The sequence below is a fragment of the Tympanuchus pallidicinctus genome, unplaced genomic scaffold (genome assembly GCF_026119805.1).
Source record: "Tympanuchus pallidicinctus isolate F22 unplaced genomic scaffold, pur_lepc_1.0 scaffold3, whole genome shotgun sequence".
Taxonomy (NCBI): Eukaryota; Metazoa; Chordata; class Aves; order Galliformes; family Phasianidae; genus Tympanuchus; species Tympanuchus pallidicinctus.
This window is the reverse complement of record NW_026294747.1, coordinates 13532139-14092319: the sequence shown is the minus strand read 5'-3', so window position 1 is coordinate 14092319 and position 560181 is coordinate 13532139. Positions and strand designations below refer to the sequence as shown.

The window sequence follows — 560181 nt, the reverse complement described above, 5'->3', positions numbered from 1 at the left end:
TGTTAATTCCAAACAATTGTTAATAAGAAATATGAGAGAAGTCTGCAATTTTGTTTTGATTTCACAATATAGAAATCCTGGACAAAAAGTATCTCTGAGCAAGACTCACAGTAGAACATAAACATTCAGAAGGACTTCACAGAATCCAGTTTTTTTCTAATAAACAAAGAATAGCCCTTTACTATGTCAGCTTACCATTCATTTATTAGATCTGCTCTTACATTCTTCTCTGAAGAATTCATCTATGCCACCATCTTTATGAAAGGAACAGCAGACTTGAGGGAAAAGGAGGGCCACCAAAAAGCATATGTTCTTCAGTAAGCCATCAGATGGCACAGATTCACATGTGCCTTTCACAGAATCACACACCGAATCACAGAATGGCCTGAGTTGGAAGGGACCTCAAGGATCGTGAATCTCCAACCCACCTGCCACAGGCAGCAGCTATCAATTTAATACTACAACAGGCTGCCCAGAGCCCCATCCAATCTGGCCCTGAACACCTCCAAGGATGGGGCATCCACAACTTCTCTGGGCAGCCTGGTCCAGCACCTCACCACTCTCTCTGTAAAGAACTTCCCCCTGACATCCAACTTAAATCTTCCCTCTTTCAACTTAAAACCATTTGCCCTTTTCCTGTTGTTATCCACCCTTTCAAAGAGTTGACTCCCCTCTTGTTTATAGGCTCCCTTTAGGTACTGAAAGGCTGCAGTGGGGTCACCCTGCAGCCTTCTTTTCTCCAGGCTGAACGAGCCCAGCTCCCTCAAGGAAGCCCTTCCACAATACTGCTATACTAAAATCATCACAGCCACTGTTGAATCACATCCTGGGAAAGTGAGAAAACTTCTACTCCGTTGCTCCTTTGGAGACCCACCAAAAAAAGCCAGGTAGCAGAGGGAACATAATAAAATGTGCATCTCATGGGAGTACTTGATCTGGCAGACTGCCTAATCATATTAAACGTACAGATTTTGTTGTGCAACGTGTCAGCCAATATCTTTGTTTATAATGAAATTACCGTAAGTTTTCCTGTGATAAAATTGCACCACAGAATTGATTTAAATAATCAATCATAAACTTACCTGGCAACAAGAAAGCCATCAGATGAACAAAAGACTATGCGAGCTTCTCTAATCTGTCCTCTTTTCAGCTCAGCATACAGTGCAGAATAGCTGAAGTCTGCTGAACTCCCGCCAAAATTCACAGAACTTAAAAACTGTCTTGCTTCAGACTCAGCGAAGCCATTTTTGCACACCTGAAACAGAAATTCACACAAAACAGCCATCATAAGCCAGAAACCCAACAAACGTAGCCTGCATTCTAAGACATGGAAAACCATAGGATGGTTTGAGCTAGAAGGGACCCTATGAGGCCATCTGGTCCAACTCCCCTGCAATGAACAGGGACCCCTACACCAGACCAGGTGCTCAGAGTACAGTCCTGCCTGACCTTACATGCCTCAGAACCCAGCCAGCATTGCTCTGCTGCGGATATAGCAGCAGGATGACCACTTAGATCACAGTAAAATAACACCCGTGCTATGACTAACCTCTGAGACTTTCAGGAAACTACGGAGAGGCTTTTTCTCAGATGTAACTTAGTCCCTATTGCCATTAAATAACAAAGAACTGAGCCCTGCACAACTCCTGGAGTACCTACTTTTGCAGAGTTAAGAGGAAACAAGAAGGGATTAAACGAATGTATTGGAATGTGTCACATTTGCCCATAACGGAAGAGAAATTTGGGAGGGAGGAGACATCCACTACTTCCAGAGATCTTCGTGCATGCTAAACACAATCACGGCTGCCGGCAAACGGAGGTTGTCTCGTTGCCAGGGTCTATCCCGAAACCCGCTGCACTCCAGGAGGGTTCTCAAACAAGTACTAAGAAACACAGCACGTAACCCTTCCCGCCCGCAGCCGCACGGTCCGCCATCTTATGGCCACAGCGCCGCCGAGCGGCGGGAAGGGGTTTCACGCCGCTGTATCTGAGAGTGGGTCTGCCAGTGGCTCTGCCGCTCCCTCACGGGCGTCAAGCCTGGCGTAGGCCTCGGGCAGGGTCTCATGCCTACCAGCGTCTGTGCAGCACCCCCTCGCCTTGGTGTAAGTCGGCAGGCACGCTGTGCCTCGGCGCGTGGCTCTGGGACGGAGGGGTGGCATCAGGCAGCGCTGTGGCCGCGCCTCGTGCCATGCATGCAGGGTGCCTGCAGCTCCTGGGGCGGCGAATCAGCAATCGCTCCTCTCCTGAGGAGAAAGGAAGCGAGGTATGTGCTAGCGGAGGTACGCCTACCTTGTTGAGGTCCTACCTTGTTAGGAAACCTCTTCTGAGAGATTTGTGTGTTGTGTCTGCCTTGTTTCTGCTGAGCCTTGGTCTTTTTTAATTGTCCCTTTCTTTCCTTAGTTCCTCCTCCCCAGCCCCTCTTTTTTTTTGACAGGAATTTGGGGTGAAACCCATCCCCTCATTCAAGCGGGCACCACAAAAAAAGAGTACAGCCTTCTCACAACAACGTGATGTAGCAGAAACTCACTTGCATAACAGGTTTACTTGCTACCTCAGATGTACAGGGGAAGTTAAATGCAATGGGTAAAGAAGCACTGGTGGCGAAGCTGCATTAGTGTTACCTTCACAGGTGCCCCTTGCCTCTGACTGGTGCCCAATTCTGCTCCATTTCGGGGCAGTACAGGGAAGGCTCAGAGCCTCATTGCTCTCTATGTTCCCCTCTCTAAGGCATGCTGAGCTGTGTTCTAACACTGCTGAGAATCTCGTGTCTCGTACTCAGGCATTCTGACTGCAAAATTGGTGGCAATCAGTGGGTTCCTTGCAAGGAGTCAGCAGAACATTGACATCTTAGTAATACAACAATTCTATCCTTTCTTACATTTCTTGAGGCTATGATTTTCCTGTTATTTGTTCTTCATTTTATTCTTAATATCCATTGTATCATGCATTTTAATGCATATTTCAACAGTTGATTATATTGCATTCCCTGTGTTATATGATATGGCAACTGACTGTTTCATTCTTCTTAATGACATGCCTATGTTCTCTTAAGGTTTCTAAATAGATATTTTAGGCATATTATCTTTAAAAATATATTTTAAAATAAAACCATACGCTTGCACTTTTCTGAAGAAGCTGAAACCATGTTTTTGGTCTCCTATAAAGATTGCTAGCTGCTTTTACATCCACAAAGTTTCATAGCTGTGCCTTATATATCTATCAGCAGTTACATAGTAGGTGTATCTTGACAAAGTTAAAATTCTATACAATACAATAACAAAAGGAGTCTTTTATGTGATGCTACAGATTATTTTGCTCTTTTCTCCTAAAAATTTGGCGGTAATCTGGGATGTGACTCAGACATTTCAGCTATGTTAGGCAGTCTGCTTTGAGCTGTACATATGTCAATTCTCACATTAAGAATAGTTTCTGTGCTTAGTGCACAAGAATGCCAAAGGGAAAAGGATCTACAAGGAAAGAATGCATTTGTTGTTTCTGAATCAACCAGTTTCTTTCCTCCTACTTTCAGTAATCACTCTGTAGCTACTCTTACTTCTCTGAAATCTTTATGGTCTTTTATGGTCACAGGTAGAATAACATTACATTTATAAGTGAAAATAATATGTTGTAAGTATAGATGGTTCAAATTAGAAAAATCTAGGCAAACTTTTCAGTGCACAAACACTTGTATCATTGACACTTGAAGAAAAATCTTGCAATATTTTACAGTGTTATAAATAAATTAAGTTTTGCTTCTTCTATGCCACTAGAGACACTCTAAGCTATTTGTACCATTATTGTAAAACAGGTATGCTAATAAACGTTAAAGGGAACTTGTTGGAGTCATTCTCACTAGCTGTACTGCTGCAGTATTTTTAAATTCCCAGTCGAGCATATGTTTACACATCACTGTATTGCATATAACGCACATATGCAACAACCATGTAGACAAATTGAAAATGAGCAGTCAGCATTTTATCTGTAAATGCTTTCTGGCAATGCTCCTGTCTCTTGGGGGATTGTTTTTAGCAGAAAGGATTGCTCCCTGTGATACTAACCGTGGGCAACTGGGGCAGTGGTAGTTGCTTATTTCACTGAAACTTGTTTGGCGTTCTATTTCTTCAGAATCCTCCATATCTACCTATGCTTGTGACATCATTGCCTGCTGTTAGCAGACTAGTGCTTTTTCTTACTGGAAAAGCTGCTTTGTCCTTGAGTTCTGCAAAGGTTGAGAATCATCGTCATTTTAGCCCTGTTAATAGATCTATTCATTTTGACAAAAGCTTAGATAATTATCAGGCGTCACACCAACTGAATCCATACCGAGCAAACAGTTAGACAGAGGCTGCCATTGTGGATGACTTGTGTTACCTTCAGCCTTGTGCCTAAAAACGTCCTTGAGGTGTGGTCTTGACTCAGCCTGAGCACAATGCACATGCTGACAGATCAGAGCCTTGTAAAACAATCACTAGTAGCTAAAGTAAATCTTCATCAAAAATGTACTCTGTAATGAAACAATCGCAATATAAGCAATCAAGGCGTTCAGTTTGGTAGCCATTTGAAGGCTATGGGAATACAGTACAAAAACTAGGAGTTTTGGTTGAAACATTTCTGTAAAAATCTTGTAATACTTTGAGTAAAAGCGAATCAGTAGCAAAGGATGAGTCTACTCTTTTCTGCCTCCCTTTGTTTTTTCCCTTTTTCCCCACTCTCCACTGGGTGATGCCTTTTTCTATTTTCCAATTCTGTTTCATTAGGAACATCCACTTTTGGAGGGCAAGGATTATTGACTCTTAGCTGCCAGCTCGGCAAACTTCTTGAGAGTTTGTTAAACTCTAAACTCACCAACAGCTCTGTTGAAACAACTGGGATTACTTGTGTCTGTAATGTCTGATTACACTTAATACCCAATTCCCTTCCACATACTTACTCAAAAACATAGTGTGAGAACATATACATTTCAGAATAAACTAAACGCTTGCTTTGGCATTAGTGTTACCCTAACAGCTAAGAATTCTACTCACACAGATCAGGATTTTCCTGTCGTAGGCACTATGCTCTATGTCAGTTCTTTGAAATGCTGCCATACATGGTTTGCCAAACTGCATTAGAGTTTTATTTTGCTTACATCTCTCTTCTTTGTCCTATTATTATTTATCTAGGTATTTACTAAGCCATGGTGGTACTTGTAGTCGAATGGCATACAATTATGCTCTGCTGTGCAAACACAAAACTTGAGAATTCTTGGAGATAAAATGTAATATAAAGACACGGAAGAGGAAAAACAGTAATAGGCATCTAAGGTTACATATGCTATTTATGAAGCTTAAAGAAAACAGCCAAATACCTGAAACTGAGATTTTGCTACTTATTTCCGTAGCAGAGCAACCATTGCTCTGCTAGTTTTAGGACACTGGTCCTAGTGTTCATACAGTGGTTATCAAACAGCTGGGAGATTAGAGCTGGCTAGAGATACAAACTTTTCTTAAAGTCCAGAGAGCAATGTCATTTAAAGGAGATGCTGAGATACAAGGATGTCCGCACACCACCTCCAAGACAAATAAAATTCAATAGCATGACGTCCTTTCCATGGCTTGCCCAGAACAGCACAGAATACCAAGATGTTTAACTCTTTCCATTACAAAGGCCAGTAAGTATCTTTAGTTGTGTTTAATTTATTCAGAGTACAAACAGCTTTTATTATTATCCCATTCATTTTTTCCCCACTTCCCCATAGTCATTCTCATCTTTCTCACTTACAAGTACATTTATCTCTAGCAATTTTCTGCATTGTCTGCTCACTTGTTCTTCCTAGGCATTCTCCCTTTATGTTTCCCCTGTTTTTACTTCCTCTCCTCTCTCTTCCTATCAGTGCCTCCAATTTTCATCTGCCATTGTCTTCTATAAGAAGTAATCACTCTTGTAGCCCAGCGCTGATGGCAGCAGCAGCAAAAGGCAAAGGATAAGGAACTGCTAAGATGAAGCTCATCTGCAGTTATCTACTACAAAATGTCCCGAAGAAAGTGAAATGGGTCAGTCTTCAAGGTCTTCTAACTCAGATTTTGAATCTTCTTAGTTTCTATATTGACTGTAAATATGATCTACATCCCCTTTTAAGTTAAAAGTAGTAACAAAGCAAGCAAACAAACAACAAAAGGAAAAAACCATACAGATGGTCAACCCAAAGTCATCACGTTAGCACCCCCTCACTCACATGGTTTTGAAGTATAGGGGGCATTCACCAGAATCAATTGCTTTGTGCTTGCTCACTTCTTTCCTTGACATCCATTGTTGGCCACTGCCACAGATTTTGTATTGGGTTGGATGAACATTTCCTCCCATCTCAACTACTGTGTTTATTCTTATGGTAAATAAAGAGGGTGAAAGTAGTTCTCACGATGACTAAAACTAGCAACCACTTAACTGTGGTCCTTACATTAGTTCTGGGAAGAAAACAGAAAAGGCCCAACATATTAGAAAACCAAATAAAGATGGTCTTAGGTATTTATCAGGAAGGTTTCCTAGTATTCAGTTTACTTTTCTACATAATTATAGAAAGGTTAAGAGTTTGAGTTGGCATTCAGTAAATGCTTTATCACACAATAGAAATATTAAGATCTCCTTGAGCTGAAAAAAATTGTACCCTGGAATGGCAACAGAAGTTACACTAACGACTTGAATTCTGATAAATTCTACTGAGGTAGTTCTTTGCTTTGCAAATATAGTTGTCAAGATATCCTTTTTTAAACAGAAGCAAGATCTTCCCAAATTCCCATATGCAGCAACACCTTGGCATGTTAAACAATATGTCAAGCAATTTGTTCTCTCGACTCATTGTGAACAAGTGGATCATTTTGACTGCAGTATTTTCATCTTTGAAAAATATCTGATACAAGTAGATCATAAGTCTGTAAAATGTCAACTAAGTGATTAAAAGGCTGACAAAGTTGTAGCAATTGGAAAAAATTATGTTGGCCTGGAAAAATGTTGTTTTAATCACATTTGACAGTAAATCTTTCATATGAAGGATACAGGAACAGATCAAAACTGGTCAGTTATGCTCTAGCTAATGTATAACTAATAGTTCAGGAGTTCATATCAGTAGATATGCAGTCATTCAGGTTCAAAGAGTTGCCACAGGACTTAGGATGGGAAGCATTTTGCCTGTTTAGCATTCCCTTCTGTAAAAGGATATGATCATTAGCAAAGTATACGTAATTAAAGAATTAATAAAATTTGTGCGAGCTCTCATGGAAGTTTCTTCATGTGAGGCATGAGTAATGTTCATTATAGTTCCAATTCTTACTAAACTGTGAAGAATAGAGGATACATAAAGTCAATCACAATGAATACAAATGCTAATTCTTACAATTTAGCAAACTAATTTAAGAAAGGTAGTCATTTGTACAGATCTTTGTAATCACTTTAATTATCTGAATCTCTAAACCACAGAAGAGATACCTAAACACACAGAAGAGATACCTAAACACAGTTCTTTTCCCAAAGTATTCTTTGTTAAATCAATTTATAACATGCTCCTGCCTCAGCCCGCAGGAACAGCTTTTCCACATAAGCACTCAGAGACAGTTGAATGAAAAAAGGCCTAAGGAAAATGATTTTTAAGATAAATTTTAGTTCAAAACTGACTGAATTACAGGTATAAGTGTTCTTACATTCTTTTGTCTTTGCAAGCAAATATTAGTTAAATTAGTGACTGATTAGCAGATACGCCCAAAAGAACAACGATGAAAGCTTCCTGACGCTCTTTGGTTTTGAAATATAATACGCCAAATATTCTACTCCATTCAGAAGTTTACATGGTTCTGATCCATATATATTCTAGCAAATAATTCCCAGGTGTCTTCTTGGGGGAAGCTAATGCCTCTGATGTACAGAATGAGCTCGTTCAATTGTTTCATGAGTGGTCGAACTGGAAACTCTTTCCCAAAGCCCTGCTGTACTTGTCCTGCTGCGTGCAGGATGTTGCTTCTATTCAGAGCAAAATAGCACAAAATGGAAAAACCCACTGGATTATCCCATGTATTTATACTGCATGCACTGTGATTGAGACCACCGGAGTCTTCTCAATTAAGGTGTGTCTGGTGTTAACCTAATAATACGTTTTCTTATGTACAAGAGTCCCAAAAGATTCCCTCAAAGTTGATATGCTTATAGTCAAACTGAATACAAGAGCTAATGTATTTTTATATATTTTCCGATAACATTTATTTCAACATCAAGATTCTTACTGTGAATTACATGCTTCATGCTCAGACGTAGGCAGGAGTATCCAGCTTTTGCGTGCTAAGAATCTTAGATTGGTTGCAAGTGGTATCGAGTGCAGTTCAACTGCTTTACCTATCCCATCAAAGTTGGACTGGGAGAGTTGTGCAGGTTGTCTAAAGCATTCCTCTTGATCTTAAGCTGGACATATTGATTTAAATGCAACAATTTGAATATATTGATGAACAATTAATTAGCTCAGCATGTGCAATGAGCTACATCATCATAGGATGACATTGGTAAGGGATGCCCTAAGAAACACATAACAAAAATACAGACATCTTTTTTTCAGTTTGATGGGAAATTTCAAGGACTTCTACGTGTGATGCTACTAATAAGCTACTTTAAATATTTACTTATCGCTGATATGAAAAAAAAATAGAGTTAACAGGTTTTGAGTAGTTCCTCAAGCTACAGTAAGCTGCAGCTAGGAATTGTTATAATCAGAGTTGGAATACGTATCTTTATAGAACACAAAAGTATTTCTGCTTCTCCAATTCTTTTCCCACTATTCTCTTATCCACATATAATAGGGCCACGAAGATGATGAAGGGCCTGGAGCATCTCTCCTATGAGGAAAGGCTGAGTGAACTGGGTCTGTTCAGCCTTGAGAAAAGAAGACTGAGAGGGGACCTGATCCAGGTCTATAAATATCTAAGGTGTGGGGGGCAGAATGGCGAGGCCAGACTGTTTTCAGTGGTGAGTGGAGACAGGACAAAGGGAAACGGCCGGAAACTGCAGCATAGGAAGTTCTGCACAAATGTGCGCAAGAACTTCTTTACAGTGAGGTGACGGAGCACTGGAACAGGCTGCCCAGGGAGGTGGTGGAGTCTCCTTCTCTGGAGATGTTCCAGACCTGCCTGGATGCCGACCTGTGCAACCTGCTGTAGGGAACCTGCTTTGGCAGGGGGGTTGGACTCGATGATCTCTGGAGGTCCCTTCCAACCCCTACAATTCTGTGATTCTGTAACGCTCCTCTCCGCATTCCCCTTTCTGAAGGACAGGACAGGTTTCTGCAACCAGAAACAGTGCTGGAGGGGACAAGAGACTTCTTCTAGGAGTGAACAGCAGCCTTACATTCACAGATTTTTTTTCTATGAAAGGTCAGAAAGTATGAGATATTTATGTATGGAGGGACTTATGCTGCAATAGGCAGTGAGTTCTGGAGTACTAATAGCAGTGCTATTAGTAGTAGTAAGGGTTGAGTTAGAAAGGAAGTTGGAAGGCTGTTTGGTAGGACAAGGAATGAACACAAACAGCTTAGAGCTGGTGAGGAGGTTGTATGCTGCCTGCAGATAACATGCATAGGAGTGAGGGCAGGAGAATGCAGCTGAAATGTGTGGGAAAAAGTGGTGGATGAAAACTGGACATGAGCAGGCAGCGCACACTCGCAGACCAGAAGACCAACAAGACCCCACTTTAGCACCCACAACAAAACTATCTATGTTATGCTTTTATTTACAAATCAGGCACTTCCAGCAGTTAGTCTGTGTAAGACTTTGCATAGCTTATAAGTTGGTCTCCTACTATGTATGAGCAGTAGAGAAGGAAACGGAGCAAAAGTGTCATGAACTAAAAACAGAGTTGCTGAATTGCTGTTTGGCTGCTCAGGATGGATACCAGGTAACTTCCATCAATCAGAAGAATACTGCAGACAAGGAGACAAGGGATGATAAGCTTAACTCCTTATGCAGAAGTTCAGCAGAGCTTCTAAACTTAGTCAGCACTGTAGGAAGGAGTCAAATTTATAGCCTAGTCCTTGCATAGAGTCTACAAACTGAACTTAGAGTTACCTATCAATATCAGCATAAATTTGGTCTGCCAACTGTTGAGCTATGCACAGCACTGATGAGCACACTCATATCTGAACAGCTTTTCGTGAAGCAGATGCTAAAAAGGCAGCACTGAGAAAGCCTCACTTAGAAGGAAATATACATGAAAATGCATTCAATGACAGATTCTGAAATAGACAGGAGTTGTAAATGAAAAGTGGAGAGTGCTTTGGAAAAAAATTGTGAAAAAGAAAGGCTATGTGCAATACTGTGGCATCAGAAATAGTTATGCTAAAGCTTGTAAAGAAAAACAGAGAAATAAACTTTATCTAAGTCACCATCAGTAATTCGGAAGATCACATGTGGCTCACGTGAGTTATAGAATCATAGAATGGTTTGGATTGAAAGGGACATTTAAGACGATCGTGTTCCAACCCCCTGCTAGAGAGAGGCAGAAATACCTCTCTCTAGACTAGGTTGCTCAAAGCCCCATCCAGCCTGGCCTTGAATGCCTCCAGGAAGTGAGCATTCCACAGCCTTTCTGGGCAACCTGTTCCAGTGTCTCTCCACCCTCATAGCAAAGAATTTCTTCTTAGTATCTAGCCTTTATCTACCCTCTTGGAGTTTAAAACCGTTTCCCCTTGTCCTGACACTACCTGCACTTGTAAAAAGTCCCTCTTCAGCTTTCCTGCAAGCGCTCTTAAGGTACTAGAGGGTCACTATAAGGTCTCCTTGGAGCCCTCTCTTCTCCTGGCTGAGTTATTAGTAACCCATGGAATAAACATTTAATGAAATGAAGAAAAGGTACACAGACAAGGCAAAAGCTCAGTAACATATAGGAAAGTGAATGCTGAACAGGTAACAAAACATCAGTGATGCTGTTGTCCAGGAAGACATCCTCAGCACTATGCAAAAGAGGAAAGTAAAACAACAGTCCAGACATTGGGCTATGAACAATGCTGCTATAATACTGCGAGAACCAAGTACATCAGAAGCAAATACTGATGGGGGAAAATCTGCCAGCGGAGTTTTTGGATAGACTGTACAATAGAAGAGTTATGCTTTCAGCTGAATTAAGGGCACGAAGAACCTAGGAACTTTCAACCTGATAAAAAATTGTTCATTAGATACATACATGCGTTTACCCACCTTAAAAAAATTGCAAAAGATGGCACAGCACTTTTGTGTCAGCAAAGTTATTTACATTTTATTGATATTTTTTGAAGCATGAGGACTAGATAAGAAAAAAATGATTCTGTTAGTCCAGCTGATGTCTCTCAACATTAAAACCCAGGAGAATGAGTAAGAAGCCATTGAGCTCACATGGGGCGTAGACTGGCTGCTCGGACGTCAAACAAGCTGTGTACTTAAGAAGAGCTGTTGCACTTAGAAACCACAATGTGAATGAGTAATACCATTAGTTCAATTTCATATATGCAGGAGTCATTGTTGCCAAGGTACTAGTTCCATTTCTTTTTCATAAATCTTTTATTCCCTTTGGTTAAGGTGAGCAGAGTGATGGCTCAGCTCTCCCTTGCCTGTCAGTTCAAGATACAAGTTACGTGCTCCTCTTCCAAATCCTTTAAAATACAAGCAAAAAAAGTGAAGGCAGCACAGCTGTGTGCTTAAGTCATCCTTATGTAATGAAGAAACCATGACCACTGTCACTGACAAATGAACTAAGTTACTTTGTTCCTTCTAACCTTAACTGTTGTTCTCTCACTGATTTTCCATTTAGATTATCCAATCTCCACAGTCAGAGATTTTCTTCCAATTTTTGTAGTATTTTGTGTAATCATTTCTAAAGCTATTGTAACAAACTAAAAAATGGTCACAACCATTTACAATACACTGCTCATCTGCTATTCATTTTAAGATTTAACGCCCTCTTCTCATGGAAAAACCTCTCACATTTCTCAGGTGATGTGACATGTTATACTAAGCAGGCAACAGACTACATAATCTATTCCAAGAGCAAGGTAAAGGAGCCCATGACCAGAGTGCACCCACCATAGTCTTCCACAGTAGCAGTACATCTTTTCAGAAGGGGGAAATTAGCAAGTTAACAGGGTATTGAAATAAAGGTGGATAGTGAGCATGAATTCCTTGGGAGGACTGTTTAGCAAAGCTCTGGTGAGTCTATTGTAGATTGTTGAAAGAAAAAAATGTTAAGAAGTGAGAGAAAGGTGAGAAAACCATGAGCAGGACAAGCCTAGGAGAGCAGCTCTATCTCTACACAGCCAGGCGGGAAGAGCGTGCTGGGTCCTCCGCTAAGTTAATGCCAATGTTGTTAATGTTGTTAATGCCAATGTTGTTTTATGTTAATTGCAAACTTTCTATCATTACTTTACGTTGCTTTCCAAAGTAAATATTCCTGTCTTCTTACACAGCTGTTTATTCTTCTTCCCAGTTCACATGGTAAGACAGGACTTCAGAGATCTGGAGCACAATGCAGTTATCCAGGTCCCAGCTGTCCCTAGTTTGTCATGCTTGTGAGCAGGTGAAAGTTCTCAACACTTAGTGGAGTTGTAATTTGAACGTAGAAGGAAAATGAATTGTGGTTTCACTAATAGTCTTAATACTATCTCTTCCTAACTTTTGAATAATTGCCTTTGCCACTCATACATTATGTGGCCTATTTTCAGATTGCAATGTTAGTATTTTTATCTAGAAACACATTTAAACTAAGAGGGGAGATTTAGGTGAGATGTCAGGAGAAAATTCTTTGCTCAGGGAGTGGTGAGGCTCCGGCACAGGCTGCCCAGAGAAGCTGTGGATGCCCCATCCCTGGAGACATTCAAGGCCAAGTTGCCAGGTTGGATGGAGGCCTGGGCGGTCAGGTAGGGTGGGTTGCAGCCCTGACCATAGTAGGGGGTTTGAAATTAGGTAATCTTTAAGGTTGCCTTCAGCCTAAGCCATTCTGTGCTTCTGTGATTATTTCAGATTTTCCATTATAACTGGTATCATTGGCTATCAGTTGTTAGAGGTTTTCCATACAAGATTAAAAGAAAATAGAAGAATATTCATCAGCCAGATCCTTGGCTTTTGTCATTCATCTCCATTAACCTCCTATGAACAAACTCATCTATTCCAATTTTATAGATCTATCCTATATTTAATTTCCGTGGTATTCGGGACTGAGATGTGAGGATAAGGTTTGGGGTTTTGCACAGCATTATAAACAGAAAAATTGACAAAAAAAACAGGAAAGAAAAAAAAATAAAAATGCTTTTAATGCCTCCGTGAACATTTCCTCCTGCAAACAAAAGTGGTTTGTTTTTGTGCCATGCACCAGGAAAATGGTGTCCCTTTAATGGATCCCTGGTATATATTAACAGTAAAGACAGCTGCTTAAGTAATTAAAACACTGTATAAACTTGCTTCTGGGGTTTCTTTCCCCTTACACAGCTGGAGAAGTGAGTTTGCTTCTCCCTGCCTGCATAGGTAACTTCTTTTCAACACCCTGGGATACTGAAGTCCTTCAACTTCTGTTTCTTTAATCTACAGGAACCACTTGGAGAAACTGCCCATTTGACCAATGAATACCTAAAATTAAATCTTTGTTTTTTGTGATAATATCAAGTCTATGTACAGATAAGATTCTTCCAGCAATCAATCAGATCATATTTATATCATATATAGTCTGATAACTTTCAAAATTTCATAAGCCACTTCATCAAGTGACCCGAGTTTCTTTTATACTTGCTTTCTTATTGTTAATTGCACCTACTCCTTGAGATAGAGGAAGAGAAAGAACCTGTGTTGTTGGATAAGCTGAACACTGGAATGCCATTTGAATGCCACTACTCCTTGTAGATCAGAAATTTCAGTCTGAGCAGTAGCAATCATAACCATTTCAGTAAAATATCCGAGTAGCATCTTTGAAGAACACCTGCAGATACAACTAGGACAATTCTCAGTGCAGCTATACAGTGTGCACTTGTAAATTCTTAGGTGAGGTTGCGTATTCAAGGTTGACAAGTGTCACCTTCTAGTCACAAAGAGGTATAATGACTGAAAACCAAGATCTTAGAAATAGAAATAATTTGATATTAACACTGCTTAGCAGCAATTCCAGCAAAGGAGACAGGGCAAATGACAAATCTGGCCTTGACTCTACCAACGCACCTAGGAAGTCATCCTAGGTACAGGCACCCCCCTCACCTTCCTCACATGAGTAGCAAAAGCACTAATTCTGCCCTCAGAAAACTCCTCCCTTTACCAGCAGTGCCTTTCTCTGTTATACCCGGTGGGAAGCAAGAAACTCTTTCCAAATGTTTTGAAGTAATATGAGAAGAACCTGATACTCTGTTTTCCCCCTCAGGCAGAGGTGAGTGCAACTGAGAAAGGAAGCAAGGTCTTGCTCCTTCACTGTGAGGTCTTACTAAGTGGGTAAAATGCACAACATTCACTGTTACTTTGCAAGTTAGCTTTTCTGTCTTTAACTCTTACTGGGCCACATCGTTGCAAAATAAATATGAAAATGGATATGTGTTCCACCTCTGATCTTACAGTATTTTTATTCCATTTATTTTGAGTTGATTTTTTTTAAGTGTACAAAACACAGAATATAGCGCCTGCCCTATATTTATAAGTGGTTTTGTCATCATGTTAGAAAGACATGATGATTCCCATCCTTTCTACTACAGTGGGTTTTAATGCCACTTAATAACTCTTAATTGTTACCTGCTGAAGAACAGGGATCTAAGTCACTTCTGGAAATTCCTTTCCTTAAAAACCACCATCTCCCATGCTTTTAAATAAAATATCCTATTCATTAATTAATAATGCACTTTTCATTTTTTTTTTTTCCTTCTGAGTCAGTGTCTAATGCCTGTAAATCTCTGCTTTGAGGCAGTTAGAGTCTGCTTTAGTGGAATAGTTTTTGTAATTAACTTTCAGAAATTAAAAAGAAGAGGATCCACATCTCAGTTATGCATAAGACAGCAAGTTTGGCAGAAGAAAACCTCTGCTGCCTCTGAGGATCACGTGTAGCCCATTGCATATGCACAGGTATATGCACAGTAGTTGCTGAAAGCTTAGTTTGGTGGGTAGCCTGTTTAAATAAGTGAGACATTTGAATATTTATTTAATAATCTAACTGGTCACGTAAATAAGATATAATTTGCTTTCTGTATGTACAGATGAATTTACTTTCATTATGAGTGCTGGCACAAAATAAAACAACATTGTATGGGCAGGAAGTCCAGTCTTTTCTTTTCTCCCTATCTGCTGAAGCATGAAGATATAAATCTAGGATGTGTAAACAGCTTACTACTGATTATGAAGATGTAACTTCATTAAACATCCTGGATATTTCGATAGGGAACATGTTCCATTCTGCATCAGGCTAGTATGTTGACATAAGTACCCTAAGCTATACATAGTAAGCTACCACTGATTTCATTCCAAAAGTCCAGATAATACTCCATAATTACTCCACATTTTGGGGTTTATTTTATAATAATAAGGATCCAATATATTTAGTTTTAAACATAAATGGAAATAGGGGCTGAAAAAATTGACAATTCAGTTCAGTAAGATCCTAAATGGAGTATGAGATTGTAGTCCTCTATTCTTTTAGGATTCTTTTGAATTTATAATTGTAGGACAGGATTTCCATAAGAATCCACAGGAATTAGGCATCCAGCTATGTTCACTTTTTGCAATTAGGACACCTCAAATTTTTCTTTTCCCTCTGCTTCAACAAAAGTGAAAAAAAAAAAAAAAAAAATCAATAAAGACTGCTGAACTCAGTCTGACCAGGCACAGAGAACAATACTACCCCATACTAAGGAAGCACTTTCTGCAATTTCTAGACATCCTAGCACGCATTGATTTTATTCTAGCTGCTTTTTTTCTCCTGTGGGACCACACACAGCCGCCCCAATTCTATCTCCCAGACACCTTTTGCTAAATTGCTCACTGTGCAGCAGCTCTCTCATGAAGAAGATTTTTGTTCCATCAGCTACCTACGTTCTTGCATCAGTAGACTGAAGATGGACTGAGGACAAATGTTACCTATACACCAAGCACTGGGCTGTGCACTAATTTTTTTTTGCCAAACAGCAGTTTAAAAGAGCTTTAAACTTTTTGTCCATATTTAACCATGTTAAGGTAAGGTCTGTTGACATTGAAAAGACAATGAGAAATCTGCCCAGAGCAACTTATCCTACCTACCTTTAATGTCAAGCTAAAAAAGAGGGGGACACAAAATAGCTGGACTGTTTATTGAAGTATACGTTCATTCACACTTTTGAAATGTTAACACCATAGAACTGCAAAAAGTCAACATTTGGGGGGAAAAAAAGTGTTAAACATTAACTGGTGGGCCTAATAGGCCTGATTTATTGTCTGTTTCCCTAACGCGTAGGGGCTCATTTCCCCATAGATAGGAATGAAATTACACAGGAATGGTAATGAATGTGGTTGCAGGCCTTTATCTGTTGAACTTTTCTCTCCTACAAAGCTGTGGTAAGGCTATCTGACTGTAAAGTTACCGGTGTTTTCTGTGAGAAGGTAAAAAATAAAAATAAAAAAATAAAAAAATCAGACTGCAGCAAATTCAGAAGTAGATGTCAAGGTCTGAACCCATCTCTAACAAAACCAGAATATAGTCCAGGGAAAGCTGACTTAATAAATGTTCCTTAAAAGGGTGCCTAATGCTTATCAGTCAGAGGTTTTCATGGCATACACTCGGTATGACACTGTGACAGTGCAGTACCCTTCAAAGTTGTTAGTCTGTTCTTTTTGTGAGATTTGCTGCCCTGAACGGCACAAAGTGACTTCATAGTACTGTGTCCCTCCCATTTGAAATACTCCAGATCTCCTCCAATTTCAGAAATCAGCAAACTTTTGGTTTTATGTTTTCTTTTGCCAAGGAGCAGCTGGCATCATTTACAGTATTGAAAAACTTCTGGTTACTTCTGTGCCACATGCGTAACTGTAACTGTAAGACAACATCAAATTTTATTTGTTCTAGGACTTTTTCTTTTGTGGAAGACTCATTTTATTTGCAGTTTATTTCTTTATTAGGCTGAACTTTAACAAAATATATGTACGTATATGCATATACTCCTCCCAAAATGCAAATACCATTGGCCAGTTGCAGAGGAAAGAAAAGCATCCTCTGTTTACCTATTCATTTGCTAAAATCCCCCAAACCCCACCTTTCTGGATTATCTGAATCCATCTGGGACTGAAGCCAAAGACACCTGCTATATAAGACTGGGGGAGCATAGGTGAACTACTCTTCCTGACCAACCTTACACTGGCACCCTTCTGCCAGACTCCACTCAAAATGGAGTTTGGTAGGAGGATATGGTTACGAGAATGGGCTTTCCTTTTAGCACTTTGCTGCACCCATCAGATAGGTAAGGAGTTAACTCTTTTATTATTGCTTAGACCTAATAATATATTTTAAGCAACTAAACCCATTTTATTGTTTCACTTAGCAAATGGTTGCACTTAAATAGAACTTTGTCTTTGATAGAACTAAGTCTGTTTTTGCATTTTTTTTTAACTTGCGTTAAATAAAATGTAATTAAAATTAAATTAACTGGATTGATTTGATTTCACATTGCCCCAGGCCACTGAATATAACCTCACTTGATAAGTAGTCTTGAAAACCAAATCAAAAAGGAACCATTATTCATGTCTTAAAGTACCAGATGTTCAGTAATACTTATGCCTTACAAAAGCATTTCGTTTCCTTTGCATTTTATAGTAAGAATGATTACAAATGTTCTGATCTTTTCATGAAATTTAAAGCACTACTTTTCCAGTTGCTAGATCAGGTAACAGGTCAGTCTTTTCCAGTATTTTGTCACCTACTAGAACTTCATACTAGATTACTCTTGCCAATTCCTTTGCAAAAAAAGATTAGAATTATTCATGTGACAATGATTTTTGGTAATGAATGTATACTGATACTACATTAGATATAATATTTATTATTTACATAAATTGTTGATCTTCACTATGAAAATCACTGGGAGGTTAATCTGTTACACTGCAATCCATCATTTTGTGCATTTTTTTTCTCTTGCTTGCATTACATTAATTGAGGACAATCTTGGCAGATTGTTAATATTCAGTCATGTCCAATCGGACTATGCAGATAGAAATTACTTGCATGAACACAAGCTTGCTAACTCAGTCCCATAGGTGTACAGTAATTACTGTCCTGTCAGCTATCATTTTAAAATCTTCAGATTGCTTTTCAATTTATCTTGTGTATCACTTTCCAAACACTAACAAGTGTGAATACAATTTTAGGTTACTTTATGTTACATGAAATAAGCACTAAAATACTGCTAAGTTGATTTAAGCACAAAAGTACAATTCACCTACAGGTGTAATCTTACGTTTAGAGTTACATAGTGTCAATCAAAATATCCTCAGCCCTTCTTTGTACAAGGAAGTTATTTGTATTGTGCAATGCCAGCGCAATAAATTGCTTTGAAAAATGAGTAGTGGTTAGACCAAATCCAGCAAAGACTTCTTTCAAGTCACACTAGGTGGAAAATGTATTCAGATGTTCTCACTGACTACAAAATATTGGCCTTATCCCATGCCATCTTCTCTAACTTCCTGTTCAGGGTCCAATTCCAACTTCTATAAGTTGTAATGAGAATTGTGTATATGGGGTGGCAGCTGGATAACAGCTTGAGAAGGTGCATCCACAAATATCCATAACTCTTTCCAAATAATTAAAGATCGAATTACCATGTATTGGTATTCTTGGAAGCAATAAGCACCTATTTTTATAAGGATCAAAAGCATGGCATTATGCAATTGCTAGATAATGCTAGATAAACTAGTGCAGCTAGAATTTCCTTGGAAATAATACTTGCTTAGTAAAAAAAAACACTGCATTTCCTTGAGAAAAATTAACAGACTAAAATACATGTATATACTGTTTTGTTCTGTTACAAAAGTTCTCACACTTTTAAATAAACATTCACTATATTTTAAAGAGTATTGGCTCTTAGGTGAAGTCAGGATGATTCTGTGTCCACTGAAGCTCCTGTGAATGTGTTGAATGAAAGCAAATTGTCACATTATTAAGACTCACAGTGGCATTTGTTGTATTTTCTCAACAATTGTATGAATGTATTTATCTAATGATAGTATCTGTGATACTGAAAGACCAACAGAAAGCAGAAAAAGATTAAAATTACTTCTTCATACGTCATGAATGGTCATGTATAAATGAGAACAGAACAGAAGCTTAGGGATGAAAGGAAACTCCTGCAGACACTGGAACAACTTCTAGAGATGGTGAAGCTTCCCAGAACACCCTTCCAAAATTAGGAATGTCTTGGGTTTCTCTTTGGGAGTGCAAGTTTGAATCCCTTCAGCTCTGAGATTAAGTACTCAGTTTGCTTACATGGTGTGCATTTCCAGTAAAAATCCTTCCTTGTTTGGTGTGGTGGTTCTGAGTTCTCTAGTTCTGAGTTTCTGGATCTGTCTGTCTGTTATATAATGAGAAAGGGAACTTAGAACTAAATTGCACAGGCAGCACTTCAACTGGCAAGTACTTTAGACACCAGAAGTGCTCATTCAGACATGAGTCATTTCATCACCTAAATCCTCTGAGGATTTAGACTTGACATGTTGTAGGTTGGTATTAGTCAACATTTTCCAGGCATGGTTATTTCATTCTGGATAAATTCAGTCTTTCATAAAATAAAGTCGTAGCCATTTTTCTTAAATGGGAAGTGCCTGACATGTTTACCTATGAAAAACAGGAGCTTAGAGCACCAAACTTGGATCACAGGATCAGGTGTTTTTCTAAGCACGATACTTGGGTCATGTGTAGAAAGCAATTCAAAACTTATGGAGACAGAATAAAGAGAAGGAGAATTCAGCTGGAAGACAATTGAGTAGTTGAGCTACTAACTATTTAACTAGAGGTACAAAAATAATCATTGAAGCAGAACACAGGAATAGGACAGTTTTGATTTTTAAGTTTTTAATTTCCTCCTTAGTCAGAGTAGATGTAACATAAACCAGCTATGCTTTTGTACTAGGCTAATTTAGTGTAGCTTAACTCTTTGTATTGGTTGTTGTGTCTGAAGAGCTCTGATATGCAGAGCTGCAAGTTTCTGCCTATGCTAACACAATTTGGATTTTCATAAAAAAATCAAAACTACAAGGTAGAAAATGGAAATCCTCGCAGCTAAAAGCAATTTCTTATGATTGAATTATGAAGTGTAATGTGGACTTTTAACCTGATTCACTTCCTGTATAAATCAACACCAAACTTAACACTGTCATATTAGCACACCGGTCTTTTCTTTCCAGGTCAGTTTTAGCTGCAAGTCTTGGAATTGTTATACTAGATTTGGTTTTCTTAGTTTTTTTTCCCCTTCTTTTACAGTTTCATCGGAAGTGAAAATCATCCAGCAAACATCAACAAATCCAGTAATAACACGTAAGTTAAGTAAATGAAATGTGTTCAATAAGTATTCAGTTTTAGAAAATGTATATGAAGGAATTTAGCACAAACAGGGAAATGCACTGGCAAAAGAAGTCACGAAGTCATAAGAGGAGAAAGAGGCCAGTTAAGAAACATAGCATATTGTTGAACTGTTATCTTGTATGAAATGTGAACAACTAAATAATCTACTTGAACTTAACTACAACCATTTACAGGTATATATGTGATGAACAGCAGACAGATGATGAAGGATGAATACATGGTGACTTGTTATAATGGATAGATGGGTGGAAATAACAAAGGGAGGTGGTCAAGGGAAAACTATGACAGAGTGCCTTAGATAATTTGATTCACCATGTTAAGGCTAGGATTTTAAGCATTTTTTACAGCTAGTTTTAAATTTCCAGCTTCCAACCCTGCTCACAATGGCCGTGTATGCAGCACATGGGGCAACTTCCACTTCAAGACTTTTGATGGAGACATCTACCAGTACCCTGGGCTCTGTAATTACGTTTTCGCATCCCATTGCAACACTCCCTATGAAGAATTCAACATCCAGATTAGGCGTACCCTGGTGGAAAGTGTTCCTATAATCCACCGCATTGCCATAAAACTTGAAGGTGTAGCTATTGAGCTAACAAAGGATACTGTCCTTATCAACAGCAACAAGTGAGTCTATTCATATCATTTGGTAAATACAGATGTTTTGGTTTTTTTTTCCAACTTGGCCAAGCACTTTTTGTATACTGGGGAAATAAGATCAGCATTCTTCAATAAGTCTGATAATTTTACCCATAGAAATAATTAATAAGTTGCTATTAATTCATGTCACGATAAATCAATTGTTTGTTTAAAAATTACCTCAAAAACAAAATTTCTATGAAAAATCCTGAGGTTGGATTCAAATTTAAATCCACATTTGATGGCACTGGACCATTTTATTTTTTAATTACTTTTCTTTGCACACAACTGCATTATATCCTTGTAAGACACTGGAATGCACAAGCCTTTTTTTTTTTCCTCTTTATCAAACATCTAGATCAGAAAATATTCAGTATTAATTCTACCTTTCTGTAGAGTTCAACTGCCATACAGTCAAGCGGGAATTACTATAGAGAGAAGCAGCATTTATGTGAAAGTTGTCAGCAAAGCGGATATTGTATTTATGTGGAATCAGCGTGACAGTATCTTGGTAAGAACAGCTCTTGGACCTGTCTGCACCTTCAGATCAGCCAAAAAGCTAATCTTTGATTAAGTTAATGCTTGTTTAGTAGTTACTGTTGCCTTTCCATTGCATACTGTTGAGCAGCTTTTCCTTAAGAAAGGTAGGTTTGTATTCAGGTAGTCCCAAAGAAAATTACATGGATTTACTCCTCTTTGATAGCAGGCTTCTGCTTAAAGTAGGTTGAAAAACCACTTTCACTAACATTAATATATTACCATCTGTATAATCAATGAATATAAAGATGTTATAATTATGAACTAAACCAGAGAGTTTGGATAAGCAAGTTACAAGAACAAAAAGAGAATACATAGAATGCTTACCCACATCCTGGGCTCACTGCAAAACTCCAGAGGAGGGATTTCTAGAAAAGAACCATTTCCACTGGTAGCCAGCTCTTAAATGGGTCTAGGAGAAGTGGAGCCAGGCTCCACCCCTTCCAGCAGCACAGGTGAATTGCCTTCACCTGTGCTCTGTGGCTGACTCATTGCTTGCCTCATGTCATCAATCAGAGGTTCAGGCCATGATTCAGCAGTTTTCATACACCATCACTGTCTAACTTACCTCTTCTAATACAATTTTTGGGCAGAATTTTTCTCTCTTAGGACATCGTTTTTGCTGTGAATTTGATTTTCTTTCTGAACAATGGAAAGAAAAAGGCTAGGTGCTCTACAGATATTGCAGTGAAAATTTATGTCTACGCCAATGGTTTGGAGTTTTTGTTGTAAATCAAATCTAAGACAACTCTTCATTCTATCCCTCAAGCGTAAATCCTAAATAAGCTTAAAATTCAAGCTTAAAATTCTAAATAAAATTACATAGTTCTGATGAAAAATAGGGTCAGCAGGTACAAGTGTTTTTGATGATCCTGAAAATATTTTACAATGTGTATACTAACTTTTGTCAACATATTGCCTATCGTTTTAGTTAGAACTGCATGAGAAATATGCCAATCAGACCTGTGGTCTCTGTGGGGACTTCAATGGCATTCCAGTTTACAATGAGTTCTATTCAAACAGTAAGTTTTTCAAATATCAGAAATTGGTTTCTAGAATTGTCAGCATGTATTCTACTATCTTTCAGCACTAACATCACCATCATTCCACTTTCCTATCCTTTTGAAGAATATACTCAGAAGCTATGATTCAATCTATGTTGAAAAACATAATAAAAAAACATATTGTGTATTTAATACCTAAAGTTGTTAGCCAGTTTCCCACTGATAACGTAAATATTGAAATATATCCAGTAAAACAAAATGTAGTTGTAATATCTAGTCAATACATTTGTTTTTTCAGTTCTGTCATAAAAATAATTCTAATAGTAACATATCAATTCTGATTTGAAAAGCCTGGGAAATAGATCTTTTGTCTATATTAATGAGTCCATTAAACATGCTGTCAGAATTTTGAATATTTAATCCTATTCCACAAAATATATCCACATTTGCCTTTTTATATGCATAGTCTATATATAATTCTCTCTTATTTTATCCATTCTCAATTTGAGTGTTTTCCTAAACCTTGTTTCTCAGCAGTCTCCATTGTACAAATCCCTATTTTAATTATTTTCTCTCTTCCCTACATGGACTCATTATCTTCTGAAAACAGTCTGTTTTTCAAATCTTAGTTTACGCCCAAATGTAGTAGGCTGAAAATTTTTTTCTAATGTTCTTCTTTCTCCAGATAGTGATGTCAGTGTTTATTTTGGAAGGGATGATGATAAAATGAAAAAATTCAAGGGAACTATCTGCCTTAGCTGATCTTGAAAAGAATTCTTGACAAGAGGAAAAGATATTAGGAAGTTGTGTTGACCAAAAAAATCCCACACAACCCTCATTATTAAATTTCTTTTGCACAGATATCAGAATGACAGCCTTACAGTTTGGGAATATGCAGAAGTTGGATGGGCCGACAGAGTACTGTGAAGACCCAACTCCTTCCCCACCAGATAATTGCACATATGACTTTGTAAGTATCTTTCTGATTATTCTTTAATTTTTCTTTCACATTTATTTGTATTGTTCTACAGCTTCAGAGGGATCAACAGGAAAAGACCTAGGGCAATAGTAAGTAAAGAGGGATATGAAATTCTATTAAAGCATAATCTAGCAAAGAAACAATGCTAAAAATTTGCTACTTTCTATTTTCTGAAAGTTTTCTTGTCTTTTTTTTCTCCCCAGGATGACATATGTCAGAAAACATTGACCAGTTTTGCATTTGCAGACTGTAATGGCCTAGTTAATGTTAGTGAGTACATTATGGCTTGCCGAGAAGACTTGTGCCGCTCTGAAGAGTTAAAAAATGCCTCATGTATCTGTGATACTATTGCTGAGTACTCCCGGCAGTGCGCTCATGCTGGTGGGGAACCTTTGAACTGGAGAACCTCAAAACTGTGCCGTAAGTATTAGTGGAGATGCCTTTATTTTGTGCTGGGTAAATAAAAAGAAATGAGTTCTCAAATAATGCTGAGTATGCATTGGAAATTACAGGCGTGGTGAGGGTTCTGATGTATAAGCTCCAGCCAGAAGACTAAGGAGAAAGAACTAAGTGTTTTAATGCAGAGTGGCTTAAACACTATCAGTTAAATGGATACACTTACTCAAGAGCTGAAGGGTCATATAATGAATTGGGATAATAAAGGAAACAAATACAAGGAGAAAGAAGGAGAGTGATTTGGTTACTTATACTTCTGTTTCTCCCCTTTTTTGTTTATGGTGGCTACCATATTTTTTACCCTTGTTGATTAATTGAGTCTTCACTGGTCTTAGGCTAGTGTAGCATTTAATCTCTAGCTTGGTTTTGAGTAGTTTGTACCACTGTAATCTTCAGAAGTTTTCACTGAGTTAAACACCTGCACGTTATTAGTGTAGCTGTTGATACTGTCACCAACATTTGTTTGAAATTAAAATCCACTGGGATACTATTTGCTGTTCCAAGGGATATCTGAAAAATCTGAATACACTGAAGCTTTAGGAACTTGATTCTTACGTTTCCCTAGCTATGCAGATGTTCTTGAAAAGGCTACCTTTAACAGAAACCTTGCTAGCTTTGCAGAACCATTTTCTTGATGTGCCTAGAACTCCAGTCATTTTGGCATCAGTTAAGTCTTTCTTCACACTGTCATGAAAAGCAAATCTCATTTGTAGAACATAGATCTGAATGAGTAAAGTTAAAGATTTTTACAAGTGGGGATAGGTCTGTGGTTTAGTGTGGTTTTAAATCTAGCTGAAAAAATGTAAATGAACATACTTATTTCCATATACAGTGAACTAGAAATACTTCAGACTGAAAAAAACTCTCCTTTTATTAACCTTTCAGCCAAGACATGTCCTTACAACATGCAGTATTCGGAGTGCAGCTCTCCCTGCACTGACACATGCACTAATCCTGAACGATCTCAGTTTTGTGAAGAGCACTGTATGGATGGTTGTTTCTGCCCCCAAGGCAAGTTCTTATATACTCACATTTCTGATCTCAAAATAAACAAGACAGATTCCATGAGGCTTAAGGCCCTTATATTTGCATTTTTCACAGCTGCAAGTGATAAGTATTTATCGTTTATCAACTGAGGAAAGACATTGGAATTAATTGCCAGCGCACACGCAAGAGTTAGAAGGCAGGAAAGCAGAAAAGCAAACAGATCAAAGCTAGTCTTTCAGCAAGCCACCTGTACTAAAATAGCTCCCTTTCAAAGCAGGTGGAATTTAAGAATAGAAAGGTTGAAAGTCTGTAAATTGGCATAGTCCTACTGTCCTCAGTACATCTATGACAGTTCACAGCAGCTGCAAATCTGTCTTTGAAGCAACATTTAGTAATGAACAAAAATGATTTTTTTCCCGTGTATGGAAAGTACCTCTTTAATTGATTAAATTCTGCTGTTGTTTTTAACTTAAGGAACCGTTTTTGATGACATAAACAATTCTGGCTGCATCTCCCGTCAGCAATGCTCCTGTATTCACAATGGCAACACTTATGCTCCAGGAACTTCTTTCTCAGAGCAGTGCTATTCCTGGTAACTCTTGCTATTTTCTTAACTCTTTATCCTCTAATATATTTAGTGGGTTTAATGATTTATTGTTTGCAATTACATCATCGTAATTGATCTGTGTATTTAACTAAACGCTACAGTTCCAAAATAACCTCAGCGAACATTCTTTCTTTTATTTAGCAACAGCCTTAACTGTCTTTGCACTTGAGCTCAAGGTGATCAAAGTAAGGATTTACAGTGTTTAGATTTCTCACCAGTGAATTCAAGTGCTTCCTCTTTGTTTACTTTGTTCAAACATTTGGACTTCTCTAAAGGGAATGAAGTTGCAGTAATTTACGTATTTGCAAATATTTATTTTCTCTGAAGAAAATAAGAGAAGCTACACAACCATAGTTTCACAGTTATTAATCCTGTACCTGTACAGTACCACATTACCTTAGAAAACAGACATACTCTATCTACTCACTAGGAGTAGATGTGGAGTCACATTTCTCTTAGTTTCTTATAAATTTATACAAGAAAACAGAAGATATTTTAATTTGGCATTATGTTTTATGTAAGCTGTAGAAGACAAGCAATTACTCATCCAGCACCTGTTGCTATTGAGTTAACCTGTCCAAAAAAAGAATAGAAACAAATGAACAAAGTGAATGCATATCACAGTCACTCCCTTTAATGCTTTACTTCATATGTTCACAATATTTGAGAAAGTCTTAAACCTGGATTTACCGTGTATTCGAACTATAGATTGAAAGGGAAAAGCAGTTCTAAACCTAATGTCATTGTAATTTCTGTAAGTCTAGACTGCTATTGCTGATTTTAGCTAAGTTTGTCTTGCCTCTTCCAGTACATGCAATGGAAGCAAATGGAATTGTGAAGATATGTCATGTCCAGGAATATGTTCCGTAGAGGGAGGCTCGCACATTTCGACATATGATAAAAAGCATTATGATGTCTATGGAGACTGCACTTACGTCCTTTCTAAGGTGAGACTATTACTTGGTCATAAAGCCTTATGTGCTTGTGGAAAGGATAGGTAATCTCAATCAACATCTTCAAAACTTAAGTCCTTTGACGTATGTATATTGATTGAGTTGCTTCAGTTAATCAGACACTTACTGGAATGTATTCTGCCATTCAAATGATTTAGTTATCACCTAAATATTAGGATGTCATGCAACAGTAAATTGTGGTTTCCAGTTCTGTCGTACAATAAATGCTGAAGACTATTCTCTTTTTAAGGTATTGCTTAATATACATTCTTCTGCATGATTGTTCCAGCTGTTTTACTGGATTAAATAACTTTGCCCTGTTAACTGTATCTAATAAGTATTTCTTTCTTGGAAGCAGAAATAAAGAAAAATCAGATCAAGTCAACTGATACATTTCATTTAGGTTTTGAACCATTATAAAAATGAGTTAAGAGAAATAAAGAAGTAAAAAATTTATTATAATCAGAACATTTTGTTACGGTAATGTGTAAGTGAAATGGTTTGACCTTTTTGATCTGATTCTTCTATGCTTTCTTTTTTCCCATTTGCACAATTCAGTCTAAAAAAAAAAAAAGAAAAAAAAGAAAATTACTCATTTTTACTATTTCCCTGACAAGAGAGACTTTGACAGGGACCTCTTTTGTAATTAGCCTTTCATTGAATAACTGTTGGGATTTTTATTTATTTTCAGCTCTGTGAAGATGAAATATTCACCATCCTGGTAGAACTACGCAAATGTGGCATGACAAGCACTGAAACATGCTTACGGGCAGTGACCCTCAGCTTGAATAAAGGACAAACGGTAAGAATGCAAAATAAGCATGAGAAAAAAACTATTAATGACGTGGGGACCAAAGCATCTAGGCCATTATCGGGTGGGGACCTGCACATTTATTTATTTCCACACATGGGATAAGTACATTAGATTTTTATCATGTGAAAATAAACTAGTTTTGTTGTGAAAACAAAATAGTAGATTTGACTTTATGGAAGTTCATTAAGAAAAAGCTGAAAAAACTCTTTTTCTGCCAATTAGATGAAAACACATAAACTTGTAATTTAGAAGCTACAAGTACAACAGCAATGGGTGTAATTCATCATAAAGTTTTATTCATAGAAACCAAGATGATAAAATTCACTAATCAGTTGAGAAAAACTCTTCAAAAACCTTTTTTTCCTTGGCCAGGAAAATTAGTGTAAGTGCACAAAGTGGAAAGAGTGAGAAGAGATGAGATCACAAAAATGCCCCTTTTAATTAATAGGTCTTTAAGTAATATCACCGGAGCCATCACTATTATTACTCTTTTACCTGTTGTTCCTCTTCCTAAACAGCTCGTTGAGGTCAAAAGTGATGGTGGTGTGTTTGTGAACTCAATCTACACCCAGCTGCCAATCTCAGCAGGTATTTTTTCTCTACTATTCACCTCTGATGTTGTGGGCAATGTCATAAAATAGGAGGCATTACTTTTAGAGCAGCCTTCCTATCATGATATACTCTGTCCCTCATTTAACCTCCTCTAGAAAGCAATCTTCTGTTTTTTCTTTTTTAGCCAATGTCACCATCTTTAGACCTTCATCATTCTTCATCATCGTGCACACAAATATTGGTATCCAGGTTGAAATCCAGATCATACCCATCATGCAAATGTTTGTGCGATTGGACCCTGTGTTCAAAGACCAAACCTGTGGTAAGTGAATGAAAATGAAGAACATCTTGCTAAATGTCTTTTGTTGAGTACAAACAGTATAAACTTTTCACTGGTTTTCAACAGGTCTTTGTGGAAATTTCAATAATGTCCAAACTGATGACTTTAAGGCCATAAGTGGAGTAATTGAAGGAACAGCAGCAGCATTTGCTAATACATGGAAAACTCAGGCTTCTTGCCCTGATATCCAGCACAGTTTTGAGAACCCCTGTGCACTCAGCATCGATAATGGTAAATGCTTCATAAAGTTATTTTGTTAAGAAAAAGATTTTTAAAAAATTTCTTATCACTAAGAAAAGCACAACAGTTAAAAAGCAAATATAAGAGAATGAAGAATTATATATTCGGTGAAAACATACATCTGCAATCAGAATATTCACAATGAGAACATGAGGGCTATATAAAGAAGTAAAGGAAGAGTCCTGGAGGCATAACTGAAAGAAACTGTGTGATCACTGAAAACAGAATGTCTAAGCTCACAGCTTGATATCAGAAGAGTGGATCACATGAGCATCTTTGGAAATTCTTTATTTGTGATCTTTGGTAACTCTTATTTCATTGTACCTTTGGTCTTAATAACCTTAGAGCACAAATTGAGTGAAAATAGACAGGAGGGGAGAGATTAGATGTAATTTCAAAACTAGTTTCGCATTTTAGGAAAGTGGGTAATGGGACTAATGAATTAAAAAAGTAATGTGCATATTTGCACTGTTTGTTCTTTCAACAGAAAAATATGCTAAGCATTGGTGTGGGCTACTAACTGACAGAGAAGGACCTTTTGCTGATTGTCATTATCTACTGAATCCCTCTACTTACTACATGGTATGTTGGTAGACTGGTTTCTCTTCAGAAACAATAGAAATAGGATCATGTACAACTAGCTACCAGGAAAAAACTGTCCCAGACATATCTCTAGTCTTTTGCAATACCTGCATTTTCATTTCTTACTGCACTTCTTTCTTTCAACATGTTGCTGTTTTTGCTGTGGCATTATCTTATTTCAGTTGTCAGTCTTGGTTTTGTCATTCCAAATGCAAAGGCAGCTATTTTTTCTTGGATGGATATACTTATAGCACAAAGGCATGTTAAATGGTTATTTGAAAATTACAGTTAACTGCCACCTCACCAACCTCACTTTATTATTAACTACTTGGCACAGAAAGCCCATTGGCTAATTATCATCATTCCACTATCAGTGTGCTGTCAGTCTTTCTTCTCATTACAAATGACCCAGATGTTGATAGTCTTAGAAGTGTTGAGATTATATTTTTTCACATTCCTAGAACTGCATGTTTGACACGTGCAACTGTCAAAACAGTGAGGGCTGTCTGTGTGCATCCCTTTCTTCCTATGTGAGAGCTTGTGCTGCAAGAGGAATCCAAATAAATGGGTGGAGGACTAATGTCTGTTGTGAGTACACTTCTCTATTTCCTTTCCTGTGCGCTCATCAATAAAAAGTGTTGGTGAAAAAAAAAATTATATTGATTTCTAGACAAATATGGTAAGTATCAAGGAAGGGATTTTGTTAAATGCACTCCTAGATGTAATTCCCTGCTGTTCTTTTAGATTCAATCCATTAAAAGCAAGAATAAATATAAACAGATGGGAGAGAGCTTGCTGTTACAGACACGCCTCCATCTGTTTCTGCACGACTTTGAATTTAACTATAGTTTTCTATATCACAGTGTCATAGAGATAAATATGATATATTAGAATAATAATATTAGTAATACTAACCAGAAAACTAGAAAAATGAAACAGCAGCACTGAATGGAAGTTTCTTTCCAAACTCTCATTTGAAGAAAATACATTTCTTATAGCATATATGACTTGATTTAATCTACACATACAGTGGCTTTCACTTCTAATTCTGGAAAAATTCAGAAAAAACATTGATGTGAAAGATAGAGCATAGGCAGAGGTGTATATTATTGTTCACCTGTTACTGCTACTACGTACCATTTCTTTCTTCTCAACAAAAATTACCATCTGGAATTAACAAACTCATTCTTCCTTTTTACTCTCTCAAGCAAAGTACACCACCTCATGTCCCAAATCCCTAAGTTACAGCTATAACATCGATTCATGCCAACCCACGTGTCGCTCTCTAAGTGAGCCTGATATCATATGCAAAATTAAGTTTGTCCCAGTTGATGGCTGCACCTGCATAAATGGAACCTACATGGACGAAAGTGGCAAATGTGTGCCTGCTGATGAATGCCCCTGTTACTACCGAGGATCTCCCATACCACTTGGAGAAGTTGTCCGTGAAAATGGGCTTGTATGGTAAGGGAAGCTTATAAAAAACGTTCAAGCAATAGTATATGCATTTTATTACCTAAATAAGCTTAATTTAAATTGTTCTCACCTTGTCCTGTGTGAATTTCAATATAGTAATATCATAAACATTTTTAAAAAACTTTTAAGAATAATGTGTACATCCAGATTGATAGAGCAATTGTATATAGGAGTATTTTCTATTTAATTTTATGAGTTTTCAAGCACAAAACACACGACAGAAAAAGCAAAGAGAAATCTTAAGAGAAAGTAAGTAACAAGCAGAAATATATCCATTTCAAACTCGTTTTTCCTATTATGAAAGCATAATTGGTAGTGATGTTGAGAGAAACACTTCCCTGGGTCTGTAAAATAGTATTCAGGAATTCAATTAATTCCTTATAAAGTACTGAAATTTGACAGAGGTAGCTCTCAGTCTTAATATATGGTTAAAAGTTAATGTTTTTCCCTCTCTTACAGCACTTGCATCCAGGGAAAACTGAATTGCATTGGAGAACCCGATCAAATTCCAGGTTAAAAAAAAGTCTTCCACTTGCACTTGTCTTTTTCTCTGTGCCAGGTTCTGGACAAAAATATTTGGTAGAATTGATATTTCTTAATGCATTTTTAAATAGTAGAAGTATTTCTATACTATAAAAGGCAGAAGTAACCCTAGGTTCATGAGAAGATCTGTTCTAAAAGATTTTTTTCTGATATACTGTGGAAGGTTCTGGGAATTCAGTGCTCTGAAGTGAATCTACAATTGGATTCCTATTTAGCAGACTGAGTAGGGACAGCAGTCCTTACTAACTGAAATGTACAAATTCCAAACAATTTCTAGATGGCTTTTATTTCTACAGCTGTGTGATAAACCCCCAGCCATTTCTTACTTCTCTCACTTCTTTCCTTCCTCTAGTTTGTGAATCTCCCATGTTCTACTTAGACTGTAGAAACAACACAGCAGGAACAACTGGATCAGAGTGTCAAAAAAGCTGTCATACTCTGGATATGCAGTGTGTAAGTATGTCATGGCTAGATGAAATGGTACTTTCAAGTTTTGTCTGTCATCTTTGTGCTACAGTCATCATTGATCTAACTCTCCTTCTCTGAATCTACATCACAGATACTTTGTATACTAAAATCGCCAAAACACATTATGAAGTGTTAACATAGGATCATCAGAATAAAATTTAACAAAGTAACATCCAACTTTTATAAGTATCAAAGTTTCTTCAGCTACTTCTCAAATCATCCTCATTAGAGCTAGCCTTTTGTAGCTGTTTCATCTGACTAAATTGAAAAAGGTGATGGCGTTCTGACTTTCAGCACAGGATTTGTGTGAAAATTCATGACACAAAAATGGATCAAGTATAAGAATAGAAACCTGTGTGTATATAATATGAAGTATTTCTTTTTATGTCTTACACAGTGTTGTAACAGTTCAAGTCTTTCGAAGTAAGAGTAACTAGTAGTGAAAATATTTAGAGCTTTGCCGCATATTTTACTTCCTTAAGAGAAAATTACTTGCTGTAGGCTGGCTAGGAGCAATCATTTCTTTCCAATGATAGTGCACATCTAATTATATCTTTGTCTAAGTGCACGATAGCCATGCGTAATTTCATGAATAGGTACCATAAGAGATGCATCTGTTTTCAGTGCAACTCACTCAAACTAAATTTACTTATTTTCTTTTTAAAGTCCATTCATTCAATCACAAGTCATCCATCACAAAGCATAGGGCTTCTTCAGCTAACACAGAGCAAGTCTTAAGATCTGGTATAGTTCAGATTTCACAGACTGGAACAAATGCATTTAGGATCGGAATGCATCTAATGTTTAGCAGCTTTATATGCTAATAGCTTCGTCTTTGTTCTAGAGGCCTATAAATACATCAGTCTTCTCTTATTTAAGCTGGGCAGAAATAGAACATATAAAGACATTTTAAGTTGATCTGATCTTCGTTTTTCTAGTGTGATTATTTTATTCTGAAATTGTATCTTCCTCTTGACCTTTCCAGTATAGCACACAGTGTGTATCTGGCTGTGTGTGCCCATCTGGACTTGTGTTAGATGGGAAGGGTGGTTGTATTCCTGAAGAGGAATGTCCATGTATTCACAATGGAGCCATGTATCAACCCGGGGAAAAGATCAATGCTGACTGTAATACCTGGTAAGTATTTTCTGGAAGGTTGCATGCCTGGTTCCATCATTTGCCTTGAGATCTTAAGGTGTACAGTAGTGAGGAGAGATTTAGACTGTGCATTACATCAACTGATGGTTCTTTTAAGTTTTGACTCAGAAAGATGAGCAACTTTTGTTGCAGGTAGACAGCTGAGGCACAAACTGGGAGAAAACCTTTGGGAGGATGGTGTCCATTACATTTTACCCTTTTTTGCAGTTCATGCTTTTGGAATAGAAGAACAGAACTTTGCTTTACTACTTCACATGGGAAATGTAAAAGACTGTTTTAACTTCAGAATCAATATAACATTTACCAAGAATGAGATGCCAAACAAATGCTGAGTTTTTGGGAAATGTCTGCATAAGACAGTGAGTTACTTTATTACTAAAACATTTAATTCTCTTTCCTAGTGTGTGCAAGAATAGGATGTGGGAATGCACCAAAAAACAATGCCTGGGCACGTGTGCTGTTTACGGAGATGGACATTATACCACCTTTGATGACCAGACATTCAGCTTCAGTGGAAACTGCAAATACACGTTAGTCCGGGTACTGTTACTTAACAAAACTACATTGTAATATAATCTTGATCTTATCTGAAACAATAACATGCTTTTTATTTTACTACTCAGAACCACTGCGGGAAGAGTGACATAGTGAATGGGACCTTCCAGGTTATCACTGAAAATATTCCCTGCGGCAGCACTGGGACAACTTGCTCAAAATCTATCAAAGTTTTCTTAGAGGTATGTAGGTATTACATTACAGACCAGGGGTTTTTTGTTCACTATCTGTGTAAAGCTTGGGAGGAATCAGGATATCTGTTGCCACAAGGAAGTGTAGAGAAAATATTTTAAAAAGCAGATCAACTTGTAAATTAAGCTTAAGCCAGAATCAGGTGAAGTATTTGGTGCAGCTCCCTGCTATCCGCCTATTCCAGCCTCACAAAGCTGTCTTATACTTACCCTTGGACAAACTACAGCTCTAGAGGAAAACTGCCCATAGCAAAATTTTGGCTGATCACATCAGAAGATTTTCTTACTCTGTGCACTGTAGTTCCTCCATGACTACCATGACATCATTTTTTCATCAACAATCTGCTCCATTTAAAATACAGTTTTACCACAATTCCATGAACCTGAGATTTGAACCACATTACATTCGGATGATGTATTTTTCATTAAACAAACTGGTTTTAGTACTCTTAAAAGTGGAAAAAAAAAGTGTTCAGTAGCACAGCTGTAGCTATTAGGTTCATTTCTGATCACCTTTTCCTCCGTTTTCAGCACTATGAACTGATACTCAGTGAGGAGCGTGTCAGTGTGATACAGAGAGGACAAGGTGGTGAAGTACCATTCACAGTCCGTTACATAGGTATGTACACAGTGATTGATACCACCATCGGACTGATCCTCATGTGGGACAAGAAAACCAGCATCTTCATCAAGCTGAGCGCTGAATTTAAGGTGCGGAACTAGTAGTCTAGATCTAGACTGGGTGTTATTTTTTTATCTGACTAAAACAATATCCCAAACAGGTGATTTCTCTAGCATTCCTGGAGGACGTCATATGTCATTTTCTATTCCTCTGGTACCTTAGGAAAACACGTAAAAATGCAGCTACTCTTTGGAGTGCTCAAGGCAGTGTTCAGTTTCTATTTGGCCTGACAGAACTTGAGTTGGTAAACTGCTGCTATGGGCTGTACTTGTTAAAATTACTTTGTGAATCTTGGTAAAGCTTATCAGACTTTACTAAGATTACATAGCTACATGTGTAGAAATCAATTCAGTAGTCCTGATTTTGAAAAATCATCTATTGTTTCCAGTACACATTCACACATAAATCCAAATTATTGTACTCCAAAAAACAAGGAAGTAAAATACTAAGTAAAATGTTATATATTTTTCAAGTATATATATGAACAAGGGACAAAGCATGGACAGAGTATAATCCTTGAATCCACAGAGAAAGCTTAGCATCTGTTACAGCCTATCACCATTTCACATATCGAAATTTGGAATGAGATATTTCTGGAAATGCAAGGAAAATGTCATTTATTTTTCCATCTGTCAGCAGTCATCACAGTAGACTTAACGAGTAAGTTACATGGGTGTACTGGCAGTACTTATGACAGCTTTGTAAGACTCTTTTGTATGAACATCCATTGTATAAAACAAAGCATAAATGAAAAGCATTGTAGCATGGTCAACTAGTTGAGTCCTCATTTCCTTTGTTAAATGTTAAGAGGATGTACCTCAAAGTTTGACACGTCCTCAAAAATGGATAAAATGATCAAGACAGTTGTACTGTTCAGATTTAAAAAAAGGAAAGTCTGTAGCTGTTTGTAGCCTTGGTGGTCATGTTCTGTTGCTGAGGAAACAGATGGCTGCTTTTCCAGAATATCTAAACCTAAAATGTATCTTCAGTGGGAATCTTCGGGAAAGTTAGAATAGAATGGTACTCTAAGAGCTGAATTTCATGTATTCTTTCAGTTTCAGATCTTTGTTTTCTCATATCCATCATAATTTTTTTTTCCTTTTGCAGGGTCAGATCTGTGGCCTCTGTGGAAATTATGATGGCAATGGCATCAATGACTTCACTACAAGGAGTCTGTCTGTAGTGGAGAATGTCCTAGAGTTCGGAAACAGCTGGAAAGTATCCTCCACATGTCCTGATGCTCACTTCTTAAAGGACCCATGCTCTACCAACCCTTATCGAAAGTCCTGGTCAGAGAAGCAGTGTAGCATCATCAACAGCAATGTCTTTGCTGCCTGTCACTCACAGGTATCACCAGGGCAGGAGCTGACTCTGTGAAGATTAGGCCTGACTGTTACTGAATCTTCATACACTTTACCATATATGTTTAATTCATTAGACAGCATGTTTCACTTTGAATTGTGTAACTTCAGCCTATATCTTGAACAGTCAAACAGATCTATAGCCCCTACCTGTAAGAAATAGTAGGCTATATAGATCATAGAAAATGATACTAACTTGTTGGGAAAGAACAATAATTTCAGAATTACTACATATTTTCATATGGTGTAACTTGGATAAAACATGCCATGTAATGAACACAAATTCAATGAAATAACATTTTGGGGTAGTAATGAGGCAGCATTAACTGCCAGTACACATCAGCAATGCAGGATAATTTTGTGCTGCTCCTATTACCTTAGTTCTTTCCACTACTAGAGATCTTCAGGTTATGGCTGCCTAGTACAGCTTGGGAACACGAAACCAATCTTTCACTGGGACACAAGTCTGGACGTCTAAAACTATGTCAATATGTGATTTGAATTATTATCTGGCATTACGTCTGGTGTCTAACAGTGTATATAAACATAACAAAAGAAATAACTGATATAGGCCTTCCTTCTGAGATCCTATTTTTAAGAAAATCAATCTAGCAAAGTTGACAAAACTTAGGAGGAAGAATGTATAGTGTAATACTTATTTTTTTTATGACAGATTGAACCAGCAAGATATTATCAAGCCTGTGTGACAGATGCTTGTGCCTGTGACTCTGGAGGAGACTGTGATTGTTTTTGTACAGCAGTAGCTGCCTATGCTCAAGCATGTAATGAAGTTGGTGTCTGTATAGCCTGGAGAACCCCATCAATTTGTCGTGAGTTTTATTTTCTATACACTTCTTCTGAAAGTGTAGTAAAGTATACAGCAATTCCTTGATGCTATCTTTGAACATATATTCTGTGTACCTCATGTACATGAATTATAATTGCACTGTGTACTTTCCAAAGGGTTTTGATGGTCACATATTTCACCTATTCATTCAGTTTTCAAGGCTGTTTAAGGCAGCATGGTGGGAATCTAACAGACATGGCTCAAAAGAGTTTTGGGTTTTTTTCTGAACGTGTTCAAATTTATGTTTCTCTTTAGCACTGTTCTGTGATTACTATAATCAACAAGGAGAATGTGAATGGCACTATAAGCCTTGTGGAGCCTCCTGTATGAAGACCTGTAAGAACCCAAGTGGAAAATGCCTCCATAACTTGCCAGGTTTAGAAGGTAAAAAGAGCTTGCAAGTACCCTTAAATGGATAAATTCGTTCATAATGTTTTGAATAGTCTTTAATGGAACCTGTTTTCTCCATCAGCCTTTCTCATCATTTAATTCTCTTCAACATCATTGCATCACCATGAATGGAGATAAAGCACACATGAAAACATCTGTGGCTGAGTCCTCTGCTAACATTAATGCTCTGCATTACTTCCTACAATTACTGGAAAAAATTAGTAGTAAAAATTATTGCTGTTAAAAACACAACCTGCAAACACATCTTGCACAAACAAAACTTTTCCTGATTTTCTGTGTTCACACTTTTTCAGCCTTGTATATGCCCTTTTCCTTGTTTCAGGCTGCTACCCCAACTGCCCACCAGACAAGCCATATTTTCATGAGGATCAGATGAAGTGTGTCAGTCTCTGTGACTGTTATGATAATGAAGATGGAAAGATATATATGCGGGATAAATGTCAATTATGGTAAGGCTTAACACACCAATCTAATTGTGTACAAGCAAAACTGACTAAACCAACAATAGGAAATTAAATGTTCCTGTTTCACAACACAGTGAGTTTCATGCTGCCTGGCCTTTCCATCCAATACTAGCTTTCTTACTATTTAGTATTATTAGGATCTATTACACTTTTTGTTCTGTTGAATTTGATCATAATTATGTTGTAAATCCTCAGCACAATGATACAACGAAAACAGTAAGTACTTTGAGACTAAGCTTCCTCTATTTTCCATTGCTACGGCGGGAAAAAATATCATTCCAGAAGTATATATATCTACTAAGGGGTCTACTTCCGAGGATTTATTACATTCTTAGAGCATGCTTGTAGTACTTAAGACTCTCCCTTCTTAACGTGTTTGGTTTTTTTTTTTGGTATAAAAACAAATGCAAGGAAAATTATACATGGCTCTGCTGAAGACTTGCACTTATAACTTTGCATAATCTTTAATTTCACTGTATGTATAAGCTTGGGTTAAATGTAAAGAAAGGTTTAGGAAAACCATGGCAAAAAAAAAAAAAAGAAAAAGAATCAACATAAACTGGGTGCTCAAGGAGTAAACACATATGAATTGATGTTAACAGAATGAAATGGGTAAGGAGTGGATCTTCCATGATGCAGTCAGTTCTGACGATGATCCACACTATAAGAAAGAAAAAATTAAGACCTGTTTTTATTCAGGCTGTATGTTGATAGTTCTGCAGTGTGAAAAGGGCCTTAGTAATGTGGAATGAACAATTGTTATTTAGCTGGAATTGAGGCAACATGCCCATCTGAATGCTATTATATAAATCAACTAAGTTGTCATTCACAATTATCTATTTCTGTTTCTTGATGCTAGAATCTGGCAGAAAGATGATAGCGGTACAATTAGCTTATAATAAAATAAATGTATTTTATACTTTTTATTTTAGCGAGTGCACATCAGAAGGTTTACAGTGCAAGTTTGATGATAAAGGTAAGACAGCCAAGAAGCACAGTGAAAAATTTAGATACAGGATACTATCTTTTCATAGGTGACCAACAATAATCTTATCAATTACAGCATGCAACTGCATATATGAAAACAACATCTATAAATATAATGAACTCATCTACAACACCACAGATGGAAGTGGATGGTGTTTCCATGCAACATGTGATGTCAATGGAACAATAAGCAGAAATATATTTGAATGTGGAATCACAACCACCCCAAGTACCTCATTTACATTTTCTACCAGTCAACCTACAACAGGTATGCATTGAATACTTTTCAAAATAACTGAAAAATCTCTAGGAGGGATTGAAAATTGCCTAAAGGGGATGAGCCATTAGCACATACTTTTATTTGAAACTGTTGACTTCTGAAGCAACCAACTCAATTGGCAGCTTTAATTGCTTAAAAATATATATAAAAAATACAGCATTTCTCACAAAGTCAGTCTCCACTACTTTACTGTTTTGTTTTTTTTTTTCCAGTGGAAAAATGATGAAACTTACTTGTCTTATTGCTCTTTTCAGAATCTCACTTCCCTACAAATAAAAAACAGCAATTCTAGACCAACACAAAAGACAATTACTGACATTTCAAAAATTACTGACCACAATAGCATAAACAGAATTTTGAGGGAATGCTCAAATTATTTTAAACCATTTTTTGGAATCTTTCCAATCTGATCATCTTTAATAACCTGAACATCTACATTTTCCAGCAGTGAACTCATACTGACCATGTAATTGAGAGAAAATGAGAAGTATTTCATCACAATTACAGAATACTACAGCAAGAACTGCATAATCAAATTTAAGTCTTCTATTAAGTGGTTGTAACATTCATGTGATGGAATGAGTATGTGCTTCATACATTCATTTCCATAATGCTAACATACTGAACAGAAATCTCATTAAAATAAGAAATATCAATATGTATTCCATAATATATTATATAAATAAAATAAATATTACCTGTTTATATAATAAATTTAGAAATGAATGCCATAATACTAAAAATAATTAGGAAACTCATTATTTTTTAAAAATATTTTAAAACTAGTATATTTATGTAGCTATGCAATAGTAAGTGGACAGTGGTAATGAGAATAAAAATGAGAAAAGGAATAAAGAGATGAGATGAAAACCTATATTAAAATTGAAAATAAAGATACTCGAAACAAGTTCATTAAAATACTATATTAACATACAAATATTATGTAGAGCAATAAATGCATGGAAGTTGAATAACTTTTTTAAATGACATTTTCCTCAGTAGAAGAAAACAAAACTTATATTTCTTTCTTTGAAATACAGAAATGGCAACCACAACACCAGCAAGAAGTGTATGCGTGAAGTATATATGTGAGTGGTCAGAATGGTATGATGGGATGGAGGTTGAAAATGAAGAGGAAACCTTTCAATATATCATAGGACAAGGAAAAAACACTTGTAATACCACGAGCAGCATTGAATGCAGAGTACATGAACACTCAGATAAGACAATAAACTATCATGACCAAAAGATACAATGCAATAAAACCACTGAATTGAAATGCAATAACGAAGACCAAGAAGATAAGAAATGCTTCAATTACCAAATCAGAGTATTATGCTGTAAATATATATCATGTTCAGAAATAACAACTACAACACCAAAACAAACACAACAAACTACATTCACAACTACTGAAACAACAGCAATTCCAATACAGACAAAAAATAAAACAACAATGTCACCAATAGGAACAAGACCACAACAAAAAGAAACGACAATATCAAAACATACCAGTAGTGCAGATACCACTAAGACATCAGTGCACCAAACAGAAAGTACGACCACCATTGCATCAACAACTTCATCAACAACACCTACCAGCAGTGCCAGCACCACCAAGACGTCACCACCTCCAACAGAAAGCACGACCACCATTACATCCACAGGTGCAGGAAGCTCCATACCTACCAGCAGTGCCAGCACCACCAAGACCACTCCTCTTACGACTGGGAGCACAGTCACCATCCCCACCTCACCCACCACTACTGCCACCACCTCTCCCAACACAACCAGCTGCCAGCCACGCTGTGCCTGGACGCAGTGGTTTGATGTGGATTTCCCAAGCTCTGGTAGCCAGGATGGAGACTTTGAGACCTATGCAAATATCCGTGCCGCTGGTTATGACCTGTGCTCCCAGCCACAGGACATCAGGTGCCGTGCTGAAAACTACCCTGACAGGAGCCTGGAGAGCTTGGACCAGAAACTGAAGTGCAGCCTCGAAGTTGGGCTTGAATGTAGAAACCAGGATCAGAAGAGCAAGTACCCCATGTGCTTCAACTACCAGGTCAGTGTGCTGTGCTGTGACCGAAAACAGTGCTCGACAACATCACCGACTCCAGGCACTACGCCAAGCACCTCAACTGGAACCACTTCAGTAACGCCACCCACTGAGGTCTACCAGACTACAACAACACCCACTACTGCCTCTACTATCCCCACGTCTTCTGAGACCACCACCACAAGCACCACCGGAGTCACCAAGACCACCAGCACTCCGTCAGCAGGCCCAACTACAGTCACAGCTGGAAGTACAACCAAGACTGTTCCACTTACAACAGAAGGTACGACCACCGTTTCTTCCACAAGTGCAGGGACCCCTGTACCTACCTCCAGTGCCAGCACCACCAAGACCTCACCTCCTCCAACAGAAAGCACAACCACCATTACATCCACAAGTGCAGGAAGCACCACACCTACCAGCAGTGCCAGCACCACCAAGACCACTCCTCTTACGACTGGGAGCACAGTCACCATCCCCACCTCACCCACCACTACTGCCACCACCTCTCCCAACACAACCAGCTGCCAGCCACGCTGTGCCTGGACGCAGTGGTTTGATGTGGATTTCCCAAGCTCTGGTAGCCAGGATGGAGACTTTGAGACCTATGCAAATATCCGTGCCGCTGGTTATGACCTGTGCTCCCAGCCACAGGACATCAGGTGCCGTGCTGAAAACTACCCTGACAGGAGCCTGGAGAGCTTGGACCAGAAACTGAAGTGCAGCCTCGAAGTTGGGCTTGAGTGTAGAAACCAGGATCAGAAGAGCAAGTACCCCATGTGCTTCAACTACCAGGTCAGTGTGCTGTGCTGTGACCGAAAACAGTGCTCGACAACATCACCGACTCCAGGCACTACGCCAAGCACCTCAACTGGAACCACTTCAGTAACGCTACTCACTGAGGTCTACCAGACTACAACAACACCCACTACTGCCTCTACTATCCCCACATCTTCTGAGACCACCACCACAAGCACCACCGGAGTCACCAAGACCACCAGCACTCCGTCAGCAGGCCCAACTACAGTCACAGCTGGAAGTACAACCAAGACTGTTCCACTTACAACAGAAGGTACGACCACCGTTTCTTCCACAAGTGCAGGGACCCCTGTACCTACCTCCAGTGCCAGCACCACTGAGACCTCACCTCCTCCAACAGAAAGCACGACCACCGTTACATCCACAAGTGCAGGAAGCACCACACCTACCAGCAGTGCCAGCACCACCAAGACCACTCCTCTTACAACTGGGAGCACAGTCACCATCCCCACCTCACCCACCACTACTGCCACCACCTCTCCCAACACAACCAGCTGCCAGCCACGCTGTGCCTGGACGCAGTGGTTTGATGTGGATTTCCCAAGCTCTGGTAGCCAGGATGGAGACTTTGAGACCTATGCAAATATCCGTGCCGCTGGTTATGACCTGTGCTCCCAGCCACAGGACATCAGGTGCCGTGCTGAAAACTACCCTGACAGGAGCCTGGAGAGCTTGGACCAGAAACTGAAGTGCAGCCTCGAAGTTGGGCTTGAGTGCAGAAACCAGGATCAGAAGAGCAAGTACCCCATGTGCTTCAACTACCAGGTCAGTGTGCTGTGCTGTGACCGAAAACAGTGCTCGACAACATCACCGACTCCAGGCACTACGCCAAGCACCTCAACTGGAACCACTTCAGTAACGCTACTCACTGAGGTCTACCAGACTACAACAACACCCACTACTGCCTCTACTATCCCCACGTCTTCTGAGACCACCACCACAAGCACCACCGGAGTCACCAAGACCACCAGCACTCCGTCAGCAGGCCCAACTACAGTCACAGCTGGAAGTACAACCAAGACTGTTCCGCTTACAACAGAAGGTACGACCACCGTTTCTTCCACAAGTGCAGGGACCACTGTACCTACCTCCAGTGCCAGCACCACCAAGACCTCACCTCCTCCAACAGAAAGCACAACCACCATTACATCCACTAGTGCAGGAAGCACCACACCTACCAGCAGTGCCAGCACCACCAAGACGTCACCACCTCCAACAGAAAACACGACCACCATTACATCCACAGGTGCGGGAAGCACCACCATACCTACCAGCAGTGCCAGCATCACCAAGACATCACCTCCTCCAATAAAAGCTAGGACCACCATTTCTTCCACAAGTGCAGGGACCACCGTACCTACCTCCAGTGCCAGCACCACCAAGACCACTCCTCCTGTACCAGGGAGCACGACCACCATTCTCACCACCACAACCTCAGTGCCCAGCTCCCCCACCAGTACTATCACACCCATGTCGTCAACTAGCGCCATTCCAGCAACTTCGTCCTCTGGTCAAACCCAGCCTACAGCAAAACCCACTTCTGTCTCTAAGCCAAGCACCTCAACTGGAACCACATCAGTAACGCCCCCCACTGGACGCTTCCAGACTACAACAACACCCACTACTGCCTCTACTATCCCCACATCTTCTGAGACCACCACCACAAGCACCACCGGAGTGACCAAGACCACCAGCACTCCGTCAGCAGGCCCAACTACAGTCACAGCTGGAAGTACAACCAAGACTGTTCCGCTTACAACAGAAGGTACGACCACCGTTTCTTCCACAAGTGCAGGGACTCCTGTACCTACCTCCAGTGCCAGCACCACTGAGACCTCACCTCCTCCAACAGAAAGCACAACCACCGTTACATCCACTAGTGCAGGAAGCACCACACCTACCAGCAGTGCCAGCACCACCAAGACGTCACCACCTCCAACAGAAAGCACGACCACCGTTACATCCACAAGTGCAGGAAGCACCACACCTACCAGCAGTGCCAGCACCACCAAGACCACTCCTCTTACAACTAGGAGCACAGTCACCATCCCCACCTCACCCACCACTACTGCCACCACCTCTCCCAACACAACCAGCTGCCAGCCACGCTGTGCCTGGACGCAGTGGTTTGATGTGGATTTCCCAAGCTCTGGTAGCCAGGATGGAGACTTTGAGACCTATGCAAATATCCGTGCCGCTGGTTATGACCTGTGCTCCCAGCCACAGGACATCAGGTGCCGTGCTGAAAACTACCCTGACAGGAGCCTGGAGAGCTTGGACCAGAAACTGAAGTGCAGCCTCGAAGTTGGGCTTGAGTGCAGAAACCAGGATCAGAAGAGCAAGTACCCCATGTGCTTCAACTACCAGGTCAGTGTGCTGTGCTGTGACCGAAAACAGTGCTCGACAACATCACCGACTCCAGGCACTACGCCAAACACCTCAACTGGAACCACTTCAGTAACGCTACTCACTGAGGTCTACCAGACTACAACAACACCCACTACTGCCTCTACTATCCCCACATCTTCTGAGACCACCACCACAAGCACCACCGGAGTCACCAAGACCACCAGCACTCCGTCAGAAGGCCCAACTACAGTCACAGCTGGAAGTACAACCAAGACTGTTCCGCTTACAACAGAAGGTACGACCACCGTTTCTTCCACAAGTGCAGGGACCCCTGTACCTACCTCCAGTGCCAGCACCACCAAGACCTCACCTCCTCCAACAGAAAGCACAACCACCGTTACATCCACAAGTGCAGGAAGCACCACACCAACCAGCAGTGCCAGCACCACCAAGACGTCACCACCTCCAACAGAAAGCACGACCACCGTTACATCCACAAGTGCAGGAAGCACCACCATACCTACCAGCAATGCCAGCACCACCAAGACATCACCTCCTCCAACAGAAAGCACAACCACCATTACATCCACTAGTGCAGGAAGCACCACCATACCTACCAGCAGTGCCAGCACCACCAAGACATCACCTCCTCCAATAAAAGCTAGGACCACCATTTCTTCCACAAGTGCAGGGACCACCGTACCTACCTCCAGTGCCAGCACCACCAAGACCACTCCTCCTGTACCAGGGAGCACGACCACCATTCTCACCACCACAACCTCAGTGCCCAGCTCCCCCACCAGTACTATCACACCCATGTCGTCAACTAGCGCCATTCCAGCAACTTCGTCCTCTGGTCAAACCCAGCCTACAGCAAAACCCACTTCTGTCTCTAAGCCAAGCACCTCAACTGGAACCACTTCAGTAACGCCCCCCACTGGACGCTTCCAGACTACAACAACACCCACTACTGCCTCTACTATCTCCACGTCTTCTGAGACCACCACCACAAGCACCACGGGTGTGACCAAGACCACCAGCACTCCGTCAGCAGGCCCAACTACAGTCACAGCTGGAAGTACAACCAAGACTGTTCCGCTTACAACAGAAGGTACGACCACCGTTTCTTCCACAAGTGCAGGGACCACTGTACCTACCTCCAGTGCCAGCACCACCAAGACCTCACCTCCTCCAACAGAAAGCACAACCACCATTACATCCACAAGTGCAGGAAGCACCACCGTACCTACCAGCAATGCCAGCACCACCAAGACATCACCTCCTCCAATAAAAGCTAGGACCACCATTTCTTCCACAAGTGCAGGGACCACCGTACCTACCTCCAGTGCCAGCACCACCAAGACCACTCCTCCCGTACCAGGGAGCACGACCACCATTCTCACCACCACAACCTCAGTGCCCAGCTCCCCCACCAGTACTATCACACCCATGTCGTCAACTAGCGCCATTCCAGCAACTTCGTCCTCTGGTCAAACCCAGCCTACAGCAAAACCCACTACTGTCTCTAAGCCAAGCATCTCAACTGGAACCACTTCAGTAACGCCACCCACTGAGGTCTACCAGACTACAACAACACCCACTACTGCCTCTACTATCCCCACGTCTTCTGAGACCACCACCACAAGCACCACCGGAGTCACCAAGACCACCAGCACTCCGTCAGCAGGCCCAACTACAGTCACAGCTGGAAGTACAACCAAGACTGTTCCGCTTACAACAGAAGGTACGACCACCGTTTCTTCCACAAGTGCAGGGACCACTGTACCTACCTCCAGTGCCAGCACCACCAAGACCTCACCTCCTCCAATAGAAAGCACAACCACCGTTACATCCACAAGTGCAGGAAGCACCACCATACCTACCAGCAGTGCCAGCACCACCAAGACGTCACCACCTCCAACAGAAAGCACGACCACCATTACATCCACAGGTGCAGGAAGCACCACCATACCTACCAGCAATGCCAGCACCACCAAGACATCACCTCCTCCAATAAAAGCTAGGACCACCATTTCTTCCACAAGTGCAGGGACCACCGTACCTACCTCCAGTGCCAGCACCACCAAGACCACTCCTCCTGTACCAGGGAGCACGACCACCATTCTCACCACCACAACCTCAGTGCCCAGCTCCCCCACCAGTACTATCACACCCATGTCGTCAACTAGCGCCATTCCAGCAACTTCGTCCTCTGGTCAAACCCAGCCTACAGCAAAACCCACTACTGTCTCTAAGCCAAGCACCTCAACTGGAACCACTTCAGTAACGCCACCCACTGAGGTCTACCAGACTACAACAACACCCACTACTGCCTCTACTATCCCCACGTCTTCTGAGACCACCACCACAAGCACCACCGGAGTCACCAAGACCACCAGCACTCCGTCAGCAGGCCCAACTACAGTCACGGCTGGAAGTACAACCAAGACTGTTCCGCTTACAACAGAAGGTACGACCACCGTTTCTTCCACAAGTGCAGGGACCACTGTACCTACCTCCAGTGCCAGCACCACCAAGACCTCACCTCCTCCAACAGAAAGCACAACCACCATTACATCCACAAGTGCAGGAAGCACCACCATACCTACCAGCAGTGCCAGCACCACCAGGACCTCACCTCCTCCAATAAAAGCTAGGACCACCATTTCTTCCACAAGTGCAGGGACCACCGTACCTACCTCCAGTGCCAGCACCACCAAGACCACTCCTCCTGTACCAGGGAGCACGACCACCATTCTCACCACCACAACCTCAGTGCCCAGCTCCCCCACCAGTACTATCACACCCATGTCGTCAACTAGCGCCATTCCAGCAACTTCGTCCTCTGGTCAAACCCAGCCTACAGCAAAACCCACTTCTGTCTCTAAGCCAAGCATCTCAACTGGAACCACTTCAGTAACGCCACCCACTGGACGCTTCCAGACTACAACAACACCCACTACTGCCTCTACTATCCCCACATCTTCTGAGACCACCACCACAAGCACCACCGGAGTCACCAAGACCACCAGCACTCCGTCAGCAGGCCCAACTACAGTCACGGCTGGAAGTACAACCAAGACTGTTCCGCTTACAACAGAAGGTACAACCACCATTTCTTCCACAAGTGCAGGGACCCCTGTACCTACCTCCAGTGCCAGCACCACCAAGACCTCACCTCCTCCAACAAAAAGCACAACCACCGTTACATCCACAAGTGCAGGAAGCACCACCGTACCTACCAGCAGTGCCAGCACCACCAGGACCTCACCTCCTGTAGCAGGAAGCACAACCACCATCGTCACCACCACAACCTCAGTGCCCAGCTCCCCCACCAGTACTATCACCTCCTTGTCCTCCACTCTAGTAACACAGACTACAGCTCAGTCCCCTACTTCAAGCCGTTCTGGTAGGTCATCATCAAAATCAGAAAGCTATTTTTTTGCAGTTAGTTTATTAGAATATCACTGGTGTAATTTTCTACTGTGACTTCTACTATTACATGTTTTTCTTTCAACGGAAAAAAAAATTATCAGCCATTGTGCTTATCCTACATCTTTTAGCAGATTCCATGGTTTCATATTTATTACCATAAAGGTGATATTGGTGACTCTGAGACATTAAAATATATTAATGCTAGAAGTCCTAATATTTGCAAAATCCCAAATGTTACTTGGTACAGAGCAGTAAGATTTCACCAATATCTATTTACTACAGAAAGTGGGTCAAATAGTCGAATGCAACCATTGGTTTGGTTTGCCCAGATTCTGATAGATTCCTATAATATGTAACAATTAGGAGAACCAAATGCTGTGCTAAACTGTTTTGTTCTCAACAGCTGGTACTTCACAGCCAAGACACACTACTAGCACTTCTGCAGTCTCCAGTTCTTCCTACACCACACCTTCCACAACAGAAGCAAGTGGAACAACTCCATGTTTTTGCCACGTGTTTGGTGGCTTGTTTTCTCCCGGTAAGCTTCTTGCTTGATGGTTATAATCACTTTCATAAGCAGTGTGATCCCTTGATAATGTATTAAAGATAATCAAATAAATCTTAAATAGAATAATCACTTCGACAGAGTAATATGCTTCATGTTTTCACAATATTTTTTGTTTTGGGTTTTTTTTTTCTTAGTAATTTCATTGGTCTTTTAATTTTTCTTTCATTTTTTTTCTACAGGAGAAGTTGTATACAACAGAACAGATAAGGCTGGATGTAATTTTTATGCACTTTGCAGCAAAGAATGTGAAATTGCTCCATTTCAGGGGCCATGTCCTGCAACAACTGCTTTAACTTCGGTGTCCTCAGAGACTACAACAGAAGCCCCCTCATCCACAGCAACATCCTTCACAAATTTACCAGAAAGAAACTGTACTGATGTCAATCCTTCGCGAAAGGTGATTCCCTTCTTTATTTTAATATATTACCATTGCAAAAACATCTCAACTTCTATCCTCTGTCCTCATTTCACATCAACTTGCACATATTTCAATAACAGAGTTTGTCATGGAAGAATATCCTGATAAAACATATTTCAAACCTTGCACCATCAGGCTTTTTATGCATCTAGAGATAGAAAAGTCCGGTAATATAATAGCAGAGACTTTTAAGAATATTCAAACATCACAAAAATAAGTGGACTAGGTATGAAAATGTTACAATGCTTTTTTTTTTTTTTTTTCCCCTACACAGAAGACAGTTATTTTATTGTTCGCAGCTTGCTTGCTCTTAAGTTTGGAAATCATATGGTACCAAAACTTTTATCTGGAATCCTTACTAAGCGTGAGAGTCTAAGTCAAGTTGGCCACGAATAACTAGAGCGAAAGGGCACATCAAAATACATCATTTTTGTATTTTCAGCCTGGAGAGAGATGGACAACGCAGTGCGAGGAGTGTGTCTGTGATCCACACACTGCTACGGCAGAATGTCGGCTGCTCCCATGCGAAATAGAGGAAGTAGTTTGTGACGCAGGATTTATTGCCTTACCTGTAGTACCAGTAACAGACCCGTGCTGTCCTCAACTTGAATGCCGTAAGTACTAAAAATACCAACGTATGCACCAGGCTACACTGTGCTTCTGTTAGTATCTAGGCAGATCCTACATCCATCGTGGTAACAGCAAAACCTTCTTTAAATTGTTCTCACTTATTGAATGCACATCAATTTCTAGCTAAATAGGCAATACGAGTTCAGCTAAAAACATTATTCTTAATATCTGCTTAGAGAACAGGATAGTTCAAGTACTTCAAGTTCATTAACATTCATGTAACTACAGCTAACCAAAGATACGTAAACATAACAGTGAGGCAGCAGAAATCTTCAGAGTTCACTAGAAAAGCAGGTAATATGAAGGAACAAAGTAAATCATAATTAGAAACTGAATTGCTGATGTACGAAAAATAATAATTACTCTTACAGTATTGTAGAACATTAATAAAATCTATAATCCATATGTTTATTTATATACTTACTTTTTTAAATAAAAGAATCAAAAAGAAAACTAGCTACAAATAAGCCTGAAAGAGGAAAATCAAGAGAAACTACGAAGTCTGAAGTAATGCTGTGAAAGCCACAAATGGAATCTGGCATGTTATCAAACTGTATTACTTCAGTAAAAAATACCACTTTTCCAGTTGATCTCACATCCAAGTTCCATTCTGAGAAGTCATAAGGTATCAATATACAAAGGCATTTTTGAAGGCTACTGGTCTTCAAGTGTTCAAACAGAATACAACTCTGTTTTATTTGAAAAGAACCAATATGGAAAGGGCAAGAAAGGAATTTTTTTGTGTTTAGCTCAAGTTTGGTGCCATTTCTACTCAACTCTTCTGGCCAATTAAAAGATAGATTCTTTAACATCCAGCTATGGATGTTTTTTAACTGGTTTGAGCTTGAATTCAAATTTTCCATAATCTCTATGCTATTAACAAATGTTGGTAACATCTTAACTTCTTATGTATTTCCACAGTTTGAGTTTGCTGATTTTTATTTTGGTTGTTTTTCAGGGCAACGTTCAAACACCTGTGAGATTAATGGTAAAATATATGAGGTGAGCAGTGGCATTTTACTAGAAATTAAATGTAAACCCTTTCTACCACAAAAGCCCTTTGGAAAATTCTTTTCCCAATCCATGTCAATTTACAACCCTAACCTCTGTTCCTCAAGAAGCTTAAAACAAGAGTGCATCATTTTTAGCAGTTTCTTTCTTCTATTTGTGGAATTCAGTATTTTTTTTTTTTCCAAAGAAGCTGATGTATTGTTAAAGCTCAAATGTTTGAAATAACCCTACGAACCTTCAAAAATAAAGCCAGATTTTTTGCTTAATTGCACTTCAGAAAACTTAATAGTATACAGCACGTCTCCCACCTTCACCTGTGTGTTATAAAGACACTTCATGAACAGATGTTATTTTTTCTTTCCAATTTTTCAGAGTGGAACATTTGTAATAGATTCATGTAAGAATTGTACCTGCTCTTCTGAGAAAGGGAAAAACATTGTGAAGTGCGAAGCACTTAAATGTGAAACATCTTGTCCACTGGTGAGTTGAGATTCAATGGGATGCCCTATCAACCTTCAAACAGTAGTACTGTCGTAAGACCAGAACCGTCCATCATCAACTCAACACACTTTCTCTTTCATCTCTTGTGAGTAGGGTCACCAATATAAGATTGAGGATGGAGAGTGCTGTGGGAAGTGTGAAGTATCATCTTGCATAATTCATCTAAATAACGAGACTGTTCTGCTCGAAGTAAGTAATCTTTTCCTTCTCTCACCAGCCAATATATCCCTTCCCAGTCAGAATTTATTTAACACTGAAAGTACTCTGAAAACACTAATACAGAGTAAAACTTAAGTCTCTGAAGACTTACTTGGAAATTCCTGAATACCTCCATATGGAATTCCACGTATGGAACTTCCTGTGTGCCAGTTTGTGCCCATTGCCCCCTATTCTACTGCTGCATGCCCCTGGAAAGAATCTGGCCCCAAGATCTACGATATGAACTTTCAGGACAGCCATAGTTCACAAAAATTAGGCTTCTCCCATTTGGCAAAGAACTCAAATTCATCTAAAAATCTTTGAGGTGTGAGAACTTAAACATTTTTGAAGTAATCATACAGTGTCTGATTACAATGGAAAAAAAATAATTTTTTTCTTCCCTTAAAATCTTAGGTTGGTAAGATTCTGCCACTTGATCTGTGCAGCCACTACAAATGTGAAATAATTGAAGATCAATACGTTGCAGTTCAAACGAAACGAGTATGTCCCGACTACGGTCCACTGGAGTGCGATCCCGTAAGTTTTCATCGCTCCAGCTTTTACTCAATGTAGTGTAGAAGAGCAAGGGGGTGAGAGAGTCAGGAAGAATGCAACAAGTTATTTCCATTGAAGTTGCAGAAATGTTTTAAGGATGAAAGTAACATTGCTGTAACAGCAGTATCAAAGTGAAGCTTGGTATTTTTACACGAGCTTACAGTGATTCAAGATTTCTGTTGCGATGAATCAGCCAGCAAGACATCCACAGTTTCATTCAGTGTTCATCACAGAGAAGCCTTCAGCTGAGCGTTAGCAATGCCAACTTGTTAACACGCTCGGTATTGTCATCCGTGTTATAATACGTATCCTTCTTTATTTCTGCAAAGGATGAAGCAGAGACTACTCCTGATGGCTGCTGCAAGATATGTAAACGTAAGTAATACCAAGCAAGTGCTTTCCTCTTACAGGTAATTATATTAAACTTCTATCTGTATCTGAGTGGAAGGAAAGATTCTTCACTGACCTAGCTTTCACTTTTCAGTAACCCTTTCTATACTTTTTCCTTTTGAAGCAATGGTGAATTTCCTGGACCGTGAGTAGCACAAAACAAACCCTCACGCTCAATCCTCAGCTTATATCTTCCAAACACACTGTACAGCCAAGATAAAAAAAAAACACTTGAAATCTCCAGCTGTAGTATACAGTAGCATCTACTGTTGCCTATTGTACATAGTCTCAGTAATGAGACATAGAATCATAGAATCACAAAGTTGGAAATGACCTATAAGATCATCTAGTCCAACTGTCTCCTCATCACCATTGCCATCATGCACTTCAAAATTGTTTTAGAGTTCAGTTCTGAACTAGAGATTTGAAGCATGTTTATCTTTTTTTCCTATTCTTTTGAAGCTACTAACTGCAAAGCTTACAGCACAAAAACTGTAATCCAATACGAAGACTGTAAATCTCCTGAAGCTGTTGAGTTGGGATATTGCGAAGGGACTTGTCCTGGCTCCTCCACGTAAGTTGAAATCTCCTCAGCTTTGTTTCTATTGAGTTTATATTAAATGGTCATAGAACAACAGCAAAAGTAATGTGTGTATGAGTCTCATGAATAGAATCAGACTCAGATGAAGCAAGAAGAGGTTTCACTCTTCTTATATTAAAATCATATTCACACAATGCTCCTATTTGTTGATGTTTAATGAGAAAGTCTTCTTTTTCTGTCGGAACGCAGGTATTCTCTTAAAGCAAACCAGATGCAACATAACTGTAGTTGCTGCCAAGAGCTCAGCAGCCACAGAAGAGATGTGATCCTGAATTGCCAAAATGGAACAAGCATAAACTATAGCTACGTCTATGTGGATCAATGCCAGTGTATGAACGGATGCAACTCACAAAGCCTTGAAGCAGACGATTACCAGTCAAAAATCAGCCAAAAACAGACATGATCATTGCAAAAACAACAAAAATAGGCCCTAGGAAAGCTGGAACCATATCTTCCTCAAGATAACTTGTGCTCCTTCTTTAACTGATATTTGTTTGTCATCGCCTTTTCTTTTTTCTTGCTTATAAAAGCCAAAGAACCCTTAAGTATAATATTTTATTTAAGTGATACAGTTTTCAAGGTAAAAAAGCAGCAACCATGTGAAATAACTTTCTGTACATTATGCAAATATGTCAATATGTACCAGCACAATCACAAAAACAGCGTTTTGGGAAAAGTTGTAATGGCTCCAAAAACAAAACTAGGAAACATTGTAGCTACATTGCACTCAACTCTTATGACTAGAGAAAGTTTTATTGCATAGCATTTGTATGGATATAATGCTCTTAAAAGACATCACTCGGTGACAGGGAAGAGACTGTTTCCCTGTTCATCTTGTCTCTTATGTGATCAATAAAACTTTCAGCATTTTCCAGTTTCAGTGACTGATACTGTTTTCACTTTCTAAGTAATGGGAAGTTTAATGACAGAGTTTTTGTTTTTTTTTCCTTAAAAAATGTTTTACTGTTGAATTCCGCATCACAGCTACACTTTGCCAGGCCTGCCGTAGGTCTGCAGGTAGGATTGCTAGCTAGGACAGTGGTGCACTTCCTGCACCATCTCTGATCCATTGATTCACATTCTTGTCAAGAACAAAGGCTGAATCCAGACAGGCTGGGCACCATCAGTGCCATAAATTCACCACTCTGACCTGAACACCAGGTATTGCTACAATTACACAGCCCGTCAGTCCTGATGAGTGCCCAGTATGTGAAGCACTCAGCCAACTTCAGTGCAGCTTCCACATTTCTGGCTTCCACAGCATTCAGCACTTTGGGCACAGCACCCAGAACAGAGAGGGTTTTGATCTAGCACTGTACTTGGGTAAGCGATCAGCGCTCTCAGCTGCATGAGGGCTCACTGTGTAAGAGGCACTCACATTCACCAGCTGTTTGAGGCCTGGCATCACAATGCTGAGATAGCAATATTAACCTGAGCTGAGTAAACTGGTGCCTGCAGAGCTGACAGGTCCCAGTCCAGGCTGAAAAATAAACAAACAAAACAAAAAAACAGTAACACAAACAAAATCTGAAATGCTTTCAATGTTGCCTTTGGGTTTGTACTGAAGCCAGTGGGATGTGTGCATTTCCTCCTTCCTCCCCAGCTCCCTAATCCCTGGACTCTTGAGCATTTAGTGCTATGCTCACTAACTACAAGCTGTCCTTACTAACTAACTGTCTAACCAACTACAAACTGTCCTTAACTTTTTCTGGGCTGGATCTCCTGAACTAACTTTAGTGCCATATTAACACATTATATACTCCAGTATATTCCAGTTTAAGCCTTAAGCTGCCCTCTACCGGTCGTTTTCTTCTCTAAAGACGACTGACACACAGTAACTACCTCCTTAGTTCTGCTGTGGACAGGTAGCTTTACAAAGCATCACCACCCACCAGAGGGAAATTCCTCCTTATCTGATATTGCTAGATCATGCAATTTTTTCAAATTTTTCTTGGGATTACAGGAAAAATTGAGCAATAGGGACTTACTGTTCTTCATTCACCAAAATAAACTGGAGCCGTTGCTTCTCAGTTTACAGTGCAACTACTTTCACCCAATCTTTTGAAACTATTTCTAGTCTCTTAGGCTATTCCCAGTCTTCTGTCTTCTACTGTTGATAGTTTGCATTTTGGAAAGCCCAGAGTAAGCATACATGATTAGTACATGATTAGTTAATTTGGTTTTCTGGTTTTATTTAGACATGCCCTGGACTTGCAGTAGCAGTACAGCATTTGTTCCATGAAGTCTCCGTGTGTCTCCTGAACTCTACTTACTTGTAAGCACAAGTCCCCTGGATTTGCTTCTGCTCAGGGCTTCAGAGAAAAAAAGGCACAAGAATTGATTTCCCTTTAAAAACAAAGACATACACCAAACATCCCTTCCCTGACCACATTTCACTGCCATTTTTCCTCTTCCTCTTCTTTTGAAGCAGACTCTCCAAGCAGTGATTTAAGGAAATATTTCAATGCTTTTTAACAATAAAAACAATGGAGTTCCATCCACCTGCCTTGCTTGTTGACGACTGGCAGCACATGCATGCTCATAGTACAATACCACTGCGTGTAACGAGTTTGCTGTATTCCTACAAGTCCCCTACTTGTCTCCCAGTGACACATGGAGTTCCTGCATTGTTAATTTTACCTCTACACAGAACACATGCGCTCAAAGAGGGAGCTCAAGTTATACCAGAGCATTGCTACTGATACATTCACTTTCATATTTCTTGTTCTCACACTTTCTTTTCTCAAGCTTCAAGGTTATGTTGCTGGCAGGATAAGCCATTCATTTGGCTTACCAGTCTCCAAATATTGCCCCAGTAGCTTACAGAAATAGACTTACTGTAGTTCTGTGAAATAGGAGGTATGTGCAAAAGTGCTTGCCAGGGCTATGAGCATCATACAGAGCTGTGACAGTTTGGTGATCTTGGGATTTAAAAGCATGTAGAGTTGGTCTCAAACTACGCAAAACTTTACAGAACAAATTACACAATTTTATCCATTATTTTTGTAAAAATAAAAAAAAAAAGTCATAGTTTCAGGTCTTAAAAAAATATTATGAACCTTGAATCAATTTTCATTTATTCCTTTCCTGCAGAAAGGAATAATAAATAATAAACTCCTGCCTTTTCCCATACAGAGAAATTAGAGATTGAGATTTATTTTTTCCATAAGTTTCCTTGCCTCTTCTCAAGCCCCTCCCAACTTCACAGCATAGAAACATCTTAATTTAGAACATACAAACAATTAAAAACTGCAAGTACTGCATTCTAGCATCCAGCAAAGCACAGCAGATTTGAGGCCACTTACACACAGCCACAACAGCCTTTATGGACACACAGTTTGCCAACAGCTGACAACAGCACCACATGGAAATAATTAAGCTCTCCCAGCTGCTTTCACTTTGATTTCCTCCACTGAAGATCATGGTAATGGATCACCTTCAAACAGGATCCTGCAGAGTAGTTCTATGGCCTGAGCCCTTTTCAAGGTATTTTACCACTTCCACAGTATTTAAATAAGACACAGATCATGTTTTATCCTTCCAAAACACTCACTGTGAAGGCAGAGCCCTGGCCCAAGATTCAGTATCACGTGGATGTGAGCCCTGAAGCTGCCAGGAAGCATTTAGCTGCTTCTTAAAGCTTATGTGCTGTTAACTACCGATCAATAAATTCAGCTGACGAACAAAAGACACCTGAAAACACAACAGCCCACAGCCTCTCATGCTACAATACTTAACCATATGAGGACTTAAGCCACCCAACTCAGTGAAAACATCCCTGCTGATATCAGAACTGATACCATTCCCAGCTACCTGAGCTTTTAATTGCCCAAACACTGATTTCCAAGATGATCTGCTTGATGCTCTATTAAGTATCTTCAGGACTCTTGGTTACCACAGCCTTGAAACCAAGCTCAAGTTGTTGCCAGTTTACTTGTAAGTGAATAAAATCAGTGGTAACAGGCAAGCTCGTTAATGTGCTAATTCACACTTCATTGAAAATGCAATAAAAACTATCTTACAAAATAATTCCTTTTTCTGAGGTGAGTCTGAAGAAATACTACAACATTAAGCTGATTATTAATAAATTATGTATTTTAAGGGAATGGAAACATGACGGCGCCAAATAACTGAAGCCAATCTGGAAAGAGATGGAGAGTGCAGGTGTGGAAGGTAACAGCATTGTGAGTGGAAGAGGACACTGAACTTTGAACTGGAAAAAACTTTAAAACATTCCTCATTCACTTACAATGTCAAATGTACTAAAAGTACAGATGTTGCTCACGCTCTGCTTCATACTCCAGATCAGTACTGAATCTTTTTGAAGATCTGTTCTAAATGAACTCTTCAAATAGCCCACAGAGCAGTGTTTTCATAGTTCTCCCCACATGGATGTAGCAAAGATTGAAATCCATCTGCTTGCATCCACTACTTCACTTTCTTAATTTATATGCAGCTTTTACTTCAAATGTTATGATACACAACTAAATACAGTTTTTCCTTACAAAAGAATTCCATGAATAGGCAGGATGCTTCTCATGTATACAAACTGTAGTATGAAAACAGTCCAACCTGAGTTTCTGAGCAAGCTTACAAAAGACCTAAGAAAGTTGAAACCCACTCAACTTAAAAGTGCAACACAGAATATTGCAACTGTGGCTTCTCATTTCTCCTACTTAAAGAAAATTTTGTGTTTCTTCCCATAGGTTCTGTTTCCACTGATGTACTTAAATGTCTTAATCATTCAAAATACTCCAACTTCTCATTACGTTCCCAAAGACCATCGCTGGGTAATCAGCATTGAAATGCGAACACTAATAAGCAATGAAATGCTAAGCAGATACTTCAGCCATCATAAGAAAGCCAACATTTGTTTACGTAAATTAATTCTCACTTGCCCTCTGTAACATGATGGAAAGCACAGCAATAATAGCAGAGAAGCAAAGTCCCAGGCTGCACCAAGTGGGGCACTGCTTACCTTCAGAAGGCTTCAGGTACTCAGGGAACCCCAGAAGATCCCCTTGCCTCCACTGCCAACCCTTAAATGAGGTCAGGGAAGGGGCAGATCCTGGCTTCACCCTTCTGGTCACTCAGGCACATTGCACACAGCTGAGCTCCCCCAAATTGGCCCCGCCTTCCCACCAGGTGCTCAATCACTGCTTCAAGCTGTGACTCGCATTTCTGCTACGCTCACAGTATGCTGGAGCAAAGTGAAAGCCAGTGGTAAGCTTTAGAACATGCATCAGGATAGACACTGCCACTCAGGAGCTGCAGGAAAGCACCACGAGCAGCTCGTTAATTCTCACTGAGCACGGCAATGCTGCTGAACATGAAAAAGGACCTCAGCCTTCTAGATAAGGACAGAATTTTAAGAAGATAAATCAAATCCTTAATATTCCTCAATAAATTAAGAACTAGTAGGTAAAGCCAGTTTCGTCTTGTAGCTGAAACATTACATGAGTTTTATTTCTGACCTTTTCCCAGGGCACCACTACCCCCTCAGCCTGTCCTCCAGACCTGGAAGTGTTAAAGAAAGGCAAACACCTAGATGTAGATGCTTAAAACACTTCTGAGCATTCAGTCCCACTGGAAGATCACATTTACATTTAGCAAACGTAACCGATACATGAATTCTGTATTGGTCTACAGATAAGCAAACGGAGGTGCTCTCCAACAGAGACATAATACACTTTCATTCAGATGATACATTTATTAAATTAGAACAAAAAGGTTTATGTATTCTAGAGTGCAAGAAACATTTGGACACTGGACCTCAATACAGAGAAACAATGTCTTCAGAATTATTACAGCAAAGAACATTCTCTGTATTGTATTACAGATCAACCAAACAAGCAGTAACATTTGTAAGGGAAAAAACATTCGGTACCATCAACAGATGCAAACAGCAGTAGAGAAGAAAGCAGCAAGGATCTAGCTAGACAAAAAATGTTCCTATTCTTAGCAAGTTCAGGCTCTTGGCAGGACTCAAATTAGTACTAAAAGCATTCAATTCTAGCAGGTGCCAGGCTTTTACATCTGGCTTTGGCTCTGAGCTGCTTGAAGCTGCTGAGCAGAACAGTGTCAAACAGTATCATCCCACCAGCATTTCATCAAAAGCTACGACAACAGTGACAATGTATATCAAGAATCAGACTTTGGGTTCCAACGCTTTCATTTCACAGACTGCACGAAAGCCAACCTACTCCCCACCTTTTTTCCCACCTCTTTCCAATTCAAACCTAAATGAGCAGATTGCCTGAGGCTATTTATGCTGAAAGCTGAGCAGGATCACAATCAGTGTTTGTTTTTAAAAGACGACCTTGAAATAAAATTTTCAGCTATAATGCATAAGTAAATCAAGATAAAAATCCCAAGAACAGTATTTAAATACAATTTAACATCTTGAATCCCATCTACTGGCCACACTGCTCCTGAATCTCCTGTCTTCAGCTCCTACCTACCCTATTTTGCATAACATTTGCATAAAACAAAGACATAACAACAACAGATATTTAACAGGAGCTACAGCTTGCTCAGAGGCCTGGAACCTAGTTTATGAATAAGCCTAGCTAACCTAGCATTCTGATTCCTTCTGAAGGTTAGAGTTGAGAAGTGTTTGTTCCGTCCTTGAAAAGGAGCTGTCACAGGATGCAGCACAATTTACCAGCCATTAACTGAACTGTGACTGCTGCTTTTATAAAAAGCTGTTATTGTGGATCCCAGCATTTTAATATAAAAAAATCCAATCGATACATTTTCCCTGAATTATTACATCTCTATCAATTCACTCTGAGGAAGAGTCAGCACAGGGGAGGTCTTCCTGGACATAGCTGAGAGTTGAAACTTCATGAATATTTACCCTCATGGGCAATGTCAAGTCTCTGTGCTATGAAGACAAAGGCCAAATGCCTCCACACCTATTCAACCACAACACTTACAGTAACTGGAGGGAAGGTACAAGAGGAGTTTCTTGATGAACACCTGTTTGATTTTAGAAAAACAAAATGCAGGGACTCCACTACCAAAGCACAAAAAAGGTACTCTTGGATTTCATTAAGACTGTGGAAGATGTCTAAGCATATTTATGCTTTCAAGGGTAAATTTACAACTGTAGGGAGATTTGTAACAAAATGTAAAATTCTTTAATATGGAAAAAAAAAACAGCTTTAAAAGATCAGGAACCAGAATAGATTTAAACACTGTATTTTAAAAGTTTCAGCATCATTTTTCATTATAAAAAAATAAATATTCGTACTTTACCACCAGTGCTACTCAAAGATTTCTTATGTGTAGGTAGGGGAAAAAAAAAATAAATCAGCTTTTCAGCAGATATGAAAGAATATTTTAAGTGTGTGACACGCAGCAGAGTTTGAGGAAAAAGAGAATAAGGGTCACTTTTCCCTATTCCAGACTCTGCTTTAAATGCAAAGTTCTCATGAATCAGTTAAGAGCCTGGATTTCAAGTGTACATTCATTCCAACTCTTGAAAATGTAACAGTTTATGGCTATTGTAGAAAGTATCTGAAATCAAACATTAAAAAAAGACAGAACAGCAACATTGCACATCACTGAAATAATTACCTGGTACATACTACTTAAAGTGCATTACTTTATCATCTACACAGACACTGCAGGAAATTATCCACCAGGATACCCAGTGCCTACTGTAAGATTCTGCAGCTCCAAGATGAACTGTTCTGGAAAAAAAAACAACACTAATAATAAATACAAGCAACCTCTAACCTCCTCTGAGAATCAGACTAAGTCAGATATGTTACATTTTCTCCCACAAAGAATTAATTCCACCTGTATCAAATAAATTGGGTTGGACCAGTTGACCTTCAGAGATGCCCTCCAACCTCAACCACTGTGACCACAGCAACCACCATCAACAAGTCATTGGGCAGCTCAGTGACATTCAAAGATTCTGAGACTGTTTTCCATGCTTCTACTTTCAAATTGCACAAAGAAATACAATAGTTTGTCTACTCACATACAATGGTAGTTCTGCTGAAATATAGATGTGAAGAAAGAAGCCTTAAACAGATCATACATTTCTACTTTTTTTTTTTTTTTTTTTTTAGATCAACAGGAATACCTTAAATTTTTACAGCTTCATTTATTCTCTAGGCACAAAATCTTTCCTCCTGTGCTTCTGTGTTTGCCCTTTGAAATAGTCATGGGAATGTAGAAGCAGTAACGAGTGCAATTTGCAGTGGGAGTACATTAGGGCCCTGTTCTCTGCTACAGCAGTAAGTAGACTGCACAAGTTAAAAAGTCATTTGTTAAGATTTTACAGATATATAACCATGTTCTATGGTGTGATAAAAGCCCCAAGTGGACATGAGATAATATACTGCTTTGGTGCTCAATAACTAGATTGAAGGGAAGATCTCATTAGAAATACCAGCAAGCACAACCTTAGAAATATAACTTACTAAACCAGAAGTCTTCCATCAGTCACAAGCAGTTGAATATCTCACAGCAATAACTGACCACTGCAGGACAAGCAGCAGGACCTTCTTTTAATTTCTGCTATAAACAGGTTGCTTGGTTAAACCTAAACACTTCAGCAAATAAATTGTTCAAAAAGCAAACCCTCCACTGGAAAAGCAATTTTTCCACTCTACCAAACAGTAGTAAATCCTGTACTGCATAGAGTTATTCTGTAAGAACAAGTTTTTGAACAGAGGGAGAGAAAGGGAAAAAAGCAGCATTATTCCCTCAGAATACAGCCAAACAGGGCACAGATGATATCAAAGGTGTTTCAGCGCTGTATTGTAGGACATTCTCTACCTGCACATACTCAGTTTAGCATAAGAAAGTGAAAAGATCCAAATGCTCAAGGAGAAAAGGGGATATATTCTTGAATACAGGATGCACTAACAGCAAACTGTCAGGAAATTCTTCCTCTAGCTAAATCCCTGGCTTGGCAAGTAAAAATAAGTGGCATTGAGGAAAGGGACAACGCAGGAAGTGATTCTATGATTCTTCAGTCATCTGAAGCAAGGAGTTGATAGCTGCATTCTTGTTCCCTCTCTGAGCTTCTAGCACTGAGCGGATTACTTCTCTGTCCATGTTGGGAAACATGTCCTGGATAGATTTCAGGTCCTCTTCGTTACACAGGTGCTGAGGATTGACTGCAGGAGGTGGTATTGCCACAGGGACCATGTCAGGATTACAGACTGCAGGCATTCCTGCATGCAGGAAAAAAAAAACACGAGAGAAAAGTTAACGAATGAGCATGAAGGAAGTGTTCCATCCCTTACCACTAACCCACCTACCTCAGAGATAGCAAAGATTGCTACAACCAAAAGCACTTTCCTAGACCTGGTTCTCTGCCCAAGTTAGGTTTCAGAAGCAGTAAGCAATATGGCCATAGGTACAGCTCAGAATTAAGATACAACCCGTATCAACCTGGCTTTCATGTAAGTCATCAGATACTAAGTGTATTTTAGGCCCTATTGTATTTATATTGTGATAAACTGCTTTCTAAACCAAAAATATACATAACCAAGAAGTAGACATTCAAAAAGTGTGATCTTCATCACATTAAAAGGAAATCACGTCCATGAAAGGACTCAACTACATACATAAATGAATCTCAAGCAAATGGTCTTTCTTGGTTCAAGTGCCTTCCAGATCCTCCTGCAGAGCCCCAGAGTAGCAAAGTACAATTCCCATTAAGCCCACAAGGGTGCACATTACTTCTCCAAGTACCTCTGCTTCAGTACAAAATCATTTGATATTTTTAATGAACCTTTTGCATTGCTGTGCATAATTAAAGCACTGTCAGATTAGAAAGTTTCAGAATGCGAGTTCTTAAATTACTCTTAAACAGAATTAGTAGACAAAAGCTCCTTCACATCATTTGACTTTTATTATTAACTTGGCCTACATCTGTTGCTGAAAAACTACCATTTGTTTTTGAAGAACTAAAAGCACATATGGAACATTCAGAGGCTGTTACCTCTTCTGAAAACAGCCTGTTTCACTACAAGCCATTCCCCGATTATCTTAGTCTCCCATGTTTATACATTATTTTTTTCATTTCTGCTGTACTTTTTCTAACACAGGGCATGGAGAACTGTCTGCATCACAATGCAACTGTGGCAGTGCTTCACACAGCAGCTCAGTAAAGTCATTCATTCCCTTTCAGATGTTTTATCCACTTTTCAGTACACTATTCACCTGATGTTTTCAAAGAGCAGTCCACAGTAACTCATACATCCGTACGCGTAGTAATGATCAAAGCACCACCAAATATGTATTTTATCTTTACATGTAACACCTGGTTTAACAGTTACCTAGGAATGTCACATTGTGTCCCACTCTGTGATATCAGAGAGTTCCACAACTTGTGCAGACTTAGAAAACTGCAAAGAGCTTTTGAAGTGACAAACTATCTTCACTTGATTACTTTCTTATATGATGGACTCCACTAAAAACCTCTTTCATGAGGTGATCACACACTTATTTTCATTTGTTCAGCAGATCTTCAAAATAACTACTAAAGAAAAGATGACATTTTCACAATTTCATAGAAAAGACAACATAAGAACTGCAGCTAAGGTGAGCACATCATCCTTACCCACATGTCCCTAAGACACCTACAGCTCCTGAGGTACGAGCTTCTCCTACAGAACCACATTGTTTATGCTTTCTAACTTGTACAATTCTTTCAACCTTAAAAGTAATGTACTAAAATTGATACTCATGGTTGGATCACCAAAGCCCACCTTAACTTATATCAAACTCTAGTTGACAATGCCCTCTAATTGAATACAATCTGACTGCACTGCAACTGCTGTTTTACTTAACATTCTTTGATATTTCTTCCTTCAACTTGGACTTCAGTCCTATTCAATTTCATGCTGGAGTGCATTACTGAATTCTAAGTGTCTGAATGCTTATCAGTCTTCTCCAATCTTAAAATTCTCCTCTTCTTCAGCTTTATTAGAAGCAAAAAAGGAACCTAGGAGCTCTAGGTCCAGGTAGCACAGGCTGCACCTATTTAAAAACATTCACACTGGTATCTAAATAAAAGCCTCTTCTCAACATAGTTTGAGTGTGAGGGTAACAAAATTATCTCTACCAGCCATATGTACCACACTCCCTCACAAGGACATCACAGCCCCCTCCACAACCACCTAAACTTGGGCTCTGGAGCTTCTTAAGCCATTTGGATCATGTCCCCTCAGAGTCTGCTTAGCACTATCAGATTCTTCGACCATCTGTCAAATCAGATTATGGATGTGCCCCAGAAGTAAACCACAAAGTAATCCTCACCAATGCTGCAAATGTAACTCCTTACACAATAACCACATCCAGCAGCAGCATTTCACATTGCTTCTTCTAAGCTTCAACACACTTCAACTCCTTCTCACACTTCCTCAAACACTGCAGGCATTTACAAAATACACATAACTTTGAAACCATGCAAGTTTGAAGGCATAAAGTGAAAGAACAGAGCAAGACAAGTTATGCTTCACTTTGAAGTGAAGTTTCCTAGCTTTCTTTAATAAGTTATCAGCACCATGAGACTATCCAGCTACCAGCTTAGCTATTTAAGATCTGTCTGTAAAAAAAAGACCAGTTTAAAACATTAAGACAAACGAAGCATCAGGCTCACTTCCGAAGTGTCACAGCATCCTATAGCGTACCAGTAAGCCTGCCTCTGCAAAAAAATGATGGTGACAATTTCCTTATTGCTTACATCAAAATGATAATTATGAGGCCAGATATCTGCACAGGCAACCTAAGCATTTTCAATGTAAATATCTGATTTTAGAGAGGAGATATTTCTTGCCAGTGTTGTTCTCCCCACATTCAGACTCTATTAGAGGAAGTGGTATCAGTGATATTTAATAAGCATTTCCAGAATAAATGTTTATTTCCCATGAAAGTCAACATCACCAGTTTCAAGAGTACATTTTTCTTGGCTTTGTTGTTGTGCCCCCCCGGACCAAAAGTATCTATTATTTCTGATCTACAAAATAGCAAGCATAACTTAAGACTGAAGCATAAATTTACACACTATGTATTTTAACATACATATATATGGAATGTATGACATACATGTGTGTAACAGTTGTTACCAGAGTAGCTGTAATAAACCTCAGCTTTTTCTTTGTTGAATAAAAAGCTGCTTTACATATTAAGCAGCTCCTTTCACTAACAGGTGAAGACTGAAACTAAACCACATAAGCATCCTCTAAGTATAATGGAACACTCCTGTGTTGCTCTCAGATTAATAGGTGATAATAGGTGTCACACATCAGAAGAACGGAGCACTGTTTTCTAATTCAGTGAGATGGCAATGGCAAACATGCTGGCATAAGCAATGGCATTCCAGTAAGTGAAGCAAGTACAACAGCAGTCAGTTGTAAAAGCAGCAAGGAAGCACCAAAGCTTTGAGTTTAAACATTTTCCAGCTGCACACAAGGCATTACCACACTTATTTTACTGTTCAGTCAAGCACCCTACATTTATTAATTCATTACTCTTCTGTCTTATGTACAGGGATGATCCTTCCAAAATTAACTCACGAGCCTCTTCAGCACAAGTTCTTTAAAAGAAAGACAAACATCAGTATCACTTTTTTTTTTTTATCTTAAGACTCAAGTTTTGTATTCCAGTAGGTCTTATTGACACTTGCCTCAGAAAGAGAGTCAGTTCTACAAGTACATATGCCACCACTTTTTCTTTAATGTTGATTTTTAACCTGCCAAGCAGCTAGGTGACATGAAGAATATGAACCTCCAGAAGTTTTACAGCTCCATTGCTCTGATGAAACTAAATACACTGTGGCACACCTCTCTTGCATTTACAGTGTGTTTCTGAGATTCAGAGCATCAAAGAGTAAATTTTTATCTCATTATGCATAAATCTAGAATTTTCTGAACATACTTGATTGAACACCAATGCTAATATTGAAGGTAAGGATGTCACAATATCTTTGCACAGTTCAAAAGTCAAACGTGCCACATTAAATTAAGCTTAAATTGAAGAAAAATGGTTTTCAACAGAACTCACCTTTAGAATCACGTCAGATACTTAACTTCACATGAATCTAAAATGGTCTGTGTAAGATGCAAAATAAGTGATGAAGTGTCACCTTTTACAAAAAAAGGCTAATTTAAGAAGTAACAGAAGGTAGGTGACAGGCTGTCTTGTCAGAATATCATTGCAGAGCTGAGTTCTTCACTTCAAAGTTCACAGTCATGATATTACCTCATTCTCCCCAAATCTTGCAGTAGAACAACTGCAAGATTAAAGTTCGTCTTCCAAGAAACCAGTGCTGCCAGCAAAAACAGCTCACTGACACAGAACAGTTTCAGAAGAAAATCAGCATCACATTTGACCAACCCATCACCAATTACTTTAATTCTTACATACTGAAGTTGAGCAGAAGATTAAGAAATCTCCCACAGATTAGAAGGACTTCAGCAATTTCAAGAGATGCTTTATTTTATTGTGACATCCGAGTGGAAATACCTTGTGGTACAGTCTGCTGTAATGTAAATAAAGCTGTCATATGAATTCATGCATAGACTTGAATCAGTGACAATGGGAGTGAGTAGAGAGCTTGGAAACTTACCCAGAGCAAAGTATTCAAGCCCTAAAGGTAGGTGGAAATGAAGGGGCAAGGGAAAAGGAGTAAGACATGGGAAAGAAACATTAATCTATATTTAAAAGAAAATGAAACATTTAGTTTCTAAAGGTGAAAGCTGGATAAACTGAGGTAACTGCACAAAAACTACGCTACCTAATAGCAAAAAATGAAATGCTGCTAGGATTCAGTCTCACAGCTATTTTTGTTCCAGCACCCAGAAAAAGCCTTCTAGATGTGCTGTTTCCATTCAAATAATAAGAAAAGCTTCCAAAATAAGCAACTAGGCATTTATAGCAAGGATTATATTTTATAGCCCAGAAAGGACAACAAACATCCATACTGTTCTGAATAAACCACAACTTTCATAAACTAACCCAACGTACCCCATACGGAGACCTAAAGGAGTAACATACACATACATACAAGTTTGCCTCTAAGGAAACTAATATTCCTCTCTGAATGAGCCTTGGAAATTTTTATTTTATTTTTGAACCTACTTGCCATAAAGGTGTTGTTGAATCAAGTGCAAATGCACTTTATCCAGTGACAACTTAGCTGTAAAGAAATACAGCTTCACTGAACTACCTGTGCTAAACTACTGCCTTCCATATGCTTCTCGAAGACCAGCTTTGATTGGCAACCTATGTATCACACTACGTATTCAATGGCACTAAACTGGCTGAGGTTTAGAAGACACAAGTGAAAGGATACGAGTAAAGCCAAGTTTTAGAAGAACTTCTGACACAGACGTTCAGTATTCTCAAACCCAATTTATGTGACCATAGTTTGTAGCAGCTAGTACTATCATCAGGATTCTTTAATTTTTAAAACCTTCAAAGCAATTTCACGCAGTGCAATGCTGTATGAGCAATATCAGTTGCTTTGACCTTAATTAGGTTAGTTATGTATGCCAAGTTTTTAAACAGAATTTTGTTATCCACAAAAAAAAAAAAAAAAAAACAAAACTGTTTGGTCCTTCTAGACACAGCTACATTTGACTTACTATCATCTCACTGTATAGCTCAGTTGTTTTGGACAGTTCCCACAAATAACTGTGAACTGGATTGGATAAGCATATTCCAGTCCACCTACTGAACCTATTTTCCACCTTGACAACACTTAAATTCCGTCTTGTCCAACAGCAAAATCTTGTCCCCTAAAGAGGCAATAAAGCAATCAGTGCTGCTCTTCCAGTTTCCTCAAAAACCTAATAGGACTTTACCATCCACACTCATTTAAGTGGACAGGTAGAAGGAAAACTGAAACTGAAGAGACGGAACAAGATAAACATACTCCTGTGGAACACACTGCTGCCTTTCTCTAAGCTACATAATCATGCCTCAAACAGTAGAAGTATTCTGGAGTCACTTGCAAAGAGACTTCACCATCCTTCCAATTATTACGAGTGGGTCATTAGATTAGTGAATAGGCAAAGGCTTCAAAACTCAGTGCTTTGAGAAATTCCCACAGTGCCCACAAATTCTGTGAAAGTAAACACGTGGCAGAGTAATATTCAAAAACTCCTCAAAAACTGTGAAAAATACAAACAGGTGAAGGGTGGGTTATAATAAGCTAGTTTGGCATTTAGAAATTAGCAAAGTACATTCAAATTTTCTTGGAACAAAACAGTTTAAATGGAACGGTGGGACTCCACAACATCTTAAAAATAAAAGTTCTATCATCAGGAAGAACTTTTAATAAAGAAGATTATAGTAGCAGTACGTAGAACAAGCATGCAGCATCTTCACAGAAGGGAGACACACCAATAAAACCAACATATAAATACTCATATGATAAAACATCAGGCATTACAATCACATGCACCAAAACACCAGTTGTTTGTTCACCTGTCCAAACTAATTTATTTTTTTTTAAAAAGTATTTCTGAAAATATACTCAAGGTCAACACAAAACTTACAGAACACCAATATATTAATCTCAAGATACACCACTGTACTTGTTTTTCTAACTCTACTACTGAAGATCTTCTACTTTCAGTTCTACCTGTTCAGTCAGATGTCTGCTGTCAGTTACTGAATTTATCTGAAATTAGCCTCTGCTTCATTTTCAGTTTGCAGTCTCACTAGCACAGCATGAACATCACTGTTTTGATATGTTCAAGAAATTCTACAGCTTTTTTTTGCTAAACATCTAACCACCTATTTAACTATTTAACCAGCTATTTAACCCCACACAAGATACTAAATCTGAGGTTTACTAACTGCTTCAGTGTATCAGGACGTGATGAATCCAGAAGTAAAAAGGCATACCTAACACAAGAACAGAAAAGCCACAGAAGCTTACCACAATGGAACGATACCTCAGAATGTACACAATAGTTTAGACTAGTTTGCTGGCAAAGCAAGCAAGACTTCAATCCTGAGAACGAAGCTCTAGAGATAAAAGCACTTCAAATGAAGCATTCTATAAATTTTCATCAGGGAGTTCAGTATGTAACCAATCTTTCCTATGCTTTGCTTTAACTCTAAAAATGAAGCAGGAGGCAAATGTTCTTAAGTTAAGTATCCAGACTTCTATTGCAAAATCTGCTTTTTCAGCAAATGAAATTTAAATTCAATCAAAAATTGAGCCTAAGAGAAAAATATATTGTGCCAGTCCCCAATATGGCAACTGTGTCCCATATACTCTATCGCTCATTCATACGAATATACGCAAAGAAACCCAAAATACATCAGTGAGATTATTTTCCATGAAGTGTACTATCTTGCTGAATTCATGTTCAAACTAGAGCTTTTAAGAGCTGAAAGTAAAACAAAAAAAACAAAAAACCAAACTTTGCTTACCAATTATTGAAGAGCAAATACATGGTTGTTTACATACCTGAAGCTTTTCACTTTTGACAGTAAAACTACAAAACCTAACTTAACACATCCACCTGTACAAGTCCAAAATTTACTTTGCACAGACCAAGGCAACTGACAACTGCTTTCTCTTAGCTTTTTTTATATAGTTCTATTGATTTATCTCAGAGCTCCCTAATACTTTCTATTAACAATATTAATCAGTTCATGTGCTGCGCAGCAAGTTTCCAACAGAGCATCTTCAAGGTCCACAAGAAAGATAATCCCTTTGTAGTCAATTTTAGCTAGAGGTCTGACCACACAAATCTGATGTGCTTTCTGAAGTCTGAGCATTTTCTCACCTAGGTTGCCACCATCTTCACAGCACACAACATCTGACAAACTATATTCCAGTATATTTACTTATTTAATGACTTGACATTAGTCTAGATTTCAAATAAAAGCTACTTGTTCTGACTTCATAGCCATTTTAATCCGAACTTACGTATCTCACTCAAACTCAGAAGTCAAAGACTGAAATCTGGTCTACATTTAATTCATTTTCTCTTCTTTGGTATCGTGGAAAAAAGTCAAGGATGAGATCACTTATAAGTTCCCTTCGCATTCCATAAATGAAAGAGAAACTTGGTAGATATCTCTGCACCACCCCTTTACTTGGCAGCTTTAGTCTTCAATGAAAGACAACATACCTGCTATAGGCACATATCCCACGCCTTGCTGGTATACAGTGGGCATCAGAACCACTGGCTGGGGCTGCATCATCATGGCAGCTGGCAAAGACTAGACACAAAGCACAACAGATTAAAACAATTCAAGAAATGCCAATTAAAACAATGCTTGCAAGAAGTCACCACACTGTAATACAGAAAATCTGCACTGCATGCCCAATAAGACCTATGCAATTTGTATTAAGCAGAATTTTTTGCGAGTTAATTGATATACTACTCTTTGAAATGGCAATTGAGTGTAAATCAGAATAAGCACATCATGCTAATTATCCTTCCCCATCAGCTTGACACAGCTGGCCACTGAAGTTTTGTTATTGAAACAAATTGTTTTGAAACCTGGCTTTCCAAGTTTTCATACTTTATTCTTGGGAAAATGAATGCATTCACATTCATCCAAAGTGAAAAGTTAAAGCAAACCTGAATTTTATTAAGAGTAGAGATTAGTCCAAATCATTTTTTCAGGTAAATTACTACTTTTAGAAGCGTCCAAATCCATTCCTTTATACTACCACAATTCCTGTTCACTTTCATCCTGGAAGACATTAGAAGGTCAGATTCTGTGTGCAACACATCCATTGGTACACATTTTAAAGGTTAATAAAAATTCTTTTGCCATAGGAGTTAAAGGAACAATTAAATGTTCAGCTGTGGGGCCAAATAGGAAATTCAAATAGCCGAAGCACCTGTTCATAGTTGTGCACTCAGCAACAACTTGGAACTTCTGATCATGCACAAACACACTAGGAAGCACTGAGGAATTATCAGGCTATCCAACAGGTACTTATGGCAAAGATAATAGACTAGAGAATAGTCCAGAAGCTGCTAAATAGACCAAAGTCAGCAGTTCAAAATAACAAGCACTAAATAGAAATGGAAATAAGAATTCAAGTCATCAGAGCATTCAAACTTTCCAAAAAGACCAAAGAGAAGAGCTGCCATTATTTTTACTTTTAAATTGACATGACCTTCTACATATGCAGTGGAATTTTTGTTTGTTGCCGTTTTAAACAAATTGGAAATCAAAACAGATTATTTGACTGAGGATTAGCCAAATAAATATTCATTTACTACCTCGCCAAGAAGGATTTACTAACTTAACATTTTTGGCTGCTATTTGCAAAATAAAGTACAAATATTTTAAATTCTAACACACACAATAATAAGATACAATGGAAATACTTCTGCTTTAACCTAAAATATCTCCTTTCATTACCTCTCATTCTCACCCTAAACTTGACTTACCGTGTATGACATCACCAGGTTAATCATCCCCTCTTTGTCGTCACCCTGCCTTCCACTCAGGCTGTACCATTCGTCCTCCACATTTCCTTGTTTTAGAGATTCAGGAATTGTAATGTGTGTCCAAGCAATGCGATCATCCATTGAAAAGGCGCGCTAGAGGAGGAACAAAAAAAGTCTCCATTTTACCTTACTGCAATCTACCTGTACACATGAAGAGTCACAGCGTACAGACTGCCAGGAAATCACCTCTCAGCCTTCTTGTATCTAGGCTGAACAAATCAAGTGACCTCAGCCACTCCTCCTCAGTCTTGCCCTCTAGACTCTTTACTATCTCTGTTGCTCTCCTTCACGTGCTCTCTAACACACCACAGTCCTATGCCCTCCCAATAGTGTGGCACCCAGAACTGCACACAGTGCTGGAGGTGAGGCCACACAGCTCAATGGTCCAGCCCTTCCCCTCACCCAGCAGGCAGCGCTGGGCCTGGTGCACCCGAAGTACAAATATACAGATGCCCCTTTTGGCTGCCAGGGCACACTGCTGGCTCACATTCAACTTGCTGTCACCAAGAACCCCCAGATCCTTTTCCTGCAGGCCTGCTCCCAAGTCTCTCGTCCCCTTTTCCATACATGTATCCAGAGCTTCCCCATCCCAGGTGAGAAATCTGACACTGCTCTTCTTTATGTGGTTGGAAATTGTCCAGCCCTCTAGTCTGTCAACATCTCTGCAAGGGTTCTCTAGACATGAGGGAGTCAATAGCTTCCCCTTGCTTCATATAATTTGCAAGCTTTCTTAATATGCATTTGGCTCCTGTGTCAAGATTACTTATAAAAACATTAAAGAGAACTGACCCCAAAACAGAGTCCTGTGGAATCCCACTAGTGACAGATCTATCAGCCCAATCTATTCGCTATAACTCTTTGCGCCTGACTTGTCAGCTAGCTCTTCACCCACTGTATTATGCACTTGTCTAGCTATATGCACCTGAGAGGGATACTGTGAGAAACAGTACCGAAAGCTTTTTTTGTTGCATGAACATTAAAAAATACTGACAGAAAATATTTAATTTTTTTTTTGTTCATTCTATGCCATATTTCCAGACTCCACCTGATTAAACAACCAGAATGCAGGAGGTCCTATCCATAAGGCAGGAAGTATTTAAACAGGTGTATATCCGTAGATAGCAATCACTCGTGAGCAGTCACACTAAGAATCAGTTTACATTTTAAATGTAACTCCAGTAATTCAGGAGTAGCAATAAGCATTGATGTGCCTCCCATCTTGCAGTAATGAAACTTCAACCAATTATCACCGAACAGCATTCAAAAGCCTCATTTGTGTAACAAGTACACAGCTACTGCAGCGTCAAGTTAAACTCACTCAGTAAGAGGGGCAGCAAAGAAGGGCAAGTCACAGATGTCTGCCTCAGTTATAGCCTCTTGCTATGCCTGAGAACAAGTTTGTTCTAAGTCAAAGTCAACATCCCAAAATGGAACAGTTAACATGTAGGCACATAATCCCTGCTGCCAATAACAACATCAAGTAGAATAACACATCAGAATTTGTGACAGTGCTACTCCTATAAGCAATGTTTGCAGAGCAGGTTACTTAACTGAGCTGTTAATCAGATGTACTTGATCTGAGAAACTGAAATTCGTAACCTGTGAACAGTTTATCAGTTCTGCACGTTAAGTAAAACGTACCTAAGTGGACATGTGGGGACTTGCCATTAAATTCAGGCATAGATAAAGTTACGTTTCTGCAAATTATTCCCAGTGAACTACACATTCTATATAGGATTGGTTTATTCTCAGTATTTCTGGGCTTGCAGTTAACCTCTTCCTGCATTAGAGCAACGAAGAATTCCTGGGCTAACCCAGCAATGTAAAAACATGCTATTTTTAATAGGGACAGTACAGAATATAAGGCTGCAGCACATCTTGATAGTAAAGAAGGGCTTCGATGCCACTCAAACATTTCTGCTTCTCTTTATTTGCAAGGAGCTCTGCTAATGCTCTGGTACCCCTTGTGAGGTAACAAGCTCTGGCATTCTTGGAGCTGAGCAAAGCTTCATAGATTGCTGATCTTGAGAATCTGAGACGTTAGTATTATCTCCCAGAGTGCAGCTAAGCAACAGCCTCTGCTAACTCAACTCTACCTTGCAGGATTCCACCTAAACCTTAGTCCAAATAAGGGATGAGGAAATGAAAGCAGTATCAACATTCTGACCTCATCAAATATCTCTAGGTAAAAAGAGTCCACACCCGGAGGAACAGTGCACTGAATCACTTTGTTCCAGCGAGGGTTCTTGGCTCCATTGTGTGCTGTGGGGGTTTCATACACAGCATACCCCAGCCGTATCCGGCAGTAGGGATCCATGCGGGTCATTCCATAGTTCTTCGCCAATTTTGCCTGGAAAAAATAAAGAAATGAAAGCCCTTTAAGTGTGTAATACGTACAATAACTTGTGGTTATGATTAGATCACGAAGAATCAGTCATCAAACAGATATATTAGCTTGAGGTAGAGCAGAAATTTCGTAAGAACAGCATTCAGATTAGACACAGAGAAGGCTGGAAGTGCCTGGAAAAACCTGACAAGATTCTCTTTTTAAAGAGTTTTCTACAGAAGACACACATCTTCACCAAAGCTAAAATAATAAAACCAGCAGAAACATGATTAGGAAATTGCTTTATGTTCAATTTTTGCCTTGATTTCTGCCCTCCAATGAAACTCAGCATTATAAGTAGCCTATCTTCTTTTACTGAAATATTTAGAAGGATGAAATAACTTAGTTTCAAGAATATCACACAATGTTTGCAGTAAAAAGAATTCAATTCGAGTAAAATCCAGTTACTCATACTTTTCAGATATAAGAGTGTGCATTTGATGTCACATAATGAGGTGGGCAGTGTAAGCACAGTGGTACTGGAAGGACAGATACAGCACGTAATCTGAAGTTACCCAACATACTTTCACTATAACATCAGGGGAGCAGGAAAAAAAACAAGTTTGTGACAGTCCTAAAGAACACTGAGTAGTGCTGCACAGCTATGCCAAGTAGAAAACAGGTTCATATGACTTACAGCTCTGACCTGTAAGAAATGACATAGAATTCTTTTTACATTTAAGAAAAGAAAAATGGTGCCTTTGATGCCTCTCACCTGCAGGAGATACAAGGAGTTCAAACTGTTGAGACTTGCAACAGACTTAGGCACAGCAGCTGCAGCTCTGGCCTGGAAAGTCCTTTAATCCTTCAAGACATACATTGGTTTGACAATTATGTATCTGAACTGGTGAGAATTATCTTACACCGTTTCTTGTAAATGTGGGCTTTGCAAATTAAATTATCTGCCAACATTTTATTAGTAGCAGAAATAACACACAGTGCTCTGTGTACTTTATCAACAGGCATTTAAATACAAAGGACTTAACTAGATCTCTGCATTCCACAGTTCAACTATGCCACGGTAAGCCTCCTATCCAAGTACCACATGCCTCCATATGCAGCCAAGATTCCAGCAGCACTCCTGCTCAGACTGGAGAACAGCTTTTCGGAGAAGGATCTGGTGGACATCAAGTTAGATATAATTCAGCAACTGACCCCTGCAGCACACACAGCTGATTCCTAGGCTGCAACAGGAACTCAGCCAGCAGTTTCAGGAAGTCAGTGCTGGCAAGACCCACATTTGGATTACTTTTCTGTGCAATTCTGGGCTGCCCAGCATAAGACATGGACATACTGAAACTAGTTCAGTAAAGGGCCACTGAAATTATTAAGAGTTTCACAAAACCACAGAATGGCTGAATTTGGGTGGGACTTCCAGAGAGCCAATGCTACCACCTCCTCAAAGCAGGGTCAAATGCTCAGTGCTGTGGTCAAGCAAGTTCTGAACATTTTGAAGGATGGAGGCTCCACAACCTCTCCAGGCAGCCTGTTTAACTATCTGACAACTCCCACAGTAAAAAGTTTGTGTTTTACAATTTTTTATTGCAATATGAGCTCCTCGCACCTCTTGTGGTCTTTTCAGTCACCAGAGATAACTAATCTCTAGAAATAGTCTGTGGAATTAATTACATACTGATAATACTCCTGCCCAAGCCTGATCTTCTAGGTGTCCCCAGCTTCCTCAGCCTTTCCTTAGAAGTCCAATGTCCTTAATCCTTGATCAGGGGACTCTTCTTGGACTAAATCCCTAGAGGTTCCCTTAACCTCAACTTACAGTTCTGTACCAAGTAGTTACACACAGCCATGGCATCAAGAACAGCCATCAGACGTCGCTCTTGAAGAAAGTACATATGTAATTTTTATCATTTTTTCTTGTCTTCACAACCTCCAAAATGTAAGCTAGCACTCAACACAATAAACATGAGTACACCTGCACAAACAGGAATCATCCGAATGTTTCTGTACACAGAAAGCGAGACGTAACAGCTCCTTGAATATCTCATTGCCTGAGCTCTTAATGAGTTTCTATACATGATAGGATTAAAATACCGTGAGGAAAATAAAGCACTTTCAGCTGTCAAAACAAATAAAGATGAACAACTTACTAACATACAAATGGCTAGAAACTAGAGAGCTAACAGTAACACAGCATGTCATCTAATATACACGTTGTTTCCTTGTAGGCCTAAGGTTCAACCCAAATCATCTATACCCAACTATGAGAAAAAAGTCACTGAAGCCTCTACCACTACAAAGAACAGTAACATTCTTCTGCTATTCAAAGTTGCAAGAGATCCATACCATTGTGTCTCTGAACAAAGATTGGGGAATTGGTTAGAAACACAGAAAGGTTTGCAGCTGCATTCAACAAACCTTAGATGTAACAAGTATTGAAAAAGCACTGCCTCCAGTCTTCAGAGCATAAGGAATATAGGTTGCGAAGGAATAAACTGACCAGCAAAAGACACAGGAAAAAAAGATCAGTACCTCTTTTCCTGAGAGGTCCTATAGTTCTCCCCCCCTAGTAAAGGGCCTCACCTCACCATTGAAGCTTTAACCATAGAACACCTGGCTAGTCACTAAATACATCTTTAGTGTGTTCTTAGAAAAAGACTTCTAAATACATGAGATGTTAACATGAAGAACACCTATTTTGCTGATGCATATAAACAGAACTGTGCTGAAATCTTACACACCATGAAGGCAATAATTTAGTATTGCCAAGAGATCAAATTAGGGGTAACAAAGGGAAAGAGCAAGCAGAAGTTAAAAAGCTAGGACTATGTACTTGAAGAAAGCCTGCAGAAAGCACCAGAAAAAGTAGCAAAACGCATTAAAGAAGAAGTGGCTCAGTACAACACTTAAGGAGAATTATGTAAGCTAAGTGCAGTTCCTTATAATAGTCTCAAAATCGCAGATGTTTCCCAGTATTCAGAGCTTCTACAGGAATTCTTCTGTATCAGCACCTTCTGTGATAGCAAGGTTTATAGGAAATTGCTGCCCCATGCATGTCACAGTTAAGAAACAGAACCAGAAAAAATACTGACGTACAAGAAAATTAAGCAACAAAAGCTTTGAAAACTACTCACTCCCTAAAAACCAAGCAGTTGAGGAAAAAACTCCACACAAAGTCTTTTGTGTCCACTAATGAAAAATGACCAAAGTTCATGTAGGTACAATTTATACCTGTACTACAGTAATGCTCAGTCTGCCCACTGTACTCATTGGTCCTCCATACTGCAGCTGCTGAGCTGCCTGGGCATCCAGTTGGATTTGCTGTTGCTGCTGGGTTGGGGTAATACGAAGAAAGTCTTGAGGAAGCTCACCAACATACACCTGGAAAAAAAAAAAAAAAAGAAAAAACTTTAGATTTAGATCTCCCACTTCCATAATGAACAATGGAAAGGAACAGAAAACCCAAGAACCTCAGCAAAGACATTCAGTATTTTACTCTAGTTCTGACAGCATCAGCAAGTAAATAATGACAGAACTGCCAGACTCACTTTCTAAAATACTAAAATCCAGCACAAGCCTCTGTGAAAAACAACAATGGGAACACACAAAGCCAAGGCCATTCTACAACTGAACATTCAAGTAATCCATACAAACATCAGATCTACCAAGTTCCACACCCCATTTCCACGTGACATCCGATGCTGCCCAGCTCCTCCACTTATTTACCACTCACCCAATCATTCCTGTCACAGTACATAGCACCCTGCTTTCAAGAAAAAAGTGCACTGAAGCAGAGGCTGCAAGGTCCAATACGCTGCCATTACCATTAATAAAAGCTATTGCTCAATTGAAGTTGCCAGTATTTTGACACACTTGCAGCAGAGGTTAAAGCAAACTTGAAAGCTGCATAAATAAAACACATGGTACTTGGTAGCATTTGGAAGTGTCGCTTTCAAAATTAATCCTCAAGACAAACCATAACGACAAACCTTTCAGGAGAACTAGGATGTCCTAATGCCCTTTCAGTTTTAAACACAGCCTGCAAATAACCTTGTCAAGTTTGGGATCAGATACTACCATACTAGACCCAATGGAGGGATTCCAACTTCAGATAATCACAAATTAAGAAATGAGGAAAAAATTAAAATAGAAAAATTTGAAAGCATCTCTCACACAGTAGGGGAGAAGAAGAATTAAGCTCATCTCTACTGCCTATAGAGCTGCTTCCATATTTAAGAACAACACGTCTAACGTATGAAGACAAAAGACACTGCATTTCTTACATTACTGTCTCAGACAAGATTACTTAACAGTGTTCTCCAGCAAACGCATGCCTACAGAACAAAATCTGCAGGAAGAAAAGGCCCCTAGGACATTGCTTTTGAAGATTAGACAGCACTTGCACGCCAAGATTGCATCCTTGAGATAGCAACAGTCATACAAAATGCAATTTGGCAAGAGATGCATTTGGCTGTGTTCAAGAGCCTCAGGGATCCTGGCAGCAGGAGGTGTCACATACCAGAGAGGAGGTGTATCAAAGCCAAAGAAGTGCTGGCTGCTTGCTGCTGGGAGAGATGGGAAAGAGATGCAGTTCTGCTCGTAAGAGTCTTAAAATTTCACACTGAAAAAGTAATTTTACAGAAGGGAAACATTTTAATGTGCCCCCTAAAGATGGCTAACTGACAATATCTATATAAAGACCTGAAAGCGAATGCTTTAATGGTGACAATTAGACTACTCTTCTATTGAAACATCGAGCTCCTTTTTCACACAGCAACACTTCTCTTTGCAGGCATTCATCATGCACTGCCACAATGCTGAAAATACATTTCTCAAGAGTGTGACCAGAAAACATGTGCCCTGAATATTATTTTTTCACAGCCATTTAAATTTCACAGTCAGGTTCCTCATAATAGCTTGCTTCCTGAAGGAAATAGCTTTCAATTTACTTGTATAGTTCTTACATGCACCATATACAGAAAACTAATCAGTTATTTTCACAGCTTCAATGCTGTGAACAATTAGTAGTTTTAAAGTAGAACCGGCCATTTAGGAAAGATCTGCACTGGCCCTAGAATTAACAAAGCAAAGGAATTTGCAACACAGCTGGCTCCTTTCAACCCTTGACAACCTCCAGAAAGTTTGAAATTCAGAACTTTTAGCATCTAAGAGTACATACCATAAAGACTTCACATAGTCAGAAGTGAGAGCTGCAACTCTATATCACATCCCCATACGTGCAAACTCCCTCTGCCAGCTCATCAGAAATCAGGGTAGCATACAGCATTTGGTACAACCATCTTAATGCTGGAAGCCTTAACTCATTCATTCATCACGGTGAGAAGTGAAAAAATTTCATCCTTTTTTTATTATTAAGTCATTCAAATACTGGTCCAACATAAAAAAAAATATATATAAACCAGCCACTGAGATCCAAAAGAGACAAATCCAAGAAGGATCTTTAGTCATTGCACTATCTCACACAAAGCTATATTTTTACACTGGAATAGCAGAACAGATATTCTAAGAAACTGCCAGCAGCTAGCATAACTAAATTCTCAAAAGATACCAGTAGTAAGCCCCTCAAAAGCAAGGCACAGGAGAGGCACTCACTCCCAACTTCAGTGTTCAGCTGTGTATGAGATCTGGTATAAGAGTCGTGGTGATGTATTCAGTAAGCAGCTAGCAGAGAACCTCCCTGAGGAAACAACATTAATCAGTAAGTCCTTATGCTGATTATCAGTTGATTCCATAGAGACAGAGGCAAATCAGCACTGTGCAAACTTTGTAAAGGAAACAGACTAAATTCTCCCTTCAAAGCATTCAAAAACAGTTCAGCAATTGCCACCTCCAAATCTCAATCAAATACAAACAGTTTCAAAGCCAGGAGAACAGGGGCAATGAGCTGGTATCCCACTCAGCACCCACTTCACACAGCATTCCCTCTACTACCATAACAGTCCAGGAAGGTGGTGAAATTCAACTCCACCCAGCCATTAACAGCACCATAAACATTCCATCTAACGTGAATTTAATAGATGCATTTTTCAAGCCAGACAATTGTAACAGTGTCACCATAAAACTTAATTCTTCAGGCAGATGATGAGCAGGCATTCACAACAATAGGTCTGCCTCATCATCACTTCTTAATAAGCTTTACTGACGGCACTGCAAATCAAGAATATGAATTAGCTAGAAACATAATTTCTGTCTGCTAGAAACATCTCATACCTCATTTTGAGGTGCTTCAGAGCAAAAATGCAGCAGGTGAAACAAGTCACAATCAAGTTATCTCTTCAAACCAATGGCTCTGCAGGGCTAATTCAGGCCTGGGCTGTCTTAGTCTCATCTTCCTGTTACCTCTCACCCTCACCTACCAGGCAACACTAAGTGGCAACTATAAAGGAAGCTGAACAGAAGAAAACAAAACAAGGGTTGAAGGTAAAGGAGAGGAATGTGTCATCAGGAGCTTTACATGGCTCACTGAGCAATTAGGTGATTACTACATTACCTTCATCAGGGAGGGAAAAAAAGCATCACCAAGAAACAAGCAAAAATGCCCTCATGTCTAAGGATTCCAAACTGGCAAATAGATCCAAAACTAATTCTCAGAGAAATCTCACACTACAGAGCTAAAAAACACCTAGCTACTAAACTAAGTTGTACTTACTTAACCCTTAGATGCTTCCACTGTTTAAAAAAAAAAAAAAAAAAAACTAATAAGAGAATTTTGTGCTATTATTATATGGCTTATACTTTGAAAAACTGGAACCATGAGATGCATCCAAAAGAGCTAAAGAAGCTAGATATCATTTTCCAAGGCAGCTCTCTCATCTTTGAAAGCTTATGGATAACAGAAGCAGTCCTCAAAAATTGGAAAAAGATAGTTAAGTGTCACATTCATCTTTGCAAATCTGTAAGGAGAGAAGGGACGACTGTTTGCCTTGATTTTCAAACAAGGCTTTCAGAAAGTTCCCACCACATCTTGGTATCCAAGGCTGGTCACTGCAGTCTTAATGGGGATGGAGGAAAACTGGATTACTGAGCTCAGAAACTGAAGTTGAGCTGCCAGTGACACTGCAGGTTGGCTAACCAGTACGTTTCTCAGAAGTCTGTATGAGACCTATCATGTGTGCCTAATATATGGAATAAACGGAGGCTTGTTTGAGAACATGGCCAACAACCAGAGCTGGAAGAATACACTGATGGGAGCCCCATGAGATTCAGTAACAAGTACAAAGTCCTGCACTTTGGACAGAAAATTCCCCAGCATCTCTACAGCCTAGAGAACATCTGGCAGAACAGCAAGGGGAAGCCTGCTGGAATGCAAGCTATGGTCAAGCAGCATACCATACCATAGACTCAAAAGCCAGTAGACTGAAGAGAGTCATTATTTCCCTTTTCTTGCAATACTTAAGGCAACATATTGCAATAGTGCATCTAGTTTGGGGCCCAGCAGTACACAAAAGGTAATCAAAAGCTCAGCAGAGATGCACCAAGGTGGCCCATGAGAAGGGCTGCAGCACAATGTCTGTGAAGAGAAGCTCTGGATTCATCTAAAGCGGAGGAGTTTTAGGATGTACTTCACACAGACTTTCCAGTGACAATGAGAAGGTTGTTCAGAAAATAGACCAAGTTCTCTTTTGAGATGCAAGGCAGGAATAAACTTAAATTGTTCAAGTGAAATGGGAGGATTCACATGAAACAACAAAAAAAGTCACATGGAGATTATAAAAATGGCTTTTGCCAGTTTTGAAGATCCTGCTGGACCAAGTTCTGAGCAACCTAGCCTGAACTCAACACTGGCCATGCTTTTAGGAACGGTTGGTTTATATGGCCTACTGACATCACTTCTAGCCTCAGCAATTCTTATTCTGTACAACTTGTATTACTGCACGACATCTCCACTTCAACTTCTCTAGAACTGTAGTCAAAGACTCTATTCAGGCTTCTCAATTTAGAGATAAGCAAAGGAAAGAACTACATTTAATAAGCTTTAAAGATTAATAATAAGCTTTAATAATAAGGCAAAATAAAAAGGCTAGCAAATCGCAAGCTATCAGGCATTTATTAACTCACTCTCATGATTCTCTTTGCTAGAAATTTATCACCAACCTTGTTTTCATATATGTATCTGTAAGCACTCCGTGAGTACAGTCATTACTGAGTATTCTCCCCTTCCCAGACACACCTACCAAATTTAGTCCCAAGAGAATATTTTGCCACAAGCCGTTGCCCCTGGATTTGCCCAGTACATCTAAATTTGCCCTGGACATTGACACTTCAGATCTACAAAATACATTCCATAGTGAAAAAGCACAGCCATTAATAAAAACACTGGTTTTAGGGAAGAAGAAACTATGACAAGCCTACACTGTTTTAGTAAGGAGGTGAATATTTTGTAATTTGAGGGCTAATCATATTCAATCATATTCATAATCATATTCAAAAATGAGTTACGTAACAAAGATAGAATGAATGAACATCTTAAATTCAAGCCATGTTTACAGAGGTCCTGAGCTACATTTCAAGACAAAACTTAAAATCAGGGATGACAATATTCATGCAGTTAAATGACAGTATTAGAACAGGAAAAGAACCAAGCATTCATTCAGGCTGTCCAATGGAAGAGTTCAGAGCAAAACAGAAACGAATAGGGAAGCCAAAGGAGCAGAAACATAAGTAATCCTAGTTTGGCACTCAATCTAATTTTGGAGGACCTGACATAGTTGTCAGCACAGTGAATAATGACAGACATCCATTCTGGGCATGCTAGGCTAGCTGAAGGATCACCAACACGCAGCGCTGGGGTCTCAAACTCAAGACTTAATCTGAAGCCTGACCAGACTGTTTAGTGATACCTATCACTTAAAAAAAAAAGGTAACCCTTCAGCAGCCCTTCTGTATTCAGCTGCAGCATGGATTTCAAAAGCTGTACTGTCCTTACAATATCACAAAACACAAAAACACACCAATTCCCTATCATCCTAAAGGCAACCCAGGAAATCTACATTCTAGCAGGATATTTACCATCAGCAAACAGAATTCCAGCTCTGTTTCGTCTGAAAAACTCAAGGGCAATCAGGACTTAAATTACTCACCAAATAAATGGCATCAAACTAGAAAGCATGGTTATAAGAAAAAGACTGGCAGCAGTATAGAGCATACACTGCTTTCTTAGCTGCATGAAACAATCTTGAATGTTTGCTTGCCTGTTCAGAGACAGAAATGTTCTCCAGCACCGAAGGGAAAAGGTTTCCCAGTCTTTTAGCACCATTTAGTGGCTATCCATTTGTAATGCAACTATACATAGAGGAACAAATACAACTCTATCTTCTGCTCTTCAGAGAATTAAGGAAGCCAGTATGTACTGTATCAGCACTCTCACCTGTGAATGACAGCTTCTTAATTACCCCAGTCTCTAAAATGCTAAGACAAAGAAAGAAAGCACACACAATGCTGGGAGTATATAAGAAAGAAAGAAAGAAAAAGCCAAAGGCAACTCCAAAAAAGTTCTTGCTAAAATCTCAGCTCAACCCAAAAGGACTACATCAAGCTGAAACAAGTCAAGATTAAATGTAATAAACTAAATACCAACAAGATATTTAGCACAAGTAAAACCTTCCTCAAAAAGAAATGCCATTCCATTTTGTGGAGGTATCGCTACCAACACAACATTGTCTCAGCAAATCAGGACTGCAACCAGGCCTGCTGTCCAGCTTTATCCAATCCAGCTGGTTACCATTTCCTTCCCCTCCTCCCACATTGATTCCCTACAAGTTCCGCAATCTTTACCAAACATCAATCAAGGCCTGACTGGAAGTTATTTTAAAACAAACTGTTTTGTCAGATACTTATTAGTAAAAACTGTTACATATTAAAAGAACAGCATTTGGGTGCAATCACACCATCATTCTCAAACAACAAGCCTATGGGGACGATTGACAAATTCCTAAGTAACAGAATAGCAGCTGTCCATCAGTAATAGTGTCAAAGAGAAAATAAAAACCTTAATTCACTGTTTCGACTTTAGTTCTCCACCGAAAACTTATTCCAAGAATACAACAATCATAAAAAATAATTGTAAAAGGAATCAATTCTTAACGATCTTCCAAATATGGCACTTCAAGGAATTAAACTGATAGCCAAATAGCATTACTAGCATAAGATAATTACGGAGATTCAGCTTTTCAAGATTAGTAATTTAATAATCCCATCTTCCAGTCTCTCAGAGAGACTGCACAGACGGCAACCGCAAAGAACCTAACACAAGTGTTTCTAAGAAATAAAACATAGGAGTACATAATAATTAGGGGAAGAAAAAGACTTAATCTGCTGAGCAATAAGTACTTTCAGCTATTGCTCAATTCTTCCAGCCAGCAATAGCACCGGGCATTAGGGAGGTTTATCCCACAGCGTACCTCGGCACTGAAAGCTTCCCAGCTCACGCTCAACGCAAAGCCTCACAGGACTGTTAAACCGGACTGCTCGGTTTCCAGCCCCGCGGCCGCACCGTACCTCAGCACGTCCCATGCTGCAGCTTCCAGGGACAGCTGTCTGAAGCCGCCCGCTCCAACCACGACCACAGGAAGCTCTACGCTACTCTGAGGAGAAATGCGTCAGGCTTCGGTTTGGTTCACGCTCTGCGGATGGCGAGCGGCACGAGAGCCCGCGGCAGGCTCGCACGCAGAGGAGGGCCGTTCGGCCGTCCGTCCGCGGGGCTCTCTGCCGTGCGGGGACCAGAGAGCACACGCAGCCTCGGTCCACGGTGCCGCAGCGGACGCGTTCGCTCTCCTCTCTCCCGCGGACGGCGAGCAGGGGAGGAGAGGAGAAAGGCGGGCCGCCCGGGAGGCGCAGGAGCCAGCAGCACGCGGGATGGAAGGGTCCGCGCCGGGCCGCGGCCGCCCAACCAAGGACCGCGAGGGGAGTCTCTTCCGGCGCCCCGAGTGCGAACGCGGCGGCCCGGCCGGCGACACTCACCGGGCCCCGCTGGGTGCTGACGGTGGTCGCCATGGCGCCTCCCTCGGGCCGAGCTTCCGCCCCGCCGGGCCGCCCCGCCGCTCCCGTTAACCGCTCCAACGCCCGCCGCCGACCGTCACGCAGCGCCAGGCGCCCGCGTCAGCTGACCCCGGCCCCGGCCCCGCCCCCGCGCAGGCCTGCGGCGACGCGCTCCCCGCCCCTTCTGGCGGTTTCCAAAGCCGTGCGCGACCACGCGCGTGCGCCAACGGGCCAGAAGCCCTGTTGCTGCTTGGGGGGCGCGGTGCTTCCCGTCTGCGCACGCGCCGGCCGACCAGTGAGGGGAGAGGCGTCAGAGCGGTACTAGTCTCGCGCGTGCGCACTTGCGCTCTGCGGGCTCCGCAGCGCGGCACCGCGCGGGGCGCCGCTAGGGGACGCTGCCGCGCTGGGAACGAAGCTTCGGGGCCGCCATCTTGAGGGCGGTGACACTGTGCCCTGGGGCCGCGATGTGAGCAGCGGGGTGGGCCGTGGGCAAGGCCTGGGATAGGAGCCCCCATTGAGAATGCTGGGAAGAGAGCTGGGCGGGCTGCCCTCGTGCTGGCGGTGAAGCGTCTTGCGGTGTGAGCTCCAAGCAGCGCCTCTGCCGGGTCCTGCCGCGTATGGGAGCGCGGAGCCTGAGCATCGGGTACGGTGTGTGCAGAATGGCTTTTGTCTCAGCCTCTCCATCGGCTGGACAGCCGGCCCTGCCTTAATGGCCGACGCGGCTGAGGAGGTGACCTCCTTATCAAGCCATGTGCAACTGCAGTTCTTTCCAGAAGAACAAAGCGGCTTTAATATTCATCCGAGTGCCGCTTTGGGAGATAAAATCTGATCGTTTCAAAGCCAATTTCAGTAACATAACTGTTTCCTGTTGTTAGAATCTGCTGCAAGATTTTAGCCCTTAATTAAAATTCTAGTGTGAATTTCGGCAGCTGGAAATAGAACAGTGCAATTAGGAACACTCCAAATATAGCGCTGACTTTTTTTTTCACACTACCATCTCATCTACATGGAGCAGGAACGGCCTCATCTTCTTGCTTGTCTTGATAGTCAGAAAAATGAGTACTACAGGATATAATTGATTGGGAGCCATTGAACAAATATAGTTGATGCCAGATGCAAGCTAACCAGCCAGCAGAAGAGAAAGGCTCTCATGTTCCGTTATCACTATCACCACTTCCTCTACTGGAAGCAGAAGTCAGTCCACAGAATTGATAAAGAAGCAAACCATCTTTCCCTTGTTTCTGCTGGTAGAAAAGAAACTAAATCTGGAAATAAATGCATCTTACAACGTTGGGTACATGGTCTGCGTGCACGAAGCTTGTATACTGATGGTGTAGCTGGTAACGAATGTTGTGTAGATACAACCCCTGTCAGGAGATTAGCTCCTATGCGTTTCTTTGTACTGCATAATTGTATGTGTGCAACCAAGGTGCAGTGAGGGAATGACAGAAGTTTCTTGAAGTAACGCTGTTGAAAGAGTATGTAAACCCCACAGGGGAAAAGGAAGAAAATCAGTGCTAGTCTTCAAAATTACAGTCTTTGTCCTAAAGGCATGTTGAAGGGAAAAAGAGGTATCAAACCTCATCACACTTCTTACATCTGCAAGTACACAAGCTAGGAAGTTAGAGCTCACTGTAACTGCCCCTGGTTAGGCTATTCACCCTGGATTTCATTTAAACTGAGGACTCCTGGGCTAGTTACAAGTAATTCAAGATGCTTAGGCATGAGAAAATATTATTACCTCCATAAAATTTATTTTCACTGGAAAATTAATAATTCTATCTCAGAGATTACTCCTACAGAGATTGGCAGACTAGAGAGAGCACTGTGCTTTCCTGAGAGCATCACCATTTTCTAACAGAATCTTTTATTTTCCTGTTTTGTTGTTAGTCCTGGGAAATACACGCTTTTCCACGGAGACACTACTCAGTGTCTTTTAATGGCCATTTTTAACCTATGCACTTACCCTGGGGTTAGTTATTAGCTGAAGGTGGACTGTAAACTCAACAGAAATACCGGCTTTGCCATCTAGTGGACATGCACGAGAACAGCAAATACACAACTGCGAGGCAGGTGGTTTTGCTTCCCCAAGAGCATTATCACCACAAATAGGGAGCACTGGTGCAAGAGCGTTAAGTGTAACATCTGATATCAGTGTAGTAATTAAAATGGAATGTAAGCTATGGGAGAGATGAGAGAACAAAAGTCATAAAACCCTCTTATTTGCAACATATGGACATCGTGTATATTTAAAAAAAGGTTGAAAGGTAATTAGAGAAGCTATAATGACAATAACTTGCACTTATCTTGTAATAAAAAAAAAGTTGATGTCAGTTTCTCCTGTGTCATTCTTTTATTTTCATTCCTAGTCCCTTCTCTGTCCTTTTCTGTTCTTCTCATGTCTCTCCCACAATCTCTCCTCTCCAAACCTGTCTTTTTTTTTGTCACTATGTTTGTTTGCTTTTTTCCTATGTACCCCTACATCTTTTACTTTGATATCGTTTTGTATTTACTTTCTTTGTATTTAACTTTGCTTTCAACAGACTTGTTGTAACACCCTCACTGGAGAACACTCACAGCAGAGCTACTGCCAAATATGGCTTGTGATTGTTCACAAAATCAGAGGGGATACTTGAAAGATTGAGAAGAATAATGCTACAGGGGTGTGGCTGTGCAGGAAGCTCTCTGGGACAGCATCTAACTTTTGGCAAGTGTTTAGCACTCAGCATTGGAGTCTCACCTGTAAGACTGTTAATATAAACGATAATAATTTGTGTGGTGAGAACTTTCTATTTGTATCTCTTTAACGGCGCCTGTTTTGGAAATCCAAGCATTTGCATCTATTTGTGTGAGAAACAAAAGAGAACCCTTCTGCTATGAAGCTAATTTCAAGCTGTTTGATGGCTGATCTTTTTCAGGGAACCCTCACAAGCAAACTGGGTGATTAGATTTTATTTCCTCTGTCAGTGATGAGTGTCTGTCACAATACCACAGGAGTTCCCACACTCATTTAAAACTAGTTTGTTTGTATGGGTTTGCAAGGACTGATGTCAAAGGAGTGTTTTAAAATGTGCTCTAAGCTAAACTAAAGCTGATGAATAAAAGCAGAGTAACAAATTCATTTGGCCCTGCAAACTAGCAAAGTAAGTTTTAGGTTCTGTTTTGTAGGTGTTGCAAGCATACAAGAATATTGTGGAATGGCCATGCACTGTGTGTCTCTGGCTTGAGTTTCAGGCATGATCAGTTCATTTTACTCAGTCTCTGAAAGATCTAGAGGTGGCACAAAAGTACAAATCTACTACATGGGGAAAAGCATCTGTTGCAAAACGCAGAGCCAGATTCTACCTTTACTTCTTGAACAGTCTCTCCCAAAGCTGACTTGAAGGCAATAATCATAGAATCATAGAATCACATAGAATCACAAGGTTGGAAACGACCTACAAGATCATCTAGTCCAACCGTCTCCTCACTACCATTGCCACAACTAGCACTAAACCATATCATGCAAAAATAAGCAAACATGGCTGAGAAGTTCCAAGGGATCCACTACTCTGTGGATTCAACCTATTCCAGAGTGTAAGTGCAGCAGATGGAAAGGGACATTGCAAGCTTTGAGCTACAGAAAAGACCATGGAGTTCAATAGTGCAGAGCTCTGCTTCTTGGGAAATGTTTGTCCTTAGGTAGACACAGCACCAAATACACAACAATGGAGTGTAATGCTAATCTTTTCTTCATGATACCAGTTCAAGCTTGTCGATGCACAACAAAGCTGAAACCCTAACGTGGAAATCCCATATGGCATTCAGACTGGCTGTAACAAATAATGATTTCCACTTCAATAGCATGCAAGGAACTCATAGCGCATTGTGAACATTAATTAATCCTCGCAGTCCAGTTGGGATGCAGATGGATTACATCCCTCGTCACCAAAGCAGGGATAGCTCCAACATGAACCACAGCAACTCCAAAACATCACTCAGGAATTTCTGCCAGGATGCATACTGTACAGAAACTACAGGGGAAATCAAGTGGATGGAGTAAGGAGAGAAAGATTTGAATACAAACTGAAGCTCGGAGTTGGCATTGCATCCCTCCCAGCACCATGCCACGAAACAAAGATGTTAAACAGCAGGCAACTTACCACCACTGCAACCACCACATAATTTCATACCGCAGCCTTATAGATACCGATTGAGCTAGATGAGTATTGGCAAATGTGTTGTTCAAGCAATTGCGGGGGATTCTAGCAGAAAAGCCGAAAGCACAGCCGAGCAGCTAATAAGTGGCTGTTCTTCAGTCACACTGCACTCAAAATAGCTTTCCAGCAGGGGAAAAAGCAAATTCTATTGGCTTCAACACCTGGTTGAGCAACTTAATAAGGACAAAATTGAAAGTTAGAGCTGAAAGAGCTGAATCATTATTTATTTTATAACTACATCTTCATCACACGGTTCACTCTAAAATGGGAGTTATTTCATTTCAAATCAAGCTCGTGCCAGCTTCTTCTGTAGGCTCATTCAGCACAGAGGTGAGGCGAAGGTTCTTTGAAAACAATTTCTGATGGCAGCTGCTTCAGAGCAGGAGAGCAATCTGCAATCATAGGGAAGAATTTTTTCCCATTTTCTCCTGTTCCCCCCTGCCTTTCCCAGGGTGCACTTATAATGCACCAGGAAAATGGTAGCAGTGTAAATGAAGCTGAAACTAAATGCAAGACAATTACTTCAACCTTTCCTTATGATTATACTTAGATGAAGCCTGGTAATTACTGTTGTCTTCCTCTGATTTTTTTCAATAGGTCATGCCTTTCTTGAAGTACCTAAAACTGGACGCAGCATCCAAAGGCTTGGGAATAAGCAATTCAAAGAATAGCTGAGGAGTTACTAATTGTTTTGTAGGTGATAACACTGACTATAAATTGCAGCATTTGCCTTGGGTATGGTTGTTGTTGTTATCGTTGTTGTTTTTGTTTTTTTTACAGCTGCTTAACATTGTTTACTCTCATTCAGCCTATTATTTATGTTAACATGCAAATTATTTTCTGCCATGCAGTTACTTAGCTTGTCCTTCCTCACCTTTTATTTTTGCAGTTCATTATTCTAGCCTAAATGTGATGACCTGCTTGTTTTTATTCAGTTGCATCCTCTGAATTCATCATGGAATTGTTCTGCAATGTATACCTGTTATGTTTGATTGGCAAAAATATCTACCCAGAGTAATTATGAATAAATCAACATGTTTGTTTATGTAAAGAGAAGCTGCTCTCTTCTCAAGGGAGAAGTCTTGCAAATGAAATCTTCACATCTTCTTATTGAATTAGATTATCCTTTTTCTTTTCTTTTTCTTTTCTTTTTTTTAAATCTAGATTATCTCTTAAATAGGAGAATTCCCTGCAGCCTCATTTCTTAAAAAAGAAAAGAAGAGTTCAGAAGTCTTTATTTGAAAGTAGACACTAGAGCACATAGATTTTGGCATTCTAGTCTCACAGAAGCACAGACAGCCTTCTAGGCTGTGATATCCAAATTTGTAACTACTACCATGCCAGTGTGTAGGTAAATATTATTGTAGGAATCCTGTCTGTGACCATTTTCCTTTTTTTTTTTTTTTTCTTGCCTTGCCTCATCAATATATAAACTAAGATGAAGAAGAACAATGAAAAACAAGAGTGAAATGCTGCAGGAAGAAGCAATAACTTCCTCAAAAAAAAAAAAAAGAAAAAAAAAAAAAGTTTGACCGGATGTCTTCAAAACCCTTCACACTTGATTTGTTGTCACATTTCCCAGTTTCTTTCTGATAGTCTGTATGAGCTTAAACAGTGCAAATGGAATCTCTGCTCAACATAATAAAACTCTGCAGCTGATTCAGGTGAAAGGTACAGTTGTCCATGCTGTTTGCAGTGGACAGAAATCCACATGGAAGCTAACACCGCTCTCCTGCTTATTCAAGCTCATTATAGAAATCTTTGCTTATATGCAGCAAAATATGGTTTTCCACCTTCGTAATTTAGCTAATGTCTGGTTCCTCCTCAGTAAGATGATACACATGCAAATCAATATGCTATCTTTCTTATCTTCCCAACTCCTGCTCTTTATATAAAAGGAAGCACCAGTTTTGTATGTAAAAGGAATTCTGCAAGTTAAACATCATACTTTTTCCCACTGGGTACTTTCATTTTGTAGATATTAGTTCTTACAACCAATGCTAAGACTCATAGATAGCTGTGGCTTTCAATGGTGTTATTTAGAAGGTACTTTCTATGGTTAGCTCTCCCTCTGTGTCTTTATATTTGGTGCCTAAGTGCCTGCAAGGAAACCATTATTTTCTGTTAGATGTTTAATTGCAAATCTTGTGAGAAAATTTACTGTTTTCCAAACAACGCAAAACTAACTTCATTAGCACACTGACACACTAGTTATGTTTGTCAGCTCTAAAGTCCCATCTACTCAAAAAAGGCCCTAGCCAATATTCTCTTAGGAAAAGTCTGTTTTCAGATGATACAATGGCCTGTTGTGCTATTTCCATGTTTCCTCAAGAGCCTTTCTTATTGAATGTGACAGGTTTGGGGACACAAATACGCTTTGTGCCTGAAGTTGAATTCTTGTACATACTGATTCTGGTTTCTCTGGGATCACATCTCAGCCTTCTTTGAAGTTGAGCACCAACACACACAGATAGTCTTCCAACAGCCACAAATCAGTTTAGGTACCAGAGGCTGTCTTGAAGAAGAGCAGATTCTGGGTTGGCTGCAGCTTCAGTGTTCTCAAACATCTGGACTAGATGAGCCTGCGTCTGTAGCTGAATATTTCAAATAGCTAAATAGCTTTGGATGCCTTCTTGTGTTCACTGATCATTTGGTGTCACTCTACAAGGTGCCATCTCAGTGTTCAGTCACTTGAGTAACTGGGTGAAGAAGCAGCTTATTTTCTCTGTACAAAGGAGACTTCTAATAAAGTACTGGTTTTGTGATTAGAGCTAATTGCTGGAAGAGGAAGAGCAGTATTCATCTTGGACTTGCTGAAGATCCAAGTTCACTTTCTTTAGGTTGTGTGATTTTGCTAAGTAAGCTGATCCCACTGTGCATCCTCTTCACTTCTGGACATGGTGATACGAACATACCTGTGGCACATTACAAATCTGCACCTCTAAGGGCAAGGTCTCTGTGACAATAAGCACGCACAGAGCGTTCAGCACAAAAGGTCAGAGTATGGTCAAACCCTTCAGTACTTTCTGCAGGATGTAAAACACATTCTGCAGTTTAAGGAAGAAATTACAAACCAGATATTGAGGGAGTGTACCTCATTGCTTTCTATCATTTGGCAGATAGGAGAAAGTTAGAGCAATGAAAGCATTTTCTTAAGTAAGAATGTCATTCGGGACTCTGTCGTGTATTAACTTGAATTCCTTTTTATTGAGTTGACACTGTAGGAAAAAAGAAGATATTGTAAATAAACTTGTATCCCTTCAAAGGCTGAGTGTCACAGAATCACAGAATGGCTTAGGTTGAAAAGGACCTTCAACCCACTGTTGTGGGCAGCATCACCACCCACCAGATGAGAATGCCCAGGGCCCCATCCTGCCTGGCCTTGCACACCTCCAGGAACAGGGTGTCCACAGCTTGCCTAGGCAGTCTATGCCAGTGCCTCATCGGTCTCCGAGTAAAGAATTTCCTCCTAACATCCAATCTAAATATCCACTTTCAGTTTAAATCTGCTCCCCTTTGTCCCATCGCTATCATATCCATGTGTCATTCAGCATTGTATAGATATCCAGTGAGGACATTATATATGTTATAGACCCTACTCAAAGGGAAGTTTGATGGCAATTTGGTACAATTTTCTCGATATTTTCTAAGACTACTGTAGAAGAAAACAATTACATTCATATTTTTTACTGTGAAATAAAGGAGATTCACATACGAACATATTGCTTCACTATAAGGTAAATGTGTGATGTGCAGGTGGCCTAATCACTGATGTCAAGTGGGAGCTGCCAACAGGCACCTTCATTACAATTGGCAGAGTAAGTTTTCCCTGCTGCCAAAGTATATGCACAACACAACACAAAATACCAAATACCAAGCTATATGTACAGGATAGCACAGCACAGGCCGGCACTTTCTCAGGTTAACAGTCACATCGATCACTAACTCATTAAAGCACTGGCCTTCTGGTTAGGATCAGAGCAGAAGTAGGTGTGCACATGAATCCTCATGAGACCTCATATATACCTCAAGTTGTCTGCAAGAATGTACCTGGAAAGAATGAATAAGAACAAGAAGTAACGAACAGAATCAGGGTACAAAAGAAACAAGGAGGATTTAAAAAGCCAGTCTTCATCATTACATGTAAAATTTTCAGATGATTAAAATTAATGTTCAAAAGTAGCTGTTTTAAATGTGGTTTTTGTTGAAGTGATATTGAACTGCAAATAAAGGAAAGGATTATATAATGTACAGTTAGAACATGTCCGTGTAACACACACACACACACACACACACACACACACACACACACACACACACCTGTCTCAAGTCACCTCCTGCTCAGCTTCTTTGCTGCTTATGGCATTGTGTAGCAGGTTCTGGTGCACATGGTATCTTCAATGGAAAGGTGTTATCACTTGACTGTAATTGCAGAGACTTTCCCGGCAGGAATTCAGTCTTGTAGCTACATTCAGAGCATGAAAAAATGTGTGAGTTAAAAATACAACGTTGCTTTTTTGTGTGTGAAAATTAAGCATATAATTTTCTTTTATTTTCCTAAAATGAAGATAGGAAAAATGGAAACGTAGGTTTACCTGAGCCTTATATATATCACTTGTAATGGCAGCAAAGTATAAAAAGGGCAGTTCTGCGTATGTTATTTTTTGGCTCGTTCTGATTCTTTAACCAGAGTCTAACAGACAAACCTTGTATCTGTATCGCTTGTAAATGCTATTATTGAAACAACTTATCAAAAATAGTGAAATGTTTCCATTCTGTGAAGAGTTTACCACATTTTTAGGTGTTGTATGAAGTCAAAATTTTTATTAAACATGGATTTGCAAGCTGTTATGCTGCCACTGGCTCCTACAGAAGCCTCTAAAGTTTTACATATGCCACCCTCAGACTTGGAGTGTGCTACGTAGGACAGCAGCTGAAGCTGATGGAAAAGATCCGACGAAAAATAAGAGCAACAGAGCTATCTACCCCATTGAAAAGCTACCCCAACTGACCCTTCCCCATGGATTTTTGTGGTCATGTTTCATTTTCACCTTTGTCTGCAGTGAACAGTTGCTTCTCTCCTGACTTTCCCTGTGGCACTGGGCAAGAAAAATGAAAGACTATCAGTCTGGCATGGCACAGCCTCAGTACTCAAGGAACCGCAAGGTAACACGGTTCAAATCACTTTGACACAAGTGCCCCCATACAGGCACTTCACCTCTCAGCGTTATCTAATTACAGTATTACCTCAGGGTCTCTATTTAGATTAGCTCTTAATTGTACAAAGCATTTTCTCTGACTAAGCCCTTTTTATGTGTGCGTTAAGTGTTCTGATGGATGGTGTTGATCCTGGATAAGAAATCCCTACTCCTAGCCTTTTGTCACCAATTCTTTTTTGCAAGGGTGTGTTCTCCACCTCCACCCTACTCTTATAGCTATACACAGTATCATTTCCTCCCTCTGTTCTGAAAAAGGATTCAAGGGAAAAAACAACAGCTACAACAACAAACCACCACCAAAACCAAATAAATGCTCTCAAGTATCAAAAGAAATGCTTTTTTAGTATTACTGCTTTGTTATTCAGTTGGGGAACTGACATACAAAGATTAAGTGAGTTGCCAGAGGAAAAGGAGGAAGGATGCAGGAAGAAAATTCAGTTCCTCTGAGTCGCAGTTCAGCATCTTAAACAGAAACCTTCTTTGTTCCGACTTCACCTTACCTCTGAGTGTTGCCCAATCTCTTTATGCTCAAACTTTCCTCTTACAGGCTGTATCTCTTCTCATTTCAAAGGGAGACTTTCTTGTCACACAGGGCAGTACCTGAAGGAGATTAAGGGGTTGTTCTAGCCTTTTCATCTCTGGAATTTTTCTTCACTGCCACTACTGCAAGCTGCTGCATACATCACTGCTGAAAATGATGTCCTGGAATTACAGCTTTCCCTTTGCTGCTGTAGACTTTTTTTTTCTCCCTGTATCGTATTTGCTCAGCGTACTGCTTGTTTGCTAGCTCCTGCCTGGCAAGCATCATCTGCTTGCTTTGTGCATAAATGCCAGGGATAATTCTGAAGGCTCAGCATGATTACCAGTTGGCCAGCTGCCACATTGGTCTTTAGGATTTAATTTTCCATCCACAAACTGGCATTTATTTATTTGTATTTTTAAAAAGTTCCTGTGGCTGTTGTCTCTCAATGTACGAACAGAAGATTTCAGCCAAGTGTAAATATGCACTGTCTGAATTAATGTCCAATAATGAAAGACCTCCATAACCAACCTAAGAAAAGGTACTAAACTCTCCTACTTATTTAAATTCCTCCAATCTCTTCCTCAAAGTCCAGAGAAAAGATGGATGCAGTGAGATTCACAGGTGGAAAAGTGGAAAAAGAAGCTGGCAGACTAGCAGGGATGGACATTCCAGGATCAAGTACTGCACACATTACCACTTTCACTCAGTTCAGCACAAACCACAATTTTTTTTTTTTGTCTCATTTGTCTGAATCAGAGAATTCTCTGTTGAGCTTTTGCTACACATGGTGATCTACGAGGGCTGCTCCAAAAACAATGCCTCCCTTTTTGTTGTGTTGGCCCATGACATCAGAGGTGCATGTTGGTGGCATGGCAGTGGATGTTGAACCTTCTCACCAGTTTGCGACAATTTTAGAGAATCCATGTATTGGAATAATTGATGAGGTTTCCCAATCCAGCTCAAAGCTTTTGTTTTCTTTTGCTATTGCTACCAAATGTCATTTCCAGGGCAGAGCTTCCATTAAATCAACACACACATAAATCCAGTGTGTTGTACCTCCACAAATGTACTGTCCCTGTGTGAAAAGACTTGTAACAAGGTGTGTGCACACCCATGCCAAGCATCTCACTCTTCATTCTCAGTTGCTGAGGTACTCCAGTGATATCAAAGATCCTGATTTTGTTGCTGTTTGGTTACAACACTATGGAAAAGAAAAGGAGAAGAAAAAGCAGACATTAATGAGCCTGAGTAAAACAGGAGAATTTTACTCAGCTGTAACATGTTTTTGTCTGATTGAGTTTAGAAGATGAACAGTACTGATGCTGCGCTACTTTCCTGCCTCTCTTTCTTTCTGCTTGCTGGTAACCTATCTCCATGTTGTTTGAAACCAATTAGCAGGTGTACAGCACTGCAGAACCAGCAACATGACTGTCCAAAGATCTTCACTGTCTCTGCAGATTCTCCTTCACTACTGTTACATAATCCCCTCCTTTTGGATGAGTTATTCTTCCATTTTATGCTGTTCTAGCATGAAATTACAAAGCCCCATGCTGCAAATTAGATCCCTGTAGGGATATCAGATGTATCAGTAAAGGCAACTTCAACTGCCCTAAAAAAAAACTGTCTTCCTAAATGCTACAGAAAACTGCCTCCTGAATGAGACTGTCCATTCATCCTGTAGGGGAAATGAGGCAATAGGGACACAGAAGACTGTGGCATGTTTTGCACTGTAAAGACTGAACTTGTCAGCCTTGTTTTCAGTGTGCAAAATCCTTATTGTTTTCAGTAAGTTTGGGATATGCAGCAACTCCGCATGTAAAGTGACTCACTTCTATTAAAATATCTTTGAACAATGGTCCTTTAAAGCATCTCACTGAGACGGCTGCAGGGAGAGAGGAGTTCCAGAAACATGCAGTGAATATCTATGGAAAGAAAACATAGTTAGGAGGACATGAGGTCATGTCCCAGCTCATTTTAACTCGTACAGGATTTGCTCATCACAGCTAAGGTTCTCTAAAGTGGCACTCCACCAGCTACATAAAACCCAAGGGAGACTAAGGAGAGTGATAATCACTGAAAAACCCTGCTAATGACTCCTCACATGGCTTTAGGATTGATGCCTCTTGAAAACTCCATGTGGCTGTTTCAGAAGTGCAGCCTCCTCCCTGCCTGCATTGTATACTGATGCAGGAGAGTAAGACAAACTCCTATAAGACAGCAATGGGTGAATTTTACAGCGGATGAAAAGGTTCAGCTTTCAGAACAGAAAGGAGGTGTTCCTTGGACCACAGCGACTTGTCACAATATTGGAAAAGAAATATTTAAACTCAGTATCAGTTCATCTATTGGAATTGCTAGAACAGAAAACTGAAATTCTAATCTGCTATTTGAAAAAAAAAAATTGTAAAGCCAGAGAATACCACCAGAGCCAAACTGGGCCTGGTACGTTCACAGGAGTATTCAGAAATAAAATTCTGAAATAAAATGCATGGAAGAATACTAAGGAAACATATACTTTAAACTCATTTCTTATTCAACAAAATGACTGCTTATGTCAAAAGGAGGAAGTTAAGGAAGGGAAACCAAAATTTGTCCCTGCATTCATTTCTTGCTCCACTTTCTTCAGATAAGCACCAAATCAACTTTGTGCTCATCAAGAGCTAACAACATTATAGAGATGGATAATTTCTGCTGATTATAGTAAAAAAAAAAATAAAAAATAAACATAAACAGTATAGAATTTTTTTTTTTCCAAAAATATTTAGTTTTAAAACATTTCAAACTTCTTATCCACAAAAGTAGAAAGCCTTGAGGAGGCATTTCTTTCTCCTGTCTCCAGACCCATTTCTCCTCTGCCCACCTCCTCAGTGCTTCACTATATTCATTCAGAGAACAGCAGGAGAGAGAATCAAACAGAAAAATCGCATTGTTCTGCTTTCCCTTTTATCACATTCAACACTTGACCCAAGCAATCAGGAAGCAATTAAAAGCTTCTGTTTCAACTCCCCATCCTGCTCAAATTCTTGTTCTCATTTTGTTTGTCTGAAACTTTGCTCTTTAAAGAGCTTGTCAGTGCATGCGAGTGTGTGTGCACTTACAGATATACTTATGACCTTGTTCTTTCTATCGAGTGATATTATAAAATGTCTTTCAATTTCTAACACGGTTCAGTCATCTTTGTAACAACACGTCCTTTAACAAAATTCTCAACCTTAATGCTCTTCAAAACGCCTCTAATGCTTTCTAATTTACTGACATTTTCCCTGAGCCCCTCATCAATTTGACTATTCAAATTGCTAACACTGCTAATAGTTCCTCTGTCTCCAGCAGACCCACTGTAGACCTTGAAATCCCTCTGCTGTCTCTGCAGACAAGAACACATCTGGTTTTGCATCCACACCGTGCTGGATCAGAGTATTTAATAGCCTGGCAGCAGAGTCTCATCACCATGCAGTATGATGATTAACGGCTTCATTTTCACCATTGCTATCCAGAAGAGCCTCTCACAGGGCCATTTCCTCCCCTCGCTTCTATCTTACAGTGGTGTAATTCCACTGATTTCAGTATACAGAGAACAGCATGAGCACAAGAGTCTGTATTTCTAAGGGTTTGTGGAGAAGATTTTGAGAAATGTTTGGAGCTGGATGCCAAATTGCCTTTGAAAAAGTCCAGATGTCTGTACTTCGGGGGAGATTTGAAGGGGAAGCAGATGCAAGCTGACCTGACTTCAGAAAAAAGACCAAATTTTCAAAATGACCCAGTGTGTGTTCTGCTGGGACTTCAGAGCTGAATGCACTGAACCAAGTTAGGCAGGACCTTGTGGCACATCAGCTGAATTCTGCTAATTGCTCTTACCCAGTGGTACATCACAGACATTTGAAAATGCCCTATCTATCAGGGCAGTTCAGGCCTTGGAATGCTTTGCACTCCAAATTTCTAGACAGAGCTCCCACACAGGGGCTGATTTTTAGTGGCTCACCTGGAAATTTCTCAGCTGACATCTGTGATAGTACACACACAACTAGCAAATGACAGGTGAGTTTCCTAAAAGAGACCCTTCTGCTTGTACATGAACAACAAAGGTATGGACTAGATCTGATGACATTGCCACAGATAGTGAAAATAACCACACAAACTCAAGAGACCCAAAGGTCTGCAGCAGATAGCTAGGACAGCTGTTGTGAAACAGCAATGCTTCAGGGAAGATTTCCTTCAGAGGAGCAGCCCAGCAATTAGAGTATGAGAAACTTGTTAAAGATTCCTAAAGTCTATATCTTAACCACAAACTTCTCATTAACAGATTTATTTAACTTTTCCAGACCTTGTTTTCCTTGTTGGTGAATCTGCAGCTGTGTCACCCATCTTCCTAGGGTGATGTAATTAGCTTACATTTACAAAACGATTTTTGGTGCTGTAAGGGAAATTAATAGTGACCAGGAGCATTTTCTGCATATCTGAGAATGTGGGATACTTCATTCCAGTTTTCATGGAACACTAGAGGTGAACCAGATCCAGACAACAGCATAAGTGAGTTTTTCAGGCTGTTTTGTTATCTGCACGTTCTGCAAAATGGGGATAATAATAATTACTGAGCAGCTCAAATGAGGGGTCTCACTGCCTCTGGAGCTATGAATACTCAGGAAAAGTTAAACTGAGATCTGAGATGGTCCACGGCAAACAGAAGTCCACCCCTCTGAACAGAGTCTGCTCCTTGAAAAGTACTTCTGCTTCTGTGAAAAAAACAAGTTCAGAGGCAGATCCACAAATAAAATGCCAGTATTGAGTTCCATGTTTCCACCCAGGTAGCTTTCTGAGAAAGACAAAACATGATTTCCAAGTTCTGATGACTTCTAAAGTGAACTGTTTCTCCATTTGCATTAATTTGATATTGAAAGTAGCTCCTGCATGCATAAGGGCCGAGTGAAGAGGGAGGCATTTTTCTTTTTTGTTCTATCATCTCTGGAGACCTCCCACAACCACAGTGCCTTTTCAAACAAACTCCGAGCAACATTTTAAAAGCTTATTCTCACACTAGAAGTACTCAACATAAAATATGAACTTTTGTTAAAATAAAAAAAAGAAATGAATCAATATTTAAAGCTTTGGATATTGCAATAGTATTACTGTAAAGTCCTGATTCATGTCCCTTATTTTGAAAGGAGAAAAGACATGTTTCCCTGCAGCTTTGCATTGGCCCCGCTCAGATTGTTTCTTTACAGATGTGAGGAGATTGTTTGGTGCTTGGAAATCAGACTAAAATCCTCAGAAGCTTTTAGCTGATGTAATGGAGCAGGCTGGCTGAACGCTGTTGTGGATCTTGGCAGATAAATAAATGTGAATATCATAAATGAGTTTGTCAGTCAGAGGAAGTGAAAGCAAAGAGGAAATCTTAGTATCTGCAAAAACCTAATGGGAAGGATTAAAGAAAGTATGTCCTCCCTTCTCAAACTGGGAGACAGCAACCCTGTTATGAGATAAAAGATGTTGAGGACATCAGCTTACCATCTTCCAGCACTTTCTGCTGCAGTTGCCTCCCACGCTGGCATTTGCCAATATGGGTCCCTGCAACCATGGTTTTACTGTGCTCCTCCACCTACATAGCCCAGTTCTCTCTCATCATCCAACACAGATGAACATCCAGTTCCTCCATTGCCCTGGCCACCTTCTCCAAAGCACACCCCAAGATCTCTATCCAGCCTCTGTCTAGAGGCATCCCAAAGGGACTGCAATCCTGTGTCTCCTCTATGTGAGAAGTGTCCAGCAAAATTTAAGTTCCCCACTGTAACCTGATTCCTTTCCAGGGAGCTTTCAAAGTTAAAAGTTGACTTATCTGCCAGAGCCCAATCAAAAAACAATTTACTGTTCTTCCTTTACATACCTTTTTTTTTTTTTTTTTTTTAACTCCCTGATTAGAACATCTCCCTGGTATACCTTGTTTTCATAAACATTGCCATTGCCATAAACAGTGCCATTTCACAGTTAAAATCTTCTGTCTGATTTTAGTGAAGACAGTTAAACCATGATATGAATCATCTGAAAGAAGGCTGCTCCTCTGTTTTGTTCCATCTCACACCCATTTTATTCCTGGCAGTCTTTGTTTACATAAACAGGAAAAACACTTGTTGATCTTCCTCACCTGTATTTCCACATTTCTAGAGAATTATAAATTGACAAGTGTGGCCTTTTGACCAGTTCACTTTCCCTTGCAGCATATTTTCTCAGTTCCTTTTTGCCTTTGAGACCTTGTGCACTCAAGCTATTTTCAATGTCTGCTTCACACTACAGTCAGCTCAACTGATTCGGCATTTCAGGCTTCACAGCTCCTTGCCCATATCCTGACTCAGGAGTCCAGACTTTAGAACACTGGCCTAAAAATTATGAGTTCACACAGGAATTACCTGTTTTATATTCTGTCTCTGGTCTATCCCTAGCTCAGCATAGTTTCACGTCATCATTCTTGCTATGCTCCTTAAAATAACCTTATTTTTTCCATCTGTGAAATAGGACTAACAGGAATAACTTAGAAAAAGTGGACTCTGCCTTGACATTAACAAGCAGAAGGATTCTTGTACCGATTACACATCCTGAGCTACGAACACACTGGCAAGTGCACATCCCAGACAAATAACAGTCTCAGAAAAAGATGCTGTCAGATCTGTCTTGTGTACAGACCACTGTGATGAGAATCATCTCTGCATAAATTTCAACAGAAAGACGAAGAGAGGACCAGTTCTGTTATATCAGACAGGAGTGACAATGGGCACTTGCAGTTTAGCAAGCCTAGTCTACGCAGGAAACTAAAGTAATTCTAAATTAATGTGACTAATTAGCAGCCTTAGATAACATAATTGCTATGCAGAAGTTCCCAGTTTTAGTTAGCATTCTATATTAACTACTATGTAATTATTAAGGCACCAACCTCAGCACCAGCAACTTAATTATCTTTATATCACTGCAGTCTCAAGCATGAATGCTGATGATTAATAAAACATAATTATTTACATTGTAATTGTGGCATTTTAATTAAACTGAAAATGCACTTCGTTTGCTTTTTGCCACAGTGCTAATTTTTTAAATTGAGGGCAAATACTTTCATCAAGCTTCTTTTTTTTTTAATCCTTAATTGCAAGTTAGATAGACTGATCTCTTGTCATCTTAAGAAACCATTGTGACTGTTGGTGACAAATGAGTCCTGGGGTAACAAAACAGCCTCATTGCTCTGGAGTCGTGTAGCCCCAGTGCTAACAAACCATGCCTTAATAATTTGTATTTCTCTGATGTAATTCCTGTGTGTGTAAACCCCATTTAATTTTTTTTGGAGTTAGACTTTCCTAGGATTTAGTTTGCTATAACTTACATTATGACACTACTTAGAAGGCTCCATTGAGACCAAAGATTATAAAGACCAACAAGACCAAAGGTAAAAAGGGAAATGTTGGCTCATGGAAGTAAAAGTCTCTTCATTGTCACATAATATGTCACTGCCAGAGCCAGGAATACAGCAGAGTCCCTCCCGGCTCCTCTGCTTCTTAGTTCTCATTGCTCCTCAAGTTAACAAGTTTAGAAATGCCAACTGTGTGATACATGGAGGCAGACACCTAGCCCCTATTTTCAAATTATTACTGGGGATCCTTGCCTTAGTGATAAGAAAAGGTTGGGGTTTTTAATGCGTTTTTGTAAATCCTCTGACCTGAGAAGGCATCTTTATGCTAGTTACTTACACCAGCATAAGACTAGCTTGTTCCAGGATTAATAGCTTTCCTTTGAGTGCAGTTAAGTTTTGTTATGTACTTGAAGAATGATTTTCCCTGCCATTGCTCAGAAAAAAAATCATTGTAAATTTTCAGCAACAGGAGCAAATCCTGCCCCAGTTTTTGCTCTCTGAGGGACTTATAATACTAGCCATCCGAAACTTTAAAAATACACTGAAGCTCACCTATAAAATAAATTTATATATATATATTTTCAGAATATGACTTAAGATATCAATGTGTTTGCCTTGGGAGGAAACAGTGAGAAGTATTATCTAGTCCATTTTAGGGATTATTCTCAGTTGTGCTTGCTGCATGCTATATCTTCTAAGTTACAGGACTGGAAGCCCAGAGGTGACATGGCTGAGCATTGCATCAAAAGCCAGATTTTAGGGGAGCAAAGTGAGAGAGGATTTGTCACGTAGACTGTCTGAAAGCCATGACAGACCGAAAATGAAGACTGGAAAAGATCCAGGGGGAAAGAAATCTGACTGCTTAAGAAATAAATGAGTTATGGAAAGAAAGATGCTTAGGGCTGCTCTACTTAAAACAGAAGCAAGAAATCAGCAGACTTTGAAAGCTAAAGGAGGTTGTGTAGAAAGCACATGTGAAAGCTGAGAAGGGAAGAGAAGAAAATGTTGTAACTGTAGTACCACTTAAGTGTGATGTAATCTTTAGCCTGGGCAAATCCAGGGCTTATGGATCTGCTCAGCTCAGCAGAAAAATAGTGAAGCAACTAACAGCCAAGAAAGGGGCAACCAGTTGCTTGTCTGTAGAAATAGTGCTGGTAGCTCTGAAGCTGTCTGTTTAACACTTGATGAAATTGAAAAAGCTCTCATTTTAAAGGGAAAAAAAGTCTGTACCTATCATTTCTAGATTTTACAGTGCCCTCGTTGAAAGACTAATGCCCACATCTTTTCCTTATGTAGAAAGAGAGCAGAGGAAAAGAAAGCAACACGATACAAGGGCAGATCAACAGGTAATAGGAAGGATAAGCCAGCCTTATGTGAGAAAACTCAGTTCTTTCCATCCACATTCAAATTCTCTACATTTAAAAATCCTCATTTTATAAGATGCAATTAGCAGTAATTTCTCCATTGATTCTTCAGCTGTTGTAACTTCTATGAAGCTGCTGTGGACTTACATAAGCAAAAGAAGAATCACAAAGCCTCTTACTCTAGGGATCACTTGCCTATTGTTTTTGCTGCAGATCTCTTAAACTCTGGAGATTATTCTTCAGTTACTTAAGCATTCTGGCTGAATTTCAAGACATTGTAATAATGAGCAGGGTAAGGACAGGGGATTTATAGGCATTAAGAGAAGCACTTTCATTTTGTCCCGAAACATACATATAAATTTGAGGATGGTAGTTTGATTCCTGAAGCTATGAGAGGCTTTGAGAACGACAGTACTTGCCAAGACAACAGAGCTGATTTACGCCAGTTAAGGGCTGGGCCAGATTCCTAGCACAGCATAGCCACCATGAAAGCGTCCCACATGATGGCCTCATTAGCGTGGAAAGATGCCAGCTGAATTCTACTGCATAGGTAAAATAGAAAGATGCTAAAGCTTTCCTCAATCAGATTTATTATCCATATTTTCCTCTATATCACATGATGAAGAGTGTGACTCTTTCAGAGGTAACCCCTGTCATAGTAATCCCTGCTTCCATCACTTCCAGATTACTTAGCTGCGTTACCCTTTGCATGGGGATTTATCTTAATGCCCCTGGGAAACTGAAGCAGAGAAAGAAGTCTACAAACAATTTTTAAAGTAGCATCATGATAAAAATATTATACCAATAATTCTGGATCTGTAGCACCTGCTACTAGGTTTTTAGATGGAACTTAAAAATGCTAGAATCAATCTAAAAATCTCTAAATTTATGAGATATGGTTACCAGAGGGACTGCCCCTTGATTCTTTTGCAGCTGTCCTGATGGAGATTTCTAGGGGTGCTTCAGAGGGAATTGTCAGACTATAAATAAAAGAGGTCATGGATTGAATGTCTTTCACAGAGATAGGGTGAGGGCTGCAGATACCTGGACAGTGTCTGCATTTTGTAGAAGAAAAAGGAATTGGTTAGAGCAGTTTTACTACAGCTTATAAATACCTGTAGTGCATAGGGTAGAAATGAACAGCAAAGCATAAGCCTCTCTGTGCAGCAACTTTTATGAACTTATATCCCTATCATTTCTGCTGTGTGTTTCATGCATTAGGGCAAGAGGAAACGTAATGCTTCTCTGGCACAAAGCAGTTGCAGTGGGTTTCATACAGCATCGTGGGATCTCATTCCATATACACAAACACCTGGTTGCCACAACTGCCTCAGCTCCATCCTGAGTCCCTCTCCTCATGGAAAACAAGTATGGCTTGCCCCACTACAATTTCTAGCCATCAGCTACAACACTGGGGGCATTCTGCAATTGCTGCAATTGAAGAGTGGCCAAACTTGTTTCTTACAGTGGCATGCTGTAACCTTGATATATTCTTTAGACCTACTCTAGGGAGTTATGAATCGTGCCATGATGAAAGCACCACGCTTATAGATGATAAACAGGAGAATGGGGTATACAGACTGCTCTGCTTGGCTTGCTTGTATTGAAATGAGCAAGCAATGGGCCCAATCAGTACACTGGGCCCAATCCATTTTCACCCAAAAAATACCCATTTAACTTCTGTGGATCCAGATCACACCCACTGAAAAGGACAGCCATAGCAAAATTCAAACTGGCTAGATGTTGACAATTTCAGTATAGAATAATATTCTGATGAAGCAGGTAGAGTTAAGGAAGCATGATTTCCATGCAATGAATTATACAGATCTTAAATGTTTTGCATAATTGCTCAATGTTTGCCTATTACTTCCATCTGAAGAGCTTTTTATTATGACTACTTGCACCCCCACGTTGTCTTTGATATGGCGTTTGATATGTAATACTTCCAATTCTGAAAAAATTAAACAAATAAGTGATCCCATTATATCAGTGGGAATATTCACCTTCCACTTCACAGAGTTTCTTCTTCAGAAGAAACATTGGAAAAGGTCTCAAGATTCATGTTTCATTAAACAAATAAATACAAAGACAGTCATACTAAAATTGCATGCAATATTAAGCCACATCTCGCTTGAGAATAAACAATATTAGGCTTTGATATAAACCACTAGCAATCAGATGAGTATGCATAGTGCCATTTATTTCATACACAACAACTTTTGTCTTAGTTTTCTTCATCAACTCTTCCTTGTTGAACTCACATGCAAAATGGAAAAGAAAACAAGCAGCCCCCTCCACACCAACATTCAAGTACTTGGTACTTGAACTTATTGCTTGGGTTTTTGTTGCTGTTGCTTCTTTAATTCAAGCATACTTTACTTAGATCTATCCTATTTTTTCCACTAAAACATAGTTCCTGTTTTCACAGCAACACAGAAACTGTTCCAACTTTCTTCTCTAATTAGCCTTAATCCCACCTGTTGTCTACCTGGACATTCAATGCTCCTCTGAACATCATGGTAGTCAAGAGTTGAGTATTCCTGGGCTAAGTTCTCACTGACAGAATAAAGCTACATTAAGCAAATCAATTAATTTTACTTCAAAGAATATTTTATACAAATTCAAGCAGACTTTGGCCCCTTTTTGGCAATGCAGCTGATCAGCCACAGAATACCCTGAGTTGCAGGGGCCTCCCAAGGAACACTGAGTCCAACCACCAGCTCCACACAGGACCACCCAAAATTCAAACCATATGTGTGCCAGCATTGTCCAAACACTCCTTGAACTCTAGCAGCTTCACCATCTTTGTAGCCCTCCTTTGGAAGTTCTTTAACAGTTTTATACCCTTTTCATATTTTGGCACCCAAACTGCAGCCAGTGCTGGAGGTGAGGCCACACTGCTCAGAGCAAAGTGGGACAGTCCCTTCCCTGGTGGCAGGGCTGAGCCTGATGCATCCAGGGTACAGTTGGCTTTATGGGCTGCCAACGCACACTGCTGGTTCTCATTCAAGTTGCCATCAACTGGAACCCTTCACTATAGTAGCAGGGGAGTTAAGAGATCTGTCTTGTTTTAATATCTTTAATAAATAACCCCTCTATGTTCTTTATAAGTAAACAGCAATTCTTTGTTCATTATATATATGTCAGTTTGAATCTCGTGGCTTTCACCTGGTTCCTCAAAATGTTCCCCCATTTGCTGCCTAGGCTAGAAGGTAAGTAGTTCTGTTATGAAGAAGAGGGAATGGGTTCATGCCTAAGGAAATCAAGAATACCCCAGAAAACCATATTTTTTCCCTGTGACAGTCCTCAGATAGCATGCTGCAAGATAAGAAGTCACATGTTTGATATGGGTTCATAAATTACTTCCTACTTCTTAAGTATCTGATCAGATGTGCTAAGTACTTGCAGCTAAAATTAGCATCAGTGAAAACTATTTAATTTATAAAGCCCAACACAAAATGAATAAACAATTTGCATCTAAATCACTGTCTCAATTTCCATCTGGAGAACGCAAATAAAAATAAATGCTGCTGGAGAAAAGCATGAAGTACTGGCATGGTACTGTAATGGGTGCCATAGACAGCAAAACCTAAAGGGAAATAATTGTATTTTTATGAGGATTTGATTAATATTCAGTAAATACCTAACTTTCTGGCCTATGAGCAATGAGAACAAAATTAATGTTTGTTAGCTAACAAAGTACTCAAGCACTAAAAGTGTTATGGTTACCTGGAAAAACTGAATTGAGATTGTGTTACACTATAATCAGCTTAAATTCAGAAACTTCCCAAATTTAAGTTGTCTGGCTTCTCAACATTATGATGGATCTAGTGCTATTTGTGGGAAACACTGCAAATACATTGCTCAGTACAATCTTAAAACACTGCTATTTTTAAAAAATGAGAACTCAGCTTCTATGCACTGTGTAAAAAGACTCCATGTATCATCCCCAAACTTACAGCACATAAGCCCTGAATGAATTTTCTGGTAACTTACAAGTAAATCCATTAAGTAGATTAAGTTAAATTAATTAAAAACAGGATTCTACTAGAGATCTATCATCTGCAACACTTCTGAAATGGACTTGAATAACCTTCCTAACAAATAACAGATACTTCCAACTTTTCAGGTAGCAAAAAATTACCAAAATCCCCCCTTTGAAGACATTAAATGAAGGTCAGCAATTGTTATGATTATTTAGGCTGGTGACAAGCCTGAGTCAAGTTAGTATGTGTCAGCATCTGAGGAGATCAAGCAAAGGAAAATGAAGGAGTTTAAATGTCTTAGCCTGGGCAGGGAAAAGCAACTATAAAACTGTTCATTGGCATGAAGACTCAGGAGAGTAACAAACTTGCAATTTAAGTGATGATTAAGCTGAATAGCGACTGCCAGGAGGACACAGCAAGCTCTGTCATCAGGGGAAAAGAAACAAAATCACAGCCTAAGAGACTGACAGCTCCTCGTATGGATATCCTCATATTCTCTTTTGTGTATCCCCAGAAGAGCTGGGAGCAATGCAGGCATCCTCAGAGCATGTTGGAGGAGGTAAAACCTAGGTTAAGCACCACATCTGAAATGAATGTCCCTGGAGTGGCATCTAAGTACTGTCCCTGTCTGGAAATTGCTTTAAGAAATTGCTCTAACCACTTCATTCAAAGTTCATACTTAAATACATTACTGAAATTGTATCCCTGATTCTCTGGATTCCAAGCACTTTCTCACCCTCAAAATCTCTAACTTCACCCTTCTCACACAGTTTCTCTTTAAGGCGCCTTCAGACTAACGCACAGTGAAGGTGACAATCTTCCTAGAAAGACTAAAGACTCCAGTCTACCCTGGAATTTCCCCATTTGACTGCATACAGGGAAGCCACTTTAGTACCAGTTTGTGGACTGGAGCTGGAAATATCATTTCTTTCACATAGCAAACCCAGATGCTTCAGTGCTTGCCTCTTTCTGCCACATAGATCAGTGGTTGCTGATGAAGTCAGACATTTTCACAGACCAGTTCTAATCCCGAAAGCATGTCAAAATTCCCTTAAGTGAGATCAATGGCTGCACAGGTTCATGGAGAGACTAGAACTGTACGTTCTAATCCTTCAATTTGTATACAAACACTAAATCAGTGGGATTCCCACAAATGCAAAACTCGGTCAAGTTGATTGTATTGGGTATTAGGTTACATCCCTTTAAGTCATCCATTTTCACTGAACTTCTACTCCCATAAAGCAACACCACCATCTACAGCCCAAACATCAGACTCTGCACCATATGCTAGCTGCACCTCTCTCTGCCCTATCCTAAAAACATCATTGGACACAAGATGTCATTACACCTAAAAGTCACAGACTTCTTTTGAAAATATACAATGTAATGTTAATTTTCATTACCTTAAGAGCTTGATGTGGAAAAAAAATAAAAGAATTAACAATTCTTTTAAAGGAAATTTTTTTTCTGTTTTCATCCCTCAATCTGACTTCCACAGCACAATGCTTCCCATGAAGTGTCTGCATGCATTGTAGCTCCAGAACAATCCAAGTTTCTCAGAAATTGATATTTCTATGGACAAAAAAATACCTCTTTTAGCAAGGGGAACCCTACTGTGAATGGACACGAGCAGAGAAAAAAAAAAAGTTTCACTGCAGTTATTTCTGGTGATTAATTCTCATTTTGGTTCCTTGTCCTTGTGTTGCCAACCACACTGTGTCTTTGGTAGGCTGAAAGGGATATTTCCCCTTAGAAATGTCCCATAGCCTTGACCCGTTCTTCCCAAAAATGGTAAACCCAGTTTCGACTTCTCATCTGTGCTAGAAGGCCATTACAGCTTTTTCTTGTACCAGCTTAGTCCAGCTGTTACAGGGAACTGCAAAAGCTTTGATAGTGGTTAACTGAGTGTACTGTCTGTAATCCTGCCTGTGCCTGTTCATGCACCATGTTTCGTCACAGATGTAGAGTTACACAGAATAATGCATACAAACTGTTCATAAGATGCAGTCACTAAGTTACTTGTTTACAGCATCAGGACCAAGATACTGGCTTACAGCTTTGGCATTAGCCCCACCAGGAAAGCTGAACTGCCTCTGTTCAAGTCTTCTGCCACGTGTTACCACATGATTAACAAACTCACCATGAAAGAACACTTACACGTTCTTCTGAAATATTTCAGGGAACTGTGGGTAATAGCCATTCAAATTGTAAAACAAAGTATACCAATGTGTGAATTTACTGGTGACTTTGCTCTAAGAACTCTATGTTTTTACTGGACAGAGGAGTTTCTTTCAGCAAAGGGACACAGAAAGCTTAATAAGTTCTCACTTCTAATAATGTGGTCTGTGAGGTCAGTGGTATTGATACTAACTTACACTAGCTGAAGAACTGAGCTTGTCTGTGTATATTTCTAGACTTTTACAGAATTCATCTAGAGCTATACATTACATATATACTGAAAGGAGTTAGAATCGATAAAAACTGCCAGTTTCACATTGCCAGTGCAGCAATGTGATTGACAGCAAGTTCTGTAGCCACAGGAATATGTTGTGCAAACACCTTAGCAATCAACAGAGAAGACCCAGAAGAATTTTGAAGGTGTCGTTTGAAGAGGCTCCACTCCCTGAGTGTCACAGGCATAAGCCAGAGGACATTCTGTCCTGTTTTAGTACTGGAGTCATTGCCTGTATCTCCTCTGCACATACCCTACCCTTGTAGGCTAGGAGAACACAGTCAGTGTCAGTCATTTGCAGTCAGGCAAATGCAGCTTCCCAATGTTACCTGCTGTAAAACCTGCCTGCAGTTTGAGATGAGAACCCACCTGCCCCATCTGCTTTCAGCAGACTTAAAACTTTGCCACGGTGACCACTAGAGGGAAGTCATATACATTTGCACTAGGTGCCTTATGAATAAGGGAGTGGATTAAGATGCAAAAGAAGGAAAAAAGCAGTCTGACGTACATAGAGGAAGTACCAGACCTCATGAATGTGTGTTGCACTCTCCAGAAACTAAATCAGGTGCCACTGTATGAGGGATCATTTGCTGCTACTTTCTTGTGAGATCCAAATCTATTGGCCAGCCAAGAGAACCACCTAAGAGACTCCATGTCTGAAGTTTGTCATGTGTACTTGTTTTTAAGACCATGCTTTTGAAAATTCAGAACACAAAGGTAACATGGCATATTCTTTTCTGCAGTTGTAAGGGAAGCTGAGAATAGCTTAAATGCACTGTACCATCACTAATGCTGGCAGAGCTACTGACATGATTTCTGCATGAGAAGGCAGGAAGTTTTTGACATGTAATTACACAAATCTTTACAGGTGGGATGGAAATTTTTTTTAAAGTGATCTTAATATTCAGACATCTGACTTAAGTTCATACACAGAGTTGAGCTGTCAAAAAGCTAGCCAGAAGTCTGTCATATATAAATAGGTACACATTGCAGAAGAATCTCTCAAACAGTAGGATTCAGAGTAGTTTGTCAACAGATCTAAATATTTCCCTATCTTTGTAAGTCATATTCTCCTTTGGCTTACTAGGCACCCCTGCATCTGTCACCTTGGGCTCTCTGCAGAGTGCTTACAAGTAAGAAGAAGCTTCAACTGTTGCAATAGCCAGCGCATTTTTTCCATCGTGAGAATAAGGACAGCATCTTCACCTTTTTGGCTTTCAGCTTCCTCCTGACTTTGTTTTACAGCAGATTGGTTTCTTGCCTCCTTCGAGAGTCAGGCTTGCTTTCACATCACTGATACATCATATTGACTTTAGAACCTACACTAAGTCACAAAATTTTAGGAGAAAGTTGTTGTTTTTTTTTTCCCCCCCTTCTACATCCCAAGCCTTCATAGTTTTTGAGAATAAATAAAGAAAAGAAAACATGAACAAAAAAACAACCCTGTTTCAATTGTAGATAGGTAAATAATTCTCTCTCTTCTTACCACATCTTTACCTTTGAAAACTGGAAAGAGTCATTGCTAGGTGAAGGATCATTTCATGTGTGTTCAGCTCTTAGTCAGGTTTGGACCCCTATATCAAGTTGTACCATAAAAGTTAATGATCTGTAAATTGCTGACATGAAAACATACATGCAGTAAGAATCCCTTTTTTAAAGTGTACTTTTAATTAAAAATGTTAATCAAAACTGAAACAATTTTAAGATCAGGTCACAACTGTACCACCACTGATGTTACTTTACTTGAAATATTTTTTAAAAGCCTATTTATGCACAATCAGACCTAGTCCTCAGACTTTCAAGAGATACATAACACTATCCCTACCTAAGTTCATTTCAGGCATTTTGCACACTTCCTGCATTTCAACTTTCATTACTAATTCTTTTCATGCAATTTTCATACTCTTCATTTAAGGCTTTTTTTTTTTTTCTTATTAAAAGTGGGAAAAATGGAAAAACCAATGACATATCTCCTCTACGTTCTCTCTTCTCCTGTGCATTGCAAGTCCTAGGACTACTAGTATCAGCTGCTATGATTTATCTACTGGGGTGAAGTTGTTCTGACCTGCAGTAACAAAGTACATCATTGTTGACTCGCATGTTATAAAAATGATGCACAATACTTGCATCTGAAAATCAGAATAAACCTTTTATGCAGCTCTTTGTCAATTCTACAAATGGTTGCAGTTAATCGATGCTATAAAGCTTTCCTTCAGGCACTGGTATTCGGCTTCCACACTGGAAAACATAGCTTAAGTCTAACATTTTAAATAAAGATGGTGTTACCTAATGAAATACTTGGGGTTTGAAAACGCCCAGTGCTGTAAAGCTATGAAACTACTCTTAGTATTTAGGAACACCTTTTGAAGCTCTGTGGAAAGAGACACTGTACAGACACTGTTTTGTTCCTGTTCTTACAGACACTTTTAATTTGATCAGGGGTCACGTTACTCATTGGAATATCCACGTAATTTTCATTAACACTGATGTTTACAACCTTACGAAGGCACAAATTGAATTACCAAATCTTTTTATTAACAAGTGTCACACAATTGTTGCCATAGGGAAGCTCAGGAGACTTCGCCTTGCAATAACAAACACTGTAAATTTAGCAGAACTTTCCCAGAATATATATAATCGTTTAGTTTTGCATTTCACATGTGTAACACAAGAATAGCAGGGTCCCAAACTACAGAAAATAAAGACTCAAGTCCAACAGCTACATGCACAAGAAAAAAAAGGAAAAACAAACAAACAAACAAACAAACAAACAAACAACTTACCTTCAGCAAGCCTCAGAAGTACACAAAGATCTCCAGCAAAATCCCCTAACCTTCCCTGCCAACCCTTAAATGAGCTCTGGGAGTGGTGCCTCCTGGCCCCACCCCTTCCAGTCACTCAATTGCATTGCATGCACCTGAGCTCCCCTGTATTGGCCCTGCCTTCCCACCATGTCCTCAATTATGGGTTTAAGCTGTGATTTAGCATTTCTGCTACAATATATTTGCCATTCTGAAATCAACTAGTTCTATCTTAGGAGCTGTGAAAAGAATAAAGGTAGAGGAAAGGAAATTTTCCTAAGCAATGGCAAACCACATGGGAATCCTGCAGGCTTTTTGTTTGAGGTTTTAATAGTGAATCCTCATCTAAGAACTTTATCTAAGAAATCATATATGATATATAGAAAGTAGGGAAGATATTTGGAAATTTCCTTCTAAAAAGCTCTCAAAGGTACAGCATTGCATCCTTATTCTTACCCATATTCTCAGCATTTCTCAAAGTTCTGAACACACAAAAAGGAGTGATACAGAGAACAGATGTAAGAAGATCATGGTAGGAAAGACAGAGGGAAAAAATTACAAAAAACAAAACTTATGTGACTCTCTTGTTACAGTACACACTGTGCTGTGTCTGCAGCAGGCCCTTGCCTAGTGGGCACAATCTATCCTTAAGTGTGTGTGACCTACTAACTACAGTGAAAAAAGAGCAGGTGATCTGATTTACTACTTCTCTAAGAGAATAACTTTCACCTTGGTAAGAGAAATTTCAAGGCAGCACTCATTCTAATGCACATGCTGCTACTTGCATGGGTTTTGTGGACCATTCTTCAGAGCATTTACTTACCAATTTTTCAGCAAAAACGTTCAGAAGTTCAGCAGAGAACTGACCATATCAACAAGGACCATTCTTCAGTCCAGCCATTGGAGTGGGTTTTGTTCCTATTTCCAGGTGGGTGAAAAACAAACATAGAAAATAATTTCTGAGAAACCATTTGAAGAGCTCAAACTTTTCAGTGATCCTTTCCAAAGATCTCATTGTAAAGACTACAGTAGGCAAGTTAGAAATATTTCCTGAAAAGGGAAAAAATGAAGAAAATGAAACTAAGGGCAAATAATGACACCTGAGATCTTTTAATTTTGGGCTAAGTTTAGCTAATTTAAACAGGTGCAATGTTTAAAAGGGCAGGGGCTCTGAAGTTTTTAGTAACGGGACTCTGGCAGCAGAGTAGCAAATATGTATAACATGTAAACTCAATAGTTGGTTTGGGAATTCCTGGTCAGAGTGACTTGCCCAAGCTCCCCCTGTAAATCAAAAGCAAAACCTGTGCGACAAGAGTCCTACTTTCTAAAGTTTGTTTATTCAAGCAGTTTGTAACACTTTCTTCCTGTTCCAGCTGAATCATTTAATCACTATAATGTCGTAGTTTTGTTTCAGCATTTTTTTATCAGCAGCGGGTGGGGATTTAAAAAAAGCTCTTCACTTTTCACTTCTGGTCATCCTGGTAACTTTCATCTGTGCATTGCTTTATTTTGCTGAAGGCTTTCCCAACAGGCTGGCTTTTTCTCTGAAAAGCTGCATCACCTATGGAGCTAGGAACTGTGACCTTCTGATATTTGAATGGTTTCATGGAAACTTCAAAACTTTGTTTTCTTAATTTCTATTTTCTGCTATCCTTTCCTTTTTCCTCTCTCTTTGTTATTGTTGGGTGGTTTTTTTTTCTGTTGTTGTTGTTGTTGCTGTTGTTGTTTGTTTTTTCAACTAAACAAATTATTGACATAATTAGGAAATACTTGCTAATACTTGCTAATGTTGCTTTTCATTTGTGATATGAAACTGGTATTTTGACCAATCATGCAACAATAAATAAGCTTCAGCATGCAAATCTTCAAAACAGCCTCTCACATCTTTCCTGTGCAATTGGTGGTAGAAGAGTCCTGTAGCTCCTTGCCTTCTGATGAGCAACATTCTTCTTACCCTTCAAATTGTTCTTTGTTTCTGTACTTTTCCTTACCATCGAAACTCTTCCTTTTGCTTTACGCTCAGCTGTCAGGTGTGCTGGCTGTTGCCAACCTTCATCTGCCTTGCAGTTTTCACCCCAGCTTTTCTTGTAAGTCAGGAAACAACCTCATGTGGGCTTTTTTCCTTAAAAGCTTATCATTTGCACTTGCCACTGCTAAGTGTGGCAATGTGATGAATAGATACAGATCTGCTCACTGGTGCATAGTGGCCTCAGGTTCTTGGCTCTTTTGTTCTATTTGCCTACTGTATAGTTTGGCACTCTTTTTTTGAGTAATGTCTTTTGTTTTCTGAGAGACTGCTGTGAATACAAAAAGCATTTCATCTCATCAATCTCTTTGCTCTTCTTATACCAAATACCTGGGAATATACGTTTCTATGGAGTGAGGGACCCTTTAATCATCTCGCCATTGCCATCAATCTCTGGTCTGTATTTACCTTTAACTTCTTTTCACATTTTGCAGGAACCTGGGGCTGGATGTACTCTCCTTAATCTTCAGGTGTGCTAAATAGCTACAGATCTCTGCACTTTGCTAGCTCCTGCTATGTGTCAAGTGCCAGGCACAGGATATTTTTGAAGAGGTATGGCACACCTTAGGGTACTTTCTGTAAGTGTCATTTCTACAACTATGTAAGAAGTAGTAAAAATGGCAGGCTATTGTAACCGAGAAACAAGTGCTTCTTGTAATTAAAAGACAAGTTACCCTACACAGTAATGTTCTCAATGTTAGGTTATGTGGTAAAATGAAGGGAGGGCAGAAACTCAAATGAAGGACTCTCCAATCACCGTATGGTCTGAGGTGGTTGTGGTTTAGTTTCATTGTGGGGAAACAGTATGGGATGCAAGGAAAAAGCAGACAGGGATTGCACTGGATGGACTATGGGAAGTCTAGGGAAGGAATCAAAGATGGTGGGAAAAAATGGGGTTGGGTGATTTGGAGAGAAGCAAGAGAGCAAGAGTGGGAAAATAAAAGTGTAGGTAGATAAAAAGGACCAGTCACATACAAATTGTTGTTGGCTCATTCTAACTCATGTATGGATATGCCCTGTCCATGATTGGTGCAGCTGGACCTGTTACTAAATTCCTTTCTAACACTGCCCTGAGTAAGGGCTTCATATTTTTTTCACGTGAGAGTATAAATCTTCTGTCTATAAAAATGTTTGATACGCTGTAGCAGAAATACTAACTTATAGCTTGAGGCAGTGATTGAGCACCTGGCTGGAAGGCAGGGCCAACCCAGGGGATCTCAGCTGTATGCAATGTACCTGAGTGACCAGAAGGGGTGGGCCAGGATCCACCCCTTCCCAGACCTCGTTTTAGGGTTGGCAGTGGAGGTGAGGTTATTTCTTGCTGGAGATCCCTGTGTACCTGATGTCTTTCAAAGGTAAGCATCTCTTTTATTTTTGTAACTGTGGCTGCTGCATTTGGGCTTGTTCTCATTTGTTGTAGCCAAAGACTTTACTACCCTGCTATTATCATGTCATTATAGCATTACATACATGTAATGGATTCATAGCATATCACTATAGCATGTGTATATTATATGTAGCAAATCATAGGCTGTTGGAGGTTAAAATTCAGTCTCATGTAAATTGCAGTGAGATTAGCTTGAGATTGGGAGAGTGAGCATGGAGGTCCAGCTATTAGGATCTGGAAAATCCTGGCCAGATGCACGTGTAATAGTCTATACCTGAAACCGGAGAAGGATTGCAGCCAGGTGGGCTTATATGTTAAGGTGCCAGCAACTGAGGAGATTAGGATCCAGAGGCTGCATGTGAGCTGGGGAGCTGTGCGGTCCTTACAAACATGTATTCCCTTTACTGGACTTCCAGCCTTGGAGAGGAGTAGGATGAGGCTGTTGGTGTTGTCTACATTCATGCAAGTACTCTGAGTGTCTTCCTATTAACTGCATGGCTAGGCAAGTAGACACACAGCATATATCTGTGCAATGTAAACATGCATTTCATATGCGTTTGTCTGCTTGAAATGCATCTTCAGCCTTTCTATTGGCTAAACCTGGGCTGATTGACTACTTCACTGAAATATCTGTTTTAAACTATAGAAAATTTGCTTACAAATTTGCTGCATATTGTTAGAGTGCTAATATAGCATTCACAATAGCTGCTCAACAGTCACTCAGAAGAGTCCATCAGCTTGCAGTTGGGCTGATGCACATTTTATGGTGGAAGCTGAATGGATGGAATTGCTTCAAAGCACAAAACAATGGCCAGAAAGTGTTCTTGTTTTCATATACCTATTTTCTATTCCTTAAGCACCAAATGCTCTGGTCGCTGAGCTCTACTGTTTCTAGGCTTCTTCCTGAATAGTGACTCTGCAACTGGAACTGATCCATGCAACTCCAGGATTTTTAAAACTGGTGTCTCATTCAGTTTTCTTTATTTTTGAAGTTTTTGAGCATTTATCAGTGGTTTAATGTCTCAGTAAGTGAATTTGAATTTGTCACCCAGGAAAGCCTAAAGTGTGCCAATATGCAGAGGATGGGCCCCCAAATCGCGGGCCTTTTCTGAGAAAAGAATCTGTAGGCATTGAAAGGCAAGGACATATTAAATGGCTGTTAGGTATAGTACTTAAGTGTTGATAGCTTGTTATTTATGTAAAGAAAAGGCAAAATTGGTCACTCGTGTGTAGTGCTTAGATTAAATATAAATGCCTCTCTATCTCCCCAGCATCCTTTTAAAGTCTTAGTAATGCTTTTATCTGTTTTATTATTAAACATTTTATATGCTTTTACCTCAGCCTTGCACGAAGGAAAGATCACATGTAGATAAGGAACTAACGCTTCATTTTTTCATTTCTTGGGTGAAAGTTGAAATGATGTACTAGAATATATAGACTGCTGAAAACTGTTATATGCAAAATAAATAAAACAACAATCAGAATCACAGAATTTCTCAGGTTGGAAAAGACCTCAAAGATCATCAAGTTCAACCGCAATGGACTAGTGTAGGAGCTGTTAAAGATGGAATCTTTGCAGAAGCACTGTCTTTCAACAACCAATGCTAAGTAGTTTAAGTTCTCCAGTACATAATACATACTGGAACATGCCTGAAACGTGAGAGTATTGTAAAAGTTTAAAACATCTACTTGCACTACTGAAATCCCTTTTTTTTATTAGAGGCTATTTAGGCTTCTTAGGAAGATGCTGATTGGCTATGCACTCCGAAGGAAACTGTTTCTCAATTTTAGGCTGTTTCTTTGGAGGTATGGCTGCTTTATATAATTATTCTTCATATAGGTATTACAGTTTGTCAACAGCATTGATGCTTAAAGGCTGTACGACTACCTGACTCAATTTGATGATGTACCTGTGCAGTGATGTGAGTTTGCAAAACATTGTATTCTGAATACCATTTATCAGAGGTATTGTATGTCCATAGATCTGTGGGTGGAATATATTGATAGCATGAAAACGGATCTTGACATTGGAAAAACTGAATATTGTTGTGTCATTTCTTTAATATGCCCTTATTGTTGGCATTAGCAATTAGGTTATTCTAATTGTAAATAAACTCTTAATTTTTGTTAAATTCTTCTTACCATGAGAAAACTATTGACTCATTCTACGCTAATTACACAAAATTATTGATGCTTATTCTTGGAATTTGGGCAATTACTTTAGTAACTCCAAGAATACTTTAAAATGAACAATTGAAAAATAGTATATAATGTCCTTATGAGCCTGTTTTTTTTTTTCCTCCAATTCTTTCATCTTTTCATGATCTTCATCCTTAAGATTCTCATGTCTCTTATGAGAAAAGTAGTGGCAAACAACAACAACAAAAGAACATGAGGACTTTGTGAAGGCATAAGCTAGTGTAAATGGGGGTGTTTGAAAAATGCAAAAAAAAAAAAAAAAAAAGCTAAATTCTAGGTCTTTTTTATTGTTAATATTCACTCTTTAGTCAAGCGAAAAAATTTACTTGAATCTGTGTGGAGTTCTTCTTGAGCAGAATTTCTGGGGTTTGCGCCTTTAATGAGGACTAAGTAAAAATCATTAATGGGAACAGAAATAAAAGTACTGAAGATGGTGCCCATACACTATACACTTAAGTTTACACTGCTTGTATGTTTAAGCACAAGATAATACAAAATAAGGTCCGGGGAAATCATCCTGTATGTATCCCAAAAGATATCTGATACATCCCACGACAGCAAAGCCTTGTTTATTCAAAATACTTTGGGAACATCAAAACATTTGGATAAACAGGGCTTCAAATAATTGAGGGAGTTATTGTATAAGTAATTCACACCAGGGGACATAACCTAGATTCAAAGGAGCAAGTTTCATATCAAGGGGTTATAGATAAATGGGATTTTAGTCTATATGAACAGATGAAATAAACAGCATTTGATTATTAAGGAAGAAAGAGGTGTCCAAATATTTTTATTTTTTTTTTCGATAAGATTTGAGAATGAAAGATCAAAGTTGCTGCAATAGGTCACACAGCAGAATACTCTTATGGAATCAAAATAGTAAGTAAATAAATTACACCAAAAGGGTTTGGATTTTCTTGTTTGTTCTTAAATTCACTGACCTCCTGGGTCAGGGTCATATGAATGAGTTATTTTTGCTCTTATTCCAGCCATGACACTGGCATATAATTTGTGGCAGAAAGTAGGGATCTGTAGTATTCACAGAACTGTTAAGTTATTTTCCCCAAAACACAATGGAAGTAAACTGCAAAGTATGCAAGTTGTCTTTTATGGGCAATACTGTCCGAATGCTCATCTTTCTCTTTATATTGTCACCCAGACATGGTTCATCCACATACAAACACCTCATCATCTCCAACCAAAAGCCCTCTAAAATACAAATTTTAAAAGCTGTTGTGTGTGAAAGAAAGTTGGCAATGCATGTTACTAATATGATTGTATGGATAATTTGGCAATTTGGACAAACTGACAGCCCTGCCAGGAGCCTGATCCTCACACTGCGATGCCTCACCTCGCAATACCCTGGCCAGGCGAAGGAAAGCCTTTGCTGCACAACACATATGGGAAGAGTTCCAGAGATGTGTTCTTGACACCTGGTTGCCTTGTTGAAGATCTCCTGATGTTTCTGAGCCTCGTGCTTCCAGCCTCTGAAAGCGTTTTGCCTGCAGCCCTCACAGCTGCTCTGCAGGGGGACGCAATGCAGTGTCTTTGCCTCAGCACTTTTGGCGGGAAGAGCAGGATCGAGCAGTTGCCATATTGCCACAGGCTCTCGGTGGGCATGTTGCACCCTCTCCTCTCAGCCTCATGGCTTCACTCTGTGCCAGACACGGGGAAATGCCATCCCAGCACTGGGAAAGATTGGAGAAATAAAAACGTGTAGTTTAGCAAAAGTGAAATGGGGAGAGGAGGAGAGTAAATGCCTGTGAAGTGCTGGGAGGTGCCGTTGGTGATGGTGGAGCCAGTCCTCTCAGAGGAGGAGCAGCCGTTAGCAGGCAGCCCCACAGGGCGAGAGAAGTCTGAGGAGGAGCAGAGCGCTGGGGGCACCACTGGTTTGCTGGCAGGTAACAGCATGCTCTGGAAGTAATTAGAAGTGAACCATAAAAAGCAATGCAGAGGAAGGCCAAAACAAGCATTGGGGTTTTTGTTTCCTGAGGGAGACACAAGGGCAACTTGGAGTTGGTTTAAAATTTCATGCTGCTGGCCTGGCTCTCTCTCATTTCATCCCATTAATGTTCTGCAACCTGTTGGGTGGAGTTGTGTTGCCTGTGTTACAGCAAATTTCTGGTGTTATTCTAATTTCCTTCATCAGGTGATTCATGTAGATACAGGTATTTTAAAAATATATCCTTTTTTTCAGAAAGAAAAAAAAAAACAACCCTGAAATAGTCACTTGTCTTTGCACTCAACTAGCAACATAAAGTGATAAGATGCATCCAAGTTTTGTCCTCTTTACTCTCTCCTTCTTTTACAGGCTTGCCATGGCTTTCCTCTGTGATTGAAGAATTCCTGCTGTGCATTTCCTGGTTGCAATTCAAAAAGGATATTCCGACCAGTTTGCTATCTGGAGCAGTGCAGAGAAGAGAAGGTAAAAAGGAAATTCGTGTGGTATTGGTTTCAGTTTGATAGCCCTGGAGTCTGAAACTGTTGTATAGCCCCAAGTCCAGAAAGTACATAGGTTTGTGCCTAACAAACTTCTTAAACACTTAGGAATGTAAAGATACGTATAAGTACTTGGACAAAAGCAATGCAGGTTTCCTTAGTCTGCTGGTATAGAGCCTATGGATGTTATTATCTGCGGATCTGAGAATCCTTTCCTATTCCCATTAAACACCTTGATTTTTTGATATAATGAAGATTGCAGCCATGCCATTTTTGATCTGTTCACCTAAGGATGCAAAGACTGCTTGCTGCCATCAAATTCAAAAGCACGTCTGCCACTGAGTTCAATAGCTACAGGATGGGCCCTGCTTTTTTTTTCCCTGTCATTTTATTTTTTCTTTTTGTTTCCTCCCCAAAGGCTCTCTTTAAAGGGTAAAACCCACTGAAGATACAGGTCCTTCAGAATCAAACAGAATTAATGAATTTCTCAAGCTCGTTTTCTGAAGTAGATTTTTTTCCCTTCCTGCTTCCTGCCACAGTCACATCCTTTATTCAGTACCATGGAGGTACAGCTGCATAGTGGAGTATAATTCATGAGAAAGAAACGTGTGTGCTTGGGATTTAAAATAACACGCTCCTTAATTACATTTAATAGTGCCTTATCAATAGACTGATAAACTTGGGTGTTTGCCGTTCCTATTGATTATGATGCTCTGTAGCAGGCAGAGGCAGTAACTGCTGCTGCTGATGGAAAAGAAAAGGTACTGGAAGGAGGAGGGGAGAAGGAGGTGGGAGACGAGGGGATTGGCTGCTTGCAATGTCAATCACAGCTGCGGGGCCCGGCTCTTCCGCTGCTCTAGCCCTGGCTCTCCCTTGAACAGCTCCTAGAGAGAACAAGGCGTGCGGAGCCCAGATCACCAGCATCATGCTCCTTGGGCTTGGATCGTAGATCCCCCCTCTTTGAACATTAAAATAACTCCTTCGCATATCAGCGTCCCAGACAGACCCAGCGAGACAACAGGCACGTGAAAGAGAGTGAAAAGAAAGAGGAGGAAGAGAAAAATCTGCAACCAAGTGGACTAAAGCAAAAAGAAAGAGTGCTTTGCTTGCACAGCTGCAAAGTGGGAATTTAAAGAACTGCAGAGAGAAATTCCAGCTCATCAGCACATACACATTGCAGAATTACAGATCCAGGTAGAAATGACATCAACAGGGAAAGAAGGCAGCGGAGCTCAACATGCACAATATGTTGGACCCTATCGTTTGGAGAAAACCCTAGGAAAAGGACAGACAGGTTGGTTCCTTTGCAGCAGCACCCGCGCCAAGGGGAAGGTGCTGTAGCAGCCAGTGAGGTGTTGGGGCTGGGGTATGTGAGGGATCAGGTTTTCCCGTTTGCCGATTTAATGAAGATAATATTCACAAAGGATTTTTTTTTTGCTTTGGTTTTAATATTCATGTTATTTTTTTCTCTTTAAAAAAAACCAAGATGCTTCATGTTCATTACTCCTTCTTATGGGTGGTGTTCTGGTGACGGAAGAAGTGCATGCAGAGGAAAAAATAGATGATGCTTGTGGTGGATTTTCACATCAATTTCTTCTCTGCCCTACTTAGAAGTCTTTTCTTTTTAATCAAATTATATTGAAATGGAAGGTTCACAGCCTGTAGTACCAAGGAGGTGGTGGTGGTGGTAGTGGGGGAGTCACCAGCAGTATTTCATGACATCATGATTGAAAAGGGTGTAGTCCTTAAGGTGCAGTTGGTGGTGGGAAATATATACAGTATATCTGTGGCACTGACTGCATTGGGCATTTACCAAATATGGACGGATGAGCTGGTGATTTTTTTGTGTAGCATCTGAAATAAAAGGAAAATAGAGGATCAGTAGCAGAATTCTGGTTATCCCATGTTTTTGTAGGAAGAATGAGGGGGAGGGGAGGTTATTTAATTATTTCTCTTAAAGCTTGTTTATGAACTCACCCCCAGCAGATCTGTTTGAATGGAACAATGGTAAGAAATATTAAAAAGAGGAAACGGAGTGGAGGGAATTAGCGGAGAGCAGGTGCTTCTGCCCTACATGACATAATTAGATCCTCTAAATGCGTTAAAGATCTGGACTTGCTGTTGCTTGCTTAGATAGCATATTCACTTCAAGGGCAGGGGATCCTTAATTGGAAGGAAAACCTCTAAAAGAAGCCCAAATGACTATTCCTTTTTTTATTTTATTTCATTTTTTGTAGTAACAGGTGCAATAAGCAATGGGATCTGGCAAATTCACTGGACTGGGGAGACCCCCTCCCCTCAAAGTGAATTGAGTCTTGAGATGATAATTCAGGGAAAGGGGAAATTAGTAATAGGGGGCTTCTTTGGGCATGTGGGTATTAAGTGTTGTTCATTACGGTGGGACAATAAAACATGATGCATTGTGGTGGGGTGGGTTTTTTTGTTGTTTTTGGTTTTGTGTGTGCGTGTGTTGTTTTTTCTTTTTTCTTTTTTTTTTTAAACCAGCCGAGCTTTGCCCATCTGTTGTCTAAAGGTTTTAATAGGCGTTTCCATCCCCAGCTGCTGCCTCTGCTCTGCCTGCTTCCTCATTGCCCTGCGTGGCAGCAGCTCTGCAGTCCGCAATTTTCTTAGGGACACAGTCAAAATCCAGATCTTTCTCTGTAAGAAGCAATGCTCTTCTGAGATGATTGATTATAACCCCCCCCCATCTTTCCCCTCCTCTTCACAACCCCATAGCAACCGTTCAGAGACAGGGATGGGGATGACATTGTCTTCCAGTGAAAGTGACTTTTATTTATATTTATATTTTTTAATCCTTTTCATTACATCAGCTGCTAAAGGTAGCTATCTGTCAGTGTTTTGGGTATCACCTTTATTTATTCTTTGCATGGCTCAATAAGCCCTTACTTGTGCAGCTGTATCCTTACTAAAATCTGCTCTGATGATGAAAATACTCCACCAAAAAAATGCAGTATGTTGGTAATAAAACTATCCTATTTCTTTCGGTAATCTTTTTTTTCCTGGGTACTCCAGGTGATCAAAGATCCAGCTGTGGATGACAAATTCATTTTTGTCTTCATCACCACTTCCTTTTCTTTTTCTCACCCTCTCAGTACCCCTCCCTCTCATGTAAAACACAATTGTCTGATTCCTGAAAATACTACCGCATTAACCTTTCGCTCCAGATCTCATAGCCTGACGTTGTGGTCCTAAAGGGTTATCTGCAGCTTTGGTTATTTTTTTTCCTCTCTGCTAATCTTCCTATCTTCCTCCTAAGTGATTAGAGACGTGGGGGTGGAGGGAGGAGAGCATGCGTTTAGAAGCTGCTGTTGGCCTCTGCAGTTTCTCAACCACCTGGACAAGGGTGAAAGTTTCCTTTTGCAGTTTTACCACATAACTGATCTCAATAGATAAGTCTCTGCTGCCTGTGCACATGAGTGCACATAAATGCACAATGCACGGTGTCATAGAAGCTGGAGGTGGTGAAGGAGGGAGGGGAAGAAGAGAAAGGCTTAAAAGTAGCTGATGTCAGCCTATGTCTTCCTTGCCATACCTACTGTCGATCAACATAATAATGCACTTAGATGAAATCTAGCTCAGTGTTAAACATACATGGCTGAATATGGAAAGATGCCTTCTGGTCTTCTCGCGTTTTCTGTGCTAATCACATTGCTAGCATGCAGAATGCCATGAACAGTGTGTGCTATGTAGCTGGTCCTCATCCTGCTTGTTTTGAAGGGTAAGCAAGCAACCTGCAGCATTTCAGAGAGATGACAACAAGCGCAGTATGAGGGCCTCATTCACCATACTGTGTCGTCATGGTGTGTAACTTTGAATTTGGGTTGCAGTGGCATATAGCTCAAGAAAAGCAGTGATTGTAATTATTCCCTTAAAGCTTGACTTTAAAGCTTGGAAGATTAGGAGGTAATAGCTTGGAATACATATTTATTTTTTTCTGTGGGATGGAAAGAGAAAAATTTTGCAAAATGTAATGGTCAGTGGAAAGAAAGTCTAACTTGTGTTGCTAAATTTTACCCATTTTGCAGTGATCTCTGTACTCATCATTTCATTTTCTGTAAGATACTGATTATTTCAGATATGCAAGCTTTAGCTTTGCTCCCAGGTATATTAATATTATGCGAATCTGTTAATTACTCTAACTATCTTTTAGTTAGATCAAAAGAATAGTTTTTTGGAGTGGAGCATGGGTCTGTAGTTCAAGGCAGACTTAGGGTGCTGCGGAAGGGTAATGTGATGGTAAACAGAATTATAACTAGCCTGCTCTCCACAAAGTTCTCGCTGATTATCATCTTAATAGCTGAGAAAAATGTTTATCACCAGCAGCCTACTGGTCTCTGCAAAGAGGTTCAGATGCTGCATCTCTGACATTAGTGGAACCTAATGACATCTGTCTGTGGTTAGGCAGACTGACGTGGAAAGGCCTTTAATTCAAATAGGTGGGTAACAACTGTTGTTTCAAGTGTTAATTAGAATTCAAAATAAGATGCACAAAATTTGTCCTGAGTAGCATTCTGTGCTGGTGTCTCAAGCTTGCCAAGGGTGACTGATGCTACAAACAGAGGATGAAGACCTCTTATTTGGAGAAGTCAGAAAAGGACTGCGTGAGACAGAGCTGAAAGATGTATGTGCTTATGCCTTTGCTGGTAGCGGAAATGGTAGGGAGAAGATATGGGAAATTGTTTTGAATAACGTAGCATAAGAACTTATAACGTGAGTATTGGCGTTAGATGGTCTTCGCTGGCCTGCTTGCTTTTGTAATAAGTTAAATGCTGAATGTCTCCCTTTTTTTTTTTTTGCAGCTGGATGAATGGTTTTGTTGGAATAGAAGCAGCAGTGTAATTTGAATTATTATACTGCAAACACCTTATTTTTCAGAAGTGTTAGTGCAAAAGATTATTTCTATTTATGTGATATGAGGGGAAAGGTTGGTTTATGTAAGTTTTTTTTACAGTTTTTTATGTAAGTTTTTTTTACAGTTAATTATAGGAGGTTTCCATTGTAATTAACAGTAATGAGGAAAAGGATGTGTGTCACGTTACAGTAATACATGTGGAAACAGTGCACCTTAAGAAACCCCAATCACACCTAAACATGAAATACTGTTTTAGTTTTCCTAACTCAGACATTTTTTTCCACTTGCCATTCATTTTGTATTTTGTATATTCCTCTTATTGATTTTTGTTCCACTGGTATTTTGGCTTACGCGTTTTCTTTCTTCCCGTTAATCCCATTTCACCCTCAAAACTCTTTGAAGAGTGTCTGGATTGCAGCCGTTAGTAAATATTCACTATTGTCAGAGGTGAGGGACTCAAGTATTATTTCTTGTGAAGGACTGCAGAACTCCAGTATTTTCTTGTATTTTCATTTGATATTGCTTTATGAACTTTGGCATCGTAGTTTGCTATGGCACCAAATCAATGTGCAGTCAATTTCCAAAACACTGTTCTGTCTACAAGTAATAAGAGACCAAGTCTACATGATTGTTACCCTATTAACTTTAAGATAATCTTCGTGAAAAAAACTAATGTTGCTGATCCTTATTGTTTTATGCCTTTCATTCATTTCAAAACAAAGAATACTGCTGAAACTCGTGTCACTTTGACCTTTGACAAAATGTAGGGGTCTTTTTTCTGTATTGTATGCTATGTGACTTACAGCCATTTCTTTTATGTATGTCTTGTCTGTGTGAGCCATCAGCAAGGCGTTTAGCAGTATGCTGTTCAGTTATGTAAGAGAGATCATTACGTTTGAGTCTCAGCAAATTCAGTAGTCTTTTATTCAGCGAGGCCTTGAACAGGATGTCTCTTTGCAGCCTTAACCACCTGTTTCTGTGACATCCACAGAAACTGAAGTTTATTTTTTTGTGTGTGTCAGACTTGGTTGCCATTGAAAGGTTCAAACCTATTGGAAGAGTGTTTTGTAGACAGTGATTTCAGAAGCCTGTTTTGTGTTGTTTTTATTTTTTTTTTGTATCTGGCTAAACAAAGTGTATCCTTTTTGTCCATACTACTGTAAATGTATTTTTGTCCCGTTTGTTAGATACAGAGGGAATTCTAAAATAGTTCTGTGTTATTCAGTTTAGTTATCGAGATGAACATATGGTTATTGATGTGTAGTCATTGTGGTTCTCTCCATGGCCTTTTCTTAAAGTGCGTATTCTGTTCATGTTTTCATCTATGTTTCTGCTTTCCTTATGAGAATCACTTTCAAAATGGTAAATCTGCACCCTGTTTTCATGATAGCCTGTGAGGACTTGATTGATTAATTAACAGCAATACTAGAAATAATGGTGTTGCTAGAAATACAGTACTGCATGCAGTACTGGGGGCATTAAAAGTTTTAAAATCTGTTAGTGAAATTTTGCCAGGAAGATTAAGTCATAGTTACTTAGGCTTAATGGATTTTCCAGTAATGATTATGAATTTTCAGAGATTTAGTAGCTCTTAACTTCAGGTACCTTTGGTCTCATTGTTTGAAAGTACTGTTTTCCTGCATTTATGATTGAAATAATACTGGTATTACCTTGAGAGTTGTGCCTTGTGTTCAGACTTGGAAGTCCAAACTTCCCTTTTCTGACTTGCACTTTTTTTTCCATGCAGACTCCTCCCTGTTTGCTACAGTGAAAACATTTATGAACCTCTGACCTTCTATGAGCTTTGTGGAGGCATGCCATCAATCTTTTATCCTGGTATAAGTAGCAAAACTATCATGGGCTTATTGAAACAGGAGTAGGCTCTGAAGGTTTGTTTTCATTTGTAGAGTGCAGTAAGCTTTCTCATCCAGGAGTTGTTAGAATTCAGATACACTGTCAAGTGAGTAGGACTAGGTGATTATTTATATATCAACATTTCAGACATCAGCAGAAATACAGAAGCAGTGATTTTTCAAATAGAGTTCTTGTGCTATTCAAGTGCTTTTTTTTGCTTTCTGTCACTGTCCTGGTCTCACTATAGTGGGAATAACTATCTTAGAATAGTAAGAGTTTGGAGAAATGAAAAATGTTTAGAGGTAAATTTATTAAGAGTGGAAAAATTTTTCTTCCTAGAAAAACTGTGATGAAGAATTGTAGTATTTTGAATGAAAAGGATCCTTAAGATTGCTTTTATGAATTGCAATGGAGCAGCTGGTGAATGTTTTGGATTCACTGTGATATTTTTTTAGTATACCACAAATTTACTCCATACATTATATTTTAGAGTCTTTAATGTTATATGCTTTATAGAGTTAAATAATAATTGTAATGGCAGCAATAAATGTTGATATTCCTTTCAAAATTAGTAGGTAGGTGATATGTAACAAACGTAGGTGATGAAAGCTTACTGAGTTTGAAAAGGAGTGAGAAATTTGGAATTAATGCCTTCTGAAGTACTGGTTCATGAAAAACCTACCATATGTATAGAGAACAGTCCAAATGAGAACAGACTGAAGCCTGGAGGTGGATTTCCGTAGTGGTGGAGTCAAGGCAGACACACAAATGGATGCTTAGGGAGTGATCTTCTTCAAATGCTGTGAAGTGTTAACTTCCCCTGTGAAGTCAGTTGGTTCAGTTGAGCTGACTTAAGTAGGAAGCTCATCAAGCCCATGATAAATAAGTAAAGGTAAAGGAATTTTTGTCATGGATTGTTCTGTTAAGAAGCATCCCAAAGAAATTTTTTGGTTTTGTTTTTATTGTAAACAAACCCGGAATGTTTAACAGTCTTATATGATAATATTGTTTGGGCTGCTCAGGTCATGCATAAACAGTACTGTTTTTTCTACAAAATATCCACAGCAGATGTAGTAATGTGAATTATTTCTTGTAAACGCTATTCATAATGAACTTCAACAGTCTTTATCAGCAGTGTCTGTAAGTGTAGAGCGATCTGTTTAAAGTCTTTTGTTGCAGCTTTTTGGTTTGTGTTTTTTTTTTTTGTTTGTTTGCTTTTTGCAAACACCTATTTTCATCTCCTTTCGTTATGTCTCTTTACCTCACTTTCAGATTGGTTGTGCTTGGTCAATATTCAAAGATTTGTACTCTTGACTGTAGTCTGCTGGATATGTTGTGTAAGAGAATCATGCTCCACTTGGATGGCATTGCAAACACTTGTGGTATAAATGTTTGCAAGTGCTAACTCTGAAATTGTAGTTTTCCTACATAGTTTGACGTAATTCCCATGAACGCCCTTACCTAGAAGACAGTTTTCTTACAGGGTATCGTAGGGGAACTCTTGTGTCACAGCTTGAACTGATGATTGAGCATCTGATGAAGGGGGTGGCTGGCCCAGGAAGCACAGGGGGAAGCAATTTACCTGTGCCTCCCACCTGATTGGAAGGGGTGGGCCCAGGGAGGGCACCCAGGATCCAGCTCTCCTGTGAGCATCTTCTGGGTGAAGGCCACTTTCTGAGGAGGAGCGTGCTGTAGCCGGAGACTCTCATCACCAGCTGGGTGAGTTAAGTTTCTCCTGCATGTGATTACTGACATTTCTAATTGCACTTTGCCTGGTATCACAAAGAACTTACAGGAATCAAATTTACTGCTTCTGAGGACCAACGCAGGTATTTTCAAAGAAGCACATGTGATTACACGTGATTAAAATGAAGACTTACTTCATTTTAAATGCATATTTTGAAATGTATCAGTGGTGTTAGTTAACCTATTCATTTTGACTAAATCTGTTTACATATTAGAATCATTGCTGATAAATATCCCGTTTTAAAAAAAGTAAACCACCATACAACTTCTTCATTTCTTCAGTGCTTTTGGAAATTAAGTTGAAATTGAATTGAAGTGGAACAGAAGAAATTGTGTTCATTGCTTTAGAAAGTGTTCAAGTGGAGAATGGCTTGAGAGCAACCCTGAGGAGAGAAATTTAAGTGTCAGTTGATAAAAGATTTGGCGTAAGCCAGCAACGTGCTCTTGCAGTGCAGAAGGCCAGCCATATCCTCTCCATTGAGAGAAGTGTGACCAGCAGGTAGGTTGAAGGAGGTTATTCTGCCCCTCTACTCTGCTCTCCTGAAGCTCAGCCTGGAGTACTGTGCCCAGTTCTGGGGCCCCCAACACAAGAAGGACATGGGGCTGTTGGAGTGGGTCCAGGGAAGGGCCATGAGGATGGTCAGAGGGTGGAGTACCTCCTCTATGAGGACAGGGTGAGAGAGTTGGGGCTTCTTAGCCTGGAGAAGACAAGGCTCTGGGGGGACCTTATGGTGGCCTTTCAGTACTTGAAAGGGGCCTACAAGAAAGCCAGGGAGGGACTTTTTAAAGGGCATGTAGCAACATAGACAAGGGGAAACAGTTTTAAACTGGAAGAGGGGAGCTTTAGACTAGATATTAGGAAGAAATTCTTTACTGTGAGAGCGGTGAGACATTGGAACAGGTTGCCCAGAGAGGCTGTGGATGCCCACTCCCATGAAGGAGTTCAAAGCCAGGTTGAATGAGTTTTTGAGTAACCTGCTGGGAGGTATCCTTACCTATAGCAGGGGGGGTTGGACCTAGATAATCTTAAAAGTACCTTCCAACCCAAACCATTCAATGATTCTATAATACTCTACTGATATTACTGCAAACACTTTTTGTGACATTTGTGACATACACATTTTGTGTAAATGATGAAGTCATCATTTGTGACACAGATGCCTGTAAGATTACTGTTGTCCTATGCACTGTACAAGTGGGAATAAGCTGTTTATTTCACAGTGACCTTGGGATGCAGGTTTTACAGTTTAATAACAGAAGTGTATATCAGCAATTGAAAATACTGCCAAGGACATTGACAGAGGACATGAAATATGCTTAGAAAGGGACAGGTTTGGTTTAATGTTAACATTAAGTTCTGACTGGGAAACTGAAATTGAAGAGCAAGGTATATAAAAATGCTAAGTGTTGGTATTTAAATACAAGCAAATCCAGATACGTTCCCTTTGTAGAGTAACCTTCAGGCTGATGGAAGCAGTTGGTGTATTCAGTGCTGGGTTGGGTGGAGCAGAATATTTACTTTGCTTTGTCAGCAATAATGGTTATATTTTAAGAAAATTATTTGATTATTTCTATAAGGCCACAGATCATGATCAACTGACATAAACTGGAGCTGTCCTAAATTACTCTTTCAGAGCTTTAATAGCTGAATTTCCAGTGTTAGTCAGTTTTTGTTTGACTCTTACTGCTCCTTCAGTTGGCTTCTTTGCATAAATATAACAGCATATTTAATATTAAAAACTAAAGAAGGACTTGAGAAATAAACTTCATCTGTGATGTTGTAAGGGTTTGGTCTAGAAGGGGCTGTTCCTTGCTCAGTCAATAACAGGTTCTTCTGCATTTTCTTATGTGCCATCTACTTACTGATGACGGTAATTGATAATTTGATAATCAAGGAATTTGGAAAAAAGTTTGTATTTTTCCAGTTACTGACTAAAGGAGTTTATTGCTGGTAAAAACAAACAAAACTGTTTGAGATTTGTAATGCTGACTGTAAAAATGAACTGATACTGGGTTTAGGGGACAATGAGAAGGGAAACAAACATAATTGGCTGAAGATGTGTAAATGCCACCTCTATTTTCTAAATGTACCAACTCTAAGTGGAAATTATATCTATGATAATATTTCTAGTGAAGTACTGAACTTTTACAGTTCAATAAATGGATAGGAAACTCTTCTCAGGCATCCATTTAGTAAGTGCTTTTCTGGCTTCCTGCGCCTACTTAACAAACAACATACTCTCTTTATATCCTGAGGCTATTGCAATTTTGATTTGCCATCTTTTGCAGTGTATGTTTAATGTTGGAGAAAAAACATCTGTGATGTAATGTGTATGTATATATTTTTGGAAATAGCATCTACATTACATATGTATTAACAAGTTCTGCTTTTTGCAGCATCATTTGTCTGTGTATTCAGCCTTACGTGCTATAGTCCGAGTGCCTCTGTCACTTAGGCATTAGGCACTATTGACTGGAACAAAAATAATGGAAGAGTTCCATTCTGGGGAAAGCAAACTGGTCTAGACAGAAAATCTGTTAGTTTTCTGCTGTCCCTCTGAAGCCTGCTCTTGGACTTATGAATTTAAGTGTGACGAAGGTTTAGGGGTCATTCTTCAGCAGCAGATGAGAATGTGCTGGGTCTTCACATTGACCCAGCAGGGATTCTGGTGGAACACCTTTTCTTTAACTTTCTTCTTAGTTATTTTTGTGTGTGGCTAGCAACGCAAATTTCTATTCAAATACTGACCTTGTAAAAATGAATGTTTAGTTGGTCCTTGTTGAGGTACCTGTAGACCTTGTTTGTGATGCTGGCTTGTCAGCCTTACGATAATACAGTTCACGAGGAAGCACAGTAACATATTTCTAGCTAAATGTGAGCTGATGTATTGTTTCCTTTGTTTAAACAATATTCTGCTCTACTGAAGTCTGAGCTAGGCTATCACAGGACTATGCTAAGACAAGTTTTATTACATTTAAATTAAAACACCAGTTTAAGTAGGAAAAAGAAGGCTTCAAGTTCTAGATCCTTGTGGAGTGAAATGGACTGAGTGACATTTAAAAACTACTTGTGCCTTGTGCTGACTCATCGCCAGCTGGAGGTTGAGTTATTCATCTTGCCTGCCATTTGCCCACAGTAAGCTTCATGAAGTGACAATGTGCATTTCTTTTAATAACTGTGACCTGTCTCCAAGTTTAGTGAATTGATTTGATGCTCAGATTTTTACCTTACTGGAATCTCTTCATCCCCTCTATTCCAAAGCTCTTGTCTTCATTTCAGGTTGTAAATGGTGGGTAGTTGTAGCTGTCACATTGAGGTGTTCTGCTGTCATGAGATACAGGATTGAGCTACAGCTTTCCTTTTGAAGTTTGGACTGTCTGTGCTTTCACTCCAGTTACCTTGCCTGTTCAACACAGTGGCTAGTTCAAAACTTTTCATCCTTATCTAGAGGATGCTAGACACAAGTTTGGTTCTTTCTATAGCTGCTGTTTCCTAGAGTGAATTAGTGAAAGCCTTAGGAGGGAATTCTCCGAAAAGTTTTGGTGATGTTACAGTTCCAAGACTGAGACCCTTTATAATTTCATCTCTATTGTGATTAATGATGAGGAAAAAAATGTCCATTTTCTTACTTTCTCTCAGAAGAGATTAAGGATTAAATCAGTTTCTCCTTCCCTTGTGGAAGAATTTGTACCTTTCTCCTCAGGCATTCAGGGTGAAACATATGGAATCTTTGAGACTTTTCTTGTACTTTCAAACTTCGTTGACACTGGTTAACTTATTCTAATGATGTAGGAGGAATTACAAACAGCCTGAAGAAATAAATTTTGTTTTCTTAAGAAATCAGGCTGAAGCAAAGCTGTCATGAACAGTGCAACTTCTTGGAATTGCATTTAGTTTAGAAAGCGATGAGATGCTGCTGTGGCAGACTGAGTTCACTGGAGCACAGACACTTTTTGAATTTTGCCCCTCAGCTTGGTTAAGACTAACATCAAGTTGAGAGGAAGAAGTCGTGTTAGACCAGACCACATTATGATCTAACGCTGTGAAAATCCCCACCCATCTTGATAAGCTGGTTTCCTGTCTATTTTCTGCTGCTGAGGCTGTACAAAGCAGGGGTAAATTGGTTCTTTCTTTTTCTGATCCGAGTTCAATGACTGGGCAGTGTGGGAAGAAGGGAGCCCTCGCTGTATTTCCTCCATGTATCCATTTTGGTCTAGTGTCAGTATTTGAAGTAGTCCTTTCCTGCAGAAAGCTGAGAGGAAGACTGAGAGTTGTTTGTATGTTTGCAATGCCTGTCTGTACAAAAATGGTCACCATAGACAAAGCCAAGTATTATATTACAGCTTGGCAATGACACAAGTGCCATAGGCCTATTAAACGCGGGCATTTGTTTTTTTGAAAAGGCATGGCCATGAGTGGCACAGCTTTTAAGACTCCTTATGCTGTGTGAGCTGCAGCCTTAAACAGTTTTTCATTAGCTTTTGAAACTAGTTAAATATATGCGTTTTTTTCTTATGAATTTGTAAAGCTCGATGAAAATAGTAATTGTCAATAGGAAGATCTCTCCTAGTGTTTGTTTTTTTTTTTTTTTTTTTTTTCTTCTTGTGCTGTGTTTCTTCTGGGTCTGTGGCTTATTTCATTGCTCGTGTTTGTGAAATTGCATCTCTTTTTGCTTCTGGTTGTTTTCTGATTGTACTGAGTATATTACTTAGTCAAATTCCCCACTCAGTTACATCTGTGCAGCCCCAATGACTTCAAGGCGTTGCTCAAGTTTGTCTGAGAGGGAAGTTTGACCCATGAGCACACTTCTCATTGATGATAGTAGAGGCAGACCTCTGGCAGTGTTCTAGTTACGAAGAGCCTAGGAATACATCTCTGCAGTGAATATTCAAGTGAATTAGAGCACAAAGTGGAATAATACTGTAAGTGAATTCAATTCGCATTGAAAATACAGGCATAGCATAGAATTGTAATAATTCTAGAAATTACTGTCTTTCATCTTTAAAGCAGAAATCTGCTGGCTTGTCTAACAGAAAAATTAAGGTAGACAGAAGGTTTGAATACTTTAAGAGTAATTCTTTTCTAATATTCTGTCTTTCCTCACCAGTTTGTGTTATACATCAGCATGTAGGAGATATACTTACATTTAGTATTGCTGCACCTTTGCTAGGGGCAGATATGACCGAACTACTGGCATAGTTGGACATTTGCCATCTCATTACCAGGTGGCTCTTCCTTCTCAAAGGAATTGCTGCAAATGTAGGTGTCATTTCTAGATCTGAGCTGCAACATTCATCATTGCTTTTACTACCATCAGGTCAGGTGAATGACAGCTGAGAGCCTCTTTATCTTCACCAATGCTTCTTTCTTCTCAATGTGTTTTGATTCCTATGGCCTGGGAACTAGTTCGCCCACAGATTGCTTCTCAAACATCTGTAAGAATCTTATGTGCTTCTTGAGTGTCTGTTACTCATTTCCATGAAGTCTACCAGAGGGGGGAAGCCCCGGTGTGGTAGGCCTTGTTCTCCTCACTGTACAAGTGGAAACTGAAAACATGCCATGGAAAAGGATTTTGATCCGTTGACGTGTCTATCTTGCCATCAGAGGAGTGACAGTAGCACCAGTGCTAACACTCTGTCTCCTGGTGGAAAATAGGGCACTGCAGACTGTGTGAAGTTTAGGTAGGTCTACCTGAGCACCTCAGACCTTTGCCCTGTGTAGAAGTCCAGGCTTCCCCATCTTCTTTACCTGATGATGTACTCACACCATTTGTGCCTTTGTTATGCTCTGTTGACAAACCCCCATCAGCTAGAAATCAAGGTGGTATGTCTGATGTGGATAAGCTGTGTTTGTATACAGTGGACTGTACGGATGATAGAAGTGTGTATGATTTCATTGCAGGGTTACTTTTTTCCTTCATATGCTCAAAATACTGACCTTGTGCTTTACTCTGTGAAGTTCTAAATCTGCTGTGAAAGATTATTCTGTGCTCTCAATTCCTATTGGATTAAGGGTACTCAGCTTCTCAAAGGATTGCATCCCTATTTGTACTCTTATGCTCTCTGAAATACTGTTAAGTCCTAAACTGGTGATTTCTTGGGGAAGAGCAGTAGAAACACTTGTATAAAACAGGCTCTGTTCGTGTCTTTGTGCAGCATAATGCAGATAACTCAGAAGCAATAACTATGTAGTTGTCACTGGCCCTGGAAGGCTCCCCCACTGACTTGGGTTGGAGTGTCTGGTGAGTTAATTTGTCCATTTTTCATGATGCCCTACTGTAAAACTAACATAATGCTGAAGTTCTCCTTTGGGACTGACAGGATTAGCCGGATAGTGGTGATACCATTTTAAGAAGTAGGAAGCAGCGTGGAAGGGCCTGGGATAATGCTGCTTTTTTAGACCTAGTGCTTTTTTTTTTTGCTTTTTTTTTTTGTTTGTTTGTTTTTGTTTTTGCAACTGTTCATGCATAGCTTCAGTTCATTTATTATGTATCTGTTGGTTTTTATCTCCTGATGACATAGGAGATCAGTACATAGCCTGGTCTTTCCAGGTGATACCTTTTCATGCTGCATCTGTTTTCCATAGCTTCCCCTTCTAATTGTTGTAGTCTTGATTCATAAGTGCTGAAATCTCTGGCTGCAATGTAAAACAAAAGTTGGCTTAACTATCCAATAAAATGTAAGAACTGCTTTGATCTTCCATTTTAACAGTTTGTGGTTATGCTGACTTCTGTTACTTTTTTCCTTAGAGGCATTTGTCCCTCATCTCTAAAACAAAATGTCAGAGAGTTTAAAAAGAAACAAAACAACGTTTGTGTGATGCTTTGTGTTCTACTTATAAAAGATTTATAACTTGGTCACTTTTATTTATGCTCCTGTAGAACCAGTAGAATTACACTGCAGTGTTAAAGTGCAGCAGTTTCATTTCCCTGCAGGCAACAGCCCTCTGGTGGTGTGTTGAGTTTTCTTGTTTTGTTGTTTGTTTTTTTCCTCTTGTGAGTCATTGGGAATTCTGACAGACAGATAAGATTTTAAAAATGCCTCAGACTAAATTCCTTCGTAGTCCTTTGTCTTCTCTTCCTCCTTTTTCCAGACCTCACCTCGTCCACCCCCATCTAAATTTGAAAGTGAAATGCAAAGTTAATAAATGCATCCACTTGGTAATAGCAACAGTCTTATTTGGTCGAGTGATATTTACCAAGTGCTTTTTCAGTAAGCTTCAGCTTACAGAACTGTTGCCTGGAAAAGGGTATAGTTTGGTGTGAAGTGGGTGTGAGGTTAATGGGTTACTGAGCAGACTGATTGAACTGTTAGGAATGCAGGCATTTCTGAGGAGGCCAAAATTCAAATATCAAAGAATTAATTTTATTTTTAAGGGGTGACCTTACAAGTCTGTTATGGGTGCTACTGTTAGTTGTTTCATGTTACTGCCTGGAAAAATATTTCAGCTAATGAAGAAGGAGAATGCTCTGATCAGTGCTTTAGAAGTGAAATTTATCTTTTTGCTAGCATCAGAGTCAGTTGTCATTTGAGTTCCACTTAGTCCCTCTTTTGAAGGATTGTGTTTTTATTGGGAAGCTGAAACGGGAGTTCAGAAAGTAGATGAAGTAAAATATTACTTGTCATTTCTGAGGTGGTAACCTAGAGTTCTGTAGAGAGGTTTTTCAGGAGCTAAGGTTATAACAGGGATATGTTTAGTTTGTTTCAGGACTATAGTGAATTTCAAAACCACACTGCATCTGCAACTGTATTATTGTAAAACACTTTGTAAGAAGAGGTAGGGCTTTGTTATGAACCCTGAAGTTATGTTATTTTAAGAAGGGGAAGAAAACAAGCTTTTCTGTAGTTGAGGCTGAACAGAAAATAATTGAATTTTAAAATAGCTTTTAAATTGCACCTCTTTGAGTGTGATGTTTGAGATCTACTGTGTGTATGAAAACTGAAACAATTTACTATAGGGATTTATATGTTGTTTTTTTTTTGTTTTGTTTTTTTGTTTTATTAATAAGACTAACAAGGGATAGAATTGATTTGGTATCACAGTACTTACCTACTATTTTGAGAGAGAGACAGTGGTTACAGCATATGTCTCCTTTGAATTCATTCTGTGGACAGAAAATGGTACAAATCTGTAGTCTTACTAGATAAAGCTTTATGTCACCAGTGGTAGAATTACTGGTCGTTATCAGTGGATAGGCTAAGATGCATCATGAAAATGCGGTTTCAGCCATGCTGACTTTGGGGGTGTAAGTCTCAACTGGTGAGTTTTTTTATTGTTTTGGGCAGTGTTTCGTTCACTGGTTTTATGTTGGTTTTACATAGGTTTCTATGTTGCAGAGATAGGTCAAATTTTGGCTTCTAATTCTTGTAGTTAACATAGTATGAAAAGGAAGTAAAATGAAAGAAGAAAGTTAGGAAGAAGTAAATGTGCCCTCCTCCCCCAACCCCCTGTCTTGAATGCCAGTGAATGTCACAACTTAGTTGATATTTTACTGGTTTTAATTAAAAAGAAATGAATTTTGGCTCTGTGTAGTGAAAGTGTCTTGGCATAAAAAAAATAAGACAAATAAGAGATTTTTGGATCATCTTTCAATGTAAAATACAGAGCTTCAGTCACCCTAGGGCTGTTCTTTTAAAACATAAAAGTGGAGGCCAAGGCATCACTAGCACTTCTTGAGTAACCCACAGTCTCTGAAGCAAAATTGAAATCATGCTCACTCAGCTTTTTGTGTGTGGCTTAAAAACAGATGATGCTGTAAACATGGCTGCTGCAGTTTACTGATCGTTTATTGGAAGAAGAATAGGAATGAATTGTTACCAACTCAGGTGCTGTTTAAAAACAAACAAACATACCCAAACGGATGAACAAACAAACAAAACCGAACTACAACATCAGAAAAAAATCTGAAAGGTCTACATTTCTTTTTCTAACTTCTTTTTCATTCAATCCATAAAAATAAGAGTACAAATTCCTGGATGAGGAAACTTGTTTTTTTTCTTTTTTAAATTGAATTTTCTCTCAATAGAAACAGCAGTGAATCATCAATACATGAACAAAAAAGCCTATAGTTCTGTGAAGCTTGCTGCCTGCCAGTGAACTGATATCATCTGTGAAAAATGAGAATTTCTTTTTTTCTGTTAGCTGTTGTGGTGAACCAAGGATGAAATTCACTGAGGGGGACAGTGCTTGGCCACTTCAGAACTCTTTCAGCTCTCTGTTTCTAAGAGTAAAGTTTTTCTTCAAGTATATGCCAATTCAAAATGTTTAAAAATAAATAATTCAAGTTACAAATCTGGAAATTAGATGAAAGGGAGTTATCTCAAATAAAGTATGGAATATTTTAAATAGATGTTTTTACCAGCAAGAATCTCAAATTGTTTATTTCTAGCCTAAAAATGAAAGCAGGTAGTTTTTGTTGCTGCTGGAAATGCTGAACTTGATAAATGTTGGGGTTGATGTCAGGGTAGCTGTGCATGTATCTTGGGAGGAATTAAATCTCCAAGACTCTATTCCCTCACCTTAACAGAGAAGCAGCTAAAATTAGAGTAGTCTGATGTGCTCTTCACATTGCGAGCATTAGTCTAAAATGTGCTTTTTAATTGTTATTTCCCATTACCTCCTAACCTGCAAAGTACCAAGATGGGAAAGGAAGCTGCCCTGTTACAGGCTCTGGTTTTGTTAGTGGGATGGGTGTGTTTGTTAATATGGCCTTTGCTTTTTTTGCCATCCTAATACTTATCTTGCCGTGGTGTTGCGTGTGTATGTGTGCTGCTTAACTGCATTTTGCAAGCTGTGTAACGTGAGCCAGTTCATATCCAAAACAGTATTTAAATGTAGGTTTTAAACAGATGCCTTGCTATCGTGGAGTTTTTCTTTCCTCTGATTATGACAGACTTGCATGAGAGTCTGAATTTCTCCCTGGTCATCTGATGTGCATTATTTATTTTTTTGTCCAGAGGCTGTTTTGTATGAAAATGTTCCATAACAGTGGGCCAATTTGTGATTTGTAGACTTCTTTTTTTTTTTTTCTTTGAACTTCTTTGGGTTACTGGTATCTGATACAGCAGAGCAGTGTGTCTTAGTGTGAACCTTTTTTGTTTTTCATTAATGTCTATATAAGAATTGCTGTGTGCAAGTGTGTGTTGTGAGAAAGCTGTTTGAAGTGAGGGCATTGTATGGTTTTGGCTTTTGAATTATGGATAGACAAAACAGCTTCAGCAAGTGCTTTAATGTAAGGGATATATGTGGAAATATTAATCAAATGAGATTTGTTTATAAGCTGTACCAAAAAAAACCCTAACCTTGTACATTCTATCTTCAACTCTGATGCTGATTTGAAATGACATACTGCTGAAAAGAAGCGTTTACTAATTGAAATGTAAGTGGGTGACCAAAAGGTAATACGTATGCAGCAGCATTTTTTTACGTCCATTTTTGTACTTCCAAAGAACCCATCTCTGCCTCCTATAGTAACAAGTATTGATAGCATCAGAAACAACTTTTTATTTATTCATCTGATGCTTTATTTAAACTTTTTTATTCATTATCTGGCATTCAGCAGGTCAGTGGTATAGGATCACCTTACTGCTCACCCTTTGATTTTTCACTCTTTCCCTGTGGCGACTTTCTCTGTTGGGTGCAGCTGGATTTAGCTTGATTCCCAACCTCGCCAGCAGCATTGTAAAATCGAACTGTAGCATTTGAAAGCAACTGGTCTATTGAAAAACAAGCTGAAGCAATCCAGACTTGGATTTCAAAGGGAATAGAAAGGTCTCAGTCCGTGCTGCTGTTGCAAGCTCAGCATCGTGGGGCTTGATTGACTGTAAGCTCACTTACCATTAAGAAAAACTTAAGATTATTTAATTTAATGACAGGCTGTAAAAGTGAGCTATGTGAGTTCATGAAGAAATCCACAGCCTTTCTCTCTCCACAGGCAAGTTGGAGTGTTGCTTCTGCTGTAGCAAAAATGGCATAACTGTTCTGAGACTGTCAAGTCTTACTCTAAGATTATGCAGCTGCGCAGAAAACAGTTTGACAATGCGTTACCCCAGAAACAGTCTGAATTTGTATCCCATTGGCTTCAGTAGAGTTAGTCTGTTTTATCCTCGTGTAACTGAAAGTAAGGTTTAATTCTTTGACGTTATGGACTAGGTCCTCAACTGGAATCGATTGATGGAGGGACTTATACTCTCTGCTAGTGGAGTGGCTAACCTTTGTTATGGGTTGACCTTAAGAAAAGCAGAGTGTATGGATTTTTAAATGTGAGAAAGGGCTTCGATATTGTTTTCTCTCTCTTCAGACACTGCTAGTTAAGAGAAAAACAAAACGATGTGTACTATAAAAGGTTGTAGTGTCAGAAGATTTAGATATCACACTCTTTGCAAATAGTTTTTGCCTTTGAAAAAACCTTTCTATAATGTTCCCGTTTCTTTCCTTTCTTTAAACAAATGGTTATTGAACTTATAGCAGCTGTATTTCTATGTTAATGTGCAAGTTGTGGTTATTATATTACCTCTGTTCTAAGGTATTCACAAGTACTTGCAGTTGTCTTAGAAAATTGACCTTTGGATTTGGAAAATAACTTCTACAATTGGCCTGTAGTCCCAAAATGACTTCTTTCTCCCCCAAGAGATCTTGATAAAAATCTATATGACTAGGTTTGTTTTATCTGAATGTTGGCAGCAGGAGGTGGTAAGGAAGAGAAGGTCATTAGTTCAGTTCCTTGCTGGAAATAAATCTCTGAGAAAGTAGGGATAATCCTTCATTTGAGGTTTGCTCAGCTTTTTTTCCTGTGCTTAGTTCTATCCACATCAGGATTTATACTTTTTTGTACTTCCTTTTCATTAGAAAATCTAGAAGGTGTTAATTTTGCATTAACATTAATGAATGGCAACAGATAGGAAACTTGCCAAGTTGAAGAGGTACTGTCAGTTACTTTAAATCTGGATTTTAAAGGCCTTTGAGTTTCAGTAGAATGCTTGTAGGGAAAAAAAGTAATATTTACTCCAGAACTGAACAGAACCACATGCTTAGTTTTTAACTGCATAAGATGTAAAACTCTATAGGGATCCATTCTGTAATGCAAACATCAGATTTTGTCCAAACTCTCATGTTCTTTGGCACTGTGAAGTCCAAGTGTAAGTTTTTCATTCCTACCTCAATTTTGGGTATGTCTACGCTGCAGTTAATACCCAGACAAGAAGAAGGACTGCGTGTTGCTGTGATTCAGACTGGTACCTGCATTCCCGAATTTGAAAGTGTCTTGGTTACCTCTGCTCTGCTATCACAGAGTTTTGAGTGGCTCAGTTCTTGACAGGCACAACAAGGGTACTGTGATACAACAGTTAGTTTGCATCAGACTCGAGGACTGTTATGTTCCAGTGTGTGTAGTAGATATAAGTTGCTGCAACTTTTTTTTTTAAACTCTCTACTGAACTGACTTTGGAATTGCCAATAGTAAGGTTGTTTTTTTTTTCCCCCAGATCTGTTGGTTTGTAATCAACTTCCATCTGGATGAGTCAAAGCTTGTCTTTTGGCTGGTTTTTCTTAATACACAGATACAAATCTATTCTCAATATCCGTCTCTTTAACAGATCCTTTTAAACTCGTGGTGATATTGTATGGCAGCAACTTAATGTCTGTGCTTATATATTGTGTAAACTTCCAAATGAAGGAAGAAGAACATTTGAAATACTTTTATCCTGTTCTTCCTTCTCTAATTGTTCTGTTTTACTTTTACTTTATCATCATTCTGTCTGACATTATGCAATGCATCTTCACTCAGGTCTTCCAGACTGGTCTTTTTCATTCTGCTCTGATAGAATCCCTATTATGGTTACATTCTCAGTCTAATTTTTGATCTCACTTAATACTTTGGTTACCTCTGCACATCAAGTTGATGTTAAAGTGTTTGAAGTGACGGCAAGTCAATTAACGTCTCACATTAATTTAAGAACTCAACAAAATCCAATTCTGATTCACATTATTCTTTCTATTGTGCGTTTGTTAACACTGAATTTCATCTACAGTCATGCCGTCTGTCCTCCAAACGTTGTTGTTAATCTTTAAGTGTGTAAGTGTGACTCAAGTGATACGTTGGTCTTGCACTAGCCTACTGCGCAGGGGTAAATTTCACCCTTTGTGAGCTGATGTGTCCTGTCACATTAATTGGGGATGTTCTGTGCATTTCCTAGGGCAACACAAAGGATCAAATTTCCCTATTAACCCCATCAGAACTGAATTAAGTGATGCCATATTTAGAATGTGTACTTCAAAGCTGATGTATTGTGATCTGTAGCTTAAAAGTTTTGATCTAGCTGTATGCAATTGTACAGAAAACACTGAAGTAGCAATCCGCTGGATATTGAGATAACCTGAGCTTGAAAAGGTCACAACTACTATGTCCAGGTGCTAAGAGATTTGTTGGTTTTTATTTTTTTTCTCCCTGATATTTCTATTTTTAATGTATCTGTTTTCAAAGCAAGTCAGTAATGTTTCTCCCAAGGCCTAAAACATGAAATGAAATTTTGGAGAAGTGACTAATCCATGTTACTTATGTTTGCTGGTCTACTTCCTTGCCTTTGTTAAAATTAAAATCAATTTTTTTTGCTGTTTCATGCAGATTTTGTAGGTAATTTAGCAAATGTCTAGATTCAAGTTAGGGATTCTGATTTCTTATCTCTCATCTTTGAGTCTTGTATCTTGATGTACCACTTTCTTACCTCTAGCAGGATAATATTGTTCCTTAAAGCAAACTGCTTTGAGTGCTGCAGGACGGTGTCTTACAGAAGCTAGAGATTTTTCTTTTTTTGTTTCTTTGGAGGTGTAGCCTATCATCATATATAATGGGACTTTCTGACATTTGATTTATCTTTGTTGCTTGCCAAAAATATCAACCAATTGATGGATTGGATAAAAAAAAGACTATCCTCTGTATCATCAAAATGAGGGGAAAATCTTCCTACTTTCAAAAAATACTGAAACGAAATGAAATTGCAGGAGGGGTGTAAAAAATATGTGAACAGATGGGAGAATTTCTTCCTTGCAAGCTTATTATTATTAAGATTGTTATTATTTTTTGTGATTCTAACTTAGGAAAAAGACTTGATGGGTTCAGTGATCACTGATGGCTATAAAACGGGCAAACTGTGCCCAGCTGTTCAATGGATGCTTGTCTGATTGTGGAAATCCTTATGAAGCTGAGCAGGGACAAAAAGAGAGGAGCATACTGGTATCTTAGTGGATTTAGTTTTGCACAGTAGCATCTGCTAAACATGCAATTTAGACTAAAAACCATAATTATTTAATGAGTAACCGCCTACTTTCTCTCCCGTGTGTTTTTCTCCCCACCCCATGAAAGAGCTGGCTTCAGGATATGCGTAAGGCATGGTTTGGTGTATTTGCCTGCTGCACACACTGAGTATTCTATATGTTGTTCTGATTTATTTATGAGTCTTTATTTTTTAATCTCTGTAAAATTGCAGGGAGAAAGGAGACATAGGACCTTTACATGACAATCTTTATCTGCTATTATCTAGTGACAGATGCCTTCTGACATGACATTTTAGGGACTTTGAGGCTCTTGGTAATATTATTTGAGGTTCAGGAATGACCTTGCATATCAGAAGGTCTTTGCCTATCCTGCATGTCATCATGACTTAAATATTCTGGTGAAACAGCACAAAACCAATAAGCGCTGTGTCTGGGGCTCCTGCAGTCTCTTTATCCTCCTGTCATGTTTAGGAAGAAAACAAACATGGATGTATCTTTTTAGAGAAATAGGATAAATTGTTGCTGAAAGAAAATAGCTGTGTATGCAGCTTAGAACAATCTACAGGCTGTGCTGGATACTCCGTCATGAGCAGTATTTGGAAAAAGAACTGCAAGTAATCCAGTATTGAGCAAGTTGAGAACCTTGCAAGAGAGCTTCTGGGCTCAGTAAATCACTCGTGTTAAGTCAAGTTACTTTATTTGGCCTAGGCTTGTCTTACATGTGGTTAATACTCACTTTATTTATGACATTAGATGGGTTTCAGTTCCCAACTTATTAACAGGTGAAGCTCATTTGCGCTGGTGGTGGATTTTGTTTTAGAGCCGGCAGTGGAGAGCAACAATATCTGGAGTGTGCAAATGCTATTTTCTGTGCAGAAATTTAGGTGAGTGTGGAGCTGGGCAACAAAAATAAAAACAAAAAACAAACAAAAACAAACAAACAAAAAAAAACCAAACAAAAAACACAAGGAAAAACAGCCTCAAAGGCTTCCTATTTTAAATGATATTTTAAACTTCTCACTGTGGTGGTTTTGTCTTGATTGTCTCAGCTGAAATGAGTTTCCACCTATGTGGATTCCATATCAGAAGACTTTTTAGCTTCAGTGACTGAAATACAATTCTTTCTTATGCATCTGAGTTGTGCTTCTGGACTTTGCAAGGACTGAAAAACTTCTGCTTCCAAAGGGCTCTTTGCAGCCTCACCAGGGATGCGATACAGGAACCTGATGGGTAGCAGGGGAATTAGAAATGTGAGGCCAGAGTAAGGGCTGTGTGCAGCAACTGAGCTAACAAAAAGAAGTAATAAAGAGGTACCTGAGAGGGGGCTTACTGTTTTTTGTTCATTTTGTGTTTTTTTCCTTGTTTATTTTTTTTTTCCTGGAGGAATTGCATCTAATCTGAAGTGTAGCCGGTGTTAATGAATCCTTTCTTACGTGTCATATCTGATGTGCTTGCCCATCCAGGAAGACCTGCCATGTTTCATGGTAAAGTTAAAGGTTTTGAAACTAGTAGTGGCAGTGAGAGTCTAAAGCATGCTCAGAATACTTCTCTGCTAGTTTCACTGTGAAGTAGTTTGGCTTGAATTCTTTTTGGTCAATTAGAAAATCACTGTGTAGTGAGAAACTTCTTTTGCAAGCTGGTCCTGTGCAGGTTTCCCTGTTCATGTTTGCCCAGTCTTGTGTCATGGATTGAAAATGAAGCAGAGCTCTACCATGACTGTTCTTCACTAATAGAAGTTTCTGAAGCAAATCAGTAACATGGGAGAACAATTTTAGTCTGATTTTTGCCTACATCATCCCGGTCCAGCATTGCAGGAAGGGAGCAGCAGTTGATTTAATTGTAATTCCTCATTTTCTGCTCTAAGTGGAGGTAAGCCATCATAGTGAAGCTGGCTTTTGAAATGAGTGCTTATGTAGTTGCTGTGCTAATGCATTTTTATTTATTTATTTATTTATTTATTTATTTATTTTTCCAGATCAAACATGTGCTGGTTCCTTGTTGGATAAGCAAATGCTGGTTAAATCAGTCATTTAGATCAATAATAAGTTTTCTTTTATATAATCATAGACAAATTATTTTCAAAATGTTGAATTAAAGTTGAAAATTCTAGGGATTGCCACTTAAAGCTCTGTCTCAAGGTATGAGAAATTATTTCATAATAGGAATTTATGGTTTTTGTGTCTCTGTCCTTGTGGATCTTAGCTATGAGTGTATGGCCTTAGAAGTATGGCAGGAAGCTGTGCCAGGAGTTGTAAAGTAGACATGCCTAATGTTTCACTCCTTTGGATTTGGAGTTGGTGGAAGGCAGGTTGACTTTCTTTAGAAAATTGCGGTGCAGTTATGTTGTTATCACAGTAGAGGATGGTATCTGACACAGGTTGATAACATAAATTATTGGTTCTTTATTTCTCACCTGACTCTTGAACACTTAATTTTCTCAACTGTTCAACCAGCAGAGATCTGGAATCAATTCACTAAGCTAAACAGAGATAAGAGATAAACATCTGATGATAATTGTTACTGTTTCTATACTATTTAAATACCTTGGGATTCACTTTCCAAGGGAACCTTATCCTAGCTGAGCAGATGCTACGCTGAGAAACTGGCTTTCTGAATATTAAACTTTATAGACATTAAGTAATGCCAGAGGCCAAAAAGAGTAATTTGAAAATAAATGTATTTTTCTTCCTTGCACAACATAAAAACCTTTGCATATTGATGCCCTACTCCTTGTAGTACAAGTATGTTTGAAACAACTTTTGTCACTGTCTGGATTATTTCACTTATTTTGAAATAGGAGCTACCAGTACTCAAAAATGTGTTAGAAAACTTCATTTTTGTTCTAAATCCTTTTCTGTGTCTTTTTCAAACTACAACTATTACTATAAAACTATACTACTAAAATGATTTTTCTGTTTTAACTACCGTGCTTTTTGTGCTACTGATGTTATTCGGTAGTAATTTCCTAAACTACAACAGCTAATTCTGAATGCCCAGCAGAATGCAAGAGTTTATCATCTTTTTCCACTGATGATGCCTCATTTAGTCAGCCTTTTGTTTCTGTTTGTCATTGCATGTTGAATATATACATAGCATTAATACTAATTTTTTACAATGATGCTTTGGCTTAAAGACAGCCCTAAATGCAGGAATGGATGGTGCTGTGCATGCGGTTTATGGATTGCTGGTGCTGTGGTGGGTTGTGTTGCAGTTCCTCCAGCTTTCAATTCTCCAGTAATGTTCTTATCCATAAGGAATTGACTCCTCTGTGAACTTTTTTGTTTTGCTTTGGGAAAACGATGCGAGATTTGGAAATCTGCTTCAGGCAAACTGAAGGAACTGTCCAGCATTTTCCAAGCTGAATTTATTAAAATGCTCTTAGACTTGAAAGGGCTTTTTATGTTGGCTTTCAACACTTTAAAAGCCAATCAGCTCTTAGAAATATTTATCTCTACATAGAGCATGTATGCTTATATATCTCAAATATGTTTATTAATTGAGATGACGCATACTTGCTAAGACAAATGCTGTTTGTAGCCTAGTTCTGGCAGTTGCAGTTTGAAAGTGACTGGAGCTTTAAGAAAATTTGAATAACTTTTGAGTTTGCATAAGGGAATAAAACACGCTTTTTTGAAAATGATGGGCTATGATGTGTCCAGGTATTCAAACTAAATAACACAGAGTTGTGGCTAAGCTATGAATTAGTTGAAAAAAATTCCTGAGGATGAAAAGATGGATATAATCTTGGTTTATTGATTCAATTTGCTTGTTATCAAAAGTCATCTTAAAAATTTCAGAACAAATGAGTCACAAAATAGTGTTCCCTCTTTCAGTTGGCTATCACCAGATAGTTATAAGGATGAGAGAGCATGTCATTAACTGTTAGTTAAGAATGACTCTGCAAAATACATGTCTTTCTGATGATTTCATAACAGAATCACAGAATGGCCAGGGTTGGAAGGGACCTCAAGGATCACGAATCTCCAACCCCTCATGGTCTTAAATGGTCTTAAAAGCTGCAGGTTGTTATATTAAATCAGGCTTTCATCAAACCTGAAGCTGAGCTGTGCAGCAGCAAATTCTTCTCTGCAATTTGCTATAAATCAGGAGCCTCTGAATAGTACAGCTTGGGAAGAGAAGCTTCAGGGATAATCTGAGCTTCATGTTGACGCTGTAGCAGTGGGCAGCTTATCACTAATGCTTTCATATTTGCATCTCTATGTGTTATCACTTTTGTTGTTGTTTGTTTTGATTTTTAAACACACATACACATCAAAAAAACAAACAACCAACCTCTTAAAAAGCCTTACTGCAGAGAATTGCTTTGTGGCAGGATATCCTGTTAAGTGGGATATAATGTAGAATATCACTCTGGGAGAACTTGTTCTTTACAGTGTCTTTCAAGAGTTTCTAGCCTTGACTGTCCCAAACTGTTCAACCAACTGCATTATGTTACATAGATATTAGTCATAGCAATATCTAAAATCTTGTCACTCGTTTTTGAGTTACTACTGCAGGAACTGAGGGGTGGAGAAAGGGGTTTTAAAAAAGTGGGAGCAATGTTACAGTGAAGTTAGGTATTAGAAGATAATAATGTATCACATAAAGATTTGTTTGTTCACTTGCAGTAAGTTACAGCTGAGTGAGAAGTCAGCTTTGGAGTCTTCAAACATAGTTGTCATCTTGAAAGGTTGAAGGCAGTTCTGGGGAACTGGGTTTCTCTCCCCCTTCCCACTTTCCTAATCTGAGCCAGGTGTCATACAGCCAGCTGGAGAAGTAAAGTTTACGTCAGTGCTTTGCCAAAGCACAACATTTTCCCAAGTAGGACAAGCCTATTTTTGTTGGTCTTAATTTTAGGACTAACAGGTAGCTTCCTTTTGATCCTTGATATATTTTGAAAATAGGCTTCCAGTCATTCTGAATCTTGTGGATTGCTTTGGTATTAAATTTTCATGTTATGAGTTCCATTGGAAATAAATGTGATTTCTACCCCCTGCAGTAAAATGTTGGTTTATACCAAAGGAGTCTGGGAGGCAAATTGGCTGCTTATTTAAGGATGTCTTAATGAAGAGTTGTGTCTATAGATATCTTCATTAGTGTGAGTAGATTGTATGAAGAGAGCTGGCTGTGCTGTATTACTATGGCCACCCACAAATTAGCCCAGTAGCCACAATGACTGAGGGTTCTTCATTGTGTATTGTCACTTGGTGCTGAGGACAAAATAAGGAACCACTGAAAGTGGGGGAAATGCTACTCACATATATAATTTTGGAACATGGCAATTTTCAATAGTGCTCAGAGAATGTTTTCGTAGTAAATGACAAGATGAGGGGGAAGGGAGAATGAAAAGTGGACTGGAATAGTGGTGACATTTGAAAGGGGACGAGCCTTGTCAGAGGCTTGACTTCATACTGATAAGAAATATATTTCCTGATTGTATGGGAGGCTGCTGCTCTGAGCAGATAAGAAGTGGGGTTACATGCTGGTTTATCTGTAAGGAGGCGCAGAGTTGCTCTCAGACTTGTGGTTTATTGAATTTAGATCAAAAAATCCGAAGGGATTTACAGCTAATCATAAAATAGTGTAGATTTAAAAAATAAAAATAAATGGTGAAAACTGAGAAATATTATAGTGAGGTATATGTAGTTGTGTATAAAAAGGACATATGTATGCATACATATTTTATGTGGATTAGAGGTCATTCTGCTGCACCACGGAAGGACATTTTACATGTATTTTGCGGGGAAGTAGCAGTGGGTGTGGATCTTGCTGAATATAGAGTAGGGCATGCCCTTGGGCTGTAGAACTGACCTCAGCATGGGTAGTAGCACGCTTGACAGCGTGACTTCTTTCAGTGCCAAGATGATACGTGGTAGGAAATAGCCAAAACTCAGGGCTGCTCTAAATGACACCAGATGTCAGACAGCCCTGGGTGGTATTTGTAATTTAGAAGATGGAAGTTTTTGTTCTGTGTTGTTCGTACTTAGTGAAAGAGAAGAGAGTATCATACGGTTCTTAAGCAAGTTTTTGTCCTAAATCTTGCTGTTTGACAGTTGTTCAGTGGGTTGAACTAAGTTTTAAAGCAGGTACTGCATGGGCGGTGGTACTAAAAAATTTCTCCTGCAAATATATTGCAGCAGTCTGAAAGAAGCGTTTCAAAGCTGCCTGCCTCTGTGTACTCTCTATAGATGATTCACACCTGGAAATTGTAGTGTTTGTTCTGCAGTCTGCAGTACATCTACGAAGCCATAGGAGCTATTAGTGCAATCTGCTGGCATCCTTAAACTTTTATCTTACTAGGTCAACAATCTATAGACTGAATCTATGGCACACATCTGGCCTGACTAAACCTACCCAGATCTGTAAACACTTGAATAAAAAAGACCCCCAAGCAATGCTGAGGCCTGGGCTCCTCTTGCTGTTTTCTCTAATTGTGTTCAAGTGGGCTGATACTTATTGCAATGTAGGTGCAAGGTATAAGCCTTACTACTTCATTTTTTGAAAGTTTAGCTTTGACCATATTTTTGAATCCTTGAAAGCTGAGAAAGAGCTACTTCTGACGGTACCTTTTGTTGCGTAGCCATAGGTGTGACAGACAAAGGGCTGAAATCTTGCTGCATCTTTGGAGTTGAGTCATCCAGCTGCTGTTCTGGCAAAGCTTCGTAATACCCTTCTGTCTCAATGTTACGTGAGAGAAAGTGTGGTGTTTTATGTAAATGTAATTAAAAATTATATGTTTTTTTGTCTCTCTATTTGCATATGTTGTGATATAATAGCTAACATCTTAAAATGAAGGTTTAAATTTATGGCAGTTGCTCAACTAATGAACATGTTGAGGTGCTCAAATGCAAGGCCCTGTTGACTGAGTAAAATACTACAAAATGAACAATTATGGTACAATGGCAGAATGGCAACTTTGCATAAATCCTGGGTTTTTATAAGTGTGATTCGGAAAAATCTCAAGGTTTTGGTGTGCTGTCCTCAACTGGCTATGAAAAATAAAGTTGTCTCTTACTCCCTGTAGTGCTCCTAGAGCACACTTTCTTATTGCTTTTTCTGAATGCATGCATGAAATCATGTGCTGTTTACTTTTTCAGTCCTCAGAGGAACCTACTGAATTATTGGTTTAGAAAGATTCAAATGCATGTTGAGAGTTTCACTGACTTTATTTTTCCAAAAGAAGAGGCACAAGCTGATTGTTCTGTTCAGGTCTTAGTGAGGGCTTGTAAGGGAACTGTTATGCCATAGCCTGAACTGATGACTGAGTGCCTGGTGAAGAGGGTGGCTGGCCAAGGCAGTGCAGCTGCAAGCAATTTACCTGTGCTTTACCCTGGGCCCTGCTTCTCCCTGGGCTCACATAAGGGCAAGCCTCCAAAAGGAGAACATCTCCTGGATGAACCCCACTTCCTGAGAAGGAGAGTTGTGTAGCCAGAGGCCGTATCACTGGGTGAGCTAAACCTTTTCCTGCATGTGATTATTGTTGTTCCTAATGATGCTTTGCCTGTATCTTAAAGAATTTACCAGAAGCAATTTCACTGCTTCCAAGGTCCAACAGGTCTTGTTCTTAATGTTGCTGAATTTTTCAGAACTGTCTTCTGTGTTGCCAGTGTATGAGGTGACCAATTTTGGTTCTTTATGTTTAAAAAAAACCAAGCAAACAAACATGTTATTAATTTCACTAACACGTCATAGATAGGTAATATTGTTCAGGCCTGTAAATAATGCCGATCATTTCAGTTACATGGAAATTCCTGTATTTCATAAGCTGAGTAGCTGCTCTTTTTTTCTTATGTTTCCTAACTTTTGCTAGTCAGTTGCAAACTTTTAGGTAGCTTTGAAAATCTGTTTTCTTTAGAAGATAAAGTCGTATGGATTAAGGGCTACATTTTTACCTTAAATTTTTGTGGGAGCCTAATGTTGATTTTTGGTTTTGTAGGGATGGATGATTGGGGAGTAAGCAGGAAGGGATGATCACCTGCAGGTGAAGGCAGCAAAATGTGTATTGAAGCTCACTCAGTGTGGGAATATTATTTCTGAATTACAGAATAGCCCGGTATGGTTGGCATAATCCCCATCACGTAAGCAAAGGTGGAGGGATTGTGCCTTCTATTGTATTTCACAATCATCCTTTCACTCATTAATTATGTGGGTTGCTTTTTGGTTTAAGGAAGAGAGAAAAGGGCATCCTGATCCCCTGCAATCTGCACTGTTGCTTGTTCTTTGGGACCCCACTAGTCAAAACAACGGGATTCATATGCTGACGACAGCTGAGAGACCAAAGTATGACCAGATGGCAAGGGGAGCTGAGCTGTCTGTTTCTGCAAGCGATAGGCACATTATGGTTATTCTCTTCTGGGGACGAGGGGGTGGAAAGCAGGAGGAGGGGGAGAAGGAAAGAAAGAGGCAGATATTAGATAAACAGACTGTAGCCTGAATACATATGACATGTGGGAGGAAAGCTTTGTTAAGTAAGAACTGAAAGCCTCTCGCAGAACATTAAGCAGCACCGCCTGTGCATTGGACTGAGCCAAACCAGAGGAAAGACAAGCACAAATGTGTAAGCTTGCTGCGAGGCTGCTGAGGTTCACCAGACTTCTGCAGAGGTGCTTGAAGCAGTGGAATACTGTAAAGTATGACTCTGCATAGATTAGCTTGCTTTTTTATTAAGAAGGGTCATCTAATAAGGAAGATGCCAAGTGTTTCTTCCTTATCTTTATGATGTGCAAGGTATGCTTTTATGAGCCAAAGTTGATTCATAGTTTCATTCTGCTAGAATTTTTCAGCTTCCTGTGCAGGAGATGGCTTTATGGGGTTATGATATCTGCTGTTTGCACTGCAGTTGCTACAAGTTCAGTTTAGCTGGTGGTTTGCAGGCGGCGCTCAGCATGCTCCATAATTAAGGAGTGCATCCTTGATCTGCATCACCGTGAGCCTGATCTGGGGCGAGCTGAAATCTGTAAAAAAATTTTTCCACGTAATTGTACTCAGCTCTGCTGTATGTCTTATGAATGAAACTGAATTACAGTTTTATCAGCTACTTACAACAGAGATGTCAAGTGTTTCTATACTGCTCCCTCTGGCTAAGCAACCTAAGTTGCAATATTTGTCCTGTTTTGTTACGTTTTATTTTTTTCTAGTTGTTCTTGTTGTGGGACTTGAGTAAATGAGTAAGTAGAGCAATTGATATTTCTATTACCTGAAAAAAAGAGGCAGTTGTCAGTATTTTGCTCTTATGTGAGGAAAATGCTGGTGATCATAGGAACAACAGAGGCTACTGTCCATCCACGAAAAAATCCCCAGAAAATTGTTGAGAAGCCATAAAGAGCATCTATTAAAGTAGGGTTTGATATTTTGTGACTTCTATATATCATATGCTGGTAATTCTTTCTTTCTTTATTTTTTTTTTTTTTTTTTTTTTTTTTTTTTTTTTAAACCTTTGCTTGTCCCTGGCCTGCTGATCATTAAGTAGTTCTTTCTAACATAAGGCAATAACAAAGCAGCCTCATACTGTTATTTTCTTGATGAACTACTATGAAACACTGTGCACATAGGGAGAAGCATAACAGATTTGTTGGACTGCAGCATCTAACACCACTGCTCAATAACCCATTGGAGTGTTAGAGCGTAGTCACCAGCTTGGCTTCCCTGCAGCTCCCCAGATAGTTGCTTGTGACATTGATCTGTGAGGAGCGAGGGCAGAGAGCTGATCTATAGATGTAGGCTATTGCCTGGAGGAGTGGATTAGCTAAGATTGTGCTCTCCCTGGCTTTGGTCATAATAATGCAAAGACTTTAGGAAATCTTTGCTATGCAAAAAATAGAGCTAGAAAATAGAAATATTTGGACACGCATGTGTGTGTTTAAAGAATTTAAAACAGCAACAGAGCCCATCCCCCCAGAAAACCCCCAATGCATACATAGCACAAAACACTCATCTCACACACATGTACAAAACCACATGCACCGAAAAACAACACAAGAAACATTTGAACTCTTTTTGGAAAGATGCTGAATGTTGCATGCCAATTTTCTATTCACTTCTTGGAAAACCTTTTCCAGTTCCATATGGGGCACCAGCTTTTAGAACACTGTTATTTTAATTATTGAACCAAAAAAAGCATTATGCTAATTACCACTGCTTCTCTAGCTATGCACAGAAGCCCCTTCCACAGTTGAATAGTAGTACAACACATGTAGCTGCAGTGTAAGTATTAGAAATGAACTTTTTCATCTTTTATTTTGATTGTAATGGCTGAACTAGTTTTTGTGATCATCCTCATTGATGAGATAATTACCACACTGTCTTTTTACAAACCTCCTACCACATTGTAAAGATTCATTTAAGGGTTAGATGCAAGTTCACCTTGATTAGATGCATCTTCTCAGTGCGTGACCTGAGAAGTTGCTTGTAGGTGAAGGGAAAGAGTAAAACATTAAGCAGTTCCTAATTTGCTTTTTTTTGAATGTCTATAATTGCACTGAGAGAATTTTCTCTATTGTAAATCTGAAAGCCTGATGAAAATGACTGTGTTGTTTCAAATTTAAATAATGCAGCAAGCTGCAGTTATATGACAGACAAAAAGTAAGATTTGCACTTAAGCAGCAGCTATATAATAAATGCCATTACTGCTGAGAAGTGCCATGTTTACTCATACACTGCCAGGGACCAGCTTGAATGATTCCAGCTCCTTTAAGTGTGTATATGGTCTGGGGCTCTTAAATTGATATTTAGCCATGGGGATGTACTAGGGTTTTGTTTTTTGGTTTTTTTTTCCAAAGAATTTTATTTCTCAGCATGAACTCTCATTTATGTGCCATCTGCATTACCCTATCATTTTGTCAACTTGTTTTTTTTTATTAGTTGCTCAAGGGTTGTTGTATACAACTTTGTAATTAAGGAGGAGGCAAAATACTAATTTTTGGCTCTAAGCCAGATAAGATTAGCCAAAAGCACTTAAGTTGTGTGATTATTTGATCCTTTCCTGTTTTTCTGGAATTACATGGTGTCTTCTGTTGCTGTTTTCCTTAGCAGCAGAACCATGTCCATTCAAACTCTTCTGTTTTCACATTCTATTACTTAAGAACTTCAATTTTATTATCTTGAGTATTCACACCTAGAAATATAATATGTAAAAATAATAGAGCTTTAAAATTGTGTGTGCACTTCAGTTTTCATGTGGAGAAAGTTGTCTTCATCTACTTTACCTTAGATTACTCATATGAGAGTTAAAAAGTCCTCCAAAAGAGAGCAACAGAAGTGCTTAATTCTTACCTTTCAAAAATCTTAGAATTGAGTTGGAAGAGTCCCTTAAAGGCCATCTGGTCCAACTCCTCTGCAGTGAGGAGGGACACCTATATTAGATCAGGTGCTCAGAGCCCCATCCTGCCTGACCTTGAATGTCTCCAGATGCGGCTTCCATCACCTCTCTGGGCAACCTATAATAAGAGTGCTGAGGGACTGGAATAAAAAAAAAAAAAAAAAAAAAAAAAAAAAAAAAAAAACAAAAAAAAAACCACACAAAAAAAACAAAACCAGAAATCTTTATCTTCATACCCAGTCTAAATATCCTCTCCCTTAGTTTCCCCTTGTCCTATCACAACAGACCCTAATGAAGAGTCTGCCCCTTCTTTCTTAAAGCCCCTTTTTAGGTACCAAAAGGCTGCTGCAATCAGGTTTCCCTGGAACCCTTCTCCAGGCTGAACAGCCCCAGCTCTCTCAGCCCATCTTTGTAGGAGAGGTGTTCCATTCTTTAGATCACTTTTGTGGCCCTCTTATGGATGTGCTCTAACTGGTCCACATTTCTCCTGCACTGAGGGCTCCATATCTGGGCACTGTATTCCAAGCGAGGCCTCATCAGCACAGAATAGAGGAGCAGGATCACTTCCCTTCTCCTGCTGGCCATCCTTCGTTTGGTGCAGCCTGGATATGTTTGGCTGCAATGGCGCATTGCTGGCTCATGTCCAGCATACCATCCACTCTTCTGCCCCACCCCCTTCTTCCCCCAAGAAAAGATAGAAATTACTGGAATATACTTTGAATTTTGTCTGGTATTCTTCTTTCCTTTTTCTTCATTTATGAATTTTCTGGCAAATATACTTGCATGTCCCCATATTCCTGCTCTTGTAATCTGAGATATTTTCTCTGAATAAACTGGCAGTTATTAATGGCAATGAGGATGTTTTTTTATTTCAGTGTAGAGTTAGGAGTTCTGAACCTTAATTACTACATTCTTAGGTTTGTCCACATTCTGACATGTGAGACAATGACACTGTTTGACCACTATCAGTATTCTATGCAGAATCATCAACTGTAGCTGAAGATTATAATAGTTTCCTAGGGTTGCCTACACTGCTCAAAAGTGACAGTGAGGTGGTTGCAAGGTTTTTCTGAGCAGAAGACAAGTTATTAGAATTTTGATATTCTGAACGTAATCTGAGTACTTTATTTTACAGTATTTTCTTTACTACAGTCCCATTTTAGTGCATCAGCAGTGGAGCACACATTTCACATGAATGTGTTTATTTCTATGTTGTTACTGATTTCAGATAAGAATTTCCTGCCCTGTGCATGAAAACTTTTTCACTGCGTTTTCAGTTTCTTAATCGCAATTAATAATACGCTAGATATGTTTCTATAGCAACTTCTACTCAAGGATCTCAAAGCACTTTAGAAATGATAGTCTTAGTTTCATAGTAGCACTGAGCGTATAAATATTCTTATTTCACAAGCAAGGAAGCTGAGAGGTTGATTTGCTGAAAGATAGAAATTGGTGCTGGAGTCGGGAATGTTATGTGGGGAAAACTGAGGGCGATGGAGCCCTTTTCCAGATTGCCTACAGAGGTTACGGCACCTCCTTCCCTTGAGATATTTATAAGTTACCCAGGCACAATCTTAAGTTGTGTGTTCTATGTGCCCATGCTTGAGCAGTGAGGTCAGTCCAGAGTGCTCTTCCTGCCTCTACTACTCTGTGATTCTGTGACTTTTTTTTTCTAAAGATTATTGAGAGTCTTTGGTTTGTGTCATATCTAGTCCCTTTGTGGCATTGTGTGCCTTCTAAAGAGACAGCCAGGAGTAAAAAAATCTTGTTTTCCTGTTAGAGCTCTGTATCTTGTTTTACTGAAACTTCTAGCCTACCTTACAAGTTGTCAGAAACAATTCCTTTTTTATAGTTATGGATCCTTATATTTAAAAAAGGTCTGATGGAAGATATCTGTATGGAAAGAGAAAGAGGAAGGGAAAATGTCTGGACAATTTTGAGCATTTGTTCTCATAGCTGAGTAACAGAACCAATGCCATCTTTGGACAGCTTCACAGAAACCAGATAGATTGCTCAAAGCTGCTTTCCTTTGTGCAGGTTCATCCATTGATATTTGCTATAGCTGTTCAGGAAGTGGTGGGAAATTGAAGCATTTTGTTGCTCTTTTTTTCTTTCCCTAATGTACTTACATCTACTTCTCTATCATTTTATTTGAACTCTATTTGCAATTAAAGCTATCATCATAGCTATGCAGAAGCAGCAAATGACTGAGGAAGAGTACAAAGAGGTCTTAGTTTTCACCTATCTTTCAAGAATACATGAAGTCCTGTTTTTCTAAATGGATCAGAATTTAATCACGTTACCCTTGCTTGCCCTCCTGCCATCCCTAGTAGCCACTCAACAAAATAAAACTATCTAAAGAAAAAGCTTTTTTTTTTTTTTTTTTTTTTTTAGAGGCATATGTAAGTTGATCAAAGAAATAATTTCTTTCTAGTGCACATGACATCTCTGTATAGACAAAATTGTTTCTTGCACCTTTAAAGGCTTTTCTACTTGTTGCAGCAAAATGAGGTAAGAAATATTTGTTATTTTGACTATTGTGGGAAGGTTCTGCGTGGAAATTTCTCTCTTCTACAAACTATTTTCTTGGACTCATCCATGATTCTGTGCATCTTAGCTCCCATTCTATAAAATGAAAGTAAATGAAGCTTCCTTTCTAGAGAGAAGGAAAACTTGATTTTGACTGAAGCTTTTGTAGTACATAACACAAATAATGATGAAATGAATGGAGGAAACTGACTCTGAAAAAGAAGGTAATAAATCCTTTCTTGTTCTCATTTTGTACCTTGTACTAGTCATGGAGCTGATGAGTGGCAAATTGCACCTTTAAAGAGCACTGCTGCCTTTGTCTGCAGGGGAAAGGCAGTTTTTCATCAATTTTGGATCTGTCAGAGGAGTTCTTTATCTGTAAGAAGCTTCGTTCCTCACTCTTCCTCCTCCCTCCTAGTTTCTTTGTCCAGTTCCTTCACTTGTTATTGAAGATGAAAGGTTACTGACAGTTGGAAGAATGGAGGGCAGGATTCTCCAATTCATCTTCGTTTTTATGGCAGTTAGTGTAGATTTTGTCCAAAGTTCCCAGGACAGCTTTGAGGTGCACGGCACAGTGGTAGGAATGTTATTTCAGCTCTTGTCAGTGTATGGAGATCTAGTTTTAAATAAACATTATTAAAAATGTATATGCATATATTTTGCAGTCTGCTATTTGGAGAAATCGGAGAAGGGATCAATGAAATGAAACTTGAGTTTGTAGTGGGGTGGAGATGATGAGCTGGATGTTAGTAGCTGCTAGCCAGAGAATGCTCAGATGGGTCTGTCCTATCTCTTACGGAGCCACAATGTCCTTAGATGTTTCATAATTTGGGGCTGTTAGCCAGCTGCTATGTTAACAGTACCGCATTGAATTTGATGTGTACTTTCTCATTGGTGCTAGTTGTGCTGACTGACAGAGCCTCACATTTTCAGGCACTAGGGCAGAAGGTTTGCTCCTCAGTGTATGGATGTAGCTGATACTCTCTGTCGGTCGAAATGAGTATTATTGCTGATACCTTAACGTGAGTGAGTTGTGTTATGGTTTTGGATCCAACTAATCTCTTGTGGTGCTCAAATGACGCTGAACAGAGGCCGTGTTTGTGGTAAAATGTATTTGTCTCCTAGTGGTATGTACACAGAAACTTGTAGCAACAGTGACGTGGGAAATGCTTATTACTCCCTCAATAAGCAGCACTTCAGATGCTTTTTCTCAGTATGATTTTGTGGATTTCAAAATTGCCCCTCATGTCTTTTTGTTTCCATCATTTACATTCTGCCAGTTAGTGAGTGCTGAACCAAGTATTACAACTAAACTGTTTCTCTAACATCTCCAAAATGGTACCTGTAGTGTAAGAAATGCAGCTTTCTTTGTGCCTTTTCAAGTTATGGCTGTGTTGGTTAGTTGTGTGCAGAGGACAGAGAGGCATTGAAGTCACAAATAATGAATTTCCAAAATATTACTGAAAATATCCTCTTTGGTGGAAGGTGGAAATGAGGTGAAAATGAGGTAAGTGCTTAAATTTGAAGGAAACACTGTGGTGGAAGCTCAGCATTTTTTACACATAAGAGATGTTTTATATGGCTGAGCTGCAGTAAAGACTGATGTGAGCTTACTCCTTTTAGAAATGAAAGGATCAAGTGTTATCTGTGGATCTGCAGGAAAGTTGGCTTCCTTAGTTATGCTGCTCGCTTATATTGTGGTGATTTTTTTTGTGTTGTTGTTCTTTAAAAGCAGATACACAATGGTCATCTGGCAGACCGTCTGACCCATTTCTGCAAACATTGTGTGAGTTTTCTGAGGTAATATGTGCCTAGTTTATCTGATTGTATTCTGTTGGATCTGGGAAGGGTAAGGTGCTTCAGAAAGATGCTGTGGTTGGTTGGGAATGTATGCTCTCTGTAGCACGTGAAGAAATGTCATGTATAAACTTCATTCTAATTAGAGATTGGAAATTGGGACTTGGAAAGTGGTCAAATATAATTAATGATTTTTTAATGCAGGAATCACAGAATCACTCAGGTTGGAGAAGACCTTAAAGATCACTGACTCCAACCACAATCTAACCATACTGCCCTAACTAAGAACCACCTGCTGATTCATGTCCCTGAGTGCACATCCAAGCCGTTTTCAAACACATCCAGGGAGGGAGACTCAAGATTCATTTGCTCTTGGCTGTGACGCGTTATTGTATTCAAACGTGATTATCCATTGGAAGCTCCCAGGGAGCCGTAGGTGTAGCTCTTGTATTTGGAGACAAATGGGGGAGTTTCTAAAAATGATTCTGGCTTATCCATTGAGTTTCAGTAGCTGCAGTTTGTATTGCTTGCTGGGAGGGAGTGGGGGGTGTTAAAAACCTCACAGTTCCCTACAATAATTAGGAAAAAGAAATTCCCTGTTAAGATCTTCCAATGTGAATGTGAGCCCATAAGAGTTTCCCATGGATGCAGAGTTCTGGTGTTCAGGTGTGCCATCCTTTCCAAGAGGTGAGCCAAGGAGCCTTCTTCATGTTGAGCTGTTACAAGGGATGTAAACAGCAAACTTTGAAGGAGCACAAAGAAAAAAGACTTTTTGCATCTTCCAGTCAGCTGGAAAAGTCCTGATGTACAGATATATTTTGGCAGGAAACAAAAGAAAAATATCCCTTAGTAACTTCAGTGCCAGAACTCCTTATGGTGGTTGGGGTTGTTCATCTTCAAAAGCTGTGATAATTTCTTTTTGAAGGTGAGGGAACTACCTTCAAGCTGAAGGCACAATTTTAGTCCAAGAAATACCATCATTTGCTGGAGCATCCTTTCCTTCTCTCTCAGGAGTACGCGCTGTGTTTGAGGAAGGTGAATTTGCATCAGAGATATTGCCGATGTAAAGCAGTTCAGTCTCCCTTATTGTTCAGGCAATATGGATGTGTTATGAGTGTTATGGATCACTTCTGAAATCTTCTTTACCCTGCCCTGATTGTTAATAGAAATGATCTGGTATGCTGCTAGAATAAGATTTATGGAGCAGACTGCGATTCCTGCTCTCTAGCTAGCTGAAGGTAGCAAAACTCAGCAGAACCTGCAAAGGAAAACTGTGTCTGTTTTATATGGCTGTGAACAAATACAGTATAACTGTCCTTAAGGAAACATTGCAAAACCTTTCTACTTTGTTAAAGCTAAAGCTTTTCTGCTACTGAAATACTCACAGTATCAGTCCTTCCACTATTTTTGTGTGTGTGTGTGTGTGTGTGTGTGTGTGTGTGTGTGTGTGTGTGTGGAAAATGCATTCTGTGTTTATCTGCTGTGTCCTTGAATTCTCCAAGAGATTTATATTGCTGACACACACAGCAGAGATGGAATGTGTTCGGGTGCTGAAATAACAGAGGACAGGACAAAACCAAAGACAGGAGAGATGGAGCAGAATACACTGCATCTGTGTTTCTGGCTCCTTGATTTGGTTGGTAGGCTGGCTGTCTGACTTAACCCCTGGCCTGACTTAGTGTGGTATTTGGTATGTTCCTGAAGAAGTCACCCTGTTGCCTGTACTTTCTGCATCTTAAGACATCTATAGAAAAAAATCAGCCTCTGTGTGTGAGTAATTAAAATAAATAAATAAACCTACCAAACCTCTCCCTTTGCTCCTTGTTTTCAGACTAAAACTGTGAAATTTCTGCTTTTTCACCATGACCGGTCTGTGAAATTGGGCATTGCTCTCTGTAGTTTCAAGAAGGCCCCAATTACAAGATCAGGCTCTGGAACTGCAAGCTTTGCCTGGCATGGAAATTTTGTTTGGGAGCCATTTGTTTGGGTCTGTGTGTATATATGCACAGGTTGCTAAAGCTTTTTCTGTACTGAATGTTTTCTCGTAAGTAGGAAGCCAACACTCTTTGGTGTAATTCTTGTACAAAGTGATTCAAATACATGCATTCATATATGCTGATTTTTTTCTTGAGAATGTGCATGCTTAAAAGGTCATGATACTAGTGTGAATGTTCATGTTTATATTCCTGCTTCTTGTTATTAGAAGCTAGAATAATATTAAACACCACTGTTGTTCTGGCTACGTCACTGATTACTGCTTTTCCTCTGGAAATCTTAAAATATTTTGACATCAAGGAGATACTACTAAGACCCTTTTAAAACTCTGAATGTTGATGGGGTCTCTGAGGGTTTGAACCAATGGTTGATCCTAGCAAGCCGACTCGTGATGGGGGTGGTTATTTCCTGGCACTGGCTCAGCTACTGTGAGTTAAAAATGCCTGAAGTGTATGGTGTGCAGGTATCAGGGACTTGGCACTTAATACCTCAATCTAGCAATTGATTTCTGTTGCATCAGTGTACTTTTGAATGTGAGTATGGCCTAAGCTGACCCGCTTTGTGCAGAGTAACTGTAGCAGATGGGGGAGTCCAAACTGCTGCCTAAACACGCTTTTCTGCTCTGTGGGTCTCCTTCAGTGACAAATGTGAATACTGGAGGCCTGGCTGTGGTCTTCCTATTCATGTGCTAAGTAAGATTTCTATGTCAGTCACACATGCAGAGTTCAGTGACTAAATTGAAATCTGATGCATTTATCTAATACAACTGGTTTCACATGAGTTTCTGGTAATCACATTTCACACAAATAAAGCTAACTTTTCTGTGACTGGGTTCTGCTTTGGAGGATGATTTGGCTGTTTTGCTATTTTGACCAAGTTTATATTCTTCATTATTCAAGCCTTTCTATCAAGACTGTATCTACTGGAGTCAGATATGCTCTGTAGGGATCTTTATTACTGAAACAATTCCCAGGGGAGCAAAGTTGGGCTGCATAATATAGTCTGCACTGTTATCTTTAAGAGGCTGCAGAGGGGATTAATTTAACTTTTAGAAAAGTATTTTAGAAGTATTTAACTTTTTTGAAAAATATCTCGGTCAATGTTGAGCTCTGTCAGAGTATCTTCAAAGTAATGTTTGCGTACCCCCACAGAAGTTGTATTTCACTATTCTCAAAATACCCCCTTTTTAATCCTAATATCCAGAACTAAATGCAGTTTAAATGCATTGTTTTGAGAGGCATCCACAGAGATGGTTATCTGAATAGCAGGAAAAGGGAAAGTATTAATGGTATTTAGGCAGGGATAACCTTCTATTGTTTCAGATAACTTTCTGTGTGTAATTCTGGGGATAGTTTACACCTTCAAAAAACTATTTTACCCCTCTGTTGTATGTTAGTGCCATGACTGTAGTCTGTAATGTATCTTTTTATTTGGAATGTTCTGTAGCATTACTGGCAAGCAAGTCAGTGGTAGTGTGCTGCTGTTCTTCAAAATCAGTGAAGGTAGGGTATCGGATTGGAATATTTTCATATGCTGAGTAAGAACATAGGAGCCTTATCACAAGAGGAGAGGGCATGATCTGCAAGTGCACTGAGATTTGTGTAAGCTGCAGAAATATACAGTCATATACTAACTACAATGCAGTGATTATTCAAGAAATTCTACCAAGATAGGAGAACGGTCTCAGTGCAAAATGGTTTTGAATTGGATTGGTGGCTCATTGGAGCCCGAAGAAAGTGTCATGTAATAAGGAACTGAGTTCCTATCCTTCCTTGAGCTGCAGCTTTTTTGAATTGAGATAGCAGGGGATGGAGCAGGACGGCACGCACTGCAGACACTGCAGCTTTGTTGCAGCCTTTAAGGATTGTTATAAATTTTGTCTTGCAGTTGAAGTGGTTCTCTTTGTGCTTCCACCTCATTTCTCCATAAATGCAGAAAATATCGGTTTTTAATTGAGCCGTGTTAGAGTAGCAATCTGTCTATTTGATTTACTATTTTTCTTTTAAGAAAGGTGAAATACATTGAGTGAAACATGTCGTATGTCTGATCTAGGCTTTTGTGCCTGGCAGTGGGAAAACTCTGAGGTTATTCATATCAGAAATCTCCTAATAAGTAAAGACAACAGATTGGTAAACTAATACTGTATTATTTTCATTCCGTGCTATTGAACACATTTTTAAATCATGCCTTTGACATGTGGCTTAATGCTTTGTGTTGTTCAGTCTTTGAAAGGCGTGGTAAACAATTTCTTTATTGAAGTACTGAAGGATTTTAACAAGATCTTTAGAATTACTAGTATAGCACTAACGGGGTACTTTGGTTTGCATTTCACCACATGTAAAAGAGAAGCAAAGACTGAGGAAGAAATTATTTGTAAAAAGACAAAGTGAACAAAACTTAAGTCGGTGCAGCCATCAAGGTGTAAGCAATCAGTTATGAGTCAACTGGTGAGGCAGCAGAAAGTTTCATCCTGGATTTGCTCCTGGCTTTTATTTTTGGTAGCCTGTGAGGCTGTGTTTGGTAAGACTGCTCTTTATTCCAAAATAAGATCATTCTTGCTAGTGCTGTGTTCTAACACTGCATGAAGACTGTTTGATGAGGGAGCAGTTTCCTGAGAGATGCAGATCTGTCACAACAAAGGGAAATCATGCCCTACAGAAGTTGGCCTGTTCACAGCTCTGGCACAGCATCAGAAATGCAGTCTTTAGTGATTTTTCTATATTCCTTGTCAGGTTTATTTTTCTCTTTACTGTTAGGCAGTACTTTACCTGTTAGAGTAATTCTATGAATTTGAGATTTCATGCACCAAACTCAGAGTGGCTTTTCCTTGCAGCTGGAGTGAAGGGGTAAAGTGAATACGTGCAGGTAACCTCTAGGGTCTCATCGACATTGTTGTATCTGTATTGTCTCAGAAGCCACAGATTGTTTAGGATCAAACCAAATGACTTCATTTCGGTAAACTTTTTCTGCATTTGAGTCAGGACAACTGAACAATTAATCTTCCTTCAATCTGTCACCCTTGAAGAAGAGGAAAGGTCAGTGTGTCCCTTGGGTTACTTGACAACCTATTTTTTTGAAATCCTGCTCACTTCTAAACCAACATAGAAGAAATATGATTAAAACAATACTTGGTGTTTTACAAGTGGTGGCAGAGCAGACTCCCAGTCTGCATCTTTTGCCTGATAGTTCTGTTCATCAAGCCACCTTTTTATGGTAACAAAAGGATCTAAGGCTGTTTATACCATTCCTCTGACACAAGCTGAATTGCATTTTGATTTTTAAGTACTACTGTTCCTGTTCCCCACTGTAGCTGTTGCTTTGCCTCCAACTCAGTGTGCTGAATTGTTGCCTCTTGGTTCAGAGATGCAGTTAGGTTAAAAAAAAAAAAAAAAACAAACAAAAACAACAACCAAAAACCAGAAACCTGAGAGGTGTCTGGCTGTGCTAACTGACCTTCCTTATTTCACATAGCCCAGTAATTTGAACACTGCTCTGAGAAAAAATACAAATAGCTTTGTTCTGTGTTAGGGCTATAAGGCTGAATTGTCTTCAGTTGGTAAGTTGGTGAAGACTGGATATACCACACTGATCTTCCTCTAGGCTTAATATTTACGGGCCCTTATCTCAAAATACAGTGGCTATTTAACATAAAGATCCAGTCAGGCTTTGGGGCACGCAGAAGTGTTGGAGATTGCTCCTTTATAGATCAATGACAAAATCATTTTAAGAACATGTGGAAGAGTCTTCTGAAAGACTCTGAAAGATTTCAGAAGGAGGTGCTGTGTAGATGGCTGGAACTTGGAAGGTTGCATCCTTGGACCGTGAGGGTTAAGGAGTGAATATCTGCACCTGTTTTAAAAAGTCTTGCTTACCCATTGCCTGTAAATCTAGTAGCAGTAATACTTAAGATTTACCTACTTATCAAACAACTCCAAATGAGATTGAAAGCAGAATAATTCCCCAGGGTTTAGGTAACTTCTAGTTATTAGTTTGTTGCAAGGAGTGTGGCCTTGTAAGAAAGGAAGTCCTGTTAAAAATGAAGAAGTCTTATCACTTGCCATCTGTCTCTTTCAATTACCTTCTAGCCCTGAAATTAAGAGACTACAGTATAGAGAATGCTCAGAATTGTGGAATGCATGATTTTAAGGTTTTTATGATTTTAATTTTTTTTAAAAAGACTTCTTTTCATGAAACACAGCTTCTACTTATGTGTATAATCTACAACTGGAATAATTTTTTGAGAGCTGCTGATTTTGAGTATTCTGTGTTATCAGTTATGTGAATTCACTATAGCTCCCTAAGAACTCCTACCACACCACTCATGATCAGCTGAGCCCACACTGAGCATGGGGAAACCAATGGGAGGCAGCGTTTTCTGTGTTTTAATGAAGGAGCTATTTATTTTGGAACTTGTTTCTTCCTGTATGAGCTATAAACTTTTGCTGTCCTGTTTGAATTCCTCACTTATCACAAGATTTTAGCGTCAAGGGATGTGACATTCAGTAGCTAGTAATGGACACGCATTGTATTAAGGAAGGTACTTCTTTATTATGAGATATTGAGATCTACTGTGTTTGTACATTGCCACTGAAAACCTGGGTATGCAGAAGGGTGGAGAGGGACTGCAGATACCAGTGATTTTCCTGAATTTGTCTGTATTAGGGCACATAAAAGGAACTATGGATGGCTTCTAATGATTCAAGAGGCTTATTCACTAGAGCTGTTAGCAGCAAAACTCCTCAGTGAATGCAAGAACAAGTTCTGTGCAGAAGATACGCTTGTGGTTTGGATGCTATTTGATGTAATAAAGTAACATGTAGTTTGACGTGTATCAGATGGATTTGAAGGTCATGGAATGGCAATAAAAGCACAGATCCTGATCGTACTTTAAGAAGCGCTATTCTCTAAAGTTGTGAAGCCCTATTCAGCAACAGCATGCTTAGTTTTGGAGCAATCCATCGTGTTTTGCCACTGCTTTGGAAGTTTATGGAGCAGAATGTTACTGAAAGAAGTGAAAAGTGAGAGTATCTGGGACATGTGTCCGCTGGTGAAGTTGCTCTGGTTAGGTAAGGCAGTATTTTTAGGGTTGTTATCTTCAAGTGTGGATTCCCTTCATGCCCACAGATATTTTCTTCAGGATTGCAGACCTCTGTAATTGACATACTGAAGAACTGGAAATAATAGTAGAAATAAATGAATATATAAAAGAAGAGAGACCCAGTTCAAAGTACTGATTTATCCGGGCAATATCCTTTAAGGGATGATTTGAGCATAAATGCACATTCAACCTTTGAATTTAAAGGATTCTTGTCTTAGTCTTATCCTGGGAAACAGGGCTAAATTCTAGAAGTCTGAACTAGTTCTTATTAAGATCACTGAAGGCATTGGAGGTCCGAAATATTTTGAGTTTGATCAAATCTTTCCTGTGATGAAAAAGAGCTGAATGATATGCATTCTGTAGAGAAGGCTTTCTTCATTTATGATGCAGTAGAACTTGGATTCCTGCTTGTGTTTGTCTGACATAAAGGGAAGTCTTAAGAGATGGGATTGAGGGTTTTGTGATGGTAAACTGTTTTTACTACCATGTAAACGTATCTGTTGAACTACCATTCCTAGTTTCTGCTCTGCGCCTCTGCCATAGTAATGGCATCAAACTCTTGGTTCTTACTGTCAGTGTAGCTTCAGAAGAAAGCCCGGAGTTCTGGTGAAGGTAAGTCTGAAAATTATGGGTACGAGGAACGTAAGTAATGGTGTATTACAAAGGCTTAGTAAAGCAAGTGAGTAACCTTGTTCCTCCAAACTTCTTTTTTTTTAACCTCTGTTCTCTAGATAGCAATGCTTAAACTGTCCTTAAATAGCTGGAGTACTGCAGAAGGCCTGATAAGCGGATTTCTGCACCCATGCTGATTCTCCCTTATATCATATATCTGTTCCATTATCTTGTATGAAATGCTTACTGCAGTTTCTTTCATTTAGTCTCCTATATACGTTATCTGTAATACATGATGGAGTATGTGTATGAGTGAAGAACAGTGTCCCATAAAGCAGGAAAATGACTTGTGAGTTACAGGCAGTGGAGTATTACTGGTGTGATCTCATTATGTTACAAAAACTTTTCTCTAACATTTCCCTTTATACTGTAGAGTTTGATTTAATTTTCTCTATTTTAATCATCGGCGTGTTTAATCAAGCTGTGGTATGAAAGAAATATATAATCGAGCTGAAGTAAATTATAGAGTAGATATTATGAATTGTTTCTGTAAATCTGTCCCTTTTCAAGGAAGGTTACAAGCTTTCAGTATGTTTGTGGTGGAGGAAACATCGTATCACCTTAGAACTAATATAGCAATAGTAATACCGTTTTCTTTTTTCTTGAGTTAGGTTTTGAAATAAGGAGCCTAAGTATATTTTCATTTTTACCTGCTCTCGTTTGTGGTGCGGAGATGCACAGAACATCTGAGGTTGTTACTCAGTTGCATTGTTTGTAAGAGGGAGGAGAGATGAGCCTCAGGTCTCAGCAAACAAAAGTGTTCAATTTCTTTGTATGGTCTACGGTGCTCGTGTTCAGCCAAACTGCAATCAGCAAGCAGGAGCTAGGGGAGCTAACTTGCATCATTCAGGCAACTTTGTCATTGGAAAATTGTTGTGTATTGTAGTCTTTGAGACTTTTTTTATTAAGTGTGTTTTTCTTGCCTGTGCTTGATTTTTGAGAACTTGGAACATTGGAGCTTTGGTCTCTGATTATGGAGACTGTTAAACAGTTCCTGGTTCCATTCTAGATGTTCATGTCTGTATTGTTGCATCGCTGATTTTTTTGACTGTCATCCATACTTATGTTTAGTGCAGTTTGTAATTCCTTTCTCTTATTGATGCCTCTGCTTAACCTATACTTTACATTTTTTAATCATTCTCTTTAGGTGAGCTCTGAATATCTAGGTCTGTTTTCTTGCTGTTCTGTGTTTTTTTTTTTATGAAGTATTAGTTGTGGTTTAGTTTTAAATAGCCACAGAACGGCCTTCCAAGCAAATATATGTCTTTGGTAACATTTAAGCTGTGTGGTATCTCTTTTGAGACTGAAGTTACTGGAAACAGGTCAAAGACTTCTGGCAGAGTCAAATACGTGCTCAGTTGGTCAGTACCACCAGCTTCTTCCCTCTCTGCTGAGCTTGGAACCTGAGGACACGAGCCATGCAGGTAGTGTTAGGACAGTTGTGCCTCCTTCCTTCACAACCTGACTGTGAGGCCTCAGGAAACAGCTTCAGGGAGCAAACAGGAGACGCATCGGCTCGTCCTAGCAGCTGCAAAAGCAAATGACAAAGGCTAGAGGCCTTGCAGAGAGCAGTATGTGCTCCTAGCTAAGGTTTTCGAAGTTCTGCACTTAAAATCCAAAATTCTCTATTCTTCATAGTTTTTTCTTGATCTTGTCTACTTTCATGCTCTTCAGGTTGCACCACTATATTCCAAGCTCCTTCTCCTTTCCCTTAGCTTTGTGGCTAGGTGTAATTTCCTCAAACTCCCCCTCAAGCAATCCCTTCCAGTTCTCATTTTGCACTCGTTCAGCCTTTGCTCTGTGTCCCTGTGAGAACTTTTATTTAGTTAACTTGTAGGAACTGCAAGAAGAAATAAATACTACTATTACTAGTGCTAGTAATAAGGTTGGACAGCTGTGTCTGGTCTGTGGTTGGCTGTCCCCTGTGGATTAAGCAGACAGGCACATGAGCTGCTTCCTTAGCTGAGTCTCAGTTCCAGATTCTCCTCAGTACTGCGTACTTCTCCCCACTCTTCTTCGTGTGAGTTAGTTCCCATTTGACAGTTATTGGTGTATTGCTTCACCTCCAAAATCCTCATGAATTATTTGTGTCAGCAGGGAAAAGCCTTCAGAAGAATTTGATTCAAACCATTAGTTTTGGTTTTGTAGTTCTGATCAGAATTTCTATCAAATGGTCTCTCTCTTATCCTGTCCTTAAATAAAAATTAAATGGATTCATATAATGCCATATGTTATTAAACAGTTGTCATTTACGGCTTCATATACAATAGCATTTCTCTTGTGGGTGATATTCAAAATGACTGTTGCATATGCAGCATTTAATTTTTAAAGAGCTTTTAAACACTCAGTGAAGTGTCTAGCTAGTTCTTATTTTTACTGGAATGTAAGTGCCTTCAACTATGCCAACAAGCATTAGACTAGAGCAGTGTTTATATTTTGAATCATTGCTATAGAGCAAGGTTCTGCTCTGTAGTCTTCTTTCTAAGGCTTCTTCTTAAAAGACCCAGAAAATAAACTCATACAGAAGGGGGAATTAACAAATGCTTTGTACAGCGCTAAGCCCATTTATAGAACTATAGGTATAAAGCACTTACATAAATGGAAGTTACATTTCATGCCGTGTATTTTCGGTCCATCCCACGCTTTGTTCTATGCAACTTCTCCCAAGTTATTCCTGAATTACACGACCCCCTTTGGTTTTGGGAGTTTAATGAATTTGTATGTGCCTCTAAGACCGTGGCAAGAAATGCAGTGCAGTGAAGTCCTGTTACACCTCTGTTGCTATGAATGATGTATGATTTCTAACTATTCATAAATAATTCTGTAAACCTGCAATAGCTCTTGATTAAAAGTGCGTATTTTCACTTCTGTACTTCTTTAACGTACTGAAAACACCTTTGTCCATGCAGTAGTTGCTTATTTTAATTGTGGAGGATCTTTGCTAACTTGACATTCTCCTTGTTCTAGGATCCTTGTGGTATATGGTGTTTAAATGTGAATACTTCAGTATATTGAGCTTAACAAACACTGAGCAAGGATGAAAGTCATGGGATTTCATTCTAGGATGTGTTTTGGAAACTCTTGGTGGTTTTTTTTGTTGTTTGTTTTAGGTTTTGTTTTAGTTTTTTTTTTTGTTTGTTTGTTTTTTAGAATGAGAACAGTGTGATATTCTCCAGCTTTGGCTCTCCTACTTTTCTGTATAAGTGCGGTGCTGTATGTGTCACTGCCTGACACCTTAGTGCCTGCAGAGATGTTTGAGTGAACGTATGAGTTAAAATCCTAGTGCATCACTGAGGACTGAAGCAGCATGAGACATGCAGGGAAATGGATATGGCATACATGGCACTGTTTGGAAACAATTTAGAACGTTGCAGTTAGGCTAGCCAGTGTATATTAAATGGAATTGGTGCTGCATGCCTGGAGTAAGAAATACGGGACTCTTCTTGAAGTCACTTTTTTAGTCATTGTTTTTGTGTTGGTGTGACACAAGTCATTGCAAAGAGAAGCCAACAGGAGCACGTCAGGTGCTTTTCTGGGCATGCTTATTTGTACATCATTACTTTTTCGTGTGTTTAAAAACAGGAGGAGGGATGGTTAGAGGTGAGACCTAAAACTATTCCTGGCAGTAAAATCTTTCAAGTTAACGTGAGTTTGTCATAAGATTTGTTTGATGACTTTTGTTTGAAGTTGCAGGCTAATAAGATTCTAATGTGGCTGCCTGCTTACCTCAGTACTTCTTGGTAAGTGAAAGGGAAGAAACAGGTGTTTTTGTTCTTCAGTGAACCTATGTCACTTCTGGCCAAAAGTATCCTACTAATTTATATTGCTGATGGCAGGGGCTGCCATATTTCTTGTCTCCAGTATTACTGAGATCTCTGCACTTTCACTGCAGATACCTTCCCAGCCTGCTTTGTGGTGTTTGCTTAGAAAAGGGAAGGAGACCAGCAATAGGCCATTATTGGTGGCTGCGTAAGCCTTCTTGGAACAAGGAAGGTATCCTTGTACAGCAGTGATTGATTCCCTACAAACTTAAAGTTTTAGGGAAGTGTCTGAAATAACCATTGTAACTACTCTCCTGTGCATATAAGCCTACTTCAAGAGACTTAATCTAGCAAGCATAGAGTAAAGCAGGCTTATCAAGAGGTATTAATCTTATATTTGTGTAAAAATTACAAAAATATTATTACAGAATCACAGAATGGCCCTGGTTGGAAAGGACTTCAAGGATCATGAATCTCCAACCTCCCTGCCACATGCAGAGCCACAAACCTCCCCATTTAGTACTAGACCAGGCTGCCCAGGGCCCCATCCAGTCTGGCCTTGAACACCTTACAAAAACTCAGGACAATGAAACTATGAAATGTAGCCTCTCTAGCTGCTTGCAAACAGGGGTATTTTTGAAGTGGGAAGAAGCAGCTGTTTTTAATGATATCTCTTCATGAAAATGTGAAGATTAGGAAGTAGTAATTAGTGCTCTTAGTAGTGTAAGCGTAATGATGCACCTTTAGAAGTGACAAAAAGTGGACTTTCATGCTTTCCTATGTTTGAGGTAGATCAGTATATTCTCTCTACCACTGAAACTAGACATAGTTCACAAGTGATTGAAAAATGTGATGTAAGATGTATATTCATACAGCACCAGATTTTTATGTGCAAAACTTGCCCGCATCTCTGGGTTCTCTGTTTCAGTACTGGGACAGGGTTACAAACCACCATGAGCTGATATATAAAGCTACTGCTACTGAAAGAGTCAAAACAGGGAAGGTGTCCTCTTGTTCCTGTTGCAAAGCGAAACCATTGGCTAAATGGGCCTGCCATTAAGAGCTGCTTTTATAGTTGGGGGGAGGAGAAGATCCCGACAGAAGGTGACTGTGGATGTCACTGACAACTCCTACAAGAGGCAAAGGCTTTTCTAGATTGAGGACTGACTCAACAGTCTCCCTTCCAGTCATAATTCTTTTCCGACTCATCTCTGCAGCTATAAATGGTCCAGTGTTCATCCCAAACTTTATTTTTTTTTCGGATGCTTGGTTTCCCTTGCACTTGAACGCGGTGCTAGGAAAGCATGGAAAGAAAGTAAGAAGTCTTTACCAATGTAGTCCTTCACCTATGTCTCTTGTATAAGTGAGACTGTGTGTGTACATGTTGGTATAAAAAAAGTACATGCTTATATTAAAAAAAAAAAAAAAAAAGTAATTAAAAGCATTCACCAAATTAAAAAGTTGACAGGGCTTATAATTTGTTAGTGGGGAAGAGAAAACGACTGGGAGAACTCCTGAAGAACTGCTGTGCTTGCAGTGAACTGAACTGCAACTATTAAGAACAGGTTAATGTGAGCCTTGGTTTTTTTAGTTTCTGAGACTCTTTTTACATTCCTGTCCCAGGTATTAAGTATTACTTTGAGGAATGGAACTGATGAATAGTATCCAGAATTTGAGAACAAACCAGGAATTATTTGCTATAATTACAAGTCCTCAACTATTAAAAAAAAAAATTCATATTAGAAGAAGTTGCTGTTTCATCTATATGAAATTATTGCTGGATAGGCCTCATTCTGGAGGGGTTAGGTCTATGGAGGGATGCTTTACAGCTGCTGTGTATTATAAGTTTTTTGGTTAAAAGTTCAGAGCATCTTCCATCTTACCTGGTAGTTGTTACCTCTGCTGAGTCGTACAACTTTGTGCTCCAAAAGGGAAGCAGATGACATTTTCTGATCCATTGTTGTAATAAATATCACAGAAAGTAGAGAATGATTAATATTCAACACTGCTCACAAGGAACAAGAAATTAGTATTTTGGGAGAGGAAGCAAAATGTTTTTACTTCCTGTCTCTGTGAGAAGTGTGAGCGTAGGTCTAAATCTCTGCCAGCATGCTCCTGTGGGAGCAGAGTTCCTGAATAAGGTGTGAATGCCCAGTGCAGATCCTCATAGAGATGCAAATCTTTGAGTTTCCTGAAAAGTCTTTTGTTAGTAAATCGTATGTCGTTCCCCTTTTCTTTAGGTGAGAGAAAGCTCATCTTTCTGGGTACAATAGCTATTTCTCTAGAAGCTGACTTAATCCTACCCTGAACCCAAGAAATCACATAATTTTTTCTTTATCTTGAAATACCATGATTAGGGGCTCAGGTTCTATTTATATGATGTAAAACTAATCCACAGGCTTGTGCTTTGTGAGGAGATATGCCCAGATGTCAGGATCTAGCTGAGAAATTGGGACTACACGTTGTTGTTTTCACAGTAAAAGAGGGCTGTTGTGTAAATGTCTGCTGCTATAATACCTGTAATGCAAGTTCATGCCCTGCTCCTGGTTTTTAGAAGCATATATTATTGTCTGCAATAGGTCTGAAGCTTGATGTAAAATTACATGCGGAAATAAATGCAATGTATTAAAGACATGACCAGCTCTGGTCTCAAAAAATATTTCTCCCTTGTTATGGTGAGCTTCAGAAATTGATTCAGGTTCACTGAGAATTGATTTGAGAAGTGTCTCTGGCCTTACAGGGCATCAATGAAAAGAAAGCTCAATGAAGGGATGTTGTAAAAGCAATCTGAGTGATAGGCAGGCAGCCAAGATCAAGCAAACTGGAGTAGGTGAACCTTCAAGGGACCCTCACTTCGAATTTGTTTTAAGAGATTAAGAAAGCAGTGTGAATAACAATGTAATGGCATAACTGGTTTGATTAAAAAAAAAAAATTACTACTAGAATTATATTTTGTTACATTGTATCTTTAAGAGAAATCAATAAGCCACAGTACCAAGACAAGGCTCATCTCTGTTCTTTCTTTGTTTTTCTTCATCATCACTGTTCTGCTGAAATGTCTTCTGTCTCAATTCTGGTGGTGATTTTTTTAATAAATGTTTGAAGTCTAGGAAAGGACGTGTCCTGCTAACGAATAGGAGGCTGTTGGCAGGACAGAAAAAAGACAAGCAAGTGAACTAAATTAGACAACAGAACAAATTTTGGAGTTGCAAGCAAATTATATCTTCTCTGTTCTCTCCTACTCAAAAACCTTAGTAATTACAGGAACAGATGTTTAACTTTCCTGGGGTAATGTGATTCTCAAACTAATGGTGTTCTCCTCAATATTTTGGTTTACTGGCTGGAGGTTTGTAGAACCTAATCTGGAAAAGGTTACAGGCAGCTGCTTGAGAGAGATTCTGAGCTGAAAACACGACTTCAGCGTGAAAAATATTGTCAAAAAATTTGCCTTCAAATCATGGAAATAACCAGGAAGTTCACAATGTACAGAATAATAAGGAAATTGTTATTTGTCTGACAAATCATAACTGAAAATCACTGTGGCAAACATTCAATTTTATTCCACATTTTTTTTAATGGAATTATTCAGAACTTAACTTACGTTTGTTTCATGGGAACTATTGGACATCAGTAGGGCTCTAAAGCAATCCTGAGGTTGTGCTCAAGTTTTTCAGTTCAGTGGAGTTGCAGTTCCCTGTGCAATTTTTGATGCTGGCTGCAGTGCGCTCAGCATACAGAAGGGGTGACTGAGACCTGAACTGGTTGTTTCTGTAAGAAATCAGATGAATGAGGGGCAGAAACAGAAAGTGCTCACCTCAGTTAACTGATTCCAGCACAGATAAAATATGTCCGGCTCTTTGGAAGCAAGAAATTCACTGAGTCATAGAATAATGGCTAAGGACATTGGCTTGTAAAGTCTGGTATGTTAATAGAGAGTTGTTCTTGTTTTTAATACTTTGAGTACATCATTCAGGTTTTTTGCCCCTCCTTAGACACCTTTTCAGGGTTTTAGTTCTCCCCTGGGTTTGTTTTATGAAGTGATTTTCTCCACTGAGCGTGCAAGCACACTTGTTAGGATTTGATATATGTAAGCCACATATTTTATTATGGTGGATGTGTTTGTATAGGATTTTTATTGATTTTCTCGTGTTCTAGTCGATGATGAAGTGAAGCGATAATAAAGCGTGTATGTGTTGGGTTTGTTTTCTTTACCTCTGCTGTGACTTGGACACACTGTTTCAATTTTTTTTAGATATGCCAAATGTAGTAGAGAAGTAATTTTTCTCTCAAGTAGAACAGTAGAGCATTATGGCAGTAACTGTTGTTAGCTGCTGTTTTGTCCTTTGCAGCTGTGGGCCGCTCTCTTATCCTCCTCATTTCAGGTTTTCCTTAGCCATTATGCAAACGTGGCTTTGAGCCTTTCTGCAGGCTCATTCCTGTTTCTGGTGAAGACAGTGCTAGAATTCATATTGGTTATAGGAAAGGTCAGATACAAATATTTAAATACAAGTATGAATTTTTTAGATTGTGTTTGTTTACATTCATTACTAAATGTTGCTTATATCCTTATATTTCCATAGGAACCTTGTCTCTATGGTATTAGGATAATAGTATCTTAAACATACTTTGTTTAGCATTGGGAGCTAGCACTACCAGCCTGTCTATTAAAAGTGTATTTTATTAATGCAGCAAAAGTTAGAATGCCTGCAACTGAATTGTACAGATTTTTCATAGCATTTCATACAGATACATTGTGTATGTGCAGCTTGGCAGAATAGCTTGTAGAATGCATTTGCTAGCTGTTGCTAGCAACAAATAGTACTATTATGAAAGGGGTTTTCAGTCTGGTGACTTCTTGTTTCACCTATTCTCAAAGACCATTAACTTAAAGTGTGTAGTATGTATGTATGAAACAAGTGCTTTAAGTTCATATTTACACAGTGGTTCAATATTGATATAAAAGAGACTGGAGGTGTAACTGTTGCTCTTGCCCAGCATTACAAAGAGGATTTGTAGACAGGAAAGTAGAATTGTGCAGTGCACTGGTATTTATTTACACTCCTTGACAGTATGCCTTAGCTAGTATTAGGTAGTATATTTCATTAAAATAATAATGTGCAAGTTCTGAAAAACATTTTCAGACTTTAAACAAAGATTGTCTAAATTTGTCTGAAAAAGGAAGAAAATTTGTCCAGTAGAAACTCACATGTTGTTGTGAAAAACAGCATCCATGGGGTGAGGCAAGAAGGCTGGATGTATGTTCATTGCCTTCCTGATTTTCAGGTCAGTATCCTGAAATGCTGGGAACACAGCTCTGCTCCCTGCTGTCCAGGTGAGTCAGTACGGTGTTTGTCAAGCAATAGAACTTAATGTTCCCCTCCAAAGTTGGGGCTTTGCAATTTTTTCTTTTTTATTGTTTGCTCTCCTTCTAAAAGTTTAAGTCAACAATGGGAAAAAAAAAACAAACCAAAACACCACAGTAACAACCCACAGCTGATCGAGCTAAAAACAGAAAAACCCTTTATTTCCTAATGAAATGTAAGATTGTATCTCTTCTCCCAGGGTTTGCTCAAGGTCAATAACAACTTCTGTGAGAATGATTTATTGACTTCTCTGACCAGAATTAAACTGTCACCAAAGGGCTTGCAGTTCCCAGGCACCAGCTTGGCCTTCTCCATAAATCTGTGAGAAAGATGGCTTTGGTTATGTAGCTATTAAAATACTTATTTAGTAGTGAGTAACTAAAGGGAAGTGGAGAGAAACAGGTTAAGAGATGGAGGCAGGAGGTAGTGCAGAACACTCTGTTTCTGTTCCCGTCATCTCCTCTGTCCATTTTCTACTTGCACTTCAAGTCCCATTGAACCATCTTTGGGAACCTTGAACATCTTGTAAAAATGGGTTAAGATTACCAGGCTAAAATGCTATGACTTTGCTGTGTAGTATCTCAAAACTAGCTTTGTGAAGGACTAATCCTGTCTTTATACCTACTGTATTTCGTTGTTGCCTTTTTACTTTCCAACTGTGGACCCATTCACCAATTTAGTCCAAATTTGACAAGAAAGTTAACAGCCTTCACAGTGGAGTAGAGAGGATGCCCTTAGTGTTCTGAGAAAAAGCATCACAAGTATAACCTGTACAGGGCAATAGAGAATAAAAATGAAAAAACCTCTGTTGTGAGAATGGTAATGTAAAAGAAATTTTAACTTCAGGTTTGCTCCTTGTTGGACACTAGCTGGGACACAAAACCATTGAGCTTCATCACTTCGTTTTCTTATGGTCCTACTTGTTCTTCCAGCCAGCTGCATAGCATCCCTAGAACAGAGCTGTACCTGTGGAAATCAGTGCAATGCCTGTGTGGACATCAAAGGCATTTCAGGGAGATGCCTCTTGTTTGAACCAGGCTCATGTGGATTCAGAGCATTAAGATTCTCTTTGTCTTGTATCTGTCGTGGCTTTGTGGTGTCTGGGAAGTTGAAGTCTTCTCACACAGTGATCTGCACAGTGACATGCCAGGGAGAAACAACAGTTTTGGAATAGCTGGTGGGAATGATGTGCTTTTTTCACTACTTTCTGGATTTTGTCTTACGACTCGGCTGGAGTGTGTTGTGATAGACTGCAGGCCTGAAGGTCTCACTGAACTGCTGTTCTCACAGCACCTAGTGAACTGTCCTAGGTGTGTGGTCATGGCATTGTAAATTTATTTGGCTTTGCTGCAGGGATGGATTGTATCAGGGAATCACTCAACACCTCTGAGCCTGTCCCTTTCTTATTGATAGGGCAGCCAAGTTGTAACTAGCTTGTAGAACAACAATTGTGGACATCTTATATAGACACAGCTTCCTTTCCTGGCTGACTTCCCGTGGTGAGCAATTGCTTTCAGAACTTAGTACTGCAGGAGCACTGTGGGGGGCTTGAAATGTAATTCAGCCCATGTTTTGCTAGGCCTCATAAATGAACAAATGCTACTTTTTCAAACAGGTACTGTAAAAAAAAAAAAAAGTCTTTTCAACTTTCTATGAATGCAAACATATCTAGCTCATGGTTTCTCTGAAGCATCGTTGCATCTTCACGTTTGGTTAAGGTAGTATTCACTAATTTAAAGGAGCATGAGTTTTATAAATGACAGAAGATAAGTTTTTAAATTTGTTACAAATTTTACTTTGAAATGATGTGTCAGTGATGATTCTACAAAGTGAAGGAGTATTGGCAGCAAATGATAAGAAATGTCAAGGAAAGGGCAGAAGCGAGGAAGGGATTTGAACATACTGATATCATACAGTGTCCTCTTTTTGATAAGCTGTAATGACAGCGGCTGTCAAAGCTGTCAGAGGACTGAAGAGCCCTTCTTGAGACATCTCTCTCTGTTATTGACAGGCAAGGAAAAATGTGTGCATGTGTGTCTACATGCATGTGTGGAGGCACAGGCATCGATCCCTTGTATTCTGGGTCAGAGGAGAAGTTCAGTAATACTCTGGTTCTCAGCCATAATTATTGTATTTTCATGAAGTCTTTGCTATGTGCACAGTCACTTCTGCATGTCTGGTGTAGTACTAGGGGGCTCATGTACTTATAGATACTAGTTAGATATCTTTTGTGTGTGTATTACATTAATACATCTTATTGGCTGTAGCTATTAGTCCTGAACAATACTGAAGTATAAGCTTTCTAAGAAAGGGATGGCAAGAACCTTTGCTTCAGTATCAAACCAAAAAGGCTGCAGTAGAGTGCTCTGAATTCAGATGCTTTCAGATTTCTATCTTCTAAGGGTGGGTGATTTGTAGCATGGAAGCATGCTCAGTATCCTGTCTTCACACTTATGGTCCAGCTCTGTGAGAGACTCTTTGTGGTACTGAAATATAAGCAAATACTCATAGCATAGTTATGTCTGGACATACTGACTTGAATGAGGGTTGGAATTATCAAAATCTTGAACTTTTTTTGATCGGGTGCATTCGTCAGGAGTTCCTTACTCTATCAATGCCCTGCCTTTCAGAGGGTCACTTGTCCTTTGTTCTCTCATTGCCGATAATATTAAACTGTTTCCTGCTGACATAACTCCATATAAATGAGAGAATTTGCAACGGTTTAATCTTCTAGTTTTCATTAATTTGAGTGAAGTGATTTTGATGATCTTGAACTTAAGGTTGTAGTCAGTACATGAGCTTAATTTCCTTTTGTGCCAGCTTGAGTTTTGCCAGAGTAAACAAACTGAATCTGAGAAGCAGATCAGCAGCATATGAGGAGATATTCGTGGAATGTTAGATGAAAATATTAGGACTGTGGGGAGAAACGCTGCTTTAATTTTTAAAATAACTACAAAGAAAGAAGCAAATGCACCAATAAAGCTATTTTCCAATTCTGGGGACTCTGGTGATGGAAATTATTTTCTTAAATGCTTCATAGGCAATATTTGACGTGTTTCCTGGTCTTACAGGTTAAAAACCGTATGCAGACAAAAAGGAGCAGTAAGTATGTGTTGGACAGCATTAGAATTCTGTATTATTAGACTGTGGTGACCTTTCCATTGTGTTTCAAAAACCTTGGCCATAAAACTGTTCTGAAGGAAACATAGAATCTGGAGGTGCAGCAGGGTGTTTGCTGGTCTGGGTTATGAAAGTGGTGTCTTTAGTTCTCAAATTACCAAATAGTTCTTTGGAAAGCTGGTTATTTTGTCTGTAATCCTGTGAAATTCTCTCTCCTAAATCAACTCACTATTAATTCTGCTTTCTTTATGGCTGCTGAAATTGCTTCACAGGGGGTATTTTTAAAGGGAATTTTTTCTGTGGTTTTCTTTTAATAGCTATTCCTACTTTTCCCTGGTGCTCTAACGTTATGGTTTTGAAGAACCTATGGGACTGCATGGCAAGATCTATAGATAAGAATGGGTAATAGATTACACTGCAGACAGTACTCATGTGATCAAAGATACTGGTTGTGTTTATGATAGTAGTTCACTGTGTCTTTTGGGAAATATCATTCTTATTTTTGCACTAAAGAATTACTCAACTCTTGTAAGCCAGAGAATGTACAAATACAGAGAATTTCAGTGATGCTCTTGGTGCAGGAGAGTCTCTTAATGGTGTCCAATGCACCACTTATATATAGTTTTCTTTCTATTAAAAGCAAGGTTTCATTCAGTGGTGTCTTCCCTGACCATTTTGTAATCTTTCTAGGCTGTCATTTGGCCAGCTGCCTGCCTTCTTTCACTTAGACTGTGAAAAACTGCATGTAATCTTCATGTTGCAGTAACTTGCAGGGCACAGGAAATGGGGAATTCTCGCACACGCGGATTTTCAACTGTCCTGATATATGTAGATAATTTTGGAAGGGGGGAGATCATAAGAGAGATGTCTTACTGAGATGTCTTATCTGAGAGAGATAAGACAAGAAGCGGTCTGTTAAAGCTCAGAATGTAAGATGGAAATGATGCTAGATGAATTAGGAATGTGTACTGGAGATGAGTCAGAAGGAATCATAGCCTCTCTATGCACAGTTCACTAAAGGAAACGTTGGTTTGGTTCAGAAACTTTGGCTTGTTTGGGGATGTGGTGGATATCTCGTTAGCTCCAAATTTATTTGAAGCACAAACACATGGAATAGCTCTTGAGAGACGATATCATAAGAAGTTCTAGAAGATCACGTGCGTAGCTCTTAACCATGACATGTTGTCCTTTCTGCCAGAAACCTTCTGTTGGCATTTATTCTGTGAGATGTAATATCTGAGCTGACACCTGGAATCTTTATTCTTAGACTTGTGAAGCCAATGGCTCTGCTCTCAGGCAGTGGCACTAACGTTTTAGGATCGAGGCCTGGAATGGCCCTGATGAAATTCCCTGTTGTCTTGACAACTTGTGCTATGGGGCAGAATGGGCTTTCTGAACCTAGTTCCTAATATTAACAGAAGCAGGTCTGTCTGTTTTGTATTCAGTTTGTGCTTATTGAAATCAATATTGCAGGTTTCTAGTTTGGAAAAGTAACAGTTTGGTTCCTTTTAGTAATGGAAAACACTTACCTGAATCCCTTGGTTAGATTTTATTTAGCAAACATTTCCTTCTGCTTCCACCCTTCTACTTGTTTTGCTGTCGCAGATGGCACCAGGCTGAAGGTAAAGAAGCAAGGGTAAGTAAGTTATTGAATAGTCATCCTGCAGCAGGTTAGTGAATTAAAGTGTGTGTGGATAAAAATGCTTCTCCAATACTTCCTGAAATGTTAAAGTAACAGGATTTATTGGGTTGAACATATCTACCTTGATATTTGTATACCTTTATATGTGTTGGGGAAGGATGAGTATTTGTGTATTTCCATATTTTGTTCATTAATTTACTACAGCTTAATGTGCATTTGTTGTAACGCTGGTGGTGGTGTTTATATTTGGAATACAGGAGGAAAATTGGCAAGCACAAGTACTCAGAGGATGTATTCTTTCCAGCCAGTTATTGCAGCCATTGCAGAGTGAGAAGCAAGTGTTTGCTGCTTCTCTTGCAGTTTATGACATCATTTGAGAAAGAAACAAGATTTTCTTATTCCCTGTCTGATAGATAGGCCAGATAACCGAGATAAAGAATAGCTCATTGTTTCCTGCCCTTTGAGTGACGTTTCTCTATTGTCTTAAAGCCTCAGTGCACGAACTCAACACAGTGGGCTTTGTTGAAACAAAAGCACTTGTGCCCCTTGTCACTGAGAGAGCTACAGTGGAAATGCTAATTTGATAGCACTGCTGGTGTTTGAGATGGAGCTGGTGGGCTGAATCTGAGATCCTCGGCATCAGCTATTTACAAGCCTTCGGTTTTCCGTCCTGGATGAACAGCCTGTTTCACAGGAACATCAATTTTTGTGCCTTGTCATTTCACCAATTGCATCATGCAGGCAGATTTCAAATGCCTTCAGAGTAACCATAGTAACTGCAGAGCATTTAAATAAACTGAAAGAAAAGGAATTCCCTCCTTTGTAAAACCCTTCATTCAAACAGTGCCACGAGACCCAGATTCCCCTTTGCTCCGAACTGGCATTGCCCCCACTGGGTTTCGGTGGGGTTATATGGACTTGCACAGCATGGCCTGGTTCTGAAAGAGTCTGCAGATCAAATCAGCAGAAGTGGGAGGACAGAGCTGTGACTGCACACACAAGGGTAGTTTTGTGTCCCTGTATGCGCCTGCCCATCTGCTCCACCAAGCACGCGCGTGTGCTCTCATTAGAGTCTGCTCCCGAAAAAGTCACGTTTGTTACCTGATGCGGAATTCCTACTGCTCTTATGGTCTTGTTGGTAGAGCAATGTCAAAGCCTCAGTTTTTACTTTGACAGGGCTTCTGCAGTCAGTTTAGGATGAATTGTGAATCTAATCTTAAATGTACTGCATGTGAATTTTAATGCAGTTGAGTGGGCCCTGTTCCAAGTGCGACATGATACACTTGGCTATTGTTTAATGTCCCAGTGCCATCCATGTGAGAATGCCTGGAATAAATTGGGTTGAGTCTTTTTGTTATGAGAAATGAGAAAATCCACAATTCCCTTTCAATCCTAGCATAAACTTATCCTTACTTTCATCTCTGAAGTTTTGCCTGTTCTCTTTATGCTGTAAACTGAAAATTAAGTGCTCTGTTGCTGTGAAAACCTGGGATGTTTTATTGAGATGATTTGTCCAGCCAACACCTTGTTGATTCATTGAATAATTCTTCCCGATTAATGCTTATGTTGATTTCTGTGAAACAAGATGCTGGTGATTTTAACTTGGATTTTTTCTTGCGTATTTTTCTCTGGATCTCTTCATCTTTATTCTGAGTTTATAAAGCAACATTGTAAATGCATTTGATGTGTTAGATTTCCTAAAAAATACAAGAATTTGGGTACAATTGCAGTAAGCAGTTGTTTCTACTTGCTAAGCTGAATGTCCTAAAGAAGCAGCTATGTACTGACTGGAGATTTTGGTGTCTTAATTGTTACAAATGTGCAGGAATGATTTAATTGTTTTATGTGGAGTATCAGTGAGAATTAGAAACCAGACTAACTTCTGAGTCTATTCATAGACTTAATAATAAAGAACAGGAATAACCTTAAAACATCTTTCAATCAAGGCCACTATTTTAAATCATGATGATTAATTATTATACTTTGGAAAACCAATTTGCTCGTAAGAAGTGATTAAGAAAAAGATTCAAGTACTGGCCATTAGAAGCTTAGCATTTGGCCCTTTTAGTGTTTGCATTTTCTGGTTTTTGTTTTTTTTTTGCACATAGAGACATTTTTGGAGGTGTTCATGCTTGAAACTTGCAGCAGTGGCTGCACGTGAAATAGAGGCTTTGTGACGCCTTGTTGGGCTTAACCTCCCGACGGTTTGGATGTTGATGGAGCTGCATCCTGTTTTCATGGAAGAAACTGATCATGTTTTTTGTTTCGGGTTCTTCTTTCCACAAATTCTTCTGAGAAATGATTCTCTTTGCCTCTTCTGCAATCATAATTCCAAATGGTTTTTCTATCCACATTGCTCTCACTGCTCAGGCTTGTGCAAATAACTTTCTTAGAGGGCTGACCCCAGCCCATAGCACTGTTACAGCAGTGGGATTTCTGCTGGCTCTCTGGCGATCAGACAACTGCAGGGATCAATAGTCTCCATGTGGAAGCGTGCTAACCAGCACGTTTGGGAGTCATCTTGGGATGAAGAGTGCTGAGCTCCCTGACCTTGTGGGGGCAGAAGGAAATGAAGGTGACATTTATACCTGTTGGTGAGGAAGAGGGAATGAAAAGGAAAGGTGGTGCATCTTTGGGCCATCTTGAGCAGCAGTTACAGGAGCTCTGAAGTTGACTGTTTCTTGTTTTAAACTAACTTAGACACGTTTTATTTGTAGCTTCGATTTTTTCATTGTGAAATATTAGCAGAATAATAGTTGGAATTAAGTGCTGACTTCTTGCATTCTGTGTTTTTTTCCTTCTTTGCAATTAATGTATTATCTAAAGCTCCTCAGACAAGTGGACTAAATGAATCTAGAATAAAGCTGGAGTAAAACAGCAGATCTCGGTGTGAATGTGGCCTCTCCAAAATCTACACAGCTTGATCCAGAGCTGTTGGTCTCAGCTGATTGTGTTTTACTGACTTCAGCTGTCTTTTGAACACAAAAAGGTAACTAGCAAAGTGCTGTTTGGCAGTGATTAGAGTCTCGAGTTAGTTATGGCTTAGACTGTTGTATAAGCAGGAAAGGTTATAGGGCTTAGAAAGATGATGTTCTGAGAAACAGAAAGTTGTTTCCTCTACTGTATTTCATGAGAGTATTTCATAGGACTGTAGTAACTTAAGAGCCGAGTTCAGCGTGTAACAAACTGGAGTCCATCTCCAGTCTCTTCCTCATGCAGTGTGGCTGCTGTGTCTGACTGATAACTGCATGGCTGCAGCTAATTGCTGCTTCTCTGGTCTACCAGAGGCTGGCCGGTTGTGAAGTCAAAACATGAAGAACTCCTTGAAAGGAACATATTTATACAATAATGAGTAACAATGCAGAGATATCCTGTGCATTTTGATAGAGAAATGAAAACAGACATTTATGCATCCATCTCTGATTTAACAGCAGTGATTTACAACCCTACTGACACTTCAATTCAAGGTCCGGAGTATAGCATCTTGCCATCTGCTGCCATGGCTGTAGGACTGCTGGTGGCCTGATGCTGTGTTTCCCAAACTTAGTTACCATGTGTGTATTGGAAATCTTGTGCATCTTAGCTACTTTTTTCCCTTTTACTTGTGGAGTGGTGACAGATGTGCAGTGCACACTTCTGGGTTTGTTTTTGTGCAATTGGGTAGGTGCTGTAAACTGTTGAAATTCCGTTGTCTGCAATATTTTGATTTTTTTCTTGGTATATAACATGAGAAAATGGGGAAGTAACCCTCTGGGAGGGGCTGGTATACATTAGAAAACAGTTATATACATTTCAGAGAAGAGAAATAGTGTTGTCTGTAGGTAATTTTCAAACACTTGTCATTCATGTCTCTTGTTTCAGCATTGTAGTTTGGTACTATGTGAACTACTTGGGATTTAGCTGACTTCAGGCTAGATTCTTTACTGTGGATTGTGTCATAGCACTCCTCAGCAGATACAGTTCAGACATGCCCTGCTACTGAACGTTTCCATTTATTTTTCATCTCTTCTTAGGCGGTTCTGAGGACTTACAGTTCTTCTACAGCAAACATAAGTTACAGTGAATGTAGTTTGCATGCAGTGTTGCAGATCATGTTACTGTGCTTCCACAAACTGATAAGATGTGTTACCATTGGGATTACATTTTCCTGTGTTTGGGTTGTGCCAAGGAGCTTGTAGAGAGAAAAAGCTCTGCAAAACAGCCTTTTCATACCCTATGCAGCTATTGCAGGAGGTGCAGTTACTGTGTTGTACTGCAGCTCCCAGCTGGAGAACACAAGCAGTGCTACTTTCTGCATCCAAGCTCACGTTACTGATGACTCGTGTTGTAAGCTGTGTTGTTACCCTGTTTGGCTCCAATCTGTAGACAATAGGTTAAAGTCCTCAGGTGAGGATTGGGGTCAGCAGTGCTACGAGTAATAAAATGGGCAGATGGTATCTAGCCCTGTTTTCTAGTAATAAGTGTGATATACCATGTAATCTAGCTGCTTTTAATTATTATTTTGGAAAGGCTTACAGAACAGACAAAACCCCAAAAACCAGCGTCTCAGAGCATGCATAGATTCAGAAGCCATTCTGAACTGCCAAGTGTGCAAAAAATTTGCTGTTCAGTTGGTCTACTTAGATTTCTCCATTTAATGAAGATTTGGTCTGTGGTGTCCCAAATGCATCATCTGTGCTACTATCATTACTCATTCATAACCAACTGTATAAATGAATACCTGATAAGGAAAATATTCCTTGAAGGGCTGTGGGCAAGAACTCAAAATTTCTTTTGGGAGGACTCTTGTTATGCCTTATGCATGCCTGAAACAACTTTAGAAGCACTTCTGTTGGAAGTGGAGAAGGAATTGTGGTGGGATAACTAGATCTGTTTGAACAGTGGATTATTTTTGACGGCACATTTTAGTTCCCAATGCATAGCATGTTATTATGCTTCTAAACCTGGAATACATTTTCTTTGTTGATTGTACATACAGTGCAAGAAGACTTGTGAAGTTTGTATGTTTTATGTTTCAGGCAGAGTAGCTTCTGTTTCAGAGGCTGATGCTGTGTTCTGAGGTACAGGACATTTGGGAGAGTTTCACTTGGCTTTTGTGTGATGAAACTCTGGATGTTGCTGAGATTCACATTGTTTTTATGGAAAGCTTTTGAGTTAGATTTGCTGGGCTAAATTGTTTTGAATACTGGGTTCAATGTATGTTGTTCTCTATGTGGAAACTATGCTGTTCTGCTTCCTCTCAATGTCTTATTCCTTAAATGAGTCACTGAAGTAATGGACAAAATCTGTTCATTAAAGAATGAGTGAGTTTGTTGTAATCCAGCTACCTTCAGGTATGCAGGCATTGAGAAAGAAAACAAGGATATTGATGAGGGGAGACCAGGCAGAGACGTGGAACAGGTCCTTTGGAGGCTGTAGAATGTAGTACAGCCAGAGCAGTTTCCCAGCCTTCTGGGGTCTGTCATTTGACATGGAAATTCTTCACAGAGAGAGTGGTGAGGTGCTGGAACAGGCTGCCCAGGGAGGTTGTGGATGCTTCTTCCCTGGAGGTGTTCAAGGCCAGGTTGGATGGGGTCCTGGGCAGCCTGGTCTGGTGTTGGGTGTGGAGGTTGGCGGCCCTTGCCTGTGGCAGGGGGTTGGAGGTTTGTGATCCTTGAGGTCCCTTCCAACCCTGTGATTCCGTGTGACTGGGGAGCTTGAGTAGAAGCAAGCATTTAGATGCAGCTCAAAATCTTTCTCCACATCTTCTGCTTGCTTTAACACGTGGCAACATGCTGACTTTGATCTATTATAAAGATATTGCCAACCATTTCCCATAGGAGCAGAAATGGTCACAGCTGAAAGATTACGACCTCTTTGGGAGAACTGGCACTAGGGGAAAGGCAGACTAAAGGCAAATAGATGTGGAGTCAGAAAATTCTTTCTTAAATCAGAAGTATTTACCTGAATCTTGTTGACCCTCTCACAGAAGATTTGATAGCAACCTAAGAGGCTCATGTAAAATTGGCTTTTATTTTTGCAAATAAATCAGATCATGGAATCTGTGTGTCTCTTGATCTAGACCCCCTCCTCAAGCACATTCATCCCTCCAGCATTTCTTCCCTGTTAAAGTAAGTTCTCTTCCATAGAGCTCCTTTCTTTGTTTATGTATGTGTACGTGTATATATCCATAAAAAAATATTTTTGTAGGCTGAGGGATGAGGAATATGTATGAACCACTTACATGCAGTCCACATTTAAGTAGAACTGAGGAATAATCCACATGCTTTCTTTTACATATATTGTATGTTTCAAATGAACTAGATATCAGAACAGCTACATTGAGGTAGGAAACTGTTTGCGGGGGAGATGCTCTCTGTTTAAGCAATGTAGTATCATGACAGTAAATATGTTTTTTTAATAGAACATTATATATGTGTGCTGTGTGTGCGTATCTCCCCTCAAAATCCCTTCTTATTTCCAGTCCGGTAGTTTAATCTGATCAGTACTTCCTCAAATGTTGCAGGTCAGGAAAGGCATATTGCACGTGTCACTCTCCGGAAATTAAATCTGAACTTCCTGCATCTGTGACATATCTGCAGAACCCTCTGAATAATTCTGCTTCTTTGCCAATGTAACTGAAAGAAGCATTTGATTGACTACCACTGGGATTTTTTAAAAAAAGCTCCTGGGGGACCAAGGTGCCAGTTTTCAATGAAGGGCAATGGCAACAGGGTGCTTAGTATTTGTAAACTGACTTAAGAATCTTACCCAGTGTGAATATTAACATCTGGACAGGAAGTAAGTGTGGGTTTGTGATCCCTGGTAGAAGGGATTTGATTCAAAAATTACAGAAGAGAGAGAGGGGTAAAAAGGCATAACGTACCTGGCTGCTAAAAATTGGTTAAGATTTCAGTGGAATTGCGTTGGTTGTACACCATCAGTCATCAGGCTTACTTAGCTGAGTTTTAAAAATGAAGTATGTCCTCCTGCAGTCACTCTTCAGAAGTAAAGAGGAAATTCAGGAAGGGGAAATACAAAGTGAGAAGAAAAGAAATAAAGGATGCATTTGGTTTTATTTTCTCAGGTATTAGAATTGTCTTCTGTACTGTTGGTTGGAGGAGGAAAAGGCACACAAAGCTTTAAATGTTTTTAAGTGTTTTAGTGTACCTTGTAAGGAGGTCACAAAGACTGATTTCTATTTTTAGGGGTTTGTGGAAGAGCACTGGAGGTGGTTTTTGTGTTTTTAACATGAAATGCAGCATAGTAGTTCAACACACACGTTTCTCACCTCTGTTTATATGGTTCTTTGTAGATTAGTCAGTTTTGATGCTGTGCTGCTGATCTTAGAAGGATCTGTACTACCTGGGTTTGCCTCATGATTTGGTTTCTCTTTGTGGTTTTTCATGAATCAGCACTGTGTGACTTTGGGATTTCCAAGCCAGGATGTCTTCAGACGTGACAAAGCCCTGCTCCTTGAACTCATCTAGTTTTTAGGCACCCCTGTGGTGTCTCTTTCACCAGGTCAGTGGCACAGAAGTAGCCACCCAGCAATAGCGGTGAACAGGCAATAAGCTTGTAAAAATTATGGTACGCAAACAAGAAGTGTGAACTTCATGGAGTGTCTTAGCTTTCCTGAGTTGTTCACTCAGGTCTGTGTGCAAGAGGCTAGTGCTGCTATGTGCATTGCAGATTAGAAGGCTTAAAGAAGCTCTGCTTTCTCTGGAGGTCTGTTATCTCATGCAGGCAGCTCTCTGTGTACCTGTGTGAAATTCATCTGCTGTAGTGGTGTAACCATACTGAAAATATGCTAGTGGAGCACAAGAGAAGTGTTGACTTTACAGTTGCAAGGTCCAAAACAGAAAACGGGGACTGAAGACTGAAGCAAGGGAGTGGGGATGGATATGCCCTTCTCTTGGCAGCCTGCCTGCCTAACGGTCACAATCATGATATCTCTGGTGATTTGCATATTCTCTCTTTACATAACATCTACACAACTGTAGGGGCAGCAGTGGGGAGCCCTGCATTGCTCCTGTCCTGTGAGTTAACGGTGAATTTGAAGTAGTAGCATTTTCAGTCTATTTCTGTATATTTATTTTCCTACATCGCTAAATGACTCTGAAATAAACCTATTTTGACTTCTTCAAGCTGTGAGCACTGAATAGGTTAAAAAGGGAAACAAGCTAAAAGCTCTGTTTCCTTTGCCTGAAAATCCACTGATGCAGGATGAAATTAAAGGTTATAAATAGCTCCTGTCCCTTCAGCTTCATCATGCAAGCTTCGGCTGTGCGCGAGGATTAGAAGAAGACAGAATGGATTTCTGTGTGGCGTCAACAAGAGTCAAGGATTATGCCCACTGTGCACATTGTATTGTTCATTTCTCATGGGCCCTTGCAGGGAAATTAAATCCCTTCTGATGCTCAAGGTGCAGGGAGCAGTCTGCTTTGAGCAGGACATGTGCGTTGCAAAGCAATTTTACAAGGTAGCACTTAGCTTCCCACAGGTCTGCAGCATCACGCCCTGGCTTCGTTTTTGCACAGACTGATGACCAGCATGGATCATAGCAGCAGGGGCTTTCCAAACTTGGAGCTGGAGCTGGTAACAGCAAAGTACAGTTTTGCTGAAGATGTTTTGAAAATGATGTGGGTGTTTGTTCCTTGTTCGTTCCTTCTGTCACTCCTTCACTCTGTTCCCCTCTCTCGGGCAAATCCTGTGTCTCATGAGCACTGCACTGTAGTGATTGACCAGTGTCTCACAACATAAGGTTTTCACAGAGTTATTTGAAAATAGGCCTTTGTGGTACGTGTAAAGCTCTAGAAGGTAGGGTGCTATTTCTTTCCTTAAAGTAGTAATCACTGACCTTAGCAGTGTGGGAATTTATATCTTTCCCCTTTCTCTTTCATTAGGCATTCCCCCCCTCTGCATTGTGTGTGCAATAAGAAAACAATCCTTTTTATAGTATGTTTCTTGTTCATCATTAAAAATAAATAGATGTTGAAGCATTCTCAACAGTATTTGTTCAAAAGATAGACAGATACTTTCTATAGATACTTTCTAGATAGACCAGATAGATACTTTCTAGAGCTGTTTAGTTTAAGAAACTTTGTTTTCTTAGGCTTTGCTCCTGTAAGATACAGAACTCCTCTTGCTTTGCAGCTCCTCTGGGGTTAGGTGAGGTTTGAGAGCACAAAACACCTTGCAAAATTAGATCCACAGCTGCGTATGTATTTAGAGCTGTATAATTACCAGTACTATTAATACATCTGCATTATATACAGTGATTTCAATGGAAAAAAGGGCAAGAGAGGAGTAACTGTGGACTGCTATCTGATTACTGCGTGAATAACAGCTGATGTCTGCTCTAGATGCTTAAATAAGAAAAATATGGAAATAATTGCAGATTCTCAGTATCACAAATATACCTCGGAACTGCTAGGACTACACTTTCCTTGTGGCAACACTGTAATTCTTCCACTAAAATGTCTGCAAGACAGCATCAGTTAGGGCAGCACCAGAGCTGGTCCCCATGCTGAAGTCTCCTGCCCCATCCTCCATAGGAAGAAAAAACAATTGGCTACTGCAAGTTTCATATTCTCATTGGAAGTCAACAGAAGGATTTACTTTGGAATGAATAAAATAACTTACTTTGTGGTCAAGCCTTATGAGTAGATCTAGTGTTATGGGGTGTGTGTGTGTGTGTGTGTGTGTGTTTTGCTACTACAAGGGCTGGTTGTTTTTCCTGGCCTGGTGGTCCCCTTGGACTGCATCTGCTGATTTCATGGAAGCGATGTTCCTCTCCTACTGCAGCATGAGAAAGTTTGAATCCTCTGGGAAATCAGAAGATAAAAGGAAAAAGCATGCACCTCCTTACACTTTGAAACCTAAGCAGTAGCATGCTAACCTTTAGACAGTGAACCTATTGGTTTTGCAAGAAGGTGAATATTTTTCTGTCAGGCATTACGCTGTAGTGTTGGGACTTCCTCAGTGAGACAGTGGGTGTGAATCTGCTTGCCTGTCAGTGAGTCCTCTCTTAAATCTCAAGGTCATTCAGGCAATTCCTCAATACTTTTTATAGGCGCATGTCTATCGGAGTCCTCCATTTATAAGTGCGTATCAGTAATTGCTCTTGAAGTATGGTAATAAAGAGCACATGGGAACACAAAAAATGCAGAAATGAGCATGTGTTGTTGTTTTTTTTTAAAGCTGGGTGAGCTACTGCCTTGAGTTCTCTCTGCCTTACGTTATCAGTGGAGAAGTTAGTCTGTTGCTGCTTTGTTTGTTTGTTTGTCCCCATTTAATGTCATTAAGGAGCATTAAAACAAAAAAGCTTTGATTTGGACTCCCTTGTCACTGTAAAAAGGTTAGAAAGGCAACTGGGTCCAGCCATTCCTCTCAGTCTGCCTGCGTTCCCTTGCCTGTTGTCCATGAGCATGTAAAGCACTGTGATCAGAAGAGTGGTGGGAGTGGTTATGGTCAGCAGTAGACAGTGTTCCCAGGCTTGATTTAGCTGCCACTGCTGCTTGGACACTGGCTAACAGCTGTAATGCTTTGAGCAGCCACTCCTCTCACTGAGACACTGCTCAAAGAGACTGCTGTGCAGATTTGACTCTTGTCTGCCTCTGACAAGGATGTCCATATATATAAGAAGTTAAACAGGCCAGCTAGACAGGGAGTCTTTGCTTGTTCCAAACTTGCTTGCAGTTTGTACTCTGAAAGCTCTAGTTGTTAGACCTTTGTAAATATTTTAGATTTAATTTCTTTATTGATTACTCTTCTCCATAGGAGAGCTGTAACTCTGTGCTCCATGGCAAAGGAAAGTTTCTTTCTCTCCAGAAGTTAATCTAAACATTCTAATGGTTACATACTGTGTACTAACTCCAATAGGAAAACAATGTTTTGCTTATTTATTGGCTAGATATTTTTAATATACTTCTGTATTTTGTGTAAATTTATATATAATTTTTAAAATGAGAAGCAGTAGTGTTATTGACTGTGATGTCAAGTGCAGATAGAGAGAAAGGTAGGAATGCAGGGATGATTTACTCTGTGAGTGCTTAATCCTACCTGTTTCATCTCTGCATATACTGTCATGCTGTAAACTGAGAGTCGTAATAAAGTAGTAAGTGCTCTAGCTAGAGGTATGTAAGAATATCCATTAAGCATGTACTTGGGAACATAAAATTTAGTAATTGTCATTGCAGAATATTAACATTTTCTCTGTTGCCTTCACCTCTTTTCTGTTCTTCCCTTCCAAACTGCATCCCCTCACTCCTTCAATTGTATCGACTGTTAAGGGAGCATAAAAACAGGAGAGGGGACGGCTCTTTATGAGGGTGGATGGTGATTAGGACAAGGGAGAATGGTTTTAAGCTGAGACAGGTTAGATATTAGGAGGAAAGTTTTCACACAGAGGGTGGTGATGCACTGGAACAGGTTGCCCAAGGAGGCTGTGGATGCCCCATCAACATTCAAGGCCAGGCTGGATGTGGCTCTGGGCAGCCTGGTCTGCTGGTTGGTGACCCTGCACATAGCAGGGGGTTGGAACTGGATGGTCACTGTGGTCCTTTTCAACCCAGGCCATTGTATCATTCCGTTAGAACTGCAGTTACCAGAAAGACCTCTCAAGGATTTGCTGTTTTAAGCCCAATTCTGCATCTGTGTAAGAATTGTCTAGCCCATTCCTCAGCTAATGTTGATCTTTACCACCCTGTTGATTTCAGTGAGTAGGAACAGACTCAAATCCTTTAAATTGTTTTACTACTTGAAGATAAAGCTGTGCCTGCGAGTGTGACCACTCCACATGGAGAGGATGCCCAGTGGTGAGCACTCTGTGGAGCCCAGAACTCTGTGTATTGTGTCATTCTGCATGTCTCTGATGTAAGGATGTGTTCCTGAGCAGACAGATGGCATCGCCCACCAGGGGATTATCAAGTTCTCCTCTGTGGAAGTAAAAATCTTAAATTCAGCACTTTCTGTGAGGAGGAAGGAAATAGTACAGCCAAACTCCTAAAGAGGCTAGCCAGCTACTGTCTTGCTGTTCTTGACACTATCCTTGATGCACAAATAGTTCAAAAAGGCATCATTTCTCTTCAGTGAGACCTTAAAATACGTAGGATGTGGACAAAGTAGTCAGAACCATTACTGTTCCTAGACATCTATCCAGTCAGGAGAGCAGATGGAAAAGTCACAAACCATAGTCAGAGAGAATAGGAAATATGGACCAGTGCCTATAGCTCAATTTCTGTGCCAAAACTACAGTGGGAAACTAACAAGAGTAAGGATCCCAGTAGACAAGGTCACCAAATAATGCTTAGTGTAGTATTCTAATACAAGAGAAGATGTAAAATACCTTGACTTATAATATAAAACTTGTCATCTGAAAAGTCTTGTTTGTTTTTTAGAGAAGAGAAAATATTTATCTGGTGGCTGTAGAAATTTGACGACTGCCCAGTTTTTTTAGCATCAGCAATCACGACACACTTGTGACCAGGAGGACCTGACAAGTCACGCAGTGCAGCAGACTGTGCATCTCTCACACTGGTGAATTGAAAATGAGAACAAAGAGAGCTGTGCTGTTGCTTGCGTGTAGCATTACTAGCTGTGTAAAGAGATGGTGGGCTGGAGGGAAAGGACAAAGACTGCAAGGAGATGACAGACTAAAGATACAAGTTAGGGCAGTAGGCGTACACAAACAACCTCAGTGTTGTGCTATTGCTGAAGTCAGACATCTTTGCTAGGCTACTTACATTCTGAGATGTTAATTAAAGAGCAGGGGGAGGAATCCAGTGTGTATTAACTGACAGGCTCTGCTATACAGGAAGATGGTGGAAGAAAGGAGGGCTGAGGAAGAGTGATGAAAGATAGAAAAAAGGCAGAGACTTGTCACGAAGGCATGGATTAGTTACTGTTGGGTGTCAAGTGTTTGTGGAACAGTAGTTATCTCATGGCTTGTGTAAGACATCATTGAGGAAGGAAAACATAATTCCAGAGAGACTGAGATAGAGCTGGAAGGGGGAAAAGGTGGAAAGATACTCCTGCAGAAGGCAGCTGTAATCATAACTGAAGCCGATGCTTCTATACAACACCAACCACTGCATTTATAGTGTGAAATTCACGCTGCAGATGAATGTTGGAAGGCAGTAGAAGTTGTAATCAAGAGCTTGAGCGTGGCAGCAGTGTTGTGCTACGTGAGCATTGCTTGAGCAGTCAATTAACAGGGCAAAAGAGAACATTCAGTGTGAGAAGCAGATCTGAAAGTTTGAAATAGCCTTTCCCACAGGATTATTTTCTAGATACAGTATAACCTAAAACTCTGTCCAGCTTCTTACGCCAGACAGGAGCATCTAAATCTGTACCTGGTAGGTTCCATTAAGCAATCAAGAAGGCAAGATAATATAGAAAGGGACTGAATTAGATCATGTGATTAGAACATGGCTCTTAATTAGCATAACACTATTGACAGGAGTATGGAACTATTTCCAGTAAAGTAGGGTAAAAAAAAATTAAAAAAAAAAAATCCATCAACCATGTTCCAGAAAATTTCAAACTAATTGAAAAATGAATAACCTGGGCAAATGGCATTAAGGGTGTTCTGCTTCACCTATGTAAACTTCAGATTGTCCATGACTGAAGCTTGACTGTATGATAGCAGAAGATTTATTTACAAGGTGATCAAAGCAAAAAGCAGCCAGGGCGTTTACACGCAATAGTAACCTGCACCTGCCTGAAATGGGCTACAGTCGGAAGTTCAGTTTTTAGACAGGGCGTGGAAATTTTCCTGAAAGCAATGGAATATGCAGGGTTGCACCAGGTATTGCAGCCTAGATGATTGACTTATAGATGAGTGTATTTGTTCTTCCAACATAGTCTTCTTGTTCGCAACATTTAAAGTTTCTTAGCAAGAGTTAAAGCTTAATTCCTTCTGCATTATTTCAAAGGAAAGCCTCTTTATTTTCAGACTTTGATAATATCTCTTTAAAAATATATACTCATTTATTTACTCATTATTTACGGTGTTTTTGCAAGTTTTGAAGTGGGCAGTAAGGAGGGACATCCATCAATGTTGTTGTGGAGGATGTCTTCTGCTGAGACTCCTTAAATTAGTCATTCCTAATGCATACCTGTGTTTCTGAGAGCTGCAGTGTCCTACTGTGAGACTGTTTTCCTTCTGCCTGGTGGAGGGGAGACATTAAGCTGGAATATGAAGTCTCTTAGCTCCTATTAGAGCTGTACTTTATTTTCTAGGCTGGCTTTTTAAGGAGCTGCATCTTTTCATCTCAGAAGAGAAGGTGGTCAGCACTTGCAAAATGAGCATACCAAAGTGCTTTTCTAAATCGAGATGAAACCCATGCACAGCTTCTTTATTCACATAGGGAATCTAAATTACCTCATGGAACGCCCATTAAGGCTGAGTTCATCCTAAACATGTAGACAGCATCTAACTTGGTTCTCTTCCTTGGTGAATAATTTATACCTCCCTCTTACTCCTATTGTTCACCGTGTCACGGGATAAAAACACACCGTGAAACCAAATTTCACTGGATTCCTTCCTTTGTGAAGATTAACCCCAGTGCAGGATTCTCGTTCTGGGCTCTCTGTGAAGAGAGATCTCCAGGCTTTCTTTTCCTTTCCTTATCCATTATTCCTTTTGCTCCTTGAGTCCGTGGTTGTGAAGAATCACTGGAAGGAGCTAACATAAGTGTTTCATGCCCAGCCTTCGCTGCATGATAAAAAGCAGGTGAGGACCACACTGGTGGGCAGGATGTGGGGCACTGTGGTTGTCAGTAGATCCATTTTGTGATTTTATTTCTCATATTCACAAAATCCAAGATCCACAAAGACATTTAAGCATCTCTTCTGTGAAAAACAGTGAGATACAGCTGCCTGAGTGCCTCATTCGTCATCTTTGGGGAAAAATAAAGAGTAAATAATACCTCATATTTATTACAATAAGTATACTGAAGGTTGTAAGGCATGGCAGGGAGGAGTCCATATTTATTAGAACAGCAGCGGATCAATATCGTACCGTTTTACTTGTATCAGCTAAGCACTGCCTCAGTTCATAAGGAACTGGAACAATAGACTGTCACAGGACGAGTTAATGGATTGCTGACCTGCAGTACGGTGACCTTCTGCGTTATTAAAAACACACTATTTCCTTGTTTTGTGGGCTCTGCTGTTTGGGTGCAGAACACTTCTGACCTTCTGGGAAAAGAGCTTTATACACACATTCAGAAGACATTTTTAGGAACCATATAGTAGATTCTCATGTTCTGTTTCGCTTCTTCACACAGTGCATGTCAACTTTACATACGGTGTCCTTTGATTTTTGTTTGTTATTTTAAACAGCACATTTACCACTGAGTTCTTGTGTACCTGAAGATAAGGTCTTACTCACAGTGACTTTATGAGTCCACGGACTTATTTAATTTAACAGGAGATGGTAGGTACCATTTTCTGGCAAGAATTTGAGATTGGGAGGTTATTATTATTTTTTTAAAAACCTCTTAATTTCTTCTGCCTGTCTACTTACACACCATGCCTTCCTCCCTTTGTCTTCAGCAGTTTTATAGTGTCTCCCTATTTTAGTAAGTACCCATCGCATTTCACCATGAAAGGTGCTGTACTTCATGGATAGAAAAAGCAGTTCTGATACTTTTCAAAAGGCACTTTGGGAATCAGTTAGATAAACCCCATACAAAGGTGTGCTTTGTTTCTGCAGTAGTTCGTTTAGCCACTTTTTCAAACTAGGAAACTCATCCTGTTTCCAAAAAGAGGTGCTAGATATGACTTCAGGCTTATGCATCCTACTAGGTGTGAGCACTGTGTTCACTGACTAGGAGTGTGTTAGTGTAGGTTTTAAATATTGCTGTGTCTGTGTACTGGGGTTGTAGATATGTCTGTTACCAGTGGGCAGCCAAAATGATATTTAGTATGCACTTGCGTGTTGCAGTGCATGTTAAAAAGCACTGCTTTGTCTGTGGGCTGTGAGCAATTGGATGTAAGTATTCAGTATTTGAAACCTGATCAGATGGTGTAGTTTTGTTTGGATACTTTAGTTGTGTTGTTAATTGCAGAGTGAGACTTAATTGAAGGTACTTTTTTTGACTTTCCAGAACAAAAGAGGAAACACGTGAGGAATGCACACTATCAAGGAAAGCTCTAGGGCCCTCTATGATATTTTTGAAGAGAAGTGAGACTTTTTGTAGGATTATGTTCCTTTAAAATGTTTATGCCCGCTCATATCCCCCTTTCTATTTCTGCAAGTAAAATCGTTACGATGGTCTTCCTAGAGACTGAACACAAAAGGACAAGGAGCATGGAAAGGCAGAAATCAATTTCTTTCATTTGTGGGAACATAAAGGCCATAGCTACATTTAGGTGTATATTGAAGACATTTGCTTTGCAAATAAACTACACAACTTAAAATAGTGTTTTCTCACTTTGTCTGTAATTGTTTTGAATTAAAGGGCACATGCATCCCAGCCCAGAAGAGCTGGAGAAAGAAACGTAGAGGTAGGGAGTCCAGATGATGGGCCTGTGTTGTTTCCTGTACAAGCATAGGCTGTCAGAGGAGAACATCATGCCATAACATCGTGCCGTAACACCGCTATTTCTGTTCTGCACATCTACAGATGCCTGAAATGCCTAAATCTAAATAGTTCAAGGCTTTCCTTTCTGCTTCCTGTCTCTGTAAGCCGTTCTGATCTTTTTGCTAGGACGGAGGCAGCAATGCTCCTGTATGAAGTCTTGGAAGGAGTGTTTGGCTCTTGCTCTCCTCTGTAAATTCAGCTGTTCAGATGGAGAACTAGCAGAGGGAGAAGGTGGCTCTGCCTGTGTTGCCATACTCATGTCTTTGTGCTGCTGAGCCTGAATGAGGAAACAAGAGGGAGAGGCAGCTGCGTCAGCCTGTTGTCACTGCCATCGCTAATAGAACAGGATGATTTCCATCTTTTCCCATCTGCCTGTGGGGGGAGAGGCGCTGATAAGGCCTTGGGATTGGTTACAATCTACAGAAATCACAAAGCAGATGGATATTGAGCAGATAAGCGTTAATCTGTCCTGGGAGAGGATTAATCAGGTGAAAGATGGCAATCTACGTGCGTGCAGGGAAGGGGCGGGGGCGGGAATGGTGGGCAGCTGGTGCTGCCGTCCTCTCCTTCACTCCTGCTTTTGTCCTGCTTCTGCGCTGTCATGGGAAATAAGGCCTGGTTCCTGCAGGGCTCTTATTCTTCTAATTTTCACTGAACTTTGACTTCTGGGAAGAATGTCCTATGTGTTTGAAGCAAACTAAGTCCTTTTTGAGCTCTTTAGCTTTATAGCTGAGCTTTTCGTTCATCTCATTGGTGAAATAAATTCTGTAGCATTTTATCTACTTTTCTTCTTTTCTCCTAGGTAGCATGCTTTTTCTTCATGATTTGCAAGCCTGGTATTTTCCCCAAACATATTTGGAGATTATGTGACGTTTGATTTGAGTTATTGTTCTGACGTCTGCAGTGTTTTTTCTGAGAATCTCTAAACGTTTTATGGGCATTAGTTAATTAATCCTCACAACATCCCGAAGACTTTAAGTAAGCATTAGAGACCTAGTTTCTTTTCTTTTTTTCTTTCTTCTTTTTTTGTTTTTTCCCCCAGAGAGTTTTGGATACCTGTAGCACATGTTGCCTGAACTTGGAGTAACAGTGATCAGCAGTACAGAAATTCAGACCTTACATCCGTGAGTTGGTGGCTATGCAGTGAGGAATGAAGCCCAACCTTTGACTCCTACTGATAGAACAGGGCAATGGGATCAAAACTGGAGATAAAAGTGCATCAGTGACAAAGATGGGAACAAACCAATGAATCTAACCGCAAAATACGGTGTTTCTGATACTGCATATTGAGTACTAAGTGTTTTGTTTCTCTTTGACGTGCCGCTGTGTCCTTTTCTGACATCCTTCGCATGGCTCACAGGATTCCTTTTTCTTCATATACCTTTTCACGCAGAAGAATATGCAGTGATGCCAGTGTCCTTTCACAGTTGTCTTCTGATGTGCCTATTCTTTTCACTGGCTTGTTTGCAAGCATCTGTGAAAGCTCTGGCAGCCTTGTATACAGTGAGAAGATTGTAAAACTACTGAAGTTGTGTGGAGAGCATGAAGGCAATTCCAGTGTTGCTGTTCTGCTGGGGGGTTAACTTTTTGTGTCCGTTGGCTTCCCTGTTGAGTAGTTGAACAGCATGCTATAGTTTATGTTTGAGAGAGAGAATTTCATGCCACGGCCAGGTTTTCAAAGAGTAGCTCATTGTCTAATTTTTATGTGCTCCAAGCATTTATTTCCATATGTAAACGAGTTCAATCACGTATGTAATTACGTATGTATTACATATGTAGTCATCATGCATGCCCAGTAAAAATCCCTGAACAGGAGCTGGAAGCAGGTGTCTCTGTCTTTTAAAACAGTTTAGTGCTGAGCGACCTGAAGCAGATTATGCTGGGTGTGGTATCTTAGGTCAGTCTTGGTTTTTCCCCTTTCTTCCCGTGATAACGAGGACAGAAGTTTCATTGCTCCTCACCAGGGATGGGTGGCAGTGGTTGCTGCTTTGCATCCTTTCCCATCTCTTTGTTACCATTTCCTTGATTTGAGCTGCTTATTTATGCAGTTGTTTTGCCATAGCCAACATTATGGAGAAGTTGGACAGATCAAGATTAGATGTTAGTAATAAACGTAGATCAAATACAGATACAATGTTCAGGAAAGATCTTGCTTGTAAAGGGCTGGATCCAGAATTACAGTAATCAAAGGAAAAATAAAAAAAGTAAGCAACAATTCAGTTGATACTGTGGCTTAGGGTGAAATCCAAAATGATGTTCTGCTAATTTTTCTTTTCTCCTCTTTATTTTTCAGACTCAAAGTGAGGTCTCTTTTCTTTCACTGAGGCAAAGATTTACCAGTGTGTATTTTGCATAATAAGGGTAAAATAAAATAATGGATTTTCCCTTTATAGTTTATTCCATTTGTTGACCAAGAGACTAAATTTCTCTTCTAGATGAGAATGCATGAGTATAGCCAGTGATTAAGAAGCGACCCTAAAACAAATTTAAAACCTTTTTTTATGTACAGCTTTCACTCTACTGTAATGAGTCCCATGATGGACTTAAAGCAACAAAACTAGAACAAAAGTTGAAAATACTTGATTTTGCCTTCTCCTTGCCCTTTTCCTGGAGAAATTGAACTCTGATCACTTTAATCCCTGCAGTCCACACTGCAGCTGGTTAGGAGCCATCAAGATACCAACCATATCACCTCTTGCCCTGTTATTATTCACTTCTCATGACAGAGGTCACTTTGAAGCATCAGAGAGGTAATAATGAATTCTATGGAGGAAAGCATTGTAATTGTGATATCGTACAGATTTAGTCTAGACATCTGGATTCTGTGATGTGCAGTGTGTTGGACAAACAGAAGGGAACTGCTTCATTAGATACTTACATGACTTTATAAAAATAGACAAAGTTATAAATTACAAATCAGTGTGTCTCATTGTACCTCAGGGGAGCATACTTAGAGTGCAAAAGTATCTAGACACCGTGGATATGGGACTAGAAGTCTCAGTGTACAAATAAATGTTCCAGTTCATTCATCTGAGGAAAACTGAAGCCCTTTTGGCTGTGCTAGGATCAGTCAAGAAACTGAAATGTAGAGTCTGTTGCTATTTGCATAGAACGTTTTAATTACTTAGAGAGATGATTGCACTGGGAAATACTTAATACGATGCACCAAATCTTGAGCTAATATAAATTGACATAGCTCCATTCAAGTCTCCAGCCAAGGATTAGAGCTGATTGAAAAACAGGAAATACTAACAACAACAAAAGAACTAGCTGAAGCTTTGGTTTAGATAGATTTATTTCAAAAAAAAAAAAAGAGGAGAGCTCATATTTTTTAGAGGGGGGGAAAGGATTGATTTTGTTTTGTTTTACTTTTAATATTTTCTTATGCACTATGGTATACTTGTCACTTTTTTTCTTATTAGGCCTGCTTTTTTGTATTTTTATTGGTATAAAAGCATGTGAAGGAACAGAGAGTGTCTGGGAATAAAAAGATTAGAAGAACTCAATTTGAAATTTTCCAGTTCTGTGGAATTATAGATTCCTTCTATGGCAATTCGTTCAGTACGAATGAATGTTTTTCAATATAAAAACCACGCCTTTTGAATGTGGACAGACCCAAAATATCAAGTGCCTTTACCATTTCCACTTCTTTACACTAATTTTTCTGGACCCCCTATGCTAATTATAAGGCAGTGACCTGGATGTCATTTCAATAAAATAAGTGAATTCCTACAATCCTACCTTCCTTTTGAGAATCACTTTGGGAAGCTGCTGCGTTCCTTTCCTCTCTCCTTGTGTGGGAGTGCTTGGGTTGCTCCAAAGGAAAATCCTCCAACTCTGATAACTTTTCAGAATTCACTAAGTGGTGTGAGCCACTTGGTTCACACTTAGTCCTGTCCTTTATTACAATAATCTCCTAAAAAATGGAATAGGAAACCTGGCACCTGGCTACTCATAGACCTAAGCACTGTTTGCTTGAGAGTGTGAGATCGTAATGTAACAAGATTTTTTTACTTGAAGCAAGAAATTTCCATCCTGCTCTTCCCCTTCCTCCTTCATTTCTTAATATAATTGTTTCTGGTTTTCTGCCTTCTCACTGTTAGAAATGTCATGTTGTTTAGCTATCAGCATGCTCATTTGGAGAATTTTATTAAAGGTGACGTAAAGTTTCTGACATACTCGTGGCAGGAAACTGAAATGGATTTCATGGCTCGTTTGGTAGAACGCTCCTTCTTGAACTGGTGAGTTTAATGTGACTGTTAGCTGCTTAAGAAAGTTGTTGCCCAAAAGAGACAGGGTGTTTCATGTGAAGGCAGTAATTAATGAATGCAGAATGAGAAAGCTGGTTCCGCTGAATAACACTGCATGAGATGATGTAAGGTAAGGAGGTTCCCTTGTGCTGCTGGAACCATGTTGCATCTCATCAATCCGTGTTCTCTGTAGCTGATGGACAGCATGCAGGTGTGTTCCCTGTCATCCATCCAATAGCTGGGAATAAGAGGCCCTTCCTGCACATGTTACCACTGCGTCCTGCCTGTGGGCAGAGATCTAGGTGCATACTGACAAGTGTTATTTAAGTGTGCTCTGTCAGGACTTCCTAAGGCTTTTGTTTTGGCCACTCGGGAAATTCAGTACACTGTAACTGGCTTTTCCTTGAAACCATAAATCCTCAGTTCAGAAGTCAGATTGGATCTTTCATGGCTTTTTATGCAAGTAAAAGTTGCAACTAAGAGCCTAAGTTTGTTTGCTTGAGGACATCTACTTGAAAAAGTTGCTAGGGAAATGGGAAGAGGACTAAATGTATAATGGATTTGTAAAGAGGAAAAGAAGCAGGAATCCTTTCAAAATGCACCTTCTTCTGTATGAGACCAGTCTGTTTTCAATTGCTTTACCATAAATCTTGTGCAGTAAAAGAAATGCACACCTGTATGTGCAAGAAGGGCTTTGGTGTATCTTGGTACAATTCTGCAGAGCATTTCTGTGACAGTTCTCAAGTGGAAATTTCTAATCCACATCAGAAACTATTTTACTGAGTCAGAGCAGTGTCATTAGCTCTACCCACACGTTTAGGAGAAAAAGGAAACCAGGATAAGCAGCAAGAGAGACTTTATAAATATAGCTTGCATTCCTCACTCTACTTTTGGGCCACGGTGCTTGAGGAAACTACAGATGAATACAAAGTCCTGGTCAGGGCTCCAGCTATGTATTTTCAACAACATACAGACCCATCAGCTGAGCTGTACAAAACACTTCTGTTCTGTGAAAGCCTGGCTCTGTAGATGCTCTGCTGATGTACTCCCTGATTCTGTACTGCACTTAGCCTGGGGCAGCCTGCTGCAATACAACCTGAGGACAATTTGGCTACAGACTGTAGCATTCTTTAGTGGAAGTAAGTTTTAGTAAAGAATGGGTTAAAAAAATAAATTCTTCAAGCCACGTTGTGAGTATAGAGTCTGTTTTTCCTTCTTTCCCATGGGTAGCACATAAGGAGGTGACAGGGAAGCAAAGGGAGAATTCTGTAGCTGTGGGATTGGAAATTGCAGCTCTGTTTCATGGAAGAGCCTTCCTTCAGTGGCGTATGAGACCTGCGTGCGCTCACGTGCACATCTGGGTTCCTCAGGCAGGAACAGGCCCTGCGATGCAGGCGGCGAGTCACGGTGAGCAGAGCTGCACTGCTGCAGTCATCTGTGGCTGACGTGGATGGATTGGGAAGTGCTCGGTGGGCAGCCCTATCCCCTGCTGTCCTCACAGGCACGGGAGTCACTTTTAGTTCAGGAATAATTTGTAGTGTTTGCATATTTGGGGGAATAAATGGAAACAAAACAATAAAACAGTTTGATTCTTCTTTGATGCTGTTTTATAGCTCGGTGCAGATATTCTTTCACCTGTTATTCTTAGAGTTGATGCAGTGCCAAGTGTGTTGAGTCACAGGCCCCCATTGTCAGGACTGAGCAGAATGGTCCATGGTGGTTGAGAGGTGCCTCTCAGTCTGTGAAATAACAGTTTGAAACCTCATACTTTAGTTCTGGCAGATGTTCAAGGTTTGTAAAAGTGCAAATAATGATGGAGGCAATTTAAAAAACAGGTTTCTTCTAAATAAATACTAAAAGATAAACTAAAACAAATACTTTGACATTTTTTATATGTTTGATATTCAGGCTTGAAAAGTGATAAATAGTCATGCTAAAATAGTGGCACTATTTTAGAGTTTTCTTTTAGGTTGAAGAGAAGTAGTGTTAGAACAGAAAAGCACAGATAAAAACAAGCAAAAAATTGTAATTTTTTGGTCTCCATTAGTTTGGTTGAGGAATGATGGGAGCATTGTTTTAGGTACAGAATGTGAATCGGACATTACTATCCGTTCTGCACCACCAAGAAGGAGATTAAAAATGTGAAAGCTGTCTTAAGGAAAGCACTTGATGTGCTGGAATGCTAATATGCATTCTGCCAAAAGAATAGGCTGTGCCCCTATGTGCTGCACTGACAAAAGCTGTGAAAAAAATGAAGAAATCATAGTTTTACTCTACTTGCGCACAGACGCACATGCTTGTGTGAAAGAGAGGGGCAGAGTAGTTGCTCAGCGTGATTCCTAGCTGAGCTGTCTTTTGCTGCTGTTAAACATGTTGCGTATCGCTGGTTTTGATCTTTGCGTTAAGTGCTGGCAGTATGTAATGCGTGATCTTTGCGTGATGTACTGAAGAACAGAGAAGAATGGATTTAAATATGTTGAGCAACAGGAATAGCATCAGTGATACTTCCTGGACCTTCTCCATCTTGGGAAACTGTCGATGTTTCCAAGAACAACTGTGGGGCTGGATCACTGGCATGCCTAATTACATGTATCTAGGAGTATGATGAAAGTTGTAGGTGCCTGACATTGCCCTGCTGAGGCAGTAGTGTGAATGCAGGCATTTGCCCTGGCTATCATCTGCTTTTGTAATAGAGTGCTTGGTTGAAATGTTACTATTTTCAGATATAGTTATTTTGGGCATCGGCAGTTCCGAGGGAATATATATATATATTACATATATATATATACACATACACTACACATATATACTGCTTTATCAGTTTTTTTTCTCTCTTCCCCTTGGTCATACAACTTTTACTGTGGGTGTTTACTGTTTTCTGAAGAAGCAGATCCAGCAAAGTTAATTTCCATGGAAGTGGAACCAGCTCAAGTGGAACCAAGTTGAAGGGGAGTTCTCATCAGGGGGAGTCAGCCTGTATGACAGATGTAGAAAAGTTGAATGCCAGAGGTTATTGTGAGATTCACATAGTCATGCTTTGTGTATTCCTGTCTGCGAGATGAAGTACTTTAAGTATTTTTATACTTTTTAGGTGCTAAAAGTAGGAGACAATCTGAGCCGAGTGCCAGATGCAAAGGGTTGGTGACTTGCCTCAAGTCGTCTGGAAACCTGGTGGCAGAAGCAGAAGAGGAATATAGATGCCATGCAACCTGGCCTTTGCTTAATATAATTCATTTCTGTTTCTTGGAGCATACTATGGCTTTAATCTGCCATGTGGTGTACTACATGTAGCAGTAGCTGCTGTTTTTTCATGTTTGATACTTTTGAGGCGATACGTACTATTTCACAGTATCTTGGAAGATAGCAATAGGGTGGGACTTGGTTTTCTTTCTACCTGCATCAGTACAAATCTGAAGAAATTCAGCCTGCATCTTATCCTTCCAAAAAGACTTGAATGTGGGGAGTTGTTCACAGAATAAGAAACAGCAGGAATGCAGAACATACAGGTAGAAATTGTCCAGGGCAGTGTTTCTGGAAGAGCATTTCCACGCCTGCTTGACCGAACAAATTTTACAATAATTAATAGTCTTATTGCCTTGGAATCATTGAATCATTAGATTTTACTTACCACCCTGTGCGATGGGAAGCCATTATCTTCATTGCACAAAGAGGAAACTAAAAGATGTAATAAATTAAGCAACTTGTTCAAAGTTACAGAATCATTAACTGAAGAGGGCTTGAACCCAGGTGTCTGAATCCCAACCCCACGTCTCATTCACTAAGCCATCCTTCATAGCAGTTCATTGTCTCCTGTCATGCAGGGCTTTGCCTGCAGGGCTTATGAGCTGTAGCCTTTCTGTGACAAAGGCATTCCTGTAGAGAGATTATTTTCCTTGCATGAATCTCCTCTTTGAATAATTAACTTTTTTTCTTCTAGCTATATTAAATAGTTTTGAATTAATCAATACGTATATATGCATGTATGTGAGAGGAGTGTATGAACACACATAAACATCAACTCATGGAAATGAGTAAGTACTGCAGACCTTGTGGAGAGTAATTTAAAACAACATTGCCCCCACTATAATTCATTTCATTGTTCCAATGGAGCAGGCTAGCATGGGGTCATATTAATAATTTAAACAGTCCTACCCCTCAGCCTTCTTCCTCTTAAATAGAAGGATTAGCACTTACCAGAAATGTATTGTTTTAGCTTTTGAAGACTTTAATTGGTGTTTCAGAGCGTGTGACCTCATTCACTTGCTGAGCATTTCTCATTCATTTTATGTCTGTTCCTAAGATGCCTGGAGATCAAGTTTGCTGATAATTTCTTGGGGAAGAACTTTCCTTTCATAGAATGCTGATAATTTCTTGGGGAAGAACTTTTCTTTCATAGAATGCTTCTAAGGAGTTTGGTGTTTTAAAGAGCCATAAAAATATTATGCTGTTGTCTCCCCAGTTGGTTCATGTCAAAAGCCAAAATACCTTAAAGCACTCCTATGAGTTTGTGCAGACTTTTATATTCCTGGACACCTGCAGAAGTGGTTAGAATAATATTTTATTTTTTGTTTCTGTCTCTTCTGGCACCCCGTCTCACTCCTTTTTGTCACCTCCTTGCAATCCAAAGGTGACCATTGCCAGAAAAAGGCATGATCAAACTGCACAGAATTATGATAAAAATGAAATATTTGAAAAGAACTTCCTGTAAGGGACGAAAGAAAGTTCAAAGATCCACAGTCTTCAAAACACTGAACGAAATTCAATTACATGTGAATTAATCTTTTCTTTGATTTCAGACATGCCAAGAGTGGATCTATAGCAGTTTTATCTATCTACTCTATTTTGTAAAGTAAAGCATTCTTACTGCATCCATTTTTATCCTTATGAAAACTGAGTGATAGAAATGATTTTTTTCTGATTTTTGCAAAATAAACAGTTTAGACATTGACTACCACTACCCTGCTGCCTGTTTCAAATGCTTGTCTTGAATGTGCAGAAAAAATACTTTGCCTTAAAAACTAGGATCTTAATATGCAAATGAATTTACAGGAGCCCTAAGCTTACTGTAACAATTTATACAACAATAAAACCTTCTTTTATAGCCTTGTGAAATAAATCCTCCAACTCCCAAACTGTATTCTCTTGTACTCACATCTATACATCTAAGTCAATAAAATGTGAAGTGTCTACAACTACTTCCAAGTTAGCAATAATAAAATATTTTAAGTGCAATAATGCTTTCTCTCAATTTGCCTCTGTAGATTTCAGGGAAATTTTCAGGGCTTTCCATCCTGGTGTCATAACCTGTTCCTGTCTTTTCTGGTCAATATAAAATATGTACCAACCAGTCTTCCAGCATTAAAAGTATGAGAGATAAATTACATCTTTGTACCGTTCATAATGAAACAGTAATTTCAGGATGTTTTTTATTTTTACCCTGCCACACTGAACCTTGATAGTAGGTGTGAGTGTGAGCTGGACAACAGCTTGATTACTCAAAATTAATGGTCAGGTGTAAAAATCATACCTGTCCTGATCTTTCTTTTCCCTGGGAAGATGTATTAATTCCCACTCTGCAGCACCCAATTCCAAAGATTAATTATAACTTTGGTTCAGAACATACATTCAAATTGCTACACTTGACCCAAATTTCTTGTTTAAATCTGCTTACGTTTGCTTTCCACTTTGTATTACATGAAGGGAAAGAGGCACTTCAGCTTTATAGTTCCTACTTTCCTGAGTAGCAGCATTAACCATAAGATTAAGTTGTTGCAGTTATAAGGAAATTAACAGTGCTTCATATATGCAGACCAAATTATTCTAAGTGTGACCATAACTCCAGGTTAAAAATAAGGTAGATTGAGAAAGATGACCCTCTCCCAAAGAGAAGGGTTGATTTCCTTAAACCTTGCAGAAGGGAGGAGTATTTCCAGCCATGCAAGTCGTACTGTGTGAAACCCAAAACCTAATTCTTGGTCTGATTCAGCTGGGAATTCATTTTCATGGAGACCAGGCTTGAGAATATATGAAGTGCTCATATACATCAACAGTAAGGTATTTAAGTCATCTGAAGCTCATCTTCAGCTTAATTCTAAGAATTTTAAACCATAAAGTTGTGATCTTGCTTCCGTTGCCAAAGACCCAATATCCAACCTAGGCTTTGAGCCTAGCTTTTGTGGAGGGTACCTTACTGCTGTTCCAACGTTGAGTGTAAGATAGCATTATATATGTAGCTTAGCAATTGACCACTGGTGCTGCCCCTGGATTTGGGATACAGTCTTCAATCTATTGGTCTTTTCCCTTGGCTTGTTAAAGAAAATTTTCCTAAGTGTGAAGTGAGCGAAGCTTTTTCGTTCAAACTTTAACCTATTAGCATTCAGTGCAACCTTGAGATGACAGATGAAATGTTAAAATTTACTGTTTGTGTGCTTTCAGATTACTTCTACTGATTTCAGAATAGAAAGCAACGTCTCTGGCTGTGCATTTTTGATTGTCCTAAATGCTGTTTTTAATATGCATTCCTCTAAACTTTTCCCTAACGTAGGAGCTCGTGGTTGCTGAAAATTAAGAATAACATATTCTAATAACACCACTTATCATCTAGCTCCAGGGCTTCCTGCTAACAGCAGTACATACATATTCTATATCCCTTGTATCTCAAACCTCGCCCTTCAGATCCAAACTGAAGCATAAGTAAACACTAAGCACTTACTATTGCCCCAAATGGTGAATACAGTGCTGACATCTAATGATGCAGTTGGCCAGCTTAGCTTTATGGACTTTGCAGGCTGTAGTGGCAGCCTGTGCTCACCTAACAGTCTGGTTCTGATGACGAATCTTAGATATTCTCTGTGGATTTCACATGTTATAGTGGTACTTTTTGAAAGTCAGACCTGTACTAGTCTAGATCTTGGCCAACTTCCTACTCTTAATGCTTTATTTTAGTGGTATGCAGGATGCTAGGAACCTGATGTTGCTGAACGTGAAGAATAAGCTCTTGAAATCTGTCCTTGCTTACTGGTACCTAGTTTACTGTCACAGGTGGTTTTAGTCCTGCCCTATATTTAGTGATAAAACTTAATGGTACTGTGCCCATGCTTGCCAGGTCAGGAAGCCATTTGTGTACACAAAGCTGAATGATCTTTGTGTCCTTAGTTATTTATTTATTTAGAGGGTACTTGTTGAAGTTACTGAATCTGTAGGCAGACGTTACTATAACAGTAAATACTAGAGTTCATTTTAGTATAAAATAATTAATTCAAATTCTGAAAACCCTGTCGATGATTCTGTCTTACTTGCAAAGGTGGCGTTACAGATGAATCTGTGGTAGGCAGTCACGGATTCCTTTCCAGTACGTAGATATTAAATGTGAAAAAGCCTAGGGTAATGATATGACTCTCCAATGCCATCCCTGCCTCTGTGAGGAGCTGCATCTGGGAGGGCAGGCAGGAAGTGATTCTATGAGCAAACTTGGTAGGTGCTGATGATGGCAAAGACCTGTGCTCATTTAGAAGGGAACACACCTCTTCTTGGGGGAGTTAAGAAGGGAGCTACAAAGTACAGGGACATGAGTGGGAGAGATCTGCATAACCAGAGAGTTTGGAGAGGCCTACATTTAGAAGAGAGGAATCATCCAACTGACAATTCTGTGCACCAAGCAGGTTGTAGTAGTGCTGACTGCGTGTATGGAAAATGCCATCTTGTTTGTGCTATCGGCCGTGCTTTACTTGCACGGAACTTAACGGAAATCCTTTTGAACAATGTAGAAGCTGTGATTGTGATGGCAGTGATCCTTGAATGAGGTCTGTGACAAGGACTCTGGATTCTGGTAGTATTTAGAGTTTGCTTTTGTGGTCCTTTTTAAGACAACAGACTACCTCACATTTAAAATTTTACACATTAAACAATGTTGGTTGAGGTCAGCAGTGGTTTAGCTTATCTGTCCTGAAAGAAAGTTCTGCTTTTGGCAGTGGGGTCACTGAATCAGAAGGCAGTACTTTTTACATGGATTCAGTATGACAATCTGATCCAGGAGCCTGGGACATTAAATGACAAGTTGAGCCGAGGTTCTGTCTGTTCATGGGCATCAAAAGGTAACGTAACTGTTGGTGAGTCAGTAACTTCACTGTCTGAAAGGAATCTGGTCTAGCTGGCCAGAATTCCCCTCTCAGAATTAGTAATAGCCTTGATCCCAGGTCTCAAATGGCCGTGTAGTATTGCAGTGCATTGCTAAGTAATCGCTGTGCTTCATCCCAGGGATGGGAGCTCTTTGTTGTATAGGGAACTGTGTGTAGTGGCTGATAAACCAGTATGTTAATCCTGTTAATGTTCGTGTGAAAGCATCGGTTTTGATTATGTTGTGCTGTCACATGGTAACAGGATTGTTGTGGGTGATTCAAGTCCATAGCTTCTAGTGAACTTTGTCATATTTTCAAATAGTAGTTGCTATGATTAGTTAAGAATCTTTTTTTCTTTCCAAGAAATTGTAGTATAATTGTGGATCTCCTTATTTTGCATCACATATTGTGCAAAAATAGCTAAACACTGAAGCATGAGGTCCTAACTCGAGTCAAAAATAAGATTAGTTTTGCTTGTGAATGAGCAGGGGAGGTTAGGGTATCCTCAGTAAGAGCAACAATAATAAACAGTAATAAAAATTTACATCTGTATTAGCATTTTTATGATCTGTACATTTTGAAGAGTTTTATTAAAGTACTGCATTCTCTAGATTACAAATGGAAGAGCTGAGAGATTAAATCAAAGAGTTAGGAGTTGGGGGAAGAAGATATTAGTAAAAAAAAGTCACTTCTATGGTTTTGTGTATTCCCCTGCCCCATAAGGCATGCTGTTTAGTATTCTCCAGCCTAACTTTGCATTTTGTCCACAGTTAGGCCTGTTACAACTGGTCTAACATGGTGTAATTCCTCTGAAGTTGGTGGCCTCTATTTCTTTTCTCTTGCCTGTATTTTTCAGTTAACTTGCCTTGAGGTAATTTCAATTTCATCTGTGTATTTATTTTAGCACCATTTTCTGTGCTAGTACTGTTTGAACAGCTTGGAAGGATGGATTTTGTTTCAATTCAAGAATCCCCCCGAGGTTTGTTGCAGGGGGAGGGAATGTACAGCCATACTGCCTTTGAATCGGTCTTTGCAAGCATCTCACAGGGGAGACGTGCCCCTGCCTCCCTTTCCTTCCCTCTGCAGGCTCCAGCAGAAAGAATCCCATTTGTGTTTCCCTCTCTCATGTCTGTGTGTTTTGTTCCTCGCACAGATGCAGATGGTTAGTACTGACAGGCTTTGCAACGACATCTTTGGATTTCAGATGGCTCTGAATGCTAATGAAAGGCTCGTTGTTTCATTTCCGTGTCTTACAAGTAAACAGTTCCACCGCGGACATGTTCAGAGGAGGAAGTTGCTAATGATGTCTGCTGCCTTCTCTCTCTGCTTCGGTACCTGCCTCTCCCTCCTGGATAGCTGTTGACAGCAGCCAGCAGTTTGACCTGCTTGAGGGTGTGCTCATCTGCCCGTGCATTTAGGTGGGGCAGTGTGTAAAAAGAAACGGCGAGACATCAGGAGCGCAGAATTAGAAATGCGCCCGAAGGCACTGCCGGTGAGGTGGTCGGGGGAAAACGCTGCCAGTGAGGGGTCTCCTGTGAGTGCAAGGTTGGTTCCTTGATTGTGGTAGCACATGAGAAAACGTCTTGGTTTTATCCTGGGATTTCTTGCAATGAACTGTGAAATTAGTAACGTCTTTCCCAGATTCCGTAAGCACGCACTTTGCCCTAAACATGATTTTTTTCTTATTTGTTACACCACATGTTTTGCCATTTCCTGCAGCATCGGGGCATTGTGGGATATAGGAACAGGAAAGACTATTTTTTTCTCTGTGTTGGAAATCTGATGCTGTCACAGAAATATTCTCTTTTTGTACCGAGCCTCACTAGTTGTTGCAGTTTCAAGTAACTACTTGAGCACAATCCAAACAAGAGGATTTCAGAATAATATAGTAACAGCCCTTGGCTATTCTTTCTGCTTAATCTTTTCATCAAGCTACGACAACCAGTAAGGGAGAATGAAATAGGAACCTGTGCCCTCTCGTGTCTCCATGAAATCTTTGATCCGGAAAGTAGTTCCACAACAAACCCATAATTCTTTAATTTCCAGTTCACTGACGTAATTTGCCTCCCATTGTCTGTATGCCACCTTATCTTCACACGTCTTGCAGGAGGCTGTTAGGCTGCCCAGATTGTCATGCTGGCATGCTGCCAGTTGTACCAATAGCCTTTGTATCTTTGCAGCTAAGAGAGTTCAGAGGAAAAAAAGGTAAATATTCCAAGACTGTTTGATGTATGGAGAAGTTATACAGCAACGTGGCAGCAGAAACATGTACTGAACTACTTCCAGTAGCTCATTAAAGCTTGAGACAAGGGGTCTTGTGATGTCCCACTGACATTAGAAAGGTACTTTGGCACTTCACGTGTGGAGCTCCTGAATATGCTCCTATCAGTGACTTTAGGAATTACGCTTTTTTGTAGCAGCTGTGAAAGATAGCTCTCAAAGCATTTAATATGGAAAGCAAATACTGTTAATTCCATTCTGCAGATGAGATAACTGAGTTGTGGAGGGTAACTGTGATATAGCAGGCCACTGACACAAGCACAGATAAAACTCAGGCCTCAAGTCCAGTGATCTGTGCCTATTGACAGCAGCTCACACTGCTGTGCTTAAGGTCAGTGTAGAACCAGGAGGTTGTGAGGTCCATTCTACTGTATCTCCGATATGTGCATTCGTAACCACTGTTACAAGCAGCGCAGCACACTGCATGGTGTGTCTGACACATTGTTTGGTACTGAGATGGATACGTTTCACAGCATTGCCCTTGATGCTGCTGTGTACCCAGAGTCTGTCCCAGATTCCAGGATGCAGAGACATGACTCCGCAGAGATCAGCAGACCGTGTACATCAGCCTAAAAAAGCTCTGGATTTGGCCCATCCTCTCGAGCAGCAGAACTGTGCTGCTGCTCGCTCTGTCAGCCAAAAGTATCTGTGTGGGGTGTGCAGAGTGGCAGCCTTCCAGTTGTTCAGCAATTCTGGACAATGTGCTATTAAACCGAGTGCATCAAACGGTAGGAAGAACAGAATCCTCAAAGGGCAGAGTGCAGACACATTATAGAGTGATCTATTTATATCAGAGAGCTACACCTGTAACAAGACAACGCTTCTGGAAGCTACCAGTCATGGCCACTGTGCTACTAAAAGCATGTGACAGATGGATTCTACAGTAATAATTTCCTCTAATCACTTAATAAAAATTCTGTCCTATCTGTCTTTTCTTTTATACTTTTAAAGCTTTGTGGCTGAATTTTGTTGTCTGAGGGATAATTTCAAGAAAGAAATATTTACTCTAGGTCTTTGCAAGGTCAGATGTATAGTCCTGCAGGCAGCTGCTGTGCAAGTTTCTCCACAGGCTGCTCTGTCCAATGTTTGCTACTCCCTGGCCCTTCAAAGAGCCCCCTGATGATCTGATCTGTGCCTTTCTGCTCTGCAGCATTAGTGAGTGCTCATGCTGAAGCATAGCATGCTTCTATGAAAAGGGTATGTATATTCTTTTAAACATGCTCTACACATCTTTCAGAAGCATTTGAACTGTTTTCTATAGTGAATTTGAATCCAAGGTTTCCACAACAAAAATATGGGGAGTTTAGTTGTCCCAAATGTTTCAGGATTTCTGCTTTTCTCATGGAGTGTGCTCACACCAACCTCAATGCATCTACTACGGCTCATGGAGCAACGCACTGGGGGGGGCAGTGTTACAGTTATGCTTTCATTAGTTTATGTAAATGTAACAACACGATTTCTAGACAGAGCAGTGAGAGATTGCAGCTTACAAAACCCATAAATTAGAGATTGAATCAATTTGCTTTTTCGTCGTCATCTTGGCTTTTCTGCGCTGCTCTGAAGTGTATATTGATATATGATGACCAGCTCTGTTTTCTCCTTTAAAAGCAGTTACAGCCTTATAAAAATATTGTGCATCTTGTAACTAAATAGATCTTGATAGCTTTATGGAGGAGAATTGGATGAAATACATTGTTCATGGCAGAGGAGTACAGAAGGCGTTAGTTCTTTCAGATGATTACATGGAACCACTTAATCAAGGACAGCAGAGCAGAGTTGGCCTGTATCGCTTTTGTCACTGGTAGATCCTTTCATGCAGTGATATTTTTATAATGATGTTGCTTACAATAAAAGAAGCCTGAGAGTTTGAAATAAATCTCTGTGCTTGGCCAGTCCTCAAAGAATATTTTTTGATTCTGTTTAGTTGATAGCAGGATGATCATCACAATACAAGCTCAGCCTGATGCCAGCTAATTTTAAAAGTAAAGTACATGGTTTGGTTGACATCAGTGGACCCATCCCAATGCTTTTGTGCATAAGGTAGCTGCCTACTTGGGAAAAAGTTGGCAACAGAGGAAAGTATGGGACCTGGCAGAGCCAAACAAGAGGTAGAGCTTAGGAAGCACATTTTGATTTCTGTCACATCACCTTCCTGTCTGCTGAGGAACCTGAGGGTGACTGGAAGAGGAGCCTAGCTGCAGGACTTTAATGCAGTAAGCAAATTTAGTCCTATCGAGCTTTTGTAGAGAAGTTTACATTCTGAAACTCTCTTGTGTCGTATATTGACTGTGCAATACCTGTACCACCCTTTGGGCACGCGTGGAAAAGATTACATGCATGGGTCATGACCACTGCCTAGTTTTGTGACAACAGCAGTGATCTTTTTAGTGTGTCTGATCTGTACAGCTGAAGGCTTGATGGTGCTTTTCATATCAAAGAAACACCTGTGTGTTCTGTTCCTGTATTAACTGTCTGTTTGATCTAAATTGAAATGAGGCTTAGAAGCAGATCCCCAAATTAAAAGGCAAAACTCAACAGGTTTGCTGGTTCTTCCTCTGGAGGATTCCAAATTCTACTTTTTTCCCCTTGTATTCCTTTCAAATCTTTTTGATATGAATAACTTTATTGAAAAACAAGACTTGAAAGAGAACAAACCCCAAACTTCTGACTAATTTCAGCAAGATGTTCGAAGGGGTATGTGATGTCTCAGTGTATGGCAATAAACACTTGCAGAGGAACTGCTCTACTTTATGTCACTATAGGAGTAAGAGCAGAGTTCTTTAAATTCCCTTTAGGAAGGAGGAATAGGTCAGCACTAGAACACTTTCCTGGGGAATTTAATGAGAGTATGGGGCAGGATGGGAGAGAGACAAGGGGCCTGGAATGAGAAATATTAAGCAATTTAAAAACTAAATTTAAAAAGAAAGCATAAAAACAAGGCAAAGTCCATTGGGGCATTCTGTGCTGTGTTATCTGCGTGTGTTGGAGTATTAAATATCTTCGGGCTCCACTAATGATGTTGATAACAAGCCTGATCTTTTGATGTTTCTGTAAGCATCAAAGTGAAGGTTCTGGAAGGCCCCAGTTCATCAATATCCAGATCCAAGACAAAAGGAACTTTTTTAGTTTAGTTAATAGGTATGGATATTTAATTACACTTAATGTTTTGTTCCCAGGGGTTTGGGAAAAGGAAAGAAGAGATGGAAGAAAAGTAAGCGAGAGTTATGAAGTAATCATGAATGGGGCTGAAATGTGATTCACAATAATGCTTTGGAGAATGCTCAAACCCTTTACTTTTTCCTCATTCTGATTTGTGTGGTAAGGATGCAGAAGCTGTCTTGACCTTTTGTGTTAGTGAGAAGAGCTTTGTCAGTTAGGGAACATCAATAGATCCGTATAGCTTGTAAGAAGTGAACGATTTGTGCAGTCCCTTCCAGGTAGATGCCACCCTTTTTCTGTGAGTGAAGAAGGCTCTGCACATCAGTGTTTGTACAGCTGTGGGCTCTGTCTTCTTCAGTCCTCCTGAAAAGCTTCTTCCGAAGTAATCCTGGTGTCCAGCATCAGTACTGCTCCTGTGTCAGGGCTGTAAAGAAGTTATGTAGATTACTAAAAGTATTAAAGGTATTAGCAGGAGGTAGAATGAGTTTAGTAGCTGGTACATCTCTTAAGATTCATTTACTTCTCGTAGCCAGTCCTAATGATGTGAAACGAAGGCAAAATGTTGGTAGTACTTCATTTCATACTCCTTTAGGATACTGGGAAATTAAACTCATAATTAGAGGTGAAACTACTGGCACGCATAAACCAAAAGCAAGGAAGAGAACAAGTAGAAGGCACTTACTCTTGGATTCACAACAGAGAGGACCAGAGAAGTGGTTCTCACTTGTGTGTCACAACTTGAAGCTCACAGTCTTACACCTTCGAAACCAGTGGTTCATGGGTAACATCTCCCAGCTTGGAATCAGTTTAATCACAAATAGTTGCCAAGCTGTAGTTTGCTGTGGTTGGAGATGAGCCATGGATTCAAGTGTTTATGTAACAATTTCATCATGTGACCAGAGGCTTACGTCTTCAGATATCATTGCTGCTTGTTCTCTACAAATGGCCCCGTTTTCTGTCTGTGGGAGTAGTTGTGCAAATGATGCACTTAGTCAGGAGAAGCAGGGATTAAATGCACTCTTCATTAATTCATCTAATTGAAGTCCTACTCGTGGAAGGCTATGCGCTGCAGTGTTTTTTGGGGGCTGCTGCAGCAGTTGAACGAATCAAAGTGAAATGTTAGCAGTCTGACACTGTGCTGCTTTAGCGGATTTGTTGCCAGGTTTGGTCTTTTCCTGATGGCCATGAGAATCCACAAGCTCTTGTTAGGGGTAATATGGTGCAGAAATGAATGATGATAACTGCTGGCACTGCAATGGGATTGACGTGTCAGATGCTTCTAAATGCTCACGTGATTGTGTTTTGAGGCAGAGGAGCACTTTGTATTTTTCACCTAAATGAATTCTTCACTGTGCAGACCCTTCTGTTTCAGCTTTCCAGTCTGACTCTGATAATTTTATGTTGAATATTTCATTTTCTTTACCATAGAAGAGACTGTAGACTTTGTTCTTCTGTGAATGTGGTTGTGTACAGTGACTTGAGAACAGTGATAATAAAAAAGTTGTCCTGTTTTTGGACTAGAATTGTTGGTTGATTACTGTTCAGTATCTCGCATTTGCTTTCCTCCTTGGGAAAAGCAAGTCGAATGTATTTACAGGCTTGAGTCTGGAGTTACACGGGTGAGTTGGTTGCTTTATTGTTGGACTCTCTCTCTGCTCGTGTGCACTGATATTTTTTTTAGCATTTTGTTTAAATGCCATCCCATCAGCAGTGCTAAAGAAGGCAGAACAGCCACTCAGAGCAGAAGATCCATGGTCATGGTTGGATACATAGATGATTGTGGGCATGACATTCAGAGATGAGTTTCAGAAAGAAGAAAGAGGGCTTTAAAAACAAATAAAGAAGAGATGCTGTCCAGCAGTCCTAGACACATGCCTAGACAAGACACTTAAAATCACTGAGCTGTTAACAGTAAGTTTGCCCCACTTCATCATGTGCATCAACTGCAGTGCTTCTGAGAGAGAAAAGGTGAAAACTCACATTGGTCAGCCTCTCTTGGATTTCTTTTGTGGGCGTTGTTTGCTTTCTCACAGGAATTTTACAGCATCCAATGAGGACCTACGGTCTATTTTAAAGCAGGGTTATACTGCACTCACAACAGACTGTGAATAGTACAGTAGATAGTTTTAAAATGAGGTAGCAGTAAAGATGCCATCAAAACAGAAGAGGCAATCAGAAACAGTCAGACTTCACTGGAGTCTCTCTTGCAATAACATCTCTTTGAAGATTATTCCATGTAATTTTCCCCTTATTTCTTTCTCAGGTGTCCATGACACCTGCCTGTTTTTGCAAACTTCCACATTACTGTTCTTGTGCTTCCTGTACAAGTAGTGGGTTGGGTTCTCATGGAGCTTTTTTCTTGGCAAGTTTGTACTACAGAAGAGAAACCAATGTTCATCTGCTGTTTCTTTCTCTTACTCATGTTCCATCACTTTAAAAATAAGACAACATTTAATGTAGTTGGAAGATCACAGGCTTGAATAAATACATAAAAAATGTGTAAAAAGCATTTTGTTACCCATCATATCATCTTTATGTGTAACTGTCTGGAATAGCTCTTTATGAAGAAGTTTGTTGATTGAGCTGTTCAGATTTTTGAACAAAGTACCCACAGAGACTGCTCCCAGGTAACTGATTCTCATGTAAGATCTCTTAAGCTGCTAATACCAACTTTAGGCTCAATGTTTTGCCTTTTTTAAGGCTTTTTAAGATGCTGAAGAGATCTTGACATAGGAACTTTTAAGTGCCCAGCATTTCTCAAGGGAGAACATCGTGAGGCAGTTCAGGGAGGAGCGGCTTCCTTCTTTCTTTCAGCTGCAAGTTTTATTCTGAAAATCTTCCTGCATTTTTAGAATGGTAGCTCTGTTTTCTTTCTTCCTTCCCGTATTTATCAAAAAAACATTTTTCTCTCTGGTCTCTTACCATCTCTGTTATCCCCACTTTGCTCTGCGTGTGCTGAACTACTCATCCTTGCCTGTCACTCTGATCATGTCACAGTCTCTCTGAATCTTCCAGTTATTCTGTTGTTTTTTTTTTTACCATATCAAATTCAAGCTCCTGTTTCCCCCCTTCAGAGCCCATTGTCTTTCCCCCTTCTATTTTTTTTTTTTTTCTCCCCCTTCTATTTTTGCCATGGCTGTGTTTATCTGTCTGGTTTCCTTCACTGCCCGTGGCAGTGTCCTTTATGCACAGTTGCCCACCTGACATCATCTCCCTTCCTTCCTTCAAGACATCCTTAAGATTGACTCTTGTTTTAGTGCCTAGCAGCAATCAGCTTGCTAATGATGGCTTGGTTTAGCAGCAGACCAGGGACTGCTAATGGTATTTATTTATTCATGCTCCTTGTGGAAGCTAAAACATGCAGCTGATTGTGATTAGCTGATCTATATAACTTTACCATTATTTTAATCTGCTTCTCTCTCTGTATCCAGGTCTTTTATTTTCATTTGTTTTGTTATTCTGTTCTAAGCTTTTGAAGTCAGTGGTCTTTCCTTTTCACTCCTTGCATATTGAGGTCCTGATTGCAATTAGAAGGGTTTAGTTTAATGACATACACAATGGGTGTTGCTTCACCACTTCAGTAGTATTCTGGGATTTTAAAAAATGTAGGCATGCAGATGATCTTCTGAGCAAACTGCAGCCACAGTTACTGCATGTGGTGAGATGCTGGGAGTTTGTCAGGGGACGTGTGTGAAGCACGATAACGGTGTCATTTGGGGCATCTGGTGGAGAATGAAGTCAGTCCTTGCAGTGGAGGCGAGGCTGTAGGACAGCATTCTCAGTGCATGCTGTGCTTCAAGAAATTGCATGCTTCAGTACTTTCCATGGGCAACACGAAGAAGGGGTTGATTGCTTTCATCGTGGGTCAGCGGCTCTAAGGTGCCATGTGGAGCTCAGTCCCAGGCTGCCATGCGTGCTCCTGCAGTGCCCATTAATCCTTTTTTGAAATAAACTGAAGGCTGTCCCACGCTGTGAAGTAATTTTTTAATATCGCTAAAGAGTTCTCGTTTGCCAGGCTGGAACCTCTAAACATGTATGTGCCACAAAACAGATCTGAGCTTGTTTTCCCATGGGCCTTGTTGAAATCTCACTGGAGTTTGGTGAGTGGCTCGCAGCTGTGGGTCACAATGCTGGTGTCAGTGAGAGCACCGGGCCTGCCCTCAGCAGAAGTGATTTCTGAAGGATGAAGAAGCACGGCATTTTGTTCTGCCCTCTGTCCATCTCTGTGTCTGTCTTAAATTTACTCCACTGCTAATCATGTTCGAGTTCTGTGGGCTAATAGTGAAAACTGAGTTTAGAAGTAAAAGGTGCCTTGAATTAAAGACCTGCTGGTGTATCATTTTGTTGATGGATATGTGTGCATGAGCTGTAGGTAGCTGGCAGAAACAATAAGAAGTCTTCCTTCCTAGTAGTCACTTCATTATGAGTGCTTTCTTCCACCTTCTGTGCTCTGTGGTGGTTCTTAGTACCAGTGGCAGGTCAGAACAGAAAGCCAGAGATCCACTGCTACCAAACTCTCTAGCTTGAATGGGGAAAATTGCAGGAAGAATCAGCCAAAGATGTAGCCTTAAGGAGTGAAAAGCAACTTCTTGAAACATTTTTTTTCTTAATTATTGTTTAAAGGCATAAGGTGAGACTGCTTTTTATCTTTGTCAAGCCGTAGAAAAATGCTTTATGCTGAATTCTCCTGCAGGAGGCTAGTGGAGTAGTGCTTTCCTTAAGCCTGTAACTTCTACAATGAAACAGAAGGAGCACTTCATTTTTCATGAAGGCATGAAGCTTTAAACTGTAGGTACAGATAATGCTATAAGCACATCTCTTAGTGCTTGTGTTTGTTTAGAAAGCTCTATAGGATAGAAAGGAAAAAGTTGCTGAAGACTTGCACGCTTTCTGTTTTTTAGTCTTTGAACTTAAGCAATCTTTAATTGTGGACTTATTTCAGTTGACCCTGCTTTTGCTTTGTTTGAATCATATGAAATATATTTCATATGAAATATATAGAGAATATGTAGTGAAAATATTTATCTTCGTTTCTAAAGATTTCGAGGTATTTGACGCTTTTCTTGCCTTTATTTATAGCAGAAATTGAACTATCTAAATGTTTGTTTTTCATATAAAAACCTTATCTGGTTTACTTGCATTGATGAAATAAATGAGGTGGAATTAATCATCCTTGTATTTTGAAGGAAGAGGATCAAATGCCATCTTTGTGATGGCATCTTCTCAGCAAGCCTAAGTGTTGCCTTTATTTTTCCTTTACTTTGGTATCAGTTTTACATTTATTGCACAGTGATCGTGGACCAACGACATGTCTCAGAAATCCCTTCAAAGCTGAATTCTCAAGAGCAAATCCAGAGGTGAGATCACTACATTCCCAAAGGCTCTGTCACGGGCAAACTGTTATTTATTGTACATGAGTGCGAATATCGGTGAGCTGGTGCAGCGTGTGGAGATACGCGGCCTGTCTTCAAGTGCTCACGGTCGAACTCTGACAAATATTGTAACAAAGAAGGGTACAGCGTTCAGCCCATGTGGAAATACGGCTGGGGAGCAGATCTGCTTAGAAAATTTTCTTTGTGAAAGGCCACATCTTCGGGATGACAAGAACCAATGAAATGACTTGGGGGGTGAGGATGGGGGGGGAGGGGGTAGAAAAAAAGAGAGAGAAAAAAAAAACAACTTTTGTTTTTGAGGAAAACCAATTGAGAGATGTGTGTTTCCTGGAAAAATGTCCCTGCAGTGTTGAACATGCTTCTTGGTATCTGGATGGGGCATCTCATCCTGCAGCACTGACCTTTTTCCAATGTCATTTGCATACATCCCAGGAAGGCACCGAGTTTACACACTGGAGTAAGTGTTACAGGATCAGGCCCTTTGTACTGGGAGAAGGATGGAGCACAGGGAGTGAGCTGGGGAAGCAGGGCAGGTGTTGACAATTAATTCATGAATTAGAAGGGGAAACTCATAAGGTCATCATGTCCCCCACTGAGTTGTTCATATGCTTATAGAAAATCTTCCCCATTTCCCCCCACTGATGCGAGGCGAAGGGAGGTGTGGAGCTGACAGGATGAATGATGAAGGCTTCCCCCAACCCATCGCCTCTCTGTGATGGAGTGACACATTTAACCTCCCCTGATGCTACTGCTGCAGGTGAAATGAATTATGCAACCCTCTGAATCCCTTATCGGAGCCGGGCTGTCTCAGGGGTTGGATGCAGCTGCTATAATTTTGGAGTTCTTTCCCTGCTTTAATGCCAAGTACAAATCATGCACATTTCTCTGCTTGAAGACCCCAGGCTGCTTTGAATATGGAACCGGTCTCCCTAGGGAGTGCAAAGGGGGAGGGGAGAACGGTGATGGAAGATAGGAAACCTGCACAGAATTGCTAATCAGCCTCTGCCCTGTGTCTTCACAGGCTGAAGTTGGCTTCTTGCTGTGTTGTGAGCCTATCAAAGCAAAACACCTTCATTGTCAGACTTGTAGAAAGTGCTTTAAGTGTTTGCTGTAAGGGGTGGGTGGAGAATGGTAGCCCCCTTTTTAAGATTACCAGGGAAGCCTAATTAAGCCAGTGATTTTCTTCATTGAGAAGTGATCATTGGTAGCCTTGAGGGTAACAAAACTTCGGTCTGAACCCCTTTTTGTCTCTGCTGCAATGGATGTCGCTTGTCAAATGGCCATTGCCTGTTTTGCCATGGATGATCTTCTGCATCTCATCGTTTTCTCACGTCTGTTGTTTCTTTTTGCTGGGGATGGTGAGCTCTCCTCTTTCCGACATGCAGGATCGCATTGCAGGACAGGGTAACGTTTTGTGCCCTGCACAAAGCACTGAGAACAAATATCCTGAAATATGAGTTCTCTGATACCGGACAATTAAAGAACCTCAGGGTGGGGATGTAGAGACTGTGCTAAAAGCACACCCAGCATTTAATAATTAATGTGGCCTATAAATGGCAGTGGTCTATTAATACTCATTGTACTTCCTGTTGAAATCAAGCACCTGAGATGCCAGCGAGTTTTCCTCTACAGTGCCATGGGTTGGGTTGTGCACTCAGTTTCTTCTGCTACACATAATGTGTGGGCTGGAACATAATGGGAATTCTAGAAAAGCAAACAAGCTGAAAATAGAAGTGAGATTGACAGCAGGAAAATGCTCACAAATACCTCTGTGCACAAGCAGCAGTTTACGTGGAGCTTTTGACTTGAGATTTGTTAGCTGCAGACAAAAAGGAATGGTTTGCCAGACTGTCATCTCTGCTTGCATTGTGAGGTATCTGTGCCTAGGTGACATGCTTCATGTAATTCTTGGTTAGTTAGGAGAATTGCAAGATTTACAGTCATGGCTGCTCAATTGTCTTCACAGTCTCCTGTTCTGATAATATGCATGCAAAATCTATTTTCTGAATAAGTTAAAACGTATTTTTTAATATGGAGCACGTTCATTGTATCATTGTGTATTTGAAGGCTTTCCAGGAAAAGAAAACTGAATATTTTAGTTGATTTATTTCAAAGAACTTGTGTAGGTCTAGACCTCTATTTAAATATTTAAGTATATTTGTATACATTTTAATAAGATGGCCAGCTGCCATGCTGCCTGAGCATCTCCACAAGCCCTTACATGGGAAATTGTACTGATTTCAGTAGTGGAATTGACCTCCTTGGTGAAACACTCAGCAATAAACAATTAATAATCAGAGATGTCTAACAAAAGGAAGCAGTGTAGCAATTTATTTCCCGATGTTTTGTTAATGAGCACAACTTCTTTTCTCTGAAAAGCAGAACTGCTTGTTGCTCAACAACACGGGAGAATGCCATCAGAGTTCATGCAGTGCTTCTGAAGTGCGTTCAACAACATTTACCTTGTTTTCATCGTTCAGAGCGTTTTGTTCTTGTTGCTCTTTCAGCAGGCTCTTCTAATTCAATGTCCTCTGGATTTCTGTGAAATGCGTGTTTAAAAATTGTTCTACCATACTTTAGGTTTTGTCCTTTTTTCTGGTGCAATGGAAGTTTGATTGATCGTCGTCCTTTGTTTTACAGTGATTACTGTGCTTTCACTTAGCTGCTTGCATATAGGAAGAGTTGTAAGGAAGTGTCAAGGAATGCTTATAGCTTCTCATGGGAAATAAAAGGGAAAGGAACATTATAACTTACATGGAAACTATAGATTGTCTTCCGTTATTCCAGTGTCTTTTCTTGTCTCACAACATTGGTTACTGGGCACGTGTACCATCTTGCTGTTCATGCTGAAGGACAGCTGGGGAGGAGAAGCAAATGGAGGTTTCAATTCTGGTTTCTCTCCTCATCGTTTCTGGAAAATTCCTGTGCAATCCTGAGCAAGCCATTGAATTTCCGTGAGCCTCATTTTTGTGTTAAGTGGGAATGAAGTACATTATAGGATTGTTGCTTTAATTTAGTAGTTTTCTGTGCTTTAGTGCTCATGCTTTTCATCATGCCAGGCATTGTGCACGTATAAAGAATTCAGTGGGTAAGAGTAAATAGATGCCAGTTGCAGTTTTGTTAGTCCTTATCTGTTCCTTCTGAACTGTAGAGGGAGAGCATTTTTCTCCTGACAGGTTTAGAGAATTTGCTAGATAAGACTAGTCAGCAGTTCCTCGTCTTTTTGAAGGACTGTTGAAGTTTATTAGATTAAGACTTTAAGACAAATTTCCCCATGTTGTCCTAGCTCCTTTGTGTTGGCTGAGTGAAGCAAGTGGGCCTGAGTGTATCACCTCTGCCTTTCCTTGGTGTTTGCTCCTAGTATTCATTAAGCTTAAGGTTTTGTAATGACTTAAAAGCTGCACCTCTTCCTCCAAGGTTCATTGGAGTACAAGCAGGCCAAAGTGAGAGGGAAGAACAGCATTAAAGGCATCAATACAAAATTTAGCAAGGAGGTACTGTCACTATCAAGCACCAGAGTCCGAGTTCTAGTTTTCACATCTGTCAGCATTTACAAACTGCTGGCCTGTGCCATTAGTGCTGCATACATTGCCCTGGGTACGATGCAGACTGCAAAACCCAGGCTAAGGCTTCGTTGGAAGCTGTGTCCATTTAGCAGAAGAGAGTTAAAAGATGCTGAATAGCTTAACACAACATGTTTAGGATCAGTGGCTCCTCGTCAGTCACCAGATGTCCTATTCTGTGCTAATGCTGAAGGAGCTGGTACCTGGCAGGAGGCCCTCTTGTGCACTGCCTGCCACACTGCCCACACTGCCACAGGCTCCTTGAGGAAGGTGCACCATCACTGCGAGTCAAAGCAGGCTTTTCCCTGCTGCTGAAACCTTCTTGCTGCTCTGCTGCATTCAGTGATCCTGCTGTTGTAAACATTGGGTGCACCAGCAGCAGGGTTGAGAGACTTCAGCGCTAAGTCAATTGGAGGTCATTCCTATCTTGTTGCTGTATCCGTATCTTCCACCACTTTTCTGGAGCCCCGTCACTAATCAGGAACAATTAATTTACTCTTCCTCCTAATTTACAACTTGTCCTGGATAGTGGAAAACCACTGCAAAGGTTTCAGCCCCCAAGTATTTATGCAACCCACAGTAAATTAGGATGTAGCATAGCATTATTCTTTCTTCATGAACAAGAAGAAGGTGGGGTGAATGCTTGATTTTATTTATTCATATTTGCATTTCCTTTAGATCTATCTTTTCTCTGGACTTCTAATGCTACATTTGAAGTTGCGCTGTGATCAGGACCTCATACAGCTTGTAATTTATATTGTTTTCATTACTGGTTTTTAATTACCTTCCTAGTTTTTCTCCTCTCTCAGCTAGAAAAAAGAGAAGGTTTCAGTAGGATGTATTCTACTTTCATTCTGCTGCGCTGAGTGGAGATTTTTTGCCATTATGTATTGTAAATGATGAACCAGAAGCAATGCTCTGTGCTCTGGAGCATAGGTCAAATAAATTATCAAAGTCCTTTTGAATATGTATGCGATGGCCTCCAGCTTTTTATGAAAACTATTCTTGTGTAGTGTCTAACACTTTTTCTGTTTCATTAAGTGTTGATTCCATGTCTGTGCCTCAGCACTGAAGCATCGGGGCTTTTTCTGGCAACCAGATGGATTTGTCACTTTTCAGCAGGCAGCAGTGTTTTTCAGGATTTTAGCCTGTGCTCAGTCTGTGCAAACACGCCTCCTGATGTCCGTGGGCACTGCAGGATCAGTGTAACAGACATTTCAGGTAACTTTGTTGACGCGTGTGGTTTTAAACAGAATACAAATCAAAGCAGCCTCTTGTATTTTAAGTAACATTTGCTGGGAGAAAATGGATGGATACTTCTGAGAGAGAAGCATTGCATTCTCAGCATTGCAGGCTGGGAGAACTGCTACAACATTGCACTTCATCATTAATGTCTATTACTGTGTCAGGTTAAATTCAAGCCGAATGACTGTGATGCTATAGCATCTCAGTACTTCAGGTTGGTGAAGAACACAACAGTGTAGAATACGCCAGATTAACAAGGTAAATGGGAGCTAGAACCGTTAAAGCAAGAAGCTTGTCTGTAAGAGTAACTAATGTGATTTTTTCCCTTTTAACTGCTGTCTTTTCAAGAACAGGGCAACAGTATTTCATAGTATATGAAAGCCTTCTAGAGAGGTCAAGAAAGAGTTGTGATCCTCTGTATCAGCTGGTTGTAGCCTAACTGATGGAATGAACTACGGCCACAACGACTTTTACTCACACCTCTGTTGCCCCTTGAGTTTAGTGGCATGCTTAAATCTGCCAAATGCTGCCTTTGTAGTATTAGTCAAGATGTCAACTGCTGCAGCTACCACCAAGAAGTGTGTCTACACTTTGTGCCTATTGGCTTATCTTAACGAGTTTATTGGGATATAATGGAAACTTTCTGCATTGTTGGGCCTGCAGATGGTGTTGCACTGGTGTCTAGAGGCCTCAGGGCTTTATAGCCCTCTCTCCTCCTTCTCTCTCCTAACACTCCCCCTCAAAAAAAAAAAAAAAAAAAAAAAAAAAAAAAAAAACACAGAGGGGGGAAAAAAAGCAAAGCTAGCTTTAGAACAAGAGCTCATTTGTAAGATAATAAGTATAAAAGACCTGCATCAGGAACGTAGGAACCTCACCAAATATAAAAAGCAGGAGGTGTTCTGTTTTCTGACTTAATTATATATTCTCCTATTCCATATTCTTGAACGAGCACAGTTTGGTTTCATTTTCCTTTAATGGAAAACAAAGAAGTAACTGTCTGTACCTTTCTGGGAATAGATTTCCTCGATTTTGATGCAATAGAGAATTACAGGTTTATAAAGCAATTCCAGTGAGTCAAGGGGAGGGAAGGGGAGAAATAAAACAAACAAATGAAAAAACAAGATCAGGAAAAGTAAACCTTTGGAACAGAAATTAATTTCTTTGACTAGGAGAACAACTTACTGGTTGCAGACAACAATTATTTTTACTTTGTAATTTCAATGCAGTCCCTGTGGCAGTACAGGTCCCTTGTAGCAATACACCTATTAGTGGGCTATAAATGTAGTTCTTGGTGATCCCTTTGTGCATGTGTTTCAGATGGCAAGTCCTCTCATGGTAGCAGTCATCATGTGATTAAAAGTATTCCTTAGGATTTGGCAAGCAGCAGGACAAAACATGCTTTTGCACAGTTTATTTTTTGACTCAGTTTTCCCCTCTTTGAAGAAAGTAACTTGTTTTCTGAGTCTGAGTCATTGTTGTATTTTGCTGAGAAACATTAAAGTGTGAATTGCATTTCAAGGCAAGCTTTTTAGTTTTTAGAAATTGCTTGGCTAAAAATTGTGTTACACAACAGAAAAAAATTAAGACAACTCCAGCTAAGGTAGAGTTACAGAGGTCCAGGAGCTCTGACTGACTCTGAGAAGTGGGTATTCCAAGCAGGTTATTTGTACGCTCTGGTGTTCAAGGCTCACCTGTGGTTAGAAGCATTCGTACAATAATAGAACATCCTCAGCTGGAAGGGACACATAAAGATCAATGAGTCCAGCTCAACGACATCCAATTCTCTAGTTCTCTATGTAAACAGCTTAATGCAAACAGAGTAAATGCACTGAAAATGTGAAATATCTGTAGCATTGTTTTGGCTTAGACAGTTTATTACAACCAAGGGTCAGTCCTGTCATTCTTTTACAAGCACTTGGCTGGTGTTTTCAGTGGAGCTTCTTAGAGTAATTTGTTTTTCAGGATATATATGTGGATATGTGAGAGGCTGAGGTAAGCTGCACGGAATCAAGGACTGAAATAATATATACTGCTTCTGAACTCTGTGTTTCGCGAGTGGCATTTCAGTTCTTTACCTTATTTCTTCCACCACATAGTTATCCTTCTATTATTATTATTATTATTATTATTATTATTATTACACAGAGATGGAATTTTCACACTCCTTACTCACATCTCATGAAAGCTGTTACTGCAACTCAAGTTTGAGTCTTTTTTCCAAGTCAATTTTTTGTGGTTATAGAAAGTTCTAAAGTCAGGTTTCAGTTTTGACCTTTTAGCCTCTGATTTTGGAAGCTGGATTTTACAATAACTAGCAATGAGGAATGATGGAAGTTTAAGGTCCTTTTTCTTTTCCAGGAAGAAAATAGAAAGAAAGAAAGAAAAATACAGTTTGCTGTAATCAAGTAAATACAACTAGAGATACCAAGTATTGTTGTCTCAGCTCTCGCTTATGGAAGAGAGATTTGTGTTGAGAAAATTAAACAAAATAGTAACTGACAGTAGTAAATTCCAACTACTGTGTATTTTTTAATGCCCCAATGACTTGGATTTTAGGTTTGCATCAAATAATTGCATTTGGAAACCAGCATTTAACCAACTACTGTTACAGGTAGGTTTCTCTTCGCACTGATGTGAACCAAGGCAGTAACTGGCAGTATGTCACTGGCATGGCAGTGTGCCCAGGCCTGCTGCTGCCCACTGTCTTCTGTCTGTGCATGGAACTTTCAGAATCAGAAATTCTCTTGCCTTTTCCAGCTGGAGTTTTTGTTTGTCTTTCTTCAAATCTTAATGCTGCTGCCAGAATTAAGCTAAGTGCTCTAGCATTCTTCTAACAAAAGTATGCTTTTCTACCTTGTGCGTTGATGTCTGCCTTGTCATTTAGTTAGAAGAATGCAGGTTTACCAAGTTTAAGTTCAGTGTTGCTGGATGGTTACATGGATGATATACAAACGTGTCTCTGTTCATGACTTTCCCCAGAAATCCAGAGAACATCTGTCTAGAGGTAATTAAACCTCAGTTCTGCTTATCCTAGAAATTTCTCTAGCATTTTTAAAGTGTGGTCTTTCAAGAGTAAGAAAAGTTTTATATTTTCGACTTACTCTTTTTACAGAAGACCCTAATCATGACAATGTCATAGCTTAAACCAAGACATTGGAATGAATCTTCTAGTAACTGAAGTTACTTCTTCACTATAGACAACCACGTCAGCCAATCTTATTACAAAAATCTCTTGGGCCTCAGCCCAACAGGCATTTACTTCCTTGGTGGTTTGTCCACAGCAATGCTATTGGAAAAGTGTTCTAAAATCCTACTTGCCATTTTTCCTTATCTGTTTTTTAAGCATTATTTGTGCATGGTTTTGAACGTTTTAATACTATTCTCTCATTTCTTTACTGTTCATCCTTAATTCATAACACTATCCTATCAGACTTATTTAAAGCTGAAGATGTTCTGAATCATTTGAAGTTCAACTTCTGCCTAAGGATCCTAAAAATAGATCAAAATGTCCTTAATAAAATATTTTAAAGCATCTTCTCAGGTAATTTTTTTCTTCTGCTTTGCATGAACTGAAGTGCCTCGGCTGCTGCTTTTCATTGCTCATGCAACTTGAGAGCCATATGTTGTTTCACATCCTTTTGCTCTGATGTGATGGCTAGAAGGGGCACTGAAGTGTTGTTACCCGTACTGAAGAAACCCCTTATTTTTATCCAGATTTTTCAAGGTTTTTTTGGGGGGGTAATTGAAGCCATCTGGGAAAAACTTGGAAAGAAAGGAGTAAAGGAACACACAAAAGAAGAAAAGCATATTTTTCAGCTCCAGAGAAATGCGGGAAAGACACTAAGAGGCAAATATAAGATACATCGACTTCACCAACAGGTAAAAGAAATACTAGCACATGGCCACAAAAGCTATATGCCTTCAGAAGACTACTGAGTACAGCCTATGAAAAGTGCATCAGGTGTGTGCTGTCAGAAATCTCTCTGTGTCTAAGCTTTCTGGATCCTCTGAACTCATGGTAAGGTAGCAAACGGACTCTTGAAACAGTCCTGTGGGAGTATGAAAAAGTTCAAAACTTCCTTAAAACCTTGTGTAGATCAATGCCAAGCAGTCTCAAGTTCCTTCCAGTTAAACAGCGATGATCATGGCTGCTGTGGATGCAGCTCAGATGTGGTCACTTGGCTCTCATGCAATTACCTGCTCTTCTGCCCCCATCTGAGAGCAGACTGACCCACCGCAGGTCTGTTTGACTTCCCTGTGCTTCCTGCAGTGTGCAGACGCTGTAGTGTTTCTGCTGGAATTTAGTGAACAGTTCTTTAGTATTTAGAATTTAGTAGAACATTTCTACAGCAGAAGTGCTGTAGTGCTGGGAGTTCATGATGGCAGATTGGAGGGGCTGTTCACTCATGTTAAATTGCAGGAGGGTCCTGACACCATGAGCTCCCTTTTTTTCCTACAAAACTGTACAAATATTGCCATGCAGTTATGTTTTAGGTCCATTCTTAGGTGAGAAAAGCCTTTTAAATTTTCTCTGTAAGTGTCTTAGTTGAATGTGGAGTCCTGCACTAGTAACAATTGCTATTTCCATTCTCTGTTGTTTCTTCTTTCTTTGCTGCTTTCCAGCTTCTGATGTCAGTCTAAATGTAAGGAATCATAAAACTGAAAAAATCACAAAACCAAAAAATGTGATATGCACCCAAAGCATTGGGAATGGCTTTCTTTTTCCGTATGAAGAAGTAAAAATTAAACAGAAGTTTTGAAGCGTGTCACAGAGCTGCATGGAGAGCAGTTTTAATGGTAGAGAAGGAAACGATTTTCATAAGTGAGTGTAGTATGTTTAATAGTGCTAATGACAGTTCTGTGATATTAATTTTGGCATGTTAACAGTTCTGCCATCCAAAATAGTTCAGTATTGCTCATGTGCCACGTCCATCCCGTTAAGTAAATAGTAAATCTCCATGATTCCTCCTCTTCCAAGCCTGTTAATTCTGCCCTCTCCCCACCCCACCCCTCTTTTTTTGTTTTTAAACCTTTGAAAATTATGTTAAGACTTGTGGTATTGACACTGCATTTTGAAATTTGTTGTACAGAGACAGAATTCTTTCAGGTGGGGAAGTAATGCTTTTGGTCTTTTTTCAAATCTTTGAATAGCAAAGAAATGGCTTTTCGTGTGTGTCTTTTCTACTTGACTCAATCCTCTGTCTCCCCTCAGCCAACAGCCACTTTATCATTTCATTACAGCCCTACTCCAGCAATGCTGTGTTTAAGGTTGAGATGGCATTTTCATTAGCAACCCAGGCTATCATTTTCAGCTTTCCCGGAACAATACTCTTCAAGCAGAAATCTCCATATTTGATTTTTGCTAACAGGTGGATTTCTGCAAAGATGAAAAAAATACTTTTGGTAAAAATAGCAATGGTAAGATGTAGGATTTTTTAAAATTTTTATTTCTTCTCCTGAAAGGCATCCACTAACTTAGGAAGTACTAGAACTGTAATCCTGAAGGTAAAAAAACACCTTTTCCTTTCTGTTGATTTGCTTGAAGATCGTTTGCTGAGAGATGGATCTCACCTGATGCTACGCAGCTGTATACATGGACAAGAATTAGCATGGAGCTCTGTTGCACAGCCTCTTTTGCAGCCTTCTATAACATAAGCATGGTTTTGTACAGACCGTGCGTGTCATAAATTAGGGGATGTCTGTGAATGATATGGTCTAGTTCTCTATAGGCCATTTTTCCTAACTTTTTAGATCTTCATTTAACAAGGAGCTGAATATTGGCTTGGCACGAGGAGTGTGCCTCCGTGCGGTACTGAGTTAGCTCTTAACACCTACTGAAGCCTGGCAAAAGACCTGCTTGAGAAGTGTGGTCCATCGCACACGGGAGCAGGGAATGCATCGACTGAATGAGGCTGTGTTCTGAGTGTCTCTAGTTTCTGTTAGTTGAAGATGAAAAGCAGTGTCTGGTCCAGATAGTACTTGGATAAGAAGTCTGTAGGGTATAAAAAGGAGTCCATTCATATATGCAGCTTTTGTTCCTACTCTCCTGTTTGTGGGTCTTTGATCTCTTGTGCCAAAAAGGAACATTTAGCCTGGCTCAGTAGGCTACCTCCCCCCTTTTGGACTCGCGGGTTCTGATTCCATTTCTTGCTGGGAAAAATTCTTTACAAACAAGAATCATCCTTCATTTGATTTTATTTTCTTGGTTACCTTTCAGAATGTTTTTATCTATATCACGCTTCGCTGTTTTTATCTTTTCTAGATTGAATACACCTACTTACTGTCAGTTTTCATTACAGTTATGCTTGAGTCGGCATTGTAATTCTAAATCTGTACCTTCTGTGGATTCAGTCAATCCAGAAAAAAAAAACTTTGGAGTGCTGAGTATTTATTCTTTTTGATTTCCAGTAAGAAGGTGAATTTGTATTTTTGAGATGCTGGAGCAACGTGATTAGTGAAAGCAAAATTCCTAATTCTAGCTTGTAAATGGTAGCATCACATAGGGTGGTTATTTTGTGGTTATGTTGATACTGTATTGATACAATATAGTGAATGTATTGAGAACAGAAAGGTGCAAAAAGAAACCTTGCCATTCTGTGTAATTGGGAAAACTGAGGCACCAAAGAATTGCCTACCTAGCCGTAGTATCAAACAAAGCAAATAAGGCTTCAGAATTGGATCTTCAAAGCTCTGTAAGATTGAATTGATCTTTCACGGTAAGAACTTCAATAAATCTACAGTTAGAATGGGCATACTTTTTCTTGCATGTGGGAATTGGTAGGGAGCACAGAGGATTGGAAAAATTTGGAAGATTTTAGTCTGAGTATTTCTCAGTGAAACAGGAAATACAGCTCAGTGCTTAAAATGTAACAAACGTGAATGTGACTGTCTTCATTGTCTGAGTTGAGGAAAAAATGACAAATAATCAATTGGCAGCAAGTAAACTGTAAAACGCAATTTAATCTTAATAGTTTTTCCATTTTTATAATGTAATGAGATGGTCGTAGCAGAAGACAGATTTAAAAATGCAGGTTTTGTATGTTGACAGTATTACCATTAAATTGTTTTGTGGTTTGGAAATGTGTAATAAAAATATTGCATTACAAATAAAACCCTAATGTTGTAAATGAGCTTCAGGCCATCAGGCACCATAGCAGAAGAGTTTGAAATCTCCTCCTCATTTTCAGTGTGCAATTAGAACAAGTAACTAACCAGCAGCAGAGGCTTGCTGCATGAGGGCAGCTTAGCTACTAAAGGAGGAAGTAATTTTGAAAATATATGGTTAGTGTTTATGGCAGTGATTAAAAGAAAATGATAAATTTTTGGCCGAATGACTATAGATGAAAAACAGGACATAAAATGGCTGCTTAAGGACTGTAAGTCAAAGGGAGATTATACCAGCACAAAAAGTTGATGTTATGCATCTTTCTGGTTTTCCTCAGAAACTGAAATGCCCATCACCGCTGAAAGTTTTCATGTACAGATCCTGAAAGTAGGGTGTGAGTAACAATTTCTGTGCCAAGAAAAGGATTTCCAGAGCAGTGCCTCAACTCTATTCTCATGACTGAGATATCTCCAAATTCCCCTCCCTACTCAGATGTGACATTATACCAGCACACACATGTAACTTGTTTTCAATGCTTCCTTATTAATAAGCCATTTTTTCAGGTCTATTTTTACCAGGGGATCTTGTTACTTCACCTCCTTTGTCCTGCCAGACATCGCAGTGAGCTGTGTGTGCTGCTGCTTTAGGAATGTTGTGCTTGGCCGTTACAGGATGAAGGACCACTGCTGCTCAGCTCACACTGTTTTTAGGCTGGAGACAGGATTCCTGATAGAAGGTCAGTTGTAGTTGCCAGGTGCTAAATTGACCTATTGCACAATTAAGTGAGAAGATTGAGGAAGACCAAACAATAGGGCCAGTTGTGTCTTGAAACTGTGCCTTTATATTTTAGGGGCTACTCTTGTTGCAATGCCATCTCCAGCTTTGTGAAATGCTCGCGATGGCATGAGGGTTAAACCAGCAGAGGAGGAGCTGGTTTCTGCCTTTCCCTGTGCAGTAAAGGTGATTTGGAGGACTAGGGAGTGTGTTTGCAGAGAAGTATGAAAGGGTGGTTCATTCCTGTAGGCCAGCTGTGCATTGTGTGACTATACATGGACTCTGACTGTGATGTATTGCGGTCCCACAGGGTGTTTCGGAAGCTGGCTGCAGGCCTGCCTTTCTTCCTTGATCAGCAGTTAGGAAAACTCACCTCTGGCCACATCTTAATGCTATTTCTCTGCCATCCTTATACCGTGAAGTTACTTAGGGTTGATTACTGTAAGCACTGAGTAAAGCTGTAGCTAGTTCCTTAAATCCAGCTCGTGCCGTAGGATATATACTGCAACATTAAAACATCAAACAGTTTGGTCTTCTGTGAGCTATTTGCTGGAGTAAAAGGTTTAAAAGAAAAAAGTGTCAACTTTTACTATTGCATAGCAATTTTTCTTGCGCCGTGCTTTAGTACCCAGAGGCTGGGAAATGGTCTCTGAGGCACTCTGCAGCAAGCACAGACTTCCTTAGGTCTGTTTGTGCCAGTTTTCTGTGCTCGCCCTGTGAGACAGTTAAGAGAAGCAGTAGGAATGCGAGTCAGCTGGATTAAGGGCTTTGTCGTACATGCAACACCTTGTGATGCAGTGATACCTTGAGCCAGGCAGGACTTGGTAGCCCAGATTTCTTGTGCCCTCATACTGTAGAGAGAGGCCATGTGGAATGACAAGCTTACGTAAGACACTCAGAAATGGGGCTTGAAGAAAGATTACCTCTAACCTGTCCCTGCTGCTTCAGTTACAAAGCCATTCTGTAACTGCAAGGCATGCCTCTTAACAACAGAAAATAATCCACTGGTGCAGTGGTAAAAGAGAAAACTTCAGTGCAAGGTGGTGATGATCTGGAGGGATGTATATAGGCTGCTGTATTTCTTCTTTCCCAATTTCTGGGGGTGGTCTCATGAATAGATGGTATTCTTTCACGCTTTTCAGATATCAATTTGATTTTGTTCTTGCACATATCAGTGCCTTTTTAATGGAAAGTGTAGTGAGAGAATCTCCAAGAAAATCTCATTGATTGTTAGAGCTGCTTAGAAGAGAAAAAGGGAATAAGAAAAAGGCATTTCCTGCAGAAGGGGTGACACGAAGGTAAGTGCTGGGACTCTGGGGGTCCTGTTTTGTTCTTGCCTCAGGCATAAACTCCCTTGGGTAACTTGCTTTGGCCAAGTCAGCATATACCTCTGTGTATTCATTTCTCTACTACTGTAATGGTGAAAGTCACAGATCCCATCTGACAGGAAAAATAGAAGGATTTATTGATTGCAAGTACTGTAAAGAACTAAAATACAGTGCTCCAGAGTGTAATAAAATCTTAGATAGAAATAAATTAGATATGTTTCTAACCACATGTGAATCTTTGTTGCTATCTTTGCTCTATGTGATTGGGCAAGTCGTCTGATCTTTGTGAGCCTCAGTCTTCTCATATGCAAAATGAAGGCAAAAAAATGTATGGCTATTGTGGAATCAGTTAAAATCTGCTGATACATGTAAATAAATAGATACACTCCCAGTACTATTTGTTTTATTTTTTTTTTATTTTGGGGATGAGCACACTGTATTTTTCTTCATGTGAGACATGTCTTCGCTTAGTGAACTTCACAGGGTTTGAAAAAAAGAAAGGTTCTTAGTATGTGTTCTCCTTCAGTGAATAGAAAGCTTGGAACATAGTGGCTACAGGAGAGAAATGATATGTGCTTTAATAATAAATAATAATCGTATGTCATTTACTAATATACATATATATAAGATGTATGTGTGGTTGCATATACATGTATATAGATATATGCATATATATGTGTCTACATGTCCATGCATACATATCTATGCATATATATATGCATATAGGTAGATGATTTCTGTAATTGTCTTATACAGAAGGGCTGCAGTTCAGGAGAGCACAGTTTGGCACAGAAGTCAGAAGCAAGTTTGAGATGGGAGTATAATTAAACATCTGCAATTAGAGTAAATTTGTATCAGATCCTTAAATATGGTCACAGTATGACCCGTTTCCTGCTGGAAGGTGGGATTGTGCTTCATTGTTCCCAGTGTCAGTGCACTGATGAAAGTGTTTGCCATTGACTTCTGCAAGGTGGCTGACAGGCTCTGGCCCTTGTGTGCACGGCAGCCTGGGCTATGCAGTCAGCAGAGGTGGATTATGAGATGCTCCTTAAAGGCTTTCCTCCATTCAGGTTTGCAGGTCACTCAAACAGGAGAGAAGTAGAAGCTGGTTTGGGTCACCTTCCTCTTGCAAATGGTTCCACGTGTTATACTTTCTGCTGCCAAACCTCTGTCTTGCTTCAAAAGCAAGAGGAAGGGATTCCACCTTTTGTGTGGGGGAGGGATGTGTTTCAGTCTCGTTGTTCTTGCTGCTAGGAGATGGTTTCTGATACTTAACCCACATTTTCTTTTGCTAAATTGTATCACATTAAACTGAGTTATCACTCCAGACCACAGTAAATGATTATTTTTCTCTACCCCCACTTTGTGCTGTTATATTTGAATTTGATGTACAGATTATTCTGAATACAAATAACTGTAAAATGATGAAGTTATTAAACAATGAGGCATCTAGTAGGAGAAAATAATGAAAGTGAAAACATTTCTAAAGCTTTCTGTGTTATTAGGTGCAGTGACACAGGGAGAATGTAATGAGAAATCACGCTGGAGCTTTCTAATACCCCTCAAGAGTTTAAAATAAAGATCTTTGAAGCAGAAGGGGGTTAATGTAACTGGAAATTAGTGGTCCCCATCCCTCTCATTTCTTTCATGGTATTGTACCTGGTTTATGTCTTTGATCTTTATGAAACTGAACACTTTTCACACCTGTTGAAAAGGTAAGCCATTGTGAAAGGAAGAATTTACCACCTAATTTAAAATACTTACTTGTCTACCAGGCGATCTTATGCTTGTCTACCAGAGTATTTCTTGTCTACTCCAAATATTATAGGCTCAATTCTCTGTAAGAATAGATAGAGCACTGCTGCTGGTGGTGTTTTGTGAGCTCTGTGACTGTGGCTTCCTTACATCTCTATCTCCTAACTGATGTCAACAGGCATCACTGCTGTAAGGAGTGTGCTACCATTTAAGGTAGAAAGCTGTAGGATCAGATTGTTTCCTGCTTTGAATGATACAGAGTTAAGTGTCCATCCCTAACAGATGGAGGGAGCATGCTTGATTTCTGGCTGTGGCAGATTACCTGTCCTCCATCAGAGTGCAATGGGGACAGTGGCTTTCAGCCTCACCTCTGAAGGACAGGGAATTAGGTGCATCCAGCTGAAGCTTCACTCTAGCTGCCTAGGTGTGTTGTGATACTGTGTTACTGTGCAGCAGTGAAGTGCAGCAGTATAGCTCTTACTTCTATGCTTAAACACGGCTTTAAGGGCTTGGATAAGGGCATAAAATTCAAGATATGACTGCCATGACATCTTTCACCTTCTAATGGAAACCAGATAGGCTGTGATGGCCTCTACTTTTGCTTTTTTAATGTGGTTTTAAACTATTGTAATCCTTATTTCTGGTTGTCGGGTGTTTTTTTTCCTTTGGAACTTTTTTGTGAGGGGGGAGTGGCGGGGGGCTATAATGCCATTCTGTCCTTTGAGGCAATGTCACCCAAATGATGTATTCCATTCTCCATCTAAGATATATATAATTTCCACATTGGCTGGAAAAGTGTGTGTATTGAATGAGAGGTGAAGTCCTCTGGCAAATGTTTAAACTGTACATGGCTAATTACAGTGTGAGACCTAATCCAGTTGTTGCAGGCAATCTTCTCATTCCTGTTTCTCGATGACTGCTGTAAGAGTTTAGTATGGCGATGCCCAGAGTTTGCCAGGGCTGTGTTGTCTTAGGTGACGTATGTATACTCAACATCCCTAGCACTACTTGTAGACAACCAAAAAACTCTGAGGTAGTACAAGGCTTTACCAGCACCCAGTGTCTGCTAAGGTAAGGAATGCATGCTATGGAGGCTGCAGGAGGGATCAGAAAGGTTGCTCACAGCTGTGCCAGGCTGCTGGGGATATTGTCAGTAAGGTGAGCAGAGAGCTTTGGGATTCACGCTGCGTTGAGTATCAGGATTTGCTTGTAAATGTTTTACTGCTCTGAACTGTTAGTATTTATTTTGCTGAAGTGCTGTGAGTTTGTTTGTTTTATAGCATGATTGAAGTGCGTTTAGCTTAACTATGGATATGAAGGATATCGTAATGCATCAGACTGTGAAAGTGACACAGGAGAGCGGCACGGAGATACTTGCTCAACGACTGGCACATAATATTTGCATGGCTAACTTGTCAAAACTGGTTTCTGCTATCCTCAGCCCTGAAGCACCAACCTAGCTCATGAGAACTGGGCTTCTGCCTTCCTGCCTCATACTTCATTGCTAAATAGCCCAAGGGCAAGCAAAAAATTATTTGCTATCGTAAGGCATAATTGCTGATCAGGATATAGTAATCCAAGACTTCAAATACCACTTTGGGAGAGCTGCTCTTCTGGTCTACAGGAGCTGTAAGAACTGCACCAGTACTTTGATAGAACATTTCTTCCCTTTCTTCTCTTAACTCCCATGTTTATTTCTGCTCCTGTTTAACTGAGGTGTCTTCACAAGTAACACGGGAGAATTTAAATTCTTAATTCTCCACGTTGTTCAAGCCTTAACTCAGGACCCCCGTGCAGGGTCTTGATTATAGCTCATTCCTCAAAAGACATGTGATAGTCAAAGGCTCAGACTTTGTGAAAGTCTCAATGCCAGCCACGTGTAATCAGAACAAAATAGGTATCCGTGTAGACAAAACAGTGAAAATATTCTTCTCCTTCACCACCTTCTGAACCAAGTTAGAAAAGTGTGCCCTTTTGGCTCCCCTACATTTATTTGCACTTCCCATTTCTGTGTGAATCCGTCTGTGTTTTTAAAACAGAGTGCTAATGACCTGTTCTCTTGTCCAGAGGAAGTTTGTCTCATTCACTATGAAACCATCACAAGCGAGGCTGGAAAGGATGGTGCATTTCTGGCCAATGCTACTGCTTCCTAAGTATTTGCTGTCACAACTTGCATTACTGCTGATTTTTCTATCCAGATCTCACATCCAAACTCTACTCCTTTGTTTCTCTGGCAAGGAGATGAAAGACAGTTCATGGAATCAGATCACACATCCTGTCTTGTACTGACTGACCCGAGTGGTCTCAGTTAACTTTGTGTTGTTGCCTTCTGCTGGCTTTGGCATTATGGAGGGATCGAAGCAATGTTCCACTCAAGCCATTTCTCTAAGTGGCCGTGGGTGCCTACGCAGTGCTGGCTGAACGTGGGCCTGCTTTCTGGGTGCTTTCTGCCTTTTCCGGGGCCAGGATCTCAGATCTTCAAGTGTCTGTCACTCTGGAACTTGAAACCAGCATTTGAGATCCTTTGTGCTTTTTCTAAAGATGACTCCCTGCCTTCCCCACGTCTGCATTTGTGTACTTGAGTAATGTGTTTGAATTCCTATCTAGATTCAGTGGCTTACATTTATGTAAGGTCTGAGGAGCTTTTGTCTCCTAACTAGATTATTTACAGTGAAAGGAAAATTACTCTTCCCACCTTTTTGCTGTCTGCTTAGTTTATGCATATGTGGATTCTGATGTGTCATAGGCAAGTGACATCACAGGCTGAGCTCCACTTTAGATACCTGTGATGTGAGGAGCACTCGGAATTGCTGAACCCCTGAGAGCATCGCTTCTCTCATCCTGTACTGCAGTGGATCTACAGTGCTGGGTGAGATTCCCCCCCCATCCGACTGATGTAAGATTCATGCTGCTGAGGGCTGCAGGGGAAAACTGCATCTCAGTCAGATGATGTTGGTAGAGTTATGCATAAGGAGTGGGCAGAAGTCCCTGCCGCATACTTCAAAGAGTTTTTCCTCTGATTTGTGAATATCTTTTTGAAGGAAAAAAAGAACAACACTGCTATCACAAACATAAATTCCCGCAGTGCTAATAAGGGTCCTTAAGCCCCTGGTGTATTAATTACTGTAAAGAAAAAGTAAAAAATGCATTTATTTTATTTTTAACTATATTTAGGAAAGCATACAGAAATGGCATTTTGAAGAGCTCCTTTGGATTTTATGGGCTATCCTGTGTTTCACTACTTACATTTTAAAAATATACAAAACTTAAGATTTTCTTACTTAAATACAGTAGGTCTGAATCTGCCTTGTGACATTCAAATGAAGTCGTATAAATTTATATCTATTTTTATGTTTATTTATATGTTTATATATGCCATTTGTTCATGTGTAACTGAGATGTGAAACTAAGACTGTGAGCTTCTTTTCATTAGAAGCTATACTCTAGCACCTAGAAGACAAGCAGTCTTGCGAATGCCTGTAGATCCTACGTGCCACCCATTCAGAGAAGGATAATGCTGTCTCACCCAGTAGCTGTCAGAGGAAAGGTCACTTGACTTGGCTTGACTTTCTAGTTTTTCTTATCTGAGCAGGGGCAATTGAGAAAACAGCAGTTATTGTCTTCATCACAGCTGACTCTCTAGCCTGTTCCCAAAGTGGTTCAACCACATGGTCCTTCACCCAAGGAGGGCTTCATTTTACAGTCTAAAAATGCTGCAGTCCCAAAGCTGCTGGAGCCTGCAGGGACCCCTTATCCCCAGTGTCATCCCTCTGAGGCACCTCCTTATCAGTGCTGCTTCTGGCTGAGACTTTGAAGGCTGCAGTGTGAGCTGTTTTCCCATCCGACATCTCAGGTGCTTCCTATCTGTCCTTGCACTCCTGCTGCTATCATCTGTGTGGACAGAAAATGCTGGCCATGTTGCATTTGGCTTGCATACTACTGTTAAAGGAAATGATGGGATAATATAATTGAGAAACTTATTAGCCTTGCTAGCTGAAGCAAAATTCAAAAGCAGATGGGAACGCGTCCTGTGGTATCTCATGCTTACTGCAACAGTGGTGGAGTGCCTAATGTTGGCAGTGTAGGATTCCCTGTGCTCCTTGAGCATATGGCAATGAAGCATGGTTGGTTTTGGATAATAAAATATAAGTTGGATTGAATAAATATCACTGTCTCAGGTTGCAAGAATTTTCTACAGGAAATATGAATGAAGTGTGTATACTGAAAAGTATATACATTTATCTTCAGTTATATGGTTTCTTGGTTGTTCAGCTAGCAAAGAAATATTTATGTTTGCTGTTCATCTTTTGTTTTTGTTGTTATCATGAATGAACGAGTCTGGGACAGCAGAACATTTACTTAACATGTGCACAGTTATTTACTGAGTGCTTCCTATGGGACAGGGAGTAGTGGGATGATCAACTTTTCCAAGCCTTGCATGGGTAATTAATTGTGCTAGACAGCAGTGTGAGCAGGAGCAGTGTGTATGCCCAATTAATTACTTTGTGTCTCTGATTTGTGGCGATGACACAAAATTACCAGTAAATTCAGTAATCTACATAAGATGTTTGAGCATGACAAAGATGTGCATGATGCAGTGTTTCTATCTGGGCTCCCTGAGAACCTTGGCATGGGTGACTGGATGATCATATCAGTGATATAAAAACACCCTTGAAACTGCCCAGGTATGTGAAGTGATTTTGGTTAAAAACTACATAAAGAAAATCCTATATATATTTGCATACATATATATATTGATATGTTGTTTTTTTGCTGGCATCGTTTTAATATGGCTTCTTTCTGTAGTTGATGTCTTGGGCAAAGGTACCTAAGAGAAAAAGAACTGGAAATACTTCAGATCCCTCCCATGCGGTGCTGTTTTCTACTTCTTCACAAAGCTTCTGTAGCTTTCTGGGAGAAGTCCGAATATTCAGACATTTTCTTGAGTGCCTCTCCTGATTCTGGAAGCTGTGTTAGATGCTGATGGCCTCAGTACTGTTTGCTTACTGCTATAGTAGAAGAGTTGTCCCTAAAAGCCCAGTGGGATTCTTGGTGGGGTGGAGCACTAATTTGTGGTAAGAAACACTACAACAGCCTTGCTTTTAAAGGGTTGCTTTGAGGAATAAATAAATTGGAGGGAAAGCTGAGAAGCTGTGTAACATTTGGTAAGTTGGATGAGAGGCAAAATTTCTTGAGTTATTTATGGTGAATGATTTTAACCCAGTGACTGGATGGTGATACCTTTGGTTTCTGGGTCAAGTAGTCATACACATGCAGAGTGAGCAGACAGAATCTGTTTGCATATTTTTCCTGTGTGTGTATATGTTTGTTTACAAGTTGTCTCTAATGAATTTATATCCTTGGAAGAAATGCATCCAAATTGGATGAGACATGATTAGGTGACCTAGATGTTTTCCACTGCTGTGTTGTGATGAGGTGGTCAAGAGTATGAGGGTTATTATTTTTATTTTTTTTAAGTCAAATTACAGTCAGATGGTTTCGTGACCCAGAAGAGAAGTGCATCTTCCCAGGGGAGGATGTTACTGCATGTTGTGGGGTGAAAAAAGCCTTCTATCTGAGCTGGTTTTATTTTATCAAACACTGTAATAGCCACATGGGGCTTTGTGTTTGTGTTTTTTTCCCTGCACATCTGCTGTTCTTCAAGGCTTGACAACCAGAACAGAAAGCAAAAATAACAGAAAAGATTTAAAATTAGGCACTTTAAAACATTCTTCTGAAAAGTCAATGGCAGTGACAAGCGTGTTCAGAGCAAAGAGAAATATAAAAATAGGCTTCAGAAAGAATGTTTTTCCATTTATTGTTTTAATAATGTTCTGAACTGTTTGGCAGAAAGATGGTGAATTTGAGAATATCTTACTGGTATCAATAGCTGGATTGTGAGAAGTAATCCTGAATGAAATGTATTGTGAATACTCACTATAGACCTCTTTCTTTGTCCTGATTTTAGAAAAGTGAATCTATTCATTTAAAAGCTTGCTTATCTCTGAAGTATCATTGACTGGAATTTGGTTAAGTATATTGCTGAGTTGGGTTCACACTTATTCATCAGCAGCTCATGTTCCTCAGCCATCTCAGTTAACATCAGGTTAGAAAAGGAAAGAGGCTGAGAGAGCTGATCTGCAATTGCCCATCACTTCTACTTCAGCTTAGTGTTTCCAGACCCAAGATTCGGAAAGAGTTTTTAATCTGATCTTTGATTGAAGTAAATGATGTGGTTTGACCCCCTTGTTCCTTGATCATGAGTCTTCACCTGCAAAACTCAAGTCCTTACGGGCACTTTCCGATAGTGCCATTCCCATTCGTGTTTCTTTGTCAGCACTTTTGAGAGGAGGCTGGGAGGCAATAGAGAACATCCTCTTTTTAGACAAAAATAACTTTTATTCATAAGAGATTTTAAGATCTCTTTGAACAGCTACTGCTGAGGTAATTTTTTTTTTCCTAGCCTTGGAGCTGCTCTTTTAGTTTGGAAAGTGAAATCCTGAGAATGGCTCAGTTAGCCATTCATCTCCCTAGGAAACTGAACTAGATTGTTTCTTTCTGCTTCCCATTTTGCTTATTAGTTGTGTTTAATGTAGAATATATATGATTAGATTTGTAGAAAGATGGATCAGCCCTGTTACATGGCAGACAGTGGAATTCAAGTCTTCCCTCTTTGCCAAAGGCTAATCTTTATTCCTGCCGTGGCTTAAATGAATGAATTTGAAGCAATGTATGCTGCTTCTCACTTTTCTTCAGTGTCTGCAGTGCTGCTGTAATTTATTGGTATGATTTAGAAGTTTGTGTTATTACTTCACTTTTTTTTTTTTATTTTTTAAGGACCTTCTACTCTGAAAGAATTCTATGTGTAGCTGGGGCACAGTGGAGAGGGCTGGAAGTATCAAAGGTTTGCATTTGTGAAGGTTGGAAGCAAGATGAGTAGGGAGACGAATTCACCATCTTCCAAGGGAAGTGCAAATGCAGTCCCCAGTTAAGAACATGTAAAAGTGGAATTTGTGACTCCTGGCCCATTTTTCATACTCTTCGCTATGAAACTGTTTCCTGTCTGCTTCTGCTGTCTATTTGCTGGCTTTTATTGTTTAGGCTTTTTATACAAAAACTGTTCAGCTTAGTAGATGCTGAGTGCTCTTGAAGTCTTTTAGCAGAGTTTGCCTGAAGGGGAGGTTCCCTGCCACCACGATTTCCTTGAATTGGATGCAGAAAGAGTATGAGATGTAGATCAAGTTGGGCACACCTAGGGAACTTGAATTCCAGGTGCTTGACAAGTGGAAGGGCATCAGCAGAAATTTAGATTTTCTTTCTTTCACTTTTTTTTGCCGTAAACTTTGTGATAATCTAGACTGACTGAAGAGCAAGTCAAAGAATCGGTGGGGAAGAATTAAATGATGGCATAAATGATTCCATAACAGTGGAATGATTCAAACACGGAATTGGTTTTGAAATAACTCCCATTAAGAAACTTGTTTAGAAGTTGAAAGATAACTGATGTTTCCTTTTATTTAGCTGGTCTCATTTAATTTCAGTGCTGCACAGTGAGCAGTGTTTGTTTATTTTGTCAGTAAAATCAGATGGATCTGAAGTGAATTCTGCTTTCTGAAATCCAAGCAAGGAAGCTGGAGTGAGAACATGCTGAGTCTCTTCTGTGGCAATTTAGATGCTTAATGGCCAGCAATTTCCAAAATGCAATATCTTACTTTGTGAGTCTTCAGTTCATCCTGCTTGCACTCAGTTTTTTCTTTATTTGTAAAAAAAAATTCCCACTGCTCTTATCTGATTTGGACAGGTTTGAGACAGAGCCGATGTGCTGAGACACCTTGCTGCTAGGACCTTGCTCAGGGTTATTCTTGCTTTACATAGCTAATTTTGGCCCTTATAGCCTCATGTTTGTTTGCTGAAAGTCCTGCTAGGCTGCATAGTGGTAAGTGACTCTCAGAGCTCTGTTGGCAAGTTGGCCATGATGAGGTGTGTGTGTGTGTGTGTGTAGCTGTAGTTCCTCCTTCAGCAGCTGAAAATAGATGAAATCTTGTTCTAGTTTTGTGAGAGATGAGTTTACCTTGGTGTGTAGCCATCATAAAGACTGTAACAGTAGCCTGCATAGTAGTGTTGTTTTTGTATGCATTAACTGATGGGGTTTTATTTGCATAATCTTTCTATTTGTGTACATGCACTCCATATCCTTCACAGAAGGCTTAGAGCTTGACAGCTTCCAGTAAAAGGATCCCAGTTATTAATTGGTGATGTCTTTCTGCTCTGTAGACTGAAACATATTTCCTTGGGATTTTTAAATTCAAAATAAGCTTAAAATTAATCTGTAGACTGAGCAGTAGGAAGCATAGGTCTAAAAGTGGATTTTCCTTTCTGCAAGTGAATGGAATATATGCAGCTTTTAGCCCTTTAGCTTTCTGAGTTGGATAAAATCTTTGGCGCAATTTTCTTCTGTTGAGGAGGTGAGTTTTCAGCTTGTCCCACTGGGTGATGGTAATGTCTGCATTCTCAGCTGCTTACAAACAGTGCTTGTAGCCCTCCCTGCATTGTACTGATCAAACTCATAAGCAGATCCGCTAATCTCAATTAGCCTTCTCCTTGTTCACATGCTCTTAACCAAGATCACATCACGCATAGTTCCAGTTGCATCTGTTTTATTTACTGACACGAGCTCATTTGTTTTACTGCTGTCAGTGTCACCAACATAAATACATACCTTACAAAGCCTTGTACATCATTTGTTACGTAGCTGCAAACTCTGGTGTGCTATGTGGAAAGAATATGCTTGTGGATTTCCAAATAGAATGGGGGAAGACTTCTAATACAGAGGAGATGAATGCATTCTATAGGACGAACAACAAGGGCATTTGCTGTCAGTAAGTTACACTGCGTGGTTATGGTTTGAGTTGGGAACTCTGTTGGAAGGGTAGATAAAATGTTGTGTTTTTGTCTCTTGGGGAGATGTTCTCATGCACATGGGCTGACTGACTGCCTCTTTATGCAGTGCGTTCAATTTGAAGAAGCAACTTTCAAAAGAAAGCAGTAGCGCAAACAGTCCATCAGTTTGGGCAGTTACAAATGACGTGTCTGATAAGACTTGACTTCACCATGTTTAATCTAGCTGTACCGCTGAGATTTTGAGTTTGTGAGAATTTGTTGGCTCCACAGAAGGACTGCTCCTGTGGAATAATCAGAAATAGCAAATTAAGCAAATTGTCTTTTGCACTCAGTTCTACAGAGAAAGAAAAGGAACCTTTCCAGAACCACCGTAGGGGTACTTGTAATGTTTTACAAATCTGAATACATTAATCTTCGTATAAGGCAGGTCAGTGTTGCCAATGGAATAAACAAAGGCACAGGGATACTGACAGCCAGATTCAGAAAGCTGTGAAGGTAGTTAGGTAGACTTGTGCCTAGACTGCAGAAGGTAGACTTGTGCAGTTATGATACCATAGGACAGTCTCTGTGAAGTTGGGAATGCAAGTGCTTTGTGTGGTCCAGTTCTGAGCCTTAACAGAACATACTCTTGTCCCATTGATTGTCAGCTGTAGCATAGAAAAAATTTCTCATCATATTTGGCAATAGAGACAAATATGCAAAACACAGCTCATCCCAGCCATATTCCAGAAGTAGTATCACATCCATTAGGTTACCACAGCTTTTAATCGTGAATTAGTGTACCTGTCAGCTCTCCTCCTTTTACTGTTTTGTCTTCTTGTAACGCACAATTTCAGTCTGAGTTTGATATCCGTTGGACTGTTTGCTGTACAGATTGCTGAACTTGTTTGTTGCCCTGTGATAAGCACACAGTGCCAAGTACACAGAAAAAATAAAGGAAATAACGCTGGGACTGGAATTTGAGGCTTGGAAAGTGATTGATTATTGGTGTGGAGGGAGTTTGTAACAGAGAAAGGAAATGAATTTGGACATTCTGGAGCAGTAGATGTAGCACTGTGTGTGTACGCTGCAGCATCACTGAGCCAGCAGTGCCGAAAGGAAAAGTGGCCTATCTACCCCTACAGGCTGTGGGAATGTTCTGTGAGCTAAGTTTGTGCAGAACTGAGTTAGCTAAATTCTCTTCTTCCTTTCCGACTTGGCTTTCACCTGCATCAGTTCTGTGAGCTGGTTGCCTTCACGGACCAGAAAACGCTTGCAGGTGGCAATGCAGAGGCTCAACTACTGCTTGTAGAATTGGTCTTAGTTTATGTGAGTTTAAATTGTATTGAACTACAACACATAACTCTGTTCAAAGTTTTGAGTTACTAAACAGTTTTTAATCTGCTTTACTGCGTCTTACATACTGAAGCACCAGTCCTTGATGAAATCAGGCACCTGATGCCAATGAGATTCACTGACATTTTCACTGACAGCGAGGATCACACAGCTAATCCTGTTAGCAAAGAGCAGAGATGCATGGAGAAATCTTAGCTTTCTGCCTCGGTGGTACCCTATGGCTATCTTACATGTTCTGGAGCTACATGCTTCCTCCTTCCATGCACTTTGTGGTAATTTACAGAAAAGCCAGCAGTGGGAAAATCTCTTGAAATCTGAAGAAGTAACCATTTTTGAAATGATTCCCCGAAGCTCAGTAGCTTCACTTCACAAACAAACAAACCTCTTATAAATACCTACAGGAAAAACAAACAAAACCCTTAATTGCAAAAGATGCCTCTCTGCATTCAAAATCTTTGCCTTGTTTTCCTGTCAGGCCTCATTTCCACCAAGGGATCTCTCCTAAGGCCAGCAGGACAGCTGTGATAGAGGAGGAGATAAGTACATATGACAAAGGATGTGAAGGGGCAGAGCCCTGCCTTGACTTTGACAGAGATAATTGAGTTATTGAGGAGTTAGTGGAAAAGTTGACTGTTTCTTGAGAGAGATGTCATATGGCATTCTGCTTGTGGTAACAGCAATTATCCTCTGGCAACTTTTATGCTTGCTACTTCTACCAGTGCACTTAATACTCCCAATTTTTGGGTACTATTTCCAGCAGACCCAGAAGAGATATTTAAATATATATTCACATATTCTAGTGATGTTGAGATGCATATTGTCACCTTGATGGAGATCATCAACAGGTGGAGTCTTTCAAGGCATTGCTATTTATAACAAGAAAATCAATTTGCACACAAAAGGCATGTGTAGCACTGCCAGAACTTAACCTTCTCTTTGGCCCCTGTTAGGAGTACTGAGATATTTTAGCCAGCAGTTGAAATGGAAATCTGGTATTCATAGTACGAACAAAACAGACTTTTTTGCTATTTAAACTTGCATGCTTTGCATCTAATATGCACAAAAGTGCAGATATAACTGTTTTATGTTTTGCATAGTGCCTTTTGTTAAGGCATAGTGTTGCATACTAGTAATTATAGTTGTTAATTATAGAAGAGAAGGGGATTATGACTTTGGGTGCCCTCATTAGGAGGGGACAGTGTGTAAGTAGTCTCAGGAGGCTTTGTTAATTGGAGGAAACTTGTTTCAAATCATCTTTCTTGCCTTCTTCACCTTCTTCCTATTTCACCAAGAGGCAGTTATTTCCTACTGCTTGTACAAACACCAAACGAGATGCTGTTACTGTAGGTCAGCACTGCTGCTTGTTGGGAAAAGGAAACGTGGCTTGGCTTTGTTGGTTTGGTTCCAGTCTTTTCCCTACTTCTTTCACCCTTCAGCCCGGCTGCGCTTCTTCATTCCTAGGTTTAGTTCAGGCAGTCAGCAGGGAGGTGTGTACCCACACAGAGGTGCACATCCTGTGATGCTTCATCAAAGACTTCCTCACAAGACCTAACATTGACAGAAGGCAATTTAGAAGCAGCCAAGTATATTATATGGCAGCAACTGACCACTGCCTATGTTTCTTCAGGAACTTGACTCTACACACATGCACAGGCACCTCTAATTCCAGACAGATATATATTAATGCAGTTATTTTGCCCCTGGAGCCCTTTGTGCTAAAAAGAAACTGACATAAATGTCTGGATCTTCAAAAAGGAAAGTCACTGGGGGCCCTCTGGAACTAAGTTTCCCGTGCATACAGCTAATTATTTTGAGACTGAAACAGCACCTTTGAAGCATGTCCATGAAATACATAATTAAAATATTTTGTGTTCGATCATACTGTTAAACAGCTAATTGAAAATCATATTGTGTCTACATAATGAGACAAGCAATATATGCATTTGTGCACTAGTGAAATGACTTGTCCCTTCGTCTTCTCCCCTCTAATTGCTGTGATGGCAACTGGCAGAGAGGGCCGCGTGCTGGGCTGTCCTTGATCAGCAAATCTAGCAGACAGAGTTCTTGTTAGGGACTCCAGTGAGTTCAAACAGAAGAGGCTCTGGAGGGTGGGACCGCTGCTTCCAACCATTTCTGCACAGACGCTGAAGTAGGTCAGAACGTGTTGGGGTTCCTGCTGAATCAGTGGCTAGCCCAGCATCTGCCCACGCTTTGTAAATGAACAGATGATACGTATTTTATGGGCAGGGGCTGTTCGAATGGTTGGGCCTGTGTCTGCCCTCCGGCACTGTTTGAGACTTTCGGTGCTGCCCACATGGCCCAGTGCAGCAGATTCCCTCAGAGCAGCTGCTGTTTCCACAGGTTTGAGGCACACTGAATTCCCCAGTACATCAAGTCTCAGGATTTCATGATTCTTGGGAGTCACTTCCAACTCAGTTTGATGATTCTGTGAATGTGTTTGTGTCTAATTTTTGGAATGTAGGAGCACAGGAAGGCTTCCTTTGCCTTCCTCTCAACCTCATGTTGTGTGTTTGTGGAAGACAGGCATGTGCTGATCTGTAAAATAACTGCTTTGCACGTCTGGCTTGCTGTGGTGTATAAATATAGGGAGAGACAAGATTTATTGCATTAGACTGTGCAGTTAATTCCAAGAGAGAAGATTGCTGGGGAAGAAAAATAAATATATTTAAGGAGACTTCCAGACTGGCCCTTCCCTCTGACATGCACTAGTGGCAAAAACCCAAGAAAGAATGACTCTGGGTGAGCACCTCTACCCAAAACATTCAGAGCTGGAGCAGGGTTTAACTACCGTGGGTCTTCCAGTCTTACTTTCGTTATGATGGTGACTTGCTCCTGTCAGAGTACTAACAGCTTTCCAACTTACTGGCTCGATCATTTGGCTGTAGAATTGACTGGAAAGAACTAGTTATTTCAGGTTAGCGTTTGCACATGTATCTGTTTACATATGTGTTCTGTGTGTGGAATAAATAATTTTCTTCTCAACCTCCAGTCACATAACCAGTCATGGTTTTCCTTTGCAGCTCTTGTGCTTTTTGACTTCAAAAAATAGTCGTAGTGCATCAGTGCTAGGGAGACAAAGACATGTAAGGAACTCTGCTGATGCTGCTTTTTACATTTAAAATCATACCACACATCCAGGGGGTTAGCATGCGTTTTCTCAGAGGGTTCGCATGCTTTGAGCTCCCTGCTGTTTACGTTTTATAGTCACAATTTTCTAGTTACAATTGCACAGTTTTGGAAGAGGTTATAAACGCTTTGACTGGCTTCAAACCTGATGTTGCAAAATTATATTCTTCTGCTGCTGGTGCCTGACAAAGATCTGGTTTCCAAACAAAGGCAAAGAGGAAAGAATAAGGCAGCAGCCCTTGCAGGAGATAGAATATTGTGCGTGATTAAAGCTTTTATTAGGCTATGGGCAGTAATGGGAGAGAAAAAGCATGATCTCCACTGATCTGCATTTTAAACAATGTTGAGGATTAACAGAGGGTCAGCAGATGCACCTATTGAGCTGTAAAGAAGGGGATTCAGAGCCGTACCGTGCAGATGGGAGATTATTGTACTGTACTTCCCACATGTGCCAGTCGGCACTCCTGCTGCTCTGTGGAGCACTTAGCAGCTCTGTCAGCCCTTCTCAATCCCGAGCACATGCAGCACGCTGAGCCTGCCTCAGCCGCACCACGGAGCTGAGCCTGTCCCCAGTCAACCCAGCAGAGCCAATGCTGAGCTGTGGCAGCCATTCTGCCGCTGCGGTAAGATACCAATATGGGCTCTGGGAGCTTCTCACATCCCTGCCTTCCCCTCCCTAATACAGTCTTTCAGCCAGCTTAACCAGAACAGCGTGTTCTGGTGACGCTGCCTGTCATTTTGCTGCAGAGCAGCCCTTTTCCTGGGGAACAGTGAGTGAAATGATGGGGGAGAGAAAAGAGATTTTCCTTCGTGGCTTTTTCTATTCTTTTGTCTTTGCTTCTGGAAATGAGCATATTTTCTTCTGTTTGAAATGTGGCGTTGCAATTTCTTTGCTGCTGCTGTTTTCATTTAATGGATCATAAATTTGAAAGCTCTCTCACTAAATGTATGCATTCACATATGACACTGGAAGTACTCCTCTTTCATTCCCAGATTTTCTGCTGTAACTTCGAAACAGATCTAGTGGCACAAATGGAATTTTTCTTCCTTTACCCTGATGTGGCAGAGGGGAATGTTGTCTGGAATTTAAGAAAAATGATGTTCTACTGGCCATTTATTTCTGATCTCCTCCATCCTTTTTTTTTTTTTAGCTTTTCCTACATGCACCAGCTTAACATGTGATTGTGGTACGTCCTTGGTTTCTAGCTTTGCCACAGGGCTTCATTGTGACCGTCAGCAAGTTACCCAGTTTCTACATGCCTGAAGTCTTTATTTTCAAATAGAGAAACAGAGTATAATTAGGCGTACCCTTTGGCTGCCTTGCCTATTTGGAGCCTGTCAACCCCAAGGAGAGCTTGGCACATGTGGATGTGTGATGTTTATCAGAGTAGAGCCCTAGTCTTGCACTGAGTCTTCCAATATAAACAGTGGTAACAATTCCATGGAGTTCTCATTTGTATAATTGATTCTGCATTATGGTATGTATTTTATCTTTAAAAATAGCGCTGAAATATATTTATGAGGCTTGAAAATGATTAGAGAAAATAATTGTTTTCTTCAGCATCACATTCCTTGTGTGTTAAATGTGTCATAACATTGGACTTCACCTGTAGCAGCCTGGTAATGCCTTATGCTTTGAAGTCTACTCATATGTGAGTGAGAGAGAGGGGGTAAGAGTGCAAATTCCCATTTATATGTAAATATAAATCTCTCTTGGCTTCCTCGCTAGTGTTGATTCCACCTGGTTTACCTCAGTAGTTCCAGCACTTCATAGACTATTCTCTTTGTTTTAAAGATTACAAAGCTCTGCCTAAAGCTGGAGCTCACCTCGAGTGCCACCGTAGCACCAGCTTCGGTGCTTGCTTCCCCAGCTTGAAGAGCTGAGTTCCCACATTTGGCATCAGCTTAGGAGAGAGCCCTTGAACCATAAAACAGGGCTTCAGATACCAGCATAGGAGTGCAGAAGTTGCAAGAATGCTGTGGAGTCTTTGCTGTAGCAGGCACTCATTTGCCCTTCCGTGAGGTTCTGACCTGGGGCTGATCTCCAAGCTTTAAAGAGAAGAATTATCTGAAGAACTGATGAATTTCACTCCTATTTGAATCACCTGAATTTAAATATAGCTTTTTATTATGGTTTAAATCAGCAAGAAGGAAAGCATGATTTTGTTTATTGATTCTATTTTTATCTGTTACTTGTATGTTTTAATTTTGCTAACAAAAGGCTCATTTTCAAGTTGGTGGCCATCCTGGTATGTTGATTTGCAATTAATAATAATAATTTTAAAAAATCTCCAGACAAAATTTTGTATTTCTTTTCCGTGATGAAGACAACACTGTCTACCACTGCCCGATCATTAAAACCATAATGTGTTTAATGTGCATTTTCTTGCATACTTCCTGTAAGAATTTTTGCCTCATTACTGATTGACGACAGGCATTTTCTACTCCCTGTAGATGGGCAAATGTTTGTTTTTGGTAATTTGCATCACCTTCTGGTTGGTTTGGAAATTCACGTGAAATCAAACTGATTTAAAAAACCCCTAATCGTTGTTTCTTATCCAGCTGTGATCATTTTCAAAACAAACATGGAGGGAAAAAAAAAGCGTCTTAGAACTGCTTGTTTTAAGCAGTTACAACAGTGTGTCAGGCACCTATAGCCAGAGACTTTCCTCTCTGTGCTCTTCCACAGACCTTTTCTGCTCAGCTGATGTTTCTGGCTCTGGAAAATGGACAGTGTTGTTCTGGGAGCTGCAGGGAGTAGGGACCCCCCTGAAATTAGGATGTCATCAAGCAAGATCTTAAAGCCAGGTCTTTGAAAGAGAAAACTTTAATTTGTTTTATTATTTTTCTTCCTTCTCGTAGTCCCAAAATGGATTGCTTGGGTATGTTTAGGCTGGGGGGATGTTGGTATGTAAATTACACTGGAGTAGGGAAAGGATAAGAGATCATTATTACGATGAGCAACTTCATTTTCACTCCATCTCTTCCACGCTGCATGGAAGACTCTGGGCAAGGACGTGGATGGTATTTTGTATCACTTGGTGTCTTTCAAGATGAAAGAATTAGAATGAAGTTTGAGGTGTGGAAGAAGTCTCTTTTCACACATCTAGCTAATAAAAGCATGACCTTAGCACGGCAGTGAGCCACTCCCTACATGGCTGGAAGTCAGAATCATGAGAAGTTAAGGCATTATGGCTTTTGCTTACAGGGAGAATCCTGTAAATGGGCTGCGGTGTGACTGAAGAGAAACATACACATCTTCCTTCCTCCTTCCCTCTGTGTTGTACAGCTTCTGATTTAGTTTTGTTTTGTCTCTTGGTAGCTAGCAAACTTTAGGGGAAAGCTTCTCTTTTAGAGCAAAAGTTATAGCAGTATAGTATAAGGAATTTAGGTAACGTTCTTTAGAACTGTTGAAAAGAAAGAAAACTAAGTATTAATTGCTTATTAATACTCTACAAACAGAATGAAAGGAAACCACCAAATGAGAAAAAAATCAGTATGTTGTATTTTTGACCACCAGACAGGAATGTCTGATATGCTGGATGGTCTTGCTGCCATCCAGAGTTACTTGGAGTGCAGAACTGGACAGGCTGGAGTGACACAGTTAAGCAAGGGGAAATTTGAAGTCCTGCATGAGGGGAGGAATAGCCTCAGGGACAGGCTGGAGACCAGCCAGTGGGAAGGCAGATCTGCAGAACACTCTGGGCTCTTGGTGGACAGCAGCCTGATCACGAGGCAGCAGTGCATTCTCGTGGAGAAGAAGGCCACCTTCTTCATGGTGAGGAAGAATTTTGCCCAGAAATGAAGGGAGGTGATCCTTGCTCTCTGCACAGCATCAAGAGGCCACGTTTGCACTCCTGTATCCAGTTCTGAGCTCCCCAGCACAAGAAACGTACTGACATAGTGGAGCAAATCCAGGGTAAGGGCCACAAAGATTAAGGGAGTGGAGCATCTCCCTTACAAGAAGAGCTGAGACTGTTCTACCTGGCAAGTAGGAGGATTTCATCAGTACATACACCTGGTGAAAGAAAATTAAGGAGAAGGAGGCAGATTCTTCTCAGTGGTTCTCAGGAGCAGGATAAGAGGCAGTGAGCACAAGGTAAAATATGTTTCAGTCAAGAACACAAGAAAACACTTCTGTGAGAGTAGTCAAATGCTGGAACAAGTTGCCCAGGGAGGCTGTGGAGCATGCCTCTGGAAGTACTGAAAATACACCTGAACTTGGCCCTGGGCCATCTGCTTAGGCTGATCTTGCTAAGCACTGGATATGGACTCTGTGATCTCAGAAGGTCCTGGCTGCTGACCCCAGGTTATTCTGTGACTCTGTAACCAACAGCAAAAAAAAAAAAAAAAAAAAAAAATTTTTTTTTTCGTTTTGCTTTTGGATTCTGAACCATTAGTGCTCGTTAGTTCAACTCAAATCCAGCATGATGTTAGAGAAGATTTGATTTATTTCTTTACCCTGCTGCTAAATTACTGCCCATCTGCTGCCCTGATTTTCTTTATGCAGTTTCCAGTACACTGCCACCAAGTGCTGGCTGGATGTTGCTGCTCTGGTATTCCCTAGCTTGGTTGCCATTGTGCTTTCAGAAGGCACCTTCTTTTCCCTGTACAGCATTTTGTACAGCACACAGCAACATTCACTTGCAGCTGCAGGGGTGGGTGTTGTGTAGAGCACGCTGCAGAGAAAATAGACTGAGGTTTTCAGAGGAACTTGACCATCCACTGTGTTTAAGTTCTTTATTTCAGGTTTCTTATGTAGCTGTTAGTGGGATTTAAAACTGGTGCAGTGGGTAGAGGGAATTCTTCATTTTTGGCAGACTGTGTTCATGCAGGGCCATGGATGTACCTTAATTCCATTTAATCTGACTGGAGGGAAGCACCTTCTACTTTTTCTCAGTTCTGCTTTACTCAGATATGACTCCAGTTGAGTGCTAGGTGCTTCTCAACTTATATGCGAAGCAAAACTGTGTTTCTGTCACCTGGGGCCTGCTGGATCTTCTGCCCCAGTGAAAGGGAGAGGAAGAGATTTGGTGTTGGGGACTCCAAAAGTGATGTACCTGCAAGTAAAAATGCTCCCTCAGGAAACTTAAGGCATGTTCTTCTGCAGCTGAAATCTGTGAGTTTAAATCTGCTCTCATTTCTCTTGTGTGTATCCAGCCTTCTCACGTTGTGGACTAGGACTGGATCTCAGGAAGCAGATCCCACAGGGATGGTGAGGTTACAAGGTTACTCTACCTGTGTTTTGGTTCAGTTTAACAACACTCATTGTTTTGCAGACTGAGTTACCAGAATCAAACTTTCCAGCTCTGTTTGAAAACTGACACTTTTTTTTGTCGGTCCTTGTGGTGCTTGATCACCGGTCCTTAGAGTTCTTCACACTCTTTTAAAAGTCTTTTTCATTCCTTTATATATTTGGTGGGGTTTTTTTGGTTGGGTTTGGTGTTTTTATTATTATTATTATTTCTATAATAACATTTGGACTGCAACTCCCTAGCCTTTAGTATCTGGAGCTCAGTGGGTCACAGGCAAATAATGTTTCTGCCAGATACCTGTCGTGCCAGATAAATGCTATCCAGCTGATGATGATTCTCTTGTTCAGGGAAAGACTCTTGCTATGCAACTTGCCATAGCCTTGAGGTACAAGTGGCCTGACCTGCAGTACAAGTGAGGAATATCATAGCAGTTTCTAGTCATTTAGGAGGCTCGTACCATAAAGCCAAAGTGTGTAATGTTCATAAGCACAAGACAATATTTTCTCTGTTCTTTGCAGGCAGTATCCCTTAAGGCAGGTGTTTTTGCAGAAAGGGATACATGATTTGTCTAAAGATAATATTGCTGCTCTATTATCTCAGTATATTTATTACCTCTGTATGTCAGGACACCTAATGGGTGCAGCAATCTCAGTTATTTCTGAGCTGCCTCTTCTTGCAAGTGTGAGTGGCTTTGAGTCACTGAGCTCCTTTGTGGCTGTTGTTTGCAGTGTGAGCTCTGCAGCTTCCTACATGAGGCTGGCAGATTGCACCTCATTTTGGTGGGAATTGAGGGTAATTCTCAGGAAGTCAGTGGGATCCAGCCCTGTGCACTCATGGTGAGAACCAGGTCCTCACATGGGAGCATCATTCTTGAGAGATGGTATTTTTAACTTTCCTCAGACTTTGAACAAAGAAGATGCGTACTGATCTTTTGCTTATTTCTATCTACTTATCCAGGCTTACAACTTGTCCTTCTTCTTAAGCTGATTTTTCTGATTGAATCTTCTTGAGTCTTCTGACACTTCATGCTAACTGTCTGGAGCCATGAAATACAAATAGTAACAGAAAAGAAAGCAATCAGACAGAGGAAAAAACCCTGGAGGTCCTCTGTTGACAACTAGAACAACTCATTCATTCTTTTTCCTCTGCTCTGACCTTGAACTAGTGTTTGTGAGGAGCCAATCTTACGGGTATTTTGCTGATACCAAGAAAGAATCAGTATGAGTAAAGGCAAAACTCCTTCCTGATTGGAAGTGGAGCAGTAAAAGCCTTTGCAGGTTTGAAAGCAACATTCCCTGCAGAGTTGTTATGCCTTAGTGACAGTGAAAACATACTGAGAGTTGTATAACTAGCTAACTATCGATAACAGGGGCTTTTGATATAGCTGTGAGATCTTCTACAACCAAATTTTTCTGCACTGCCATCTCACGCTCTGCAGCAGTGCTCGTTAGAGTAATTGAGCTTTGGACAGCTGTAGCTTGCTGATGGAGAAACTGATCTGCAGATTCCAGAAACAGATGAGCCTTTGTATTGACCTTACTGGGCTTTAGATCAAACCCAGGGAGTTGCTCACTATCCCCTCCAGTGAATTCTTCCAGAAGAGAAAAATTCACTGTGGGATTTTCCAGTAACCCTATGGGTTGTCGCATAGAAATCCTGGAACAGAAGCATGATATGAAGATGTGTTTTGACAGCACAGTTCTCATGCCATGATCCTTTCATAATCAACGGCTCCTGCTTGAATTGGATTTTGAACTGTATTTCAGGACACACTTACCCACAGCCACTGTGATACGAGTTTCTGAGTGATGAAGCTGTGTACCAGAAGGTGGGTTGGGGTGTCCTGTTTGTAGTTATCCAACCACCTTTCTTTTGAAAGGAAATTAAATTCACTTTATTTCTTCTTTGTGCAGGCACAGCTGACCTTACTTTCCAGGTGCTACGTTGTTTCTCATAAGCTTTACCTTAAATTAATGAGGAGCTTGGGCTTTTTCTGTAGAGGTGTATTGAATGTGACCTCATGCTTTCCTTTCTGTAAGGAACACAGTGAACCAGTTGTAGTGTAGTTTGTATTACATGAGCAGGCGGTTCCTGTTCTTCTTGGTATAGAAGTCGATAAATGCTTCCAGCTCCATGCTGTGACCTGAGCCATTGTTCTCACATTGAGGAAAATACTTCTGACTATGGGGGTTTTTCTATGCCTGATTCTGTTCATTAAAATGATAATAGTCTAATTATTCTGACCTTTAATTCTTTTGCTTTGACTTTACTGTTTTTGAGTCAGAAATCAGTTTTTCAAATGGTCTTTCTTCCTGTTGTCCTGAACCAGCAGCTTAGGTTTTCTCATATTCAGTATAATTAAGAAAATTGTGTTTTAGATGTTCTATACTTTGACAGAGGAACATCTCAGAAAATGGGAAAGACAATCCTTTACAACTGTGCCTTGAGATCTCTGTAGCATGCCACATAGCTGTGCTCTGGAGACCCCTAAGGCTGCTGCTGGAAGCTCCCAGACCTTTCCTTGGCCACTTGTCCCTCTGGCAGCCTCAGGGCCACCCTGTCTTCGTCACCCGTCCACATCTCCTTGGCTAGCCTGCAGCTCTGCTCAGGAGCTCATTCTCCTTCTAACTGACCAGCGAGCGGTTTTGTCTTAGGCAGAATTGAGATGTGAAAGGAGGCTGATCTGTCTCCTTACTTTCCCATTATCAATGCAGCCTACGAGGTGTCTCCTCACTCAGCTGTTGAATGTCATGGGGCCTGTTACAAAAGCCTTACTGTTGAAGTTAGTCAGTGGCTGGCTGTGAGCCTTGTCCCACTGCCATCACAGGTCTTTTGGGAATTCTTGGGAAGGGGGACATGCTGGGTGTGCATGTGACCTTCTGTTTGGTGCCTTGCTCCTAGGTGCACGTACAGTTAAGCCGACTCACTTCTTGAACATGGCTGAAGTGCAGCGTATCAGCAGTGAGTGCAAATCCTGTTAGAAATCTGTCAGTTGGTGATTAAGAGATGTCAGAGGCCAGGGTAAGCTGTGTCAGCACTGAGCTGGGTAGATGAAGTGCTCTGTGGTGAGCCTAATCTTGTGAAGAGCGTGACCTCTGTCTTCTGTGTAAAGGCTTTCTGTGCTAACCCTCTTTTTAATTAAGTTCTTAATATACATATAACCTAGCTGAAACAGTCTTGGCTAATGGAGGGTCAAAAGGGTGTCAGGACCCCTGAAGGAGGCAGGCTAAGGTAGGGTGGAAAGTGCGGAGCAGGAGGGTAGAAATGAGCTTAGAAAATGGGATTAGCATCAGCTGAAAGCACACGTGAGGAACAGTTTCTCCACAGTCTCTCCTCCCATCTTCTTTCTTCATCTCCTCCTGCCCTGAGCACAGTGTCCCCTCCTTATTAGCACAGCAGGCCTTCTCCGTAGGTCACTGGACGTTTTGGCTCATTGCCCAGTTACCTAATGATGGTGACATGCTTTCTCAAAGATATCTTAGCAGGACAGACAGAGCTCTGCTGGCTTCCTGGAAATGCACCTCTGGTCATCTCCTGACAAATGATTCAGGAGGTCTGAAGGGAGAAGCTGTTCTTCAGGGGAGGGCTTTGCAAGGAGATGCACAGCTCCGACTGTGATGGCCTGCAGCCCTCAGTACCCATATGGAAAAGGATGTAAAGGGTGATGAGACTTCTTGTTTGTTTTTCTGATGTATCTATTATATTTTATTTTCTCTTTTTCATTTTCAAGTTCAGAGCCACTCTCCTGTTTCCCTGTCTGCAAGGTGAGAGTGCTGCCCAGATCTCTTTGTACATTTTCAGGAGGCTGAGGTCTGCACTTTTCTAGTGGCAGCACAGCTTATTTGTCCACTTGTTTTTATGTGGGAGAAAGGCTTGGTGTAAAATAGAAGCTCAGCTCACTGGACATCACAGTCTGCTGACAGTTCCTGGAGAACTTGAGGAGTTTGTTAGAGCTTGACTGATGGAATAACAAATAACAGAGTTTCCCAAAAGCCGACACAGGTGTGTGTCCGAGTTGCTTGGGGGGCCTGAGTAGACACACAGGTGTGGATGGAGATGGGAAAGACGTGTGTCGAAAGGGCTGAATAGTCATGTTCTTTGCTATAGTCAGTGGGCACAACGGGGTTCTGAAAAGTATTGATTTATGAAATATTGTAAGAAAGAGACCAAGATAAAAATCAATAGAGGTGATGTTGGTTCTGTGTGTTTTGATCCTGCTGAGCTTGGAGGATGATCCTGCCATAATCTCTGAGGCATACGGTATAAAACCTGCTCCTGGTGAGCTGCTGTGTTTCTGAGTATGCCTCTGTGTCTCCTGTTCTCTAATACCAGGTGTGTGGGTACCGTCACGTCTGAGCTTTTGCATCGCTCTCACCAATCTCTGAGCTCAGGCCTTCATCCCTTTGGCTGCCTGAGCCAGTGCATGTTTGAGAGTGCTTGGAGCTCAGGTGAATACATCTGAGCTGGAACAGTTCTGTGTGCAGCTTCCCTGCGCTCTGCGCTGAGGCACGTGAATCCCAGGACTGATGAACATCTCCTTCCTTGCTCTTGCTGAGCATTTGCACTCTGGCTTTAGTCCTACTGTAATTACAGTTTATTCAATTTAGAAGCGGTTATTGCATGAGCCCTCCAAACAGCATTTTAGCACTAGAGTCTCTCTGTAGAATATCTCATGGTCAAATTATTTCATTACTAGTCTGGGTAGCTCCATCCTCATTCTTTCAGATTTGTAGACAGCCCTATACCTCCTTTCCCCGTAATACAATTACAAATTGATACCATGTAATTTGTGTGTCACTTGATATAAGGCTTTGTTTATTTTAAAGGCAGTAATTTGAGATAACAATATGCTATAGAAAAGTAAACATCTGTTCAATGAGAAGGCTGAGTAATTAAGGGCAATTATTGGTTCCCATAAGTAGGACACTCATAACAAAGTTCTTTGTATTGCAGCTAAGGAGTGCATGAGATACATATTGTAGGAAACCAGAAAAGTATGAACTAGAAAATTTGAGACATAAAATGGAAACTCTTACTAAGAAATAATCTAGACCTTTCTTTTGAAAGAATATTTAAGATGCAATTTTCCTAAAACATTGTAATATGTAAAACTTGCATAGTGTTTTATACCCCAGCCTCTTTCTTTCCAACATTCTTTGTAAGGATTATTCAATTAATCCTTCTTCACTCCTTGCAAGGTAGGTAAATGTTGTTATCCTTATTTCACAGCTATGGAAATCGTGTTGCTGCAAGCCACGCTTTAACCTGTTTTCCGCTGTTGTAGATCTAAAGGAACCTCACTGCAGTCAGCAGTTGGACTCTGTAACTCAACTGATTCAACTCTAATTGAAACCACAGCATTTGAGAGAATAACTGTTGAGAATAAGAAGCAAGAATATTACATTTAAAGCATTGTTCTGTGCTTCACTTGAGTTTTGTTGGTGCTTTTATTTGCTTTAAGGATCGATTTTCTAAACTAGCATCCTTGAAGGTTTGCAGATGTTGCAAATAGCAGTGCATGTAGCATTCAGGAATGAGCATCAGTAAATAATTCTAAGATTTATAACAATAATTTCCAGTTTGTGGGATTAACTCACATGTATATAAAGATTATGTGTACAAAGTTCATATGCAAAAACTGTGTAGGCACAATGAGCCTTTAAAAAAGCACCGTTCTTGGGTTTGTTCAGACTAAGATTTTTGTTCCTGCTTGAGTTCAAATAGTTAGCAGTACTAGTCTGTGCCCTGATGGAAACCACAAGTGTTTGTGTCCTGCAGTGCTCAGATTAACATTTGCTGGGAATTCATTGACATGAATTAATTGGCAATTAGCTAACTCAGTTAGGAATAATATTTCTCTCTAGACATTGCTTTAATTGCGCATCCAGCCAAAATAGTACCAACCAGACCAGGGCTTTCTGCTTAAACACTGGACAGGATGAGTTCTTTGACAGTGCGCTCTGTTGTGAAATGAGCAGCAAGCAGCGAGAGCCATGCAAATGGTCTGGAATCAGGGCCTTGTTTCCCTGTGACAGAAGTACAGGCTGGGCATTGGGGTGGTTTTATTTCAGAAGAAAATGAAAAGCTGCCTTTTTCCAGTGCAAAAATTACATATATTGAAACTGGCAAATACAGTTCTTGGAGTAGTTACAGGCTTTATGATTAAAAATGAATTACTTGTGTTTAACATTTCTGAAAGACTGTGGGAATGTTATTTGTTAACACAGTGTATACCATGAGTGTTACATTCAAATAACGGTGTTATTTTATGGTTTATTAGTCTCTCTCAAAATGATGGTTGGATTCAGACTGGTATCTTTGGCAAACTCTATTTTGTTAGGATTGAAAAACAGATCTCTCCTGCTTTCAGATCACAGTTTTCTGTAATGAAGAACCAAGTTTTAGGTCTCATAATGGGGTTCATTAGCAAGGCATCCCTGTCCCCAGTTGTGTTCCCTTGTGCTGCTATTCACACTGCTGTGGAATGCCTGTGAAATAGCATCAGTTCCAACCTGTTTCTGTTTTGTTTAGTATGTGTTAGAGGAAATTCCCACCACAACCTAAGGCAGAACTACATCAGGCTTTTCTGAAATCCTGTCCTTGGCTAAGAAGACACAGTGCTGATTGCCAAGGGGATGGCTGTGTGCTCATCTGTGGAAGGGAAGCTTGTGTCTTCATCCCTGCAACATACACTTCTTGGGTAAAAAAGTGATTCTGTATTCACTGCTTCAGAGTGGGCTGTCCGCCTGTATAGCAGGCCTAAATATTTCCCTTTCTTATCACGTAAGCTTCTGTCCTTTTCAGGAAAGCTCTGTGTGTCTTTATGCATCCACACAGTGGGACTTCCTAGCAAAAAACAGCATGAGCATGGCTGTCAGCAGGTCAGCACTGTGCTCAGATGTGGCAGGCCTGCAAGCTTCCCTGTGCTCTGGTGCTCTTCCTTGTGTGCCATCTTTCCTTTGTGTCATCTGGAGTTCCTGTTGCTCAGTGGTTTTCAGCTTGTGGCTTTTAATTATAAATCAAAAGACAATGTTAGCTTACACATCTCCTTGCTTTTCAGTGTGTACTTTTTTTCTTCTTTACTCCTCAGCCTGAAATTATGAGGCAGTTTCTTGTGCAGTTAAGTGGCTAAGGTCTGAAGCAGCTCAATGTTCACAGCTCCTAAGACAAAGCACCCTGCTCGCTGCCTTGGCAGACTTGCCTTAAGCCATGCCAAAGCAAAGTATCATCCTAGCAGCCTTGGTTGTTCTCTGAGGGGACCACACAGGTACTTCTGCTGGTGAAACGTGTAGATAAGCTGTGTGAGTACACACCTCACCTGTTGACACATCTGTATGGGAAGTTTGCTATAGACTTGAGGTACTCATTAGCAGCCATGTATGCAGCCAAAGGAGAACTGAAAAATCATCAGCCCTGCAAACAGCAGCTCAACCACTTGTCTCTGAGCTTGCATTGCTTTTTTTTTGCATTTCAACAACAGCTCAGCAATTATGTAGCTCAACTTATGTAGTTGCTTCTTAGACTCTTCAAAGATATGTCATTACACTCATACATATATGTCCTCAACATTTGATGTTATATATGCCAGTAAAAGGGCATCCTAAGCATCAGAAGCCCACAGGAGTTCAAATGACCATAACTCATCTGTGAGCAGTATCTCAGTAGACTGGAACTGCCAGGACCAGAACTGAAGTCCAGGGCACAAATTCTTCCTTGCCCAAGCTCATTTAAGGTTTACTCTTAGTAGCAGGAGGACCGTAGCCTGTGTATAAGGTGGTCTAGTGAAAGGTTTTTATTTGGCTCCATTGGCATGCATATGTCAAAAGGAAGAGGTAAGCAGGGAGGCACAAGCAGAGTGACAGGTTTTATTTTTATCCTGAAATTACATTCACTGGATTTTGGATACTGAAAAGTGCTGTCTTGGACTGTTTGAAGGGTTGTCTTAGAATTCCTTACCTACAAAGCAGGCAGCAGTGATAGTGTATTTTTTTCTCTCAATTTTTAACAGAAATAAGGAAAGAAAGGAAAAATACATTAGATCGTGCATTCTCTCATTCTGTTCTTTGGCATCCTGCTGTAAATCAGGAATGACCTCTCAAGGCTGATGAAATTAAATCAATGTAAAATCATTGGGACAGTATCGGTATGGTTTTATAAGGTGTCTAAAGTCTTCTAATTGTTGACGAAGCGTGTTATCAGAGTAAACAGAATGGTTTGATCTTATTTTTGAGTTTCTGTGGTGGGTTAGTAGCAAGAAAGGCAGATGACACTGTGAAGATTGCCTCTGTGGTTTGATAGTATCTCAGAGGTTTGTGGTAGCTGTGACTCAATGACAAAATGCTTCAGTGAGGGCAAGGGTAAAAAGGGCTACAGATAGCTGAGTGCAGTGAGACACGAGTCTTGATTTGGGAAGAGGAATATTTAGAACCAAATCTTGAAGTGTGGTATTCCAAAAGCCTGTACTCTTTCTTAAGGCTGGGGGACCAGTTACAGGAAGCAGCTGTTTGTCACCTTCAGTGACCTCTCAAAAGAATGACTGTAGCAGCACTGAGTCATGTATCCTAGAGTCTGGATGTGAAGGGCTCAGCTACAAGTTCTGCAAAGAATTAGAAACATAAGGGCAGGGAATTTGGAGTTATGCAGAAAGTGTGGTTTGTTTTGGAAGCAGAACAAAGGAATGGGCATGGACTGAAGCACAGTGAGCTCACAATAGAGGGGTGCCAACAGTAAATGCCCAAATGGGGCAAAGCCAAAGCAAAGCTGCAGAAGGGAGGCTGCAACTGCTCTGAGCGGTGAGCACAGAGCCTGTGGTGCTAAGGATGATGTCATACATATATTGAGTAGACAAAATTCAGCTGTAATGGTGAAGATTGGCTGGATATCACAGCATCTTTCCCCAGCTGTGCTCATCTGTTGCTTCAGGCAGAGGAGAAAGGCTGTTGCCATACACAGCTTCAAATGGGTTTGTCAGTGTGCTGTGTCCTTAATTCCTAATACTTGTTCATACAGTGGCAGAAGATGAGGATGTCAGCATTTAAGCAACTAAGAGCAGAAAATTACATGAGTGGAAATATCCAGAAAACTTGAGCACAACATAACAAAAGAGAGGACGGGAAGTAAATTGGAAAGTTATTCCTTGGCATAACAACCTGTGGTTAATGGTTCAGCATCAGTGATTAACTGAAGCAAAAAGATGAACAAGTGTGTGTAGAAGATGGCTGGAGCCGCTGATGAAACTCCAAATCTCTGGGGACAGTTTAAAGTAAGGTAGTGGTCTACATATTTAATCCCTCAAAGTATGGAGTCCTATGGTTGTTGTTTCTCTGGGCTGCAGATCTGTTGTGTGCACTTTACAGATAAAGCAATGTCTTTAGCTTTGGCATTTGGGACAGAGAATGAAGTCAGGATCTTAATGCCACCCAGCCTAGGAGCTGCAAGCCAAGCTGAACTTTTTCTTTCTGTGCAACATCATTGCTCATAAATGCTCTGTGAAGCCCAGCAGATCTTACTGACACCAGCGAGGTGCCATTTCTCCCTTGAGTTTTAACTGAATTAAATTAAATGACAGTTTGGCACATTGTGGAGTGGACTGAATCCAGCCTATTAGGTGTGGTGCTGCATGACCATGTATGACAAGAGTAAGAGCTGAAGTAAAACATCTCACTTGAATAGGCTTACAAAGTAATGGTTTTCAGGGTAGAAGTGTTTTGATGAAGGTGATTTGGGAGCTCGGGAGACCATGTTTAACTTGCTCATGAGGGATCTCTTGATGTACTTTTATGTGAATCGGGATTCAGATCAAAGTTCTGCAGGCAGTAATATTTTGTTACTTACCTCTTTTTTTCCATTCTTAGAGTTTTACTCCATAGTTTTTGATAACTCAGACATTCTGATCTGGCTTCGTGATGGGAATACTCATAACTTTTTCCAAATACAGCCATTCATCTACACCACTAAGTTGTTTGAGAATATAGATGTGAACAAGGATATAGTAAATATTAATAAGTAAGAAGAACTTAGTGTTGATCACCATTTACTTTTGTTCCTCCATTCCTCTGTGGTATTGAGCACAGCATGCACTTCATGCAACACAGTAAGTCAAAACAGCAGGAGAAAACTCAAGTGAAGTGCTTTTTTATTGTGACTCTGGAAGGTTTGGGAAGGGCTAAAACTAATGTAGTGGCAGTGTGCACACTGCACACACTTGACCATCTTGTTCTGTCACTTTCTGAGCTTTCAGTGATTCCAGATGTTGCCAAACCTACTGCAGTTAAACTGGCAGAATTTTACTTTGTACTGGTAAACAGTCTTTGAATGGTTGAGAGCTGGAATGTATTTCAACAAAAATCAGCTTTGGTGGTTGAAACTGCAGTAGAATTGAGGATGCCAAGTGGTCACAGTGTGGGCTTTAGAGTCTTCATTACTCACAAGACTTCATCTGGTAGGGGGAGAGTCTAATGGAAATTTGTTTGAATATAAGTTGCCAACTTACTGAGTAATGTATTATTAGGAAAAGTCTCAACTGTGGATAGCTCTAACCAGTTCTTTTTTTCTGTTTTGCTCTGTTTCTCCTATAGGGCTTGTGAAGCTGGGGGTTCACTGTGTCACATGTCAGAAGGTTGCGATAAAAATTGTCAACAGAGAGAAGCTCAGCGAGTCGGTGCTAATGAAGGTAATTTTCTAATAGATTTAACAAAAAATAAGTTGTTGGCTCTGTGTCTTTTGTTCCATGCAAAATTAATATCTTTAATTATGTTTAACAAACATCCTTGTCAGTACTAGAATTATGTGGAGCATAATAAAAATAATTCAGGTATGGGGGAGGCTAGGGCAGCTGAAATGCATCATAATTTTCCTGCAGGAGCAGTGCACAGTAGTTGTGGTATGTTGTGGACTGAGGCTTTTACGTGTTATTAAGAAGAGCTTTATGTGAGGTTGGCAAAACTGTTGTTTGAATGCACCTCCTGCTCACTCCTGCTGCATATGTTCCTTATCTGATGCACCAAGATCCATGAGTGCTTTAAGCTGTTGCAATTCTGTTAATAATCCTCAGAGCTGTGTTATTAGAAACAATCAAGGAGTTCCAATGGTCCCAATGAAGTAGTGTTCACAACAGCTTTGTTCACTTTTACCAAATCCTGTGATATGCATCTCCTTATGCGAGTGTCACTTGACAGATCTTGGAAGTCTAAAAATTAAAAAACAAAACAAAACAAGAATTTATTCATGTGATTTGGTGACTAGCAAAGCTAAATTCAGCTTGGGTGGGGGAGCACAACTTCTGCAATCAACAGAATTCCATTAAGTTGTCACCTGCAAAATGTGCTAATGGATCTGCACACAAAATCAAGGTAACTTCCCGGCTAGCACACGCAGCAAAGATCTTTCCCTGCTGCTTTGTCACCAGTAAGTATGGCAACTTATGGAACAGAAAGAAAATGGAGATTAAAGGAATATACAGTCAATGAATGTTAGTGTAAAGTTCATATTCAACTGTAATGTGCTCAGACTTACCTTTCTGGAATTCCATTGAAGTATTCTGTCTCCTGCAGTACTGTAGAGTAAAGCAGTCTTCTGGTATAGAGCAGAAATTAGGAAGTGAAATAGGTAAGAAAATTGCATCTAACAGTGGAAGAGAAAAATTCTCTTAGATGAGTGGAACACAGTGAAAATGAACAAAGTGTGTAAATGGTAAAATCTAAGTGAGACTCTAAAAACTGAATATTTTCTGGAGTAACACAGTAAGAATACTTTTAAAAAACCATGAGTGTGATGGTGGCTGAGAGACTCTCTGTCTGTTATCGTTATAAAAGATTTTATTTGCCCCGTTGATATTCAGAGTAGGAGGCAAATCACGTAGCATAGCAAAGTGATCTCTCTGCTTTTGTTTTGTTGTATTACCTCAGTTGTAGTAGAAAATCTGCGTAATGAAGTAATGTGTTAGGCCCTTGTTTACACAGCCGCGTGCTGAAGAGTGCCATGTTTTCTGTAAAATTGTACAACATCCTTCTCAGGAGGAAGCCAGGCCTCGTATCATGATTCTCATTTCAGACCATTCATGGCCAGATTTTCTCTTTCAAGGATTCTGTTCTCTGTACTCAGGAGGCTGAAACAACAGATGGGAGTGAAGTGGTTAGCCCAGTTCTTGCATAAACACGGTAACCAGATGTCTTTTCAGGAATATCCTGTGTCTGTTGGTCAGAGACAGGGCTTGGGACTTCTAAGTGAATTTGGAATTGACTGTACTCCTAGCCAGCGTAATCCAGCCTGGCTGACAGGGGAAAAATGCTTTCAGCTTTCGGCAATCCCAGTGTGAGCATTGCCAAGCAGCCAGCTGACAGCCTGCTGCATGGAGTCAGCAGCCACGGGGAGACAGTTAGCAACAAAGCCAAGTCATGGTGGTGTGGTGGCATTCCTACTTCACAAATCTTCCCATTAGTTTATTGGTTTCAGTGACTCTCTTTGCCAGCAGGCTGTTTAGAACAGGCCCTGGAGCAGAATCAACACCACAGCAGCAATTCCAAGCCAGGCCCAGATTGATGGGTTTTGCTTTAATCTGTCCTTGGACAGAAAAACTGGATCTGACAAATATGCACACCTGCCACATGAAGCTGTAAAACTGCAGTGCTGTGGCCATTTATCCTAGAGCATAAGGAAGAAGTCTGCTCACAGTCCTTTCAACATCAAAAATGACAGGCATGAGCACATGCAGCAGACTGCTTTCTCCTGCCATCATTATTTTGACTTACTTCATACAGCCTTCATTTCTCCAGTGATTTTGCAGTGAGCATTTGTTTTATTCTGTACAGTCAGGGAACTGTCCCTTCTTTCTGCAGCTGCTCTTCATCTGAGCTGTGCAAAATTGAGAGGCATTTGGTAAAGTGCTTTCTAATCATAACGTAGTAGTATCAATATTTCTGGAGAGAAGAATTTGGAGTTGAAGCAGCTGGTCTCAATTAACAGAACTGCTGCTATGGAGATGATACATGGGCAGGCAGGCTGCAGCACAGGCTGCAGTAAATGGCTCATCCGTGTGCTTGCAGCCCTCTCAAAGGATGAGGCTGCTTGCTGCACATGCAGGCTGTCTGCGTCAGTGTGTCCTGGCTCGTTCATTGAGGCTGAGGAGTGTTTCCTTCCCGGCTCCAGCTGGGGTCTGCTTAAGAGTGCTGTTTTGGGGCAGAACTACAGATTGTACAGATGAAAACAGAAGTCCTGGTTCTGTTCTCACTGTTGCTTTCACAGAACTGTAAATACTTGGGCTGGGTTTCTTCAGCTGTACTTTGGGTAAGCCTGCTGCTCTGGAGACCTGCCTCCCAAGAGTGCTTTAGCATGCTCTCACACAAATTGGTAGAAAGGCCTCAGAAATGAGTGGATTACAGGGAGTGTCTTGAGATTACGAAGGGCTCATTAATTTCACTGAACTACTCCTACTGCTCTAGGAGAGAAGGAAGTTGGGCCCAGAATACACGAGCTAACTGCTCATAGAGCATGCAGGCTCCCTGCTGTTGGTTGCGTTTTAAGTACCAGCACGAGCATTTGGAGTTCTTAACATCTGAATGTGAGAGTTCAACTCAGTCTTTCCTCTGATGTGGCCAAAGCCTGCTTGGAAATGTGCAGAAGTCTGGGAAGGAGGAGTCAAAGAGTCTTTCCTCTTCACCACCTCACCAGTTCTCTGCTACTCCCTCCATCCAAAGAATAAGCAGAAAGAAATCAATTATCTTTTGCTGGTCTGTCAGACAATCTTTGGAAAGGCAGTGATAGTAAAAGCAATGGGAGCATAAAGGGTGAAGAGCAAGAAGGGGACAGCTGGCCTTGGTCTAATTATTTGAACATGCAGACATCCTGAGAAAGACACAGATGTCCCAGGCTTGATGACTGAAGGCCAGGGCTCCATATGTGTGCTTTGTGCATATGAGCCTTTTGTTTACTCTGACTGAATCCTTCAGTGCCAGCCTTGAAGCCAGGCAGGTATTTCAAGGCTGGGGGATGGGAAGAAAACAAAGTCCTTTCTTACTTCTCTTGTGGAGCTGGCTTGGAAGGAGGGTGCTGGGGGTTGGTTGTTTTAGAGCCTTTTGGGTCTGATGAGCTCTACTTCCAAAACTGGCTTTTCAGTCAGAGAGGATCATGCAACCATCAGCATCAGAAATCACTAATTGCCTGAAGCAGTTGAATAGAGGGAGGAGTAGCAGGTTCATTTGTCAGCTTCTTAGAGCAGACAAGATAACTAGTAAAGCACTTGTGTAGATAGGTACTACTTTGCACCATATTGGACTTTATTTCCTTCTGCTGTCAGTTATTTTTGCCTCCTTTTTAACCGCTTTTATTTCTCTTTTCTTACCATTCTGTGAATTCTTTTTACTTTGTCTTTCCTCCGTTTGCTATGGGAAGTCATGCATAACTGTCACTGTTTTGTTACAAAAACTGCTGCAAGTATAGCATGTCTGGTCAAGGTGTCCATTCTTCAAGGAAAATGTTTTATAAATAGGCAACAGTTCAGAAAAGATCTGAGGGAATAAGTAAACAATCAGAGCTTATGCTTAATGAGAGACTCAGAGGACTCAGTCTACCTAGTTTATCAATTTGAAGGTTAAGAGAGAACTTAGTCATGGTTTGTAAATACTGATAAGGAGAATAGGAGTTTGATAATTGAGGATAACTTCTGCCTTGGGGGCAGAAAGCTTGTTGGAAACTAATACTTGGAAGCTGCAGGTAGACAGATTGAAAGTAGAAATGTTCAGACTGTTTGAGCACTGGAGGAAGTTATTAATTGGAACAAGCAATCAAGAGTTCTGATGAGTTTTTTTCCCTGAAAGAAAGAAAATTAAGCTTTGCATTAAACTGCTCTGTGGTTTCTAAATGCTAGATCTTAGTTCAGCATTGACCGCTGGTCTTGCAGCAGAAAGCACTTGAAAGTGGTTTCCTGATCCATGCTATGCATTTAGAGTGGACTAGATTAATAAAACAACCTCTCTGGCCTCAAAATCCATAAATCTATGAGTTTCTAATCACATACTTGAAATCTATAGAAAGCCACTTAACTCTGTCTGGAGTGTAAAGAGAGAGAGGCTTGTACAACCTATCTATAGAAGCAGAAATCTAGGCTTCCCCAAGGTAAGTCAAAGAAGGGAATTCTTGAAAGCAACATCTTCTCTTTGAAATACCTCATTTTCACACTTCTAGGATAAATTTTAAGACCATGATATTGGCTGACCTGGCTGTTTTCAACCTGATCTACAGAAATGATTGCCAAAAGATACCAATTACATCAAGGAGAAGCTAAATCTGAGATGGAGTAGAAATAGACTGAATAGGGCAACTTTGTTTAAATTCAGCTTTGATCACAGTGAAAATAGTTTTTGTGAGGTTACTGAAGTCATATAAAACCAACTCAGATATACGTATGTATATATCAAATACATTATTTATGTATATGTATATATGTAGGAATTTGTTCAGTAATCCCTTTCTTTTCTTTAAACTGCAGTATTTCAGTGTCTTACTGTTGATTGCAGAGGAAATTATGTTAAGCTGCTACTGAATTTCTCTTAATACCCCCTTCAATTGGGTACAAATGAACAAAGAAATGAGACCATATAATTGTATTGTTGAAATGGTTTAAATTAATCTGGTATACTGGAACACAAGATGCTGGAAAGCTTTGTATTAAAAGCAGCAAATAGGAAGGAAATTAAATGTATTTATTTATTTAGTATTGATTAAATGTATTAAATAGGAGTCCCAAAGAAAAGGCTTTCAAGCATTCACCAAACTTTCCTGTACTCCCTGATGAAGAAACACTGTACTAACTTGCTGGCTCTAGTTTATTATTCTTCTGATTGGTTCGTATATTGCTGCAAGAGGAGAACAACCCAGATGACTTTGTATTTATGGAAAGACAAAAAGAAAAGAAATCATGAAAGAAACTAAATTTCCCCAAAACACTCATGTACTTTCTGAAATTCCTGTTTTTACCTGCTGTTGAACATAGAAGTTGCAGCATATAGATGAGTATGTCCATACTTGCATGGACCTTCCCTTGCACTTTCGCTGCATGTGCTTGTTACAAATACATGCACTCATCCTTGGCTCATCTTTAACCTAGAGCATTACCACTTGCTTATCTGCTTTTAACACAGGAAGAGAGCAGATTAGGAGTGTGTGCGTGTCTGCCTGCATGTTTGTCTGTGTAGGTGGTGAACAAACTTCAGGAATGATTGACACCCATCAAAGAACAGGAGCTCACAAACGTGCCCTTACCCCCTGCCTCTCTGGCCCTTGTTTATATTCCAGCAGCAGCACATTTGGCACAGCACAGCCTCGTGTGTCCGTTTTCTAAGTTCAAAGAGACAAAAAAAGCACCTTGCGATATGAAAAACACAGGAAAATGAAAGGAGCTTATTTTGCCTGTCCCTCTTCTGTTATAGGGGGGTTTGGGACCAGGGATCTGTTATTGAATGTATAATGCAGAGTGTTATGTTTTGAACTGGAGCTGGTGGGGAGCGCTGGAAGCCTATTCACTTGTCATTTGTTTAAGCAGTTAAAGAAGTCGGGTAATTGTATTTTCCTTCAGAGAAGAATCACTCTCCACCCCCACTTTCTACCACACCCACAGGAGCACAAGTTGAGGTATTCTTCAGGACGGAAATTAAACAGGGATCACGAGCACATGGTGTACCTGTCAGAGGAACAAACCCGTTAAGTGTGCGCCATGCTTTTTGCTTTCTAAAGTTAGCGTGATCGATTGATGCATTTGAGCAAGATATAAAAATTACTGGTCCTATTTTTTTTCACCCAACTTTTAATTCCACAGACTTGTGTTGTAGCTGTCTGACTTAAATTTTTGTTTTACCAGATTTATTCTACTTACAGCCGTGTGTGCAAAAACACAGGCACATACACATCATACTTGTGTGCTGCCGTGGTCATGCAGCAGATGTTCTTCCTGAGCCCCAGCTGGAGCTAGCTCGAGTCAAGAAATGCTTTTGCCATTCATTTGGCTTGGTTGTAACTCTGCTACCAAGGTAGACCAACAACTTCTCTCAGAGATGTGTTCTGCCATTCAGTCCTCATCCACCTGCAAAGCTGCTGTCAGTAATCAGCCTCTCAAAATCCTTTGTGTTTGACTCTAACTGCTCCCACTGTAACTTTGCCATTCTTGCATTTGGAGTGAAACAGACCATAGCTTAACTTCATTTACATAGCAGGGTGTTAGAAGTCTGCATGCCGTCTCCAGAAGCTGAAAGCCCTGCCTCTCCCTGGGCTCCCAGCATCTCCAAGCTATATGTTACCAGGGCAAGTTGCAGCAAGTCTTGGGTAGGCTCTGAGAGTACACAGCTGTAGGGCAACATGTCCCCAGCTGCAGAGAGATGGCCCTACAAAGTGTTGCTATATGGGGAAATGACAGAAAGCATCAGGATCCTTATCTTGTCAGGTTCAGAGTCCTAGGAAAGACAACTAGCAAAAGCTACTGTGAAAGGCAACGAAGATTTTATCAATCTGGAGCTGTATTCAGTATGGTATACTGAAAGCTTTCATTCTTCTCTTCCATTTGCTCTCTGAAGGTTGGTGAAAAATCAGTGGATTTTGGTCTGATTCTAACTAAAACTACTTATTTTAATTGACTTTTTCTACCAGCATTTTGAACAGCTGTGTAGTCTGGTTAAGTAATTGGTCTGAGGGCACATAGGGTGAAACTTGTCCCAGGCTGCAGAGAATGAAAGGGTACCACTGGAGAGAGTACAGTAGTTAAACCATGTGTAGAATTGTCAGGTTTGATGGTGTTTGCTGATAGGAAATGCATTTTAAATTATTAATAAAAGAATTCCCCAAATCTTTAAGAAGTTAACAAATTTTTGTTTAAGTAACCTCAAAACTGAAAGGGAGCAAGGGAGCATGCTTTCTGGCCTGAACTACAGTTTCTAAGTTCTACAGTTCTTTATGAAAAATAACTTTCTTCCACAAAAAATTTCTTCCTGGACAGAAAGCAAAAGTCAGAATGAAACTCAGATGCACTTAGAAGAGTGAATCTATATTGATCAAATCATGTTACAGACACGCCTATAAGCATCAGAATAACAGCACAGGACTTTACATCATACTAGGATAGATTTCTGTTTTTGTGATTCTACTAGGCCAGAGTTTGCTCAGTGTCATTACAGATGTTTAAAACAGTTCAGGAGGAGGAAGATGCTGGCATCTTGGTGCTGCAACACAGCATGCACTGATTTCATTTAGGTGTCTCAGCAAGTGTGTTTTATATTGGTGTGAATTTTCTGCTTTCAATTCTTCTTCTTTTTTTTTTTTTTTTGCATATGTACAGATGGAAAGACTTCATTTCACATTGGTTTGTATTTCACATTCCATAATCTTGTCTGGAAACATTTTGAGTTTTTTTATCTTTTCTTCTGGAAAGAGAAGCAGCATTACATCAGAAGAGCAATAGCAGTAACATCAATCCTTGAGTAGATTGACTGAGACCAGAGCTGGCTCAGATGTTTGACCCTGCATCTATCATCTAGAATAAGCACCACGAACATCAATATACTGATCCATTCCACTTAAGGGATGTAGTCCATCCCTGTTTATAGAATGTAAGCCATCTGAGCAAAAACTTCATTTTTTCTGAAATGATTCTGTGATGCCTTGTGCCACCAGCATTTTTTAACCCAGTGTAATTTATAAGAGTTTCCTAATCCAAATAAAATGTCACCTAACGGATATTCTGACTAGCACAACTGTGGGCTAAGGCCGGGCATTGCACTGTCAGTTAGGAGATGCAGGCTCTTTTTGTTTGCCATTTTAATATCGAACATAAAAGTTCTGCTGTTAATCTGTTAAGTGTAAACCAGGCCCCACTGGGTCTACTCCTGCGATTTGTACTATTAAACAATTGGCATAAATGCAGGAAAAATTGCAAAAGCTCTATCCCAGTGCATATAATTGTTAATTCCAGAAGTGTCAACTGGAACTGGATATGATCTGGGTTTGTTTTGCTGTCGTTGGAACAGGCTGACCTCTCTTGTGGTAATTTTTTAGGAATTTGAGCCTTTCCTCTTTTACCAGCTGCTGTCTCTGAACTCACTACCTTTCATTCTGTCATCCCGAGGTGCCCAGTCTGTAGTGGACTGTATCTAATGCTAGTTTGCTGGTGAAGCACACTCCTATAGCAATTAACTGTCATTTGCGTTCTGCTGCTGTTCTCTGATGGAAATACATGCTATGTATATGGAGGAGACACCCAGTGTTTGTTACAAAATTGTGTTTCTCCTCCAACTCGTAAGAGAGTCTTCCAGGTGCATTAATGCTGTGGGAGCTGAAGCCTGTGCTCTGTAGGACCAGCTACCATGCAGGGATGGAACTGCATTTGTGGTACAGTTGATTCCCCTCTACTGTGGGAAAAGCAATCACTGCTCAGTCAGAACACCTGGTATTCTTGAGCTATATGGAGTAATGTAGCATGGTGTGTTCTGCTGCTGCTTGAGGAGGCAGCAGCAATGGCTTTGTGCAGTGAGAGCGGTAATAGAGATATTGCCATAATTCCCTGCAAACCATAGGGAAGGAGAGAAGAAATTTGACCTTGAACTTCTGCATCTATTCCAGTCTCAGCAGATAATGATTGTAATGCTCAGTAACATCTCTGTTCTGTTATCATGCATTTCCCCTGGAGGAAAAAGGGACTTCCGAAAGTGGCAAGAAATTCTAGGGTGCCGCACCCAGAAGCTGGCTGGCTTTTTTAGGAGTGTTCAGTGATAGCTCCAAAAAGCCATGTAGCCAAAATCCCAGTCCTTTCTGGAAATTAGGGACCAATGCTCCAGCTTCTGCTAAATTTAACATTCAAAATCATGTTTTAGAATGTTTTGGCAAGGCGGGGGAATGTTGGGAACAGTTGTCAACACTCAGAAAGGAAAATCTGATGTAAGAAATACATAACCGCTTATTCCTGGTCCTGTTTCTGGCATATATCGCAGGCAGAAGCGTTCTTATATTGCTTGCAGCTCTTGCAACAAGTGCCACTTCTTCTGTACACTCAGTGGGAAAGTAGTAAGGAAATGTCAGCATTGCAAGGGGTAACATAGCAGAGTGTGATTCTAGTTATTTTTACTTTTAGTTGTTGTGCAGCTTTAGAACGTGGAAACATGCATCATCTGCTTCTCACAAATGCAGACCTATCTGCAATAAATAAATAATAGCAAAATGTATAAACAAGACAGGAGCACCTAGTTTCTTTTCATGTCTGCTCATAATGAATGCTCTTGTCTTTTAATGGGGTATGTATTTAGCTTATTTTTCCATATCCCAAGAAGTTGCTGTAGAACTCTATATGACTAAAATGAATTGCCACCAGAATGTGTAAAAACAACATGTGTCATAGCAAATGTACAAGGGAATGGGGAATATTACTAGTTTTCCCTGTTGCATCTGAAGCAATTTTTTAACAGGGTTGTGCTACACAGGTACAGTTTTCCTGGAAGAATTGCCAGTAGGCTGTGAAGGCTGTTCCAGAAGTAATGTCTCCCATTTGTTATGTTGCCCCACAGTGTCCAATGGTAGTATGGGAGAGGTTGAACCTTCCTGTCAGTATTCTGTTTCGTTTTGTTGCCACGTGATGAATGTCAGATTGCCCTTCTGCTGACAAAATGGCATCTGATATGCTGAAGCAATGGTGTGTCATTAATTCCTTCATGGGGAAAACCCATTGACATTCATTGGCGCCTGCTGATGGAGATCAACCAGTGGATATCAACACAGTGAAATGGTGGGTGGCACATTTCAGCAGTGGCGGTGGTGACATGAAAGATGAGCCGTGTTCTGGATGGCCGTGAAGAAGTGTCACACCATTAAACGAAGAGCATCTCAGATCTGCATGAATAGATGGATTACAGGCAGCGAGCTGTGTATGGACCTGAATATCAGCTTCAGTCTGTTGGAAACAATGGTGGCAACATTAGGTTATTATTATTTGTGCTAGGTGGGTGTCACAGATACTCACACAGAAGCAGAAGGAACAATGTATGCAAGTATTCAGGATATATTGATCCAATAAGAGTCTGAATGTGACAGTTTCCTGCGTTGCATCATTACTGAAGGCAAGATGTGATGTCACCACTATGAACTGAAGTAAAAACAGCAGTCCATGGAGTGCTGATATATGAATTCACCATCAAATAAAATGTACAAGTGCAGTCCTCGGTGGATTAAGTGATACGTAGTGTCGTCTGGGGCAGGGAAGGGGTGATCCTTCTGAGTTTCCTGGAACCCAAACAAACTATCATCTTGACAGCTACATAATGATGCTGACTAAATTGGAGACTCAAACTTCCAGAGCCAGGCCAGAGAAGAAGACAGCCTTTCTTTTGCAACATGATAATACCAGGCCCCGTACCAGTTTAAAGACCATGGAGCACATTGTCAGTCTTGGCTGGACTGTCCTACCACACCCACTATATAGTCTGGATTTGGTGCCTTCTGACTTCCATCTGTTTGGGCCAATGAAAGATGGACTGCATGGGCAACATTTCCTAGCACCAGTGCCATCATAGTGGCTGTGAAACAGTGGCTCAGCTCTGCTGGAGCAGATTTTTATAAGCACGGTGTGCAGGCTCTTGTTCATCGCTGGTGAAAATTCTTGGTTAATGGTGGTGACTGTGCTGAAAAATAGTGTTTTGGAGCTGAAAATTTGCTCTTTCAAATTGTGTTACTGTGCTCTTTATGCCTGCTGTACTTTCCATGGAAATAAGTGGAGGCATTACTTTTGGAGCAGTTAACATATGTTTACTGATATTCTGTCATGCTGTCCATCAGGATCCTTGTAGCTGACTGAAGTGGCTGTTGCTCCGTGAAGGGGGATAGCGTGTGTGTCTACATTCATGTGTGTGGAGGTGGTCCAACAGAAAGTGCTTGCTCTCAATAGAGGCAATTTCCCCCTGCTGTGAAGTATATTGTGCTAAAGTTATTTTTCAGAGGTTTTTCTTCTTACATTTCCTTCCTAATACATGAAATAAATCCCCTCAGCCTAATGTTTTCATCTCTTTTCTTTGATGAGTTTTCTCTTTACTCCTGCTCCCTCAGCTGTCCCTGAATTTCCTTCCTAAATCCCATGTGTCCTTTGTTAACCTCTTGTTTGTTTCTCATTATCCAAGCAGTACTTTCAAAGCAGAAAGGAAAGACACGGTGCAAGAGTGCATATTGTCCCCTATTTGTTATATATTTATTGTATGCTTATTTGCACCTCTTAAATCAATCTCTTATTTATCAAATCCACAATAACATTTACTTACGAACAAATAAGGTTGGTTGGACACAGGAGAGAGTGGCACAGGGTTTTCTTCCCAACTCTCTGGGGTCGTATTTTCTCTTCTTATTAAAGGAGTGTAAGTTCTAAGTTTAGTACCTATGGAAGATCTTGGATAAAGAAATACAGATTATAGGAGGGAGTAGTTGTGTATGGATACCTAAAAGTACCAAACACCTTCTGAGTAGCAGAGTAATGAAAGTGGCAGATTTGATTGCCCTTTAATACCAGAATATCTCCACTACAAAGATGAGGCATCTGGAGCTGGCTACACACTAGTTGAATAAGAGAGGAGATATTAAGGAAGAAGAAATCGAGGATAACCAGATTGTTACAATTCTTAAGCAGAATAAAGAGTGTAATATTGGAGACTTGCATGGAGTCATAGAAATAAGGGTTGGAAGGGACCAGTGAGGGTTTGAGAAATCCATCCTCTCACTCAGATAATGACTGCTGTATGCCTGTCATGGCTTTGTCTCCATTTGGAAACCTGAAGGAACTGAGATTCCTTATCCCCTCTTGAGAGCCCACACCAGTACTACATTACAATCCCAGGGGTTTTATTTTTTCCCTAGTGTCTAACTTGAACTCCAGTTTAGATGTGATGAAAGAAGTTGATCAAGAGTCACAGCCAGACTGTGTAACAGTCCGTAACAGCTGTAACAAATACACTTTGGAGAACAGTAGAGATGGTGTTGAATACTTCAGCCTCATGGTAGGAACAATCAATCAATGACTATAAGAATCACATCAGGAAAATTTACTATGAGAAAGATCACAAAATGAAGTTGATGAATAAAGCTGAGAATCAACAGAGCTGCATACAAAGAATGGGAGTTTCAGCAGGTGAAATTAAGCATTAAAGCAACCCAAAGAGGGTTGAGGACTCTGGTTCAAAGACTGCTGTGTAGAGGGTGCCTTGAGGCTTAAGCAACCTAAAATAACTGATGTAATGATTGCATCTCATTTGCAACAAGAGAGCAAACGCATTGGCAGTCAAAGGAAGAACTTTTTCTTGGGGCTTCCTGGAGTCTTGAGAGGAGATCTCCGTGGCCCATAGGAGAGAAATTGGAAGTGAGATCATAGATTCACTGGGTGGGAATAAAAGAAGTGATTACTGAATTTCTGTGGTTTAGTTGGCAGATACAAGTCAAATTTTAAATATAAAAGTTCCGTAAATGGAGGAACAGCCTAGTAGGAGGCTGTCAATGAAATAACAAAAATGTTGGAATATCTTCACAGCTCCTCTAAAGGGGTTTTAGCTATTTCTGAGTCTCTCATTTCTCACTCTCTCAAATTGCTGGTTCTCACAGTAGCTTGACCTCCATCCTCTGATATCATCTCTCCAGCTGTCCTTTTCATTACAGTTCTCTGTTTCTCTTCCACTTGTTTTGCAGGTGCAGATCTGGTTAGAGATTCTAGGTTTGTCTCCCCTTATTTTTACACATCTTTTGACCAGCAGTACTATTCATGTTGTCCTCCATTTTTTCCTCCCCACTGCTGTAATTGTCCATTCACCATTGCAAATCTTGTTTTGTTCTCTCACTTTTATTCAGTATTTTGTGTGTAACTCTCTCCAGAATACACTATTACCATTGTCCTTCATAGCTGCTGTGATTATAAGCCCTCTGGCAGCTCTGGTAACTGTGTCCTCATACCCAAGTTCAGCATTTAACTGAGGTCTTCTAATATACCCATATGTTTTGAGAACTGTACTTTTGCCCTGATCCCTTTAATTCAGAAGCTTATAAGACTTGAACAAAGTTGGACTCTATTTTGTGTGCATTCTTATCCGTAAGATGCCAGAAACATTGCTGTCATGGCTAGTGGTTGCATACCAATTCTGTAAACTCCTGTAATACTGAATGCAGAGTTTGGTGCAGCCTGACCTAGCAAAAACATTATTAACAGCCCATCAGAATAATCATCTGCTTTTATTTGCATGTGTAGATATGAATTTTAAAAGTTACAGTATTTTACCAAGTATATGTCAGTTTAAGTATTGTTCTTATGATAAAGACCATGAATACCTGTACTCACAGCACTAAGTGTAACTGGAGAAATGAGGGACCTGAGCAGGAATGAAGAATTCAGAGCTTAGCAAAAAGGTCAAGTCTTGGTAAATTCGATGTGCATATACAGACGTTTAGGTATCCTAGGCTGAAAGCTTACATTTGAATTCAATAGAAGTTAAGAATACATTTCATGGCCTTATGGACAAGGCACGTTCTCAAGAATGTTTTAACAAGTTAGTCTTGGAATTGAGACTTGGGAAGCTAATGATGTACTAGTTGAAAGGCTGTTGGTCCTATATGCAACAAGGCTATGGATGCTAGATTGTTATTTTCTAACTGATTCATAAGGTGGTATAGAACAGGTGTTTATTGCCTTTGAGGAAGTGGCATGTGATGTAATTCTGCTAAACATAATGGAAATAACTTTCATTCTTTTTCAAGTAAAACCTCTGTGCTCAAAATGTATAAAGCATACTGACCTAGGCTCTGAGTTTTTGTAGAAGGATTGGAGGACAGGCTGAAAGAACTGGGGCTGTGCAGCCTGGAGGAGAAAAGGCTCCAGGGAGTCCTGAGAGCAGTCTTTCAGTACCTAAAGGTGATCTATCGGAAAGGGCACGGACTCGTTAGCAGTCTGTTATGGTAGGATAAGAGGAAATGATTTCAAACTAACGGAGAGGAGATTTAGACTGGATATAAGGAAGAAGTTTTTTATAATAAGGGCAGTGAAACACTGGCAAGGGTTGCCCAGTGAAGGGGTGGATGCTCTGTCCATGGAGACATTCAAGGTCAGGCTGGACGGAGCTCTGAGCACCTGATCTAGTGTAGGTGTCGCTGGTTGGAGTAGATGACCTTTAAAAGTCCCTTCCAACTCAAAAGATTCTATGATTCTTCTCTTGGATTCAGCTGAACTTGCAGGTATTTGCAGGTCTTAATTTGAGATAGTGCTGTCCCTGAGATAAAGCTTAGAGGCTCTTTGATCCTATTGCTATGAGAAATAATTTTTTACTTATCCATGGGCATTTTTTCTCCATCCATTACATGCATTTTTCCAAGCCATAACGTCTTTCTTCTCAAACAGATGATTTGATTTTTGTTCTTTTTATTCTTAACTGATTTCCTTGGAATGAAGGGATTTTCTGTGCATGCAGAACAACTGTTAAACTGAGGCCTCATTATAGTAACATCAAGTGGCTGGTTTAAACTGCTGACCACCCATCCGACTCAATATGCTAAATGTTCTTTGCTTCTGGGCACCTCCTCTTCTGTGTGCCACAGTGATGCAAGAAGAAACATGGAGATTTCTGTGGGATCTTGACGTTGCACCCAAAGCACCAAAGGGCATAGGCTGCATGAGTTGGTGAAGTTAGTCTCTTCCCATGGACTGAATTCATCCAAAGGATTTACTGGTGAAGCGCAATTGCAGAAATAGACCGGAAGACCAGAATAGAACAGGAATAAGTTTTGATCAGTTGTTTGTAAATGCATATGTAAACTTTGAAGCTGTACCTCAGTAAATACAGGATACAGGTAACAGGGACGGTGCTTTGACTCCAAAAATGCACTACGGTGCACAACATAGCCAGCATGTTGTTCATATTGCTACCTATAAGGATTTAGCTCCTGGGAAGGGAGTGTGGCAATCCTTTGAAAAGCAAACCTTGGAACTTAATGTTATTTTGTCCAATGGGCTGTTTTCCTTGAATTTCCTCAGCTGCAAAACCTAAGAAGGCAGGATTTTTGATCTTTCTATAAGAACTTGCCTTGAATTCCTCTTTGCTGGTTCACACGTTGTTACATGCATACGCACTGTTAAGTCTGGCACTTGCACTGGGATGTCTGCTGGCCATCTGCTGTGAGAGATAAGTGAAGATATGCATACAATGCTTTCATCACAGCTGTATAATTTCAGATTTTTATTGGGGGTAACAGTGGATGTGCCCTAGTGCAAAATCTGGACAGACACTACCCAGGTACAGACCCATCAACTCCTGAGCGCACTAGGCAGCAGTGCTAGTAGTACTTCCAAGGAATTAGCTCTGCAGAATAGGTTAGTTGAAAAGTATATTTGTCTCCGAATGATAACCAGAAACCCTAAGGGAAAACAGGCTTTGTGGCAGCTGTTTTGATCCCCTTGACTGCTCTGTTTTCACTTTTTACTCTCACTCTCTCTTGTCCTCAATTAAACAGTTCTTGATACCTGCCTGGCTTTGCAGAATCAGCCACTTAATTATAGACAAAGGCTAAACTTTCTTCTTGCCAGAGCAGTTTAACGTCTGAACTACATGCTGTGCAGGCCTTAGTCTTCCCGTCTTTTTGCATTTCCCCTCCCCGCCATCAAACTGATGCTGAGAATCTGCAAGTGCGTTTCATTTCTGTTATTCTGTATGTTGATGAATCAGCTAGTGGAAAATCTAAGAGTTTTCTGTTTGCATGTATCACTCCTGGGCTGCAGCACCGTAAACTGCTGGTTACTCCCAAAAACCCAAAGTGACAATATTCACTTCTCCATGAAAAATCTGCTCCCTGTCTCACTCTGGGCTCTGGTTGTAGTCTGATAGAACATCCAAAGCTAATTTCCATGGCTTTCCTTCCCTTTCTCCTTCCACTGTAAGCTGAACAATTGATATACTTACTGACAGACAGTTTTGTCCTTTCCTGCTAGCGTTACTCTTCTTTTGTGCAAGTAACATATCAGACTTTCTGAGCAGTTTTCTATGTCGCAGCGTTGTCAGAAGTACTGTGAGCAAGTGGCTGGTCTACCAGAAGCATTTTTTCCCTCCTCAGCTACATGTGACAGTCTCATCTCAGCTAAGACTGCCAGATTTGTAGAAGACTAAGCAGCCCTCAGTTCAAACAGTGCTCTTCTGCAGGAGGAGCGGTATCCTACACTGCTGTGATGCATTGGCCCTGTGTGTTGAAGCAAACGAAGTTGTGACTTCCCAAAAAGCTTCTATCTTTTCACTGATCCTGAGGCACACTGGGATTAGAATTCAGGAGTTTCAATCAAGATCACTTCAATAAGTGTGTGGTATCTGCAGTGTTTTGGACCATTCTGCTCTTCCAGCAGTTTGGTAAAACTCTTGCAGTGTAGCAGCAGGCAAAGGGTTAGATTGGTGGAAGCAAACTGTAGCTAGTGCTGGCTTCTATACTGCTGTGGGTTGCGTGTTTTTCTCTGCTTCGGTTCCTTCAGGGGTCTTGAAAGCTAAGGTGTGCTTTGCTGAATGACAGGAGCAGGCCTGCAGCTGGCATCCAGCAAATCAAGGCAATAATCAGTTTTCACAAGCCAATTTTTTTTTTTGCGTATGAAATTCAGACGCAGTTCTTACTTATATATGTGGTTCACAGATCTTGCTGTTTGATTTAGGGATCTCCCAGTCATCTCATCTGCAATACAGTCTCTACTTTGCAGACTTTAGCACTAAAGCTAGAAGGCAACTCATCTCCTCAAAGAGCCAGCCTTTGACCTTGAATGTTCTTGCAGTTGTTAAATGCTCATGCAGGTTTCCTGAGGAGCACAAAGAGCCAGTTTTGCAGTGTGACTCTGCTTCTAAATGTGACTATAAAACCAATGGCATTTTAAGTTCCCCTTTTTGTTTTCTCTCCATGGCTTGTAGATCAAAGATGTCCCAACTTGCAAGTGGAAAAAAAAGGATTTTCTGTTGCTACTTTGAGGAGCTCACTTACTCAGTGAAGACATGTGGATATACTATCACTGAAGTTTAGCTGGCTAGCCTTATTAATGATAGAAAAGCTAAAGAAGATATAACTCACTCTGTCGTGGCTGTGCTTATTCTGCAGAGATGATAAACGTGTTCAAATTTTGTCTGTGTCATTTAGCTCTGCAGATTGTCTACAGATATGCAGTAGAGAGCAAGAGGAAGGGTTTTTTTTTTTTGAAAGCTGTGCCTGCTGTACTGCTGAAATACTTATGCAATGCCAGCATAGCACTGCTGTTGGGAATACAGCCTTAGTGGTTACCCTCAGCCTACGCAAGGCAAGTTAAAGCAGTGAAAACTGTGTTTTCATGCTGTCACTGCATCTATAGTAAGGGTTTCTGTGGTCAGGGCTTTTTTTAGTTACATGTTGTCATGCTGCTGTCTGATACAGTCATGTTGGTAGCACCCTGACATGCAGTCACTTTTCTGACCTACATGTACTTTTTTCCTTACCTGTTACAGAGAAGTATCATCTGCCCCTTCCTAATAGGAGGCAGATCTGTCCTGGTTGTCCTAAGAGTACCAGAAGTATTTAGTTTGGGGAGAGGAAGATCGAAATAAGATACTACATAATAATCAGAAAAATTTGGTTCTGCAATGCAGCATTATGGAAGAAAAAAAAAAGGCGTGAGAGAGTGAGAAAAACAGAGCAGTTTGTCTCCCTCTGCTCTATAGAGGAATTCAGAGCAGGAGAACTGTGTATTTGGGTCAGCTGAGTCCTAAAGGAGAATTTTCATGCAGTCTTTTCAACCCATTTTCATATGTGGTTGTTGAATCTGCCAAACCTTAAAGGGACAAATATTAATAAGAGATAATCATATAATTGTAAATGATCTGTTCTGTTGTTGCTGCTATTATTTCAAAGCAAAATCAGCTGAGCTTCCAGTGTATGTCTACATTGTGCAATGTGGGGTCATGTGGAGACCATCCCAGTTCACTCCAAAGGTGCCCAGATGGGGACAAACATTACAGCTGTACCAGTGCAGCTGGGGCTCATGAAGCAGCTCATATGGAGCTGGCTGGGCCCTCTCTCTCCAGCATGGACACTTCCCAGTTCTTTGAACAAACTCAGGCTTTACCTAGACCTGATCCCCAACTCACTAAATTCCCAGGAAGTCTTTCCACTGATTTCAGTGGGCTTTGGACCAGATCTGGGCATCATTTTCAGACGGACCTCTCTCTCAGTAGAGTTGTGTTGGCCTGGTGTGCAGGGCACCTCTTCTACATGGTGCTCCCCATGGGTAGAAAGAAACAAAAGCAACTCATAGAGGACAATGGGAGTAGCCAAGCGTGGAGAGAGATCACCCTGAAACAACGCATATTAGTAAGGAAGATGCCTAGCATGAAATGATCTTTCAGCATGTTCTTTTTGTGAAACAAGATACACATCAAATGCTCATTCCCTTCATGCAATTCCTGCTTCACTCCAGTCATTTCTGCACTGATGCTTTTACTCCTCTTTGTCACACACTGGCCCAGGATGCCCCTCACGGTACCTCTATCAGTGGCAATTCAGCCTGGATTAAGTCTCTGCTTTTCCAGACCTATCTTCAATTTTTTATTCTTTTTTTTCAACCTAATCTAACAGATCCAGAGAAAACAAAGTCTTTGCCATACTCCCTTTTTGTCATTGCCATTTTTCATTGCAAGCCTGAGGCAGAGTCGCCCACAAAACCCTTTCTCTTGAGTATCTGCACTTTAAAGAAACAAACAAAAATTTTTACGAGAGGAATCATCAGAACTTTCTTTTACCATACCATGGTATTGAAGAATGAATTGGTTGCACGACACTGAATTTTCAGTATGTGTGTTGTTGTGCAGCGCTGTAGCAGTCTTGTCCAAGTGTCTGCCTACCGGTGTATTTAAAGAAAGTGTTTTTCTTCCTTTTAAGGCTAAGGGATAGAAAAGGATGTTGGAGAAAATCTCTCTAATGTCCCAGTTTTCAGTTCCTAAACTGGTCAGATTTTTAAAGAGGCTTAGAAGCTCATATGTTCAAATTACAAATTGTGACAGCTGAATTTCATTCATTTACAGAAGAAACCTTATAGGAGTTCAGAAGAGTCCTTGTGCTCTTCCTGCTCAGAATCTACTGTAGTCAATTTGAGCTTTTGGTATAGGCTGTAGTTGTAGCTCTTTCTGAAGGTTTCATTTAGCTACCAACTGCAGGAATACTGAAGCTTTTGGGTTTAAAGCATCCTTGTGCAGTGTCCTTTGCCCAGGGATTTATTCCTTCTTATTGCCACAGTGCCTGAAGGGCCACGCAACGCTTCGCCTGCTTTGCCAGGGATCCTGCCACAGAGTGAACATGAAGCAGCTGTGAATTAGTCCTGGAGAGTCTGATAGTGGAGTTAGGGGTAGTGCATGTGTGTGAACTGCTCGTAATTAATATCAAGTGTGCCTTTTTTTAGCAAGAAGCTGTCATCTTCAAAGTCCCCCCCCCTTCATCCTGCTCATTAATTTTAATTTTTTTTTCAGTCTTCCTGTTAAAAATGAATTCTTAATGAGCGCTTCTGCTGTTTAAAATGCTTCAAATTCCCTCTGTAATGATGCCTCTCCATCAAACTGAAAACACATTCTTCGTAAACAGAAAACAAGAGCTTGTAGCATTCAATTTACATACCTTCTGTGGCATCTTTTAATTTATAGTCTTGAAATTTATTTTTAATTTCTTTCAATCTATTTCATTCTAGTTATGCTGAATGAACACATGATGTTGATAGTTTGTTGTCATTTATTTCTTATTTAGTCTCTGTTGGAAAGAATGCTCCCATAAAAGAATTGTTTGTAGTCCCTCTGCTTCTGAAGTTTTAATCAAGTTAGACTAGTTGTACCAAATGCTTCTTTTAGCACTTGTGTTTCTCTGCAGTTTGGAGCTTTGGAAATTTAATAATTGTTCTCAGCATTTTAGAAATCTGTTCCTACTCTTGAGCAGAAAGTTAATCCTATTGACATGGACAGGAACAAAATAATTAGCCAGTAACTTCAGTTCCAATTGGTTTCAAAAGAAACTTTGTAATAGTCATCTTTTTCTATCAGTACAAAGAAAAATTATTCTCTCTATAGTAAATTACTGGTATCTTTGGTTTTAATTTGGTGACTGCAGAGCAGGAGGAGCAAAAGTCAAAGCCTGGGATAAACACCAGCAGCATATTGCCACATTTGTATGCAGGTGGACGCTATAGAAGATGTAAATGCACCACAACAACTCTATAACTGTGTGTGCAGCACAGCACAGGCCCTTAGCATCATGCCCAGCTCTACCCACAAGAGCTGGGAGTAAAAGCGAGATACTGAGAGTAGGGTGTCTGTCTGCAGCGTCCTGTACTCTCTGTCTTTCTACGTCCACAAGTATGTGATCAGCCAGAAGAAATGACCACATGGCTGTTTTTTGTCTTGCTGTTGCCTCAAGATTGAAGGGAAACAACCTCAGATGAAAATGTACCTTTCTCCTCAAGTTCTGCCTTGAAAACCTGACATCTCTACAGAAGATGTCTTACATTTTGATCTAGCGTGAGGATTGATCACACTCCACTCCACTCCAATATAGGAGTATAGTGTTGTCTTAACTAGTCATTTACCTTCAAATATTTGTCACTAATCTGAGATACTAACATACCTGATAGATGAGTACTTAAATATGTGGCATTAAATACTAGCAGTTGTTTGAATACAGGCACTCCAAGCTTCTGAGTTACGCTTTGTAGTCTTTGCCTCACCGAATGGCTTACAGTAATGCAGCGAAACTTTACCTGTCTTGATTTCAAGGATCCTTAAAAACCAAAGTCTGCTTTTCTGAGAATATTGTGCTTTCAGCTCCAGTGAAAATCTCATATGAAACATTAAATACTTTGCTTGAGAGGAGACGTATTTCTAAAGCCTTTTGCTTCTGCTTGTGCAGAATCTACCACTCCATTTAGTGATGCTTAGCTTATACTTAACACTGTAACTTACGGGCAGGAGATATTTTGCCTCTAGACACCAAGGGTGAGCCAAGACCTTTGGGGGAAATGCCTGTGTTGTTCATAAATGATTGTGTTTACATCAAGAAAACTGTGATAGAAATGGAAAGTTATCCTAATGGAAGACAGATAATTGTTCATGCAGCAGAGGAGGATGCAATTTCCAATCTGAAGCTCTATAGGAGACTTCATCTGCCATTTGCCCTGTACTAGCTGGCATCACTTCCAGGAGTTCTTCTGCCTCTGTCAGCACAAATGTAATATGCTAGCCTGTGAATCACTGCAGCTGGGTGCATGCTGCAGGTTACCATGCCAGTTTGAACGTGCATGTCCACGTTCCTTCCAGCCAGCTTTGTGTTACACAGTAGAGCAAGTGCAGTTTTGCTGCTCCTCACTGATGTTTTCCTTTCTGGTTTCCATCTTTATTTCAGTCATGTACTTGCCTGGTTTTAGAGGTCTCTGTGCAGTGAGTCTCTTACTTTCTTGGCAGTTGGTGGGATACAAATCAATACAATACTTCTGTTGTAAAATGCCCTCTGTAGCAATTAGGCAGGGTAGATACACTTCTGACTTAAAGTTGTGCTCATGATAGAACCGTGAAATGGGAAACGCCTTTTTAATCTCTCTTGTCTTTCCTGCTGACCTAAATGAAAGGTTCCCCAAAGTGTATTCCTCAGCAGAGTTGGTAATGGTACTCATTTCAGATGAATTTGATGATAGATTTAGGTCTGGTTTCTGCTTCCAGTTTCCTAATTGTGATACTAACTTGTGAACTTATTGAGGTTTCCATGAATCCACTTTTTTTGTCAGTATTTCAATGACTCTTTGAAAGTAATTTTTCAGAGACATTATATTAGAAAAATCATTGTATTAGTTGCGATTCTATCTTCACTGTTCCTTGTTTATATTCCATGTTACGCTCTTGTTGATTGACAGAAATACAGAAGGCCAGCCCCTGTGAAGCTGCCAAAGGAGAGCAGGACCTGGAAACATGCACAAACTTGGTGAAGTTAAAAGGACTGTTGTGGAGACAGCACGATTGCAGTGGCAATATCCCTTTCTTGCCTTTGTAACTGTGAATCCATTTCCACTCTCAATCCAGTTTACTTTAATGGAAGTGGTACCAAAGCTACAGACAGTGGAATGGGGTGTATGGAAATGGGAGGTGGGAGATGCTACATCATGTTAAGGTTGCTGCCGAGGAACCAGTGCTCCATCTTACTGACCAGGACCTCTAGGCATTGCCCTGGACTGGCTTCTCTTTGTTTTGCCATCAGCTAGCAGTGAAATACTGACAGAAGCTGCAGAAGTAGCCTTGTTGTTTGTAGGCAAAGGGTGTAGGTTGGGAAGAAGGGCTGAAAGCTTTCCTTTGTTACTCGTGGGCTGCAGCTCAGAAGGAACTTTGATCTCTTTTGCAGGCATGCACTTTCTTGTGGCATCCGTCTTTCACATGACGTCCTTAAAACATCAATTTCTCAGCACTTCTCTTTTTCTCATGGGTTCATAATATGCTAAATCAACTTCTGTTTTTAATGATATTCTGCTTAAGACTTAGAGGCCAAACGTAGAAGAACAGAAATGCTCTCCAAATATTTTACCAGTAATCTAATTTAGGAGACAGTCAGAGCCTAGTCTTCACAGTCCCCACTAGCCAGGACCAGGTGCTCAGGCCTGCATTACTAAGCACATAGCTGCAGTGGCTTAAGGTGTTTATATTCTCCTAATGCTCATTACTTTCTCATTGCAGAGGTGGTGGAACAGAATGTGCATCAGATGCATCAGCTTACCATTATCTGTGGTTTAAATTAATATGCTGGGCTGCACGCAGGAGTTTGTGAGGTGCAGGCACAGGGATTGTTTATGTTGATTTTGCTGTGAGAAAAAAATATGGATGTCTGAGCGCAAGCACTGTCAACAAACCATCTAAAGAAAGAGAGAGGCATTAGCTGCCTAACCTTGTTAATCCCTCTGTAGCGTCTGCTTTTGTTCAGGGGAATATTTCATAGTGGATCTTACTATCTTTAGCATTGTTAATATTCCCTGTTTTACAGGTGAAGACAAGCAGTGAGAAGCAAGGTGACTTTCTCAAAGTCAGAAAGGAAACCTCTCTATAGTCTTGGCTCTCAGGTCTAGATTTTAATTGAACAGTGGTGATTTGTATGGGCAAACGTGCTAGTCTCCTTGATGGACAGTGGCTGGCAAGAATAGTATTTCTTTGGCAGATTACTTGAAATTTTGGGAGATAACTCATAGAATTTGTCCAGATAAATAATCTGGCTGGAATAGCTGCTGAAACATGAGCTTCTCTTACCTCAGAACTTGCTCCACATGTTTAACATCTCCTTCTGAATCAAGGATTTGTTTTTGTCATTGAATTATTTTTCATTTAATATTTATTTTGTCATAGTATTATATAGGATACCCTCTTTAAAAAAATTTTAGTCCACTCCCTGCGCAGAGCAATTTGAAAGTACTAATTTCTTTTGTGCTTTCTCGACTAGAGAAGAGACTAGACGTAGATGTGAGGGGAATGTGTTTTGTCTTTTAAATTCTAGAGAGCAAAGAAACAACCTTTGGAAAAATCCAATCTCTGTGAGAAATCAAAGGCAAAGTGAAAGATACAGGAGCACAAACACTATGATTGCAAAAGAAAGGCTTGTGATAAACTTCAGAACCTGATCTGGTCATGTTCCCAGTTCATAATAAGTGCAGCCGTGTGACTGCAACTATGTTGTGTACCTGGGAGCACAGAAGACATGCCAGAAGCTGACGACCAGAAGATAAAGGCTAAGTCTGCAGCTGTAGTTAAAATCCTTAGTAGATCTGCACCTGATTTTGTGCCACAAAGTTATTGATCCTTAGAAGAGAGTAAGCTATTTCCCATAATCATCTGTTGTGGGGCTCAAGGAGAGTAAGCGCAAGCAATGCAGAACAGGCTTGGCTTTGATTTGTGTCATAACCCTTTCTAACATTTATTTCAAATATTTTGCTTCACGTATTTTAAATAAATGGAGAAAGGTATTCAGTTGAGCTTCTCCCAAAAGGCAGGAGAAGTCTCTGAGCACAATCTGTGAAATTTTCTCTTTCTACATCTCTGTGATTAAAGAAACCTATAGCTGTAGCATGATGCAACTTCCATCTCTCTCTCTTCTGAAGCTGCTTTTCTTGTGAAGTCTGAAGTCAGCCATTTAAAGAGTTCCCAGCATAGTCTAAACCTGATTTCCTATTGATACTCACCATTTTCAGGAGCTCAAGACAGCACATCTTCAGCAAGTTACATAGCCCTATCTATGTAAGGCACTCTGATGCATGCTTATAAGTCGTTCTTATTAAAAATAATCGATTATAGGCACCATCTGCCACTAAGGGCAGCTGTTTGTCTCCTAAATGAGAATTCCCACACCTGCGCCTGCCCTCAATACTGCTCCATCCCCACCATGTTACTTCCTGCTAACTTCCTGCCCTTCCCAAGCTGGAAGTCAAAGATTTCTCTGGCCTGTAGGTGTTGCGCATGCCATCTAACGATGCAGAGGGAAACCTCACAGTCCAGTGGCTGGAGCAAATGTCCCTAAGACTGCTGGTGCCAGGGATGTGGTGCTGGCTAAGCAGCTGATTGAGTGGCCTTGGGCAAGTCACTTGACCTCAGCATGCCTCAGTTAACCCAGCTGGAAAATTGGGTAAAAAGCAGAAACCTCGGTGCTGTGTCTGAGCAGAGCTCTCCTGGGGAAAGATATAAATGGCAGGAAGGTGGGTGTTTACTGCTCCAGGCTTATGAATTATGTGAAGTATTTGGATGACTGGAAGTGCCAACTGGTGTAAATAGCTGGTGCCCAGGTGCAAGTAGAGAATGGTGACAGAAATTGATGGCAGTGCACCTTAGGGAAAAACGTGCTTAGGTTTTATCTCAGGCCACGCACGTGCCACGTTTACATGGGAGTCAGTGGACAGCTGTGGCCAGGGTTTAGTGGCTGATTGCAGTACTCGCATGGGGTATTTCTTAAAGTCTCCCTCTTTGAGGCATTCTTGATTTTGCTAGAATGTTGGTAAAGCTATGAAATGGATTAAAAATATATTGGGCAGAACTCAACAGAGCAAAGTAAATAAGGGGAGAAGGGGAAGGAAGTAGGTACTACAAATGCCGGAATGTAAAAGCAAATCTCAGTAAGAAAAGCACATAAAAAGATGTTTTAGATCCTGTGATTGCTGTTAGTTTTGAAACATTCTCACACTTGTTGGCTTTTGAGTTACCTAGAGCTACACATGATGTAGTCCAGAGACCTGTAGGTTGCTGTTAGAGAGCTTCTTTCGTAGCTTTGCATCAGGCTGCAGATCAGGAACACAGTCCTGTCACTCCAGGTTGCTGCATTGCTCCATCCTGCAGGCTTCTCTTCTTGACATGCTGAACCTCCCCACAGCTCTCACCATTCAAATTTCTCTGGTAAATTATAGGATGGGTTCATTGTGCCTTACAAATAGTTTGCTGGATGTATCCTAGCAGGTCTGGAAGAGTAACAGCTGAGGAAATACACTGTGTGTTTGATGAGCTCCTGTCTGCACTGTCCTCTGCTTTCTTCAAGCAGTTCATTGACTCAGAGCTAAATTATTTTTTGCTGTACAGAGGTATGATCCCTGGTCCCACAAAACAAAGTTGCATACTATGAAATTCAGCCCTTGAATACAGGCAGAAAGAAAATGATTTAAATGGCAATAAAGATTCATTTCACTCCTCACAAATTCTTCTGAAGAGCCTGAATGGCATTTTTTTCCAGTTACAGTCCAAAGGGAGTCATATTAAGAGCAGACCTGTATGTGCTCTAAGGTAACATAAATCATTGCCCAAGGTCAGCAGGACTGATCTTGCAGTGGCAGAGTATGTTTAGTGTCAAATGTCCTTGGCTTCTTTTTCTATCTGTCTGGTTTGGATCACTTGTATATGTTCACCAGCTTGTGCCATTCTCTCTCTCCCTCCCTCCATCTTTTTTTAACATCGTGACAATTGACATTGCTGAATTCAGAAGGAGGCACTTTATCTTGATGGCTTGTTGCCAATTTATCTAACCCAAGGCTGATGCATGTGACTTACAGCTGTGCAGTCACTCCCCCTGAGCCGTGCACCTGTCTGAGGTGCTTCTACCCATCTCCTTCAAGCCCACTTCCCCCTATTTACCAGTGCTTCTTGCAGATTGCCTACTGTAGATAAAGGAAAGGAGGGACAGTGTTAGAGAAAGCTTGCATGAAGGGAAGGGAAGGGTGAAGAGCAAAATGCAGTAATAAATTTGTCAGTCATCATCACTGTGAGCCATCTGCAGAAATCCCCATGACAATACAGACACTGGGGATATTGCTTGTAAGCAGTGCTGTTAACACCTTCTGCAAAGGAAAAGCTTTGTGAACACCCACTGATCCCAGAGAAGGCACCTACTGGAAGCCAAGTTTGCAGCAGGCATTAATAATGCCATAGAACAATGTGTGCCAGATAGAAATAGCTGAGCTATTTATCTCCAGAGCTCTCCTTGGGCAGCTTCACAGGGGCTGGCCTTCTGTATTTCTGACAGACACTTACTAATCCAGTATCTTTGTTTTTCCTTGTTTTTATTTTTTTATTTTTGTCTAAAATATATAAACAGAGTGATGTAGGGAACATGATATTATTTTAAATAATTATTTGCACTATTTTCCTTGGATTTGGCTGAATCATGAATGTGGTACTGTACAAGTAGATAGGGACAAGCAATCCTTACTTCAAAAATTAACCATACCAATAGTCAAGAAAAGGATAGATTAAGTGAACAGGACACCAGGTACATCACTTGAAGGTACACGGAAGAGGCAGAGAAGGAAGTAGATTCTGCTTGTGGTGTAATGCCTTCTTCCATCATGTTGCAGGAATACTATGTTTTACTACAGTTTCACAGTACTTTGCAAGACATCATGAATGAATCTCCATCGGAATCCCATGAAGAATTCATAAATGAAACTATAGGAATGAATTGCATTCCTACAGAATCAGTATTATTATTCCCTGTTTGTAGGGAAGCAGAAATAAGTGGCTAACCCAAAGGGAAATGACAAACAAAAGCAATAATTTTCACTTCAAATCCTTTTCAGACAGCACTTAAAATAATACTAGATGATGACAGCCCTACCATTCCTTTTTTTTCATGTGGAAGGTACTGGTCAACAGTAGATTGCCATTATTCACATATTTTTTCCTTACCCAGAAAACTGCCTTAAATTTGAGGCAGGCAGCTCAGCTTGGCCCCTGTGTCTGCTGTTAATGATGGAATGTAATCCAGGGTTGTCCATGGGGGATTATGCAGTGGTGATTCCTGCTTGGAGATAAAAGGCTATAGATCCTCCCTCAGAGGAGATTCCTCAAAAATAATCGAGAAATTGTGGCCAGATCTTCCCAAGTGGTGCAGCTAGCAGGTGGAGTATTGGTGTCTCCGTTTTTATCAGTGACTGCTTATCCAAACAGACTGACTTTCCAGGGAAAATGCATGCTATATAAAACATCTGACATCTGCTGAGTTTCAGGTGCCTGCCAAATTCTTCCCTGTCCCAGGTGTGCTTATTCCCTATGAAGTTCGGTGCTGCCAGCACAGTGACAGTGTATGAGTAGAAGAGGCAGTAGTGACGATCAGTGCCTGTGATAGCCATTTTGGCTGAGTTAAATTGTGTTGCCATGCACTCAATCCCCTGCTTATCACACGATGCAGCTGTGTGCTACTGGAACCAGCTCTAACTGTGCTTGTGACTCTCTCCTGGAGGATTTTAATAAGACCTGCAGACTATATAGGAATTAGGCAGTGTCTCTTTAAGCAGTTTGCAAACCCCTAGGAGCACTCTTGATTTGTCTTGCAGAAGCCGCCAGAACCAAGCTGAGGATTTGTTCGTGCAGGTAGTGAGGCTCTGCTTGTTTCTGTCCAGCAGATGCTGTAATGGAACAGTAGCCACGTGACTTCTCCATGTTCCTGACTTTGCATGGAGAGCAAATACAGTCCCCTGGGGAGACAGCTAGTCTGGAGAGCGACTGTCTGTGCAGTGGAATTGTGAAAATCCTCAGATACAGTGGTACTGTTCAGCTGATGGTCCCCATTGACGGTGTCACCCACAGCACCTCCCACGTCAGTCCTCTCAGAGCATAGCATAGCAGTGACCTTATAGAGAGGGCATACCTGTATAAAAGCTCTTTTCATATACTTTAAAATAAAAGAGCAAATGGCTAGATCATGAAGTCGAGTATAATTTCTAAAAGCAAATGTTAGCAGCAGGTAGTAAAAAGGACTAGATATCTGCTTCAGAGCATGGTAGGTAAGCAAATACCAACGTAGTTCACTGGTGTAAGTAGATGCTCATTTGGGACTTTTTTGCACCATTCTTCTCCCTTCAGCTCAGCTAGGGAGAGCATTTACCTGTTGTTGTCCATTATAATCTGTTTTTGATTACAGAATCTGTTTCTTTCCAACAATTACTTCTCTGGAAAAGCATGAATGAAGAGAGTTATCATTATCATTTAGGAACTCTCCATCAGTGGATAGAAAAAGATTTCTCTGTCCTTATGGACATACAATCATATATAACCATATACAAATCACTCAATAGAACAGAAAATATTGCTGGTTTTAGGCAGTAAGGAATTGCTGAAGTGAGTGAACTTCTGGGGAAAAGGTAAAAATGGATCCAAGTAGGTAGTTCTCATCTGATTTCCCAAATACTTTTATAAACTGGAGTCTAGTCCTGGCCTACTGCTGATGGTCACAAGAGCATAGGATTTCATTAGGGAATGACCCACCAGAATGAGAGGGAAATCAGTTAAATGATCCAGGCAGGAGGTTTAAACTGAATAAAACGCATCATGAAACTGTGCAAAGTAGAGGGAGCCTGAAGCATGTGAAAGTCAAGAGGTAGAGAGAGCCATTTGGACAAATGCTCCAGGTGAAGTGGTCCTTGTTGACTGTCCAAAGCTGGGGGGTCAGTGCTCTGGGAAAGAATCGTTCCTTGTTGTTCTGTGTGTTGGTATGTTTCTGTAAGCAGTGGCCATCAGCAGCTGTTGGGAAGCCTGGACTAGCTAGACTGCCCCAGGGTTCCTAGGCTGCTCCTGTCACAGTCATGGTAAGGCTAGAAACATCTTGCCTTTGTTGTGATGCATGTAAGCACAGAAACATGACATTAATTGGGGTCTTAAAAGTATGAATAAGAAAATGATAATTGATAGAAAGTTTTTAGAAGTCAGTGTTCATCAACACTGCCTTAATTAGATTTAAATGATAAGCCCAGACTGAGGTCTTGCTTTTGGTGTGGCACTGGTAGATTTCGGACTGATGGTCATGCATATTCCTGCTCTCCATGGGTCTGATGTCCTGTGAAGGATCCTTGTGGGCAGTCAGTCTTAGAGGGATGTGATGTGACGGCCCATCCAGGATGCAGAAAAACAGCTCCAGCTTGGAGTGAGACAAGCACAGCTTCTCTGCAGTTGTTCTGGTAAGATGGTCTGGCTCACTGTCACTCATAGTAGAAGGTACATCTGGCACGTGTGCTCTTTGTCATTAGGAAAACGCCCTTTGGAGCAGGTGATCATTTAAAGAGCTTCTTTGTTTGATAAAACACATTTGGGGTTTGGTTGAGCAGAAAATGTATTCATTGCAGATAAGCTTTTAATCATAGCTTTTTTTTTCTTCTGTCAGTATGGGAGCTTGGCTTTTTGTATGAGACCCCTTCTCTGTGAGAGCTCACTGAAAAAAAATCAAATGTGATTTCCCATATGTGTTGTCTGAATGCACTGAGTGCTGAAAAACCTAGGGAGGTGGTTTGCAGAGGAGCTGAGTTCCAGGCAGACAAATGCATGTTCCTGCCATGTAGTGTGGCCAGGGCACTTGGGCTTTGCCTCCATCTCCCATCCCGGGATGCCCATGGAAAGCCACAGCTCTAAGTCTTGTCGATTGCTTCACCTCTCCTGGTCTTTTCCCATGGTGCTGCTGGAACATTCCGATCTGATCCTGCTTGTTCTTCCTGTTTCTTCTAAGGGAACAGGAAAGCTTTGAAAGGGACTGGTGGGCACCACTTTGTGCTTCCTCACCCCTCTGATGTTCAAATGGTGGATCGCTCCGGCTGCACATGCTCTCTCCTCTCTCTGATGCGTCATTACGTTATTTGCTTTGTTCTGGGGAGTAGCAGTCTTTAGGATCATGCTTTAAGGGTGCATGTTGATTTGCTTATAAAACAGGAGGGTTAGCGGGACTGAAAAGTGAGGGAATGAGAATTGGGTCAGACAGAAGCTTCCAAAAAAGCTTAGCTTATTTGGAGAAGTGAAGAAGCCAGAATAACAAACCATAGGACAGAGAAATTGATTCCCCGTTTCCTCTTCATCATGCTCTCCTCCGGGTAAACCTGTTTCAGTTGATAGTGAATATTTCATGCAGTGCTGAGCGTTTTCTGTACTGTGGTGTCCTAGTTTTTCTACCTCCAGCCCCAAAGGAATGTTTTTACATCATGGAGCTTTAGTTTTGGGAAGGGGAGGAGGGGAGGGAGGCTGCCAGCTTGCAAAGAGATGGCAACAAGGAGTGGTTCAGAAAGTAGCTCAACTCTAATGCCTCAGCTGAGAATTGCACCGCCACTGCTGTGCCACCTCCCAAAAAGGGTTGATTCCCGAGGGGCTGAGGCTAGGTTCCAGTCTGAGTAAAATAGCCCTGAAAACAGCACCTTGCCTCTGCCTGTGCCTGCTCTTAGTGCAGTGCCATAGTCACAGCTGCTTACTTCTCTGACAAACACAAGCTGTTGTTCCTGCCAGCACTGCAGGACCTGCACAGCGATGGGTGGGAGGAGCAGTGTCCGTTCTGCCTTCTGCACCGGTGACCAGGCAGCTGCCTGGCTCCTTGCTGAGAGTCTCTCAGCCCTTCTGCACAGAGAAGTCAATTCCAGCCCTTTGCGTTGGCTATTGTAGATTTCAGGTTGGACACTTTGTCCTCCGAAGAAAACCCTCAAATCCTTCTGGGTATTTAAGAAGCAGGGTAGGGGAGCATTGTTGTTCTGTCCCAGTGTTTTACTACTTGTTTTGAAATCAGTGTTTTAAAAGTTTCCACATTCAAATTCCTGAAGCTGATGAAAGATCCACGCTTGAGACTGGAGCTGTGGCTCCATAGGGATGCAGCTGACTCCAAAAGTGTCACAGCAGAAGCTGTCCTACTGCAGCTCTGTCTGGATTTATCCCACCACAATGAGCCCCAAAGGAGGCTGCCTTCCCAGTCCCCGTGGGTTTGCATTACATAGGTGTTTCTTCCCTGTGTGATTGGCCGAGTGGCTACGAACCCTGGAGAAGTCCCAGAGCCTCCATATACTTACTTCTATCAGCCTCCTGAAAGCACACTTTACCTGACCAGCTGAATTAGCATCTGCTGGAACCAAGATAGCAGCACAGCACTTCAGAGTCTGACTCACCCCAATTATGGACTGCAAAGCCCAGCATTTGTGTTGTCTCATTCTCTGCACAGCCTCTTTTCTCTCGTCTTGCTGCGCTTGCCTTATGTGCTCACCCCCCATTATGAAGGGGCACAAACTGGCAGAGCTTTCTCCGCAGACCACTGAGCTGCAGCTCCAGACCCTCTGCTGCCCCATGTTAGTCTGAAGCGTTGAACTGTGGGAGTTCTGGGAGTTAGCTATGCAGCTTGTTAGTCTGCAGAAATCTGCAGCAAGCTGTGTTTGTACCTCCTGGAGGACATGGGGCAGGAGCAGAGCACGGAGCGGCTTAGTTAATGGTGCAGATGCTATATATTGATCGGAGTAGAAAGACCGGAAGAAGGTGATAGTACGCCTTCCTTTCTTGATGATTGCTGACCATTTGCAGGAAGGAAAGGGAGAAGGAAAGGGGGAGGAAAGATGCTTTGTGGTGGGGTAGCATGAGTTTGTGATAGAGGCAGGAAAGCAGTGGAATATCCCCAAAGCGTGCTCCACCTCCAGTGTTACAAAACAGCAGTTCAGCAGGGGACACAGAAGCACTTAGGGAAACTGCAGCTGAAACTAAGTGAACCTTTCAGTCTTCTTATCGCAGCATTTCCAGTCCCTGCTTCAAGGAGAAACAATAATAAATAAATAAATAAAGCCTTGCGAAAGGAGCTAGTGTCCATCTAGAGCATTGTATGAACTAAAAAATGACAAACAAACAAAATCACTAGCCTTGGCTTTAGAAGCTGTTGTTAAAAATAAACCATCACTTGCTGCTGCAGCTCTGCCAGAACCTCCCTGCTGATAGCAGGAGACCCAAAGCACTGCCTCACTTTGCACTCCCTGCGCACTGTGTAGACTTTAACAGCTCTCCCTGTTGTCATGACAAAGATTCCCGACTCTTCAGCATGCAGCTTGCTCTGTTGTCACCCATCTACCCCTGATGCTGTCAGCCCTCCCTCCCAGATGACGAGGCACTGGGAGCGGTGTGTGGTATCTCTGTGTGCTTCTGACGTATGAAGCCAGGTGCTGACTGCCGATTCCTTGCTGCTCTCATGGCATGAGTGTGGAGCCAGGGCAGAAAAGGAGCTCACCGGAGCCAACTGCAGTCAGTGCTCAGCTCAGCTCAGCTGTGGCCTTTCTCCATCAGACATGCTGCGGACTTCACCCTACACTACTTCGTTCTCTGCAGGCTGCAAGTTGAGGTAGCGGTGACAGTTGGTGTTTGACATGTCATTTTCCATCTGTGTTTGGCAGAGGGTGTGTCTTCCCATGCTCTATACTAGTATCAAGGTGCCAGCATTATATGTGCGTTTGGAAACAGTGACAGACCATCTCTGACCTGAAGCACTTACAGTCTGAACAGGCAATGCATGTAAGAGGGCAGAAAAATGTGAGAAAAGTCAAAAATCTCATTCTATTTGTTTTCTAAGTACTCAATGAAAGCTCAGATAGATTGACCCATCCAGGAAAAATAAGAAAGCTATTTAAAAAGTTAGAAAGCAAAGCTAGACCTTCTGAGTCCCAAGTCAGTGCCTTGACCTCAGGCCCTCCTGGGTGCACCCGTGGGCTGGTGTTGGTGCTGTACTTATTGGGGGGGGTGGTGCCAGACCCAGTGACTCTGGATCAAGTTATGAGTAGTTTATGGCTTCCTTTGAATATCGTTTCAGATCATCGATCCAACTGTAACTCTACCCATGAATCTTTTTTTATCTCAGAGGTTATTGTTTTTTTTTAGAGCAAAATCACCACACTGTGAGGGTCATCTGTGACACTGAAGGGTTTGTTGTCAGTGTTTATGTCCAGTCAGTGTTGCACAGGGGCTGGGAGCCCTGACATCACTGGATCTGCTTTGTACCCACATGTCAGGTCACATGGAACTCCCTCATTTTTCTGTTGATTAACTGCAAAATGGGGACATGCCTTACATTTCAGAGATGCTTGGCTGACAGATCTTTGTTTTGAAAAAGCCATTACTGAAATAGGACTTTTCCCTTGGTATCATATGCTGCATTTTGCCAAGCAGCTATGTTTGTTGGTAGCTTGAAAGGTACAGCCTGCTTTCTCAGTCTCTCTGCTGCATTAGGGGGAGAAGAAATAAAGGTGTCTCTCTCCAAGAGTAAGTTAAAATAACCTCACAAGTGCTCTGACTTCTGTTTTGCTTCCCATAGTTTTGTACTCCAGGGACTGAAAGAGAGTAGCTGTTGTGCTTCTCTCAGCAGCCTGGCACTTCCATGTGTCCATGCTGTACCTGGCTGGGAAACTGACACAATCTTTGGTCCAACTCTGCAGAGATTATGGTGGGCTTTTGCATAGCGAGTTTCTCTTGTGCACACATTGTAATGCCCTGACTGCCAGAACATCATCGTAACAGAGCCAGACGCAGCCTCTGTAAGTACTGCAGTGCAATTCTTTGTCACATTTTTTTAAGGCCAGAACCAGTATTCCTGTGCTGCAGCACACACTTTCCCTTTAAAAGCAGTTAGCGAAGGGAGAAAAGCCTTGCATAGCAAGGAGGAGACAGCATCTTCAGTCTTCAGGTGTCTGCGGCGGTGGCGGCAGCCGCTGCATCCCGAGTGATTAATGAGCAGCCAGGAGGGCATGCAGGGAGCAGAGCATGAACCCCGCTGCAGGGCGGTGGTGGGGACACCCCAGGGAGAGGCAGGCTGCTCGGCACCTCAGAGCTGGGGTGTCTCGGGGGAGCTGAGGGCACAGGAGGCAGCGGCTTCGAGTGAGGCTGATGTCTTCATCATCCGCCTGTGCCAGTGGCTTCAGCAAAGACTTATCTCCCACCCCTGTACTGCTCTGCTGAACAAAGGAGTTGAGAAACATAGCTTGACCCATTGGCTTTAGGTGGGCTTGGGGCTGGAAAAAGCAACTCTATTTTAAAAGGTGTCGTAAGGGGAGGATAAAAAGGGAATTCTCCAGCCCTGGGTAAAAACAAAATATGAATCCTTTTTTAACCCCTTGTTCAATTTACTCTGCTGGTTTAAGATCACTCCTGCAGAAGCCAGGTAGAATTTCAAGTAGAATGAGGGCATTTCTAGAAAGACACTCTGATTTTCTGTAGCAGAAGGGACACTGTGTGTAGGCTCATCTGAGCTGTGCAGTAAGCTACTTGGCAGTGGCTGGAGCTCAAAGCGATGGTGTGTGTGTCTGCTGGGTCCCTGGTGCATTGTGAAAAGGGAAGTTTGCGCAGGACTTGGAGGTGGCCAGAAGCTGAGGAAAGAGGTGTGCAGCAAGGGCAACAGAATCAAAATGCTTTTAATCAAGTAATTCTGCCAAGCAGGGCTTCTGGTGAAGTGCACACTCACCCATGAAGGCAATCCCCGCAGGTCATCTGAAAACCCTTTCGGTTGAATAATCAGTATGAAGAAGAAAAAAAATAGGCTGGGCGAGCTGCTTCTGGCCTAAATTTGAAAATTAGACTTGCTCATTCATGTAAACTCTCAGTAGCTTTTCACAGTCCCGCAACACCTCTGAGGTCCATGGCTTGCATCAGGCACTCCTAAGGGAAGGAAGCCTGCTGCAGGTGGGGCTGTTAGGGAATTTCAGGATGACCTCAGCAGAGTAACACTGCTGAGCAGCTAAGCAGAGGTGCTAGCTCCAATCTGGAGGCTGCCTGGGAAATGGTTGGGACATACGTGCAGGTATTATGGAAAAGGATGAGTTTAGAGCAAGGAGGGGACGTAGCAATGCAGTACAACTCCCTTTCCTTCTGGAAGAAATGTTCTCATATTTGAAGGCATTCAGAGTGCTTCCAAGGGAGAACTGTTAGCTCTTTTTTTCTTTTTTGCTTATTTTCTGTTTCTGACTTAAAGAACTGCTTTGTATTTCCCTAATGAGCATGTATCAGAGCTGTGTGCTGTATTTATTTTCCTGAAGTGAAGCTTCTGCTCAGTTGTTTGAAGTTATAACTTACTGTGGGTAGGCAGCAGTCGTCTCTCCTGTAGGCTTTAAGTGACTGATCATCTGCAGATCATGAGCAAGATATCAGAGACAAAACAATGCTTCAGGGGTCTTGAGATGCCTGGAGGGTGTTAAATTACACCGTGAGGAGACATCTTGAGTTTCTTGAGCAGTACTGCTCCCACAGAGAACAGGAATGGGAGTGCCTGTCTCCTTGGATAAATGAAGACTTGTCCGAAGAAATCTCACTGGAAGCAGCTCTTCAAAATGCATGTTGAATGAGTCAGACATAAGGACTGTCCACTTCTTGCTTGGCCACCTGAAACATTTATATTGACCACCAAGAGCTTTCATACTAAAAGAATTTCTCTCATACAGTTTGCCAGAAGTTGCAGTATAGTTTTTCCCTAACCTTCTTACATCACTTCACTGTCTTCTGTGGCTTTCAAATGGAGCATAAGCTATATAAGAATGGCGAAGACATTTGGAATGCTGTTGAAAGGGAAGTAACATTTTCTACAAGTTCATGTCCACAAGTATACTGAAGGGAGCACAGAAAATCACAATGAAAAATCACTTCTGCCTCGGAAAGAAAGTAGCATGGAAAAGAAAATACTGATGGTTTAGAAGCATTAGGAAGCATAAGAATGCAAAGACAGAAGAACGGTCAGAAAAAGGCTTTCATAGTCCCTAGGACTTCACAGAGCATGACTGAGTGGCTTCTGCGATGATGTAAGTAATCCGCTCCAAAATAAAATCAGGCTCTAGTTTGTATGTATAATATTTACCTACTCTAAATACAAGAATGTATAGGCAGCAGAATGATACCAAAGGACATGATAGAACTCTTGAAAAACCCCTACTTGTCCACTTGGGATGGAGTAGGACTGTGATCAAAGGAGGGAAAATTGCCTTCACTTTCTTTAACAGTTAAGTAGAATCCTACAGAGAAGAGGGCCTCTGAAAATCACCCTGTCAACTACTATTTCATCCCTTCTCACTGAATGGCACCCAGCTATAAATTTAGGATCCTTGAAAACAAAAAGGACTTCTCTATGTTGTTGTGTTCCTCTGGCAAACAAAATGTGAGGTTGGTTTCAGGAAAACTTCGTAGAGCTTTCCTGTGTACCCTGCAAGATTGCCTTGCAGAAGTCCTTAGTTCATGGTGCAAATAAATGAATGAGCACTACCCTGCTGTCCCATGGAGTTTTGCAATAACCCACAGAAGGCAAATCTTTCACCTGGAGTGCACATTTCCTACTTAGAGAAGGAGCTGTGAGTAGGGATTATTGCTGTATCGGTGCAGGAATCACCTTAGGGTATGTGAATTCATGCTCTGCAGCAATGTGATACAGTGTAATACTTGCCTACAGTATCAGCCTTCCTGCCAGTATGCCCTTACATTTTGTTGCTGTGTGACAGATGGCAGCAGAGGGGCAGTCTGACAAAATGGCGTCTGACATGGAGGAATGGATGAAGCGAAAGTATGGAACTGAATTGCTCAGTGCAGAAAAAAATTCACATTCATTAACGCGTGATAAACATTTCTGGAGACGAAGCAGTGGATGTGAGCGCCGTGGGGCCGTGGGTGGTGCATTTCAGCAGTGGTGAAAGCAACAGTCGTCACCTCCGCAGATTTTTTTGCGAGCACAACATGCAGGCTTTTGTGCATAACTGACAACAGTGCAGAACTAATGGTGGTGACTCTGTTGAAAAAGTAATGCTTTGTAGCTGAGAGTTTGCTCTATCAAAGAGTGTTATTGTGCTCTTTGTATCTGCTGCAGTTTCCATGGAAATAACTAGGAGACATTACTTTTGGAGTAGCCTAGTTATAATAATGTAATGATCAGCTACCCCTAAAAATCTTGAGGTTTTGCATACCATCTCACTGGATTCCCTGTGGTGCAAGGGCAACATCTTTGCCTGACTTCTTATGTCTTTGTAAGTCAGGATTTATCACGTGAGCTGAGCGTCACAGGCACTGTTTCCTCCTATTTGAGGTTACTGCTGGGTTTCCTCAGTGTGACGTCTGCCTCAGCGGGATTTTGGCGGAGCTTTTATCTGTCCTATGTTTGTGTGGGAGGCAGCAGAAGCTTTTTATGGAATGGAAGGCTTACTCCTTTGGAAGTAAGGGAGCTAATTATCTCTCCTCTAAAGAGAAGTAATTGGTTTTCTTTTCTGTTGAAAGACGATGACATGTCCATCATCCCTCACCTTTTCATTCCAAAACAGTGTTGTGATCTTGGAAAACTCCCTGATTCACAGGTTGATTTTTGCATGTTCTAAACATCTGGGGACAAGGTTCAGCTGACTGATGAATGTGAACTCTGGCAGAAAATGCTGAAAAATTGGAGGGGAAGGTGGGTAGATCTAGCCCAGCTGTCCATTTCATATATTGCCGCTTTCAAATTTAGCTTGCTGCTTTCCTAGTAAACTGTTTATAAGCACTTTTTACTCTGCACGTGTAAGCGTTATCATAGATGTTTGGCAAGTGCAAGGGATTAAGATGTACAGGCCTAAGATGACATTATTTAAGTGAACTTCAGTTTTTCTTCTGTTTTTGTAATGGTTGCTCTGCTGCTACAAAAAATGTCTGTTGCCACGCCTGTTCTCTTCAGAGAATTAAAGTCATTTGCTTATCATTTGGACTTTCTTGTAGCTTCCTATATGTAATTGTTTTGTCTTTAGTACTAACCTTAGAGATGCGTTATTTCCTGACATAACAAAGTGTGTTGAAGTGAAATATTTTTCAGCTCAGCTTTAGATCTGTTGGTAGTGCAGACATGAAGGAATAGGAAAAGCCTCAGGTATGCAATTACACTCAAAGATAACCATTCTGAAGATGCAGGACCCACAACATCTGTAGATGTAGAAACAATGAAAATACCACCTTCCTCAAGTTTAAAGTACATTGATTTAATTGGTCTCCACGCAGTAATGCTGTGCTGGTGGGTGCATCTGCATTGCAGCATACAAAGTGTACTGTATATATAGTCATAAAAATGTGGTTGACTCAGGTAATTCAAGGGAGAAATTTTCTACACTGCAGACTGTCACTGTGTAGAAAAGATCATCTATTTTAGCTTGGGGAATGATTCATCTCAGGTTTAGACTGGTAAAGCTAAAGAGTTCTGTGTTACGACCCAGAAGGGCTCGAAAATACTGCAGAGTGGTATAAATGAGATTTGGACAGTAATGTTCTAGATGCAGCTTCGTAAGTAGGCAGGTCTTAGTTTGCAAGACTCACCTCTAGAGACAGAGAACTATAAGATGGAATTTGCTTTTCGTTGCTGCCTATCTCTGGTCTCATTTCGTAGGAAGAGTACCACAGACTTTGAGATAAAGGTATATGCCAAAACTAAGTGCTCCTGAAAGTCCAAGCAAACTGAATAATGCATTGGGAAGTATAATGAAGATGTGGCAAAAAATTACGTTTGACTCCAGAGAATATACTTGAAAACTTTGTAAGTCCTTCCTGTTGTTTTTCTCCCATAATTTCTCGCCATTGTTAATGATCTGTAAGTCTCTAATTCTGTCAAAATGAGAAGGATGACATTCTGTTTCCTGAAGGCCACAGCATTTGGTAATTTCTCTTTTTTGGCAGACAACTTCCTGAATAGCTGGGGGACTTTCATGGCATGCAGATGTCATACTCAGCTTAGTCTCAGCAAGACCTCAAGGGAGCACACTAGAACTGTATGTAGAAAGCAATTGTCTCTGAGATGTGTTACCAGGAATGTGGGAAAGTTGATGTACTTTGAGATGCCCGCCTACTCCTTTCCCACCAGCATGGGACTATAGCTGGACAGCTATCATCTACCTCCCAAGTCAGGCTCTGAGATTCTTCATCAAGGCTTTTTGATTCCAAAATCAACTTTGGAATCAAAGTTTGTGGCTATGCGTAAGCCTTAATATGCAGTATTGGATATGCAGTATTCCTTCTGATGTTTCTGAGATCATTTGAGCAGCAGGAAGGGATTTATACCTTGCCAAGCTTTGCCACACTCAGTAACATCTAAGATCTGAATATTTGTCTTTTATTGCTGTCTGATTCTGAAAGTTTTGTGGGTTTTGATGAGCTGGGGAGAAGGGTGAGAGAAGAGTGCTCATTCTGTTACTTCATGTTCACCGGAGTTAGTTTGACTGGACCATGGTGTAAAGATGTGCCCAGAGCTGCCTGCGCTCTTCTTTCTCAAGGAGGTTTGAGGAATGTGGAGAAGGAATGACTTTGCTTATCCTCACTGCCTATTCAGAGATGCTTGAGAACATCTCTTTACAGTGTTGTTTGTAAATCTCCCTTGCCAAGAAGTTTCTTGATCCTGATAGTGGTGTTGATCGGCTGCAAGATGTCATCAGCACCTCCAGCAATAAGGGGCCGATGTGTGATGGAAAGAATATGAGAAGAGCAGAGATAAAATAGCTGAGAAACAAAATGTTCCTTCATTGCTGTCTTTGATCTCTTAACTCCCAGCTGTGAGAGATCCTGGATGCTGATGGCAGCAATCGACTAATTTTCTGCAGCTTCTGTTGCATGTACAAAACAGAGGAAGACGTTGTCTTCACTGAGGGGAGTACAAAGTCTTGCTGTAATGTCTTCTGTTGCAGGCTGACCCTGGGGGAAAATAGGGAGTGAGCATAGGCAGACTCAAGACTGAAGTAAAACGTGCAGTTTTATTTCTCTTTTCTCTCTGCCTCTTATTTTGTGCTACAGTTCCCACCACATTTGCCATCCTTTTTGTACACTAAACCCCAAGTAGAACTCCCACCCAGTCTTGCTGTGTCTGCCATCTCCTTGATGTCAAAGGAACAAACAGAATGGGCAGGCACCATGGAGAAAGCTGTTGCAACAGGGCTAGTATCAACTTGAAAACTTGGTTCACTCCTCAGCACTGAAGCACAGTAGCTGCAGGAAGGGGGGAGGAGAGCTTTGCAATGTCCACTGAACTGTCCAGCAATAGTTCATTCCTGACCTGAGACTGAGACTGAGTCTATGAAGGTAAATTTGCCACGAGAATCACCAAAGAACTGATGTTACCTGGGTTTGTGCCTCTCTGCTGCTGGCTAGATTCAGGCAGATAGCCCAGAGATGAAGGTATTTCAAGGTCACTGCTGATTTCCCATGCTGTTCATCCTGTCTTGAAAGATATGAAAAGACATGTCTGTGGTTGAGGTGGCTCTGTAATAAAAGGTTATAATCCCATGTATATGGGTCGGCAGAGATGTTTGAATCTGAAGAACTAATTCACTTCTTTATGGAGAAACAACCATTTTTTCAGGCCTTGTCATCTATAAAGGGAATCACATGTGTTGAGAGAAACCCATATAAAAATTGAAATATTGAAAAATCTGAGCCAGGGTGATGCATATTGAATTCTTTTTCATTGTTATCATCCAGATTCATATTCCACATCTCTTTTACTCCAGAAAAATGCATGGATAGGAGACAGGTTGAGCCTTGGAAGAGCCTTGTGTGGGATCTCACTGTTCTTTCTTCAAGTAAATCTATGCTGAGGAAATGCAGAGAATGCATAGACAGAGTGCCTATTTTATGAAAAAAGCTAGTGTCGTGAAGAAGGTCTTGAGATCACTATACATAAGCCAGGCTGGAGATACAAGTAGTAATGCAGAGCTGGCACAGGTCAAACTAGAGCTGCTGTTCACACTGTAGTGTGCTACAGACTGCTTCAAACCCATTGGAAAGGGAGGCAGGGAGGCCAGCAGTTACTTGACCTCCCTGAGTACGCAGCCACTGGCTCCACTGCTTGGCAGAGAGTCAGCTCTTGTCTCCTCTGTCTGCCACTGCCAGGCTGCCCCCCCAAAGCACCCTCTTTATTGCAAAGAAAAGTGCAAACATGAAATTTGTGTGTCTGTGTTGCCCTTGTTGTTGTTCCTGGATGAGGTCCATGCTGCTGTTTGTCCGTGACTGTGACCCTCTGGGAGGTGCAGTTGCGCTCCAACAGTGCGTTCAGAAAATGGACCAAAGGGAAGAGCAGTGGATTCTTCATTCTCTGCTTCCTTTGCCGTGTGGGGCTGTAGGAGGTGGATGATCTCTTTTTTACCATTTGCATGTCCATGAGTTTTTTAACTCAGCTGAGATGAGACTTTGGTATACATGTACATACAAACACCCAGCCAAGTGGCACACAAAAATGAAAAGCAGAGGGATGCAGTAGAAAAACAGAAATCATATTACATGTTTTCTACTCTTTGAAATAGTTAATGTCATTATGCTTTTCATGGAACACACAAAGCAGCAATAGCGTCTGGCTTTCTGCCTCTGATCTCTGCAAAGCTTCAGCTACTCTGCCCACTCTCAGAGCATTTGTTATTTGCTTTGTTTCTTTGAGATGGCCATTAAGGAAAGATTTAGAGAAGGAAACAGCATCTATCCTATTGATTACTTCAGGAAGAGTGTTAGGGAGAAAGTGTAAAGGGCGTTTGTGTAAGACAATGCCGAGGAGATAAACAAGGCCGGTGACTAATGGAGAAAGCAAGGAATACAGAGGAAGGCTATCTGAGACATGTAGGAAATGGTAGAGTTTACCCTTTAAAGTTTTTCCAAAAGTGTCCTTTTAAATTTCTCTTCCTACTGCTGATGGACTCCCTGAAGGATCCAGCCTGTGGTGCGGCATCTCCTCACTGTCTCATTGCCTTTCCTGGATACTCTTTGTGCTCCTGGGAGCCCCTCTTCCTTATTACATGCCTCAACCGAAGCTCTGCACTGTATTCTTGGCAGGACATTATGCTGTGCTGTGCTATACCAACTCTTGTGCTTGCTCGTATTCCCTTAATGGGATTCAGCAACTTCTGCCTCCTCCACCATCTCTGGCTCAGACATTCCAGCATTGTCTTTGGTGCTGCTGTATTAAATCTGTAAGGTCTGTTTTCCGCCCTCTCAGCTCTGTGTTTGGTGCTCTGCACTTGTACTGTTTGAGGTTGAACTATCCCTACTCCTCAATTTTGCAGCTTGTTTCTTCTCTGAGTGTAGTGGTTGTTTTCCTGTAGCTGAGTGTAGTACCCCCAGGGCATTTGGAATAGCAGTACATTCTTATGGGGGGAAGATGGGTTATGAGCTGCACCACGCTCTTAGGTTGTTCTTGTGTTCTATAATCTATATGTCTTGAAAAGAGACAAAAGAAAAAAATGATTGTTCTTGAGACCTGTGTCACAGATGTATGTTTATTGGTCCTTCAGAAGAGATTGAGGGGCGTACTGCCTACAGCACTCTAGTTTCTAAGCTTGGGGTGAGCACTGCAGGGTTAGGGTGGCAGGGACAGCTTTGGAGCAGCAGCTGGCACTCTTTGGAAAGGCTTGGCTGTGCTTGCTGATTTGAAGTAATGGGTTTCTCATAACAAACTGGGCTGTATTTGAATCCTTTTGGTTTTTTTCCCAGATGAAAAAAAAACAGCTGTGCAAGCATTCTGCGTTTGATAAAAGCAAGCACGGTGCACATCAAAATTAAAAACCAAGATAAGGGGGGGGGGGGAGGGGGGGCAAGTAAAGTATCAGGTCCTTTCCCCTGAAGAGAGGCTGTTGGTTTGTGTTCAGTCCCGTGTGCTGCTTGGTGCTGGCAGCCAGGGTGAGGCACTCACCAAGGCTATGGGAGGCTCTTTGCCTTGCGGTGTAAAGGGGCTGATTCTGCTGACTGCTGGCAGAGCTTTGCACGTCACTCACTTGCTAGCTGTGTACCACCGGGCAGCAGATAATCTCAAGTGCTGAATGAATAAATCCACTCCTTGTCAGCTCCCATCAGTGTCCCTTGCATGAAGCCCCGATGCTTCTTAAAGAAGCATACGCTGCGGGTAAGTCTAATGGCTGAATGTAGTCTGCAGCCTATGGCAGAGTGCTGAGAAATGCTGCAGGTGTTAACTGCTGAGTTAAACCATGAAGATCTCGGGAGGGATTTTCTGTGATTAGATAACCACCGGGCTCCAGACCCTGTTACTTCAGGGCCTGGTGATTAACAGGCCAGGCCACGTGGCCTTGCCTGTTGTGGAGGTACAGTGAAGCCAGCAGAAGGGACATGGTGAGGATTCTCACCGTGACACTTCAGCTGGTTTCATACTCTCAGACGTCATGCCAAATTTTGAAATTCACTGCAGCTCCTGCAATGCAATTTTGAAGAGACGATGGAAAAGTACTTGTTTCAATAAAGACAAGTGGAAACTGACATTCTATTATAGCAGCCGTTTGTGGAAAATGAGTTCCCTAGCAAAGATTCACGGTATAAAAGTTTGCACATGCAAATCTGAACATCAAATATGCAACTCACTTGTTTCTAACACATACCTATTTTCATTTTCATTTATGGGGAAATAACTTTGAGAAACACACATGCAAACAAAAATTGTGATAGAATGAGCCCATAATAGAGCTTTCAATAAAATGAAGAATTGCTCAGCTTTCCAGCAATTTTGTCTGTTTGTTGTATTTTGTACAGCTTTGTTTAGCTGCCTGATTCTATGTATATCTAAATCTAGTTTCCCCTCCGCATTTATCCACTTTTTATAGAATCTTCTCGTAATTACCAGTACTTAGCAGAAAACCTGAATTCATGTTAAAGCATTTAATTAGTCAAAATTGTGTAATAGAAGATTCCTTCCAGATACCACTTAATGATCATTAGAAGGTCTGATTCAAAGCCCACTTAAGTCAATTGATGTCTTTTGTTGACTTCAATACACTTTGAATCTGGCCCACTATATTCAGAAATTTGAAGCTAATGGCTAAAATAGCAGCAGGAAATGCTCTCTTGTAGGTAGCCAACTTTTGTGGTTCTCCATTTGCTTCTGTAATGGCCTGCTGAAGAAGTTTGGGATAAATGTAATAAAGGCTACTTTCACTAAGTGAGATATCAATTAAATTCAGAGCTGCAGAGGAAGATCTTGTAATGTTTCATCATTTAAAAACTGTTCTTTTCCACTTCTAGCCTGTTTATGTTTCCATTGAAAGTAATGATACAAGTAATCCAACGTGATATTGCTTACATTATTGTAATGATTTAAGTTAGTTTGGAAGAATGATATCCCCACAGCAGTGACCCCACGGGACATGCTAGGTTTGCAGTTACTTGTATAAAACTATTTCTGTTTTAATGCTGTTCCCTCAAGAATAGTCTTTTTTTTTTTTTTTATTCTGCTATCATGGAAAAGCATGAAAACTTTGGTCATCACCAAAGCAAGTCATTTTTTATGATTTTTAACTTCCAGACCCACATATGCTTCATGGTAGCAAAAGTAGGAAGATTCTAAGGTCTGTTCACAGAATGTGAACTGGTATGGCAAAAATGCAGACTTTCCAGAGAACTGGAAGAGATTGGTTTCTTACTATCTGGTACTTTTGGTTTTGCCCATTAGGAAAAATTCACAACAAATGTACAGCCTGCAGGACTTTCTTGCTCCTCACCAGCCAGGACACCTTTTTGAATGTGGATACAAGAAGAAAGGAACCTTTCTTCATCACTGAGACATATGTGATGAAGATGACGCATGTGGCTCCCTCCATCTGCTCTCCTTGCTTTGTAGGTGAATTTGCACCCCGCTTGTCTGTGATTTGGAAGGCGAGGGAGCAGAGCACTTGTCAGCAGTGGAAACTGTGCTGATGAGATGGGTTTAAACAAGGCAGATTCCTCTGGGAGAGAAGGAGGATGAAGTAGAGGCGGCAGACAAGAAGTGGAGCTTTGCAGTATTCCTCTAAGGGTCACGTTGCCCTCATGTTGCTCTTCGTCATTAGCTGAATCACTGGAGCATCCTGTCAAATCAGCCTCCTGCATAGATTTTTAAAGCCTCTAATTGGCACCTGCACAGTTACAAGTTAGCAGTGTGTCTGCATTTGCCCTGCACAGACTTTCACTGCTTTTCCTTTTAGCTCCAAGGCATTGGTGTGCTGCACAGTCAATAACCTGCTCTGGTATGAGGCAGCCCAGACTATTGCTGGGATCCCATCGCATGCCCCGGTGTCTGTGTGATTCAGAGGGCTCCTCTTTTTTAAAACTACTGTGCAGATGTTTCTCCATGTATGCTGTTTATCACAGACTCTGAGCCTCCCCAGACAGGCTATTCTGAGTTTGGCCTGCTTTCTGATAATTGCTTCTGCATTAAAGCAAACACCCCTGCAGGGTTTCTATGCTCTCCCGTCCTTGCCAGTTCTGAGCTGGACAGCACTGTGCAGCCTGAAAGCACAGGAGTGCACAAAAACAGGCATGGCAATAGCTGCCAGAGCTTTAGGGAAGAAGGCAAAGCTGCCTGCTTTATCAGGCCTCTTCTATTTTGTAAAAAAGTAATACCTCTCCTTTGGTGCCATCAGTAAAGTTGCTAGTGAGATCTGCAGTCCATATCCAGCACAGTTCCTGGCTTCTTGGTGAGAAAAGGAACCAAAAGAGTCATCCAAAGACAAAAGCTGCAGTTGTTGCCTTGAGAAGGTGGTCCGCTGCAGGTTTTTGGGAACCCTCATATTTCTTTGGAAGAGAGAAGAGATGGGGCACCGCTGTCAGATTTTTGAGGAAGGTCATTTTGGCTGTTCAGAGTCCTGGGAGTCTCTTGTTGAAGCAGTACAGCCACCCGTGTTTTGTCAATGTCCTGGGCACAGATTGATCTAGTTAACGTGCTTTGTGTGGTGTTACGACGTGGAATACCAATAGCAAAAACCATGACAGTCAGTGGGCCCAGACAGTGAGAAGTACAGTCACTTTTCCTTCATAAAGCTCCTTCTCACTGAAGGCTTCTATAGGTCCCACTTGGAAGGGTAGGTTGGTTTTATCCCTGGTTTACAGATAGAAAATAAGTAGTAGGCTGGAAAGCTGGCTGAGGAAGTGCAGCACATAGCTGAATACATTGCAGGGCAGTGCTGCCAAGCACTGCCAAGCTGGATGTTTTCTGCATACCTGAGCTTGAAGTCAAGACCTTTGAAACTGTATTTCCTCTGGGGACTTTTGTTTCCAGGAAGGTAAAAATATGTGTAGGACCTTGTACGCTCTTACACTTAAAGAGCTGGAAGTAAAGGAACTTGGGTTATTTCCTTTTAATAGCTTTGTAGACTAAGTATGTATGTAATAAGTAGATATTTGCTTTCTTGTCTGGTTTTCTCTTACTGAACACAGGCCTTGCAGTGCTGTAACTGGATCCCCCTCTCTGAGCAGTACTCGTAAATCACTGCCTCATCTCTCGCTTTAGGACAGTAGCCAAGCAGGACCCTGCTGGGATGCTGCTATCCATCATTTACTTGGTCTGAATGTTCATTGCCAAAGCACCCACCAAGAGGTTTTTCGGAAGTGAATCTCCAGTGCAGTCATTCAGCACACGTACAGGGAGTTTTATTGTACAGTGGCAGGAAACTCACAGGATGGAGAATGGATTTGAAAGACCACAATCATAGCTAGTGCAGTGGTCATGTTCCCCTGGACTTATCCGGTCTCACCCAAGGAGAACTGTGCTGTGGAAGCTTCAGCTTCTGAGCAGTTATGGTGCACAATGCTAATGTCTGAATCTGATTGCTATTGGAGAGCTGTGAGAGGAAACGCTTTTTCTGTTTTGGTTTTCCTCATCCTTGAAGCAAGTCCAACTTCAGCGAGCTCTCTGCAAATGTGTATCTGTCACTGTATCCCATAGGGTAAATGAGTAACAAGTTTTTTTGAAGAGGAGGTAAAAATTACATAGACTAGCTCTCCTGCCATTTTTTTTCAGTGGAGTAGCTGTTCAGTTGAGGTCTCTTCAGGTTGTTTCCTGTTTGTATGAGTGGCTTTCATCTGCGTGCTGGTCATGAGCCAGTTATGCCTACAGAGTTGTCAACATCAGGTGCTGTGTATCTCTGAATTCATACTATTTCTGAAAATGCTGTGTGCTGGTATGTTTACATGCTGATGCATGTACACAAATCCAGTAGAGCCTCCTGATACACTTCTCATTTCTTTGTAGTAGCTGTTACCAGAGATCACAAGTGTGGAGTTGGGTCTCTCTTTTGAGTCTGCAGATCTCTTTGAAGGGATAAGACTGACACATGAAAAAGCACACTTTTCTCCATCCATACATAAGAAAAGCCAAGTGTGATGCTTTTGTGTGGTAGTATTGAGGAAGAGAGATCTGTGGTGATAGCCAGTGTGCCGGGAGATCCTCTTCCCCTTTTTATTGCTGGAAAACTAGTACTTTCTGATTTCCTGCTGAGCATCTTACTAGCACTCAAAGAAAGTTGCCTGTGTTCTGGTTTAGTAGAGGATGATATCTCAGGAAATTAAATGACATCAAGAACTAAGGCTATACTGAAACAAGTTCCTAATTATTTGTCTGAGCCCTGCTGAGGAAATGTTCAAGGATGCTTTTGTAGTTTGCTCATGTTTGGATTGTTAGGATAGCAACTTCAAGACAATCATTTATTTGAAGAACTGAAAAAAAAAAAGCCCTGTGTAGTTGTTCTTGTTTTTGTCTTTAGGGCACTGTCTTGGCTTTTTGGATTCCTGGAAATTTCTGTGTTGCTTAGACTGCATGCTGTTGCAGAGTTTATTTCAGTTATCTACAGACTCCACAGTGCTATGTTAACTCCCTTCAAGTTAGCCTAGGTCAAATCAGAGCAGTCACAGTGTGGCTTTGAGCAGCACTGAGCAATTTTGCTAGCAGCTGAGGAGCTGCTCTGACTTCATCTCTAATGAATACCCTTAGTAATTTCAAGTTAAAACCACACTGCAGTCATGATAGGAATTTTGGGTAAGAGCAAGACTTGTGCTAATTACAGAGACTTAGTCACAACTTATTAACTCAGTGTTGAAGACACGCTCTTAGAAGTAGCTGCGCTTGGGCAGATTGGGAATTGAGAGAAAACAAGGTCTTACGCTTAAGGATCTGAACACCAAAGCTCCAGTAATTGGGTTTAATTTCTTATAGTACCTTGTACTTCTTATGTCACCTCTTTTATTTCTTTCTCTTTCTGTGCCTCAGTTCTGCAGCTCCAAAATAACAATGCTCTTCTGCCCTTCTTTTCTCCTACATACGATGCCAGTTCTTCAGGAGCATGCAGTGCGTAATGCAATGTGGCCACTCGTGCATATGAGAGGTCAGAGAGCCCTCAGTGCCATGTCGGAGTTTCTGTACTTTCAGAGCATGTCAGGGTTTTGGGTAGTGAGGCAGCTGTAGCTTCAAATGCTCCTAGAGCTCCTGACACTGACTAATAGGTTTGGGACTCTTCTTTCAACTTCAAAATGTTGCCAGTTTTGCACTCCACTGCAGGGAGTGCTAAAACCACGTAATTTTTTAAAAAATACTTTATTTAGTGCTAAATATTGCTGTAAGTTGAAGATTCCTATGCATATGAAGAGGAGTGGGAAATAGGTAAGTGGGAAGAGAATGTTATGATATATGATGCATTCCAATATCTAGCTTCTAATCTTCTGTATTTCTGTTTGTTGTTTGTTTTTTTTTCCAGGTGGAGCGGGAAATAGCCATCCTGAAGTTGATAGAGCATCCCCATGTTTTAAAGCTGCATGACGTTTACGAAAATAAAAAATATTTGTAGGTATTACTGGCTTTTGCCAGAGAAAGGGGAAGGGAAGGAGGAAGGATGGGAGGGAGAGGAGGGGTTTTGGACCTTGCTGGCATTTCCAAGAGCGAAGCATGGTGTATTTTCACTCTTATCTGGTGTCCATATCTGATACTTAAATGAGGAAGAAACAGTCCTTATTTTACTGGCTTTTCTCCTTTTCTTCTCTGTACTTTGCTTATATGCTGTTTCTTTTTCTACTTAAAATGGAGGAGAGAGAACAATGTTTTCTATCAAACAGCAAGAGGGGAGAAAGATTTGTACCTGTACTATAGGGAAACATTTGCAATCAAAACTATGACAGACTGTTAAGTGAATAATTTGGATATCTTCACTTGCCTAATAGTTTTCACTGGATCTCTTGATGCTTGCCAGCAATATTTTAAATATACTATCAACAACAATTTTTGTTTTTAAAGGCTACCAAAATGTCCTCATGGTTTTGCAGTGACAGTTAACTAGCAAAGCCTTCTTTTTTCAGATCATTTCAGTGCCAGGCAGGGGTGCTGTCCACAGACAGAGTCATTTTAGCTTGACAGGGCACTAGATATGTTGAATCTGTTGTCAAACAAACAGGCCATATTAATCTTGGCACAACAGGGAAAAAATCAATGCTCTCCAAATGGAAAAGGGCAAACCAGTAGGAAACTCAGTGTTATTTTCATCTTTTTAGCAGGTTATTGCAAGTAGAAGAGAGTGTTTAAAAGAATCAAACAATTTTTAAAAACCAGCATCCTTCAGTGACCTCTCCACAATGTCACAATGCAAGAAGGGAATAACTGTTTACCCAAAGAAAGCATTTTGAATGACAGTAACAATCCCTCGTGGACTTTTCAGCCAGCATTCTTACTGGACCAGTGAATTCCTTTTCTAGGAAGTGAGGCTTCTGTGCCAAAAGGTTTGTTTAGTAGAGCAGTCAGTAATTTGTTTTGGATTCCCCATCCTCCTGTGGGGCAGAGCCTGCCATTGGCAGTGAAGTGGGGTTGCCAGAATGCATTCGTACAGGCACGTGGTGTAGGCTGGCTCAGATGCTCTCTGAGCTGCATACTGAGTGCTCTGTTCTCGGTGGCAAAAATGGTCATGACTCCATTAAGCCTTGTTTGCCCCAGCTGAAAACAGAGGCCCAGATCTGATGCAGTCCGCTCAGTGTGCAGGACACAGTTAGTACACATGAGGCTTACAGGCAGGATGTTCTCCTTTAGTCCTGAAAAGGAAGGATTGGTACCATTTGTAAGAGTACCTACCACTTTGTTCTGGTTTAAGAGAAGCTAAAATCAGGCCATTGGCTTTCTTTTAGGTAAGAGAGAAGGTATATTCTTGTTTACTTCGGTGTTCCATAATTTGGATGTACATGCACACAAACACATGGACACTAGCATAAACCCAGCTTGCAGCTTATGTTTTCCAGGTAAATGTATACTTGGTGAAAACAAGGTAGGAATTGTGGCGAAAACAAGGTAGGAATACATGAGGGACAACAACTTGAGGTGAAGAGATGGATTATAAAGGTACTGAAGCTTTCTACTTACTCTGAACACCTGCAAAGGCAATAGCTGAGCTAAGTAATCCTTCAGCCCTCCCAAAAGGCTTGGGGCATATTTTGCTCCAAGCCAACGAATATCTAGTGCTCAGAACAGTGGGAATAGTCTTACAGGAAGACTTCCAAAAATGGCTGTATTTCTCGGTAGATATGCTATCGTCCTGATAAAAATCACCTTGTAAAGGGAAGCATCCCATACCTTTAACCTGTATCTGGAGTTCCTGGCTTCTAGATATGTTGGGCCCCAAAGCAGGCTTTGTCAGTCACACAAAGTCATCTTTGTGCCATAGCTCCTGGTTCTGTAAGACTGAGCTGTCTGCCTCTACCCACAAAAGCACTGAATCCCTCTGCTGAAAGACACTGATTCTGTGAAACTGCCAGTGACTCCTAATTGTAATTCATTTTTTATTAGTCACTATTTTAAAGAAAGGGCATAATGCAGCGCTGCTGCCAAGCCTCCCTGTTTAAAATTAGAAACAGCCATAGCCTTGGATAAATCTAAGAAGTGGAAAAGAGTGCCTGTGTTAGGCTGAGATGTGTGTGGGATGAGAAGTGAGGATGCATGAACATTCCCAAATACGACACAGTGACCTCTGGTTCTCAGCAGCACCAAAAGAGGGATCGCTCTCTGATTGTGGCAGCGCCTTTCCATCATGCCTGCCGTTTCAACAGTAACGATAGTGGCATCGTTTCAGAGAAGCTTGTGAATTATGGGTGATATTTCAGATGCCAAAGACTAATCACGATGCATCACCAAGGAGTGTTTCCTCGATAAATGTTAATTTCACAAATCATGTTTGACTCTTGGTTTATGATTTAATTTGTGAAAAGGGGCTTTAGTTGAGTAGATTCCTAATGCATCCATGAATCAGGTTCCTTTTCCATAGCTTAACACTTTTACAGTTTAACACTATAAATGAGTTTTAAAAAATAATAACAAAGCTTCATTAGCATGTCTGTATTAACCTAGTAGTATTTTTCCATTTGTTTTTCGTTGTTTTGGTTTTTTTTAAATCAAGATGGTTGGGGAGATGGAGATGGTGATGAGCCCTAAGACTTTGAACTCTGTATTCTTCATTTTGAGTTGTCATACCTAACCATAAGGCTATGGACTAGAGTTCTACATACACAGGGGAAAATGGCACTCCACAGCAGCTCTCTGTATGTGTACCAATACACCATCCCAGATATACATTATGTTGGCTAAAATAGCATTATTGCACGTGGTTGGACTATCCTTATATTTGTTGTGAGATCACTCTGACAGTCTTCAAGCAAGATTGGGTCCCCACGGTAGCAGATAATTTAAAAATAGCTATAGGCAATCAGTACCTCCCTCTCTCCCAACAGATAATGTTAACAGCCTGGAAGTATGGTCAGGGGGATCACCCTCTGAAAGACAGAGAGTGAGGTAAAGCAGCCTGGTATCGGGTTAGCCCAGAGTTCTTTAAGAAATTCTTTGCTGATTTCTAATGGGGAATGATCAAATGAGCCACCAGAATTTGAGTGTGCACCAATAATTATGACTAATCAAACTGAGATGGTCATATAGAAATGTGAATAAACTAAGGGAATAAGCAAAGTGACAACAAAATTGAGGTTTAGACATATTCATTAATGTGTGCTGTAGTGGAAACATCATATGGTTTCTGCATTGCACATGAAGTTGGGTGATAGTCCTCTTTCTTACTGTGCTATGTATATAAAAAAGGTCTATCCTGAATTAGCCCAAATGGTGTTATGTTTAGTGGAGAAAAAAAGAGTTCATACAATATTAACAGAACTACCAAGGTGAATGAGCCAGAGGTTCTTACTAACATGCAAAGACCTATCCTTCATGAGTGGCTCAGGTTTTTTCTAGGAAGCAATCCTATGTTTTATTTTTAGATACGTACATTTACTGTATCTTATACAGTAAACCCAACTTTTCTTTTGGTCTTATAAAAGAAATTGTCCTGCTGTTGAAGGAGCTGTTGGCATGGCAGTGTAAGTGCCATCATGCAGTCCAGAGGAGAAGGACCTTCCCTTTCTAAAGCAGATGTGTCAAAGTATTATAGTGAACTCTGCAGAAGTACTGTCAGGACTGGCATTATCTGTTTGATCTCATTTCATTATCTGTTTAGTTTGAATTACAGGAGTTTTGGCAGAGAGTGGGAATAAGACAGAATAACGATGCACCGCTCTGTGCTCTTTTCTTTTTTGTACTTGCATTTCTCAATCCTTTCTATCAATATGGCAGTATATATACCTGTACATTTCTATTTACAGGTACATACAGATGTTTATATATCCATTTATTTATGTCCATGCATTTGTATATCTTTACACTTTTTTAATTTTCTGGGAACGTTTATTTTAATCTCTCTGGTGTCCAACTTATTCAGCATTTTAAGCAGAGAGAGTGCTTTGAGAGTCGACATCAGAATATTGGCATCGTCTCCTGTACTCTGAAATGCACTGTGCATTCATCAGCTCTTTTTCCAAGCACAACAGTTCCCCTTCATCATTCAGCAGCACAGTGCTAGCTCTGGGCAGGTGCCCAAGCCTCATTGCAATGTACACAACATGCCACCTCCTGATTTCAGAGGTGAAGGTGCTTCCCAGCGAGCCAGATAACAAAATTAAAATGTCCTCCTCCCTGTGCACAGCTCACATTCCTGGCTTAGACAAGACTGACTGCCAGCAGGAGTCAAAGACTAACAGCTCCGGTGGTGTCTGCAGAGGCATTCATGCTGCTGGTCCTTTTCTGCAAGGTTTTCCTGCAATTCTGTTCCTTTTTTCTTGAAAATTAATTGTGAGGATGCGAGAAACAGAAGAAAAAGGTTCTGCTTCTTCTTTTGTTATCAGCAGCACAGAACTTTGGCATTCAACCTACCCATGGGGAGAACTGAAAAAGGCAGAATGAAGGCTCAGGACATTGGGGTGGTTCCAAGGACTCAGCCCTGAAAATCAATTTCTCAGTAGGCACACTTCTTGGTAACCTGGGTGTGGGGTATTGGATGCTGTGATTACAGGGAAGGAAAACAAAACATGATTGGAAGACAAAATGGTGTTTAATCTAGGCTGTGATGATAAATAAGAGAAATATTCATAACCAGCTACTTTGGTCTCTTTTCTGCTGCTGAAGAGCTTTAATCCTGTCTCAAACTCCAAGCACACACGGCTGAGGGCACAGCAGGCAGTGTTAGGAGCAGAGCCAGCTTGTGTGGGGCTGTGCATCGCAGTGGGCCTGGCGATGAGGAGGGGCCAAGGGGAGCAGAGGTGGAGGTGGTGCTTCAGCCTGCAGGGCGATGCCAGCCGGGCAGGGAGCTGGGCCTGCACAGCAGTAGGGTTGGTGGTTAATGCTACAGCTTGCACTGTGTGGCCTTAGCAAGATCTGCATGAAAACCTGACTGTGTTTTCTCCTCGTTGCCTGACAGTGTGTGTTTGTGTAGCTCAGGAGGAAACAGGCCCAGAGTGCTGCAATTCTGTGACGTGAGTGAAGGTGGAAAGGAGATGCAACTCCACATCCATACTGAGTTGCCAAAATTCTCTGTCAGGCCTCAGCAGGTAACTTTGTGTGTATCTGAGCTTTGGGCATTAAAAGAAAGGCCATTTAGCTCTCAGAAGTAAAACCCTGGAGTGTATGGCCGCTGGCAGACCTGCAGCAGTGAGGTGGTGAGTGCTGCCTCAGCTCCGCCCAAGCTGTGAGGAGCAGCTCTCTGGCGGCTCTCTGCCATCTCTTGTGCCCCACCAGGAGATGCTGCAGTGCTTTGGCACGTGTGGCTACACACCACCACAGCAGTGCTCAGACACCTTTCATCCCCCATAAATACCATGCAACAAACGGCATTAACTCTTCCTGCCTCTCTTCCCTGCTTCAGAGAGCCTCAATCTCTTCATGTCCAAACTTAATTATCAGTCAGATAGAATCTCCACTCAAACAAGCAGATTGTAGTTAAACTTGCTTTTTTGGAAAAAAAAATTCTATTTTATGCATGTTTTCTTACAGATGAGGAAAAAATACAAGTAAAAATAAAGAGTTCCTGGCCCAGTTCCAAATTAGGGTTTAAAAATTCATGCCCGCCATAAGAATTTATATAACTTCTGAATAATTTATAGGCTGCGCCAATAACAAGGGACTTAATATCTGATAGAGATTATTTAATCAATAGACAACAGTGCAGTGAAAAAGCTGTCAAAGAATTACAACATGTCAGTCAGAGCTGGGCAGCTTTTAACTCTTTCCCTGCTCTACATATGTTGTTACGTATCTACACACCCGTGAGGACGTTTTGCAGAGTGGTTGGATGGGAGAGGAGTTGCCAGGGCTTGTTTTTTTAATTTTTCTTAAGACTTTTCTTTGGCAGTTTCTTTCTGGACAGATCACTTGCTGATTCACCACAGCTTTGAAATGTGATGAGTTTTCTAGCTCTAGCAGAAAGCTGTAGGTATTTTCTCATGAATCATCTCCAGGGGATTTGGGGCTATGGTGAGGTGATTCAGACTTCATCGGGTTGGGTGATGATGCCTAGTGTATGTCATCTGTATGCAGCCCCTTTGGTTTGTGTATGATTTTGGGACTGGATTTTGTGAAATAGCTGAAGAGGTTTTTACGTGTATGAACACCAATATATATGAGGACAGACAAAAACTAAAGATGTATCTGTTTTTATAAGGGAGATTCCTAGCTGACTTATGTCACTAGCCTCAGTAATTGCTTAGATATCTGTATCAACTCCAAATTGTCTTAATCCATGCCTCATTCCCTGATCTATGTATTATTTTCATCATTTTCATATAATAATCAACTATAAAATGATATTAAAAGAGTAGTTGAGCATCTCGTCAGATGTGGTTATTTCATGAAGTTTCTTACCCATAGGCACTACATCACAAAACAGTAAACTCTTGAGCAAAAATGAATCAGCAGGGATTCTGCTGATTTTCGTTATCTTAGTGTGTATCTTGTCTTGTATAACTGCATTTGGGTTGTGCATCTTGCTGTAGTGCACGTCTGACATCATGCATCTTAAAAACTAGCCAGTGTTACATAAATACCCAGAGTAACTTTTGGCTTAGTAAAAGCCCTAGAACATTAACCAGTGGTGTCTAAATTCAGAAGACATAAGTACTTTTAACTGAGGTTGTACATTATATGTATTAATATTGTACCATTTAATAAAAAATAATTATTAACTGCTTCCCTAACAGGCAGCTAATACATGCACTTCTAAACCAGCAAACATCTATTGCATCAAAATAAGGTGTCTGAATTGACTACCTTTCCTAGAGCACAAGACTTTCATTTTTGGCATTTGTAGCACTTACCTGAAATACCTTGTGTTTACATATGAGCTTTCACTGAAAGAGCTCTATCCATTTAATGCTTTTATAGTAATAAATGTTTGTGTTGCCCCAGAGGTTCTAATTTGTCTAGCTGTGAATGTGTCATAAATTTTCTTCATATCTAATGCTAAGAAAACAGGATCTGCATTGCCACACAGGGATGCATAGTGATGGGCTGCTGTGGGCTATCCCATCTGGCAGGAATTTTAGTATTTCACACCATTCTTGCTACTGGTTAACAGCTAGCTTCCACAAATCAGGTTGTTTGTTCTTATTTATTCTGCCACAGATATCTGTTAATGCATGGTCATGGTGTATTCTGTGCCAGATAGTCTTTCTCTGACATGGTTTCATCAAGTTTTGCTCAGAGCCAGCCTGTTTATTTTTTAAAGTCCTGCTTTAGAGATAGCATTTTGCTTCAGCAGGAGGTCTATGAGCTAGTCCTCAAAGCTCCCCAGAGCATGGGGAAGACACCCTTAAATAAAACACAGAGAGCTCACCAGATGGGAGAGAGGAATTGTCACCAAAACTATTTCTGTGGCTGTTTTCAGTGATGTCTTCGTTTGTAGTGTGATAGCAGGATAGCAACAAAAACAGTCTGACCATGAAAAAGACCTTACCGTGCTGGGAATAGACAGCAAGGGGACAAAAAGAGTCTCTGCACCAGTCAGCTTGTAAACCCGAACACAAAACAGCTGCTGGAAGCCTTATGATGGGGAAGCCCAAGCTGTTGTCAAGCATCATGGCAAAGAGCTGTCTTCAGGGAAAGGCTGAAGACATAGTTCTGTGGTTAATGACAGCAATGTCCTTCCGAGTGTAGAGAGTGCTGTAAAAGCACAGAATTGTTTGCCTGGAAAAGTAACAGATGGATGGTGGATCTGACTGTGGAAGTTGGTCAGAGGCAAAGGTCAACCTCAAAAAACTGAGGAAGAGAACCTAGACTGATGACAGGGAGAGGGCAGGAGGGACTTAGAAGTGAAGGCAGCTAGCTTGGGTTAGATAGAGTATAAGAAAGGAGATAGTGAAGGCATGGAAGGAGTGGTCAAAATGGAAAGCTACGTACGTGGTAATGCAGTGATTATCTGACACCTATTTTTATCTGACACCTATTAACAGTGAGGCAAGAATATATCTACATAAAAGAGGTGTTGATAAATTAATAGAGATACAACTTGTCCAGCTAAAATTGACAAGAATTTTTAGCTATTAATGATCTCAAATTGTGCCAGAGGAAGTTTAGATTGAATATTAGGAAGAATTTCTTCCTGGAGAGGGTGGTCAAGCATTGAGATGGCCTTTGCATGGACATGGTGGCATTCCCAAACCTGGAGGTACTTTAGAGAGGTGTGGACAAGGCACTAAGGAACAAGTTTCACTAAGGGTTTAATGATGGGACTTGATACGTCAGATTGATGATTGGACTTGATGTTCTTTTGCCTGACTGCCCTTCTGCTGCCATCTGTTGTATGGCAACAGAAAGTAACAGAATATTGGCAGGAAGGTTTAACTTGTAACATCATACCACCAACATTTGCCTCTGATGTTGTGGCCGACATCATAAAATAGAAGGCATTACTTTCTCATCAATTCTTGTTTGAATCTGCAATAGGAAAATCATTATCTTAGATCTCTAATAAAGAAAACTTCTATAAGATATTAATATAACCAAGTTGCAGGAACTTGAAGAAGGCCTGAGTCAAAATTAGCACCCACACTGTAAGCCTGAATCATAATCAAATAAGCAGTGTTTCCTCTAGGGATAAAGGAAGAAGTGGGACAGAGTGATGAGGCAGAAATCTGTTTTAGCCTTGTTGTGTCTGAGCTGGTACTAGGACAACAGAAGACATTAGAGATAAAAATCAACATCTTAGTTTATTAAGGCAAAAAAAGAAGAAAATTGTACTCACTTTTTTAGCTGAAAGCCAAAATGTTGCAACTTTTTAATGTGTGTTTTAGAACAAAAGCCACAGTTTTTGATCTTTTAACTACTGGTAATGGCATCACAAATCCTCACAGCCCTGACAGGTTGGTAGCATAGTTGGATGTAACAAAAATATGATGGATTATGTTTGTTTTGTTGAATTACTTTTAAATTTGTTGTTGATCATTGAGTATTTACTGACAGTTCCCAGGGAAAAATGGACCATCTGCTGTGTTTATAGGAGTCCTACTGACACACCGGATTTGGAAAAGACTAAAATGACTTGAAAGACCGTGTGTCAGGTGCATGAATGATGTGTCACTGATGGGCTGTGTGCTGTCATATCTCGTCATCTGCAGCATACAGGCAATTTGGGGTAATGAGGAGGAGAGGTGTAGTGCTTTTTTGTTAAGCTTCCACCCCAAGCTACTGAACAAGCTGTAGCCAACCATGGGGAGTCTGCTGGTTCCTAATATAGTCACAATCCGAGGGGCACGAGGGTGATTTAAGGCCGCTTTCTGCATATTCATCTTGGCTTACTCCATCTCTTTCACGTACAGAAATCATCCCTCCTTTCCTATACTGTTTGGTTTCTGTTATTATTTGTTTATTGTTTGGGTAGAAGAGTAAATAAAGAGTAAATAAAGTGAAACAAAGAAACAAAGGAGTGTAGGCTCATTGCAGTGAAACAAGAAGCAAGGAAGGAGTCAAGGTTATTCCTTTTCTAAGCTGCATGTATGTTTCTCATATGATATGTACTAGATCATTTGGGTTTAGGAACTTGCTAGCTTTTACTGGGAAGGTGGTGATGCTAAGAGATGGATGGAAAAAATGACAAAGGGAATAGTCAATGTTGCTGCACCCAATCTTTCTGCCCCTCTCCAACAGATGAAATAGTTCTTGCATTAAGCACTGAGCTCCTTTGCCTTGAAAGTCTGAAGTCTTGTCTCCTTGAAGCTTTGAATCTTCATCATAGATTTTTTTAATGTCTTGACTTGTACTAGGAGTGTGCAGGAATATCATACAAGACTCGGACCTTGTCTTTACGAAAGCAAGCTGTGACCTGAGAAAACTTTTACAAGCTCTTAATGAATCTATCTTAGAAAGAAAATCCTTAATCAGTAATTTATTTTTTAACACCATGTGCACTTGGCTTCATATCAAGTAGCAGAAGGCTTTTGGTTTCTTGCTTTTCCATGTCCTAGCAAGCAGAGAAATTGGTGGGGACAGTATGATGCAGAAGGGGCAAAAGACCACAGGGACTGAGCCCAGCTCTGATATTCGGTGGCTTTGTTACCCTGGGCAAGTTGCTTTCCTTAGGAGATTTCTAATCTCAAGCTTGTCCCATGTGTAATGCAAGGATTAGCAAAGCTGATGTGTGGCCAGAGCATCCAAGAGGTGAGAGCTGTGTGATCTTACCTTGTGTCTTTTGTCCTGCTATGCTCCTCTCAGTATTATCCAGCAGGAGGGGTGTGTGCCACCAGCCTTAACTTTCACTGAGCCTTCTTTGCAATGGCTGCCACAGAGCAGGGTTTTCTTTTTACATTTTTACAGTAGGACGACCAGTGCCATCAGTCTTACATAGGCATAATGTTCTTTCTTTCATTAGCTGTTTATGTTTGAAGAACACTTCTTGAAAGCCTTTCAGAATGTGTATGTTCTTTTATGGTGAGTATGTTACACATGTAAAGATACAGATACAGATCTATATACATAGCATTTAGTGGGGATTGTGTAGCTGTATGATGGTAGAACTGGCACAACACTTGAAAGTGCTTAAACTCCTTTCTTTGGCCTATTTGGAAATCACGTGTACTGCTCCTGTGCCATGTAATGTGCCGGTGCCACATTGGCTTGCACAGAGATGGAGGCAGGTGCAGAATGATGCCCTTGTTTAATCGAAAATCTCCTAGTTAGGGGCTATCCTAAAAAAAACCCATCATAGTGTAGGGAATAGGGTTGACGGGTGACCAGCTGCAAATTTGAGCTCAGAAGTGCTCCATGCAGCATAACCACATGGTGCTTGTGGAACCATCCCTGCAGCATTTATTTCTTGCACTTGACCACTGGGGAATGTGTTTGTCGTCCTTCTCACTCCTGTCACGTTAGGGCTTTGTCAGATCAGAATACATCGTTGCTGTGCTTCTCTATGTCCCTTGACTTGTCAGAGGCACAAATCTTTTTCAGACGCTCTCCCCTGTTCACTTCCATTATTATATCTGGTGCTTCTGGGTGGCAAGCAGAAATGAATAACCTTGTAAATGCTCCCTGTCTTTCAATTTGTTTTATTTTCCGTACAACATGTCAGTGCATTTTTGTTGAGTGTTTTTAATAAGATGATGCTGATGAAAATAAATTGCTTTGCAGTTCCTGCTGTGGGTGACAGAAATGCTGGGTCTGTAATTTTCCAAAACTGTGCATTTGAAACAAGTGTAGAGGCTTTTCTGTATGCCTGTAACCACAACCATCCTCATGAAATCCCTTGCAGGAAAAAAAAAAAGCTATCAGTTTGAATTTTGGGGGCAAGATGCACTGCTGTATCAAGCTTCTGCTGGGCACAGTTAGAGAAGGAGATGTGAAGGAGAATTTTAGGACTGATTCCCTGGCACATTTGGGTCTGCTGCATGGGATATTCAGCCAAATCTGTCTCTAGTGTGAGAGGAAGAATGAGTTATGTAGCAAACCTTGTTGGAGTGTCTGTTAGCCAGGATTTGGGAAGTCAGGGCTGGAACTGGAAAATGTAAATGCCACAGTGCCCACGGCTGCTGCACATCAGCTTTCTTCTGACTGTTTCAGTGTCTTGCTGGAAAAGAGTAAGGCAGATAAATGGTTATCTCCCTGTTATCAGTCTGGTGAGTACCCATCTCCTCCAGGAGTGTAGGTAACCTAGCTGTTTCAAAGGTGTTTTTTGAGTCAAGATTCTTCTTGTTGCTCGCTTAAATGAAAAATTGTCAGTATTGCCATATTTTCGTAACTTGTTTTTTATTTGGTTAAAAATGCAGAAACTATAGATACAATTCCCTAAAGTTTAGAAATTCATCTTGTTGTCTGCCTTTTTATGCTCTCATCCTACTTAGATAGCTATCAAGGCAGTGTTAATGTCCGTCCCTTGCTGCATTCTGTGCTGCATTTCTGGAAGGGAAGCACTTTCTGTTTTTGCTGGCTAGGATACAACACGTGGCTGATGCACAGTAGCTGCAGATGAAACAAGAGCTCAGGTCCCACTTCTGCAACTTGAATGCTAGTGCTGTTATTATTAAGCCACTTTACTATTTTTACTACTTTATTTTCCATACACTCCATCAACTATTCCATCCGTTGGCGAACTTTGAAAACAGGAATTATCAAGCTCCCAATTTTATAAAACTTTTCTCCTCTTTCCGTTTCAGAGATTTTCCCTGAGATTACATTGCTCAAAGTACAGAAAAGGAAGTACCCAAGATTAATGTTTTTCACTGTCCTCTCAAATTTGAAAAGTTGGATTAATACTGGTAGTAAAGCTGGCTGACTGTAAAGTGAGAGTTCAGTTGATGGTGTTGTACTACTTCCTTAAGGAAATTATTAGGCTCTGTTAGGCAGCATTTACAGAGATTTGTGCTTAGTTTTCTTCTATTTTGCTGTCTTTCATCACATCCACTTACAGCAACAAGATGGTCCATCCATGGCAGGTCCTTTCCTTCCAGAAGATTTCACTTTTCTCTCTTTGATTGCCAGGAGTGCTGTATGAGGGCTGGGCTCTCCTCCCTCACTCCTAGGTTCCCACTGTGCCGCATTTATTCGCTCAGTGTCACATTCTTCACATGTGAGCTGGGGGAACAGCTGCTCCAGCAAATCACTGCTGTTGAGCAGCAAGAGCTGAAGCCTTTGTTTAGGCTGCACACATGTGGTTCTTTTGATCTTCTCTCGTAATTTAAACTATTCACCTTTTTCTGAACTCCCTTTAGTTTGTTGACATCTGTCTGGGTCCTGAGTGTCTAATGCAGAGCAGTACATGAGGACAGTTTTGCCAAAGCTATTTTATAAAGGATCTGTCAGCTTGGTTAAAAGACATGAGCCTTCCACAGTAGCTTTAAGAGCTGCCGTGAAAGCTTATACCCGATTCTTCTCTTCTTCCCCTTCTTGTCCTTTGGAGGCATTTCTGGCTTTTAGATTCTCACTCACTGGACTGGTGAACACCGAATGCAATAAATCAGTGAAATACTGACTTGTTTCAAGTCATTGGCTTGTGTGAAATTTGCAGAAGAACCCTGTTAAAAAATTTAAGTATTTTTTCTTTTAAAATTCTGATTCTCCTCATTTGTTTCCAGAAGTGTTCTGCTTGACCAAATGTAAAAATGTTTTTACACTGCTGTGTGTGAGAGTCTGGTATGATAGTGTGCTTACAAATCCTGACTTTGTTGGTGTTTTTGTTTCTAGGTACTTGGTGCTAGAACACGTGTCAGGTGGGGAGCTCTTCGACTATCTTGTAAAAAAGGGAAGATTGACACCAAAAGAAGCCAGGAAGTTCTTCCGACAAATCATCTCTGCTTTAGACTTCTGCCATAGTCATTCAATATGGTGAGCACAGTCATTTCCAACAGGAATTGCCTGTTACATAAACGCACATACTACAAGCATCTTACTTCCTGACACTGTTAAATAACCAATGTTGTAAAGCTGGAAAGGCATTGTGTAAAGTGCTGGCATATTTTTAAATTCTTGGCTGTCAGTGAGAATGCATACCAGTCACAAACAGACTTTTCATGGAGAGCATTATCTTTGGAAGAGAATTCATTCATAGGGTGTGGTTTAATCAGGAAAACCAAAACCACCATGGAAAAGCTTTTTAATTTCCATCGTTCTTTGGGGCACTTTCTAATAACTCAGAATTACAAACACTATTTCAGAATGAGTCCCTAAAGAAACTTGGGACAGATACCAATGCAGCCAAGTCATTTTATGGCTTCCTTCAGTTTTTGGAAACCTGCTGGCTTTTGGCAACTTTGCCCAAGTCCCTTCTGGGCATTTGAGTCATTGTTGCCTTTAATTTCCTTTCCAGTAGGGAAGAATTTGCTTGATGTGTCTGGAATTTATATTTACAAACTCCATCAGATGATTTTACCATAAAGTGTGGTTTAACCTGCTCGTTTGGGTGATGTTTTAAATTGGACCAGTTTCCACTTAATCTTCAGCAAGTTTAGCTAATGTAAATTTTACTGAAATCAGTTGTTATGGTGAGTCTGAGCGCATGGTTTCTGTGCAGCTGCTGACCTGCTTTTTTCTCAGAAATGCAGCTCCTTGCAGTAAGATTGGCTGGGGGAGACATTTACATTGTGTCTGTGCAGTTACTTCTTTGAAGCCACAGATCTCCCCTCTGCAGGAGGCTGCGGGCTGCTGTTAGATATTGCAGTAGCTGGGTTTGCATAATCACCCTGTGGATACTTCTCAATAACAATACAGTGATTTCTGTAACCCCAGTTTTGTGCTGAGAACTCACATACCAAATACCTGCAGCATAAATGGCATCTATGCGTGCTGGGCAGTGTAAACACTGCTGGGTTGAATACATAGATGGCTCTGTTCACTGTGTGGCTTCACACTTAGGAATCTGATCCAAGAAGCCTCAAATAATGTTTAAGTACAACTGAAAAGAAATTATGTATTCTTTCGAATGAATATTCCAGAGAAATATGATTCACAACTGGGACAGAAGTTTCTATGAAAACATTCACATCAGTCCTTTGGGCTTTTGTTGGATGCCTTGTGACATGTCTGAGTAATAAACTCAGCGAGGCTCGTGGTGAGGCTGTCAACATGACAGACAAGCATTTCTGCAGGTTTAAGGATATGTGGAATTTCCAAGGCAGAGTGCACGTCTCTCTTGAGGAATCCATTTTCCTCTGTTAAACATATTGGATTGTAGGCAGTAGTCTTGTTTAGAAGTAAATCCCCTGTCTCCTTGCCAACTCCCACTCTACTAACATCTACTGCTGAATAAGCTAGCTAGTAAATCATAAGCTCTCCTTCCCTCCCGGTCACTCTGAGACTTGTGTGGCTGGTGTTATACTAGACTCTGTATGAGATTCTGAGCAGTTATCATAAACCCTTTTTGAGAATCAGAGCATGCATAAATACATTTGTGTGCATCTGTGTGAATATAAAAGTTAATGTGCTTTCCTAAGCAATGAAGCCTGACCTTGTCCTGTCGTGGGGCAGTGAAATGACAAATCATCTCATCAGCCAGGTTATCCAGTTATGACCACGTTGAAAAATGAAGGCTTCTGCTTTGGTTAATGACTAAACGTGTGTGCCTCTAACTCACTGGCAGAATGGATTGATGGCCTGGTGTCCCTAGACCCATATCATTGTCCGATCTTCTTCCAATACCTCCCAAAACACAGAGAAGCATCTGTGGCTTGCTTTTACAGCAGTATGTAGCCACATTCAGCTTTCACTGTTCAAAATGTATTGATGCATCGAGATTCATGGATCAAAAAATCGAAGGGATTCCCCAGTGCTGCCATCAATAAAATGCTTCTGCTGCTATGGTATGGAGAAATCACCTGTGTCTGAGAAGGTATCTTCAAGCGAGCAGCTCAGACAAGGAAGCAAAATAGGCTTGGAGCTTGAACGTGCTTTCATGGCTTCGTGTTGTTTTTATAAAAGTAGGAACTTTCCATTATTACGTAGGTTGCTCTGAAAGTAATGCCTCTTATTTATTTCCATGGAACCTACGACAGTTACAAATAGCACAATAACACTACTTGATAGAGCAGACTTTCGGCTACAAAATGCTATTTTTCACCAAAATCACCATCATTAGCTATGTATTTTTGTCAGTAATAAGCAAGAGCCAGATACTAGCTCATAAAAATCTGCACCAGCAGAAGTGACCCACTGTTTCACAGCTGTTATTATGGCACCATTGCTAGGAAAATGTTGCCCATGCAGTCCGACTTTCACTGTGCTCACATCCACTGTTTGGTCTCCATAAATATTTAAGTGTCAATGAATGTCACTGGGTGCCATTTTTTTCTGCATAGTGGAATGCAGTGATTCATCTTTTCCTCATCTGCACTTCCACATCAGATGCCATTCTGTCACACCGCCCCTTTGCTGCCATCTGTTGCACGGCAACAGCATGTAATGAAATTTTGGTGGAAGGTTCAACCTCTACTGCCATACCATCAACATCCACCCTTGATGTCGTGGGCCGACATAATAACATAGAGGCATTGCTTTCAGTGCAGTCCTCGTATTTTATTTAGTGGAAACTAAGAGCAAAGATTTGAGGTATCTCACCCTGAGGCGCAGTCACAGAGTTTGGTGGTGTGCTTACCTGTGGGGATAGATAATGTACTTCTCAGTTCTGTAAGGGCTTCCCTTGCTGTGCTAGGGACCCTTTTTTGAAAAGCAGGTGCTGTGCAGAGGTGTTGTATGTGATCCTGCGAACAGCGTATCTGTGTTACTCTGGTGCTTTGCCTGAGCTAGCAAGCAGAATGATGAACTCAGTGATGCAGCAGCATTGCTCCTGCTTCCAGCTCTGTGCTAGTTCTGAGGGCTCTGTGTTGTGCTGCAGCACACAGATGTGCTCAGAAGTGATGCAAGAAATGGCAGAGTAACCTGGAGTCCCTTGGACATAAGACCTTGCTAGCTAGGACAGAGGTTTGGATGTAACTAACAATTTTTTCCTAAGCTACCAAAGAATGGGTGCCTTCTCTCTTACGTCAGTACCTTTAAGATGTCTGGGCTGGATGCTGCGAATCAGTAATCCTTTTGCGTATCTTGCATCCATAGTGTGGGAGAGCTCTCAGCTAATTCAGCACCACCTATAATTACTGTAAAACAATGTAGGAGCAAATACTGGGGTAGGTCGCAAATCCTTGCTTTCCTCAGGAAGAGGCTCTTATTTGCAGCAAGGGAATGCTGCAGCACGGGAGGAGGTGGGAGCCAGGCAGAGCGAGCTGGCGGGTGCCGCATTGGCTGGGGGTGACATCACCACCAAAAGCTGGGATTGGCCACGTCCTTATTTTGTGTGTTGGGTTTGTGCTTTGGTCAAGCTCTGTATCTCACAAGCTGACAAATAAAAATATGATTACAGAAAATGCCCCGTGGCAAACCTTATTACGGCTTCAGAGATAACAGATAATGCCAATTACTGCACAGGGCAGTGGTGACATTGAGAGGAAATTCCCTGCGGTAATGAGCAGCGAGATGATTATTTCATTTTATTTTTATTTTGGTTGGGTTTCATTTTGTGTTATGTTTTTTTTTGTGGTTTTTTTTTTTTTTCATAGCATGCACAGGAGGGGTTAAGGCAGTTTCTTTATGAATATTGATAAATGACAATTATGAGGTCCCTTTCTCCTTTTATTGCCTGGGGCTGTGCCTGCTTGAGTACGCACGAGGATCTTGCTGAAGTGTGTCTGTGTGTGTGTGCATAGGCATGGGGGTGTGTGACTCAGAGGGTTAAGGCAATGAATAAAGAGCTTTGTTTGGCTTCGCCTTGTGTTCTTGCAATCGGTGCAGGGGGGGAAATGGCTCCTTATAAAACAGAGCTTTGAGATTTCACAGCAGTGGTGCTAAAATCTCTCATATATTACTGCAGGCAGAAGCTGCAGAGCACTGTCAGTAGAGGAAACACGCTTTTACAAAGAAATCTGGGGTGCCTTCAAGAAGCAGAGAAAGCCAAAGAATGCCAGGTGCCATGAGTAACCTGTCCTGTTAGGTAGTACCACGTTCCTAGTGACTCCTGCTTTGACTTGCTTCTTTTATAAGGAGGATGCAGAGACGTGTGTCCACAGCTGGACACTTTGAAAATATGACCCAAAGCCTCCAAATGTGAAAGTGGGCTTGAAACCGTGGAATTTCATAATGTTGATTTCTGGTATTTCTTCTGGGGGTCTTTGAGTCTTTAGATTTTGAAGTTTTCTTTTAGACCTTCAAATTAGAAATGTACCTTCTTCTCTTGATGGGAGCTGAGATTTGCCAATCTTTGTCTGAATCCAGGAGCTGCATATCTAGGACTGAGACTCAGTTTAAACAGTGAGGAATTTAAACATTTTCCTTGCACAAAAAACTGGAGAAATAACATTAAGCACAGCAGCTGCAATGTCAAAAACAGTTACCAGCTCTGCTAAAGTCAGAGGATATGTATTTTCCTAAGTTTATTTCTTTACATAAGCCACTGGAAACTCGAAAATGGCATAGTCTCAGTGTAAGCATAACCAGGTAGCATTCTTTGCAAGTGCATTCATGGTGATCAGACTTGACAGTCTGTGCTGTCTCTGGAATACAGGAACATATGTTTTGAGGCAAGGTTTTTAGGGAGGGGCAGTATATATTAATGCATCACTAGAAATAATCATACTAAAACCAGACAAGGTTTCAGGCATTCAAGCACTTCTTCAAGATTGCTGATATGTTTAGAGATCATGTCCTTTTTCCTAGCTGCATTTGCTTGTTCTGCAGGATTCTGTGAAATATTACTAAATTTGAGTGTAGCAACCATGACTCTAAAACAAAGATCCTCTGTAGGTAGATGCCAGTTATGCATTTGGATCTTATTTGCAGAAGCAAGAGAAAATAAGACAAAGGGCTTTTTCTGATTATGAAAATTAAAAATCTTGCTTCTCATACTAGTAACACTGATAAATTATTTGCATCACATCAGGCTTCTGCTAAGCACTTTTAAGAGGCATACTGCAGAACAATGATTCTGTGGTCGGGCCCTTCTGGGATTTTGGGGTCAGTAAGAAAAGCATTTGCAAAGTAGCCAACAATTTGATTAGTACAAATGACCTGCAACTACACCAATTAAGAGGTTTCTTGGATTAGAAATCTATGACCTGCAATGAGTTGTCATAGAAACTGATAGGAATATTTCAGCACAAAAAATCACTTTAAAATAATGGGTTGGTTCATCATCTTGTGCCAAGTGACATAGTTTCCTTGAATCCAAGATCTTAAATCTGTCTCTACACCCAAAATCTTCTGCCAACCCTGGGTGACAGGGAGAGGCTGGCTGCTTTAGTTCCATTTTTAACCATGCAATTGTCTGCAGTACAACTCTAGGGACGTTCCCAGAGCAGGAGAACAGGCTAAGAGAGGCAATGGAGGGAGCTGAAGGAGCTGGCTGGATAGCATCACTGGGAGTGACCAGATAGAAACTTGGCCAGTGTGTGTGTGTGAGACTGGAACACATTAATGAATGTGCAGGCCTTTCATTTTCTCTGCACCACCTCTGAGGATTGTGCCTATTTCCGTGGGACCCTTTTTCAGACCTCCATCTCTTTCTTTCTCCCCATCCTCGTCTTGTGCTGTGATGGAATTGTAAAGCCTGTGTTATACTCTGTAAAAGAGAGATGTTGCAGAGAGCCTGACAGTGTCATAGCTTATTTAATGGCTCCCTTTCATTCCCACAATGTCCCTTCAAATGCCTGCTGCATGCATGCAAGCTCGTGGAGCTGACTTCTTACTCCATTGTCTGGGGTGAGGAGCTCTGGGCAGTCTGTGACCACCCTGGCTCAGGATTTCAGTGACTTCTGCAGGGCTGCATTTCCCTTTCAGATTCTTTTTCAGCATACATAGGGCTCAAGAGGAATGTTGGCCATGTTGTCACAAAATAAGTTGCTCTCTTCTATTCTGATTTACCAGCCGTGTGCTGGTCCTGGGCAACCTGATCTGAATGTGTACGTTTGGTGGCCCTGCTAGGCAGGGGGGTTGGAACTACATGATCCTTGAGGTCCCTTCCAACCCAGGTGATTCTGTGATTCTGTGATTCTGTGATTCTGTGCTAAGCCCCTACAGCTTTAGAGTCTTTAGAACAACCAAAAGTTCTCTATTTCACCTGCAGAGAGAGGAGTTGATGTGGTCATATAAGACATAGAGAGCCAGAGAGACCAGCTGGAGTGGGACCAAGTTAAAATGCATTTACTCTGCAATGTTCCATTAATGCCAAGTAATTACCACATACAGTGGGATTTTTGTTTTGTTTAGTTTCATTTTGGCACAAGAGAATTCTTTCCAAACATGAATGCATAAGGCCATCCAGGCAGATAGGCTCCTAGGTAAATTATAACAAACCTTCCCTATTCCCATATGTTCCTCTTCCTTCTGGCACTTGGAAACTGGCAGTATAAAGATGGGAAATGCAAATGCGGGGAGGAAAGTTTGTTCGCAGAGGCAGTGATGCTGCTTCTGCTGCTCCGGTGCTGGCTCTTGGCCTCACTGCTATCCCCAGGATGGTCCCCAGATTCTAAGATTCTAAGTGCTCCAAAGATAGAAAGCAGGAATATGTTCCAGCTAGAAGCTGGGGCATAAAATTCTCTTGTAGTTGAGCTTGCAAGCATTGCCTGATCCCATGGGCACCCCGATTACTGAGAAAAGTGCTGCTGCAATGCAAAAAAAGAAATACTGCTGCCATGACGTTCCTGAGCTCACCATCCATACCTGGCACTAGGATCTGTGTTAAAAGAGATATGGGAAGGGTCAGGGAGTGACATAACTGCCCAGTGGCATTCGTGTTTGGGGCCCAGTCAACAATAAATGTATCAATTCTTGACAGAGTCCACATTCTGTTCTGCTGATTGGGCTGTAGTGAAGAGAACAAAATTACTCTTGATTTATTTTGGTGTTTAGAGAAAAAAAATGCACAAAAAACCAAAAAGGTCTACTGCCACCTCAAATTTCATATATACTACCCCACTATCCTTAGTCCCACATATACTGAAGGAGGGCAATGTAAGGCTTTCAAAATGCTCTCAGTGAGGTGAGTCAGGACCTCTACCTAAAGACTACCATCAGCTCAGGTTGGTTGATCATTCGGGTAAAAGCATTGTACAGCACAAGGTGAAGCTCACTGGACGTCTTACATGTGGATGATGGCACCCTCCATCCCCTGTCTTACTGTGGCTTTACCAAAAAAAAAACAAACCAAAACAAAACAAAAAAAACCCAAGAATTTTATTTTTGCCACTTTACAGGAACTTTATTTTTTCTAGTTGGTTCTCCCTTAAACTCAAGTCTGAAAGTGCCTGTGTTGTGGATACCAGCTGATGAGAAGACAGGATGAAATGGTGAAGAGACTTGTTTCCCCTGGTGAATAATATATTCTTTATCAAAGGTGTCATCCCTTTGCTTTCACTGCCTCTGAGTAATCTGGGAGTGAGGCTGGCTCAGAACTCACATGCTTTATGCTCCGGCCAGAGCTTGAGGCGAGTCTGCTGAGACTGCTGGCTCTGAGGCATAGAAGGGTAATGTTTGAACATCTTTTGCTGTGGCTGTTCTCCTGAATGAATGTGAGATGTTTTGTAATGAACATACATGCAGTTTGGAGAAATGCTGTGTTCAGATCATGTTGTACCTTAATCTCTGGATTTCCTAGCTCACGTCAAAAGCAGGATCCTTAGTGGCCATTTTAAATGTCCTTAATGACAATCATAACACTCAGTGATAAGGTAAATGGCCAGTATCTGTTTTGAATGTGTGCTGTTTTGCTGGAAGTCTCCTCTAGAAATATCTATTACACTCCCTAAGTATCCTATTACAGCATATTCTGGTTATGTATTGAGTTAGCCTGCATTATTTACAAGTTGTGTCTAATTGATCATTCCAGACTTCTGTAAAGATCAGAGATCATTTCCAAGACGTTGTCAAGCTCTATATGTTTCTCTGGGGGGGCAGAGACCAACCTCCTTTGCAGGTGGATAGGGGTATAATTACAATTGCATCCATGAGCAGCGCTAGAGGGGCGTTGTAAGAATGAAGATGGCATGCAGCTAAGGCTGAGCTCTGTTATGGCTGTTGCTGGATTAGATTATGTTAATGCTGGGTCTTCAATTTTTTGGGCAGGTAACTTTTTCTTGAACCACTGTAGCAAATGGCTATTATTTGCCTGACATTCATGCATGTTGTCAATTGGCCATTTCCAGCAGGTTTGTGTTCTAACAGGGCACCTGAACTGACTGTTCTGCCTTGAAGATTTTTTTCTCAGGGTTGCAGCTTTTATCAGCAGGACATCAAAGATACACACTTTGCTTTCTTATAAGTAAAGACAAGTGAAGAGAGCTTCTTCAGCCTGCCTAGAATCCTTCTCTCATCTCTGTGGCTCTTCAAGGGCTGCAAATAAAAAGGCAAAAAAGTCATCTCAATTTTAGGGCAGGGTTTTTGGTTTGGGGTATAAAATCAAGTAGATCTAACAATTGTACAGAAGTACTTGAGTACTGAGAAACAGGTGGATGTGCATAGTGTTGCTGTCTGCAGGTAATGAAAATGAGTAAATTAGTCAGTATACATTTTCTTTGATTTAAAACAGGAGTTACTGTCCTGAGCGTCATGACTGCCTGCTCATTCCCACGTTGCCAAATAATAAAAGAACTGAGCTTTGCTGGAAGGAAGGGAATGGAATCCTTCTCTTCTTTCCTGTTGCTAATGCTCTCAGTTAAAAGCAGTGTTGGGTTCAAGGCTTTCTCCATTGGAGCTAGCTGCCCAAAATGTTTTCAAATGCTTATGTAAATGACCCTTAATAGGAGCTTTTTGCTGTAGTGTTTGCACCAAATACATTTGTTTGTTTGTTTGTTTTCCCCCAAGACTTCACTAATACTATTTACTGTTAAAGAAATACACTGATGGCATTCACTCTCGCCTTAAGAAGCTGGCATTTGATGGAGTAAGTCAGCCTTAAATCTAAACCGAATATTTCCTCCTGCCCATTTCCCTCAGTCTCCCCCTCAGATTGTGTTGATATTGTTCATTTTCTATACGGACAGTGAAGGCTCAAACATCAGGAGTGGGCACCCCATCATTTGGGGGTGGGCTAGAGTGCTGCAAAGGCCAGATTTTAGGTGTGTGTGGTCTCCTAATCTGGAAGAGAGAAAGAATGACATCAATTAAAATGTAGTAGGTTGGATGCTATGCTGGATTAAAAAAAATACAGGCCTTGGAATGGGAAAGCTGTTGTGGATAATTTAACTTGCATTTTGATCTTTTCTTTACAGCCACAGGGACTTAAAACCAGAAAACCTACTGCTGGATGAAAAGAACAATATCCGGATAGCAGACTTTGGAATGGCATCGCTGCAGGTTGGGGACAGCTTGTTAGAAACCAGTTGTGGGTGAGTGTCTCAGCATATTGCAAGTAGACAGTGACGGATTTCAGACGTAGAAAATGTCAGTAGCAGGGGGTTTGAGCAGACTTGTGCATCCTTATTTCCTAGCAAGTTAGTAAATTTTAAAAATGTATACAGTGCATAAAATAGCTAAAATAAGGTTTTTTTAAAGTGCTTTGCAATGAAAAGCAGGCCTCTGTAGGTGTCACATATGGATAGAAATACCAAGGCTTTCAGGTTTGGACTCATCTGCCTAGGCTTGTGTTTGCTTTCACTGGACATGTGATATTTGGAAAATGAAAGCAGTGGTGAAACATGTTTTATGAATAAGCTTTAAAATATTAGGAGTTGAGAAAATAAGGGAATCTATGGCGTCTGAAATGGAATTTGTGTGTTCTGTTCAGGCTGCCTGCTTGCAGCTCTTTCTGTTTATGCTTCACTCTGCTTCATTTCAGCTCACATCCAGAATTGATAGGGAGGCAGCAGAGGGTCCTTTGCAATTACAGGCAGGGCATCAACACAGATACAAAAGAGATTGCTTGGAGGAATATCACAGGGACAATAAAAACATTTCCGTGTTAATTCAGTTGCCAGCAGGAGCTTTCCAGGAATTTCCAAGGGAGCCAGCAATAAGCCCAACAGCTGAGTGAAGACCTGGTGCCTGACTAGGGCAGGATGAGCATTTCAGGAGCAATACCCTCTGATCACTATTATCTCTAGGGATACCACAGGCACTGTGGTCCCCCAAAGCCCTGACACTGTGCTGTGCTGACTGCAGTGTGCTGCTGCAGTGAGCTGTGGCAAGGGCATCAGCTGCATCGAGCTGCTGCAGCCTGGCACCACTATGCCAGCTTTTAGCTGTGTATCAATTTGTTACAACAGCAAGCTCAGCAGCTGGAGTTGCAGAAAATACCAGCAGTTCTGTGTCTCCTCCCATACACACCTACTCTTCCTGGCCTTTGGCAGTGAAAATCTTTCAACTGCAGCTCATCTCAGTCCTCAGGCTGCTACAGTCCGTGTCTTTTCATTCTGTGCCCTGAGGCAAGACAATTCAGAGTGGACATGGAGCCATACCAGCTCCCTTTATACCACATCTACTGCCTCTCAGTCCTGAGCTGCACAGCTTTGCATTCCAAGTTTTTAATAATAAATTGCAAAATTGTTTGAAGCTGATGATGTGATTGAATGGTGGTTGATGACTATACTGAGATGCACTGAGATGTCTGTGTGAAGATTTGACCTCTTACCAGTGCAGATGAGAAACAAGGAGCTGTGAGTCTGCACATCTGCTGCTTGCAGCTGCTTTCAAACCTCCCCTCTAGACTAAGAAACAAAGTCTTCACTGCAGTTATCACAAAGGATCTCTGCTCTCTGCAGAAAATTTTCTCCCTCCATTCTGTGTAAAACAGAACAACAAAAGTATAAAAACTAATTCAATCTCACATCACCCTGAAGGATTTCTCAAACTCCTTAGGAACCTCTTGGTAGGCTCCCTGTTCATGTTAGAAGCAGTCTGTGTCATCCAGGTCTAGAGTCTCAAAGGGAGATTTCCTGTGCATAAGCAGTGCTGGAATTCAGGCCTCCATGTTTCAAGCAGAGCCAACCCTACTATTGCAGCCTTAAAATGTGCTAATAAAGAAATCAATGGAACGAATGAGACATGCCTGTAATAAACAGAACACAGCAGCAATGCTATGATCTCCTGCCTTGCAGATATATTTTAAGTATGGTGCCAATCACTAGGCCGCCATGTGAGCTATTACACCACTTCATTAATTCTCCTGGCATGGAGCCCAGCATGGCTGGTACTGGTGTCTTGTGATCTATCTGGTTTGGGCAGTAAAAAGAGAAAGGAGGGAAGGAAGGAAGGAAGGTAGGAAGGAATATATAACAGTGTGCCACAAAGTTCACAAAGAAAGGCAATCTGGTTGTGACTCTTTCCCTAGGAGCAACCTCAGAGCCCACTAACCAACCTCAGAGCTCTTCAAGGCAACAATTTTACTTCCCCCTTGTAGTTGGTACTTTCAGCCAGCATGAAAAGGAACAAAACAGACCGAGTCACGGCTCAGATATGAAACTTTAATGAGATGTTCTTCCATGCACCCAGAAGTTAATTTTCAGAATGGCTTTCTCTGTGCTGTGAACATTGATAACGAGATGAAACTGTAATGTTTCCATTGACAGCTACACAAGGAGTCTCCACGTATTTCTGTCAGTCAGAGTGGGAGGATGAGATGGGGTTTAGCAGCATGATACAACGAACTTTGTCAGTACAGCAGAGCTTGTGCAGCTTCTGCTGTCACAAGTGAACTACTAAGTATAGTCCAAAATTTGACCAGAGAGCCTTGACTGGCCTCACAAAACTGTTCATGTGTTTTGTTGCACACCTCAGAGTCAGTGTCTGATGGGAGCTACCCCTTAGATCAGCATGATTTTCTGTAGTGCTGATGGCTACCTGGAGGAAATGATAAAAGTTCAGCCCAGTCGTGTTTGTGTAGGGGAGGGAAGTAAGGATGAGCTGTTCCTTTGACATCATTTGTCAATGCCAGACTGCATTCAGGCTTTGGTTGTAATTAATCCCCATTGCTGAAAGCCTGTATTGCACAAATCCTGCATATGTACATATATGCAGAACAGTGTGCCATAGATTTAAGCAGGTATCTTTAGACCTTTGAGGGAAAGAGGAGCTGTGGGAATAATTCCGCTAACTGCAGAAACTGTACAATAAGGCAGTCTGTGGAGAGAGAGTCCCTGAAATGCTAAAGTAACCCAACAAATCTTTGCATCTCTCCAGGAGCAGGGGAGTTCTGTGAGCAAACAGCAGACAACGAAGGAAGCGGAGGATGTGGTAGGATGCTGCTTCTATTAGTTCAGATCTCTTTGGCTCTCCCTCCTCTTTACCCTTCCAAGCGATGACATGCAGAGACAATCCCTCATCTCTTTCAACAGTGATTCTTCCCAGCACACTGCCTTGCAGTGCTTCAGAATGTTAGATACTGAGCAATCCCTCCTACTTGTCTCTAGGCAAGAAAAATGAGTTTCTTTTGGTAAATCTCTGAACATAAATGATCTGAGCTTGATTTCTGCCTCTGCTGTGGGCATTCATGGTAGTCTTAGACAAGTCACATTACCCCTTCTGTGCTTCAGTTCTCAATCTTAACAAGTCATTATAGAGCCCAAGTTGTTCTGAACATAATCTGAAATTATATCTATAAGAGTCTTGGAAAAGTAGAAAGTAGGAACTTTTTTCTCTTTTCTTGAATGAAAAGAGCTCTCAAATAGAAGAATTGATAGGGAATACTGTTGAGTTACAATTCTTGGGAATCTGTGATGATCCTTCCTAATTCCCCGTTGCTCCTTATAGAAAGCTGACAAAGTACATTTTTGCCATCTCTGCAGTTCTCTCCATTTCACTTATTGTGAAACGACACCGTGTCCCTCAGGAAGGAGATTGCTGCAGGCCACCAGGTGATGGAGAATCCATATGGCAGTGCTGCTTTCTGTGCTGCCTCTAAACCTCTTGATTGCAAGCAACCACAAGCTGAGACCAAGCCAACGTGTAAAGTTGGCTTTCTCCAGCACCAGACACTATTCCCAAAGAGGCAATCAGTACAGGCCCACAATTACCTGACTGTATATGCAGCAGCTCTCCCCCATCAGCTTCTCTGTTGGGAACCCCTGGAGAAATCCAGAAATCTGTGCATTGTGGGAAGAACAATGTTGTTTATGTCCTCTAATTTTATTGAGAGGAAAGCCATTGTGCATGTTGGTGGCATAAATAAAGGAAAAAGCAACTGCCAAGCCCAGCACAGTCCATACCTCTGCTCTCAGCTTCCTCTAGCATATGCTGGGTATACTTTGCAGACCCACCAGCCCATATACATCAGAAAAAAGAAAACAAAAACAAAAAACAAAACATTTTCATCAATTCTGTGATTCTGTGATACTCATTAGAATTAATTGCTGTCTCTTTTTGAGCTCAGGATATCTGTAACACCCAATACAGTGTGTGTTTGTTAGAAATGCTGATAGATATCATCTAGGTCCTAATTTGCTTACCTTTGTATTCGATCTATCTGTGATGAGATAATTCAGAATAGAGCAACTCAGTTGCTGTACACCTCAGTGTCCAAGGACCGTTTCTGATTTAATGTCAGGACATGATGCTGCGCATATTCTTTCTCTTCCATACAGTTCTGTATACAAATGTGTGCATGTTATCTAAAACATACGCAAATGTCCAGGTCCAGATATTGTTAGTGTTGCAAATTTAGGCTCTTAAAATTAGAAAATGCCAGAATTCATAATTTTTATCCCATCTCTCCAGGAGTTTCCATTGCACTCTGTTCCCATCTCTTTCCCTGTTCTCCTCTGCACTCCAGCCTTGCCAACTTCTCCCACTCATTTCTGCTTCACATTTGGTCCCATGTCCCAGATTCTTTTCTCTTTTTCACTATATTCCAACTCTGATTTCCCCTACCTGGTTTTCCCAGCTCTCAGTCTCAGATCTAACTCCTGTTATTTGTGCACTCAGAAGAGGTTCTGCATTTTGGTACTTTGTGACAACCTCAGTCACAATAGCTTGTTCTATCAGTTTTAGGGAAAAAAGAAGATCTGTGAAGCATTGCCAACACAGGTTGAATTTTCATCCTGATTCTCTAGAGAATTTCCATTAGTAAATACAATCTTCCCTGATTCTAGTGGTTATGTTTGCATACATTTTTCCAGAAAATCTGAATAAATCATCACATTTTCCTTTCACATTTAAGTATGCTAGAAATTTTCACTTTTTATGGCAAAAGCATATTTAATTTAAGTAAGATTTTAATAGTGGGCACAAAGATGAAACCAGTCTGAAGCAGACAAACAGAAAAGAAAATCTCTGAGTTATTAAATTGGTAGTAAGTCATAAGCAGTTTGAAATGAGGATTATGAAGGGAAATATCAGACAGCCTTATTAATAAGTGCTAATATAAGCCTTACCTGTAATACATTTCAAGGTACATTAAAAGAGCTTTAAGTCTGCAAAATTAAGTGCTGAAAATTTAAGATATGCTACTTTTTAGATTATAAGTATAAAATTAACTTGGTCCCAAAATATTCATGTACACTGGGATAAGTTCATTAATTACGAGCTTATACAGGTTTTTTTCCACCAAAACTTTGTCTCATTTGGTATTTTTATGGTGTGAGGTTTTTTGAATAAGCATCTGTTTAATTTATTCTCATCCTTTTTTATGGATCCATTTGAAATTTCATCTCGCCACATCCGAGCCTTGCTGTGGATGCAAGGTAGGATTTTCATCAAAGTATTTTAAGCTTACAAATATTAACTACATCAAAAACAGGGGAACCTGCAGCTTGCAATTAGCTGTGAACATCTCCTTTTAAAGCACCTTTTCATTTGCATTCACAGAAGGACTCTGTTGCAGGCATAGAGAGCTTGATTCTTCAGTATGTCAACCAGCTGCCTCCTCACAACGTTGTCCTTTGTAGCACCACACTTCCCTCACTTGACCACTGGCTTTCCAATTTCTGCAAAAGTAAACTAGAGGCATTGTGGACAGCAGCAGACCCACTGCCTCATGTTCACTTATCTACAGAGCACAGCATAGCCTGTTTGGGCTTTGCTTTTGAGTACTGCACTCTGTATTCTTTACACTCTTTTAATATAGGGGTCTGTTTCACTTTTTAAATTAAGATCTCTTAAAGGATCTATGTCTTAATCATTTGAACTCGTATATTAATTAATGAACTGATTTGCAATTTCACAGAAAGTCTATTTGTGCTTGAGGAGTAAACAGCTGTAAGATGGCTGAGGGCTAGATGCTGGGTTTTCTCATATAGTTCTAAATAGAACTGAAGCTTTAATTGCAAAATAGCACTCAACCTTAACTACAGCTGCTACTTTAATTACAGCCCTACCTGCAGTTACTGCCTTCAGTACAGCCTGCACTACCCGCTGCTCCTCAGACTATTTCTTCAGTCTCTCCCTGCATTACTTTGCTATGTGATCTGTGGCTGTTGCTTTCCCCACAGGATGCTCTAACATGCCTCCTTCTTGTGAGGAATTCTCTTTCTCTATTTTACTTCTCCTCTCACGTTCCCCCTCATCTCAGCCCTTTGCTGCCCAGCACAGTGTTCCACGTAGGCATTCTTTTGCTCTAGTGGGTAGCTTCTGTCTCCAAAAGCCAGCTAAGAGATAGCAGTTAACTTGGGGGAAGCATCCCAGCAACACCAAAAACAGCCGACACAAGAGGGTTTCAGTGTATCTCCTATATAGAAGTATCTTTAAGCAAAGAGAGAACAAGACTTCTTCCTCCCTCTCTACAGAAATACTGCCTCCAGCTGTGAGGTGTAAAGAGAAACATTTCTTCTTCCCCAAATAGTATCTTCCTAAGGCATGGATCCAAAGTACACGAGTGTGGAGATTCGTCTTTAAAGGGACCTGTCAGAAAGTGCAATACATGATTTGTCACATTATAGAGCAGGATTGTACAGTACAGCTCTCCCCCTTCTCCCTCATCAACCTTCTCTGGAAAAGCAGTTGTTGCATAAACCATACACAGGCAGTAGGTTTATCTGTGTACTGTGCAGATCTCTCTTACCTATGTATTGAGACAGGAGGTCAGAACTGCTTGCACAAATCAGAGGCACATCACATCTGCACTGGAGATACAGCACTGGTTGTCTCAAATGTGCTCTAGCTTTACTGTATCAATGTGTCAAGATCAAAACCTACTTGTCTAGTTTTTCAGATGAGATTCATGGAGATTCATCTTTGATGCATCTTACTGATTACATAACCCCTGTCTGGACTTGTATTGGTTTTCACCATTTCACTTTGGATTATTTTCTCTGGTCGAAGTCCCATGTAAATGCTTTGCTAAGGGCCTACAAGATCTGTTAAGATTCCTGTGTCCAAGAGTTACAGCTGTGAATGAGCGTTCAGAGAGCCCTTCCTGCCCCAGGCAGACTAGCCTTGAAATAAACACTGCCAACACTGGGACTTTTTTGCAGCAGTACCCAGAGGCAGCAGCTGCTTCTTTATCTTGCTGAGCTGTATACTTATTTATTATCAAGAGCAAACTGTGGCTTTTGCTGCACAGAGATGTAGCCGAAGGATGAGGAAATGGCCTAGGGAAAGAAGGAAGGAATATACTGAATATTGAATAATTATTGATAAGAGCCAAAGAAATACTCAGGACTCTGTAGAAAGATAAATAGATTTTTTATTAAATTTTAGCTTTCTCTTTAAAGCAGTTGAAGGTCCTTTGTGATTGGCAGCATGGAAATGAGTTTTCTACAGATTTCTGGCTGGCCAGAGGAACCTGTTTAGAGCTGTTTGCCAAGACAGTGCTGCAGATATCCTGATAGTGTGTGCTGGCAAGAATTCAGAGTGGCTATGCCAGAAATCTGAGCTCTCTGGGCAGTTGCAGTGCAGCTGTTGAATGATTGAATCAATTCAACTTGTTGAAATTATTTATTGTAACATTTTCTCCGCCCATTCTGTTAGGTTTTAGCAGAATTTCACCAGTGTCTTGAAAGACACCTTGCAGCCTCCACACTCAACAGACATCAGGGGAGTAAAATGCTTTAAGTGCATTTAGATTCCTAACTGGGTATCTACCCAGTTCATCATCTTCACAATACTTACATTCTTGTTTTCAAGGATATTTGCAAGATGGTTGTATACCTCAGCATTTGCAGTTATGAATTCTGAAATCTGTCTTTGTTGGAGTTGCAAATTTCTGGGAGGTAGGAAAGCAGCAGTGGTGTTGCTCTCATTTTAGTCAGAGCAGCAGACTTATGGTGAGGTTTTGGTCAACCAGTTGCGGCCAGCAGCAAATTTTAATAACTCATGTGTGGCTGCCAAAGACAGAGCTGCCAAAAGAGCCCAGTGGGTCTGTCCTCCCCACTGGGTTCAAGTACTTTCTCACCTCCCAGAGCATCCAAAGGTGAACTCTATCCAGCTCTCCAAGGCAAGACATTTCTTGTCTTGATAGACCTTTCAAGGTTTATAAAATCAGGTCTAGATTACTGAATTACTGAATGCATAGGGTTGGTCATAATACCTGTGATAGCCTCCTAAAGAAGAAGTGCTATTAGATAGTATGCTAACCTTCCAAGTCCCACCTTCCCCGAAGTTTGTGAGGGATCAGTTATATTCTATTTCTCCTTGCTTAAGCTTTGTATTCAAGGTAGCTGCAGTTCTAGTTGTACTCCAAGTATATTATCACAGTCTGCCAAAAGCTGTGATAGCAAATCAGATGTGCCATGCACTCAGGATGATATTTTACCATAAGTGTAATGTGTATGGAAAGGTAATTAATGGACTGTCTCACTGGGCATTAAAGTAGAATCCTAGCACAAAGCTAACCTCACTGTGCTTCTGTTTTGCTCATTACTTTGTGAGACAGGTATTGCCCAACCATGATTGTGTTTGTCACAAGAAACAAATGCACAAATGAAGACAGGCTCAGGGACTGCTGGGAGGTGTCAGTATAAACAATAGTGAGATTTGCACACAGGTCTCAGACAGTTTGCATCCCTTTTACTTGTCAAGTTACTTTAATGAGGGCTATAAAAATAAATAGCCATGGCTATAATCTTTAGGAATTAAAATTATTACCTGGCAAGTGGAAGTAATTAACTATTCTCAGCCAGGAATCAAGGAAGAGATAGATGGGTGGAAGGATGTGAAGAGAATATATTAGCTCAAAAGGTAACAGTGCTGTTGTCCATCCTTTTTATGTGGTGTTTTGCTGTTGCTTTTTTTTTTTTTTTAGAAAAATAAATTGCTTGTTCAAATCATGTACTGGCAGCTTTTATGACTGCTGGAGTAATTGAGAGCACTCTTAGCAGAAGAGGTGAAGAGGTGCAAGATATGGTTTGGAGATACATGCATTGGCTCTGAAAACATTTAATTTTCTTTCCCCTAAAAGACCTTGCAGTGTGTGTCTTCCTTCCAGTTATATATATGGCCAAGTGAAAGTAAAGAGTTAGAGGGCTGGAATTTTATGTAATCACGAAATATGCCTGCTCTTTCATTCCTTTTAGGAAATTCATATTAGGGCCATTGAATTTTGAATTATGCTAGTTGTTGACCATTTCTGGGTTTGTCTGAGAAATATCTTCTCATTACAGTAATAAAAAGGGCTGTTTTTGCAAACTTGCTTTCTGTGTAAGTGAGCCAATCCTGATTCTGGTAAGCAAAGTGGAAATGCAGGTAGTTCATAAATACATGCTCATCTCACTATTTTGTGTTACAGATCACCGCATTACGCCTGCCCTGAAGTTATCCGGGTAAGTTGATTAAAATCAATGTATGTTTTCTTCAAAGTGTCACTAATTGTATGTATTATATATATATGTCTGTATGCAGACAGACCCTCTTACAGGAGGTCTGTCCAAGACAGACAGCGAAAGGAGAGAATAAACATGCTGTAACTTTGGTTGTTTGGTTCAGCCCTGAGTCAAGCCACATCAGCCATCTGAGGGAAATAATCCTGTGTTGTTCTCACAGTACTTTTGTGCCATGTTATCAGACAGAAAAGCAGTAGCCTCGTTTAACTTGGTCTTTCCACTCTATACACCTGTGCCTTTTCTTCCCCATTGTAGCTATTTCAGAAGAACTGGAGTTGGCTGTCAGTGACACTGGATTCTTTTAAATGATAGGAGCTATCCTTTCCCCCCTTCCATTCCTTTTGTCTTCGTAAAATAAGTATTGAATATTACAGTGGCCAAGTTTCCCCCCTTTTTTTTAGATGTTCTTTTTTATTATTTTATATTTTTCTGATTGTTTGGGTTGGAAGGGATCTTAAAGATCATCAGTTTCCAACTCCCTTGCCATGGACAGTGACATTCCCACTAGACCAGGTTGCTGAAACTCTATCCAACCTGACTTTGAACACTTATAGGGAGGGGGCATCCACATCTTCTCTGAGTAATCTGTTCCACTGACTCACCACCCTTAAAATAAGAAGAATTCTTCCTTATATCTAAGATAAATATACCATTATCCCTTGTTTTATAAAACTCCCTGGAAAAGTTGCTCTTCAGCTTTCCTGTGAACTCCCTTTTGGTACTGAAAGGCTGCAGTGAGGCCTCACCTCCAGGTTGAAGAACTCTCTCAGCCTGTCTTTGTAGAGAGGTGCTCCAGCCCTCTGTTCATCCTTCTGGCCTCCTCTGGACCCACTCTAACAGATCTGTGTCCTCCTTAGGTTGGGGACCTGAGAGCTGAATGCAAATGGGGTCTTACAAGAGGAGCATATCACCCTTTTGAAGCATATCACTAATGTAGAGCCAAACATGCATACAAAAGACACTGTCCAGCCCATACGATGAGTTCACAAATAATGTGACTGATGACAAGCTCCCTGAAGAGCTAGGAAGGAGAAAAGCAAATTCTTGATGCCCTTAGTACACCTCTGCCTCTGTTTCAGGATCAGTACTAAAAAATTTCCAGTCCTCAGCCATTCCTGCTGTTTCCTTCTTCTGACCCTGTTCTCATGGAACCTAGATAACTGTAAACTGCTGTTCATAAAAAAAAAAAATTAATGTGCTGCATCTTGGCCTCCTGGTTGGAAAGGCCACCTTGGGAAGCAGGTGGCAGAATCAAAATGTGTGGTTACCCATTCTCCCCACTCTTGTTCTTCGAGAATAATGAATTCATTTACCAGTGAGCACATTTTTGAGTCTCTGTGTCATTGCTGCACAGGGAGAAAAGTATGATGGAAGGAAAGCAGACGTCTGGAGCTGTGGAGTCATCTTATTTGCGTTGCTAGTGGTGAGTCATCTTCCTCGCTCTATTCTTATAAAAAAAAAAAAAAGAAATATTCACCAATGCTGCTGGATTTAATGGTGATTCTACTGACATCATGTACAGATAGGGTTTTTTTTTCGTTCTCCTATTTTTGTATCTCTCAACTGCATCCTTTCCTCTTAGTCCTGCATCAGTCCCAGAGGAAAAGCATGAAGAATATTTCACTGCTGCTTTGAAATGCGGCTGTCCTGCACATGAGAACTAAGACAAGTGTCAAAGAGTTGCTTCCATAAATATCATTTGCTGTGTTGTAGTGCTGCAGCACTTTGAAGAGCCCCATTTGAAGCACACTGAATTTTTTGATCCAAACGGGTGTGCCACTCCAAGACACAGAAATTGTTGCCCTTCACAGGATTAAACATGGCAGGTTTCTGCAAGTGTTTGGTTTTTTTCTGCTGTATGTATATGTACATTTCATTAGGTATATGCATACGTTAACCGCAGTCTTTTATCAAGAGAAGATTTGAGTGCAACAATTTTGTTTCATGCAAGTATTGGGCTATATTTTAATTTAGTTCACTAGAGAACATAAAACTGAGCCAACAGTATGAAGTATAAATTACTTTCCATCTGGCTCACTTGGAGTACTTTTCTTAGTATTCAAAATGCGGTATCTTGTAACTTATCCTTCTTTTGATCAAAGTTTCAATTCTCTGTGGAATTTATTCTGATTTACAGTATAATGTAGCGTTCCCAAATATACAATAATCGGATGTCCAGCTCAAAGCGAATAGGTTTGGCATTTGTTATTAATTCCCATGGTACAGTGTAGGAAAACACAGATATATGCTTATATAAGCATGATGTTACTATGCGCAGAATTAATGGCTTATATGAGAACAGATTTAATGCACGTTAAGTATTTTATATTTGTAATAGTTTAAGTGATGGTCTACAATTTTAAAAACAAGAAGCCTGAAGCTAAGTATTGATGTCCTTTTATTAGTATTTTCAGTTACTAATTCTTCACTTAAATGTTTATTTTGATAGAAGCACTTGTTCACTGAGACTAAAACTCAGTTGGAGTTAGATTCTGTTCATAATTTTGGCTTGAAGTACTTCTTATACTTATTGTAAAGTATATTTTTTTCCAAAAAATTCACTGATAATTTTTTTAGCGGTTAGAATTCATGTATCTTGTAATATTCTGAGCATGATGCTTTAATTCTCCTTAACCAGTTTTATTATTTTTAGTTATTATAGTTTATTGACAATTTAAAATTTTAGATATTTTTTTATCTCGATGCTGCACGGGAAGAGTTTTACCCATCTCACCAAGTATCACCTGGAATATCTTGCTCCTAACCAACTATTTGCACAGGTGATAAAGTAGCTATAAAATGAGTTCCTGCTGTGACATCTTGAGTTTGTAAGAAAAGGCAAGAGAGGTTGGCAAGGTGATTGGGAAGTGTAGGTGCGGACTCTTGTTTGAAGATGGTTTCTGTGTCAAGATTTGGTGTCCCTCTGTTGCTGGGAAGCATCTTTGTCTGTTTCTACATATATACACAAGCCTGCAAAATGACTGAAATGAGTCTATTATTGACAGAGAGTGCAGAGCTGTCCAGTTAATTATGCCAGGAAAAACTGCAAAAATTCTCAAGCTCTAATAACAGGTGGTGGTAATAAAAGATCTGTAGTTGTTACCTTCAGGAAATCCACAAAGCAGCCTTGCTGACTTCATTGTGGATTAAATTGTGTTAGCCAAAGTACTGAACTATCAGAATTGATTTTCCCGTAAGTCTGGGACTGTAAGGAAAAAAGTAGGTAACTCAAGAGGTTGGTTGTGAAAGACAGGGAGGCTCTTTCTTCATGGCTGCTTGAATGAACAACAGTAAATAGCATCCAGTAGTTGTTGCCATCAGGTAGATTTTCCAAGGCTTCTGTAAATTAAGCTGTTGGTCTCAGCAAACTGTGGACACAAGAATCACACAAGAATCACAAGAATCACAAGGTTGGAAACGACCTATAAGATCATCCAGTCCAACCGTCTCCTCATCACCGTTGCCACCACAAGCACTAAACCACATCATGCAGCACGTCATCCAGACGCCTCTTGAACACTGCCAGGGACGGTGACTCCACCACCTCCCTGGGCAGCCATTCCAGTGCCTGACCACTCTCTGAGAGAAGAAGTTCTTCCTTATGTCCAACCTGAACCTCCTCTGATATAACTTGCGGCCATTGCCCCGTGTCCTGCTCGTTGCCTGGGAGAAGAGGCCAGATCCCTCTTCACCACAGCCTCCCTTCAGGAGGTTGTACAGTGCAATGAGGTCTCCTCTGAGCCTCCTCAGGCCTGCTTATACAGATGCAGTACTCACTGTAGTAAGAACAGTGCCAGCACTAACAACTGAAAGCTTCATTATCACGGCAGCTGACAGCTTGCAACTTCCCACAACCTCTCCTGGAAGCCAAGGAAGCTCAGCACGTAGTGAAAGAGTGAAGTGAGAATATCATGGAAGGTGCATACTTGCTATAAAAGTGGAGTTATCCTAAAGATTTCTACTCTCTTCCTTTTTGTCTTTGCAGCAAGGATAGGCTTTTTGCTGCTTTTTGTGGCCAGCTGATGATCTATTCAAAATGAAATTTGATCTTAAAAAAGCTCAGGCTATTCACTTAAGTGAGCTGCAGTAGGGAAGCAGTAGGAACTGATGACCTGACTGCAGCATGGGAACTGGATGGAGTATGTTAACCAGGCAGAACGTCTGCTGCTTCCAGAGGGCTGATGTTGGTTAGGGCTTTTTTCAGCTGTGTCATTCCACTGCTCCATCAGAAAGAGGATATTCTTTACTGAAAGTCACTCAAATGCTGTTCACCTCTTTTCCAATGTCTGCAATAAATGTGTCTCAGGAAGATTAAAAGTAAGGAAAGGATAAACATTGCTGCAGTGAAAGTATGCCCAGGAGGAACACCAGCAGATCAAAAGCTTGAGCTGAATTTAACTGAATACATGCATCTTTGCTGAATTTGCCTGGAAAGGCAATTTCATATTATGTATTATGCTTTATACTGGTAGTCATTTTCTAATTAAAGCTTTAATAAAAAAACCTGTATATCCTCTGCTTTTTCCTTATGTTGGAGAAAATACAGCAGCACTAAGAAATTATTTATTTTCAGTGGATGAAAAGATTGTTTCACTTATTATAATACTTAATTACGAGCTGACGTTCTCTTTTCCTTTCTCTCATTGTGTTTATCCTGGTTTTCTCCTTTTGCTCTCTCCAACTCCCTTTCCCTGCTCTCTCCCATCCACGAATCCGTCACATCCCCACAGGGTGCCCTGCCATTCGATGACGACAACTTGCGGCAGCTGTTGGAGAAGGTGAAACGTGGAGTGTTCCACATGCCACACTTTATCCCTCCGGACTGTCAGAACCTCTTGCGGGGGATGATTGAAGTGGATGCCTCGAAACGTCTCACGGTAAGGAAGCATTTGCTGTAAGTCACGTGCTCAAGGCTTTGTTTGTCACCTCATTGCAGTTACAGTTGACTAACTAAGGTAACTTGGTTTACTGCCATTTCTGTGCATTTCCTCCTGAGCAAAATATGAGTGAAGTTGGTGGAGGTTTGGAAAGAGGTTACTCACCTTCCCTTTAAAATGATGGGTCCAGATTGCCTTTATGATGCTTCTCTATCTTCGTAATTCTTCCTCATGTGCTGCAGTGGGTATTTAGAATGACTCCTTCATAATCTGATCACAGTGCTACTGACCCATTAGCACATTTTGGAATCTGCCTGGGCAGTCTGGCTCTCCTGGTGGCTGTGCCAGTTTATCAGGGACGTGATGTAATTGCTTGAAGGTCAAACACAGTACGCTCCTTTTTCATTTCTGACCAAAGTGTGACTTCTCACTTCAAGCCACACAGCTGCATTGTATTCTGCCCTATGTGTGCTCTGCATTATCTTCTAGCAGCCTTCAGAGCAGGTGCCTTGTAGTCTGCTGTTTCATGTTGTGCCCTGTGGTCCTGAGCATGATTAGGCCTGCAGTGCTGAGCTCCAGGCATTCAGCACTGCATCTTTGTAGCTAGGATATAGCCCATCACTATGACAGAGAGCCTGCATGGATGAGCACTGTGTAGTGATTGTATCCTTCATTAATGCTGTGTTAATGTTTGAGGGAATTAAAAAAAATTAGCAGTTAAAATCATTTTGGAAAGCAAGCTTGCCTGCTTGTCCCTGGAAGCTTCAGCCTTTATGGGTACATTGCCCTTGTAAATCCTATTGTCAGGCTCTGCTGATGATTTTATACAGATCTACTAAGCTCACAGATTCTGAGTGGGAGTATGTATAAAGAAATGTAAATTTAAAACTCCTCCTGGTTCTTCAGTCTGCTAAAATATTTATAAATAAACTTGCAGATCAGTGCTTGGCCTCTCTGTTGAGATTGCTAACAACAGCATCAGTCTTCACCAGCTGTGATGGTGCTTTTGGGATGCAGACACCTGTCTGCTAAAAAGTGAACTTAAACTCCCTTCACAGCTCTCTTTACAGTACTACCTGACAGCTGCAGCCAGGTTTTTATTTTGTTCATTACAAAACGAGGTCATATTCTGTTTGGAGATGTAGGTGAGAAGTTCTTCGTGGTATTACTGGTATCCTTACCTTTGCAAACCTAGTAGCTGTGACATTGCAGTGAAGGAATAGCACTAATATAAAACCAGGTATATATATGAAGCACTTTAAAAGCCCTTTTTCATTAGATTTTTAACAAAAGAATGAAAATGATTATTTTTTCCAAGTATTTTCGTGGACAGAATGCTGCAGAGGCAAGGGCTGTGTCCTAAGACCGGAGAGCTGTTCTCTATGACCAAGTCACTAAACCAGTCTCTGAATGTTTCTTTTCCATAATGTAAATTTAACAGTATGCTTTACCTCACAAACTAGATGGAACAAAACAGTAAGGCAACAGAGGGGCCACAGAGGGGCCACAGTGGGTGGATAGATTAGACCTTGAATGATGAGTGTGCTACCTTTTGCCTCCCAGATAAATAGACTACTGCTTTTGCTCAGGAAACCAGCACAATACAGAACAGATGAAATGTTCTTATTTTTCTCTCAAAGATCTTAGTGCAGATGGCTTGAGTATGCCAATGAGCACAGATCATCAGACATCAGATCTTCTTCAAAATGTTAGGATTTAATTTTGCCAGAGAACACTCTAATTTCTTAACTTTGCCTGAAGATTTAAAATTGTGTGGTACAGCAGAGACTGTACACGCACAAGAGTGAAAAACATTAAGGTAAATCAAGGTCCCATAGTGATCCCCCCATTTTCTTGATCAGAAAGAAGCTCTTATTTCCTTAGGGAATTGTTATTGACAAGTACTGTGACTAAGAATTTGAAGTAAAATGCATGTAAGAGCTGAGAGCTGAGAGGAAAAAGAATAGGTCTTTGTTACTAGCTGCAATCTTATTTTCATTATTGTAGGGTCTCTTGGTTTGCTGTCCCTGCTGCTGTCACACTTCCCTTTCTATGCTGTTAGTGTTGTGGGTACTTAAAGCGCCAGGCAGAATGGAGCTCTTTGTTTACTGCACAGGATCTAGGAATATGTAATTCATTTCAAGGAGAGGTCTGAGTTTTATTTTAGCTGTGTCCTGCAAATAAAAGAGGATATAAGCATGGGCTTATTTGGAAGCCTGTATTCCTAGAAAATGTCTTACTTGAATCAATTTGATATTTATATAAAAAATGTGAGCAAAATTGTGGCTTGGGTACAATAAGGGCCAATGTACTGATCATTTGTTCAGTATCTTACTGCTGAATTCCACAGAAAAATATAGTGATTATAGGGTCACTAGGATTTTTTCTTCTATTTTTCACTTCTCTATCTATTTTTCACTTCTCTACTCTGCTTTGTTTCTTTTTTTCATGTGTATCTTTTTTCCTTTTCATCCAACTGCATTTCCCCAATGCAGTAATTGCCATTTCACAGTACACCCACACCTTCCCCAGTCCATCTGTTAAAATGATCAACAAAAACAGATCTAACTTTCATGTTCAACTGTCATTGTTAGGCTTCGGTGTTAGAGCTTGAGACAATTATTGGAGGAGAGGGCACTCAGAAGTATTGTTGCTGGCCCTTTCCTGCCTTAGGAAGTTGGCATTATGTTTTGTTATATATGAGTCATTTATAGAAAGAGGAATTCATTATGTCTTAGTGGAATAAGGTTCACACTCACTGTGTATTCTGTGGTCTGAAGGATGGATAGTCAGATGTGCCTGAGTGCTACCCTTTACTAGGCTTGTTCAGCTAAGCATGCTTTAGGTAAAAGAATCCGTATTTTTCTTTCAGTAGAAGGAGCCCCTGACTGCTGGGTGTGGTATTTCTGACTGCCCATGCTCAGTAAAGCTTAAATCAAACAGGCAGTACTGCAAAGGAGGAATGCTCAGACGGTGGGAATTGGAGTGAGTTTCCCTGAATAGCACAGCCTAAAAAAACTTGACTTAGTCTACCTACATGATGTCTGAGAGAGAATGTACTAGTCATCCACGTATGCACTGGAGGTAATTATCAGGGAGAAAAGGAAGGAAGATACTAGCACAAAAGCAAATGTATGTCAAGTAGTTTCATGTCAAAACATGAAACTAGCCTGGAAATGAGAAGAAGCATTCTAGCCCTGTCAATGGGATATGGGGACAGCTTTCTATCAGAAGTAGTGTCTGGAGGGAAAAGTGAACTACTTTTAGCTTTTGTAAGGCTTATGGAAGACAGTGTGAGCTCTTGGTGCTTGCAGTACTGCAGGATATGATTCCTTTCAATTATGTGTACTTCGAAAAGTGAATGTGTTTTCCTTTGAGGTTTCCAATGACTCAGCATCTCTGCAGTGGAGAATTACAGTTCCTGTGGTGGAATCCATTTGCATTGTCTGACGCTTTCTTCCACAGAAACAGAAAGGCAAAGAGGAGAAGGAAGGAGCTTTGGTCCACTTTCCTGTTAAAGAAGAGTGAGCGTTGTCAAGAGTGTTGTACGACAAGTAGGGTCAGGGCAGATCAGTTATTGCACTGATCTATGGAAACTATTCCAAACTATGGGTTGTGATAAAGCTGTTATTGTTCCCAGTGCTGACATTTTACTTGAGAATAAAATGACTTGTGTTGGATGTCCACATACATGTTAATGCTGAAATATTAGCCAAGTTAAATTACCCAAATTTTCAGTCTCCTCTCGGCTGTTCTTTTTTTATTTTTTTTTTTTTCCTGGAGTCTCATGTATGCTATAATGATATTATCTTTAATGCTTCTCAATTTCTAAAGCACGATAGAAAAAACGATGGAGGGAAAAATGATCCTGATTCCTTCTTTTTTTCTAGCTCTTTTGGTAAGATGCCTATCACATCATTCAAACTGTTTTACTTCACCACCTGTGGAGTGGAGGCAGTTGTCCAGTTGATGTACACAGGCAGTAAGCTTTTGGTTACCACAGGCCTATTCTTACAGTGTGCACTTAGCACAGCAGTACCTTGCCCTTATTGAGGTCCCTGGAGGCTTCTATAGTATGACTGCTGCTACTGATGGAAGTGATGGTTCTCCTGCTGTTGGTGCTATCAGCTTGAATGCTTTGGTCAGGAAAAGCCTGTATCTTGACATTATATAGCTTAAAGTCTGAGCTTAAAGCTCAGACTAGAGAATCTTCTAACTGAAGAAGAATTATCTGAGATGTAGATTGAGTTAGTGCATGGATGGGTTTGAAACTGTTTGTTTTCTGGATGGGGAGGTTTGAAACCTGACATGAGTTCAAGCTTAGAAGCTCTCATCCTTTGGACTTTTAGAAAGTTTTTCTGCAGGTAAGAATGTTTCAGCTTGGCAACCAGTCTGCTAAGATCAGTACTGAGGATGTAGACGGCACTGTCTTGTTTTCCATCTGCCTGTCTGTCTCCATCTGTTGTTCCCTCTCAGTATTTAGACGTAAGCTCCTTGGGGGAGGAGACCTCCTTTTCTGATGAGCATGTACAGTTTTTCATCAAACTAGATTTAAGAATATGGGTCCTCAATGCTGCTTCAGTAATCAAGGTTAATATGTATAGGAAGTTCTTTTGTGTAAAACCATTATAAAGGAGTTTCCCAACTCCTTCCATCTCAGCATTTTAGCTTGCAGAATCTCTCCTCTGACTGTGCATGTGCAATGGAGCTAAACATGTTTTGTTGTTTCAGAGATGACATCATGAGGCAATTGCCTGCGGTGGCTAGGGGATGTTAGGAAGCAGCATTTTAACAACTTCCATAAAATGGCACTAATTTTGGCAAACTCATGTACAAACAGCAAGCAGAACACTCTGGGCTGTTAAATGCCTTTGTCACTTATATGCATTTAAACACTGTGTTTAAATGAAGGCAGGAGGAGTAAGATTAGCTCCCACTGTGTATCTCCCTCCCCTGCATTGCATAGTAAAAAGCATACAGACTTCTCCTTGTCAAAACCAATCGCCCTCCTGTAACCCTCCTGTCACTTTAATGCAGATGAAAAGCAACAAAGCATTAATTAATTACCTTTAAAAAAGCGGTGAAGATGTTGGCAGCAGCAAGTACGCACTTGTAATAACATTTCAATGCAATTACATTTGAATCAGAATAGAAATTGGTTTTGTGGAGTACCATTCATATCTGGGGTATCCCTGAGTACTTCACAGCAATGATTTTGATGTGGATGGAACTGCAGATTTGTAGGTAAACAGCAGCCATTGTGTTCTCACATGAGAGCTCTCAGACACCTTCAAATAAACGTATATCAAAGTGCTAGGGGGATTCTCTTTTAGAAAATTGCTGTGGGATCATTAGCTCAGAGGAGTTTGATCAGCAAGAATGAGCAGAAGGGATTTCTCTGTGACATCTCCTCTGAAGGAGCCCAGGGGGTCTGTGACTAACACAGGAACTGGTGGCTCTTCTTTTTCCCTCTCTGACTTACAGAATGAAGTGCTGTTTTTCTGCATATTGCAGTCAAAAAGAAAAATGTGACCCACAGAGACAGAAAATGCAGCAGAAGAAGCAAGCATGAAAGAGACTTGGACATCGCTTAGCTGTATCATCTGCATCTTGTCTGAAATCATTAACATCTCTAACCCTCCATGTGGTGTATAGGAAATAAGGAGCAGAGATGCATCTCTGTCTCTTTTCAGTGGTATCCAGTGCCAGGACAAGAGACAGGGGACACAAACTGACACACAGGAGGTTCTCTCTGACTGTCAGGCAGCACTTCTGTGCTGCATCAGTGCTGGAGCACTGGCACAGATTTCCCAGGGAGGCTGTGAGGGTGGGTCCTCCTGGGACGCTGTCTGGGCAGCCGGCTCTGCGCATTTCTGCTGGAGCAGGGGCTGGGACAGAGGGACCCAGAGGGCCTGGGATTCTGTGATCTTACAGAGTGGTTCTACAAAGCAAAAGAGGCTCACTCCTTAACAGATTCTTGCTGTAGTAAGCACCTGATAACTAACCGTTTTACAATCCTACCCTGTGAAAGGCATACAGAATAGGCTCTTCTCATTTGTTCGTGCCTCAGCTTGCAAAGGCCAAGAGGAAGAAGAGTGCATCGCTAGGTTGACAGGAGAACATACATAGATAGATATGGACGTTATCTTCTTGAATTAAGCCACTTAGGGGAAATGCCAGTGTGTCTTGAATACTCTGCCCTTCTTTTAATAGTGCAGCGGTGAAAGGACTTATTAATAGAGGAGACTGTGATGAAAGGAATTCCTTTGTCAGAGGCCTGCAGTCTGGGGTTCTGTTGTATACTGCAACACCGGAATGAACAGTAATAAGAAAAAAGACAGATGTGGCCCCATGTTCTCTTCTAGTTCAACTACCAGAGTTCCAATGTCTGGAAACCACATGATGTCAGGAGACACAGGTCTCACCTTCTGTCAAGCTTTCCTAGTTTGTATTCCCTTGTTTCTTTGTTTCTGATATGAGCCCTGTCTCACTTAAAAAATGATCTAATATAAAGCAGAAATGAGATCTTCTGGGTCTCCCAGGCAAGGAGCTGTTGTTCCATAGTGCAGAGGCCTCTGATTCCTGCCTCTCTGCAGTGAACACTTACTTTCTATCAGTGAAATTTTGTTGTGTGTCTACTCCTCTATTGTGGTGTTTGTTTTTTTCTTCCCCTTTTGCTCCCCAATTCTTATTATTCTGGAATTGAAGTGGAAAGTAATAGCAGGACAGCTGTCTCCGTTCTTTCGGACCGGTTTAATGGGCCAGTGGTTTCATCTTATAGCTTGAATTTCCTTCCAGCTCTCCACTGCCTCTCGCTCACATGTTGCACAAACAGAAGCCTGTTAGCAGTGAGTGTGCACATTGCTCTGCGTGTACAAAGGTTTTTCATAAAGGGAAAGCAAGAAATATCGTCCTCACAATGAATAATTTCTGGCTATTGATAAAAATTGCTTTTCTGTTGCGACAGTGCTTCAGAGAATAACTAGGTTGGGAAGATTCTGCTGTTCTGCTGTAATCTGAACAGTCTGGGATTTCGGAAAAAGCTGTTGCTTTTTTTTCCCCTTGTCTTTGTGAAATATGTGGTCATCGTGTAGCACGTTTGTTGGCATCTGGTTTTCATAGATGGACAAAGCCACTGCTTTGGTCAGTCCTTCATTACATAATAAAATGCTTGTATGTGAAGCAGAAAAGAGGGAAGCAAAAGAAATTTGAACCTAAACTCAAGGTGTTGGAACTATAAACAGTATTTTTCGACATTAAACCTTATTCCAATGGGTCTTTAGGTTTTTAATGGTAATTGTGAAGCCTAGCAAGCACAGTCTTGGCAGAACATGTCACAGGTACACACTTTGTTTTGTTCATGCATGCTACCTACTTCAGTTTTTATTTCCTTCTCTTGCTCTTTCCAAAACAAAGCTAGGAAAGAGCTTTTAGTGTAAACAGTCAGGCATTATGCACATATAGGAGGGTGCAGTTTATTATCTTCAATTGGATTGTAGAATGGAAGGAAGTAGGAAGGGAAAACAAACAGTCAAAGCACTTACCTATGAAGCGTTGTACTTATGTATTTTCCTGGGATTTGCTCCTGCCTTGTTCCCTTTTCCAGAGTTACAGCCTCATGTACACTGGGTGGGGTGAGGATGAGCGTGGTCTTCATGCAGTGAGAAGTTCCTCTCATCTGCATAGGTCCAGGTCTGGAGTGGTAAACTTGGTCCTTACTAGAGACAAGTCTTGAGTGGGGATGTCTTATGGAGTTTCCTCTTACGTTTTGCAGAGCTAATTTCTTGTTTTCTTTTCTTTGCAGCTAGAACATATTCAGAAACACATATGGTATATGTAAGTAACATTTTAAATTCACTTTTGCATGCAATCAGTATTGATCATGTTATGAAAGCTGGAATGCCAGGGATGATTGAAGAGAGAACAATAGATTTTGAGAGCAGATTTCACACAAGTGGAGAAAGAGGAAGAGAGCAGGAAGAATGTGGTTTTTTACCCTTTGCTACTAGTATGTTTTCATCTCTGTAGCTTCACGCTAGTAATTTTGCTTACAGTGACTACCAATTGTCTGAAATAAGTTGTTCAGTCCAGCAGCTTGCTGTTTTAAAAATATACCTAAAAGTGACTGTGTTTTTTTTAAAAAATAGCAGTCGTATTTGGTTTGCTCTTCAAGTGATACAGAGAATCCCTTGTAATACCATCTTGACAAGAAAGCTTTCGCTTGTTCCTTCTTGGCATCTTGGTTTTTCTCTGAATTAGAAACAAAAATGATTATATTGATAAATAAGCACCTATGAACAAGAGACTTTCTGTCTCAAAATCCCTGCTCCTTCTTCACAGCAAGCTAAGAGGCTGCTTGTGACCTTGTAACCTGTTGATGTGAGACTAGCTCTGTGACTTGATTAAAAGCAGCAGTCTTGACAGTGAAGCAGGAGGTCTGTGAGAAAAGAATGCACCTGTCGAGTGGTTTGGGCATAAGGAAGATTGATGGCTTTTAGAAGTGACCTTGCACTCCTGTGTATCCCTTACAGCATTTCAACAAACCTAAGTAAATAGCATTTTTTGTTTATACTCATGATAAGTTCATTAACCTGAGGATGTAAGGAAATGATACTTCAATACACGCTTCTGGGTGTCAGCATGCCTACACTTTCCCTGGGTGGGTGATAAGGAAAGTCCTACCTTCATAATCCTCCTCTCGCTGCTCTTGGGAAATATTTGAGGATGATATGAACTGATATTTAAGCCTGTCACTGGGAAAAAGAAACACCTTTGTTTTGATTTGTTTTGTTTTCTCTAAATCTATCTTATGGGCAGTGTTCAATTGCTGGCTTCACTGACTTCAATAGGACCCAAGGGCATTCAGCAGTTTGTAGAATACCATGTTTTCTTCTTAGTTCACCTGAAATGGTTATAGCACTCTGCCTGTGGCTTTTTCACATTCTCTACAGTTCCCAAGTAACATGGCACCTTCCAAAACCAGAGAAGGACTTGAGTCTTGTTTGCTGCAAGTTTTCTTTTGTTTGTTTGTGTAGTTCTCATGGATAAGTGCAGGAGAAATGGAGGGGATCTCTCTAATTGTAAGTCTGAATTAGCTCTCCTGTAAAGTCTGACAAGAAATTTCAGAAGTAAAATCTGTTTATACCAGGCTAGGCAGTTGGTCCCCTTTGTTTCTTCATGGAGTAAAATCAGCTGACTTCAGTTTCTCTGTGTCTTGATTGAAAGTGGAATAGAATCATAGAATCATGGAATCACAATAGGAAATAAAATTAAATATAATTGATTACTTTTATTATTGCTCTAACCATCCTTGAGATTTTTACATGCAGGTTTTCACCAATCAGAATATAGTATTTTCAGGCTCACATGCACAATTAGGCAGATATTTTTTGTTGTAGACATAAACATTTTCATGTGTTCCTTGATGAATCTAATACTGTTCTTATAAGTATAAACTGGGTTTTGCAAAAGCTAGTTCTCCCTGCACTCCCAGTACAGTCAGTGAAGAGAGAGAAAGGCTCCTTCAGAAGAGTGTTCAGATTGCCTAAAGCAGAGTTTCTGCTCAAAATAGCTTTTTAAATTAGTCTCTCTCCTTCTCTCTCTACTGGCCATGGATTGACCTAAGGAAGTTAACCTTCTTTGGCTAAATTTAGTCTGTGAATAACCCTAGAACCTTCAAAACTCCACTACTTTCATCTGATGATGTTTCACAGCCTCTTTGCATTCATTTTGCCTGGAAGTATTGATGCTGGCAGAGAAGGAGTGGTTACAAGTGTTTGTCGCTGTGGCTGTTTTGCTCGTATCTTTCATTTTTTCTTTATTTCATTTATAACTACTGTCCTATGTAAAGTCTTTACCCTTGTATATAAGCTACAGACCTGGAGGTTGTACTCAGAACATGATAAGTCATAATATTTGATTCTTCAAATAAATATTCAGGATTTTGTGAAACTGTGGAAAAAATTAATTGCAGTCTCAGCAGACAGAAAGGTCTTGAAAGTTGAAGTAATGATTCACAAGCCTAAAAAAAAAAGGAGAAACCAAAGAGAAACCTTTCATCACCAACCTCCACTTCTTATTCTTTCATCCAAATTAATTCAGTGAAGCTTTTAAACCATTTTTTAATTGAAATCATTTATTTTTACCTCAATTGCAGGTTATCATAAATCAGTGAAAAAACAGCAGCTGTTTTCACTTCTTTTCTTTAAATAAAACAAGAAGGCAAATAAATTAGCTGTTACAGTAAATACATACTTCTGTAGCACTGACTTATTGCCCTAATTGTGAAGATACCAAATTTACAGAAATCAGAAGAACAATGCTACCAGTGCTGCTTTCCTTTGCTTTAGTGTAAATGTGCATTTCAATGAGATTCGTGAGAGAATTTCATGGACAGACTGAAAAAGTCTGCCCTGTTCTGGAATCACATCCATTGTATGCACCATTCCTCACAAAGAGGCAGGGTTCTAAAGCAGCAATTACATTCATGCAAGACTTTAAAAAATATACGTGATTTGCAGTATTCATCGGTTGACATTGTTTGATGTCTATGTGGGTTGAAATGCAACAAATTTGTCACTCTGAACCAGACTGAGAATGGAACAGGCAATACAGGCATGCCAATCACAGCACAGACCTGGTGATTTTCATTTCCTGAAGCTCTGAATGCATTGCCAAATGACGAGGCACCTCTTTGCAGATTTTTCTTGTCCCTGATGAGTAGGTGTGAATATTCCTGCCTATGTCTGAGGCTGACCAGGTGCTGGGCATAAGGAAAAGCCACTTTTCATTGCACAGAAGATAATGGGTTGTTCTCTCCAGAAATAGCACCCAAGCTGATGGATATAAAAGATGATTGCAGGTGATACTTGCTAAAGACTCAGACAACTAGTAGGAAACCTGGATTTTCTGTGAATTTTCAAAAGCTGTGATTTCTTTTTAATATCTCAAATTACCTCAAAGACCTCTGCTTTTAATGTAATAAATGACTAATGAAGTCAGTTCCTTCTAAAAATGATTTCCATACCATTAGAAAACAAAAGCACTCAGCTGCTGTCCAAAGGTATGTCCTGCAAGCATTTATCTTAATGACAAGGTTCATCACTGGCTTTAGCTGTGCAAAGCTATGATCTAGTCTTTGCTTTTTCCTGCTGGGAGTTAAATCCTGACACACTCTGAGTAATAACCAGCTGTCAGAGTAGTTACCTCCTGAAGATAGGGCACTCACAGAGTAAGACATTTCTTTGGTTGGACAAGATTTCCCCAATTTAGCTCTTAGATTTAAGGACAATATCATCATTTCTCAAGATGTAGAGACTTCTGTGAGATTTCATGGAGGCATCATAAGCTGTATTTTAGAGGCTGAGACCTTGAGCTTTTACGAATGATATTTCTTTACTTCCTTTCTGACCTACTCAAGAAAAATTAGGGTTACATTTAAATTGGAGCTGCTTTTCTTCTGAAGGTACCTGGAGAGCTTGCTTCTGAGCTTAGACCACTTTAAGCCTTGTGTGTAAGTTCAGAATTTATGCTCGCCTTATTTCTGCCAGTATTAAAAGGAAGTCCTTTGTCCAAACTGCCATCTGATGCAGTTTAGGTATTCCCAATTTCTGTTGTCCACCCTGGGAGCTTGGACCCAACTGTCACATATTCACACCATGTAATAGAAAGGGAGGACCTCACCCAAAGAATATGTAAACCTCAACATCACACAGAACATCACAGCAAACTCAAATATTTAGATGGATAGAGTTGACATAAGTTGCTCCTTGCCCAGCTGAATAAAAGCAGTGGACGGTCGGGGTGCCTGAAATATGTATTATTCAGTCTGTTAGAGATATCCTGACATTTTGATCTGTTTTTATAGCCAGAGCTTTTAATTGCAATGAATAATCAATATTTCCTGACTCTGGTGAATGGAATGAGAGGATTATGAAGGAAGCCTGTGTTAACTACTTTTAGAAGAGTAATATACTCAGTAATATACTCTGCCACTAATGGTGTGTTCCTAGCTTCTCCATTGACCTCAGGCATCACACTTGGGCCAGAATTTTTTTGAAGAGAAACAGACGTTGTCATATTTTGGCATGTAAATAAAAAGCATGATTTTGCCCCAAATCCTTTGAAGTCTGTCAAATGGGAACCTTGATAGTGAGATCTCCTAAGCCACATTGGAAGTTTCCAAGTATGAAATGGCTGCAGTGCTTGTTGTAATCAGAACTGATGAAACGAGGGTTTGTTCACAGCTTGTTCTTTGAAAGGGAATCGTTCAGCTTGCACTTTTCATCCTGATAGCCTGAGGTCTGGCTGATGAGACAGCGTCTCTAAAATCATGTAGTGTTTTATAAATGTTTGGCATTAAGATGCTGAACAGCTGCTTAAATTATGAGGGCACTGGTAAGTGAGGTTCCTACTGCCTTTCTGACTGAATGCAGGCATTTCTCACAAAAAGACCAAAATCCACAAGGTGCTGATCACTCTCAGCCTTCACAGCAGTTTCTCCTGAAGAGAGTGTCTGTCTGGTTGTGAGATCTGGTCTCTCAGTGGGGACTGAACAAGCTATTTCCATCTGTTGCTGCAGGCTGCGTTTCGGAGTACAGGTTCATTTGTAACTCACGTTTCTTTTCTCTTCTTCTTTCCCTACCCTATTTCTCTCTGTTATCTTCTTCTCTCTGCAGAGGGGGTAAGAATGAGCCAGAACCAGAGCAACCAATCCCTCGAAAGGTGCAGATTCGTTCTCTCCCTTCATTGGAGGATATTGATCCAGACGTGTTAGATAGCATGCACTCGTTAGGCTGCTTCCGTGACCGAAATAAACTCTTACAGGACTTGTTGTCAGAAGAGTAAGCACTTGCTCAGACTTAATATCAGTTGGGTCTCCATGTGTTGGGATGCTTGCTGTCCTGGGGAAAGGTGGAGATGGCTTTGATATGTCTGTGGGTACGAGGGACCTGTATCAATGCCTCGCCCTCTGACTGCCCGGTGGCCAGTGAAGTGGGAGAAAGCAAGAAGTCGCTGGGCCTTTCTTAGCACTGTGTGTCAGTGGAGATGTGTTGCTGTCTCTTCTTGTGCTGCCAGATGTGGTCATTTCATGAAAAGGTGGGCCATGCAGTCTGAATGGAGAGGTATCGGTGCTGTTATTTGTGTTGGATATGTCTTTGTTGGCAAATTGTTACTTATTTCAAGCTATGCCTGAGTGTTGGTGTGTTTCCTGGTGTGCTATGAGGGGTATATAGTGGAAAGAGCTCTTAAGGGCTCAGGAGATCTGTCTTCTTATTGCTCTTGGTGTGGACTTTCTGTGGATACATTACCTCATGTGTCCTGTGCCTCTACTCCAGATGTGTAATGGGAGAATTGTATTTCCTTCTCTCTGTTGGAGACAGCAAGGCTCTCAAAAGCTTTGTGAATTGCACATCTAGCTAGCTGATACATGGCTATTTCCAGCTTATTTAGAATAACTGTAACTGCTTGAAAGAAGGGTTTTTTTACATACTTGTTTTTTCTGCTTCAAATGTAAAGATTTTTTCCTTTTTGTTTTTTTCAGAGAAAACCAAGAGAAAATGATTTATTTTCTTCTGCTTGACCGGAAGGAGAGATATCCTAGTCATGAAGATGAGGATCTTCCCCCTAGAAATGAAATAGGTACCAAAGAAATGATCTCTGTCACTATGAACCCATCTCAACTAGTACTTCTTTGCCCTTTTTCTTCTCATATCCTCAAACCTGAAACGGTTTACACCATTGGTGAGAATATGTGGCCAAAGGGGGGGCAGATGCATTTTGTGATTAAACTCAAAGGCTTTGTTTTTCATGACATATCCATCTCAGCACAGAAACATCCGTGTTGGTCTTGAGCCAGAAGTCTTAAAAAATTTAATGCAGACCCACAAGCTGCCTTTATACAACCTTTATGAAATTAGAGGAGGTTTAGGAGCAATGTAGTCTAGTGGTAGAATTTTCTAATTACTGATCTATGTGCAGTGTTGCAGAGATGCTTCTGGACTTCTATTAGTAAGACTATACCATTCATTACATTTCTACAAAGTTTTATGTGTACACATCCTCCGTTGGAAGAATGAATAATATCACTTACCTGTTTATAGTACATACATTATAATGCCATGTTTTTAGATTATCTTAAAAGGATTTTAGAAGTTTAACACGCAGTAAGATTATATATATCTTATAAAGCTCCTGTGGTACCATTTTATTCCTGAATTGTTCTTTGTTAGTATTTTAAAATACTGCTGATCACCAAGGACTACATTAATATAGATAGACAACTGGAAAAATGCTCCCCTAAGGAGCTAACAGTGTAAGTGACTCGTGCTGTGCATACTGACAGAAGTTTAACTAATAAAGCATTAGTCACGTCTATCAGTGGCCCGAAATAGCATTTTTATACAGTGGAGTTGTGATTTGTAGGTCTTGTATTTCACTCATTTGAAGGCTAGTGCCAAAATGCTCTTTAACTGGAAAGCCTGTTATCTCCCAAGCCTACAGGACAGTGATATATTAAAGTGTAAGTTTGTTAATACTCAACTGAATTATTACATTATCAAAGTTTCAGGCTACTGGACCTGTAATTTTACAGAGAGATCTCATCTGAGGGGGATAAAATGGAAATTCTGAGTCAGCCTGGTAGTTTTTTAAACTCTTACCTGGATGGAGCTGCAGAGAGCATGTCAGCAAGCATCTTGGCAAAGGAATAGATGTGCTTGCCACAGGTGATCTAGTCAAAAGTCCTTGCTCAGTGCGATTTGGCATCTTGCACTTCACTCATCAGCTTTTGACTCACACAGATTGTCCTGCAATGTAATGACACCCTCTTATCTTAGATGTGCTTCACAGAATCACATAATGGCCAGGGTTGGAAAGCACATCAAGATCATGAATCTCCAACTCAAATATGTATATGCTTCTGTCGTAAGAAAAGCAGGGCGACTAGTCTTCATATCCAGCACGTAACTGAATACACAGCTGTGCCTTTAAATGCATCACATACATCTTTCCTCCACACGCCAAAGTATGTGATGAACAGAAGTGCTATTACCCACTCCTGGATTATTTTTTTTTGTACAAGGGATGACGATGTTCTCCATCAGGGAAACATCATCTGAATATATCAGTGTGCTGCATTGGCACATTTTAGACTCTGCACATTATTCTTTGAGTGTTTTTCAGTTGTCTTCCGTGTTCCACAGGAGCTTTCTACCTCCTCTGTTCACAGCAGTATCTCTGAGAACATGGGGCAAGTTTTAATTAAGAGCAGTCATGCTTCTGATGAGTATCTCATCCATAGCCATTAGCAATAGCTTTGCACAAGCAGAGAAGAGCAGGGAAAAGGTAATGGATATAATATTAGCAGCTTGAAGAAACCACATTCATGAGAACTGTGCATTGCCTGAGTTCATGCCAAAAAAAAAAAAAAAAATCTAATTTTATTTTGCCTTTTCCTCCTTCTTTGCACATTAGACCATGGAATGGATGGATGTGGGTAGAAATAAAGATTTGGCTGCATTAGACTAGCACTTTCTCTTCTGATATCTCTTTTGTATGCGTCAGCTATGTAAAGCTTTCTCGAAGGGTCAGAAGAGGGCCACCCTAACTGTCTTGTGAGTCCAGTTCTATTTTCTTTAACTGAAAACAAGGAAATAAGAAATCTCTCAGTAAAATACATACGCATCAACTGATGTCTCCTTGAGCAAAAGGCTTACGTGGAGATTCTTAATAGAGCAGAGTAAAGGAGATTCAGCCAGAATAGCCATGTTAGGATGACATGCATAATCCAAACTCACAAACTGAACCTTTATTTTATGCCTTTCAAATGAATGGCTTTATGATTGGATTTTTACGTAGGCTCTTTCCCTGTAAAAATCCTTGAGAATGCCTTCACTTTTGTGATAAGAAGTAAGAGGAAAATACATCTCCAGAACTACCATGTATCTAAACTGGGACTTGAATGGGTTTTTTTTTGTTTCTCTGTGAAGCATTTCCAGAGACTCAAGAACAGAAGTGTGTGCACTGAAGATTTTCCTATTTTTAATTCCTGTACTGCTGCTAAATCTCCAACTGTTCTTACATGCCACCACTTCAGTCCTTATGAGAGGATGACTGTGTGCTTTAGTATCCTTAGATTTGACAGTGATGACAGACTTGGTACCCTGTGGTTTCTTACTTAAAGCCTTTGAAAAATATGTACAATACTTGCTGCCTTCAGTCATGTATAGTATAGGTTTGTAGCCAGTTTTAAAGAGGAATCAAGTACCACTATTAGAAGCTCTACCAAATTCGTACAAACTTTTGGATGTATTTTCCATCAAACCCATCAAACCCTGAATTGCTGTTGTTGAATTTATTGATGTACTTCACCACCTTCTCCTTTTGCTTATTTCCTCTCTTTCTTAGCTTAAAATACAGATTGGAAATCAGTATCTTGAGCAGCAGAGATTGATACAAAAGTATCATTTAGCTTGTTAGCAATATCCTTATCCTTCCTAATTGTCCTGCTGATTCCCATATAATCTTTCTGGCTGCTATCCTTCTCTCAAGCTTTCTGTCAACAAAATACTGTTGTTCAGATCTTTGGCTCATTCCTCTTCAATTCCTTTTTATCTTGTTTCTATTGTCCACTTTGTATTTAGCCTAATCATCACTTTTGCATCACTTGGCTAAATTTCCATTTGGTAAAGTGTTTTGTTTTGAGCATGCATGGATGAAGTTGCCTTAAAAATTTTCTTTTCATATGCTGTTTCTCTTGCCATTTTCCTTCTTATTATTTATACTCTGTTATTAACTAACCTTGATACAGTCAGAGCTTACTCATCTTTTTTTTCTTTTTAATTTCTTCATCTTGCTCTTCTTTGGTCTGTGTCATCTTCATCCTACTTCTTTCTTTTTAAGCTGCACTCTTCCCCTTTCCTTTATAGTCTCTGGTGGTATCCTTCTGTAAATCTTGTGTCAACTCTGTATAGGTAACAAACATTTTAATAGTTGTTCTGTAGGATAGATCATCCTTTGTTCTTTGTACGTGTTTGGAGAGCAGGAGTTTGAAATGTCTGAACTTGTCCCAGGTCACTTTTGACTGGTTATGTGTGCAGCTGAAGTTTCCCAGTACGACTGTGTTGTTAGGTTTATCTCTCTGTGTTTTTCCTGTAACTTTATGCACTGTATGTTTTTCTTGCTAGTGTTTTCTACCACTTTTCTATTATTGAACACAGCTTGAAACAGAGTGAGATACAGTTATTCTTCTCTAACTCATTTTTAACACAATTATTACTATTAATACAAATAATACTTACATTATATGGTAATAGGTTCATTTGCTATCACTGTATCATTTGCACTTGGGCTGTACTTGCTCGTGCTCATTGTTTCAAGAATAAACCCTGCCTTGAAGGAATCAAATTCTGAAAAACATGATGTGAGAGAGAGAATAAACAAGCAAATAGGCCAAGACTGAGGAGGGCAGAGTCATAAAAATAATATAATCTGGCTATGCAGTAATGATAGAGTTTTAGAAAGGAATCCTGGCAGATAAAAAAGCCCTAGGGGGGCTGGATGCTGTGAGCTTCTTTGTAACTGCAGAGATGAAGGATGCTTTTTCTTAAGGGTAGTCACTCTCTGATAAAATTAAAAAGATGTCTATAAATACAAGCAGGCAATTCAAATAGTCCAACCAAAGCAAGGAAAATCTTTCCTTATTTATTTTTCTCCTTTACTCCTTTTTACTGTTCAGATGCCATTAGATATATCAGTATTAAAAGAACTCAACAAGTCTGTTTGGTTCCCTTTATCACCACAGAGGTGTGTATGGTTTGGCAAGTCACCTTGGACCAGTCGCTGTCATGCAGTTTGGTATCTAAAGACTATTTTCAGAGCAATTTAGGTGCTTCTCAGAGCTGCAGTAATTGTTTGTCTGCGCCTTTAGGAATGAAATGCCTTTAAGTATCTCATTCTTATAACTCGGTTTTCACTCAGCAAAGTGAAAGTAGCACTTGGATGCCTCATAGAAATGTTATACAATAAAGCACTTCAGTTACTACAGCAGTAAAAGCGATATGATGACCTCTGAGATAGATTTCAGTAGCTTTCATCGGAGGTTTATCTCAGGTAGTCCAGAATGTTTAATTTGTAATGCTGAAGGAAGAAATATGTAACACAGCAGGGAAAACCTGAAATCTAATACTGAAGATGCAAAAATAAGAGTATGTTTTCAGAGACTAATACAAGTCTGAATTTAGAGTGTATTTTTGTCCCTGCATTACATTTAATCTAGCTAGCATGGGCATGGAAAGCAAGCTAAAGAAACCTGAGTACATATCCAGGATCCCTGGATGGCATACCCTTTGGCTAATAGCTTCTGCTGTAGCCCGTGCTATTATCTTGTTATTACTGTTATCAGCTTTGTAAGGTAATTTGTGCAGTCTGTGCTTTGGTCATACCTTTATTTTACAGTGCTCATACATTCAGTAGTAATACTCTTCCTCTCTGCAGATGGATTACAACTTACGTCTTAATGCTTGTAGTTTTGGAAGAGAGTGCAAATGTTCATCTCCAGGATAACTGTCTGTAGGGGAAGTGTGAGAGTGAGATCTTTGAGAGAGGATTTAGCCAACCTGTGTGAGGTAAGTCACAGCCAAATTCAGCTGACAGTGTTTTCTTTTCATAAAGATCCCCCCAGGAAGCGTGTGGACTCCCCAATGCTCAACAGGCATGGGAAGCGACGACCAGAAAGGAAGTCGATGGAGGTTCTCAGTGTGACAGATGGCGGCTCCCCCGTCCCTGCTCGCAGAGCTATTGAAATGGCACAACATGGACAGAGGTGGGTCCCTCCTTTACTTGGGAGCTGAGAGTCCCTCCTGTCTGGGTTTGTTGCCCTCTTACATGTCGTACATACAGAGGAGCTGTGGAGCCCTTCTATTCACAGCAGCACTCATAACAACTTCCAAGCGCACTTACAATGTGATCTGGCAGCCAGCAGTGCTTATTCACACAGGAACAGAAGTCCTGCCATCAATTTAAGATTTCTGTCCACTTGCAGCTATTGTTCAGGAAACTGCTGTGTCCTCTGGGCAAAATTCATCTCACCTCATTTTAATTGTTCAGAATGTAGGGATTCAGTCTAAGCTAGGTATACAGGCTGTCACTGTAGGCACTGGGGACAGATGAAGTCTTTGGAAGATCTCAGATATGTATGTGCTGTTCCAGCAATCTTAGATGGGATAAATTAAGCTCTGGTTGTTCTTCTCTGTCTCCATAGCCTATGGCAGGAATCTAAATGATGCTGCTTTTGGATTAGGTGCTAAGTTCTTAGGCACTTGAAGTTAAATGGGATGAACTTCATCCTCTACACTGTTAGAATAGGTGAAGTTTGGAAAGCCCTGTGCAGGCATCTGTGGGTACCTTTTAAATGTACTGTCAGGGCTGATATGCATCTGACCCACATAAATTACCATGTCTGTAAATTGTTAAAATTCATGTAATTTTACCTCTTTTCTCTGAAAGTATTATCGTTGTGGAGAGACAGCAGAAGAAAATGATGTTTCCTCAAGGCAGGTTGTGATAAAATAAGTGGACTGTGGAAGTTCACTTATGTGAACCATGGGAGTTGCTTCCTCAGTCACTATATCTATCCTAAAGGAAGCACATGCATTTGGATTTACGCTTGTATAAATCAGTCAGTCTTAAAGAACACTTAACACTTCACGCATATATATGCTGATGATGCTATAACTTCTGTTTCAGCCTTATGACATGATTATTTTTGTCTAGCTATTAAGATCTGCTCAAAATGAGCCTGTTGTGCCTGCTCAGAAACTCCCTGTGCTGACTGAAAACTGGATAAAGCGAAACTGGATGAAATGGAATAATTTCCAGTCCAGAGACCCCTAGAATCGCTAGAAAGTTTTGCTGGCAACTGTTAACATTCTGCCTACAGTGAGGAGAAAGTGATTTTCAGGATCTTTCCAGGACTTATTTCAGCCTGGATGTATGGTCTTGAGGTAGACTGCCAGAAAGATTTTTCGCTGTAGTGGAGGTTGGAAACCTGACTTTGAGTGTGTGGTTTGTTTTGATATTTAATGTTTGGGTTAAGGAAATGTTCAGGTCAGCGTGTACTCTTAAATGTTCCTGGTAGGCCTCAAAGTGATAAGGATGAAGATGACACTGACAAACAGTTGCTTACTCCTTATTCAACTTTCTGTATTTAATCTAGTACCTGGTAGATGTACGAGCCATAAATTGCCCAGAGAGGAGCCAGACAGAGGTGAATCACTTTCCCCCACCCCAAAGCTGCCTGTGAGTTGTACTCTGCAGCTGTTTGCAGTAACTGTCCAACTGGGCAAGAGAAATAGGAAGCAGTGAGATGAACAATTGAAGATAATAATCCAGTCTTGTTCCACCAGCCTAGAATGTATTTGATTGATTCTGAGATTTTCTGAGGACTGAAACCTTCCATCTCTCAGCTTTGCCTTTGAATTTGGAAATGCTGAAGAAGCAAAACTGTGTCTCATTATACTTTTGCTTTTAAATATCTCACTTAATTCTGGATGAGAAATCATTGGAAGTGAAAGGTCTGAGATGAGTGCACAGCACTGGAGGTACATATCCAGGTGACAGGAGTAAGAAGAGTTTTGGCTTTAAGGAGGAAGTAAAACCTTCCAGCCACAAAAGAGATATAGGGAAATGCATACCACACAAAACATGGTTGGACACAGGGTGTGATTGAGGGTGGAGGAAGGGATGTAATAACACCATGATTGATGATGATGAGCTTGGCAGTGCTTGTTTTGGAAGGGGTTGATGGGAAGATAGTATTTTACTCCATGTCTGAGCTTCCATAACTCATACCATTCCACTTCCACAGATGACAATGGCACATATTGTGTTGCTGGCAGCACAGTCTTTTATAACATGAACTGGCTTCATTAACAAACACCACTGCATAGGGATTGTCTGGGGACGATGCATTGCTGATGGGGCACCATCTGTCAGAGCAGTCAGTAACAAAAAGACAAGTGCCTTCCTCCAGGACTGAAAGATTTTTAGTGGCCAGCAGCATATTATTTTCCATGAAATGACCCACTGAGAGTGGATTTTACAGTGCTAGATATTAGATCCCAGGATTGGATGCTTTTTTTAAGAATGACATTCTTTGGTCTGGATAGAAGACTGCTTAGTGCTTTTATCCTATAATACTAGGAAGACAGGGAGGTGGACTGTGGAAACAGGCCTCCCGTTTAGACACAAATGGCCAGTACAAACATCTGGAGACACAGAGCTATTGCTTCTTTCTTCAGATAACCAGTGGGCAGACTCTTCTGACCATGAGCAGAACACACCCATGTGTCATGATTTAGTCCCATGTCCTTTTTCCCAGTAATAAGCAGATGTTTTGTTGCAAAAAGGGGATTCATGTTATAGCTTCTGATTTTATGTGTCTGTGTGATGAGCTTGCTTTTGGTAACCAAGTGGGGACTCTACAAGCATTTGGTCTGGGCTTGTTTAAGGGCACATCTTTCTACTGATATTTGAAACTCGGCAGCTTTGAGCCAAGCAGTCTGAGAAAGTGTTAGGTGAAAAACATAGACAGTTAGTGGCTTAGTTCTGAATAATGTATAGGAAGAATTCAATGCAAACACTGCTTTTTGAGCTTGCTGACAACCTGAAATATTTTTGCTGACCTCTGCAAGTGGTCTCCAGTGGATCTTTGACTGTGAATGACAAAATTAGTGTGCACAGACACCTGATACTTGGTTTTCCCTGCTGGTTGTCTACCTAGCAGGTTCATAGTGGCATCTTACTTGATTCTGCTTTTATGCTATTTCATTGTATTGTCAAAAGAAAAGAGGTAGATTCTGAGCTTACTTTAATACCAGCTAATTCGTCCCTTGGGCCAAAATCATACAGATAAAGGAGAATTCTGTGGGAACAAGAATCCTGTGGGGATATACCAGAAATTTTCAGCAGCTCTACTGGAAAAGTCCAAAACCTGTTCTAAAATGGGCTTTATTCATTTTTTTTGTGGTTATTGAAGTTGATGGTTTGTGTGAAAAATCAGCTAACATTAGGAAGCTGTGTTCTGTGAAACAGTGAAGCATATCATGGAGAACTTCCCTTTTAGCAAAGCATAAGGAATTTTGCTTTTAAGCTTCAGGAATTCAGACCTAAGATATGGGAAAGAGAGTTGGGAGTAAGTGGTACAGGGGCCTAATGGCCTAATTCAAACCCTTTCCCAGGTTGTGCTTACTGTTGAGATCTTCTAGAGAAATCTGAGTAATGTGTGCTTTTGCTATTTGTGCCTTCAGGCATGTTCTGTATGCCCTGGACAGTGTGATAAAAGTAGATTGTATCTGGGTTTTCAACTAGATAAAGAAGAGCAGGGTTTACAAGTATGTTTGGGGAAAGTCATCTTAGACCTCAGAAGTCAAGGGGAGATAATGAACTTCAGCTCTCTGTAGGCCTAGCCCATAGCTGTAAAGTAAAAGAAACTTTTCAGAACATTGCTTAAAAAGGGGAGGATGGGTTGGGGGGCTGGGTGTCCAGCATTGCTTCAGGTGACTCTCTTTTATAAATGTCCACACTAGTAACTCTGTTTTCTCGCTTTGTTCCTGCCATAGTAAAACAATGTTCAGTAAAAGCCTGGATATCTCTGAAGCCAATCCCAAATTCAACAAAGAAGAAAGGTATATAAACACTGACAATATGTTCCTCTCCTCTACCTCACTGCTTAGACCTTAAAGATGCAGTACTTACCTTCTCTGTATGGGGACATAGCTGTTCCTTCTTAGAAAGAAACAAAGAGAGTGGGATATTTACTGGCCCCACTACATACAGTTTTGTACAATGCCTTACATTTGAGGCTATCCCCAATGCAGCCTGTGACTATACTATTTTCCCCACTACAATGTTATCATGTTGCTACTAGTTCAGTTCTGCCATGAGTTAGGATGCCTAAGCTAGAATATGTATTTGCTAGAACTGCTCTGGGAAAGGCTGGAGCTAGGAGAGCCAGGAGTGCTCCATTCTCAGCACTAGAAACAGCAGTACAACCAAGTCAGCAAGAGCAATAGTAGGAAATGTTGAGAATCCTGTCTGATTTGAGCAAAAAATTAAGTACCTCTAGGTAAGGGACAAACTCTTTAAGACTGTCCTGGCTGCATCAGAGAACACGAGGAAAAGGTGATTGAAAGAGGGGGCTTTTGGAGGATGATTCCAGTCTGATAGAATAACAGATGCTGAAGAGTAAGAAAAAGAGTAACTCCCAACTATGAATAGAGGCACAGTGGAAGACATACAGTTCATTAGATTTAAGGTCTCATGTGGCACCCCAGACTTATGATGAGGTTGTTGGTGGATGTAGAATTCCTAAAATTCTTGTCTTAGAGTAAGAGAATTCTTCTCTGATGTCAAAAGCTGTCATCCCAGTGGATAATTCTTCATCATAATGTAATGTTCATACGTTTTGGACAAACAGCCTATCCAAAATCGGCAGCTAAATACTTAGTTCCATATGATTCAAAAGAAGTGGTGAATTCCTTAAAGGAACCAGCCTGAGGACTCAGCTAGCCATTTTTCTTTCCATTTTTCCTTTTATAGCCTTTCTACTTAAAGATAAAAGCGGTGTTTAAGCTAAGGAAGACTTACAGGATGTAAAGACAGTCTCTGTTTTGGCCTTTTGCAGACTGAGTCCTTTGTGAGCAGTGTTTCAAACCTTGAACATGCCACAGTGAAGTTCGAATACCTTGCACTCACATGATTGTCCATCAAGTATGTAAGGCACCTTTAAGATGGCAACCTAAGTACAAGAATTGTACCCAAACCATTAGAAAACTCATAGTTTCATAGCCATAAAAGAATAGTGGTTACGTAGGCTTTAGTGGATGAGTTTTCCTCAGACTGATACATGTTCCTCTCTCCGATTCCCCCTGTATGTAGATTGTATTCTTGAATGTGTCACTTCTTGTATTAGCATTTAGTGTGAAACTACTCCAAAGACTAGCTCTTTCACAGTAATTAAAAATCAGGTTCAGTAAGAGAGGTGCCTTTACATCTATGGTTTGAGAAGGGTCCTTCAGATGTCATCATCCCTCTGTACTTCTCTAGCAGCTGTTAGGCTGTGTTAGGAGCAGAGGAGGTGACTCTTCAGTAGCCACTGGGGGAACTCCTTACGTACATGCAGGTGCTTTGTGTTCCCTCTCAAAGGTATTTTTTTTCAGAGTACAGGAGAAGGGTAGGGCAGTCACAAGGATCACTTGTGGCCCCTCCTCACTAAAAGGCCAGGCTGATTTTTGAAAGATCACATTCACTGTTCTCTCACCTCCCTCTCCCTCTTAGCAATTAGGATGAGGGACCTCAGTGGCATGAAAATTAGAGGAACTGAATTCTACATCTGTGTACAGCTACGAGAAGGGAAGGGATAGGCAGTGAAGAGATCCCCAGCCAAATGAGGACAACTAATCCTGATGGCCATTAAATTTTTGTTCAGCATTTAATTATCCAACTTTATGACGTCTTTTTTAAAGGAATACTGCATCTTTAAGGGTCCCTTCCCTCTAGATGCACATGGTTGTCTTAGTAGCTGAGGCCACTGTCCCTTTCTCTTTCTTTCTTTCTGACTTTCACCCCCTCTTTCAGCGCTTCTCTTCTTCTGTATCTGGGTTGCTGCAGCTCCGTAGTTCACTTGCTTCAGTATTGTAGGGAATGCACATGTCTGCGCTTCTGGGTCTATTGTGTCCTGGGATTGTCAATTTTTTTTGAACCTCATTTGCCTCTTCCTTTTCCCTATTGTCAACTTGCTTTCCATTCTCTTTGTTAACCTCCTAAGTGCCTTCCCCGTTGGGAAAATGACTTGAAAGAAAAATGAATCAACTTTATTGCACCCATTCTATTTACATTTTAATATTCTGCATGTTTGGGTATGGGTGTATTTGCTGTATAAATATACACACACGTTCCATTATACAATGGGTGTCAATTTGTTCTTCTCAGTTCATCACTGCAGGTAGATTTGTACTGGTCCAACTGAGGACAGCATTCATCCCTAAATATATACAATGTATATGTATTTGTATATATATGAATTAGATCTTAACCAAATTTGCACCCCACGCCAAAATACAAATGGAGTATCACTCAAGCACATGAAAAAGAACTTACTATAATGCTTCTTTCCACTTCTCTATTGATGCATAGCACAACTTTTTCTTTCTGTTCTGTGTTTTAATTTTAACTTTCCTCAAAAGTACCTTGTGTTGCCTAGCCCAGCATTTGCAGTGTTCTTGTATTCGGAAGCATGGCTAGTTGCACTGAGCAGGAAACTGTGAAATCTACTGGGCATATATTAAATTTGGCATTTCTGTTGGTGACCGTCTTGTGGAAAATGGATTTTCCTCACCCAGCCAGAGGTAACTCTGGCAGCTTGGGAGCCTGTTACTGAAAATGGAGAGAGAGAAAAAAAAAAAAAAAGAGACAGAGAGGAAAAAATCACAGCATCTGCCTTGAAAATTATTTGGTTTAATAACACACCGGGTGTTCTTTATTCCTAATTAATCTTTGTTAATCTGAAAAAGTGGTGATGCTTTCTTGAGTTTCCGTACCCTCACCCCTAAAAACTTGATAACCTGACTATTCTTTCCTATTTTGAGTGCTTTGGTTACTGGTGAAAAAAAGAATCTTGAAGTTTTTGATTGTCCCTTGGCATCAAAGTCAATGTGTCAGATATTCATTCTGCCTTTAAAGCTGCTGTTTCGGACTCTTTTCAGCACAGCATTGATTTATTCTCTGTTCACATTTGAAAGATTTCCCTTGCAACCTTTAAGAGCCAGAGTCTGAATTTATTTTAAATGAAAAATGAGATCCTGGAGCACAAGATAGCATCCACAGAGATAAGTGCTGGGTTGCTGAGCTGGTATGCTCTAGGTGATCTGAATTCCTGACTCTAAGACCATCACGACTAATAAGCCAGTAACAAAGCAGATTCACAGCTTGAGCTACAGTCTTGTACCCTGGGCTCCCAAGCTGGCTCAGAAATGCATGCTTTAATAACCAATAAGTTTCACAGTTCATTCATGGCAAAAAAAAGTACTTCTTACCAGGCCAGCTTGGGGGACAGAGGGACACTACATTGAGCAAAAAGGAGACAAAAAGGAGACAATTTCCTTCATAACAGTTTGTTGTAACTGTGACTTATGTCAGAGTCAGAAAAGAAATTCAGCATAACATCTGATCCCCGTTGCTCTGCTGACTGCTCTCATTGGGATTTGGCTGGAAAGGTTTTTTTACAGCCTTAGAATGTCCCTCTCCATATTCCCCAGTGCCAAAGTTGGGTGTGTCTGCATTATTGTGAGCAGGACAGAAGTTATTTTCTAGTGAATCAAACTGTCCCCCTCGTGTTCCTGGTTTCTGAAGATGTAGGCACCTGTGGCAATAATTATGACCATGCAGTTCTCCGAACAGTATTTCACTCTGCTTTTCCTACTCTTCTCTCCACCTGCTTCCACATCCCCCTCTTTCTCTTTCTCTCTTTGCCTTCTCTCTTCATTTTCTCTTTCCAAGGATGGCGAGTGCTGATCCATTGGGGTAAGCTCTAGTTTTGGATTATTCCTGTTGTGGGACCTGTTATGACTCGTAGAGAAATTTCTCATTTGCACTTTACAAATACAATACAAGTGGATACAGTTCAGAGAATGAGAATTCTCAGCAGGGAGATAGAGAGAGATGTGGGAAGAAGCATTTTTGGTGCTTTTGTGTGTGTTTGTGTGCTTTTAAGTTGGAGTTACACTCCATATAGCTTAGTTTGGGGTTCTTTTTTGTTCTCTTGTCTGTATGTTTCAATGTCTGTGAGCACACAGAACTAATCTCAGACACTGTGTAGGTACCAAAATACCTGAGAATATCTCCCCCTTCTCTTTTTGTATCTTCTTGATACCTTCCAGTTAACTTTGATCCTAATTTATCCTTTTCTCTTTCTTTTTTTTTTTCCTTTTTTTTTTTCTAAAATAAAAATAAAGCTCAGTCCCATCTGTGTTATTAAAAGAAGTACTGGGTATTTTCTCTCTTTTGAGTATAGATTTTCTTAGGAGGTGAGCAGATGGTCCTAAACAAGATATATGTTCAAAGCTCTTTATTTTCAATTTTCAATAAAGAGAATAGAGGTACAATTAGAAATGCAGTCCCACTTTGAATTAGATTTCCATTTATAAATTCTTAACATAAGGGGAACATTTATTAATAAATGATTTAATTAAAATGTTGTAATAGATCACTACAAACTACAGTAAAAGCTTATGAGAAGGTACAAACTGAGAGGGCTAATTAGCACCAGTAATATTTATATTAATACAGCATGTTTATAACATGCTTTACAATATATTAATTCTTTCTAAACCATTTATAAATGATTATCATGCAGTATGATTGGCCGGTTAAGGCTGTTTAACATCACCTTCTTTGTGTGCTGGAAGGAAGAAGAAGAGGTGTGTTATCAACACCTGCAGTCAAAAATCACTGCGTGCTTTTTGTAAGGGCTTCATCTTCCCAAAGGGAATTACTATGAGTAGAACTTCTGACATAAGCAGAAGTATGTTAAGACGTTAAGGTTGGTATTGTTTGGACAGTTGGGACTGTAAGACAGAATAGCATTAGAAGTAGTCTATTCTTACTCAGCACCAGGAAGCAAGGAACTACAGTTTGCATTTTTTGGACACCCAAGAACAGAAGTGATGAAATGTAATACACAGTGCCTGAATGTTCACTACTGCTTATTAATTTGGGTAGTTTTCAGGGGTTTCATACCCCAAACTGCACTTTACAATTTTTTGTTTTTACTTGAGTGATCAAGCAAAGAGGAGTATCAAATGCCACCCAATTTATGCTTTAAACAAACAAAAATTGGCTGGATATTTTGGCTATACCTTACAAAACTATGCACAGAATCAAACCAACTCAAAATTTTGAAGGCATTTCACCCAGGGGCACAAGTCAGATGCATTACTGCACGCTGCATGCATGCTGCAGGCTCTCCCTCTTGGAAGCATGGCTCCAGCTTGACCAGCTAAAAGACTGTATTCAGCATCCTAGTAAAACTGTGCTATGAAAGCAAGTTCTGCTGGGACTGCAACAAGGTACCAAACTCACTTTTTATTGTAGGAAAAGTTTCTGTGAGGTGGTTATTCAAAGATGAAACAAATGCCAAATCTGACCCAAATGTTTAATGCTGGCTGCAAAGCCTATGCACTTTATTGGTGTATGCTAGGTGATGCACTGTTCAAAGCACTTGAAAATTAATCTGAGTGAAGGGCTATGGAGAGGTGCTCTGCACTGTGCTATATGTGTACTGTGGTTAGCAGATCAGCTGCTTTTTCTTCCTTCTTGTGCTTACACCTCAACAGTGTCAGGCTTCAGCCCTGGGTTCTTAGAGCTCACAAGAAACGGCAGTTCTCTTAAACCAGCTGGAAACTGGATTCCAGCTCCTTGGATTTACCAGTAAGAGACCAACTGATCCAACACAAATTGGGCCTTATGTTGTAGCAGCTGACTAAAATGAGTAAAAACATGCTTTAAAACAAAGGTCCTTGTAATTGAAGTATCAAATAGATTGAATAAGGTATAAAGGCATCGCATATATGAGCTGCAGCCCGCACATGCTCATTTCTTTTCAGTGCTTGGCCTCTTTCTTTCATAGCTCAGATGTCTCCTGCTTATTGTCTGTCTTTGAGATGGGAGGAATAGCCCACGATGATTTCAGTACCCACCATATGTTTAGAGTGCTCTCTGTGGCTGCCACTACCTAGAACTTGCGTCTAGATCCCTAAAGATGGATTTATTTATTTTCATTTCCTCCCTCCATGTTTGACAAACCAATTATGTCACTATTGATGGGACTCGAGTCTCCTCTTGGGTCCTTAATGTGGCAGTTGTGTTTGAGGGAATGCTCTTTTTCAACAACTTTTTGATGGCTTCCATTGAGTTAATGCCCCAATGCAAAACACAGAGCAAAACGAGTCACACACGATGTTCATAGATTCCTAGATTGTTGCGTGCAGTAGTAAGCTATTGGAATAACTACAGATTTCATACTTCCAATGACATTTAATGCCTGCAGAGTAACCTCTGAGGAGTTCACTCACTAATAGATATCTCCTGTTAAATACGCTTAGTGTGTAGCCATAAGAATGTAAGATGATTTCATATTTTTCTCCTTTTTCCACATGTAACATCATCCAGGGTCTGCCATACTAATGTGCTGCCTGTACAGCTTCATACCTTTATTTTCTGGTGAGGGGGATACAGATGTAAATTCTCTCTGTTCTCATTGCAGCATTTCAGCATAATGCACCTTTTTCATTACTTTCTTTTGGCCCTGTCCCAGTTCTGTCCACCTGACTCTGAGATACAGGAGCAGTGCGTTTGTTTGTTTGTTTGTTTGTTTTAAAATGAATTCCAGCATTTCCTAGCTAGGGTGATCTCGATGGGAGGAAAAATCTCTCATTTTTGCTTGTTGGCATTTTTGTACTGGAGTATAGAAACTGCTGCTGTTCTGAGTTCTTATAGCCAGCTTGGAAACTGTGTCACATTTGTAAAGGTAAATTCTGCAGGATTTATTAAATTGCAGAAGATGCAAGGAAGAAATTCTCAGTTTGGCTGTTATATTCCATATCAACATGTTCTTGTAAAAGGGAAAAGTTTTGATAATGTACAACTCTTTTCACCCCAGCACTTAAAATTAACCCAGGGTTCTTTAAGCTCTTCCTACTGCTCCTCTATACAATTTCCAGTGTGGACAAACTAAGATTTGCTATAAGACCTAAGACCTACGTCTTATATATTTTTGCATGTAAATCAGCAACAGAAATAAAGTTTGTTTGATAGCAATCATGTGGATAGTAAATGCATTTCTAGGAGGATATCACACTAACTCTCTCTTCTGTCCCCTACCTCAGGCTCCTAGGCTGGATGAAAACACAGTACACAACAACTCTTTTTTCAAATATTGCTTCCAATAAGGAACTGGGAGTTGGGAGGGCGGGACTGCCGTGTTTTGTCCTCCATGTGTGTGATCATTTTTGTAAAAAAAATAGAAGGCAGTGGGGTTGGGAGGGGAGAATTCAGGACTTGGAAACATCTGATTGCAAAGAGGAAATAGCAGATTGGAACTTTTAATCAAGTATCCTGGAATTCAGGTGAGTGTCAGAGAGGACTTTCCCACCATAATTAAATATTGGTGGGAACATCTCCTAGTGGTGGTTAAACTCCTAAACAGGTGTTTAACTGCATCTTTGGGCACCTAAATGCCTCACAAGTCTTGTGCAAGGTAATTTATAGGCTTGTCTTGTAATTTATGGTTTGGAATAAGGTTTTGCTGATGACTCATACAAGGAAGATTTTAACCAAACTTCCCATATGCACGACACATCTGCGTTGCACTCAGCTATTTCAGTTATAGAACAGGCACACAAAATGGCCTATTGAAAGCAGAGCAGACAGTTCTCCCTTTAAAGCTACTTTGCATAAACCTTTATGAGCACCTCATATTATGATGGTGCAAATTTATGTTCAATTAAGTGCCAAGACTGAGCTTCTAGATTTTGTCTGCCATACTGTCATGGGCAGACTGTGGCAGGGTACAAGGAGGGAGATTCTGCGTAAATGAGTGCCCCAGTTTTTCATGGTGCAAATTTAGATTTAATTTGGAAAAAAAAGAAGAAAAAAAAAAAAAGCATGCCAAGTCTGGGCTTCTGCATTTTACCTACCTGTGATGGACAAACTGGAAAGAGATAGAAGGAAAACCATGCAGAGGATAAAGAGAGAATAAGATCTACCACTGTGTTCAGTGTTAACTTACTCTTTCTCTGGAACAGCCTCCTGTTATGCAGTTTACATATTTTTTTTAGCAGTTTTAATACTCAAATTTATTTAGGAATGTATTTCTAGGAGTCCATTTCAGAAACAGATATTTTGATTCTTCTAAAACAGATTTAAAAGTTCGGTAATCAGAGACAATTAATGGCCTAAATTTCTTTTATATTCCCTTATATACAAGTTGATACTAACCGACCCATATCAATTCTAAGTATATGTATATACACATGCACACATGTAATCAGCTTTCCAAGCATCTACAAGATTTTACCTTTTCACATACATTACTTGAAGGCAAATAATTGCTTTCATTGCTCTTAGTATAGGTGAAACATTGGTAGACAGACTAAATTGGCATGTTGCTTGGCAGTTGTTGACCAGCTAGGTTCTTAGCCAGGTTCTCTGCTGTAAGATGTTTCAGTCTTCAAGTCAACTTTCTTTTGTTTAAAGCTATCTCTGGGGCTTACTCAGTTTGAGTCATATGGAAGTTTTTCTCATGATGGGCAGCTCTCCTTCTGGAAAGTTGTTCTGCCGAAATGTTTGTTTATTTGGCCTGTGCCTTTTCAGCATGTTTTAATATAGCACATTCATATGTTTTGTTGTCTACAGCACACAGTTTTATTAGATGGCCTTTGCTGGAGAGCATAAGAGCATTACAGCGCAGGTGGCCTTGTCAGCAAGTAAAGCAGTTGATTCTCTATTGATTGGCTTTTTTTTTGGAGGACACCTGGGCAGTTATCCTGCTATTGGTGAAGTTATCAATAACAGCAGAACTAGTTATTCATAAACAAAACCTGGCTTGTTTAATGCAACAGAAGTAAATCTTACTGGGGAACAGAGCTGTGAAATCCATCAGTGAGGAGTTGGGGAAGCTTGAGAGAGTGTGAACTTTGATTTCAATGGAGGAAAGTCACTGCATAGGGAACAATTATGTATCTTGGTCCCAAAGGCTTGCTTTTTTCCTTAATATGTGGAGGAACCCCCTTCCTTTTTGCCTTATGCACACAGTGGCTTCCTATGTTCCTTGTGACAGAGCATCTCATTATGTGACCACCAGCACTGTGTAGGAGAGAGTCCTCAGCACCAGCATGCATCTTGACGGTCCTTTTTGAAAAAAGAAGGTAGCAACTCCTGTAATGAGAAGGGATTATAGCTTCCTCCTTGAGCAAGCAGCATTTCTTAGAGTTTTGCTGTGAGAGTGGGACAGTAATGAGAGGAAAGAGTCATGCTTTTCCAGTGACAGTCTCCTTCCTTCTCCTCACATCATGCCTGTGCCTGCAGTGGCTGGTGTTCAGGGTTATTTCTTGTTTACATTTTCTGAGGGCCTTTTTCTTGTTGTGTCCATTCAGGTCTCGGTCAATCAGCGGCGCTTCATCTGGGCTCTCCACCAGTCCTCTCAGCAGTCCAAGGGTAAGTGGTTCTGCTTCAAGATCCGTTGGTCCAGTTCACTCACACATGCTTGATGCTTTTCAACATCTGTTGCTGCAGAGCCATGGCTCTTAGCTGGGATGTTTTGGTTTTCCTTCGCAGCTTGTAAATTTTCATGAGTGGTGAGGGAAATGATGTCTACAAATACAAGCTGAGAATTTTCCATACATTTTCCCTGCACTATTAGAGGTACCTCAGGGATCTCACTGTGCCCCTGTCCTTTTTCAATCTCAGAAGTGCATTGAATAACATTGTTATGACTAAACACTGCTATTTCCAGCTGAGGTCTGTATATGACATGATTTCAGACCATGTATCAGAGACTGTTTCACAGCTACTTTCAATCAAGCCACAGCAGAGCATCAAGCCATGCTGGCTACAATCAACTTAATTCAGTTTGCCACAGAGTAGCTTGGATTAGAAACTCAAACAAAATCAGTTTCAGAAATTTGAGGAACAGCAAATTTAAAGGGAGAGTAAAAAGTAAATTAATTGAGAGAATTGTAAATCCCCAGTAAGGTGTATACTATAAAGACAATCAGGTTTAAGTTTACAGGCTAGTAAAGCTTCCAACTCCTTGCTTGATTGAATTGTTTTCTGAAATATATTCTAGGTTCCCCTGTTTTGCAACTGACAGAAATATGTTTGCAGTCTCCTCTGTGTCTTTAGTGTACCAGGAACCAGTGAAGATCCATTTCCTTTCTTTCCTTGTTTCTGTACCTCATGAATGGCAGTGGGATGAAGCAGATATCTGAGAATTCTCATACCACTGCAGAATGTACTGAGAAAGAGCAAGAAGAGCTGTGTGCATAAAATAAGCATCCAGAGCTGCAAACCTTAGACCCGATCTTTAATTGATCTCTTGGGATCAATTTCTGACATCTCAGTAGGACTACATCAAAGAATAAGGATGACAAGATCTGTTCCATAGTTGCTGTATCTTAACATTATTACTTAATAGGCAGTTGATTAAATAGTCTTCAAAGGGATTTAGCAGCCAGATGGCATTTTCCACAGTTCATAACCATTTTAAGGTAGGTCAGATTTGTGGCTTAGAAGGTAATGTTGGAATAAAAAAATTTTTAAAGTCCTTACCTATGTTCTAATAGCATCTTAGATTATTGAAAGGAGAATATACTTTAAAAATCAAATGCACATTTCACTGTATGCACTGCTTAGGTAAAGTTCTATGAGAAATTGAATTCAGTGGCAACTAAGGGTTGTTAAATCTCACAGGATCTTGCTAATGGCTTTCCCTATTGCACCGGCTGAAAGACAGACATGATCTCGTTCTTTGTTATGTTACTAGAAATGTGGTAATTAAGGGTGCCCATTCAGATTAGTAATGGCTTAAGTGGGAGTTTAATTTGACTTGTTGCTTTCAAATTTGTTTCTCAAATAGTCATGCACAAATGATTTAAAAATTGCACGGAAATGTTTGCAATCAACAGTTTTTGACTTTTATCATTTGAAGTCATTTGCAAATGATTAGTAGTCAGATGCTGGTAGTGACTTTCATAAATTAAGCACTTTCTTCATCTTTTCCCTTTTCCTTCTTGTTAGTGATCAGTATGAACCAAAATGTCAAACTTAATTTTAACTTTACAACTCTAACAGTAATACAAACTTTTTGATGCAGTGATTTTCTTTTAATTTTAATGGCCTAACCCTAAGTTCTTCAAGTAGAAAGCTCTGATGGAAACAATTTTAGACATCGCTTTAAATACATCTCGGCAAGTTAGAAACATGGCAGCATTGTGTTAATCCATCAAACCCAGAAAGTGAACTTAGTACTGCTGCTTCTGCTTACCTGACATGTGGGACAGTGGCATGTCTGGATGTTGCCTGACTAGAGCTTCTAAATATTCAGAATGGATAATAATAATAGTAATGAAGATGATGAATGTTTCATGATAGTTAATAATTTGTAAAAAATCGGAACATGAATGCAGACCAAAGGTAAAGAGCTTGAGTGATAATGTCTATTTTTAAAAGTCTGCCAGTACTTGCAGTCTGAGGTGTTAACAGCTATACTTTGTAAGGATGTTCATTTTGTTTTAAAAGTGACTTTTACGTGCAACTGTGCCTTGAAAAGGCTTCTGTCTTCTCAAGTCTGTGTACTGCTGTTCGCTGGTTCCATATGAACAGTTTCCCAAAATGCCTGTTACATGTTTAGATGTTATTGTTTGGGGAAAAAAAAAAGTCATAATCCCATGTTTGATAACTCAATGCTGGATTATGAACTTTGTCTTTTTCTTTTTTTACGCTGTATCTTACAAACAGTGGTTCTCCCCATACCCTTTCACAGAATTGGGACTTAATGTCAAAGACTGCTGTAACTGTATGACAGAAATCTTAATTATCAAGCTGACTTTGACAGCATGAGGGATGTTGCAGGAGAAGCATTAAGACTGATGGGAAATATCATCTCTTCCCAGATAAATGAATTTTCCAGGCCTTTCTGAAATTTTTGCTATAGCTATTCACAAATTAAGCACCGAGTTGAGGTCGCATTTTCCTCTTGGCCCTATGTGCTATGAAACCCCGAGCGGATGCTGAGCAGCTTAACCATCCAGGCCAGGGGAGGAGGCCAGATGCCAACATGGCATCACTCTCCCTTAACTCCTTCCTTCTGCAAGGATGGCTGCAGCTGATTGTGCCTTAGCCAGAGTCAGGGGCAAAGAGGAGGGACAGAGGTTCTGACCGGTGTGTGCAGTAAGCTCTGTGTATCGCCTACCACTCCGTATGTATCACACACCTGTTTTGAGTTCCATTTCTCCACTAGGTTTGCACACGGGCACTTTGAGCTGAAAGAGTTGGTCCCATTCTTGGCATATCTCAATTTGTGTGTGGCTTCAGTGATTCTTCTTCCCCTTCCTCACCTCCCTAAGCATTGTGCTTCTCTCACTGCAGGGCGATCAGAACAATCCCAGAGAGATGACATTTCTCTCTTCTTTTTTTTCTTGATTACTTTCTTTCATTTTGTTTTTTACTTTTCCTTTGTTTTACTTTTCTTTCTGTTGTTTTCCTTTGCTGACACGTGGTTGGTTAATATGATGAAGCCTGTTATGACACTGTTGTTCTTGCTGCTGCCGCTGCTGCTGTTGTTGATGATGCCGTGTTCCCAGCTAACTGCATGTCTTTTTTTGTTTTTTGTTTGTTTGTTCGTTTTTGTTTCTTTGCAAAATCCCTCCCCCACTACCCCTTCACCTCCATCTCTTGTGTCCCCTTGTGACATGATGCATCTTTGTGACTCGGATGGATTTTATTCTGACTTTCCTTTCTCTGCTCGCCCGCTCTATGCGTATTTCACTGTTTTTGATGTGCATGGACACTCCGTGTCTGTCTCGTAGCCTATCAGAAAGTTCTTCATCCCCCCTCAGACCTCCGACCTCCCTTTCTCTCCCCGACCCCAAGTCTCCTTGGACCCTGATGCTTGTAGGAACGCCTCCAGGCCTGGACATGTACTCCAACCAAAGCCAGCACTTCAGCCCAACCCAAAGACGCAGACTTTGCCATCCAAGAGCAAATTGGCCGAAAAACCACTCCAGTCTACTAAATCCAACCCACTCCCTTCCAGCAATACCAGCGCGCCCTCTTCCCAGAACAGCCCTGTGCAGAATGCCCCGGGCCGCTCGCCTGCTGCCGGCTTTAACCCACAGCTGGCTGTTCCTAAATTGCAGACCAACCCTATGTCTCCTGTTAGATTACTCCCTTCTAGTACTGACCCAAGCACCAAATCTATCCCCATCATACAGGTCACCCCTCACCCCTCTCCAAGGGGAAGTCCCCTCCCTACCCCCAAGGGGACACCTGTCCATACGCCAAAGGAGAGCCCAGCAGGCACACCCAACCCAACACCACCATCCAGCCCCAGCATTGGAGGAATGCCATGGAGAACACGGCTCAACTCAATCAAGAACAGTTTCCTGGGGTCTCCTCGCTTCCATCGCCGGAAATTGCAAGGTGAGTATTCTCCGGATGTACAGGGTGGGTCTGATTTGGGCAGCCATTCAGCAGCAAGGGATACTTCTCTTTGGCTCTCAAAAATTTCATGTGCCGAGAACTGAGTACTGATACAGCAAATGAAAGTGATAGCATCAAGCAGTGGTAGCCCGAAGTCTGTGTCAGCAAGCTCTATAAATCCACTGCATTTGCTCCAACAGCATCTCCTGAGCCCTCTTTGCACTCGAGTAGTACAGACCTTAATATCATTGACATGGTTCTTAGAACCAAGGAACATTTTATCTTCAGATCATCACTTATTTTGCCAGCAAATCTAGAGCTATGGTATTTCACTATGCCTGTACTCTGCTGCCTCTTTGCAGCCGTGGGCTGAGCTTTCTGCTGAAAAAAAGACAGCCAGTGACAATAGGCTGAAATTGTTCTTTTGATGTACAGTTTGTTTGATCTTGGTTAGTGCTTTTTTTGCCACCTCGGGTAATTGGTATAAAAACTGCCTTAATACAGTCAGCGTTTTCATTTCCAGTGGCTGTTTTAGTTTTAAGAGTCTCTAGAGTGTTGAGATCAACAAAATTGTTTTCTTCAATCTCCACATAGCTTTTTGCATTCAGGAAAAGGGCACCCAAAGTCACATACACTGTCCTCGGATATAATCAGCAGCCATCCCAGTGCCAGGATCCTTTGGAAAGCAGGATATAGCCACGAAAGGGTTAGGTTTTGGGCTGTGATTGTCAGGGGCATTGTCCCTGAGGTGGCCAGAGAACTGCTGAGAATTGCAGCAGTGACTGAGTTTCAGCCAGATGGACTTGGAAGCAAATGGCCTGGTGTGGGAAATTTGTATATTTACATTGTCTTCTGAAAATTCCACAGGGATTCCTCATATTTTCAGTGACTAAAGGAAACTTTGCATAAAACCCCGTTGCATAAAGTGTGAGAATTGGCTCATGAAACAATAGTAAACAAGTTTTAAGGCAATCGGATTGGCATGATGTTTGGGATTTTCTAGTGATGTAAGAAGTAGTAGAACATGCCTTGAAATGCATCACTTGATTAGATACAATAATCTAGAGGCACATGACCAATTTTAAATGTCAGAAGTTGCCTGCAGAGGCAATGGATGAATGAAAGGGTAGTGCAATGTCACGATTTTTTCACTGTTATCAAACCAGAAAAAAAAGAAGATGTGCTGATTCACTGATTTCTTTTCTCCCTTCCTCTCTTTGGCTGTGTGTGCATGGGCAGTACCTACACCAGAGGAAATGTCCAATTTAACCCCAGAATCATCCCCAGAGTAAGTATTTTACCAATACTCTACTTCTTTTCCACCACCTGCCAACGTCACTTCTGAGCCTGAATGTCATAGGGTGACTGTTTCTGCTCTGAATCAGTATCTGACTGCAGCCTGTTATATGACAAGTGGGACTGAGATGTCAAAATAATCCCTCTGCTAAGGGCCTGAGATAAAGTCAATAGCTCAGTAATGGCTGTGGGGTCAGCTGGTGATGAAACTGTCTCATAGTGACCACCTCATTTCTACTCATGGCTTGCTGAGTTTAGTAGTCTTGGAACATCTTCTCATTCTCTTCTTTCATTTGGTTCTCAAGCACATCACTCTTGGGGATAGTCAATTGGCTTATACTGGCACTAACTGTGCAGTAGAGGGTCTTTCTCTTAGTACATGTAAGTTTGAATCCTCAGGATAGCATGCAGAAGCCTCTGCTCAGATGATTTAGAGGAATCTTTGGCTGGGATAGTAAGTGCAGTGTTAATTCTGGACAGCAACTCTGGGAAGTGGAGAAGCTGCTTCATATTCACCAGACTTATTCCTGAAAGTCCGTGTACATTTCAGCCATTTAATGGCACAGCTGTGCGTCACTGCATGGCAGGTTTGGAAGTCCTTGCCAGAGAGTGCTGCTCCAAACACTTCCGAATATATGCAACAGATGCCAAGTTATTCCTTTTTATTTTCACAGCTTGTGTTTGTGCACCCAATACCCATAGGCCTTCCCTGCCAACCAAGGCAATTTGGCCTTTCATCAAAATACTTGTGTGAAATATTCATGAGTCGTAGATGAAAATTGCAGGCCCAAAGTTTTGTAATTGGTGATAATGGTACTTTCCCTAGACCTGGCATGCTATAGTATGTGCAGTCTATTTCTAATGGTGCAGAATGGGCAGTGATAAAGACTACAGGAGAGGGAGAAGTAAGGAACAGTAAAGTTTAGTAGAAGAAATTCAGGAAGAAAAAATTGAATAAATTGTATTTTCAACATTTTGGACCATGTACTAATGGAGAGGCATGAGAGAAGTTCACAACATTAACACATCCTGACAGAATAAATACATTATATTCTCAATTATTTTAAGGCTTTTAAAGCAAAAAAAAAAAAACACTGAATTAGGTTTCTTCCCTTTGTATCCTCTTGTCTCACCTTTATGCATGTATGTTGGTTGAAGTTCTGTGAATTTATTGCCTTCTCTGCTTCCTACTCACCCTTTGAAAACTGGTGAATGAAACAGTGCCTATCATTTGAGGCAGTTTGGATGCAAGTCAAAGCCTAGGGCCCTTTTTTCTTTTTCTGTATAATTGCCAAATTAATGAGTTCAATTGGGCTGCACCCTCCAGTAAACATAATAAAAGTCATAAAAAATAATGAGCTGGATTTTATTTTAACAGTTGATATTTCATTGGTCAGTGCACATTTCCACACGTCTTGGTGGTTTTTTTTTCCTGCTATTCTTTTCCTTTCTGTAAGAAATAAGGTGTCCTTATCAAGAGCTCTATTGACCTCATGGGTTGAGCAATAAAAATATATGTCCTTGATCTAGTACAGCATTCTTCAATGACTGCCACTCTTTTAACAAAACCTGGTGTTTAGATGATATGCTTTGACATGTCTGGGTAGTGCTATTCTTTCTCATTTGAAAAAGTCCTAGAAAATGTGCCAGGGATGGCATTTGAAGAGACATAGCTCCAGCTGCTTTAGGCATGCAAAGCTCCAATTGCTTGCGTAGAAATGCTCTTATTTATGCCAAGCAGGTAGATTTACAGAGGTTGCAGATCCATGCATTCAGAGACAGAGAAGACAGTGAAGCACTGCAGTAACACACTGCAAAAGTAGAAAACAGAACATGACAGCAGTCAGAAATTCAGTGTGAAGTAATAAAGCACTTGCCTGTGTTTTCATGCTGATCTATTTGTTTTCTTCCCTCAACTGAACACCTGATTAGATTCCCAATGGACCCAGCCTCCCATGTATCTTCTGTCTTCCTCCCCATTAGGAGTCTTGCCATCACAAGAAACGGTTATTTTCACTGTTTAGAGCCTGATTTTGGAGGGTGCTAGAGCATCTCATTCAGATTGCTGAGCATCTTTGAATCATACCTGTTTCAATCCAAGTCAGAAGTACTTAGCATACCTCAAGAGGAGGAACACCCTTATTGTATGGTTTCACTCTGAAGTGGCTTCTTCTTCAGCAAACCTATTCTCTGTACAGAAGCACAGCTAGTTCTGCCATTGTCAAGGAGAAAAGTGAGTGCACGTGTGCTCTGTCTTGATCCAGTTCATTCCAGAAAGAGGAGAGACCACTGGCATCTCTGTCTCATATTCTGTCTCATGTGACTTGAGTAAAATTATGAATTCTAGTGATTTGTGTTAGTGGTGATAACCTTGCTGAAAAAGAGAGCACAGCTGCACTCTGTAGACTTCAGACCAAGTTTCCAAGCTGAACAGCAGAAAACTCCTTGTGTTCTGTGGCTCTCCTAACCTGCACTCGTTAAGAGACCTATAAATGAAGGCTCCACAAAACAATTAATAAAAATACAAATACGAAAAGTAGTATTTTAAGTTAGCAGATGTGCAGTTAAATATTCATGCTTTTTTCAAGTTCAGCTTCCAAGGAGCATGTGTGACATACATTGGGCCCCTTGAGTCCTGACAGCCAAGCCCAGTTCACATTATGATAGATCCCAGCCTAAAACAACCAGACATTTTAGATAGATAACCAGGTGCAAATTTACTAATGAGCATAGACCCCTTACATGCAGGGAGCTATTGCCCCAGCTCTCTGGGGGCTTGCAGAGTTGTTATGGTACGTGTGAGACACATGAGCTAATTAGTATGTAATTTCCTTTCACACTCTAACCCTGGCTCCTTAACGACCCATTTAAATGAGAGCCCCTTTCTCTTTACTGCTCTCCATGCTAATCTTTGGCTCACTGGTTTAGTTACAGCTGCCTCTGAATATTTTAGGGAGTGACTTTTCCAGCCCACTTTAATTGAGTGGGGGCAGTGATTTACTAAATTGCAAATGAATCCTTTTGTGCTCTTACCTCTATAATGGGTGGACACAAATGAGTATTTGCACAGCTGAGGTGCAGTGTTTTGATGCTCCTCTCTTTCTTCATCTCTGCCCTTCCTCATTCTGTGTCTTTGCTGCCAGGAAGGGGTTCTCCTAATAATTAGCTGTTCAGTACTTTGTTGGGGTGCACAGCAGTCCTTTGTGCAGATGGCTTTCCTTTACTGCAGTAGCTGGTCTGTAGATTGTCTTGTTCTGTTGAGTGGTGAACATCCCCTGGAAGTGAAAGCCTAATTGCTTGCCATGGCATCATAAAATATCCAGTGGAGTGAAAAACTTGTTCATGGCAGGTCTTTTCATCTCTGGCTTTTTCATGCTAAATTTTTCTTTGCTAGAATATGATCCCACATGACAGTGGTATTGAATGCACCTTCAGCAAGTTTGCAGATGGTGCATTGCAGATGCACCAAGCTGAGTGGTGCAGTTGACATGTTAGAGGGAGGGGATGCTATCCAGAGGGACTGGGACAGGCTTGAGAGGTGAGTCCAGCCAACCTCATGAAGTTGTAAGACCAAGTAAGACCAAGGGCAAAATCCTGCACCTGGGTCAGGGCAATCTCAAGCACGGATGCAGGTTGGGCAGAGAATAGCTTGAGAGTAGCCTTGAGAGAAGGATTTGGGCACGGCAATTGAAAGATTCAGCATGAGCCAGCAATGTGCGCTTGCAGCCCAAAAGGCCAACCATATCCTGGGTTGCATCAAGAGAAGTATGACCAGCAGGTTGAGGGAGGTGGTTCTCATGTCTGATGGCATCTTCCTTCCCCTCAAAGCCTTTACTCTCAGAGGTACTACCTCCAAGTTCTGAGTAGTTTCCCCCCTTAATATACATGCCCCATTTTTCCTTTAGCTGATTTAACTTAAAAGTGAGTTTCAACAAAGTGCATCAAGAAGATGGAACAATAAGCAAAATCAAACATTTGCTATTATGATCAGTGTGAAGAACAGAAGAACAGAAGAAGGATTTTATGGTGATACCTCCATCTGATGCTGAAAGAAATGATGGGCTGTCCGTGGAAAGCCCACACTGTGTTTTGTGAGGTGCTGAGATCTTTGTTAGTACTGGAAGTTTGTTCCTTTGTAAGAAAGCTGGAGTTTGTTCCTTATTGAACTCTTGCTGAATGGGACTGATGAATGAAAAAGTCTTTGTCGTGGCTCTATGGGTAGCAGTGGGTTTCATTTGCAGGCAGATTGAAGGGCCAATGAAACCTTGAGCTTGCTTTAAAAAGTGACTGTCAGTCCAAGAAGACACATTTGGGAATGGAGCTTTCCAAGTCTAGAAACAGCAAAGGGGCTGAAATGGGCAGGAGTAGACTTAAACTGCTGTGCTGACAACACCCACTGTTGTCACAAAAATTGAGATTCCTGGAGACATCTCAGAAACATGTCCCCAGCTTTGCAAAGTCGGCACCAAAAGCAATGCCTTCTATGTTATGTCGGCCCACGATGTCAGAGGCAGATGTTAGTGGTATGGCAATAGAGGTTGAACCTTCCCACCAATATTCAGTTACATTTTGTTGCTGTGCAATAAATGGCAGCAGAGGGGCAGTCAGATGGAATGGCATCTGATACGGAAGTGCAAATGAAGAAGTGGGATGCCACTGAATTCCTCCATGTGGAAAAAAGTGACATCCATTAACATTTACTGATGTTTGCTGAACATTTATGGAGGCCAACCAGTGGAAGAGAGCAGTAAGGTGATGGTGATGTGTTTCAGCAGCGGTGACAACAACAGTGGGGTACCTGATTCAGATTTTTCCAAGTGCAACACGCAGGCTCCTGTTCATAGGTAGTGAAAATGCAGAGCTAATGGTGGTGACTGTGTTGAAAAGTAATGTTTTGCAGCTGAGAATTTGCTCTATCACATAGTGTTGTTATCCTTTTTCTATCTGTTGTAGTTTCCATGGAATTAAATAGGAGGCATTGCTTTTAGAGAGACCTATGTGTATGAATTATGTACATGGCATATTAATTAGTGTATTGGCTTTATATAAAAGTTACCATTGCTGCTGTTCTTTTCATGGCTGATCACACATCTTGCAAGAGTTAACAAGGTGTGGACTGTTAAACAGTTTTCACTGAGTGGGGTATTCATAGACTCTTTGAGCTACCTGTTGTAGTAAAACCACAACTGGAGCGTTACCAATAATTTCTTGTGCAGTTCGTAAGTATTTTTTTTTCTATTTGGAAGGTATCTAAGAACCAGTGCTCAATATTCTAAATCATCTCTTTCTTTTTCATTATGTCAGGCTTGCCAAAAAATCCTGGTTTGGTAACTTCATTAATCTGGAGAAAGAAGAACAGATTTTTGTGGTCATTAAGGACAAACCGCTAAGCTCCATTAAGGCTGATATTGTCCACGCTTTCCTGTCGGTAAGTCAGCCAAGCTGCCTGTTAGATGCATTGCTCACTGGTCAGATCTGGAACTCACTCTGCCATGTCTGGATGAGGTGCTACCAATTGATGAGGAGCTACAAGATACGGTTTAGTAGCTAGTGGTAGCAATGGTAATGGGAGGATGGTTGGACTAGATGATCTTACAGGTCCTTTCCAACCTTGTGATTCTATGATTCTGTTTACTGGGCAGGGTTTTTTCTCCTTCAGGTTCATCCTCTGTGCATTTGATTTACGTATCGTGTTGATTCAGGCCTCCATTGTGTTCTGTCTAAATTTCTAACTGAAGAAAATATTCTGTGAGAAAAGATTTCAGCCTTCTGAAAGGTGAAGTCTCCAGGTTGGCAGTGCTTGGAATTTTAGTGCAGTAAGAGAACACTGGTTGTCCACTGTCAAGACAGTGTTTTGCTGCTTTGTCGCATTTCTCTTAAGGTCACCATCTATGCAAAAGTCTTGGCTTCCCTGGCTATGCTCTCCACCACTTTAATCAGACAAAAACCTGTGCCATGTCTGCATTTATTACTTTAGATCTTCTCTTCTCAGCTTTATGACAGATAGAATGGTAATTTCCTCTGGTGACCAGAGTCTCATTTGTTGGACATATTCCTTATTCACAATCCAGGATAATCTGCAGTTTTAGCAGAGGAAAATGTTTTTTTTTGTTTGTTTGTTTTTCCAACGGAAAGTCCTTATTCTTACCATTTGCAAGATAAGGAAAAAGTCAGTACAATAAATTTAATTTGCAAGGTTTTTAAATTCAAGGATGTTTGAAGCATACTGAGACCTTATTTTCCAATGGAATTGAGAGTAGGCAGCTCAATTTCTTATCATAGATCTTATCATAGATTCTTTTATAGTTTGTTGAATTGGTATTGTTTTCCAAAGAATATTACTCTCCTTTTTAGTCTTTATGATGCTGCAATGAATTTCTTCCAAAAACAAAAATTCAGTTCTTTTAACTGTTCATACACAGTGCTGGCATACAGGGAGTGTGTGCAGTATATATCAAACTTTCTACCATAAAACAGTCCATCTCAGGTTGATTTGAAGCAGCGACGTTCCTGTACTGGTTTCATGCTTTTAGCTGTGCTTGTGGGTTTAGCATAGTGTGCACCACTGTTTATACTGGTGATCCTGTGCATACTTGCACATCTGTGGGGTGAGATGCAATGCGGTATGCAAACTCTATGAATCATCTCTACAGATAACTTCTAATTAAACATATTGTCATAGCCTGATAAGTAAGTCCTTAAGGACACCTTGAAGAACTCATCTCTCATAATGCTTCCTAAATTAGAAGCCAGATTTCCGAATGGTTTGGGAAATCTTTTGAAAATTTTGTCCTTTGAGAAGCAATAAATAAAATATGAGTAAGTTAAATTCTGGCAATATCTGTTATTATTGACTGCCTGAAAATTAGTGAGTTGTGAAATCCTACTGTAGGTCTGATGATACTGGATTACACCAGAAAGCTTCTCAAAATTGTTTTATGTATTGATAGGAATAGTGGTTTGGGTAAGTACACATACTGTCCCTGTGGATATTCCAGACACTTGTCTATGTGTCTGCTGCTTGTCCTGATGTCTCTTTAGCATAGAATCACAAATTCAAGTCCAGAAGAAAAAACAAATCTTACAAATTTTGCAGTTGTTTCCTCTGCACACTGTACCGTCTTCTACCAACCTGTTTCAGATTCCAAGCCTCAGTCACAGTGTCATCTCACAGACAAGTTTCCGTGCAGAGTACAAGTCCACAGGAGGTCCTGCTGTCTTCCAGAAGCCGGTTAAGTTCCAGGTGGACATAACATACACAGAAGGGGGAGAAGCGCAGAAGGAGAACGGGATCTATTCTGTCACTTTCACACTCTTATCAGGTAACCACGGCAAAGCTGCAACATGGGTGCAAGTTGTCTTTGGCCTTGCTGATATGGAGGCCTGTAAAGATATTTCTGCTAGAGCAAAGGGTATTTCTGCTTGACCTCAAAGGAAGGTTCCAACAGTGGGCAAAAGGAGGATATTGGGATCAAGAAGGCATTGGTAGTAATGGAAATGGTGGGAGAGCAAAACATTCCCTTGAGGTGAAGTTGCCACCACCATAATTAATACTGCATAACTAATGCTGCTCTGTTCATCAGATTTGAAATACTTCCCTATACTACATCCTTGCTTTACTCAAAGGAGTTGCTTTACACCCAGGAGGGGAGTAAACTCTTCAGAAGGGCTGACAACAGCAGGACTAGGGGAAATGGATCCAAGTTGAAGGAGGGAAGATTTAGGTTGGATGTTAGGGGGAAGTTCTTCACAAGGAGAGTGGTTAGGCCCTGGAATGGGCTGCCCAGGGAGGTTGTGGATGCCCCGTCCTTGGACGTGTTCAAGGCCAGGTTGGACGGGGTCCTGGGCAACCTGATCTGAATGTGTACGTTTGGTGGCCCTGCTAGGCAGGGGGGTTGGAACTACATGATCCTTGAGGTCCCTTCCAACCCAGGTGATTCTGTGATTCTGTGATTCTGTGATTCAAAGGTCTCAGTATCTCACTTGGTCTCTGTAGGCCAATGATTTCTCCCTTCTCACAGAAATATGTGATCTCTCTTTTTTTTGCTGGCTCATCACATGCCACGCACAAAGTTTAAATTAAAATAATAAGAAAAAAATGTCCCCAGTCTTTTCTATCTTTACAAAATAAGCCATCTTTCCTTTTGCTGAGTCCAACATGGTGAAGCTTCTATTTATATTGGGACTTTATTGGTTCCTCAAAGTTGTGCATTTAGGTGAAGCATAGCTATGCTGTATGTACACTTACAGGGATGAGACGGAAGGGAAGATGTTTGTGACCCTTTCCCTCCAGCCTGTGTTACATGAGGATTCAGTTCGCACTCCTCTCACAGCCATTTGTGCCTCTTCTCTCCTTACAGGTCCAAGCCGTCGTTTTAAGAGGGTAGTAGAAACCATTCAGGCACAGTTGTTAAGCACACATGACCAGCCTTCAGTGCAGCAATTATCAGGTAAGTAGCTTCTGCTGTTGAGCACCTTGCTTCAGAAAGGACAGGAAGACAAAGTGCCTCTCAGTACCAGGAGGCTGAGGGAGGCCACCCCTCTGATTACAGCAAGAACCAAGCTCCATTCAGACAGAGCAGTAATTTCCTGCACCCGCCTTCCCCCTCCCTCTCATCCCCACTCCAACGCTCCCAGCGCATTCCCCAGTTGAACAGCTTTTGCCCTCCTCCCGCCCAAAGAGCCATTTGCCCACTTCTCCATCAAAGGCTGCATTCTCAGTTGATATTCCAGATATTCTCAGGTTCCATAAGTTCCCAGAACAGGGACACAGTCTGGAAGATATCCAGTTTTCAATCTCTTCGGGCATGCATTAGAAACCTCCAACTGTAGAAGGTTGCAGAAGAAAGTTAAGTGCTGCTTTTAAGTAGCCATTAACTACAGTGTTTTCAGATGTTGGAAGGTGGCTGATAGTTTCCAGTAGTGCAATCATATTCCTGGCCCAGTACTGTGGTAGCACAAGTCGTATGCTAAGGTTCTGCAGAAACTATATTTTATTGATTTTTAAAATAAGTTCCAATTTGTCGTGGTGGTAAAGAAAGGCTTACAAGTATGGCCCTGTGCAGTGACATCAATCTGAATCTGCAGGCAGCCTGAGATGATAATACAGAAACTGGCCTCATCCCATCATTATGTAGCAAATGTTCACTCTGACAACCAGAGGTGACACTAGGAAAAAAGTCAATGTTAGCTCTTATATCCTTTAAGAAGACAGAACAAAGGAAGAAGGTGAAAATGGAAAATGTAAGGAAGCTCAGATATTGGAAATGCTTCAGGGAAGGAAAAGTAGGGAGAAACAGAAAGACCATAAAGATACAGGGGACAGATGGGAGCAAAAGAGAGAGTGGGGGCTGCAGGAGGAAGAGACAGCGGGAGTGGGAAGAGTTTTCCCATCATACGGGAAAAGGTAGTATGTACATATTCCTGAGAGCCAAGTGATGTGCTTTACCTTTGTGTGAAACAGCCAAGACAACATTACAGAATGAAATCTGCATAGGATCATACAGTTAATTGTTAGGTCTCCTTGGCTCACTGCACATATGGGTTACATCCTTCTGGTCTAACAGTGTGGCTTTAAGCTGAAGAGAAAATAACTCTGTCTAGAAGAGTGTGAGCTCACTATGTGACAGAAGAGTATGCTCAGCTCAGGAAAAATTATTTTCCACTTTACTTTTGCCTTCCAGCACTGCCTGACCTTCTGCATGCTGGATTGCAAGGGTGCCCAGCACATGGGTTATTCTGTTAGGAAACAGAAAAGGTGAGGATGTTAGAACCAAGGCTGACTCCGATTTTTGCTGTGTGAATTTCTGAAATAAAATAAAATTCAAGGAAGCAGACAGAATTTTCTACCAGCTTTTTCTCTTGGGAAATGCTGGGACCAAGTGAGAGTAAGGGTAATTAGCTGAGAAAAAAATGTATTCTCTATTTCACATTACCACTGGTGTGTGAACAGTGGTCAACCATTCCTTGTCTCTTTCAGAAAGAAGTGTGCCCTTACCCTCTATGAGGGAAAAGCTATTAAAAAAATTAAATGATGTGATCTTTCTTAAATTCTTTACCCTAGCATATGCAAGCTACTGAGGCCATACAGAAAAACTTGGACTCTGTTGCACACTTACACATGAAGAAGGGTATCTCTATAAGAAAGTCATATTGTAGCACAAATAAAAACCATCCATCTGACTGAGGCTCAAGAGATATTTAGCGCAAACTGTGCTGTGAGAAATGCATCCTACTTACAGTTTTGCTCTGATTCTGGAATGGAGAAATTATATTATAGACACAGAGTCTCCTTCTATTGCCTAAAGCTGCATTGGAGTAATTCATTCTCGCAGAGGAGATGCAGCCTGATCTTTAAAGTTGGGGAAAGTGCAACTCCACATGGAGTGTTAAGAACAAGAGCTCTGTCATCCAGGTAGTTAGCTAGACAAGGCAGCTCACAAGAGATACGGCACCAGACTGTCCTGTATCTATCATCTATCCTGATCAGCAAGATGCATTTCTCTTGGAGAGAAATTATTTAACCTGAAAAACATAGTTTGGAGAAGAATCCAAGGGAAAGAGAGAAAGGAAGTGAGATTATTACTGTGGAAAAGACAGCCTGTGATTCCAAGTAGAGAGGTCCCATGATTCACATTCTCATCCAAAATGAAAGAGAAAATAAATGGATAAAGGAACTCAAAGAGGTCGTGTTTAGTACCTTGGGTGTACAACCACAAGCTGGCTGGCTGTGGTTGGATAAGTCTGTGCAGGGCTTACTAGAAATTGCCAAGTTATTGATCAGCATTTCTTACTCATGTAGAAGCAAGACAAATTCTTCTCCATTTCTCTTCTTCTCCCACATTCCCAGACCTGAACATCTCACAGGAATTAAGGTGGCTGGAGTCCTATTCAGGTTCATGTTTTGAGGATGCCCTGTAGGCAGTCCCCTGCTGGAACAAAACAAGCTTATGGTTCACTTAGGCTCTCCTCCTCCATGGCTTTGAGGACATTGCTGGCTCTGACCAGCAATGCTGACTAGTTTGCTCCCCTGCCAGTGCACTGGAGATTTTCATAGCTCACTGTGCACAGACATATCTTCTGTGCAGTTGTCTCTCCTGCCTTTTGGTTCAGGTACCTTTGCATGCAGGATGGTGAAAGCTGCCTGTGAAAGCGTGCATGTAAGGTGAGATCTGCAAAAGGACAGGACCAATGAAAGCAGGGTGAAATAGAACAGCAAGGCCCAGTAAGCATATGGCACTGACAGTCATTCTCTCTCCTGCTCCTCTTTGATCTGTTATGCAGCATGCCAGCCCACTAAGCCGGCTTGCCTGGGTTTCAGAACACACTTTCTTCTTTCTCATTTCTTCCAGCTCACAACAGTGTTTGTAGATGTCATGTTGCCCATACATCTATGTGTGTGTGAGTGTGTACACATACGTACCTGATTTAGGCAGATGTGTTTCTATGTCTCACTTGAGCACCCTGTAATCTCCCTTCCCCATGGATATCCCTGCATTCACTTCCATTTTCCCTTCCTAAAACTGTGCTTATTTCTTCTGACATATTCTGAAGCAGGAAAACAGCTTCCCTCCCTTGCTGGAATAAATGTGTAAATAAATGCAATCCATTCCACGTGCTAATCTATTACTTTTTAAAGCTACTGTCCAGTGGCCAAATTTAGTACAACATGTCAGCCTTCTACCTTGATGCTTCAGGACATGAAATCTTTTGTGGCGTAAGTGCTGAAAGGGCCTGCAGACTTAAGATTGGCATGAAATAGGTAGACAGACACTCCATCCAGGAGCCCCGTACTCAGAATCTGCTCTGTAATCCCCAGGCAGGACTGCCCTTTGGAGGAATAAAGTGATCTCTTTGGAAGGAAAAAATCACTGGTTTTGGCCTTTGTTTCAGCCCAGTACACTTTCCATTAAATCGTAATTTGTTTTCCTCCACAACGCCTTTGCCCAAAAGTAATACAAACAGCTGGTGAATGGGGGCACTCAGAAGCCATCCGTGTTCATTCACAGGTTATCAATTTTTATTTTCTTAATATTTTCTTGCCTTTTTAGGCTTTGCTTTTAGGTGTAGGGTGCTGCTTATCCTAACTTTTAACTCATTTTCCCATGTTTTAGGCAATCAGCAATGCTGCGATAGCCTTCATAACTTCTTTGTAGTAGGTTTTCTGTTTTACTGTATTTCTTGGCTTCATATCAGATTTTAACCATCAGCATTTCAATCAGAGCTTCTTGGTATTGCTGCTGAAAATGCCTTTCATCAACATAAGCAATTGTTTAGAGACCACATCCAGTCTCAAAATAGGGCAGTGCAAATTCTTTCTGATGGCATGTATCTTCTGTATATATTCACCTGAGCTCTCTTACTGTCCTAGTGTATGTCTCAAAGAGAAAAGAAAAAGCAGATGTTGACGTGATTCAAAAGCTTTGTGAGATTTGTGCTTTCTGGGTGTTCATCTTTATGGCCCACAAGTGCTGTGGGCTGCCAGATAGCTACCAAAATAATTAGTAAGAAATAGTTTCCAAATGTGCAAAGGATTTTATTATCATCAAGACAGAAAAAAGGGAATATAAAAATGCCAGTTTGGAACTGGACCACCATCAGTTTTATCTGGGGCTCATCCAGGTCCCAGCTTAATCTTGTTTTCTGCATTCCTTCATGCCTTCACCACTCTCATAATCTGGGGCAGTGCTTTGTATTGCTGTCATAATTCCCACCTATAAAAGGCACTGTGTAATGCCTGATTGGTTTGGTAGAGGACTGATTTCGCTATACAACTTCATTGTTATTATTTGACAGACCTCACTACAATTAACTGGGTTGTCCTGAAATAAAGCATGGAAAAAGAAATCCAAGCACTTCAGAGCTGTGATAGGAGAACTGTGCATTTCAAGTAGGCACCCAAACAGTAGGAAGTTCCAACCTCTGTGGTTGGAATTCTAGATTTCCTGGGCTGGGACAAGTCACCGTTCCGGAGACATCAGAAGCATCACAATCCAGGCTGTTTGACTGTGAAATTTGTGAAGGATAGGAATACAAATTACAGGGGGGGGGAGGGGAAAAAGAGAAAAAAAAAAGAAAATCAGGAAAGAAAATCTGTCAGAACACTGAGGATTTTTAATGGATTCAGAGCTTCTTTGACCTTTTCATGTTCCAATAAGGAAGGTCTTATTTTAACCAAATCATTTGTCATCTGTTAATGAACTAAATTGAATGTCATTTATGGAAGAGACTTGGTAACAACTGACTGCCAGCAATTCCTATGAAACAAGGGATTGCCTTATCATCAGAAAGGTTGAGTTCTGCCACTGCCATTCTGCTTTAATTAAAAAATTAAACAACATACATTAAAAATGCCGTTACATGACCCATCAGTGCTTCTCAGGGAGCTAAATGCCGTTTTGGACCTTGATATTATTCTCCTCACATAACACCTTGATCCCACAGATACTGGGTTGTTACCCATGAGCAGAAGCCTGCTGCCAAGAATCTAAGGCTTTCTAATAAGGATGAAAATTCTGCTTTGAAATAGCAAATATTTTGTCATATAGAATACTTATTAAAGCAGATGTTATAAGATGATGGAAATTAAAGAAGTATTAAAGTCGTTATTATAAGAAGTAAGCTAAAGGCGTATTAACTCTGTTAGTCTCTCAGGAGGTGTGGTAATAGCTGCTGCTTCTGGCATGCTCTTGTTTGCTCTTCTTTAGGAATGGGGAGAAAACAGCTGATCTTGTATTGGGAAGACATTACAGATAGAAATGGGAATGAGAAACAATCTTTTAGTGATACTTGAGAGTTTTCTTGCTCTTAATGTGTTTTTCTGTGCTCTTTCAAAGCACAGGTAGTGCTGACAGCTGGGCGACTGCTCTGAGCTCTACCATTATAGATTTGTAGTTATTGCAGCTGGGTGTAGTTGACTCAGAGTTGGACAGGAAACAGCACAAGGCATCAGATGGCTCACTTCTCCAAGTTACTAAAGAAAAAAAACCAATGCAAGCTTCTGATTGTGACTCCTTGTCATTGACTCAATCAGCAGCTCAATCAATTGACTCAATCAGTAGGCACTTCTTAAACCTGTTAGGCATCTTCAGGGAGGAGTGTTTTTTAGGAGTTTAATTTGCTTTCTACTCAGAACATCCAGTGACAGGTGAACTCCCCACCTATCAGACATCTTGTTCCGGATCCTGAATCCTGTCTTCTCCTTCACCTCCTGTTTTCCTTTGCTTCTTTTAGTCATGTGCCTTTCTGGGCTTCCGTGGGTTTCATCTCCCATTCAGCGCTGCCAGCCTGCCTTCAGCCTTGGGGGTGTAATGTCTCCTCAGATGCTTTTTGTACATCACTGTGACCAGGCACCTGTGCTCTCTCCTCCTTGCATTCCCAGATGATATGAGTACAGGCCTGGTTCCATCAGAAAACACATCCATGCTCTTCTAGCATGGATTCAGCATACCTAGGCAAATCCAGCACCCCTTCCTCACCGTTTCAAATTACTTTTCTGTGGAAATGAATGCTGGAAGTGGACCTACCCTCTCTCGTACAGACTGTTTAGCAGATAGAAAATAGTTAGATCTTCCTGGCAGACAGGGATTTGGGACATATGTGTGCATGTTTCTGAGAAACCTATTTCTTCCAATACCTGAGTGCTTATTTAAAGGTCAGGCAGGAGAAGACCCAAAACTAAACTGAGTGAAGTAACTGGTACCCGCTGGCTCCTCAGCAACTGCCCAGCACTCAGAAACACAACAGTGAGGTCCCACTGTCAGGGCACCCTGACTGACAGTGACAGATCTTGCTTGCCTGCATGTTCTACAGGAAAGTGGCCAGCAGGACTAGTTCTCTGCATTAAAGCTTACACGTAGAGCTCCTTCTTGCTTATTCCATCTGAGTTAAAAGCATTCAGAGGCTGTGGCAATGGGAGCTGTGCACAAAGTGAACAATAATGTCTTAGGTTCTGTTACCCTTTCTGGAAGTAATTTTGTTGCCTGTGAATGGTGCCATTGAAAGCAAGAAGATAAGAGACTACATGTGAATGATAGAGGCAGAATTGTGTTGAGGACTTGGGCACTGGGCTTCTAAAAAATGTTTTTGAGTTATGTAAGTAGCCACCTGTACATGTGCAGTAGCACAGTGTTGCCTTCTCTCCCTCCCTCAAACCTTCAGTGTACATAGCTCAGCTGGCTGGCTCATGTGCTGCAGAATAATCTGCAAAGCTGTCCAGGGGAAAGAACGTATTTCTAGTCTTTTAGTTTGTTAGTGTAATGGCAGAATGCTTCCGACATCTCTTGAATACTCATAGCTATGATAAAGATGTGGATGGAAGCAGCAGGACTGAGGCAAGCTCCACTCCCAGTCCTATGGCCAGGTGTGCACTGGCATAAAGTGGGTGGCAGAATTTGGCTTAGGTTGTGTAAAATCCAAGATGTGTATGTTTCCTGCTTCAGGTAATAATGTGCTAAGTCACTACTTTATGCACAGAGGTATGGAAACCTTTTTTTTATGTTTTTCCCTCCCTCCCTCCTCTTTCCGTTCTATGATCTAGACACCACTAACTGTATGGAGTTGATGACTGGCAGACTTTCCAAATGTGGTAAGAACTTCCTTCCCTTCTGCCTTTTCTCCTTCCCCAGTCCCTGCTGAGCAACATAATAACGCACCGCCCTGTCCCTTCCACCTCTTCCCCTTCCTTATCCCTGCTCTCCCACGTTCTTTTCAAGACTACCCAACATGTAAAAGCCCACAGTGTCCTTCTCTTACCCGGCAGACACAAACATATACCCCTTATTCTGTTCCTCCCCATCCATGCACAAGATGCACAGGCTCCACCACGGCTTTCCCCTTCATAGCACAAGTGTGTGGTGTTGCACTTCAGATTCCCTCCCTCACTGTCACCCAGACCAGTAATTTTTCTGTTCTTTTTCCTTTTTTTTTCCTTTTTTTTTTTTTTTGTTATTGTTGATGTTGTTGCTGCCTTTGGTTCGTAATTCTTCAGTCCCTTTTCAGCAGTGAAGCTGAATGCTGCCCTGCTAGCTGCTGTCTCCCTTGGTTTCCTTTGATTTATTGAGACAGAATTGCTCTGTTATTTAATTCCCTTTTGCATCCACTCCCTTCTTTTCCATGTATGTTTAGGGTAAGGCCCTTTTAAATCTTCCATAAAATGCACTGCATATTATTTACCATTTAGCCAGACATTTAACTGTCATAGTACCAGTCTGGTCTTAGGGAACTGTGTTGTGTTTCTAGCTGGAGGACAGTGAACCTTTTGGAGATTCAGAATTTTGTTAGGAATGATGAAAAAAGAAAAAAAAAAGAGAAAAAAGAAAAAAAGAGGAGTTTTCTGCAAAACTTGCATCTCAGCTTGCTTGGGGTTCCATGAATTTTGGTTAACTTGTCCCTTGCCCTCCTTCTGCTCTGTGCACACATGAACTATTCTTTCCTTCCTTACCTGTGGCCTTACTGGCTCCTTCAAATACAGTAGTGGAAATACCCAAATGCTAAAAGATTGGGTGTTTTGGGTTTTTTTGCTCTTACATCTTGTATGGAAAGGTTCTGCGCAAGAGAAATCTGTTCTCGTAGGACTTCCATTCTGGTAACTGGGTTGAATTCAGACATTTCTGTGCAAGGGAACACAAGCTGTTGAGGAAGTGATCACTGAGCTGGTACTGCTCTCCAGCTGGACCTGTGACTCCTGCGTCATCTCTTTGTAAACTGAGGGAAGTTCTTCTGGAGTCATTCCACAGTCAAGTTGTCACAGTGGAGATAATGTTAGGTTTATGCATGTGTGACTGAGAGCAGAAATTGTTCTGTATTTCATATGATTCCTTTTCCTTAAAGAGCAGATTTGATGATATATTTTTTTCTCTGAGGAGAGCTCATATGATTTCTTATTTGAGTTTTCTGGTTTACTCTGTTTCTGATCTCTTCAAGAAGACTCATTTAACTTGTAGGGAGACCTCCAGCTTTGTCTTGAAGGTACCAGACAGCAAATCTCTCTTCTTCCTCAAGCCTTTCTTTCTTGCCCGGATCTGACATCCACATCATATGACAATACTGAAATGCTGATTGTGCTGATTGCTTGCAAGTTAATCAAGCTACACAGATAACCAGCCAGTCCTCTTCTCTCTCTAGATAGAGCGTTACTGTTCATTCCCAGCTCAGGTCCTTCAGCTGCCACAGTGTCAACATCCATCAGGGACAAAGACAACAAGGTGATGGCCTCCCAAGAAGGGAGACTGTTTTGTGGCAGCTGCAGTCTGAACAGAAGATGTAGGTAGATCTAGAAAAGAGAAAGGAAGGGTCGTCAAGGTAATGGAGCTGCTTCCTTTGAATCAAACTGCTTTTGGTGTGTTCATAAAAAATGGAAGTAGTGATGACATTCACTGTGCTGAATACCACCCTCCTAAATATGTGAAGAGCTATTTCATGCACAAGAGAACTCGTCCAACATTTAGTCAGGGGAGTAAAGGGGAATGAATTGGGATTTTGCCTAGTATTGGCAAACTGTCCTCTGTGACTTTGAGGATGGGCATAGTCCTGTGGAGTTGGCACAGTGTTCATATAGAGACGGCCAATAGAGTAAGAAAAACTATGCTGAGCGTTTTTGTGACGTTATCATTGTTCCACATTCTGAGAATGAACATAAAAGGGCATTTTGCAAGAGTTAACACTGGAGCAGGAAGAGCAAATCAAAGGTTTTATGCCAGGCTTAACTATGTGAAAGCTGTGGTGGGAATGAGGAGTATCTCTTCACTCAATATAAACCATTGTAATTAGCAGCAAGGCAAATTTGTTTAGCCCTTTAAATATTAACTTGTCTTCTGTTAGCAGTCATCATCAGTCTGAGATGTGCTTTTGCATTTAGACATTAGCATTGAAAAGTAGTTCTTGTACAGCTGAGGTATGTCATAGGAGCTGCCACTGTTCAAATGCTGCCACTGTATCAGTTCTATCTGTGCACACTGGTAAACTGCTGCCAACTCCCAGTGTTTCACAAGAGAAGAAAATTGTTTGTCTCATGATCAAGTTGAAATGCACTCAGGGATGCAGTATTTTATTTTCTTTCCACCTGTTTCAGCAGGGGAAGGAGCATTTCTAGTGTCAGGAAGACTTAATTGATTTTTGTGAAGTCTTTAATATCTGTGTATAAGAATAACTTTGCCTTATAATAGCGCTTTACATTTAAAAAGGATCTGTAGCCTGAAAACTGCCTGTAGAAGTGATACCTTCTAGCTTAGTTGATCTTTCCCTTGTGTATTCAGAGCCAAATCAGTTTAGTGACAAATAAGCTTTACTACTTTATGTGCTGCCATTAAGCCTTATAAATTCAACATGGCTGTAAAAAGGTGAGCTAGATTTAGATTCTTTTGAGGCAGGATTGAGAGACCTCTTTACTATCATCTAATCTGGTATTTATGTCTACCTCATTGAAGAATGGATTGTGTGATTAACACTGAGGTTCTAACAGGTACTTAAACTACTAAGCTGTCAAGCTTTGTAGTTTGAGTGTGTTGGATCTGGAACCATTGATATATACCACACAGAAGCCCACAGTGCCATTTCACTAGTCCTCATTCAAAAAAGAGTCTGTCTTTATGAGCTTGGATGACTTTAAGGCCTTTAATAAGTGAGCTGAGAATTTATTTGGATGGTTGAATCAGTAGTGAAGCTGTTTCATAGCCTTTGATAACTCCTTTTCCCAACCATCTCTAATTTTTTAGAGTCCCTAGGAAGCATGTTTCAGCAAGGTGCTGGCTGCTGGCAGAAAGCTCAGAAATGCCTGTCTCATTCTTCACATTACCTTCTGAGAAACACTCACCAGAGAGCCTGTGATCTCCCCATTCTCTATAGGGGATATATATATATATATATATATATATATAGGGGATTTATATATATACATGTATCTCAGCTGTCTGGGGCTGAGTTTTATTTCCAAGTAAAGCAGTTTTCTGTGTTGCTTTCATCCCTCATGAATCTCAGGAAGTTTTCAGTTATGTCACTAGCACTTCAAGAAAATGGGAGATTATTACTGTATAATTAGCACAGCCCCAGTCAAATCTTGCTGCTGTGCTCGGCATTGCACAAGCTTGCTTTCTTGCAAAATCTTAGACCATAACTCTGTGACACAAGAATAGTCAGAAGACTATTTGAAAAATAAAAATGCTTATTTTTGTACATCCCATGTTGCTGCTTACAGTTTGAAAACTGAATTCCTGGCACCAGTTAAGCAAGAAGCTTTAAGGATCCTCGTGTGAACCAGTGACTGTCACCAAAATGATCTGATCAAAGCGGAAGCACAGCAGATCCACTTGCCTTTCTTATCTTTCCAGTGAATCTCACTGAAATCTCTTGCTTCTAATGTCTAGAATATATTTAGATTGTTTACATAGCTTCTTATTCTGAGACACCTTACATTGCCCACCATCACCAATCATCCTCTCTGCACGTCCTCTTGCAGTAAAGACTTCTCTTCATACCTCCTTGCAAACGCAGTTTCATTCATACAGATGCAAGCCCATCTCAGTAGTATCCCAAGCAACTTGAGGAATTAGGAGAGGTGTAGTTTAAAATTAATTACATCATATTGGGATTGTGGCATGTAACTTAGTGGTAGCTTAGAGACTGTTGGTGTTACAGCAGCAAAATACTGGTTTTGAAGCTCTCAGAAGTGATCCATGTTGGTGTTATTTGAAGTAACTGTTTCATTTAGAGTAGCCATTTGAGCTTTAATGGAAGAGAAAGTTGGTGATTCACATTCTTGAAGTCATAACTGATGGTAGAAACACGAAGACCTGCAGAAAAAAGGAAAAAAGACATATACTGTTCTCCCAGCTGAGGGATTCTCTTCACCACTGTTGCACAGTGAGGTTGTCGGAACAGTGTTCTCTTCATTTTCATTTCTGATAAATGAGCTCACTGCTCATCTTTCTGAGTGTAGCTGATTCTTGATGGACATGGATATAAATTGGGACCCAAATGAGAGATCTAAGGTGGAAGCCTACCTGAAAGATCACATATTCTATCATAATGTGTGAATTATGATAACTTAGATAAGTCCGATTTTCCGAATAGTTCAAGCCAGATTTCCCAGCTATTTGCTGTCCAAACGAATATGAATACCACACGGTAGTTGTATCTCTTTCTAGTGTTGCTTTCAGGAGAAACTTATTTTCCAATTCATAACTCATATTTTTGCACTGTCGAAGAAGGTAGCAATAAAAATGGCAGCTTGGCACTAAAGATGACTCCAGATGTATTGTTATGTATCAGATTCTGTTTTGACTTCTACCAGACTTCTATTGCCCAATACAAAATCTTCTCCTCTTTTCTTTGTTAATATCTAATATTTGCTTGCTGTGCTGAGTTGAATCTGAGATGGCCTCTCCTGAAAGTGGAATCATATTTTGAAGGGATTGATTGATTCAAAGGAGATGAGGAATTAACTTTTCTCCAACATACAGAGTTTATTTCTTAGGAACAGGTCTGAGAACTTAAAGCCCGTAAGATCACACATAAACACCCATCTGTCAGAAAGGGAAAAATAGTATTATTAAGTGCCAATATATTTTTGACATTTTTATGGACAAAAAAAAAAAAAAAAATTGAATGAAGCAGCTGAAGTCTTAAAGAGAATGGGTGGCAGCAATAATATCATCTGTTGCGGCTTTATGAGTATAGATCATCAGCTTCCCCTCTCATCACACACTTGTGCAGGCAGATCTTTGTAAAAGGACAGACAGATACAAAGCATTCTTGGGCTGAGTCCTTTACCAGTCAATTTGCCAGAACAGCATGATTCCACAACAAAATCTGGTATCTCTTCATCCCAGCTCTATCCTTGCCTGCTCTTTCAGTGCCACCAGCTGTCCAAATGAACACACAATTCTTTCCTCTCCATCATCATGTCTCCTTTTTTGAATGTTCTGTGGTGGCACTGAAGTAGTTGGAGTTTTTCATCCATAGTGGGGATTTGTTTTCTAATTAATTAATTAATTACCTGTGTTATAGCTTTGCAGAAGGTAGCAGCTAGGAAATTGGCCACGTATATTTGGGTTTTTGCTGATTGCATCCACCATTCTCTAACTCATCACCTAAGAACTACCTGTCTCAGTTATATTGCCTGTGACAGGAGAGGCTGACCTGAATTTCAGTTTCTCTGTGTGTGTATGAGAGAGAAAAAGCACACAAGACTGAGCAGAATGCCTCCTGCACAGGAGAAGGCATGTTTTAGGGGAGTAAGAACAGGGATTTACGTGTCAGATTGGTTTGAATCTGCTCAGATGTGTAGCAGCTGAAAGTTCTCACATTCTCCCAATAGTATGGACACCTGTGCTAACAGCGTCTGATAAGCTGAGTAGTTCCCAGCAGCATTCTGTTTCTGCAAACACTGTTATCAGCTGGCTCTTTTACTGACAGAGTCCATTGGCTCTGGAAAAGAAGCTCTGTTGTTTCCTTTGGAAATGATCTTTCCCAATTACAATTCATTTGTCCTGTTAAGAAACTCAAGTTGTTCTGTGGACTCAGTCTGTCCCCATTTTCTAGTCCTAAGCCAAAATAAAACTAAAACAAACATCTCATTATATAATTTAGCGGGGAAAAAAATACTGGGAGAACATGTGCTGGTCAATCTATCATGACAGTTCAAAAATCTAGCAAATATAAAACCATGTACTTTTAACCTGAAAAGCTTTTCAAACGTCCTGTATTTTTAGAGAAGAACCAGTCCTACAATTTTAGCAGTTCCTTCTGCTCATGTCAGGTGGTGTAGGGTGGGTTCATAGTCTAGGAAGAAGTTCTATGTGAAGGCTTCCAGCATGACATTGCAACAGGTTTTCAGTCACCCTTCTCCATTGCAGAGGGAAACCTTATATATCCAACTTAATGTTAAGTGAGTTGAGCAAAAACTCTGTATAGTCTCCTTTGGCAATAAGTGAGCTCCTTAGGGCCTCTCTCTGATTTGCATTTGTAGATGCCTAGGCCAGGGGCTCCTTGGTCTGGAGAAGAAAAAAAGCCCTACATAATCTTGTAGGAACAGAGAAGCAGGCCACTTTTATCTCTCTGTCATCCCTTGCAGTGCATATAGTCTAGGAGTGGGTTCTGTATGTTACATCTTCTGCTACTGAAGGCAAAGGGACTCTGCCAACAGAAAACAAACATGTTTAGTCTTAACAAAGAGGGATAGAACTATGTCAGAGTAGCAGAATGGGTTTGAAAGGGAATAGATCATCAGTTATCAAAAAGTGTTTTGATGGATTATGTGGAAAGAGTTGGATTGTGCTGTGATTCACTGAAAACATGGCTGATGTTGAGATGAAGAGCAAACTAGGGATGAAAAAAAGGAAAAGAAAACAAAAACAAACAACAACGAATCCTCCAACGCATAAAGGGAAAGGAATTTGTGCTGTAAGTAGCAGAGGCAGGCAGAAGGCAGACCAATGTTTTCCCATTCACATTCTTCCAAAGCCTAAGTTAAAAGTGCAGAAATTAAATAATTTATCAGGCCACAGAGAAAGAAAAGGCAGAGAATAATCCCATAGATGATGTATTTGCTTTATTCAACTTGGTGGTCAGCACCAAAAAGATTAGTGCATTAAATGTCATTATAGATATAAGAGAGATGTTTTCACAGGACAAGAAAGTTTGCTTTCATTAAATCCGTGGGAGTGCTGCCATTTGCTTGAATCTAAACAAGACCAAATCCTTATGTGGCTATCTTAGAATGTTACAAAAGAGCAGTCTCCAGAGATAGAAGCCTCCAAGCCTGTCCAGAAGCTGCTTGTTCCACACTTGTTAATCTCCTGGGAAGGACGCTGAGGGTCGTGGCAAGGTCAGAGCAGGTGAATCCTCTTCTGGTGCCACTCCTGGTACCTGGAGTGCATCACCTCCTTTTCTCTTTCCTCTCTTAACCTGGATGTGCCAGTTCAACTTTGCTCCTAGCCCCTGTGACACTTCAGCAGAAAAGCAAATGAGATAGAGTACTCTGAGGGTTGATACAAGATATCTGCCCAGCTTCCTTTTACCTCTCAGTGCCCCTTCCCAGCCCTGCTTCTTCTGTTTACTGTCTGTGTTAAAATGCATTCACTTTGAGGAATTTGGCCATGGTGATGCTGCACACAGGTGCCACAAATTAGTGCCTTCTCCATAACCTATTTCTTTAGTGTCCCTTCAATACATGACCCTTTCATAAGCTTCAGTGTTTGTTTTCAAACCCATTTCCCTCCCCATCTTGCAGCATCTGGCTCCTCGGACTAACTCAGAAATGCGCATATCCATCTCCTCCTAACAGAAGTAAACCTAATGCTCTGAACCTCCCTTCCTGCTTTTGAACCTTCTCACAGTTTCTCACTGTTGCTGCCCTTCATGCCCTCTTTATGTTGGTGAACGTTTGCTCTCAAGGGGAAAGAAGACCTTAGTTACAGATGCATGAAATATCAGGGAAGTTTGAAAAATCAGTAAGCCAAACCTTCATCCCTGTCCGGAGGAAATGGGATGTCATCTCACATTTTTAAATAAGAGAGAAAGTCTCTTTGAGGCTCCCAGAAGGACTTGCAGGTCTAAGAGCCTATTGCATATTTTGTACTGGATGCAAGGAGTGGAAGATTGCTGGAAAAACTATTCTAAAAATCATCACCTGCATTTTCAAGTCTTGTTTTACTGGCCGCATCAGCCCAAAGGCAACTGAAAACTGAAAGGAGCAACAACAGTCACCATTTTCATGCTTCCAGCATAGCTGACCTATGTTTACATATCCCCAGAGAGAAATGTGAGGACTCTTTGTCTGTTCAAAGACCAGTATCTAGACAAGCCTGAGCGTGGGCTAACAAGCTGTCGTGTAGATAACATCAATGTGATTGTCTGTAGTGCTTGGCTTAGGATCAGTCCTTTCCTAACTGCAAGATATGAAAGGATTAATACCAAGTTTTTAATTACAAGTCCAGACACTGTGAAAGGCAAAGAAAGGAAGGGGTTAGTGAAATGGCCTATTTTATTTTTCAGTAGCTCTCATTCAATATCCCTAAGGATTTCCTACCTCCCATTAAAATTTTACCTGAAAAATGCTGATTGTAAGAAATCCAGTAGTGATACAGGCAAAGAAAAAGCAGACTGTTAAATACTCTTTGCTGCAGTAAATCTCCGGGTACCTGAAAGCCAGTAGGGCATGGGAAGGAGAAAGGGTGGATGAAACAGGGGCTGCATATTTTAATAAGATGATTAAAAATCCTGTATCAGAACTTGTCAAACCAGATATTTACGTACAATTTTCAAAATGTTTTATTGCTCCCTTTTTGCAAGTTGTACTTTTGTCCGCTGTTCCTGTCTATGTGAAAACTAAAATTTTCCCAGTTCCTGCAGAGCGCTTCTTTCTCTGCCCTCCTCTTTCCCTCTAAGCTTGTTCAATAAACTGCTCAGCTGAATAACTAGAGATACTTCCCTCCCTTTTTCTCCCAACCTAGCAGTCTTTCCCTATCCAGCATTTTTTTTAGTGCTCTTTTTCCATTCTCTCTGCTGACTCCATTTGCTTATGAGGATGAGGGGTCCAAAGCCACATAATGACCAGATTTGTCCACATTCCTGCAATCAAGGTTGAGTGTTTGCTTTATTTTTTCATTGAAAGAGAATATTCACTTGAAGTAGAAATGAGTCTGAGCAGATATTAAATGAGCATGAGCTCAACATGCATACAGAGCAGCTTAGGGTGAATTAGAAGGTATAGATGTGGAAGAGCTATCCCTATTCCAAAGCATTTGCACACATGTGGAAGGAGGCAGGTGGAGCTCGGGGAGTTCTGACCCAGAAATAGCTGAGAGTTTGGTAGGTTTTTTTTTATTAGCCAGAATTTGAGTTACGTGTTTCTCCTGGCTGCTTGTTTGCATCCTGCATCTCTGAATCTGTTAGCTGAGTGGTGCCCTTCCAGAAACTAACAACCATTTGCTTGGGGCGCTGGTATAATTCGACACATAGATGGAAACAGGGCCAGCAGTAGGTTAAACACAAAACAGCAAGTACAGGAAGGCAAGGAATGAATTAGATGAGTAAGACTGAGATCCATCTCTCTGTATGTCAGCCATGTGATTTTTCTCAATGCCTGTTACCACACAGAGGAAAGCAGCAACTACATGGCTAGCATGGGCCAGGGGAAGAAGAGTAATACATTCAGTTTTGGAGGGCACAGATGCTATCTTTTTTCTTTTTCTTTGCATATCAACAGTTGATGTCTGTCTAGGATCTTCCTTTAGGGAATAAGAAAGCATGCTACAAGTCCTTCATATGAGTTACCACACAGAGACAGTACTTGCCCACTGTGGTAACCAATCTGCTTATGCGTATAATAAAAGTGAAAAGAAATAGAATATTATTAAGCCACCAGCTTCCACTAACTGTGGGTGAGTGGGGATCTCTGCTATGAAGAAGCCTCTTTGCTCTGGACTGAATGTTGCCCTCTCGGGGATGAAAGGTCCCACTCTTCACAACTACCACATCACTGCACAGCAGAAACAAGGAGCCTTCTGGGAGCTGGAGGATGAAATCGCTTAGATGGGGCGTAAATTAGCTGATTTGAATTTGTTATAACAGTGGAGCCAACAGTCCCAATACTGAGAAAAACATCATGAGTTTTTCTTCAAGTATGACCTTCCACAGTAACGTAGAGGCACAGAGGTATACGCATTATTGCAAAGGGAATTAGAGTGTCAAGAAGGAATCTGCTGTACAGGTCTCTTCTTTAGCAGATAGGCCAGAGGGTCATTGTAAGGACATCCCATCCCCCTTAGCAGGTCCAGCCCAAGCTGCTGTGCCATGAAACCTCTGTGGACCATTCCTGGATTGATATTGCTCGTGCTGAAACACAGCTGGGTCTTTCATCGCATTAAACTTAAGGCAATCAGGAATGAAGAGAGGATTGTCTGGCCTTTGAGGGACCAGTTAAAGAATTGCATATAACCATCTTGGAGCTGCATAATTAAACCCGGCACATAGCTGTTAGTCAAGCACATGGAGGCTCTTTACATAATATTTGTGCTTTGTTAATTGAGAATTCTCATATGCCCACATTTAGAGGGTTTTAGAAGAAGACTCATTACATTCAGTCCAGGCTCTGTCTGTTCCTTTTGGCCCCTGGAGGTGCGTCTGTGATGCATCGTGCTCCCCATTGGAAAATGGCTTTGGTAAAGTGAATCTTGGATTTAATCAGAAGGTGAAATGGTGAGCAAAAAGACTTTTTCAAATGGCATGAAAGATTACATTCTAAAATATGTACAGTGCCGAACCATGTTATGTCTACAGCCTGCTCCTCTGGCTGGCTTAATGAGAATACCTGTTCCACCAGCATGCAGTCCTACATCCTTCTGTGGCTCCTAGCTCCTCTGAAATCAATGTCTGTGTTCCAGAGGCTGTATTGTAACCAAACAATAAATTCAGGACAATGAGAAAGTAGATCTTGACCCCGGCAGGTGCCAGAAATACATGCACAGCAACCTGCTTCTACAAAGCATTCAGTATCTATATTTCCAGGTGCTTGTTGTAAGAAGGATCTGAAGATGCTTAGAAGCTTGCAAGCACAAGCCACAGATCACACATACAGATGGAGGTAGTGGTGTCAGCCATCGCTTGTTTTTCAAATACTTTCTCCCTTGGAGCACTTAAGCATTTGAGTTCTAGTGTCTAAAAAGTGAGCAAGGAGATACTCAGAAGCAAAATGCAGGCAGAAGAGCACAATCCCCAGTGCAGCCATGTAACTTAGCAGGGCTGCAAAGCAAAGCATCAATTGGCAACCACATTTAAAAACAAAACAAAACAAAACAAAACAAAACAAAAAAAAACACAACAAAAAAACAACGACATTTGTAACAGCAACAATGAGATGGGATTTGCCTGTATCCCACATTACGTTCACTGATGTTTCAGTGCAGAATGGCCAAATGACTGCAAGTAATAGACAGAACTGCGTATTTCAGCGATGTGGTGCTGCATCCTCTTTTTAGGTGAGACAGCTGTGCCCACCCGCTCAAGACAAAACTAGGATGTACCCGTAGGTGCTTGATGCTCCCAGCCTCTTTATTTCTGTAGGTGTCCCATCCTAAACACTCTTCCTCTTCCTGCTCATTGTCTTCATCCCCCACACACCCCCACGCACGTGGCTCTGGATCTCCTCATCATGTTCTTCTCGTTAAAAACCCCATTGTTCATTTGTTTGTTTGTTCTCTCTCTTTCTCTCCTCTTTTTCTCTCTCTTTCCCTCTCTTTTTTTTTTTCTTTCTTTCTTTCTTTCTTTCTTTTTTTGTCTCCTCTGTTTTGTGTACCCAGGCAGCCCATTGAGTAACTTCTTTGACGTAATTAAACAACTTTTTTCAGACGAGAAGAACGGGCAGGTGAGCCATCCCCCCGGCACGCCAACCAAGCATAGCGCAAACAGCAAGCGGAGCGATTCCGGTTCTAATGACTATGGGTCTAGAGGAGACAATAAGTACCCTGCTGGCAAAGACAAGGCAAAGATGGTCTCATCAGTCGGCCTACAAGACCAACCTTAAATAAACACATAAAAAATTAAATAACTTAGAAACAAAATCAGAAACAAAAAACAAAAAAAATAAAGCAAGAAAGAATGAAAGAATATTCCTTAGCGAGCTAGCCTCTAAACTAGAAGGATGTATATACCTTGCCACAACAGTACAAAACTGTCTATAGACAAATTTTGTATGAAGGAATGACTGTATATATATACATATATATATTTATATATGATATATAATATATATCTCAGAAACAAACACAAAAACAAACGAACGAAAGAATGAAAAGAAAAGAAAGAAAAGAAAAGGTAGCACAGATGACAAACCCAGTTCGACAGATCTTGGGTTGTGGTTTTTTTTTTTTTTGATTGCTTCTTTTTTTTTTTTTTCCTCCCTTTTTTTGAATGTTTTTTCTTTTTTTTTTTTTTTTTTTTTTCTCCTTCCTGATTTTTTGGGTTTTTTTTTATTGTTATGATTACTTTTTGTTTTCTTTCGGTTTGTTTCTTGTTCTGTTCATGCTCTCTCTGTGTTTCTGACGACACCACTTGTTTCCGCTCTGCTACCAGGAATTATCCCGAAAAGTTAACATGTCAGCCACGGCTTCACCTTCTGTGCTCTGCGGACACTTGTTGACGGAAGGCAACCGATGTAGACTGTCCAAGGACCAGTCCTGTTTGAGGTTCCCAGCCTCCCCTCTCCCTTCAGGAAGTGGGTTTCTCCCCCACTTCTCCCCAAACATCTCCCCAATGCACGCTTTTTTTTATTATTATTATTATTGCTTTTTTTTTTTTTTTTTTTTTCCTCTCTCTTTTTCATTTTTGGTGCTCCACAAGAGAGATCTGCTCAGTTATTGGATTGCAAAATCTGGGCTGAAAGGAGGTTGCAAATTGTTGGAGTGAAACCTTTGCCCTTGGCAGCTTCTGTCTGCGCAGGTGAACTCTGCCTGGAGCGGGAGGGTGCAGGGAAGGAGACGGGGTAGTGGGAGCGCAGTGTTGCGTGGATCCAGAGCGCGTTCTCATCAGAAACCAGCTGGGAGCAACTCAAAACTAAGCCTTGAACCAAGACAGTATTGGGGAGCTTCATCACAGGATTTTCTTAACCTTCTTTTTGTCCCCGCCACCTTTTCTGTTTCTTTTGGCCTTTTTTTAATGTATATATACATGTATATTTATGTGCGTATATTTTGATAAAAATATACATACATACATACATACATATATATACACAGAAAATAATTGTGTTTTGTTTTGATTCGTTTTGTTTTTAATGCCGTCTCATTTTGCTTTTTGACCTGCTGGAAGGGGAAAGGAGTAAACTTAGGAGGGAGAGGGGGGTTAAACGAATAAACACATACAAACAAAACATGAAAACTTAGGGAAAAGGCAACTTCTGGTAGCAAAGAAGAGGGACAAGACTCTGCCAAGGACTGTCTCTCCCGCCGCCAGGCACGGTTGCTGCTGCTGCTACTGCTGTTCCTCCTTCGACACCTTCCTCCCCATCTGTCAGCTCCCTGCCACTGTGCCACCGTGCTGGGACCTTCTTCCACCAGCTGGAGCCTCCACCACACCCTGCATTTAGAGGCAATTGTTGTGTTGCTAGTGCTGCATTGATATCAGTATTATTATTTCTTTAAGTTACCGATTTCATTCGTTGGCTTGGGTGAATTTTTTTCTTAAGAAAAAAGAGAAAAAAAAAAAGAAAAAAAAAAAAGAAAAAAAGAAGACGAAGAGGAAGAAAAGAGACTTATCTTGGGTTTTATTTCCTGTGTGTGTGTGTGTGCAAATCACTGGCACTTAGTTCATCTGAGCAAGGCAAGGTGGAGTCAGGGCAATGGGAGACTTAATCACGAAGCTACTGTAAACTTTAAAAATTACTGCAAGATATTTTTATAAAGTTTTAGTTTTTCTTTTTGTTTTGGTTTGTTGGTTTGTTTTGTTTTGTTTTGTTTTGTTTTGTTTTGGTTTTGAAGGGGAGGAGGGTGGGGTTGGGTGGATGGGGACCTTCTTTTTTTTTTTGCGTTTCAGTTCTTAGGTCTTGGTTATTTATATATACATATATATATATTTAAAAAATAAGCTGTTAGATATATCTTCTGTTTAATGACTGTGTAGAGGCAACATTGATTCTTATTTATTTTGCGGAGGAGGGGGAAAAAAGACACAGCAACCCCGTAAGTGTTCATCTTGTGACTTTGAGAAAGAAGAATCGCCGCCTTTTTTCCTCCTCCTCAGGAGTTACGTGACCAAGTGTAACTTATTCTGGCCCAAGTTCAAAGGTTAAACAAACAGACAAAGAAACAAACGTGGTTTTACGCCTGGAAGACAAAACACAGTGAGAAGTTCTTCTTGACTGAGATTTTAAGAATGTAGGCTTAGCATTAGTGTTCAGCTCTTTTATGACCTTCGATTGCTGCTCGTTGGGTTCCTATGGGTGTATGTTGTATCGCAAGATTATTCTTATTTTTTTTAATGATAATGTTGTATGAGTTCTTTTTGGTTGTTGTTGTCGTCGTTGGTTTTTTTAATCATTTTTCCCCTTCTCGGACCAGTTTTACTTGTACATAGGTTTGAAGATTAAAGCGAATTTTTAAAGACACAACTGGGGCAAAGACCTTTGACTTTGGCCCCGCTTCCCCATTCCCCCAAAACGGGAGAGATTTATTTTACGTTTCCGTTCTATTTATTTATTTATTTTCCCTACTCCCAACCTTTTCTCTCGTATTGCTGTGTGCATGTCAGACACCAGGGGGTGATGGCTGGGGAGGGGGGGAGGCAAGGGTGCAGGAGAGGGGGGCAGTTTTAATTGCATGACATTGCTGTAAATTAGTCTCTTTTGCTTTCGTTGTCTTTCCTGCCTCCGCCCTCTCTCTACTTCTCCTCCGAGCTCCCCTCCCATCACCCCCGTCCTTCTTTTCCCTCTTTTCTCTTCCCTTGTGTATAGATTTTGATGCTTCTGTTACATTGTACCTCTACGAAAGGCTGGGATTTCAATACAAAATAATAATAATAATTTAAAAAATACCTATATCAGCAAAACCCACGTGGTACAAGCAGGAAGGGGATTACTTACACAAGATATAAGAATAAACGAAAGCAATACCTCTTGTTATCCTTCCTATTTTGTACTTTGAAGACACACACGCGCGCACACACACATATACAGACACAAACTGACGTTATTTAATGGTTTAAAATGGACAACAAAAATCTGATGTATCCCTTGTTAAATAACTGTGAGCAACTTTAGTTCAAAAACCAATAAATTCATTCAGTAAAGAGACGAGCTGTGGCGTGTCCTCTTTGTGTCCGTCAGGCGAGCCGCCCGGCCCGGTAAGTAGCGCGGCGCCGCCTCGCGCTGCCTGTAGGGGGCGCTGCTCCCAACCGCCTCGCGCTGCCTGTAGGGGGCGCTGCTCCCAACCGCCTGGAGTTCTCGAGGCGCCGCTCCCCGCGCGCTTGGCGGGAAGAGGGCGGCACGCGGTGCGGCTGTTGGGCGCTAGGAGGATCGAGGGGTGGCGGAGCAGGTAGGCGATGGGGCTGAGCTGGGGGGGGCTGAGGAGGCTCGGCGCTTTTGGAAGGTTCCACGTTGCTGCCGCAGCACGGGGAAGACGAGCCCTCGGGTTCCAGGAGGGATTTATTGATTTGCTAAGCGAGGCGAGGGGGAAGATGGTGTCCTGAAAATGAAGGAGACAGCAAACGCTGCGGGCGCTGTAAGGCTGGGAGCTGGCATGGCGGCGTGTGGAAGGAGCTGCTGGGAATGGCCGTGAGCTGCGATGGTGCCGGTGTGTAACCATGGTCCTTTGCACTGCTCCTTGCTGCGGTCTCCACGTGCTCTAAGAAGAGGTTTCTGCTAAGGGCAGGACCTCACGCTTACAGCCAACCCGTGTTTATTCTGCCTTTTTTTGCTCTGAAAAACGGTAGAAAGAACACAGTTGTGTACAGATGCGGAGGGGATCATTGGCAGTGGGTTGGTGGTTGAACTGGATGATCTCGGTGGTCTTTTCCAGCCACAATGATTCCACGATTCTGTTCTGTTACAGTCTCCAGCTGTTTGATGCTTTCTTATCGGTCAGTGCGTAGGAGAGATTGTTCTTTTGGATGAGGACAGTTTACGTTAAACTTTCCCTCCACAGCCCCTTTTCCATTGCGTGGCTTGAATCGGAAGGCAGGCAGCAGCCACAGCAGAGGATTTTGCCCGTTCTGTGTGCTGCCAGGTGCCGGCTGGGAGCTCATCCAATCCCAGCACCAGGTGATGTCTGCTGAGATGCCCTGAGCTCAACACCTGTGCTTGAGCTGCAGCAGCTGAGCTTTGCTGTGGTGCCGATCCTCTCAGGCCTCTTGTTCTCCTTGGAGCTCCCCTCCCCCAGGCTCTGTACCTCAAACGCTGGCTGTGCTTAACCTCCATCTCTGACATTCCCTGTGAGCACAACGTTCCGCTTCCAGAGTACAAATTGAAGACAGAGAAAATGTGTAAGACGCCAGTCAGCATTTTCTGTTTGTCTGCACACGCTCACACGTGCATTTTGTTTAGATAATGCATATGTGAAAATGTGTTTGTGCTGAAGGTGAGCTGTCATTAATTGAACCAGTACATGACTTGCTGTGTGTATAAGCAGTGAATTGTGCATTAAATGAGCAGCTGAGGCTGCTGAGGTGTGGAGATGATTCTCATTGCCACATGTCAACATGCAGTCAGTTTGGGGGCTGAGAAAGAAGCCGGTTGTCTTTGACAGCATTAATGCAAATTGTCTAAGATTTATAAGCGATGTGTAAGAATTTCCTCACCGGTCAGATTGGCTTTAATGAAAGTGATCTGATACAAGTGGGTGAGCTTTGTGGCTTGGGCTAGTCAGGGGTAAGGAGCCGTATTCATTAAAACAGCAAAACTTGTGTAATGCCTCCAGGTAGTGCTAATTCCAGCACCTGCTGTTAGGGTGTGTGCCTTTCCTCCTGCTGGGTCAGGCAGTGCCTTTAACCCAGCAGGCTCAGCGATTTCCTTCCATGCTGCAGCTGAATGCCCACAGGCACAGAGTATCTGCAGGGCTGGTACTGAACCTTCGCTTCGTTTCAGTTCTGTTATACACTGACGTTTGTATGTGAGCTCCTGGAAGAAGAGCGGGCTGTTTTGGTAAGGAAGCAGATTTAGTTCACAGTTTCTTATTATAGAAAGCAGAGAGGGGAGGGAGACACTTGTTTAAAAACTGGCAAGTGTCTTAGCTCTTTGTTGTACCCCGTAATCTCCTTATTTTATTTAAAACCACTTCAGCAGCTGCGGCTCCTGCTTAATTTGGAGAACAAAACCTGAGCAGTTCAACTGGCTGGGGACAGTGCAGGCCACAAGTGGAAGGGAAACCCGCGCTGAGGGCGAGTCCTTTCTTCTCCTTAATGCACAACTTATTGTGTGGGTTATTTTTAGTGCTGTAATCTTGCTGAGTGCTGCTGAGAGAAACTGTGCCAGGCGGGCTGGCAGGCTTTGAAGGGACTGGGAAATGGGATTTCCGGTTCCACCGGCTCAGAGCTGACTCTTGCTATTGTCAGGGGCTATTATCGCCTCCTCGCAGCCAAGGCAGATAACGCAGCTTCAAGGTCAGGGAAGACGCAGTCTCTGAGCAGCAGCCCTAGCAGTAGGAAGAGCATGCGTGCGGTCAGGCTGTTTCTGCAGCTGCTGCAGTTCGGGGCACTGCCTGGGAAGACTCTGCCTGTGGATGGCAGAAGCTCAATTGAGGTCGGATGGGATTTCTGCTGGCTGGTCCCAGCCCTGCTTGTAACTTCACAGGGCAACCTGTCCCTGATGTGCCTGCAGAGAGACGAGCGAGATTCTGGTTCTCTGCTCCTCATTCCCCCCCACCTGCTCTCTGCTGTGGCTCCTGCCCTCCTGCTGAGCGTCGCCTCCTCTTCAGGCAGTGTTTCCCCCATGCTGCTCACAGCAGGTCCAGGTGTTGGAAATATCCAAATAATGTTTCTCAGGACGGTATCTCTGATAAAGCAGATTTTATTTGCAATTGCAATGGCGGGCGTCCTGCAAGCAGAAGCTCTCCTATGGACACAACATGACAGCCTTTATACCCTGTTTTCTCCCCCTTGCCTCCCCCCATCCCCTGTTTTCCCACTGGCTGAGTACTCCAGGTTCACAATCTTATCAGAAGGTTTACATTTGCTATTTACTTGTTAATTTATTTGTTATCTGGTGTCAGTCAGTAGCCATCCTGTTGTTTCCAAGATGTCTTGGTGCTCTCCTTGTCTTATTGATACGGTTCTCCTGCAGGAAACCAAAGTACAGATTCAAATAGCAGTTAACTTTACCCATTGGGTTTGGAGCACAGCAGTGATGACAGTTTTGTCACTACTTCACACGGGGTGAATGAGGGCTTCATTGGGCTATGGGTAAGTGAGAACAGGTATCTGAGGGCAAGGTAGCACCGCTCTCTTCCCTTCCCTGCCCCTTGCCTTGCATTGAAATGTAAACTGGTAAGCCTGTGGAGGGGAGGCTGAATAGCTCATCCCTTACTGTGCAGCTGGCTTTGTACTGGTGGATTTCTCAGCACCGGCAGTCCTAGTTCTGGGTGGAACAACTGAGGGAGTGCCCCAGCATGCCCCTTGATGCAGAGGCTTGATGAAGAATGCGTTCAGAGAGGCACAGCTCTGTGCTGCTGCTTCCTTGTGGCTGTCCTTAGCTTCTGTTTGGCTTGCTGGGGTTTGGAGCTGTGAGGGACTGAGCTCAGTTCTGATGGGGGAGGAGCTGATGCTCAGTTTGAGACCAAATGGTTGCCACAGCCACACTGAGATAACAGTGGGACATGGCCAAAATAGAACCTGTTTGCAGCTGCGTGAGATTCCGTGTGTATATTTTCTTGTGTTTATTTATCAACTATATATCTATAGCTGTGTATTCCACCCAAGGTCCTGTCTCCTGGGTCAGCAGGGTGACCTGTGGAGGTGGCACCGCAGGGCCCTGTATCTGCCTTCCTGGGTTGTCTGTCTTTCCTACTTAGCATTTATTTACAGTGAATGAGTCAGCAGCTGTTGACTGGGCAAATGCTGCTCTGTGCACCTCAGCCAGGTCTGGCAGCAGGAGAAAAGCTTGGAGCTGCCCTCAAGGCTTCGCCATTGCAGTGTGCAGGTTGGGGGTGCCAGGAGCTCTGGGGTTGTGCTGCAGGGATGGAGCTGCCTCTCAGAAGGGATGTGCCTGATGTGCTGCTGCTAGCAGAGTGCTGGTGTGTTTGCACATTTATTTGTAAGGGTGATGTCTGCGGTGGCTGTGTTCTACCTTATGTGAAACTTCACAGTCCTGGGGTGCAGCTGAATGAGGAGGCTTCTATGAGAGCTGAGATCTGTTTTGTTCTTCTGAAGCTGTTAATCTTGGTACTTTTGGCCATCTTATACTGGCTTTTTATCAGGCTTGTCAGCTGCTCTGTGTGGCCTACACGGCCTCAGCAAAGAATTGCCACTTACACTGAGAATAGGTGTATGGCTGGGTCCCCTGGGTGCTTCTGTTGTCCAAATCATCAATATTGTAAAACACCTCTTTTCTCTGCTGCTGAGTGTAGTGACTGGGGAAGCTGAGCTTTTGATGGTGTGGAGCCCGGTAAGTCCTGCAGCCTGCAGCATTCCCCATAGCTGCCAAAAGCTGACTGTGGGATGTGGTTGCACAACCACAGCTGGCCCAGCTCCAGGCTGACGTGCTGCTGACGCACTCTGTTGGATCTGCTGCTCTCACCTTGAGATTTGCAGGCGCTGAAATACGCTGTGTGGGACAGTGCTGCCTGCCTTGCTGCCGCCTCAGAGCTGCCCTGAGAGGAGGTTCCTGAGCGTGGACTGAGGTGGCGTGCTGATGTGCTTCCTTTCCACTGGTGCCTGCCCTGCTGTGTGCTGCTGCCACGTGTTTCCTGGGGAGCGTGGAGCTTTGTGTAGGCAGCACGGTGGCCAGCGTTAAGGCATTCCATGGTGGGGAGCCTGCAGGCTGTGTGTGCTCTGCTGGCCGTGTGAGCACTCAGAGGAAGGAACAGTGCAGGCCTTCTCATAGCTATTGTATAGGCTGGCATGACAGCTACTGCCCAAATGGTGTCATTCTGACAACCCAGGCACAGAACAAGGTTGCAGGAAGGAGGAATTGTTTCTTGTACCACTTGATGCTTAGAAAAGGGCCAGTAATATCTGTGATTTATGCACTTAGTGTTGCAGTGTAACCCAGCGGGCAGGAAAGCAATACTCAGACATTTGCTCCCTCTCCCCCTCCCGGTGAGATGGGGAAGAGAATAGGAAAAAAAAGAGGTGGAACTCACAAGTTGCCCACCCTCGTGACTGATGCCCAGCCAGTCCCAGAGCAGGGGCAGCCCTCCAGTCAGCTTTCCCCAGCATTTGTGGAATTCACCTCGGTCTTCACTACTGGCCAGGATTCTAGTCTTTTTCACGTCCCTGAGCCCTGCATCCCCAAACCTCTATGTGGGGACCAAGGAGGTAAATCCCTCCCCACTGTAAGGGCAGAGCAAGTCCAAGAGTGCCTCCTTAGACTGAATGAATACAAGTCTATGGGGCCAGATGGCGTGCATCCCAGGGTCCTGAAGGAGCTGGCTGAGGTGGTTGCCGAGCCGCTCTCCATCATATTTGAGAAGTCGTGGCTGTCAGGTGAGGTCCCGGATGACTGGAGGAAGGGTCACGTCACTCCCATATACAAGAAGGGGAGCAGGGAGGACCCGGGGAACTACAGGCCGGTGAGTCTCACCTCCGTGCCTGGGAAGATGATGGAACAGATCCTCCTGGACAACATGCTCGATCACATAAAGAATGAGCATGTGATCCGAGACAGCCAGCACGGCTTCACCAAAGGAAGGTCATGCCTGACTAATCTTGTGGCCTTCTATGATGGAGTGACGGCATTGGTGGACGAAGGGAAGGCGACCGATGTCATTTACCTGGACCTGAGCAAGGCCTTTGACATGGTCCCCCACCACATCCTCATCTCCAAATTGGAGAGAAGTGGATTTGATGGGTGGACGACCCGATGGATAAGCAATTGGTTGAAAGGCCGCAGACAGAGGGTGGTGGTCAATGGCTCTATGTCCGGGTGGAGGCCAGTAACAAGTGGTGTCCCCCAAGGGTCTGTCTTGGGACCGGTGCTCTTTAACATCTTTATTAATGACATCGATGAGGGAATTGAGTGCACCCTCAGCAAGTTTGCTGATGACACCAAGCTGAGTGGTGCGGTTGATACGGTGGAAGGAAGGGATGCCATTCAGAGGGACCTCGACAGGCTGGGCTGTCGGGTGGGCTCGGCTGGGCTCAGGTGAACCTAATGAGGTTCAACACGGCAAAGTGCAAGGTTTTGCATTTGGGCCGGAAGAACCCCAGGCACCTGTACAGGCTGGGAGGAGTGGTCCTTGAGAGCAGCTCGGCAGAGAAGGACCTCGGGGTCCTGATGGACGAGAGACTGAACATGAGCCAGCAGTGCGCTCTGGCAGCTCGAAAGGCAAATGGGATCCTGGGCTCCATCAGGAGAGGGGTGGTCAGCAGGGACAGGGAGGTGATTGTCCCTCTCTACTCGGCTCTTGTGGGGCCCTATCTGGAGTACTGTGTCCAGGTGTGGAGCCCTCAGTACAAGAAAGACATAGAGATCTTGGAAAGGGTCCAGAGGAGGGCCACGAAGACATCGGGGACTGGAGCACCTCCCCTGTGAAGACAGGCTGAGGGAGCTGGGCTTGTTCAGCCTGGAGAAAAGAAGGCTGCGGGGTGACGTCACTGCAGCCTTTCAGTACCTAAAGGGAGCCTACAAACAGGAGGGGAATCAACTCTTTGGAAGGGTTGATAACTGCAGGACAAGGGGAAATGGTTTGAAGTTGAGGGAGGGAAGATTTAGGTTGGATGTTAGGGGGAAGTTCTTTACAAGGAGAGTGGTTAGGCCCTGGAATGGGCTGCCCAGGGAGGTTGTGGATGCCCCGTCCTTGGACGTGTTCAAGGCCAGGTTGGACGGGGTCCTGGGCAACCTGATCTGAATGTGGATGTTTGGTGGCCCTGCTAGGCAGGGGGGTTGGAACTACATGATCCTTGAGGTCCCTTCCAACCTGGGTGATTCTGTGAATTTCATGCTATCATATGGCGTGGGATGTCCCTTTGGACAGTTTAGGTCAGCCGTCTCTGTGCTTTCCCCTCCTGGCTTCTCATGCAGCTGCAGCCCCCTCACAGGCAGGGCAGTGCAAGGAGCTGGGATGTCCTTGGCTCAGCACTGCCTTGCAGTATCTAAAGCTTCGCTGTGTTATCAGCACTTTTTCTCCTTAAGCCAAAACATAGCATCATACCAGGTACTGTGAAGAAAGCTGACCCTATCCCAACTTAAACCGGGACAATTAGAAAAGACTGAATAGATTGAGTTGGTCAAATCAGTGTGGCAAAGGTAATGGCAGTGAGTCACTGAAAGAGAACTTTCTAAGAGAAACGGACTCTGAAGCATCTCGTTGCTTCAGCTGATGGCAGTCTGCATAGGGTCATTGGCCTCACTGGCTTAAGCTTTAGATCTGACTCTGAATGAACAATAATTTTGGCTCCAGGTTTCACTTCTGCCTTTGTCCTTCCCCTTTGCTCTCTTGTGTGCTCAGACAGGTTCTGAGCACCGGAGCTGACACAGCTGCAGGATTATCACACAGTCCCAGGGAAAGCACTCGGGTCTTCCTGACTTAGCTGTCAGCTTTAAGAAGGGAACAAAATGGTGCTGCTCAGGGAAAAGCTTCTCGGCAGTGTTGCAATCGCAGGGCTCATGTGGATTGATTTTGTGGTTTGTGTGGTGTGGGAGTGGAGGGCTGTGACTTGTTGTATTCCCTTCTGAGATTAAAATGAAGAGTCTTGTAGATATAAGTGGGCTTGCTTTAAACCCCTCAGCTCAGCTTGTACGATGGTAGTCCATGCTCATTTTACACTGCAGAGGAGTGAAAAATGTAAGAAAAATTTAGTTTAAGTGCAGCAGTTGTAAGTTTGACCAACTCACTTGTAGCTTTTAGTCTTACTTTTAATATTGCTGGCACGTGGGGACTTGATTTGGTTTAGTGACCAAGGCACGGGCCCGCTAAGGCCCTTTGAATTGCTTTCAGACCCCTGTCTTCCAGGTTTGTGTGAAACCAGCCGACAGTTCAACCGCTCAGCGGGCAAAAAAAAAGGAGAGGAGCAGATGGAGTGCTTGCCTAAGCTTACTTCATTATGAACACCTGGCTTTGAAGAAAGCCCTTGTTTTCATGTCATAGACCAGAAGCCATTCACCAGCAAAATGAAACAGTGCTCTTAGAAAGAACCCGAGCTATTTGTTTGAGAAGCACTGGATCAGAAATGAATGTGAATCCAATAATAACAGTTAATTAAACTGCTGTAAGAGTGTTTTAATCTCTCTCCTCCAGGTGTAGCTTCACTTTTTCCTCCATCAGGGAGATTATAATGAAGTGTGGAGTGCTTCTAATCCAATCAGGATTCCTGAATGGATCAGTGTTTGTCCTGCTTTCACATTTAAGCAGTGGTTACACCACAATATTAACTTAGTAACAAGATAGCAACCTCGAACTGAATTCAGCCCAGAGGCTCAATGGGGGCAGGAGAAAGATGATTCCAGGTATCTGTTCTGCTCAGCGGTCTGTGGACATCAGTGCAGCCAGGCCAGGTTTGTGCCTGTGTCAAACCACCCCTTAGTCAGGTGGAGCCTGAAGAAGACACGCTCAGATCCTGCCCAGCCCTGAAGGCTCCTGCGAGCACGAGTGGTTCAGCAAGACCGTGAGTGACAGAGACAAGCTGCAGCCTATGTCAGCCTGTGCTCTTGTGCTGCTCTGCAGAGGCTCCTATTGAGCTTCCTCCTGCACACACACGCAGCACAGTCCTTTGGCCGGGCAGCACGGAGCTGCTCAGCAGGGAGGTTCTGGCTGAGAGCTGCTGGGTGCAAAGCAGGGCAGCTATGGCTCGTTCCCTGAGCGTCTCCCGGTCTTTCCCACAGCATGTCATAACTGTGCCTTTTGCCCTGCAGCCTGTCAGTGAGCAGGGGGAGTTTGTGGCTCTGGGCCCACGATACAAACACGCTGTTTCTCTGTGCTGAGCAGCTGTTGCAGAGGGGTTTACAGTTGCAAGGGGCTGAATGTTAGACATTCAGGTGGCACCGTGTGCGTGGTGCTGCAGTGCTGAGCTTTGTGTGAGCTGGAGTTAATTTGGCTTAAGCCCTGACCTCAAATAGTGGGTTTGTAGTGGAAAATCTCCTGTGGAAGGAATTGAATCTGTCCAGTTGGGAATTGCTGCCCTGGCTTTCTTTTGCTCAGTATTGTAGAATGACACATCCCATTTTTCCCAAGCATTTGGCTTCTTTTGGCTGTTTGGCAGCAGGATGCCTACCAGCGTCTGTCTGCAGTGCCTGACTGCTCTTCCTCATACCTGCTTCTGAATGTCATCTTGCTAGGAGTGACATGGGGAACTTGCTTGTGTCCTGTTGGGTCAGTTGGCGCAATCACAGAATCATAGAAAGACTTGGGTTGGAAGGGAGCTCAAGGATCATGAATCTCCAGCCCCCCTGCTGCAGGCAGGGCCACCAACCTCCATATCTCTAATACTACACCAGGCTGCCCAGGACCCCATCCAACTTGGCCTTGAACACCTCTAGGGACGGGGCATCCACAACCTGTGTGGGCAGCCTGTTCCAGCACCTCACCGCTCTTGGTAAATAGGATGTGTTGACTAGGGCAATAGGGCAGTTGAAGTAAGTATTGGTTCTTTTCTCTGCAGGCTGTGAGTGCTGCTGGTATAAAAATGAGTGAGTTTGCAGTGATGAATGTAGTATTCATTGAGCTCTTGGTGCTCATCTCATGTGAAGGCGTGCGAGGAACTACCTGCCCTAGCAGCAGTCCTTCTCAAATCTGGAACCTTGATGCTCTGGTCACAGTACAACACCTGTTCCATAGATTTAATCTGAGCTAGTTTGAAACCATTTTTAAACCAGTGAGACTATTTAAACATTCACTATTATTATTTGTGCTCTCTTGAAAACGTCCTTAATTTTTGCTGTTTTGCTCTAGTGGGTACAGCTGATCTTCAGGCACAATTTGTTTTCTGCTTCTGCTTTTCACTCTCACTAAGACAGCTTTTGTAGCCACAAGGATTCAAATCTACTTTCTGTAATTGTTGAATGTCACTAAGCCTGCTTGAAAAGAACACAGTGATTCTTTATATTAAGGATTTTATATAGATATCATGTAAATGTAATAAATGTGGATTTTTTGGTATCAGTTTCTGCTTCTGTTCTGGATTGTCCTTTGTAAGTAGCTGCATATCTGCCTTGCTGGGGGATCCCTGAACTGTTTGTTTGGGTCCCTGTGGTGGTTATAAGGCAGATTTGTTTTCCCTGTCTGGGTTTCCTTTTGCAGTCCCTAAGGGCAGTACTTGCTTTGGACACGTGCCTTTTAAGCCTTCCTAAAGTCAGGTGAAGCAGTGGTTTTTCTCAGAAGCCCAAGTGCTTTGTCAGATGTGGTTGGACACGGCTCAGTGGGCACAGTGGTGATGGGCTGACAGTTGGACTAAACGATCTGTGTGGTCTTTTCCAACCTTAACGATTCTGTGATTCGATGGACTTCCCATCTGAGCTGCTGAGCAGAAAGGCTGCCAAGCCCACGTGCTTTGTACTTGTTGAGTTATCTGGGGACCAGAAAAAAAGTTTTATGTTAGGGACCTTGCACTACTTTGTGAGAGAACGTTAGCTGCCTGAGCTGGAGTACAGGAAAGTGGCTCAGGGCATTTTAATGACTGTCATAGATGGAATGAAAAGAATTAGCAGACAGTGAAACATCAGCGGAGAAGTAAAGATAGAATACTCCTGATGCCAGGTTCAGTTCTAGGTCCTTTCTAGCTCAGAGCCAGAAAAGGCTGTCTGGAAGAGATGAGAGAACTTCCAGTCTGGGTGCTTGGCCACAACGCTTTCTGTTTTCTCAGAACCACGCGCTGACATCACTTTGAGAAGCCCAACTGTTCGTGTCACAGACTGAGTGGTTTCACTGCTGTCTGTGAAGAGAACGGAGACCCCCATTAGCACAGTGAGGGGCTCTGCCTGCTGCTTGGTGTCTTGTTAATGCCATTTCATCAGCTCCGTCTGCTATGTCAGGATTTGCTTGTGCTGCCTATGTCAGTGTCGGGTAAAGATACCAGATCTGTCTTGAAACTCCTCAGGTACTGGACCAGTATTTGGGCCGCAGCAGCACAGCTGGCAGCCCTACTGTGTGCTGTGCAGCCCTACTGTGTGCTGTGCAGCCCTACTGTGTGCTGTGCAGCCATAACTGCTGTAGGGCCTGGGCATTAGGAGCAGCTTCATGCTGGTGTTGCCATTCACAAATGATATGACCAGCATTCTCACATAGTGGGTTTGGGCAGAATAAGACAGCCTGTTTCTCTGTCCTCAGTTTGATAGTGGAAGAGTATTTCTGGCTTCTAATTGTTCTGTTAATGGAGAACTGAGGATTGGCTGGGGCAAGCTAGAAGATGGCAGGCATGAGTGTGGGCTTGTTTGATGAAGCATAGCTGTATAAGACCAGCATACTTGGTAAGCTCTCACAAAGCTGGTTTGTTCTTCTCTGGGATTTCTTGTTTCTTTTAGTCTTCAGCTAATGTGCAGGAGGAAATCATTACCTGATAGCCTGCCCTTTCAGACCCTTGAGCAGTTCCAGCTGCACTTCAGTGTGAGCATGTTTGGCTGGCAGTGAGGGTACCTCAGTGCCAGAGTGTCTCTCTCTGCTTGTGCTCATCAGAAAAGTGTCCCATAAGAAGCAAGATTGACTTCTCTTAACATACATGGCTAGAAGGCTGTTGCTCATACATAAAAAGAGATTGCTCTGTGGGATTTCTGCCTTGGTAACTTACTGCAGCTCTCATGGAAGAAAGAAGGAAGTAGAGATGTCTTTACTGGGCTGAAGTAGATGATGCCTGATTCAGTTTGTCTTGCCGCTTCTTGGACTTTGTGGAGTGGGCACAAAGCTGGTCAGGGAGTGTAACCTCACAGAACACACATGGGGCTACTTTTAAAAGAACACCTTTAGTCAGCGATGGTTTGAGCTCGTGCTGGCATCGTTCTGGGCTTGGAGATTTGTTTGGGGTTCTGCAGTGGCAAGTGTAAAGCTGGGAGTTTGTCTAATCTAAGACAAGGCCTTCGAAAGGCATCCGTGCTGGGATGATAGCTCAGGTTTTTGTTTGGTTCTTGTTTTATGTAACAGCTGTGCAGTAATAGCATAGCACTTAATTGATCTTTAGAGGAAGATGGTTTGGACTTGGAATAATGAGGTGGCTCTGTTGTTCCAGCAGCACTTTGGTCAATTCACGAAGCACCCTTAATTAAAACAGTTACGGACACTTTTTGTTGAGACCTAATGCCCTCCCATAGATGTGAAGGGATGTGGGCTCAGTTCTTGTATTCAGTTTGGCTGCTTGGTGGGCATAGGCTGTCATTGGTAAGCTGCAGTGGCATCACCGAGGCTGTTTGAGGACTTCATGACAATTCTTTACCATTACATTATTACAGTGTAATCCACTTAAGTAACCACTGAAACGTGTGTAGACACTTTGAGGTTCATTTTTACAGTAATGTTTGCTCCTGGCCAGAAGAATGTTAGTGTTGGCACTTATTTCGGTGTTTGTCCTTATTCCTACTGTTAAAATCAGCAGGGTGAGCCACACTGAAGTCAGATTATTTGTTTTGTCATAAGCTGGTTGTAAAATATATTAAAAAAAAATTACTGTCTAGGTGAAGCTTCTGTACTTCACAAATGTAAAATGTCTGCAGATTAAACTCAGGACAGCTGGCATGAGCTACTCCTGGCTTTACTAGACGTAGCGTGTGGTACTTTACTATTTTCCTGGTAGCTGATTTATTGGTTACAGCTCTTTGTCAAGGCACGGGGCTCCTGGCACACCAGGTGCTGTCAGCCCTTCCTATGGAAAGGTAAGGCATGGCAATTACCAATTTGGTAATCACGACTCTTAACTTTCAGTTCACAACATGAAGCTAAATTGGTTTAGTCAGCTGCCTCTTGTTCAACGCAACCTTTCCTAGACGTGTTCCATTTCTAAGTGCCCTTCTTTAAGACTGCAGATGCCTTTTCACAAGTAGATAATTACCAGGGATATTTGGGTTTGGGTTGTTGTGCTCACTGCAGGTACACTGTAAGTACAGGGGCCTTACAAATGCCGTTGTTCTGATAGCTTCTGCTCACTTTTGATAAACCAACTCAACACAGTTTTTTCCCTTCAGACATTATTGCAGGGAGTTGTTATGGAAGGCTCAGACCATTGAATGAAGAGAGAATGGGACTTTCCATCGGGATGTGGTGGCAGTAGCAGAAGGACGTGGTGAGGAAAGACTGCACTCAGGCCAGGCTGTTAACAGCATGTGGGTGAGCGGGTCAGCAGGACGGCAGCACACCGACCTGCTGACTGACAGCGCACCACAGTGTGTACACACGAAAGGTGACACCTGGGCTGACAAAGGTTGTTTTCTCTTGCTTGCTTCTCTACTTCCCTTTCCTTGTGCTCATGTCTTCTTGCTCGTATTTTCCCCTCATGTCTGTAACTTCTTCCATTTATTCTCATCTAAGCTTTTTTTCTTCCTCTACCTTGGTTGCTCTGCCATATTACTTAACCATTGTTTTCTTGTGCTTTTTTTCTGCTTCTCTGCTTGCTTGTGCTTTTCCTTGTCTTTCCTCTGTGAAATTGTTCTCATTGCTCTTGTATTGTACTTTCTCTCCACCTCCCCTTTCTTACTGACTTCTAAAGCAGTTAAAGAACTTGTTCAGGAAGTCTTTCTGGAATTTGTGCCATGTCAGTTACTAATGATGTAAATACTTTAAAAATGGTAACAAACAATTCACAAAGATGGTTCTCTACGATTTGGTAGAAGTGCAATTGCAAGCCAAATCTGGCTTTTTACCAACTGGAACTCTGGAGTGCCAGAATTCAGAGGAGATGAGAAAGTAATGTTATTGATGCAGACACTGTGATGCTGTGTTTGCTGCAAAGTATCCAGGAGCATGTCTAGATAGCAGGAACTTGAAAGTGTGTACTGCCAGGAAAGTTGTTTCCTTCTGTGTGTTGCTTTCCCTTGGAGTCTGCAAGTTTACCTGGAGGTACTCCTAGCAGTACCAGGAAAAAAAGACAAGAAATTGATGATAAATGCTAGTTTACAGGGTGGAAGACAAACTGTTTATAAAGCTGGTTGACAGCAGGGTTAAGAGCATTCAGTAGTGAAAGGGAAGCTTTAGGGGTAGACTCCAGTGACTTTTGGCGCTGCAAACACAAAAACAAAGCTCATGGCTGATAGATTTGTTTTTATTATTATAGAACAGATGAACTAAAATAAGCCAACAATATAATTTTATGCCAACAGCCATCTTTCTAGCACAGGCAGTGACGGACTCAATGTGCCCTTCTCCTCCCTCCCCGGGCCTCCACTCAATGGGAAACGCGTGGTGGTGGCTCTTGCACATTGGTTTTAGACCAGTGATGTTACTCTTTTCCCAGGCACATCTTTATAAATAAAAAGAGGAGGCAGAGGGAGCAGGGGAGAGAGCATATATGTTGTAGGAGCAATAAGCAGAAAGGCTCGTGGATCCTCTTGCACGTTCACATGTTGTGACCAAGCAGATGTAACAACTGGAGAATCATGCCCACTCTCAACACGTAGCAAGCCCCTAGTTGCTGCTCTAGTCAAGCCAGGAGTTTCTTCCCATTCCAAGCTAGCAAAGGGCAAGATGCACTCAACTGGGAAGCTTTTGGCAGGGGCCAGGGGCAGTCTATGTAAAACCAAACCAGAAAACCACCCCGCCCCCCAAAAAACCCAAATAAATCTGCATTTTAAGCCACTTCAAAGTAAAAGTCACTTCTTATAATATAATAGGTATTTTTAAAATGGCAAGACCCCCATCCTCGGAAGATGTAGGGCTTGCACTCAAGACCAAAGAAAGAAAAACCAAAACAACCAAACCAAAACAAAGAAGTAAGAGTGGCCCCACTCTCAGGCTTGGCTCTTCTCTAAAAACAGCACTCACCATCCACCTGAATAGGTAAAAGGAAGAGTGGACAGAAAATAAAATAAAAATTGGTGCAACTTCTCGCCAGGTGGCGCATTAAACCAAAGCTCCATACAGTCCCGTATGACTACACGTCCTGTGGGTGGCAGCATAATTTTTTTCAGCTTTCATAGCTGTATATGCCTGTATGTATATCTGAACGTATACATACACATACACACATAATATATAATATTGTTTTTAATGTTAGTTTGATCCTGGAGGAGGCTCATCTCTCCTTCACGTGGTTCTGTGCTCCTGCGCTGTTGCTGCTCCCGTTGCCGCTCCCATTACTGCTGCTCCCGCTGCTGCTGCACAGGACCTCCGTGAGGTCGTCCATGACGGTGGTCTCTTTAAGGTCCACCAGGTTGAACTCCCTGATGAATAGGATAAAATGTGTGTAGAGCGTGTTTAAGTGTCCGTGCAGCTCCAGTGCCAAAGTCTCCTTAAAGTGTGAGGAGTAGATATGGGCCAGCACGTGGAACAGGTACTTGCAGATCTTCTTCACTAAGGACTCAAACGAGTTTGGAAATTCTTTGCCTGAAAGGAAGACAGAAACACCGTAGCAGTTCCAGCCGGTCACCTCCAGTCCCACAGCACCATTTATTCTGGCAAAACTGGGTAAGCACAGATAGCTCACCTTAAAGAAGTACGGTTTGAAGCATTTCATTTAAAGATAAGGCTATGATTCTGTGTTCTGTGACTTTAAACTGTAAAGTTAAAAATCGGGAAGAAAATGTAATGTCTTTAAAACACAACATTTTTTGTTACTTTAAGAAATGATGAGAGATTATTCGGGGTTCTTGAATAATTTGTTCAGGAGTGGCAAATTTTTTGGCTGGAAACACACAGTACATCTGGTAGTCACAGATCATGAAATGGATGCTGAGGTACATGGCAGACCTCCCTTATTTCATGATTGAAATGCTGTCAGATAGAAAAGTAAGGGAAGGCTACCAGATGCCTTCTATCAGGTGCAGTCTGAATTACGATTGCTGGAGCAGTACTGTGCCCTCACTGTAGGACACTTCTTGGACAACTACTGCTTGTGATGCTGACAGTGAAACTGGGGCAAGAAGGAAAATAGAAAGCAGCCATTCTGTGCATGATGGGTGGTAAGAAGTGTGTTACTGGTCTACAGTGCATCTTGGCCACACTGACAGATCACTTAGATGAAAGGCTCTCGTTGCCCTTTTGAATTAGCATATTAAAACCCACCAAAATAACAGTCCTATCTGCTGCTACCTTAGTAGGAACTGCCTTCTTTCTAAGCAAATGCCATCACAAAAACATTGTAATATCCTAGTTCCCCAGATACCTAGTAAAGAGATTTAAGAAGCCAGCTACTTTTTTTCCTGATTAAGCCTATCTACAGTAACTTCTGCTCCACAGGTATCAGCCTTTTTTCCCTTAATTGAAGGGAATGCTGTCTTGTAAGATACAAATTTGAGTGAAAATTACTTTTCTGTTGTTTTTCAGGCCTGAAAAATCCTGTTCTTATTTAATCTTTGGAAGGGAATGGAGACTAAACAATCTGAGGAAAAAAAGCCCCGTTAGGCAGGGAAGAGGAGCGATGCTGCTGGCAATGCAATTTATTTCCCACTTAATGCATCAGGGTTCTGAAAGAAATGCTAATAACAAGGTTAAATTTTACTGGCAACACGCTGTGTTTAATACCCACATGGCGACTGTTCTCTGAACACAGGCTGCTTCCTGGAACAAAAAGCTGTACCAGTGGCAAAACATTAGCCAAGGAGTGGGAGATCTTCATCCCAATTGGTATGCCAGAAGTGTAATTCTTTGACACTGCAGGAACGAACCCAAATTAAAATAACCCCTTACAAATATACTGTGAAAGCTGCCTGGTATGAACGTATAAGCTGCATGTCAACTTTCACCTTGCTTTTTTGCACCTCCAAAGAGCCGTAGGAAGCAGCTATCCAAAGGCTGGCATACCGTATTTTGTTGGAAAGACGTCCTCGTCTGTCACAAGTTTCTGCACTGAGCTCATGACGAAGTCGACGTACTGCGGAGCAGTGCATTTGATCTTCTTCCCCCGCTCGTCATACCAGTAGTACTGTCTGTGGAGAGAGCCCACAGCGTCACGTTACGCCCTGCATCCTCAGCTGAACTCCTAAGAGGTGAGTTTCTAAATAATACAAAACCACTGCAGCATTTCTGAATAAAATCGTAGCTGCCACAGAGGAGGTGGACATCCTACATCAAAAGCCCTGAATTTCTGTTAGTCAGGTTTGCCTCTCCCCATCAATTTAGTCCAGAGCACAGGAAAGTAACAATGAGCCCCAAAATCCTGCTGACAAGTTTCCAAGTTGAGTTGCCCTGGTGAGGCAGTATAACTGTCCGTGATAGACTGAGGGTCTACAGCCTACAAAGCTGCACAGGAAGGTGCCTTATAACTATCCTACTGTTGTTGCCTTTAATAAATAAAAAAAAGTATAAACAGGAGATCTGATGTATGACAACACAAAGAAATTAAACTTGTAGTGTAATATTATTAAGCTGACAGAAGGTGGCTCCAGAACACCAGGGTGAAAAAAGCTTTGAGGTATTTGGAAGTGTTCTTAACAAGTCCTGCTGCAAAACAGCATCTGGGGAATCTTGTCACGACCCTTTTGGACATTCTTAAGCATGTGCCTTAGAATCCAACTCCTTTGTTTCCAAAATCCAGTAACATTTGGATTTAACATTTGATTGTACCAGCAGAGCATAATTCTGTAGGATCTTAAAAGGAATGGCATCATAAGCATATTGTGAGGCTCTGAAAAGCAACCTGAGCTCAATCTCTTAGCCGTCATCATCTTGATCAGCTATCAAAACTGAACAGAAACATTCTCTGAGTAACTATTACACACATCCGAGAAAGGAATCTGGACGCTAAGAAAGCACTGAAGTTTTGTTCCCTCTATTTTTGTTTCTTTAAATCATGGTTAATTAAAGCACTTCTGTGACCAGAAGCAGCTATTGGCTGCATTAGATACGCACAGTAAGAAATGTTTTACAGATAAGAAACAAAGGTTTTGGCCCACTGCTTTATCTGTAAAACATTTGAGTTATCTGAGTTCCAGTACATGAACTGTTACTCTGAACAGTCTGAGCTCCAGGTCAGGACTACTTAATTATGAGACTGATAAGAAAGACATTGTATTGCTCCTCTCAGTTCCTTTGCAACATTTTTCTTTCTTCGTTGTGAAGTTTAACCACCTCTGGATACTTTATTTTTTTTTTCTCCCTTGAGAGATAGGGATTAAATGTTTTTTCTCTGCCTAACAGGGCTGATCAACAATGAGCTGCAAGGACCTGTAGGTGCCACTTGGAAAGGGGAGTTTTATGCACACTGACCATCAAAATTGTTCTGAAGCCATTAAAGAAAAATGTTACACAGCAACTGAGAAGCTCTTATTTACAGTGTGTTGTCACTGCCCAGAAAGATTGATCAGGGACCTGAGGCTGGTGGTGTGAAGGCAGTAGCAATATGTGATGACTGTAGACCTAGTCTATGCTAGGCCATATGAAGACTGGAGGAAAGAGAGCAGAGGTAAGCTCAAACTTAAAGGGGAGAGACAACTGAAAACTAGTTCAGCTCATTTTTAGCATGTGGTGCTTGGTCTCTCTGTTATTGCCTGCAAAATGGCATAAATGGGAGAAAGAGGATGAAAACATCAGGCATAAAAAGCTATGTCAGGCACTGAAATAGGCATGGACTCTACTCTTCTCTGCTTATTTCATTTATACAATCCATGTATAAAGACTTAATTATGCAATGTAGTGAGCAAATCTAAGCTGGATCTGTTTCCTTAGTCGAGTCCAGCTTTAAGCTGGAGAAGCACAATCCCAAGCACCTCTCTGAGTGATTTTTGGTTTTAAAAGACCCAAGAGACTCTTGCTTGTTGCAGAAGAGCAGACAGGACTGTCTGCACCTCACTTTTCTCAGGCTGGAGAAACCAACCTGAATAACTGGAGTTTAGGTAAAGGAAACAGTTTGGCAACTGTGCAGGTTCACTGAGAGGACAATGCAAGTTGAACAAATCTGCTACAACATCCCACCGTGTAACCTTTTTGTCTTGGCTAATAATAAAAGAAAGGAACTGAGACCAAGGGGATAAAAGCAAGGATTGGCCTGTTGATTACAATTGTCCTTCTCATGTTTGAAGTGCTGTGAAGAGAACTTGGACATATCTTGAAGAAAAAGGGAGGTGTCCCTGGCATTCCATGACTGCCCTGTAAGCAGCTCCCACTCATGCTGAGTTCTCTCCAGGCTGGGGCCACCAAAGGGCTCAAGAAAGCAAACTGCACTGCACTGCTGGCACTGTGACAGCACAGTGCCATGGTAGGGAACAAATGAAAAGCACAAAGGAAGTGAAGACAGACATTTAAAGGCACTTCTCAAAAAGTGCTCACATTGTACAGATTTTGATTTTGTTACATTTGTAAAAATTTAGGTGACATTAAGCTTTCATAGAGGGAGAGAGGGTGGAGGTGGCAGCTCTGTTGTGAGTGGCAGAAAGAAATGAAGAAAGGATTGAGCAGAAAGAAAGCCTATTACAAAAATAATGAAGTATAACAGGAGCAAAGTTCAACCCTTACCCATTTGTTTAGGTACAACTCCTTTTTATTTTGTCAACTCATCCTCTAACCCTAGGATTGAGTATCTGTAGGAAGCCTCAATGCAAAGCAGTTCCCCAGCACCCCGTTCTGTCACATTTGACACCTCCACCCTTTAATACACACTTTGCTTAGGTAACACCAGAACAGGCCCAAACCAAGCCTGAGGGAAAGGGGGTAGGGAAAGCATCCTGGAGGAAAAAGAGGCAGAACTTTGTACTGAATTACTGAAGTCAGCCCTGAACAAAGTGGCAAACTGAGCCCTTACTTGCAGAACCTGGAGTTCTGTGACAACCCAGCATGGGTAGGCACTGCCTATTTCCAAACTGCCTCAACAAACGGATCACAGTTACAGATGGTCAAATCCAGGTCTATCAGGTTAATCAACAGCTGGCTCTAATGCTTCACTGATGTGCTTTATATACTGCAGAATAGCCAGAGGCACAATAAGTCTGATCAGCTGTGGTTTCTCCAACACAACGCACCTCTGTTAACCTTCATTAGGGCAAGGTTTTTGTTTTTAATAAAAAGTAGGGGAAAAATCTGGCTTTGTCATAGTCCTGACTGGAGATGGACAAATATGCATCCATGTGGCACTTCTGCACAATCCATGAGAACAGCTAGGAAAGGCAGAACGTACAAGTAAGGGCTGTGCAGAATTGTCACTGGAGATATTTGGAGAACAGTTATAAACAGGCCCCTCAAGGCTGACCTGCATGGAGGCATGGAGCTGGATGAACCCACGCTCCATAAAAGAACAAAATATGAAGCCTGCAGTTTGCAAACGCGCCTCAGTCATATGCCTCCAAGTACAGGAAAATAATTGGATACCATTTTGCTAAACACAAACCGTTTCAAGTTTTCACCCAAGTGTAGACATGCTTCCTGTTATTCCCTAATAGCGTAATTTTCCATTTTCCCAAACAAAGGATAGGAACAGGAACATTGTGCTATCAGTCCTCACCACTAACAATACAGCTGAAGCCACACAGAAGCACTTCCTTTCTTTATTCTGCAACATAATCTGCTTACAGGCTCACTACAGCAGAACAGAGCAGCACTGCCACCTCCTCTGAACCACTGCTTCCTATCTATCAGTTTTAGATTAACAGTTAAGACGAGTTCTTTGAACAGCCAGTACTACGTTAATAATTCAAACATGAGAAAGTTTGGGATTGAGAATCAACAAAACACTCTTATACAGCTCACCACCTCTCGGTGAGAGACACATCCACTTTTGATAAAATCTGGCCCAGTAGAGATTTTTTACTTTCTGTTCCAGCCTGCTTCCCAAGCCTCTAATATGGCTTTTCATTCTCTACAGACGGTTATCTTTTCAACTTTTACACACAAAAATATCCTCCATGCACTTTGTGTTCTTCAGAGCACTGTCAAAGAAAGGGCCTGATACTAATTTTAAGTGTACAAGATAACAGGATAGCCTAGTGCATAAAGCAAGGGTTCCTGTTAAGCACTGCCTAATTCTCATTAGGGATACAATACAGAGCTCTGCTTTTTTCCACACATTCTCTAGGGTGTTTGTTTGATGTACTCACTGCTCAGTACTAACTAACTCAGTCTTGGGTTTTAAAATCCATCTCAACTATATAATCCCAGGAGATGCAAAAGGAGGAAAGAACAAGACTATGAACACGCGCTGGAGAGAAAACAACACCCAAATAACAGGCTTATTCATAATGAAGGGGATCTCATATTCCATTATGTTGGACCATGCTAATCAAGAGGAGTTTATGGTAAATGTTTCTTATGCTCACCATATACAGTACAGCTACAAAGCCTTCTTTCTAAGCGACAGCTAGTCAACACTTACCAAGTGTACCAAGTCCTGCAGAGGGAAAGTGCCAATCCAAAACATTTTCTGTACTCTTTGCAAAGCTGCCACTTGTGCCTTCTGCTCCCAGGGGTTCCAGCAGAGAACCAGTGGCTCATGTCATGCCAGAGGTTAACCATCAGCAGCCTGGTGCTCTGCCAGCATTCCAGCTATCAGAAAGCACTCCCGGATATTTTTCAACTCATTCATCCTTCCCTGCCTTCTATGGCAGTGTTACCAGTAAGGAAATTTTCTCTTTTTTCTTCTCCTCCTCCCCGCAGGCTGTACACACAGTAATTTGCCTCTCTGATCCTACCTTATAAAACCAGCTCCAAACAGTCAAAGATCCAGTCCTCCTGCTCCTTCACAACACCACCCTTCACTGAGAAGAGGTAAAAGGATGCCCAGCTGCTGTGTCCTTACTGAGCGAAGAGATCTGCTTGCCCCGTGCCACCTAATTCCAGCCTCCTTCCCCAAGCTCCTCCCGAGGCTCTGTGGAAACCCTGTAGTAGTAAATACTGACTTACGTATTGCACACTGCCATGGTCTGACACGACTCTCCTGTGCAGAATTCTGAGATTGTACTATATTGTAAGTTGATGTGATGAAAGAAAGTTGTTGCTGAAAAACAGACACAAAGGAAAGGAGTTCAGAAATAAAATACTTTCAAACACCGGTTGTCCTCCCAACAATTATTTAAATAGATCAAGTTAAGTGACCTCAGCGTCTTAAGCTTGCATACATACTTAAACATGATTTAGTTAAATGAGTCTAATGATGAATTGCAAAACAAAGAGGTACAGAGAATGAAAGCTCTTGTTTTGATTTAAGATGAAAGCACTACGATGCATCAGCTCTTATTACTCACAAAGCAGCGAGACTGGAAAGTGTCTCTGTCATCAGCCTCACCTTTACAGTAGAATGCTCTGTTACAAGCTGAAGGCAAGCAATTTTCTACATTCTTTTGAAGTCAGACTTAAAATGCACAGTGGCTACAAAACAACATTAACAGTCCTAATGACGTATCTCCCTTGAGAAAACCAGCATGAAAACAAGTACACTGCTACTTTTAACAAATCTCCTGAGATACTAACATTTTAAAACTGTGGGACCCCCTCACTTTTTCTTAATAAGCCACTCTAAACTTTTCTAATACAGATCCAAGTAATTTCTTGCTACTGCCACATCTCGTTGGAAATGAAAACATTGGGTCACAGCCACAGGTTAGAATGGCACACACAGCAGCACAAGAAAATGCATCAGAACTGAGATTCATTGATACAGCACTCAACTGCAGTCGTTGGTCACATCTTTTGAGTCCTAGCCTGACTGCAGTTTCAATTCACACTAATTCCAACAAAGCTTGGATGGAACGGAGAGAAGTCGTCTAACCAAAAGACTCCTCAACTTCTGGTTGTTAACTCAGCTTTCATAAGAACCTTACTAAATTACAATTTTTACAATGCTTCTGGAAGGCCAACAGTGTGAAACACACTGAGCTGCACGCTTAGCAGAGAAGTCAGAAGGGGAAGTGACGGGCCTCAAAAGAGCGTTAGAAACTTTCATGCCCTTGGTGCCACAGTAACACGGAGGAAGAAACGCATCCACCTCCCCAGTGCTGAGCACAGTTGGTTTGTATAAGACAGCTTAATTACTATTCAGGGTATAATGACATGCATTATGCAGTGAGCATAAATAGTCATTGCGTGCTTTTCTAAGTGCTGAAAACAGTAAAGGAAAAAAAAAAAGAGTGAATGAATGCCTGCTTGGGTGTGGACAGCAATCTCGAGGGCTGTGTGATCAAAATACTCACTGTTGCTGGCGAGCCACTCGTTGAGGTCTATTTCTCGTGGTAACATCACCAGCTCCTTAAATTCAAAGTCGGTAATTCTGGATTTTGTGTATTCTGGCTCTAGGTAAAGTTTCTTTTCTTCCGGCGCTGGCTTTTTACCATTTGGCTTTCCCTTGGATTTCCTGCAAGACATGAAAAAGAAGATGGGTTACCTTCACTGCTGGTGAACAGCTGAAGAAACCTGAAAGAAGTCTGTTTATCCAAACTCCTGCATTTGTGTTTATACTGTTTCTCCTGCTTCCTCTCCCCTCAGCCTAACTTTCTAAATAAAGCAAAAAGTAGTTTTTGAGAAAGCGCATTGAATTCAGTCACTTTTTTCAAGTTACTGGGAAAATTCTGTACGGTGTGAAAAACTTCAGACTGAGCATTTGCAACTCCATTGCCTTTCTGTCAGTTCAGACTGCAAGTTATTTGGGAGAGTAACAGCTGGTCTGTACCTGTGAACAGCTGTGACAGCAAAACGGTGCTGCGCCCAAAGGAGATGCGCTGATGCGAGCGCGCTGCCGACCTGCTGCATCACAGTAATGCCACCTGCAGTAAAAGCAGGCTGTTGCAGGAAGATGGCTCCCACTTGGGAACATGCTCCTTCCAGACAACGTTGTGGCACTGCTTATTCAAAGCTACAGCATTACTCGGTACTCCATCCCATTCTCAGGTTCCACGCATCCTTTGGAAGTGAGCAATGGTGATTCCAGGAGCAGTGACAAATACAAAAATACCTGGAAATCCTTTAAAATCCACTGCAAACAGCTACTAGCAGAGCTGTGTCATGAAAGAAGCCTCATGAGGATCTACAAAAGCAGACTAACAGCATCCCATAGCATACATTGATTTCCATGGAGTACTGTGACTTTTGATCTCCTGTTTCTCAAGTGTTTGCTGAAATTGTCAGAGTTTTCCTCCCACTCTGTTTTTAACACCCTCAAACCAGACTGAACACAACCAGAATTCCTGGGATGGGAGTTCAGGACGGACATTTGAGCAAAGTCAGTGGGCCAACCCTTTGGGTTTTTTTAAGCTATATGTGGTCAAACAACTGCATATCCACGTGCTTCTACAATTAAAAATTCCACCTAACTGGAAACAGAAGCTCTTTTTAATGGTGGGGGACAAGTTGCAGTAGGGCCATGCTTGGTATGCACTATCGCACACATCAAAGAGATGCTGGGATTTTTCAGTGCCAGGTCTTCTTGGTTAAAGAGTGGGTTCTTAAGGACATGCAAAGCCACGACAAGTCCACCTTTGCAGATGAGTGCATTAAGTTTGCTTTTGAAACATGCCTGGATCCCATCCCAAGGAAACTGTCTTGATTCTGGCTCTTAGCACGCTTAAAAAAAGAAATCTTCCAAATACGTCTCCAAAATACACTCTTGATTTTTGCTTTATGACCGAGTTGCACATCTTCCCTGGAATGGTGTTTCACAGGTCAGTGCTTTTCCCAAAGAACATACGGTTATTTGGATTTCTCTCCCTATGGGCTCTAAACCTGTCTTCAGAGCGACTCATGGTCCCCACCTTCAACACTGCACTAAGTGGGCAGAGGCACGCCATAACTTTCTACAACTCAGCCACCAGGAACTGTCGCTATTCACCACCTACAACTTTCATTAAGCCTTGTTGCATTTCTCCTTACCTACCAGAGTGACTTCAAGATGAGAAAGGAATGCCATCATGGAGGAAAGCTTACAACAGCAGCACGATACGCACACTCTCACAATGGATTTTCATGTCATGGATGGGTAGGAACAACCACAGGAGATCTCCAGTATAGAAAAGATGGTTGCCCTGTATTCCTACATGTTCATGAATAATGTCAGTTAGAGAAGACACACCTGTGACACAAACATCTTTTTAAGGATTACACATCCAGTAGGAGAATAAACTAAAAGCACTACTTCAGATGACCAGTTTAGCGTGTAGCTGCTTTTCTTTCACATTTTCTGTCATCTCCTTTTTCCACAGCAGCACATACCAATCAAAATGAAGCCTACAAGATATATATCCCTTAGGTTGATTTAATGAAGCAATCTGGACTAATTCACACAGCTGCAGCCCAAAGGGATGTCCTAGGACACTTGAAGTCAGACATTTCAAAGCAGAATGCTTTTAACACAGAGGAGTTACTTAAACTGGCAGATCCTGGTTCTCAGCTATGCATTCTTGTCTTCAAACCCTTATATTTGCAAGATTGCTTTTGAACCTCATCACGTAGAAGTGACCTGGAGATAAGAAAGAAGCATCCATGAAAGAATTGCAGAAGGGCCTTGGAGGTATTTAAAGAAGGTATGGAAGATGTACTTCACTTGTGCCTGGGTGCAAGGCTTCAGGTTTTCAGAGAACTTGAAATCATACCCAAGGAAAACACAACAACAAGAAAGAACAGATTATTGTTTGCTAATCTGTGACCTGACTTTATATGACACAACACGTTTGTCCTGTTCCTTTTGCAGGACTACCTTATTAAGTCTTGAAACTACCTCACCCTGACAGTAAGCAGCATAAATCCACTTGATGCTATGCATTTGGCCCTGAGCTAATAAAAAGCACTCGAGGGCACGAATTTGCCTAATTCCAAACATAAGCTGCCTTGCTCCTACACTGCAGAAACCAAGCCTGATGTGCTCCAAGTAGCACCTTCGTACCAGTTGGACCTCTGGAGAGACATTATTAATGTCTATCCAGAATGCACACCTTGAGTTTTTTTCAACTGGTTGGTCGGGGAAAGGAGCAGGATTCAGATGTTCATGGATAAGTTGATTTTGTAAAGAAATGAGAGTTACAATTGCGTAACAGTCAGGCAGAATATCCTTTCAGTTTAAAAGAGTGGTTTGGGAAACCACATTGACCACTTGGGAGAAGAGAAGCAGTGTGGATAGAACAGTCTGCGTGCCTTTGCTGCACTTCAGGATACTTAAACCAAGAGCCCTGCGTCAGGGCTGTGCCACGTCAGCAAAGAGGAAGAGGAGGGAAGAGGAGGGAAGAGAGAGACAGAGAAGTCACAGACAGTCTGCCATGGAGCCAAGATGCAGAGGGAAACCACGGGAGGAAGCTGGATGCAGCAGACTGAGGCAGCCTTGCAGTGAAGAGAAGAGCATTGCGTTTACCTCATTCTCACTTTGGCATCTTCTTGCCATTTCAAGGAAAGAAACAAAAATGCAATGCTGGGTATTTCCCACAAGTTTGCTAACACAAACAATTATGAGCAGTCCTTGTACCAGAAAAAAGGCCCCAAACGCAGCCAAGCTCATTTCCACACAAACGTCGCTTCTTTGCTGGATTAGTACGTGCAGCCACTTTGCATCTTTCAACAGATGGTAAGTCTTTCCACAACTGCCTCAGTCTGGAACTGGATCATTTCAAACAGAAGCTTCCTGGAGGAACCCATGCCCTGCCCCTTTCCAAAGCTCTGCCTCACTTTAAGAAGGAACCCGTCTCACAGGTACCATCACAAAACCTGCAGCAACTGATACGAAAGGGTTTTAATTCACGCTGCTGAAACCTGAATGTCAAAGCACCATCTGCAGCACCAACTTCTTTTTAACTTCCAGCAGCTGCTAAACATTAGAGCAAGACCATAGGATTTGTTTCCACGATCAGATTTTCATGACCTGTGTGCAGTTTGGTTGGGATAATACATGGTGCAAACGCTGTAACTACAAACAAAAATATACCCCAGTTCTAAGAATGCCAAGTTTCGAAGCGGACTGCACATCTTTCCTCAGGCAGGGCTGTGGTTGTATCAGACTTTCTAGCATTAATTGAGTCATGCTCAGTCTGGGTTGCAAAACCATTGGTTTAGCTTAGAAGCTATCAATAACAGTCAATACTAAAGCACTTTCTTTGCAGATGTAGAAAGCTGGAGCATACAACAGTATAGAGAACAGCTGACGACGTGATCAAGAGCCAACGAGTGACAGCAGTGTTAAACCAAAGCTCAGACATTTATTAAAAAGCACAAAGTTAACAACTTAGCTTCTTTCTGCTCTTCTTTCCCTGCAAGTGCAGCACTGTTTCAATGGCTTATAAGAAACCTCCATCTACCTGAAACCAACTCCAAACGCACATAGAGAAGCAACTGTTACTCTTTGTTGCGTGCTGCAAAGTGTTTAAATTCAAAAGGCCTTCTTCAACTTTTTGTTTTAAAGCATACAAATACAAAAAATGACACGTTGCTATTTCTGAGCTGTCCCAAACACCCTTATAAGGGAACACTACAGCAGCAAACATAAAGCAGCACGTTCAGAAACAGTTCATTCATCCTGCTTTCAATGAAAGGAAATGTGTCAAAAACAGTAGAGTTGCATTGTTCTACTCAGGAAACACCCAAATCCATCACCTGTAGTCTATTTACTGGAAAATGGAACTCAATGTCATAAGACCACAAGAAGGGCAGTATCCTAAAAAAAAAAACCAAAAAACCAAAAAAACCCCACATCCTAAAGCCAGCAAAAGCCCTGATCTGTGTTTACCCCTGTCGTTGTGAACAGTAAGAATTCTGCTGAGCACGTCTCAGCACTTGTATGCCAGATCAATGTACCCCCAGTGCAGCACTGCACTATGGGGACGTCTGTCAAGGTCAGATCAAAACTTTACCATGGGTTCTTGTCTTTTAATTATGGAAAGAACATCTTCATGGAAGCCAAGGAAAGGTAGCACTCAGCAGTTTTTACTGACAGGTAAACCAGAGTGCTAATTCATTCTTCAGATAAGTCTCAGGATAGGTTTGGCTTTGTTTGGTTTTAGGCACTCCTATATGATGCCATGGGCCAAGTTACATCCAGGAAGAAGATCCAGAGAAGGAAAAGAGATGGTAAAAGAGAGGTCATGCACGTGAAGCATCATAACAGAAGGTTAAGCAAACCAGCTCCAGCCTGAGTACGTTCATTGGGCTTCCATACTCAGCCTTGTGTTCACCTGAGAGAACACAGCAGCTGGAAACCCGCCTGGATCTCACTGGAGCAAGAGACGTGTAAGAAAACTCTAGTGAGCAACAGAGCTGCTGGGCCACCATCATCTTCCTGGGCTAACTGCCTTGTTAAGATTCAAGCATAAACGCCAGTTTAAAAAAAAGTTTATTAATGATGCAAATACCAAAGATGTGGTTCAATTTTAACCGATACGATTTGTTTGACTGAAGCATGTGGGAAGCAGTCTGATTTAGCTGAACACAGGTCAGGGACACCACATGGACCAGTGTGGAAATGCTCCCCAGCCTGACTGAGCTCACATCACTTAGGAATCGTACCAGGCATCCAACGTTTTGGTCACATGAGCCCTATTTAATACAAGTTTGACCTCAGAAGAGATAACAGTGGTTAACTGAACTGACCGTGCATTTTAAAATCATCTCTACCTATTCAGGACTCTGCTACAACCACTGTCTTGCTGTAGCCTTTTTACGCGGCATACTGAAGGCTGGGAGGCGTTTTTGTTTGCTTGTTTCCAGAAGCAAGCACCACACACAGGAGTAGCTTTGGAAGGATAAGCTTAAAACAACAACAAAACCCCACTGCAGTGAGGAGCCAGAGCTGCAGACCAAACCCCAGCCACTTTGGACCCTCTGGATCTTGCACCAATTTCAGGTTCCAGTCAGGTCTCAGATATGCTGATTTCCATTAGAAGAATCAAGAGAACAGGTCCAGCAAGCTTTACATAGCAAATGTCTCCCTGCTTGCAAACTTCAAGATGCACAAACCACCTCAAGTCTGCAAGGATCAAACAGTCAAAGATAATTGCACAATGAAGAGACTTATTTAGTGGCTAATGTTTTTTTACATAATCGATGCAATTTATTACTCCAGGTAGACTGGTATCAATCTAGGAATCCCAGCTGAATTTGCTTCCCAGTGCTTCCCAGCTGTGACAACGTAGTTGTGACAGACTCAGTGCTGGTGAGAACAGAGTGAGAGCCCAAGGTCCATAGGAATGCATGCAAGTGTGGCACAAAAGGAGAATGCTGTTCTAAGGAAGATAAAAAACAAAATAAGATGTTATAAAATCACAGAATGGCTTTGGTTGCAAGAGACCTTAGAAATCATCTACTTCCAACCCTAGGGCCAGGGTTAATGGGGCCACAGGGATTACTCTCAAGTGCCCAGTTTGTGCTTACAATCTGCATTTTCACAAGCCATAAAGTGTGAGGGTTGAAATGCTGCAATACCAGCTGCAGCATCTTTGTGGAAAGCAGACTTGTGAGAACGTACAATCTCCAACAGCAACACCACGTTACACCTCACCCAGGGGTACCTCTATACTTACCAAGTTAGCAGAAACTACCTTTGCCTTTGATTTTCATCCTGTACTTCTTTTCTTTTCTTTTTGAAATGTCAAGTTTTAAAATAGCCTCCACAGCCCAAGTATGACAAAGTACTCTTGCCAAACCTACTTTCTTGGTAATCTGAGGCTGGGGGTTAGCCTCCTAAAACACAAGCCAACACAGAATTAGAGAGGCAGTAAGCCAACCTTTTAACAGTATCTTTTAGGCCAATCCTTACGACCAATTCCAGGTTTTTCTATTTTGCAGTGAACGTGGGGCTGCAATTCAAATTTAGTTGTATTTTCATGGCAGTTTTTCCCTTTTTCCTTTCTTGGTGTAAGGAATCACGGCAGCCGGGTGGAACAGAAGAAGAAACACAACATACAGAAGTTAGAAACCTGAATATACAAGCTCTTTTCCACTAACGTGCTCCCCCTTCGCAAAGAGGAGAAAACCAAAGCTCTCAGCCATCCACGCGCTTCATAAGGAAAAGCAGGCTGACTGCTCAAAGTTTACTTCTCTTCTTTTCCCCACGATGTTTTACGGGAAAGAAGTTATCGCTTAATTTCTGGATAAGAATGTTCTGCGTAACTGTGGGAGCCTTGAACCTATTCACAGCAGGAAGGAAACAGTTTTATGAGTGAAGAGTTGATTCCCAGCAACCAGCACCCACCAGGAACAACAAAGCAGCAGGCTACACCAGCTTTTACACCACAGCCACAAATGCTGTCCATTTTCCTACCTTGGCCATCCTTATTTCCAACACCGGTCTCCAGTCTTTTCCCCTCTGATAGGTGCAAGGACTGAAGGCTTAAAGGCTGCAGTTACCTTAAAATCACCCTTTGAGAATTCAACATCTTTATTTATTTGTACAGGACGCAAGAAAATCGGAATTAGCCTCCTTTGTAACAGAAGCGTAGTTGGAAAGGAGAGGATACGTGCATTTCTCTTTGCCTTTAGAACTACGCACGTTCAGAAACTGTCTGGGGAGCTCTGTGCAGCCCCCACATGCTGCTTTAACCAAGGGCAGTGCTCAGCCTTTAGCCCAAAGTGCCACATGCCAGCACACCCAACCACAAAGCCTGAGTGCACACGTACACAACTCAGGGTTGGGAAGGAGAAAAACATCAGCATGGGAAGGGAGACCGTGTAAGGTATTAGAATGCAGGCCCAAACCCACTGCATCACGCAGCACAATTGTTCATGGATTGCTGTGGTCAGACCGTCTCTCCAGGGCTTGAGGAAGGAGAGAGACTGCATTTTCAGACTGTCTGCGCTTCCTCCCACCCCAGGTTCTCTGACAGACCCCTGTGACCTCAGCTCCACTCCTCCCAGCTCCTGCCCTGGGTCAGTTCCAGGGCTGGGGTACGGTGCAGCTCCAAGGAGGCTGTGCAGGATAAAATGTCTTTGGCAGCATTTCTGGTCCTGCTTCTTCATTTTTGTTCTGTTTTTAAAAGTTACTAATAGTTTATTTAAGGGGAGGAGGAAAGAAGAATGTGCCCTACATGCCAGGGAAACTTTTTCTCCTGGATTCTCATAGTGGCTCTTTGCCTTAAAAGGGAATCTTTGCTTAGCCTCCGGATGCTGCGCTGAAAACAGTCGGTGCCAAGGCATGGCAGGCATGTTAAGGATGACAAATGCCATAACATTATTTTATAACGCTGCTTCTCAGCAGAAAGCCCTCAACAATTCTGTAGGGTCAAACTAAGTTCCAGCTGGTGCTGTTGGCAAAGCAAGGAGAACACAGGGCACCTGCAGCACTGTCTCCAGGACATGAGGCTTTTCCCTTATTTATGGAGGAATCCCCACCCACCTCACACCTCTCTCTCCTGCACCCTTTGCCTGCTAACCCCTGGTGTCAGCCCTGTTTGCCCATCATAGCGTAGCAGCCACATGGTAACTGCCTTCTGAAATCCAGCACAGGGACGTTCAGGTCCTTGCTGATGGTAGATACTGCTGCTGCTCCTTCCCTTCTGCTCAGGCTTCCCTGTTCTCTCTTTAATGCAACCCTGGGAAGAAGGAATACAGAGGCATGGCCAGGCTTGCAAACAATTTGGTTAATACTACAAAAATGCACAGAGTGCATTCTTGTGGTAAAAACACGCTGGACTAGAGTTTCCTTTCTTCTGCAGGTATACCTGCCAGAACTCCTCCCAGAGCAGAGGCTGGACCAGTGCTCTCCATCTGCCTTTGAGGAGGGCCTCCTGGATGCAGGACCCTCACACGGGTCCAGCTCTTCTCCAGCCAATAGGTGGGGCTGATGGGAATGGAGCCCCAGCACCATGCAGGGTTCAAGTGCAGATTACTTCTGGGACCAAGGGATGCAATTTAGAAGGAAGGACAGAAAGTGATCTTATCCCACTCATTTTGAACTATTTCTTCTACTTTTACACACAAAAATGCTCTCATCACAGAGCCAAACCAGGAGATGCCAAAGCAAAGTCTCAGCAAAATTCTTGTCCTAAGTGATTCAGTACAGTCCAGGGTTTTGGTAATCCGAGGATTAGGACAGTAAAAAGACAAATCTTCCCTAATGTTTATACTCAAGAGCTTTACAGAGCCAAATTAGGACTGTTGTAAGAGATGCAGTAGGTCACAGATTCAGAGTGTTGCAACAATTAACGTAACCAATGCTTAGAACCAACCATACAGCAGAACACTGCGTCATAGGTGCCAGAGCCCTCAGCCTGTGACAGAACTGGGGTGTTTTCTTCTTGTTTGTAACCCTCCAACCGCGGGTGAGCTCCAGCTGGCTGACAAAGCAAATCCAAACCTGAGCAAAACGGAGCAAAAACCTGCTTGGAAATGCATCTCTCAGGGTGTTTTCCCCTGCTGCGGCAACTCGCTCCCAGGAGGGTACTTTCAGAGCAGACCTTGAGAGCAAATGGGGCACAAAGGGAGAGGAGAGGCTGTGCTGTGAAATTCCACAGGGCAGCTCTCCAACAGCATCTCTGCCCGGCACTTTCTGAAATTCTTCAGCTGCAAACTCAAGCTGGAGCCCTGTGTTCTGGGGTTTGTCTCATTCTAGTTCCCAGGCACACACTTCAAAGCCACCAGGATGCTACCATACCATTTTTCCCTCATAGAGGAGAAGGTCATTCCTATTGTAGCAACACAAATTTGCCTTAACCATCCACGGTGGGGTTTGCTATGTATATATACATAGATATCAATCCTATTCCTACTGGAATAGGATTCATCTCCCCTAACCACAGAAATCTGCATATATGAAGATTTATATCTTGATCAGTTACGTCCTTTTAAAGGCAGCAGAGATAAATAGCTGTGTGTGTGTGTGTGTGTGTGTGTGTGTGTGTGTGTGTTATACTGGACCAATATCTCCACCTGAGGCAAAGACCTACAGCACAGATACAGTTTCTGCAATTAGAACACACAGGCAAAGGAGGAAAGGGGCTCTCAGTTGAGAGCAGACAAAGGTAGATACTGTATGCTGCAGAGGGAGCTGTGAAAAAGAACCATGAGTATGAAAGAAAGAGAATGAGTAATTTGCACCCAAATTTGAATGCAAGTTACAACATTCAGAATAGCTTTACAATACGATTTGAAATTCTGGAGACAAAAAAAAACCCGTTTACATGAACAAGGAAAAACCAAAACCCATCCAATTAGCAACAACAAAATATCCCTGTATCTCTTGAAGTTTTTAGATTTTGCAAAGTGAGAAAAAATGTACTGCAGTAAAAACATGGAAGCTTCTTCATTAATGTATCTACTGCCCATGTGCTTTAAGACATATCGATCAACTTCAGCAGTGATTTTTATTTTTATTTTTTTTGCTACTTGCTTGCCTGCAATCTTCCATTGGAATACACTTAAAACTTTTGACTTCTGCATTATGATTAAATGCAAGTTCTGGCAGCAACTGCTCCCTCTGGTTATTCTGATGCAACCCTGTTATCTTCCCAGAAGAGCACACGCAGTACATTTCAGTACACCTTTGCAGGGAGGGAGTTCAGCACACAAAGCACTGAAGACACTCCTCGTTATCTTCCAACCCAAACTACAGAGCTGCCAAACTGCAAAGGTATCTTTTCTATTTCTCTGAGCGAATTTGATTTGGAAGCCTCCTGGCCTCGTAAATGTGAGATTTCACAACGTAGCTTGCACAGAGTTGCTTTTCAGAGTAGAACTGTGCTTTAATAGCTAGGAATTATTTCACCATGGAAACCTGGCTTTAGCGCTCAGACTTCTTGCTATACAGCCCAAGATACACAAATGCACACAGCCTGCTCTGCTCGGAGTACCAGGCTGCAGACAGGTTTGTCTTTGTACACAAGTGTTTGACTTTCCTCACAGCCCTTTCCCCACAAAAACATTCATCCATCTAATATGCTGACTAGATTTAGGTACTGGCACAGCCTAACAAAAATCTACAATAAAGGATGTGTGTTAGAGATGCAAGCCCAGCTCACCACCTTACCCACATACTATGATTTGGAGGACAGGTACATACAATGTCAGTGCACTGCCAACTGAATTGTACAGTTGTGAACTTTCTAAAAGTACAAAAGGGTTTTAAAACCTATTTTATAACTGTACTAAACTGTACGAAAGGTGGCAAGGCGGGCTGCAAGGCGCAGTCCCCGAGCACTCGCCGTGAGTCACTGCTCCCAAAAGATAAATAGCTCTCAGCATGGTGCCACACGTCAGCTCACAGCTGAGCTCAGCCAGGCTGCTGCCTCTCAGCCCAGCTCCCCAGAGGCAAGGAACAGCAAGGGGCCGCCTTTGGTGCTTCCAGCAGGACCGGGCAAGTTGTGATGGAGGCACAAAACGTGCCTTGCGTTGGAAGGCTGTGCTGGCTGCTGGGAATGGTGACAACAAATTCAGTAAAGTGTTAGATGCACAGCATGGGAAAAAGCTATGGCTTGTCTGCACTGCACACAAGTAATTTTGCATGCCTGCACCTGTGAACTTATTCTTAAAGTGTTTGTGCTAGCACACATGTGCAGCTTGTTGCACCAAGACTCAGCTGTGAGGAGTCCATCAGTTAATGAACAGGTTGGGCAAAGAAAGATCAAGTGAAGGAGCAGCTCCACCTGAAATTCAGATCTACTGTATCAAGCTGGAAAAACTCATTGCTTACATTGTAAGTGATCTATGACATTTTTATTAGGAAGGATATTTAATTGCTAGAAGTTTCCATAGGTCACAGTCAGTTCTCAATGGCAGCTTTACAGATGAAGAATGAATTTTGACTTTTTTCTTTACGTAGAAGCAAGTTAATTCAGGAAATCCAACCTCTCCTGGCATAGCTCAGGTCTTGTGATAACAGAACAGTACCTTCTGACCTCAATACAAACTGTCTCGTTAGAGGAAAAACAATTCCTAGCTAGAAGGCACAAACTGCATCTTCTTGCAGAGTAAGGGAAGAGTTGAAGGCAGAAGGAATTAAAGCGTTATCCTCATTAGCTAGCTTTCATTAACGAAGGATACGTACAAAACATCTGTTAATCCAGTCACTGGTTAATTTTCAAACTTGGCAGCAGAGTGATGCAATGCTGCCTGTTTGGCTTTGCCATCAGTAACCTTTTCAGCATTTCCCCACAATGCTAAAACTTTATGTGCAATAGAAGACAACAAATCAATATATATATAAGTCCCGTGGAATTACGAGTCAAAGAAAAGAATATGTGAATGACTGATAAAAATAGTAGGGTGAATATTTTAATTACTTGTACAGTTAGATCTACCACTGCTAATTAGCTCATGAGACAGCAGTGATTCCTGACCCTGACTTATTACTTTCCAGGATACTTTGAGGGAGAAGGAAAAGCTGAAGTAGAAGCACCTTTATGAACACGTACCGATCCATTGGCAACCACAAAGAAACAAGAACACATATTCAATCCTGCTGTGTCACCTTCAATGGCTTCCTGAAATATAAATTCATTCTTTCCATTAAATACTGAAAGTGCAGCCAAGGAATTGGTTAAGGAAGACGAGTCATTGCACATGCAAATGGCAAGCAGTACCTCTTACAGCCTGTGTGAATTTACAGTTTCTCCATTCACACAAGCACAGACTAATAGCTGAAGTTCTTACCCAAAACACTGTGAAGATGTGCTTTTACAGTAGCCTTTCTAACCCAGCATCACACCTCAAATCAAGGGGTGGTTATGACCAACTCCCTTCAGACACAGCCTGCACGGCTCGTTTCAGCTCCTGGCAGCATTAGGCACATTGCAGTGGCTTTGTAAAGAGGTAACCATGCTGGATGGTGCACAGCTGTGTTAGTAGTTTCACTGCAAAGAAATTAAAGATGATGGCTAACGAGGGAGCAACTCTCTCAAGAGAGCAGTTTCCTATCATCACTGGCTGATTAGCTCTTAGTACTTACCTCCCTGATTCAAAAATCAATAGGAATCCTTCTTCTAAGAAAGGATTGTAAAGCCTTAACAGAAATCAGTTAACAGATTCATTAACTGAAGATGTAACCAGACACAAAGGCAGGCTCTGAATGTTGAAAAACAAGTATTTCACTTGAGACAATACAATTTCCCTTCATCCGCAAAGAGATGATCAGGACCCTAACTGGATTCCTTCCCTTTGCGTGTTTGTTCTGAATAAAAAGGCAGTAGTGTTGTAACTGAGGATTTCATACAGCGAGGAACCAGAGCAACCTACTTCCCAAACTTTCTTTCCCTCATCTTGCCAAATGCAAACTGCTGATTCTCAGCATATGCCTCTGTAAGTCTTCGGTGTTCTGAATCTGGGATACGTGGTCACACTGGAATCAACAGCAAGTCTGGTGAGCATCCAGCATGAGTGGAACTAACAAGGACATAGAAACATCTCTCTTGGCATTTCAGTGTTGAAGTCACCATGAAGAATCCCAAGCTGCCTTTCTTCATTATCTCCGACTCTCTATGGCCCACTGGGATTATTTTGTTTAGACGTGGAGCTGTTACAAGTTTTTTATGCTTCATCTCTATCTGCCTTCCTGAGGACAGACAGCTGCACTCACTGCTGATTCTTCCTTTTTTAAGAATATAAGGAATTGGAGACAGCCACAATGTTCCTTCCACCTGGGGAGCAGCTGCTACAGCCAATCCCTGTTGTCTGGGCAAAAGCACTTCTATGCTGGCTTCAGTGCCAGAAAGAAATTAACTTGCAAAATTAGCAGAGCAGTATTTTCAGGTGAGCTCAAACAACAAATGGACTCCATTACTCCCCAAAAGCAGTTTTTCTTCAAAAAGGAAAGGGTTAACCTGTACACCCAGTACCTTTCCAGAGACTGTGTGCTGGCAGACCTAAAAAGCAAAGTTTCATCTTCTCTAGGAACTATTTGCCAAAGTCTTCGTTGAGATTCTGTTGAGCCCCAAAGCACCAGGGATTAAGAAAAAAAAGATTAGGAAGAACTTCTCAGCAAAATAAATGAATAAATAACTAAAAAATAAATGCTTTATCAACCTCAGTTTCGGTGTAGTCACAGAAAAAGATACGATAGGAAATGAGACAGACTTTGCCTTACCAATTTAGGGAGATGACAACTACCACCAGCAAAACCTGCTCCTCACAGCACACCTCTTCAGCACGGATCATCAAGGGTCAAAAGAGAAAAGCTCTTCTGGGGATTTTTTTTCCCCTGCTTTAAATCTACTCGGGGTGCACAGATGGCTTAAGATATCACAAAGTAGTGGATAAAAACTTCATGTGTGAAATACATTCTTTCTCCAGAAAGGGCAGTGCCAGGAAAAAAATAGGCTATTATAACAGAAGCAGTAGACACAAACCAGGAATTGTAGTCAGCTCCCAGAAGGATGAATGCTGCACGCTCACACTGTGTGTGCATTTATATCTGAAATCGTCTTCCAGGCAGAAACAAGCAGTAGCTAAGATCATAGAGGAAATCTTACACTGAAACAGCCACATACCAAAGAAACACGATAAAAGAAGGGTGGATGATTCCAGAAGTTTCACATCACAGTCAAATCTATTCTAAATTGTCCATAAGGAATGTCTAGAAGAATACAAGGAGGACACTCACGCTCTTGAAACAGAGGAAAACGCTGTTAATCCTCAGGCAGACGCCCATCCTAAACTAGGCTCTCAAGATACCTTGCAGGGTTATTTCAACACACAGAGGAATTTTAGCAGTCATCTCCCTCTGGCTATCAGTTCACCGGATGTAGAGCACGTAACCAAAATACGGCTCAATGTTGTGAAATACCTCTGAATGAAGAAAGGCCAACTTCTTCATTAAGCTAGCACGCCGTATGTGGTTCATAAGGTTTCATAAACACACCAGGATCGTGACACTCCTGCAGTGCATACAAGCGAACAAACTGACAACTATCCCAAGGAATGGAGGCGTGCCGGCTGTGCAGGTCTGCTCAAGAGACACAGCCTCTTTCCAGAGTGCAGCTTCAAGCCCTGAGCTCCAGGAGAGCAGGCTGTTGGATGCAGGGATGTTGGATGCCCAGACAGCTTGCAGTGGGGCTGTTTAATGCAAAACAAGATCAACTTTGCATCCTCCACCAGAAGCAACCTGCACACACACAGGGAATTGCCTGCCCTGGCTGGGTGAGTCCTCTGCAGCCTGCTCTGTCCTGGGCCAGGACATTCAGGTGAAAGAACGATCTCCAAAAGCCCATCCACGCTTTCAGACGCATGGAAGAGCTCCCCACAAAGCTCCATGGCCTAGTTACACCTTGCCAGAGCACAAGATGGTGCCGACCCACAGTGCCTTTTGTCCTTCCCAAGCAGCACAGCAAGATGTCACTGCACAAGAAAGAACCGTGGATGTCACTGCACAAGAAATCACCTCCTGTTACAGAAACATTCAGCGAGACACAGCAGGACAATGAGTGATGTCAGCTGCCCTGAACCATAAACATTTTGAACTATTTTGGTACAATGGAAAGTTGTGGGAGGGAGAAGGAACAAGCACAGGATAAAAATAGCTGACATGGTTTTGCCTACAAGCCCCTTCCCAGCACACTGCCTTCTCCATTCCTTCGCTTCTCCCTTCCCTCCTCCAATTTGTGCATTAATCAGATTGGGTAGTGTTAATTACTTATAAATACCGTACATTGGACTAAATTGTTGAAAACAGTTTCAACCTAAAGTAGGATATAAGTGGATTTATTTTTATATTTGTTTTAATATTTGCTTCAGCCTTGTTGATAGGCACGTGCCACACATTTGGCTGTGTGAGCCGAGGCAGCCCCAGCAAACGCGCTCTGCTTCTACCCACCTGTATCCTGTTTCATGAACACGTTTAGGATGACTGCACATCACTGACAAACAAAAGCCAATGTCAAAATTAAGCTGTTTTCTTTCTGATTTTGCTATGAATTAAGGAACATAAGGGTTATTATTATTTTTTTTTTAATTTCAAAGCATTGGGTGTAAGAATATCTAAGTGCCATCCAAAATGCCAACACAAGCTTGTCAATTCATCTACGATAGAATCATTTATCATGCTATCACAAGACAAATTGCTGCATTCTTGAGAAGTGACTGTAAGAATTCCACTTCATTAGTGCTGCCCACAGTAAGTATGCCTGCATAGAAAGAGCTTTGTTTTTTAGTTTGGTTTCCAAATCAATCCCTGCACATCACTGTAAGACAGAAGGCGCTCTCAGGAGAAAGGAGTTATCTATTCCCACACTCATCCTGGACTACGTGCCCATACAAAAGGTACCATACTTCATCAGAAGCCATTAGACATTCTGTAGCCTGCATCACTAATCTTCTGCAACACCACATCCCCAGTTCTTCATCAACTATCCCAGAGGGACCAGGTTGCACTGGAGCTGGGAAGGATAAGCACTGACAATGAAGACGCGTGGTATTTCCTTCATCCACGCAGGACTTGCGGTGCTACAGCACAGCAAATGCTGCAGTTCTGAGCTGCACGTGAATCAGGACTCTGCCTCTGACACAGGCAGTGCAAACCACGTCCTCATGTCCCCACCCACAGCTCTGAGCAGCAGCTGCCAGATCACACGGCCAGCTCAGTTACCTGTGGGGACCAAGAAAGAGAGATGTCTCCTGCAGCTCAGCTTTTCCTTCCATTTCTGCTGTTCAAAGCCAGTAAACAGAACACTTCTACATGGTCATCGGCAGTTTTTAAAAGTAGAACAATATCCAAGGTTTCTACATAGCTCTTTTTTTCTCACCCCCCCCCATTTCTCTCCCTAGAGCCCCCAACTTGTAGGAAAAAACACACACAAAAGCTGCACCCCTGCACCCCTTTTGGTGTTTTGTTCCTTCCCCCCTTTCCAACCACTGGCTAAAAAAATTACACACAGTTCATTACAGGAGAGGGGAAAAAATGAGATCAACGTATTTCAAAAAACATCTGAATTAAAATGAAAGCCCTAATTAAGCACTGGGCTAAGGAACACGCAACTTCATCTCAGCTGTGCTGTGATTAATTTAAAAGGGGAGATGGCATTTTTCCAATGGTACTTTAATTTTTTTATTTTTAAATCGTTAGAAGCATGGAGTCTTGGTTCCACCCCTGAAATGTTAAACACAGTTTGCTAGCCTATATGATGAAAGATATTTGCATCTTCTAAGTTCTTCATAGTTGAATCACTAATAATTTACAAAATAACAAACCTAACAGTCGCTTTCATAAAAAATTAATGAGAAAGGCAGAGAGCACATCTGCTGCTATTGTTACATCTTTTGCCCTTTCTGGTTCAGTTGTCTTTCCCCACACTCTTTTCAACACTTCTCAGGTGTTCACATTGGCTGCTGCTTCTCGTGAATGAATACCCTCTGTTTCTCTCCCAGCACCCATTTTTCCTTTGGCAGCTCTTACTCCTAGTGTGACGCAGGCACTACTTGGCAGCAGCAATCAGGAGGACCACAGCCTGCATCACCTAGCAGCGAGAACAGGAATACTGAAAGCTCCCAGAGAGCACGTTACTTACAGGTGCCCACAGCTCACTTAACTGCTGTACATAGGGCTCGCTGCAGAGGAAAGCTGCACTGCTTCAGTGTCTTACAGGAGAACTGAGCCTTCTAATTACCAACCAGTAAATCCTCAGAGGGACAGAAGCAGGGAAGTCAGAGAGGAGCTGGGACTCTGTCCCTTCTCAGGTGTGATGTGCTACAAGCGCTCGGTGGCCTGCAGAGGGATGGTGCGGTGTGTGGGAGAGGTGACAGTGATGGTTCCCAGGACTAAAGCAGAGTAGGCTGTTCGTAACACCATGCTACACACAAGCAAGAAGTCTCTGATCTCACCCCCATATCACAATAAGGCCAGAGCAACACAAGAAAAGTGGCTTCACACACAAAACTTTGCATTGCTTCATCTTCTGCACAGGCTACAGGAAACCCAGCAAGCAGCGTTTCAGACGGGTGGGCTCAGAAGTGGTATTTGATTGCCCTGCACTTTGAAACAGATGGCCAGCCATTCCAACAAGCGTAGGACTCATCTTACTTAACTCCATACACCTACAACATCTACGCCAACAAGAGTGCCAGGCCTCTTTACCAGGCTGGCAATGCATCTCTGTATTCGGTCACGTTCAAGCATCCTGTTCCTTTCCACCAGCAATAACGTGCACAAAGCTCAGCCTCAGATGCCTACATTCAAGAAATCCCTCCACAACTGGCACCAACAAGCCACCATTTTTAATCTAAACCAGGTCCCTCTTTTACTAATGTGGGGCTCCCACTTCAAGCACCTGATTTTTGCAGTAAGGACACTTTGGTGACTTGCTGTTTACGTGGGCTCCTGGCCAGTTACTGGACTCCTCTGAGGTCTTAGCAGAATACAAGTTTGTATTTTTACAGAACACAAACTGAAAAGCAAAATTAAATAACACGCATAAGGTCACACGTATACGCAAGAATAGAACCAAGAGAAGCAGTCTGGCATCTAAAGAAAGATTTGTTACTTCACACTTCTAAACTCAAACAGGAGATAACTCGGAAGGAAAAGACATATTAAAGCACGCAAAAGCCCCACAAAACACGAATCACCTCAATCTGGTCACAGTCACAGCAAGGCGTTGTTAATTCGAGTCCAAAATATTTCAGGTGCAACAGCAGCTTTTTCCTGCTTCTTTCGCCATAGTTTTATAGCGTGTGCAGTAAAGAAACATCAAGAAGAAAAAGCAAATAAAGTTACGTGCACCTTCTGCACGTAGTCCAGTTGTAGGAGAAAGGAAGAGCTTTTGTTATGCTTTATGAAAAAGTGCTCACTGAACACACAGAAATCTGCCCCGCCGCTCAAGTCACAGGAAGTTACCTACGCTTTACGATAGACTGCCAGAGATGCCGAACAAAAGGCTTGGCACTACTTCCCTGCAGAGGCACCCATCTATTTACATCTGGGACTGCTGCCAACTGAGCAGCTCCCAAGAACTTCAAAAGGCTCCCGGCATGAATAGCAAGCTTCTGGCCAAGGGATTTTATGATATGACCAGCTGCGTAGCACCATATTAAGTGGTGTTAACCCCCCCAAAAATACCAAGAATTGATGTTAACCTTGTTAAACGCTGAGAAAGAAACCCGAGTTCCCTAAACTAACGCTTTCTACAGGAAGGGTTTTTTTTATTTTTTTATTTTATTGCAGAAAAAGTGTGAGTGTAACACAGCACCTTCTTGAAAAGCAGCTCTGAGCGGTTCTTATCGAGCTGCCTGCGCCAGTGAACGTGCCTCATTTACACGGCAGCTCCATCCCAGCCTTAATAAACGGCTCCCCAAACCCGTCCGGGGAGAGAAGGCATGAGTCAGAGGAAGAGAGGGATAATGTTTCTGTTGACAAACATTTAACAATTGGCAACCAGTAGTAGGAACGGGGACAAATGAAAGCTTGCCAAATAAAGTTACGCTGGAGGAACAAGGCTCCTTTTTGGAGCAGCGCTGCCATTCTTCATCCAGCCGAGAAAATACCCAACCGCATTTAGCCAAAATAAAAAGCTGCAGTTGTTGAAGAGCAAGGCTACTAATCCTAATGTTTGCGGTGACGTTTTTCCCTGCAAACCAGGACGGGTTTGCACTCCTCCGAATCATATTACTGCGCTCTGTCCTCTGCCAAAGAGTCTGGTTTTGGTCTCGGCAGTCGCACACGTCTCACTGTTCACAAAACTCCCGAGCCGCATGAGCAATTTTTTCCCCTCGTCTTACACGACATTCCTGCACCAGACATGCCAAAGCACGTGCGGAGCCTCGCTCAGACGCCTTAGCCGGGAGAACCAGGTCCTTCGCCGCCTGCTTGCGGCCCTCGGGGAGGAGCGGCAGCCCCGGCGCGCGGCGCTACAGGCGGACACGCGTCTCCACGCGAGCGGCTACCGCCACTCCAACTTCCAGCCCGGCCGCCTCGCAGGACCCGGCGGAGCGGCACCTTGACCCCACAACGCGCGGCGCACGCCTCCCGCCGCCTTTCCTCCTCCCCGCGGCCGCCGAGCCCTCCTTACCGCAGCACCTTGCCCACCGCCTGCAGCACCATCTTGCAGCTCAGTCCGGCCTTGGGACTCTGCGCGAGGACGGGCCGTTCGGCGGGCAGGCTGCACTGATCCCCGACCATGGTCCGGCGGAGCGGGGCGCCGCGCGGCACGGCTCGGCACGCCGCGGCCTCTCGCCGCTCACCCCGGCCGCGCCGCCCGCCCCGCCCGCCCCCGCCAATGGGCGGCTGCTCCGCCCGACCCGCCCCGCTCCGCCTCCCCAGCCGCTGCCTCGGCCCGGAGGTCCGCGGTGACGCCCCAGCGGCAGTCGTACGCTTGCGGCGAGGTGGTGGAGTCAGCGACCCTGGAGGTGTTCAAGGAACATTTGGATTTTGTGGTTTTGTGAGAACTATTGGTGATTGGTAGATGGTTGGACTGGATGAGCTTGTAGGTCTTTTCCAACCCTGGTCATTCTGTGACCTTGGAGGTCATCACCATCCCTCTCCCCAGCCATGAGGAGGAAAATCACTGCCTCATAGCTATCTCTTGTCCAAGGAGACCAGTAAGGAAAGAGAACTGCATGGAGAGACAAGCAGGATTCCATTGCTGACTGGGAAATATCTGAAGTTGTCCAGCCAAGTTTACGGCGCACCGTGGGCTTTGCCACTACATACACCTGCAACACCAAATGCCCTGGAACAGTTCTGTTCCTTTGCTGAACTGGCACCACCTGTAAGCAGAAGGCCAACAGATGCCTCCAATTAAGTGCAGCGCACACAATGCCATTACTACCATCAGCAGCCCAGCATCACCTCTGCTTGCTCAGCTCAGCCAGGAGCACAGCTGCTGCTTGCACAAGGCCAAACTACAGCCACATGATGCAACTTGGAGAAATAGGTGCTACTCTGTCCCAAAGCACCAACACAGGCAGCAGTATTTTGCTGCCTTTCAGTCACACGTGCAGGTCAAGTGTCTGTGCCCCCATGAAGGAGGTATTTTCATTCCCACTGCCCAAGTGGCCTATCTAAGGCAGGGTTTTAATGGCTTCACTGATAAGCACAGGAAGCCTGAAGCTCAGAGAACAAAGCTCAGCTTTCCACTCCACGATCCTGAGCTTCACAGAATCACAGAACGGCCATGATTGGAAGGAACCTCAAAGATCATGAATCTCCAACCCCCCTACCACAGGCAGGGCCACCAACCTCCCCATTTAATACTAGACCAGGCTGCCCAGGGCCCCATCCAATCTGGCCTTGGACACCTGTAGGGACAGGGCATCCACAACCTCTCTGGGCAGCCTGTTCCAGCACCTCACCACTCTCTGTAAAGAATTTTCCCCTAACATCCAACCTTAATCTTCCCTCCCTCAACTTCAAACCATTTCCCCTTGTCCTGCAGTTATCAACCCTTTCAAAGAGTTGATTCCCCTCCTGTTTGTAGGCCCCCTTTAGGTACTGAAAGGCTGCAGTGAGGTCACCCCACAGCCTTCTTTTCTCCAGGCTGAACAAGCCCAGCTCCCTCAGCCTGTCTTCACAGGGGAGGTGCTCCAGTCCCCAATGTCTTCGTGGCCCTCCTGTGGACCCTCTCCAACAGCTCTCAAGGAAGACAGAAGATTATCCAACCTTTGAAAAATCCAGTGCCCACCCAATCTTCTCCCACAGTAACACCAGCTTGTCACGGTAACACAGAAGGCAACGGTGCTGGCACACAGGGGGAGAACACCTGCCAAGAGGGAAGCTGCCACCTTTTTGGTCTCCAGTGAAATCTGCACAAAGAGAATTCTGTTTGTGAAAAAAAAAAAAACCATCCTAAAAACAAACCTGTGACATAAAGCAGCTTAAGTTTTAATGAAAGCCTGTCTCTCCAAAGTAAATTAAAGAAAAATCCAGAGGTCAAACCAAAATAAATACAGCCCTGTGGTGCTGTACAGGGAACGCTGGCCTCTGTGACTGAGGGCTGAGCACACGCTGCAGAGGTGGAGCTGTAATGATCTCACATGGGGGCCCGAGTTCAGGGACAGATGCTCTGCCATTAGGACCAAAAGACCAACTGAAAGCAAGTTTTTAAAGCTGCTATCTTCTCACTTTGACCTAGATAAATGACCCACTTCTCTGCTTTCCTGCCTTCTGCAAAGAACAGATACTTTCCATACATCCCCTTCCTAGCCCTTCCTCCACCTATCAGCTCCTCCATTCAAGAGGTACCCCTTTTGGGATCTGTTGTATTGATAGACTTTAAACAAGTTGTGGGGAAACCCAGAATCTCAAAGCCAATTTTACATGCTTCAAAACAATACAAATTAAACAAGGTTAGTGTAGGAAGCACAACTTAAGCACATATGCTTTGTTTATAAGGCATCAACATACAGTAATTTAAAACACGTGCAGCATGGATTCTGACTTTTCAGCAGGATTCAGAGCATACGTGCAGACAGAAATAGGTTTACTTGAAAGCCACTATCCAGAAAGAGCAATACTCTATCTAAAAGCAGTGCATTTACTCGGACGCAACCACTGGTATGATCTCTATGTACACATATTCCAAAGGGAGCATATCTATATTTCCTCAAGGGTGTGTCTTAAAGCTACCCAATATTCTGGCTATTTGCATTCATCAGTAGCTGCTTTTTCATTTCCTTCCTCAACACCCCTGCCCATAGCAACTGATTGGCCCAGACCTAGATACAAGTCAGGCTTCTGCAGCAGCAAAGAGCTTCCTAGACACCCCCTGCCCACCACCCAGGCTTCAAAGATCACCCAGAGTGCACTAAAATCACAAAAGGAACATGTTACCAGAAACACCTGTGGGTACCAGCTGCTTCAACAGCGTAACAGCAACACTGCCATCCAGCCCTGGTGAGCTGCTATGGACACACAACAAGAGCGCAGAACAAAAAGGGGGGGCAGAGCAGACCGTTTCCCACCATTTACACATGAATACACGTGCTCAGAGCACACAGGCCCACGGGAAGTTTTCTGCACCCATCCCAACGCTGTCAGGACCAGAAAGAGAGATCTTTGTGGTCAACGCCACTCAAACTTCCTGTTGTTAAAGCCTGAGCTGACGACCAAGTCAAGGAGTGGTATTTAGAAATGTTATGAACGACGTTTTGTATTTGACGTGATTTTATAAGCAACAGTTGCACAATTATATATTTATTCGCCCCTTTTAGGCTTCCATAAAAATTAAGTGTAAAGCAGCCACCACAACGATGTATATTATATCCAGAGGGCTGGCCTGAAAAGAAAGCACGTTGCATCAACCCAGACAGGCAAACAATGTTGGGGGCAGGGGAGAAATCAGCCTTTTTTTTGTTTGAAGCTTCTTTCTTCAGCACTATATATAACAAATGAGGCTTTCTAATGTCAGATTGTAAAGTCCTGTTTTAAATTAAAGTGAAATATATTGTGTGTCCCTGCATGACATAGTGTTTCAACATTGCTAGCTAATTAGTCCTTCTGTTGGACTTCAGTATGTCCTGCTACTACACAGCCAAGCACTCTACCCACTTACCTTGCATCCCCAGTACTCTGGAACCACTCAAAATTAGCAATGAAAACATGCTATCCTCTAAGTAAGCAATATTTATACCAAGATTACATTTGCTCTCTGCTCTGTAATCCACTCACAGCAGCAAAAGCAGCACGAGAAGCTCTGCTCTGTACACACACACACATCGATTTCAGTCTGCCTCCTGTCCAAAATCCGTATCAACTCAGTTTCAAAAGTAGTTTGGAGGTGGTCATAGCAGAGGGGAAATAGGACAAGATTTCGAGGGTGTACCTTCAGCTCCATTCTTGAGATAACAGCATGAGAAATGGCTCTTCCCGACCGCACAGTGCTGCCTTATCACAGTGGCCACACACAGTTCAGAAAGTTTGTGCATAACAGATTGAGCTTAAGAGAAGCACATTTAGAAGTGCCTACACCTGCTGCTTTACTGACAGCTCTGGTAACAAGGCAAGCCTGTGTCTCTCATTCTGCAAACACCACCTTTGGCCTTGACAACGGTGTGGGGATTTTTCCTGCAATAGGCAAAGAGGAAAAATGGCACACGATATTCTCACCTAATCTCTAATCTAAGGAAATTCAACCACTGCAGCAAGAACACAGAACACCTCAAAGTAATGGTAAAGCTTAACCAGGAACCACCACAAGTCTATATGGTGGCATTTTGGAAAGGATGCACAAAACAAGAACAGAGGGCTCAGATCAACAGAAATGCAACTATTAAAAAAAAGTATGTACCAAACAGGGAAACCATGACCTCATGGGCATTGCATTTCTGGCACACGTGTAGGCACACCTACTGTTCTGAAATCCCTTCAGCCATCAAGTTTACCCAGGTTCATTAAGAAGCGTACAAAGATGAGAGCTGAAGACATGAAAGTGTTGAAGGAAGCAGCATTAACAGCAGCTCAGCAGGAGACATGCAGCTTTGCCAGCCCCGAACAAGGTCCCAAGAGCTATTAAGAAAGAATGCGATGCTCGTGCTCAGACCACACAGTGGAGACGTGATGCAAGATAAAGGACAGGGTGGATATTTATCTTCTACATTCCAGCCAGCCCTCCTGAATTAGCCCCCCCTCCCGAGTGACTGGGGCCACTCTGCTAAAGACACCACCAGGACACAATTCCTGAGCAGCTCTTCCAGGTAAGGTTGGAGCAAGCTGAATCCAAGTCGGTGACGTGTCCTATCACAGCAAGTCCAGACCGTGGGCTGGAACATCACTGAAAAACTTCACCTTGTTATAAAAACAATTTATTTTTAAAATTTAAATATGAGAACCCTGGGCAAGTCTCAAGGTAAGTGCATTCTGCCTGAAGTTTCAGTGTTTTCATCAGGGAATGTTCTCAGCTTTCTGTACTCAGCTGACGCAGCCCATTGCATAGCACCCCATGTCACTGATGCGTGAAGCAGTCCCTATCCTGTACCTTTGTTACACAGTTCATTCCAAAAACAACACCACAATGATACAACCATAAGAGACAGCTTTCCTCCTGCTAGTTTGTGAGTCAATATGCTTGGCGTGACTGTATAAAAGAAAAATGAAGTGGAAAATATTTGCAGATAAACAGCTCCAATCTATCACACTGACAAAACTACCTTCCAAACAGATGCAGTCTGCAAGGCAAAAGCCTAGCAATAACTCTGGGTGACACTGGAGGCAAGTGCCAGGCAAAACCTGTCTCAGAGAAGGAAATCTTTTTCTTTCAGTAGGGGGTAGAAGAGAAGGAAACACAAACAAGTGAAGGTGTGCCACTGGCCAATGCATTTGTCATTCTGGTTGCCCATAAAGCTGTCTTTTAACACGCACCTCACAGGTGAAGTCAGAGGCAGAAGTCTTATAAAACAGTACCTGTTGGTAGGCTGTATGAGATGCTTACAGCGTACTGTGAAGGGTGATGGGCTTCATTTATAACATGGTAGTCACTACTGCTTCCTTCCTATAGATAACAAGAGTTTCATCCTTAATTTCACTGTTCACTTCATTTTCTTTCACTAATTTTGAAGCTTTAATCTGTGCTCCAGAGAAAGATGGGTGCAATGGGCATTCAATAAAGAAAAGCTAAAATGAAAGACTCCTGTTCCACTCCTTCTCTGCCCTGAATATGCTGGACCTTCAGTTTCCTACAGAAGAAAAACCTCTAAAACTTGGCTTAGATATTCACCCTGGGGATAGTTAACACATTCAGAGCTACTTACTACACACATACAGAAGCCTCCCTGTAAGTTTTACAACACAACTACTATTTTCACAGCCTTATGGTAAATATGGCACTAAAAACAAAACCTTAATTGCAAATTGGCAGAGAACTCCAGACTAAGGAGTAGAAGGTGTAATCAGCACAGGAAAGGAGTGTATCTGTGTCAGCACAGTTATTGGTCAGAACTATCTATGCTTGAGTGGGAAGGGCACAGAAGGAAAAAGGGGAGATGCTGGGAAATAACTTGACAAGTTTTCCCAGACTGATGGTGAGCTGCTAAGGAAATGTAAGTTTCTTTCCTTCTTGGTGCTAAGAATGGCTCCTTTTCAGTACAGCAAATGACTTTATCTAGTAATGTCACATTCAGATGACAGCACTGGGAAAAAAACAATTCAGGAAATAAGCGTGAAATTTATTCTAGGAGGTTTTTCTCCAGGCATGCCTTATAAAATATGAAGCATGCAGCTTACATTATGCGAGATTGAACAGGAGGAACTGTTCACTGCGATTCCTGGCGCTTACAGGATAACTCCTTAGCTACTACTAAAAAGCACAATCCAAAAGGCACAGCATTAACTCTGTTCACACCCAGATCAGCACATGTTTGCACTCCACACACAGCTCCAAACGCTTATGCTGAATCCTAGCTAATTTGATTTCATGATCCCAGCACAGCAGAGCTAGAGGAGGCCAGCAACAGCTTCTGCCACCCGAACACCATGAAGTACTCAGCTGAAAAACTGCAATAGTTCAGATTCCTGAGGCAGGTGACAAGCTGGTATAAAACCTCAAGCACTTCACAAACATTACTGTGAGCAGATTATTTTGATATAAAGCCCTTCTGGAAATTCAGGGCAGGCATAGCATGGCAGGATAACACACCTGAGGGCCAAGGCTACTGTATGCTCATTTCAATGCTTAGGCACCACACTAACATATGCTGGAAGCTCATGGGTTCCATAAGGAACTGGTGGACTAAAAAGCAAGTATTGGTAGGATCATTGTTTTTCTATTACACTCATTTCCAAATATTTCTCCAAGAGAAAGTTAAGCCAGCCACTGAGTGAGATCATGCTAGTGGTATATCAAAGAACATCCAAAAAAGGTAAGATATATGGGAGGAAAAAAAAAAAAAGAAATCACTTCTCCATACAAAAATAATTCAAGTAGTTAAGGGCATTATATTATTTCAAACCATCAGAAACTTCCTTTTTTGGATCAGAATATCTCTTGTTAAGAAAGTCCTCCTGGAAACTTAGAGAGGACATGAGACTGCCTACTTACGATAGAAGTATCTTCCAAATTATAAATGAGCAATAACATCACATACTGTGATTCCCATTCAGCTCCTGAGGGATACAACTGCCATGAATGCAGCACAGCCATCTGTTTAAGCTTGTTGCGTATGGCTTTTTTGGTGATTCCTTTTTTTTTTTTTGTCTGATGAAAATTACTTTTAACTAGAAAAAGGTCCTGAAATTGAAGTATTACTGCAGGCAAGTGACAAAAGAAAGACTTTGTGACAACAGAAGGGAAGGAGAACTCCAGTTTTCTTAAAGCATCCAGTAATTCCTTTGAGCTGTCAAAGACAGTATTCAAGTCCTACTCTGGGGCAGAGAGAAATGCTTGTCATTTTATCCACAATCAAGTGATGCCCATTATCTCAAGTATTTCAGTACTTCTCTAGGTTCCTTGCAGGGAAGGTGAAAGCAAACGCTGTGCATTCATCCTGCACCTTGAGCTGCTTCAGCACATTGAAGGTGCATTATACGCAGCAGACAAACACGCTCCTGTACAGTACGTGAACCTGTCCTGACATTTGGCTCTAAAAACAACTTGAAACTAGGGAAAAACATTGTGTTCCACTATGCAAATAGCAACTTCCCTGGACCATTATAGTACGTCTTGCTGAGAGTTGCATCATTGCTAGGATGATGCTAAGCAGACAAACATTCAGCCACTATTCTTAGTTTTGTAGAAAATTTTTCCCACATTACATAAACACACACACACACACGGGCAGCACCAATCTTTTCACTGCTTTTACTTCAGGAAAGGAACAGTTATCTTTCTATTTCAGTAGTTTTATTTTTGTTAGCATATTTAAACGCATATTGAGCTTTCTGCATCAGCTTTTTTAGCATTTCTTCTTCCTTTCTTTTTTACAATCATTGCCTTAATTTTCTGTAAGGTGAGATTGTAAAGCAGGAGTAAAACTGGCATCAATTCCAAAATATCCTTACAACTCCAGAAAAATAATTCACTTCTAGATGTGCATTCAGCTGAAAAGGAAACTACCACTGGTACTTTGTGCAAGTTAACCAAAGGCACTGGGAACAAAATGTAATGGATTTCTGAAGATATCATCTAAATTTTGCAAGCTCTCCCACACGTTGGTTAGTCTGAAACATGCAGAATTCTTCTAAACAGATGCAGTCCTGTACCACTTTCCTTGCACACACCTCTATCAGTCAGCCAGCTCAGGTTGAGCACATCTGAGCAGCAGCACATTAAGAGACAACACAGGACAGACAGCAAGGAATTCAGCACCCAGAAGCTAACTTTGGTATAGATTTGCACTCCATAGTCAAGCTTTTGATAATACTTCAAAATTCAGTTTTTCAATTCTTTGACTAGAGGATGGCAAAATACAAACTATGGTTGCAATGGCTCTCCTACGTGTTCAGCATTAAATCTAAACAAGCAAACATGCAGGTAAAGATGAAGTTCCAGTCTTCCCAATCCAACCAGGCTGATAGATATGTACATAAAACTGAGCTGCTTCAAAAGAACTTATCTGTGGGTTCAAGTTCAATGTTAAACTAAGGATCTGAACAATTAACCTTCCTCAAAAGGCCAGGGATGACGACAAGGTATTTTGGCTCTACATCCCCTCTTGCTTTGCAATGCATGTTCTACACCGATACAACCAACACATGGCCAACTAAATTCAGGTTTTAAAAAGAACCCTCTTCTGTCAAAGTTGTAGCTTTCAACCAGAAAATACTCAAAATATGTTGCTACTGCTGCTTCTGAAAGTAATAAAGTTATTTTATTCCTTAAACTACGCTTTGCCATCTTTGCATATGCGAGCTTTCATATGTATACTTGCAGGCTGCCTACATCTACACTGCTAGCAGTGCTCTACCCATATAACTGCTAACCAGATATCTTCCTGCTTGCCTTTAGACATGACCAAGTTTGTAAAGAAACTAGCGAGAGGCCAAACTGAAACCTATATCTGCATCCATTCACTACTTGAGTGCATGCCAAAATACAGTACAGAAACAAAAAATACCATGGATCAGTGAAGCTCTGCTGTACATCAACTTAACAGTGCTGGACACTCATGCCCCTAACCCCAGGCCTCTCAAATATGCTTGGTGCTGCAGACTGCAAAACCTTTTTGCTCTGCTGAGCACAGAATAGAAGGTATAGGGATGGTTGCAGAAGGTCCAGAGATGGTTATAGCTTCTAACACCAAAAGACAGGACAAGACGTTGCTTCACACCATTTGAGGATTCATTGGTTCCTGGAGGACCTAATTTCCTCAGATAAAATATTGCCTTTTAGACAGCCAGCTAAGGAGAGAATAAATTGGCACAGACTCAGCTGTAGCAACATGCTGATAACGCAGCTCCTTTTGTATTTTGCCTCATATGATTATTGCTTTGTCTCCACTAATAAAGGCTCGTTAGGGGCCAATGTTTTTAAAGGCAGTCAAAATACGCAATATTTATCTCAAAACTTAAATAGAGATGAGATCTATCAGGTAGCTACAGCCAGCACCACACACCCCTTCCTGGAGTTGACTTCATCTCTTTTAACCTTGTAGACAAACTAAATAGTTGTTTCCCCTCCCTACAGTCTTTGTAGCTTGCTCTAATTATTTCACAAAGCAAACATGCCTTTTTTGATCCAAGAAGATACTCTGACTATACAAATACAGCACATGAGCAAAGAGTGGCTGCCACAGTAGACACAGCATTTCCTATGAGTTCTGCACAGGTTTTAAAATTCACCCTTCACCCATGCCTCTGCGTTGTCCATGTGAAGCACACTGGACTGGCTAAGAGAAAACAAAAATATCTATTTTGCCTTTAATTACACACCTGACTTTCTTCCAGTGCAGGTGTACACTCAGATGTCTTCTTCACACCCTGACCAAACGCCAGAAGACATCTGGAGCACAGACAAAACGCACACAGGTAACGCCCTGCATGAGTCACGCATTTCCTCTGGTGGTACGTTGGGCTTTGCACCACAGTACTCACCTGACACTTCCCAGAAGAGCCTGCTTTACTGGGATTGCACAAACAACACTCAGCACGTGAAGGGGAAGATGTAGCCACCTACCTTCTGCCTGGGAATCCACAGAAGATAGCAGCAGAGACAAGGCAGCTGCCCTGGATAGAACATGTCTATAACTCACTTCAGGGGCCCAGGGAGAAGCAGGGACAATTCTGAGCGAGTCACAGAAGCAGCCTCCAGAGGCAAAGTGCTTGGATATGCTACGTGCCAGCACGCCATGACAACCAGCTTGGTAGGCTTTGGGGCCACAAGAAGCCTCCAGTTCTTGTCTGCCTTCCATTTCTATCCCTGGAATGAACCTCAGGATTCATTAGCTAGAGCAAACCTTTCAGAAGAGCATCTGCTTTTAACTGGTACATCTGACAGGGATGGAGAAAGCAATATTCAGTGATTTGTTTTAATAGTTGATCACATCCATTGTTAAAATGCACATCCTCTGAATATTTGAAACCTCCTGGCTTAAACATCCGTTTATGTTTCCAGTCACATTTGTTACTCTCCTTGCGAAATGAACACATTCTCCTATTTCTTTTTTTATTAAGTTTATCAGCTAAACACCATATTCATCTCTTGACTTTCTCCTTATGCCTCATATTAGAATTTTTTTCCCAGTCTTTAAATACCACAGCTCTTTTCCATCTTTCTAATATGGAAGGATCCATGTGCCTGCTCAAGACAACTTAAGTGTACCTGATCAAAAGATTCTTTAAAATTTAAGAGGGATGAACAAGCACACAGAACCTTACCTGGGTCTTCATTCCTTAACAGATTAAAGGGACACTACTTCATTTAATACTGCTACAAAATTAAAACTTTTAAGTTTCTAACATTTACAAATCCAGAGGATACTTACGTCCTATGGCACTGGGAAAAACACCAGAACACTCTTGAACACAGACAGACACATCTATAAAACCATCAATTTACTTTCATTTTCCAGACAGAAGAGCTATAAATAGGAGGTCACCCTTGGTTTGTAAATATTTAATAAGATTGGAAACAATTAAGATCATGTCATCCCACACAGGTTGCTCTACCTTTGATTAAAAGACTTGAGATAAATAAACTGCTTTTTTCTGTAATTCACTTTCTTCACTTCCTCATTCATAATCATAAAGGTGGGGGAAAAAGTGTGCAGTGTTCATCCAAAATCAGGTTGTAAGAAACAAAGAGTATACGGCGATGTGTTACATCCTCTTTCACATAACATTACCTCTTTACCACTGCTTGGTTCCACTGCAATCATTGAACACCCTTGAGCAAAAGCAGTATTGATTCAAGCCAGACTATCTGACCTGAGGGAGAAGGGAGAGGTGGAAGATGATCTGACCTAAAACTTGAGTGTGCCTTATCATCTGTTAATATGGCCATTAGCTGCTCAGCCCAGCTCTGCTGCCTGCTTTCTCCCTACCCCCTCCTCAGACTCATGGAGCAAATGCATTCTCACATCCTTTTCAAGGCAGCACTACAACAGCAGCAAAGAACCAACCAACACACACTGTGCCCCTCAGCCCTCCACACTGTCCTTGTCTCACTTGAACGATGCCACTTTGAACATGCATAACTTTGAAAAGCACATCCATTCCTGATCTTCCTAAAGAACATTTCCCACCCTCACCAGAAACACCCTCCATGTACTTCAAGGTTTGTTGGGGTACTTGATGGATGAGAGACAAAAGGTGTAATAGATTGCCATTATGCAAGTCAGAGCTTGCACAAGTTTCCCAGCTTCAACACCTGATAGCTCTCCCATAGAGAAAGCTGCTGTTTGCCCACTTCAGGGCTTCATTTACTGCCTCATTTCCACTCCTCCAGATAATCACAGCCATAAGAACTTGAAAGGCCCTGCTCTCCCACCACGAAACAAAGGAAACCAGATTGTCCTCCTGTACAGTATGCATCTGCTCTTGTACCACAACCTCTCTTAGCAGATTGCTGATTAGGAAAAAAACAGATTGGCAATGAGAAACAGATCAACAGCTTGGCATTTGTTCTACTTGTGTAACCTTTCAGAAACAGCCTTGCATCGCGATGAAAGCAACTAACATCTGCTCTGTGCAATATAAATATTGGAGAATCCAAAAGCTGCGTAGTTGTTCATGAATTGTCTGAATGAACACTGAGAAACCAACCTGGACTGACATTCAGGCACTTCATATAACTTCTAAACACAAATCTCTAAAAATGAAGTTACAGTAAACTAATATTTAAATTGTCCTTACGTGGTCAATAAAGAAAGGTCAGTGATCTATTTCAGGTGTACTTCAGAAGTCTATCAAAGCAAAATGCTCATTAGGATCTTCTGAAACTCAGTGAAGCATCTTTAGGTAGAGGAACACTGCTCCCATTTACTGCTCACATCAACTGGATACATCTTCATACCACTGATTTCCTGCTAGTTTAACAATGTGAATCAGTTCACTGTGGGGTGTCACTGGCTGTGTCAGAGAAACAGCAGATACAGCCCAGGGACAGTCCTCTATCAGTGGAGGTCTGCTGCTATAGAGTCCAACTGCATGCTTATGCTAATAGCTTCACATGTGCTTGCAAACAAAAGACAATTCTCCACATGCATCACTATATCAGTTCCCACAAACAAGAGTGATAAGACTAAAGAGAAAAATTACACATGGCTTCTTGATATCCATCGTTCCATGCTGCAAGGATATTGTGTTAAATGCCACTGTAGAAGGTAGTCAAAACTGTTCCCAAACACAGGAAAATACTTGGAGCAATAGGAGACTGGAACTGAAGAAGGCAATCCAAGAGGAGCTGCTCAGCACACTCTGGCATCAGAACAGCTGGGGAAGCACAGCAGACCAGCTAGCACTGATCTGCTCCCAGCACTGCAGTTTTCTGATGAGAAGCATCACCCTTGCTCCAAGTCAGCAAATGAAAGAGCACTCCAAGTGATAACAATGCTCAGGCTTGGTTTTCTTTCTGTCTGAAGCTTGGCAGGTAGGAAGCTTGAAGTATCTATTTTGAGCGAACAGAGAATTACTGTCCTAAGGGTGATACAAAATATACTCATAAAGAAACAATTTGTTTATGAACTTTAAATCCTCTGATACAAATAGACCTGCATTGAAATTACACTGCTGTATTTCAACACATGCTTACAGGAGAACAGACTAACCTTACTTTTAGTCTTTGAGAAACTTTTAGGAGAGCTGTCACTAATCCATAACTATCTAACAGCCATTGATGCACTACTCTACAGGCAAAAACACACCTGAGCATGGCGATGCTACTGTTTCTCAGTATTGCTTTAATGCCTACAAAATTCTCCCAAAGACAGCAAACGGCTTTCTTTACAAGGAAAGGACAAAGGTGAGACACCCAACCCTCCAAGTCAAAAGAGAAGTCATTCTGCCCCGGTCCCTTCCCGCACATTTTACTGCTGTTACGAACGGATTACCCTGCACTTAGAAAAGGCTGTGACACGCTGTGCTCCTCCCCACAACTCCCTCCTCTGTGCCTCGCCACGCTCACATCTGCGAAGCTTAACAACCTCTGACCAAAACAATCCATGCAACTGCAAACACAGGATGATGTTCCGCAAAAAGAAGCAAGTGGGAAGGTATTTTATAAGTTCTTCTATGCTTCACGGACTGTGTCAAAGTGACATAATAAAAAGATACGCCCAGCTCCTTTTTTAATCACCTCTGGTACTGTTTCTCTCGCAGAAAGCTCACAGGGTAAATCCCCATGAGACAGATTGTGTATCGCTTTGGCAAAGGTTGAAGTCAGGAACTGGCTGCAGGCTTCAGCTGTTTGCACACTGCTTTCAGGCTGCCCCAGGAGCAGCTGATGCGGGTATGCAATCACCGCCTGGCTTTTGTTTTTCAGAACAAGGAGGAAAAGCGTTTTTTTCCCCTCCCTCGTCTGGGAAACAGGAAATAATTCTTATAAAGGCTCTCCCACATACAGACAGGGCAGGAAAAAGGTGGAGTTTGGCAACATTGACATTTGTTCTTCAAATGCAGAGCAGTAATTAATTGTAAGGTAAGCAACAGGATGGCCAGGCTTGCTGGTGTTTACCCACCCCAGCAATGTTATTTTCAAGCATATTCGTATTTCATACAGTCTTACCTATAAATGCACACAATCATTTATTTTTACCAGAGTTTTCAGGTTAGACTCTTCATGTAAATACAGCACAGCCATCCCAGCAAAAAAAAAAAACAGCTTAGGAAAAAATTCTTCCTGTTGAACCCGTGGGAACAGCTGCAGATGATACAGAAGACACTGAAATCTGACTATGACTGCCTATCATCTGTGACTACTTAGAACACAGCACCCTTAGTTTGCCTGTCTTTCACAGGACATCCTATCCTACTTTTAAAATGCAGAAGCTTACAGCAGATCAATTTTTGTAATACATTCTAAACTCATTTTAGGTTTAGAGCTTTAAAAGTTTTTTTTTTAATCACACAGACAGAACGGTGTGGGTAAAACAATAATTCTTAGACGATTAGGTCCCAAATTGTTTGGTTATCTGGCAAAGTAAATAATATGAAAAATGTGCTCAGAATCCATTGCTGATGGTTCATGCTGCCTATATGAAGAACAACTCTCGCATTCACAGTCTGCAATTAATCAGAATCTCTCAAAATGGTTTCAATTTTCTTTTTCTCTTCTCCAGCATGTGCCCCAAGCACAAGTTTGCAGATGCCCACAAAAGCAGATCCTCCACAAAAGCAGTCACACCATGAGTTTCAGCCTATGTCAGCACACACGCAGCACCACGTTAGTGTACTCTCACGTCTCCTGTCAGTTCCTCTCCCTTCACCTCACACCAGAATCCCCAGCCCTCCACCCATTCCAGGGGGTTTCAAACCCAGCAAGCTTTTCAGCTTATCTGCAGGCAGCAAGCTCTCCTGCCTTGTTCTCTGCCATTGCTGCCTACCTTCTCTGTCTCTCGATCCTTGTAAAGACAGCGAGAAGGAGCATCGCAGTCAGTTCTCACACTACAAAGGGGACCGGTCAGGAATTTGGGGCAGGCAAGCTCTGCAAGAAACAAACCACTCCCAGCTCAGCAACCACATCTGGCATCACAGCACAGGGTCATGTGTGGAACAATCCTGCACTACTCTTGGCTTCCATGTCACCTTCAGAAGGACACTGGCATTAGTTTCAGAGTTCATGGTCTTCTCCGGAAGGCATTTCATACCTCAGAGCTTGAACATAGCTACATAAACCTGCCCAAGGATAACTTTCAGGTCATGAGAACTTCTCTAAGCCTACAAACCTTCCATATATTCATCTATCAATCCAAGCTGTGATGGATGACAGGAAGGAAACAAAACTCTTCCATGAAGGAGGTGCTACAGACCTAGAATCACCAAAGTTGGAAAGAACCTCTAAGATCATCCAATCCAATTGTCCACATATCACCAATATTTCCCACTAAAAGTACATATTTCCCACTCAGTACAACATCTAAACATTTCTTGAACACCTCCAGGGACAGTGACTCCACCACCTCTCTGGGCAGCCCACGCCAGCGTCTCACCACTCTCTCAGAGAAGAAATGCTTCTTAATGTCCAACCTGAACCTCCCCTGGCCATTTACTCTAGTCCTATTGCTAGCTACATGGGAGAAGAGGCTGACTCCTGCCTTGCTTGCAACTTCCTTTCAGGTAGTTATACAGAGCAATAAGGTCAGCCCCGAGCCTCCTCTTCTCCAGACTGAACAATCCCAGCTCCTTCAGCTTCTCTTCATAAGGCCTGTGCTCCAGACCCCTCACCAGCTTCATTGCCCTTCTCTGGACAAACTCCAGGGCCTCAATGTCTTTCTTGCAACGAGGCTGCTCAAGGTGCAGCCTCACCAGTGCTAAATACAGAGGGATGATCACCGCTCTGTTCCCGCTGGCAATTTTGCTTCTGATACAAGCCAGGATGCCATCGGCCTTCTTGGCCACCTGGGCACAGTGCTGGCTCACGTTAAGCTGAGCATCAATCAACACCTCCAGGACTGTTTCATCTACACAGCCTTCCAGTCATTCTGCCCAAAGCCTGTGGTATTGCTTGGGGTTGTTGTGACCAAAGTGCAGGACCCAGCACCTTGAACTTGTTGAACTCCATCTAATTGGCCTCAGCCCAGCCATCCAGCTTGTCCAGCACCCTCTGTAGGGCCTTTCTACCTCCAGGCAGATCGACACTTCCTTCCCACCCTGGTGTCATCTGCAAACTTACCGAGTGTGCACTCAATGCCCTCATCCAGGTTGTCAATAAAGAGATAGAACAGAACAAGCCCCAGCACTGACTCCTAAGGAACTCCACCTGTGACCGGTTACCAGCTGGATGTGACTCCATTTACCACCACTCTCTGGGTTCAGCAAATAGTGTTTTTTAAAACCATGTTCTAGAACACAAAGAGAAAGGTCCCTCATAAAATACGTGGTCGCTACGATCAGCACCAGCAAAAGAAATGCTCCCTTGGTGACTTGGTTAACATAAAAGCAAAGTTCTGCAGCTTTTGCTTGGTACCTCTAGAGACCTTGGTCTCTGTGCAAACTAAGACACAGCTCTCATCTCCAGCTGACCTCCACTGAAGCTCTCTCTCCTCAGCTACTGCATCACACACATTAAGTTCAGTAAGTTATCTACCTTCACACAAAGCACTGAGCATTCAATCAGCTTAGCATGGATGAGAGTCAATTTCCCTCAAAAAGAATATTCCAACCACTAAGAAATCAATTAACATTGGCCAAAAGATGGAATGAACCTGCAAAAAGAAGAATCTAATTTCTTTCAGTTGCTGAGCAGCTGCTTCACTTTCTGTTCATTGAGATCAGACAGGTGTTTTTTTTCAGAGCTGAAAGATATTTTTAAATAATCTTACATACTGTGAGAATACTGAGCATATTACAGAAAACAGCACTTAACCTTGATGAAAATATTTAAATGCGGTAGTTTCTCTTTAAAGGTGAGTAAAGTAAAGTTCCTCTTTCTCTCTGAGTACCAATCACTACAAAAGCTTTCTCACAAACTCCACAAAAATCAAGTGATGATAACAGAAAGACTCAGCTCTCCTCAGAAAACTCCAATGTTACTATATCAAGAATACATTTACAATTAAAACTGACTAGGAAAGCAAAGACTTGTCTGCAAAAAGAATGAGCTCATCTCTTTGGGGTAATGCAGCTTTAAGACTGCCATGAAATTAAATAAAGCTCCAAGCCAATAAAAACTGACACATGCAATGACAGTGTGATGCTGTCAGCTACCTAACATTCAGTATTACAATCTCTCCTGCCAATGCATATGCTTCATCTTTAGCATCCCTTAGCATTGCTGCTGCTCTCTCCCACACATCATAAAGAATCCACATTTTCCTTTAGCTGAGCTAGCAGTAAAGTGAGATGAATGATGTTTCATCCAGCATAGCTGGCAGGACAGAGCTTTGGGACTAAAAGATTTCAAAAAAGTGATTACCAAGATTTGCTTTGGTTTTCTTTCTTCGCTTTGGAGCAGACCATACTTTTAAAAAAAATCTCCTTAATATAGCTATGGAGTACAGAAACCTCAACTTACATCATCATTATAGCAGGTATGGTTTGACAGCATTTAAAGGAGGGAAACAAGCTCCCATTGTATTGTAGGGGAAAGCTTGAATTCACCGAAAAAGCTATTAAAATGGCTATATTAAACACATTTGTTCATTACAATCTCACATTCATATCCCAGCTAAAAGCTCTAGTAGTTAGAGCATCTCAGAGGAAAAAAGCAGAAATAAACTGCCTTTGTGCTCAAGCTATTGGATCTGCATTACACAGTAACTAGTATAAAAGTTTGGAGTTAATTTACAGACCCTAATTATTATTAATAGGCTATAAAAGATTTTAATAGTTCTGGTGTAGAATAGATAAATTATATGGCTACTTTCAGTGGACGCTTCTTGCTGCAAGTACATACAGCCTTCATTATAAGCCCTGACCATGCTCTATGTTCCTAGATGGAACGCCTCTCCTAACAGGACAGGCTGAGAGAGCTGGGGCTCTGCAGCCTGCAGAAGAGAAGGCTCTGGGGAGACCTGATAGCAGTAGCTTTTCAGTATCTAAAGGGGGAAAGGGCTGTAAGAAGGAAGGAGACAGACTCTCAACTCTTTACAAAGGTAGATAACGGCTGGACAAGGGCAAATGGTTTTTACGTTGAGGGAGAGAAGATTTAGGTTGGATACTGGGGGAAGTTTTGTTTGTTTTTTTTTACCAAGAGTGGTGAGATGCTGGACCAGGCTGCCCATAGAGGTTGTGGTTGCTCTGTCCCTGGAGGTGTTCAAGGCCAGGTTGGATGGGGCCCTGGGCAGCCTGCTGCAGTACTAGAGATATGGAGGTTGGTGGCCAAGCCTGCAGCAGCGGGGTTGGAGCTTGGTGATCCTTGAGGTCCCTTCCAAACCCAAGTCTTTCTATGATTCTACAATTCTCTTTAGCAGGCTCTGTTGTGACAGGATATGGGGAGATTGTTTCAAACTAAAAGAAAGGAAGTTTAGATTGGATACAAGGAAGAAGTTTTTTTTTACAGTAAGGGTGGTAAAGCACTGGCATAGGTTGCACAGAGAGGTGGTGAAAACCATGTCCCTGGAGGGACATTCAAGGTCAGCCAGGACAGGGATCTGAGCACCCGATCTATTGTAGGTGTCCCTGCTCACTGCAGAGGAATTGGACCAGCCTTTAAGGGTCCCTTCCAACTAAAAGATTCTATGACTCTACAAGGCTGTTTACTTTCATTAAGAGATGTTAGAAAAATATGGAAGGTGCCAATTTTTTTTTTCTTTTTTAAAGGTTAAGTGTCAATTATGTATTTTGTGGATCCCGTACTGGCCCAAGGTTGTTAATGTCACAACCTCTTTGTCACGCTCAAATTCTAACATGAGCATTTATCACAACTTGAGATTCTGTATAAAAACAAGGATGACAGCTTCCTTGAATTTGTGCCACAACATTGTTTTATATCAAAAGGTGAGGCATTTCCAATTAGTATATACACTACCAGGAAAAAGAAGTTGGAGAATATACACATGAGAGCTGGGAGAGCACATTCTGTACTCTGAACTAAATTTTTGTTTCTGTACTAGAGGTGTTAGTTGCTACACACAGATAATCTATGGGAATGACACATCTACAGATTAATAGACCTAAATATTTCAACCAGCAGGAAACTAATTGATGAGGACTGTTCACCTCAAGTGAGATGATTCTGCTCCTCTAATCTACTCTTGTGAGACCCCACCTGAAGTACTGCATCCAGCTCTGGGATCCCCAACAGAAGGAGGGCATGGAGCTGTTGGAGCAGGTCCAGAGGAGGGCCATGAGGATGGTCAGAGGGTGGAGCACCTCCCCTATGGGGACAGGCTGAGAGAGCTGGGGTTCCTCAGCCTGGAGTAGAGAAGGCTCTGGGGGTACCTTGTAGTGGCCTTCCAGTACTTGAAGAAGGTCTACAGGAAAGCTAGGCAGGGACTTTTTAAAGCATGTAGCAACACGGTCAAGGGGAAACAGTTTTAAACTGGAAGAGGGGAGCTTTAGACTAGATATTAGGAAGAAATTCTTTACTTTGAGAGTGGTGAGACACCGGAACAGGTTGCCCAGAGAAGCTGTGGATGCCCACTGCCTGGAGATGTTCAAGGCCAGGCCACATGGGGCTTTGAGCAACCTGGTCTAGAGTGAGGTGTCCCTGCCTGCAGCAGGGGGTTGGAACTAGATGATCTTAAGGGTCCCCTTCCAACCAAGCCATTCTGATTCTATGATTATTAAAATGAGTATCTTGCTATACTTTAGCTTGAGATTGTTTCTCCTTAAACGTTTTTTCCACATAAAACCAACGATTTTTCCTGCTATAGTATCTAACATGAAGTATTTCCATTCCAGAACCGCATTACAATACCTGTCTACACTACACATGCTTCACCAATCCAGACAACAGGTTGATCAAGAGGTCACCTTAAGACTGTTTTGCATTTTATTTCAAGGTATAGTTTCCTTGGTCATCTGCAGCATTCACCATAAAGAAGGCTCAGTTCCAAATCCATATTTGGGAACAGCTCCATTAATATAACAACAGTGACTCACAATGCAAGTTCTAATGAAATCTTCTATTTAGAAACATTGAGTTTATAACACTTTCACCATATAAGGCCTACAGTTTAAATCTTTATGCATACATTAATGAAAATAAATGTGCTTTGACTACTTTTGCCCACTTGTACATGCAAAAAAAAAAATCCCAAGAAAAACATATGAGGTGATAAATCTTACATTTCGGGACAAACGCTACCAGAACAGCCAGAGGAGTAGAGGATAACTTACAAAAGCAATAACCACAATGCTTGTAAAAGCAGCCCCCTTTCTGAAGGTGATGATGTATGCCATTGACTTGCTATTGCAATGCAAGTAGAATCGCTCCTGACTTCAGCAAGTAGAAGAGCAAACTCTGCAGTGACTGGAGCATGAGTCGTGGCTGATCATGCAACATTCTAAAGACGACTCACCAAAAATGAGTTCCCAATTCAACAAAAACTGAGGTGGTTGATCCACATTTTTGGCCTTATGCTGACAAAGCGTTTGCTGCGCTTTCCAAGGATAAGTCTGTATGACTACCCTTAAATATTCCCTTTTTTAAGTGTAGAAACAGTGGTAGTCTGGGAGGCTCGTAAAACAAACAGCTGCTTCTCCTCAGATAAGATATTTGGGTGTTCATACTACTTCTGTTTGTCAGATGAGCTATTTTAGCAGTCTTTCACAAACCGTTTGTCACGTCCTTTAATACTGCTTTTTCTGCAGTTGCAATGATGCTTTATTAAAAAAAGTTTTCTGAAGTACACTTACTATGTCCTTATTTCTACATATTTGGGCAAAAGAAATACAAGATGAATTTTTTTTTCCTCCCTGGTTAGTTTTGCGTCATTATGAGAAGGGAGCATACAAGAAAAATAAATTCTTTTTCAATTTCAGTAGTTGGCTCAAAATCAAGAGTCGTTAGTTTACATCAGTGGCTCAGAGCAGAGGAAACAGATCTTGGAGCCAACAATATTTTATCAGTCAGCTGAACACCATTAATGAGTACAATATTCCTAAATATTTTTTCCCTGTCCAATTCAAATTTGTTTCAAGGCATCAGTTATTTCTGACATTCATCGTCACCTTCAAGACAACACAGTCCTGATAGAAATGCATTATCTCCATGGTTCTGTTCTCATCCTGATTTTTTTTTTTTTTTTTTTTTTTTTAAAGACTCAAAGTATTTTCAGAAGGAGCCAAGACAGCACTGTGCAGGGGGAGGGAGATGCCAGGCTATGTAACTTCTCAGATCCTGATATTATAAGCTGAATGCAAACCTACCCATAAATTTAAGCAAGCAGTTCTCAGCAATGCTGGCACTGAAGCTAGCTGCAAACACAGCATTTCACACTTTCATAGAATGGCCTGGGTTGGAAGGGATCTCAGGGATCATCAAGTTCCAACTCCCCTGCTATAGGCAGGGCCACCACCAACCTCCATATCTGGATCTAGATAGGCTGCCATCCAACCTTGTCTTGAACACCTCCAGCGACAGGGCATCCACAGCCTCTCTGGACAGCTTGTGCCAGCACTTTTCCACTCCCTCTGTGAAGAACTTACCCCGACATCCAATCTAAACCTTCTTGGGCTTAAAAATCTAAACCCTCCTTGAGCTTAAATCCATTTCCCCTTTGTCTTAACACTGTCTACTCTTGTAAAGAGTTGATTACCCTCCTTTTTATAATCCCCTTTTAAATACTTGAATGCTGCAAGGAGGCCTCCTCACAGCCTTCTTTTCTTCAGGCTGGACAAGCCCAGCTCCCTCAGCCTGTCTTCACAGGGAAGGTGCTCCAGCCCTCGATCATCTTTGTGGCCCTCCTCTGGATCCTCTCCAACATCTCCAACTTTCCTCTCTACCAGATTTCTGAATGCATAACTATGAGAAGTGAACACCCTTTACTGCAAAAGATGCATAAATTTTCACACAACCCTTTTACTTGGGGACTGAGATTCTCCAATCAAACATCCACTTGCTTGCCTCATCCAAAATACAAGCATCATATTTCCTAGCAACTAGGAAAAGCTCAAATCTGGTCACATTTGACAGAGTAGGACAAAACACAACTTTTGATATTTAACATTATTAAACATGCAATTTAAAATTACCTTGTCTGATTCACAGTACACATGGGAAATTCATCTTTGACCATGCCGATCACTTCAAATTACTCTCATTTGGCTATACCAAATACTTGCTTTTTTTTTTTTTCTTCTTTCAGTAACAGAAGCCAGCAGCCCTTACGTGCTATATTGTGAACAGTAATCCCACTACAACCACGTTCCTGCCATGTGCAGCTACCTGCTGCAGCAGTAGCTTGTATTTGTCCTGCAGCATTCCAAACCACTGAGCTCCCCATCGCCTGGTGTGACCTGTGTGACAGGGTGCTGCTCCACCTGGCAAGAGGAACATGCTGTCCCAAACAAAAGCCCTAAAGATCAAAACAAGCCTTTCTGCTGACATGCCAAAAGCTGAGGCTGAACAGGAAAACATATTTGAACTTTTTTGCACTGCCTTGCATTATTAAACTATCTAGGCAAGAGATAAACATAAAAGGAATTTCTTTAATTAGAGAAATTCATTCCTCAGCATCTGCTGTTTAATAGAGCAGAGCACATCAGCATGTTAGAATCAGATAATACTGAAGCATCCCACAAACTCACCGTTGAAGCTTCTTTTTTCATGCAAACATTTGGGTGCTGCTGGTTTTTACTCGCTGTAATACAACACTTCCAGTTATATGATTGCCATAAAACATAATGCCAGGTATGCACTGGGCCACAACAAGTGAAATTCCTTGAAATGATTGTGCAGCATCCTGCAAGTTAGAACAAGGTGCAAAACAGATGCACAGGGTGATCCTGCACAATTTAATTCCAGTTTTATGCCATGCATGCATTCATTTTTAATAAACCTCAAATCAATTAAAGACTGCTTCCCAGGTGCAGCTAAAACCTAAAGAAACTCATTTTGCGTAAATACTATCAACTAAATTTTGCATTTCAGAAACATTTCTTAACTGATTCTCTAAACTCAGATAATCTAAGGGTCAAAAACCTGTGCCAACACAAAACAATAATAATAAAACCATCAACACCAATATATTGCTTAACTTCTTTCTACTACAAATTCAGTCCTACTGAGAAGAGACAGGCTCATCTTACAGCTTAAAACCAAATCCTGCAGGATGGAAACTTTTAATTAGGTCTGCATGCAGTCAGGTAGTGGAACTTACTACAGTTATAAAAAAAGGTAGATAGTTAGATAGAAAATGTTAGCATCTAGACTATTGTTGAAAAAAAACCCTAACATTTGCTTCTATTTTCTTAAAAATCAAGTTTAAGCATATAAAGAACTGTTGCTTTGCCAACCTAATTGGCCTTCTGCAAGCTACTTGATGCAAAATCAGCACAGACTGGCTGGTCACCATTAGCAAACAATTCTAATCTGATCAGCTTGCACATCTGTCCCTCACTCTTGTGCAGAGGCCATCAAACAACAGTGCAACAGGTTGTGAGTTTCAGGGCATCAGGTACTTGTGTGCTGACCTCCATGCTGGGCTCTGGAACACAGCGTGGCTTCTTGAGGATGAAGCACTAAGCCAATTGCACCACGGAGCATTTATCACCGTGCTTACTCATTACAGACTGTTTAAAGCAGCAGAGGAAAATGACACTCCAGGACTAACAACTTTCTTCATTTGCCAAGTCACCGCCAGGCATTAACAGCGTTAACAGCGACGTGGAAGTGCAAGTTCTCTTCAGCTCTGGTATGCTGTGCTGAAGAATAAAACCCACATCATGTCACGACATACAAAGCATCTGCGTAAGTAAAATCAAGTGCAATTATATTAAAGAAGTGTTTTCACCTTAAAAGTCTTTGGTTTCAGTTGTTACAAAACAGTTTATTTACACAAGAAATATCTACTTATGTTCTTTACAAGAATGGTACATCCTCTGTTACTGATTTAACAGCTATCAGAGAGAAGTTTTAAGAAACAAAGCTCATATTGTTATCTTGGAGTAATTTTAAGCACTCAAAACTAAAAATCAATGTACCTGTATTCCCTATCACAGGAGTATCTATCACATTTAATGAGTGTCACCCTTGCTTTTACCGAAAGCATGGGCTACTTGCTGACAAACACTTAAAATAATCACCACTCGTCTCTTCAGGAACCACACAGCTTCTAATGCTTTGATGGCTCTGCTGAGCTGGACCTTCCTTCCCTCTGTGAGATGAGATGCACCTCATTTTCACACACAGGCAGCTCCAGCCTTCCCCCATCAAACACAGACTCCTCAACAGCACATCTAATAACACACTGAAGAACACAAGCTAAATAAGCTACACATTTCACATGCAGGGATCCTCTGTTATTTTTGAAATAGAATGCTTGGTTGTTATTTCACAAATCCTATTGCGGGAAGGAAAAAAATCAAGGCTTCCGTATTTGTGCATTTTAATGATCAGGATCTGAAAGAGGATGCAGGTTCTTTCTTACCCGATCAGTGTGTATGAACCATTCCTCTTGAGCCTCATACTCGCAGATAAGAATCTTAAGAAGAAATCCAGACTGAGGAGGTTTGTCCTTTGCTAGAGCAGAATGCAGGCACCTGTTTGGTGGCTATGCTTTTTGTTAATCAGGAGATCTCTTTCCTGTTCTCTGAGTCATCAGCAAGGAACAATGAGAAACCACCAGTGAAGCCAATTAGCAGGAAGCCAGAGGAAGCTGCCCGCAGCCCAGCGAGAGGCTGGAGGTGTAAAGCAGCCCCAGCACACCCCCACAGCATCTCCGATCCCACTGAGAAAAAGGAGCACAAAATCGTGGAGAACGGCTTCTTTTTTTTTTTTAGTACAAAGTACCGTAACCACACCCTGCCTTTGCAAGAATAAATCTCGTAGAAAACCGTTTTCTTGGTGAGCTGCTTTTCTTCTAATCAGTTTGAAAGCTGCTTCAGATAAATTCCCTCCTTCTCATGAGCCCTGCTATGGTTACCACTCGGTTATTCATCACTACCCTCACTTTTTTTTTTTCTTCCTCCAATGTAATATCAAATTGGAATCTACACATGTGGACAAGGATACACCATTTGGAGTTAAGGGCTTCTTCTCCTCACAGAAAGTTAGAACCAGGCAGCTCTGAAGTCAAACAAAACTGCAGCGAAAAATACAGCCGGCAGTCCAGTCCCATGCAGGCAGCCCTGCACAGATCACAGCTTGTGCTGCCAGCCATCAGGTTGCACTGCATCCTTTCCTGTTCAGCCCACCATTTCCTGACAGCTGTGAGCCTGAACACCTGGACCCAAACGATGGATTTACCACACAGAGCAAAAAGTACTGCAGATGATCACTGACCATTTGCTGCGAGCAAATCAACATCTACCCCACTATTTTAACAGTCCAAATAACTAAAAATGCTATGTTTAACTGCGTTTTCAACCTGGTCCTGCTTTTGCTGTTGTCCTTTCAGATTTCCCATTTGCAAATTGAACAGTTAAAGGCAGCCTAAAAGGAAGGCAGACTGATTTATTTGTAAGTGTATTGAACTATACCAACAGAGAAACTGATCAGAACACAAAGGCTGAAAGAAAACAAGGTTACAAGGGATTACAGGCTGAAGAAATCAATAGTGTCATACTGCTGCTAAAAGGGGAATGAGTGAACTGTGCAAGTATGTTAATTGTCAGATATAAAATAGTTCTAAGCACTTATCAGGCCTCAACTGGAGTATCACACCTGATCCTCTGCACCCCTAGGTAAAGGCAGATGTAGGATTAGATGGAGTCCAGTTCCACCAACATGAAGATTATCCACCTCAAAGATGAGAAAATGGAGGAAAAACAACATAATGTCTCCCAAGAATGAAAAACTGCTATAAGGAGAAAGGAAACAAAATGTTCTTCCTGCTCTGTGTATAACACAGGGACTTGAATTAAGCAAGAAATAAAACAGGTTAGCATTGCACATTTTGTTTGTTTTCTCAGCACAGGAACAGATACAGAGTCTTGATTATTGTAGGCCCTTGAGATGGTCTTGCTCCAGAGCTAGAGATTAAATAGTGACCTTTATGGGTCTCATCCAACTCTGGCTTTCTATGATTTGCTGCCATTAAAGAATTAAAAGTGCTGTGCAGCCACATGAGGCACACGAGCTCAAGCCAAGCAGACTACAGCATGCTTTCTACTTTTTTCCCAAAAAATTATACTGTCCAGAACTGCAAGGAGATGCAATATGTTACCGCAGTGATAGCAGCACTCTGCTTCTACTATACATCATGAAAAGAATTACTTCTGCTCTCAGCCAGCAGCTTTGAAGAGATCTTGCCCACGTGCTGCTGGCACTGGGACCTGATCTTTTGTGTTGTGTGGCTATGTCCTGCTGTCCCTCAGCAGCCAAGGTTCAGTTGGTTGAAGAGCTCAAAGTCTGGTGCCTGCAGGTACCACCTGCCAGTGCTGGATGAAGTAGAGATGTTCTGAGAAGCTTAGCGAGAAAACTGGGATGATTTCATTAACAATTCAGAGAGATAACACCATCATAATTAATAAATCAAAAAGTTTATGTAAAAATCTTTTCTAAATTACAAGCAAGCTTAAAAGTCAACTCAAAACTTCAAGTTAATTTTCTTCTTGGAAGCAAAAAAGTCTAAGGAAAATCTTAAACCCAGACTCAAAGCAAACCTGGCATGTCTTCAGTCTTAAGTGAACTCAAAAGGTAAAGCATATATAGCACTGGTTTCTGGATGCACACTGATTTGCATTGGAAGTGCACTAGCACTACAGAATGCAGGAGTTACCGTGAGGTGTTACCTACTATCTATTACTTGATCTCAGTTGAGTGCTATTGTAAACTGCCAGATCACAACTTTTTAAATTAAAGAATGATTTCTCCTCAGCTTTCTTTTTTTAAGCTCCTGTCTGGATGCAAAACCCAAAGACAGAGACACTGATTTTATGAGCATTTTGTTTTTCCTGGCTACCTCGTTTCTTAAAATGAAAATTCAGCATTCCATTGCTGTAAGCAGCTGCTGCTTTTCCCAAACTGCTTCTACCCAAACATATCAATGCTTTTTTTTTTTCCTTCTCTCCTTTTACACTCCCTCATGCTCTTTCAGGGATTACAGCAGCACAAGGGTATGTGTTCTTTAACATCTCCATCTGAAAACTATTATAGGAAACCAGCAACTAAATATAAATTGTCCAATCAGAGCCTGAGCCAGCCACATTGATGCTGGGATCCCAAAACGCTATCATAGACAAAAGCACTTACCACAGAAACACAGCAAAAGTGTACTTGCCAACACACTGCTGCAGAAACAAATTCTGCTTCAGAGAGCTTTTCTGGAGAAACGTGCTTTGTAAACAAAGATGAAAAATACCCTTATTTTAAGTTAACATGAAAACAAGGACAACAGTCTTGCCAAAATCAGCAACTCCACGGTGAAGCAGTATGCTAGACACACCATTTTCTAGAGTATTTTCAATTAGGTGCATCTAACGAAATACTTTTCTCCTCTCTTTGTATGCACACATTCCAGAGAGCACGCACAAGCTGAATCATCGTTACTGTGGTGAAAATATATGGGAGGAAGGAAAATATCTTTATAACAAATAAAGCATTCTGACAGCCCACTTCTCCTTTACTCCTCTCCCTGAGCAGCATATATAAACTTTATCACAGGTTATTTGTTCCCAGGCTAAACATTCATCCCATTACTACTCTGCTTCTGAGGGGAATTTCAACAGGACCATTTGGCCCAGTTGTTCTGAAAGTTAGCTCAAATACAGTTCTTTAGGTAGAAGAAATTAGTATGGATGATTTACTGTGTTCAGCCGTCTCCCAGCCACTTGCTACTTTGAAAAGAGCATTAAAAGATGTGCTTCAACCACTATAAAAAAAAAAAACAAAAAAAACACTCCATTTAGTAAGGAAATGTACATGTCAAATAAAAAGCTGGGTACAGAAGAGAACAGCTAGCCCTCTACTACTTGGAAAGGATTACAGTACACTCAGAGCTTAATTATTCATCCAGGGAACGTTTTGCATATGAATGAAACATCTTTCTATATCTAAAAAGAAACACTCACTAGTAACCTCAGTTCTCCACATCTGGTCGGGAAAGAGAGAAGACAGTATGCCCATACGTACCCTATTTTTCAGAGGAACAACTTTTTCCACAGGTGTTAGATCTACTACTACAGCACGGACAGTCACTTTGTACGTGCATCCTGGACTCATTCCACTCACCAGTTTTGAAAAACCGTGTTTGGATTGGGAGCACAGCCCACTGTTGAAGAGAATAACTTACCCCATCTCTTGTGGAAAAGACCTGCCAACCTTATGTTTAGCTGTCTTCTACTGTCATAATTTGCACCTAAGGACCAGCCAGGTTAATTTCTGAGATTATCAGTGAAATGTGCAACTGTTAGAAGAAATAGGTTTGAGTCAATGTTTCTGGCCTGATTATATACCTGCAACACTCCATTAATTTATACATCATTGAGGCAACAAACAGCAAGCCAAACAGGCTCATTTTGACTGCTCAGCTAATTCAGGGTTACTTCAAATACTAATGTTAAAGAAAGAAGCAAGTATCAACTGATGTTGAATAGACAGCGAAGAAGGAAACAACCTTTGCTAAGACGAAAGCTGACTCTGAGACAGAGTTGGAAATAAACATTTTACCCAAGTTCTGTTAACTAACTTTGCACATACAGATAGCGCTGCCTCAGCTTAAAGCACTTCTTTGGCAAAGCAGTTAAGAAATCCCATTTCAGTGGGGGTTTTGATCTAGCATTGAATAAGAAATCCCGTGCGAGGTTTGCACAATGCTCAACATACAAACAAAAGCCACATTATATTCCCTGTATACAAACAAAAAGCCATAACTTGAGATGTTTTCAATTTACTTCTAAGAGGAGATCATTCATGTATATTTTTTAAAATGCAACAGCCAGTCCTGGTTGAAGGGGAAGATGGCAGCAGCACTGAAAGGGTTACTGCGAGCCCTTCACAATAAGCCAAACAGGACAGTGCTGGAGAAAGTTACAGAACTGAAATAACAGAAAAGCAATCCGCCTGGAAACGGAAAAGGGTGGGTGAGCAGGCTCTACCGGACAAGGGCAAAAGCCAGGGTTTGTAAATTTAGAAAAAAATACACACCCACACAAAACTTCTCGAGAAAGAGCATTAAAAAAAGGGCATTTTACAAGGCTTTCATATAAATTTTGCCTCATCATTCTTAATGGACATCTGCCCACGGCTTAACACAGGAAAGAACAAGCTTTCAGTGTGTGCCAAACTGTCTGAAACTCAAGTCCTTGGCACGCTGCCTGCTCTGATCCCCCACTTGGGGCAGCTTCCTGAAGGCAGGTTTGGAGCGAGTGAACACGGACAGATCTCCCTTTGCAAGAGCTGCCCAAAAGAATTCATGTAATGCACATTTGGTATCAGGCACGCACAGTGCTTAATCACGTTGTTTTTAACTTCTTTTAAATAACATGCAGTTTGAAAAGTTGAAGCAGCTAGATAAATTTTAAGACATTTCTGTGTTAAAGAGAGATCCTCTCAGAGCGTTAAATGTAAAATACTGTGGCAAAGTGGATTTTTGAGTGAGAGGTGAAAGTTGCCCTGCTTTGTGCAGACGGGCATGAAGACCAGCCACGTGGACAACAGCTACTTATATGACTGTGGCAGGCAGCCGTAAAGCATGAAGACCCCCATTCAGATTGGGCCCCAGAACGCTGCCCATCCCAAAGGAAGGCTCATGAAGCAAAATAAATAGTAAGCGAAGATTGATGTTCTTGGCAAAAGCAGCAAGCAGGTAATTTAGAGCAGGCACTGCCCATTCAGTCCAAGAACAGGAAACAACTCACCAAAATGCCCCACCCAGCAAGTCCCACTTGCTATAAAACTCTCTGCTGCAGAATTTAGCTACTGACACAACCCAGGAGAAGTCTGCAAGTACTACAGAAGGAGAACAGGAGAGAAATTTCTGAGAAAGAGACCTTAGCTAAAATTAACTACAGCAGATCAGACACATGAATCCCTGAAGCCTGTAAAACAAGCAGAAAGAAAAGGTACAAAGTTATTTTACTGCATATCTTACCTCTTCCAGCTGAATGTTTTGTTTTGTTCTGGCTAGGCAGTATCTCATTAAGTTGCTAAAATTTGCAAGCAACTTCTCTACTAAAAAAGTCCAGAACTAGATCGCTTTTCTTAATAAAGAGACATACTCTAATGCAGAAAGCTGTTATTATTTTTAATATAGATATCCCTTTACAAAGGATGGATAATTCTTTGAAGAACAAACAAAAACAAGAGTTATCAGGAAATACAATCAACTATATGCTCAGGCACTGAAAAATGAAATATTCAAAGTGTCAAGCCCTTACTCTCAGAATCTCATTTTACATTTGATTATGAGCTTGTTCTCACACATCCTTCCCCAGTATCCTCAAGGATTCATTTATCTCTCCTATTACTGTTCTTGCTGTTTTGCTGACCAATGGCATGCTAGAACAGTCCTTTAACAAAATAATAAAGAAAATTCACAGAACTCCCAAGTGCAGACTATACAGACAGGTTCTTATTGCAAAACATTACCAAGTGAGGAGATATTTTTGAAGAAAATTGTTTATGTAAGTTTAACATTTAGACCTGAAAAATGTGAGAAATAGGCAGCAATCAAGTTGCTTTTTTGCAGTTGCTAATTCAGACATAACAAAAATAACTGGCAAAAATGCTTATGTGGGATGGGAAACGCTCTCTTCAATTCTGAATCACATACATTGCTAAACTACAACAAAACGGTACAGAGCATTCAGTTAGGTGTACAAACAAAGATTTTACACAAAATCACAGGGTTGGAAGGAACCTCAAGGATCATGAATCTCCAACCCCCCTGCCACGCATGGCCATCAACCTCCACATTTAATACCAGACCAGGCTGCCCAGGGCCCCATCCAACCTGACCCTGAACACCTCCAGGGACAGGGCATCCACAGCCTCTGTGGGCAGCCTGTTCCAGCAACACAACACTCTCTCTGTAAAGAATTTCCCCCTGACATCCAAATTTCAGCATTTGAGCTCCACCAAGTACCAAAGACAATAGCCATACTGCTATACATTTTATCTGTAATAAGTAAACACACTGCAAGGAAGGTACTTCTACCAGCACCAGCTGGATATCAATCACGTTGTCACCACTGAAGCTTCAGTCTCAGCCATTAGTCAAGCGAATCCAACAGTCCAGCTCTCTCTTGTTCTTAAGCACAGACTCCCAATGAATTCATTTAAACCTGAAAATACCTAAACTGTTACTTTGTGATTCAAACACAATTTGTGTCTTCCTCAGTGAGGAAAAAAAGTTTCTCAAGCACAGATCCAAGCAATGAACACTTCTGATACCATTGAATATATCTGGTCCAAAACGTTTGATTATGATTATGTGTTCTTCCCATAAAGAAGGAATGGGGTTTGTGAGTAGTGGGGGAGGAGGGCCACCAAAGATTGACAACAAAAATCTGTAAAGCCAGACACATTATAGGAGACAACTATAACCAGAGGCTCCACACTAATCTATCAGTTGCTATCGTATTAAGAAAGAAATGGAAAATGGGATATTTTTGGAATTCTGATCATAAAAATCTCATAAAAACAACACCCTGCCTGCATTATTAGTGTTCTTTATCAGACATACTTTATATACATACAGATATACTTTTAGAATGAAGAGAATTAACAGACTATCTCAAAAAAAAGAGAATTAAGGCTATCTCAAAACAAACAAAACCAACCTTATTTCTGCTGATTATTCTGTATTTCTAAATTAATGCACATACTGAAACAGCTACTCTGAGCGCATAGTGAAAAATACTTGGTGTGTCAATGGAAGACAGCAACGTAAATCATTCAAATATTAGGTTTTCAGGCAATTCTAACAAAGCTCTGACCAAACCAGACTTCAGTTTATGTCATTCACACTTTCATGAAATCTTCAGTGCTCCATAAAAGTCCTTGCATAACCCTCACCACTCATCCATCAATGAAAGATACTGCACCCGAGTCAGAACCTGTACCTTAGGAGTCAAAGTTACCTGAACTTTAACTAACATCTACACAGCACTTCAGAAATACACATAGCTCTTCAGGAAAAAAAAAGAAAAAAGAAAAAGAAAAAAAGGTTGAGTCTGTTACTCGAGTCCCATCACTGATTGTTACAGACACCAGATCGGAAAAATCCAGGAGAAAAAGGCTATATAGAGCAAATTAAATGGTTTGGAAATGGAATCAAAATCTCATTCCTGTTTCTGTCTCTCTCCATTACCAAGGACACAACACACAGAGTACCATCTGCACTGTGCATTCTCACTGTATTAGTTAAGGCACAGCAGCAAATGTGAAGCACAACTCCAGGAAGACTGGAACTCTGGAGCTGCACCTTCAGATGACCTGGAGTTCTAAATGCTGCACTCAATCCAATATGTGCGTTAGGACTCAGAATGAAGAATCAGTTGCATCTACTCAATTAAAACTAACCGTTAGCTGTCTCATCTTCAAGACAGATTTCAAGGGTAGGTCATCTCACCCAAAATTTCAGTGAAAGGAGGTCTGCAGCTTTGGTACCACAGCTTCCCAAAGTGTAAACCACCAACAGCTACACTTTGGGAAATGCACTGACAGCCAGAAAATGAAAAGACGTGAAGTCCTGGGTTTTATTACCTAAAGTGATCCAGGTAAAGCCAAGAACCAAATGCAAGAAAAACATAACTCAGAAGTCCTCAGCTCCCAATCAAAACCTTGCTGCTTAGGCCTCATTCTTTTCAAAATACCTCTTACATGACAGAAGCTATATTTCAGTTCTGAATAACTGCCCTTCTCTCCCTCATCTGTGCACAAGCATATACTTTCCTTAAAGATTTTACCGAGCAAAGCTCTCAAAGGAAAAATCATAGATCCATCACTAGATTCTTACCTTCTATCTTACCATTCTCAAGTCAGAGAATAAAATTGTACTGCTACCACTAACATTTAGCCAAGCTTTGCAAAATTGCTGTCCAGTCACATTTCTGGTTTTATAGACTGCCACTGAAAAGTAGCCTGCCTAGTTCACAGGATGGGGAACCTATAATCCACAGCAATTTCTCACTCCTCACTTACATAACATGTCCCAGCCCCATGTGCACCTTATGACCCAAAAGCATCTAGCCTAGAAAGCAGATCTGATATGCCTTTGAAGATACTGCTTTAGCGTGATCTGGGTGAAACAGATCTGAAAATCACAGAGGCTAGCATCTTGCTTTCAAGATGAGAATCACTACCAGCACAAGCAGTTCCAGCCCTACCCATGGGCTTTTATAACTTGCACCCTGGGGATTTAACGTAAAACTCAGATTTATAAAGCATGCTGTTTAGGGTCACAAGAACACAGTAGCTTGTATTTCTAATTTAGCAGAAAAAGAATTAATTCCAAAGCTGATCAGTAAATTTACTTACTCTAAACTGAATTTCCCAAGATGGTCAAAAAATGGTAATAGAAAGCCTGGCCAGCAAAGTGAGAAGAAGTAAGAGAAGAAAAATCCTTACATGCTATTTTGAGAGATCTAACACTTAATAAGCACTTTCTACCATTATTTGTTTGGCTTGGATTTTTAATTCACGTAACTTCTCTTAAAGTTATTCAGCTACAGTAATAAGCAGTCTTGCCTATTGTGCTGTAAACAGGATGCAAGCAAAAACTACGCTAATTAGCAAACGATTTTCAAAAGGTCAATTATCTCATCATTAACATCTCTGCAACCTGGGATATTCTCCAATTTTAGACAATGAAATGGATAAAAATGGATTGAATTGCCTGAGGCCACAGAGCACAGTATGTTGTTGAGTAAGAGTTTAACTGGATAGAAGCTTGAGCAGTTCCGTATGGGACATCTCCACACTGTGCCCTAGTCCAGCTCACTCTCAATGCCAGATGTTTAAGGAGAAGAAATGTTGCCCAGAAAAAACAAAACCCCCCCAAAAATAAAGATGAGAAAAGAAAGAAAAATGCTCAGAAACAACTATCCAAAAACTGTCCTACCAGAGACAAAAGCAACCTTAGAAATATCCCAATATTGAATATCCAAAAAAAAAAACAAAAACAAAAACAACCCCAATAACCTGAAACCTCAGAAACTTCCCTAAAAATGCCTCTCTCAAAAAAGAAAAAAACAAATCCCCATCCTTAAAAAAAATAAAGAAAACACCATAAACCAAAAGAACAACACTGAAATAAAACAAAAAGCTTGCGAACAAAATCCCCATGTCTCCCATGCTGGGCACACAACTCTTTTGGGTTGGTTGGTGGGGCATTTTCTGTTGGTTATTTTGTTTGTTAGGGGGGTGGGAAGGAAGATGGCTTTGTTTGGTTTTGTTGTTTGTTGTCTGGTTGTTGCTTTTTTTTGGGGGGGGGAAGGATGTTTGCTGTGGTTTCTTTTTGTCTGTTCTTGGGGGGTGCAGTGTTCTTGGGGGTTGTTTTTATTTTGGGTGCCATTCATTGGATGAGTTGGGAGAGTACATTAGGGCCTTCAGGGATTTTTTTTGTTCTGGATTCTTTTCGTACTTTTTATTTGTCTGGGGGGTTGGTCTTTCCTTGGAGGGGCAGATATCTTTTACTTGTTCCTATGCATTGGGGGTTTTCAGGGGAGTTTTTGAGGCACTTGAGTTTTTTGTCTTTTCATTTCTTGACAGAATTAGAAGCTTTTTTAGCAGGAGGTGGAAGGTCACCCGTTTTCTGTTTTTTGGGGAGTTGTGGTTTTGAGGGGGGTTAGCACTCTTCTGGGGAGGGTTTGGGTGTTGTTTGTTTGGTGGTTTGCTAGAGGGGTTGTTTTGGGGAGGCAAGTGTGGAGTGGTAGGTTGTTTTTTTTTTTTTAATATATATATAGAGAGGGTATTTTTCTTTCTTTTTGGTCTTGGGTTGTTTTGGTTGCTTGTTTTCAAGTGAAGGAAGGGATGCTACTCAAAGAGACGTGGACAGGCTTGAAAAGTGCGCCTAAGTGAACTGCACGAGGTTCAACGAGGCTAAGTGCAAGGTGTTGCACTTGAGTCAGGGCAATCCCAGGTGAGTATACAGACTGGGAGAAGAACTCATTGAGTGCAGAAGAAAAACTTATACTGTTGACTCAGTTTGTGTTTGTATCCTAGGCTGCGTCAAAGAGGGCTTGGCCAGCAGTGTGATGGAGGTAATTGTCCTCCTCTCTTCTGCCCTCATGAGGCTCCACCTGCAGAATTGCATCCAGGCCAGAGGGCCCCAGCACAAAAAGCATGTAGAGTTGTAGGAGTAGGTCCAGAGGAAGGTCACGAAGATGCTTGGAGGGCAGGAGCACCTCCTCTATGAAGAAAAGTTGAGGTAGGTAGGCAGGAGACCTCATTGTGTCCTTCCGATATTCAAAGGGAGATGGAGACTGATTTTTGACCTGTTTGATAGCGCTAGGACAAAGGGGAACAGTTTTAAACCAAAGGAAAAATTTTAGGTTAGATGTTAGAAAGAAATTCTTTACTGAGAAAGAGGTGAGGCACCAGCACAGACTGCCCAGAGAAGCTGTGGATGCCCCATCCCTGGAGGTGCTCAAGGCCAGGCTGGATGTAGCTCAGAGCAATCTAAGCTACTATGTGACAACCCCCCCATGGCAGTGGGTCGGAACTAGGTAGTCTTTAAGACCCTTTCAACTTAAGCCATTCTGTGATTCTATCAATGTATGATAAAACTTCGCTCTGAAAAGTGAAAGCTGGAAAGGGTATATTTGTAAGTTGTATATTTGCCCTTAGCCTTTAAAAACATACCCTTCCATACTTCCTTCAAGTGGTGAAAAATTGAGGCTCTTTAGCTATCTGTCACTCATTAACAGAGCACAGGCTAATTCTCACCCTATACCAGATCAAACAGCTCAAGAAATTTTGTAACAGGGTGACAGCATTTCATTCTCCTCATATACCACACTTACACAGCAACATATGCCAAAGAATTTGAGTAAAGTTGTCTTATCTCTACTTCTGAAGTTGCAAATGCCAAATAAACACTTATGCAAACACCTGTGGAACAACACAAATCCAGGACCAGAGTCCTTGTCTCACTCTTCTCCTAAATGGCATTTAGTATTTTACATCCACAAACATATTAAGGACCAGGACATTTATTAATACAGATATTTTATTAATATCTGTAAAAACCCCAAATTAATACAAATAATTTTTTGACTATGTTGTTGACCAAGATTACTCTAAGTGTACATACAACACTGTCTCCCCTCCCCTCAACATACATGTGAAAAGAGCTGGTTTTTACTCCTCTTCCACTCCCAGAGCACACAGTCTCACAAAATAAAATCACTAGCCTTATCTGCAGCCACTGAGCAGCAATCCTGCTTATCACAGGGAATCCATGACAAAGAGTTTGTGCAATGGGTCAGCCCAAAGCAGTAATGCGCAGTGAGGAAAGCACGTGCATGTATTTCTACCTGAGTCTTTATACAAACTTCTGTCCTTCACCTGCAAATACCTTAAAATTCCACAGATTTAATGAACTTTATTGAAGAAGAAAAGCAATTGCTGTACTAAGCATATTAGAAACAATTCAGTCTTACCTCTTTAAACTACGCTTTATCCCTCTCTATAGAAAGTGCAAAGAGATTCAGTTTAAAATAACTTCCCCGTAATTTTTCTCATGACAGGAAAGTGAAAACCAATGCCACAAACTCAACAAGCTCCCCAAGAAGACAGGATATTTTTCAAGCCTAACTCCAAACTATACTAAAACCACTTCCATGCTCTTCCCCTGGGTCCAAAGAAAGATTCGCCCTGTCATATTGTGCTTTACTCCAATTACACACACCACAAGATTACTGCTGCAGGATGTACAGCTATCTAAAATCCTGGCATTTACAATAACATCGGGGGAAGAAAAAAAAAAGGGAACACAACGGGAACAACAAAGGCTTTAAGCAAAGAATTGGTGATCTTATTTAAATACCAAGAAATGTTTGGAATTACCTTTCCAGCAAGCTACTCCTCTCATAAAGTATTAATGAAGTTCAGGAAAAAGTTTGGAAGGTAATTTTAAAGGGGATGTCATATGTTTTTTAACTGATAAATCCATCTTACTGCTATTCAGTCCTAAGACACTGTATAAGATAATGAGCTGGTAGAGAACATGTTAGCTGTTTATTTAAATGCATCATGCTCTTGATAAAAACATGTAAATTGGTATTTCATGTTGCAACATTACACAGCTATGTTCACAATCATTTAAGGAGCACAAATAACCTGCATCTCTCTTCCCCAAGTACAAATTCAAATGTTAACTGTATTCAATGCCTGTGAAGTAATTCCAGTCCTTACTGATATACTGCAAGTGATGATATATCAGGTCATTTAGAGGGAAAGGATAGCAAGACAAACTTTCCAGCAATAAAGATATTGCTGTGGAAGATCTACTTTTTCCATTTCTAGACATTCATAGTGTTTATAGGATTCTACAGCTCACAGTTACTGAGCAACATGTCAATTGGAACCTCTAGATCGAGATTTCTGTCATTTAGGTACCTGGGTCTCTTAGCTGCCAGGAAACAGCATTAAAGCATTAAGCTAATAGACCAATTTACCAAACAATTATAGTGAGGAACCTGAAAATTTCTGTCATTTTACTGAAACAATCCTCTTGCCATGTGCCTTATGTTCTTACATATCATGCCCTTGTTTAGTTTCCATCAAACCATAAACAACCCACAGCAATCTCACTGAGAAGTGTACCATCACATGAACTGATAAAATAATTGCTCTGGAAATCTTTTTCTTCAACCAAAAACTTTCTGTTACTGCTGAGCTAAGCCAGTATATGCTGCCTCTTAGTGCATACCCCACTTGCAAGATCAGGAATTAAAGATGTACCACTGCCTTCATGTGGGATATACATTTAAGAATACTCTTCAGAATCCTTAACTGAAGGCAAATAGCTCTGTTTTTCAAAGACTAGCTTTCTCAAGAATCACTATCTTGGTCTTCTAAAAGCCAGTTACCTCTATTCCTTAGAAGATAATGAATGGCCCCAAAATCCTGTGTACAACTGTTTCCTGCATACATTGAAAAAGCCCCTTAGTAGGATAAGAGTTGTTTCACAATAGCTTTCTTTGAAATACTTCGATAAAAACTTACTTCACACAGATGTAATACTTACAGATCAGACCACAAAACCATTCAACACCACCCGGATCACTATCCTTAAAAATGCACAACAAGTGATGCAAAAAAATTCACTGCAAGATGAACTACTCTTGAACTATAAGAGGGTCTTACAGGAACAAAAGATAGGTGATGCGATTAGCTAACATTTCCTCTGAGAGGAGTACACGTTCATAACGCAGAAAGGAAGAGTATTGCTTTCCAGTACTTATCACAGTTATTAAAGAACACAAAAGGAATAAAACACCCCTACTCACTGGCTGTACTGCACGAATAAAGTTACTGAAGGCAGTGTAGTCTGCTCATAACATCACCAGACTTGACTGCAACAGACCGCACCGAGCGCCATGCTGCGGTAACAGCTTCGTGGCAACTACAGCGTGGCCACAAGATTAAACCTGAGACAAATTGGTACCTTTCCAGAAACAGTTTTTAGTCTTACAATGCCTGATACACCAGAAGCTACACATTTAAGCACCTCTTCCTGCTATGGGAAGGGAAACCCAAAACACTCAGATCACCTTTGTAGCAAACAGCTGAAATGCTCTCACACTCATGAAGCAGTAAACAAAGAAGCGGTTTTAGGCCACGGAGGAAAGTCTGAGCACCTCTGAGTACAGCACAGAGGCTTCCCTCATCTGCCTCCCATCCTTACCATTGTGACCCACAGAGCAGCAATGCAGCAGCTCCCCTCCTCCAACCTTTGTGTGTCTCAGACACTTCCTGTCTCCACTGGCAATTATTTTCAGCCCTCAAGATTCCTTTCTATATGTTCCAGGAACCCTCTAGCCATCCTCTGTCCAGATGGCAGACTTCAGATGAAGGGAACGGGGTCTTGGAGAGTCTTTTCTTGGCCTGCTTCTCAGCAGCTTGCTGGAACTTAGAGGCAGGCTGAGTCTTGCACAGACAAGGCTCTGTTGCACTGCAAAAACCCTTCAATCCCTCTCTAGAATTCCCCTCAATGCCCTCTTTGTCTTCAGGCAAGTTTGTCTTAAACCTTTTAGCAGGCTCTGCTTTCCAAGGCACGCTTTATACAATCTACTCCCTACAAAGCTGCAAAAAGCCAATAAAAGGGCAATGGAAGGAGATCTTAAACAACACTATAATGGACAACCAGAGCCTCAATTTTAACTACATTTTAACTACAAACAAAGCAGATGCTCTTCTGACAAGCAAATGCCAAAGAAAAGCGTAGCTGACAGGTTTCTGTCCTCTTGATCCCTGTCATCTCCAGCAGATGCTCTGAAACATGACAGAAAGAGTAATTTACATAATCACATCCAGTATGGACCACCATCCTGCAATGAACAGCTTTCTAGCCATGACTGTCCTGGATAAAACTTCAGAAAGGCTCAGCTCGAGTAGGGGTAGGAAGGGAGAAGAGAGAAAGGAGAAGAGAGTAAGTGCAACAGCACATAACATTCCCCAACATCAGGCAGAGCCTTAGAAACTCAGCGTTTCAAAGGAATTGACAAGAACAGCAAACTGATGGGAAAATGATGCAAACACAGCCTTGTCTTTTGAAGGTTCATTTTAAAAAGATGCACTTCTCACTGCAGAAAAATCAATACAATCTAAAGGCACTACGTACTGCAGTGCCACTATTGCACTTGTTTTTCTTCAGGCACTGACTACATTTTGAAAGCAATGGTAAGCCTGAAGAGCTGAAGTTGCACTAAAAAAAAAAAAAAAACCACCCTTCTCTTATTATTCTACATTGATCACAACAAAGTAATAGGGTATCTTCATTCTCATTTTAACCCGAAATCGTCCAAGGAAATATCATGACAAAAACATCATTCCTTTATGGGATATTTTAAAAACCAAATCATTTATATTATAAAGTGGACAGATTTTTATCATGTAGGCCATCATTTTTATTTTCCTTAAAACATGCACACTGTTAGAAAGTCATTGTCTAATTCTCTCTGGCACAGAGATAAAGATATGCATTAAAGATTTAACTAATTTCAGACAGTTTAAACTCAAAATAGTTCTCAGATCACACCCCTTAAATGAAAGGAGTTAACTATTTGCTAATTAGGGTAATGTGCCAACTACACATAGTGCCCATAGCTCCTCCCAGAAACATTTGAGATTGTCTAATCAGGATTTATCTGTTCTTATGAAACGCCTGCTGTGTGATTTACTGTCATCAGTTGTAGCTGATGAACTGGTTTTAAATTCTTGTTTTCTTCTTCCCTTTTCTAGTTTCTCAACCGATTAAAAAACATGAAGTGTCAGAAATGTTTTCTGTTTCCATTTGATTTTATATATCCACAATCAATGTCTGCTTACTACTGGAACATCACCTAATTCTATGAATTGAAAACCTGATAAGAGAAATTATGGTGTTTAAAATTGAAATCAGTTACAGACTACCTATAAATCTTAGTTATTAGCAGCTAGCTAACAAAACAGATGGAGGGAGCCAGGTATTAAAATCACAGAAAATTAAGTCCATCAGCTACAGTCACCCAACATCAGCACAGTAAACTGCATCATTATGACCTGAGACACCCGCTCCCGTACCTCGGGGAAAATGAGTTTTCTTAAATCTATGATTACTAACCAGATACTCAGATTAAAGCCAGACTTATGAGTGTGGTTCATAGAGAGTAAAACAACAGAAATCTAGCAAGTATTGGGCAAGAGGTCTTGCCTTTGCTCTGAAGACATGCCATCTGGTAATGCCCTTGGTTTGGAGCTTTCATGCCAACCTTTCACTGGTTGGCTTTCTAGGCAGCAGTTGTCTGAAAAAACTCGCAAAGATTACGAGTGAAATCAATGACACAATTTGAAAGTCTTTTTAAATCTTTAGCAATTAGTCAGACTTTGAAGAAAAGCTAGAAAGAATACAGACTGTATGCAAGTATAGAAGGCCAAGTGAGCAAAATTATGGGAGGAGTGGGGGGCAAAAAGACAGTGACTGCAGTAATACCTGAAAAAACACACTCATACATCAGGATACATTAACAGAAAGAGAGAATAAGTACAAATGGAATGTACTATGATTAACAGAGTTGATGATTGCTTTATCTGTTAAATTCTACGCAGAGCTACTTTTAAAGTAGTAGGAAAGTCACATGCTAGGCCAAGCAGTTACAGCTAACGCTGTAATAGAATGAGGGGCAAGTGGATAGGCAAATAATTTTACAGCAATTATTTCTGGCATAGTAGCAAAGAGTCTGCTGCACTGGAACTTAAGCTTTACTTCTACATACCTTCATTTGGTTCAGGTTCTACAGCTAAGATCAGCCAAGCAATGGGTGTTCCCACTGAACATGCAAAGGCTGGCCTTGCATCACTGCGAAGATTTATCTCTGCATTCAATGCACACAACTCCAAGAGCACTGGCCAAGGCAAAGGAATCCAGGAGCAAGAACAAAAGTTTATGCTGTTAGTCTATCAGTTTTATGAGAATCTAAGTCTACCAGCAACGTGAAAAATAATGCAATGCAGTATGGGCAGAAATACTGTAGAGTGGAAGACGCAAAAAAGCAGATGCTGAAGCCACAGGCAGCTTTATAATAGCCAGCATCTATCTTCCCAGTCATGACATTTTCCACTGTTCTAAAAACTTATTGTACCACTCTTCTCTTTGTAGGCTGCAGAGGGATTTTTACACCAATTTGAAACTAAATAGATGGCTGCTGTATATCTTTCACATTTTGTTCTGAATATAAGGCTTATAGAAAAAGGGACAATAAATAATCACTGACTGCTTATTCAAGCCCAAAAGTTGGTTAGGCTACACTTAGTGCCCTTCCATGTGTATCCTGTGGAATCATGTTTTAGGGTTGCTATTTTGATATCTTCATACCAAAGTTTGCTTAAATAGAGCTTGGCTAGTAAGCGCTAAGAAAATCTTTGTTCCAAGACAACTGTATTCTATTACGAACAGAGGAATGTTTCCAAACTGTCTGCTCAGGGAATTTTTGTCAACAGTGCATCAGCCTAAAAAACACTAAATGTAAAGATTACTCTTCAGTAAATTTACTCCCAGTATCCTTAGCTTCATTATCACCAGTCACCATGAAACTCCCAGCCAAAAACACCCAGTTTCTGTTAAGTCTGTGTGAGAAATTAGTAATTCTTTCCAAATATACAGACGACATTGTAGTTTGAAGTGGACTGCCATAGAACCATTCACTGTTACAAAACTTAAGAATTATGCAAACGATTGCATCTAGAATATTTTTAACTAATTGATGGACACCATTACTTTCAGAACAGAATTTGCTGCTTGCACTAGAAATCAGAAGGATGAAGTACTCAGAGTCCTTGAAAACTGGAAATCCACATAGGCAGAATCAGAGAGAAGGGTAAAAAATCTTGCCCAAACACAGCCTCCATAAGATCGGAGGTGGAGGGTGGGCCAGAGGGGATGAGACCACACCATGATTTCAAACTCACTCTGTCACCTCTTCTCTTCCCCACCCCCCACTCTCTTCCAAGACAAGTTAAATTTCTATTCTGAGGCTGTGGCTCAGAAATCTAACCTAACATTTCATTACAGGGTAGGGCAGAATACAAAATTGTCCAAACTGCCTACCACATCTTCCACAGCAACAGATATATCTACTCAGCAAGCAATGGACTGGCATTTAAACAGATCTGTGTGTCAAAAATACATGAAAAAAAAAAAATAAGGTGGAACAAAAAGAAGAAAAGCTATAGCTCTAAACATGTCACGTTTAAAGCAGAGTTTTAATTTGGATCTGCAGCAGATTCAGTGTGATCCAGAAACGATATAAACAAATTTTCAGCCACTGGTCTCTGCAAAGCCTAGAGTCAGTAGTAGGTGGCATCCAGAAAGCTTCCTATCACATTGTAATTAGGCATTAAAAAGAAAGTTTTCATTTGCCATATGCCATTTTCTGCATCTAAAATTTGAGAGACAGAAGGACTATCAGACAGAGGTAGCAATTTACAAAAGGAAAAAGAAGATTTCTGATACACAGTTTCAGTTCCAAGCTCTTCAGGATCCTACTTTGTTAACACTGGGAAACTCCTGAACAACAAAATGAAAAATAACTATTTTTCCCTCTCTCTCCCTTACTAGCAGCACATCCGTGAGGCATAAAGAAACAATACAAATAATTTACTATCAGAAAAATGTTTCACAGCCTTCAAAAACACAACTTCAAATCAAGCGCAGAGTGTCAACTGAGACACTGAGCGCCCAAAAAAAAAGCACTAATCAACTCCCTTGTTTCAAATACACTGAGAGTAACATGAGTTCACTAAAGAAAGCTGACAAATATTTGTAGAAAACACTCAGTGAACTGCTTCTTCAAGTTGTGCCATAGATGTGGGAAAGTACACCCATCTGTTATCATCAGAAAAGGCTAGCTTCAGGCAGAAAAGCTGGACAGGAGACACTCAGGAGTTCGGTTTTCTGCTGCTTCTCCTCCCTCATTAGCCAAGTTCTTCTCCAGTTTGTCTGCACAACTCATGTCCACACATGTCTGTGCCAGTGCATGAATATACAGAATCACCTTACCAACAGCAGCACAACGAGCAGATGATGAATTCCATTCCAGCAATAATTAACAGCAGGGGATTTCCAACAAGATGGCAGTGTAAAACAGTGAGGAAACTTAAAAGCTCAATACAGCTAATTAGTGAAGCAGAGCCTGAAATACAGTTAGCACCTTTCTAGAATTCAGCAAGGTGCAACTTCAGTGCAAGTGCAGTGAAAAACAAACAAAAAAAGGTTCTCTACCAGAGAAGAGGTATAACAACTCATTTTCCAAAAGATAACTGCCCAAAAGAAAGGAAAATGTTTTCTGTCTTTCTTTTATCTATCAGAATGGCTGTTATCTAATGTTTCCTCCTCTTCTGTTAGGGTAGGACTGCTTTAAAAAACACTCCTCCCAGTAAATGAAGATTTAGCAAGCTTTTTACCAGTGCTTTTTTTCCCACCCCATCTAGTTCTGCCTACTTTTGAAATCAGTTTGGAAAGAAGGAATAATTCCAAAAGAATAAATAAGTAATGAGCTATTTTTTCCCTGTCCTTCCTATGCTCTCTTACAACATTATTTTCAGAGACTTTAAGTAGTCCAAAATATCTGTTGATTCTGCTGCATTTTTTTCTAAGCCTGCTCACTTTATTGAAAAGCAACGAAGTGGTCACTTTATATTTGGCTTTACAAGATTCCATAAGTCTATTCATCCTGCTGCTTATTAGTTAAAAAGGGAAACATTCCCAGTGGCAGAAAAAAAGCTCCTCCTTGTGGACGATGTGTGTGCAGCAATGTGTACCAATAGGCTGCAGAGGAATAAAGGAATTAGTATGTTTAACATTTATTTTGTCATCAGTCACACAGTAAGATAGACTTTTAAATGCATTCTGCTGCAGTAGAAAAACAAGCAGGGAGATATTATTAATAAAATGAAGAGCTGTTTTAAGTTTGTGTCGTATCACAGTCACGCAATACTGAACCAGCAGATGCAGCAGCCTGGAGCAAGTCTTGCTTTCACTGTGCTGTCTGGCTTTGGACTTAGTTCTTCCAGCAAGAGCACAGTCACAGGCAAATCTGTTGTAGTTCTCCAGCTGATGGGCTGACAGCAGAAAAACGCTGCAGTCCTGCCATGAAGAACAAACTGCTCAGAGAATTTAAACCTTGCACTGTGTTGACTCTAGCCAGACGCAGGTATACCAAAAGCTATCCCTGGCCCTTTCCAGTCTCCTATTAGCAACCAACTTAAATTTAAGGTCTACTTTCAGCCATTCCTAAAGTCAATATTTAGAACAACGCAGCATAACCGTAATTTGCCTGTAACTGCAGCTTCTGAACTTCAAAGGAAAGTGAACCAGCACTGCCCTCTACTGAACGAGAGCTGCACACATATAACCAGTAGCAACTTTAAAACCACTTGAGTTTTCTGCTTCATATTCATACATACCTTGTTTTTCTGCCTTCTCTGTCAGCCTCTACACTACTCAAGCTCTACTTTTCATTCTCTTTCTTGCTGCTTCTTCCCCATGAGGGACATGAAGGCAACCAATAGACTTAAAAATCAACTATACTATAATACCATGTCAGCTTGTACAGATGTAAGGCACTGCACAAGTACCTCATGATTTTAGTGAGCAGCATGAAAGCAAATTAAAATCACTCAAGTTCAGTTATTGAAAAATAACCCTGGAATATTTGAAGATTTTCTTTGGTCATCTGCAATATACTAATTGTGACAGTGTCACAAGATCTTTGAGTAGTAAACCAAGATACATAAGAACATATCACATGGATATGATATACATTATATGCTACATGCCCCATTTTGGGATTCAGACATTTACAACGTCCTGAGAACTATTTAACTTAAGGATAGAAATATAGAACAAAATCTGATTGTGGAGAACTTTACGCAATATAAAATTAATTTGGCTAAACGACGCATTTGCTTGGAACACAGACTGGCTGAACTCAAAGTCGCTAGGAAAGATGTAAGCATGACCCTCCTGACAGGTGGTGTCACTTGAGAAGCCTGCCTGCTTTCTGAAGACCCAAAGCCCATAATGCCTGTGTCTCATCCAAAAATCTTCAGCTGAGATTTTCAAAGTCAGTGTGAGGGCATGGTGTGCCAGTTCTCACAGCTGCACACTGCCTCCTTTCCTTGCCATCATCCCATGCTGCTGGCCTCACTACAGTGTCCTGACCCACAGAGGAGCACAGCTCAGCAGCCAGCTCATCCAGAAAGCACAGAGGAGTTCATGACTCACCTGGCCAGGAGGAGAGGCCTGACCCCTTACTGCACAGTACCCTTCAACTCTGTTTCTTAAAGTGAATGTTAAACAACCCCTGCCCATTAAAATAAGTGCTTATTTTATATAACAATATTTTAGTCCTCCTGTTCTCTCAGCTATGCTAGCTCTAGCACTGTATGACCTCGTACTTCAGGAAACGCTTCAGTGGGAAGGGCAGACTTGCTGTTTTAAAGAAAATATCTCAGGTTGTTCAAAGCCGATCCTCACTGCCGCTCTTTATATATAAAGGCAACCCTTAGCTGCAAGGAAGATGTTTGCAGCCTCCCTAAAGCCCCCTATACTTTTTCCACTATTGCTGGCTCTTAAAAAAAGGCCCAGATATAGTAGAACAAATTTTTACGTTTATGAATACATTTTTATAAAGCAATAGGGGAGATCAGACATACACCAGCAGCAAAAAAGTGAAGCAATTTCCCTTACCTTCCCAGACTGTAGTCTGTAAGGTGAAACTACAAAGCCTTTTTAAAAAACAACAACATACAAACAAACACAGTGCATCCTACTTCAATCAGTCTTTGAAACATAAAAACTTATCTTAGATTTTATAGTTTGCAGGACCAAAAATCAATGGCAACAAAAACTGTGCACAGATGGAGGTCAAAAGCCTGTGTACTAACACTGACATGGTAAAATTTGAATAGCATGCAAATACTGACTGCTTTCACTTAACATGTGAAAATCCCTTGTTTAAAATAAGCTTTGATAATTTCGCATCACAAAATCAACGCCTCAGTCTAAACATGTAATCTAACAAAGTAATTTCAAAGCCAGTAAGCCAACTCCCACGTAAACCCATAAGAAAGGTTACTCAAACTTCAGTTTTTCACTCATTCAACTCTTTTTGCTCCCTGCATGCCTTCAGCTGTGCTCACATTTGCACACTAAATGCCTTGTTTGAGTTACCTGCAGCATCAACCATTGCACTGAAGAGAACTCAGACTACGTCAAGACTAACTAGTTCAAATCAATACTGGTGACATTGCAGTGAATAAAGAACATTCCTAGCAATTTTCCTTAGAATCCAGAAGCATCCCAGCTAGATTCTTTATCCAGAAGGCTCAAGTGCTGCCCCTTGCTTTGTCACTGCAGCAGTATCTTTCTGCTTGTCAGCTTCACCATGCTTTATTCTCTATTCTGCTACATTCCTAGTTTCCTCACATGGGAGATGTTATGCCTGCTGAACTACTTAGCCCTGCACACATGAAAAAGGGCCTATCATATGAAAGGGCTAGCAGTAAATAATGTGTCATTTTCAAATCTACAAGGAATAAAAATACATTAAATTCCCAAGACCCTTCCAAGGAACCACAGGAAAGAGCTGTTCATGAATAGAAGCATATTTTGCATTGCCTTGTCAGCGTATTGTTTCTATCACAAATAGTTACAAGAGCAAAACTTCCTAACAAGGAGGTTGAACTCACACTGGTAGGCTGCAGAGAGCGCCACGAGCAAACAGTACTATTACAAGAAGCACATTCTGGGCATACAATTCACTTAGAGCACAAGAACTCTGGAAAAAAAAAAAAAAAAGCCAAGAGTCACAAAAAATTGATGCCCATTTCATGCTACAATAACAAAAAGAAATATATTCATCTCCAGCTTTCATACATATTACAACCCGTACTGACCAAGGGCATAGAACAAAATAAATCAGTTTGCTGTAATGATGCACTCTGACAGCAATACATACCAACCTTTAATCCATGTAGGCCTCTGTTTAAATAGAAGTCAGGCTGGAAGTGTGAACTGCAAAGACAGATTACATGACTCACTGACTGGTCTTTCTGTATATTTCCCAACATACTTTTCATATATTTAACAACTGGAGACATCAAACGATTTTGTAGCCAGTATCCTGACAGTCCTTGCCTCAGATTTCACACAAAGTGCAGTTATGCTTATTGTGCCTGCAGCTCTCATCTAAAAAAAGATGAAGATGTGAACCAAATGCCACTTCAGCATAACAAGTCAAGGAGAGAACAGACCCCTTGCTCACAATATTAGAGTTTAAAATACTCTACCAGTGTGTGGGTTACTAAAGAAAACTCTCTAGAGTAAATACTAAGCAGTAGTTTCAGCTCCCTTCTTGGAAAGTAGTACTGGTACAATAAAGAGAAATAACAATAAAAGTTAGGGAAATTTTAAAACTCACTGTGGATGTATGAACACATGGAAAGAAAACATTTACCTTCCTAATTTGCACATTCACTCCACCTCACCTTACACATCTTGTTTTCTGAAGCCTAAGGCGACCAGCATTCTAGAACATTGTCTTCACAAAGTGCTAGAGAAGAATTATAATACATGTGACTGAACTGGCACACTCGTTTTGAACTTCCATGCTTCTACAGCTAAAACAACTGAAAGCTAAGAGCCAGCCAAAGAACTGATACCCAACTTAGTCATCCTACCTGATACAGTCTGAAGAGAAGGGTCAAGCCCTGAATGAGAACCTTAAATACAAGGAAATGTGTATTTTGGTTCTCTGCATAAAACAGTTAAGAAAGACATCAACAGAAGATAAAAAAGAAAAATAGGTAAATATGCAGGCTATAGTAAATATGGAAAAAACTGATGTCCAGACTTTCCAGGCACCTGGAAAACTGAGCATTCTTTTGAAAGCACATTTATATTAATTAGTTCCTCCATTATCTACAGAATTACACAAAGGAAGCAGCTAGACTCCACAAATTCCACTTCTCCCGCTGGATTTTATGTTTCATAATAATGAATGAGCATTTATAGTGTAACTGCCAGCCTCATCATTAGTCTAACTTTTTTTTATTACAATACATTAAACACAATCATTATCTCATCATAAAACCAGCTATGTCCGACTAATTGTCAACATCAGCATTATAGCCTTAAAGGAGAGTGACCTAATCCAGCATATTCTGTACAGAAAGGAGAGGACTGCTTCCCAGTTATCGTGGTACATGCAATGTTAAACACTGCTGGTATACAGAGTAAACACGCTCCCCTTGCTGGCTTCCCAGCAACCCATACTGTTCTGTTTCACCCAGCTTAGTCCAGGATAACCACACCTCAGAGGAATACAATGACAGGAAAATGAGATGATTTGAAGTTGGTGAATAAAATATCCAAAGAAGCAAGCAATTTTCACTCTTTTTTTTTTTTGTTATTTTTCCTAATATCATTAGGGAATATTTGATTCTAAGTTATTTGACTGACTACCATGATTACTCAAAACAAAACCAAGGAAAGAAGCCAGGCAGCTAAATCTGGCATGCTGTACAGTTTCTGAGAAGCTCTCTCAGATCTACATAGTAATACTTCTCATCCACATACATAAAAAAGCACTTTTCAAAACCTGCAGACACTTCCTCTAGTCCGTGCATCACACAAAAGCACAGCTCTACAAAAGCAGAACGGAAATGTTCCTTGTTTCTACTTATACCTTAAATATATGTTTAGCATATCAGAATCACAATCATCCGTCAGCCCCATAGTGAAGTCTATCAAGGTTCCATACCTTATTGAATTAGAGTCATGCAAAGTTACAAGTTCACAAAGAAATTAGTAACACTAAGCTGAGTGAACTGAAATATTCACTAAAACCACTGTAACGTTGTGAAAAGCAAACACTGAAGAGATTAACACTGATCACTAACATTTCACCAATTCAGCTTGTAAATACCTGACTCAAACACAAGCCTTATTCAGGAGGTCTGACTTAGCACAGCATTAAATGTAGTGCCCAAACCTGGAGATAGCAAATGCATGTAGTTTGTGTGTTTCAAGGATGGTAAGCAGTACAGCTTCTCTCTACCACACCAAATACATCCCAACCTTTTCCCAAAGAAAGCAAGTGCTTTTCAACTTGGTATTTATCCCTTTCTTGCCAAGACACCTGAAGGCACGTGGATCACCAGTTTGTTAAAGGGTCTCATTAATCCCTTTTTTCTCCCAAGTTACACAGACCTTTTACTCTCATTCTTGTAGTTAGCTTACATAAGAAGCTTTTCCCAAAATGGCGATTAAAGGACATAGTTCAGCACAAATACATTTCATGGGAAAGCAATGTATTTCATGCAAAAAAAAAAAAAAAAAAAAAAGATAAATAGCAGATTTAGCCATTATCACTGCTCTTCTGACTTCCAGGTTAATAAAAATTTCAGCATGATGCATGCAGCACAGAGGTATATTAGTTCACATCTCATGAGACTTACCCCAGCCTAACATAACTTCTAGCAGTTGCGTAACGCAGCTGCAGCCTACAGAGCCCTTCACACAGCCACAGAAACTAATGCAGGAAGTCCTCCACTTCCTCTCATTCTCATTAAACTTCCAGAACGATGCTAGTGATATAAGCAGCAACATCCTGCATGTAAACATGTATCATCTTCATTTGCTTGTCTGTAAGCATTTTTGACAGTACAGCATTAAAAAAGTCAAGTTCAGTCTGTTTGTACAAGTCTAATTTTCTAGAAAACCCACAGATACCTGTACAGCACCAAAATTTCTTCAAATGGTTTACCATTAAACTTCTACTTAGCTGAAATCCAAAAGTGTTTGGACTCCTCATTTGCTTGGGTCCGTATGATGCTCCTTTGGAAATGTTCCCTACGGTTTATATTCCCAATTTTTGAAATCAAAGCTGACACCTCCCCACAAAGAAACCAAAAGCACACCACATTCCATCTCTCACTGCACATCTGGAAAACACAATATTCACCTCCCAAGGCTGTTACGATGAATACCATTTCTAACTTGGTAAGCTTAAGTAGCTACACAGCTCTGGGCAGCTTCTCATTCAGGGCAGCAAAGCAAAAGACAAGAGAAGTGTTTCCACTTTGTAAAGGTCTCAAATCTCACTAAAATCTCACATTCTAATGAAATGCACCCCATGCACAGGTAGTGTTCTTACATGACATGCAGAAATGTGGCTTTAAATTTAAAAACTGAAGCATAATTCATCTAAAAGTCAAGAAGAGATGAATTAGTATCTTGGATTCTTACTGTTAGTAGTGGCCTTCCTCTTCAACAGAATTCCAATCCTGAAGTAATTTCCGTTCTGAAAGAAACTGTTTCTTTAGATACTGTAATCTTTCAAAGAAATGCCTTCTTGGGGACTGCAAAAAAAGAAAACGTTTGTGTAGAGGCAACAGTCCACAGAAGAGGGAAATCAACTTTAACACATGGATTAAAATGACTGAGTGTTTTTATCCAACCGGATAATGCACTGCAGATTTATAAGTTGATAAGAATGATGCAGGTTGTTGCTTTTAAAATCAGAATATTAAAAAAGATAGATTTTTCTTGAGATAACAAAACAGGTGACTTCAAAATAGTTTTTAGAAAGGGTTTTCACTTCCCTTGTTAGAGAGGAATGTCTCAGAGCACCACGGAAAATTTATTAGTGAAAAATGTGTTCATTGTTATCACATTACCTGTAAAGTGATGATAAGAAACTTAAAGCCTGACTAACAACTTAGATAGAAATCTAAACTGAAGTCATAGGACCTGGGAGTGTCACATTTCCTTCCCTCTGCTGCAGCCTTGGAAATATTCTAGGCAAAAAAAATAAAATAAAATACAGCCAAGATGGTAAAGCATGCTCCTTTGACAAACCTGCTGTATCACTGTCTTTTTCAGAGGCTCCCTTGAAAATGGGCTGCAAAGAGGAGATGCATCAACCCTGAAAAGTGAAGTACTCAAAACACTACTTAGAGCTTTCAACTGTAAATGCTGCCAGAACTCATTCAGCTTCTTGTAATGCCAGATGTTTCTTAAATTCCTGCTAGCATTTCACAAATAACTTAGAAACAAAATACATCAGTACCTCTATTGCCAAATCCTGCTTACTTTTTTTAGTGTATAAACAAACCAAGCTTAATTGAAATCATCGTTTCAAACTACCATCCTCATTACCAGTTATTGCATAGTACACAACAGAACAGTTATTTCTTATTACCCAGTAAATCAAAACATAAGCATCTTTGATGCTGTAGCTTAAAAAAAGTCAATTCCATTCCATTTGTATAAGTCTAGTTTTCCAGAAATCCCACATACACATCTGTACAGCACAGAAATTTCTGCTTGTTCCTTCAAACGGTTTGCTGCTAGTTCTTCTCTTAGCTGAAATCCAAAGCGCTTGGATTCTTCATTACTGTACATGGTGTCATTTCTGCAAATTAGACTAATACCATAGCAAAATTTTACCTGTTAGACAGAGTATAAAAGGTAGATAAAATACACATTTTTTACATATACTTTTGAGTCACTTTGCAAGATTGTTGCCAGCAGCTGAAAAGCTTCTGTTGACTGCTGCTCCTTCTCTGGGCCTAGACCAGTGCTGCTGAAAAGGTGTATCTATACTACATACAGTAACCTAGCCATTCCTTAGGTGTCCTGCCAGCAGTCACCCCAGATCCTGCTTAGTGTTCATTATCCTTGTTAAATCAGAACACTAAAAGAATGTTCTTCTCTCTCCACAGGCAGCGTTTGCATAAAATTAACTTCAGGCTTTATCTTGCCCTCCCCTGTTTAAACACAGATTGGAATTATCTTGACACATAGTGCTGATTTAAAATATTTTTTACTGAATTCATTCTGTCAGGAGGGGGCTTATCAAAGTACTTCTGAAAAGCACAGGTTTTAGTGAGAAAATGACTACGTACCTGAATAGGTATGTCTGACCAGCCTCCTCGTTAAGTAGGTTTTGAGCACTCACAGAACAAACTTGTAGAAGCACCAGGCCAGCTTGAGCACACTGAGTTTAGAAAGCAAACTTCAGCTCTCTCTCCAGGACCATTTTGCCTATAGTTCCTCTAGATCTACCACTAACTGATAGGTGGAAGGGATCAGTTAAAAACAAAAAAGAAATAGTTAATTCTGAATAAATAAAAAGGAACTCAAACACTGATGTTCACAAAGCAGCAACAAGAATTTATTTTTGTCTTCTGCATGTTCTCAAGTATATCTTTGCAGACATGAAGCCCTGCCTACTGAACAAGCATTAAAAACAAAGCCCTAAGAAACAACTCACAGGTGAATCTTGTCTTTCCACCAGCCTGAGCTACTGAAATCAACCACAAAGCCACTCTCAATTAGATTAATCATCAATAAAGTCATATACTACTGCAAAGGGGACAAGGGTAAATACAAAATGACTTATAGGCCAAATAGCAAGAGCTAGCAGTTACTATTCCTGAACCAGCCTGAGCCCAATTCTAACTTTGCAAAAAGACAAATTAGTTTAATGACTTTCTGGTTTGCAGGCCTGTATATCTGTATCAGGTCAGAGTACACTGCCTTTTCCTCAAGTGGCAGAACGAATGTCATAACCACGCCATGAAAGGAAAGAGATCTTTCTGCAACAGTAATCAAGATTTGAAGAAACCAACACCCACAAAGTTTCCCCAAAATCAATAGAAAAGAGTAAAGTTCATGCAAATTAAGTCTATCTACAGTGACCCTTCAAAAACAATCTGCAGCCAACATGGGCCAGTCTTAAACAGAGGAGGGAAGACAGTATGAAGTTCAACAACACTCATTTTGCAGAGTACAGTATCACAGTGTTAAAAAGACAGTTTCTCCAAGAAACATGATTACTTAACTGCTGTAAGATCATTGCTCAGCAGTGGCCTTTTTGAGCCTGCAAATCACCAACTTTCAGCCTGTTCTGTGTTTATTCTACCACAGACTGGACTGACAAGTGCCATGAGTTCCCTACATATAAGAGTATGCTGCATTCCCTGGTACCAGAGCCATGCTGATCTAGAAGCCATTCTAGAGGGACAGAAAAACAAACAACAGAAAAATACACCTCATTTGTTCCTCTTCTTATTGATATTTATCATAGCCACCATCATTCCAGCCCTCTTGCCAGCTTAGTAAAACGCAGACCAAGTATCCCAAGAATTTTCTCCAGCAGACATGCCATCAGTTGTCAAGTCCTGGCTGCAAACATTCCCTCCTCTACAAGTTACCTCTACAAGTCACAGAGCATGCCAGCACCTTCCCAGTTTTTCTTTCCTAGTACTCTGCAGATCTTAAGTATTACAACACTTAAAGGCAACACAGCAACAACAAGGGATTGGGACAAGAGAAATTATCAGTCTGAGTAAATATGTAATAAAAAGAGCCATTATTCACTTTCAACAATATTACTCCATGTCTCATTTGCTCATTCCTTTATCTGAAGATCCAGTAGCTTTGGAAATGTCTCTAGAGATTGTGTGCTTCCAATATGAAACACTGGTCAGTACAAATTCCACTCTCTTCCCTTTTTCAGCTTTTTTTAAGAGCATGGTTAAAAGAAGGAACCTGCACTTCAGAACTTAAAAAACAAAACAAAAGAAAAAAAACACTCCCAAACCTTTCATATTTGATCTTACTCTGTTACTTCTTATTTTACACATTTTTTTAAATAAGAAAACCTTGCTGAAAATATTGTTCTCTATTCTTCTTTCTTATTCACAGAGGAGTTATTTCAAGAATTCAGACCCTTAGTTTGTCAGCGAACAAACTGGTAAATTTTATTATAGAAAACTATTGAAAACTATGCATATTTCAGAGCAAAGTATGCTCTTTCAAATACATGTGCACACTTGAGTACAAATGCTTCCTGTGCTTTTCTTTGTGCTTTTCTTTGCTAGGAACTGATGCTGCAGTACTGTCACGTAGGCTCCAACTTTATGGATTATCAAATCATAGAATGGCTTGGGTAGGAAGGAACCTCAAGGATCATCAAGTTCAAACCTCGCCACAACAGGCAGGGCTACCAATGGTAGATCAAGTGCTAATTAGGTCAGGTTGCCCAGCGCTGCATCCAACCCGGCTTTGAAAGCCTCTGAGGAAGGGGAATCCACAGCATCTCTGGGCAACTTGTTCCAACAACTCATCACCCTCTCAGTGAAAAGCTTTCCCCTGACATCCAACCTAGATCTCTCCTTTTTCTATTTAAATAGAAACAAACAACACGTAATAGAGAGAGACAAAAGGGAGGAGAGCATAAGAGTCAAAAATGTTATAAACTGAGCTATGAGAAGTTGTAAATAAACATATGCATGGTTACATTCGGTTCTGTCTATTGTACTTTTTCTTATCTTCTTTAAAAGCAAAGTTCAGAAGTCTACCTGTTCTGAAAAAGAGCAGTGAATACTTGCCATACTTTGAGAATACCCTTGAAGTGATCAAACACTCCACTGCTAGTGGCCTGAAGCAGGCGGACGGCCCCACATCGACAACAGCTCCTCTGCCCAGCGGGTGCCAGCACAGCTGGAAGCATCAGCTGCCATGCCATGCCACCAGGTCCTTCCCAGGGACAAGAACTCTGACAGTTTGTCCTACAGGGCCTCGGTGGCAAAAGAGCACAAATGTTGCTCCAAACAACCCGGGCATAAATAAACCAATTCACTGCTGGGAAGAATGGCCAAACTAAGGTTATTAAAATTCATTATTCGATAGATTCAGCAAAGCACAATTACAAATCCCAGGAAAGAATGCTGGCTAATGAAGACACAGCAATTTGTGACACAATACACTGTGTACTTTTAGGTTTGCCCCTGGGAAACTGAGCAGGATGCTGAGAGCAGTGGAAAAGCTACGTGGCTTGCTAATACGGCTGTTCTTTTCAAGTGACTAATGTATTTCTTTTCTTCTAACTGGAGCTAGCAGGAAGGTGATATTAGAATAGAAGGCTCCAGGCAATACGTTTCTCTTATAATTATCCAGCATTAATTTGGCCTTACTAACTAACTGCCCTTTGGATATTTTAGAAAAGCAGACAAGAAATACACACAGAAGAGAAAATGGAAAGGAGTTTTACAGATTAAGTATAGGTTAATCTGGCAATGCATGTAATTGTCCTCTTGCTTGTATCTCAAGCCAATCGTAAACTGAGGAAAGCATATAGCACAGTCATAGCCAACTAGCATGAAACTTAGCAATTAAAACATGCTAATGTAAAAGCAAGGGTCTTGAGAAGGTTTGTCATCAAGATGCATTTAAGAGCTTCAGGTGATAACGAAAATACTGGAAAATGCACCATAATGAAGTCTGATACACAAGTTCTTGCATGCTTGCATTTTCATTGCGAAAACACTGCAGTGGTAATTGCATTGCACACATCTGACCCTGAAAATGCACCAGTTCAGTGCACCAGGCTTTCTGCAGCTTGTCTTACAGCACTGGCTGTAAACTGCCACTGACCTCTGGCAGGACTAACTGACTCATGCTTTGTTATTCTAATATGTAGAATTGCATAGCATTCTTTAAATATTTTAAAAGAAGTAGGCTACTGGAACCTACTTTTTTAAAAACAGCATTTTCTTCCTAGTCATTAAGCACTTAGTGGGTCCAGGAAAGCTACCCACTCAAGAAGGCAGCCTTAAGTGCACAGGAGCAGGCCATCCCCACATGCCATAAAATGAGCTGAAAGGGAAGACGACTCACCTAGCTGAACAGGGATGCTGTTTGCTGAGAATTAAGTTGAGCTTATCACCTTTGGGTGAAGGAGCTGTCAACTCAGGAAGAGAACAGGAATGTTGCTAGGACATGCAGAGTGGAAATTAGAAAGGCAAAAGCCCAGCCAGAACTTAATCTGACCACTGTTGTAAAAGATCACAAAAATAAGTCTTACAAATACATTAACAACAAAAAGAAGGCCAAGGAGAATCTCCAACTTTTAACGGATGCAGTGGGGAACATTACTACAAAAGATGAAGAAAATGCTGAGATATTCAATGCCTTCTTTGCTCCTGTCTCTATTAGTCATTTCAGTTATCTCCACAGTACTCAGCCCTTTGAGGTGGAAGACAGGGATAGTGAGCAGAATAAGCCCTCCATAATTCAAGAGGAAACAGCAACCTTTTACTTCTCCTAGACCAGGAATTTCCAACCTTCCGCACTGCCTGGGCCACACTGAGTGGGAGTGTCAAGGAACTGTCTTGGGTCACATATAAAACATGCAATCCAGTTAATGTATATAATAAAACTTTAATACATTCATTTAAAAAAATTTAAAAGGAACAAAATATAGAACTAGATGGATGTTTGACCTTGTTTTTGTGAAACTAATGCAGCCTCGTTCAATGGAAGCAGTTCCAATTCTTAATGAGTTCCCAAGGTGTTTGTCAGATTTTTGATGAAATTTTACCCTTACTGTATTCCATCTTTGAAAACAGTTGCTCATAAATGCATGTACTGCCAAAAACCAATGACATCAATAAGCACGATTGCAAAGCACAGGATATTTTTCTCTGGTAAGACAGGCGTTACAGAAGCCTAGTAGACAAACTATCCAATTTTTGATGGAATATCTGATTGTAACACCCTACACTCCATTTGAAAATTCACACATAAGGTACTTAGGCTGATTGAAAATGGAATCTCAAATATACAATTTTTTAACCTTGAAACTTGTTCTCAAATTCCTTTATGTAAATGGAAAGCAATGCTGTATATTTTTTCCACTGTTCACAGGGTCACGTTTAAGCAACGTATCAAAACACGTAACATTACTTGCCATATTGAGTTTGCACTATGTCATCTTCCCCACAGCCTGGCTTTAGCTCAGACAGTGCCAATTGCACATGTATGTTTGGTTGTTGCCAAGCAATGGGTAGCCAGGGCTGGGTCAGGCTGCTCTGAGGGCAGAGCTGCCACTCTTACGGGACAGGGAACAGCCACAGAATAGCCTGCACAGGGCCACGTGTAGCCCACAGATTAGATATACCTCTCTTAGACTATCACAAATCTATGGGATTAAGTGAGATCCACCCAAGCTTCCTGACAGAGCTAGCCAAGGTGCTCATCCAGCCACTTTCCATCACTTTTATCAGCAGTCCTAGTCAAACAGGGAGGTCCCAGATGACTGGAGGCCTGCCAACATGACATCGCTATCATCTATAACAAGGGTCAGAAGTAGGATCCAGGGAACTACAGTCTGTCAGCCTGACCGTGGTATCAGGGAAGGCGATGGAGCAGATCACCTTGAATGCAATCACATAGTACATGCTGGACAACCAGGATATCAGCCTAGCCTTCAGAGATTCATGAAAGGCAGATCCTGCTTGACCAATCTGACCTCCTCCTATGACCAGGGACCTACCTAACAGATAATGGAAAGATTGTGGATATAGATTACCTAGACTTTAGGTAAAACACTCTCACAGCATTCCCCTATAGAAGCTAGAAGCTCATGGCTTGCACAGGTGCCAATAAAAAAAAACAAACAGCACAATGGCTGGGCCCAGAGGGCCTTGCTGAATAGAAATCCAACTCATAAGCAGTCACTAGTGGTGTTCCTCAGGGGTCAGCACTGAAACCAGTCCTGTTTAATATCTTCACCAATGACCTGAAAACAGGGATTGAGTGCACCCTCACTAAGTTTGCAGATGACACCAAGGTGGAAGAAAAATTGATCTCTTGAGGGTAAGAAGGCTGTACAGATTAAGCTGGATAGGCAGGATCAATGGACTGAGGCCAATTGCATGAGACTCAACGGCGGTCACAACAACTCAATGCAATACCACAGGCTTGGAGCAGAGTGGCAGGACAGCTGCACAGTGGAAAAGGATTTGAGGATGTTAGTCAATAGCCAGCTGAACTTGAACCAGCACTGTGCCCAAGAAAGCCTATGACATCCTGGCCTGCATCAGAAATAGTGTGGCCAGCAGCTCCAGGGTTCATTTTCCTGTACTCGGCACTGCTGAAGCTGCAATTTAAATACCATGTTGACTTTTGGGCTTCTTGCTACAGAAAACTGCTACAGTCATTGAGGTGCTGAAGAGTGCTCAAAGGACAACCTACACTTGTGAAAGGTCTGAAGAACAAATCTCACATGGAACTGCTGCAGGAACTGCAGGAACAGTTGGAAATGTGGAATAATTTATTCTCTGAAAGAACAGTCAAACTTTGGAAACAGGCTGCACACCAAAATGGTACCGTCCCTGGAGATGTTTAAGAAGGATGTAGATGTGGCACTGAGGGACACAGTTCAACAGGCTTGGTGTTGACAGGTGGAAGGTTGGACTTGACAACCTTGGAGGTCTTAATTATTCTATGATTCTAATGTAAGCCATAGCCCAGCTTTACACTTCTGTCAGCTGTGAGGAACCATTTCTTACTGAACATCAGGAAACATTACACTACCAGCCAGTACTTGACAGCGTAACAATGTTGTAGAATTAGGTGATGTTGTTTTCCCCGTTTTCTTCCTAAAGTTATTCAATCTCACAAGCATTTCTCAATGCCTTCTCCAGATTCTAAAACAATACATGACACTAATCACAGACTTTGCCTATGAAATGTCTACAAAACATCATTAGTGTATCCTTCAATTAAGGACAGGGTGTTCTACTTCCTTAATAGCATCAGATTTTGTCTGCTAAATAACTACAAAGCACCATTATTGCATCCTTCAATTTAGTCTACAGTGTTTTGCTTCCTTAATGGTGACTCAAACAATACACAGGCTATTTGGAAGGAGCCATTCCTCTCTCAAGCTACCTGCAGACTTGATTAATGACACAAAGCTGTTACTGTACATAGAGGTATAGAGAGCAATATACAAGATGTACTCATATAGGCCTGCAAGAATCAGCACATAAGAAATGTGCTGCAATCAATCAATCTTAAATTAAAAGTGAATGCAACTTCCTTCAGAAAGTTGCAGTGGGAAACTCTGAACTTGGATCTGAGTATTTTATCAGTAGTTAGCACTGATCATCACAGCTACAAATACAAACCAGAAGCATAATTAGCTATCTCCAGCGCACCCAAGGAGGATCAACGGTATTTACTATACAAGAAGCATCACTTCACCAACTTTGAAAGCTGGAGGCCAATACACTGGTGAGAAGCAGAACAGTCGACTACTGGAAAAACCATTCTTTAGGTGATGTCTCTGCTTAGTTCAGAGGGAGATAGTAAGACTTTGAGAAGCAAGGCGCCCCAACAAGGAAAGATAATATCTTTAAGATGAAGTTCCAAAAAAAATTTGTCTGGCAGAGAAATTCAGCTTCTCCTGAGCAAACAAGAGGTCAGAGCCAACACTCAGGAGAGCAAAACTGTTGTGTAATTTTTGGAAACACAGAAGAACAGCACTTATTGATGATGCGCTACTTTTAAAGTCATCTCTACTTCCAATTAAATCACAAGTGGCACGGCTGAAGGCACAGCATTCTCTGCTTTGCTAGGGTGGCTGGGTTCCAGGCCATCTGCGTGGAATGCATGGCAGGACATTCCACCCTTCCACCAGAATGGTCAGCGGTGCCAGCCACTCCATGAAACCCATGAAGGGGACTGGGAGGGATCCACTTTTGTTTTCCTCATTTGTTTGTTTGCTTTACTCTGGCAGCAGGCAAAAGGCTCTTCCCTTGCCAAGTTCATTACCATTATATAAAATGTTCCCAATCACACTGGTAGAGCTCAGCGCAGCAAGGAGGAGGGAAAAAGCCTGTGAAGTTTACAGTTAAGCTACAGGACTCAATAAGCCTTCATTCTAGAAAACAGGTGAAACAGTTGAATACAGAACATTTAAAGAGCTCAAATCCACTTAGATCAGTGTTCAAACTAAGTTTTTAAATGAAAGAATCATCTCACTTCTGTAAACAGATCTCAAACAGCTTCTGAAACCCTGTAGTTTCATGCTTGCATCTGGGAGTTTCATTATCATAGTGGAATTAGTTCTCATCTTTTACAAATTATGATTTATCATAGTCTCTGAAAGATGACAAGAGTAAAATGATAATCTGATCAAGCAGCAATATTCTGATAGTGGCAGAGCTAATGTAGAAAACTGTTATCCTCCTTTATGCCAGTGGAACCTACAGCCTAAAATCAATCTTTTCATACATGACTGTGTTCTGAGGGAGTGAAAAGCACTACTTAACATTTCCAAACACATACACATTGCTCTTAAGATTAAGAACACAGTGGTATCACTTGCCAAACTCCAGCCATAAAGCTGACTGTCACAAGCACAGTACATGCAGAGGACAGGCTTCTATTTGCAACACAGAGTTGTCCTACAACTAGTGAGCCATTCAAACACTGCATGCTTTCCTCTGGAGAGAGATTTTTTTCCTAACTGCCACTGAATCTAACTTAGAACCCCAACATACATCTATTATTCCCACACTTTGCAGACCAACCAATGCTGCACCATCTAACCTGCCAAGCCAGGAAACCTTCCTCTTTGGGAAAGAGAAACCCACTCACCCACTGCTTCCTGAAATTAAACAGAAAGTGAAGAAATTACTGAAGCTGCTGCAGAACCTCTGCTCAGCTCATACACGCCACACAGCTTCTATCCACAAAAAACTCAACATGAACACTTCACACTACACTCCCATGAAACATTATAACATTTCTCAGCAGAAAGGGCAAAATGGAAGTAGACTGTGGTCTTAATCAGTTTACCTAAAATAAGCCAACCCTTCTACGGCACTCCCTCTCTGCCCTCAGGGATTTAAAAAGCATGCACGACCATGATCTGACAAGAGGTAATCCAATAAACTAGACAGCTCTCTCTCGCCTGCACAAGGACACAGCTGCTCTGACTCCTCATCTAGGCCTTGTACGGCCAAATGTCTGAAACAGCTCAGCCAGATCTTTACAGCAGTAGGAAGCATTAGGCACTCCTCTAATAGAGGTTGCAATTAGACCCACGTGCAGATAACCAAATCCTGAAGGCTTCTTCTGACACAAAAGATTAGTAGGGCTCACGTTTTTCTCACCTGTCCCTTTTCACCTCTTATCTCTGTTACATTAGCTCTACTAAAACTTGGTACAGTTCCCAAGCAAAACTGACACCAGTTAATCTCTAAGAGCCACCGGTTCTCTCCCCCCAGCCCAGATGGATCTGTTCACAGAACAAAAACAGCTGCTTCTGATCAACCCACACTGCTGCAATTCACAATACACCAGGGACCTCTGAAGCATTCAAGCTGAGTGCAGCACTCTTGGTCCTGTAACAAGTGTATCAATACACTTGTCTATCATACCCCATAAGCACAAACGGTCCTGAAGAATATAAACAAAATCAGAAGTTTTAAGAGAGAACAGAGCCACTTGGTCAGAAGGGTAAATACGCTCTGAAAAGCAGCTAGGTAACATCAGGTTGAACAAAATTACAGTCATCTTCAGTGAGTCATACTGAAAGTATAGCTGGCAAAGAAAGTGAATTAAGAGCTGTATGGTATAATTGACTTGAGCTGAGAACTTCATGTCATTTTATATTAGTTAAGTGTGGTTCTGATTTCTAAATGATATGCCGGATTTTCACATCACAAAGCATTTGGCTGGGAGCACGTGGCAATAGATAGCAAGCAATTCACATCCTACTTGGTAACTTCTCTTGTTCTCTGACCAGCACCAATTTGCCATCTGGGGCACAGAGGGGAAGACATTGCTCTTCTACAGCCACATCTTCAGTAGTAGAATTTCATAGGTAAAAGCTGCATTTGGCAATGGGCTACATGCTTTGTTTATTGAAATCAAACCAAATGATTACATCTCAGTAGCCACAAAGGGAATCCTTTCCTGTCCCTGGGATATATTGCATCCCAGCCGGGAATTGTTATGTCAGAAGAAAAACATAACTTATAGGTTAGCTTTTCGTTGGCTATTATCACAGAGGGAAACAGAACAAAAGCAACAAATGTCTGAAATGCATTCACTTTACTGTTGTAGCAAAGCAACTTGAATGAAAAAAGCTCTATTTTCAATGGAAATAAGCTGACATATGGACTACTGTTCCAATAACTACAATCAGGTTAGAATGGCTAAATCTTAGCTTAAAAAAAACCCTACATTTATGGAAACTGTAGTACAGAATCTGTAAAATCTTAGTCTAATCAGCAATTCCTAAGAAAATCAAACATACATACAATCCACCATCCCAAACTCTCATGAGATCTGCAGCAATTAAACTGAGAAGTATAACTGAGAACTGTCTTTGCCTCTGCAATTGTTCCAGTACTTTTCTATTTACCAGAGCAGGGTACAGCAGGGTGACTGCCATCTCAACTGTACTGTATGATCAGATGCAAAGGTACTTTTCTTCCTCTGAACACATAGTAAGCATAGTCTGTTAAAATGACACTTCTGCATTGAGAGTTGTTCAAATGTCTGTACAATTGCATCTCCCATTTACTCCTCAGAGGAAATAACTAAAAATTCACAAATTCAGCCTGTTCAATAGGAAAAAAAGGCTCATCTCCTATCTAGTACATGAGTTTTTTTGAGAAGGACCATTGCATCCAATGCTGAAGCCTCACAAAGAAGCCAGCAGATTTTCACTACTGCCACCAAAGCTGATCCTGCTCCCTTCTGTACCACTCCTGGTCACTAGAACCTCCCTGCTTTGTGGCACACTGGCCCTTCTGCCAGGCAGAGGTATTGTGAAGCCCTGCAGTGAACTGGATCAGGAGCTGCTCCCAGTTAAACCTAAATGCTGCAATCTTCCCATTTGTTCTAATCTGCATCACTACCATGATCCTGTTCCTAATGAGATCTCTCAAGCACTTCAACTGCCAAATGAGAGAGGAGTAGTGGGAAGATTACTGTTACAGGATATCACTATCTACTTCTTATTAAGATCTATCCCCCACTTGTAAACTACATTCTCAAGTTCCATTGAAGAGACTTCAAGAGCCTTTCCATCTCTCTTCTCATTGGTGATAGAAGAAGGGGAAAAGGCCTCAAGTTGTGCCAGGGGTGGCTTAGGTTGGACAGCAGGAAAAACTTCTTTACAGAAAGGGTTGTGAAGCACTGGAATAGGCTCCCCAGGGAGGTGGTTGAGTCACCATCCCTAAATGCATTTAAAAACCGTTTGGATGTGGTGCTCAGGGACATGATTTAGCAGAGGGTTGTTAGAGTTAGGCTAGTATGGTTCGGATGCTATTAGACTTGATCTTTAAGGCCTTTTCCAACCTGAGCGATTCTATGGTTTCTATGATCCTTTGGTTCCTGCTAAAATGCTTTTCTGGAGAAAAAGCCAACAGCCACATATAATGAAAAGCTTGATATGGAGTGCTCAATGAGCAGAACAAGGTAGCAAACTTAAGGCTTCTACAGCAAGTCTACAACACAAAGACCTTCCAAGCACTTTCCTCACTTCCTCCAGCATGACAGCAGCAGCAATCAGGGACAGCTTCCAATGCTGCCAGAGCTCACCGTGTCAGCTGCAACAGGAGGCATCAGCCACCAGTAGGTATTAGACTATCAACACATCTGTTGGGCAGCACATCATTAAAACCAACAAAGTAAAGACATATTTGTTTCACCCCAAGAGATGCACCTACTCTATCTCCTCCTCCTCAACACCCGAGGAACATTTCAATGCTTTTACATTTCTAACTCCACACTGAGAGTGGTGAAGGCTGCTGGAATTAACAGTCACAAAGAGCAGCACAGATGCTACAAGAGGAACAGCCACGTATAAGATGGGTTTTTATTGCTGTTGATTTTGTGCCATGATTTTATAGTTCCCATAATTCAGGGTGCTGATGTTTTTGTTCAATGTAAATCCAAACGATACAGACGGATGAGATAAACCTAGCACTTAATTTTCCAAATAAGAACTTGAACATTCTGCATTTTGATACGTATGCTAACATCTACTAATAAGAACCACAACAAAGACTTTGAAGGTAGGAATTAGGAAGAGGAACTTTCCAGATACATTACGTGACAAACTTTAGCACCACTTCTCCTAAGGGTGAATAAATGTTCTCAATAGGAATAAAAGGTAAGGAAGCAAACAGCAAACTATGCAACAATATGTCAGCAATTTAATTCAGTATATGCAACTTCAAGTATTGAAGAAAAAATTATCTAAATTTCACACTACCTTGAGAAGAGATCACAGCTTCTCAGACATGCAGTACAAATTCTAGGTGCAGTATTACAAATGAGTGAGAAACACCGTGGAAGGGTCAAATGATGAAATCTGTATTTCACTGCAGTACTACAGGAAAATTTCCTTCCGTGGTAGCAAAAAATAAAATAAAATAAAACACTTAAGGGATCAGGAAATTTTTCATGTTCACATGCTTTTTATACAGATTAAAGCACTTTTATCAGCATGGTAACAAAAAGTTAGCAGGTTGTTCTACAGTAGTCTATAAAATGAGATGAAAAATTTTTGAGTAGGAAGATCCTAATCAGTAACTTCCATTAGCAATACTAAAGATCACTGAGACAAGGCTAGGGGTTAATTCCAGCCATCTTTCTAGTAGAATTCCTTTGATACAGTGTGAAAAATCCTTCTGTAATACTTAATTACTATCAATTATTCTGCTTCTGTATCAAACCCATAAGCAAAAATATACGAATGTATTTTAGTCAACGTATGTTAAATACACAAATATTTCAGCATGTCAACAATAGGTTGTTACAATATTAGAATCACTAACAATGCCCCCCCATCACTCAGAAGTGCTTGGGTAATTTCAGAATGCTGTTCTCACACTAGTTACAATGACAGCACAGCTAACCCTCCTCAGCACTGCAGGCCAGCTTACCTTGGCAATATGCACAACTGAAATAACCAATAACAGGAAGAATGGAGAAATTCACATTTTTGTTCTAGGCTGCTGCTAGGTTTTGTGTGTGCAGAAATTCATTAAAGCTTGCAGTGTTTCATAGTGACAGCTTGAATATGCAAAGCACTATCAGCCTACTTTTTTTCTTAAAATATATCCTGAGAGAAGAGGAAAGGATAAAAGAAAATTTAGGCAATGTAATATTTGCATTATGACTAAATGCTTCTAAATGCTACACATTCATAAATTAAAGTTGCCATGCTGTATGTGAAACTCTTATGGTACTTAAGGTAGGCATTTCCTTAGCATCACTGTCAGCTCCAAGCACAAGACATCCTTCAAGCCACATTCTCAGGAGTGCAAAACTGCATGAAGTAACAGTTTGAAAACAGGATGTGCACAGATATTTTTTTGTATGCACATTGCCAACATACATCTTCAAGGAAAACCTGAGAAAGAGGAAGAGAAATACATAAAGGTTTGAGCTTCAAACTGGCAAAACAAATAAACAGCAGCAAGTGGAAGGAATGACAAGATGATGCTCTGAATGCTGCTGTCTAACCGGAAGGCAAAGCCAAGAAGCCCTGCAGGAAGCACAAGCAGACTGCCTTATTTCCTATTGCTTCTGTGTTTAAAAACATCCCCAGTATGCATAAATCAAGATGTCAGTGGCAGTGAAAACAGAAACCCAGCTTAACTCCATAGCTACAAGGCTCTGTTAATCCCTCCCTAACATTCTCACTAGGGTCCCTTGCTTTTTGTTCTTGTAATATCAAGCTGCAACAAAGAAGCCATGACAATGACATGCACAAAAGAAATCTGTATTTGCCTGTCAGAAACTGGGCAAAAATTATCTCCATCACAGGTACAGTAATGAGAACTAAAGTAGCCAGAAGCTACTGTGCTTATGTGCAGTCACTTCAACATCAAAACACAAATTCCTGTAGCACCTAAAACACTGAGAATACTCACAGCTATAATGTAACACAGATGAACATTTAAAAGAAAATCAAATTCTTTAAGCTCAGTAGTTAGAAAGGCTTATAGATCATGCATACATCAGCTATGCTTTCCAATATAATGCAGTGTGTTGTGAGAAGAAGCAGTCCTTGCTAAGCTTACTGGAAACCGGAGCAATGGAAAAGCAGTAGTTCTCCATTGTGAAAACTGCATCTCCTTTGAGGTAGCCATGCCCAAAGGAGCCATTTGGACAAGATGTTTGTAACCTCCCTGATAGACTTCAGTATGATACAAGTTGCAGCCACAATGCATCAGAGGAAGCACACGCTATTTTGTAACCTTCCCTCCCCCTTTTCTCTCCTATTTGTGAGCTGTTTCCAAAAATCATTAAAAAAAAAAAAATCAACTTCTTCACTGCCTTGTTTTGGTAACTTTAGACTTGCTAGCAGAAAAAGGATGAAGGAGACACAGTGTTTGCAGCTCTCCATAATAAAGATTCAGAAGAGCTACTGCTACAGCCTCATCTGCTCCCTTCCTGTATGAGAGGTGTCGCGTCAGCAGAACTTAACTGCAGCACAAAGCACTTACTCTTCCCCCCGAGATTTTGGGGAATACAATACCAGAACAAGTCCCACTGTATTGCTCTGTTACATGTCACTCTCTGCAGTACCCAGCAGAATCACATTTTCTTCATCTACTTAGATACCATTTCTGTCTCCTAAGCAAGACTTCTCCTCCATTAAGAGTACCTAGAAGATGAGGTTAGGAACCCAGCACATTACTAACCATAAAGCTTTGAAATTACAATGTATAATTAGATCACATGCTTAGATTTTCCTTGCACATATGCAAAAAACCTAACAAATAAAACATGCACCTACTGAAACCAAAACCAACTCCCCTTTTGAAGGACAGAGTATCCACATTACTATTTAAACAATTTTAAGTAGCAATTACATTTAAGAAAAGCAACTTCAATTCTTTTTGTTCTGTGTTTCCAGATGCTAAAGCAATTCTTAGTGAAAAACTGTGAATAGCAAACTCTGCTTAACATTATAATGAAAAAAAATACAGAAAATTACAGTAGACTGAAATTAATACTTCAAATTCCGACATAAGTTCATAATAAAGCTTCAGCTCTGAATACCCAGGAGGAGAATGCAAGTTCTAAGTATTTAAACTGTTCGAGAAGCACTACAGATTCAAGTGGAGAAGACAAAGGTCAGTGCACCATCTGGCATCTCTGCAAACACATCCTCAATCTGAGTAGATATCTGTTGCTGAAAAAGCATTATAATAGAAAAGCAAGCAACTGCAGATTAGAAAAACCACAGAACAGTAATGCAGCTTGTATACATAACCAAGTGGCTCTGTTTCCAAATCTGCATTCTACTCTTGCCCATGTCACAGACTCCATCTTAATTCATTTCTCTTCGTGGCAAGAAAGAAAAAGCTGATGTATTTTCACTCCTAACAACAAATAATAAAAGAAAAGCATGTCACAATGATTCTATATTTACACCCTGGAATATTTCTAATTCTGTAAGACTTCAAATCTTACCTCCCAAAAACCGATTTTGTCTTTCTTTGTCTTTATCACTGCATTTATCATTACAATGACCTATAATCATAACACGTGTCTAATGACAGCCAGGGTCCCAAAGGTGACATTTCAACAACATGGAACAATAAATACAACAAAGAGAGTGACTTCAGCATGCTTATGAACCAGATGCTGTAATTCAGGGCCTCTAAATGAATGCAAGAATGAAGCATCCTAACAAGACAGCTGAATCCAGGAAAAAAATAAGTTGGGCACCATTTGTTTTATAGAATCATAGAATGGCCTGAATGGTTGTAAAGGACCACAATGCTCATCTAGTTCCAACCCCCTGCTATGTTCCAACCACCAGTCCAGGCTGCTCAGAGCCACATCCAGCCTGGCCTTGAATGCCTCCAGGGATGGGGCATCCACAGCCTCCTTGGGCAACCTGTTCCAGTGCATCACCGCTCTCTGTGTGAAGAACTTCTCCTAATATCTAACCTAAACCTCCCCTGTCTCAGTTTAAAACCATTCCCCCCTTGTCCTATCACTATCTACCCTCATAAACAGCCATTCCCCCTCCTATTGATACACTCCTTTCAAATACTGGAAGGCCACAGTGAGGTCTCCCCAGAGCCTTCTCTTTTCCTGGCTGAACGTCAATTTCTTCACCTTTCTGCACAGATGCCACAGAAGTGCAAACAGACAAAAAAAGTAGTAGCAAAAGCATTGCATTGGTAACTTTTACTGTTTTTCAAGCTTAGAGTTTAATCACTAACACATTCAGTACTTCTGGAAAAAGGCATTAGAAATAAGCACTACAAATGTTTTACAAGTTAGTTTTAATTTTAGTCCGTCTGTAAAGACTAGATTTTTATCAAGTATCTCAACTTCCTGTACACTGTAACGAAAGAAGACTGCAAGTAGAAGAGATTAACCTTTACTGTGCTGTTATGTAAATACATTCTGGATATCACAGCACCATGCATAATACAAAGCCACAGCCTAGCAAGCCCAATGTTCAATTTCTGACAACATACAACACTGCAGTGCTGCAGAAGGCTCCATAAATCTCTCAAAACACAGCTAATTGCCACCTCTATATCCCAAGAGAAATCTTTCCTCAGCTCTGTGGCATGCTGCTTTGATGCATGGACTAAAACCAATATTATCCTAGCTAGTACAACTGCTGACACTCTTGCTAATATGGGTAATCTTTACAGAATTATACTATTTAACCTCAGTGAATCACACGATTTAAAACCTGCAGTCTAACAGTATGTTGTACACACTAATTCTTCCTATTAGTACTCTCACCTTCTACAGTGACACAAGACATCAGAATTGTTCTTTCATGTCAAAGTACGCTAGCTACTCAATGCCTTGTAGAATCACTTGTGCAATGACTCTCCCTCCATTTTTGAGCTTACTGTTGCTTTTCCATATGATGAACCGGAGCAAGAATGTATTTGAAACCTAAAGTTAATTTGCAGTTCTTCTCAACTGATTTTGTAACAAGAGCAAACTTCTTTCTTTGAAGGCTTGAGACAGTGCCTGCTGTGATAGTCACACAGGCATATTACTCCTAATTCCAAATACAGGGTGCAGAAAAGCAAATTAAAAATGAGAATACAAAGTAGTAATAGTTTCATGCTTGTGGCCGGCTGTCACTTTAAAATAATATTTGTTTTAGCAACCTCCAGTTAGTAAGTAGCTCGTGACTCTGTGATAACCATTGTTACCATTGTCTTCCTTGGAGATTAGCCTTTTTGGACAGGTTTCTCACAATATGCTTTATGTCCTGTGTGCTCCACCCAATTTGCAAGTCTCCAAGGATCCCGGAGAAACAAACCACAGGGATCATTCCTGTAAGCAGCCACATTACTACTTCCAGTGAGAACATGCATTCATTTGGATTAGTAGTTTTCACTGCTGCTTGGTCCTGCTTTTTTTTTTTGTTTTGTTTTCATATAAGGAAGTGCACATAACTGGGCATATACCAGCAAAAGAGTAAAGGGACAGCCTCAGATGTATTGAGGACCTTACCTTGGCACCACCTTCCAAAATACTTTGCACCTAACTCCAATGCTAAGATGCATGATCCCCCTTAATTTAGCTATCACAGACTCCACCCATTTCATACCTACATGTACATATTTTTTATAAGCGTTTGTCCTGCAAAGCAGCAAAACTGCTTCTGACAAGTTCTTCACAATGCCAGATAAAAGTATCATTGGGAATACCAATAGGCACATACAAGAAAGTTGACTCACCCAGCTGGTGATGAGAGCCAGATTCTCTGGCTGTGGAACACTCATTCTCAGGCAGCAGACTTCATCCAGGAGATGTGCTCCCTTCAGAGGCTGACCCTTAAATGAGTCCAGGGTCCACCTTTTCTGTCAGGTGGGAAGCACAGGGAAATGTTTGCTTCCTGGGCCAACCATCCCTTCATTAGGTGCTCAATCATCAGTTCAGGCCTTGACTTAACAGCTCCCATACAGTAATCAATACCAAGCAGGTGAAATTAACTCTCTCTCCAAACCAGCTAGTAAAACTGGGTACCAATTAAGGAAAAAATAAGATTTAGGACAGCAAATAGCAGAATTAAGAGGAATAGGAAAAAAAAAGTTAGGGGATCTTCACATTTCACTTCTCTAGGAACAAAAATTGCTGGGTGGGTTTGGTTTACATATGCAGTCTGGTTCCTTCACTTCAACAGCCTTCAACTTCCTCCAAGTCTCACATACTTTTCCAATTCACTTAACAGACAAGTAGTCTGACTTTTGGAGTATTTGATCAATATAAAAATAAAAAGTTACTGATGTCTAGTTTCAAAGAAGTGGCAGAAGACACAGTCTAGCACAAAGTTGCACATTTCAGCCCAGTCACATTTTCTTTTCTATCAGCCTACCAAACCAAGCCCTCCAGAAAATAGATTCTTCCCTACTGAGGCACTGCACTGACCACAAAGGCCATGCTCATTTGGTAGCTAGGTGCTCTCAAGTTCAAGTCTCTTTAAATGATGCTAGACATCTGTGTTCCTTTGTCTTTCTTCTTTTGAGACTGATCACTGGTATTTTTAGGCCTGATTTATGAGATCACTGAATTGCATGCATTGATTTTTTGGCATGACTAGCACTAGAACCTTTGCCTGCAAAGTGACAGGCTGAAACCACATCCACGCCTTGAAAGTGTGCTAAGTCCATGATTAGATAAATATATTACACACAATCCATGGGACAAGAACTGTTGGCATAGGGATTAAAGGGAAGGCATTGAAGTTCACAGCCACAGGCAATTAAAAGTCACAACAGACACCAATGCAGACAGCACACTGTGATATACAAGTAGCACTGCAAGCACCTACTCACAAAATAGGCACCTGTGACACAATACAGACATCTATTCAGATGAATGATAATTGCTCCTATAGGCCAGTGATCCAGCTGTGAACTGGAAAAGCCAGGATCCAAATTCTTTGTGCTACAGTTTAATTGGAGGTAACTGTTCTACATGAGATATCACTGTTCTCAGTATTTTCATAAAACTATCAAGGTCTTCATAAGACTGGAAAATAATAATTATTTGTTATAGCCAACTGGGAAATGATGATGTGCACGCTAGCAAGGTGCATTGTACAGACAAGCACTTCCCTCCTTCCAATATCTGCTTCCTCTTTGCTCACTTTAAGAAAAAAAAGCTGTTCTCAGTGCCGTGGACCATTACTCTGGTGATACATCCCATGCACTCCCAGGTTTGCCTTCAAGAATTTGATTTCAAACTCTGTCTAGAAAAGCAATCATGCAAAAAGTTTAAGTTAAAAGAATGAATTTGAACAGTATGTTTTAAAGCACATTAAAACCTTCACAAAAGTTGTCATTCAGAGGCCAAGCAACCTTCATGTTATCTTAGTCTGCTATGCCCAAAGAAATATTTAACAACTTTCTATTTCACATTTTGGCTTGGCTCAGAAATACACACTCCAAACAAGAACCAACGCGTTCAACTGAGGCTGACAATTATAAAGATACATCCTTCTCAGTAGATTTTCTTCAACTGGAAAATAGAAGTACCCATTTTTCAGAATAGGATGTATGACAATTCAATAGATCTGCTATACAATATAGTTTCTCATTTACTTAAAAAGGACTACCTACACTTCTGCTAAGAAAAGAAAAAAAAAACAAGCCAGCAAGCAATTTTGCCCTGAAAGCTGGAGGTTACACTGCCTGCATTTCACAAACTGCAGAACAATACTTCTCCATTAATTCCATGTATTCCTAACCAGATGGCTTAGTGAACATTCACTCCACCTCCAACCAAGATGAACACAATTTAAACAAGAATCTCGATTCCATTAACAATGAGGAAAAGCAGGTCTGTGAATATATAAATATCATTTTGCCCACCTGGAAGGTTACACTGCATACAGCAACAGCTGCCTATGTTTTAGTGGATGACTGGGCATTTCCTGCCTGAAACACACTTAAAGGCGCTTTAAAAACAACAGTGAGAGCAACCTTACACGGCAGTGTAAAAACTGGAAGGTTACTCTTCTTAGAAGTTAACCAAGCACACTCTCTGCAATCTTCAAACTAAATACTTGGCTGCATTTGACAGCATTAGCACAGAATGGCCCCTTTGCAAACAGGAGCTCTCATCAGGGCTTACACCACCAGCTCAAGCCTCAACAGGTCCCAGTGACTCGGACGAGTACAACCACATTCAACAGGGTGGGGCAAGAGAGAAAACCTCATTACAGACATGCTGGGGCTACCTGAACACAAACCACCACATTCAGCATTTTGAACAGCACTTATAAACCAAAGCAAAAAACTGCTACGCCAGATGATATGGTAAAAGCAGACCTCTGCCTTGCAAGATTAAGACTACAACTGAACAGAACTAAACAGCCATTAGACTTCAGCATCATTTTGACTGTTTCTTCAGGCAGATTCCTTTCAAACTTCAAAAATCAGCTTGATGCTGCTTTAAAAAACACCACACTACCTTGCTGCAACAAAAAGGGGACACTGAAGAGACTAGCAAGTATGCCAGGACTGCACATCAGCACATACACTTCAAATAGAAAATATAAAGAAAGCATGGTTTGTAAGACAAAAGAAAACAAAATATTGGAGGGAATAAAATTTATCTGAGGATCTGGATATCCTAAATCAGAACCTGCAAATTCTCCAGTTTCTCCTCTTTTTTCCCTCTGCTAGAAGCATTTCAGATAACCTAACTAATAATAGTTATTTATTTCAGATAAACTAACTAACGGAAAGATCAGTGTCTGTCAGTGGCTTTTCAAATGTAGACTAGTCAACTCTTTAAAAAAAACAAACAAACAATACCATTTCCTTCTAACTTACCAGGTGAGACTTAACCAGCAAACATGCAGTTTTAGTTTTAACATAGTTTTGTTCAAGAGAGCCTACTCACATAAACAAGAGATACAGGTCTGCCCTAAAGCTTTTTCTTCCTTCTACAAGTACATCTGTTGCCCTAACAAGTTATTAACCCTCTGTCCTCTTATAACCACTGGATAGCAGTCACAGTAGCACTTGGTAAGACGTGGCAATCATGAATGTTACAGACTGCAGTTCCAGGAACACCTACCTATCCTCAGAGAGAAGTCTGACTGAAAAGAAAGCTACTTCTAATTTATCAGACCTGACACAAACCTGAAACCACAGAGTTAACCCTGTAACCTGAGTAGCCTCATCCGCAAAGCAGACACAAAACACCCTGCTGTAAAAGCAACAACTCTATCCAGTTTTGCACAACCTGTTAAGAAACGCTCAGTGTAACCATGTCATTCCTGAACAACCCCCTGCTGTTTTAAGAAGCACCATATCCAAGAGAGGTGATCTATAAGCCACAAAATTTTACAATAAATGACCATTAAGGTTGTGAAATTAAGTAGTTAAAAACTCCACAATCTCAAAGTTGCCCCTACGCAACCTGTTTCACACAAGCTCTGTAGTTTACGTTCAAATATCAGGAAATCCCCCAAGGGAAAGTGCCAACTGCTGATACGTTTCAGAGTAGAGAAGGAATAGCCATGATCCACTCAATGAACACTAGCGATGAAAGCACTTGATACACACCTTTCTAACCTATACAGTGGAAGAAAAATGCATGCAGATGCATTCAGAAGAGCTTGGGTTACCATGCCTGGATCATTTTGACTTTGCTCTAAGCACCAAAGATGGCTGCTGGAGAATAGGCTCTGCTGCAAGCTTACCTTTTAGCTTAATGGATTTACTCTGAACATTCAGAGTGAAAAATAAATTTTATATGACAGTGATTCCTGTCTCAATTTCAGTTAGATGACTGACATTCTTCAAGGCCTTGAATAAATACATCTTGGTTTGTTTGTTTTTTACGCATGCATTCAGTGCTCATGTAGTCCCTCTTTCCAGGTGCAAACAGAGCTTTGTGGGTTGAGTGAAGAACCTGCACCCTGACCAGTTCCTCTCAGTTGAAAGAGCAGCTTCAGTGAAAGTTACCATTGAGAGGGGAAAAAAAGAAAACAAAAAGGTAAAATAATGGTACAGCTGATCAGCCATTCACAGTTCTACTCATCACTGCAACTCAGAAATTGAATTATATTAAGTTATTGCAATTATTGCACATAGTCTGAGGAGCAGGGAGCTTCCTGGAGTGCAACTTTCTCAAACGCTGGAGCAGTCAGTCACAAAAGTGTTGTTCCCTGGGCAGCCTCACTGACGTAGCAATATTCAGTAATGCCATAAGCATCATGACTACAAAAAAGAATAAAATAATTCATTATGAAGTTTGCTGCAACTGAAGGACCATGCAGGCCAAATTTCTGCTGTTGTTGCAGAATAATATCAGTGGAAAAACTACTAAGGAGGGCATTTGGAAACTGCACTCATTAAGCAAGTTTCGCAACCTTATCACCATTTCTAGAACGTGCATTAAAACCAATGCACCAGATCACTTCAATAGCATTCCACTAGCAGAGGCCCACATTAAAGTTCTTTAATAGGTCAGCAATGATTGCAGAATACACAGATCAAACAATACCAAGTTCAAACTTGTATACACAGCTATCTAAAAACTACAGTCTCTCATTAATTTTATTCTTTCAAGTATGTGTGCTCTGGGCCCACATCCAGTAGATGTAACAGATGGAAACTGCCAGTGAAATATGGCAATGGTATAATAAGGCCGTAATACAGAGTGAGGCTTCCTACCTCAAATCAGATTGGATTCAGCCAGACATCCCAAATTCCACTATCTTCACATTCACATCATGGGAGAGCTTTTCTCATGTAAATGAAAACTGACTTGGAGGCCTGAATTATGCTTAATTAACCCGTTTGCTATATTTATAATTTAGCCATAATACTCAGACAAGAACTCTGAATCCAACGTCTGCTCCAAGACACCAGTCTAGTCAGAGCATTCCATATTTTCATACATTCTGCAGTTTCTCCACACAGTTCAAGCAGAATGCATCCTCAGAAAAATCACTAATTATTTACAGAATAATTACCCCTAGTAATCACACTATTGCACAATTATGTTCATTTCATTTAAATCCTTGCTGCCACAGAAAAGTAACCCTCTTCTCCCTAAGCTTTATGTTCCCTAGAGCTATTTACATCACTCATACAGCTACACAAACACGCTACAGGAACTCATTTAGCTGAAAACTAATCTTGAGAGGAAAAATAGGAAGGGAAAATACAGATTAGTTTTCAGCCAGATGAACATCTTTAGCCTACCAGCCTTCACGAATAACAATGCCAGCATAACAGCAGAGAACACATGCAGGAATACGTTAGGAAGAAGTACTGCTTCCCTTTTTGAACATACGATTATTTTACAAAGGAAATTGTTTCCTTGTAAAAATGTAAAAAGCATTTAGAATCCTTCAGATCCATATTTTGATTCTCCTTCCCCCTAAACGAAATCCTTGCTGGAAAAAGAATATTTTTATAAAACCAAATCAAGATTCACATACATTGCACTGACCAAAGGCAAGTAACTGCCTAACTGATACAAGTTCTGTTGTCAGCTAAAGCGACACAGGTTTCAAAATGTAGGTTTTCTTTGGTATTTCTGCCAACAAATGCAAGAAATTGATAACTACTCACACCAGGACACTTCCAAGAAAAGGCCTTTGCAGTTATCTTTTAGTATTGGTTTTGCAATACAGCAGAAAAGTAACAGCAGCACACTCAGTACTGCACTCAAATCCCTTCAGAGCCACAGAGGCATAAGAGCACAACTAAACAGTTTAAACTTCTCTGGTCCATCACTGATGCCTCTTGTCCAGTACTGATGCCTCTTGTACAATTATAAGAGTTTCCAGGGACATCAAATACCATCTTTCCACCATTACATGTATACTATGTGAATATTAAAAGAACCTCAAATATTAACTTGTATCTGCAGATGATGTTATGAGAGTTGTTTTGACAGGTAACCTCTGGTTGAGCAGAGATACAGTGAGAGTACAGGAAATAATATTGATGTCTCACTGGTACACAGTGAACTGACTGCAAATGGCTCACAGACAGACCTAGATTATCTGGGAAGGACAATCTGGGGACTCACAGGTAGTGATGTTACACCTATAAGCAGGAATAAATAAGGAACATGCGAACATTTCCTGCACAGTGGGACTGGACGTGTCTGTTTTACTGGTTCCAAGTTATTTTCAGCTCCTTCAAAGCAGGGAAAACAACCCACAAAGCCAAGAATTTGCAGGGAATGCAAAGCAGGGGAAACACCTGTCATGAGGTCAGTTAAAAAGCAGAATGGATATCCAGGGTGCAGCTGTGATAGGTGGGAGGCTGCAAAAGTGCTTCTGGGGGGGAGGTCTGCCTTATAAAGGCAGGAGACCTTCACTGGAGAAGACTGAAGGAGGAAGCATTCTGTATGGTTACAGCAGCTGAAGAACTTCCAACATTTTTCCTTTTTATAGAACGGCTTGCTATAATAAGAAAGTTTCATGCATTACTTAAAATGAAAATTATCAGCTACCTTGACATACAAAGGTCTGTTAGATGTTGGCAGCAGTATTCTCCTTGGTTTATCTGCATTATATAGCAGACAAACTGACAGCTAAGTAAACAGCGTAATTTCTCTCTGTTCCCACCACAAGATGCATTCCTTACAATTAATACAACCCATTCAAAAGCAACAAAGATTTAGCCTAACAGCTGTAAATTAGCATATTGGATTTTTTTACTGACTCAGAACTGGAACATTGTGTTTTTCACCTCTAGTCCTCAGCTGTTTTAGCTCAATACCAGGACTTCTACATACAACAACATCACTCATATTTCACCAGAGTCTATCTTGAACTGGACAGTATTTTGAAGACACTGCCACAAATGCAATATGGAAAACAGCAAAGAAATAAACCAGAAATATAATAAACGCGTTGCTTTGCTGCTAGCCTTCAAAATCCTTGTTGGGAAACAGAAGATCTGGTAGTTCTGTTTTAGTGCTTTGACACTTACATAGTTAAGGCTTTCTACACTGGACAAATCTACCAGTATGCAGACCAAAGGAAGGCCTCTCGCACAGCTTATTAAAATTATTAGCATAATAAATACTCTAACTGATTGAATTTGAACACAAGTTACTTTCCAACTATGTGGTCTGGTCAAATGAAGACTACAAAACAGCATTGGATACATTGTGTTTCCAGTGGATTAACTGACATGACAAACTTGCAAGTATCAAGGCTGATACACTGGAGTAGATGCTTTCCAGTTTACAGCTGCATCCACTGCTCTACGGCAGCAGGCCACCAAGCACCTGAGCAGACCGAAGATGTCTGTGCCCTCCCTCTTCAGGCACAAATTGTTTGCTTCTTTCTTCTGCCTGTATTTTTCTCATCTTCCTTAGCCACTGCTTTCTGACTGCCCTCAAAGCTGAAGATATGGGAGCAGTTTGGACAGGATATGAAGAAAAGATCTCTTTCAATCATTCTGAAGCTTTTTTTTTTTTTTTTTTAACATCTCCAGGGCAACATAAGAACGAACAGATAATTGAGCAGTGAATGGTGTAACAACATGGATAGCTGTGACACTACGAGTAGCAAGGGCTACAGCTTACACCAAAGACAGACAAACCCCTATGGCACACAGCCCTTTCCCTTCTACGCCTTTGTCAAGTCACTGCTTACTCCAATCCTACCATAACACCATGCTCTGACGCAGAGGGAATGGTAATGTACATTCAACATTAAAGAATCCTCCCTGAAGAGTTTATGGGCAGAGGATACGTACATTTTCTTGTGCTCAGAGCCATTTGAGCAAGAACTGGGAAAGAAAGCCATTTGTCGTTTTTGAAATAGAAGTAAAGAGTTACAGATGACTCTTCCCTCCTGTCTTTCCTTCACTAGTATTCCTTGCTTGTAAGGCTAGACTACATGCAGAAGGCTACTCCAGTTGCCTATACAAAGCTTTCCAGCTCATCCCTGCAGAAGAAACTCCTTTCCAGTTCAAGATGCATCTACAGATGTGCTTTGACATCACAGCTACATTGAACTGTTACGGTTCTCATGGTTCCAGTTAGAGTACAGATGTAGCTCAAAACAATGTTTCTAGTTTAACAGGTAATTGCTGGTTTATAGATAAAAAGAGGGGAGGGGAACTTAGAAGAAATATACTTAAAGTAACTTTTTTAAAAAAAAAGATTACAGTGGACAATACTCCTTTGATTAGAATAATTTGTTACAGAATCAGACACTGTAATTACGCAGACATTGCCATGTCAGGATTACTAGTACCACTAACACGTCCTATTCCTTTGCAATATAAATTATAAAACTATATTAAAGAGTAAGTTTCATAACTGAATAAACAACACCCATCCTTGTTACCACTTTGAACTTCATGAATGATCGATCCTGTTTGTAACACGAAAGTTTGTGATCTCTTTCAAAATGCAACATAGAGCTCTGTTGACGTCAGCGAGCAAAACATTTATGCAATACTGATCCCCAGTGTAAATTACATTGAAAATATTTTCTGTATGCAACAAAAAAATCTTGAAAAAAAAAAATATATTTTAAGAGCACTGAAAGGGCCAAAGCCTTTCACCAATATCATTATTAAGGCCACGCTCAGTAGAAAGGTGGAAGATACTAAGCAAGCAGAGAAAAGACTTCAGGTTTATTTTGATGCTGAGATCTTACTGCAACGTGCCAACACCCCATTTTGTTCAGCCTAACTGGGTTTTCAAGCACTTGACCAAACAGAAAACAGCACCCTGAGAAGTTTTGCTGTGTGACCACATAATCCTATAACTGCTTGTTAATCCACAATAAATTCACTATTGTTTATAAGCTTCAGCTTCCGTTTTCGTATATTAAGCACTCTGAGGCGATCAGAGACACTTGGGCTGCTGCCCTTTGTGGTATGATTAGAACTTACCCTTCCCCCACGCTCCAGAACAAGCGCAGGGAGGACCAGTAAGGAATAAAGCAGATCTCACTCTAAATCTTCTATAGGATAAACACGACACAAGCTTGAAGGGTAGAGATGAACCGAAGCAACTTGTTATTGCCGCCTAATTTAACACCCTTGCACTTGAAGATTAGTAACTTGGTAATATGAAGTTAAAACACAGACAGCATTTCTTATACTGAACATTCAGAAAGCACAAGTGATAACATGATGGATTCGTGTGAACAAGCACATGTGAAACTGCAAGTGCAAATCAGCACACAACTCCACCAGCATGGAATAAGAAAGATCGAGGTACTTTTAGTAGTGACAACGGTCATTTAGCAAAGAGTGATTGTCACCAAGAGGGACAACACCAAGACACAGACCAATACGACTTGCTCTCCTGAAGAACAAACAGTGGATGCAAGATTTGAGTGGTTACTGGGAACGATTTGTTTTCCTACTATTTCTGCAGCTCTTCCCTTTGCACATAACTGGAATCACTGAAGTTTTTACTGGAGAAAGGCTGAGTGAACATTACTCATACTTCTGTTGAGACAGAAAAAGTGTCTTCACTTTCTTAATAAACAGAAAGAAGGATGTTTTCATTTACACTTTGTTACTAACAGCAGGAATAACAGGCAGCTTAAGAAAACATCCATCAGGCCTCCTTCTCCCTTCAAAATACCAACACTCTCCCTTCCTGCAGCACTACATCTCCCATCCCTTAAAGAAACCCACAAACAGAACTCGCAGAGATTTAGGAAGAACACTGGTGGGACAATAGTGAGTTTGGTCAGGCAAGAAACATATCAGGAAATAGCTGAGAATGAGCACACAATGTACAAGTGACTCAGGATCCATTCTCACTACAGTGGGAAAACAGGCAGGCCTTTTTCCAACATGATGGATCCACACACTTAGAAAAGAAAAAAAATTACAGCAGGAATTCTACTCTTTACATAGCAGCTTCGAAAAATATTTTTTTTCCATGAGAAAGAGTGATATTTTCACATTTTGACAGCTGGCTTAAACTGTTTTGATTCCTTTCTGCTTTACAATGTAATTCTCACAAAATAAGTACCAGTGCATAACCAAGCCATTTTGAGACATCCAAACATCTTGTCAAGTATTGAGTTTGACTTCTTCCTAATTGTAGCACAGCTCTGACACTTTAGCTTCTACAAAGAAAATGAAAACAAGCCACCTGTGCCGGGTGGTCGTGACGGAAATAATATCAAAACCAGCTTGTCACTCACACTACTATTTTCACTGAGAGTATGCCAACACAGTATAGGCCAGAGGGCTGCAAGACAAGCATAGTGGTATATGGCATAGAGACATCTCCTTTCACACGTCTCCAGTGATGCACTTCTGCTGCTCAGCCTGCTGGAGGACAGCCCTGCTGCACCTCCATCTGATTCCCATCAGATCGAGGGGCCAGGCTTGCAGGCAAGCAGAGCTGGTATTGACAGCAACTTCCAGAATCTTCACACCTGCTTTGAAGATAATTAACAAGTGCCAAACTTTCAAGAGTTCTTTCAAAGACTCCTGCTGCAGATCAGAAGCAACACAGGCACACACAGACTTCATAACAGGTCAAATCCAGCAACTGTGACAGAAAAGGTTTGCACAACGTATTTCCAGGCACATCACATAACCAAGGTGACAAAGATGGCTTTCAAGCAAAGGATTAAATTGCCGCAAAAAAAAAAAAAAGTAATAATAATAATAAATTTAAAAAGGACCTACAGACAGCAGAAATCACCAGCAGTCTAGTTTAGCTGAAGCATAAAGCTACAGCCCATGTGATTTGGAAGCAGAATTATTCACAGTTCACCTAAGCACAGGTCACGAGCACAACTCACGCCGGCGATAACCAAACGGGGCGCACCCAGCAGCACGCACCGAGCTCCTCAAACCTAAAACGGGCAGCAAAGCGCCGCCTCCCCGTCTCCGCGCAATTAAAGCCGGGCTATCCAAGCTCCCCGGCGCGGCTCCCGTTCGGCTTAATCCCAGCCGAGCTCTCCCCTTCCTCCCCACAGACAACCCTTCAGGCTGAGCAGGAAGCACGGCGTCCCGCGACACCCGCCCTTCCCACGGCCGAAAAAAGCATGAGAAGTTACTTCTCCCGGCCGACGCCGAGTCCTCCGCACCTCTTCCTCCCCCGCGACCCGTCGGGCTGCACTCGGCGGCGCTGCCCTGCGAGCGGTCCGGCGGCACCGAGCTCTTCCCGGCGGCACCGCCCGCCAGGTGCCTCCCGCGGCGCGCGCCCAACGGCCGCCCTGCTCCTGCCGCCCTGCCCCGCGGCAGCGGAGGAAGACTGCCGGGGAGACCGGGAGGAGACGGGGGGCCCTACTCACCCCATGAGCCAGTCCATGGCTGGGTCCCTCCGCCCCGGGTGGCTCCCGCGGCCGCCGCGTCCTTCTCACCGCCCGCTCATGAGGCCCCGACGCGCCCCGCCCCAGCGGCTGGCTGCCGGCCCGGCGGGCGCTGCCCGGCTGCGGCTCCGCTCGCGAGGCGGCCGGGCTCCTCGCTCTGACACTCGCGCACTCGGGCGGCCGGAAGTAAACACACGGCTCTCGCCCCGCCCCGCCGGCGGCCAACCCGGAAGTGGCCCCCTCCCCCTCCCGGTCCCGTTCCCGGCCGCCTCCCGGGGCACGCTGGGAAATGTAGTGCGGTGCCTTTCTTTGGGCCGTCGGTGACGCTGATTGAGAGGAGAAATCCTTTCCATTCCAAACGTAGAAGCGAGTCGTTTCCAGTGCCATAGTCCTTAATTGGTGTGTACGAAAGCAGAAGTATGACCTCCTTCTCGATTGCCACCGTCTTTAATGGAGCTATTCACAGATCTGGAGGTGATCGCACACGTGGGACACAGGTTAACTAAAAACTGCTGGTACTGTGGCTGACAGCTGCATCCTTGGACTCCCTGCCAGATCGTTCTTGCTTCCTGAGAGGAGCACCGGCTTCAGGAGGCTGGTTGAGTATCAGCCATTACTTTTGAAATCTGCACGACACATACATGCTTTATTTTGCCTTTTTTTGTTTGTTCGTTTTTGGTTTTGTTTAACTTTCATAATTTTTGTTCCCTTTGCATTTATGAAATCAGAGGATGGGAAAGAATTCTCACGCCAGGAAAACCCTGCACACTTTGCGGAGCGGCTGGGACAAAGTTCTCGCGCAATGTTTAAAATATCAGATCAAACCATCTGCAGAAAATAATTATCCTTTATGCAGACACTTGATCCAGTCATTATCTGCAAACATTAGGGAACAGATGTCCCTCATTTGAATTATGTTTTCTTGTTGGCCTTTGTTGGGAATATTTTTGGCAGGGCATTTAAGGATGAGCTCTGCCCGATTTTACTGAGGGGTGCATTGTACCCTGAGCAGTGTGTTTAGTCATATGACACATGTTTTAAAGCAGAAATGGCTCCTAATACAATGAGTTTGTCATGTCAGATTAGATGTTTTCCTCCTGATTGTATCAAGGAAAACATACAGCAACTGGCACGGGGGAATTAATGCTGCAATAGCAATTCAGAAAGCTGACATCTATTTTATTAATCTTTTCTATCATGCTTTGCAATGTCATGAGGCATTTGTGTATATCTCACTTATGATTATTATTTTATAGTTTTTATCAGTTGCCAAATTGATATTACAGATCTTACAGCTACTGCTTCTTTTGTTTTTCCATTTGGCCACTGAAAAGCCCAGGAATCCCTCTGGCAGACCCAGTGTTTCATGTTCTTCCCTGTTGAGGCTTCTCTCCATCAGCACCTCTGTGTAGAGACATCTCCATCAGCATCTCTGAAATGCAGAGATGTGTCAGCTGAGGAGCAGTGGTTTTTCCAGTGTCTGTGCTGTAATTCCCCTTCTGTTTCTAAACCCTCCAAAATACGCTTTGCAGCCATTAATTCTTTGTCAATGTCTAGCCTGATAGGCTGTGGGACTCGCTTGTGCTAGACACTATATTACACATTGTAGCAAAGGATGGTCCTTTTCAGAGTAACAGGCTTGCAACTGCTAGCACGGCACAAATATAAGATGTTTAAGGAGAGCTGGTGCTTGACATATAGATGAGATAGGAAGGGAAAATACAGGATAGCAAGGATGTCCCAGCCTACCCAAGGGCTCTTCTGTCTATCCTGAAGAGCAATGCTGCAGTCTGCAAGGTGGCTCAGCATGGCTAATGGAATAGCTGTCCTGAAGGTTCATTTCCTTATTTTTCCCTCCTGCAATTCTTGTGACCAGATTTGTACAAAATGCGATATTTGATAGCAGCTCAGACACAGTCTTCCATATATAGCTGACTTGCATGTTAGTTTTGGCTTCTGTTGGCAGATGGTTTCTTCACCCAGCAAGTAATAAAGCGGTGCTGCAAAGGACAAGTGGCTATGAGGAAGTAATCAAGGCACCAGGCTCTCTGCAACTGTGTCAACTTTACTGCCTGGCTTTGTTGCCATTGCCTTCTGCAGAAGCAAAAGCACACGGCGCAGGTGTGCAAACATCAGCTTAGGCAGCAGAGCATAAGGAGTGAAAATGAACTTTGGTCACTTGCTGCATCAGAAACACCTGTCCCGCCTCCACAACCCAATGTTTGGTGTAAGCCAGGAGGCCTCAAAGCTGATGCTTTGGTACCCATAAGAGAGGGATGAGCAAGCTGAAAGGCTGCTGCTCAGATCCAAAACTTCAGCTACAGGGGGAAATATACATTCAGTGAAAGACATGACAGAGTGATGGATTTGGGTTCCAAATGGTGTGTTTGTGAAATTCTGAATGTGGCACAGGCTCTTTAAATCAAAAACATCCACATATTCCTTCCCTGGGACAAAACGTCTTTGTCCCTGTGCATGAAACATGTTATGGTTCGAATTCCTGCAGAGCCACTAGAAAAAGCAAAGAGCATGAGTCTGACAGCGTGGGCCTGCCTGCAATGTGATCCTTAATCATGCTAGATATTAATAACAACGTCTCTTCTTGGTTGGAACATTCGATTTTTTTTTCATAAATAAACACTATGAGTGATTCTAAATATCGATTGCTGCCAATAATAGTAACACATTTTAGATATAGTCTTACAACAAGACAATCTGCTGAGGACCAAGCCAGACTGGTATATATATATAAATATATGCATATGCATTTGTGTAGAGCCCACCTAGCTAGGAAGTAGGGCTTGTATTTACATGTCTATATAGTGCCAAAACTTCAGGAAGGAATACTGAAAATTTGTGCTTGGGTGTCTAGATTCCCAGAGATGTTGAACAAAGTAAATCTCTGGGTAAATTTTTTCTCCATCTCCTGGTCAGAGGACGACAGAAGTATTGGACATTTCCTCTTTTACAGAACAACTTACGAGTGGATGTTCAAGCACGAGACCAGTGGTGACTGTTTTCTATATTTTTTTCCACTAATTAAATATTACTAGCAATACCTTCCACATGTCTCAGTTGCCACATCTGGAAAAAGAAACACTTCCCTCTACATCAAACGTCTTGTGAGAGCTGACATGTAAATGCTCTGAAACATTCATTGCTTGGGAGTGCTCAGAATTAGGTATATTCTTCCAACTGAGGAATAATGGCTCTTCCTGAAAGAACAGGAGGAGCAGCATATCAGGATTGACTTTACAGTTTTGCTACAGCTTGCTGTAGTTGATGCTGCTCTTTCTTACTGCTGAACTCTTCACTGAGTGTATCCCAGCCCACCACCTGTCACAGGGCAGAGAAAAGCACAGAAGGTGGGAAACAGGAGGTATATCTTCACACAGGGAGATGTCCATTTGGTGTGGATGGGCTGTGGGTTACCTGCAGGCACATAATTGGAAACCATCCCTACTGGTTGTGCTAGGAGATGGAGACAATGCCAGAAATTGTTTGCCTTACTTTCTTAATGCTGGATCTCCCTCACAAGTGGCAAAATTCCCCCTAGGCCTCCACCTGATAAAAAAATACTTTAGCCAGCAGGCAGCAGATGTACAGCTGAAGAACATCCATGAGTTTGTTCTTCAGAGTCCTGAATGCTTTTACCCAGTGTTAGATTTGCAAGTCATGGGAACAGCAAAGTTGCTGTAGCTTGTTCACACCATGTACGTGAGCAGGCTGAGTGCAGGGAATCATAGAGTCACAGAACAGCTTAGGTTGGAAGAGACCTTAAAGCCTACCCAGTCCTAGCCCCTTGTCATGGGCAGGGCTGCTTCCCACCAGATGAGGTGCGCTGGGCTCCATCTAACCTGGCCCTGAATACATCCAGGGAGGGGAAATTGCTCTGAACTGCCACACCTACTGAACTGGGTAATGGGATGGAGCTCAGCACCCCCAGCACCATCCAGCCCAGTGTAGGATTGGTGCTGGTGGTGCAAATGAGGCCTGCCATGACTGCACTAAAGTATTCCCAGCCCCCTCTGATTACAAAGGGTGCCTGGCAGAACAGGAGTCTGTTTGTCTACCACTCTGCACAAACAGCTTCTTCTGTAAGTACATCTCACATGAGCAATTAGCCCCTGACAATAAAGAGGTCCCATCTCTGTGGAGCACTTTGGGTAAGCTGCTCTTTTGCTGGCACCAAACACGAGCTCAGACAGTCAGCTCTGCCCAGCCTGCTGCCCTCCTGGGGAGACCACAGGTCTGAAAAATGTCCCTTTTCTGTTCCAGGGCTTTGTGCCTCGGTGTGACACATGCAATGCCACTGCTCTCCAAACAGCCCCCAGACAGAGATAAGGCATTGCTGAATGCAGAGCTGTGCAGAGAAGGGGCACACATGGCTCTCCAGCTCCTGTGATACCCTGGGGGCAGGGAGAAGTTATTTTAAGGCCGCAGGAAAGATTATGCTGTGAAATTGAAGCTGGCTCCCACTGCACTTGGAAACCACTCACTCCAGCTCAGCAGCCATTCTTATCACTGATTAAATGCAATAGTGATGATTCCTCCTCTCCCTCTTTCTCAGGCTTCCTCTGCTTGCTACCATTTTTCTTCTCTCTCATGTCACACAATTAAAATCCGAGGAAAAACAAAAATAGAAAGTGGTCGGTTATAATTAATGCCGATTTTCAATGTCAGGTAAAGACCTCAGCTGGATGGCAGGCTCCATTCGCTGAAAAAAGAAATAAAGTCAACAACAAGAACAACAACCAACCAACCAACCAAGCAAAAAGAAACCAAAAACACGAAGAGCGTTAATAACTCAAAAGCATGGGAAGTTCTGGTCCCATATCTGGAGATGAGATGGCAAATGTGACGAGAACATTGCAAGCAGTGTGCCTTGAAGTACAAGCCTCTTCTTGCTTCATGCTTTGTGCTAAAAATAAAAGGGGAAGAAGTAGGGGGATGTGGAGGGGAGGCCAATCCCAAGTGAAAGCTCTCTGGGGCTGCCTGAAAGCATTCGGTGTCCCACAGTGCTCAAAAAGGAGCTTTTGTTAACACGGTTGCTCTTTCATTTCTGCCCCTGGTTGACCTTAGTTCCTCTTTTCTAACACTTTCCAGCGGCAAACCACACCTTATTTTGAGGAAACTGAGGCCGAAATGCTCCTATGCTGCTATTGCCTTCTCCTACATTGACATCATTGAAAGAATATAGCCAACCTTGCAAGACTGGTGCAAAACCCACAAGTGGTGACAGAAGCTTGCTCACATCATTGGAAACAACAAAAAACACAAATGTGCCTTGCCTTGCCAGCTCCTACGCTAGGAACCTCTTTATCTGGTTTTATCTGGAGGTGGGCAATCACGCTCCGTTCCCTTCCTGTGGGCTGTAGCAAGGAACAAGAGTGCTCCCTGCTCCAAGCCTGCTGCCATCGGGGCTTTGCCTCCGAAGAAGACTCAATGGCACCATCTGATGGCCATCAGAAGATCTGTGTGCTCCTGCAGACTTAGGAGGATGGTCGCTGTGACTGTTATTCCCAACCAGGAACCCAGCTTCTATGTGGGTCTGTGGTCCTGGTGGGGAGAAAGTGAGACTTTGGAAAGGGACAGCAGTATTGGGCTTTGGCCATGTGAAGCCCTCTTGATGCAGGTGGTTTTGTCCTAGTCCGGGTCCAATGGGGATTTATTTGGTAAGTCTCATTTAATCGATTTTTCTATGTATAGGAAATGTTGATTTCTGCAGTAAATGTTGTCAATGAAAGCTGGGTTTGTTTCATGTCTACTTTTCAGCATTAGCAGTGGAAGGTGATCTGTCCTGTTCCTCCTCTGACTCTCATGGCTGTAAGGACAGTAAGTGCAAGGAGTCAGCTAAATTCTGTGCAATAATATGCTGCTGTGTGAAATGCAGGAGGATGATATGAGGGTAAATCAGCTTTGTCCAAGACATGTTCCTCAGGTGTGCAGGAGTCCAGTGGTGCCATGGCTGAATCATCACCCCTTGGACATCTTCCCTTCCCAATGGCTGTAAGCAGCACAAACTGCCTGTTCAGGGCACCAAGCACTTGCTTGTCTGCTTCATAATCTGCCTGTTGTCAAAGGCTAGTCCACTTCCCAGGTAGAGATAACAGATGCAGAAGAGAGCTTGATCCCTGCTTCTGGCAGCTGGCACAAACACTCATGTTTGTGATGGCTCATTTGTGATGTACCCAGGCACCTGAAAGTCTTTCTGAGGATGTAGGGGGAGTGAGGTGGCCTGTTTGATAAGGTGCTGGGTTAGACAGCAAGCCTTTCCTGCCCATGAAAGTTGATTCGAGGAGGTGACACAATTTCTGGCTATAGCTCTTTTTTTGACTGCCCTGTTGGTCTTCATGGTGCTACTTGATTGCTTGTGCAAGGTTTTAACACTGATGCTGGGGCTATCTTGTGATCCATTTGTATAGAAAAGATGCAACAAAATAGGGCCTTTGGCTCCTTATTGGTGGCTCCATGGTGAGTAGCATGACACAAAGGAAAAATCACGTCTGTCTTCCAAGTCCAGGTAGGATAAAAGCTGCCTGCCTCTGCCCTCAGCAGGATTTTCTTTCAAGGGTACCAGGATGCTTCTGAGTTGATCATTACCAGCAGTGAATGCTCCCTGGCAGACGGACAGGCTTATCTGAGTTTGCACAGCAACGCTGTCTCCTGTTTACTGGTTGGCACACTCCATGCTGGCAGCTCTGCCAGACTGGGAAAAGGAGGAGAAGGCACTGCCCTGGGCACATCGCCTTTACATGGCCATGCCATGGATGAGCAGAGACCAGCAGTCCTTGCTGTTAATCTGCTATGCGAGGTGTTTCCCACCCCTGATCCATACCACATCTCTCTCTGTGAGATTGTGGCTCGCTTTGCATTCCTGAAATTCCCACTGTGGCTTTTCCTGGCTTACCAAGGCACAGACTCTCTGAGGGGAAGGTGTCCTCCCCCATACCGAGCAGGATGAATAAAGCACACAGACAGCCAAAGCAAGGGGCCTTGCTAAGCCCTCATTCTTCTCACTGAACTGAAGTTGCTTTTCCCTTAGCTCCCAGCTCCAGTGTCCCTCTGGAAGATCATTCCTGAAGACTTTGAAGGGGAGAGGAGAGAAGATATTTCCTGAAACTGAAGCCCTGAGAGGGACGTGTAAGAGGCACAAATCGATGCTGTACTTCCGAGAGCCTCCAGACTCCCTGGATCAGCAATAATAGAAGGTTGAGCTCATTGCTAATGGCAATGGTGGGTGTGAGAGCCAAGGGCAGCCAGTCCGTGCAGGAGAAGGGCTTGGTACTGTCTGCATCTGTCAGCAGGTCTGCCTGGCACAGCCCTGGGAGATGTAGAGGGTGAGCATGCCAGGAAGATCCTTTTTCCCCACTTCTCTGCACACAGAGCATTTTTCTCATGAAGAGGGGAGTTAAGGCCTTATTGTTGGCCACATGCTGTCAAATGTGCAGCTGAGCTGTTGTCAAGAATGGAGCTGGTGGTTATGGTTATGGTCAGAGGTTATGTGAGCTGGATGGCTCCTCACAATCCCTTGGGTTATCTTGCTGGTTGCTTCCTCCTCAGTCTCATCTGATATAAAATCATAGAATCCTCTAGATTGGAAAAGACTTTCAGGATCACAAATTCTGACCCATCAGGGTTGCCTAACGAGTTCCATGATTAAAACCTGTCCCTTAATGCCATATTCACACCTCTCAGTATCTCAGCCCCTTATATACTTCCTTAAACGCCTGTAAGGAAGGAGACTTCCCCTGACCTATGAGGTTATTCTGCTACCTGAGAAACCTCAGTGCTTCTGCCTGGTTCCGGAGGCAAGGTGCCCATTGGTGGAACTAGGCTGAAACAGCTCTTCCATCACAGCACAGAACCTGAGCCCTTGTCCCTAGTAGCTGCCCCATGCATCAATTAATGGGGAAGGCAAGACAGGGAGAGGCAGCTCTGGCAGCACTTTGACTTTATGATGCACTTTTGCTTGGCATCAGTGAGGTCTGAGGGCTGTCTCTGGTGGGTTAATGCTCTCTGGCTGGAGACGAGGCAGTCTGGCCCTTGCTCGGGGCACCACAGAGTCTGCCGTGCCCAGGCAGGCTCTGAATCACCGCACTGCCTAGGGAATGCCAAGGCACAGCTGAAGCCAAGCCTGGAAGCCAGCTCTGCAGGGCTGAAAGGTGCAGTGATACTGCTCACACTAAAAGGATGGACTGACCACGGGAGGACGACTGCTGAGCAGTGCTTGGTCCTCAGGACACGGGAACACAAAACGGGAGGAAATGGGGACTACACCCGGCCCCTCTGGTTGATGAAGGGGACGGACTGGGATGCCAGTAAGGATTCTCCTTCCCTCCCCCTGTTGTGCACAGGCGGAACGCTGGTGGCTAAACATCTCCGGGCTGTGGGAGCCGCCGCTAGAGGCTGCTCCAGGCTGGTCCCTGCCTGGCTGCGGTCTCTCCCACCTGCGACTGGATGGACGACAGGACTACAGAGTCTCCTTCTTCCCCACTCTATGCCACCACCTCCTTGTTGTCAGAACACAGAGGCCAAAACATCTTCACCTGCTCCTGTTCTCTCATGTATCTCCTGACCTCCGGGGTAGCTTCCCATGTGCCTGTTCCCTTGGGGGTGGATCTATTTGCCTGAGACGGGTGTGCACCGATGTGCATGCTGGTGCCTGTTTTCTCAGTGAGGTAATCCTCCGAAGTGGGATGACCCAGGGAGATAATGTCAGCACGTTGCACACAGCGAGGAGCCTGTGGGTGCAGCGGAGCCTGCCCCCATCACCTCGGAGAAATAAACCAGACAGCGAAGATGGTATCTTTTTGATTTTGGTCACCAAAGCTTCTTGTTAAAGCAAAGAACTCACCAAGGTGTTTTCCAGATCCCACAGCATCGCCTGGATGATGAGGCCCAGGGTGGACAGCGGGGAGGGCTGCAATTAATGGTGGCTACAGGCAGGATGGGAGCACCCAAAGGGACAGCTGGATGCTCAAAAATTTAATTTTTGGAGGCATTTTCTCATGCCCATACAGCCCCCTCCAGCAGGGCTATGTCCAGGAGCAGAAGCGTGGGGCAGTCAGCATGATAGCATGATAAATGGGTGTTCCAGCATTTTAGATAGGGGCAAATATGTTTAGTGGTAAATCAGGATAATGACTGCTCTTTGCAGCAGGCAGCTTGATTAAAAAGAAATAAATAAAGCATCTTTAGAGGAGAGGCAAGCAAAAGACACAAACCCCATCCTTGGGGCGATGCAGACATATGAGTAATGGGGCCCTTTGAGTAAGTGCCTGCCTGGCCAGCTCTGAGTCACTGAGCAAACAGCACCAGCCTGGAGCCAGCAGCAGGGCTATTCTTAGCTCCTAGCTTGTCAGGAGCTGCTGCTGAGGGAGAAGAGGCAGGTTAAGGGGTATCCATGGGAGGAGGAGGGGTGAAAACATTTGCTTTCCTACTAAAAAACAACCAGTCAGCATGATGCTTGTGTACCACAACCCAGCCTGGAGATGGCAGACAGAAGCGTGAGGATGCTGCTATGCTCGGATGGAGTTTCTCAAGGAACTTGATGGGAAATAGAGCACCTGGGGACATGATGGCACTTCAGGGACACGGGCAGCTCCTTGGTCACATGCATTGCCCATAGGGACTTAGGGGCTGGCAGGGCATGGCTGAAGGGGAGAGGAAAGCCCAGACAAAGTGATGGTGGCAACAACCACACTCCTCCCCCTCTCCTGTTCCCCTAAGTATCCTCTCCCACCACCCTAGCCAGTCTGGCTTCCCAAAAGGGCCCTTCTCCGAGGCAGTGGGGCTGAGTTTGCAGCAGTAGTGGAGACACAGCGGAGGGCATGACCCACTGCCGGGTGCAGCAAAGACCTGGGCTTGGTTGCACTTGGGCTCCTAAATAAAGCCCATCTAGTCATACTTGCTCAAGTTGCTGGCTCAGCCCAGAAGCCTGGAAAACTAAATGACATCATCTTGGTACTGCTGACAGACAGTATTTCCACTCAGACACTGAGTGCGAGGCTCTCAGCCAAAGAGAAGAGTGTGTCTGGGAAGCAAAATAAAGCCAGTAAAACCCACCCTCAGTATTGGGAGCCCCCTACCCCTGCAGAGACACCAGCAAAGGAGACATCCCCTCTTCTCTTCCACACCGCTCGTGTCCATAAAGCGGTGTTCTGCCATCCTCATGCTGCAATCTCCTCTGCTGGGCTGATGGTAGGAGGAATCCTCTCCATGAGGTTGGTTCTCCACGGGATGCCTGCCCCCCTATAAAGAATCCTGCAGGTGAGGGCCTTCAGAGGGGACCAGGACCCTTTGGCAGGGTAGGATCAGGGACTGGGATTTCCCCCACACACTCTGCCTTCTTGTGTGGCCTTTGGCAATAACCTACCATCTCCACTCCAGGTTTCCTATTTGCAAAAACTGAGCTGAGTACGATCCTCCTCTGATTTACAGAGCAACCTGGGATTGGTAGAGCTGATCCTGATCTGCAAGGGTACATGGGAAAAGAAAAATCAAGCCCAATAACAATAATTACTTTTCTCCTTCCCATGGGTGTTGTAAGGATTAGCTCATGTTTAGCAATACTCCCTCTAAGTGCTAAGCATTATTAATGTCTCAGATTGCTCCAGGACCAAATGTGGCTTTCCAGGGAGTGACGTTTTTTTTTCCCCCTTTGCTGGCACAGAGCTGCAACGAACTCGTCACAGCCCAAGGTAAGCAGCATCCTATATCTGCAACAGCACAGTCTGCCGCACAAGAATCATAGAATTATTGATGCTGGAAAAGACCACTAAGATCATCTAATCCAACCACCAGCACCCACCCCCATCATGCTCGCTAACCACATCCCTCAGTGCCACATCTACATGTTTCCTGAACACCTCCAGGGATAGTGACTCCACCACTTCCCTGGGAACAGTCCTCACCTCTCTTTCCATCGGTGTTTTCTACCTCGTAGGGGTGAGGCCCGTATCTTCAGCCCAGACAGTTGTAGGTGCACAACTAACAGGGCTGGAGGGACAAGAGAAAGAGATGTCCTTTGGAGGATCTCAGATTGAGGTGACCCCAGTGGGGACATCCCAGCCACAGGGACCTGCAGGACAGAGGTGCCTCTTGGTGACCCCTTCTCTCCATGCCCCTGCTGCGGGTGGCTGCAGCCTGGGGTGGGACAGAGTGAAGGTAGAGGTGGCACTGGCTGGCAAGCTTTCAAAGAGGCCACAAGATAAATAAATAGCAGCCCTATTTCAGAGGCTGCTATATTTAGCTCAAGGAACATTTATTTATAGGCTTGGCAGTCATTCTGAGTCAATAAAAGCACAAGAGCTGGAAAAAGGACGTTCCTGGGTTTCTCATTGCAGTAATGGTTTGTGCTGTGCAAACCACAAGGACGGACATGGGGAGCAGAGTGCTCAGAGATTGCAGTGGGATGAGAGGATGGTTCCTAAAACACAGTGGGATGCAGTGTGGCAGCCCTGGTATCTGCTGAGGGTGGATGTCTCCTCTTTGCTGAGGGGAAGCTGGTGCTTTGAATTAACTGTGCTCCAGCCACAGGGCCCTATAAATACATGTAGGTCTGGCTGCGTGTCCAGCTCTCCATCAGATCTGCTGGATGCAGACAAAAACGCGTTGCCTTCTCCAAACCAGGACCCTCCAGCCCCATCCTGAGCAGCTCCCCCACAAACCAAGGCCGACAACAGCTGTTAAAACACCTATTTGGGTATTTATTACAACACATCGTTCCAAAATACAAAAGAAAGGAAAAGAAAGAGGGGATAGAGAAGCACTGCTGCTTACAGCCTCTGGTAATAAATAAAATAAAGACGGGGCAGAGGCAGGATGTCTCTCTGAGTCCGAGCAGGCGAAACGAGCCGTGTTCAGTCCCACCCACAGCAACAGGGGGAATGTGGTGGGATCGGCAGCCGGAGCATCTTTCCTGCTCAGGACCTGCACGGCGTCTGCAGTGGGTGCAGACCCCATCCACATGTTGTGCTCTCAGAGGAGGGGCTGGATCCTGTGGGGATGCTGGCGGGAGCTGAGCTGCAGTGCGAGGGGCCCTGCCCGCTCCCACCCCATCCAAGCACAGGTGAGGTAGGAAGGGTGATGCCAGAGTGGGACCCCGGGCTCTGCAGGGGCTCTCTGCAGCTGAGACCTGAGCTCTGGTCCTGGAGCAGCCTCGGGAATGAGTTCAGCATAGGGTGATGGGAACGAGCCCAACCCATGAGGAGGCAAAGTAGTGACGGAACAGATTGTGTCAGGACTGCGTGGGGAAGGGCATTGTTAAAATCCCCAGATCAAGATGACATTTCATGGGGCTCACAGTACAGAGAGTATTTCAAACCATGGTGCAGATGGGGCTCCTCTTTCCTCTCCCTAGTGTCTCCTCCCAGCAAAATATTCCCCTTACAGCCACCTGAAAACCTCTGGGCTGCGCAAACAGCCTAGGTGATGGGTACATGAAACAAGGTCAGAGTTCTGTCTGCTTAATGGCATTCTGCTTTATCAGCCTCAAACAGACAGAGGCACTGGCACCATGAGGACACTTACACCAAGAGAATCCAAGACACCTTTCCGGGATGGAACACCACTGGATGGGCTTGGCTGAATGGGGTGAGAAGGGGATTTGTGAACCAGAAGCAGCAGTAGAACTCAAGCCCACCTTGGTGGAGCTGCAGCCTCAAGGCACGGCCAGCAGAAGGTGAGAGGGTCATGGCCTGGAGGGAGCTGCCTCTGTGAGCAGGGTGCCTGGCCAACACTCACTGTGGCTAACACTTTAGGCTTTACGCTTTGCCATTTAATTCTCCATTCCCGGTGCTGGTGGGATCCTGCCTCTTGCAAACAGGTGGCAATATGGGGGAGAGGAGCAGCAGGAAGGAAGGGAAGAGTTAAGAGAACAGATCTGCCCCAGGTTTGGTTTCTTTATGCCCTTGGAAAGCACCACCCTCCAAACCCTGAGACAAGGGTCTGTTAGGGCTGTTTGCCTCCTCTGGCTTGGGAGCAGAGAGAAGGTGTGATGGGGCCTTGTGTTTATTCACAACAGAGAAACAAGGAGCAACATACAAAGAGTAAGAAGCAAAAAAGTACATAATCATAACCATAATAATCATAATAATAATCATAAATACTTAAATCTATCATTCATAGATTGCAATGACAACACTGATAGCTTATTATCATTAGTATTAAGGATGGTAGGGGGAACAGGACAGTGGGAGGGGGTTCTGTGGGGCACAGTCTCCTAAGGGGCAGACGAAACAGGGACAAATGTCCAAAGAAACAAACAAAGAGAAGGGCTGGGAAGGCAGCAGGGGCTGGGGATGCTGCCACAGAGGCTGGGGACGAGCCTGCTCCGACCCAAAGCCTCCGGCTTGGTGTTGCCAACCTGATCACTGCCTTCTCTCCAGGTTTGCTCAGCCCCAAAATAAGGATGGGGAGGATCCAGCTGAGGGACTCATGCCTGGAGACAGTCTGGGGGCTGGAGAGATGTTCCTTCTAGCCAGAAGGAAAGCTGTGGTTTGGTCCATCCTTCATATGGTCAAAAGCCCCAACACCACCAGCACTGCATCAGGGATGACACAGGTGTGGACACAGTGGGGTGTTGTGGACCACAGGGCATGGGGCAGCTGCAGTGCCTAACCAGCTTTGATGGTTCCTCCCTTAGAAGGAGAGACCTTTTCTCTGCACTGCTCTCACTTCTGCCAGTACAAGGAAAACCACTCTCATCAGATGAGGGTGGACACCGTTTGGGTCCCAGTGAAACTTGGATTGAGTAGTCTGGTTGCAAGAGCCCATAAACCGTCTTGGTCAGAAGATGATGAGGAGGACTGCAAGCCAACACATCCACTCTCATGAGAACTCTTTGATTCATGGACGAAGTTGTCCATCAGGCAGATTGAAAAATCACTGACATTAATTGCAAGTCTCTTGGTGACCCTCATGGCTCAGGTTTAGCACTGGCAGTTAGCCTCAGCTCAGGCAGGGCTGCTGCGATACAAGGTATTTTCTGGACATTGCCTTAAAACATTGCAAAAGGGGGTTTCTAGTGCACACACCCAACATAAAGGGGAAGGATGAACATGAAGGACTTCAGAAGAAGACTGCAGAGGTGATGAATGTCTGTTGGCAGTTATGATCTATCTATGAATCCTAAAAGGTTTCTTTTTGCTCTGGTTTCAGAGAAGAGAGGATCCCATCGTGCCTAAAGCCTTGAGTACAGCTGAGGAGCATTCCAGGGCATGGTAGAGAGATGACAAAATGCGAACCACGCATCTGCCTCTGCAGACATTCCGAGTCTTGTCTACAACAATCACCCTTTCCTTCCTGACATACTCCAGCTGCTTTTTTTGTGTGTTTGTAACACACCATGCCAGCTAATGGGATGAGTTAAGTGAGTGCTTGCTACTGCCTCACCATGCCAACCTGTCACCCTCTTTCTGTAAATTAATGCCCTGCAGGGAGGCCCTGCAGTGATTGCAACCCCTGAAGAGCTGCCTAGCTTTTGAGATGGAGGTGATGGGTAGCATCTTCCTTGTGTGGCCAGGAGTGGGAAATTTCTCAAGTTTCAATGAAAGCACAGCAAAAATCACAGCCAGAAAGATGTAAATGAGGTTGTCATTAAATGAGGTTGGCGGAGCAGGCAATAACTAAAGGGGTGTAAGTGGCTGAAAGCTGAGGAAGCAAAGGCTGAAAAGCCCTGGCACAGCTTTACTAGCATCACCACCTCTCAAACCATAGAGCTAGCTTGCAGCTGCAAGGCCAGAAGAAGGATTGCTCTTTCTACCTTCTCCAAGGTTCAGGTCAGCATGACTGAGCTGGCTTGAGGAGTTTGCTGAAGGCAATGATGGATGGTGGTGTGCTCTCAAGGGAGATTGGGGAACCAAGTGAGGGCATGTGGCATCTCCCCAGCATGGCCTCATTGTAAAACAGCAAGAATAAAGCCATGTTGAAGACAGCAATGAACCTCTAGACAGGCTTGTCTCAGCTCCAGGCACCCAGATGGAGGCAGAGGAGGTCAAGGAACAGCAGGCTGCTCCTCCTTGCTCTATCACAGCTCCTTATGCCTCTGGGCTGTGTTCACTGTTTAACCTGAGATCATTTATTTTTGTTATATGTAAGTTGATTTAGCAGTAGAAACGAACAACAAAAAGAGGTACAAAGCTAAGGAAGAAGAAAAAGGGAGTGGATCCAGAAATGGAGAACACTCAAAGGATGACACAGGACACAGGCACGCACGAACGGAGACCCCTGAGGTATTAGCTTTGCAAGCTAGCGCAAGATGAGGGGGAAAGTAAAGACAGCCACAGGGAGAGATGTGCTTTGCAGCAGAGGCAGCTGAGTGCCTACAGCTCCAGAAAGCAGCTTCTCAGTAAGCCTGAAGTTGGGCATTGGGTTGCAAGGTCTTGGCTCCCCACTGGTAAGGGCAGCCAGGAGGCAAGGAGGGGTCTGCAAACACGTTTCCCCAGAAGAACTCAGCCCAAGAGTTTTGGGATTTCGGGGGGACAGGCAAGACACCCCTTTGATGAAATCCTAACCACCATCAAACTTCCCTCCCAGTGCTGCTGTGGCATTGGATGCCTTCTCCTTCCATGCGTATCCCTGGGGATGCCCAGTGCCCTTCCCTCCAATCTCAGTGACTCATTCCTCTCTGTCTCCAGCCAGAAAGGGCAGCACGAGGGAGGGAAAGGGATGATGATGGCCAGGATGGGAATGATGGCTGTGATGGGGTAGGGGAAGAAAACAGGGACCAAGGGAGCGAAGAAGTGGCAGCAGCTTCCAGAAAGGGAGTTTTCTGGCTCAGTTTGTCTTTTAAGATTTTATGACTTCCTTGTTCACTTGTTTGTTTCTAGAAAAGGTGCTCCAAAGAGTTTTCTGTCCCCTTTTTGCTGCACTCAGAGGGAATGGGGGAAAATCTTTGTCGTCGACATGATCTATAGAAGGAGCCACAGGCCTCAGATATTGCTTAGAAACTCGTATTTCAGATTTAAATACCATACACAGTAAAAATAGAGCTGAAAGTACCGCCCCACATTGTCTGCAAATCATTGCCAGAATGAAACAGCTTCAATAAATTAAAAACAAAA

At 41.2% G+C, this 560181-nt stretch overlaps 4 protein-coding genes and 4 long non-coding RNA genes across 13 annotated transcripts; 4 read left to right on the top strand and 4 right to left on the bottom strand.

Moving 5' to 3' along the window:
* Positions 1-17355: 17355 nt before the first annotated feature.
* Positions 17356-53065, top strand: LOC128086837 (mucin-5AC-like). The gene is made up of 42 exons (XM_052695805.1): positions 17356-17428; positions 20440-20493; positions 20907-21168; positions 21577-21691; positions 22649-22739; positions 23582-23691; positions 23904-24120; positions 25042-25167; positions 25618-25735; positions 26559-26697; positions 27395-27505; positions 28036-28105; positions 28254-28391; positions 28476-28640; positions 29137-29231; positions 29693-29819; positions 30440-30695; positions 31167-31219; positions 31603-31703; positions 32704-32855; positions 33278-33416; positions 33500-33613; positions 34154-34333; positions 35412-35651; positions 36339-36495; positions 36768-36896; positions 37246-37372; positions 38320-38363; positions 38451-38642; positions 40124-43232; positions 43356-45947; positions 46398-47290; positions 47720-47854; positions 48064-48281; positions 48745-48916; positions 49891-49934; positions 50316-50423; positions 50538-50633; positions 51057-51179; positions 51527-51572; positions 52050-52161; positions 52378-53065. The coding sequence occupies exons 1-42, from the start codon at positions 17356-17358 to the stop codon at positions 52589-52591; spliced, it is 11757 nt and encodes a 3918-aa protein (XP_052551765.1). The 3' UTR covers positions 52592-53065.
* A 4808-nt stretch (positions 53066-57873) lies between these two features.
* TOLLIP (toll interacting protein) lies at positions 57874-84120 on the bottom strand. 3 transcript variants are annotated; one of them, XM_052692768.1, is made up of 7 exons: positions 83977-84120; positions 76228-76377; positions 72823-73005; positions 70596-70748; positions 69315-69405; positions 65789-65809; positions 57874-61385 (listed from the first exon to the last, which is right to left on the bottom strand). In XM_052692768.1, exons 1-7 carry the CDS (start codon positions 84007-84009, stop codon positions 61171-61173), a joined length of 846 nt encoding a protein of 281 aa, XP_052548728.1. In that variant the 5' UTR covers positions 84010-84120; the 3' UTR covers positions 57874-61170. The 3 variants fall into 3 exon arrangements, with proteins under 3 accessions (XP_052548728.1, XP_052548729.1, XP_052548731.1); XM_052692769.1 differs by lacking the exon at positions 83977-84120 and adding an exon at positions 83515-83627; XM_052692771.1 differs by lacking the exon at positions 65789-65809 and having other exon boundaries at positions 83977-84119.
* A 9170-nt stretch (positions 84121-93290) lies between these two features.
* LOC128086145 (uncharacterized) lies at positions 93291-112003 on the bottom strand. Its single transcript, XR_008209258.1, has 4 exons — positions 111905-112003; positions 110619-110695; positions 95765-95857; positions 93291-95136 (listed from the first exon to the last, which is right to left on the bottom strand). It is a non-coding gene; the product is annotated as an uncharacterized LOC128086145 (long non-coding RNA).
* A 169-nt stretch (positions 112004-112172) lies between these two features.
* Positions 112173-116474, top strand: LOC128086740 (uncharacterized). Its single transcript, XR_008209513.1, has 4 exons — positions 112173-112352; positions 112757-112850; positions 114383-114500; positions 116388-116474. It is a non-coding gene; the product is annotated as an uncharacterized LOC128086740 (long non-coding RNA).
* Positions 116475-119849: 3375 nt separating this feature from the next.
* BRSK2 (BR serine/threonine kinase 2) lies at positions 119850-416896 on the top strand. Its single transcript, XM_052696777.1, has 23 exons — positions 119850-119959; positions 120392-121267; positions 264768-264862; positions 313931-314016; positions 327250-327390; positions 336810-336926; positions 346193-346226; positions 347641-347709; positions 351017-351163; positions 358968-358999; positions 363841-364005; positions 364707-364804; positions 369836-369986; positions 373783-373848; positions 377720-377743; positions 383374-383434; positions 387211-387418; positions 388658-388706; positions 394019-394142; positions 395856-396036; positions 397075-397164; positions 404253-404300; positions 416059-416896. Exons 2-23 carry the CDS (start codon positions 121174-121176, stop codon positions 416232-416234), a joined length of 2256 nt encoding a protein of 751 aa, XP_052552737.1. The 5' UTR covers positions 119850-119959; positions 120392-121173; the 3' UTR covers positions 416235-416896.
* A 16616-nt stretch (positions 416897-433512) lies between these two features.
* On the bottom strand, positions 433513-544235 carry MOB2 (MOB kinase activator 2). 4 transcript variants are annotated; one of them, XM_052696781.1, is made up of 5 exons: positions 544097-544235; positions 442536-442696; positions 441250-441343; positions 436225-436349; positions 433513-434808 (listed from the first exon to the last, which is right to left on the bottom strand). In XM_052696781.1, exons 1-5 carry the CDS (start codon positions 544111-544113, stop codon positions 434498-434500), a joined length of 708 nt encoding a protein of 235 aa, XP_052552741.1. In that variant the 5' UTR covers positions 544114-544235; the 3' UTR covers positions 433513-434497. The 4 variants fall into 4 exon arrangements, with proteins under 4 accessions (XP_052552741.1, XP_052552740.1, XP_052552739.1 ...); XM_052696780.1 differs by lacking the exon at positions 544097-544235 and adding an exon at positions 505999-506048; XM_052696779.1 differs by lacking the exon at positions 544097-544235 and adding an exon at positions 486781-486916.
* LOC128087341 (uncharacterized) lies at positions 434749-441003 on the top strand. Its single transcript, XR_008209797.1, has 4 exons — positions 434749-434889; positions 435748-436409; positions 437560-437824; positions 440509-441003. It is a non-coding gene; the product is annotated as an uncharacterized LOC128087341 (long non-coding RNA).
* LOC128087340 (uncharacterized) lies at positions 438026-440511 on the bottom strand. The gene is made up of 2 exons (XR_008209796.1): positions 439377-440511; positions 438026-439343 (listed from the first exon to the last, which is right to left on the bottom strand). It is a non-coding gene; the product is annotated as an uncharacterized LOC128087340 (long non-coding RNA).
* Positions 544236-560181: the final 15946 nt, after the last annotated feature.

Bases quoted from the DNA above. Each gene is read 5' to 3' on its own strand.
- LOC128086837 (XM_052695805.1), top strand. From the start codon at position 17,356: ATGGAGTTTGGTAGGAGGATATGGTTACGAGAATGGGCTTTCCTTTTA. The intron at 25,168-25,617 runs GCAAGTTCTTAT...TTTTAACTTAAG, and splicing joins TGGTTGTTTCTGCCCCCAAG to GAACCGTTTTTGATGACATA. The intron at 48,917-49,890 runs GTAAGTACTAAA...GTTGTTTTTCAG, and splicing joins CTGTCCTCAACTTGAATGCC to GGCAACGTTCAAACACCTGT.
- TOLLIP (XM_052692768.1), bottom strand. From the start codon at position 84,009: ATGGCGACCACCGTCAGCACCCAGCGGGGCCCG. The intron at 69,406-70,595 runs GTAAGTCAAGTT...CTTTGTGTCTAG, and splicing joins ACCTGGTGATGTCATACACG to TCTTTGCCAGCTGCCATGAT. The intron at 65,810-69,314 runs GTATGTTGTCTT...ACCTACCTTTAG, and splicing joins GGGATATGTGCCTATAGCAG to GGCTTGAATACTTTGCTCTG.
- BRSK2 (XM_052696777.1), top strand. From the start codon at position 121,174: ATGACATCAACAGGGAAAGAAGGCAGCGGAGCTCAACATGCACAATAT. The intron at 327,391-336,809 runs GTGAGCACAGTC...TTTTCTTTACAG, and splicing joins TGCCATAGTCATTCAATATG to CCACAGGGACTTAAAACCAG. The intron at 404,301-416,058 runs GTAAGAACTTCC...AACTTTTTTCAG, and splicing joins TGGCAGACTTTCCAAATGTG to ACGAGAAGAACGGGCAGGTG.
- MOB2 (XM_052696778.1), bottom strand. From the start codon at position 462,343: ATGGTCGGGGATCAGTGCAGCCTGCCCGCCGAACGGCCCGTCCTCGCG. The intron at 442,697-462,233 runs GTAAGGAGGGCT...CATGTCTTGCAG, and splicing joins GCGGTGGGCAAGGTGCTGCG to GAAATCCAAGGGAAAGCCAA. The intron at 436,350-441,249 runs GTAAGTCAGTAT...CTCTCTCCACAG, and splicing joins ACCATGGCAGTGTGCAATAC to ACAGTACTACTGGTATGACG.